General features: G+C 38.2%; 2 protein-coding genes across 7 annotated transcripts; one reads left to right on the top strand and one right to left on the bottom strand.

Moving 5' to 3' along the window:
• Nucleotides 1-248492: 248492 nt before the first annotated feature.
• IMPG1 (interphotoreceptor matrix proteoglycan 1) lies at nt 248493-376059 on the top strand. The gene is made up of 15 exons (XM_049873820.1): nt 248493-248505; nt 249137-249370; nt 256741-256907; nt 257166-257194; nt 261849-261913; nt 266348-266448; nt 270009-270161; nt 283014-283072; nt 289233-289253; nt 290612-290847; nt 291549-291625; nt 292437-292515; nt 340298-340836; nt 343334-343553; nt 375860-376059. Exons 1-15 carry the CDS (start codon nt 248493-248495, stop codon nt 376057-376059), a joined length of 2193 nt encoding a protein of 730 aa, XP_049729777.1.
• Nucleotides 376060-385497: 9438 nt separating this feature from the next.
• Nucleotides 385498-555814, bottom strand: MYO6 (myosin VI). 6 transcript variants are annotated; one of them, XM_049895893.1, is made up of 37 exons: nt 555577-555814; nt 498640-498699; nt 488267-488409; nt 479486-479555; nt 473051-473124; nt 462868-462997; nt 460422-460527; nt 459081-459136; nt 456822-456919; nt 456092-456256; nt 450282-450362; nt 447364-447544; nt 442519-442663; nt 440195-440352; nt 438679-438770; nt 438096-438168; nt 436399-436526; nt 433092-433187; nt 431440-431613; nt 427977-428015; nt 426724-426817; nt 417580-417710; nt 417416-417493; nt 415498-415627; nt 413002-413092; nt 412053-412203; nt 410055-410263; nt 409312-409390; nt 407956-408116; nt 405400-405426; nt 404984-405013; nt 402209-402247; nt 399161-399264; nt 398098-398229; nt 392971-392997; nt 390390-390608; nt 385498-389837 (listed from the first exon to the last, which is right to left on the bottom strand). In XM_049895893.1, exons 3-37 carry the CDS (start codon nt 488381-488383, stop codon nt 389638-389640), a joined length of 3885 nt encoding a protein of 1294 aa, XP_049751850.1. In that variant the 5' UTR covers nt 488384-488409; nt 498640-498699; nt 555577-555814; the 3' UTR covers nt 385498-389637. The 6 variants fall into 6 exon arrangements, with proteins under 6 accessions (XP_049751850.1, XP_049751860.1, XP_049751870.1 ...); XM_049895903.1 differs by lacking the exon at nt 555577-555814 and adding an exon at nt 548009-548444; XM_049895913.1 differs by lacking the exon at nt 392971-392997.
• Between the last annotated feature and the right edge of the window lie 20902 nt (nt 555815-576716).

Raw genomic sequence — 576716 nt, 5'->3', positions numbered from 1 at the left:
ATCAAGCAAACAATAAGCAAAAAAGAAGAGGAGTAGCAATATTAATCTCTGACAAAATAGATTTTAGACTTAAATCCACCACAACGGATAAAGAAGGACACTATATAATGATAAAAGGGACAATTGATCAGGAAGACATAACCATATAAAATATTTATGCACACAATGACAGGGCTGCAAGACACATAAATCAAATTTTAACAGAATTGAAAAGTGAGATAGACACCTCCACAATTATAGTAGGAGACTTCAACACACCACTTTCGGAGAAGGACAGGACATCCAGTAAGAAGCTCAATAGAGACACGGAAGATCTAATTACAACAATCAACCAACTTGACCTCATTGACTTATACAGAACTCTCCACCCAACTGCTGCAAAATATACTTTTTTTTCTAGTGCACAAGGAACATTCTCTAGAATAGACCACATATTAGGTCATAAAACAAACCTTTGCAGAGTCCAAAACATCGAAATATTACAAAGCATCTTCTCAGACCACAAGGCAATAAAACTAGAGATCAATAACAGAAAAACTAGGGAAAAGAAATCAAATACTTGGAAAATGAACAATACCCTCCTGAAAAAAGACTGGGTTATAGAAGACATCAAGGAGGGAATAAGGAAATTCATAGAAAGCAACGAGAATGAAAATACTTCCTATCAAAACCTATGGGACACAGCAAAAGCAGTGCTCAGAGGCCAATTTCTATCGATAAATGCACACATACAAAAAGAAGAAAGAGCCAAAAGCAGAGAACTGTCCTTACAACTTGAACAAATAGAAACTGAGCAACAAAAGAATCCATCAGGCACCAGAAGAAAACAAATAATAAAAATTAGAGCTGAACTAAATGAATTAGAGAACAGAAAAACAATTGAAAGAATTAACAAAGCCAAAAGCTGGTTCTTTGAAAAAATTAACAAAATTGATAAACCATTGGCTAGACTGACTAAAGAAATACAGGAAAAGAAACAAATAACCCGAATAAGAAACGAGAAGGACCACATCACAACAGAACCAAATGAAATTAAAAGAATCATTTCAGATTATTATGAAAAATTGTACTCCAACAGATTTGAAAACCTAGAAGAAATGGATGAATTCCTGGAAAAACACTACCTACCTAAACTAACACATTCAGAAGTAGAACAACTAAATAGACCCATAACAAAAAAAGAGATTGAAACGGTAATCAAAAAACTCCCAACAAAAAAAAGCCCTGGCCCGGACGGCTTCACTGCAGAGTTCTACCAAACTTTCAGAGAAGAGTTAACACCACTACTACTGAAGGTATTCCAAAGCATAGAAAATGACGGAATACTACCCAACTCATTCTATGAAGCCACCATCTCCCTGATACCAAAACCAGGTAAAGACATTACAAAAAAAGAAAATTATAGACCTATATCCCTCATGAACATAGATGTAAAAATCCTCAACAAAATTCCAGCCAATAGAATCCAACAACACATCAAAAAAAAATAATTCACCATGATCAAGTGGGATTTATACCAGGTATGCAAGGCTAGTTTAATATCAGAAAAACCATTAATGTAATCCATCACATAAATAAAACAAAAGACAAAAACCACATGATCTTATCAATTGATGCAGAAAAGGCATTTGACAAAGTCCAACACCCATTTATGATAAAAATTCTCACCAAAATAGGAATTGAAGGAAAATTCCTCAACATAATAAAGGGCATCTATGCAAAGCCAACAGCCAATATCACCCTAAATGGAGAGAACCTGAAAGCATTTCCCTTGAGAACGGGAACCAGACAAGGATGCCCTTTATCACCACTCTTATTCAACATCGTGCTGGAAGTCCTAGCCAGGGCAATTAGGCTACACAAAGAAATAAAAGGTATCCGGATTGGCAAGGAGGAAGTAAAGTTATCACTATTTGCAGATGACATGATTATATACACAGAAAACCCTAAGGAATCCTCCAGAAAACTACTGAAACTAATAGAAGAGTTTGGCAGAGTCTCAGGTTATAAAATAAACATACAAAAATCACTTGGATTCCTCTACATCAACAAAAAGAACACCGAAGAGGAAATCACCAAATCAATACCATTCACAGTAGCCCCCAAGAAGAAAGATACTTAGGAATAAATCTTACCAAGGATGTAAAAGACCTATACAAAGAAAACTACAAAGCTCTACTACAAGAAATTCAAAAGGACATACTTAAGTGGAAAAACATACCTTGCTCATGGATAGGAAGACTTAACATAGTAAAAATGTCTATTCTACCAAAAGCCATCTATACATTTAATGCACTTCCGATCCAAATACCAACGTCATATTTTAAGGGGATAGAGAAACAAATCACCAATTTCATATGGAACGGAAAGAAGCCCCGGATAAGCAAAGCACTACTGAAAAAGAAGAAGAAAGTGGGAGGCCTCACTTTACCTGACTTCAGAACCTATTATACAGCCACAGTAGTCAAAACAGCCTGGTACTGGTACAACAACAGGCACATAGACCAATGGAACAGAATTGAGAACCCAGACATAGATCCATCAACGTATGAGCAGCTGATATTTGACAAAGGACCAGTGTCAATTAACTGGGGAAAAGATAGCCTTTTTAACAAATGGTGCTGGCATAATTGGATATCCATTTGCAAAAAAATGAAACAGGACCCATACCTTACACCATGCACAAAAACTAACTCCAAGTGGATCAAAGACCTAAACATAAAGACTAAAAACGATAAAGATCATGGAAGAAAAAATTGGGACAACCCTAGGAGCCCTAATACAAGGCATAAACAGAATACAAAACATTACCAAAAATGATGAAGAGAAACCCGATAACTGGGAGCTCCTAAAAATCAAACACCTATGCTCATCTAAAGACTTCACCAAAAGAGTAAAAAGACCACCTACAGACTGGCAAAGAATTTTCAGCTATGACATCTCTAACCAGCGCCTGATCTCTAAAATCTACATGATTCTGTCAAAACTCAACCACAAAAAGACAAACAACCCAATCAAAAGGTGGGCAAAGGATTTGAACACACATTTCACTAAAGAAGATATTCAGGCAGCCAACAGATACATGAGAAAATGCTCTCGATCATTAGCCATTAGAGAAATGCAAATTAAAACTACGATGAGATTCCATCTCACACCAGCAAAAAAAAAAAAAAGCAAGGCTGGCATTAATCCAAAAAACACAAAATAATAAATGTTGGAGAGGCTGTGGAGAGATTGGAACTCTTATACACTGCTGGTGGGAATGTCAAATGGTACAACCACTTTGGAAATCTATCTGGCGTTTTCTTAAACAGTTAGAAATAGAACTACCATACAACCCAGAAATCCCACTCCTCGGAATATACCCTAGAGAAATAAGAGCCTTCACGCAAACAGGTATATGCACAGCCAAGTTTATTGCAGCTCTGTTTACAATAGCAAAAAGCTGGAAGCAACCAAGATGTCCATCAACGGATGAATGGTTAAATCAATTGTGCTATATTCACACAATGGAATACTACGCATCGATAAAGAACAGTGACGAATCTGTGAAACATTTCATAACATGGAGGAACCTGGAAGGCATTATGCTGAGTGAAATTAGCCAGAGGCAAAAGGACAAATATTGTATAAGACCACTATTATAAGATCTTGAGAAATAGTATAAACTGAGAAGAACACATACTTTTGTGGGAGAGGGTTATTTACTGATTAGTTAGTAGATAAGAACTACTGTAGGTGAAGGGAAGGACAATACTCAATACACGGAAGGTCAGCTCAACTGGACTGGACCAAAAGCAAAGAAGTTTCCGGGATAAACTGAATGCTTCAAAGGTCAGCGGAGCAAGGGCAGGGGTTTCGGGACTATGGCTTAAGGGGACTTCTAAGTCAATTGGCAAAATAATTCTATTATGAAAACATTCTGCATCCCACTTTGAAATGTGGCGTCTGGTGTCTTAAATGCTAACAAGCGGCCATCTAAGATGCATCAGTTGGTCTCAACCCACCTGGATCAAAGGAGAATGAAGAACACCAAGGTCACACGATAACTATGAGCCCAAGAGACAGAAAGGGCCACATGAACCAGAGACTTACATCATCCTGAGACCAGAAGAACTAGATGGTGCCTGGCCACAACCGATGACTGCCCTGACAGGGAGCACAACAGAGAAACCCTGAGCCAGCAGGAGATCAGTGGGATGCAGACCCCAAATTCTCATAAAAAGACCAGACTTAATGGTCTGACTGAGACTAGAGGAATCCCGGTGGTCATGGTCCCCAGACCTTCTGTTGGCCCAGGACAGGAACCATTCCCGAAGACAACTCATCAGACATGGAAGGGACTGGACAATGGGTAGGAGAGAGATGCTGATGAAGAGTGAGCTACTTGTATCAGGCGGACACTTGAGACTGTGTTGGCATCTCCTGTCTGGAGGGGAGATAGGAGGGTACAGACGGTTAGAAACTGGCAAAATTGTCACGAAAGGAGAGAGCAGGCTGACTCATTAGGGGGAGAGTAAGTGGGAGTAAGGAGTAAGGTGTATATAAGCTTATATGTGACAGACTGACTGATTTGTAAACATTCACTTAAAGCTCAAAAAAATTTATTAAACAAAAAACAACCAGATTTATTGGTCCAACAGACTGGAGAAACCCTGAGAGTATGGCCCCTGGACACCCTTTTAACGCAGTACTGAAGTCCCCCCCTTAAGCCAAAGATTAGAAAGGCCCATAAAACAAGGTTAAATGGGCACACCACCCCAGGGGCAAGGACAAGAAAGCAGGAGGGTACAGGAAAGCTGGGAATAGGGAACCCAAGGTTGAGAAGGGGAGAATGTTGACATGTCGTGGTGTTGGCAACGAATGTCACAGAATGATATGCATATTAATTGTTTAATTAGAAGCTAATTCTCGCTGTAAACCTTTGTCTAACCAAAAAAAATTGTCTAAACCACTATAAAAAAAAAGGAAAAAAAATAAGGACTGAATGATAAGATGAGTAACCCAATTAAAAACGGGCAAAATACTTGAACTACAATTTCTCCATAAAAAAGATACAAATGGCGAAAAGCACAGAAAAAGTTGTTCAACATCATTAGCCATCATTGTAGTGTGCCCAGTCAATTCTGACTCATGGCAACCGTACAGGACAGAGTAGAAATGCCCCATAGGATTTCCTAGGCTGTAATATTTACAGGAGCAGATCGTCAGGTCTTTTCTCCTGCGGAGCAGCTGGTGGATTCAAACACCCACCTTTCATTTAGCTCTTAATCACTGCGTCACCAGGGTTCCTTTTATTAACCATTAAAACCCAAACCCGTGCCATCGAGTTGATTTGGACTCATAGCGACCATATAACCATTAGACATTAAAAAACCCTGGGGCATTAAAAACCTGGCTCGATAGGGTTTCTAAGCCTGTCAATCTTTACTGCCTCTTCGTTCTCCAGTCTTGTTCAGCATGTGGAGAAATTGAAACCCTCATGCATTGCTGATGGGAATATAAATAATTCATTTGTTGTAAAAAATAATTTGGCATTTCCTCAAAAAGTTAAATGGAGAGTTACCAGATGATCCAGCATGCCACTCCTAGTTCTACACCCAAGAGAACTGAAAACATCTTCATATAAAAACCATTACACAAATGTTCACAGCAGTGTTATTTATTATCATCAAAAAGTAGAAACCACCCCAACGTCCATAAGCTGATAAATGGATAAACAAAATGTGGTACATCCATACAATGGAATATTATTCAGCCACAAACAGGAATGAAGCACTGACACATGATACAACTTCGATGAACCTTGAAAGCATTCTGCTAAGTGAAAGAAGCCAGACATAAAGGGGCAAATACTGAAGGATTCCTTTTATATAAAATGTCCAGAACAGGCAAATCCATACGCAGAAAGCAGATTAGTGGTACCAGGGCCTAGGGAAAAAGGGAATGGGGAGTGACTACTAATAGGTACCTGCTATCTTTTCGGGAAAATGTTCTGGAATTGGATAGTGGTGACAGTTGCACAGCTCTGTGAGTCCCAGAAACCACTGAATTGTACAGTGAAACCTATGAAAGCTGGAACTCCACAGGATTGCCTCTTTTTCTGGGTTTTGCAAGCTTTCCACCTTTGACAGGGTACATTCACCACTTTTCTATTGCTTCTATTTAGCAGAAAATACTTGTTTTCCTTCTCTGACAAGTTTCCACCTTACACGGGTTTTGGCTTTTGCAGATTTTACTGTATATTGTAAAAGCGATGAGTTTTATGGTCTGTGAATTATATCTCAGTTTAAAAAAATAAGGAAAAGCCATCAACTGAGGAGTCAGTACTGGAGGCTTCCTCTTTCTAACTTCCTATTTCTAATCTCCCGCTTGTATTAAAATGAGAATCTATTATTAGTCACTTCAGCTTCAACAGAATACAGCATTTTTGAATTTCTTAAACTTTCTGAATATTAATTAAGCCTTTTACTTCTAACTTGGGAATGAACATAAGAGATGTGGTTGAGATATTCTGAGACAAGCTGCCTTCTAGTTTTTTAAATCGTATTCACCTGGACCTGGGCCTGAAGCTTTTCCTTTGCCATTTTTCAGATGATAGGAGTTCAGAAGTGACAACTGTCATTCTGGCCCATAGCACATCACCCCGGCACCTGCATGCACCCTGGAGAAGATGAGCCCTGGTTATAGCTGCAGGGTTATTGGTCCCCCATCTGCAGCTGTTGGGTTAGAAGCACGTCCTGGCATGGTTAGCTTCTTTCAGACTCAGCCCTGAAAGCCTTCGGAGTTGAGGCAGCTGACAGCGAGTCCCTCACCATTTCTCTTTCCAGATTTGAGTTGCCAGAATTTTAAAACCCATTTTCTTCTCCTTACAGATGCCCTACTCCCGACACTACCAGGGAGGGTGATCTGGTGGTTTTCCCTGTTCAGGTAATCTACAGCTATAGGGCCCAGAGTTTTGCAGGCCTAATCTTCCCACATTCAGGCCCCCAGGAGCAGGGAGAAATGTGTCCTGGTAGAGTTGGGTTTTTTTTGTTTTGTTTTTAATGAGGTAGAGATCATAATGTATCTTGATTTTTTCCCCACTGAACATTTTATTATGAGAATTTTCCCATGTCACTATTTTTCAAAAATAAAGCACAATAAAAAAAAGATATTAAAATCAAGCAAAAAAAAATTGCTGCAAAGTTGAACTAAACACTCACGTTGAGCAAGGGACCATAACTTTTACACCATTCTCAAAGGAGTATGAACTATTCAAAGCTGGTGCAGTTAGTTATATTGCAAGTCCCTATAGCCAAGGTCCAAGGTTCACATGTTTGCTTCTCCCTCACTATCTGCCAGAGTAGACTAAAAATAGTTCCTGGGAAATTAAACCCCAGCTTCTTCAGTTTGATGTAGCTTCCTTTTCTCACAGATGTCAAAAGGTAAGCCAAGGAACTCTGTAGCCTAGGAGTTCGTTGGCATATTCCATGGGAATAATGTTTGATGTTCGATAACGTTCCTAAAAAATTAGGAAAGGTTTCATATTTGCAACTGATAACAACAAAAAAAAAATCTAGGAATATGAAAGTAAGAAGGAATGTTTGACCTTACATAGGTTGCTAACTTCTGCCCTATTGTACGTTAGCACTTAATTGTAAAAGCATGAATAATTGTGGGACTGGCAGCAGTAATTGCCCCCCTAAAAATGGTGCTACAGTCCCAGAAAACCTCTTAGAGCTTAGCAATTCCATTTTAAATGAACAGCTATCTTCTATGGAGTGATGAAATGTGTTCTGTATGCTAGTGCAATGTCTTGCATTCCCCCTTCCTTGAGTTCTGTGTTTATGACCTCAAAAGTAAGAAAGAATGAAATACCAGGGTCATGCTGAGAAGTTCAACTGCGAAAGGGGGCTTTTCTCATGCTAGCATTCACAGCATTGTTTCATCCTATTGTCACAGGGTAGTTCTGGCGTTCATTGGTCTAGGAGGCTTTGAAAAGTGGCTTTACAAAAATCTGCCACTTCTTTTTAAAAAAATAAGTGAGCTTTTGTAATCTTCAGAAAGAGGAACTATCCCCTGTGATGTGTCATTCCGACAGACTGAGGCATCTAGAGTTTCTAACAGCTGGAACCCAAAGACCCCTTTAAGCGAAAGCCCCAGTACTGCCACTGACATGTCATACTTCAAGCCAGAAGTTCCCTATGGTTGACAGAAAAGTAACTCAGCTGAAACCAACTATCATTGGAAACGATGTCCCACAAGTCAGTTATTGTCACAAACCAGCTACAGCTCTGTTGCCACTTTTTTCTGCATCCTCCTGGTATTTTCTATCCTGTTTTTAGCCTTTCCTATCTAAACACAATTTTTTTATAAACACTTAGATTTTGTAGAATAAATCTGTACTTTTTAACTCTGGGGCAATTATAATTGCTGCTTTAAAGACGCAGTGTTAGACTTTTTAAGAAAGACTGATGTAATGGTTTAATAAAATTTTTTCTGTATTTCAGTGTGCTTTCCCATAAATATTAATCATCAAAATTTGAAAATAGAAGAAAAAAATCTCTAGACCATTCTGTATCATTACTTCTTAAGTCTGACTTTGACTATTTTAAACTTTCAATAATGAGTGTTTGCAGAGGAAATTACATGTAATACGTTTATGAAGTGATGACAATGCATATGCACTTGGCACTCTGCTGCTTCACATGCTTTCTTGAATTTATCATTCACAACAATTTTATGAGTCAAGCACTATTATTATTTCAATTTTAAAGGATAAGAGTACTGAAGCTTGGAGAGATTAATTACCGTGGCCAACGTTACACTGCTAAAACAATGAAATGGAAATTTGAGCCCAGCTAGTTGAAGCCCTGATGGCCAAGTGGTTAAGAGCTATGGCTGCTAACCAAAAGGTCAGCAGTTTGAATCCACCAGCAACTCCTTGGAAACCCTATGGGGCAGTTCTATTTTGTCCTATAGGGTTGCTATGAGTCGGAATCGACTGGACAGCAATGGGTATGGTTTTTTGTTTTGTTTTGTTTTGTTTTCTACTGGTGCTCCTAGGAACCCTGGTGGCACAGTGGCTAAGCACTGAACTGCTAATGCAGTTCAAACCCACCAGCTGCTCCACTGTAGAAAAATGTGGCAGAAAGATTACAGCCTTGGAAACCCTATGGGGCAGTTCTACTCTGTCCTATAGGATTGCTATGAGTCAGAACCAACTTGGTGGCAAAGATTTTTTTTTTGTTTTAGTGGTACTCCGGAGTCCCTAACTACACCACTGCAATGAGTCACCACACAATATGCCTACACCAAACAAGGACACTGGTCCTCCTGTGCAATGATTAAAACAGTAAGCCTTGGTTCTGGACTCAGAAGCCCAAAACTGCTAATTAGGTAAGGGAATTTGTCTCTCTGATTAAGTTACATTATCGGAATTGAGGTCCCACTCCCATGAGTGTTCATTCCAAAGTTTCTAAATTCAAAAAAGAGATGGAACTGTGTGTAAGCCACTGTCCCTCTCAGTTACTTCCAAACATCTCGTTTACTCTTCAAAATGACATTACTGGTGAATTTTATCTACATTTTTATAAAAGATAAAAATGAGAAGTTAATGTAAGGTGATATATAACTCAAGAGAAATTGGCATAATTTACTCTAGGAAACAAAGATAATAGAGAATAAAGGTGAAATTTGAATCCCGATATCTCAAGCTTCTAGGACCATTATACTGGATGGATCCAGGTGGGGCTTGGGCCAACTATAGGCAGCAGAAGCCATGCTAACTAGACCAGTTCCTGTTCTAGGATTCACTACCAGCTCCCAGCTACAACAACCCAAAAGGCATAGAATGTGATGGATTTCAAGTTCTGATGATCAGCCAAGAACAGGTCATATTTAGTTATGGCTACTGAAAACAATTTGAGCCCAGCAACTGGAATAAGGCAAAAAACACCGATCACTTTTTGTATTCCTGCAAGAAACTGCACGTTTTAAGTAGATCTTGTCTGACTTTGACAAATGGACAGTAGCAGTGTCAATCTGAGACTATGACTATTATTGACTGAGATTTTTAAGCAAATGATGTGAAAGTTCTTTAACATTCCAAGTGTTAATGAAAAGCTTCAATAACCATCTTTGCCAATTTGCATGTTTCACCATTTTGCACTAGTAAAAAATCTAGTAGATATTCTTGGTATTTCCTTACCCTTTGTCCCCTATTTAAGTCCTAGCGCACATGAAACCCTGCATTCAGAAACTTCACACTGAAACTAGAGAAAAGTACTGCTTAAAAGGGATTATATAATAGTTCCAAAGACTGATTATATATCGGCACAAAAATCCCTCAGAAAACTCCAAAAATTATAACCAATAAAACCTCTATTCTTTGATCACAATGCAACTACTCCAGAAATTTAAAACAATAACAGGAAAAAAGAACTATCAGGAAAGGCTAAACATCTACCTTCATTACTCTTCAGTTTAAGAAAAAAAAATTACAACAAGAACTAGAAAATAGCAACGAAAATACTACATATTTGAGCCTATAAAGCTGATTTGCAATGGTCAGCATCAAATAAGAGTGAAAATAAATGAGTTAAGCATTTCCTCTCAAAAAGGTAGAAAAGAATAAGAAAATACCTTAAGGAAAGCAGAAGAAAGGTATTGATGAAGAAAGGCAGAAATGTATAAATTATAAATCAGAAAAAAAGTAGAACTAATAAATAAATCCAATAGTTGTTTCCTCAAAAATTAAAAAATAAACTAAATAAATTACTATCATAATTAAAGAGATAGAGGACACAGAAATCACAAACGAAAATAGAAAAGATACTGGAAAAGCATAGAGACAGAGGAAATGAAATATAAAAAAAAAAACTATAGCATAACATACACTGTTCTAGAACTTAGTAAAAAAAAAATAATACACTAATGTGTTCGCTATGAGTTGGAATCAACTCAACGGCACTGGGTTTGGTTTTTGGTTTAATGTGTTCTATTCATTCATGGATATATAATTATTACCATTAACAAACTCATTTTTCTTAGGTGCAATTCCTAATGAATCTAATAATTGAAATCATGAGAGATCGGCAGCTACTTATGAATAATTTCACATTTCAGAAAGACTAAACAGATTCTCTCAAAAATCTGTATCTGAGAAAAATTCAGAAGCTTGTACAATCATCATAAAGTATCTTACACACTGTATTAAGTTCAAAATAGATGACAAATATTGTAAAGGATCTCATATTTTCCCCATTTGTAAGCTAACAAGTTAGCCTGCCACAATTTTATGGATGGCGGCAGAAGACACGAGATACCTGGATCAAAGACAAAAGACCTTATTACTTCATAGCACATCATGTAGCATGAGCTTCATGTTTACAGTGCTTTCCTCAGCCTCCAAGCCCCAAGAGATTGATGTGGAGGGATCCAATTGTAAGCTCCTCACATAGTGGGTTTATGTCACAATTGAGGAACTCTGAGCTTAAAACCAATTGCTGTCTAGTCTGCTCTGATTCATGGCAACCCCATGCATGTCAGAGTAGAACTGTGCTCCACCGGGTTTTCAATGGCTGTTTTTTCAAGAGAAGATTATCAGGCATTTCTTGAAGGCACTTCTGGAAAACATTGTCTTTATTGTCACGGAAAACAAACCTTCCTTCTCCTTCACAGGGAAACCCTATCTGTATCTTCCAAGGCTATTCACGATACATTTTCAAAAAGAGAGTCCAAAACAAAAGCTGTTTCCGCTCACAAGTCATGTAGAAATTCAAGATACCCATGAGAACTGTCTCCCAACAGGCAGCACATAGAATATATATTAATTTCAACAAGGTTAATACCGATAACTGCATATAACCAGACACTATTCAACACCTAGAAATGTCAACATTCATAAATAATTAGGCATGGTCTTCATGTGTGTTTCAGTTAACTTTTTCTGAGTAATAAACAACCTCAAAACTTAATGGAGAAAAACAGTGGTTTATCATTTCTCATAAATCTATGGGCCAGCTGAGTAGTGCTTCTGCAGGTTTCACATGGGTTCTCTCACACAGCTGCATTCAGCTATAGGCCTGACTCTGCTGGAAGGTCCAAGATGGCCTCACACATATGTCTAGCGTTGGTGCTGGCTGTCTAGTAGGGCACCTCAGTTCTGCTCCCCATGATCACTCATCCTCCAAGAGGCAAGGTGAGCTTTCTTCCTCAACGGACTCACGGAAGTGTTTGCAGAGGGAGTAGGGCCTCTTGAGGCCTAAGCTCCAGAACTTGCCCAATGTTACTTTCACCGCATTTCATTAGTGAAAACAAGTCACAAAGTCAGCCCAGATCCAAATGATGGGAAAATAGATTTGACCTCCTGATGGAGGAACTGCAAGGGATTTGTGGTCCTATTTAATCTACCACAAAATGATTTCTAGATGCTTGGGGTTCACTGACTGAAGGAATCATGTGAAAACAATGTCCAGCTGAACACTGAGGGAATGCAATTAAAACCAGGCTCTGATAAATTAGGGGAGTTCAAAGAAAAACCGTAGCAAAAACAAAACATAAAAAAATTAAAAAGTGCTACAGAATATTAATCATGAAGAAATGTTTCCATAGTAATAAGTTTGGGTCATTCTGGTTAAACAAAATTAAACCATTTCCTCTACTATAGGAGTTCTAGACCTTAATTGAATGGAGAGCCCTTATTTTTGGTGAAATGCCTCACAGCCTAGTGTTACATATAACATATCTTGGAAAAAAAATGGGTATAATAAAAATGTAGGCTGTAGAGACCAACAGACCTGGTTCTGAGTCCAAGAATCTCCACCTACAAGCTTTTGACTTGGAACAAGTTGCTTAACATCTCTGAACTTTAGGTTTCTGATCCAAAATTTCAAAGTTGTTCAGAGGACTGAACATGACAATGTATGTAAAATAATTTGTACAACCTTCAACAGATAGTCAATAATCAAAAAATACTATTTCCTTGGGAAGAACTTGGTGCTAGATGACCCTGTCATTCCAATTAATCAAGCATGTCTGGATTTTAGATTTTACCTTGAGATTTCTTGTCATGTAAGAAAATAAATCCCCTATTGTTTAATCCCCTTTAAAAAAAGAGAAAAAAATACTACATCTTTTTTTTAACTTAAAATTGGCTTGTTTATTCATTTGTGTCCCTGTCTCTATCAACTCTAGAGACAGAGAAATTTACCACTTAGTGGTCAAAACCAAACTTGTTGCGGTCGGGTGGATTCTGACTTATAGCAACCCTACAGGACAGGGCAGAACTGCCCCATAGGGTTTCTAAGGAGCAGCTGGTGGATTCGAACTGCTGAGCTTTTGGTTAGCAGCTGGGCTCTTAACCACTGTGCCTCCAGGGCTCCACTACTTAGTGGTAAGAGATATATATTTGGTTACCCAATCTAAGGTCAGTAATTTATTATTTGCTTCTGTGTATTTCATAGATAGATGAGAAATTGATAGGTGATAGATGATAGAGACAGATGATAGGTAGACAGATGATTGATAGAGAGATGATAGAGAGATAGATAAATTCCAATCTCTTCTAAACAACGGGTCTGTCATTCTCCTTCAGTCATGTATGGAATATATGATAGAGAAAAAGATAAAACTATTTTTAAAAGGAGAGTCAGAGCTCATGATGCAAGCTATAATCTTTTTTTAACTTATTATTATTTAATGGAGTCCAGTATTTGGGTTCAAAGAATTTGGAGAGCTTTGGGGAAGAGAAAGACTTCAGGAGACTGAGGGTAACTTTCTGAGGATAAAAGAAAGGTGGAGATACCTGGGAAGGAACAGAAAATAAGAAAAATAGAGTAATTATAGAGAAAGCAATTCTTTTACCCAGCATTGGGGTTCTTGACAGGTAGTCCTGAGTTGAGAAAGCCAGGAAGCAGCCAGGAAGGACCCTTGAGGAGCCCTGTAAGTGGTGATTACAGTGGATCACAGTGAAAGCTCACAAAAGGCTGGTGAAAAGAGCGGCAAGAAATGGTAGCTCCCTCTGGACAGGTGAAAGGGGTTTTCTGTCAGGCATCAGGACTGAAGGACTGCTGTTGAAAAGACTAGCCCCCCCTGCATGATAAAGCTGTCTCCAGCATGCCCCCTGGAGAAACCTGAAGTCAGCACATTGGTGAATTTCACACAGCTGGAAAACACCAAAGCTTGAAACCAAGGTAGCATACCAAAATCCCCTGTGGGTGAGAAGAACGGGCTTTCAAAAGTCAAAGTTACCCAAGCATTCTCAATGCCTATTTCTTTTTATTGGAAGTTTGATACGTAGATTATGTAATATTTTTAATTAAATCTCTCAAAATATGCCCATGGTAAGAATTCCTATCTATTCCATGTTTTAAATATTCCCATGTGTTCTAGAAAATGCTGTATTTGAAATAACACACACACACACAAAAAAAATTACCTGAGAAAATTCACTTTTTAAAATGCACTGATTTAGGAGGTAAGTGAAATATTTAGATATAAAATAAGAACAGCTCAGAGAATGTTACAGTTGAACTTAGGTGAATTTTTACTCTTTGAATCTTTTCTTCAATTCCTTTATATCCACTGAATAAATAGTTATATCACTCTTGCTCAGACATATTCTGGAAATAAGCATAAGTGTTTCTCCATTCTTCATGGTCTTCACTTCAGGAATCTTTCCAGTAATTCATTAGAGAGCAAATAAAATGAGAAAGTTAATTGAGCAGCAGGTTGTGTATTTGTAAGAACACAGCACATAATTTTCACTAAGTACCTAAAATGGTGAGTGTTCACTTTTGTTAGCACAACAATATGAGAATGTAATTTGAGAGTGGAATGGAGGTATTTTTGTTATAATTTGTAGTTTAAATGTATATCTGTGATTATCCTCAAGTAGTGATCAGATAATTCAAAATAACTAATGCAGAAATGAAAAAATCTCAGGAAGAATGATTGAAAGGTTGATCAAGTCAGTATTTTAAAGATTAAACCAATTGAAGGGACAATTCATCATGAAAGAGGATGTTTTTGAGACATAACCACCAGTAGAATCTGAACATTGGACTTGCTTATAGCCAAAGAGAGGTAAGAAGGTGCTAAGTGTACGGATGCAGCCTATGGAAACATTCACCACCCCACATGATGACGAAATCTCAGACTTCATTAGCACAGGAGTGTAACCACCTGATGTACCAGGAAGAGCTCAGAGCTAAGATTCAAGCTACTTATTATTTGAGATAATTATATAATGTTATGTTGGAACTAAACAAGATGATGACATAGCCTATGGTTTTGATTACCAGCATTAGGAATACAGAAAATAAAGCAATTATTGACACAATAAGCCAAGTAGTATGAAATAAATATGTTAAAATTTATACCATATATTTATGGCTCATCCAGAGAGGGAGAAAATAGAAATATTCTAAATATTTGTTAACTGATCAACCTGAGGAGAAATAGATTCTTCATCCTGAAGAGAAATGTTTAGTACCATTTTGAGGTGGTCATGAAGCTTTGCCCTGAAACTATCAAGAGTTAACACTACTAGAGATTTTCAAGGTCCGTTTAGTTGTTTGTTACTCAATACCACATAATTGGCATTTAGGAAAAGCCCCCTCTCATTCTTAGTTTGGAGCCCTAGTGGCACAGCGGTTAAGAGCTATGGCTGCTAACCAAAAGGTCAGCAGTTCGAATCCACCAACGGCTCCTTGGAAGCCCTATGGAGCAGTTCTACTCTGTCCTATAGGGCCGCTGGAAGTCAGAATTGACTCAATAGCAACAAGTTTGGTTTTTTTTTTATTCTTAGTTTGGAAGTTATCTCTAGTTATACCATCCCTTCTCCTATCTTTACATTTCCAGACAATGTAACTTTAGAACTTTTTCTAACCATTTCTACCCTCATTTCTGTCTGGCAGGCTTTTTATCTATTAAAATAAAATAAAAATTAGTCTGTAAAAAATAAATCAAAGAATGTGGATAAAAAAGAACACTATATATCATAAATGGAAAAAAAAGAAAGGAGTCCTTAAATATCACATGAAACTGTGTGACAGATTTCAAAGTGTTAAAAAAAAAAAAAGTTTTCAGACCCCCAAACACTTGCAACAATGCTTTCTCTAATTTTGTTCTATCATGTTTACTGTATACTGGCCAGGTGCAAGCCTGAGAGGTGCAAGGTGTGGCAGATATAAAGATGAAGTCCCTATGAAACTTATTGTGTAGTTGATAGGACACATACATTATTAACTATAATTCAAAAAAGGAAGTAAGTGCCAAAATCCTTTACATACACAGGACACTTTGCTAAGCACTTGGGAGAGGGATGTGCAGGGGTGCAAAAGAAGCACTGATACAGTCCCAAGCCCTCCAAAACCTAATAAATTAAAAAATGTGAAATGTTTTAAATAATTAAAAATGGTGAAATAACAAAAGCTATACAGTTCTGCAATTCCCTCTCCCCAATACATCTTGAGCCACTCCTCAGCCTCCAAATCCCTTCTGAACCTCCTTTTCATGGTTTAACAACCTTACCTTTCTCCTTACATTCAGCATTCTCTGCTTCAGACTTTCCCTAAACCTGAGAAGGCTTATTATTTTCCGAGGCCTTTCAAGGTCCAGAGTGAGGTAGGCATTGTCCTTGATTTGAATGCCATTTACAAACTATACAACACAGAGTTCTTTGTCTTCCCCACTCAACATTCATTTGAACTAAAACATACAAAGACTCTCCAGAATTAGGAAAGTAACTTGAGCTTAGAAGTTCTAACTCAAACATAGGCGTGGCACTGGAGCCTCTATGCAGGCCAATGATGAGATGAGAAAAACTGGAGAGAAAGGAGAGACAGAACAAAGAAGAAATAATAGGGATCTTCAATGTGATCTTTGAGAAAGAGACACAAAGAAGCTCAACTATTGAGAACCCTTTTATATCCCCAAATGATTCTACTTTGTTTCTAGTATCTTGATATTAAATATTCTTATATTAAGCTGGGGGGTCCCTGGGTGGTGCAAATGGTTAAGTACTTGACTACTAGCTGAAAATTTGGCAGTTCAAACCCAACAGGAGGCGCCTCAAAAGACAGCCTTGACGATCTGCTTCCAGAAGGTCACAGCCTGGAAAACCCTATGGACCTGTTCTACTCTGCACAGGTGGAGTCCCCATGAGTCAGAATCGACTCCATGGCAACTAACAACAGCTACATATAAAGTTAATTGACACTGTTGTTTTATTTATTTGTTTTGGTTTTTGAGAAGAAATATATATAGAACGTTATGTCATTACTCAGCCACATTCCTAAAATTCCTGGCTACTTTGAATTTAACTAATCCTATACAACCAGTCGGAACCCTGGTGGCATAGTGGTTAAGCGCTATGGCTGCTAACCAAAGGGTCGGCAGTTTGAATCCACCAGGTGCTCCTTGGAAACTCTATGGGGCAGTTCTACTCTGTCCTATAGGGCGCTATGAGTTGGAATCGACTCGATGGCACTGGGTTTGGTTTTTTTGGTTTGGTATACAATAGTCAGAAACTCTGGTGGCACTGTGGTTAAGAGCTTGGCTGCTAACCAAAAGGTTGGCTGTTTGAATCCACCAACCACTCCTTGAAAACCCTATGGGGTAGTTCTACTCTGTCCTGTAGGGTCACTATGAGTCAGAATCCACTTGAGGACAACCAGTTTTTTGTTTTTTTTTTTGGTTTATACAACAATATAATTGCTTAATTATTTGCTGTCTTCATCTACATGACCATCCTCATACCTCAGCCACACACCTCATGGCCACACCCTATGCTTGTCACCACTGGAAATTCATTCAATTCCATGCTCACACCTCTGAGCTGTCTTTACCAGTTACTTAATGATAAATTCAGTAGGTACCATGAACTTGTAGCAAGTACTTGAACTTGCTACATCATTGGCCACCTCTGCTTCCTTCAAACGTTCTTGTCCCCAGACTTTTCTGACACTGTGACCTCTTGGACTTCCTCCTCCTTTTCTAGCTTTTTTTCTCAATCACCTTTACGATTTCCTCTTCTTGTTCACCCTATATTTTCATGTTTCTCAGGATTCTGTAGAGAAAAGAGGAAGCAGGCTATCTCATCTAACTCAATTATTATTTTTATAAGTCCCAAATGTGTAGCCCAAAGCCATATGTTTACTAGATATTTCTGCTCTATGTCCTCAGATAGCTCAAAACTGAACTTATCTTACCCTGAAATCTACATTTTCTCCTTGTCCCCCCAGAGATACCTCAGAAAAAAGGCCTGGCAATCTACTTCCAAAAAGTCAGCTATTGAAAACTACAGAGCACAGTTCTACTTTGACATACATGGGGCTGTCATGAGTCAAAATCAACTCAACAGCTACTGCTTTGGGTTTTTTTCAGTTTTTTCAATCATTCAAGTAAAAAAAAACATAGTATCCTTCTTAAACCTATTCTCTTACTTCCAATCCATCACTAACTCCTAGTCTTTCTATCTCCTAAAGATCTCCAAACTTAAACTATTCATGCTTCCTATTCTCTCTACCAACACCACAGTTCAGATGAAGCCAAACATTATACTGAGTAAAAGGAAGTAAACAACAAGGAAGTAAACAAACCCTTGAAGCCAATCTAATGTTCTTTATTTTTCTTTAACCTAATATATACAGTGATATAAAAAATAGTAAAATTATACATTTATATTTGAAACATTTGCTTCCAAGGATCTTTAAAACACAACTCATAATCTGGATTTAAAGTTAATTGCATTCTCTGAAGAAACACCAAGAGTGTGGCCATAGACACCCTTTTAGCTCAGTAACGAAGTCACTCCTAAGGTTTACCTTTCAGCCAAAGATTAGGCAGGCCCATAAAACAAAAAGAAACTAAAGGGACACACCAGCCCAGGGGCAAAGACTAGAGGGCAGGAGGGAACAGGAAAGGTGGTAATAGAGAACCCAAGGTGGAGAAGGGAGAGTGTTGACATGTCATAAGGTTGTTAACCAATGCCATAAAGCAACATGTGTACTGTTTAACGAGAACCCAGTTTGCTCTGTAAACCTTCATCTAAAGATCAATAATTTAAAAACAATCAAAAACAAATAAATAAATAAAGTTAATTGCATTCTATTTGTGTAAACCCCCTTCTGATACAAGATAGTCAAGGTCATTCTTAAATAGAGGCATAAGCTGTACTTCACCATCACACATGTGCTGTAGAATGCAAAACTTATATATCTCTCTCAGATGACAGGCTGTTCCTGAAAAAAGGTATATTAAAAAAAAAAACAAAAACCTAAGTTTTCTAGGACAACGCACTGTCACTATTCTTAAAGTAATAATGCCAGAGGGACAGGAGCCCCGAGCCCCTCAGACTGCACAGCCCCGAAATGAAGAGTTTACCGTGAAAATATATGAATACAAAAAAGCTCACATGGTCAGGATCAGCAGGAAATTACTTCTGTAGTTACTATTTTAATTTCTAGGCATGCTATAAAGGGTTCTAAGTAATTCTAAAATATCAGTCACATTAAAAACCTGAAAGAATGGGGACAGGAAAGAATACATGATTTTTTTAAAAAAACCTTTCAATGTCGGAATTATTTTTTAGAACAATTGGGATAACAAGATTTTTTCTTCATGGACTAGCCATGTCACTGAAGATTCAGTGTTGAATGTACAACACCACTATTACATTTGATTCTTATCACTCTAAGAAGGAAGCTGGTTTGCTGTAACTATTCCTCCGCTATGAGTCGGAATCGACTCACAGCACTCAGTTACTGGGTATTCCTCCGCTAAATGCAAAAGCTGAGTCCCATCGAGCATTCTGCCTTTAGGATTACTGGGTAGGTTGATATGCCTGTGTCCCCATAGCTGCATAACTACTGAGCATATCCTCCAACATCAATTTTGTCCAATGTGCTCTGCACTGGGTCACCTGCTGTGGTTTTATGCATTATAACTAATTATACCTGTATACAACCCCAAACTTTCACTTGTTCTGTAAAGCCCTGTTTTCTCCTGGAAAGCTTTGGAGAAGTACATATACCACAGCTACAAAGCATTTCTGCAAACTGCTTAACTATTGATCAGTCGCTGCAAAGCGCACAGTTGCAGAGAACATATTGGTTTTACACGAAGGCACCTGGGATTTAACAATAACTGCCAGGTATAATTTGGTACTAGAAAAGATGAATTGTGTGGCTGCCCCACGATAGGATCTGACACCTTAGCTCTGTCTGTCAACGTGTAGGATGCCTCCTAATGACCCCCAAGTGCGAGCTTACATTACCTGGCAGAAAGCCAAGTAATAAACCTTTGAAAAACTTCCTAAATGAAAAGCAATAGCTTTAGCAATAAATTCAAGGCATTGCTTCTTTTCTTATACATAGTGCTTTTCCCCTGTGTATGACTAAATAGTTGCCTTGCCTAGACTTCCAGCATCTTAACATGATTAACACATATATAAACACACTGAGTCTGGCTCAGTCAAATTAATCACTAGTACTATAAGGACACTCACTGCAAAGTCTGGTATTTGTGTCTAGATGCCTGAAACTCTCACTTTTCCTCTGAAATAGATATTTTTGGATACGAATATTGATCCAAACCAATATCGAGTTGATTGCAGCATGCCCGTGGCTTACCTGCCATCATGTTGCTTTATGTTCTGTGCCTTCCTTGAGGTACCATTTTGTCAAATGTAATTCACAAATGCCTGACATATGACACTACCAAATTCTAGGTGTTATGTGACATTCTATGTCTGAGCAATACAGCATAATTCACAATATGTTTCTTGCTCATTTTTCAGTCATGTTCTGTTGAATGAAGAGGCAAGGGGTGTTATATGTTTAAGATAATTTTTTTCCTTTAAAACTATCATGGAAGCTTCTTTCAAAGCAAACAAGGGCAAGTGTTACTGGGCACCAGTGTCTAGCACATATGCACATAAGAGCTGATAGGCCTCGATGGTCTGGTCAGTAATAGGTAACCAGTCACAAAAATGTTCATTTCACATATGTCCACTTCCAAAGCCACTGAGTTTGCTTTAAACGTCTTGCTTCTCCCCTTTATTTCATTTGGCTCAAAAACACAATTGGCACAGTCACATTCACCACTGGAGATTAACATCTAATAGACTCTGCAGAGTTCATATACGCATATGAATCATTTGCCATTGTTTTTAAAAACAGAGAAGTGAAGATTAAAACAGAAATTGGTACACATCTTCCAAATACTTAGAAGGAGCCTGAAAATTATATTCTTGAAAGCCTTTTTCAATTTAAGTAAAAATAATGAAACAAGCATTTACAAAGAAAATAGAGAGCACAAAGAACCATTACCAAAAGCAGCAAGAGCTTTGAGGGAATAAAGTAGACCAAGCTGATAGCTTTTCCGTGATGTCATAACACTGATGAATAAAGAGACAAAGAATGTATCTTATATGTTGTGGATATCTGCAAGAAAATGATGATTCTCTATTATTGAGTGTCCTAACCACATAAACAGGGCCCTGGTGGTGCAGTGGTTAAGAGCTCAGGCTGTTAATCAAAAGATCAGCAGTTGGAATCCATCAGCTGCTCCTTGGAAGCCATAAAGGGCAGTTCTAGTTTGTCCTATAGGGTTGCTAGGAATCGACTGAAAGGCAACATTTTTTTTTTTTTTTAACCACACAAAGAATGGTAAAATAATAAGCAATTCAGTCTTTTGGTTGAGAAGGTTGCTACAGGGGTCAGTATGACCCTCCTGAGAGTTTAACAAGAAAGCAGTGGTGAGAGAAAGATCCTAATTTGGTTAAACATTTTTGTCTCTAGTCTAGAAATGACATAATGCCACATACTGAGATTTTCCTCAGTCCCTAATTTAGAAAACCTATGAGCTGAAATCTTCTCAACGGCAACGAGATTTACCTAATAGTCAGAGCCCTGGTGGCCCAGTGTCTAACTGCTTGGCTGCTAACCAAGAGGTCGGTGGTTCAAACCCACCAGTTGCTCTGTGTGAAAAAGATGTGACAGTCTGCTTCCATAAAGATTACAGCCTTGGAAACCCTATGGGGCAGCTCTACTCTGCCCTATAGGGTCATTATACGGTCACTATGAGTTGGGATCAACTCCATGGCAACAGGTTTGGTTTTTGGTTGCCTGATAGTCTTAACCCCCACGAGTGTGTCAGTTTGGTGTTCTGTGGGGGCTCGTGTGTTGCTGTGATGCTAAAAGCTATGCCACCACTATTCAGATACCAACAGGGTCAGCCATGGCAGACAGGTTTCAGCTGAGCTTCCAGACTAAGACAGACTAGGAAGAAGGACCCCGCAGTCTGCTTCTGAAAAGAATTAGCCAGTGAAAACCTTATGAGTAGCAGCAGAACGCTGTCTGCTATAGTGCTGGAAGATGAGCCCCCCCAGGTTGGAAGGCACTCAAAAGACGACTGGAGAAGAGCTGCCTTCTCAAAGGAGAGTTGACCTAATGATGTGGATGGAGTCAAGCTTTTAGGACCTTGATTTGCTGATGTGGCATGACTCAAAATGAGAAGAAATAGCTGCAAACATCCATTAATAATTGGATCACAGAATGTATGAAGTATGAATCTAGGAAAATTGGAAATTGTGAAAAATGAAATGGAGTGCATAAATATCGATATCGTAGGCATTAGTGAGTTGAAATGGACTGGTAGTGGCCATTTTGAATCAGACAATCATATGGTCTACTATTCTGGGAATGACAGCTTGAAGAGGGGTGGTATTGCACCCATCCTCAAAAAGAACATTTCAAGATCTATCCTGGGACTTCCGGCCAACATGGCGCATAGACAGAAGCACCACCCATCCCTCCACAGCAAAGACCCAAAAAACTCAGTAAAACAGAGTCAAATGTCATTCCTGGAAACTGAAGTATCAAATGAAGAGATACAGAACTCAGCCAAGCACCAAATGGAATAAGAAACTGACAGAGAATGGAGAGCGAGGAAAGATATGTGCAGAGGACCCCACTGTTAACGCAGCACAGATCTTCCATCTTGGACTCCTGTCAGGGATCTGCGCACAGGGAGCACGGGAAAGCAGCTTCATGGAACTCCCAGCAGGAGACAGAGCACCCGGTAACCAGCGATACATGCTTTCCTAGCCCCCATTCTCTTCCCGTTGCTCTACATCCAAGCTTCCTGATTGGCTGTGGTGGCTCAGCCAGCCAGAAAGAGCAGCATCCATGCCACTTGGGTTCACCCCACCCATGTCGGAAATCGGCGGACAGGGGGTACGGGAAAGCAGCTTCACGAAGTTTCCAGCAGGAGACAGAGCACCCAGTGATAAGCAATATACACTTTCCTAACCCCCCTCCTTCTTCCCACCCCTTTGGCCTCCTCTGCTTCTCACCAGCCACAGTCCCTTGGCCAGGAGGCAACTGCTTTGGCCTTAGGCTGCTTGGATTCATCCTTCCAACACTGGCCAGGCCCCTGAGCTGGTGTTGGTTCTTTGTGTCTCCTTTGGTTCCTTCTGTGCCTCCTACCACCACCCCCTCCTTTCTCTGGAATACCTGGCTCCATGTGCCATCTTTGCTGCTTCTTGAAAGGCTGCGAAGCCATGCTTAACTGGGGAACCACTAGCCCGGCCTGCAACACCATGCTGGTGGGATCCCTGGGGCTTTTTTTCCCCTTGTTTTCCATTGCTCCCTTTTGGTTTTGTTTGTTTGTTTGTTTCCTTTTTCTTTTTGCAGCTTGGGAATCCCTTCCAGCCAGGCTGCACTGCACAGTTTAGGAGCCACTCCCCCAAACTCCACAGCCACATAGGTGGGATTCCTGGGGGCATTTTTTTTTCTTTTCTTCTGTCTTCCTTTTTTTCTCTCTCTCTCTTTTCTCTCCCTTTTTCCCTTTCTGTCTTTCTTCATTTCTCAGTTCTCATCTCTCTACATTTATTTTCCTTTCCTGTTTCCTGAATACCTGGTACTATGTGACATCTATACCCCCTGTAGCTAGGCTATACAGCACAGCCTGGGAGTCACTTCCCCAGTCTCAGCAGCCCCACCAGCAGGATTCTGGGACTCCTGGAAGCTTTTTTTTTTTTTTTCTTTTCTTCTCCAAATTTTTATCTAGTTATTTTTTTCTTTCTTTTTCTCTTTTTTGTTTTTCTCTATTTCTCGGTTTCTACTCTCTCCATTCCAGTGGAAAGCTCCCTTAGCACTCTTTTTTTTTTTTCTTTCTTTCTTTCTTTCATTGGTTGTTTATTTTTGGCTCCTGTTTCTCTCTCCTCTCTCTCCTCTTTCCTATAACCCTATTAACTCCACACATCAAAACCTCCCCCCTCTTTCCTGCCTATCTGCACCATGCACTGAACATCACGCCCCAGAGCAACACAGCCACAGCCTACTGGAACCTGCAGAGCACTGATTCCTGGTCTGCCCTGTAGGCCTTAGTACATTCCTCAAACAACCCATCCCAGCCCCTGCCCTTCAGCTGGACCTGCCCTGCTACACCATAGCTGAATGACTGGCCCTGCCATTGGACAAGGAGATGAAAAGTATCGTGACTATAGACAAGCAAACAACAAATAATGCACAGCCTGCCTGCTCAGACATAACCAAATAAACAAAAAATCAGGATAAAACAAATAAATCTACAATCAAGGAATGAAGAAAATAACTACTGAATGTCCGAAGACAGCAGACAATATCAAAATATATTTAAAAAAAAAAGGACAGGATGGTTCCAATAGGCATCAAAAATAAAACAACAGATGACTTTCCAGTAGAAGAAAAAGCACTAGAACTATGTTACAGAGAATTCAAATCTCTAATATTCAGAGCTACACAAGAGTTGAAGCAAAAAGCAGACAAAAATGAGGAAAAAATAGACAAATTTATGGAAAAGGCAGACAACTTCAAGGAAAAAAAATGGAGGAATTCAGGAAAGTAATACAGGAACCAAATGCCAAAATAAATTCACAACTAGAAACCATACAAAAACTACAGTTAGAAATCCAAAAGATAGACAACAAGATTTCAGAAGTGGACAGTGTCATAGAAGGGCTGAGGAGCAGGTTTGAAATGATGGAAGACAGAATCAGTGAAATTGAAGACAAACACTTTGCTACAACTCTGTTTGAGGGAAAATCAGAAAAAAGAACATAGCAAAATGAAGAAACCCTAAGAATTACGTGGGATACAGTCAAAAGCAAAAATTTGTGAGCCATCGGAGTTCCAGAACAGGGAAAGAAAACAGAAAACACAGAGAGGATCATTGAAGAATTGCTGAGAAAACTTCCCTAATATCATGAATGATGAAGAGCTGACCATCCAAGTAGCTCAATGAACCACATATAGGATAGACCCAAAAAAGAAAAACACCAAGGCATATCATAATATGATGGTGAAATTAGGACATTTCCAGATAAACAGAAATTAAGGGAATATGTAAAATTCAAACAAAACTTACACAAATTATTAAAGGGAGTTCCTCGGTCTAAGAACAAACAACATCAGACCACAGCCTGAATCTAGGAGGCAAGATTGTATCAGCCAGATACTAACCTAGGAAATGAACTCTCAAGGACTATCCAAAACCAAAAGAACTGCAACAGGGAACCAGGGAGGTTAATCTGTAAATGACAACAACGTCAGAACAATACAAGAGGGAATAAACAGTATAGGTATACAACTTTCTAATGGAGTGGAAGGCAAGGAGGTACCAAGAAATAAAAGACTGGTTCAAACCTAGGAAGATAAGGGTAAATTTCAAGGTAACCACAAAGAAAGTTAACAAACCTACTCATCAAAATAAAGAAGAAAAACATAAAGTCTCAATTAAAAACAAAATCTACAAAAACGAAAGGAATGAAAAATCCACAAAAAAAAGGAATTCAGCACAGGAGAGTAAGACAAACAAAGAAAAGGTTAGCACCACAAAAAAAAAGCACTACAAAATGACAGCAATAAACTCACACCTATCAATAATTACACTGAATATAAATGGCCTAAAAACACTCATAAAGAGACACAGAGTGACAGGATAGATTAAAAAACAGGATCCACGAATATGCTGTCTACAAGAGACACACCTTAGAAACAAAGATATAAATTTCTTAAAAATCAAAGGATGGAAAAAATACATCAAGCAAATAACCACCAAAAAAGAACAGGAGTGGCAATACTAATCTCAGATAAGATAGACTTTAAAACAAAATCCACCGTAAAAGATAAAGAAGGGCACTATATAATGATTAAAGGGACAGTCCATCATGAAGACTTAACCATAATAAACACCTATGCACCCAATGACAGGGCTACAAAATACATAAAACAAATGCTAACAGCACTGAGAACAGAAATTGACAGTTCCACAATAATAGTAGGAGGCTTCAACACACCACTCTCAGTAAAGGACAGAACATCTAGAAAGAAACTCAACAAAGATACAGAAGAGCTAAAGAGTGCAATCAGACAAATTGATCTCATAGACATATACACAACACTACCCAACAGCTTCAAAGTACACATTCTTTTCTAAAGTACATGGAATGCTCTCTAGAACAGACCACATCTTAGGCCACAAAGCAACCCTCAACAAATCCAAAACATTGAGATAATACAAAGTATCTTCTCTGCCCACAATGCCATCAAAGTAGAAATTAACAACAGGAAGAGCAAGGAAAAAAAAAATCAATTACATGGAAACTGAATAACACCCTCCTTAAAAACCACTTGGGTAATAGAAGAAACCAAAGATGGAATCAAAAAGTTCCTAGAATCAAACAAGAATGAAAACACATCATACCAAAACCTCTGGGACACAGCAAAGGCAGTCCTCAGAGGTCAATTATAGCACAAGATAGACACATCAAAAAAAGAAGAAAGGGACAAAAAAATCAAAAGATTAGTTACACAAATAGAAAGAGAACAGCACAAGAAGCCCAGAGCCACCAGAAGAAAGGAAATAATAAAGATCAGAGCAGAAATAAGTGAAACAGAGATTAGAAAAACAGAAAGAATCAACAAAACCAAAAGTTGGTTCTTTGAAAGGATCAACAAAATAGACAAACCATTGACCAAATTGGCAAAAGAAAAACAAGAGACAACACAAATAACCCAAATAAGAAATGAAATGGGGTACAACAGACCCAACTGAAATAAAAAGGATCATAACAGAGTATTATTAAAACTAAAAACTATACCCCAACAAATTTAAAAACCTAGAGGCAATGGACAATTTTCTAGAGACACACTACCTACCCAAACTAACACAAAATGATGTTGAAAATCTGAACAGACCCATAACAAGAGAAGAGATTGAAAAGATAATTAAAAAAAAAAAAAAAAACTCCCAACCAACAAAAGCCCTGGCCCAGATTGCTTCACTGGAGAATTCTACCAAACATTCAAAGAGCTTACACCAGTACTATTCAAAATATTTCAGAACATAGAAAAGGAAGCAATACTTCCAAATTCATTCTGTGAAGCCAGCATAGCCCTGATACCAAAACCAGGCAAAGACACCACAAAAAAGAAAATTACAGACCAATACCTCTTATGAATAAACAAATAAATAAAAAAATTTTTTAAGAAGATCTATCCTGAAGTACAACACTGTCAGTGATAGGATAATACTCATACTCTTACAAGAAAGACCAGTTAATACAACTATTATTCAAATTTGCACACCAACCACTAAGTCCACAAAGGAAGAAATTGAAGATTTTTACTAGCTTCTGCTGTCTGAACTTGATCGAATATCCAATCAGTATGCATTGATAATTACTGGTGATTGGACTGCAATATTTGGAAACAAAGAAGAAGGATCAATAGGTAAAATATGGCCTTGGTGATAGAAATGATGCTGGAGGTCGCATGGTAGAATTTTGCAGAACCAATGACCTCTTCATCGAAAATACCTTTTGTCACCAACATGAACGGCGACTACACACATGAACGTTACTAGATAGAATACACAGGAATCAAATCCACTACACTTGTGGAAAGAGACAATGGAAAAACTCAATGTCATCAGTCAGAACAAGGCAAGGGGCCAACTGCAGAACAGGCCATCAATTGCTCATATGTAAGTTCAAGTTGAAACTGAAGAAAATTAGAACAAGTTGACAAGAGCCAAAGTACAACCTTGAGTATATCCCACCTGAATTTAGAAACCATCTCAAGAATAGATTTGACATGTTGAACACTAATGACCGAAGACCAGACAAGTTGTGGAATGACATCAAAGACACCATATGTGAAGAAAGCAACAGGTCATTAAAAAGATAAGAAAGAAAGACCAAAACGGATGTCAGAAGAGACTCTGAAACTTGCTCTTGAATGTCAAGTAGCTAAAGCAAAAGGAAGAAATGATGAAGTAAGAGAACTGAACAGAAGATTTCAAAGGGCGGCTCGAGAAGATAAAGTATAATGACATGTGCAAAGAGCTGGGGATAGGAAACCAAAAGGGAAGGACATGCTCAGCATTTCTCAAGGTGAAAGAACTGAAGAAAAAATTTAACTGTAGAGTTGCCATAGTGAATGATTCCACGCGGAAAACATTAAACAATGCAGAAGCATCAAAAGAAGGTAGGAGGAATACACAGAGTTATTATATCAAAAAGGATTAGCCGATGTTACAACCATTTCAAGAGATAGCATATGATCAGGAACTGATGGTACTGAAGGAAAAAATCCAAGCTGCGCTGAAGGCATTGGCAAAAAACAAGGCACCAGGAATTGACAGAATAGCAATTAAGATGTTTCAACAAATGGATGCAGCACTGGAAGCACTTGCTAGTCTAGGCCAAGAAATTTGGAAGACAGCTACCTAACCTACTCACTAGAAAAAGATCCATATTTATGTATATTCCTAAGAAAGGTGATACAACTAAATAAGGAAATTATTGAATATCAGTAATATCACAAGCAAGTCAAATTTTGCTGAAGATCATTCAAAAGTGGCTGCAGCAGTATATCGACAGGGAACTCCCAGAAATTCAGGCTGATTTCAGAAGAGGACATGGAATCAGGGATATCACTGCTGATGTCAGATGGATCCTGGCTGAACGCAGAGAATACCAGAAAGATGTTTACCTGTGTTTTATTGATGATGCTAAGGCATTTGATTGTGTGGATCATAACAAATTATAGATAAATTGCACAGAATGGGAATTCCAGAACACTTAATTGTGCTCATGAGGAACCTGTACATAGATAAAGAGGCAGTAGTTTGAACAGAACAAGGGGATATTGCATGGTTTAAAGTCAGGAATGCTGTGCATAGGGGTTGTATCCTTTCACCATTGCTTTTCAATCTGTATGCTGAGCAAATAATCCAAGAAGCAGGACTATATGAAAAAGAACAGGGCATCAGGATTGGAGGAAGACTCATCACATGACACAACCTTGCTTGCTGAAAGTGAAGAGGACTTGAAGCACTTACTAATGAAGATCAAAGGCCACAGCCTTCAGTATGGATTACACCTCAACATAAAGGAACAAAAGTCCTCACAACTGGATGAATAAGCTACATCATGATAAACATTTAAGTTGTCAAGAAATTCATTTTACGTGGATCCACAGTCAGCACCAATGGAAGCAGCAATCAAGAAATCAAATGACACATTGCATTGGGGAAATCTGCTGCGAAAGACCTCTTTAAAGTGTTGAAAAGCAAAGGTGTCACCTTGAAGACTAAGGTGTGCCTGGCCCAAGCCATGGTATTTTCAGTAGCATAATATACATGGGAAAGCTAGACAACAAACAAGGAAGATTGAAGAAGAAGTGATGCCTTTGAACTGTAGTGCTGGCAAAGAATATTGAATATATCATGGACTGCCAAAAGAAGGAACAGATCTGTCTTGGAAAAAGTACAACCAGAATGCTCCTTAGAAGCAAACACGGCGAGACTATGTATTACATACTGTGGACATGTTATCAGGAGGGATCAGTCCTTGGAGAAGGATATAATGCGTAGTAAACTACAGGGTCAGCAAAGAAGAGGGAGACCTCAATGAGATGGACTGACACAGTGGCTGCAACAATGGACTCAAGCATAACGACAATTGCGAGCATGGCGCAGGACCAGGCAGTATTTTGTTCTGTAGTACATAGAGTCACTATGAGTCAGAACCGACTGGATGGCACCTGACAATTACAACAACAATCATCTTAAAGGCAGAATGTAACAGTATATCCACTTAGTTTTAAGGTACTTATCACAATTTAACAACAACAACAAAATTAACCTAAAGAAATATAAATTACCATTGGAGAGAAGTTTGGAGTATAAAAAAAACTATGTCCTACATTAATGAGAATGAGAAAATACTAGAAAGTATTAGCACTAAAGTCCTGGGGAATAGGAATCAACAATTTATTTACAGCAAATAAAATAGCTAAAAATAAGTCACATCTAAAAATTTACTAGTGACGTATTTTTACCTTGATATAAGTTCTTTCCTACAGTAATTGAATAGGTGGCAGCTGTTGTATTCCAACTTATAATTACTTCTTGAGGTACACTAGCATGGGCATTCAATTCTGTTCAGTGTGCCTTTTCTCTTTCTTCTTAGCCCTTGTCTTCATACATGCTTCTTCTCCAAACACACATGCATATTCCTGGCCTCCTTACCTACACTGCCAAGTACTTAGGAGCTCTCAGGAGAGTCACCAGGTTGATGTTCCAGGGGTCACCTCCCCTCTGGTCCCCAGCTCACACTGAATTCATAGCAGAGATGACTCTCCCAGTCAGCACAATCCCAAGTTCAGAGTACAGCTCAACTCTGCATTATCTGAACTAAAAAGTTACCCTAGCATTTTGTCTCTGGCTTTGGATATCAGAAGTTCAGATTACAAAAAAAAAAAAATCTTTTTTTAAAAAATGGCAAAAAAAAAAAAAAAATGTGGGCAAACTGCAATGCCTTCCTAAATGTCTTATAATAAATCAATAAAAATGTTTGTTTGCATGTGTATCATGTTTTACAACATACAAAGTCCACATTCATTGTCTCTTTTGGTCTTCACAGTAATTCTGTATGCAACGAAAGTTACTGGTATCCCCATTTATTGTTGTTGTTAGGTGCCGCCGAGTCAGTTCCCACTCATAGTGACCCTATGTACAACAGAACGAAACACTTCCTGGTCCTAAGCCATCCTTACAATCGTTGTTATGCTTAAGCCCATCATTGTGGCCACTGTGTCAATCCACCTCATTGAGGGTCTTCCTCTTTTCCGCTGACCCTACACTTTGCCAAGCATGATGTCCTTCTCCAGGACTGATCCCTCCTGACAACATGTCCAAGTACGTAAAACGCAGTCTCGTCATCCTTGATTCTAAGGAGCATTCTGGTTGTACTTCTTCCAAGACAGATTTGTTCATTCTTTTGGCAGTCCCTGGTATATTCAATATTCAATATTCTTCACCAACACCACAATTCAAAGGCGTCAATTCTTCAGTCTTCCTTATTCGTTGTCCAGCTTTCACAAGCACGTGATGCTATTGAAAATACCACAGCTTGGGTCGGGCGCACCTTAGCCTTCAAGGTGACATCTTTGCTTTTCAACACTTTAAACAGGTCCTTTGCAGCAGATTTTCCCAGTGCAATGTGTCTTTTGATTTCTTGGCTGCTGCTTCCATGGCTGTTGATTGTGGATCCAAGTAAAATGAAATCCTTGACAACTTCAAACTTTTCTCCATTTATCATGATGTTGCTTATTGGTCCAGTTGTGAGGACTTTTGTTTTCTTTATGTTGAGGCGCAATCCACACTGAAGGCTGTGGTCTTTGATCTTCATTAGTAAATGCTTCAGGTCCTCTTCACTTTCAGTAAGCAAGTTTGTTATCATCTGCGTAACACAGATTGTTAATGAGTCTTCCTCCAATCCCGATGCCCCATTCTTCTTCATATAGTCCAGCTTCTCAGATTATTTGCTCAGCGTACAGAACAAGGGGATACTGAGTGGTTTAAAGTCAGGAAAGTTGTGCATCAGGGTTGTATCCTTTCACCATACCTATCTCTGCATGCTAAGCAAAATCCCCATTTATAGGCAAAGAATTTGAGGCTCAGTGAAGTTATGTCCTGGCAAAGATCACAGAGTTAATTGTGACAGAACCATCATTATTGTTTAGATTCTTTCCAAATCAAGCTCATGTGCCTAGACAGGACATGGTTATGTCATCACCACACTAGCAGCTGTTTCACCAACAAAACTAAATTTTCAACTTACAACTTAGTCATAAAGTCAAGGAGATAAGAAGTGTAAGACAGGGGAGATGAGAAGAGTGCAATGGGACAGATGAGGAGTACAGTTAGTCATCTTTGTGGAAAGTCATGCATGAAGAAGTCTACAGGGAGATAGTAAAATCTTTACATAAAACAAGGCAAGGGCAATTTTTTTTAAAAAAAGGAAAAATAAAACCTACATTGACTATTACCAAGGAATAAAGATGCAAAAACAGTCCAAAATAAAACATAGGAAATCAAATTTATAGCAAATTTTAAATGATGTAATCATGAGCAACCAGTATTTACCCTCAAAACATGGATTTTATCAACCGCATTCACAGATTAAAGGAGCAAAACCATATGATGGTATCAACAGATTTAGAGGGAAACGGTTCATTACTTAATTTCATTTAAAAAAAGACAAAAACTCAGGAAACTAGGAATGAAAGGGAACATACTTGACTTTTACGTACAATAATTCCCAGGTTACAAACATCTTACAACTTCACTTTGCCCTTTAACATTATGTAAATTTTCCCTCACTTGGAAAACATTGAACCAACTCCTCCAAAACCAAACCCACTGTCATCAAGTTGGTTCCAACTCATAGCAACACTATAGTAGAGTAGAACTGCAACCACAGGGTTTACCAAGGAGTGGCTGGTGGATTCAAACTCCTGACTTTTGATTAGTAGCCATAGCTCTGTAACCACTACGCCACCAAGGCTCCGAACCAACTCCTACTTGCAACAAATTCTTCATCACAATCACCTTCACTCGCTACATTTACAGCTTTTAAATCATTGAAATGGCTTCGAGCTTTTCCTCACACTAAAGTAAGGTTAAATAAGAACCATAAGCACCTGTTCTAATTTACCTATAAATTTGACTTAAAAGCAAACTCAGGAAAGGATCTCATTCGTAACCCAGAGGCTGAGTGTATTTAACCCATTTTATTAGTTATCCGTTATTGAATAATAAACCTCAAAACTCTGTGGCTTGAAAAAATAAACATTTACTATGTCACAGGTCCTGTGGATTAAGAATCTAGGAATGGCTTAGCTAGGTAATTCTGTTTTAGAGTCTCTCATGAGATTGTATCAAGATGTCAGTCAGGACTATAGTCATCTGAAGACTTGACTGGGACTGGAGGCTCTGCTTCCAAGAGGCTCACTCACATTCTTGTCAGGGGGAGGCCTCAATTTTAGGCCTCACCTCACAGGTGCCTCCATAGGGACCCTTACAATACAGCAGCTAATATCCCCCAGAGCAAGTAATGCAAGTGAGTGCAGCAGAAACCACAATTCCTTTTATGGACTACCCTTGGAAATGACATAAAAAAAAACTTCTACTATATACCACTGGTCACACAGACAAACTCTGATACAATGTGACAGGGAAATTCACAAGGATAAGAAAACAAGGGGAGAAAGGGATTATTGGGGGTCATGTTGGAGACTGAATTGTCACACCTATCTACCCAAAACTTACAGTGAAAATGAGCCCCCTTTAGTCAGTATTGCACTGAAAGGCCTACCCAGCACAAGACAAGAAAACATGAATAAATATAAGGATTGAAAAAGATATTATAAAAATGGCATTTTATGCAAATAGATCAATTATATAATATAGAATGTTGCATAATCTTTATGAGAGTAGACTATGAAACAAGTGCAAATGAGTTCAAAGTCTGACTGTTACTTACTGTGATCTTGGGCAAGTTACTTTATCTTCCTCTGCCTGATTCTTCTTCTGCAAAATCAGATGATAATAGTATCTATTCATGGTGTTATTGTGAGAATTTAAGCAGTTAATGCAAAGGATGAGCCTAGTACCTTGTACAGAGTGGCCAAGACTGTTAGTTGCTCTTATTTTCAGTTACAAATAAATCCAAGAAAGTTGCTAAAACAAGACCATAAACAGAATTAATAGTATTCCTATAAAGAAGCAAAGAACAATTCAAAATATAATTTTAAATAAAGATCCCATTTACAATATCAATAAAATAGCTATCAATAAAGATAGCTCAGGGTAAATTTGACAAAATACATTAATACTTTTATAAGTAAAACTTTTAAAAAATGAGTGGATAACTATAAATTAGGAGTACAGAACACAGTTGCTCAGGAGTTCTGTGAACATTAAAGGAGTTTAGCTGAGCTGGAAAGATAATTGCAACTAAGATAAACGGGGAGAAGGCTACTACAGTGTGGAAGGCCTGAAGCTGGGGCTGGGAAGAGCGGGGGCATTAGCCTGGCTGTGGAAAGATGGGAACAGAGGGACATGGGGGTTGGAAAATCAGATTTGTGGCCTGATTATGGAAGACCTCAGAAAAGCCAACCAGTCCTACCTTACCCTTCAGGAAGTGGAGAATCATTGACAATGTTCAGCTAATCACTGACACACAATATGAGCGGCTGTTGTGGTCAGGTGTCATCAAGTTGGTTCCGACTCATAGCGACCCTATGCACAACAGAACGAAACACTGCCTGGTCCTGCGCCATCCTTATAATCGTTGTTATGCTTGAGCTTATTATTGCAACCACTGTGTCAATCCACCTGGTTGAGGGTCTTCCTCTTTTCCACTGACTGTCTACTTTACCAAGCATCATGTCCTTCTCCACAGACTGGTACCTCCTGACAACACATCCAAAGTATGTAAGATGCAGTCTCACCATCCTTGCTTCTAGGGAACATTCTAGTTGTACTTCTTCCAAGACAGATTTGTTCGTTCTTTTGGCAGTCCATGGTATATTCAATATTCTTCACCAACACCACAATTCAAAGGCATCAATTCTTCTTCAGTCTTCCTTATTCATTGTCCAGCTTTCACGTGCACATGATGCTTTTGAAAATACCATGGCTTTGGTCAGGCACACCTTAGTCTTCAAGGTGACATCTTTTCTTTTCAAACTTTAAAAAGGTCCGTTGCAGCAGATTTACCCAATGCAATGCGTCATTTCATTTCTTGATTGCTGCTTCCATGGGTGTCGATTGTGGATCCAAGTAAAATGAAACCCTTGACAACTTCAATCTTTTCTTTATTTATTATGAGGCTGCTCATTGGTCCAGTTGTGAGGATTTTTGTTTTCTTTATGTTGAGGTGTAATCCATACTCAAGGCTGTGGTCTTTGATCTTCATTAGTAAGTGCTTCAAGTCCTCCTCACTTTCAGCAAGCAAGGTTGTATCATCTGCATAACGCAGGTTGTTAATGAGTCTTCCTCCAATCCTGATGCCACATTCTTCTTCATATAGGCCAGCTTCTCAGATTATTTGCTCAGCATACAGATTGAATAGGTATGGTGAAAGGATACAACCATGATGTACACTATATGATTGTACAATTCAAAACGGCCAATACCAATCCATTTCAGCTCACTAATGCCTAGGATATCAATATCTATGCATTCTTTTTCATTTTTGATGATTTCCAGTTTTCCTAGATTCATACTTTGTACATTCCAAGTTCCAATTATTAATGGATGTTTGCAGCTGTTTCTTCTCATATTGCGTCATGCCACATCAGCAAATGACGGTCCTGAAAGCTTGACTCCATCCACATCATTAGATCAACTCTACTTTGAGGAGGCAGCTCTTCCCCAGTCATATTTTGAGTGCCTTCCAACCTGGGAGGTTCATCTTCCAGCACTGTATCAGACAATGTTCTGCTGCTATTCATAAGGTTTTTACTGGCTAATCCTTTTCAGTTATAGACTGCTGGGTCCTTCTTCCTAGTCTTTCTTAGTCTGGAAGCTCAGCTGAAACCTCTCCTCCATGGGTGACCCTGCTGGTATCTGAATGCCAGTGGCATAGCTTCCAGCATCACAACAACACACAAGCCCCCACATTACGACAAATTGACCAAACCGAAATGTGGACCAATATGAGATATTTCAGGAAAATTGATCTGGCAACTATGAGCAGAATGGATTAAAGATAAAACATTTTAGAGCCAAGTGCCATTAGGAAGATACTGAGGCAGCCCAAGCATGAAGTTATAAGGATGCAAATATTCATAATCAGAGTGAAAAGGAAGAGATAGTCACTTATAATGAAGAATGGCGAGGTAAAACTTGGTGACAATGGAAGATGCTAGGAGAAGAGGGTAGGGTCAAAGATAAAACTCATATTTTTCATTCTGGATTCATAATAATGAAAATAATAATGACTGATGAACAGAAAACAAAGAAGGGATCTAGTTTGAGGAGAAACCAATCTAAATCCACACAATTTATGTCAATTTTAGCTGTCCCTGTAATATGCATATCCAGTGGAGCTACAGGTCTAGTGTATAATAAAAGCAAACACAACCGAGTGCACAATGAGAAATGCATGAGTATGTTTCTGCAGAATGATCATACAGTGATTTTACATTTGACACAGTAGGATTAGCAAAGCTGTAGGAATGTAAGAAATCATTTCGCACTCTCTGCTAGTGGTTTATGTTTGAGTATGTGTTTCTATTTATTTTTCTCAAACAATGTTGATAATGAGCTTGTCAAACAATTTTACCACCAGGGTTTGAAGTATTATGTTCAAATTGCTTAGAATTCTATTAATTTTTTATTATATTGTGCCAGTGGCATATAATAAGGAGAAAATCACTTAATGCTCATTCAAACCCAGAATTTTCCATTGCCAAACTTAAAAGGCTTAGAAAACAACAACCATAGGAGGTTTTAGGTGAGCAAATAATATGCCAAAATAATTCACTGCCAAAAAAAAAATCTAAATAATCAACAGGTGTTCTGATATCACACCAAATCTTCAAAATTATTTTATTTTCCCACTGGGTTTGTGATGTTTAGCATAATTGTCAAATAATTGGTGGGAGGTTACCAAACAATGGTCCTTGAAAAAGTTAGCTGGATAGCATCAACATGACCACATCTGTGGATGAGATTTAGTAATTCAGAATTAAGTGTTTGATATAAATAATTTAACTTGCTGGCTTTTGTTGGTGTCTCATCAAAACCAACACTGTTTTCTTCATTCAATCTGATGAGGATATTTGTAGGAATAAATTGAAACAGATTTTGGTAGAATTTTTGTTCCTCCAAAAGAGGTTAAAAACAAAAAAAAAGGAAACAAACTAATGTCATCGAAATCAACAATAGGCTGACTGTCTCTTTAAAAAGTTAAAAGAAAAAGTTTAGAAACAAACAACAACAACAACAAAAAAGCCAAACTCTTGCCATTTCCCTGCCCAGATAATATAGCATGATTCAGTAGAAATCCTGGGTTGCCATCATCCAAAGCAGCGCTAGGTAATTGAAACTTCTAGTCATTCAAAAGCTCTGTTTTTATTTGGGTACCTCCATAAGCTGGCTTGGAGGCAAGCGTATTTTTTTTTTTTTTTTTTTTTTTTAGAAGGGGATCCCAGGAGCCACTGGTGAAGTGAGTTAGGGGAGGGAAGGAAGCCACTAATGGATGTGTTATCAAGTGAATTACACGTGGGCAGCTGGAGCTTAATCCCATTTAAGAACTCTGGGAACCCGGGAAGAGCACACGTCTCAGACTTACCCCACATCAAGAGCTGGGGTTCAGACACATCAATTCCTGTCAGTCATGTATTGAGGGCTACATACAGAGGTGGTAACTCCCTGCATTCTTGCCTGTACTGAACTTGGACAGAGTTGGCTTAGGTGGCCAGAGGGAGCCATCCTGCCAATTGGAACTCAGTCCAGCATGGCTATGTTACATGCTAGAGGTATGTGGGTATTAACAGCATCTCCTACAACACACTGGACATGCCTATGGTCTTTACAATGTGCATTTACACTCATAACAAAATGCTACACTCAAAATAAGCATTTTGTCCAAATAGAGAAAGCTTTATTATTTATGACATATTCATCAGGAATGGGCATACATTCTCACCAGTTCAGCATTTTCTCCTTGGTATGACTGGAACAGACATGTCCTTAGAGAAGTCTACTCAAATAAAAAAACTGAAGAGATAATAGAACAGAAAATAGGAAACAATTTCTTGTGCCTTGAAACATGACCATCCACAGGGAAACCACAATAAACGGTAAATGCTTAGCTGTTCAAAGGCAATGGTCAAAGAGGTATCTCCTCAGAAATATCTCAAAAGTTCCAACTTAAGTTAATACAGTAGGAGTTTTAAGTTCTAGGATCTGGGAAACAGCACAAGATAACCTAAGACCCATAAACTTGTAATATCTTTTTTTGAAAATATTTTTAATTAAGCAAACATGGTAGGACAAGACACATATCAAACTAGCATCTAGAATGCTTTTTACACCCTATGTGAAGCAAAACCTCCTCTGCTTAAATCTAAATGCAGAGTCTAATAAATGGCAAAATAAATTTGCCCAGCCAGATTTTTTCAGGTGTTTGTTTATAATCTCTTCCATTTTATTTGCAAAAATACTACAGAAATACATGTGGCAGTATGCGAACTGTTTGATATTTAAAAGACTTTGTTCAAAAAGAAAAATATTGCAATGCCTGCAGTATTTCCCACCCCTACAGGTATTGTCACATTTCAAATCTATTTCAAACCCAGGCCAAATACAGCTCACTACATATTTTAAAATAAAATGTTATTGGGACATAGCCATGTCCATTAGTTTAGGTATGTCTATGACTACTTTCACACTGTGACAGCAGAGTTGAGTCATTGTGGCAGAGACCGTATGGCTTGCAAAGCCTAAAATACTTAATATTTGGAGCTTTACAGAAAAAGATTGCCAAACCTACATCTAAATAAATCTATGGGGCCAAGATGGGAGTGGGACACCAGTTTGGAAACTATTTAAAAAAACACAGGAAAGCCAATGAGGCTTTAAATTAAACTTGAAGCTATGAAGGGCAAGGCAATGCAGATTTAAGAGATATTCAGAAGTGAAATCACCAGTTTGGAAGTGATTAGCTATAGGACGTGAAGGAAAGAGTCTATACTACATCCAGTCTTCTAACTAGAGCCACTAGATGAATGCTGGTATCCTTCACAAAAAAAAAACGAGAGGCAGTCTGGGTGAAAGAATGACATTGGCGTCAGTTTTAGACCTACTAAGTTTGAGGTACATGTGGGGTATCCAAGCAGGCTATCCAGATAAGAGTTAGAAATCCATGTCTGAATTTCATGAGAGCACATATGGGAGTCATCAAGATATATTTAGTAAAGACATCAATGAAATTACCTAAGAACAGCAATGATCATAAAAGAGAAGGTTGAAAAAACTTAGGTAACACCAAATTCTAAGGAGAAGCTGGAGGCAGGGCCAAGATGGTGGAGTAGTCAGATGCTTCTGGTGGTCCCTCTTACAACAAATCCCCCAAAAAACAAGTGATTCAATTATATACATGATAAGCTAGGAACCCTGAACATCAAGGGCAAAGTTGAGAAATCGGACTGAGTGACAAGGGGAGGAAGAGACGATGCAGAAGCAGTGAAGAGTTGTCAGACCTGACTCCGTGGTAGCACCCATGGCAGAGCTGGCAGCAGGGTCTGGGACATGGCTGCTTCAGCAAAAGAAGACAAGCATAGCTGTGCACCCCTAATCCCCGGCGCAACCACAACGGGCCTAGTGGTGGCATTCAAGACACGGCTGCTTCAGCAAAAAAGGCAAGTGAGATAGCGAGCCCCGATCCCCTGGCGCGACCATGGCAGGGCCAAGCCAGCACACAGAATCTGAGCACACCTCTAGAATCTGAGATAAGACAGCACTTCGGCACAAGAGAAGTGATTTTGTCTAATTTACAGTGCAGATCTAATAGCTCCTTCTTTTGAAAGAACTCTCTCCCATCTGATCTGTCTTCTCTCTGCCCCAGCTGGCTTCAATGACAGTTATATCCCTGGGCCTGAGATAGGTCCTGCTGCACTCCCCCTGAGCCATCCTCCCGGCCTTGGAGAAGGTACAAATTAACAAATGGGGGAAAAATAATCTGCTGGCTCCCTTAATGTTGAAACTTAGAGCAGAAGAACCCCCTGTCCAGGTACAAGTGGTCCACAGACTTTGAATGTCTTTCACCCCAGGACGGATCCAGGTGGCCCCAGTACAGCAGATAGGCTCTGGCTGTTATATTGCAAGGGTAAATGTCCTTGAGGCCTGACTGTTATTGTTTCAGCTGTGTGGTGGACAGGCAGGTTTTTGTTGTTTGATACTGCTCTGCCTATTAAACAGGGTCCTCACCTACCCACAGCAGGGGCCTGAGATCTGGTGGCTCCACCCACACCACCTAGACACCCACAACACGGGTCCAAAGATAAGTGGTGCCTATCAGTTCTTACACTTAAAAGCATTAGTTGTCTATGATATGGCTGCAGAGCTCACCTACCAGTGTGCTGTAGAGAACAGGGATGTGCCTTCCTCACAGACACTCAGGGGAAGGTTGTCAGCCCCCTGCCTTCCTCAGAATGTGACCCTCTGCTGCAACCAGAAACCTGTGCATACACCAATCACCACATTCCTGTAAGATCATAGGTGAGAGCCTGTACCACACACTAGGTGACCAACTACCTAGACACCTGAACTGAATCTATACAAGAATAGTGAATGGACTCCTAGGCTCATATGCCTGGCAACAGCTCTAGCCATCTGGTGACAGGACATTAGTGCTTCAAAGGCTCCAGTTATCAAGTTAGCTCCCTCTAGTAACCTATTCGGGTATATCAAAAAAAAAAAAAAAAAAAAAAAAACCTAGGACACAGTGAACAGACATAAATTAATACAATAACTTACACATGGCTTGGAGACAACAGTCGATAACAAATCACATAAAGAAGCAGACCATGATCACTTCAACAAACTCCCAAAACAAAGAATCTTCCCAATAAAGATATCTTCCTGAAATTACCAGATGTAGAATACAAAAAATTAATGTACAGAACTCTTCAAGACATCAGGAAGGAGATCAGACAAAACATAGAACAAGCCAAGGAGCACAGATAAAGCACCGAAAGAAATTAAGAAGGTTATTCAAGAACATAATAAAAAATTTAATAGGCTGCAAGTATCCATAGAGAGACAGCAATCAGAAATTCAGAAGATTAACAATAAAATTTCAGAATTAGTCAACTCAGTAGAAAGTCAGCAGAGCAGAATGAAAGTCAGAATTACTGAGATTGAAGATAAAACACTTGGCAACAATATATTCAAAGAAAAATCAGATAAAAGAATTCTAAAAAATGAAGAAACGCTAAGAATCATGTGGGACCCTATCAAGAGAAATAACCTATGAGTGATTTGAGTACCAGAACAGGGAAGGAAAACAGAAAATACGGAGAGAATTGTTGAAGATTTGTTGGCAGAAAACTTCCCTGATATCATGAAAGATGAGATATCTATCCAAGATGCTCATCAAACCCCATACAAGTTAGATCCCAAAAGAATGTCACCAAGACATATTATAATCAAACTTGCCAAAACCAAAGAAAAAGATAAAACTTTAAGAGCAGCCAGGGATAAATGAAAAGTCACTTCCAAAGAAAGTCAACAAGAATAAGCTCAGACTACTCAGCAGAAACCATACCAGCAAGAAGACAATGGGATGACTTATATAAAGCACTGAAGGACAAAAATTGCCAACCAAGGATCATATAGCCACGAAAACTGTCTCTCAAATATGAAGGCAAAATTAGGGTATTTCCAGATAAACGGAAGGTTAGGGAATTTGCAAAAACCAAACCAAAACTATAAAAAATACTAAAGGGAATTCTATGGTTAGAAAATCAGTAATATCAGATATCAACCCAACACTAGAACACAGGACAGAGAAAAGGGATATCAACACAGATAGGGAAATCACAAAAATAAATCAAGATACAAACAAACAAACAAAAAATGCTCAATACAGGGAAACAGTGATGCTATTCTGTAAAAGATAGCAACATTAAATCAATAAAGCGGGACTAATGTAGTCACAGATCTTTCATATGGAGAGGAAATCAAGGCAATATAGGGAGATAAAAGCTATGTTCAAACTTAGAAAAAATAGGGTTAAATAATAAGATCACCACAAAGGAGACTAACAAGCCTACATATCAAAATAAAATACAAGAAAAACATAAAAACTCAGCAAAACCAAAATTAACAACAGCGAAAAAGAGGAACATACAATTTACAAAGAAACACTACTCGACCCAAAAAAATTAAAGGGAAAAAGAAACTGTCAACAACACACACAAAAAGTTCAAAATCACAGCACTAAACTCAACTATCCATAAGCACGTTGAATGTAAATGGACAAAATGTACCAATAAAGAGACAGAGTGGCAGAATGGATAAAACAATACAATCCATCTATCTGCTCCCTACAAGAGACATACCTTAGATTTAAAGACACAAACAAACTAAAACTCAAAGGATAGAAAAAAATATATCAAGCAAACAACCAAAAAAGAGCAGGAATGGCAATGTTAATTTTTGACAAAATACACTTTAAAGTAAAATCCACCACAAAGGATAAGGAAGGACACTATATAATGATTAAAGGGCCAATAAACTAGGAGGACATAACCATAAAAAACATTTATGCACCCAGTGACAGGGCTCCAAAATACATAAAACAAACTCTAACAGCACTGCAAAGAGAGATAGACAGCTCCACAATAATAGTAGGAGACTTCAACACACCACTTTCTGTGAAGGACAGAACATCAAGAAAGCTCAGTAAAGACACGGAAGATCTAAATGCCAAAATCAAGCAACTTGACCTCATAGACATATACAGAATGCTCTACCCAACAGCAGCCAAGTATACTTTCTTTTCCAACACACATGGAACAGTCTCCAGAATAAACCAAACATTAGGCCATAAAGCAAGCCTTAACAGAATCCAAAACACCGAAATATTACAAAGCATTTTTCCTGACAATAAAGCAGTAAAAGTAGAAATCAATAACAGAAAAAGCAAGGAATAAATAAATAAAACACATGCAAACTGAACAATACCCTGCTCAAAAAACAACTGGGGTATAGAAGAAATTAAGGGTGGAATAAAGAAATTCATAGAATCAAATGAGAATGAAAATACATCCTACCAGAACCTTTGGGACACAGCGAAAGAAGTTCTCACAGATCAATTTATAGCAATAAATCCACATATCCAAAAAGAAGAAAGGGTCAAAATCAAAGACTTAACCTTACAACTCGAATAAATAGAAAGAGCAACAAAAGAAGCCGTCAGGCACCAGAAGAAAGCAAATAATAAAAATTAGAGCAAAATTAAATGAAATAGAGAATAGAAAAACAAATGAAAGAGTGAACAAGACCAAAAGCTGGTTCTGTGAAAAGATCAACAAAATTAATAAACCATTCGCCAAACTGACAAAAGAAAAACAAGGAAGGAAGCAAAAAACCAAAAGAAGAAATGAGGTGGATCATATCACCATTACTCCTAACAGTATTTCAGAACATAGAAAAGGATAGAATACTCCCAAACTCATTCCATGAAGCCAGCATATCCCTGATATTAAAACTGGGTAAAAAGACACCATAAAAAAAGAAAATTACAGACCTATATGCCTCATGAACTTAAATGCAAAAATCCTGAAGAAAATTCTAGTCCATAGAATTCAACAACATACCAAAAAATAATTCACTGTGACCAAGTGGGGTTCATACCAGGTATGCAGAGATGGTTCAACATTAGAAAAACAATGTAATCCACCACATAAATAAATCAAAAGAGCCACATGACCTTATCAATTGATGCAGAAAGGCATTTGACAAAGTCCAAAACCCATTCATTATAAAAACTCTCAGCAAAATAGGATAGAAGGGAAATTTCTCAACACAATAAAGGGCATTTATACAAAGCCAACAACCAACATCATCCTAAATGGAAAGAGTGTGAAAGCATGCCCCTTGAGAAAAGGAATCAGACAAAGATGCTGTTTATCACCACTCTTATTCGATATTGTGCTGGAGGTCCTAGCCAGAGCTATTCAGCTAGATAAAGAAATAAAGGGCATCCAGACTGGTAAGGAAGAAGTAAAAGTGTCTCTATTGCAGATGATACAATTTTATACACAGAAAACCCTAAAGAATCCACAAGAAAACTACTGGAACTAATAGAAGAGTTCAACAAAGTATCAGGATACAAGATAAACAAAAATCAGTTTGATTTCTCTACACCAACAAAGAGAACGTTGAAGAGGAAATCACCAAATCAATACCATTTATAATAGCCCCCAAGAAGATAAAATACTTAGGAATAAATCTAATCAGAGATGTAAAAGATCTATACAAAGAAAACTACAAAACACGACTGCAAGAAACCAAAAGACCTACATAAGTGGAAAAACATACCTTGCTCATGGATAGGAAGACTCAACATTGTGAAAATGTCTATTCTACCCAAAGTGATCTACAGATACAATGGAATCCCAATCCAAATTTCAATGGAATTTTTTAACGATATGGAGAAACAAATCGCCAACTTCATATGGAAAGGGAAGAGGCCCAGGGGTAAGTAAACCATTACTGAAAAAGAACAAAGCGGGAGGCCTCAGACTACCTGATTTTAGAACCTATTATACTGCCACAGTAGTCAAAACATCCTGGTACTTGTACAACAACAGATACATAGACCAATGGAACAAAATTGAGAATCCACACATAAATTCATCCATCTATGAGCAGCTGATATTTGACAAAGGCCCAATGTCCATTAAATGGGGAAAAGACAGTCTGTTCAACAAATGGTGCTGGAATAATGGATATCCACCCGCAAAAAATGAAACAAGACCCGTATCTCACACCATGCACAAAAACTACCTCAAAATGGATCAAAGACATAAATGTAAAATCTAAAATGATAAAGATCATAGAAGAAAAAATAGGGACAATGCTGGGAGTCCTAATACATGGCATAAACAGTATATAGAACACTACTAACAATGCACAAACACCACAAGAGAAACTAGGTAACTAGGAGCTCCTAAAAATCACTTATGCTCATCCAAAGACTTCACCAAAAGAATAAAAAGACAACCCATAGACTGGCAAAAAATTTTTGGCTCTGACAAACCCTATCAGCATCTAATCTCTAAAATCTACAAGATACGGCAAAACCTCAACAACAAAGGCAAATAACCCAATTAAAAAGTGGGCAAAGGATATGAACAGGCATTTCACCAAAGAAGACATTCGAGCAGCTAACAGATACATAAGGAAATGCTCACGATCATTAGCCATTAGAGAAATGCAAATCAAAACTACAATGAGATACCATCTCATACCAACAAGGCTAGCATTAATCCAAAAAACACAAAATAATAAATGTTGGAGAGGCTGTAGAGAGACTAGAAAAGTTATACAGTGCTGGTGGGAACATAAAACGGTGCAACCACTTTGGAAATTCATCTGGTGCTTCCTTAAAAAGCTAGAAATAGAACTATCATACAATCCAGCAATCCCACTCCTCAGAATATATCCTAGAGAAATAAAGCCCTCACACAAATAGATATACGCACACCCATGTTCACTGCAACACTGTTTACAATGGCAAAAAGATGGAAACAACCCAGATGCCCATCAATGGATGAAAGGATAAACAAATTATGGTATATTCACACAATGGAATACTTCACAATGATAAAGAACAACAATGAATCTGTGAAACATCTCATAACATGGATGGATCTGGAAGACATTATGTTGAGTGAAATTAGTCAGTTGCAAAAAGACAAATTTTATATGAGACCACTATTATAAAAACTCAAGAAAATGTTTCAACACAGAAGAAAACATTCTTTGATGGTTACGAGGGTGAGGAGGGAGAGAAAGGGGTATTCACTAACCAGATAGTAAACAAGAATTATTTTAGATGAGGGGAAGGACAGCACACAATACAGGGGGAGTCAGCACAACTGGAAGAAACCAAAAGCTAAGATGTTTCCTGAATACATCCAAAAACTTTGAGGAACAGAGTAGCAGGAGACCACGGTTTCAGGGGGTATCTAGGTCAATCGGCGTAGCAAAGTGTATTAAGAAAACATTCTGCATCCCACTTTGGTGAGTGATGTCTGGGGTCTTAAAAACTACCAAGTGGCCATCTAAGATGCATCAGTTGGACCCAACCCACCTGGTGCAAAGGAGAGTAAGAACACCAAAGACACAAGGAAAATATGAGCCCAAGAGACAGAAGGGGCCACATAAACCAGGCTCCATCAGCCTGAGACCAGAAGAACTAGATGGTGCCCAGCTACCATCAAAGTCTGCCCCAACAGGGAACACAACAGAGAGTCCCTGATGGAGCAGGAGAAAATTGAGGTGCAGAACTCAAATGCTAGTAAAAAGACCAGAATTAATGGTTTGACTGAGACTGGAGGGACCCCAGAGGACATGGCCCCTGGACTCTGTTAGCCTAAAACTAAAACCATTCCCGAAGCCAATTCTTCAGACAACGATTAGAATGGACTATAAGACATAAAATGTTACTGGTGAGGTGTTTGCTTCTTAGTTCAAGTAGACACACACAACTAAGTTGGCAGCTCCTGTCAGGAGGTGAGATGAGAGGGCAGAGGGGAACAGGAACTGGTTGAATGGACACAGGAAATACAGGGTGGAGAGGAGGAATGCACTGTCACATTATAGGGAGAGCAACTAGGATCACATAACAATGTGTGTGAAATTTTTGTATGACGGAAACGGACGTTAATTGTAAACTTTCACTTAAAGCACAATAAAAAAAAGAGAAAAGATACCTTATTAATACTTTTTTAATATTGATAGCATGTTGAAATGATAACATTTTAATATATTAGGTTAAAAAGATATTTCTTCCTTCTTTTTTTAACTACAAAATTTAGAATTACATATGTGGTTTGCATTACAGTCTGTTGGACAATGCTGTTCTAGAACTACTGCTAAAAAGTTCGTACTTAGCTCTGTAAGCAGCTGGGAGCTTTAGGACAAAGGGTGAATTACTGGGTGACATAATTAGAAATTTACTTGAAGGTAATTCATCTTGACTGGAAATGGAGGGACTAGAAGCAGAAAGAGAAAGAAAAGCATGGAAGATATAATGAAGCAAGTGGCAGTAGAAATGCAGAGAAGACAGATGTAAGTGATATTGGAAAAATAGAATTGGCAGTACTTGACAGTGGATCAGAAGTTATGTTCATCAGATGCAGGAAAGGGAGAAGTCAAGTGCGATGCCAAGAATACTGGAAGAAGTAATTGGAATAAGTGTGATGGCATTAACAGAAATCACAAATGGAACAGATTTAAAGAAGAAAGAACGGGTTCAGCTTAGTACATATTGAGTTTTATGTATCCGTGGAACATATAGCTAAAGTGGCTGAGCAGACAGAAATGTGTGAGAAAAGATGTCCTACAACTTTGGAGGTTTTCAAAGACTATACAGAGGCCACAACCCATTCACAAATTTAAAAAATAATATTAATAATAACAGTTTTTCCTCATGGGGTGGAGCCCTCTTATCCCTCCTAGACTGGGTATGCAGGCCAGAGCTCCATTTGCTATCAAAAGCACTGCAACAAATCATCAGATGTCATTAGACAATCATGTTTATAAAAGCAAGAGCAAACTGTGGAAAAGCCCAAAATAAGAAAAAACTCCTTCATTCAGCAATTATTTATTGAGCTCCACTAAGGGTCAGGCCCTGCATAGTATGCTAGAGAGAAATGAATAAGGCATGGACCTGTCCGAGGACCACTGACAATCACATAGCTTTTTCTCTGGTAAAGTGAAAATGTTAAGGGGTGATGCAGGTGGTAAGAAATTTTGTCAAACTTTTAAGCTGTAAAGATTAAAGCTTCTTGGTTCGATTAGAACCAAAATCTGAGGGACAGATTCTGCTTGAGCTTCAAGGGCAGAGCTGTTTTCTTTTCGTTTGGTGATTGGTTTTAGTATGATACAATACTAGCCTTAATGATTTTTAATATTCTGTATCTTTAAACTTTTATTGTTTTAATGCTGATTGTACTTACATTGTTCAGTGAGGTAGTTGATGATATCCTGGAATCATTTCTTTCCATTAGAGATAAAATGTGGTCTGGGTCCCATGTAGAATTCATGTCTCCTTTTTAAAATATCATTCCTGAGACTATGCTTTGCAGATTAGAAAAGATCATATCCATTTGTTAGTGAAGCAAATGAAACAAAGTATTAACTGGGATTGTATCATGGTTCAGATGCAATTGCCTGGGGGTCCTGGGGGTTGACTGATGTTCTGGAAACAGAACATTTTTTATAGGTTTTTTATAGGTTTGGAGGAAAAATAACAAGGACAGTGTCTTGAAGAATCATTGACTTCTTGTGAAAGTCTAACCTCTGCGTTAAAGGACTTGGGGATACAAAAGTATTTCAAACAGAGGTGTCTTAGTCATCTACTGCTGCTATAACAGAAATACCACAAGTGGATGGCTTTAACAAACAGAAATTTATACTCTCACGGTCTAATAGGTTACAAGTCCTAATTCAGGGTGTCAGCTCCAGGGTAAGATTTTCTCTCTTTGTCGGCTCTGGAGGAAGGTCCTTGTCCTCAATCTTCCCCTGGCCAAAGGGCTTCTCAGGCACAGGGACCCCGGGTCCAAAGGACACGCTTTGCTCCTGGTGCTGCTTTCTTGGTGGTATGAGGTCCCCAACTCTCTGCTTGCTTCCCTTTTCTTTTGTCTCTTGGGAGATAAAAGGTAGTGCAGGACACACCCCAAGGAAAATCCCTTTACCTTGGATCAGAGATGTAGTCTGAGCAAGGGTGGTACATCCCACCCTAATCCTCTTTAACCACAGTCAGAGATTATGATTTATAACACACAGGAAAATCACAAAATGGAGGACAACCACACATGGCCTAACCAAGCTGACACATACTTTGGGAGGACACAATTCAATCCATTACAGAGGATAGCAGAGAATAGCCACAGTTTAAGAATTCAAATGGCCATAAACAGAAACTGTAATCATGTCTGACATAGCATGTAAATACTGCACAATGTTAAGGTTGAGCTCCGTCATTTCCATTAACTATGGGTAGAATCCAGTCTTTTGAGATCTGTACTGGTGGTTCCTACCTCGTCTGTCATACCGTGGTGGTTCGCATGTTGCTGTGATGCTGGAAGTTATGCTATTGGTGTTTCAAATACCATCACAGTCACCCATGATGGACAGATTTCAGTGAAGATTCCAAACTACCATGGACTAGGAAGAAAGGTCTAGCAATCTATTTCTGAAAATCAGCTAAGAAAAACCATAGGGATCACAACAGAATATTGTCCGACGTAGTTCTGAAAGATGAGCCCCCTAGGTTGGAAGGCACTACACAACACCGGCAAAATGAACCCAAACATACCAATGATCAGGAAAATGACACAGGACTAAGTAACATTTTTTTCTGTTATACATGGGGTCACCATGAGTAGCAACCAGCTTGATGGCAACTAATAACGATTGGTTCAAAAAAAACATGGCATAAACTTCCTCACAGAAAGAAGACACATGTCTAAAGAAGTCTAAGTATGGCAATTTTTTATACTGACAAATTAGGCAGTCATTTTAACTTCCTTTCCAAAAGGAAGAAAGAAAAGATAGATGTGGGTTCAAAATCCTGCTTTGTCAGAATTGTGATGTTGTGTTCTAAGACATAACCATGGCATGCAGAGTTGACTGCAAGTCTTTAAGCTTGTAATTAACCCTAAAAGATGAAAACATGATTTCATGATCATTCTAATAACAGAAGACTAAATGATGACATGGAGACAGATCAGACAAAGGAGTTGTTTCTCAGAGAAAAAAATATTACTGCAATTACCATTTGAATTTGAATTGAACTATTATTTTGTAAAACTCTGTAGATTCTTTAAGAATATTAATTCAAATCTTCTAAGCTGTCAGTGAAATACACTATAATTTTTTCTTTTTTTTTTTTTTCCTCTCCTCTTCATTGCTTCAGTAGTCCTGTGGATAGAATGAAGATACAGCCTCCATTATAGAAAAACGGCATTTTATGTGACCCTTATAATGACTATAGAAAATCAAGGCATTGACCTTACTTTCATTCCACATTTTAATGACGGTCTGGTCAGCACCATTTTCCCATTGTGGCATTTGTTAAGTTTAATTACTGTACAATCAGAAAGCCAAATCATGTTTCATCAAATGCAAGACATTAATTTAAAAAGAAATAAAATGTCGATACTCCGTGCTCCCTAAATACCAGCTTGGGGTAAGCTGCCCTAGAAATAAGGAAAATTTTATAAGTTTGAAATTAAAAATATCCCTTTTTTGGAGGGAGATAGGTGCCCTTTATTGAACTCTTACTAAGTGCCAAGCACTGTGTGAAGTGCTTTACATAGATGATGCTGAGATCTGAAAACAAGAATACCAGCAACCGGTATTACTATAAACGTGGAGACTCAAGCAAAAGTAATAGAAACTCGGCCCCTCACTACTCATCACCTACCTTCTCACCCAACTTCACCCCACCATTCTCCAGGTTGCTATTCTTCACCCTTACAAGGTTTGTTTGACTAGCTGCTAGATCATAGACTACTAATGCCCTGACACCCAGACAAACTAAAAAGGAGCACCTTGAGGATTTTTCTCTGCCTGGTAAAGAGAGTTTTCCTTATTCATAAATAAGCATAGAAGGGTAAGAACGTATCAGAAACTATTTATAAAGGAGCAGGGTGATTTACGTGCTGCAATTAGTTGCAAAGTTAGCAGAAACATGAAGGAATATAGAGTTCCCTATTGGAAGCTGAAGTAGTAGTAATGGTTACGGGTTACAGAATCCAGGCTGAGTTGCTTAAGCAGAAATGGGAGTGGGAAGATGATTGCGATTCTTAGGAAATACATAAGCATATTGAATAGGCTGAACTTGAAAAGGTCAGAATAAGAAAAACTCAGATTCCAGGGCCTGCCTTAAAAAGATCTGCCGGTAACTTAACCCAGCTCTCGGCTGAGGACTTGTTCTAGCTGTTGCTGTCAAGTTCATTCCAACGCATGGCAAGGAATTGTGTTTCAAAGTAGAACTGTTTTCAATGGCTGGTTTTTTGGAAGTAGGTATCACCAAGCCTTTCTTCCAAGGCGCTTCTCCATGAACTCAAACAACCAAACTTTCGCTTAGCAGTTGAGTTTGCACTACCCAAGGACTCCTATGAATCTTAATAGTGGGGAGCCAATTTTTGACCCAGCTGGAACCAGGTTTCCACCTCCTCCCTACATTTACCCTATTATCCACATGGGAGCTAGCTAGGAGATAGTGCAGGGGAAGGACAGTTCTCAAAGAAGAGGTGGCTCCTCTGGAGTGTCCGCTACAAAAGACAACTTTTGGCAGAAAGGCAGACAACTGGCATTTTTCACATTTCTGCATCGTTTTGTTTAAATCTGACTAGATTGACTGAACATATGTACATCAATTCACATTTCAGTGGCACTGAATTGCTAAAATTATTTGAACTATCCTCATAAATCTCTCATGTCCCTGGATATTTGGGGTGAAACCCTGAAAAGAGTATTGAGTCACATTCATAAATATGCACATTTAACTTAAAGGAAGGATATTGATGTCACAAATGCTAGTATATATCTTCTTAACCTATTCATTTTTACATATCCAAGACATTAAGCTTAAGGAATATATCACCTTAGTGCTTTAAGGTAATTAGCAAAACAAAATATTTTCGCAAGAATGGAAATGTGTTTGTTCTATTCCCTTCCCTCAGCCACAGATGGTGGTTAGCTGTGTAAACGGCCATCAGAATGGTAATGGTAACCAGATGAGAGAATAAACCTGTATATTAAAGAACAGAAACGAGTGAATGAAAGGTGAAACATCTGCTTTTGGAATAACAAATTGAGGTCTAACAATTGACATTTTGCGTTGACAAATAGTAAGTAAATAAGTATACACACATTGTGTTCCAGAGTATGCCATCCTGACCTTCTAATTGTCTCAAAGGGAAAACATTTTATTGGATGAGGCAAGTCAATTAGGGGCCATTCAGCCATATCTTTAATGTGGTTTCCATTGTTGAGTTCCTTGGAGATAATTGTCAGTTTGGCTAGAGCAAGTGAAACTACAAGGTGAAAAATACATGTAAAACATTATTCTCTAAAATTGAAAAGTAAAAACACAAAATGAGACAAAGTAGAGGGGAAAAAAAAGAAATGAACATTCATGTATTTACATTTTGGCAATCTCTATACAAATAATTGCCAATAGATAATACTTAGTTGTTCTGGATTTAATAATTTCTTCTTGAAACTCATTGTGCCTTTACTGCACTTACATCTTTCTGGGAAAGTAAAATCAAGAGAAATAATGCATGTTCCTTTAAAGAAAATTTCTGCAAAATAACATGCCTTTAAAAAAGAAGTAAAACATTTAGCTGTACTAAAACTGAAGATGTATCTCTGCTAAAAACAGGAGTATATTAAATTAAATTTTAAAAATGAATAAAATTAAATATACAAACAGATTAAATTCCAACAAAAAAAATAGGAAAACATATAAGTTTACCATGCTTGATATTAAGAGCCCAATAGGTAGTTACGAACAAAATGAATGCCATATTCCTTAACTCTCAACCTGTTGGCCCTGCCAAAAGTGACACAGCACAGGAGTTAAGCACTCAAATCTTGGAGGCACACTGAGTTTGAAGCCCATTTTCAACACTTAGCTATCACTTAATCTCCCAGTGCCTCAAAAGCATCATCAGAAAAATAAACAATAATAGTAATAATATGTTGTTGTTGTTACATGCCATTGAATCAGTTCTGACTCACAGAGACCCTAGGTACAACAGAAGGCAACACTGCCTAGTCCTGTGCCATCCTCACAGATCATTGCTGTGCTTGAGCCCATTGTTGCAGCCACTGTGTCAATCCATCTTATCCAGGGTCTTCCTCTTTTTCACTGACCCTCTACTTTGCCAAGCATGATGTCCTTCTCCAGGGACTGGTCCCTGATGATAACATGTCCAATGTATTTGAGACAAAGTCTTGCCATCCTCACTTCCAAGGGGCAATCTGACTTTACTTCTTCCAACACAGACTTGTTCATTCTTCTGGCAGTCCATGGTATATTCAATATTTTTTGCTAACACCATAATTCAAAGGCAACAATTCTTCTTTGGTCTTTGTTATTCCTTGTCCAGTTTTTGTATGCATATGAGGTGATTGAAAATACCATGGCTTAGATCAGGTGCACCTTAGTCCTCAAAGTGACATCTTTGCTTTTCAACATTTTAAAGAAGTCTTTTGCAGATTTACTCAATGCAATACGTCCTTTGATTTCTTGATTGCTGCTTCCATGAACGTTGATTGTAGATCCAAGTAAAATGAAATCCTTGACAACTTTAGTCTTTTCTCCATTTATCATGATGTTGCTTATTTGTCCAGTTGTGAGGATTTTTGTTTTCTTTATGTTGAGGTGTAATCCGTACTGAAGGCTGTGGTCTTTGATCCTCATTAGTGAGTGCTTCAAGTCCTCTTCACTTTCAGCAAGCAAGGTTGTGTCACCTGCATAACACAGGTTGTTAATGAGTCTTCCTCCAATCCTGATGCCCAGTTCTTCTTCATGCAGTCCAGCTTCTTGGATTCTTTGCTCAGCAGACAGATTGAATAAGTATAGTGAAAGGATACAACACTGACACATACCTTTCCTGATTTTAAACAACACAGCATCCCCTTGTTCTGTTCGATTGATTGTCACCTCTTGGTCTATATACAGGTTTCTCATGAGCACAATTAAGTATTCAATAATAATACACCTGTCTCAAATGTTTGTTGTGAAGATTAAATATGGTGATTATGTAAAGTGCCTATATCAATGCCAGGCACATGTTGTTGTTGTTGGGTGCTGTCAAGTCAATTCTAACTCATGGTGACTCCACATGACAGAGTAGAACTGCCCCACAGGGTTTTCTTTGCTGTAACCTTTGCAGAAGCAGATCATCAGGTCTTTTTCTAAAGAACTGCCAGGGGGGTTCGAACTGCCAAACTTTCAGTTAATAGCCGAGCACTTAATTATTGGGCCACCAGGGCTCTTACCTGACACATAGGAAGTGATAGAAAATTGTTACCTTTGTATCTTCTAGCCACTACCAGGTTCTAATATCTGCAAATAATGTTAACAGGTAGAACAAATGGTACCCACTTTTTTCATGTGTCATGATGCTTTATTTGGAAACATATATGCCATTTTTTCTCCAACAGAGTAAGTAGTATCACAGCTACCCAACATCCTCTCTCTCTCCCTATCCCGCCAGGATGCTTCACTTCTTATGTATGGGCTCTCTCTGTTTCTTCTGACAGCATTCAGCAGCTTCTTTAAATATTGTACAGCTACACATGAATGAATATATAAATACGTTAAAGTGATATGATAACACAAATAAGCCCAGTGAAATTAAATAATTGCATATAGCAAATAAAGTCACTGCTGCCAAAATGAACTACTTATGCCAAAAACAGAGAAAAATTATAGTAGGAAATCATATAGAAATTACATTATTCAGCATTAAAACTCCTTTTAGAATGTATGCTATATTTAAAATATTATATTCTGCTAAGGCTTTACCTATTAGGCACTGACCACTTTAGATTTGGGTTTTTTATTATTTCAGTTAATGTTTTCATCTGTCCTCAGTAAATGTCAATGTCCTTATAATTTTTGAACATGAAATCATCACAACATAAAATGCAAGTAATTGAATGATACATTGGAGGAGAATAATCTCATTCTTTTCAGAAACAAGCATAAAAAGTAAGGAAGTCACGAGAAGGCAGGAAGGGACAGGGAAGCTGTACAAATGGAAACAGGGGACCAAAGGTGGAGAAGGGGTGAGTGTTGACACAACGCAGGGTTGGCAACCAATGTCACAAAACAATCTGTGGAGTAATCGTTGAATGAGAAACTAATTTGCTCTGTAAACTTTCATCTAAATACGCCACCAATCTGAGACCAGAAGAACTGGATGACTACCCTGACAGGGAACACAATAGAGAGTCCCAGACAGAGCAGGAGAAAAATGTAGAACACAACTCAAATCACATAAAAAGACCAGACTTAATGGTCTGACAGAGACTGGAGGAACCCATGAAACCATGGCCCCCAGATGTACTGTTAACCCAGAACTGAAACCATTCCCAAAGCCCATTCTTCTGACAAAGATTAGATAAGACTATAAAACAACAACAAAAAAAATACATATGAGGAATGTGCTTCTTAGTTCAATCAGATATACTAGACCAAATGAGCAGCTCCTGTCCAAAAGCAAGAGGAGGAGGCAGGAATGGACAGGAACTGGTTGAATAGACACAGAGAATCTGGGGTGGAAAGGGGGTGTTTGCTGTGACATTGTGGGGATTGCAAATAATGTCACAAAACAGTATGTGTATAAATTTTTGAATGAGAAATTAACTTGAGCTGTAAACTTTCACCTAAAGTACAATAAAGAGAAAAAAAGTAAGGAAGTCAGTGGATAGAAAGAACCACACAATGAACCTCCAATTTAAGATGAGAGACTCAAAGAAATTCCATATTTGGGGCAAGCATCTGGAACATGTTCCCAAAGCCCCATATGCTCCCTCCCACATATCTGTCACCTCCCACCCCACGCCATTAATGGCACTTTGGTGGGAACACTACCCCAAGCCTTAAGAAGTAAACAATTCATCAGGGAAGAATATTAGAGTAATAGGGAACACTGTCGAGGTAGTACCAGGATAGGAGAGAAGGGAAACTAGACATCTAGAGGAAACTGAAGACATCCAGTAGAGTCCACCAAAGACAAGCTAAGTACAAAGTACACAAATGACAACATAAAAGCCCTATTTATTTTACTCACTAAGTATTTATCAAACACTTCTATGCATCAGGCATTTGGTAGGCATTAGGGATAAAGATGAACAAAGGAAACTCAGCCTGGCCTTCATGAAGCTCATAGTCCAGCAGGAGAGGTAGACTACTAAACAAATAAACATAGTAATTGAAACTCACAGAGTGCTTAGAGAGAGTTGAGCAAAGGAATCTATTTTAGATTGAAATGTGAAGGAGGGCTTCTATAAGGAAGTGATATTTCCCAGAGTTTTGAAAGATGAATAAAAATTAGGTGGTCTTTGCAAAAATGCTTTCAAGGAGAGAACTCAGCCTCTACCTAAGCCCAAAGCAGGAAAGAGTCTCACACATTCCTGGAGCTGTGACAAGGGCTGTGTGGCTCCTATCTTGGTGAGCTGGGGGATGGAAGATAAGGTTGGAGGGACAGGTTGGAGATAAACCCCTCTAGCCTCCTGAAGATTTTGTTCCATTCTTACTGAAACTGGAAGACATTGAAGGGCTTTAATCAGGCATGAGCAGATTTTTGTCTTAATAAGAACATCCAGCTATAATGAGGAGAAGAATTGGAAAGAGCAGGGGCAAAAAAAGGAGGGAATATCAGAGAAGCCAGGTAACAAATGATAGTGGCTTGTTCAGGACTGGCAGCAATAGAAATAGGAAATATGAATGGATATGAACAGGGGTGGATTATCCAATAGGCAGGGTAAGCACCGTGTTTACCTTCCTTACCAGATCATCTGCAGTGAACAATTTCACATTTTTTTCACCACATCAAAGATTCTGCTTCTAAGTATGGCTGGCATCTCTCTCTCTCCCAACCCCACAACAGCCTCCTACAGGATGAAAGCCTCTTTTCAAATTTATAATCCCTGACAGTGTGTATGACCCAGCAAGCAAGGTAAGCATGGGCTTATTGTGCTTACTTGCTAATCTGTAGTGAACATGTAGTGAAAAACATGTAAAATTTTTCACTACAGATTAGTAAGTAAGTACAAGTAAGCCCATGTTTACCTTGCTTGCTGAGTCACCTACCTTTGGATATGAAATATAGAATCAAAAGAACCAGTGATAGACTGAACATAGAGTGACAGTCAAGGATGACTCATTGGCATGAGCAACTGCTGTATTCTAGAGTAGGAAGACTTGAGAAAGAAGAGCTCAGGAGACGATGACCAAAGACTCAGCTTGGACTTGTTCACCATATGGTGTCTGAGAGCCATCCTAATGGAGATGTTTGATATTCAAATCTCAAATTCAGAAGTCAGCTCTGAATCAGGGTGTGAATTTGGGAGCAACAGATTGAGAGTATATAAGCCATTGTCATGGATTGAATTGTGTCCTCCAAAAATGTGTGTCAACTTGGTTAGGCCATGATTCCCAGTATTAAGTAGTTGTCCTCCGTTTTGTGATTGCAATTTTATGTTGAAGAGGATTAGGGTGGGATTGTAACACCCTTACTAAGGTCGCATCCCTGATCCAATGTAAAGGAAGCTTCCCTGGAGTATGGCCTGCACCACTTTTAATCTTACAGGAGATGAAAAGGAAGGAAGCTGAGAGTAGGGGACCTCACACCACCCAGAAAGCGGTGCCAGGAGAAGTGTGTGTCCTTTGGGCCCATGGTCCCTGCATGGAGAAGCTCCTAGTCCAGGGGAACACTGATGAGAAGGCCAACAGAGAAAGAAAGCCTTCCCCTGGAGCTGACATCCTGAATTTGGACTTTTAGGCTACTTTACTGTGAGGAAATAAATTTCTCTTTGTTAAAGCCATCCACTTGTGGTATTTCCATTACAGCCGCACTAGATGACTAAGACAGCCATGGAACTGAACGAGATCACCTAGGAAGAACGTGTTTTTCTCAGTCTGTGGAGAAGGATGGCTAAATTCTCTGAAGTCAAGTAAATATGATCTCATAAGAGAATAATTTCATTTCTAAGATTTTTTCCATAACAGTTCAACTTTCCTGGTCTTTATTCTAATAGACTTAAGTGCAAAATAAATAAATAACCCTAATGTTGTGGCCTTTTGCACCCGCCATTTGGATGAAAGTTTCCATCTAATGATGTAGCAATAATTGTTCATATGTTTTCCATATTATTCATGAATTCAGTAAAATGGTCCTTAACAAACATTTATCAGAAGTTTGGTGTGCGTTCATAAGACAATGATGGTATGTTAATGCTTGATGCTTTAACCTGAAATTATTGGTATAGCACAGAATGGCAAGGCTCCCTCAGAATTAAAAAGTGTTCATTGCAAAATCATTCTAACATGCTCACTTAAAGAGCACCAACAACAAAAATAAATAATTAATTGAAAAGCAGTCCTAATATAAAAAGTATAATTCCCCAAAGCAAAAGATACTTTCTCACGGTATCTATCTTAACTTGTTCTGATAATCTCGTATAACCAAATTCAGAGTTATAGAGTTTTCTGAGACAAATAAGAAATCAACAGGAAAAGAACTCTTCCTTGGGTTCAGCACTGAACTGGGTGGGCTAGCCCTCCATGAGTCCCTCAACTTGCTAGCTCCTCAGTTTCCTTATCTGTTTAATGGCACTAATAATAATTTTTGCTGTAAAGTATCATTGTGTGATTCAGTGAGAAAACATGCAGTTGACATTTAGTAGATACTTGTAGAATGTGACCTATCATTCTTGATCACCTCTGTAATGTAGGGTTAAGGACATGGATTCTGGAGTCAGATCACTTGCTATGTGAGCTTGAGAAAGTTACTTACCTTCCCAGTGCTTACCTTTGTTACATTTGTGGGGCCAAGTGCAAAATAAAGATGCAAAGCTTTGTGTTCAAAAATGATTAAGAATTTCAAGATGATGACCACAGAGTATTAAACCAAGTATGGGGCCCTTCTGAGCATGGGGCTTTTCTGAGCTTGGGGCCCTATTCAGCTGCACAGGTCATAAGCCCATGAAGCCAGTCCTGACCTCAATTTCCTGACCTGGAGATAACAACAGTACCTACCTCATACTGGTATGGGTTGGTATGGAGATGAAATGAGGTAAAACAACTAAAATAGTGCCTGGCACATAGTAAGCATTATGTTAGTGGGAACTGTATAGGTATATCTAGCACATGACTTCCAAATATTGATATTATAACATAAGTATAATATAAAAGAATGTAAGTATGGCAACTCTTGGCACAATTTTTCTGTAAACCTAAAACTGCTCTGAAAAATACAGTCTATTTAAATGAAATTCAAGGAAAGTACTCTTCTTTTGCATCCTTTATTCTTGACCACTCTTTCACTGAACTCTCTCAGTGCCAATCAACACCCTTCCCCCTCCACATCTTTCCCTTTTGGGGTAACTCAAGGGGAAGCAAAGGTGTAAAGGGGGGATCTATATTTCAGCTGCCTTAGAAACTTGTGAAGAAGTTTAAGTGTCTAAAATCCACTGGTCAAACCTCATTCTTGGAAAGAGTTAATTACTGAAATCCAGCAAGAAAAGCTCTTGGAGCAAAGTATAATGGAAATCAACCCTGGTCTGATAAAAGAAATCTTTTTATCTCTGTCAAACTTGAAGGAGGAGAATCAAAGGATGAAAAATCTGGAACTTGGAAGCATAGTTGGTAAGGCTACTTTGGGCCTAGACTGCTCTCTTTTACTTATGGAGGAACAAGTACTCGAACCCAGGAAGAGAATATTAGAATTCATCAAGCCTAATTTGATTTTAGGAGCCCTTGTGGTGCAGTGGTTAAGCATTTGGCTACTAACCAAAAGATCCACCGTTCTAACCCACCAGCCCACTCAGCAGGAGAAAGATGGGCAATCTGCTTCCTTAAAGATTTATAGCCTTGGAAACCCTATGGGCCAGTCCTACTCTGTCCTATAGGGTCAATGAGTCGGAATCGACTCAATGGCATGGGTTTGGGTTTTTTTTTTTTTTTTTAAGTTGATTTTAAACATATGTATTCTGTCTGGATTTTCACTTAACTACACCAGAAAATATAGGACTGAAACGGAAACACTAGTTTGCTAAAGACAGGTGTCTGAATTCTTATCACTAAAGTCCCCTAATTTCTTGAGAGGCAAAAATGAATTCAAATATTCTACCAATGGATCTTTAAAAAGTAATAGCATCTCTTGCTGATTTTATGTGAGAAATAGCATAGACATTTCCACTTTTCCAGACATTTTCTTTATATCCAAAGGAGGAAAAATGACGAAAAAATAGTAGCAATCACCCTCATCATAGTAATAGTGATTTTCTTCCAAGGAGCTTACAGTACTTGTTAAACATCATCTTACAATGAAAAGAAGGCAAATGGCCTGTTGGATAACTGGCATTATTATCATTATTTGGATAATGTAATAGCATCTGTAGTGAATTTTAGAATAGTTGGGGAAATTAAACATCTAAGAAATATAAAAAGGCACAGGCATTTCTCTTATTTTGACCTCTGAAATTCAGTTTTTCTGTAAAATACCTAGTGATTAAGTTTTGTTAGCTCATAACATAAATGATACCAGCGTGACTTCAAGACAATATAACAATTTAGAAAATGAGTGGCCAAACAATAAATGTCATCTTATCACTCCAGTTACTCAATGTTTGTAACTCATAAAAGGAGCAGCTATTTCAATATTGGTTTAAGTGATTAGTCCCATACCGGTTCTCCATACAAATTAGATTCTTTGGGAATAAACACTAAGATAGCAGAGCAATTTTTGCTAGGTAGGTATTATTAGTTATTAGCCCTTCACTATGAATGATGGGGCCATTTAGTGTACGTGTAGCAATGATGTCGTCTGAGGCTCTATTAGTACATTATCATGAATCTTTGTCAACTGATAATTGTTTGACTTCTCAAATGTACAACTTTAGTAAAATCATTTGAAAATGAGACAGATATCATTTTGCTATCAGTATAGATGAGAATGTTAAAGACATGTCTCACTTTATAGAGGCAAAATAGTGAATATGAATGTAGTTCTACCAGACGGGTTTTAGAATCTTAGAATGTTGGAACTATATACAATTTCTGTCTTCACCATTTATTAGCTGTGTGAACTTGTGCAAGCTACTTTAATTTTTCAAGCCCTCAGTTTTCTTGACTATAAAATTGTCATAATAATAGTACTTACTTCATAGGATTGCTGTAAGGAGTCAAGGCAAAATCTGTGTAAAGCACATAGCGAGTGCTCAATAAATAATGAGCTGCCTTCACTCTTATTATTTATACATTAAAATGCTTTTAGCAGTATATTAGAAAGAATATAGTGCTAATGTAACATGACATAGGAGTAGGTCTAACATAGCTTCAAAAATCAACATTTTAGAGTTTTCAGCCACTATTACCAGAGCACCGGTTTTTGAACTGGGCTCTGAAGTAAGGCTCTGGAGAGTTACCTGGGTGATGGAGGGAGCCAGATGGTGAGTTGTGGGAGGTGATAGACTGAGGACATAAGAACTGGGAGGACCAAAGTAGACTGAGACTATCCTTCCCTCAGGTTTACCTGAACATCTCAACTTTATCTGAAGATGTCTTTGATTCCCAGCTTTCTCTTACACGCACATCTAATCCATCAGCTAATTTTCAGTGCTACCTTCAAAATATACCAAAAAGGCACAAGATATACAAGTCATCTCTAATGCTACCACTCTAGTCTACATTGCTGTCATTTTTCCTATTCTCCTTTTCACTCTGACCCTCCCTCAAAACTACTCTCAACACTGCACCATAGTGATCCTATTGGAACTTAAATCTGATCTTGTCACCCCTATACTCAAATCACTCCAATTGCTTCCCAACTAATGCATAGTAAAATCCAAAATATTGTCTAAGGTCCTTGTCTTAGTCGTTTAGTGCTGCCATTACAGAAATACCACAAGTGGATGGCTTTAACAAAGAGAAATTATTCCCTCACGGTCTAGTAGGTTACAAGACCAAATTCATGGCATCAGCTCCAGGGGAAGGCTTTCTCTCTCTGTCAGCTCTGGAGGAAGGTCCTTGTCCTCGATCTTCCCCTGGTTGAGGAGCTTCTCAGGCACAGGAACCTCATGTCCAATGGTTGCGCTCTACTCCTGATGCTGCTTTCTTGGTGGTATGAGGTCCCCAACTTTCTGCTTGCTTCTCTTTCATCTTTTCAGAGATAAAAGTTGATGCAGGCCACAACCCAGGGAAACTCCCTTTACCTTGGATCAGGGAGGTGACCTGAGTGAGGGTCCTGTTACAGTCCCACCCTAATCCTCTCAACATAAAATTACAATCACAAAATGGAGGACAACCATACAATACTGGGAATTATGGCCTAACCAAGTTGATACACACATTTTTGGGGGGATATAATTCAATCCATGACAGTTCTCCACTCTCTCTCAAGTCTCATTCCCTACCACTCTTCTCCTCACCCTCTGTGCTCCAGCCACAATGACCTCCTTGCTGCTCCTCAAACACATCAAGCAGACTTCTGTCTTAGGGTCTTTGCACATGTGATGCCCCACTATTTGGACCACTCTTCTCTGTTACATCTGCGTAGACACTCCCTTCAAATTTCTCTTCCATGACAATTTACCAGAGTTGCCTTTCCTTCTACTAAAAATAACCTCCCTGACCCTCACTTCCTATCCCTTCATTCTGCTTTATTTTTCTTCATGGTATCCATCACCATCACCAGGTAAATCTATTTAATTATTCACTTGTTATTGTCTGATTCCCCCCCAAAACATAAATTTCACAAGAGGAGAATCTTTTTTTTTTAATTTTGTTCAGTGTCATATCTCAGTACCTAAATTAGTCCCCAGTACTTTTTTTTTTTTTTACACATAGGTTCTCAATAGTACTATACAATTGTTTGGTAGAGTGAAAGAAAAAGAAGTATTCTAGACAACTCTTCAGTTCTTGGCTTGTGGAAGTAGATGATGGTACAATTCATTTAGATAGAATATCCTAGAAGAGGACTAGGTTAGGAGGGTATTAGTTCTCTATTGCTGCATAACAAATCACCCCAAGAGTTATCAGGTTAAAACAAGCATTTGTTATCTCACAGAGTTCTAGGAATCATAAATATGAGAGGAGCTTAGCAGGGTGGTTCTGTCTCTGGCTACTACATCTCCTGGCAACAACCTAATTATAGATATTTCCCAAAGATTAGTCCACTGATTTCTTCTCTTCTTCAATGTATTCTTCTTTATCAATTTCATTAAGGCTCATGACTTCAACATAACCTGGATGTTGACAATTTATATATATATATATATATGTTGTAGTTGTTGTTAGGTGCCATTGAGTCAGTTTTGACTCATAGTGACACTATGCACAGCAGAAGGAAACACTGTTCGGTCCTGCACCATCCTTACAAATCATTGTTACACTTGAGCTCATTGTTGCAGCTACTGTGTCAATCTACCTCATCAAGGGTCTTCCTCTTTTCTCCTGACCTTGAACTTCGCCAAGCATGATGTCCTTCTCCAGGGACTGGTCCCTCCTGACATGTCCAAAGTATATAAGATTCAGTCTCACAATCCTTGCTTCTAAGGAGCATTCTGGTTGTACTTCTAAGACAGATTTGTTCATTCTTTTGGCAGTCCACGGCATATTCAATATTCTTCGCCAATACCAGGATTCAAAGGCGTCAATTCTTTTTCAGTCTTCCTTAATCGTTGTCCACCTTTCACATGCATATGATGCGATAGAAAATACCATGGCTTGGGTCAGGTGCGCCTTAGTCTTCAAGGTGACATCTTTGCTCTTCAACACGTTAAAGAGGTCCTTTGAAGCAGATTTACCCAATGCAATGCGTCATTTGTTTTCCTGACTGCTGCTTCCACGGGCATTGATTATGGATCCAAGTAAAATGAAATCCTTGACAACTTCAATCTTTTCTCCATTTATCATGATGCTGCTCATTAGTCCAGTCGTGAGGATTTTTGTTTTCTTTATGGTGAGGTGCAATCCATACTGAATGCCATGGTCTTTGATCTTCATTAGTAAGTGCCTCAAGTCCTTTTCACTTTCAGCAAGCAAGATTGTGTCATCTGCATAACGCAGGTTCTTAATGAGTCTTGCTCCAATCCTGACGCCCTGTTCTTCTTCATATAGTCTAGTTTCTCAGATTATTTGCTCAGCATAAAGATTGAATAGGTAAGGTGAAAGAATACAACCCTGACGCGCACCTTTCCTGACTTTAAACCAATCAGTATCTCCTTGTTCTGTTGGAACAACTGCCTCTTGATCTATGTAAACGTTCCTCATGAGCACAATTAAGTGCTTTGAAATTCCCATTCTTCGCAACATTACCCATAGTTTGTTATTATCCACAGAGTCAAATGCCTTTTCATAGTCAATAAAACACAGGTAAACATCCCTCTAGTATTCTCTGCTTTCAGCCAGGATCCATCTGACACCAGCAATGATATCTCTGGTTACACGTCCTCTTCTGAAACCAGCCTGAAATTGTGGCAGTTCCCTGTCGATATACTGCTACAGCCACTTTTGAATGATCTTCAGCAAAATTTTGCTTGCATGTGATATTCATGATATTGTTCCATAACTTCTGCATTTGGTTGGATCACCTTTCTTGGGAATAGGCATGAATATGGATCTCTTCTAGTCAGTTGGCCAGGAAGCTGTCTTCCATATTTCTTGGCATAGATGAGCGAGTACTTCCAGTGCTTCATCTGTTTGTTGAAACATCTCAATAGTCCATCAATTCCTGGAGACTTATTTTTCACTAAGGCATTCAGAGCAGCTTGGACTTTTTCCTTCTGTACCATTGGTTCCTGATCATATGCTACCTCTTGAAATGGTTGAACGTCAACTAATTCTTTTTGGTGTAATGACTCTGTGTATTCCTTCCATCTTCTTTTGATGCTTCCTTCATCATTTAATATTTTCCCCTAGAGTCCTTCACTATTGCAACTCAAAGCTTGAATTTTTTCTTTAGTTCTTTCAGCTTGGGAAATGCCGAGCATATTCTTTCTTTTTGGTTTTCTATCTCCAGCTCTCTGCACATGTCATTATAGTACTTTACTTTGTCTTCTCAAGCCACCCTTTGAAATCTTCTGTTCAGTTCTTTTACTTCATTATTTCTTCCTTTTACTTTGAGTGCTCGACGTTCATAAGCAAGTTTCAGAGTCTCCTCTGACATCCATCTTGGTCTTTTCTTTCTTTCCTGTCTTTTCAATGACCTCCTGCTTTCTTCACGTGTGATGTCCTTGATGTCATTCCACAACTCGTCTGGTCTTCAGTCACCAATGTTCAATGCGTCAAATCTATTCTTCAGACGGTTTCTAAATTCAGGTGGGATATACTCAAGGTCATATTTTGGCTCTCGTGGACTTGCTCTGATTTTCTTCAGTTTCAGCTTGAACTTGCATAGGAGCAATTGATGGTCTGTTCCACAGTCGGCCCCTGGCCTTGTTCTGACTGATGATATTGGGCTTTTCCATCGTCTCCTTCCACAGATGTAGTCAATTTGATTTCTGTGTGTTCCATCTGGCAAGGTCCACGTGTATAGTCGCCGTTTATGTTGGTGAAAGAAAGTATTTGCAATGAAGAAGTCATTAGTCTTGCAAAATTCTATCATTCGTTCTCTGGCATTGTTTCTATCACCAAGGCCATACTTTCCAATTACCGATCCTTCTTCTTTGTTTCCAACTTTTGCCTTCCAATCACCAGTAATTATCAATGCATCTTGACTGCATGTTGGACCAATTTCAGTTTGCAGCAGCTGATAAAAATCTTCTATTTCTTCATCTTTGGCCTTAGTGGTTGGTGTGTAAATTTGAATAATAGTCACATTAACTGGTCTTCCCTGTAGGCGTAGGGATATTATCCTATTACAGTGTTGTATTTCAGGATGGATCTTGAAATGTTCTTTTTGATGATGAATGCAACACCATTCCTCTTCAAGTTTTCAATCCCAGCATAGTAGACTATACGATTGTCCAATTCAAAATGGCCAATACCAGTCCATTTCAGCTCATTAATGCCTAGGATATTGATGTTTATGCTTTTCATTTCATTCTTGACAATTTCCAATTTTCCTAGATTCATACATTCCAGATTCTGATTATTAATGGATGTTTACAGCTGTTTCTCCTCATTTTGATCCGTGCCACATCAGCAAATGAAGGTCCCAGAAGCTCTACTCCAACCACATCATTAAGGTTGACTCTACTTTGAGGAGGCAGCTCTTCCCCAGTCATGTTTTGAGTGCCTTCCAACCTGGGGGGCTCATCTTCCAGCACTATATCAGACAGTGTTCCGCTGCTATTTATAAGGTTTTCACTGGCTAAAATGCTTTTCAGAAGTAGACTGCTGGGTCCTTCCTCCTAGTCTGTCTTACTCTGGAAGCTCAGCTGAAACCTGTGCTCCATGGGTGACCCTGCTGGTATCTGAATACTGGTGGCATAGCTTCCAGCATCACAGCAACACACAAGCCTCCACAGTATGACAAACTGACATGGGGGACATATATATATATATAATATGTGCATATATATGATCTGTGTATATATTTCATGTGTATGTATACAAACATGTATACACACAGACACATATATGTATATTTGTTGTTGTTAGGTGCCATTGAGTCAGTTTCAACTCATAGCAACCATATAGGACAGATTAGAACTACCTCATAGGGTTTCCAAGGAGCAGCTGCATTTGAACCACCTAGTTTTTGGCTAGCAGCTGAACTCTTAACCACTATGCCACCAGGGAGATATATATATTTAAAACTCCAAAACCAAACCTACTGCCATCGAGTTGATTCTGACTCAAGTGACTCCATATACATATTGTATGGTTAAATGCTCAAACTAGTGGAAAGATTGATGGCTTTAATCCACCCAGAGGAGCCTTAGAAGACAGTCCTGGTGATCTGCTTCTGAAAGGTCACAGCCTTGAAAACTCTATGGAGCAATTTTTCTCTCCCCACATGGAGTCACCATGAGTCAAATTAACTTGACAGCGGCTAGTGACATGTCTTATTTATCTCTCAAGGTCAGCCCTACATTTTTAACTACCATAGAATATTTTTACTGAATTCAGTATATTTCCACCATCATGGGAATGCCATCTTTCTGAGTTCCTAGCCTGGAAACATTTTTACATCTTAACACTTCACTTTCCCTTAATTAGCAACATGTAGTCAATACCCATTTGGCCTTTATAAAAACTATCACAACCATTTTCTCCTCTACTCCTGCCACCATTATCTTACTTCAGCCCTCAGATTTCTCATCTGGAACATTGCTATGGCCTTCAAATTGTCTCCCTTTGTTTTCCTCCCTCCACATTCTGTCTTATACATTGGTACCAGAATCTTCTAAAGCATTCCTTAAAAGCCTTCAAAGACATCTATTACAAGATGAAGTCCAAACTCCTTATCCCAACATTTTCTGTCCTTCATTAATCAATCAGTACTTAGGTACCACATTGTTTACCAACCTCACAAAAAAGCTCCAGCATTCTTGATTCGGTTTCTACTTTTGAGTGAACTCAGTGAACTTAAGGTTTATTACAAATGTAGTAGCTGTTTGGCCTCTGATTAATGATGAAATATTTCATTTATTTAAGCTGAGTTCAAATACAAGCAACCCAAAAAGTGGTCCCCAATTCTCATTTTTTGAAGAAAAGGGATGGCTTTCAATGAAAGATCTTCCATCGTCATATTTGATATTATTCTTTATCTGTGAGAGGACTGGTTTCTCATCATTTGGTCAAATACAAAGCCTTATTCTCTGGCTCCGTCTAGTTGGAAGGGTAATAATTCAACCACCTAGTCAATTTGAAGTGCTTTCTTAGTTTTCTAATGAAAACAAAATCTATAGGAGTATGTTGGGATATTCCATGAGATATACTTTTGTGCTCACAAAAGACAATGCCCATTTATTAATAAAATATTGTTTATCAATAATATTATTTTATGAGTGAATCTATGAATTTAGACAAAAGACCATTAATCAATAATTAAAAGTCTCCCAAAATTTTCATGAACTAGAAACCCACCAAAGATATATAAAATAATTCTACATGTTGTTTTCTGATTCCATCAATGTCAGTATCAGATGCCATACCAAAATGTAAACATATTTTAAACAGTGTGAGACTAAACAAAAAATTGACAAGAAAAAAAAAAAATCACTCAAACCAAAATGTTGTCCTTTACTGCATGATGTTAGACTAAAACAGATAACAGTGAGTGAACTGATAGATGATCCTCACAGACTATTTTCTCATACTCCACATGCTAATCTTTCCAGATTCTCCCATGTACTTTCAGCTCCACCAGCCAAGTCTTAATCCTCACATTCTTGGCCCCAAGCTGTGGTAGGTTCAGGGCTCCTTACTTAGAAGAGACAGCTAATTACTAATATGATCCAGCTGGGCCTGAAAAATACTTTACCAACATGGTTAAAAAAAAAATGTCTTTTTTTTACCTCAATTCTTAATCAGCACAGCAAATTTTTGCCGACTTCTCATATGTGTAAAGGTTCCATATTGCATGTAGCATGTTGGCCTGAAAAGAATCATTTTATCATCAGTCTCTTTGACAAGCATTGGTGGGTCAGCCAGAAAAGGTTTGCAGGGAAAAACCTGGACATGGACTCAGAAGATCCAATGTGAACCCCAGATTCTCAGCATGCCACGTATTCTCTTTGACCTTTAGCTTATTCAGCTGTAAACAATTCTCTCAGGTGATGAAAACTGTAAAACAAGATAAATATAAGACATCTTTTTTATACGGCCATAGAAAATCTCTACTTACCAAAACCAGATTTCTCAGGTTATATTTCTGTCCCTGCTTCCCATTTGGTGTAAAGTTCACACCACAGGAAAACTCATATTTCTCAAGTTGAATGAAATCTACCTTCATGTGTCTCTGTATGAAACTGAAAAGCAAGTGTACTTTGACTGATTGACTAATGGCTATATAACTTTGAAGAAAACTGAGCCAAAATGGGAATTAGGTAATATGAAGGTAAAACTAAGCAATGTTAGCGGCAATAAGTATTGCTAGATTTTAGCTAAAGGAGCCAAAAATATTAAATAAAAGAATACATATCTTAAAAAATCTGTACAGGAGTTGCATTTATTGGGGTCATCAGACATACTCTAAAACCAATGCATCATTTGAGAACCAACTGTAATCCTCACGGAGAAGAAGGAGAAAACTTCTTTGTTTCCCAATTATCTCTTCTCTGGTATGGTAACATCTTTCCTCCATCACTATGGCCTTCTAGGAATAGAAAGCCAATGATCCATTCTCTGTTCTCCAATAATCAACATATCTCTCTCTACATTCTTCTTATATCAAACCACATCCACTTACAGTGTCGACTAAGTTCTTAAAAAAAAAGTTCTTAGGCTAGATAAATCTGGTTTACATTTACTTACCCATCACAAATACAAAAGATGATGATGTTGTTGTTGTTGTTGGTTAGATCCCATTGAGTCAATTCCTACTCATAGCAACCCTATGAACAACAAAAAGAAACACCGCCCGGTACTGTGCCATCCTCACAATTGTTGCTATGTTTGAGCTCATTGTTGCAGCCACTGTGTCAATTCATCTCCTGGAGGGTCTTCTTTTTTGCTGACCCTCTACCTTACCAAGCATGATGTACTTCTCCAGGGACTGGTCCCTCCTGATATGTCCAAAGTACATGAGATAAAGTCTTGCCATCCTCACTTCCAAGGAATACTCTGGCTGTACTTCTTCCAAGACAGACTTGTTCTTTCTTCTGGCAGTCACTGGTATATTCAATATTCTTCGCCAACACCATAATTCAAAAGCATCAATTCTTCTTTGGTCTTCCTTAATTATTGTCCAGCTTTCACATGTATATAAGGCGGTTGAAAATAGCATGGCTTGGGTCAGCCCCACCTTAGTCCTCAAAGTGACATCTTAGCTTTTAAACACTAAAGAGGTCTTTTGTAGCACCGATGCAATACATCGTTTAATCTCTTGACTGCTGCTTCCATGGGCGTTGATTGTGGGTCCAAGTAAAATCAAATCCTTGACAACTTCAATATTTTCTCCATTTATCATCATGTTGCTTATTGGTTGAGTTATGAGAATTTTTATTATCTTTATGTTAAGGTGTAACCTGTACTGAAGGCTGTGGTCTTTGACCTGAAGATCAGTAAGCGTTTTCAACAAGCAAGGCTGTATCATCTGCATATCACAGGTTGTTAATGAGTCTTCCATATACCCTGATGCCAGGTTCTTCTTCAAATAGCTCAGCTTCTCAGAGTCTTTGCTCAGCACACAGATTGAATAGGCATGGTGAAAGGATACAATCCTGACACACACCTTTCCTGATTTTAAACCATGCAATATTCACTTGTTCTGTCCGCATAACTGCCTCTTGGCCTGTGTACAGCCTCCTCATGTGCACAATTAAGTGTTATGGTACTGCCATTCTTTGCAATGTTATCCACAATTTGTTATGATCCACACAGTCAAATGCCTTTGGATAGTCAATAAAACACAGGTAAACATCTTTCTGGTATTCTCTGCTTTCAGCCAAGATCCATCTGACATCAGCAATGATATCCCTCATTCCATGTCCTCTTCTGAATCTGACTTGAATTTCTGGCAGCTCCCTATCAATGTACTACTGCAACCATTTTTGAATTATCTTCAGCCAAATTTTACTTGAGTTTGATAGTAAAGATATTGTTTGATAATTTCTGCATTCTGTTGGATCACCTTTCTTTGGAATGGGTACAAATATGGATCTCTTCCAGTCAGTTGGCCAGGTAACTGTCTCCCAAATTTCTCAGCATAGATGAGTGAGCACCTCCAGCACTGCATCCTGTTGTTGAAACATCTCAATTGATATTTTATCAGCTCCTGGAGCCTTGTTTTTTTGCCAATGCTTTCAGTGCAGCTTGGACTTCTTCCTTCGATACTGTCATAGATTGAATTTTGTGCCCTAAAAATGTGTCAACTTGGCTAGGCCATGATTCCCAGTATTGTGTGATTGTCCACCATTTTGTTATCTTATATGATTTTCCTACATGTTGTAAATCCTACCTCTATGATGTTAATGAGGTGGGACTGGTGGCAATTATATTAATGAAGCTGGACTCAATCTACAAGATTAGGTTGTGTCTCAATCAATGTCTTTTGAGATATTAAAACGGAAAGTGAGCAGAGAGACTTGGGGACCTCATACCACCAAGAAACAAGAGTCAGGAGAACAGTGAGTCTTTTGGACCCCGGGTCTGTGCATTGAGAAACTCCTCGACTGGGAAAAATTCATGGCAAGGACCTTTCCCCAGAGCCAACAGAGAAGGAAAGCCTTCCCTTGGAGCTGGCACCCTGAATTCAGACTTCTCGCCTCCTAGGTTGTGAGAGGATAAATTTCTCTTTGTTAAAACCATCCACTTGGGTATTTCTATTACAGCAGCACTAGATAACTAAGAAGAATACCATTGGCTCTTGATCATATGCTACCTGCTTAAACACTTGAACATTGACCAATTCTTTTTGGTACAGTGACTCTGTATTTATTCCGTCTTCTTTTGATGCTTCCTGCATCATTCAATATTTTCCCCAGAGAATCCTTCAATATTGCAACTTAAGGCTTGAATTTTTATTTCAGTTCTTTCAGCTTGAGAAATGCTGAGAGGTTTGGTTTTCTAACTCCAGGTCTTTGCACATTCACTATAATACTTTGTCTTCTTGAGCTGCCCTTCGAAATATTCTGCTCAGTTTTTTACTTCATCATTCTTCCATTTGCTTTAGCTACTCTACGTTCAAGAGCAAGTTTCAGTCTCTTGTGACATCCATTTTGTCTTCCTTTCTTGTCTTTTTAATGATCTTTTGTTTTCTTCATATATGATGCCCTTGATGTCATCCCACAACTGGTCTGGTCTTTGGTCTTTACTGTGCAATGCATCAAATCTGTTTTTGAGATGGTCTCCATACTGAGGTGGGATAAACTCAAGGCTGCATTTTGGTTCTCACGGACTTGTTTTAATTTTATTCAGCTTCAACTTGAACTTGCATATGAACAATTAATGCTCTGTTCTGCAGTCATCTCCTGGCCTTGTTCAGACTGAAGATACTGACAATCTCCATTGTCTCCAAAGATATAGTTGATGTAATTCCTGTGTTTTCCATCTGATGGGGTCCATGTGTATAGTTGCCGTTTATGTTATTGAAAAAAGGTGTTTGCAACGAATAAGTTGATGGTCTTGCAAAATTCTATCACGTGATCTCCAATGTCATTTCTATCACCAAGGCCATGTTTTCCAAATACTGATCCTTCTTTGTTTCCAACTTTCACATTCTAACCACCAGTAATTATCAATGTATCTCAATTGTATGTTTGATCAATTTCAGACTGCAGAAGTTGGTAAAAATCTTCAATTTCCTCAACTTTGGCATTAGTGGTTGGTGTGTAAATTTGAATAATATTTGTATTAACTGGTCTTATTTGTAGGCATATGGATATTATTCTATCACTGACATTATTTTGTTCCAGGGTAGATCTTGATTTCATTTTTGACAACTTCCAATTTTTCTAGATTCCTACTTCATACACTCCACATTCTGATTATTAACCAAGGTTTATGGTTGTTTCTTCTCACTTTGAGTCGTGCCACATCAACAAATGAACGTGCCAAAAGCTTTACTCCATCCACATCATTAAGGTCAACTCTACTTTGAGGAGGCAGCTCTTCCCCAGTCATCTTTTGAGTGCCTTCCAACCTGAGGGAGACAATGTTCTGCTGCTACTCGTAGGGTTTTCACTAGCTAATTCTTCTCGGGAGACTGCCAGGTCTTTCTCCTTAGTCTACCTTAATCTGGAAACTTCACTGAAACCTGTCCACTATGGGTAACCTTGCTGGTATTTGAAATATTGAAATTTGACATAGCTTCCTGCATCACACCAATATGCCAGCCACTACAGTACGACAAACTTACAGATGCGTGGTGAACAAAGGATGATACATACATATGCTTGATGAATTGAAGCTAATCAAATATCTGGTCATGGAATAGAGACTGTCTAGAAAGCACCAGTTATCAAGAATGGCCAAAATTTTGACATTATAAAGAAAGTGCTCATTGTTAGACTATAATTACAGAAGACATTAGAAGGAAGTCTAGCTTCAAGGAAAAGATGAAGTTAAACTTTCTGTTTGTCCTTCCAATTCTTGAATGTTTCCCTGTTTTTCTTCCCCTGCAATGCTTTCATACTCTTCTCTAATTGCAGATAGTTTCTATCTCTGTCTCTCTTTCACACATACAGACACACATCTACCATGACCCTCCCTATAATGCCATAAAAATCTCTGCCCACACCTTTTAAACACACCTCTTTCAGCACCACTGAACTGCCATCTGATTACATCGATTCACACAAATATAAAAGAACAATAACTCCATTAATATTTTGAATATTTACATTCATATATAAATAATTAAATAACTTTTAAACCTAGAATGATAACTCTCTAGTAGTGTCTTTTACAGATTGTGATTTTCTAAGTGGAACAGATGGATATAGATGGATGATTTATAGATAAACAAATGATTAAAAAATATATATATATTGTGGTTGAGTCAATTCTGACCCATAGCAACCCTACAGGACAGATCAGAACTGCCCCATAGGGTTTCCAAGGCTGTAAATCTTTACAGGAGCAGACTGCCACATCTTTCTCCTTCAGAGTGGCTGGTGAGTTCAAACTGTCAACCTTTCCGGTTAGCAGCTGAGCACTTAACCACCACACCACCAGAACTCCTTTTAGATGGATGATAGATACATAGGTAGGTAAGTAGATAGACTGATTGTTTTATAGATAGATGATAGAGAGATAAATAGATAGAGAGAGAGAGAGAGATGATAGATAGATGATAGATTAGATAGATAGATAGATAGACAGACAGACAGACAGATAGATAGATGATAGGCAAGCATACAGAAGGTAAGTGAATTTATGTATGTGTATGCTTACATGTATATATTTTCCTATTTTTTTGGGAGGGGGAGACAGAGGTAGCCTTTAAATCCCTCTATTTTAGACAATCTCCTAGGCTGTTATATGTGAGGTCAGCTGTAAGATGAAACAATCATTTTCTCTCTAAACCAGGTAGAATATCAAACAATAAACAAGACCTCTGTAAATTGCTTTTTGCCCTACAAACTTATGTCTTTTTTTTAATATGAAGCAAAAATGATCTCCAAAATTGGTTTTGGAACCTCAAATTTTTCATGATCATAGCACTCCTGATTCTGAAGCCCCTTTGTCTCTGTGACAGGCTCCTAGGAAAATCTGTTCTTTGCTACTTTCTGAAAAAATCTACTTGCTTCAAGAAACTCTCCTTTCAGAGAATTTACCTTTTTTGCCAACCACGCAACCCCCTCCTGTGTACTTTTCCTAAGTACACTATGCATGTTATATGTGTGTGGGAGTTATTTACGTAGGCACATTATTTGCAAAAAAATACGGTATTTATGTTTTATGCAACCCTTGAAATCAAGAAAATAAATGTGATCTGTTTTATGACAAAGAAAGGAAGTCATATGTACAACTTAAACTGACAGAGCTAAATATAACATATAACTAATAGACCACTTTTAGAAGAGGCTGGCACACACAAAACTAGTTATCACAAGTCTTTGTTCCACTCCTTTCTACAGTTACTTAACAAAACAATAACTCTTCTATAGTTACTTAACAAAGCAATAACTCTGGATTCAATTTCCTCCCAAACCAGAAAACAAAACCATTGCTGTTGAGTCAATTCCAGCTCTTGACAACTCCATGTGTACAGAGTAGAACTGCTCCAGAGGGTGTTCTTGGCTGTAATCTTTATGGAAGCAGATCACTAGGCCTTTCTTCCATGGTGGCACTGGGTAAATCTGAATGCCAACATTTAGGTTCATAGTCAAGTACAAACCATTTGCAACACCCAGGGCCCTGCCTACCTCAGAGGGCCATGCTGAATATCAAATTTGATAATATATTTTAAAACACTATATAGATTTGATGCATTGAAGACCAGACGAGTTGTAGAATGACATCAAGGACATCACCCATGAAGAAAGCAAGAGGTCACTGAAAAGACAGGGAAGAAAGAAAAGACCAAGATGGATGTCAGAGGAGACTCTGAAACTTGCTCTTGAGCGTAGAGCAGCTAATGCAAAAGAAAGAATTCATGAAGTAAAAGAACTGAACAGAAGATTTCAAAGGGCCTCTCAAGAAGACAAAGTAAAGTATTATAATGACATGTGCAAACAGCTGGAGATGGAAAACCAAAAGGGAAGAACACACTCGGCATTTCTCAAGCTGAAAGAACTGAAGACAAAATTCGAGCTTCGAGTTGCAATAGTGAAGGACTCCATGGGGAAAATATTAAATGACGCAGGAAGCATCAAAAGAAGATGGAAGGAATACACAGAGTCATTATACCAAAAAGAACAGTCGATGTTCAACCATTTAAAGAGGTGGCATATGATCAGGAACCGATGGCACTGAAGGAAGAAGTCCAAGCTGCTCTGAAGGCATTGGCGAAAAACAAGGCTCCAGGAATTGACAGAATATCAATTGAGATGTTTCAACAAACAGACGCAGCGCTGGAAGTGCTCACTCATCTATGCCAAGAAATATGGAAGACAGCTTCCTGGCCAACTGTCTGGAAGAGATCCATATTTATGCCTATTCCCAAGAAAGGTGATCCAACCGAATGTGGAAATTATAGAGCAATATCATTAATATCACACACAAGCAAAATTCTGCTGAAGATCATTCAAAAACAGCTGCCAGAAATTCAGGCTGGTTTCAGAAGAGAACGTGGAACCAGAGATATCATTGCTGATGTCAGATGGATCCTGGCTGAAAGCAGAGAATACCAGAAGGATGTTTACCTGTGTTTTATTGATTACGCAAAGGCATTCGACTGTGTGGATCATAACAAACTATGGATAACACTGCAAAGAATGGGAATTCCAGAACACTTAATTGTGCTCATGAGGAACCTTTACATAGATCAAGAGGCAGTTGTTCCAACAGAACAAGGGGATACTGATTTGTTTAAAGTCAGGAAAGGTATGCATCAGGGTTGTATTCTTTCAACATACCTATTTAATCTGTATGCTGAACAAATAATACGAGAAGCTGGATTATATGAAGAAGAACAGGGCATCAGGATTGGAGGAAGACTCATTAACAACCTGCGTTATGTAGATGACACAACCTTCCTTGCTGAAAGTGAAGAGGGCTTGAAACACTTACTAATGAAGATCAAAGGCCACAGCCTTCAGTATGGATTACACCTCAACATAAAACAAAAACCCTCACAACTGGACCAATGAGCAACATCATGATAAACGGGGAAAAGCTTGAAGTTGTCAAGGATTTCATTTTACTTGGATCCACAATCAACACCCATGGAAGCAGCAGTCAAGAAATCAAATGATGCATTGCATTGGGCAAATCTGCTGCAAAGGACCTCTTCAAAGTGTTGAAGAGCAAAGATGTCACCCTGAAGACTAAGGTATGCCTGACCCAAGCCATGGTATTTTCAATCACATCATATGCATGTGAAAGCTGGACAATGAATAAGGAAGACCGAAGAAGAGTTGACGCCTTTGAATTGTGGTGTTGGCGAAGAATATTGAATATACCATGGACTGCCAAAAGAACGAACAAATCTGTCTGAGCAGAAGTACAACCAGAATGCTCCTTAGAAGCAAGGATGCTGAGACTGCATCTTACATACTTTGGACATGTTGTCAGGAGGGATCAGTCCCTGGAGAAGGACATCAAGCTTGGCAGAGTACAGGGTCTGTGGAAAAGAGGGAGACCCTCAACAAGGTGGACTGACACAGTGGCTGCAACAATGAGATCAAGCATAACAATGATTGCAAGGATGGCACAAGACCGGGCAGTGTTTCATTCTGTTGTGCTTGGGGTCGCTATGAGTCGGAACCGACTTGACGGCACCTAACAACAACATATAGCTTTTTAAGAAAACAGACACTTCCAGACTTTATTGTTAACTTCCAGAACAAAATATTTTTGGAACTTAATTTTTTTTTTTTTTTTTTTTGGTAGAAATGCCAAACTACACATATGGGGCATAAAGGCCTTCAGAACTGTAGGGTTTGTTAAGTAATGGCACAAGAATGCACAATCTTATGAGACTTATGACACTGCTGAGGACAGCTGGAGGACTGTGGCAAGTTGAGGACACAACTGAGCCAAGCCTAGTAGAGTAGAAGGAATATTAAGCTAGAATGAATACACCTGACTTACAGCCCTAGCACAGCCAACTTACTCTCTCTGTGACTTTAAACTATAGTCACAACTCTCTGACCTTGAATTCCCTAAACAATTGACCTCAAATTCGCCTTTCTGGTCTTGAAAGAAAATCTGTCTGAATAAAGATTAATTCTCCTTGCAGTCTATTCCCCATTCCTCAGCATTATGTTTTGTAAGCAACCAGAATAGAAAAGTTAATTATTATAAGCTCAGAATTTATCTTCCTAAAACATTGCTTTTGCCAGGTTATTCTGCTGTTCAAAACTGCCAGTGTTTTCTCATTCACTGACTGTAAAATGAAGTCCAAGTGGCTTAGGCAGGCTTATAAGGGTCATCATAATATGGCCTAGGTTTTCCACTTTCATATCATCTCCTAATGCCCCTAAAAGCGTTCATGATGGTAAATATTCATGTCCATTCCCTGCTTAGCCCCACGTGTAATTCCTTATCCCTACCTTTTCAAATGCTTCCTTAAAGGCTACTATAAAGATCTCTACCTTCCTTGAAGGCTTCTCTAGCTATTCCAAACCAATGTCATTTGCCAGCACTTAAAGTACTTGTGTGCATTCCTGAATTTTGCATTTTCTACTAATTAATTTATGAGTATGTGTCTAGACATGCAAATGTGTCTAGTTTCTACATCTAAATTATGAGCTCCTTGTAAAGAGTAAACTTGAAAACAGGCACAAGCTTCAGAATCATTGTAGGAAACTGCAATTAATAACATAATCAACAAAAAACCCAAAACTCACTGCCATTGAGTCGATTCTGACTCATAGCGGCCCCATTGGACAGAGTAGAACTGCCCCATAGAGTTTCTAAGGAACACCTGGTAGATTCGAACTGCTGACCTCTTGGTTAGCAGCTGTAGCATTTAACTACTACTCTACCAGGGTTTCCTAATCAACAAAAGATGGAGGTAAACAAAAGAATTAATTTGTCATCTTCACAGACTCTCAAAATGTTCATATACTGGTTTATTAGGGTGGATGACAGTTTAGTTCCATTTGCAAAGGGACACATCTTAAAGTGACATCTTTCAATGTTGTTTATATAATTTGGTCTATGCTTTTTTGAAACTTCAGGATCAGAACAGAAAGCCCAGTTGTTCCCATTAAGACTGTCACCAAGGTATAGATATACATATACCTCATTAAAGAAAAAAAAACAGGTTTAAGATTACTCTAGTTTGATTTATACCAAGTATAGGCATTTTTTTTTTTTATAGGCATTAATGAAAACCCCGGTGGTGTAGTGGTTAACAGCTACAGCTGCTAACCAAAAGGTCAGCAGTTCATATTCACCAGCTGTTCCTTGGAAACTCCATGAGGCAGTTCTACTCTGACCTGTAGGGCCTCTATGAGTAGGAATTGACGCAATGGCAACAAGTTTGGGTTTTTTTTAGTACAGGCACTAATAATATTTCTAAACATCTTTAGCTATTTTTCATTCATTTCTTCTACTTGAACAATCTTCATCTATTGAAAGGCAAGGAGGAGCAAGGCAAAGTATTAGAAAGTTTCACCAAAACTTAACCCTCCCAACCACTTCACCATCCTAGTGCTGGTCAGATTTTAAATGGTTGTGACTATACCACTACCAAATTCAGACTGTTCAGCAATGAGAAAAATCAGTATTTGCAGAGCTCAATCATGTTTCTTAACTATGTTTCTGAAATCTTTTTGAATAAAAATATAACTAAATGCAATGAAACAGAATTGACAAAATTAAAACTCAAGATACACTTTGCTTCTATGTTGATGACTTACTTAAAACATTTTATATCATGTAGATTTTACTTTTTTTATAATTTAGTATATTTTCATTCCTATTTGTTGGAGAAGCTTAGGGGTTAACTAAATGAGCTCTGGTGACAAGAGAAAGTATCAAGGAGGCTAAATTTTAGAGTATTCAGAAGTAATGATAGGAATTTACAGTAAAAGAGCTGGGGTACAACCCATGTTGCAGCCAGCTGACACATTAGAAAAGAATACTGAGATAATACAAGAAATCCCAAGTACAAATTCATAAATTAGAGAATTGAACTAAAATACACAGAACCCAAAAAACCAAACCCACTGCTGTTGAGTTGATTCCAACTCATAGCAACCTAAACACACAGATACAGCACCAAATAAATATCTGCAGAAACTACCCGGGTAGAAGATGTCTATGCAAAAGTTGTGTATTTGGTCATAAGTTGAGTATTTTAGAAATTGTGAAATTAGGAATGACTTTATTTTATTTGAATTGATTATTACCACCCCTCTAAGAAGGCCCTCTGAGCACCATAAACTGAGATTGTACCACCCACAATGCTCCAACTTCATCTGAAACTAATGTGTATGCATACAAGTTTTCTTCATCTGCCTCCCTTTCTACCTAAGCCTAGATTGCCTCTTGGTTTAGGTTCTTATGCTCACACTCAGATTTGGAGATTCAGAAAATGGCTTATCTTTCTGCTTGTTATTATTGTTGGGTGCCATCAAGTCAATCCTGACTCATAGTGACCACTTGTGACAGTTTAGAACTGCCCCACAGGGTTTTCTTGGCAGTGATCTTTACAGAAACAAGTTTCTAGGTCTTTCTACTACAGAGCAGCTAGGCGAGTTTGAACTGCTAACCTTTTAGTTAACAGCTGAGCACTTAACAGTTGCACCACTAGGGCCTCTTGGACTTCGCCAAGTTTGCTTTGATGACCTACCTACACTCTGGATCTGACCTATGTTTACCCATGCTCATTTTGGCATGAATATCTCAAAGAAGACACACTCTACTACCCATCTCACATTGTGGCAACTGCCTAACTTCACTCCCATGAAAATCATTATTGTAAAAAAATGATGCAACTAGTGTACCTTGTAAAATAAGGGAATTCTTGCATTGTATAACATCAGACCACAAGTTTTTAGGGGTTTTGAATTCTTACCAATGACAAAATGTCCACAGTTTTTAAAAAAGCAAGATAGTTCCACTAAGAGCAAACATTTCTGATTCAATCCAGCCTAAGACCCCTCTCCTACCCATGTTTCCCTCCAAGAATTGCCCTTGTTTGACTTGGTCTTATGAGTGAGACCCATATAGCTTCCTTTAGCAATTCAGCCTTATCTTGTAATGCATTTTAAAAATGGCCATTTCCCTTCTGTTTCTGTTTTCATAGTTATTTTGGTATTGCATGGAATCAACTGAGTTGAGCCTACCTTTACCTTTTCTATACCTCTATTTTTTTATCACCCAGCTATTTGCAACACAGTCCCATAATCAAGTTTTGAGAAATAACGATCTATATTACCATCTACTATAAAATATAATCTGAATACATTTTACCCGTGAGCCTTCAAATTGTGAAAATTAAATTGGTCTCCACTATATCAAATCAACACTTTAGATAATATATCAAATCAACACTTTAGATAATTTACTCATAAGCAGATTCACAGCTCCTTATTTTTCCTCATCTTCCCTTAACCAGGACATTCCTCCACTTTATGTTCATATTAAGTCGTTTTTATTCTTCAAACTTCAGGAAAAGCATTACCTCTCAAAAGAAGCCTTCCTGTCTTGGTCATCTAGTGCCGTCACTACAGAAACACCACGAGTGGATGGCTTTAACAAAGAGAAATTTATTTCCTCACAGTCTAGTATGTTACAAGTCCAAATTCAGGGCGTCGACTCCAGGGGAAGGCTTTCTCTCTCTGTCAGTTCTGGAGGAAGGCTTCCCCTGGTCAAGGAGCTTCTCAGGCGCAGGGAGCCCATGTTCAAAGGATGCACTCTGCTCCTGGTGCTTCTTTCTTTGTGGTATGAGGTCCCCAACTCTCTGCTTGCTTCCCTTTCCTTTTATCTCTGGAAAGATAAAAGGTGGTGCAGACCACACCCCAGGGAAACTCCCTTTACCTTGGATCAGGGAGGTAACCTGAGTAAGGGTGGTATTACAATCCCGCCCTAATCCTCTCAACATGAAATTACAATCACAAAATGGAGGATGACCACACAATACTGGGAATCATGGCCTAACCAAGTTGACACACGCATTTTTGGGGGGACATAATTCAATCCATGACACTAACCACCAAACATTTCTAGCTTCCCATCATCTCTGAGGGTCTTCATTCCTTCATGTTGTTTCCTGTGTATCATAATGAAGAACACCCTTACTATCTAAACTCTCACCCCCATAAAAATATGCTCTACCACACATTCCCTCAGAACTCTGCCAGATAGCTGAAGGCCATACAATGCAATCAAATATCTTATGTAGAACAGAGCCAATTCAATCACTAATAGGTACTACCTATGTGATGTTAGACTGAATTAGCTCAACAGCAGCCTTTATCGCTTTAATGATGGAAGTTTTAGGCACAAAGACACAAAGAGAGGTATTTCAGCACAGAAGGAAACTTTATAACTCCTTAAATGGGCCTCCCATGGATGGTATCTAATGCCAACATTATCCTTCCTGCATATTGTAGCCAACAAAAGCCAAATTCTAACATCCAAATTCAAACAGGAATTAATATGAACATGGGGTTTAGGAAGAGAATATTGGCCATATTATACCTCACCTTCTTAAGTGTACCTGAGGCTTAATCTTCTAAGATATTTAAAATTTTTATATAAGCTCCATCAGTATTAAGATAGCTTTCTTCATTTCCGTCATATTGTTATTATGTGCCATCAAGTCGCTATCAACTCAAAGTGACCCTATATGACAGATTAGAACTGCCCCTTAGAGTTTCATAGGCTGTAATCTTTATGGGAGCAGATGGCCAGGTCTTTTCTCGATTAGTAGAAAAAGTTAATAACTGAGTGCTTTAACCACTACACCACCAAAAAAAAAAAAAAAAAACACCAGGGTTCCTTAATTCCTTTGTACCTATACATAACATGGACCCATATCCTTGCACACAGTGCCTGAAATATGCTTGATCCCTGTCCATTTCAGTTAGCTTCCCACAGCAAAAAAGTGTGTGAGTGTTATGTATATGTGTGTGTGTGAATCCTCCAGTCATAGGCATTCCTCTTGCAAAGACAGAAGAGAACCAGGTGACAGTATAGATAAAATAAAACTCCTCCACAAAACTAGAAAATGGTCAGCCCAGCTATCTTTGTACACATATGACAGAATAAAGGATAATATTTAGCAGTATAGTTCTTCTTGCAAGCTGTCCAAATCCTTCCTAAAGGATAAATCCTAAATAACAGTGTAATGTGATTTTCTCTCCTTAAATAAAAGATAATATTTGGCTTTTTTGTAATGATGCCATTGTCAAGGTCTCCTGAATAAAAATTAGATATGCATAAATAATGAATACTAGGAAAGCATAAATAAATTGACATGGTCTAAAGTTAAATGTGAAAGAGTATGTTTAAACCTTTCTAAAACTATTCCTAACTAGCAACAAAGTTTTGCATGAGTGACATCTAGGGGCTTACAAGGATTAGCACTAAAGCAGAATCATTACCTAAACTCCTTGAATTTTCCCTTCACCTGCATCTGAGTAACTGGTATATTAAAAAATAAAAATAAAAAGTTGCTGTCAAGCCAATTCCAACTCATAGCGACCCTACAAGGCAGGGTTGAACTTACCCACAGGGTTTCCAAGGCTGTAATCATTACAGAAGCAGACTGCCACATCTCTCTCTCACAGAGCAACTGATGGGTTCCAACTGCTGACCTTTTGTTTAGCAGCTAACTACTTTGACCACTGCACGACCAGAGCTCCTTCATTGATATAGACATAGTTCAATACCTATACCGTCTGAAAATTAATCTCAGTAATCTAAGATGCCATTACCTAAGACCACCTTTAAAATCTATTGTAATACTGAGTGGGTTCCACAGATTGAAGACTCAAGAGCCAAGAAGAGGACATTGGAGACGAAGTTTCTCCTTTCTTGAAATTAGCAAATTAAAAAGAAAAAAAGGATACAAGCCTCTTCTGTTCTTTAGATTTTGTCTCCTCTCCTTGTCCTGAATAGATTTCATTCTATTATCCCTTGATAACAATGACAGAATCCTCTCTTTACCTACCTTATTTCTCCAGTAAAGCTTTCATAGTGACTCTGTTATCTAAGCACAGTGCTTGAGACACCAGAGGAAAGGAAGTTTCCACCTGAGGAGTGGGAAGGAAAAAGAAGCTCAAAAATAAATTACTTCCCTATACCTACACTGCATTCATATGAGTTATTTATTATAAACATAAGTAATTTTATGCTTATCAGTAGCTTAAAGTAGTTTTAGATTTTAAAAATCCATGAGCATATTAAATATGTGTAATTCAAGCATGTTTACATAATTTTCTATACTCAAATGTTAAAATCTACTTTTAGTGTCTTTGCAGATTTTGATGACTTAAATAAAGCAATTACTTTAGACTTCCTGTTGCTCATATTTTTCATTTTTGGTTACTAACTAAATGGTGAATAAAGTCACTTTAGAATGTTATAATACCACTAGTATAATGTAAAATAAGACTTTCATATTTTCCTTGCCCTTCCTTGCTATGATTTAAGTAAAATTTTCAAGGTATCTCAAAAATAACCCTAGCTTCAGAAAGTTCAGAAGAAAAATTTTTTTAATTAAATGCCAGTCATTATTTTACATCACAATATGAAAACTCTTTTAATTTATTTAATTAATGGTGTTCGCCTGCCCTCAGCTGTCAGTACCATATTCACCATGCCGTAAGTTTAGATGCACGTTCATCTAGTTCTCTCAAAGTTGTGAAGAGGCACTTCCCCAATGAGAGAGTCTATCTGTCTGAAAGGGAAATTTCTAGATCAAGAAGTAATGTTGATATTAGCAAACTTTAACCACTTATTCTTACATGATTGCTAGCAATTAGCCCCATCAGTATTAAGCTAGCTCTTTCTTCGTTTCCTTTATTCCTGGACATAATTTGGACCCATCTCCTTCCACACAGTTTACAACTGCATTCCAGTTTTATTTCAGTTAAGCTGGCAGTTAACTGAGCATTGGGGGATGGATGAGAAAAAAAAAGACCAATTCTTGTGAGCAGATTGAAGTTCAAACCAACACATACATAAGCAAAAAAGCCATTTGCTATAGGATAAAGTGTACATCATTTTAAAAGTTCAGGTTAAAACAAGTTACATATGAAAAAAAGGTAAAAATATGGGAAATTCAGGCCTGGCATAGAGTAGAGTTTTAACTAAAACTTACTGAATGAACAAATATTACTAAAATAAAATAGTTATGGAAGAGGGTTCATAGATAACACAAAACAAGAAAGAAAGAAGGGGAGATTTCAGAGAGAGCATGTTCTCACTCTCTTAACCAAATCTCCCTCCACTCGTGTCTTTTTTCTCAACGCTCCCTTACAGCCAAATTTATCCAGTCGTGTATACGCACTATCATTGCTTCACCATACCCTATTCGTTTTATAAATTATTTTTTATTGTGAAGCAGTCTCCCCCTGAGCCCCATTTATATGAGGAGACCCCATTAGAGTAGAAATGGTGGTAGGGAATGGGTAGGCAGGGAGAGGACCTGGGATACTACAAACATACCTGGAGTGTCTCTTGACTTCCATGCAATAGTTCAAAGGATAACCTAGGATAGTCACTACGGGGAGAATGGCCGGCAGCAGAGGATGAAAGCTTCCCCAGTTGGGGATGAAACAGAATTCACGAGCAGATCTGCAGGAAAAGCCAGTGGGAAGGATCACACTGTGCTGACTGTGCTGCAAGAACAAACCCCAGGTGGCATCAGCCACCAAAACAGAAAACCAAATCCGATGCCATGGAGCTGATTCTGACTCGTGGCGACCCATTTGTACAGAGTAGAACTGCACTCTGTTGGGTTTTCAAGGCTGTGACCTTTTGGAAGAAGATCACTGGAGGGTAGGTTCCGACCACCAAACTTTCAGCTAGTAGTTGAAGTAGTTGAGCACTTAACTATTTGGGCCACCCAGGGATTCCTATACCAGCCACAGACACTGTGAAAGCAGATACAGCAAGGGCAGAGATGGACATGCACATAGCAAACAAAGATGAGACCCCTTAGCAGAGGCCAGCAAGGGTCAAAGAACAGCAAATAGACCAGAACGCCATGAAGTTAAATAAAAATGTGATGTTATTGAATAAGGGCATCTCCTGCACCCAGATTGAGGAGGAAGGCGAGAAGGAAAAGGAGAGGGAAAGAAACCCTGAAAGCTGGAGTGTTTACTCAAAAGATTTGGACTATAATCTGGACAGAACTGAGAAAACCAGAAGTACCGTTACCTTTAAGAGCAAGATTAAGTTGCCTTCATTCATCTACACTACACAGAACAGGGCTCAGGTACAAGTGTCAGTTCACTAGCAGAGAAAAAAGTTGTATGTCTGCGTATCTAACTGTTGCTATGAGTTTTAAACCCACTGCACTTAACACCACCACCACCAACAACACTTGAAAATGGAGAGACTAGAACCTAGAGGAATTCTATCTTTAGCACCACTTCCAGATGGAGCCCACAGAGGCTGAGCAGTCAAAGCTCACTTGCCAAAAACAATTTTCTTTCTACAAATTACAAACAGATGCCACACAATTCCCTAATTTTAAAGAAGGGAAATTGAGACACAGAAAAATTTAACAATTATCTTAATTAAAATTCTATGATTCTTAATATCCAACCCATCAGCCAAAGAAATAAAAATCTAGATATCTTTTCTAACTAGCACCAGCCTATAGGGGGACAGAAAGCAGAATATGAGAGCCTGAAAATTTGCCCCACGAAAGGTTAAAGAAAAAACACAGCTAAACTTTCATTTGGAGCATAACAAAAATTGCTGTTTTGAATCTGAGCTTTACATTTCTTTTACTAAATAATGAGCTCTTTCCCAGATAATTGAATTTTAATCATTCAAGAGGCATTTATTGAGAAGTTAATGCTGATCAGTTCAGTTTATCCCAATTAAACGTGTGCAGGGGATTAGCCGTGTGGCAGCCATTGTGCTAAATGCTGGGAATACAGGAAAGAACTAGACCAACACGGTCACTGCCCCCACGGAGCCGAAAAAAGTTACGACAGTAGTGATAATCGTCAGAAAACATAAAGTATAAGATGCTATAATGGGGGGCACAAAATAAGAAGATCTAATGGGGACTAATGAGGCATTGGTGGTTCAGTGGTAGAATTCTCCCCTTCCATGCCAGAGGCTCAGGTTTGATTCCCCCCACCAATGCACTTCACGAGCAGCCACCACTTGTGCTGGCTAAACTTGCTATGATACTTAGCAGGTTTCAGTAGAAAACACTAAGACAGACTAGGAAAAAGGGCCTGGTGATCTACTTCTGGAAATCAGCTAAAAAAAACCCTACTGGTTACAACAGTTTGATCTGCAACCTATCATGGGGATAGCACCTGACCGGGCATCATTTGGTTCAGTTGTGCACAGGGTTGCCATGAGTTGTGCTGATTCAACAATAATCTGGACTAGTCCTACCTAAATCAGGGTACTTTATAGATTTTCTATTTAAAAAAGTAGATACAAGTTCATTTTCATTTTTTTAACCCTGCAGAACAGCCATAGAGAATTCAATTCAATTTAAATTGGTTAGATTTCACTCAGCTGTTGCTAGAAGCTGTGGAACTAAATATTTATTTCTGTATAGCTCTAGAATGAACATGTTTACAATTACTAATGTTTTTAATTACTAAGAGTTTGGCTGCTAACCAAAAGGTCTGCAGTTCGAATCTACCAGCTGCTCCTTGGAAACACTATGGGGCAGTTCTACTCTGTCCTATAGGGTTGTTATGAGTCAGAATCAACTCAATGGCAGTGTATTTGGTTATGGGTGGATAAATGAATAACATTTTAAAACATGAAAATATAATATAGTCAAGCCTATTAATTGGAATCTTTAATATAACTGTAAATGATATGTTGAAATCTTATTTTTTGTTTTGGATTTGCATTTGTTGAGCTGAAGGCTAAGCTTCTGTAACAAACAGAGACAAAAATGCAACGGCTCAACCAAGATGGAAGTTTATTTCTCCTCATGTAATAGCTGAGCACAGATAGATGAAGAGTGCTATACTACTAGTTATTCCAGGACTCAGGCTAGTGGAGTGGCCCTTACAGCCTTATGGACGCTAATAGCACTTTACCTCACATTTCACTGGCAATAACTTAGTCCCATAATCATGCACAGCTGCAAAGGAGTCTGAGAAATGTAATCTCTGGCCAGGCAGCCATGTACCCAGAGCAATTAGCAGCCTCTACTACAATATTGTTTTGGGCCAATTTGCTTATTATTTTGGAACTGTAAGACCTTCCTCTACAGGATGTAACCTTAGTGATACCAGCATCACTATTTACGCCATGCAAAAGCTTAGGGACACTGCACCTGGTCTGCAATGGAGCTTATAAAGAAAGAATAAAGGATTGCTATTCTAAATTTACCATGTGTGTCTTTCTATATTATTATTGTTGTTGGAAAAATATTCCGGAATTTTTTCAGAAATTACTTTTAAAAATATTGGTTAATAACTGGAAAAGCAGCTAGATACACATTATTCAGCAAGAGAGGATAAATATCAGGTAAATGAAAGCTATGACCATGTAATAGATTTTAGATTTGACTTTAAGTGACATTACGAAGGTTACGTGGACTTAAATTGTCCAATTAAACAAAACGAAGGTCTGGCGTATTTTTCCTAACTACTTTTAATGGCATATTTGATATGATTAGATTAATTGGGGAAATTAGAGGTTTCTGATATTCTTGACTGGCTATTTTTATCATTTGAGGATTTGGAGGACTAATAAAGAGGTAAAAATTAGACCGCATGGGTCATTGATGAAAATGAAATTGAGTTTTAAATTATTTATGGGCCTCCAAAATGCAGTAGTTGTATCAGGGCCTGTTTTATCTCATCAGCTATGGCCTGACCTATTCCTAAATCAGTCTAAATAAACAGTCTACATCAGAGGTTTTTAAATATTTTATCTTAAGATCCTTTCAAACTCTTAAAAATTATTGATGACCCCAAAGAGCTTTTGCTTATGTGGGTTATATCTTCTTATATTTACTGTATTGTATTAGAAAGTAAAATTAAGAAAAATTTCAAATATGTGTTTAGCTCAACCATAACTAGCCTTTTGGTTTTTAAGATATCTTAAACCTTATGCTTTCTTCAGTGTTTTTTAAGTTAACCATTATTCATTTTCTGCTTTAGGGTACTAATAATGAAAATGCTATAAAGATAATGGATGTTTGAGTGCTAATTTTGAAGGCAAGGGAAAAGCTGGAGAACTGGGGTTTAGCTCCACAGTGGGTCTTGAGACAGAGAACCCAGGCGGATCATAGTGATGACTTACAAAGAGAGATGAATCAGTCAAATCCCTGGAGATTTATGAAAAGGAGAGAGACAGAAGTGATGAAAGGTGAATTTAAGCCATCATTTGACCTTAAGATTTTAATGGGCAAATAACCTTATAGTCTTAAGTTGGATGACCTCAGCTGTCAAGAAGCACCTGTAGATAATTATGGCAGTGGACAAACAGAGGATATGAATTCAAACACTTAGCTCTGCCCCTTGGAGCTTACAATGAGTTACATAATCACATCGAGCTTTAGTTCCCTCATTCAAAAAATAAGAAAAGCAGTATCTACCTCCCAGAAACATCATGAGATGCTAATGAAATAATGTGTGTAAAGAGCCTTGTCAACCCTGTTAACTTACACCTGTATCGTGCTTCCCTCCCAGAGAGACAACATGCTCCAGTGGGCAGCACTGGCATCTGAAGAAAGACCTATATGAATCTGCCATTATTAGCTGTGCAATCTGTCATATACTGCTTCACTTCTCCAAACATTTCATCTCTCCTGTTTGTAGCTGGAATTTTGCAACCTTCTTCACAGAGTTGCTATACGGAAATATTAGCGCTCAATACCACAATATCTAATGCCTAGTAAGTTTTTTTTTTTTTTTTTTTTTGTAGTAAGTACTCAGTAAGTATTAATTCCCTTTGCTAGAATGACTCAGTAACCTTGAAAACAACTCAAAGATCTGAACAAATCTGCATCGGGCCCCCTCTGCCTTGCACAGAGGCCTGGACATATTGTGAATTTTTTTGGTTTGTTTGTTTTGTGAATTACCACATCTGAGTTTAAATCTGTGACATATTACACCAATTCATATCATTGTAAAATTCATCTACAGTTTGAAGTTCAGAGCCCCAGATATTGCATTATCATCCACGCATAGCTATGCTCCTGAATTTAATGGCAAAAGAGATGGAAATCCATATACCAAAGAATGAAGTTGTAGGAAAAAATAATGTTTGAAAAAGGTTTAATAATAGGCTTTCAGTTTCTCTCTGTTTTTCTTTCCAGTCTCTTAACTAGAGTAATATCTGCAAGAGTTACAGATATCCAGACTCCCAAAAATCAAATTAAAAATATCCTGGAACCTTTGCTTTCTTCTTCTTATTCCTGAATTTTCAGAGATGCTGCCTTTCTTTCCTGTGGCAGAGCTTCTTGCTTCAAAGGAAATTCATTTGCCCTAGCTATTAACAGCCCCTCAAAATCAATGATTCTCTCTTTGCTGCTTTTGCAATGTTTAATTTTCTCAACTCACACTAAGACCTACACCATGCTATGGAAACTGCTCTTTCCCAGGGAGGTTTAACTTGAATTCATCTTGAAGTCCTAGCTGTGTTCTGGCTGTTCGATGCTGTGTATTTCTAACCCTCAGTTTTCCTTTTTTAAAGCTGCAGGTCCTTTGCATTATTACAGATAGGAAACCTAGGACAGGAAGCATACAACACGTTACTTTCTGAGCTCTCTCACCATATGGGCTCAGTTCTATTTCCTCTATCTTTCATAAGTGCACCTGGGACAAATGCCTGGACACAGAGCTTTTTCTTCCAAAAATTTCCTCAAAGAATTCTGTTATTAATCACCAATCAGTTCCTTAAAATAACTTGGCATAGCTAAAACTAGCAGAGTAAGGAAATTCTGACAGTTGGTGAATTGTGGGATTACAATAAAAAACCCACAAATCTGTGTGCATTTCTCTCATATGCAGTTCAATACTCCTCGGGGGAAGGTAAAGTCCTGAACACGGCTGATGATGCCCACTCCCAAATTCCCAGTCCGGTGCTTTGCGTAATATAGGTGTTTAATACAAGATGTGGCAGTTGGCTTCCGTAAAGATTCGCAGCGTTGGAAGCTATATGGGGCAGTTCTGTGCAATAGGGTCATTATGAGTTGGAATTGACTCAATGACAGTGGGTTTGGTTTGGAGAGGAATCAAACCACAAAATGTACAGTCTGTGGATGAGGTTTAAAGTAACTCCTGATTCTGTGCCTGCATGAACAGTACAGACTAAGCTTTTTTCTCTAACAGCAACTCAAATCCGTACCCCAGTCTTTCCCACTGAACTGAACTAAGAAGAACACGTTGTCAGGAGTCAATTCTAGGATTTTAAAAAAAAACTTTTTTTTTTTCCTTCTCTCTCTAGCATAACAGAATTTGGTCAAACCACAAGGAGCCCTGGTGGAACAGTGGTTAAAGTGCTCAACTGCTAACTGAAAGGTCAGCGATTCAAAATCACCACCTGCTCTGGGAGGGGAAAGATGTGGCAGTCAGCTTCTGTAAAGATTTGCAGCCTTGGAAACCCTATGGGGCTCTTCTATTCTGTCCAACAGGGTCGCTATGAGTTGAAATCAAACCACAAAATGTAAAAGAAATTAATTCTATAGTCTATCATTACTGCTAAGAAGAGTCAACAGGAAAATTCAACTACAATAAAAGGTCCAATTATTTCAATTATACTTTTCAAAATGAACATTCTTTCATATGACTGCTATAATTTAGTACTAATTTGCTCACCAAAAATAGTACCAATTATAATACTTTAAACAAAAAATGAAAAAATACATTCACGAATCATTTAATAGCATTTATAGATGTAAAAAAAAAATTTTTTTATAGATGTAGGAATTATAAACATATGTAATTTATAAACATATGTAATTAGTAAAGTTCTGTCTTTATAGTTAACACAACTATTATAAATACCAAATGATGATCATGGATTTTATATCTAGATATAGTACAGTATAGTATAATACAGTACAGTATAGTCTAGTATAAAAAACAAACCCAGTGCCAACAGTTCCGATTCATAGCAACCCTGTAGCACAGGGTAGAACTGCCCCATAAGGTTTCCAAGGAGCACTTGGTAGATTCGAACTGCCGTCCTTTTGGTTAGCAGCCAAACTCTTAACCATATAATATAGTATAGTATAAAAAAAAGTATAATATAATAAAAGTAAAAGAGCTGAACAGAAGATTTCAAAGGGCAGCTCAAGAAGATAAAGTAAAATATTATGACACATGCAAAGATCTGGAGTTAGAAAACCAAAAGGAAAGAACATGCTTGGCATTTCTCAAGCTGAAAGAACTAAAGAAAAAATTCAAGCCTTGAGTTGCAATATTGAAGGATTCTACAGAAATATACTAAATGATCCAAGAAGCATCAAAAGAAGATGGAGGGGAGGGGCGGAGCCAAGATGGCGGACTAGGCAGACGCTACCTCGGATCCCTCTTACAACAAAGACACAGAAAAACAAGTGAATCGATCACATACATAACAATCTACGAACCCTGAACAACAAACACAGATTTAGAGATGGAAAATGAACTAATACGGGGAAGCAGCGATTGCTTTCAGAGCCTGAAGCCAGCGTACCAGTCAGGTACGGCACAAGCACAGAGAGCTGCTCCACCCCCCTGAACTAACCCCAGGAGGGGGACCAGCCGGTTCCGCGGGCGGCGTGGGACGCAGCCGGTAGAAGAAGTCCCCGGGAGGCAGTGACTGGTCTTGGAATGGGGAGAGCAGTGTTCCAGCCAGGGAACCGTCCTGCTGGGATTTGGACTGGACGCAGGCGGCTTCATTAACATCCGAATAGCCTGAGCCAGAGGGAGAACTCTGATAGGGATCTGACTGCATTTTTTTTTTTAGCGGATTTTCTGGAAAAACTAGTTTCCCAGTGATGGCTCAGAGACAACAATCCATATCAAACCACTTAAAGAAGCAGACCATGACAGCTTCTCCAACCCCCAAACAAAAGAATCAAAATCTTTCCCAAATGAAGATACAATCCTGGAATTATCAGATACAGAATATAAAAAACTAATTTACAGAATGCTTCAAGACATCACAAATGAAATAAGGCAAACTGCAGAAAAAGCCAAGGAACACACTGATAAAACTGTTGAAGAACTCAAAAAGATTATTCAAGAACATACTGGAAAAATTAATAAGTTGCAAGAATCCATAGAGAGACAGCATGTAGAAATCCAAAAGATTAACAATAAAATTACAGAATTAGACAACGCAATAGGAAGTCAGAGGAGCAGACTCGAGCAATTAGAATGCAGACTGGGACATCTGGAGGACCAGGGAATCAACACCAACATAGCTGAAAAAAAATCAGATAAAAGAATTTAAAAAAATGAAGAAACCCTAAGAATCATGTGGGACTCTATCAAGAAGGATAACCTGCGGGTGACTGGAGTCCCAGAACAGGGAGGGGGGACAGAAAACACAGAGAAAATAGTTGAAGAACTCCTGACACAAAACTTCCCTGAGATCATGAAAGACGAAAGGATATCTATCCAAGATGCTCATCGAACCCCATTTAAGATTGATCTAAAAAGAAAAACACCAAGACATATTATCATCAAACTCGCCAAAACCAAAGATAAACAGAAAATTTTAAAAGCAGCCAGGGAGGAAAGAAAGGTTTCCTTCAAGGGAGAATCAATAAGAATAAGTTCAGACTACTCAGCAGAAACCATGCAGGCAAGAAGGGAATGGGACAACATATACAGAACACTGAAGGAGAAAAACTGCCAGCCAAGGATCATATATCCAGCAAAACTCTCTCTGAAATATGAAGGCGAAATTAAGATATTTACAGATAAACACAAGTTTAGAGAATTTGCAAAAACCAAACCAAAGCTACAAGAAATACTAAAGGATATTGTTTGGTCAGAGAACCAATAATATCAGATACCAGCACAACACAAGGTCACAAAACACAACGTCCTGATATCAACTCAAATAGGGAAATCACAAAAACAAATTAAGATTAAATAAAAAAAAAAATACACATAACAGGGAATCATGGAAGTCAATAGGTAAAAGATTACAATAATCAAAAAGAGGGACTAAATACAGGAGGCATTGAACTGCCATATGGAGAGTGATACAAGGCGATATAGAACAATACAAGTTAGGTTTTTACTTAGAAAAATAGGGGTAAATAATAAGGTAACCACAAAAAGGTATAACAACTCTATAACTCAAGATAAAAGCCAAGAAAAACGTAACGACTCAACTAACATAAAGTCAAACACTATGAAAATGAGGATCTCACAATTTACTAAGAAAAACACCTCAGCACAAAAAAGTATGCGGAAAAATGAAATTGTCAACAACACACATAAAAAGGCATCAAAATGACAGCACTAAAAACTTATTTATCTATAATTACGCTGAATGTAAACTGACTAAATGCACCAATAAAGAGACAGAGAGTCACAGACTGGATAAAGAAACACGATCCATCTACATGCTGCCTACAAGAGACACACCTTAGACTTAGAGACACAAACTAAAACTCAAAGGATGGAAAAAAGTATATCAAGCAAACAATAAGCAAAAAAGAAGAGGAGTAGCGATATTAATTTCTGACAAAATAGACTTTAGACTTAAATCCACCACAAAGGATAAAGAAGGACACTATATAATGATAAAAAGGACAATTCATCAGGAAGACATAACCATATTAAATATTTATGCACCCAATGACAGGGCTGCAAGATACATAAATCAAATTTTAACAGAATTGAAAAGTGAGATAGATACCTCCACAATTATAGTAGGAGACTTCAACACACCACTTTCGGAGAAGGACAGGACATCCAGCAAGAAGCTCAATAGAGACACGGAAGACCTAATTACAACAATCAACCAACTTGACCTTATTGACTTATACAGAACTCTCCACCCAACTGCTGCAAAATATACTATTTTTTCTAGCGCACATGGAACATTCTCTAGAATAGACCACATATTAGGTCATAAAACAAACCTTTGCAGAGTCCAAAACATCGAAATATTACAAAGCATCTTCTCAGACCACAAGGCAATAAAACTAGAGATCAATAACAGAAAAACTAGGGAAAAGAAATCAAATACTTGGAAAATGAACAAGACCCTCCTGAAAAAAGACTGGGTTATAGAAGACATCAAGGAGGGAATAAGGAAATTCATAGAAAGCAACGAGAATGAAAATACTTCCTATCAAAACCTCTGGGACACAGCAAAAGCAGTGCTCAGAGGCCAATTTCTATCGATAAATGCACACATACAAAAAGAAGAAAGAGCCAAAATCAGAGAACTGTCCCGACAACTTGAACAAATAGAAACTGAGCAACAAAAGAATCTATCAGGCACCAGAAGAAAACAAATAATAAAAATTAGAGCTGAACTAAATGAATTAGAAAACAGAAAAACAACTGAAAGAATTAACAAAGACAAAAGCTGGTTCTTTGAAAAAATTAACAAAATTGATAAACCATTGGCTAGACTGACTAAAGAAATACAGGAAAGGAAACAAATAACCCGATTAAGAAACGAGAAGGACCACATCACAACAGAACCAAATGAAATTAAAAGAATCATTTCAGATTATTATGAAAAATTGTACTCTAACAAATTTGAAAACCTAGAAGAAATGGATGAATTCCTGGAAAAACACTACCTACCTAAACTAACACATTCAGAAGTAGAACAACTAAATAGACCCATAACAAAAAAAAAGATTGAAATGGTAATCAAAAAACTCCCAACAAAAAAAAGCCCTGGCCCGGACGGCTTCACTGCAGAGTTCTACCAAACTTTCAGAGAAGAGTTAACACCACTACTACTGAAGGTATTCCAAAGCATAGAAAATGACGGAATACTACCCAACTCATTCTATGAAGCCACCATCTCCCTGATACCAAAACCAGGTAAAGACATTACAAAAAAAGAAAATTATAGACCTATATCCCTCATGAACATAGATGCAAAAATCCTCAACAAAATTCTAGCCAATAGAATCCAACAACACATCAAAAAAATAATTCACCGTGATCAAGTGGGATTTATACCAGGTATGTAGAAAAAAATGCAAGGCTGGTTTAATATTAGAAAAACCATTAATGTAATCCATCACATAAATAAAACAAAAGACAAAAACCACATGATCTTATCAATTGATGCAGAAAAGGCATTTGACAAAGTCCAACACCCATTTATGATAAAAACTCTTACCAAAATAGGAATTGAAGGAAAATTCCTCAACATAATAAAGGGCATCTATGCAAAGCCAACAGCCAATACCACTCTAAATGGAGAGAATCTGAAAGCATTTCCCTTGAGAACGGGAACCAGACAAGGATGCCCTTTATCACCACTCTTATTCAACATCGTGCTGGAAGTCCTAGCCAGGGCAATTAGGCTAGACAAAGAAATAAAGGGCATCCGGATTGGCAAGGAGGAAGTAAAGTTATCACTATTTGCAGATGACATGATCATATACACAGAAAACCCTAAGGAATCCTCCAGAAAACTACTGAAACTAATAGAAGAGTTTGGCAGAGTCTCAGGTTATAAAATAAACATACAAAAATCACTTGGATTCCTCTACATCAACAAAAAGAACATTGAAGAGGAAATAACCAAATCAATACCATTCACAGTAGCCCCCAAGAAGATAAGATACTTAGGAATAAATCTTACCAAGGATGTAAAAGACCTATACAAAGAAAACTACAAAGCACTACTACAAGAAATTCAAAAGGACATACTTAAGTGGAAAAACATACCTTGCTCATGGATAGGAAGACTTAACATAGTAAAAATGTCTATTCTACCAAAAGCCATCTATACATTTAACGCACTTCCGATCCAAATTCCAATGTCATATTTTAAGGGGATAGAGAAACAAATCACCAATTTCATATGGAAGGGAAAGAAGCCCCGGATAAGCAAAGCACTACTGAAAAAGAAGAAGAAAGTGGGAGGCCTCACTTTACCTGATTTCAGAACCTATTATACAGCCACAGTAGTCAAAACAGCCTGGTACTGGTACAACAACAGGCACATAGACCAATGGAACAGAATTGAGAACCCAGACATAGATCCATCCACGTATGAGCAGCTGATATTTGACAAAGGACCAGTGTCAATTAATTGGGGAAAAGAAAGCCTTTTTAACAAATGGTGCTGGCATAACTGGATATTCATTTGCAAAAAAATGAAACAGGACCCATACCTTACACCATGCACAAAAACTAACTCCAAGTGGATCAAAGACCTAAACATAAAGACTAAAAACGATAAAAATCATGGAAGAAAAAATTGGGACAACCCTAGAAGCCCTAATACAAGGCATAAACAGAATACAAAACATTACCAAAAATGATGAAGAGAAACCCGATAACTGGGAGCTCCTAAAAATCAAACACCTATGCTCATCTAAAGACTTCTCCAAAAGAGTAAAAAGACCACCTACAGACTGGGAAAGAATTTTCAGCTATGACATCTCTGACCAGCACCTGATCTCTAAAATCTACATGATTCTGTCAAAACTCAACCACAAAAAGACAAACAACCCAATCAAAAAGTGGGCAAAGGATATGAACACACATTTCACTAAAGAAGATATTCAGGCAGCCAACAGATACATGAGAAAATGCTCTCGATCATTAGCCATTAGAGAAATGCAAATTAAAACTACGATGAGATTCCATCTCACACCAGCAAGGCTGGCATTAATCCAAAAAACACAAAATAATAAATGTTGGAGAGGCTGCGGAGAGATTGGAACTCTTATACACTGGTGGTGGGAATGTAAAATGGTACAACCACTTTGGAAATCTATCTGGCGTTATCTTAAACAGTTAGAAATAGAACTACCATACAACCCAGAAATCCCACTCCTGGGAATATACCCTAGAGAAACAAGAGCCTTCATACAAACAGATATATGTACACCCATGTTTATTGCAGCTCTGTTTACAATAGCAAAAAGTTGGAAGCAACCAAGGTGTCCATCAACGGATGAATGGCTAAATAAATTGTGGCATATTCACACAATGGAATACTACGCATCGATAAAGAACAGTGACGAATCTGTGAAACATTTCATAACGTGGAGGAACCTGGAAGGCATTATGCTGAGCGAAATGAGTCAGAGGCAAAAGGACAAATATTGTATAAGACCAGTATTATAAGATCTTGAGAAATAGTAAACCTGAGAAGAACACATACTTTTGTGGTTACGAGGGGTGGGGGAGGGAGGGTGGGAGAGGGTTTTTTATTGATTAATCAGTAGATAAGAAAGGCTTTAGGTGAAGGGAAAGACAACACTCAATACATGGAAGGTCAGCTCAACTGGACTGGACCAAAAGCAAAGAAGTTTCCGGGATAAACTGAATGCTTCAAAGGTCAGCGGAGCAAGTGCGGGGGTCTGGGGAACATGGTTTGCGGGGACTTCTAAGTCAATTGGCAAAATAATTCTATTATGAAAACATTCTGCATCCCACTTTGAAATGTGGCGTCTGGGGTCTTAAATGCTAACAAGCGGCCATCTAAGATGCATCAATTGGTCTCAACCCACCTGGAGCAAAGGAAAATGAAGAACACCAAGGCCACAAGACAACTAAGAGCCCAAGAGACAGAAAGGGCCACATGAACCAGAGACCTACATCATCCTGAGACCAGAAGAACTAGTTGGTGCCCGGCCACAATCGATGACTGCCCTGACAGGGAGCACAGCAGAGGACCCATGAGGGAGCAGGAGATCAGTGGGATACAGACCCCAAATTCTCATAAAAAGACCAAACTTAATGGTCTGACTGAGACTAGAGGAATCCCGGTGGCCAAGGTCCCCAGACCTTCTGTTGGCACAGGACAGGAACCATCCCCGAAGACAACTCATCAGACATGAAAGGGACTGGTCAGTGGGTGGGAGAGAGACGCTGATGAAGAGTGAGCTAATTATATCAGGTGGACACTTGAGATTGTGTTGGCAACTCTTGTCTGGAGGGGGGATGGGAGGATAGAGAGAGACAGAAGCCGGCAAAATTGTCACGAAAGGAGAGACTGAAAGGGCTGACTCAAGAAGGGGAGAGCAAGTGGGAGTAGGGAGTGAGATGTATGTAAACTTATATGTGACAGACTGATTGGATTTGTAAACGTTCACTTGAAGCTTAATAAAAGTTAATAAAAAAAAAAAAAAGAAGATGGAGGGGATACACAAAGTCACTATACCAAAAAGAATTGGTAGACGTTCAGACATTTCAGGAGGTAACATATGATCAGGAACCAATGGTGCTTAAGGAAGAAGTCAAAGCAGCACTGAAGGCACTGGTGAAAAATAAGCCTCCAGGAATTGATGGAATATCAGTTGAGGTGGTTCAACAAACAGATGCTGTGCTAGAAGTGCTCACTCATCTATGCCAAGAAATTTGGAAGACAGCTACCTCACCAACCACCTAGAAGAGATCCATATTTATGCTTATTCCCAAGAAAGGTGATCCAACCAAATTTGGAAATTATTGAACAATATCATTAATATCACAGGCAAGTAAAATTTTGCTGAAGATCATTCAAAAGTGACAGCAGCAGTATATTGACAGGGAACTGCCAGAAGTTCAAGCCAGATTCAGAAGAGGACGTGGAACCAGGGATATCATCGTTTTTTTATTGTTTTATTGATTATGCAAAGCCATACAACTGTGTGGATCATAAGAAATTATGGATAACATCCCAAAGAATGGGAATTCCAGAACACTTAATTGTGCTCATGAGAAACTTGTACATAGATCAAGAGGCAGTTGTTAGAACAGAACAAGAGGATACTGCGTGGTTTAAAGTCAGGAAAGGTGTGCGTCAGGGTTGTATCCTTTCACCATACCTATTCCATCTGTATGCTGAGCAAATAATCTGAGAAGGTGAACTACATGAAGAACGGCGCATCAAGATTGGAGGAACATTCATTAACAACCTGCATTATGCACATGATACAACCTTGCTTGCTGAAAAGGAAGAGGACTTGAAGCACTTGCTGATGAAGATCAAAGACCACAGCCTTCAGTATGGAATACACCTCAACATAAAGAAAACAAAAATCCTCACAACTAGACCAGTAAGCAACATCATGATAAATGGAGAAGAGATTGAAGTTGTCAAGGATTTCATTTCACTTGGATCCACAATCAACACCCATGGAAACAGCAGTCAAGAAATCAAAAGATGCATTGCATTGGGCAAATCTGTTACAAAAGACTTCTTTAAAGTGTTGAAAAGCAAAGATGTCACCTGGAAGACTAAGGTGCTCCTGACCCAAGCCATGGTGTTTTCAAACGTCTCATATGCATGGGAAAGCTGGATGATGAATAAGGAAGACCGAAGAATTAGCGTCTTTGAATGGTGGTGTTGGCAAAGAATATTGAATATGCCATGGACTGCCAAAAGAATGAACAAATCTGTCTTGCAAGAAGTGCAACAAAAATGCTCCTTACAAGCAAAGATGGCAAGACTACATATCACATACTTTGGACATGTTATCAGGAAGGATCAGTCCCTGGAGAAGGGCATCATGCTCGGTAAAGTAGATATTCATCTAAAAAGAGGAAGACCCTCAACGAGATGGATTGACCCAGTGGCTGCAACAATGGGCTCAAGTGTAACAACGATTGTGAGGATGGTGCAGCACTGGGCAGTGTTTCGTTCTGTTGTACATAGAGTCACTATGAGTTGAAACCGACTCAATGGCACCTAACAACAATATAATATAATACAACATAATATGAGATGTACATCTTGAAATAATCCAATATATGTGTACACATATTAAAGAATACAATATATATGTAATGTGTATATATATATGTATTGTTGTTGCTGTTGTTTGATGCCATCAAGTCGATTCTGACTCAAAACGACTCCATGAGACAGAGTAGAGCTGCCCCATAGGGTTTTCTTTGCTGTAATCTTTAAAGAAGCACATCACTAGGTCTTTCTCCTGTGGAGCCGCTGAATGGGTTGAAACTGACAGCCTTTGGTTAGCAGCTGAGTGCTTAACTGCTGTGCCACCAGGGCTGTATATACATACATGTTTATGTATGTATATATGTGTATGTATGTATACATATATGAAAACCCTGGTGGAGTAGTGGTTAGGAGCTATGGCTGCTAACCAAAAGGTCGGTAGTTTGAATCTAGCAGGTACTCCTTGAAAACTCTATGGTGCAGCTCTACTCTGTCCTACAGGGTCATTATGAGTTGGAATTGACTCAACAGCAACGGGTTTGGTTTGGTTTGTCCATATATATAATATATGTATGCAAAGAAATTGCTCCCTCCTTGGAATCATGAATACCTAAGGGAAAAACTTTTATATATCATCATGTCTTTCCCTTTTGATATACCATGAGTGTCCATGAGTATAAAAGGTCCAAAAAAGTAATTAGCTGCCCTTTTCTCTTATGGGGTTCCATCTTATTTGTGTACAAGCATTTGTACTCATTTTAACATTCCAGGAAGAAAAATGTTATTAATTACTTCCATGAAGTTTGTTTGCAGATGAAGATCAAATTTGCTTCTCAACTTGAGACACAATGAGCCTGTCTCACACTATCTTCACAGGCAGGGTGAGGGCAATGGGTTTTCAGCCACTAGGGTGGTTGTCAAAAAAATTTGTAACTGGGATGGGAAGAATAGAACTTGCACAGAGGTGTTTATGATCTGGTTCCTACAGGAGAGTTGATTATTCATGAATTACAGTCGAAATCAGCTATGGTGGGACTATTTATACCCAGAAAATTAGTAAATGCTACAAGTCTAGGATGCTGTTGTTGTTGTCATTGTGTTGTTGAGAGAGCCAATTTACCACCGCATGTGATGCACCACTGTATGAAGGGCAGCATGTAGTCAGCAATTCATACCTGTGGATTCTCGTCTAGGAGCCAGGACAACAATTGCTTCAAAGAAGTGGTGCCACACTGTAGCTGGAGCTTTTTATTCTGAACTGCCCTGGACAACTCAGTTGACCTCACCCATAGATGGAACCCTGTATATTCACTTAGCTTCCCTGAAAGGAAAGAGTCCTCTTGATCCTAAAAAAAAAAAAAAAATTTTTTTTTTTCTTTGATCCAATCAGTGCTTTCAAATTAGTGTTGAGGGACAATCTAGTCCTGCAATTAGACAGATGCCTTGGCTGGGTTGCTCACTTTCAGTGGAGGTATGAATGAATTTGTGTTGCACACAGAAAATCCTCAATCTTGGTAACACAAGTTTTCATGCAGGAGATAGAGGACCTGAAAGAATCCAACATACACTCATCCTGTCCTTCTTTGAATGTTTCACTCATGACAACAATAATTACATATAATGTTCACAAATTTACTAGCCCCTTGAAACTCAAAATATTTATTAGCCATTTTTCTAGAAAAGTTTACAACTGACAAATTAAGTTTTGTTACACAGTAGGAAATATGATACATACATTTTATAAGGATTATAAATATGTCTCTGCATAGTAATCCAAAAGTCTATTTTTAAAACTTCAACATCTGAAATATATTTCTTCTGTGTTTAGTTCCTAGAAAAAATACCTATTTATTAAAATAAAAACTAGTAATGATATTTTGCCTCCTCCATACAAAGATTCACCAACTTTATTTTTAAAAAATAGTAATCATCATTACTACTATTGAGTATCTATTACGTGCAAGGTACTTTTTTTATCACATTGATACTCTCAACCACCCTAAGGGGTAGGAATTATTATTCCCATCTTACAGCTGCACAAACTGAGGCTTCGAGGGTTTAAGTTAACTTATGTAAAGTTTCAGAGCAGGTCCAAGTCCCAGGTGGAATCAGATCCTTCTCTGTCTGACCCCAAAGCTCATCTTTTTAGCCATTATATTTTGTTGCCTTTTGCAAACCCATGGTTATCAGGCACATGAAGCTATTTCTTTTCACCAATTTAAGATCTTTAGAATTGTGTGCTAAACTAACCATAATAACTGTTGGTGTGCCCATGTCTGATGTAGCATGACAGGTCATTTAAATTGGTGGTCATTTGAGAGTTCATACTAAGTTGAGTTATTGGCTTTAATTCACCTATCAACTAAATATTTGGTGTCAAATTGCCACAATATTAAATATATGAAAGTTATTTCATTTTATAATTGTACCAGGGTCCAAAATCCCTGCGTTTCCTATCTCCTATACTCTGAAATGAAATATCAGTTAGTGTCAATGACTCCAGACACTAAATAAACCCCATTTAAATTTTTTCCTTTGATCCAAAAGAATATGGCAAGGTCCAAGCCCACATTTCTCTTTTGGTTTCTATATCCCAAAATTGGATCATATCATTAATGTGGAATAATGAATCTGATCCTATAATCCATATATCAATTTTGTCCCCACCTACATCACTAAGAGGAAAATCTACATATGTAATGTGAACGAATGTTCTTGGAAATAATGTCAAGACATAGCTGATAGAATTCCACAACAGCAATTGACAGGAAAATACCATTTACTTTCTGAAACTGACAAGTCTAATAGTGCCTGGTATGCTGGAAAATGTCTTATAAATGTTAGAGAAGGAAAGGCTAAACCTTGGGCAAGTTGCTGGAAGTACAATCTCATAATAATCATACTGTGAGAAGAGAGAGCATTATTAAATCTGTGGCCAGACTTACTATTGGTTCACAAACTATTCATTAGCATTTCACCTATATCCTGAGGATTTTTTTTGAAATTAGAAGACTCTTACCCTCCCCATTTATTTTCAATTAATTCATAAAGGAGAGTTTTATTAGATGATTTATAGGGTCAGATAGGAGGAGTCCCGGTGGCGCAGTGGTTAAAGTGTTTGGCTGCTAACCAAAAGGTTAACAGTTCTACTCTGTCCTGGAGGATCACTATGAGCTGGAATCAATTTGACAGCAATGGGTTTTGTTTAAGGTCAGCTAAGGGAGTTTCAAGGGTTAGCAGCAGCTGCTCTGTAGTTTAAAGTTATTCTTTACACCTTCAAGAATAACATGATTTGACTCAATTTCACCTTCACTTTCAATAAGAAATAATTAGCTATCTCACATATGCCAAAAAAAAAAATTTTTGTATTAAAAACTCAATTACTCTGCTCAATTGAGATCACCTTCCTAAGATGTAATGGCATATCACCCTAAAAACATGCACTTTAATCAGAAGCTTCTCAGATATTATGAGAAAATATATTTATTTCATTAATTAAGAAGTGAATCTGAAACCTTGTGACGTCCACTTAGATCAGTTCTGCATTTCTCCTGATACCAACATCAATTTCTAATGTTCATTGATTTCCCACAAGAAATTTCACAAGCACCTTGCTGAGAAATAATCCTATTTCTTGTATTAGAACAATTTAAGAGGTTATGCGAAATTACTCCTAAAGTCCCTTCCAGGGCTAAATTTCAACAGCACTATGTTTGTATTCAAGCATTTCCATAGATGTGCTGATTTAGCTCTGGAAACTCAAGGGTCTTACCTACTCATGCTATGTTCCTTCTAAAATTTTGCTGATCTTATGTGATCGCAACATTTCCTTTTATCCTTTTTCTAGTGAGTTTGACAATAAGTCTTATGTTAACAACACCTGTGCTTAAATAATTATTCTAACAAACAATAGCCTTACCTTCCTGCTCAGCAAATACACCGCTGCATCTGTGAAACTACAGTGGTTGCCATGACAACAGAGGTGGCCAACAAGGAGAAGGGGCAAAGCTTTTGTATGATATCAAGTAGGAACAGCATGTAACTCCTTAAAGTTGTTCAAATTAGATTTCATGATCCATTTCAAGAAAAGAGGAAAAAGTATGTAACTTCCCCAATTCTTTTTCTCTCTTGTACACGTTAATTGCTCTAGGAAAACATCTCTGTAAAAGATAAACTAATTCAAGTCAAATCCAATTTTCGTTAAGCTTAATTGGCATAAGTAGCATGGCCTGGCAGCAAGTGTGAAAGAGAATTGATGTAATACCTGATGAGAGAGTTTAGTGAAAGCAGACCAACTCAAATTGCCATCTGGTAACCAAGGCCTGGTTTCACTCAGTTTCCTAAAATTTGTGTGGAGGTAGGAAGAAAGAATTTGATGTAGCTGTGTATTTCTATCAGCACATATTGTCTTAAAAATCAGAGCACAGGTTGGCAGCCAGCATGTGCAGGTAGAATGAAAAAGACTGCTGTGGAGACCTGGCTAGGCCCACATTAGGTGGCCTGCAGAAGAATATAGCTCTAGCCTCTAGGCATTCCTCTCACTCACTCCCCAAAACAACTTCACTGTCAAGAAGGATGCATATAGTAAAATGAAACGCTTTTCTTCTGTACGAAAAACCAAGAGGTTTATTAGGTTTGGAAACAAACAAACAAAAAAATCAATAAGCCTTTCCATCATCAAATATTCAGTGATCAAAAAAAGTATGCTAACAATTTAATTTAACACATATTTACTGAAAACAAATTATTTATTTATTCGCCAAACATATGTTGAACACCTAGATTGTGCTAGGCACTGTGCCAGAGACTGGAGATTAAAATAGGAATAAATCAAAGATCTCTCTTTTCACAGACACTAATGCAGGAGAGATGGGGGAGGAGGGGAGGGAAGCAGGGAGAAGAGAGAGAGACAGACATGTAAACAAATAATTATAATACCATGAATGTGCTTTAATAAAGTTGGGTGCAAAGTATATTGAGAGTTCAAAGGAGGATGTAGTTTGCTCTATCGTGGGGGATAAAGAAAAACCACATAATGCTAAGCATCCTGAATGATTCCAAAGAAGTATAATGCATAAGCTCTTACACTCTCATTGCAGAGATAAGTCCCATCCATATGAAATAACTACGTATCAATTCAAAGAAACCAGCCAGTGATTAGCAATTTAGAGTTTTCTGAAAGCAGTGATTTCTACTTCTTGACCTTGTATATTCCATGTATTCGTTGAATTCAGTCAACTAAAATTAGCAGAGCATGCTATGTGTCAATCACTGTTGTAAGCACTGAGGACCCAGCAATAACCAAGATAGACATAGTAGCTAGAGTTACACTCTACAAGTGGGGAACATTCACAAACCATTAGAAAAATTAATGAACAGAATTGCTTCTAAGGAAATAAAAGCTATGAAAGAAATAAACAGGGTGATATGATGGTGGTGGGAGCGTGATCCTTTACATAACATCATCAGGAAGGATTCATTTTTGAGAAGATAGTATTTGAACTCAGGCCAAATTACTTTAAAAAGAGAGTTTGAGAGACAGCCATGTGTTGTTCTGGAGGAAATATTTTCAAATGCAAATGCACTGAGGAACAGAAAGAAGCCTGTGTGTCTAGAGAGCTATGAGCAAGTGGGAAAGTGGTACAAGATGAGCTGGAGAGACAGTCAGGGTGAAGAGTAGACAGCACCTTGAAGGTCATAGTAAGGAGCTCGAATTTCAGGTTGTTTCTAGTGAGGCTATAGGTCCCTGGGTGGCACAAGTGGTTTGTGCTCGACTACTAACCTAAAAGTTGGCATTTTGAACTCACCCAGTAGCACTGAGAAAGAAAAGAAAGACCTGGCAATCTGCTTCCATATAGATTACAGCCAAGAAAACCCTATAGAGCAATTCTACTCTGCACCACATGGGGTCACTATAAGTCAGAATCGACTTGATGGCAACAGGTTTGGTTTCGGTTTTCTAATGAAGATCATTGATAACTATGGACAAAGTAAGTCATTCTACAGACAAAGAAAATGTTTGTGTTATTTTAAGAAGCAAAGTAGCCTTAGTAGAGATCGGTGTATCTATGCTAATTTAAAAAAAAAAAAAAAGGTACCCTAAATATTTCCCCTGATTAAAATTATTTTCCTCAGCTCCTCTGAAATAAACAACAGGAGCTTTGCCTCTACAATCACTCTTGATACTTACCAAGTACTTATCAACACCTACATAATACTTACATTACTCAGAATTAAGACCTGAGGAGAGGATTTTTGAGGAAGTCTGTGAAATGCAGATGACATAACCTTGCTTGCTGAAAGTGAAGAGTACTTGAACCACTTAGTGGACCAATAAGCAACCTCATGATAAAGGAAGAAAATATTGAAGTTGTCAAGAATTTCATTTTACTCAATGCCCATGGAAGCAGCAGTCAAGAAATCAAAAGACGCATTGCATTGGGCAAATCTGCTTCAAAAGACCTCTTTCAAGTGTTAAAAAGCAAAGATGTCACTTTGAGGACTAAGGTGCACCTGATCCAAGCCATAGTGTTTCCAATCACCTCATATGCATGTAAAAGCTGGACAACAAATGAGGAAGACTGAAGAAGAATTGATCCATTTCAATTACTGTGTCAGAGAAGAATATTGAATATACCAGGGGCTGCCAGAAGAAGGAACAAATCTGTCTTGGCAGAAGTACACCCAGAGTGCTCCTTAGAAGCAAGGATGGTGAAACATCATCTCATATACTTTTGACATGTTATCAGGAGGGACCAGTCCCTGGAGAAGGACATCATACTTATCAAGCTTGGTAAAGTAGAACATTAGCGAAACAAGATGGATTGACACGGTAGCTACAACTATAGACTCAAATATAGCACAATTGTGAGGATGGCACAGAACCAGGCAATATTTCATTCTGTTCAACACGGGCTCCCCATGAGTCAGAATCGAATCAACAGCACCTAACAACAACAACAACAAGACGTGGGGAAATGAAGAGATGATTTATCGAACACATGTGTTGGAGATATCAAAGGAATTTTATTTTGACTTATCAAAATAAACTAAAATGTATCTATTTTACATTTTTATCTAGAGATGACTATGCTGAGACTCCTAAATTGAAATAAGAACAAGCCCTGGGGTGTGCGGGGGAAGAATATATGTATATAATTGTTTTACTACATAAAATAACACTCCATCTCCAAAAGTGGTAGTTACTTTAATTTGGAAGCGAGACTATATTTTTATTTTGGGCTACCACACAGTCATTAAAGCACCATAATGCAATAAATCCATTAAGAGAGTGAAAAGGCAGGCTGCAGACTGGGAAAAGACATTCATAATACATATATATGATGAAGTAATTGTATCCAAAATATAGAAGGAACTCCTGCACAATAACAAGAAAAAAAATTAAAAATGGGCAAAAGGCTTAATAGGCACTTCAAAAAAGGATATCCAAATGGCCAGCAAAATGACAAAGAGATGCTCAACATCGTTATTCAGGAAAAAGAAATTTGAAACCACATCCCTCCATCACATTAACTGAAATTAAAGAGACTAGAAATTCCAAGATTTGATGAAGATAAAGAGCAACTAGAACTCTTACGCAGTACAGGTGGGAGTGTAAATGTGGGCAACCACTTTGGAAACCTGTTTGCCAGTTTTTACTAAAGCTAAATATACTCCTACCCTATAACCCAGAAATTCTACTTATAGGTACATATTCTAGGGTAATGAGTACATAAATCCAACAAAAGGCATATACAAAAATGTTTATACCAGTTATATTCATAATAAACATGAATTGAAAACAATCCAAATGTTCAATGATAGAATGTATAAAACAGTGTAGTATATTCATACAACAGTGTATTACACAGCAGTGATGAAGAACTACTGACACACTCAATAACATGGATGATTCTCAAAAATATAATGCTGAGCAAAAGAATCCAGACAGAAAGAGCATAATGTTTTGTTCTATTTAGACTAAGTTTTTTGTTTGTTTCTCTTTAAGAAGAAAGAAAAATTAATCTATGGTAATGGAAATCTGATGGTGACCTCTAGAATCCGGAGTGGGAGGAACTGATTCAAAGAAACAGGAGTGAGTCTTCTGAGATGTTGGAAATTTTCTCTATCTTGATCTGGGTAATGGTTTGTAGGTGTCTTCATATATAAAATATCATCAAGATTTGTGTACTTTATTTATATTAATTTCATTGAGTTAAAAAAATAAGTGGTATTGATGAACAGATATACGCACAACCAAGTTCATTGCAGCACTGTTTACAATAGCAAAAAGATGGAAGCAACCAAGGTGCCCATCGATGGATGAATAGATAAATAAATTATGGTATATTCACACAATGTAATACTAAGCATCGATAAAGAACAGTGATGAATCTGTGAAACATTTCATAACATGGAGGAACCTGGAAGGCATTATGCTGAGTGAAATTAGTCAGTTGCAAAAGGACAAATGTTGTATAAGACCACTATAATAAAAACTCAAGAAATAGTTTACACAGAGAAGAAAATATTCTTTGATGGTTACGAGAGGGGGGAGGGAGGGAAGGTTGGAGAGCGGTATTCACTAATTAGATAATAGATAAGAACTACTTTAGATGAAGGTAAAGACAGCACACAATACAGGGGAGGTCAGCACAACTGGACTAAACCAAAAGCAAAGAAGCTTCCTATAAACTGAATGCTTCGAAGGCCAGCGTAGCAGGGGCAGGGGTCTGGGGACCATGGTTTCAGGGGACCTCTAAGTCAATTGGCATAATAAAATCTATTAAGAAAACATTCTACATCCCACTTTGGAGAGTGGCGTCTGGGGTCTTAAACATTATCAAAAGGCCATCTAAGATGCATTGATTGGTCTCAACCCACCTGGATCAAAGGAGAATGAAGAACACCAAGAATACAAGGTAATTACGAGCCCAAGAGACAAAAGGGCCACATAAACCAGAGACTACATCATCCTGAGACCAGAAGAACTAGGTGGTGCTACAACCGATGACTGCCCTGACCGAGAACACAACAGAGAACCCCTGAGGGAGCAAGAAAGCAGTGGGATGCAGACCCCAAATTCTTGTAGAAAGACCAGACTTAATGGTCTGACTGAGACTAGAAGGACCCTGGTGGTCATGGTCACCAGACCTATTCCTGAAGCCAACTCTTCAGACAGGGATTGCACTGGACAATGGGTTGGAGAGGGATGCTGGTGAGCAGTGAGCTTCTTGGATCAGGTGGACACTTGAGACTATGTTGGCATTTCCTCCCTGGAGGGGAGATGAGAGGGTAGAGGGGGTTAGAAGCCAGCAGAATGGACACAAAAAGAGAGAGTGGAGGGAGACAGCAGGCTGTCTCATCAGGGGGAGAGCAATTGGAAGTATGTAGCAAGGTGTATATAAGTTTTGGTGTGAGAGACTGACTTGATTTGTAAACTTTCACTCAAAGCACAATAAAAATTTTAAAAAAAATAAGCAGTATTGAGTTAAAAACTAGAAAATTTATTTGTGGTTTAAAACAACACAAATTTATTATCTTACAATTCTGGAAGTCAGAAGTTCAAAAACTTTAAAGAGTTTTAAAAGTTCAAATAGATAAAACAAAAATAAACAACAATTAAAAATATGCTGTAGATAAATATTTTATGGTATAGAAAATATTCTTGGTAAATTTTAAGTGGTTAAAAAAGGTCACAAAATAGTATGCATAGCAGTGAGGTGCAAATTTTGTTCCTCATTAAAAAAAAAAGAAAGAAAGAAATACAACTATGAGCTGGACTAGAAGATTATATGAAAAGGACTAGAAGATTATATAAAAAGATCATTAAGGCGGTGCAGCCAAGATGGCGGAATAGACACGCTTCCGGCGAGCCCTCTTTACAACAAAGACACAAAAGAACAAGTGAAATGAGTATATTTGTGATCAGCTGGGAGCCCTGAGCATCAAAGGCAAGCTTAGACAACGAACTGAGGGGCAGGGGGAGGAAGAGACCATTCAGAAGTGGAGAGGAGTTACCGGACCTGAATCGCGGGAGCCCTCAGGCACAATTCCCGGAGTGGCGGCGGCGGGCTAGTTCTAGCGTTGGTCCGCAGTTTCCTCAGGGAGAAGCAGCCAGCCACACAGCCCACTCACACCTCCGGAACCTGAGAAGAACGGCACTCTTGGCAAAAGCTAAGTGCTTGCGTATATTTTACAGTGCCCACCCACCCCCAAGCCAGCTTCAGCGGCCAAATCCCTAGGCATGGGATAGGCCCTGTTGAGCACCTAGAGCCATCCTCCCTGCCTTGGGGAAGGAAAAAAATTGCAATCTGGGGGAAAAGATAATTTGCTAGCTCCATTAACCATAGGAGCTCAGGACAGAAGTGGCTCCTGTACAGGCATAAACCGTCCGTGGACTTTGAGCACATTTCCGTTCTGTAGGGACCTGTGTGGGCCTATTTTGGGAGAAAAGGCCCTTGTTGGCAAACTCCAACCATTTCAGCTGTGCAGTGCAGAGGTGGGTGTTTGACGTTTGACATTGTTTTCCCTATTAAACAAGGTCCTCACCTACCCACATCAGGGACCTAAGGACTAGTAGCTCCACTCAGGTCACCCAGGTGCGCATGATGGTGTCCAAAGATAACTGGTACCCCCCAGTCCTTACAACCAAAAACTTTGGGTGCCCATGGTCCCTCTGTAGAACCCACCCACCAGCACACTCTAGGGAACAGGGACATGTTTTCCTCAGAGACACTCGGGGGTCCGTTCTCAGCCCCCTGCCTTGTTCAGAGCGTGACCCCCTGCTGCAATCAGATACCGTTTTATACGCCAATCACCCCTGACCCTCTAAGACTCTAGGACACAGCCTGTACCACACACTTGATGATCAGCTACCTGGAAACCTGAGCTGAATTCATACAAGAAAACTGAATGGACTCCTAGACTGATATACCTGATAACAGCTCTAGCCAGCTGGGGACAGGACACCAGAGCTCCAAAGGTGAAAATAATCAAGCTAGCTCACTCAAGCAACCCATAGGGGTATACCAAAACAAAACAAAGCAAGCAGCTACGACACAGTAAGCAAATATAAACTAATACAATCACTTATAGATGGCTTGGAGACAACAGTCAATATCAAGTCACATAAAGAAACAGACCATGATCACCTCGACAGCTCTCAAAACAAAGAACCCAGGGATCTTCTAGATGAAAGTGCATTCCTGGAATTACCAGATGCAGAATACAAAAGTTTAATATACAGAACCCTTCAAGACATCAGGAAGGAAATGAGGCAATACGCAGAACAAGCCAAGGAACACACAGATAAAGCAACTAAAGAAATTAGAAAGATTATTCAGGAACACAATGAAAAGTTTAATAAGCTAGAAAAATCCATAGACAGGCAGCAATCAGAAATTCAGAAGATTAACAATAAAATTACAGAATAAGACAACTCGATAGAAAGTCAGAGGAGCAGATTTGAGCAAGTAGAAGCTAGAATTTCTGAACTTGAAGATAAATCACTTGGCACTAATTTATTTGAAGAAAAATCAGATAAAAGAATTTAAAAAATGAAGAAAACTTAAGAATCATGTGGGACTCTATCAAGAGAAATAACCTATGAGTGACTGGAGTACCAGAACAGGGAGGGATAACAGAAAATACAGAGAAAATTGTTGAGGATTTGTTGGCAGAAAACTTCCCTGATATTGTGAAAGATGAGAAGATATCTATCCAAGATGTTCATCGAACTCCACATAAGGTAAATCTTAAAAGAAAGTCACAAAGACATATTATAATCAAACTTGCCAAAACCAAAGATAAAGAGAGAATTATAAGAGCAGCGAAGAATAAACAAAAAGTCACCTACAAAGGAGAGCCAATAAGAATAAGCTTGGACTACTCGGCAGAAACCATGCAGGCAAGAAGGCAATGAGATGACATATTTAAAAAATTGAAGGAAAAAAACTGCCTGCCAAGAATCATATATCCATCAAAACTGTCTCTTAAATATGAAGGTTAAATTAAGGCATTCCCAGATAAAAACGAGTTTAGGGAATTTGTAAAAACCAAACCAAAACTACAAGAAATACTAAAGGGAGTTCTTTGGTTAGAAAATCAATAATATCAGGTATGAGCCCAAGACTAGAACACTGGACAGAGCAACCAGAAGTCAACCCAGACAAGGAAATTCAAAAAAAGGAAAGCAAAATTATGAAAAAAAAAAAAAAGTTCAAAACAGGATAACAGTGATGTTATTATACAAAAGAAGACAACATTAAAATAATAAAGAGGGACTAAGAAATATAATCATATACCTTCTATATGGAGAGGAAGATACGGCGATACAAAAAATAAAAGTTAGTTTTAAATTTAGAAAAATAGGGGTAAATAATAAGGTAACCAAAAAGGAGACAAACTATACTACTCATCAAAATAAAATACAAGGGAAAAGTATAGGCTCAGCAGAAACAAAATCAACAATAAATATGACGAAGGACAATATATAAAGAAAATCTACTCAGCACATAAAATTAAGTGGGAAAAAAACTGTCAACAACACACAAAAAAGACATCAAAATGACAGCACTAAATTCATACCTATCCATAATTACTCTGAATGTAAATGGACTAAATGCACCAATAAAGAGACAGAGGGTGGCAGAATGGATTAAAAAACAAGATCCATCTATATGCTGCCTACAAGAGACACACCTCAGACTTAGAGACACAAACAAAAACTCAAAGGATGGAAAAGAATATAACAAGCAAACAAAAATCAAAAAAGAGCAAGAGTGGCAATATTAATTTCTGACAAAATAGACTTTAGAGTTAAATCCATCAGAAAGGATAAGAAAGGACACTATATAATGATTCAAGGGACAATACACCAAGAAGATATAACCATATTAAATATTTATGCACCCAGTGACAGGGCTGCAAGATACATGAAACAAACTCTATCAGCATTGAAAAGTGAGATAGACAGCTCCGCAATAATAGTAGGAGACTTCAACACACCACTTTCGGTGAAGGACAGGAAAATCAGAAAGAAGTCCAATAAAGACAAAAAAAAAAGACAAGGAAGAGCTAAATGCCACAATCAACCAACTTGGCCTCGTAGACATACACAGAACACTCCACCCAACAGTAACCAACTATACTTTCTTTTCTAGTGCACATGGAACATTCTCTAGAAAGACCACATATTAGGTCATAAAGCAAGCCTTAACAGAATCCAAAACATTGAACTATTACAAAGCATTTTCTCTGACCATAAGGCCATAAAAGCTGAAATCAAAAACAGGAAAAGCAGGGAAAAGAAATCACACTTCGAAATTGAACAATATCCTGCTCAAAAAAAAAAAAAAAAACTGGATTATAGAAGACATTAAGGATGGAATAAAGAAATTCAGACAATCCAATGAGAATGAAAATACTTCCTATCAGAACCTTTGGAACACAGCAAAAGTGGTGCTCAGAGGCCAATTTATATCAATACATGCACACATCCAAAAAGAAGAAAGGGCTAAAATCAAAGAATTATCCCTAAAACTTGAACAAATAGAAAGAGAGCAACAAAAGAAACCCACAGGCACCAAAAGAAAACAAATAATAAAAATTAGAGCTGAACTAAATGAAATATAAAACAGAAAAACCATTGAAAGAGTTAACAAGACCAAAAGCTGGTTTTTTGAAAAAATCAACAAAATTGATAAACCACTGGCCAAACTGACAAAAGAAAAACAGGAGAGGAAGCAAATAACCCAAATAAGAAATGAGATGGGCGATATTACAACAGACCCAACTGAAATTAAAAGAATCATATCGGATTACTATGAAAAAAATAGTACTCAAATTTGAAAACCTAGAAGAAATGGATGAATTCCTAGAAACACACTACCTACCTAAACTAACACAAACAGAGGTAGAACAACTAAATAGACCCATAGCAAAAGAAGAGATTGAAACGGTAATCAAAAAACTCCCAACAAAAAAAGCCCTGGTCCGGACGGCTTCACTGCAGAGTTCTACCAAACTTTCAGAGAAGAGTTAACACCACTAATACTAAAGGTATTTCAGAGCATAGAAAAGGACGGAATACTATCAAACTCATTCTATGAAACCACTATATCCCTGATACCAAAACCAGGTAAAGACACCACAAGAAAAGAAAATTATAGACCTATATCCCTCATGAACATAGATGCAAAAATCCTCAACAAAATTCTAGCCGATAGAATTCAACAACATATCAAAAAAATAATTCACCATGACCAAGTGGGATTCATACCAGGTATGCAGGGATGGTTCAACAGTAGAAAAACAATTAATGTAATCCACCACATAAATAAAACAAAAGACAAGAATCGCATGATTTTATCAATTGATGCAGAAAAGGCATTTGACAAAGTTCAACACCCATGCATGATAAAAAAAACTCTCAGCAAAATAGGAATAGAAGAAAAATTCCTCAACATAATAAAGGGCACTTATAAAAAAAAAAAATTTTTTTTTTTTTAATACAAAGCCAACAGCCAACATCATACTAAATGGAGAGAGCCTGAAAGCATTCCCACTGAGATCGGGAACGAGACAAGAATGCCCTTTATCACCACTCTTATTCAACATTGTGTTGGAGGTCCTAGCCAGAGCAATTAGACTAGATAAAGAAATAAAGGGCATCCAGATTGGCCTTTATTTGACTGAAGAAGTAAAAGTATCTCTATTTGCAGATGACATGATCTTATACACAGAAAACCCTAAGGAATCCTCCAGAAAACTACTGAAACTAATAGAGTATCAGGATACAAGATTAACATACAAAAATCAGTTGGATTCCTCTACACCAACAAAAAGATCATCAAAGAGGAAATCACCAAATCAATGCCATTTACAGTAGCCCCCAAGAAGATAAAATACTTAGGAATAAATCTTACCAGAGATGTAAAAGACTTATACAAAGAAAACTACAGTACACTTCTGCAAGAAACCAAAAGAGACTTACATAAGTGGAAAAGCATACTTTGCTCCTGATAGGAAGACATAACATTATAAAAATGTTTATTCTACCAAAAGTGATCTATACATTTAATGCAATTTCGATCCAAATCCCAACAACATTCTTTAATGAGATGGAGAAACAAATCACCAACTTCATATGGAAGGGAAAGGGGCCCCAGATAAATAAGGCATTACTGAAAAAGAAGAACAAAGTGGGAGGCCTTACTTTACCTGATTTTAGAACCTATTATACTGCCACAGTAGTCAAAACAGCCTGGTACTGGTACAATGGAAGAGAATTGAGAATCCAGACATAAATCCATCCACATATGACCAGTTGATATTTCACAAAGGCCCCAAAACAGTTAAATGGGGAAAAGACAGTCTTTTTAACAAATGGTGCTGGCATAACTGGATATCCATCTGGAAAAAAATGAAACAAGACCCATACCTCACTCCATGCACAAAAACTAACTCAAAACGGATCAAAGACCTAAATATAAAATCTAAAATGATAAAGATCATGGAAGAAAAAATAGGGACAATGTTAGGAGCCCTAACACATGGCATAAGCAGTATACAAAACATTACTAACAATGCAGAGGAGAAACTAGACAACTGGGAGCTCCTAAAAATTAAACACCTATGCTCATCCAAAGACTTCACCAACAGAGTAAAAAGACTACCGACAGACTGGGAAAAAGCTTTTAGCTATGACATTTCCGATCAGCGCCTGATCTCTAAAATCTACATGATACTGCAAAAACTCAACTACAAAAAGACAAATAACCCTATTAAAAAATGGGCAAAGATAGGAATAGACACTTCACTAAAGAAGACATTCAGGTAGCTAACAGATATATGAGGAAATGTTCACTATCAATAGCCATTAGAGAAATGCAGATCAAAACTACAATGAGATTTCATCTCACTCCAACAAGGCTGGCCTTAATCCAAAAAACACAAAATAATAAAAGTTGGAGAGGCTGTGGAGAGACTGGAACACTTATACACTGATGGTGGGAATCTAAAATGGTATAACCACTTTGGAAATCAATTTGGCGCTTTCTTTAAAAAGCTAGAAATAGAACTACCATACGATCCAGCAATCCCACTCCTCGGAATATATCCTAGAGAAATAAGAGCCTTTACACGAACAGATACACACACACCCATGTTTATTGCAGCACTGTTTACAATAGCAAAAAGATGGAAGCAACCAAGGTGCCCATCAATGGATGAATGGATAAATTATGGTATATTCACACAATGGAATACTATGCATCAATAAAGAACAGTGAAGAATCTGTGAAACATTTCATAACATGGAGGAACCTGGAAGGCATTATGCTGAGTGAAATTAGTCAGTTGCAAAAGGACAAATATTGTATAAGACCACTATTATAAGAACATGAGAAGTAGTTTAAACTGAGAAGAGAACATTCTTTTGCGGTTACAAGAGGGGGAAGGGGGGGTGGGAGAGGGGTATTCGCTAATTAGATACTAGATAAGAACTGCTTTAGGTGAAAGGAAAGACAACTCACAATACAAGGGAGGTCAGCACAACTGGACTAAACCAAAAGCAAAGAAGTTTCCTGAATAAACTGAATGCTTCGAAGGCCAGTGTAGCAGGGGCAGGGGTCTGGGGACCATGGTTTCAGGGGACCTCTAAGTCAATTGGCATAATAAAATCTATTAAGAAAACATTCTGCATCCCACTTTGAAGAGTGGTGTCTGGGGTCTTAAACGCTAGCAAGCAGCCATCTAAGATGCATCAATTGGTCTCAACCTACATGGATCAAAGGAGAATGAAGAACACCAAGGACACAAGGTAATTATGAGCCCAAGAGATAGAAAGGGGCACATGAACCAGAGACTACATCATCCTGAGACCAGAAGAACTAGATGGTGCCCAGCTACAACTGATGACTGCCCTGACAGGGAACACAACAGAGAACCCCTGAGGGAGCAGGAGAGCAGTGGGATGCAGACCCCAAATTCTCTTAAGACCAGACTTAATGGTCTGACTGAGACTGGAAGGACCCCAGTGGTCATGGCCCCCAGACCTTCTGTTGGCCCAGGACAGGAACCATTCCTGAAGCCAACTCTTCAGACATGGATTGGACTAGACAATGAGTTGGAGAGGGATGCTAGTGAGGAACGAGCTTCTTGGATGAGGTGGACACTTGAGGCTATGTTGGCATCTCCTGCCTGGAGGGGAGATGAGAGGGTGGAGGGGGTTAGAAGCTGGCAAAATGGACTCGAAAAGAGAGAGTGGAGGGAGAGAGCAGGCTGTCTCATTAGGGGGAGAGTAATTGGCAGTGTGTAGCAAGGTGTATATAAGTTTTTATGTGAGAGACTGACTTGATTTGTAAACTTTCACTTAAACCACAATAAAAATTATGAAAAAAAAAAGATCTTTAAAAAAATAACAAGGGTTATTTCTGTGATGGGATTATGGGTGATTTTTATTTTCTTTAGATTTTCAGCATTTTATCAAAATTTGATGAAAATGCATCAGTGTTATAAAACACTTTTTAGATCAGTGCGTGCTATTAAAATGCATACTATGTGCATGCTATTTCTATTCTTTGTACTCTGAGTATATAAAATCTATGAATAAAATCTATGTGCTCTTTGTAAGAATTACATATGAGGCCCTTTCATCAGATATAGATAATTTCTCAGGGACATCATTGCTTTTTCCTCAAAATCTTACCCTAGCATATAATGAGCATCTCACCTGAGAAAAGTACATAAACACCTCTTCACAGCTTTAGTTGTTACCTTAATTAATTATCAGTGACACTAGGTTGTAAGACATACTTTTTTAAAGTGATGCAGCAACAAGAAGAAAACATTACTACTTTCATTATTACATGGTCATTAATATATCCACTTCTTTATAAAAATATTAAGGTGCTACAAATTAATTACTCCATTTTGGTGGGACACTATCAATTATCCCAGATTTCCAGTGACCAATAAAAGTAGTATGTCGCTTTTGTCAAATATACTACCAGTTGCTATGGAGTCTTCCAACTCGGCAGTCCCACGTGTGTCAGAGTAGAACTGTGCTCCATAAAGTTTTCAATGCCTGATTTTCCAAAAGTAGGTCACCAGGCCTTTCCTCCAAAGTGCCTCTGGGTGGAGTTGAAACTGCAACCACTCAGTTAGCAGCTGAATGAGTTAACTGTTTACACCACCCAGGCACTTCTGTCAAATAGTCCCCTGAAAATTACTGTAGGCATATCTTCCTATTGAGAAGACCAATGCAGAAAAGCATTACAAGAGGTAGTAAGTCAAAAGTTAAACAACAATATTTCAAGTCAAAAGAGTTAGTTAAGTCATATTGTTGTTAACTGCCCTGTAGTCAGCCCCTGATTCATGGCTACCCCATGCACAATAGAAGGAAACTCTACCTGGTCCTGCCCCGTCTCTATGATCAGTTGTGCATCTGACCATTGTGATTCATAGGGTTTTCATGCACTGATTTTCAGAAGTACAGCACCAGGCCTGTCTTCCTAGTCCTTCTTAGTCTGGAAGCTCCACTGAAACGTGTTCAGCATCATAGCAACACACAGTCCTCCACTGATGACAGGTGATGGTTGCCCATGGGGCACATAGGCCAGAAATCTGCACGGAAGCCACGAATTCTACCACTGAACCACCACGATCTCTTAGTTAAGTCATAGCAGTAATATTTAATCTTTATGTATTTATTCATACAAGTAGATTAGAATGTAACCTTTATGCACAGGTTTTCTCCAATATAGTGTTGAAAAGAGACACTTTTCAACACTACATATTGCTTGCTTATCTTCAGTTTTGTTTTGTCTGGCTTTGTTGGCTTTTGCCTTACATTACATGGAATGAGATTAAAACCAGTCTGTAGTCCCACTGCCTTCACCTGAAAACAGGTGCACTGATTAAGAAGTAAAATTGGTTCAAGGTAAATGTTTGCCTTTCCTGTAACTATTGCTTTGTAAACTCTGATTACAGTTGATGTCAGATACCATATTCTGTTCTCTCACAGACTGTTACGACCCTAAGGGGCTGTTTTCCAAGGCATCCTAATGACAGGCTATGTATGAGCAACTTGGTTGACTCTGCACAATACTGACTCAAATGCTCAACATGCCGCCTGCGACCCAGCAGGACAGGAAGGGAAAGCAAGGAAATTAAAACACAATTGTTAAAAAAAAAAAAAAAAAGTTTTAAAAAAATTACAGAATATTAAGCCATAAATAGAAAAGCTGTGGGAATCATGCACAAAAATGTGGGACAACTGTCATCGGTAAATGTCTTGTGCTGTCTTCCATCTGAACTACAGTAGACAAAAGGACATAGCAGCTGGGTTATAACTAAACCAACCAGTTGCTGTCAAGTCAGCTCTGACTCACGGCAACCCCACAGTGTTTCACAGTTGAACTGTGCTCCACAGGATTTTCAGTGACTCTGATCTTTTGGAAGCAGATTACCAGGCCTTTCTTCTGAGACACCTCTGAGTAGATTCTAACCACTAACCTTTTCATTAGTAGCTGAGAGTATAACCGTATGTACCACCCAGGGACTCCAGATAGGTTATAGATGACAAAAATCCCAAAAGGTCACTCAATACCTTGTGGTGAAAGAATTATACCATCTCTATTGGATTAAAGACTTTGCCCAAAACCCAGAAATGGTCAGATACTGACCTTTAGTCAATCCTAACAGTCTCGCAAACCTTGTCTTCTCTCCATGCCCCCTCCTCTCCGGCTGTGTCACTGGGTGTGAGTCCCACCTACAACACTGGGTGTGGGTCCCACCTATAGTCTCAGCTCCAACATTTACTCACCATGTGGCCTCCAGTAAATCACTTCATGTCTTTGAGCCCTGGTTTCCTCATCTGCAAAATGGAAATAATAATTGTACCTCCCTCATAGGGTTCTTATGAGGTTTAAATGTACACACAGGAGGTACCTAAACCAAAAAACCAAACCTGTTGCCATCAAGTTGATTCGGACTCATAGCGACCCTACAGAACAGAGTAGAACTGCCTCCATAGGGTTTCCAAGCAGCAGCTGGTGGATTCAAACAGCCAACCTTTTGGTTAGCAGCTGACCACTTAATCACTTCGCCACCAGGGCTCCACCTAGTACATAAAAAAACCCACCCAGTGCTGTCGAGTCGATTCTGACTCATAGCGACCCTACACATAGCAACCCTACAGGACAAAGTAGAACTGCCCCCATGGAGTTTCCAAGGAGCACCTGGTGGATTCAAACTGCTGACCCTTTGGTTAGCAGCCGTAGCACTTAACCACTATGCCACCAGGGTTAGTAAACAATAAATACATCATAGGTGATAGTACTCACTCCATCCCTGCCTCCACATGAATTTAACTTAACTCCTGAGAATAGAACTAGAGATATTTCCATGAACTTTTTGCCCTTGTTGGGTTCGGACTGACACAGGGTTGAAAAGTAATAGAAACAAGTGAATGTGTGCAGAAATATAACTTTATTTTATATTTTAGTGGGAATTCATTTGAATCCATCTTTTTCAGGTAAATATTCATCAGAAAAAATTCAAATACTCTTTCAGGTCTGTTTCTCCCCAACGAACCCATTCATTATTTGGTGACTGCCTACGCATGTCAGAGACAGAGTGGTCCCCTTCCTCTTCAGAGGTTCTTCTGATATAAATCTTCAAATCCTGCCCATTTTTTACAGCCCAGCCTAAGTGGAACTTTGAATGCATTCTATGTGCCATACTATACACTAAGCACTTTTCATACCTCTTTTCATTTACATTTCATGGCATTGGTACCAATACCAGTTGCCATGAAGTCGATTCTAACTCATGGAGACCCCATGTGTTGCAGAGTAGAACCATAGGATTTTTATGGCTGTGACCTTTCAGAAGCAGATTGGCAGGCCTTTCTTCCAAGACACCTCTGGGTGGGTTTGAACCACCAACCTCATGGTTAGTAGTTGAGCACTTAACCATTTTCTCCACTCAGGAACTCCTCCCATGATTTTAGTTGTGTGGCGGAAGATGAAAAGGGAAAGGAAAGGAGATTGTCATTTGTACAACCAGAAATTGTGGATTTTATGTATGTTATTTATTAAATTATCTTAAGAATCTTTGAAAAAGATACCAGATTCTTCAATACATAGATGAGAAAACTGACGTTAAGTGAGTTTGGGTTTAAGTAAACGATTCAAGGTTATGTAACTTGTAAATGTCAAGACCCCCATGTGTCTGTCAGCTTGTCATACTGTGGGGGCTTGCGGATTGCTGTGATGCTGGAAGCTATGCCATCGGTATTCAGATACCAACAGGGTCACCCATGGCAGACAGGTTTCAGCTGAGCTTCCAGACTAAGACACACTTGGAAGAAGGACCCAGCAGTCTACTTCTGAAAAGAATTAGCCAGTAAAAACTGTATGAATAGCAGGAAAACTTTGTCTGATATAGTGCCAGAAGATGAGCCCCCCAGGTTAGAGGGCACTCAAAAGGTGACTGGGGAAGAGCTGCCTCCTCAAAGTAGTGTCAACCTTCAGCTTAGATGGAGTCAGCTTTCAGGACCTTCGTTTGCTGATGTGGCATGACTCAAAATAAGAAGAAACAGCTGCAAACATCCATTAATAATTGGAACGTGGAATGTAGGATGTATAAATCAAGGAGAATTGGAAATAGTCAAAAATGAAATGGAACACATAAACATCAATATCCTAGGTATTAGTGAGCTGAAATGGACTGGTATTGGCCATTTTGAATTAGACAATCACATGGTCTACTATTCCAGGAATGACATCTTAAAGAGGAATGGCATGGCATTTATCATCAAAAAGAACATTTCAAGATCTATCCTGAAGTATAACCCTGTCAGTGATACGATAATATCCATATTCCTACAAGGAAAACCAGTTAGTATGATGATTATTCAAATTTACATACAAGCTACTAAGTCCACAAATGAAGAAACTAAAGATTTTTACCAGCTTCTGCAGTCTGAAACTGATCGAACATACAATCAGGATGCACTGATAATTACTGGCAATTGAAACGCAAAAGCTGGAAACAAAGAAGAAGGATCGGTAGCGGAAAAATATGGCCTTCGTGATAGAAATAATGCTGGAGATCACATGATAGAATTTTGCGGAACCAACAATTTCTTCATCGCAAATACCTTTTTTCAAAAACAAAGTTGGTGACCATTCACGTGGACCTCACCAGATGGAATACACGGGAATCAAATTGACAATATCTGTGGAAAGAGATGATGGAAAAACTCAATACCATCAGTCAGAACAAGGCCAGGGGCCAACTATGGAACAGACAATCAATTGCTCAAATGCAAGTTCAAGTTGAAACTGAAGAAAATTTGAACAAGTCAACAAGAGCCAAAGTACAACCTTGAGTATATCCCACCTAAATTTAGAGACCATCTCAAGAATAGATTTGACGTGTTGAACACCGATGACCAAAGACCAGATGAATTGTGGAATGACATGAAAGACATCATAAATGAAGAAAGCAAGGGGTCATTAAAAAGACAGGAAAGAAAGAAAAGATCAAAATGGATGCCAGAAGAGACTCTGAAACTTGCTCTTGAACATCAAGTAGCCAAAGCAAAACGAAAAAATGATGAAGTAAAAGAAATGAACAGAAGATTTCAAAGGGTGGCTTGAGAAGACAAAGTAAAGTATTATAATGACATGTTCGAAGAGCTAGAGATAGAAAACCAAAAGGGAAGGACATGCTTGGCATTTCTCGAGCTGAAAGAACTGAAGAAAAAATTTAAGCTTCGAGTTGCAATAGTGAAGGATTCCATGAGGAAAATATTAAACAATGCAGGAAGCATCAAAAGAAGACAAAAGGAATATACAGAGTCATTAGAATTGGTCAATGTTCAACCACGTCAAGAGGTCACATATGATCAGGAACCAATGGTACTGAAGGAAAAAGTACAAGCTGCACTGAAGGCATTGTGGAAAAATAAGGCTCCAGGAATTGACAGAATATCAGTTGAGATGTTTCAACAAATGGATGCAGTACTAGAAGTGCTCACTCATCTACGCCAAGAAATTTAGAGGACAGCTACCTGACCAACCGCCTAGAAGAGATCCATATTTGTGCCTATTCCCAAGAAGGGTGATTCAACTGAATATAGAAATTATCTAACAATATCACACGCAAGTAAAATTTTGCTGAAGATCATTCAAAAGCAGCTGTAGCAGATATCAACAGGGAATGGCCAGAAATTCAGGCCAAATTCAGAAGAGGATGTAGAAACAGGAATATCATCACTTGTGTCAGATGGGTCCTGGCTGAGAGCATGGAATACCAGAAAGATGTTTACCTGTGTTTTATTGACTATGCAAAGGCATTCGACTGTGTGGATCATAACAAATTATGGATAACATTGCAAAGAATGGGAATTCCAGAACGCTTAATAGTGCTCAAGATGAACCTGTACATAGATCAAGAGGCAGTTGTTCAGACAGAGCAAGGGGATACAGATTGGTTTAAAGGCAGGAAAGGTGTGTGTCATTGTTGTATTCTTTTACCACACCTATTCAATCTGTATGCTGAGCAAATAATCCAAGAAGCTGGACTATATGAAGAAAAATGAGGCATCAGGATTGGAGAAAGACTCATTAACAACTCATGATATGCAGATGACACAACGCTTGCTTGCTGAAAGCAAAGAGGACTTGAAGCACTTACTGATAAAGATCATGGCATTCTGTAAGGATTACACCGCAACATAAAGAAAACAAAAATGCTCACAACTGGACCAATGAGTAACATCATGAAAAACAGAGAAAAGATTGAAGTTGTCAAGGATTTCATTTTACTTGGATCCACAATCAACACCCATGGAAGCAGCAGTCAAGGAATCAAACATCATATTGCATTGGCAAATCGGCTGCAAAAGACCTCTTTAAAGTGTTGAAAAGCAAAGATATCACCTTGAAGACTAAGGTGATCCTGACCCAAGCCATGGTATTTTCAATCACCTCATATGCATTGGAAAGCTGGACGATGAATAAGGAAGGTGGAAGAAGAATTGATGCCTTTGAATTGTGGTGTTGGTGAAGAATATTGAATATACCACGGACTGCCAAAAGAACGAACAAAACTGACTTGGGAGAAGTACAACCAGAATGCTTCTTAGAAGCGAGTACGGCAAGATTACATCTTTCATACTTCGGACATATTGTCAAGAGGGATAAGTCCCTGGAGAAGGACATCACGCTTGGTAAAGCACAGGGTCAGTGAAGAAGAGAATGACTCTCAGTGAGATGGATTGACACAGTGGCTGCAACAATGGGCTCAAGCATAACAATTTTGAGCATGTCACAGGACAGGCAGTGTTTTGTTCTGTAGTGCATAGGGTTGCTTTGAGTCAGAATCGACTAGACAGCACCTAACAACAACAACAAATGTCAAGAGCAAAGTTCAAATCCAGTGATTTCTGACTCTAGGGCCCGTGGACTAAATTTCATGATGGCAGACACCAAGACTCAAATTCTGATTCATTCTCTAACTGCCTGTGACCTCAGGATAGTGATTTAAACCTACCCGATCCCAGTTCCTTTGGAAAAGAATTACTAAAATCAAAAGCTAACACTTATTAAAGTTGATTTGTAAGGGCTATTCCACAAATTCCCCAGAACAAATCTACAAGACATTTATTATTATTCCTGTTTTCCAGATAAGAAAAAGAGGCAAAGAAAGTGATAGAACTTGCCAAGACCACACAGCTAGACTGGTTGAACTAAAACTCATATCCCACTTTCCTCTCCATTATATGCTACACTGTCTCCAGGGTTTGGAAAAACCTGTCATAAACAGTGCACCTGGTATTGTGAGCTGTAAGTGAAAGAACATATATGAAGTGCCTTGAACACAAATGTCAGCTTTGTGTTCAAGGCACTTCATACATACCAACTAACATACAAGAGAACAAAACTGAAATCTAAAAAAAAATTCTGACAAGCTGAAAGGATTGGCTAAATTAAAAAGATGAAATGTTACAGGATAACAGCAAGGACCCATAATTCAGTTTAAAAAATCAAGTGTACCAGCTCTGAAGGGAACAGGCATAGTTAGCAGCTGGTACATAAAAGGATTTTAATACATTTCAAACTCCGGTGTGAGATAATGTTGTAATGCAAGTGCTCTGAAAAAAACCCCAAGTAATCTAGGGCTACATTAATAGAAATTCAGTGTTCAAAACAAGATAAAAAATAGTGGGGCTGAATGTGCCCTAGTCAGATCACATGCAGAGCACTGGGGTTCACTCAAGAAGTCACATTTCAGAGAAATGATGACAGAAGGGAGCAGAGTACTGGACAGGACTAAGAAACCTGTCACATTGGGTGCTGAAGATTCGACAATATATCAGAAAACTGATACTCATGGTCATTAAATATTTGAAAGATTCCTATTCTGGATGGTCCTTTAAAGTGAAAGAAGATCCAGAACTAGGAGACACAGGGGAGAATATTTCAGTTCAGTACAATGAAAACTTTCAAACAAAGGTATATAAATTATACGAACTTTCATATGAATTAGAGTGTTCCCTGTCACCATGGGTGTTCAAGCAAAAGGTCAACCACCACTTGTCAGAAATATTACACAGGGGATCTAAGCAAGAGCCAAGGGCTCAGATTATATCAACTTGAGGCCCCTTCTGCCTTTGCAATTCCATGTGTGAAGAGGAAAGGGGAGAATATTTTAAATCTGACAGAAGGTAGGGACCGTGCCTGTTTAAATTAATTTATACAGCACATCAATACCATAGTACCACAGTCATAACTGGCTTGATAAATACTCTCTAAATGAGTAAAAAATGTTCCCTAAGCATCAAAAAAAAAAATCTATTATCTAATAAACTAAAATAATTTGAAAATGCAGTTTAAATCCATCCTATAATACTTACCACTTTCATGGGTTGTACAGCCTACTAATTAATTTACTGTAAGGTGTGACAAACCATATATAGGCCTCCTTCTCTACTTATCTCTTTTTCTAATTGAGCCCACAAACGTCTCTCCTCATAAATTTTTAAATATCATCTTTTGCCAACCCAGACCATTTTTCCGAGTTCCATGTCTGTGTCATAATAATTAGTATCTCCATTTAAAATGCCCTACGAGTATCTCATAAGTTTATTTCTACAGTTGAGCTCTTACTGGCCAGCTCTACCCACAGCAAATCTAGTCTTTTCTCAAATGCTGCCAGTCCAGTCTTGATAAACTGCGCTGACAGCTTCAAATTTGCTCATGCCAGAAACCTGGGAGTCATTCACAAAAGTTCCCTTCCCCTTGTGTCCCAAGCCCAGCCTGTAACAGAGGATTCACTGTTCTCCTCAGAAACACTCCTCCATCTCCTTCTCTCTTCTGTGCCCCTGCTGCAGTCCATATTACCCTCACCTTCAACCTCAACCACTAAAAACCCTCATAACTAGTCTCTTACGTTTTGTACCCTAATTGTGTTCTCTCTTTTACAATAGCTTTTCTGTTCATATCTTATATTTTCTATGTAGGCAATCACTTTTTTCTCAAATAATATGATTTATTTCCTACTTTCTAATATTTACATTTCTTTTTTCTATCTCTTGATTATTGCTGTACAATATTGAATACTATCTGTGATAGCAGTTATTTCTTTTGTTGTGGTCTTTTGACATCTGGAGGTGAAAGGAGCAAGATTTTATGCATGGAAATAAATTCTCCCTGTTATTTTCTGTATTTGACTAGTATTTAATGTGATAAATTTATACATTTTAAAATATAGTTTTACTTAACACCATAACATCAATTGAAAGATATTATTTTAGTTCTGAACTTTTGGCTAAAAATAGAAGCTGCACTTTCACTTTTTCTTTGAATAATGTACAATAACTCACAAGTTTAACAGATTAAATCCTTCTAAAACATTTAATACTGCTTACATACATAATTAATCAAATTTCCTTAGACAATTCAAATCACAATTATACATTCAATATACCTGATTCTCTCAAATACGTTAAACATAAAAAGGCAGACTTACAAGTTGAACAAATAAATTTTTCTTAGAACTTCACTCATAAATCTAAGTCAGGCAGCATTTTAAATAAATTTCATTAAGCATTTCAAAAATCTTAGAAAACATTTCAATTTCCTCCCTCCTGAAACACCATTAAAACCACAGTAAAGGGATTTTTCTTTTTTTTTTTTTTAACAAAGAAGTACAGCAAATACTGCAGACACAGTAACAGAATTTTGGAAGCTAAAAGCCTTAAAAAGTCAATAAGGGTGAATCCCAAGCCAATAACAAGGAAAGCTAAGAATCAATCCAATTTACAGCATTGATTCTCCAAAAGGCTCAGGAACAGGCTGGCAGCATCGGACACTTCTAGTAGAAGGGCTTAGTGATGGGGTATGAGGATGGTTAAAATAAGGAAGATTCAGGAAAAAAAAAAAAATCCTGATAGCAGAAATTAAAAAATACCAATGAAAGACTGAAAGATAAAGTAACAGAAACATCCCAGAAAGTCAGGCAACAAGACAAAGCATTGGAAACAGAAAAGAAAAAAAAAGGGGAGGGGCGGGGGAGGATTAGTCTACGAAGTACGAATAATGTATGTTCTAAAGAAAGACAGAGAAGAAAATGGAAGGAAGGAAATCATCTAAGAAATATTACCAGAATATTTATCAGAGTCAAAGAATATGAGTTTCCAGGTTAAAAGGATACGTTAAATGCCCCAGTTACGGTTAAAGAGCAACACTGGAAGCTAGAAGTTAGTGAAATAATGTCTTCGAATTATGAAGGAAAACAACTTCTATATCAAGCCAAAGTATTAGTCAATTTTGCTAGCATTAAGAAAAAGATATCCATAGAAACAGGCACTTCACCGAAGAAGACATTCAGGCGACTAACAGATACATGCTCAAGATTATTAGCCATCAGAGAAATGCAAATCAAAACTACAGTGAGATACCATCTCACACCAACAAGCTAGTATTAATCCAAAAAACACAAACTAATAAATGTTGGAGAGGTTGTGGGGAGACTGGAACACTTATACACTGCTGGTGGGAATGTAAAATGGCACAACCACTTTGGAAATTGATTTGGTGCGCCCTTAAAAAGCTAGAAATAGAGGTACCGTAGGATCCAGCAATCTCACTCCTTGAAATATACCCTAGAGAAATAAGAGCCTTCACGTGAACAGATATATACACACCCATGTTCGCTGCAGCACTGTTCGCAATAGCAAAATGATGGAAACAACCCAGGTGCCCATCAACAGATGAATGGATAAACAAATTATGGCACATATACACAATGGAACACTACACAATGGTAAAGAACAATGATGAATTAGCAAAACATCTCACAACATGGATAAATCTGGAAGGCATTATGGTGAATGAAATTAGTCAGTCGCTACACCCATGTTCATAGCAGCACTGTTCACAATAGCAAAAAGATGGGAACAACCTAGATGCCCATCAACAGATGAATGGATAAACAAACTGTGGTACATACACACAATGGAGTGTTATGCATAAAGAACAATGATGAATCTGTGAAGCATCTCATAACATGGATGAATCTGGAGGGCATTATGCTGAGTGAAATAAGTCAATCACAAAAGGACAAATACTGTATGAGACCACTACTGTAAAAACTAATGAAAAGGTTTACACACAAAAAGAAACAATCTTTGATGGTTATGAGGGAGGGGAGGGGTGGGGTGGAAAAATACTAAAAAAAAATTAGTCACAAAAGGATAAATGTTGTATGAAACCAGTATTATAAGAACTCAAGGAAAGGTTTAAACACAGAAGAAAATATTATTTGATGGTTATGAAGGTGCGGAGGGAATGACAGGGGTATTCAATAGTAGACAAAAATTATCGTAGGTGAAAGGAAGGACAACACACAATACAGAGGAAGTCAGCACAACTGGACTAAACCAAAAGCTAAGAAGTTTCCTGAACACAACCAAACACTTCAAGGGACAGAGTAGCAGGGATGGGGGTCTGGGAACTATGGTTTTGGGGGACATCTGGATTGGCATAACAAAGTTTATTAAGAAAATTTTCTGCATCCCACTTTGGCAAGTGGCATCTGGGGTCTTAAAAGCTTGCGAGTGGCCCTCTGAGATGCATCAATTGATCCCAACCACTTGGAGCAAAGGAAAATGAAGAACACCGAAGACACAAGGAAAATATCAGCCAAGAGACAAAAGGGCCCATAAACCAGAGACTCCAACAGTCTGAGACCAGACGACAGGAAACACAACAGAGAGTCCCTAACAGAGCAGGAGAAAAGGGGGGTGTAGAACTCAAATTCACATAAAAAGACCAGAATTAATGGTCTGACTGAGGCAAGAGGAACCCCAGAAGACATGGCCCCTGGACTTTCTGTTAACCCAGAACTAAAACCATTCCCGAAGTCAACTCTTCAGACAAAGATTAGACTGAACTACAAAACATAAAATAATACTCATGAAGAATGTGCTTCTTAGTTCAAGTAGATACATGAGACTAAATTGGCAGCTCCTGTCTGAAGGCGAGATGAGAAGGCAGAAAAGGATAGGAGCAGGCTGAATGGACACAGGAAGCCCAGGGTAGAAAGGAGGAGTGTTCTGTCCAATTATAGGGATTGCAACTAGGGTCACAAATGTGTATAATTTTTTATGGGAAACTAACTTGAGCTGTAAACTTTCACCTAAAGCACAATAAAAAACAAAGAAAAGAAAAAAAAATATCCATACATAAGGGATATATAAAAATGTACCTCCCATGCAGTATTTCTTAAAAAGCTATTGAATGGTTCTTCCTATTCCCTTCCATTGGGAATCAGTCAAGGGAAAAGAAGGAGGAAGGGATGAGGAGGTATTGGGGCACAAATTTAAATACTGGACTGGAAAGGAAATAGAGATGTTGTTGGAACAGCAGCCTGATTTTGAATGGGATCTGCGGATGGAGTGCTACTCCTGTGTCAATGTTGGTTTTCTGATTTGAATGATCGTATCAAAGCAATATGGAAGAATATCCTTTTTTAAGAAAACTCTACCAAAAGATTTGGGGATGAGAGGGCATCATATATGCAACTTGCCCTAAAATGGTCCAGAAAAAAATAATAATAACTATATTGGTCATGTTTGTCTTCTTTGGTGAAGCATCTTTTCAAATATTTTGCCCATTTTTCATTGGGCTATTTGTTTCCTTATTATGGAGTTTGGGGAGTTATGATATATTCAGGGTGCAAGTCTTTATCAGAATGGTGCTTTGCAAATATTTTCCCTCAGTCTGTGACATGTATTATCATCTTCTTAACACTGTCTTTTGAGGAGCAAAAGTTCTTAATTTTGATAACTTCAACTTTTTTTTCTTTTATATGTTGTGCTTGTGGTGCTATATGCAAAAAACAAATCCTCGCCTAATCCAAGGTCATGGACATTGTATGTTTTCTTCTAGAAGCTGTATAGCCCTAAATTTTAAATTTAGGTTTATTATCCATTTTGAGTTAATTTTTATAGGACAATATTGGATTAAAGTTATTTTTGCAAATAAATATAAATTAATTCCAGAAACATTTGTTTAAAAAGACTGTCCTTTCTTCAAGAATCAGCTTTGTAACTATGACAAAAATCAGTTGAGTATATATATTCGGGTCTATTTCTAGGCTCAGTAGTCAATTCCATTGACCTATTTGCTTATTTATATGACAATACCACAGTGTATTGATTTTATAGCTTTATGATAAGTCTAGAAATCAGTTCTCCAACTCAGTGGTATCAATAGGGTTGGTGTCACTCAGTGTGGTAACTCATGATGTCACCCTCACCCATGTACCTACTCCCATACCAGACCATACAGAATCCTCAGTAATGTTCATTATCAATTTTAATCATAGAATAATGTGATAAATATAATTGCAAGTTCCATAAATGTAATATTTCTTAGATTATATGAATGCTAACAAAATTGTTTTGTAAAATCTTTCTACATTGAATTACAATGTTTGTATTTACACTATTATTAGTAACTCAGTAGAAGCTTTTTTTATTTTTCTCTTTCTTTTCCTTTAATTGCTACTGCGTTCTCAAAAAAGTTACTGATATAGGTTCAAAAATACTAATTACCACAATATTGTAGCTAAAACACCAAAAAATTTGACAAAATCAGTAACTGTAAAAACACCAGCAACAACAAAAACAACAGTGTGTGCTGTAGCACACACAGAAAAAACCAAGTGATTCGAAGTGTCATTGTAATTGGATAATAATAACAGATCTGACCAGGGTGCACTAGAAGGTTCAAAAACTAAATCAGTATAAATTTAGCCTTGTAGATATGTTGATGCATATAAGCTGGACTTATGAAAAATGTTTTTGTTGTTATAACTATCTACAGGGATATTTTTATAAAAGATGAATCTCTGCCGAAACACTGCACAAAAATTTTATAGATCATTTTGGTGTCACCCCCTCTGACATTGTCACTTGATGTGGTCCACACCCCCCATATTCCCCTAGTGATGCCACTGCTCCAACTTTGCTCTTTTTGAAAGTCAATTTGGCTATTCTACATCCCCTTCATTTCCATGTGAATTTTAGAATCAGGTGGTCAGTTTCCACAGAAAAAAATTCTGTTGGGGTTTTGAAAAGAATTGCATGGAATCTAGAGATCAGTTTAGGCAGATTTGATATCTTTATAATGTTGAAAATAACAAAATGAAATGACTAGAAACAAACAGGAAAAGATACCCTGAAGCATGCAATGTAGATAATGAAACGACTGTTCACACTAAAATTGGCCAGTGGACTTTAATAGCTACAAATATGAATATAGAACTGCCCCATAGAGTTTCCAAGGAGCGCCTGGTGGATTTGAACTGCTGACCCTTTGGTTAGGAGCCGTAGCACTTAACTACTACACCACCAGGGTTTCCATAAAAATCCTTTTCCCTTACCTACTTTTACACCAAAACCAAAACCGTGAGTTGATTTCTACTCACAGCAAACCTACAGGATAGAGTAGAACTACCCCATAGGGTTTCCAAAGAGCAGCTGATGGATTCAGACTGCCTGCCTTTTGATTAGCAGCCAAGCTCTTAACTATTGCAACACCAGGGCCCCTTTCCCTTACCTAAGATAGTATCAAATACCTCTCTCCTATATTTTAAAGCCCTCCATAGAAAGTCTCAGTGCTTTCCTTAGTCAGTCATTACCATTTTTAAATTCCTTCACTGTTTGCCCCAAAATTCTTCTTTACAACCTAATTATATTTCTTATACTACAATTTCAGCTCATCTTCCCTTTGGTTTTCCTTAGTGAAGATATGTATGTAGAACACCATACTTTGGGTAAATGCTATGCAAATGCTTGAAAACAATTATGAAAATGACCTTTAGTCTTCAGGCTAAATAACGTCTGTTCTTTTACCTTTTTCTTCTAAGTCTTTAACCATCTTTATGACTTTTCTTTGAACGTCTTATATTCTTCTAAGTCTTTAACCATCTTTATGACTTTTCTTTGAACGTCTTTTGCGGCAGATTTGCCCAGTGCAATACATCCACTGATTTCTTCACTGCTGCTTCCATGGCCGTTGATTGTGGATTCAAGTAAAATAAAATCTTGACAACTTCAATCTTTTCTCCTATCATGCATGATGTTGCTTATTGATCCAGTTATGAGGATTTTTGTTTTCTTTATATTGAGCTGTAATCCATACTGAAGGCTGTAGTCTTTGATCTTCATCATTAAGTACTTCAAGTCCTCCTCCCTTTCAGCCAGCAAGGCTGTATCATCTGCATGTCACAAGTTGTTAATGAGTCTTCCTCCAATCCTGATGCCCTGTTCTTCATACAGTCCAGCTTCTTGGATTGTTTGCTCAGCATACAGATTGAATAGGTGTGGTGAAAGTCTATAACCCTGATACACACCTTTCCTGGTTTTCAACTATGTATCCCCTTGTTCTGTTGTATTCTGTTCACAGTATCCCCTTGTTCTCTTGGTCCATGTATACGTTCCACATGAGCACAATTAAGTGTTAAGAAATTCCCATTCCTCAACCCCCTCCCCTCCACCGCCAAGGATTTATTCTGGCCCTCAGATTTCTCACAGTCTGAAGCAGAGCATGCAAATAGATCACTGAAATACAGTATGATACTAACAATAATTTAAATAAATATATATAAACAAATAACAGAAGTTATTTAGAAATGATTAGACAATGATCTAGAAAAAAATGTATGTGTATATATATATACAAATAACAGAAGTAGAGAGACAAAGGAGTAATTCAAGAAGGCTCCTGAAAAAACCTAATACTTGAGCAGTGTTTTTATTTAAGTAAAAAATTTATTGACAGTAAATTTATCTATATAAGCAGTGTTTTGAAATTAACCCAATAGGAAAAAAAAAAGGGGGTGGGGGAGAAATGGCATAGCACAGAGACTAGAGTATTAAAAGACATTGTGACCTATAACAGGTTTCTGAATTTAGGCATGTGAATAGGATTTAGGATTGCTGGAGCATAAAGTGAGAGAGGCTAGCAAAAGATGTGCCCAGGGACATAGCCAAAGTTTCAGATGTTATGCTGAGGTGCTGCTATCTCTATGTTGTAAGCAAAAAGTATTTATCCCCTTAGAAAGAATACTCTAGATGACTTCTGGAGAATGGATTTGAATGTGGTGACAATAGAGGCAGGTGGATCAAATAGGAGGCTGTTACAAAAGACCAAGCAGTACCGATGGGCCAAGATCATACTTTTATCACATGTCTTATTGCTCTTCTCTAATCAGTAAGAATAATTAGAAGGTACTGATATTCCACGCTGCTCTAGGCCAAACTACAGCTGCTAATCATAGAAAAATGAAGAAATGGACTCCTGCCCCATAGGGGAGCAAAAAAAAAAAACTTTTTTTCTCTTAGAACACATTTTTCCCTCCTAGAAATGGCATTTAACATTACCTTTAAGATGTCACTTGATAGGGCTGAGTTTCTGTTGTTCAAGGTAAGCTTATGGTACTACCTGTATCTATAACACCTTTTTCCTCACAGCACCACTTAGTATATGTAACCTAACGAGATGCTGTTTTAGCTAAATTCTTTCCATTGAAAAGATCAGAAACTTGCTAAAGTCATTGGTGAAAAGTCCACAAGGACTGATTGAAAAAGAAAAGCCCAGTTAGGATTTTGCATAATCTGTCTTGCACTACAGGACAGCCGGGACCATGTTTTGGAACAATTTGAAGTACCATCACAGTGCCTTGCACGTAACTTGTCGCTAAGGTGATGATACGTTAATACACATTGTAACATATAGGTCAGAATTTTCATATCTCTTTAAAAAACTTCAGCTGAGAATCTACATGTGTGATTATACCATGTTTTTAATAGAATTTGACTTGTTTGAAAGTTTTGCTTATATGTATTTAAGACTCAACTTTCAGGACACACGCCCATTGCCATCGACTTGATTCCAACTCATAGTAACCATATAAGACACAGTAGAATTGTCCCCATAGGGTTTCAAAGGCTGTAATCCTTATGGAAGGAGACCGCCACATCTTTCTTCTGGGTTTGAACCACCGACCTTTCAGTTAACAGCTGAGCACTTAACCACTGTGCCACCAGGAGTTCAAGCTTTAACGACAATCACCCTAATTTTCTATTCATCAACAACTATTAAGCATTGTACAGTACAAGGAAACCCTGGTGGCAGAGTGCTGAAAGAGCTACGGCTGTTAACCGGAAAGTTGGCAGTTAGAATCCATCAGGCACTCCTCGGAAACCCCGTGGGGCAGGTTTACTGTCTTTTTTATGAGTCAGAGTTGACTCAGCAGCAACAGGTTTTGGGTTTTTGTACAGCACAAGAAGCACTGGAGTCTGAAAGAGCAATAAGACCAACTTCTTGCTCCAGAAAGCTTATGATCTCTTTGGGAAAACAAAGAAAGCAAACATGGCAGCCAATCAAGGTTTTTTGAATATGAATCTAAACTAAAACATAGTTAAGTAACACACAATGGGCTACGATGCAGTAAATGATTAATTTCCACATGGTTGAATAGACAGCATTTGTGTTTCGAGGAAATTGAGAGCAATAAGGGACGGAGTGATTCATCCATATGGGTTGGCATATAATGAAAAATTCTGATTTGCCATTTTGATATCCAAAAATCATATCCAATGCTTTTTAAAACTTACAAATAAAATCCAGTTCCTGCCAGTGGCAAGGACCAGTGGCTGCTTGCAGTTTAATATTCATGCCTCACAGGTAATGAGTGTCGTTCCCCAGACTGCATGATCTCCCTCCTCCCCTCCCAACAGAGGCAGGCTGGGTTGTAAGCCTTCAACTGGAGCCTATTCTCTTTGTGGCAGAGGGCCTTGGGCCATGCTCACAGTCTGGCCATGTGGCGCTTCATCTGCCCACTTCCTCTTTCCATCTGGCTTCCTTTGGTTCCCCATAAAGCAATTACAGCAACGTGTTGAGGAAAAAGCATTGATTGATCTAAATATACCAATTCTAATCCCCAGAGCTACAAATAATTTCAGTTAAAGCAATACAACCAAATGTCCTTGAAAGGAATACCAACCCAAAGAAACTGTATGTCCAGCAAAACCCTTTTCCAGCCTTGCTTGATGGATCGCATCAATTAGGCAATATCACTTACAATAAAATTACTGTACAAATATATAAACTGCACATTAACTGCCATAGAATATTATAGCCATGTTCTTGAGTTCTTTTCCACAGTTACTAGCACATTGTTAATCCATGTTTCAGTTCTCATAACTCCACAGCTTGCTGTCCTCTCCACCTTGGTTTTACCAGCTTTAAAGTTGTCATCACTTTATATGATCTCTTTACTACTTTATTGTATCTTTTCATTCATCAGTAGATAACTTCTTTCATGGGATTTTTTTTCTATGCTTCAAAGCAATAAATAAGCATCTAAATGCTCATGGACATACCACAATTAAAAAAAATCACTCAGCTCTCTATGATCTATGTATCACTGGGTAATAAAATGTTGCACATGTATTATCATTCCTTCTGAACCTATTCACCACAATTACCAATGTTCTTAAATACAACCAAATATATTACAGCACCTACAGATTTGCCAAATACATCGAGGCACTTTTCCCAACGTGTCTCAGATTTCCAAATCAATATCCACTGATCAAAGGTAATAATAGTCTATTGCAAGCACTAATTGAGGGGTTTATATACATTTTTTAATCTATGTAACAACCCTACGTGGTAGGTATTATTATATTATTGGTAATAATAACAATTACTATTATTACCAATGATAAAACGGAGGCATGAGCTATTGTTTCCATTGCTGCCAGTGTTTTCAGAGCCACCGATTTTGTCAAATTCTCTGGTGTTTTAGCTACAATATTGTGGTAATTACTATTTGTGAACCTATATCAATAACTTTTTTGAGAATAAAGCCATAATTAAAGGAAAAGCAGAAAAATTAAAAAAGGCTTCTTCCACTCAGTTACTAATAACATGTTAACTAATAATGGTGTAATTCAATGTAGAAAGATTTTACAAAATAATTTTGTTGTTAGTAGCCGTATAATCTAAGAAACATTACATTTCAGCAATTTATAACTTTACCATGTATTATTCTATGATTAAAATTGATAATAAACATTACTAAGAGTTCTGTGCAGTCTGGTAAGAGAGCAGGTACATGGTGGGGTGACACTATGAGTTACCACACTGAGCGACACCAATCCTAGTGATGTCACTGCCTCTGGGTGGATTTGAACCATCAACCTTTTGTTGGTAGCCAAGTGCTTAACTGCAAGTACCTCCCAGGGGCTGTGGGATATAGTAAGCACTCAGTGAAAGAATCACTATTTTGGGGATAATCATCATCATTGCTGAAGTATGGAAATGCACCTTTCTAGAGCATAAATGTAGTCATTTCACTCATCTACCTGAATCTTTCAAAGTAAAGTTTGAATTTCTTAGTGTTATATAAGACCTGTCATGATCTAATCACTGCCTTCCTCTTAGATGCCACCTTTCAGCATTCGGCATACCGTGCTGTTTTTGTCAGTCTTGGGGTACTGCCACAAGCTCCCTCTTACCTCCTGTGCATTCTGCCTGAAACACACATACTCTTCAAACATTGAGTCAAGTATAACTCCTCCAACAAGCTCTATTGAATTCCACACTCCACCCACACAATGTTTAGTCCAGATTCACTATCCCACTCACTGCCCCCAGAAGGCCCTGGGGAGGCCTCTAGCTTAGCAATGGTCCTGGAGTTACAGTACTGTTTACTTGATTATCTTCCCCAATATTGAATGATTGAAAAGTGTACTCTTCATAATATAGGCAATTTCTCCCTGAAATTTAAACTGATACAATTTTTTGTTGTACTTCAGCTATTAAATAAACATTAGACCATTAATGCATTTAAAGTGTATTTATTCTTTTAAACCCAAGTTTGAACATTAGACAAAAATGAATCAGAAAATTTTGATTTTAGTAAGAAGGTTATCAGAAATTTTCACAAATTTGTTTCCAAAGTTCAGTGTGAAAAATTCCACAATTTCTTCATTATTAGAAAAATTTTCCTGCCTTAAACATTAAAGACTTTCCAGAAAAATGCCAATAGCTCAATCAACTCAGGGAAATTTATGGTAATGATGTTGATTTTTTAAAAAAGCCTGTAGCTACATGCATTTCTCTTCATCTCCACCACCACCTCCCTAATCCAAATTGTCATCACAGCTGGACTGGACTACTGAAATCACTTTCTGCATGATCCACCACCACACACTCAGACCTCCTACATCCTCCTCATTCAAACCCCACCCCCTTAAAACTGACAATGTCTTCTCCTCACTCCCTGGATAATGACCAACATATTTTTTTTAATATTTTGTTTTTGGTGAAGGTTTACACAACAGTTTAAGTTCTCATTTAACAATTTCTATACAAATTGTTCAGTGACACTAGTTACATTGTACACAATGCATGAACATTCTCATTATTTCCATTATGGTTGCTTCATTTAAATTAATCCATTTAATGTAGCTTATCCTTGCATGACTCTCTCTTCAGCTTCATCTAACACTTTGTCCCCTCATTTTCCATGCTTCAGCCACACTAGCCTTCTTGCAGTCTTTCCAACCTCTCTCTGCTCTTTCCAGGGTGACCCTGCTGGTATCTGAATACCAGTGGGATGGCTTCCAGCATCACAGCAACACACAAATCCCCACAGTATGACAAACTGACAGACGTGGGGGATTACACAAGTACATGTACACATATATTGAGAGGAATGGCATTGCATTAATTGTCAAAAAGAACATTTTGAGATCTATCATGAAGTACAATGCTGTCAGTGATAGGATAGTATCCACATGCCTATAAGTAAGACCATTTAATACGGCTATTATTCAAATTTATGTACCAACAACTAAGGCCAAAGATGAAGAAACTGAAGACTTTTATCAACTTATGCAGTCTGAAATTGATCAAACATGCATTCAGGATGCATTGATAATTGCTGGTGATTAGAATGTGAAAGTTGGAAATAAAGAAGGATCGGTGGTTGGACAATATGGACTTGGTGAATGAAACGATGCTGGAGACTGAATGATAGAATTTTGCAAGACTGACTTCTTCATTGCAAATACCTTTTTTTAACAACATAAATACTAACAATGCACGTGGACTTCACCAGACGGAATACACAGGAATCAAATCCACTGTACCTGTGGAAATAGACGATGGAAAAGCTCAATGTCATCAGTCAGAACGAGGCTGGGGCTGACTATGGAACAGACCATTAATTGCTCATATGCAAGTTCAAGTTGAAACTGAAGAAAATTAGAACAAGTCCATGAGAGCTGAAGTACAACCTTTAGAATATCCCACCTGAATTTAGAGACAATCTCAAGAAAAGATTGAGCACTAATGACCGAAAATCATAGGAATTGTGTAATGAGGCCATTAAAAAGACAGGAAAGAAAGAAAAAACCAAAATAGACATCAGAAGAGGCTCTGAAACATGCTCTTGATCCTCGAGTTGTTGTTAGGTGCATTTGAATAGGTTCCAACCCACAGCAACCCTGTGTACAACAGAAGGAAACACTGCCTGGTCCTGCGTCATCCTCACAATCCTTGTTATGCTTGAGCCCATTGATGCAGTCACTGTGTCAATCCAACTTGTTGAGGGTCCTTCCCCTTTTTTGCTTGCCCTCTACCAAGAATGATGTCCTCTTCCAGGAACTGATCTCTCCACAACATGTCCAAAGTATGTGAGACATAGTCTCACCATTCTTGCTCCTAAGGAGCATTCTGATTGTATTTCTTCCAAGACGGATTTCTTTGTTCCTTTGGCAGTCCATAGTATATTCAATACACTTCACCAACACCACAATTCAAAGGTGACAATTCTTCAGTCATCCTTATTCATCATCCAGTTTTTGCATGCATATGAAGAGATTGAAAATGCCATGGCTTGTGTCAGGTGCACCTTAGTCTTCAAAGTGACATCTTTACTTCTCAACACTTTAAAGAAATCTTTTGGAGCAGATTTGCCCAGTGCAATGCGTAGTTTAATTTCTTGACTGCTTCTTCCATGGCTGTTGATTGTGGATCCAAGTAAAATGAAATCCTTGACAACTTCAATCTTTTTTCCGTTTATCATGATGTTGCTTACTAGTCCAGTTGTAAGGATTTTTGTTTTATGTTGAGGTGTAATCCATACCAAAGCCTGTGGTCTTTGATCTTCATCAGTAAGTGCTTCAAGTCCTCTTCACTTTCAGCAAGCAAGGTTGTGTCATCTGCATATCTTAGGTTGTTAATGAGTCTTCTTCCAATTCTGATGTCCATTGTTCATATAGTCTAGCTTCTCAGGCTAGTTGCTCAGCATACAGATTGAATAAGTATGGTGAAAGGATACAACCCTGAAACACACCTTTCCTGACTTTAAACCATGTAGTATCCCGTTGTTCTGTTCGAACGCCTGCCTATTGATCTATATACAGGTTCGTCATGAGCACAATTAAGTGTTCTGGATTTCCCATTCTTTGCAATGTTATCCATAATTTGTTATGATTCACATAGTTGAATGCTTTGTGTAGTCAATAAAACACAGGGAAACATCTTTCTGGTATTCTCTGCTTTCAGCCAGGATCCACCTGACATCAGCAAAAATATCCCTCAATGTTCTTTTCTGAATCCAGCTTGAATTTCTGGCAGTTTCCTGTCGATGTACTGCTGCAGCTGCTTCTGAGTGATCTTCAGCAAAATTTTACTTGCATGTGATATAACTGATATTGTTCAATAATTTTTGCATTCAGTTGAAACACCTTTCTTGGGAACAGGCATAAATACGGATTTTTTCCAGTTGGTTGGCCAGGTAGCTGTCTTCCAAATTTCTTGGCATAGATGAGTGAGTGCTTCCAGAGTTGCATTCATATGTTGAAACATCTCAACTTATATTCCATCAGTTCCTGCAGCCTTGTTCTTGCCAGTGCCTTCAGTGCAGCTTGAACCTCTTCCTTCAGTACCATTGGTTCCTGACCATATGCTACCTCCTGAAGTGATTGACATTGAGCAATTCTTTTTGATACAATGACTCTGTGTATTCGTTTCATCTTCTTTTAGTGCTTCCTGTGTTTAATATTTTCTTTGTAGAATTCTTCAATATTGCCACTTTGAATTGGACAATCATATACTCTACTATGCTGGGAATGACAACTCGAAGAGGAATGGCATTGCATTCATCATCAAAAAGAACATTTCAAGATCTATCCTGAAGTACAATGCTGTCAGTGATAGGATAATATCCATACGCCTACAAGGAAGGCCGGTTAACACGACTATTATTCAAACATATGCACCAACCACTAGGGCCAAAGATGAAGAAATAGATTTTTATCAGCTTCTGCAGTCTGAAATTGATCAAACATGTAATCAAGATGCATTGATAATTACCAGTGATTGGAAGGTGGAAGTTGGAAACAGAGAAAAAGGATCAGTAGTTGGAAAATATGGCCTTGGTGATAGAAACAATGCCAGAGATGGAATGATAGAATTTTGCAAGACCAATGACTTCTTCATTGCAAATACTTTCTTTCACCAACACAAACGTCGACTATACACATGGAACTCACCAGATGGAGCACACAGAAATCAAATTGACTACATCTGTGGAAAGAGATGATGGAAAAAGCTCAATATCATCAGTCAGAGCAAGGCCAGCAGCTGACTGCGGAACAGACCATCAATTGCTCCTATGCAAGTTCAAGCTGAAACTGAAGAAAATCAGAGCAAGTCCACGAGAGCCAAAATGTGACCTTGAGTATAGCCCACCTGAATTTGGAAACCATCTGAAGAATAGATTTGATGCATTGAACACTAGTGACCAAAGAGCAGACAAGTTGTCAAATAACATCAAGGACATCATACACGAAGAAACCAAGAGGTCATTGAAAAGACAGGAAAGAAAGAAAAGACCAAGATGGATGTCAGAGGAGACTCTGAAACTTGTTCTCCAACATCGAGCCGCTAAAGCAAAAGTAAGAATTGAGGAAGTAAAAGAACTGAACAGAAGACTTCAAAGGGCCTCTCGAGAAGACAAAGTAAAGTATTATAATGACATGTGCAAAGAGCTGGGGATGGAAAACCAAAAGGGAAGAACACACTCGGCATTCCTCAAGCTGAACTGAAGGAAATATTCAAGCCTCGAGTTGCAATAGTGAAGGATTCCATGGGGAAAATATTAAACGATGCAGGAAGCATCAAAAGAAGATGGAAGGAACACACAGAGTCATTATACCAAAAAGAATTAGTCAATGTTCAACCATTTCACGAGGCGGCATATGAACAGGAACTGATGGTACTGAAGGAAGAAGTCCAAGCTGCTCTGAAGGCATTGGTGAAAAACAAGGCTCCAGATATTGATGGAATATCAATTAAGATGTTTCAACAAATAGTTGCAGCGCTGGAGGTGCTCACACATCTATGCCAAGAAATATGGAAGACAGCTTCCTGGCCAACTCACTGGAAGAGATCCATATTTATGCCTATTCCCAAGAAAGGTGATCCAACCGAATGTGGAAATTATAGAACAATATCATTAATATCACACACAAGCAAAATTTTGCTGAAGATCATTCAAAAAAGGCTGCAGCAATGTATCAACAGGGAACTGCCACAACTTCAGGCTGGTTTCAGAAGAGGATGTGGAACCAGGGATATCATTACTTATGTCAGATGGATCCTGGCTGAAAGCAGAGAATCCCAGAAGGATGTTTACCTGTGTTTTATTGACTGTGCAAAGGCATTCGACTGTGTGGATCATAACAAACTATGGATAGCATTGTGAAGAATGGGAATTCCAGAACACTTAATCGTGCTCATGAGGAACCTTTACATAGATCAAGAGGCGGTTGTTCAGACAGAGCAAGGGATACCTATTGGTTTAAAGTCAGGAAAGGTGTGTGTCGTTGTATTCTTTCACCACAGCTATTCAATCTGTATGCTGAGCAAATAATACGAGAAGCTGGACTATATGAAGAAGAATGGGGCACCAGGATTGGAGAAAGATTCATTAACAACCTACGTTATGCAGATGACACAACCTGGCTTGCTGAAAGTGAAGAGGACTTGAAGCACTTGCTGATGAAGATCAAAGACCACAGCCTTCAGTATGGATTGCACCTCAACATAAAGAAAACAAAAATCCTCACAACTGGACCAATGAGCAACATCATGATAAACGGGGAAAAGATTGAAGTTGTCAAGGATTTCATTTTACTTGGATCCACAACCAACAGCCATGGAAGCAGCAGTCAACAAATCAAAAGATGCATTGCATTGGGTAAGTCTGCTGCAAAGGACCTCTTTAGAGTGTTGAAGAGCAAAGATGTCACCTTGAAGCCTAAGGTGCGCCTGACCCAAGCTATGGTATTTTCAATCGCATCATATGCATGTGAAAGCTGGACAATGAATAAAGAAGACCGAAGAATTGATGCCTTTGATTTGTGGGGCTGGCAAAGAATATTGAATATACCGTGGACTGCCAAAAGAACGAACAAATCTGTCTTAGAAGTACAACCAGAATGCTCCTTAGAGGCAAGGATGGCGAGACTGTGTCTTACATACTTCGGACATGTTGTCAGGAGGGATCAGTCCCTGGAGGACATCATGCTTGGCAGAGTACAGGGTCAGGGGAAAAGAGGAAGACCCTCGACGAGGTGGATTGACACAATGGCTGCAACAACGAGCTCAAGCATAACAACGATTGTAAGGATGGCTCAGGACTGGGCAGTGTTTCGTTCTGTCGTGCATAGGGTTGCTATGAGTCAGAGCCAACTTGATGGCACCGAACAACAACAACATTTATGTAATCGTTCACAATGTAGAATATGTCATTTCTTAAGGTTGCTATGAGTCAGAATCGACTGTACGGCCATGGGTTTGTCTGGATTTTCTTTAGTGTGAGTCACAATAAAAAATATTTGAAAAATACTGTTCTAGCAAATAGAGAAAGAGCAAAGGCAATCAGTAATTAACAGCAAACATTTTACAAATTCTTCCTTACAAACATCCCGAACAAGGTATTTAAAGTAAACTGTGAGCAATTATGTAAGACATACTCATCAGTTTACACAGCTTCCACAGTAGGTTTCTTCCTCTTTTTTTTTTTTTAATAATATTTTATTGAGTTTTTGGTGACAGTTTACACGGCAAGTTAGGTTCCCATTTGACAATTTCTGCACAAATTTTTCAGTAACATTAGTTATGTTTGTCACAATGTGTCAACATTCTCTGTGTGTTCTGTTTGTTCCATTTCCAGTACTTTAGTTTCCCTGCCCCCTCATCTTCTCATGTTTGCTTTTGAATAATTGTTGACATGTTTCTCATACTGATGGTTTTTCAGTAGAGCACCAATCTTATGGGTAATTTTGTTTTGTGTGCTACTCTGCTATTTCCCAGAAAGTGATCTCAGGGGATAAGCTCAGTTCTAGGTTTAAAGAGTGTCTCAAAGCGATAGTCTCAGGGGGTCCTCTGTTTGTTACTGTTCCAGTTTCTCCGGATTTTTTTTTTTTTTTTTAAGTAAGAATTTGAATTCTGCTCTGCATTTTTGCCCATTCTTTCTGGGACCATCTATTGTGACCCCAGCCAGACGGTCAGTGGTGGTAACCATACACCATCTAGTTCTTCTGGCTTCAAGGTAAATGAAGTTGTGGCTCATGTAGAATTGTTTCCTCTCTGAGCTTTTGGTTACTTTCTTACTGTTTTGCTCTTGGTGAGTAGAGACCCTGTCTTAGATGGCCACTCGCAAGCTTTTAAGATCCCAGACACTACTCACTTCACTAAGATGCAGATAATAATTGTTGTGAACTATGTTATGCCAATTGACTGTATTGTCCCATGAGACTATGGTCCTAAGCTTTCAAACTCAGAAAATCAATTTTGGAAGGTGTTTGGTTATGTCTGTGGAATATCCATATTTGTGTCTTCAATGAGTATATGTGCCTACACCCACATGTTTGTATTTACACGTCCTAAAGATAGTTCAAGGAGTCCTGGTGGCACAGTGATTAAGGACTCAACTGTTACCCAAAAGTTCAGTGGTTCAAACCCACTAGCCACTCCATGGTAGAAAGATGTGGCAGTCTGCTTCTATAAAGATTTACAGCCTTGGAAACGCTATGGGGCAGTTCTACTTTGTCCTATAGGGTCATCATGAGTTGGAATCAACTCAACAGCAATGGGTTTGGCTTGATAGATAACTTTTTCTCTCCTTACATATGCACACACCTGTACCTATCCATATACCAATACAGCTATAACCATCCATATGTGCTCACTCATTTTTATTTTGGTTGTGCTGTACTGAATACATCCACATTCGGTGCCACTTTTCCCACCATCAAAAATAACAAGACTCTACAGGCTAAAAGGAAACCCTGGTGGCGCAGTGGGTTAAGTGCTATGGCTGCTAACCAAAAGGTTGGCAGTTGGAATCCACCAGGTGCTCCTTGGAAACTCTATAGGGCAATTCTACTCCGTCCTATAGGGTCGCTGAGTCAGAATCGACTTGACTGATGGCAACAGGTTTGGTTTTTGTGTTTTACAGTCTAAAGCCTAATCTCTCCCTCACCTCCTCTCCCTGGTAATCATCAATGAACACTGGTCTCTCTATATATACATCAATTCTTCTCTTCTTATAAAAGAGGGATCACATAATATTTGTCCTTATGTACTTGACTTGTTTCACTTAGCATTATGCCCTCCAGGTTCATCAACGTTATAATGTGTTTTGTGGACTCATCATTGTTCTTTATGGTTGCATAATACTCCATTGTATATATGTACCACATTTTGTTTATCCATTCATCCACTGATAGGCAGTTGGTTATTTCCATTTATTTGCTATTGTGAAAACAGCAGCAATGAATATAGATGAGCATATGTTTTTTCCCATCATTATTTTTAGTTTTTTAATGTATATACCTAGAAGTGGGATTCCTGGATCATAGGATTCTTCTATTTCTAGGTTTTAAAGAAAGCGTCGTGCCATTTTCCATTGTGGTTGTACCATTTTACAGTCCCACCAGCAATGGACAAGGGTTCCAATCTGCTCACATCCATGCCAACATTTGCTGTCATCTGTTTTTTTCTGTTGTTGTTGTATTTTTTTTTTAACAGTGTCATTTTAGTCAGGGTAAGATGGTATCTCGTTGTAGTTTTGATTGACATCTCTCTAATAGCTAATGATCGTGAACATCTTTACATATGTTTGTTAGCTGCTTGGATGTCCTATTTGGTGAAGATTCATTTATGTCATTTGCTCATTTCGTGGTTGGGTTGTTTGTCTTTTTGTTGTTATCACAGTTTTCCATAGATTTTAGAGATTAGACCATTATTGGATAAGTCGTTTCTAAAGATTTTTTTCCCAGTCTGTAGGTTGTCTATTCTTTTTTTTTTTTTCCTTTTTTATCGTACTTTTGTTGAAGGTTTACAGAATAAAATAGCTTCTCATTAAACAGTTAATACACATATTTTTTATGACACTGGTTAACAACTTCATGACATGTCAACAGTCTCCGTTCTCGATTTTGGTTCCCTATTACCAGCTTTCCTGTCCCCTCCTGCCTCCTAGCCCTTGCTCCTGGGCTGTTGTGCCACTTTAGCCTTGTTTCATTTTATGGGCCTGTCTAATTTTGACTGAAAGGTGAACCTTGGAAGTGACTTCATTAGTGAGCTAAAATGGTGTCCAGGGACCATACTCTTGGGATTTCTCCAGTCTCTGTCAGGTCAGTAAGTCTGGCCTTTCTTTGTGAGTTAGAGTTTTGTTCTACATTTTTCTCCAGCTCTATCCAGGACCCTCTATTGTGATCCCTGTCAGAACAGTCAATGGTAGTAGCCAGGCATCATCTCATTGTACTGGACTCAGTCTGGTGGATGCTGTGGTAGTTGTGGTCCATTAGTCCTTTGGACTAATCTTTGCCTTGTGTCTTCAGTTTTCTTCATTCTCCCTTGCTCCCAAAGGGGTGAGACCAGTGGAGTATCCTAGATGGCCACTCACACATTTTTAAGTCCCCAGACACTACTCACCAAAGTAGAATGTAGAACATTTCTTTATAAACTATGTTATGCCAATTGAGCTAGATGTTCCCCAAGACCATGGTCCCCGCAGCCCTCAGCCCAGCAATTCATTCCCTCAAGGAGTCTGCATATGTCTGTGAAGCTTCCATGAGCTTGCCTTGTACAAGTTGTGTTGGCTTCCCCAGTATTGTGTACTGTCTTACCCTTCACCAAAGTTACTACTTATCTATCGTCTTATTTAGTGTTCTCCCATCCCCACCTCTCCCCTCCCTTGTAACCATCAAAGATTGTTTCTTTTTGTGTGTAAACCTTTTCAGGAGTTTTTACAGTAATGGTCTCATACAATATTTGTCCTTTTGTGATTGACTTATTTCACTCAGCATAATGCCCTCCAGATTCAGCCATGTTGAGATGCTTCGCAGATTCATCATTGTTCTTTATCACGTAATATTCCACTGTGTGTATGTACCATAGTTTATTCATTCTTTCCTCTGTTGATGGGCATCTAGGCTGTTTCCATCTTTTTGCTATTGTGAACAATGCTGCAACCAACATGGATGTGCATATGTCTAATCATGTGACAACTCTTATTTCTCTAGAATATATTCCTAGGAATGGGATTGCTGGATCATATGATATTTCTATTTCAAGCTTTCTAAGGAAGCGCCATATCATTTCCCAAAATGGTTATGTCATTTTGCATTCCCACCAGCAGTACATAAGGGTTCCAATCTCCCCGCAGCCTTTCCAACATTTGTTATTTCCTGTTTTTTTGATTGGTGCCAGAAATGCTGGAGTGAGATGGTATCTCATTGTGTTTTTTATCTGCATTTCTCCAATGGCTATTGATCACCAGCATTACCTTATGTGTCTGTTAGCCACTTTAATGTCTTCTTTGGTATAACGTATGTTCATTTCCTTTGCCCATTTTTTAATTGGATTATTTGTCTTTTTTGTTGTAGAGGTGCTGGATTTTCCTGTAGATTTTAGAGATTACACCTTTGTTTGATTTATAGTAGCTAAAAATGTTTTCTCAGTCTGTAGGCTCTCATTTTACTCTTTTGGTGAATTCTTTTGATAAGCATAAGTTTTTAATTTTTAAAAGATCCCACTTATCTCATTTATCTTCTGGAGTTTGTGTGTGGCTGGTTACGGTTTGTATCCTGTTAATGCCATGTCTAGTCTCTAGTGTTGATCCTATATTTTCTTCAATGAACTTTATAGTTTTTAACTTTATGTTTAGGTCTTTGATCCATTTTGAATTAGTATTTGTGTATGGTCTGAGGTATGGGTCCTGTTTCTTTTTTTTTTTGCAGAAGTACATCCAGTTTTGCCAGCACCATTTATTAAAAAGACTGTCTTTTCCCCATTTGATGAACTTTGGGCCCTTGTCGAAGATCAGGTGACCATAGGTGGATGGGCTGACATCTGGGTTTTCAATTCTGTTCCATTGGTCAAAGTCTCTGTCCTTGTACAGTACCAGGCTGTTTCAACTACCATAGCTGTATAGTAGGTTCTGAGGTCAGGTAGTGCGAGTCCTCCTACTTTATTTTTCTTCAGTGTTCTTATCCAGGGCCTCTTCCCTTTCCATATAAAGTTAATGATTAGTTTTTCCACCTCTTTAAAGAATGTTGTTGGTATTTGGATTGGGGTTGTATTGTATTTGTAAATTGCTTTCGGTAGAATTGTCATTTTCACAATGTCGAGTCTACCTATCCATGAGCGTGGTGTGTTTTTCCATTTATGCAGCCCTCTTTGGGTTTCTTGCAGTAGTGTTTGTAGTATTCTTTGTATAGGTCTTTTACTTCCCCACTGAGATTCATTCCTAAGTATTTTATTTTTTTAGCAGCTATTATAAATGGTATTTTCCTGATTTCCTTTTCATCGTCCTCTTTATTGGTGTATAGGAATCCAACTGATTCATGTGTATTTATCTTGTATCCTGCTCCTCTGCTGAATCTTTCTATTAGTTCCAGTAGTTTTCTTGTGGAGTCTTTGGGGTTTTCTACATATAGTATCATATTACCCACAAATAGGGACAGTTTTACTTCTTCATTAACAATGTAGATGCCCTTTATTTCTTTTTCCTGCCTTATTGCTCTAGCTAGGACTTCCAACACACTGTTAAATAGGAGTGGCAATTGGGCATCCTTGTCTTGTTCCTGTCTCCAAGGGGAATGTTTTCAGCCTCTCTCCTTTAAAAATGATGTTGTCTGTTGGTTTTGCATAGATGCCCTTTATTATGTGGAGAAATTGCCCTTCTATACCTATTTTATTGAGAGTTTTTATCAGGAATGGGTGTTGGACTTTGTCAAATGCCTTTTCTGCATCAATTGAAATGATCATTTGATTCTTTTTTTCCTTTTATTTATGTGGCTTATTACATTGATTTTCTGATGTTGAACCATCCTTGCATACGTAGTATGAATCCTACTTGGTCATGGTGTGTTATTTTTTTGATATGACGCTGAATTCTACTGGCTAGAATTTTAAGAATTTTTGCATCATATTCATAAGAGATATTGGTCTGTAATTTTCTTTTTTTTTTTTTTTGTGGCATCTTTGCCTGGTTTTGGTATCAGAGTTATGCTGGCTTCATAGAATGAATTCGGAAGTATCCCTTCCTTTTCTATGTTCTGAAATATTTTGAGTAGTACTGGTGTAAGCTCTTCTCTGAATGTTTGGTAGAATTCGCCAGTGAAGTCACCTGGCCCAAGGCTTTTTTTTATTGGGAGTTTTTTAAATTACCTTTTCAATCTCTTCTCGTTATGAGTCTGTTCAGATTTTCAACTTCAGTTTGTGTTAGTTTGGGTAGGTTGTGTCTTTCTAGAAATTTTTCCATTTCCTCTAGGTTTTCAAATTCATGGGAGTATAGTTTTTCATAATACTGTGTCATGATCCTTTTTATTTCAGTTGGGTCTGTTGTAATGTCACCCATTTCATTTCTTATTTGGGTTATTTGCCTCCTGCTCTGTTTTTCTTTTGTCACTTTAGCCCGTGGTTTGTTGATTTTGTTGATCTTTCAAAGAACCAACTTTTGGGTTTTTTTATTCTTTCTATTATTTTTCTATTCTCTCTTTCACTTATTTCTGCTCTGATTCTTATTATTTTCTTTCTTCTGGTGGTTGTGGGCTCCTTTTGCTGTTCTCTATTTGTTCGAGTTGTGTAGCTAACGTTTTGATTTTGTCCCTTTCTTCTTTTTTGATGTATCTATTGCTATAAATTGACCTCTGAGCACTGCCTTTGCTATGTCCCAAAGGTTTTAGTATGATGTGTTTTCATTCCTATTTGATTCTAGGAATTTTTTTTATTCCATCTCTGATTTCTTCTGTTACCCAGTGGTTTTTAAGGAGGGTGTTATTCAGTTTCCACGTAATTGATTTTTTTTCCTTGCTCTTCGTATTGTTAACTTTTACTTTGATAGCATTGTGGTCAGAGAAGATACTTTGTATTATTTCAGTGTTTCGGATTTTGTTGAGGGTTGCTCTACGGCCTAAAATATGGTCTATTCTGGAGAACGTTCCATGTGCATTGGAAAAGACTATGTAATTTGCAGTTGTTGGATGGACTATTCTATATGTATGTCTATGAGGTCAACTCGGCCGATTGTGCCCTTTAGCTCTTCTGTATCTTTGCTGAGTTTCCATCTAGATGATCAGTCCTTTAACAAGAGTCGTGGTTGAAGTCTCCTATTATTATTGTGGAACTGTCAATTTCTCTTTTCAGTGCTGTTAGAGTTTGTTTTACGTATTTTCGAGCCTTGTCATTGGGTACGTAGATGTTTATTATGGTTTTGTCTTCATGATGGATTGTCCCTTTGATCATTATATAGTGCCTTTCTTTGTCTTTTATGGTGGATTTTGTTTTAAAGTCTATTTTATGTGGGATTAATATTGCCATTTTCGCTCTTTTTTGGTAGCTGTTTGCTTGATATATTTTCTTCCATCCTTTGTTTTTTAATAAATTTACATCTTTGTTTCTAAGGTCTCTTGTAGACAACATATTGATAGATCCCATTTTTTAATCCATTTTGTCACTCTGTCTCTTTATGGTTGCATTTAGGCCATTTATGTTAAGTGTAATTATTGATAGGTGTGAGTTTATTGCTGTCGTTTTGGGGTGCTTTTTTTGTGGTGCTGATGCTTTCTTTGTTCCTCTTACTCTCCTGTGCTGAATTCCTTTTTGTGTGTGTGTGTGTGGATTTTTTTTTCATTTACTTTGTTGTTGTAGATTTTGTTTTTACTGAGACTTTATGTTTTTCCTCTTTACTTTGATAAGTAGGTTTGTTAACTTTATTTGTGGTTACCTTGAAATTTATCCTTATCTTCCTAGGTTTGAACCAGTCTCTTATTACTTGGTATCACCTTGCTTTCTTCTCCATTAGAAAGTTCTATACTTATACCGTTCACTGTTCACTCCCTCTTTTATTGTTCTGATTCATTTTCATTTACAGATTAATCCCTCTGGTTCCCCGTTGTAATTCTTTTGGTTTTGGATAGTCCTTGAGAGTTCATTTCCTAGACTGGTATCTGACTGGTATGATCTTGCATCCTAGATTCAGGCTGTGGTCTGATGTTACTTGTTCTCAAGCCAAAGGACTCCCTTTAATAATTCTTGTAAGCTTGGTTTAGTTTTTACATATTCCCTTAATTTCTGTTTAATATGGAAATGTCCTAATTTCACCACCATATTTCAACGAGTTTTGCAGGATATATTATTCTTGGTTGGCAATTTTTTTCTTTTAAAGTTTTATATATGTCGTTCCATTGCCTTCTTACCTGCATGGTTTCTGCTGAATAATCAGAGCTTAGTCTTATTGTTTCCCCTCTGTATGTGACTTTTCATTTTTCTTGAACTGCTCTCAAGATTCTTTCTTTGTTTTTGGTTTCAGTGAATGTGATTATGATATGCCTTGGTGTTTTTCTTTTGGGATCTATCCTATATGGGGTTGGTTGAGCTTCCTGGATGGTCAGCTTTTCATCTTTCATGATATTAGGGAAGTTTTCTGTAAGTAATTCTTCAATGATCATCTCCATGTTTTTCATTTTCTCCCCCTGTTCAGGAACTCCAATCACTTGCAAATTTTTGCTTTTGATCATAGCCCACATAATTCTCAGGGTTCCTTTGTTCTTTTTTCTGATTTTTCCTCAAACAAAATGGTATCCAAATGTTTGTCTTCAGTTTCACTAATCCTGTCTTCCATTGTTTCAAACCTGCTCTCCGCCCTCCTATGGCACTGTCCATTTCTGAAATCTTGTTGTTTATCTTTTGGGTTTCTAATTGTTGTTTTTGTATAATTTCTAGTCGTGAATTTATTTTCACATTTTGTTCCTGTATTACTTTCCTGAATTTTTCCTTTTTTTTATTTTGTCTGTATTTTCCATGAATTTCTCTGCCTTTTCCATGAATTTGTCTATTTTTTCCTCATTTTTGTCTGCTTTTTTCTTCAACTTTTGGATAGCTCTGAATGTTAGAGATTTGAATTCCCTATCAGGTAGTTCTAGTGGCTTTTCTTGTGCTGGAAAGTCTTTTGGCGTTTTATTTTGGATGCCTACTGGAACATCTTGTCCTGTTTTTTAATATGTTTTCATATTATCTCTTGTCTTTGGGACATTAGGAGTTATTTTCTTCATTTATTGGTTGTAGATTTGTTTGTTTCATCCTGCTTTTTTGTTTTATTTGGTTATGACCAAGCAGGAGGCTGTGCGTTCTTTGTTATTTGCTCATCTGTGGGCACGATATTTTCACCTCTTTTTCCAATGGGCAGGACCAGTCACTTAGCTATAGTGTAGCAGGGTAGGTCCAGCTGAAGGGAAGGGGCTGGGATAGATTATTTGTGGCTGGTGCTAGGGCCTACAGTGCATACCAGGAGTCAGTGCAGTGCAGGTTCCAGTAGGCCATGCCTGTGCTGCATGGTTCAGGTAGGTAGGAAGGCAGGGGGAGGTTGTGAAGTGTGGACCTAAGATGGGTATGGGAAAGAAGATAGAGAGGAGAGAGAAATGGGAGCCAAAAAACAAACGAAAAAGAGTGCTAAGGGAGCTTGCTGTTGGAGTTGCGAGACCAGAAACCAAGAAATGGAGTAAAACAAAAAGGAAAAAAGAAAAAGAAAAAAACAAAAACAAAATAAAGATTAAAAGAAAAGCCCTCAGGGATCTCAGCGGTACAGCTGTGCAGACTGAGGCAGTGGCTCCCAAGCCATGCAGTACAGCCTGGCTAGAGGGGGCTCCCAAGCTGCAGTAAGAAAATGAAAACAAACAAAACAAAATAGAGTAGAACAAAACAAATCAAACACAAACAAAACAAAAAATGTTCCAGGGATCCCACCAGTGTGGTGGCTCAGAACAGGGGAGCAGTTCCCCAGCCAAGTGGTGCTTCACAGCCTTTCAAGAAGAACCAAAGCTGTCATATGGAGCTAGGTGTTTGAGTGAAAGGAGGAGGAAGAGGAGGTGAGAAGCAGGGAAGAAACCAAAAGAAATGGAGAAAACCAACACCACCAGCAAAGAAATGGCACTGAAAGAGTCGGCCAGTGTGAGCGGGGTGAATCCAAGTGGCACAGAGCTGAAGCCAGTACCTCCCAGCCAAGAGACTGTGTCTGGTGGGAAGCAGGGTGGGCTGAGTGTGGGGGAAGAGGGGGGGGAAGCATATATCACTGCTTACCAGCTGCTCTTTCTCCTGTTGGGAGATCCACGGAGCCACTTTCCCATATTCCCTGACCACAACTCTTTGATGGGAGTGGGGTGAATCCAAGTGGTGGCACGGAGTCCTCAGCTTTTGGCCAGCTGAGCAACCACCTCCAGCTAGGAAGCAGTGGGAACTGATTGGGGGAAGAAAGGGTGGGGGTGGGAAAACGTATATCACCGGTTACTGGGTGTTCTGTCTCCTGCTGGGAGCTTTGTGAAGCTGCTTTCCTGTGCTCCCTGTCTGCCAATCTCCGACAGAAGTTCAAGATGCTGAATCCATGCTGCATTAGCTGATAGGGGACCTCTGCTTGTATCTCTTCTCACTCTCTGTTCTCTGTCAGTTCCTCATTCCATTCCGTGCCTGGCCGAAATTCTTTATCTCTTCATTTGATGTTTAGGGTTCCAGAATTGACATTTGTCTCTGTTTTCCTTAGTTTTTCCGGTCTTTGCTGTGGAGGGATGGTGTGGTGCTTCTGCCTATAGTGCCATGTTTGCTCCTCCCCCTTGTCTATTCTTTTAATAAAGTCTTTTGATGAGCATAAGTTTTTAATTTTTATGAGGTCCCATTTATCTATTTTGTCTTCTATTTGTTCATTTGTTGTTATGTTTGTTATCCTATTTTTACAAAAGATTAGGTCCCATAGCTTTCTCCTTATGTTTTCTTGTAGGAACTTTATGATTTTAGTTTCAACATATAGGTCTTCCAATTCATGAGCACGGGATGTCTTTCCATTTTTGTAGGTCTCTTTTCAACTCTTGTAATAGTGTTTCATAATTTTCATTACATAAGTCTTTTATATAAAGACTGGTTAGGGTAATTCCTAGGTTTTTTATTGATTTGGGGGCTATTGTAAATGGTATTGTTTTCTTGATTTCTTTTTCGGGGTAGTCTTTGTTAGTGTAAAACTCAACTGATTCTGGGGTGTTGATCTTGTAGCCTGTGACATTACTAAATTCTTCTATTAGTTCCAGCAGTTTTCTTGTGGAATTTTTACAGTTTTCTATGTATAGGATCATGTCATCTGCAAATACGGATAATTTCTCCTTTTTTCCAATTTGGATACCTTTTATTTCTCTTCCTTTGTCTTATAAATCTGGCTAAGACATCCAGTATAGTGTTGAATAAAAGTAATGATAATGAGTATCCTGAACTCATTTCATTCTCAAAGGGAAGGCTTTCAGCCATTCTGTGTTGAGTATAACGTTGCCTGTTTGTTTTGCACGTAAGCCCTTAATTATGCTGAGAAATTTCCCTTCCATTCCTGTTTTACTGAGTGGTTTTTATCAGGAAAAGTTGTTGAATTTTACCAAATGCATGTTCTGCATCAATTAATATGATCATATGGTCTTTTCCTTTATTTATGTTCATAAGGGATATTAGACTGTAATTTTCTTTTTTGTGATGTCTTTGCCTGGTTTAGGTATCAAGGTTGTACAGGCTTCAGAGAAAGAGTTCAGTAGTGCTCCTTCCTCTTCTGTTTTTGAAGAGACTGAGTAGTTTTCCCTGAATGCTTAGTAGAATTCTTCAGTGTAGCCATGTGGTCCTGGTTTTTGTGGGTTTTCTTTTTTTTTTGCAATTTTTTTATGATGTTTTCAATCTTTTCTTTTGTAATGGGTTTGTTTAAATTTTCTACCTCTGTTTGTGTTAGTTTAGGTAGGTGATGTGTTTCTAAGAATTTGTCGATTTCATCTAGGTTTTCAAATTTGTTGGAGTACAATTTTTCATAGTAATCAGTTAAGATCCTATTTATCTCTGTTGGATCAGTTGTAATGTAACAAATTTTATTTTTTAATTTGGTTATTTGTCTCTTCAATTTTTTTTCTTTTGTCATTCAAAACAGTGGTTTGTCTATTTCATTGATCCTTTCGAAGAACCAACTTTAGTTTTTTTCATTCTTTCTATTGTTTTTCTGTTTCATTTATTTCTGCCCTGGTCTTTATTATTTCCTATTTTAGGAGCTTTTGGCTTCTTTTGCTCTTTTCTCTTTGTTCAAGTTGTAGGTTTAAGTTAATGATTTTGGATCTTTCTTCTTTGAATTTCCTGGTGAGTACTACTTTTGCTGTGTCCCAGAGGTTTTGATATGTTGTGTTTTCATTTTCATTTGATTCTAGGATTTTTTTTTAATTTCACTTTTTATTTCTTCTATCACCCAATAGTTTTTATAATAGTGTATTATTTAGTTTCTTTTTTTTTTCCTTATTTTTCCTGTTGTTGATTTCTAGCTTCATACCATTATGATCATAGAAGATGCTTTGTATGATTTCAATCTTTTTAAATTTGTTGAGACTTGCTTTGTGTCCCAGCATGTGGTCTATTCTGGCGAATGAGCCATGTGCTCTGGAGAAGAATGTGTTTTGTTCTGATGCTGGATGGAGTGTTCTATACATGTCTATTAGGTCCAACAGGCTAATAGTTTTAATTAAGTTCTCAATGTCCTCTATGATCTTGTTTTTAGATGTTATGTCTATAATTGAAAGTGGTATGTTGAATCTCCTACTATTATTGTGGAGTTGTCCATTTCTCCTTTCATATTAGTCACTATTTGTTTCATTTATTTTGGTGCATTGCTGTTAGGTGCATATATGTTTATATTTGTTATATCTTTGAGCTGGATTGACCATTTATTATTATGCAAAGTCCTTCTTTATCTCTTGTAATAGATTTTGATTTAAAGTCTATTTTTTAAAGTAGATTTTTAAATATTTATTTAAAGTACAGCCACCCCTGCTTTTTTTCATTTGTTTGTTTTGTTTTTGTTTTTTGTTTGTTTATTGGTTACATGGAATATTTTTCTTCATCCTTTTATTTTCAGTCTGTTTGTGTCCTTATGTCTAAGGTGTGTTTCTTATAGACAGGAAAACGATGGATTGTGTGCATGTTTTGTTTTGTTTTTTTTAATCAACTCTGCTACTTTTTGCCTTTTTCAAGGGCATTTAGGCCATTTATATTTAAGGTTATTCCTGAAAACTAAGTGATTACCTCATTCATTTTACTATTTGTTTTTTGAGAGTTTTGTATCTTCTTTTTTTTTTTTTTATTCTGATTTTTCTGTTTTTGTTTGTATTTGGCTGCTTTCTTGTGATTAAACTTTTTGCTATCTTCTTTCCTTTCTTCTGAATGTTTTTTCTTGGTGATTTCTTAGTGGTTATCACATATATTACATTGCACAACTTACAACTGCAACAACATATAAAAAACAGTTAACATACAACTTTAACATAGTAAATCTATTCCTGATATGCTCCTCCCTCTCCCATTTCTGTTGGCTTGGCTCCATTAACGTCAATATAAAATCTATATTTGATAAGCTTGCTTTGTGCTTCTTTCTTACAAACTTGATGTATTGTTTGCAGGACTTAATTATTGAGTTTATTCCCTGAAAACATCACATACATGGTCCTTATGATTGCCCATGTTGTTGTGTATTTTGGAGATCTCTCTCTCTCTTTTTTTATTTATTTTTTCCCCAGGTACAGATATAAGTATTTATTTAATCCTCTTTCTTTTCATTTGGAGTGCTCCCTTGAGTAATACTTGCAAAATTGGTCCAGTCATAGCAAATTCTCAGAGCTTCTATTTGTTTGACAAGGTCTTAATTTCCTCCTCATTTTTTTTGAACGAAAACTGCTGAGTAAAGAATTCTTAGTTGGCAATTGTTTTAGTTATGTTTTGTATATATGTGGCTCCATTGTTTTCTGGCTTCTAGAATTTCTGTGTAGAAATTCACACTGATTCTTACGAAAAAACCTTTGTGTTTTTCTCTTTGTTTTTGGTTTTCAAGAATTTTAAGGATATGGCATGGAGTTGATCTTTCTGTGTCTCACTGATTGGGCTTCATATGGCTTCCTTTGCTTTCAGGCTTGATTTTCTGTTCAGGTTTGGGAAATTCTGATAATCCCTTAAGAAATTGTTTCTATACCTTTATTGTTGTCATGGTGCTCTGGGATTCCAATAATTCTAATGTTAGATTTCTTAATTGAATCCCATATTTCCTTTTGGGTTTGTTCATTTTTCTCTGTTTTTTTTTTTTTCTCTTTTTTCTCTTGAGACTTCATAAATTCAGTTATTTTGCCTTCTAGTTCATTTATTCTATCTTTTGTCTGCTCAACTCTATTGCTGAGTGTTTCTCTTGCTTTTTCTAATTCAATTGCTTTATTCTTCAGTTCCTGTAGTTCTCTTGGGTTTTTTATAATGTATTCAATTTCCTTATTGAGTCTCACATTTTGTTCCTCCATTTGTTTCCTGGCCTCTGCTAGTTTGTTTTCTGTCTGCTTTTTGCTTTCCTTAAACATATGTAGCACCATAGTCTCAAAATAATCAATTCTTTGCATTAATTTGATATCCATAGGAGAAATTTCCTCTTCTTCATGTTTTGCTTTTGACTGGTCCTTCTTTCTTGTGATTTTGTGTGTTTTATTATTTTTTGTTGAACTTAGGCCACTTTATTTATTTATTTTTTTCCTACTTTAAATTTTGTATTCTGGTTTTTATGGGACTTATTTCTGTTTGGGCACCTTAGTGGCACAGTGGCCAAGCACCCTGCTGCCAACTGAAAGGCTGGTGCTGGCACCCACCAGTCACTCCACAAGAAAAAAATGTGGCAGCCCTCCTCTGCAAAGACTTACAGCCCTGGGAAACCCAGGGGGCAGCTCTACTCTCCTCCACAGGGTCTGTATGAGTCACAATTGACCCAGTGGCAGTGGGTGTAGTATCTTCTCCTGAGAACCACTAAAGGACACTCTTATCCTTAGGATTTTTTTTTCAGTGTTAATTCAGAATTTCTGGATTATTGGTTTCTAGATTTCACTACACGTGTACAGAAATGGGGGTCAGTTGGTTGCAAATGCTGACTTAAGTGTAGGGCTCCACTTCCCTGTGGCAAAGCTGGGGGGCTCTCTATTCTTTCCTTCATGGACACCCCTGTACAGGCTCTCCCACAGTGTACCACTGTGGGCAAGAAGCCAGCCATTTCCCATCATATCATCCATCAGTCTGAAGTATTCCCCTCACCCTACTGCCCTTGCAGTTCCTCCTGGTCCTAATGCCCATCTGTCTTGGGCCTCAGAGAGATTCAACAGCACTCTCTTACAGTTCCACAGTCTTCCTTCACCCCCTCCCAATTGTGTGACCCACAATCTATGTGGTTAATTTTATACCACCTTAAAAATTTGAGCTACACCTGTCTAGAGGGGAGATGAGAGGGCAGAGGGTGTCAGAAGCTGGCCAAATGGACATGAAAATAGAGTGGAGAGAAGAAGTGTGCTTTCTCATTAGGGGGAGAGCAATTAAGAGTATATAGCAAGGTGTATATAAATTTTTGTATGAAAGACTGACTTAATTTGTAAACTTTCACTTAAAACACAATAAAAATTCTTTTTTAAAAATTTGAGCCACAGAGTCCTCAGATTAGTTCATTTTCTGTGTTCCCTGTTTAGGGTGTTCCCCAATCCAATCCCAAAATGATGACGATGAGCAAGTCCTCTCGATGTTAGCTGGTATGTTCTCCCAGGTTCTACGCCATCCCCACTTCTCCTCTCCCCCACTTCTGGGCTCACCCGACTCTCCAACAGCACAGCTGCCATCCAGAGTTCTGAGATCTCAGTCTGCACTTGATAGAGATATAAAATGAAGAAATCCTTCCTGACGATTGCAGTCAAAACTCGGGTAAGCCATTAGAGTAGACAAACAAGGTACTGAACCCCAGTTATAGAATGCTGCCAAGCCAGGCCTATTTCTGCCTAGATAAGCTACAGAAGTTATACATGCACTGAAACACAAGCAAATTTGCTTATCCACCCATCACAGCTCAGAAAATTCAAACCACCAACTACAGAAAGTCAGGGAAATAAGTAACACATCTATCCGTTCTATTGCCATCATTTCATCTGTCACATCCACAAGTCCAAATGCTAAATTTTGAAGTTTTTATAGAACTCGGTGCAGTTCGCAAAACATTTCTCATTTTCAGTCTGCTTTTATGTTCCTCTGACCCAAATTTAAATGAATGGGTTACTGCTTTGCAGAAATAATTTGAATTCTAACTGATAAGGCCAATAGGACACCTTAGATTTTCATACAAATTACAGAAACCATTCAGCTGTCCTCTCTCTAGGCAAGATTTTTTTAAGCTGCATTCTATATTTTCAACCTGTTTTAAAATCAAACTATTTTTCTTCCTATTTTGCAACCATTTTTTTGTGTCTACATGAAACAAAGGCAACCATTAACAAAACTTTAGAAAACTTTTCCTCGTAGCCCTTGACCTGTAAAAACACACTTTCTATACATTATGAGGAGAATACACATTTCCTGTCCATCTGCATTGTCATGAGATGGTCAGATTCCTACACAATCGGAAAATTCATCAAGAATAATCAGGATAATTGATGACACCTTCACATAAACAAATTAAGCTACCTTTTTCAATAGTATTTTTGTGGTGTGCAAACCAAAAGGTCAGCAATTTGAATCCACCAGACGCTCCAGGGAAACCCTATGGGGAAGTTCTACCCTGTCCTATAGGGTCGCTATGAGTCAGAGTCTACTCCATGGCAACGGGTTTGGTTTAGTTTGGTTTATAGGCCATTATAAGTCAGAATCAACTTGACAGCAACAGGTTTATAGATGGAAGTTTTGTGTGATATTGATCATTCTTTTTGCAACTCACTAATAAACTGTTTATTTCTATTTGATTTTCTGTCACTCCATCCTCAATAAGATTTACATTTCCAGAACTGCCTAATTGGAAAATAATTTTTATGTCCCCTTATTCCAAAAATTCTTTAACAGAATCTATATTGTACTACCTAAACATATGAAAGTAATAATGAACCAGGAGTTTCTGAATAAAAATTCATTTTTATATACCCTAAATAGCACCAAACCCTGTATAGTAGATATTCAGAAAATAGTAGATGCATGAATAAATTAATGAATTAATTCAAATTAGTACTTGGGACTTGATAAAATGTGACTTTTTTTTCCTATAAACTTGTAAACTGTCAGGACATTGTAAGCCTCCCCCTCCTCCCCGCCCCCCCCCCCCCCCACCACCCCCAAGCTCCATTAAGGCATCTTATATTGATTTAGGCCCACTCAGCTACATACAGGTCTGTTTTCCTTGTTTAGGAATGATGCTCGTGATTATACTAAATTTTTGATTATTTGTTCCAATGATGCAACTCAAAGATGTATATAACCTGAACATAAGTTCTGATTTTTAATAGATTCACATTTTTTAATTGTCTCACTTCAGCTAATACCAGAATGTTCTTGCATTAACTTGAAAAATGGTACTAAGGCAAGCTTCAGAGAGATGTACTTGATTTTAGAAAAAAATAGTCCAGAATGAAACTTTGCTGCTTATGATACTCAAAGTGGGAGGAAAAAAACCCCATATAACTGAATATTAAAAGTAAAAATACCAAGCATCACTTTGCTTATTCACCTTCAAAACTTCACCTATTAAAGTAGTCAGCAAGTTTGTATTTTCACTGCAAATTATCTGTCGGCTAAGTGTTGAAACATTGTTGGACAGGGCTTTGCACTGAGGGTATGTGTCATAAAAGGATTAGTGGTTCCTATCAGATGGTCCAGACTTCAAAAGCTTTGTTGCTTTACTTTTTCTTTCCCTGTGGCATTGCTGAGATAAATGGTATACATGATTATGCATGGCTTGGAGAACACACTTCATCAATGCAGCTTGTAGATGAAATGATGAGACCAGTCTTTTGCCAGGCTTTTATGTGCGGTCCATTTCTCTTCATCAAAAGTTTATTTTATACTGTTGTGTGCAAATTTTTAACCTCCATTAAACAGCTTCTTTTTCAAAACCTTGGGTGAGAAATTTCAAAGTGTACATAACCATATCTGCTTTAGACAACAGAAAAGTAGCAAAGAAAGTAATTATTAATTCTGTCTATTGCCTTGAAATCTCTCTGTAAAAATTTCAATGTACATTGAAAGAGAAAGACAATCAAACTTCATTATACTGCTGTAGCATGGAAAGCAAGAATTGGAAAAGCATGATAGATGACAAGGATTATTTTCCACATCTCTATTTTACAATTGAGCCATAAAGTCCACAAAATTTTAAGTGACCACGAGTAGTTTAGTAGCTACCTTGAAAATTAGTAGCAAATGCAGAGTAGGCACCCTAGTTCTTAATTCCCTTACATAGAAAACCACAACTAATAAGTTATTAAAAAATAATTCTATTATTAACATTTTTTTAATTGAAGACTCAATATGCAGGAACATTTAGCGTCATGACCTATTTATACCAAATGCAACTGAAAACTGTCCATTAAACTATGGATGTTGTTGACAAATAATCATCATTATTCAGAATGAAATTCGAGTTAATTGACCACAAATGTTTTTAAGGATTAAAACAGGTAGCATACTCCTTATAACTTAAAGACCCTGACCTCTGGGTGGGTTTTCCATGATAAGAAAAAGATTTGTCTTGAATAATTTCTTTCTTTCTTTTTTTAATTAATCCAAGTTTTGAAAGTCCTTCCTATTACTGTTTCTAGTTTATGCTATTAGAGCCAAGATTATAAGTTCGATTCCCGTAAGTATTGATAAGAATCACCCAGGGTAAAGGTTTGTCTCTGATACACAGATAGTGCCTAATGAAAGGTGGTTACTTAGAAAACGCTCTTGCTCTTTGTGGAATTTCCTAAGGAATATTGTGATAATTATCTCCGTATGGGAAAAAAGAAACTGAGATTCTTACTGATTGTTCTGGCTTAGAATAGTTTGCTTTGGAATTCCAGTTATCACTAAACTTTGTCTTCTTTTGTGCAATAAAATTATCGGCCAATAATTATTAGGCTCCATTTCCATGAACAAGTGCAAAAAATAAATAAGCTGGTGATAAATAATGGACTGCTTCTAATAGGTCAGCTTTAAGGAAGATAGAATAATGACTGAGAAGGGGACCTTGCTTCCAACTGATAGAAGGGAAATACCACCAAAGGACAGAGCCCAAAAGCGAACTTGGTCTTACTTGATTGGCATATCCTTCCTGTTTAGATGATGGTCTGAGACCTGACCCAACCCTCTCAACCATCTGTGAACAGGAGCCTGGGTAGGAGCCTCACAGCCCATTCGTGATTCAAGATGAGCCACTATTACCTCATCTGCTGACAGCTGCATCCATCCCAAAGCAGCAGGAATAAACTGTGAGAGTGATCTATCCTGAGACAGGAGAGGAAGAAGATATTGGTTGATATCTCTTATTTATTTCTCTTTTTCACTCAACAAATGCTTATTTCTTTTTATAAACCCTGTATTTTTTTTTTTTAATACATGAAATTCAGAGAGCTCATTTTGACAGCTACCTGAAGGTGGTTTTAGGAGAAATGAAATAAACACCTTTCCCATTTTTAGTTTCTCTGGTTCCCTTAGAGGTCTTCTAGAGCAATCTTCAAGAGAAAATGAATTTTAAAAATGAAAATAGATCCGGTCTAATCCAGCACTGCTACTAGAAAAATAACTCAAAGTAAGTGTCCCACTTACGGGAATGATGGTTAATTGGACTGTTGTAAGAATTAAATGACTTAATCCTTGTAGAGTACTTAGTGAGCCCTGGTGGCACAGCAGTTAAGAGCTCGGCTGCTAACCAAAAGGGCAGCAGTTCGTATCCACCAGCCGCTCCTTGGAAACCTTTTGAGGCATTTCTACTCTGTCCAATAGGTTCGCTGTGAGTTGGGTTTGATTCTATGGCAACGGGATTTACAGGTTTAGAGTACTTAGAGAAATAAGTGAACAATAAATTCAAGCCATTAGCCTTAATCGTACTGGTTAATGCTGCTAGCACATTTTATACAGTACTCTCACATTGATCATCGAATCCTCACAGTAACCTTAAGCAGTAACTCATACTTTCTAAATGGATTTTTTAAAATAGTCTTACCTGGTTAAGTAACTTACAAATTCTACCACTGCATCACATACACACACTTTAAGTTGTTTCATGGTCTAAAACAAAACTGAACCCATTGTTGTCAAGTAATTGTGACTCAGAGATCCTACAGACAGAGTAGAACTGCCTCATAGGGTTTCCAAAACTGTGAATCTTTACGGAAGCAGACTGTCACATCTTTTTCCTGTCGAGTGGCTGGTGGGTTCCAACCACCAACCTTTAAGTTAGCAGAGAGCACTTTAACCCCTGTATGACCAAGACTCCTTGGACTCCAGCAATGTTCCCAGGTTAACCGCTGCCCTAACTCCACACTTACCCCTCCTCATGTCATATTCCAATATCCCATTCCTCCAATACACCATGCCCCATTCCTTTACATAGATGATTTCTTCTTCATGAAACACTGTCTCTCTAGTCTAACCCCTGTTTACACAGCAGACTTCATCTCATTTTTCAAGATTTAGTACAAGCATCACATCTTCAGAAGAAACCAAATTTGATATTTCCTTCCCCATCTTCTCCTGTCAGACGCCAATTGCCTGTTCTGTGCTCACTCTTAACAGGTTCTAACACATGGATCAAATTTGATCTACCCCCTCCCTCCATTTAGATGCTGAGAGGGCACCTATAACTATTTCTCATTCATCTCTATAGTACCAGTAATTTGCACAATGTCCAGCACAGGGTAGGTGCTCCAAATATGTTAGCAGAATGAAAGATAAAAACAGAATGGATAGATGAATGAATGCTGACTGATGATAAGCAGAAAACCAGAATGTAAACCTAAGATTACTGAATCCAAGCCTTTTACTTAAAAGACATTTGTGGACTGCCTACTATTTTCTAAGCTTACACTGGGGATAGAGATTTGAAGAAGGCATAATGCCCTGCAAGACAAATACACATGTGCTATCATCCCTCAAGAATGCCGATTATTATAAAGCTATTAGACACCTTATTTGAAATACTGTCTCCCTGGCTCAGAGGAAGAGTTCCCTGGAAAAAAGAAACCAGTCTGTGTCTTCATGACTTAGGCATTTAGTGGTACACCTGGTAGTGATATCCTGAACTTATCTTCACCCTACAGAATGATGTGGCAGTCTGCTTCTGTAAAGATTTACAGCCTTGGAAACACTATGGGGCAGTTCTACTCTGTCTTACAGGGTCACTACGAATCGGAATCAACTTGACATCACCAGGCAGCAAAACCATTAAGCAGGAAAAGATACACAAAGGAAAACTACAGTTTTTATAAAATGCATAATTAGCAATATTATTTGCAAACTCTTGATTCTGTAGAACTTGATTGAGCAGGCAGAGGTTCTGAGATGTTCCTGGATCTAAATATTAAAAAGGGCCATTTAATATCATATAGTAAAACACGGTATGAAGTCACTAGAAATTGGTTGTGTTTTCTAACAATGCTCTGTATATCATCAATCCAATTATTTTTTGCATAGGAAAATAAACATATTTTATTTGTAGTCATCACTAAATTAAATAGGAAATATAAGAACTAAAATTCTCTGTTGAATATTTTTTAAGGAAAGCAAAACAGAACACACAATTTCTCCTCTTGATGAGGGTCACTTTCAAAATTAGGATTAATTCTGACAGAAGCTCCACTCTGACGTTTGAAGTCTGATTGGGTTAGATGGGATCTTTTCTGGCTGGGAGTGCAATCTTTGCATATTCATAGGGAAGATGTTCCCTTGGAGTGAAATAAGAGATGCCAGCAGGCCCGTCAGTTGTAAAACACCTCCCCATAGGCCAGGCAGAACACTGCCTTCCCCCAGCTCTGAAATATTCACCTCTATAAAAAAAAAAAAATTTTTTTTTTTTTTTTATAGTTTACCTCAGACACAGCAACAACCCCTGAGGAAGATGGCTGCCATATGCATTTGGGTTAATTGAAGAGAGCTTTCTAGTGTTCTACTATTTAAAAGGGCGTAAGAAGTTTGGAGAAATGCAAGAAAAAAGGGGTCAGGAGAAAAGGTAATGAAAGAGAAGAGAAGGCAATCTCAATTTTAATATGTGCCCTGCCACACACTCACAAAAAGCCATCTTTCTCAATCTTCTATTTTAAGTGCCTCTGGAAACAGAGGATAAATCCTCCATTTTAGCTTATTTTTATATGAATCTTTTTCTAGTTATAATAAAACGGTTCTTATTTCTACTCGGTCTATACTATATCATAAAAATACTGCTTTTGTTTTATATGCAGCCTTGAAACTGTTTTCTGGCTCATTTTAAAGATTTATATTATGTTTCAAGGCCAGGAGACATGTCTTATTTTGATCAACATTAATTAAGTACCTGTGATACACAAGGTGGAGTCCCTGGGTGGTACAAACGCTCCTCATCAAAAGGTTAAAGATTCAAGACCATCCAGAGGCACCTTGGAAGAAAGGCCATAGAAAACCTCCAAAAAATCAGCCATTGAAAACCCTATAGAGCACAGCTCTACTCAGACACATAGGGGGTCACCATGAGTCAGAATCAACTCGAGGACAACTAACTTGTTTTTTATGTACAAGCCAAAGGCTTGGAAAATATAAAGATCAACTAATATAAAGGAGAATGGGGAGAAGGAGGAGGATAAAGAAAGAGCATTCAAAGTGGACTTGGAATGTGTATTAGGGTAATGCTAATTTCAGTGGCTTAACCCAATAGAAATTTATTTCTCACTAATATAAGCCTAATGCTTTATCAATCTGCCAAAACTTTCTCCTGTGTGATGATTCAAGGACCCAGGCATCTTCTATTTTATGGTTCTATGACTCCCAGTGTCCAGCGTCCAGCTGGCAGACAAGAAAGAGAAGGTTGAGAAACAAACTCACTGATCAGTCATCTTGGATCAAAAGTAATACATCACTTCCACTTATTTTCCATTGCTAAGAACTAATTACATAATTGGTTCTACCGTAGGTTGAAGAGGGACTGAGAAATATAATCACAGCCTGGACAGCTGCTTCCTAGAGACACCTAGAACAAGAATCTTTGGTGGACACCTACCCATCTCTGCCTCAGAAAGGATGTTCAGATTTCAACAGTGATGTTGAAGTTTTAAATTCCATTTGAATAAAATGGTTGAAAATATGGATCCTGATCTGAAGGCAAGATAGTAGGTTAGACACAGAGCTCTGTCCTCAGTGGGGGCTTAAACAATGTTTATTGAGTTATTTGTTAATTATATTCTTGAGTTAATTGTATTCTACAGTAAGTAATATTTTAAAATAATTATTTTAGAAGAAATATTTCATACAGTACCCAAAACAAGAGTTGCTGGAAAATATTCATCTCTCTTGTATGTGAGTGGCTATCACTTAACAGCATCTAAAAAAAAGAGTATAATGACCTATAAAAAGACATTAACATAGTCATATCCAAGTGCTAGAGTTAGGATATTCTTTTATCTTTTTATACTTGTGTATTTTTTAATGTATCTATGATTTTATGAACACCTATTCCATTCTTAATGCTGAATAAATTGCAATTATTTTTAAAAAAATATTCCAGTACTTGAAGAATTTTCATTTTTTTCTTTTATCGAAATCACACAAGTTTATTCACTTCTGTTTTCTCTATGAAATTACAGAAGTAAATTACTTTTTATGTTACTTTATTTTTTAACCATTTGTTCAGATTGGCTGCTGATTCTCTCTTGGATCCATCATACAGCTCTCCCCCATAGCACATTACCCACTACCCCCTCCAACTGCAAGTTGATGTTGTTGTTAGGTGCCATGGAGTGAGTTCTGATTCATAGAGACCCTACATACAACAGAACAAAATACTGCCTAGTCTTGAAATATCCTTATGATCCTTGTTATGCTTGAGCCCATTGTTGCAGCCACTGTGTCAATTAACCTTTTTAAGGGTCTTCCTTCTTTTTGACGACCCTCCACTTTACTAAGCATGATGTCCTTCTCCAGGGACTAGTCCCTCCTGATAACATGTCCAAAGCATGTGAGATGAAGTCTAATCATCCTTGCTTCTAAGGAGCATTCGGGCTGTACTTCTTCCAAGACAGATTTGTTCATTCTGGCAGTCCAGGGTATAGTCAATATTCTTTGCCAACACCACATTTCACATGTGTGGGGGTCCAGTTGCATAGAACAACAATACTGACAATATTGGGCATTTACCACATGCCAGGCAGTTTACATGCAACACCTCATTTAACACTTATCTCATAAAAATAGGTACTATTATTATACCATTTACACATAAAGAAACTTAGGCTGGGAAAAATATGGTAGTCATCCAACCTCTCACAGCCAGTCAGTAGCTGGAGTGAATATGAACCTAGGGAGAACCCATGCATTCAAACAGTACACTACTGTCCCTCCAGGAAAATGTTATTGTTACCTAACAATAACTTATACAAGCAAAGTACTTTAAAGCATTCAGGGCATCTTTACAAACATTATTGCACTGAATCTTTGCAATGGCATGAGAATATTACCACCATTTTCCAGTTGATATAACTCAGGCTCAAATGTTCCAGGTTCTAAAGCTAATAGGAAGTGGCATCCATAAATATCCAGCTAGAAAAAGAGCAACCACACTTATTATTTCAACTGAAGGTGGTTTAATAACACAAGGAAATGATTCCAAAAATGTTGGAGAGGCTACAGGATTAAAAAGAGGAAGGTAATCAGAAATGGCAGGTTACCACTACCCAGCCTCTCTAAACCTGGAGGATTAGAAGAGAGAGTATGGTTATCTGGAGCCACTGAGCACTCCACCACTGAAGCCCATGCTTCTCTTGACAGGCACTGTAGGAGACTAGGAGACAGTAGTTCTTTTGAAGCTTCTGAGCTGGTTGCTTTCAATGCTAGATCCCACAATAACTTGCCACTGCTCCTGCAGTTGCTGGATCCAGAAGCAGAAAAATATATGGTTTCTCTTTTGCTCCTGCCTCTAATGATAGGCAAGTTCTTCCATGGCTGAGTGAAGGGAATTCAGGAAATAAGTTTTTTCTGACTTCTAGCCATCTGCAATTCAGAGGGAAAGATAGAAAGGCGCATATGAAGCTGAGAGCCCAGAGACAGTAACTGGCACAATGACAGAAACAGAACTGATCTCCAGACTTACGTCTTAGAGTCAATAAATTCATTTAACATGTACCAACTCATGGAGACCCTGTGTGTAACAAAGTAGAACTGCTCCATAGGGTTTTCTGGGCTGTAATCTTTATGGCACCACTGGGTGGGTTTGAATCACCAGCCCTTAGTTTAGTAGTCAAGAGCAAATTATTTGCACCACCCAGGGACCTCGAGGGCTCCATTATGAACTAGGTACACTTAGTCACAGCCTTGTGGGACTTACAGTATTGTGGAAATAAAGACTAGAGCTCTTTCCATTGCATTCCATCCTCTGGCCAGGACTGAGGCATCTATAATAGGCGAAAGAGTTTACTGGATTTTGCTGTGACAACTTGGCAAAGCTGAGAACTACATTTCCCAGAGTTCTTTTCTCTATATGTTTGCATGTTAGAGTTGACCAAAAGAGGAACTTGCATACAATTTGGAAAGCGGAAGTGAAGCAGAGCTGTTACTCTCAGAAGTCTTTGGGGTATTACACAGTGATGGACAAACATAGAAGTACCTGCTGGGTATCAGCTCTCCTCCAGTCCACATCCAGCTGGTCTTCCCAATTGCTGGCTCTGCTGACCACCTAAGACTTCGCTGCACAGAGGCAGTAATTACATAAAGGCAGCTCTTTCCCCTAGACCACTACCTTAGTTGCCCCTTCACAGTCCCACTGCAGCACCTGGAAGTGCTTGGCTTTACAGAATTCTCTGCAAGCTCAAGTTTATCCATTCATGCTGGTATATCAGGCAGACTGGTTAGTGACTCCTCCTTTTATCCTCCAACTCCCCATTACAGACTTTTACTTCCCAGGTCTCCCGCAAATATGTACAGTCTACTGCCTACTCAAAAATCCCTCATGTCATAAACTCAAATTGGCTCTACTATCCTGACTGATAAAGACACCATAGAGTCCTTTTAGACTTTCCAAAAATAAGCTGTCTTTCAAAATTCTAGAAATAACAGCCACAACTTATACTAAATTATGTCTTAGGCACCTTTCATTGTGATTTCTTACATTTCTAAGACATCACCCTTCAACCTATTCGTCTCCTGACAATCAGCATAGAACTCTCATCTGGATGTTGTTGTTGTTAGGTGCTGTCGAGTCGGTTCCAACTTACAGCGACCCTATGCACAACAGAACGAAACACTGCCTGGTCCTGCATCATCCTTACAATCACTGTTATGCTTGAGCTCACTGTTGCATCCACTGTGTCAAACCATCTCGTTGAGGGTCTTCCTCTTTTCTGCTGACCCTGTACTCTGCCAAGCATGATGTCCTTCTCCAGGGACTGATCCCTCCTGACAACATGTCCAAAGTATGTAAGACACAGTCTCGCCATCCTTGCTTCTAAGGAGCATGCTGGTTGTGCTTCTTCTAAGACAGATTCGTTCATTCTTTTGGCAGTCCATGGTATATTCAGTACTCTTCGCCAACACCACAATTTAAAGGCGTCAACTCTTCTTTGGTCTTCCTTATTCATTGTCCAGCTTTCACATGCATATGATTCGATAGAAAAAAGCATAGCTTGGGTCAGGCATACCTTAGTCTTCAGGGTGACATCTTTGCTCTTCAACATTTTGAAGAGGTCCTTTGCAGCAGATTTACCCAATGCAATGCGTCTTTTGATTTCTTGACTGCTGCTTCCGTGGCTGTTGATTGTGGATCCAAGTAAAATGAAATCCTTGACAACTTCAATCTTTTCTCCATTTATCATGATGTTGCTCATTGGTCCAGTTGTGAGGATTTTTGTTTTCTTTATGTTGAGGTGCAATCCATACTGAAGGCTGTGGTCTTTGATCTTCATTAGTAAGTGCTTCAAGTCCTCTTCACTTTCAGCAAGCCAGGATGTGTCATCTGCATAACGCAGGTTGTTATCTGGATACAAAATTCAAAATCTAATTGCATCTCTGACATCACACTAATGAATAATTTAAGTAAAATGCTCTGGCAAGTACTCTAGTGGGATCAAGTAGATGAACAACAACAAAAAAAAAAACCAATAACCAAAAGATGTTTTGAGATTCCTCTACCTCTTTCTGTAAAGTAAGTTTCTTTCCCTTATTGCTTATGTTAGTTGAATTTTTCTCCCATCCCTGATGCAATGCATAATTCCCTGTACTAAAATGCTAACATTACAAGTTCTCTCAACTTGCTTGCAGGTAATTAATTGCCCTGTTGACCGTGTATTGGAAACAGAGGGTATTAACCACCTTTTCTTGTGCTGTCATGATAATTACCTGAGAGGATAACATAGATTCAGATAACATAGATTTTGTGGATATAATCATGTGTTCCTTTCTGTGAGTCACTAAACCATTAAGTATAATTTTTTTTCCCCTATGGCTTCAGCAACTGTGCTAGAAAATGCCATCACCCAAACTAACTGAAGTGCTGACCACTGAGGATGAGGCTAATGGAAAGACTTTTGACAGCAGCAGAGGGAAAAGTTCTGAAATTTCACGTTGGCTCATACTCATTCGATACATTTAGTTAATGGTATATACTGAATACATCAACATAAAATACAAGCCTAGGACTTACTAGGGGATCTAGAGGAATTTGGATGGCCAGAAGCATGGACTTAAGTCAGAGTCCTGGAGAGTGAGCTGCAAAGAAAAACTAAAGAGGTGATTCTTTCATAGCAATTTCTATAAAACATCAGGCAGTGTTTTTGGGATTATCAAGACAGAATGGGGATGGGAAGAAGGAAGGAGATTCCTCCCATATTGGCAGGGCAGTTTTGTTCAGAGTGGCTGGGAGCAGGAAAGTCTGGAGAGGAGGCAGCTGTCAACAAGAAGCAACAGCAGCACAGCAGGGAACAATGGTAGCAGGGAGATGTCTTTAAGAGGCTCTGAGGACCAATCAGCAAAGGAAGCCAGAGGAGGGAAAATGACAGAAGATATGAGTGCCTGAGAGCACATGTCCAGAAGCAGTCGTCAGCCATGCTCTGCAGATTTAAAGAGCAAACTGGTGAGATTTTCACAGAAGTGAGAGCTGGAGGTGCCACAATAGCAGGTAGACAAGGGGTATGAATTTAAAATTAAATTCTTCTGAAATATTTTGAGGCAGTTGTCAGTAAAAATGGAAACTGTAAACCCTTTAAGCACAAGAAGTGCCTTCTTGTTTAATTCTCTAACCCCCAAGCCTAGCACTGTGCCTGGAAAATAGTAATCCTTCAAAAACTATTTGTTGAGTTAATGAATAATAAATGGCATAAAAACAAAAAAAAAAAAATTACCAAATTCAACCTTTGAATTAATTGACAGATAAAACAAAAACAAAAAAGTCAAATAGAAAAAAAAGGAAATACAAAAAGAAAATAGCATAATGAAGAGCTTGACTAGAGAAAGCTGCAAGAATTGACTAAAAGCTGAAATTCCTAGAAGCTAAGGTAAAAGTTTTATTAAAATTAATTACAGCATAGCCTCATAGAATGATGAATAGCTATTCATCAGTTCCTGAGAATGTTTTGTCCCAGGATATTTATATCAGACAATATGAGCAGTGTAACAGACACGTTCTCAAAAGCCATTTAACAAAAACTACTGCAAAGAGCTTCTACATACGATTTTTTGGCATCAGACTTCTGAGAAAGCTGAGACTGAAGGGTAATTTTCTGTTTCTTAAAAGAAATTCAAATGAAGGATAGGGCATGGTGCTAGGACTCATTTATGTAGGATTATGATTTAGCTTAATACATTCATAAATTCCCAAGAAGGTTATAGGGTGACTTCTTAACCTATCTACTACTATTCCCTCTTAAAGATCAGTCATCTCAGCCAGGCTTTTGAAAGGAGTTGATATTAGATGGCTATAACTGTAGAAACTAATAATTCCCAAAGAGCAGGTATTTATGATGTTGAGTCAAAGAACATCACTTGGCTTTAGACAGCTGGTGAGCAGATGACAAAGATGCTGCTTTCCTAGCATCATTGCTGGGTCTGACTTAGAGTCTTGACTAGCTGTGGATCTAAATGGCCATGGGGGAACCCACAAGTAAGGTTCAGGACTTTTCTCAGAGATGAGCCCCAATCTTGGCCAAATGTTTCTTGTGCACTTGATTGAAGATTGGTCCATAAAATACAGATGAAATGACAGTAGCCTAGATGATTTTGAAAACTGAGTTTCCACTTCTACAGTTATAGAATTTCCCCCTACCCAGACAAAACAATTTAGAGTTCACCAAGATATCAATCACAAATGGACCCCCAATTAGCCAATTAAATTTTCCTGCTTCATAATACTGGAAAACATAACGTAAAATATAATTCACCTCTATGTCAAAGCATCTGCCCAAAATGTTGATTTTGGTTCTGACATAATACCAAATTATGTCATAATTTGACACAATACCAAAATATTTAGATGTTCTCCCTGATAAGGCTCAGCTACTTCACGAGACTGCTACTGCAGTGTGAAAGGTAGCCCATGCCACTAGTACAGGAGAAACCTGGAGTCCTATTTAATTAAAGGAAGTCACAAGTACATTTCATGTAAATTATTCTGCAACAAATTTAAAAAGATGTGGCAGGATACGGTCCTATAAAGTAGGAATTTTCCTCAGCAGAAGGTAACACCTGCATGATTTGACTCATAAACTATTTTTGCAACCAAGAGTCTCTGAAAGAATTTTTAAATCTTTCATATGTATAGAGATCATATATCTACCCATAAACAATTTTTGTCTGCGGTATCTGTGGTCAATAAAAGTCGTTAAAAGCTATGAAAAGTCTGCTTTTTTTTTTTCCAGATGAATCAGAACATTAAAACTGTGATCAATTAGGGGCTGTTTTTGTTCTTAGGTGCCATCCCGTAGCTTTCTACTCAGAGCAAGCCTATGGACAACAGAACAAAACACTGCCTGGTCCTGTGCCATGCTCACAGTCATTGTTATACTTGAGCCCATTGTTGCAGTCACTGTGTCAATCCACCTCATCAAGGGTCTTCCTCTTTTTTGCTGACCCTCTGCTTTGCCAAGCATGATGTCCTTCTCCAGGAACTGACCCCTCTTGATAACATGTGCAAAGCATTTGAGACGAAGCCTTGCCATCTCGCTTCTAAGGAGCATCTGGCTGTACCTCTTCCAAGACAGATTTGCTCCTTCTTTTGGCAGTCCACGATATATTCAATATTCTTCACCAATACCATAATTCAAAGGCATTAATTCTTCTGTCTTCCTTATTCATTGCCCAGCCTTTGCACGCACATGAGGCAATTGAAAGCACCACGGCTTGGGTAAAGCACATCTTAGTCCTCAAGGTGACGTGTTTGCTTTCTAACACTTTAAAGAGATCTTTTGCAGCAGATTTACCCAATGCAATGTTCCATCTGATTTTCTGACTGTTGCTTCCATGGGCGTTGATTGTGGACCCAAGTAAAATGAAATCCTTGATAACTTTAATCTTTTCTCTATTTATCATGATGTTGCTTATTGGTCCTGTTTCTTTGTTTTTTTTATGTTTCCTTTATGAGGTGTAACCCCTACTGAAGGCCTTTGATCTTCATCAGTAAGCGCTTCAAGTCCTCTTCCCTTTCAGCAATCAAGGTTGTGTCATCTGCATAACAGGTTAATGAGTCTTCTTCCAATCCTGATGCCCCCTTCTTCTTCATATAGTCTAGTTCAGGGACTAGGTAAACCTAAACCCTGACTGTTCCTCTGGCAAGAAGATAAATTATGACACCAATGTAACCCTCAGAAAAAGTTGCTGTGAAGATCTGAGGAGCTGTTCAGAACCCTGATATACATGGGATGGTAGAGATTGGTGACCACCGTTTTTGAAGACAGGAAAGACCACACTTTGTATTCCCCCTTTGGAGACTATACCATAGTAGTAAATGAGAATAACTTCTATTGTAAGAACTGGAATTCATAGTAAGAAAATAATCTCAAGAGCTCTTACATAAAATTCTCTTCCCTGGAAATGTTGTTAGCCTTTTGGTTATAGCTGGGTTGAACTTCAGAATCATCTATGGAGCTTTTCAAAGTACATTTGCCTGGGCTTCATCTCTGGAAGGTGCCTGGGTCCCTGGATCACTGCTTGGGGGAGCACAATCCACCAATAAGGATCAGCTACTTTAGACTAAGAAATAAACTTCTTGCATATTTGAGCTTAAACATTTTGGAAGTTTTTTTGTTAAGGCTCTAGCATTACAGAATTCTTACATGTGGCTAGAGAAATAAATGGTTAGAAAGAAAATCAGAGTTCAATTTTTAGGAACAACCTGACCCACAGGTTTCCCATCCCTGTTCAATGATCCAACACCTCAGCCACTTATCCATATCCCAGCCATGACCCCTAGGATGTATAAGTTCTTGAGGAGGGCTACTGTATGTTTTCCCCAAGATATCAGGGCCATAGAGGCATCAGCTGATAAAGACAACCTTCTACCACACTATATTGATCTCATTTTATATGTTTTACATGGGTTTATCCATACAGTCTAGTTAGAATGACAAAGCCACTCTAACATTTTGACTTATCCTAACCTCAGCACACATATGATTCAGCTCTAACAACATGAAACAACTTTTCTAGGGAGTTAGCATACAATATTCTCTACCAGCCATTTTATTAGAAATCCCTATAATTTCTACTAAAGATCACATTATAAAATCCCAAGAACCAGGCTTGATAATTCCCCCTCACACACACACACAGACAAACACACACACACACCCCTTTCTGATGTCAGTCTATGCTTGAATGTTAGCAGGAGGAAAATAAAGGAGCCTTTCACAAAAGAAAAAGAGCCATAGCAAATATTATCTATTCCTTGATCTGTAAGAGGATAGCTGACAGAATAAAAGGCCTTCACTCTCTCTGAGCTTCCTAAACCTTCCCATCATACCATTCTAATTCTGCATGCTGTCAGACTCAAAGGGGGTTAACACTGAAGGATATACCGAAATTAAAGAAGCCATTACTTTCGACCAGTGATCTAGCGTGTCAATATAACAAATAATAATACTGATCCCCTTTAGTCATTGGCTTCATTTTCTGATGGAAAAATTGAGGAGAAACCTAAGAACTTAATCAGAAGGTAATTTATTCTTTAAAATTTAGGTCACTTGTAGGCAGAGCATGTTAAATCCTCTGGGAGAGGGAGGGGGGAGATTTCAGGTGAGAGCCAGCATGTTTACTTCCTTACCCTGCCAAATTTCAAAATAAAATAATTCTTTTTTTGCTTCTGGAAACATTCAGAGCTGACAGGATCAGGGAATATGCAGCTGTTTGCCTTTTGTAACTTAAAGTTGAATGTGTCTAAAGTTTCTGATTTGCTAACTCTGACAGGGTTTGACAAGCCTGGTGAACACAGCACACCTGACCAATTTCTTGGGGTGGGAGAATTTATGGGCTTTCTCAGCTAACATGCCCAAGGAAAGGGGCTTCTGGGAGAAGTGAGCCAGCTCTGCAGGTTGACAGTACACAAGGGTTGATGAGAATGAAATTGGATGCACAACAGGCTAAACATTAGGCTCTGGGAATATAAAATGAAAACTTGTAAAGGGATCACACTGAGGTAAAAAATGAGTTGTATGGCAGATGTGAGGGAAGTTAACTGAATGAGAATCTCAATTGTAGGGGGAGTGGGGTCTCTACATAGTAGAACTTAAATGAGTGGTACAAATGAATTCAAGCAGGAAAGAAGTTGGGAAATTAAGACTGTAGAAAGGATTTTCTGCCAGAATGTAGAGTCCCAATATTGCACACTTTGCTCTTTAGTATCTCAAGTTTAACCAAAAAAGCTCTTCAATTTCTCTGCAGGTAAAAAAGGGAAGCTTTCAGGAGGACTTTTTTTTATTAGTCCTAATAAATAGAGGATTTTTTTCTCAATACATGGCCATGTCTGGCTGGGGTGAGGAAGTAAATTGGGTTCCCTTGTCTCGGGGGCTGTGGATCCCAGAACTGGGATGCAAAGTGCTGAAACTCCAGTTGGGATAACTCCAGCCCTAGCTAGTTTCTCTTTATTAATTTATGTTTTCCAACCTGTACCTTACAGGAGGAATGGAAGTCAGAGGGTGCAATTAATTGGAAGGGAGGAGGTTTTGTGATCATCCAAAATCACAATTTCCCTCCTTCCCTCCAGAGATGACGCGCAAGCACTCAGTCCCCCTCAAATTCTCCACAAAATTTTATGAGCATCCCCAGGGATGTCCAATGAGTATTTCATGGAAGGGGGTGGGGCATCTTCTCAGCTATGCCATAGTATCTTCCATTTCCTGTTCTCCTACTCCATGTTGCCCACCCCAGAGTCATGCTATTAGAGACACCTCTACTGCTCTACTCATCAAAGGAATCTGCTCGCTACTGTTGGTGCCTCCATGCCCATGCAGTTGCTGCCCATATCAGATACTGACACTGTGAACCCAGCTCACCATGCTGTATGTATCATAAAGGTGCTACCTGCCATCTCTGCAGAAGCACCAATGCTATCTGTTGTCACTGCAAGAGCTGCTTACAATATTTGGTTGGTTGTTGCTTTTAGTTCTAACTCAAGTTTAATTGGAATTCCCTTACTCCAGAGCTCAGTCCAAGGAGGCTGCATCAGAGCACAAGCTGAATGGTGGTGACATTTTTGTCATACTCAAAATCCTTCCTCCTAAGGCACGGGTCCACGGTCCTTTGAGCAAATTTTATGTCTTCATTTTCTCTTTCCTTGGATTGAGTTCCTTCCAAAGAAGTTTCTCTGTCCCTATGGTGAATAAAGAAGACCTGTCCCTCCAGTCTTCTAAACATGCCTGTCATGTCTGAGTCCAAGGCACCACTGGGCTACCATATTTCATTCATTTACTTGTTCAACAAATATTTACTGAGGTAGATGCTAGGGATGCAATGGTGAAAAAAGATAAATACAATCAATGTCTTCGTGAAGCTTTCACAGTAATGAGAAGATAAACCAATATTAAAATAGGGTGAGTGTTATGTAATTGGAAAAGAGCTGAAGAAAATGTTGAATCTATGCTTTGAAGAGAAAATCAATTTACTCAAGTTTATTCTAGAAGTAGGTCAGTATAACAAAAGTTGCAATGATTATGACTTTCTCAAAAAAGTTTTGGAGGAACATTCAAAGCTACCTGGATGTTCTCTAGCATCAGTCCTAGGAAACTGAATTATAGATCCCTCCCTAGGTAAAGTTCCACAATTATTTCCTTCTCTGCCTGTGATATGAGGCACTCAGTATAATTGGCCACAGTCAGCAACCAAAGATTTCAGAGCACAAATCACCCACAGAGGCTCTGAATTGTCCTGGAAATAAGATAACAGCATTATTCCAACACCATTTGGAAGCGTCTTTGAGGTTAGTCTTACAGCTCACCTGCAGAGTTAATTTGGTCAGTGGCTCTTCTGAATTTCCTGTGCAAAAAATGTCCAAAGACAAGGGTGGTTACATCTGCCCATGAAACCACTATAATTTATTTCTACTTTTACTGCTACCACCATGGCCGTCTATATGGTCAGCACTAACTTTGCGCCAGGGCTCTGGGCAGATGGCCTCTGGGAGATGATGAGCAGATAGTATATGCTCAAAAGAGGACTTCCTGCTTCAAGTCAGGAGAAAGGGAGATGGAAGGAGACCCTCCTTGCTCCCTGGCCAATGAGATGCCAGGAATCTAAAAATAATAATAAATATTTAAATTAAAAAAAAAAAGATCTAGTGCTTCTCAGAAATGCTGGTCCCAACAAATTCCAGCTGCCTGAGAGGGTGAAACAGAGCAAGCAACAGTCCCAGGCCTTGTAAGGAGAGAGCAGATCATCATCCCAACCTCTCAGGTCCAGGCAGGCACAAAACCTTTTACAGTATCTCAAGAATAGCTGCCACAGCACAGGACCCAGGCTGATGAAAGAAGCCGCTTGCTCTGGAACTCCAGGCATGAAAGTAGAAGTGATGACCACACTGATGGCAATGGTGGTGGCTGTAAAAGTGGAAATTGAAGTGGAAACAGCATTCGCTGTATTAATGACCATGAAGGAAATACCAGTAGGGAGAGCAGAAGTAAGACAGTAGGGGAAATGCATCACCTCTAAGAAACTGTGGACTGTATATTTTCACAGCCTTCTTGGCAGTAGAAAGCACTGGTGGGGAGCTGGATTTCCAGTAATCTGGTGAGGATGAACTGGTTCTGTGACTCTATTGTACCTTGACACTGGAGAAACACTGGTTATATGTGTATAGATTAAAATGAAAACATCAGGCTCTAGTAATAACAAAGACTTCTGGAATAGGTTAATAGGACTCAAAAAGTCTCCTACCTATATTTCCTTTGAGGCAAGTGAGTGTGTCATATCTCATTTCCTCATTCATAAATAAACCCAAGGGCAGCTCAATCTTGTTGTCACAGAACATCCCACCTTGTCCTTGCAAGATCGCTCAACTCTATGGGCTGGCCTCTCCTCCTAGTCCCTGGTTTCCAATCCTGAATCCCACCTATCTTCTCATCAGTCACCCTGGATACCCACCTGGCTTGTACCTTGGATGTCCCCAACCCTTGCTTCTTCCCTGCCCATGACCACAATGTCCAAACATTCCCACAGCTCTGGCCACTAGACTGCATCTGGATTATGTATCTGGGTGTCCTCCTCTTCTCCCCAGACCTTATCCCTCAATTGTGACAGATTTCTTCAAAAGGCTTTAATCAGTCACTTAATATCTCCTGCTGATTTCTTCTAGAAGCCCCCTAGCATGCCAATGTCCAGCACAGAAAAAAAATCAAGATTATTGCCCCCTCATAAATATTTACTTTGTCTTATCATGTGAAAGGTTGGGCCTGCTGTTAGGATTTCAGAGATGTCATCAACTTGATCTCTACCTTCAAAGACTTTATGATCTCTCACAATCACCTATAGAGTTTGAAATATTTGCATCATGAAGTATTTCAATAGCTCAGAATTCTGGGTTTAGAAACTTAATTAAATAAATATATTCAATATATGCAGTGATTTGGGACTCTTTAACCATAAGAAAGATAAATTCTACTAACAGGAAATGAACTAGGAAAATATACTCAGACCTGAGGGTAGGGTTAGCATCATGGGCATGAGACCTATAAAGTCACACAGGGCCTTGTGCTTAGAAGCACCTCATGCTTGGTTTAATTTGCTGCCTTGAAATTCTTAACAACTTTTGAATAAGTTGCCCTGCACTTTCACCTTGCACTAGGCCCTGCAAATTAAGTAGCTAATCCTGCCTAAATGCGTCAAGATCACAGAGTCCACAAATTAAATGGACACCGAATTCAGCAGAATCACTGGGAAGCTTCCAGCTAGAACTCAAATAAAATCACAGAGAAGATACATATCAACTAACAACGACTACTGAATTATCATAAGATATTCAAAATAAGGAGAATATTCAGCCATCCAACCTATCTCATTACCAGGGCAAAATTTGTCTCTGCTATAAATCCTTTAATCTTTTATTGATTTATGTTTTTTAATCTCTCAGATAATGAAACACTCAGAATTTCCACAAGTAAATAGCTAGAGTAATCTGGGAGAATGTTATAGAATCCTTAGGACTTGATGTCTTCTTTATTTATATGGGTGAATAGGAATGTGGAGAATAAAGACATTTTTACAAGGCAAGAGAGCCAGAGTCTGCATGGTATGTGTTAATGTCAAGTGTATGGCACAGCAGTGAGAATGCAGTTGGATGAAAGTAAAGATGCAGATTCAGGGAGGACTCTAAAGCAGGACTTCAGACAGATTCTTGAACAAGAGAATAAAGTAACAAGAATGATGGTCTCTGAAGCCTAAATATTTGACAAAGGTTTTCCTTTTGCCGTGGGGTGGGAAAATATGAAGTTAAAGGCAAACAACTGTTATGATGATGCAAATCATCTACAACAATGAAAGTAGGTGCTGAAATTAAAGGGAAAAGTGTTTAAAACCAAAAACAAAACAAAATAAATCCAGAATTTTGGTGATTAACAGGCAATCTAGATTAAAGTAGAAACAGAAAAATTAAGGAGCTAGGATAAAGCCATGGGCATGGTTTATTTTCAGGACCCGGGAGAATGACTAAAGCCAGAAAATGAATATAGGAAGAAGGAAGAGAAAGACAGAAGAATCATGGAGAAAACTCTTTGGCAGATGTTTCTAAGATATTCAGTGAGGAGAATATAACTAAAGAAATACCACTGAATTTGGTTATAGTGTTCAAGAGGTTATATTTCCCTAATTTATTTCTTTGCAAAGTTACAACAGGGATCTAGTTTCATTTTATAATATTATATTTTATTCCGTGGTGTGAAACTCATAAGGACAGGACTATGCATTCTGTTCACCATCATACCTACCCCTGGCATGTAGTACAATGTAATAAGAAATCAACCCCACTCAGCAAAATATGAACAGAAGGGAAATTTCTCAACATAGTAAAGGGCATTTATAAAAAGCCAACAGCAAACACCATACTAAATGGAGAGAGTCTGAAAGCCTTCCCCTTGAGAACGGTAACCAAACAAGGATGCCCTTTAACACCACCCTTATTCAACATTGTGTTAGAGGTCCAGCCAGAGCAATTAGGCTGGAAAAAGAAATAAAGGGCATCCAAATTGGTAAGGAAGAAGTAAAAGTAACCCTATTTGCAGATGATATGATCTTATACACAGAAAACCCTAAAGAATCCACAAGAAAATAACTGGAACTAATAGAAGAGTACAGTGAAGTGTCAGGATAAAAGATAAGCATAAAAAAATCAGTTGGATTCCTCTACACCAACAAAGACAACATCGAAGAAGAAATCACCAAATCAATACCATTTACAATAACACCCAAGAAGACGAAATACTTAGGAATAAATCTAACCAGAGATGTAAAAGACCTATGCAAAGAAAACTAAAGACACTACTGCAAGAAACCAAAAGAGACCTACATAAGTAGAAAAACATACCTTGCTTATGGATAAGAAGACTCAACATTGTGAAAATGTCTATTCTACCAAAAGCCATCTACAGATACAATGCAATCCAGATTCAAATTCCAATGGCATTTTTTAGTGAGATGGAGAAACAAATCACCAACTTCATATGGAAAAGGGAGAGGCCCCAGATAAGTAAAGAGAAAAAGTAAAGCATTACTGAAAAAGAAGAACAAAGTGGGAGGCCTCACACTAGCTGATTCTGGAATATATTATACTGCTATAGTAGTCAAAACAGCCTGGTACTGGTACAACAACAGATACATAGACCAATGGAACAGAATTGAGAATCCAGACATAAATCCACCCACATATGAGCAGCTGATATTTGATAAAGACCCAAAGCCCATTAAATAGGGAAAAGACAGTCTCTTTAACAAATGGTGCTGGAATAACTGGACATCCTTCTGCAAAAAATGAAACAAGAACCATACCTCACACCATGCACAAAAACTAACGCAAAATGGATCAAAGACTTAAATATAAAATCTAAAATGGTAAAGATCATAGAAGAAAAAATAGGGACAACACTAGGAGTCCTAATACATGGCATAAACAGTATACAAAACATTACTAACAATGCACAAATACCAGAAGAGAAGCTAGACAACTGGGAGCTCCTAAAAATCAAACACCTACGCTCATCCAAAAACTTCACCAAAAGAATAAAAAGACAACCTACAAACTGGCAAAAAAATTTTGGCTATGACAAATCTGATCAGAGTCTAATCTCTGAAATCTATAAGATACTGCAAAACCTCAACAACAAAAAGACAATCCAATTAAAAAATGGACAAAGGATATGAACAGGCAATTTACCAAAGAAGACATTCATGTGGCTAACAGATACATGAGGAAATGCTCAAGATCATTAGCCATTAGAAAAATGCAAATCAAAACTACAATGAGATACCATCTCACCCCAACGACACTGGTATTAATCCAAAAAACACAAAATGATAAATGTTGGAGAGGTTGTGGAGAGACTAGAACACTTATACACTGCTGCTAGGAATGTAAAATGGTACAGCCACTTTGGAAATCGATTTGGCACTTCCTTAGAAAGCTAGAAATAGAAGTACCATATGATCCAGCAATCCCACTTCTTGGAATATATCCTAGAGAAATAAGAGCCTTCACAAGAATAGATAATGCACATCTATGTTCTTTGCAGCACTGTTTACAATAGGAAAAAGATAGAAACAACCAAGGTGCCCATCAACAGAAGAATGGATAAACAAATTATGGTCTATTCACACAATGGAATACTACGCAACGAAAAAGAACAATGATGAATCCATGAAGCATCTTTTAACATGGAGGAATCTGGAAGGCATTACGCTGAATGAAATTAGTCAGTTGCAAAAGGATAAATATTGTATGAGACCACTGTTTTAAGAACTCAAGAAAAGGTTTAAACGCAGAAGAAAACATTCTTTGATGGTTACAAGTGTGGGGAGGGAGGGAGGGAGGAAGAGGGGTATTCACTAATTAGATAGTGGACAAGGATTATTTTAGGTGAAGGGAAGGACAACACACAATACAGGGGCGGTCAGGACAAGTGGACTAATCCAAAAGCTAAGAAGTTTCCTGAATACAACCAAACACTTCAAGGGACAGAGTAGCAGGGGCAGGGGTCTGGGGACCATGGTTTTAGGGGACATCTAGGTCAACTGGCATAACAAAGTGTACTAAGAAAACGTTCCGCATACTTTGGTGAGTGGCATCTGGGGTCTTAAGAGCTCGCAAGCAGCCATCTAAGATGCATCGATTGGTCTCAACCAACTTGCAAAGGAGAATGAAGAACACCAAAGACACAAGGAAAATATGAGCCCAAGAGACAGAAAGGACCACATAAACTAGAGACTCCACCAGCCTGAGACCAAACCCAACTGGAGCAAAAGAAAATGAAGAATACTAAAGATACAAGAAAAATATGAGCCCAAGAGATAGAAAAGGCCAGGATAAGCCAGACACTCCATCAGCCTGAGACCAGAACAACTAGATGGTGTCCAAATGCCACCAGTGAGTGCCATGACAGGAAACACAACAGAGAATCCCTGATGGAGCAGGAGAAAAGTGGGATGCAGACCTCAAATTCTAGCAAAAAGACCATACTTAATGGTCTGACTGAGACTGGAGGGACCCCAGAGTTCATGGCCCCCAGACTCTCTGCTAGCCCAAAACTAAAACCATTCTTGAAACCAACTCTTCATACAAAGATTAGACTGGATTATGAGACACAAAATGATACTGGTGAGGACTGTCCTTCTTAGCTCAAGTAGACACATGAGTCTATGTGGGCAGCTTCTGTCTGGAGGCAAGATGAGAAGGCAGAGGGGAACAGGAGCTGGCTGAATGGACTTGGGAAATACAGGGTGGAAAGGAGGAGTGTGCTGTCACATTGTAGGGAGAGCAACTAGGGTCACATAACAACATGTGTTTAAGTTTTTATATGAGAAACTGACTTGAATTGTAAACTTTCACTTGAAGTACAATAAAAGGAAAGAAATCAATTCCTCCATAATCAACAAAACCTCATGGCATGTCTTCTAAAAAAAAAAAAAAGTAAAATCTCAGCTAACAATGAGACCCTTCATGTCTACTCCCCTTGACAAATTGTATAACACCTTTGCAGATCCAAAATATCTTACCAAATATTGTGAACTTTTTCCAATGTTGCCATCAAACGCTTTCAAAGAGTTTTTTTGAAGACTGGTAACTTATGACTACAAAATCTACCTTGTTTTCCCCTGCTGAGCATCTTCCCTACCTGAATGTCAAGAAGACTCTTTGTCGTCTGTTGACCATGAGGCAAATCTTGGACACGGTCTTGGCTATTCTCAGGGACAAAAGAAAGCCTGTCATTTGTTTGTGTTAAGGAACTGGTTGTGATGGTCCCCAGTTCCTGGCTGGTGAGCTCTCTCTTGCTTCCTGCCATTATCAGTGAAGCCTTGTTTATGAATCTGTGGTTTTGTTTTTTTCCTACAAATGTTAGAGACATAAGAGGAACTCCAAAAAAATTGATCAGTGAATGAACGTTGATGCACCCTGTACATTTTATTAGCTCTGGCTAGTCATCCATCCACTAATGTTAGTTTCACTGACTTTCTTTGTTTAAAGCATGGAAAGAAATGCTTCTACCTATAATTCATTGTACTATAAATATTATGACTCTGAAATAAGAATAATGGAAGGGCAGAGCAAGAAGACAAAAAACTAATGTATGTGGTCTTAAAAAATTTTTTAAATCCAATAGAAGCACACTTTATATTACTGAACAAAACTCTGAGTTGGAAATTATGTGAAAGGTGAGAAGAATCAAGGATGAGGGGATGGTTGAAATTACTAGAAGGAAGCAGAGTATACTAAAAAGCCTTTGGAGGTAAGGGGACATCATCTGAGGAAATAACCAAAGAAAACCAAAATAAAATAAGTGTTTTCCCAGAAAACTGCCATGTATTTCTTGTGTTTCATTTCTAATGCATCACTTTAGAAAATGTTAATAGCTGAAAAGGCAACTAAACAATATACCTGGAACCATTGTGAAGGTTGGCTTGAGCCAACAAAATAGTACATAGGTCACTGGAGTACATGTAGCACATGAGTAAAGAAGAATATTACAGGCAGAAAAACACACAGGTGCAAAACACAAAGAACACAAGGACATCTCTTTAAAGCACTAGCAGGGGAATAAAAAAAACCACAAACTGCAGGATAAAAAAACTGTGCAGGATATAGGGGTGAAAACAATGAACTTTACATAGACTGGAATGTAATTTAAATTATTCTGGTGCCGGGCTGGATAAACCAATGAAGGAGCTTAATCACTGCAGCAAAAGCCTAAGGTTAATAGTGACAAACTCCAACAGTTGCCCAGCAATAATGTAAAAAAAGATGACTTTGGACAGAAGCTGTACCGTGGCTACTCTCTGTACCTGAAAAAGTTCAACAGAACCACTTAAAAAGAAATCAGATGCAATCTGTCCAAAAGAAAGACGAAAAACTCTTAGACAGACGGATGGTATTTTTAAAATTTTAATAAAACCACCCTCAGGGAAAACCTTTGACAGGAAAGTAAGGCAAGAAAATAAGGAAGATTAGCATAATGGGTCCCAGAGTCCAGGTACAATGAAATGAGTGCAGAACGTACAGCAGACTTTAAAGAAACCACTAATACAGCCCCAGTGCACTAAGAAGTCTGGTGCCTCAGAGTTGCCAAGAAAAATAGTAGAGGTTGTCATCAATTTCATGCTTCCAAATAACCTCTTCTCATGCAGGTGTTTCCCTGGAAAACTCACAGTTTCAAGAGACAGAGGGAACCAGCCCTCTGCCCAGTCCTCATCTTCAAGGGAGGATAGGGGACAGGGAGGATATCCTCAAAACTGGACCAATAAGCAACATTATGATAAATGGAGAAAAGATTGAAGTTAAGAATTTCATTTTACTTGAATCCACAATCAATGCCCATGGAAGAAGTAGTCAAGAAAACAAACAACGCATTGCATTGGGCAAATCTGCTGTAAAAGACCTCTTTAAAGTGTTAAAAAGTGAAGATGTCACTTTGAGGACTAAGGTGCGCCTGACCCAAGCCATGGTGTTTTCAGTCGTTTCATATGCATATGAAAGCTGGACAGTGAATAAGGACGGTCGAAGAATTGACATGTTTGGAGTGTGGGTTTCTAATTAAGTTCTTTCAGATACTAACTAATCACCTCCCACCTCCACCTGCCAGTGGAGTGAATGTGGAGTTGATTCCAACTCATGGCAACCCCACATGTTTCAGAATAGAACTGGGCTCCATAGGGTTTTCATGGCTGTGACTTTTTGGAAGCAGATTGCTAGGCCTTTCTTTTGAGGTGCCTCTGGTTGGGTTTGAACCATCAACCTTTTGGTTAGTAGTCCAGTACTTGACCATTTTTGTCACACAGGGAGTGTATATTACTAATTACCACCTCCTCAGAGAGAATACCTGATTGGGTCAAGCAAGCTTAACTAATGACTTCTCAGCTACAAATCTACTATATATTTAATATTTGCACTGAAACATTGTAAAATAAAGTACAGACATTAAAACAGCTATGTGCTAATAGAGCCCAAGTAACTAGTCCGCAGAGAGGAGAATAAAATTTATGCAGACTGAGAAGCAGAGATGGTACACCTAAGGTCCTTCTTAAGATAATTGCCTTGTTTTTGAAAATTTCTCGTTCTCTGGTCTCAATCTTTTATGAGAACCAGTTGTACTTTATATATTTGACTTATGCAAGATACCCCAAATCTTTATATTAAATTTTCCATAACCTAATTTGAATATATTTCTGTTACTTGCTACCAAACAATCTCAGACTAAGAGATTAATGCTGTTTTTACAGAATTAATATAATTACAACCAAAAATAAAGAAATTCGACATTTTAGTTAGTCTCCCAGCCTCATAACAAGTAAAAATATACTTTCATTAAGTGTACTGAAATGCTGAAAATAGCTCAAGGACATACTTATCATCTTCACAGACTCACAGGAGCCCCCAGTTGAGAACTAGTAAACAGAAGCATGCACGCTTAAGTGCTTTTTTCTACACCTTTCTGAGCATATGTTCACTTTAAAAGAGGATGATTTTTAAACTCAACCAATTTGGTTCTGTACCTGACACATTCAAAGGAGTATTTTAGGTGCTACAGTATGTTTAAAAGCATAAGATCACTCTTAACCTTGAGGTGTTGTATTCTAAAGAAGGGATAGGACAAGCAAACAAATGAAAGAAAGAATACAGTAAATATCATCAAAAGTACAAACACTAATGACATGTAGATTTCTCAGCTCTGTCTGAGTCCACAAAGTTCCTCAAAGTACCCAATGTACTGATGTTACCATTTGAGTAGATATTGAGGAATTGGTGGGACCTGTATAGGCAGAGAGGGTAAGAAAGAGGAGGGAAGGCAAGGCCTACCAGGCAAGAGAAACTGCAGAAAAGTACAAAGGCTGGAAATCACAGGACTTGTTCTAAAAACAGTAGATAGCGTGGCTCAGCTCCAGTGTAAGATACCTGGAGACATAATGTGAGAAAAAGATTAGAAAGATGGGTTCAGACCTGATTTGTGAAGGCCCTGAATCACATTTTAAGGTTTCTGAAACTTTTTTCTGTAGCCAATGCGGGGAGAATAAGGTAAACCCACCACCCCGGTAAAATGGCATGATGAATTTTGTATTTAAGAAAAACAACTCTGGCCACAGGGTGTAGAACAAATGAACAGAGAGACTAGAGCTGTGAAACTTGTTAAGAAGCTGCTAAAATTCTCCAGCTGAGACTTAGTGAGGTGCTATTCCAGGGCAGTTACAGTGAGAATAGAAATGAAGGGATAAAACTGAGAATCACTATAAAGGTAGAGTTGACAGGATTTGGTGATGAATTAAATAAGAAAGCTGGGGGTGTGCAAAAATGACTTAAAGTTTCTTAACTAGAGACTGGGTTTCCTTCTCGTTGGAAAGGAGTTGATGTTCTCTCCCTCTCAATATTATTGTGAGGATGAAGGGGGACAATGTATATGAAAATGTATACCTAACAATAGGGAATTTATAAAGACCGAAAAAAAAGGAAAATTGTCTTCTAAAGCCAGCTAGTAAGTCATCATATGTAGGAAGGAACTTTTAGCCATAGCCTTTGACTGTATCCTGAAGACTTTTCTAGGCAGGACCAGCCTAGGTCAAAGGCACACCTAACATGAGTTCCCACCAGTTTTGGTACATACTTATGGAAGTATTCAGAGTCATGTCAGAAACAAAGATCACTACTTATTATCAACCTCAAATTGCAAAAAGGCTTACTGGTGCAAAGAAACAAAGCCAACAGTCAGAAGCAGGAAGTTAACTAAAAATGATATCAAGCAGGTGACTCAGCAGATCAGGTGCAGAGGAACAAGTCTAGGTGAGTCATAAGAAGGCTGAGAGATAAAGTGATACTCAAATATGCCCAGTGGTGCAGTTCTAAAGATAATTCCATAATAGTCATGGAACATCATCCAAGATGTCAGTTTAATGATCAGCTCCATGAAAATGGCTGGGCCAGGGTGGGCTTTGAGAAAAAAAAAAAAAAAAAAATTTTTTTTTTTTTTTCTCAGAGCAGCCCTCAATATGTTCCATGACAGAATTAAGCCCTAATGCCCTCCTAAGTCATTTACTATATGTAATAAATTAACATCTCTACTTTGTACCTAGAACAATATTTATTAGTGTATCATCCTTAGAAGAATTGAGAAATATTCAAATGATTTTCTTTATTCCATGGCTCAGTAGAGGAATCCCAATGACAAGGCCAAATGTCAAACTCTGCTATTTGCCCCATATCACATCACAACCAAAGTCAACCAAGGTATAAAGCAGGTTTGCTGACCTAGGAACATACTGCATAGAAAACACAAGGAAATTAGAATATGTAAATCTCTTGAAATTCCTTCTTTATCCCAATCCACACAATAGCTAAAGCTACAGAAACACAGTTGATAAAAATCTGTAATTAAAGTCTGAACTCTGAAACTTTGGTCAGTTATAGACAGAGGCTGACAAAAAGAAATGGTCATTGAGACAAGGCTGGTATGAGACCCAGACTTGTGAAGGACGGTGCAGAGGATCAAAGGAGAAAGCAAAAAGGACTCCAGATAAGACTAAAACAAAAAAGGATTTCTCAAGCTGTTCCTAAATAACCAAAACCAAACCAAACCCACTGCCGTTGAGTGAATTCCAACTCACAGCGACCCTATATAACAGAATAGAACTGCCCCGTAAGGTTTCCTAAGCTGTAAATCTTTACAGAAGCAGACTGCCACATCTTTCTCCCACAGAGTGGCTGGTGGGTTCAAACGGCCAGCCTTTCAGTTAACAGCTGAGCACTTTAACCACTGCACCACAAGGGGCTCCTCTCCTAAATAACAGTTCAGCCAAATTCTTGTCAGGAGGAATTAGAGTAAATCTGCTTATAAATTACAGCTTGGTATAAGTATACAAATGTATATCTCTTTACATATTTAAGTTCAAATATCCATCTTGACACTATCTGGCCAGGGCTGGAGTAGAGGGTTTTTTGTTTTCTAAGTAAGATACATATTATTCATTACATATGGGTTCTGTCAATTTATATAAAACACTTCTGTCAAAACACCCCCTCCACCCTAGCTCGGGTCAGATAATGTCAAGATGGATATTTGAACCAGGAATAACATAATTAGCAATTGTAGTTACAATTCTGAGGTCCTTGATGAGCAAATTAAGCACCTCTTATTATGGAATTCTTCTTGTTAAGGCCTACTCTTGTCTAGGTGTACTACACTTCACAAAACCACCTGGCATGTTTCCTCATATAATATAGATGCCTAAATTTTTGTTTTGTTCCCCTTTGTTAACTTTGAGACTCTTCCATATTATTCTCTATTCAACAAAGGTTCCCTGCTCACGTGGGAACTCATTAGCCCAGACTCCCTCTTGCTTTTCAGTGGGACCTCCTGGAGGTACATAGTATCCTATCCTGTCACCAGTCAAGGCTACCCGGCCCACCACACTAGTGTTGTCTAGAATACTATCTTGGAGGTTAAGGGCTGCAGTTCTCCTTTCTCCTCCCTGAAGACTTTGGCCTTCTAATATACAGCGATCCACTTTTAACCATTACCAAGATCTGCTTAGAAGTCTTGGCAGAATTCCACACACCTTTTCCCAGGACAATAGATCTACTTGTTACTTACGTGCATAACTAAAAACCATTCAAATAACCCTACCACACAAAATGTCTGCTCTGAAGTGACTGCAGCCCACAATCCTAGAAAGTCCTTCACCTACTCACTCAACAAATACTTATTAAGCCCCTGCAAAGGACACCAATTCCAGGTGCTATGAGTATATTATTGTTAGTTGCCATGTAGGCTCCAACTCCTGGCGATCTTATGTGTAACAGAACAAAACATTGCCCAGTCCTGTGTCATCTCTATGATCTTTTATATGCATGAATCCATTGTTGTAGTTGTTGTATCAACCCATCTCATTGAGGGTTTTCCTCAGTTTTGCTGACCCTCTACTCACCAAACATGATGTCTTTTCTAGTGATTGGTCTTTCCTGATGGTGTGTCCAAAGTAAGCCAAGAAGTCTCACCATCCTCCCTTCAAAGGAGCACTCTTGTTGTATTTCTTCTATGACTGGTTTGTTTGTTCTTCTGGCAGTTCATGGTATAATCAATATTCTTTGCCAGTACCACAATTCAAATCTATCAATTCTTCTGACTCCTTTTTTCACTGAATACGAGACAATTGAAAAGACCATGGTTTGGGTCAGGCACACCATAGTCATCAAAGTGACATCTTTGCTTTTTAGAACTCTTAATTAATGAGGTCTTTTGCAGCCAATTTGCCCAATGCATTATGTCATTTGATTTCTTGACTGCTGCTTCATTGGAAATTGACTGTTGATCCAAATAGAATGAAATCCTTGACAACTTCAATGTTTTCTCCATTTATCATGATGTTGTTTATTGGTCTAGTTGTAAAGATTTTCATTATGTTCAGATGCAATCCATACTGAAGGCTGTGATCTTTTGCCTTCATCATTAAGTGCAAGGTATATCATCTGCGTATCACAGGTTGTTAATGAGTCGTTTTCCAATCCTGATATCATGTTCTTCGTATAGTCTGGCTTCTTAGATTATTTGTTTAGCATACAGATTGAATAAGTAAGGTGAAAGGATACAAACCTGCTGTACATCTTTTCCAATTTTAAGCCTACACCTATAGGAGAACACAAAAGACAAGGTCCTGGCTTTCACACCGTGCACATTTTAGGAAAGGCTGGCATGCATTTTAAATATTCACTTCCTACTCCCACAACTCACTCCCATCCCTACTCAGCTCACTAGTCTTTAACAGGCTCAATTTGTATGTTCATTTTCACTTGGAATTTGACATTGCCATGTATGTTTTCTGCTAACATGTTTGATTTTCCTTAATACCCAATGAATTACGCTCCAAAAGAAAAATAATTAAATGCAGTAGTTAAGAGAATAGACTTTTTAGCCCCACTGCCCAAGTTTGAATCCCAGCCCTCGTACTCGTTAGCCATGTGACCTTGTGTGAATTACTTCACCTCTAGGCTCTTCAGTGTCCTTCTTTATGAAAACAAGAGAGTAATAGCTCCTACTAATCTCCTGAGACTGTTGTGAGGATTAAAGAAGTTAATTTAGGTAAAGCACTAGGAACAAAGGGTGCCTGACATATTAAGTAAGCACCACATAAGTGCCAACTGTTATGCAAACTTCACTGCTAAACGTTTCACTTATTCAGTGATCCCTGATGCATCAGTTGTCTTGACTTTCCCCACAGGCCTAAGTCTGTGGGCTCAATCTCCTCAGGCCCAAATCTATCCCCTCCAACCCACCCCTACCTTCTTTAATAAGAAATATCTTCTTGTTCAGTGCCGTCGAGTTGGTTCCAACTCACAGCAACCCTATGTACAACAGAAAGAAACACTGCCTGGTCCTGCACCATCCTTACAATCATTGCCATGTTTGAATCTATTGTTGTAGCCACTATGTCAGTCCAGCTCCTTGAGGGCCTTCCCTTTTTTGTTGACCCTTTACTTTACCAAGCATGTTGTCCTTCTCCAGGGAGTGATCCCTCCTGAAAACATGTCCAAAGTACCTGAGGCCAAATCTTGCCATCCTCGCTTCCAAGGAGCACTCTAGCTATACTTCTTCCATGACAGACTTATTTGTTCTTCTAGCAGTCTGGGGTATATTCAATATTCTTTACCAACACCATAATTCAAAGGCAACAAATATCTTATAGTCCCACATTACTATCCTGAAATAAAATCCACAGGTAATATAGCCTACCTACATACACAATTTCAAAATGATTAATATAATCACCCAAATATAATTCATAGGAAAAACTTAAAACTTATTAATAAAATAATATATATCTTATAGCATAAATGCTTGGGCAGACAACAATAGCACCCTCACGTTAAAGTTTGACCTACATGAGAAGACACCATAAAGTAATCAGGTACCGACAGGTATCTCTATGAAGGCAACGGCCAAAAGTGCGCTAATACAAGTGTGTTGTATTAATGCAAATACTGTGAATGACAATGCTGCTAGTGATGTGACTATCTGAGGTGAAAAGTTTCAAGCAAAATAGAGTTTCATCTTCCCTCAATTTACCTAGTTGTTGTAAGTTGTTGTATTCATAGAAAATTCAGTGTATAGTAAAAAATAATGTAAAAATTACTTTGTGAATATGTATAAAACAGAACTGAGTTATAGTCTCAGATAATTATAAACAATTTTTCACCTAAATGAATTTGAGGGTGACATAAGAAAGCAGTGCAATATTCAGGACAAGTCTTCCCTGTGAAGTACCGTCCCGCACATTGCAGGACATCTAGCCTCCCCAGTCCCTGCCTGCCAAATGTAATTAACTCTCCCCACCCCCTCAGGCATTTGACAAATGAAACAACCCATTTCCAAAACAGTCTTTGGGGACAGTGCTAACCTACTAAGAACTACTGGTTTAACGAATGGCAGAACAGGGGAAAGGAGGAAGATATCTTTTGAAACACAGAAGGGAGACAGCTTCATTCCTAAGAGGAGGTCCCAAGAAAGAGGTCTACGGCAGGACTATGGCAACAGTGGAGAAGAAACTAGAAGTCTTCTTCCTTCTTCTCTATACTTCAAAATATTTTTCAACAGTATGTAGTACATTTATAATGAAAATATTAAGAAAAAAATAATAAAGGGGAATTCTCAAAAATATATATAAATCACAAAAACCCAAATTATGGGAAATCTCCAGGAAATAAAAAAGCATCTTCACCTAATAAATTGCAAGGAAGAGAGAATTGAGGAGAGGAGAGAAATTATGGATTAAAAGACGCTTAAAAAGAAATTGTTTAGTTTCCTAATGTTGCCATAACAAAATACCATAAAGTGGATGACTTTAAAAAATAAAAATTTATTAACTTACAGTTCTGGTGGTTAGAAATCCAAATCAATATATTGGCCAGGCCATGTTCTCTCTGAAGTTTCTAGAAGATTCTTTCTTGTCTCTCCCAGCTTCTGGTAGACCAGGATGTTCCTTGGCTTGCAGCAAGTTTCTTTTAATCTGTAATTTCTTTCCTCTCCTTAATTCTCTCTTCCTTGCAGCTACCTGGTTATTTTCTCTCTGCTCTTCTGTGTGTCTTCTCTTTTATAAGGACATCACTCAGATTGGATTAGTGTTCACCCTACTCTTATGTGACCTCATGTTAAGAACTGATAACATCTTCAAAGACCCTATTTCCAAGCAAAATTATGTTCAGAGGTACCAGAAGTTAGGGCTTCAACTTGTCTTTTGGGGAGACATGATTCAATCTATAGCAGACATACCAACTAGTTGTAATTTGTAGGCCTTATGAGACAACTAGAAATATGAGCTCTGATTAGCTGGGTATTTGATATTAAGGAATTACAGTTAATTTTTGTTGTGATACTGGGATTATAGTTATTTCTTAAATAAGTCCCTATCTTCTACAGTATATATGAAAAAAACATAAGAGATTTGCTTCAAAATAAAAAAGAGTAGGGATATGGGTGGGGGAATATCTGCAACTAGATTGACCATAAGCTCCATTCTATTTTTGGGTATGTTTTACATTTTCCATAATTAAAAAAAATTAAATAATGGCAAAGATATGGCTGTAGAGAAAAGAGAAACTAAGAAGGATTGCATTCTGATAACATTCTAATGAATGCCACACTACAGAAAAAAAATTAATATAGAAAGAGAAAAATAATCACCCACGATACATCACAGGGTCAATTTTATTGTGATTTGGGGAATTTAGCAATAATCCTTTTGTTTGTTATCTTCACCCACAGTCTCTTTTCCGCTTTATAAAGCTTTAAACGTTTTTCACAAACCTCAGTAGGGCTTCAGGGTCAGGAAAGGAGAGAGAAGGATGTAAAACTGTGCTCTATTCCTCAGAGAGACAGATATGAAGCAAAGCCTTGGATAGAGGCACTAATCTGTGGCGATAGCACAGGCAGTGAGCAGTTAGAGTTCTAAGGAGGAAGAGGGCAGGGAACTGACCTGGGGCCAACATGTGTCCGCACAGGTTTTTACTTCGAGAAGTCCCTATCCTCAAAGATTTCATAGCCCCAATTCTCTAAAATTGCTGTCCTCATTCCTACCCTGTCCTTTCCTTGCCTCTTCAGTGGGCAGCCCAACCAACAATGAGCAACAATGAGTACAAACAGTCCCTGTTCTCAGTTCTTAGACGATAGAACAGGATGGGGAAAAGAAATTCCTGCTCTTGCTATTGTAGTTGTCCCGTAGAATAGTATTATGTTGCCCACAATTTTATTTTTAAACACTTGAACATAGGAACTGTAATATTACATATGTTAGTTCTAATTTATACCTAAATATTAACTTATATTTGATGATCCTTAATCAGGCTCACTCCGTGGGTAGTTGGTTAGCATCTGAATGACCTAATCAGAAGCCCGTATTCCAGATGCAGCTACCACAGCATTTTCAACTATTTTAGTCTCCTGTCAGCACTAGAGAATTTGTTCATTAACATAAGGAATGTTAGAAATGACTTGCTATTGGTGAAATGAGAGGTATTGGCTAGAAAAAAACATATATGCAACCCAGCACTTACTTGTGTACAAATCTAGTTAACCAAAAATCAGTTCCTGTTGAGTCAAGTCCAACTCATGAAGGCCCTGTATGTGTCAGAGTAGAACTGTGTTCCACAGGATTTTCAATCGTTGATTTTTCAAAAGTAGATTGCCAGGCCTTTCTTCTGAAGTACCTCTGGGTAGACTCAAACACCCAATCTTAGCAGTCAAGCACATTGACTATTTCTCCACCCAGAGACACCACACATCTCGGTTATCCAGCAGCTTATTTCCTTGGAGTGGATTCTTGGCTTACAGTTCTCTTATGTCCTGAGTTTTATCATTAACAAAGATTTCTGTCGCCTGATTCCTAGGTTATCTGAATCCTTCCTGTAGAATACTGTACATTCCATTCCATGCAAGGTATTAAGAGTGCCTAAGAGTGTGTGACTGCTCTGAGCTCACAAAAACAAGTTGCAAAACCATGGTAGTTCCACTTGCTAATCAATGTTTATATAAACATATATTTACATATATATGGAGCAGAATCTGGTGTGAGACTTGCCTTCTCTGTAACCTGCCTACTGGTTATGGAGGTGGAGTTTGGGGAGACCCATAGCTCTCGTTTCTATCAAAATAACGATGCTCTCACACCTACCAATAAAAACCTATTCGTTGTACACAAACAACTTGACTTAGATCATTTTGCAACAGATATATTCCTGACATTTCCAATTGGATATAAAAATTCTTTTCCCACAGAAATTTCAAGTTTTGAAGTATGTTAACATTAACATACTTATAGTTACATTCTTTAGATTTGTAAATACAGCACACATTGGGATATATCAGAGGTCTGCAAAATATTGCTCTGGGACCAAATCTGTTTGACGCTTGATTTTGTGAGGCCAGTGAGCTAAAGTATTTTTTATCGTTTTAAAAATATTAAAAGAAGAATGATATTTTGTGACATCTGAAAATTATCTAAAATTCAAATTGCAATGTCCACAAATAATGTCTCTTTGGAACACAGCCACGCCCATTTATTTACTTATGGTCTATGACTGCTCTTCCACTATAATGGCAGAGTTGGGTAATTCAGATAGAGACAATCTGTTACACAAGACCTGAAATATTTACTGTTTGGCTCTTTACAGAAAAATTTTACTGACCCCTGGTGTATATTATAGGTGATTGTAGACTACTATAAGAAATAAAATATTATGAAGAAGCTGAGTTCCAAGTTCCAAATAGCTACCTTACAAATTATCAGAGGAACTACAAATGATTGGTAAATTAGGAATAGGATTTAGTGAGTTTTATTACTCCCATTTTTAAGGTATGAATAAATGTTTGGTTATCGCTTATACATAAAGTTAATAACATTCACCAGCCCTTGGACTGGTGCCAGGGCACAGCACCTGAACAAATACATCACGAACAAGCAATAGAAATGCCTTCTTTATATAGGCAAAGGCAAAAATGTTTCAAACAAAGTTATCACTACCACACTGCCTCAGTTATAATCTGCTCCTATCTACTTCTCCCTCCTTTGTAATTCTACAGATACATTAAAAAAAAATTACAGTTAGCATATGTATATATTCCATGGGTTTTAACATATTTATAAAGTTAAATTCATTGAGAGGAGAATTATAGCAATGTTGGGCTCACAGTAACAAGCCAATAAGAAGTTCTTTGGTAAAGTTTTTGGGATAAGAGCAGCCCATTATATTGAGCATGCCATTGCCTCCTGTCTAAGCCATCCTGGAACAATTTGTCAACAAATAAGCCAAGAACTGCCATAAACAGTTATTTTAAAACAGAAAAAGCAGACATATTTTAATATGCAAATCTACAGATTTCTCTTGATGCTGCTTCAAGAATTTAACCTCAGTAAGAATCTCTCCAAGCTAGGCACTGCCAACCTGTCAAAACAGTGGCTGAGGAAGAAGGTTCCAGCTCATTAGGATTGTGCTTATCACCATCTTAAAAAGCGCCTTGAAAAATGGAAAGGGCAGCTGAGGCCCATCCAGACAGGCAGATTTTCTGGTCTCTCTCTTCTAATCTGCACTGGCAAAGGCCCATGCAGAGCATTTTTAACCCACTGTGAAAAAAACATTATTAAAGTGCATGTATTCATACCTGAAAACATCTCTTGATTTTCAAGGACTCAGTAATCTATGTTTAAGAGAAATTCCCAACCAACCAAGAAGGATTATTAGTATCAAACATATGGAAAGATCTGTCGATAGACTGAGAAAAAAAATCACGGCTGTTTGCTGGTCAAAATGCATGCTTAAGACAGTGTGAAGGAACATGGTCAAAGTTCTTTTACCTTTCCAGAGTCTAGTACAGGAAGAACAGACGTTCTTAACAAAAGTTGAACGTTGAATGTGCCACTGTATAATATCATAGCTTCCAAAAACGGCAGAGCAGGGACACTGCTGAGAGCAGGAAGGCTCTCAGTGGGCAAGCCACACCTCTACTTCCTAGCGGGATGGGAAGACCACAGAGCCCTCGGAGAGTTATGCACAGCAGTCTGCCCCAGTTCTATTCCCGTTGCTCAGAATGAGCTTCAGGAAGCCATCTTGCCTTTCTCCTAGAACCAATGAGGGTAGCCAAATGGTCTCAGTTACCCTTTCCAGTCCTGGTATAAGCCAACTGCATGCATAATGCACTTCCATAACCATACTCTCTCTGGTTCTCGAGGCCTGTTAAGAATTCTGTCCTTGTTTTGCCTCCTACTTCTATTGGCCTCCTGTGGTGGGAAGCAGAACAACAGTGGTTAAGGATCTCTAGGATCCAGAACTTTGAGTCCAAATTCTGGCTCCCTGGCTTCTATGATCTGTGCTAGCTACTTTGTCATTCTGTGCCTGTTTCTTGATCTGAAAGTTGTTAAAATGATAGTTACCTGCATCATGTGGTTGTTATAAGAATAGATCAATAATTCTCAGAATAAAACCCTCTCCCTACTACAAATATTTAGTAACATACTCTTGAGCATCCTGGAAATGAAATTCATAGATAATACTACCTACCAGAATAAATTTTTTAAAATTTATGTAATGCCTTAATTGTAAGATAAAGAAAAAATACAAGGTAATTTATAATAAAATAATGTTTCTATAAGTAAATGCTCAGACATGATTATTCTACAACAAATAATAAATTGACTCTCTCCTTGCACATTTACATGGAATCACCATTAACACAGCAGCTGCAAACTACCTCAAGCCATGTTGTCACATACAGGGACACAATCTCTGAAACAGTAAAAAAAAAAAAAAACTCTTGATATGGTTCCAAACAAAGTACAATCTTCCCTCAGTTTAATGATAAATGCATTCTTGGAAATGTCAGTATTTTAGAACCATACAAAAATTACCTTCTGTTTACCTGAAAAACAAAATTAGCTTTTGGCACAAAAATTTAAACCAAATGTCACTCATGTGAATAACCGCAGAACATTAGAGACACAAATGTGAGATGATCCTTTACTATGTGGGATTGTTCCATACCCCACATGAAGTCTGGCATCCCTGGACCCCACCCACTATATGGCATTGTTGTTATTAGATGCCATCAAACTTGTTCTAATTCACAGCAACCTTATGTGCAACAGAATAAAACACTGCCTGGTCCTGCACCATCTTTGCAGTCGTTGTCATGCTTGAGCCCATCATTGCAGCCACTGTGTCAATCCATTTCATCGAGGGTCTTCCTCTTTTTCGCTAACCCTCCACTTTACCAAATATGATGTCCTTCTCCAGGGACTGATCCCTCCTGATAATATACCCAAAGAATGTGAGACAAAGTCTCTCCATCTTTGCTTCTATGGAGCATTCTGGCTGTACTTCTTCCAAGACAGATTTGTTCATTCTTTTGGCAGTCCACGATATATTCAATATTCTTCGCCAACATCATAATTCAAAGGCATAATTCTTCTTCAGTTTTCCTTAATCATTATTCAGGTTTCACATCCATATGAGGCTACTGAAAGCACCATAGTTTGGGTTAGGTGCACCTTAGTCCTTAAAGAGACATCTTTGCTTTTTAACACTTTAAAGAGGTCTTTTGCAGCAGATTTGCCCAATGCAATATGTGATTTAATTTCTTGGCCTCTGCTTCCACGGGCATTGATTGTAGATCCAAGAAAAATGAAATCCTTGACAACTTCAATCTTTTCTCTTTTTATCATGATGTTGGTTACTTGTCCAGTTGTGAGAATTTTTGTTTTCTTTATGTTGAGGTGTAATCCATACTGAATGCTGTGGTCTTTGTCATTCATCAGTAAGTGCTTCAAGTCCTCTTCACTTGTAGCAAGCAAGGTTGTGTCATCTCCATAATGCACGTTGTTAATGAGTCTTCCTCCAATCCTGATGCCCCATTCTTCTTCATAGAGTCCAGTTTCTTGGATTATTTACTCAGCATACAGATTGAATAAGTACGGTGAAAGGATGAAAACCTGACACAAGACTTACCTGACTTTAAACCACGCAGTAATCCCTTGTTCTGTTCCAACAACTGCCTCTTGATCTACATACAGGTTCCTCAGGAGCACAATTAAGTGTTCCAGAATACCCACTCTTCACAATGTTATCCATGATTTGTTATGGTCCACACAATCAAATGTCTTTGCATAATCAATAAAACACAGGTAAACATTTTTCTGGTATTCTTGGCTTTCAGTCAAGATCCATCTGACATCAGCAGTGATATCCCTTGTTGCACATCCTCTCTTGAATCCGGCTTGAATTTCTGGCAGTTCCCTGTCTTTTTACTGCTGCAGCTGCGTTTGAGTGATCTTCAGAAAAACTTTACTTGTTTGTGATATTAATGATATTGTTTGATAATTTCCACATTCTGTTGGATCACCTTTCTTTGGAATAGGCATACATATGGATCTCTTCCAATAAATTGGCCAGGTAGCTATCTTCCCAATTTCGTGGCATATATTGGTGAGCACTTCCCGCACTGCATCCGTTTGTTGAAACATCTCAATTTGTATTCTATCAATTCCTGGAGCTTTGTTTTTTGCCAATGCCTTCAGTGCAGCTTGGACCTCTTCCTTCAGTACCATCAGTTCTTGATCAAATGCTACCTCCTGAAATGGTTGAACATCAATCAATTCTTTTTGGTATAGTGATTCTATGTATTCCTTCCACCTTCTTCTGATGCTTCCTGCGTCGTTTAATATTTTCCCCCTAGAATCCTTCAATATTGCAACTCAAGACTTGAATTTTTTTTCAGGTCTTTCAGCTTGAGAAATGTCAAGTGTGTTCTTTCCTTTTGGTTGTCTAACTCCAGGTTTTTGCAAGCTGTTATAATACTTCACTTTGTCTTCTCAAGCTGCCCTTTGAAATCTTCTGTTCAACTCTTTTACTTCATCATTTCTTCCATTTGCTTTAGCTACTCGATGTTCAAGAGCAATGCTAAGAGTCTCTTCTGACATCCATTTTGATCTTTCCTGTCTTTTTAATGACCTCTTGCTTCCTTCAGGTATGATGTCCTTGATGTCATTCCACAGCTCTTCTGGTCTTTGGTCATTAGTGTTCAACTGGTCATCTATTCTTGAGATGGTGTTTAAATTCAGGTGGGATATACTCAAGGTCGTGCTTTGGCTCTTGTGTACTTGTTTTAATTTTCTTCAGCTTCACTTTGAACTTGCATTTGAGCAATTGATGGTCTGTTCCCCAGTTGGCCCCTGGCCTTGTTCTAACTGATGGTATTGAACTTTTCCATCTTATCTTTCCACAGATATAGTCGATTTGATTCCTGTATATTCCATCTGGTGAGGTCTGTGTGTATAGTTGCCATTTACGTTGTTGAAAAAAGGTATTTGCAATGAAGAAGTCATTGGTCTTGCAAAATTGCATCATGCGATCTCTGGCACCACTTCTATCACCAAGGCCATATTTTCCAACTACTGATCCTTCTTTGTTTCCAACTTTAACATTCCAATCACCAGTAATTACCATTGTATCCTGATTGTATGTTCGATCAATTCCAGACTGCAGAAGTTGGTTAAAATCTTCAGTTTCTTCATCTTTGGCCTCAGTCGTTGGTACATGAATTTGAATAGTAGTAGTATTAACTGGTCTTCCTTGTAGGTGTCAGGATATTATCCTATCACTGACAGAGTTGTACTTTAGGAGAGATCTTGAAATGTTCTTTTTGACAATGAATGCAATGCCATTCCTTTCCAAGTTGTCATTTCTGGCATAGTAGATCCTATGATTGCCTGATTCAAAATGGCCAATATCAATCCATTTCAGCTCACTAATACCTAGGATATCGACGTTTATGAATTCCATTTCATCATTGACAATTTCCAATTTTCCTAGACCCATACTTCGTACATTCTGCATTCCAATTATTAATGGATGTTTGCAGCTGTTTCTTCTCATTTTGAGTCATGCCACATCAGCAAATTGCCCTGAAAACTTGACTCCACCCATGTCATTAAGGTTGACACTACTTTTAGAAGGCAGCTCTTCCCCAGTTGTCTTTTGAGTGCCTTCCAACCTGAGGGGCTCATATTCTGGCAGTATATCAGACAATGTTCCACTGCTATTCATAAGGTTTTCACTGACTAATTCTTTTCAGAAGTAGACTGTCAGGTCCTTCTTCCTAGTCTGTCTTAGTCTGGAAGCTCAGCTGAAACTTGTGCACCATGGGTGACCCTACTGGAATTTGAATACCGGTGGCATAGCTTTTAGCATCACAGCAACACCCAAGCACCCACAGTATGACAAATTGACAGACACCCAGGAGGATATGGCATTGGCACTCCCAAATCCCTGTGACAACAAAAACACCCCCGTTGAAGATTGCTGAATTAAATGACACAGGAAACACACAAAAGAGTATCTACCACGTGGTTAATGCTAAGAAACATTAACTATTTATGCTAACTCTTTCTGTTTTCATGTAGTGTCTCCTAACTCACTCAACAACTTGCCTCTACAGTATATTCTCACACATTATTGGGTGCCAGCAAAATAGAAACTGCACTATGGGAAGCTGTTCCATGGGTTAGACAGAGTGTAACGAGAAAGCCAGTGTACACTTTGCTTGGGCTACATGCCTTAAAAAGCCCATATGTCTCCCATTAATAAATAAGGAAACTACCTGGAAGAGTCCTTCCACCATTCACCAAAGGGTAGAAAGAGAGATTAAAAGGGTATAAAAACCAGGATAAGCACAGTCCAGAGAGACACCCTGATAAGTTTGTTTCCTGATCATGGAGAATCATACTAGAAGGAACTCAAGGAGTGCTTACAACATGATAGATTTGAATTGGGATTTTAAGAGCTTTGAAGTCCTGATTTTGTCCTCTGTCTTCTCATGTATTAACTTCAGCCAGTATTAAATAAAGTGAAAAAATGAGTTAACACAAGATAGAAGGCTAATGTCTGATTTCTAGGGACTTCAGAGACCCGTTTTAGGCAGAAAATGGCTGGTGGAGCAGAGAAGTGCTTGACAGTCTGAAGGGCTAGCCAGGGCCCTACAGCTGATCCCAATTACCCAATGTTGCATAAAGAAAAATAGGACTTTGGTTGCATCACCCTACTCATCTATCTATTCTGACTTCCTAAGTAACCTCATCCGATCCCAGGGTTTTAGAAAAATATACCTAAATCTCTGTCCCAGACCTCAGAACTTGTCTATCCAACTGTCTATACAATATATCTTGGTTGCCTAATGAGAATCTCAAATGAACATGTCCATCTTGTGCCTCCAGATATGATATCCTGAGAAGCATAATAAATATTTTTTGGGTGAATGAACAAATATTAGACAGTAATACTAAAAAAAAAAAAAAGCCCATTGCTGTCAGGTCGATTCTGGCTCATAGCAAACCTATAGGACAGGGTAGAACTGCCCCAAAGGGTTTCCAAGGAGTGGTTGGTGGATTTGAACTGTCAACCTTTTGGTTAGCAGCTTGAACTCTTAACCACTACACCACCAGGGTTCCTAGACAGTAATAGAAAAAAAAAAAAAATTAGCCAGAGAAAATTATGTGCAGCCCAGATAGTTTTAAAGGAGTCTTTGAAGAAAAGAGGGAAAGACTTCTGAGCCTTCAGAAACCAGGAGCAGCTAGTAGGCTAAATCAGTCTGAGGAAGGCCTGACTCCACGATGGGACACCTCAGCCTGAGTCCAAGTACTTGTGAGCCTAACTAAAGTGGAGGTATCCGAAACTGCTTAATTCTGGACCTGTTATAAAGCATCTGACTCATACCATGGCCTCAAGCTCGCAATGAAGAATACACCCAGGAAATAGAATTGCACATATATAGGCACGTCCAGTGGTGCAGAATTCTGGGGCCAGGTTACCAATTTATTTCTATGCCGGAACAGAAACAGGACTGCTATGTAAGAGGACCCTGGCCTTTCCCTCTCTATTCTATTCAGGGTATCTTCACTAGGTGCTTTGACTTTCATAAAAGGATTTAACCTGGCTTGCACCTCAGCCAATAGTTATTGCACATAGGTCTGCTCTTATCCAGTAACAAAAAATACCTGCTCTCCAGGTACTAGTTGAAGAGTAACTTCAGATTTTTCTCTGTGCAATATCTATTACATAAACATTTGAGAAAATGACACTTACAGAAGCCTGAAGGATTTGCCATCCATCCTGTCTGATAGATTCTCTGCTAAGCAGCTCACAGGGTAGCCACACCATGTGGTTGTTTGATTTTATAGCAGTAGTTTACTCTGCTGTCCTTGGGCATTATGTCTTTATCATAAATTGAAGAACATTATAAGGAAGAGTTCTATGACATTCAACATCTTATTAGCTATACAAATATTACTGATGAAGACTATTTTACGATAGCCCATGGGAGCTGTCTCTTTGGCTTTGCTCCAAGAATACCCAGGCCTCTCCAGATGTGTTCAAAAGAATCTAAGAAAGTGTAACTAGCAAGAGAAAAGGTAGTATAAATCAAAGAGGTTACCAGAGGCTACATCAGATATAAGAACTATGCAGAAAAATTAAAGTGATGTGATAGAAGCGACTGTGTGATGTCTTTAAATTGGGTAATGAGAAAAGAACTTTCTGAGGAGGTGGCACCTAAACTGAGAGTAAAGAAACAAGCAAAAGTCAGTTACATGACTACAGGGAGGTTGAGTTGGTGCAAAGACCTTAAGAAAAGACAAGTAAGTAAAGGGCAAAGAAGTAGCCATTGGATTTGGTGAGTTGGAGATTGTTCACAACCTTAGTAACTGGAGCCCAGTCAATGGAATGTTTGGGAAATAAGTCTGATTAGACAGTGTTGAGGAATGAGAAATGAGATTCATGCCATGGTTAGGGATGGGTAGACCCAAGTCCATATATGTTTCAGTTCCACTCAATTTTGTTCATAAATTTGAACACATTCCCATGAAAATCTGCCCAGAGTTTTTCATGAGTTTAATAAAATATTCATAAAACTCATATGGAAATAAAAACCAAAACCCATTGCCGCCGAGTCTATTCTGACTTACAGCGATCCTATAGAGTTCATAGTTCTACGGAATAGAATTGCCCCACAGGGTTTCCAGGAGCATCTGGTAGATTCCAACTGCCAACCTTTTGGTTAGCAGCTGAGCTCTTAACCACTGCACCACCAGGGCTTCTCATATGGAAATACTAAGAGTTAAAAATTGATATGAATACTTTGAAAAGCATAATGGGGAGATTTGCTCTACCAGGTGTCAAGATTTGTTATAAGGCTATATCAGTAAGATTGTGCACTACTGATGCATTTATAAAAATAAACCACTGGACCAATGAAACAGCACAGAGATCCAGGAAATAGTACAAATCAAAGATGGCATTACAATGGCTAGAGAAAAGAAGAGCTAGTCATTAAGAATGCTGGGGCAATTGGTTATCCACAATTGAAAAAGATTAGCTACTTACCTTCCATTTACTCAAAATAAATTTCTCTCTCCTGGCTTCTCTTTTTTATATCTCAAAGGAGATTGCCTCAAGACACAATCCAATCTTGTAGATTGAGTCCTGCCTCATTAACATAACTACCCCTAATCTATCTCATCAACATCAAAGAAGTAGGATTTATAACACACAAGTAAATCACATCAGATGACAAAATGGTAGACAATCACACAATACTGGAAATCATGACCTAGCCAAATTGATACACATATTTTGGGGGGACACAATTCAATCCATGACAGATACCTTTTAAACTCATCGGTTTGGCAAAAATTAAAAAGTCCGATAAACCAAGAACTGGCATGAATATGCAGAAATAGGAATTTCTCATTTATTACTTACTGGTGGGACTGGAGCTTGCTACACCTATCAAAAAAGAATAAGGTGTACAATAGCTTTTAAATGAAATACTATATGGAATTGAAATGAATTAATTGATATATTAATATAGATAAATGTCAAGAACATAATACTGAACAAAAATGTAAGTTGCAAAATGACATGCACAGTACAGTATTTATGTAACATTTTAAAACTTGTAAAAACAATGCTATATTTTGGTTGTGGATATGTATTTGTGTACTAATATATAAAATATGCACGGTTAGGATAAACATCAAATTCAGGATAATGGTTGTCTTTGGAGATGGAAAGGAATGCAGTGGAGAAGGGCTTCAATTGTATCTGTAATATTTCCATTAAAAAGGTAAAGCTAATATAAGAAAACATTAAGATTTTATACAGCTGGACAGTGGCTATGTATGTACAGCAAATCCATTGCCATCGAGTCAAATCCAACTCATAGCCACCGTATAGGACAGAGCAGAACTGCCCTATAGGGCTTCCAAGGAGCAGCTGGTGGATTCGAACTGGTTAGCAGCCGTACTTTTAACCACTGCACCACCAGGGCTCTGCATATGTATGTACATAGGTGAATATTACATTATTCCCTAATTTTTCTACGTTTGAAATATTTTATAATTTAACAAGAGAGAAAATGAAATATGAAGAGTGAAAACAATGAATATAGATGATCTTTCAGGGACTTTTACTGTGAATGGGACAGAGAAATGGGGTGGTTGCCTAAAAGGATCAATATTAAGTTTGTTTTTCTAAGACAGAAGACATTAGAGCATTTTATATGTGATGTGAATGACCTAGCCAAAAAAAAAAGACTACAGTGGGTGAACCAAGAAATAAAGTCCATAAGTAGCCAAGCAGGGTGGGATTCTGGGCTCAAGTGGCAAGGTTCACCTTTCACATACAAAGCTGCACTCTTTCCCTGGCAATAGGAAGAGAAGCTGAGGGCAAGTGCAGGCAGATTGGGGGATTTCATGAAGGACATGAGGGCCTTTAAAGGACTGCCATCTGACTACATCCATTTTGTCAGTAAAACTGGAACACATACAGGTACAGTCCTCAGGGAGGAGGTCCTCAGGTAGAAATATTAAGGAAAAGATGAGGAGTAGGTGTTTCTAAGAGTGGGAAAGTGAATTTACAGAGAAAATTGACAGAATTATGTGTTGAACTGACCTGAGCCAATTTGATTAAGCACAAAAATGTTGATTCTAGTAGATAATAGTGGGCTCCAGTAGTTGAAAGTGGGTGAGAGATAGCTACTCCCCTATTGCCTTAATACTTACTACATTTCAGTAAAATAAAGAGTAAGACAAAAATCTTCCACATATACAGACCATTATTAAATTAACATTTATTAGTAAGCAGACCCCAAAAAGGTCATAAAGCCTATTCTAAAAGCCCAATAAAATACCTTTTTGGTGTTTCGACCACCCTTGCATGAAGTCCTTTGGGACAGATGTGACAACATACTTAGAGACTGGATTCAGTTGACCATATGATCACCATCATTTAACTAGAATCCTCCAAGAGGTGCCTGGGCACAAAGACTGTAGATGAAGCTGAAAAGCTGAGGGTGAAGGGAGACCTACTAGGCTCATGCCAGGGCAACATGAGGCACATAAAGTGTTTTAGGCAATTCACAAATCTTGACTATCAGTAATCTCACTGACGAGTGTCCATTTCCAACATCCATTATCCTAATTAACAAGTCACTAATATCACGAATGAATACAAATCTCTATCCTTCATTATGCTAATATTAAAAAATCTGGCGTTAAATCTGGCGGTGCAATGGTTAAGCACTGGACTGCTAACCAAAAGGTTGACTGTTCAAATCTACCCAGCAGCTCCATGGAAAAAAGTCCTGGCAATTTGCTCTTGTAAAGATTATAGCCTAGAAAACTCTATGGGGAAGTTCTGCTCTGTTACATAGGGCTATAATGAGTAGAAAATTGGCTCAACATGACTTATCAACAACAAAGATTGTAGTAGCCATATCTGGAGAGTGGTCTTTTTAATTAAATGCTGGCCACCCCTGGAGTACATATTGCTACATCTTACAAGAAATTCAATCAGAATGTTCCTTAGAAGTGAGGATAGTGAGACTTCAGCTGACTTAATTTGGACGCATCATCAGGAAAGACCAATCAGGTTTGGTAAAATGGAGGGTCAGCGAAAACGAAGGAAACCCTTAATGAGACGGATTGACACAATAGCTACAACAATGGACTAAGCATACCAACAATCATGAAGGTGGCACAGGACCAGGCAACATTTCACTCTGTTATGCATGAGACTGCCATGAGTCAGAGCTGACTCGATGGCTACTAACAACAAGAGTATAGCTCACACACAGACATACACACAGAGACTGGATTTAAGTCAGTTATCAGCTGTGAGACATTAAGAATTCCTTTAGCCTTCCCAAGCTTCAGTTTCCTCATCTGAAAAATGTGCTATGGCCTTGCTAGCCAGTCCAGCTAATTCTCATCTTTCACTGCTAGACTATATAAAGAAAAGTTTCACTCAGTGTCTCTTTTTCATCACCCAAATATTCTGTAATGCAGAGCAACCTGACTTCCTTCCATGCTACTGAAATGCTCTCCTAAAGGTCTCAAGAGTCCTTTCTAAAGGTCTCACAGATCCAAGAATGTTTCCTCCACGCATATCCTCCTAATTGTCTCGGCAGCCCTTGACACAGCTGACCATTCACTCTTACTTGCTGGGTGTGTAAGTGCTCCAGCAATGAGCCCTAAAGGAATTCAAACCTCAAAGATCTTTTAACACCATTTAAATTAGATTTGTTGTTGTTGTTAGGTGCCGTCTGCCATCGAGTTGCTTCTGACTCATAGCAACCCTATGAACAACAGAACAAAATGCTGCCTGGTCCTGTACTGTCCTAACAATTGTTGTTATGGTTGAGCCAATTGTTGCAGTCATTGTATCAGTCCATCTCATTGAGGGTCTTCCTCCTTCTCATTGACCATCTACCAAGTATGATGTCTTTGTCCAGGGACTGGTCCCTCCTGATAACATGTACAAAGGACAAGATGAAGTCTCACCATCCTTGCTTCTAAAAAGCATTCTGGCTATACTTCTTCCAAGACAGATTTGTTCATTCTTTTGTCAGTCCATGGTATCTTCAATATTCTTCCCCAACACCATAATTAAAAGGCATCTATTCTTTTTTGGTCTTATTCGTCATTCAGCTTTTGCATGCTTATGAAGTGACTGAAAATACCATGGTTTGGGTCAGGTGCACCTTAAAAGTGATGTGTTTGCTTTTTAACACTTTAATGTCTTTTGCAGCAGATTTGCCCAGCGCAATGAGTCTTTTAAATTCTTGACTGCTGCTTCCACAGGTATTGATTGTGGATCCAAGTAAAATGAAATCCTTGACAACTTCAATCTTTTCTCCATTTGTCATGATGTTGCTTATTGGTCCAGTTGTGAGGACTTTTGTGTTCTTTATGTTGAGGTGTAATCTACACTGAAGGCTTTGGTCTTTGATTTTTATCAGTAAGTGTTTCAAAGTCCTCTTTACTTTCAGCAAGCAAGGTTGTACCATCTGCATATCACAGGCTGTTGTGTCTTCCTCCAATCCTGATGCTGCATTCTTCTTCATACACCCAACTTCTCCAATTATTTGCTCAACACACAGATTGAATAAGTGTGGTGAAAGGATACAACCCTGACGAACACCCTTCCTGATTTTAAACCATGCAGTATCTCCTGTTCTGTTTGAAGGATAGCCTCTTAGTCTATGCACAGGTTCTTCTTGAGCACAATTAAATGTTCTAGAATTCCCATTCTTTGCAATATTATCCATAATTTGTTATGATCCACACAGTCAAATGCCTTTACGAAATCAGCAAAACACAGGTAAACATCTTTCTGGTATTCTCTGCTTTCAGCCAAAGTCCATTTGACATAAAAAATGATAACCTTTGTTCTATCCCCTCGTTTGAATCCAGCTTGAATTTCTGGAAGTTCTCTGTCAATGTACTTCTGCAATCACTTTTGAATGATCTTCAGCAAAATTTTACTCATGTGTGATATTAATGGTATTGTCTGATAATTTCTGTGTTCTATTGGATCACCTTTCTTTGGAATGGGCACAAATATGTATCTCTTCCAGTCGGTTGCCCAGGCAGCTGTCCTCCAAATTTCTTGGCATAGTTAAGTGACCACCTGTACCCTTTTCTTGAAATATCTCAGTTGCTATTCTTTCAATTCCTGGAATTCGTAGTTATCTTATGCTGCTATCACAAAAATACTACAAGTGGATGGCTTCAAAAAACAGAAATTTATTCTCTCACACCCTAATCCTCTCTGACATAACCTAATCTTGCCTCATTAATCATAACTTTTTTCAACAACATAAATGGCAATTACACACGTGGACCACACCGGATGGAATAGATAGGAATCAAATCTACTACATGTGTGGAAAGAGATGATGGAAAAGCTCAATATCATCAGCAGCCAGAACAAGGCCAGCGGCCAGCTGTGGAACAGGTCATCAATTGCTCATATGTGAATTCAAGTTAAAGCTGAAGAAAATTAGAGCAAATCCACAAGAGCCAACATACAACCTTGAGTATATCCCACCTAAATTTAAAGACTGTCTAAAGAATAGATTTGACATGTTGAACACTAATGACCAAAGACCAGATGAGTTGTGGAATGACATCAAGGACATCATACATGAAGAAAGCAAGAGGCCATTAAAAAGACAGGAAAGAAAGAAAAGGCCAAAATGGTATTTGCAATGAAGAAGTCATTGGTCTTGCAAAATTCTATCATGTGATCTCCAGCATCATTTCTATCACCAAGGCCATATTTTCCAACTACTGATCCTTCTTCTTTGTTTCTAACTTTTGCATTCCAATCACCAGTAATTATCAATATATCTTGATTACATGTTTGATTTCACACTGCAGAAAAAGCAAAAATCAATCCCATTGCCGTCAAGTCAATTCAGACTCATAGTGATCCTATGGGACACCGGGGAACTGCCCCATAGAGTTTTCAAGCAGCAGCTGTTCAATTCAAACCACTGCCCTTTTGGCTTAGCAGCTAAGCTCTTAACCACTACACCACCAGGGCTCCAGCTTACACTGCAGAAGTTGATAAAAATATTTAATTTCTTCATCTTTGGCCTTAGTGGTTGGTGGGTAAATTTGAATAATAGTCATATTAACTGGTCTTCCTTGTAGGTGCATGGATACTATCCTATCACTGACAGCATTGTACTTCAGGATGATGAGTGTAATGCCATTCCTCTTCAATTCGTCATTTCTGGCATGGTAGGCCTTATGATTGTCTGATTCAAAATGGCCAGTATCAGTCCATTTCAGCTCACTAATGCCTAGGATATTGATATTTATGCACTCCATTTCATTTTTAATGACTTCCAATTTTCCTATGAAGTATATGCATACTTCTTATATTCCATGTTCCAATTATCAATGGATGTCTACAGCTGTTTCTTCTCATTTTGAGTTGTGCCACATCAGCAAATGAAGGTCCTGAAAGCTTTACTCCATCCATGTCATTAACGCCAACTCTACTTTGAAGACGTAGCTCTTCCCCAGCTGTATTTTGAGTATACCTTCCATCCAAGGGGCTCATCTTCCAGCACTATATCAAACAATGTTCCACTGCTATTCATAAGATTTTCGATGGCCAACTGTTTCAGAAGTAGATCTCCAGGTTCTTCTTCCTAGTCTGTCTTAGTCTGGAAGCTCTGCTGAAGCCTGTCCACCATGGGTGACCTTACTGGTATTTGAAATATTGGTGGCATAGCTTCCTTTATCACAGTAACATGCAAGCCACCACAGTACAACTAAATGACAGACAAGTGGTGGAAACTGGATTTAGTATTCATAAAATTCAGGTCCCTGATGAAGGTACCTGTACTCTTAGAATGCACAACATTTATCATGAACTTTTAGACCATATATAGAAAGGACTAAATGTATCTGACTGATTCCAAACATATGATATGGATTCTCTTAGCAGATGCTGTTCATAATCATTTTTAAAAATCTGCATTTCAAAATACATGCAGATTGATATCTTTAAGATTAAAAAAAAAAGTTACCTGCTTTTCTAGTGTTCAGCTTATAATTATTTTTACCCCAGGAGGGGATATTTAGTTTATTCTGTATTTACTGTACTTTTTACCAAATACTTGGAGAGGGGCAAGGAGCAAGACAGGGAAGACATTTGTGCTAAGAGCCCTGAGAGGAAGGCTGGCTTGCTTGGTCTCCAGAAGATGATGGGGTCATTCAAGTCTTCCAAAACCAGGACATATTGAAAAAGTCTCTGAGAAAATGAGGGTGGGTGAAGATGCAGGATTGCTTCCCTGGGTTGCTGTCATTCACATCCTCATTAAACTGTCACCTCAGGACCTGAAATTGCCAAAGCCCTCCCTCCATTCCTGCCGTTTGTGGAGTCTGCTTTTATCAGATTCCATCTGCTGCCCTTCCCCTCATTATGCCTGAAGCAGCCCTTTTTGTTTCACCCTGTGGTCTTTAGCTGACTGACAAGATGAAATGGAGCTGGAGGGTAAACTCAGAAGAGCAGAGCCTACCTTAAGTGACATTACAATTGGTGTTATCATTGTTTCCTTCTGTGTATTATTTCCTTCCTTACTTAGAGATGAGCAATAATGCAGGGAAGCACTCTGAGCAATATGGGGTGAATCTTTATTCAAGACACCAGAAGTATAGACAGGGATATCAGGTTTTTCTCAAAGATGACATAACCTATTCTCCCCAGATCAGGGATTTAATACTCATAGCAATACCTACCTGCCCTCCTAGGAGTGGTTCCTTCCAGGAGTGGTTCGGCATTTGAATGGTGATGGAAATATCTCAAGAATACCCTTTGCCTGCCTGGATTGCAGAGACAAACCAACAACTACAAAGTGAGCAAGAAGAAACCTAGAACACTAAGAGGATAAGTAGTCCTTCTACCAAAGAAAAAACTAAGTGACTCCAGGGATGAAGACTTTCCAGATTCCTACGTAGCCACCTCACACAGGACGACCAAATTGTTGTTATTGTTGTGTGCCATAGAGTTGATTCCGACTCCCAATAACCCTATAGGACGGAGTAGAACTGCCCCCGTAGGGTTGCCTAAGCTGCCATCTTTATGGGAGCAGATTGTCAGGTCTTTTCTCCCTTAGAGTCACTGGTGGGTTCAAACCACGAAACTTACCGTTAGCAGCTGAGCACTTAACCATTGCACCACTAGGGCTCCTCTGATGTCCAAATTAGTAAGTGCAATGTGAAGGAAAGGACCAAAACAGAGAGTTAATTTTGGATGTGACCCTACACTTTCAGTGGCTTCTCTTTCTTTCAGTATTGTTAACTTGTCTGATGAGTATCAGTTACTTTCTTAGCATCTTTTTTTTTTTTTTTCATACAAGGAGCAATAGAGAGAACATGGGCTTTGAAATTAGAAAGATCTATGATGGAGCTCCTGCTTCACCTTTATTAGTTATATAATTGGGTAGTCTATTTACCTTTCTCTATTCTACCCCTTTCTTACCTGTAAAGTAGAAATAAAAATAATACTTACCTCTTAGGAGTGCTGGAAAGATATGCTATGCATATAAAGCACCTAACTGAGAGCTTTTCATTTAGTAGGAACTCAAAACATTTTTACTGGTTTTAATTAGCAAATAGAACTGTTTATTTTATTAACTGGTTCATTTTGGTAGCCATTTCTCAATTTTCAATCTACTGGTTTTAGGTGAAGGAATACACCTGCAAAGACACACTGCCCTTTCCACTCTACTTTGTACATTTTAAATGCACTACTGAGATTCTGCCAGAAAATAGAGGGGAAAGCTTACCTCTTTAAGAATATATAATTATTGTTGACAGTCAACGAGCTTAAAGAAGTGCTTCTGGATTAATTAACAATGACCCATAATTAAACACGACAGTACTTAGAGAAAGACCTGATGGCCCCAGAAAACATCATTTCAGGGATAATGAATGTTTATCACTCCTGTTTGCTTCCTAAATGGCAGTTATCAAAATCAGCTACCTAGATTTTAATGAAAAATGGAAGAAAATGCATAAGGTACTGCCATCAAGAGAAACTTTTAAATATTTGTCATTTTAAAATAAATTCAGTAGCTTTACATACCTACTTATGATATAAAACAAAAAAAGCCCAGTGCCGTCGAGTCGATTCCGACTCATAGCGACCCTATAGGGTATCCTTTATAAAACAAATTAGTCTGCACCACATTTTCCTTTGAACAACATATTTCATTAAGAAGGCCATTAAGTGGAAACTTCTTTCATAACTTGAAATTGTTGTTTCTCTCCTAGAGAAAAAGCATAATATAACATGGGGCCATATAACAAACTAAGAAAGTATTTCATTCTAATTTATATACAAGAACTAATCTATTCTATTGAGTCCTTATATCATTTTTCCTACATGTAGTTATCTGAAAATAGATTCATCTTCTATCTAGTTCATTTCTCATTTTCAAACACACTGTTATAAGTAGAATTCTACAATTTGCCACCACCTGTCTGTCAGTTTGTCGTACCGTAGTGGCCTTTAGGTTGCTATGATGCTGGAAGCTATACCACCAGTGTTTCAAATACCAATAGAGTCACCCATGGGGGGCAGGTTTCAGCAGATCTTCTAGACTAAAACAGATCAGAAAGAAAGGCCTGGCAATCTACTTCCAAAAATTAGCTTATGAATACTTTATAGATCACAACAATTGCCCAACTCACTTGTTTTGGACATATCATCGGGGGGATCCATTGCTGGAGAAGAATATCATGTTTGGTGAAGTAGAGAGATAATGAGGACAAGCAAGACCCTTGGTGAGATGGTTTGGCACAATAGCCACAGCAGATGGCCTGGAACATGCTGGCAATCATGAAGATGATGCAGGACCAGGTAATGTTTCCTTCCATTGTACTTAAAGTTGCCGTGAGTCGGAGTCAATGCAATGGCAGCTATCTACCCCTACCTATCTATGCCAAGTTGATGCTAATTTTCTTTAGATATTGCTAAAATAATCTGACTTTAAAGTAAAGGCTAAACACTCATTACCCTCTGCTACCTCCAGATACTCCTAGAAAACAGTACATTTTTTTTTAATGTAAAAAGCATGAAGTCACTACAATAAAAAGCAAGAAAAGAGACAACAGTAATAAAGTTTTAGAATTTCTACAGCAGATGAAGAGATTAGGTAATTTGGATCACTCTATCTCTTGAGAAAATCTAGAAAAGCTGGATAAAATCTAAAGCCACCTGATTGAAGGGAATGGAGACCTAACAAATAAAAAAAAGAATTTGATAACAGAGCCTAATTTGGTGAGCCACTTTTACCCCGGAGCACTTGCTAATCTATCAGAAAAGCAATTGAGATGTTGAACAGTGCTTTTGAAAATCTCTTAGTAGGAAGGGGACAAAAGTTGGAGTTCAGGCTTTGGTAAATCCCTAGTAAATTACAAAGGAATAAAGGTGAACATAAAGTGAACCAACCCTCCCCCAAGACTTAGAGCCCAGCTTCGAATCACCTGGGTAGTCTAGAAAGTCTTCAAACTCAGAAATTATATTCAGCTGATCTTGCAAAACTAGTAAGCCCCAGAGGTTGGCAGAAGCAGGAAAATCTTTTCTGGAAGGAGATATACTAAGCTTCAGGTTATTTCTATAAGCTTTTTTTTTTTTAAAATAGACTTTTTATTTTATAACATATTTAGACCTACAGAAAAATTGTAAAGATAGCACAGAAAGCTCCCATATATCCCGTACTCAGTTTTCCCTAGTATTAATATCTTGCATTGTTGTTGTTGTCAGGTACTGTTCAGTCAGTTCCAACTCATAGCGACCTCATGAGCAACAGAACAAAACACTCCACGGCCCTACGTCATTCCCACAATTGTTGCTATGCTTGAGTCCATCATTGCAGCCACTGTGTTAATCTACCTCAAGTAGGGTCTTCTTTATTCCTGACCCTCTACCAAGCATGATGTCATTCTCCAGGGACTGATACCTCCAGATAACATGTCCAAGTATGTAAGACATAGTCTCGCCATCCTTGCTTCTAAGGAGCTTTCTGGTTGTACTTCTTCTAAGACAGATTTCTTTGTTCTTTTGGCAGTCCATGGTATATTCAATATTCTTCGCCAACACCATAATTAAAAGGCATCAATTCTTCTTTGGTATTCCTTAATCATTGTCCAGCTTTCACATGCATGTGACGTGACTGAAAACACCATGGCTTAGGTCAGGAGCACCAGAGGCCTCAAGATGACATCTTTGCTTTTTAACACTTTTGTAGCCTATTTGCCCAATGCAATGCATCCTTTGATTTCTTGACTGCTGCTTCCATGGTTGTTGATTGGGGATCCAAGTAAAATGAAGTCCTTCACAACATCAGTCTTTTCTCCATTTATCATGATGTTGCTTATTGGTCCAGTTGTGAGGATTTTTGTTTTCCTTATGTTGAGGTGTAATCCATACTGAAGGCTGTGGTCTTTGATCTTCATTAGTAAGTGCTTCAAGTCCTCTTTACTTTCAGCAAGAAAGGCGGTGTCATCTGCATAACACAGGTTGTTAATAAGTCTTGCTCCAATCCTGAGGAATTAGTAAGGTCCATTTGTTAAAATTAATGAAACAATATGATGCATTATTTTTAACTAAAGTCTATACTTTTTTCAGTTTCCTTAGTATTTTTGTTTACCTAATGCCATTTTTCTCTTCCAGGATCCCAGTCAAGCTACCACTTTACATTTAGTCATGTCTTCTTAGACCTCTCTTGGCTTTGACAGTGTCCCAGATTTTACTTGTTTTAGATGACCTGGGCAGGTTTGAGGAGTACTGGTCAGGTATTTTGTAGAATGTGTCTCAATTGGGATTTATATGATGTTTTTCTCATGATTAGACTGTGGTTATGAATTTTGAGGGGTAGACCACAGAGGTAAAGTGCTAATCCATTACATCATATCAAGGGTACTTACAATCAGCATGTCATGAGTTATCACTAATGATGTTGACCTTGATCATCTGACTGACATAGTGTTTGTCAGTTTTCTCTACTGTAAAGTTACTCTTTCCCCCTTTTCCATACTGTGTTCTTTGGAAGGAAGTAGCTATGCACATGCAGGCCACACTTAATGAGCGGAGAGTTACACTCCACCTCAATGAGGGTAGGACGTCTACATAAATTATTTGGAATTCTTCTGCATGAAAAATTTGTCTTTTCTCTCTTGTTTATTTATTCATTTATTTGTATTAGTATGGGCTCATGGATATTTATTTTATACTTTGAGTTATAAGTAAATACTACATTTTTTATTTTGTTGCTGAAATTATTCTAATTTTAGCTATTGAGAGCTCTTCCAATTGGCTCCTGTGTCCCTTTGACATATCTTAGCCATGGTGAAGTGGTTTGGTTTGGTTTGGTCTGGTCTGGTCTGGTCTGGTCTGGTTTTAGCACTTCCTTACTTTCAGTAACAAGATAACAATACTGGACTTACCTTGTCAATCCTTCTCCAGTTTTAGAATCAGTCATTTTTCTGAGGAGCCCTAATTCCTTTTATTGGAGAGTGTCATTAGAAACCAAGATCTGGGCACTATATGTGCTCATTGCTACTGGGGTGTTGTTGCTTCTAAGCTCTCTCAGTTGACAGAACAAGAAAATACAAGTGCGTAAAATAGCCTGTGTGTATACATGTATCTGTAAATACAGTTGATCCTCATTATTCACAGTTCTTATGTTATACAAAGTTGCCACAAAAACTGAATTAGCAAATACTGATCCATCGCTCCTAGAGGAAATACAGGGTTAAGTTTCTGCAAGCCTCTCATCATATTTTCATTAACACTTTGTTTTATATACTTCTGTTTAAAGACATCTTGTTGTTGTTAGTTGCAGCTGAAGCAATTCCAATTCATGATTCACAGCAACCCTTTGTGTACAGAGTAGAACTGCTCCATAGATTTCTCAAGACTGTGACTTTTCAGAAACAGATTGCTAGGCCTGTCTTCCAAGGTGCTCTGGGTAAGTTCAAATTACCAAGCTTTTGACTAGTAGTTGAGTGCTTAACCATTTATTCCACCTAGGGACTAAAGACATCTTATTTGATATATACTGTTGATTTATTAACATCGAACTCACAGCCAGTAGTACTATAACTCAATGTCTGAACAAAGCTTATCAAACACACATATTTTCTCCATAAGACACATTATAGCTTTCTTGCAAGTGGAACACTAGATAGCACTTACAGCACTATTCTTCGGGGGGTCATTTTAAGCAGAGAAGTCACCAACAAAAAGCAAAAAATGTGAAAAACGTGGAACTAAATAAACCGCAAAAAGGACACTTGTACACAGTATGAGAGCTGAAACTGGAAGTCAGAGAGCTACTTGTTCAACCTTAGCTGCAAACGTGCACATCAGGTCACTCAAATTTTTGTCTATTCTGTGCATTGTTGGGGAAGCATAATTAAGAACAAAATATCCTGCCAACCGGGACAAACTCTCCACAAAAATAGAAGAGGAAAAAAGAGTTGTATTATTGAACAAGCATTAAAGCAGAAGGTGATGCACATCACAGGCCATCCGCTAAAGAGAATGCAAAGACAGAAAGAAATTTTATCCTGTTATATAGCCAAGAGCAGATGGAACTCACCTCATACAGGTTTTCAAGATAAATGATAACTAGTCCTCAAGTAAAAGGACTTGACAGCACCATTTGTTATACAGAGTTCATCCTAAATTTTTCCGGTAATTGCAGTAGCCACCTGCACTTGCTAATCGCCTTTAACCAAAGAAAAAAATAAATTTCTCATGCCTTCATGACCGGAGGGAGGTTTGTAACTTGGAATCAGCCACCAACTGATGTTAGGCTTCTATCCTTCCAGGAAACTGGGAGATAGCAAAGCTATCTTCTTTGATTGATTATGTTTCAAAGAGATGGCTTCCGGGTCCTTGAGGAAACATTCCTGGGTTGTAAAATTGGCAAGAGGCTTATTTAGCCTTTAAAAAGATTACATACATTACAAGGAGACAGAGGAAGAACTTGCAATTATAAGTTTTCCAAAGTAAATGCTCTAAGCAAAGGGAAGAGGGTATTGTTTCTCTTTTCTTCCAACAGGGAAAATTAAGCCCCTCTTGTTTTAACTTTCTTTCATACATCTAAGTTTATTTGCACTTACAGCATGTCTGCAAATGACTGCAAAATCGTTGCAAGTATTGATTTTAGGATTGCAGATAAATTTTAGTGAGCAAAAGAATTCACAAATACAGAGTTCGTGAATAATGAGGATCAACTGAATATATATATTCAGTTGCCCTTGTGGTACAGTGGTTAAGAGCTCAGCTGCCGGACAGAGACTGGAGAAACCCAAGAGTATGGCCCCCGGGCCCTCTTTTAACCCAGTACTGAAATCACTCCTGAAGTTCACCCCTCAGCCAAAGATTAGGCAGGCCCATAAAAAAAGATTAGACTAAATGGACACACCAGCCCAGGGGACAAGGATGAGAAGGCAGGAGGAGACAGGAAAGTTGGTAATAGGGAGCCCAAGGTGGAGAAGGGGAGAGTGTGAATATGTCATGGGGTTAGCAACCAATGTCACAAAGTAATATGTATATTAATTGTTAAATGAGAAACTAATTTTCTCTGTGAAAAAAAAAAACAAAAACAAAAAAAGGAGCTCAGCTGCTAACCAAAGAGGTCAGTAGTTCTAATCCACTAGCTGCTCCTTGGAAACCCTATGGGCAGTTCTACTATGAGTCAGAATATACATATGCCCATTGTCATCAAGGCAATTCTGACCCATGGCAACCCCATGTGTTGCTGAGTAGAACTGCCCATAGCGTTTTTCTTGGCTGTAATCTTTGCAGATGTACATCACTAGGCCTTTCTTCCACAGAGCCACTGGGTAGGTTCAAACCAACAACCTTGAGGTTAGCATACAGGCACACATATAAACTAAACTCGAGTTCATACTGACATTTATAACCCCCTAACCCATCACCATATGGATAATTCTAGGCTTTTCCCCCTGCTTGTCTGTAACCTCCAATAGTGAGAAGCTTGGCTCCTATCATCCACCATTCATTTACTTGTTTAATTCTGGAATACATGTACAGTGTTTTCAGAACTGTTAGCCCACACCATTTTGGGAAACAACTATTTTGAGAAGAGTGTAGTGTTTCTGTGTCATTCCTTTCGCCTTTAGTCTTACAGACACCACTCATTTCCAAAGTTGCTTAGGTCAGCATCTTTTTTTCCCACCACGTCCACTGAGGTTGTTTCATCCATTGGTAGTGTTAGCTTCCTTTTCACAGCCTGCACTGTCATAGTCAACAGTTAGGAGCTAACTAAATGACTTTTTTTTTTTTTTTAATTTACATGCCTTAAGTGTCACTGTTTTGCTGTGAAGTTCTAGGTACTTAGGAAAAATGCACAGTGTCATATGTCCACCCTTACAATATCATAGAAAATAATTTCACTGCTCTAATCTCCTGTGTTTCACCTATTCAAAGCACACTCCCCTACACTTATGGCATCCACTAATTTGTTTTACTTGTTTGCCTTTTCCAGAATGTCAAATAATGGGATAAGATAGTACACAACCTTTCAGGCTGGCTTCTTTCACTTAGCAATACGCACTGAAGATTCATCCCTTTTATCTTTTAGCTCATTTCTTTTTATCACTGGATAGTAGTCCAGTGTCACAGTTTAATTCACCTACTGAAGAACATCTTGGTTGCTTCTGTTTTTTGGGAATTGTGAATTAAACTGTTACAAACAGTCATGTGCAGGCTTTTGTAAGGACATATGTACTCAAATCATTTGGGTAAATACCTAGTTGTGTGTACAGCAAGACCACATCAAGCTTTGTAAAAAACTGCCAAACTCTTTCAAAGTAACTGTACCAATTTTTATTCCCACCAATAAAGAATGAAAGTTTCTGTCACTCTGCATCCTTGCCAGCAACTGGTATGTCAGATTTCCTTTTTAATTGTAATCACCTAATAGACGCATTAAAAAAAAAAAAAAAATTTTTTTTTTTGAGCCAGTTACAACTGAGTCGATTCCAACTCTTGGTGATCCCATGTGGGTCAGAGTAGAACTGCACTCTACAGCCTTTTAAATAACTGTGATCTTTTGGAAATAGATCACCAGGCCTTTCTTCCAAGACACCTCTGGTTGGACCCAAACCACCAATCTTTCAGTTAGTAGTTGAGCACTTAACCATTAGCGCAATCCAGAGTCTCCTAACAACCAAAACCAAAGCCACTACCATCAAGTCAATTCCTACTTATAGCAACCCTATGGGACAGAGTAGAACTGCCCCATAGGGTTTTCAAGGCTGTAATCTTTACAGAAGCATACAGCCACATCTTTCCCTCATGGAGCAACTGGGGGATTTGAAGTACCTACATTTGGGCTAGCAGCAGAGAGCTTAACCACTGCACCACCAGGGCTACTTAATATCATTAATATCACAAGCAAGTAAAATTTTTTTGAAGTTAATTCAAAAATGTTTGCACCAGTACATCAACAGGGAACTACCAGAAATTCAAGCCAGATTCAAAAGAGGACACGGAACAAGGGATATCATTACTGATATCAGATGGGTCTTGGCTGAAAGCAGAGAATACCAGAAAGATGTTTATCTGTGTTTTATGCAAAGGTAATTGACTGTGTGGATCATAACAAATTACGGATAACATTACAAAGAATGGGAATTCCAGGACACTTAATTGTGCTCGTGAAGAACCTGTACATAGACCAACAGGCAGTTCGTTGAAAAGAACAAGGGGATAGATACTATGTGGTTTAAAGTCAGGAAAGGCATGCATCAGGGTTGTACCCTTTCACCATACTTATTCCATCTGTATGCTGAGTAAATAATGAGAGAAGCTGGACTATACGAAGAACGATGCATCAGGACTGAAGGAAGACTCATTAACAACCTGCAATATGCAGATGACACAATCTTGCTTGCTGAAAGTGAAGAGGACTTGAAGCACTTGCTGATAAAGATCAAAGACTACAGCCTTCGGTATAGATTACACCCTAACATAAAGAAAACAAAAATCCTTACAATTGGGCCAATAAGCAACATCATGATAAATGGAGAAAAGATTGAAGTTGTCAAGGATTTCACTTTACTTGGATTCACAATCAATGCCCATGGAAGCAGCAATGAGGAAATCAAATGATGTATTGCATTGGGTGAATCTGCTGCAAAACATGCAAAACACCACTTTAAGGTGTTGGGAAGCAAAGATGTCACCTTGAAGATTAAGGTGCACCTGACCAAACCCATAGTATTTTCAATTGCCTCATATGCATACGAAAGCTGGAAGACCAAAGAAAAATTGATTCATTTGAATAATGGTGCCGGCAAAGAATATTAAATATACCGTGGACTACCAGAAGAATGAACAAATCTTTCTCAGAAGCAGTACAGCTGGAATGCTACTTAGAAGCAAGGGTGGGGAGACTTCATCTCACTTACTTTGGCCATGTTATCAGAAGAAGGTCCCTGGAGAAGGACATTATTCTTGGTAAAGCAAAAAAGAGGAAGACCCACAATGATATGGATTAACACAATGACTGCAACAATGGGCTCAAACATAGCAATGATTGTGAGAATGGAGCAAGGTTAGGCAATGTTTCGTTCTCTTCTACATAGGGTTGCCATGAGTCAGAACCAACTCAACGGCACCTAACAACAACAATGAAAAATTATGCTTAGCATCTTTTCATATGCTTATTTTTCACCTGCAGATCTTCTTTGGGGATGTTTTTGTTCAAATTTTTGTTCATTTTTAGTCAGGTTTTTTGTTTTCTTATTTTTGAATTTTAAGAATTTTTGTACATTTTGGATACAGGTCCTTTATCAGATATGTGTCTTGTAAATATTTTTTTTTTAGTCTGTGCTTTTCTTTTTATTCTGTTAACAGTGTTCTTAACAGAGCAGATTTTAATTTTAATAAAATCCAACTTAACTTTTCTTCCATGAATCATGCTTTTTTGTTATATCTAAAACACCAAACCTAAGGTCATGTAGACTTGTTGCTAAGTTTTCTTCAGAATTTTAGAACTTGGCATTTTTGTGTGTGTGTATGATTCATTTTGAGCTAATTTCTTTGGAATGTGTAGGGTCTGTGTATAAGTTCATTTTTGTTTGTTTGTTATGGTTTATTTTCTCGTTTGTTTGTTTTATTTTGTTTTGCAAACAATGTCCAAGTCTTCCAGCATCTTTTTTTTTTTGACAAAACGATTCTTGTTGAATTCCTTTTGCACTTTTGCCAAATATCAATTGACTATATTTATGTGAGTCTATTTCTGAGCTTTCTATACTATTCCGTTGATTTTAGCATCAATTCATTTGCCAACACCACACTGCCTTGCTTAATGAAACACAATTTTCAAAATATAATGTCTAGCACGAAATTTAGAAAAAGTAAAAATCAGAAAAAGCAGCAAACAACAAAAACATTCCTCAGAGTCTCAGAATTTGTAAATACTAGGCTATCCTCACTATATTCAAGGAGATAAAAAACAACAGAGGGGTATAAAGTATAAAAAATGATGAAACAGGCTTGAAAAGAAACTGAACAGAAATTCCAGAACTGAAAAATACAATAGCTGAAATTAAGAACAGCAGATTAGAGAGAAGAGTGAAATAAAAGTTAGATTAATGTAATGAAGCAGGAGGGGTGGATGGGAAAACATAAGAGGATATGAGATACACAAAATACAGTGAGACAGTCAAAAGTTAAATTGGAACTACAAATTGAGGGGAAAAGGTAGTAACCAGAAGCACTATTTGAAGAAATAATGAATGAGAACTTTCTAAAACAGAGCCATAGATTCAATCTACAGATTCAAGAAGCTGAACAAACCCAAACCAAAAAAAACCAAACCCGTTACCATTGAGTCGATTTCAACTCACACTCAGAGAGATATAAACATAGAAATATTTACAATTTGACACACCATCATAAACTATAGAAAATTAAAGACAAAAATGCTTTAAAGCAGTCAGATAAAATGAAAGATTATATTCAAAGGATCAAAAATTCAATTGATACCTAATTGAAACAGAAATAATGGGAACCAGAATACAGTGGAATGTTATACTCAAAGTGCTGAAAGAAGATAAGCAAATAACTTAGAAGTCTATACCTAGCAAAAATATCCTTCAGTAACGAAAATGAAAGAAAGACATTCTTAGCAAACAAGAACTGAGATAGGAAAGACCAGAACCAAGATCACAGAATAAGAAGTTCTGTGCTACTGTCCTCTCACAGAACATTTTTTTAAAACAAGCAGAAAAAAGATAGCACTAGCCTTGTCAAGCAGGAGAGAGACCTGACAACCTGCTCCATAAAGATCCAGACAAGAAAACCCTATCAGACAGTTCAACTCTGTCACATGAGGTCACTATGAGTCAGAATCTACTAGACAACACCCACCAACGGCCTTGTCAAAACTAGGTTTGTCAGAAGAGTAGGAAGACTCTGAGGCTTTTTTTGATACTGGCTTGAGCACCATTCCCCGACCCTGCTTGGCAGCTGGCTTGAAATGGCAGTTGTGTTTTCAGCATGAGATCTTGTTCCCTGGCTCTAGAGTGAGCAAATCAAAGAAGTATGTGTCAGTCGAGTGACACCTAAGGACTAAAGCACAGCTTTTGTCTCTGTTTCATCCATGTTGGAGGTTGCTCAGAGTGGCGGAGCAGCAGGCATAGTCTGAGGCACTGTAAGGTAAGCTGAGGAGCCTGTGGTCACTTCAGGCAAAAGCAGGTAATTGAGATGCCAGGATCAAAACGCCAGGGAGAGAATTTCACTAAGAAATTAAGGCATTTAAAGGTACCCAAATGTGTATAACGAGGAGAAATATAAGCATGCCCAGGGCAAAAACGCATGCTGAGAGATACATGAGGTTCTTCTTGGGTGGATACATTGCCTCGGTGTAAACCTCAAAAAAGATTGCCCCAGCCGTTCTGCAAAGACTTAAGAGGTCCCACCCCCAGTGGTTTTTATTCCATTTGTTTCTGCAAAAATAGTTTGGAAAAGTAATTAAGCTACAGAACTACCACAGCCTTCAATAATACGAAAAGATAAGAAAAAAAAGAAGAAACCTAGCAAATGGTGAAGAAAGGGGAGAACCTGAGTTCTACAATTATAGTATCAAAGGTCTCATTTTCAACAACAAATCACAAGACATACAGAGAAACAGGAAAGGATGACCTATTCAAAGGAACCAACAGAAACCATCTTTGAGGAAGATGTGACATTGGAACTACTAGATACAGATTTTAAAACAACTGTTTTAAATATGTTAAAAGAACTAACAGAAAACACAAAGAACTAAAGGAAATCAAGAAAATGATGCATGAACAAAATAAGAATATTAACAAAGAGAAATTCTGATAAGAAACATCAGAAATTCTGGAGCTGAAAAGTACAATAACAAATTAAAAATTCATTAGAAGGGCTCAACAGAAGATTTCAGCTGACAAAAGAAAGAATCAGTGAACTTGAAGACAGGACAATTGAAATGATACACTCGGAGGAACAGAAAGAAAAAAGAATAATGAAAATGGGATCCAATACAAGACAGAGTTGAAAGGAATCCCCAGGATGACCATGAAGGAAGATCTCCAGAAAGCTGTTGTGAACCATGATAGGAAATCAACCAATACAGACTAAAGGGGGTTAGAAACCCCCATAAGAGACAGCATACCTGAAGTCTTTAATCATATGAAGGGTAAATTTACACAACAGGGATAAAATTTTGAGGATAATTTATTGTACATAGGAAACTAATATAAATAAATAAGACAATTATGAGAAACAACATGGGAGGGTGGGAGAGTAGTAGTTAAGAGTATGGGTTCTTGAACCAGACTTCTTGGGTTCAAATCCTGATTCTGCCACATATACCTTAAACAGTGGCATCACTAGGGGGATGGGGGAGTGGGGGGGTGCATACCACACCAGGTGACACCATCAGAGGCAGTGGCACCAGTGCTTCCCAATGCATAGCTTTGCCTGGCCCAAACCACTTCCGCCGGTCCTCACAGTCTGTCAGGCCTCAGGGGGCTGCTTAGTTTCCAGAGGGTGGCCTATCACCCAGTTCTATGGCATTGCCCCTACCCCATCCTGAAACAGGCCCAGCGAGGCTGCAGCATGAGTTTGCAGAACCCCGGAGCTTAGACGGACCACATAGTCTTTCCTTGAGCAGGGGGTGTTGCCAGGGCAGCCTGGTCACTGGCCTGGGTCCCCAGGGCAGCAGGCAGTGCAGCTCCTCTACCAGCCCCTGCAGCGGGATGTGACCATCCTGGCAAGCCAGCTGCCACCTTCTGCAGAGCTGGCCCCCGAGCATTCCACCACTTTAACCACATGAAACTACATTATATAAATACATTTAGGCTGTGCATATGATATTGCAATTTAAAGGTGTAATTTTAATTTTGCTAGTTTTAGCTTGCAACAATTGCCATTACTTTCATTGATACATGAGAATTACAATGTATGAGTAATATTAGTACAAAAAACATTACTAAGGATTCTGTATAGTATGGTATGGGAGGAGGTTCATGGGGCAGGAGGAGGTAGGGACACTATGAGCTAGCACACTGAGTAACACCAACCCTAGTGACATCACTGACCTTGAAACCAAAAAAAAAAACCAATTCATCACCATCAAGTTGATACCAATTCATAGCAACTCTATAGAACAAAATCAAATTGCCCCATAGGCCTTCCAAGGCTGTAAATCTTTATGAAGTAGGCTGCCACATCTTTCTTGCATGAAGCAGCTGGTAGGTTTGAACCACCGACTTTCCCGACTTTCCGGTTAGCAGCCAAGTAGTTACCCACTACACCACCGGGCTTCTCCGTATATATTTTAGTTTCCTCAAACATAAACCAGAGAAACCATAATCATAACATTGTATTGAGGAATAAATGAAAAATCTATGGGAATTTCTAAGAACAGTGCCTATCACAACATAAAAGCTCAATATATCTTAGTAATTATAGTATACTCCATAGCTCAGCTATAAATAGCATGTATATAGACACAATAATATAAAATTGAATTGAGTATCCCACAAATGAAAAATACAATAACAGTGAGGTGGGCAAATGGGAGGATAGAAAGATTAGACATATAAGCACTTACAGAGAGTGGAGAGGGTGTGTGAGGAAGCAAAGATATCTCAGTATCCATTATTTGATAATGATGTCTAAAAGTGAAAAACAAAAAAAACTGTAATATAAGCATGCTCTTTAGGAATATGAATGAGAGTACCAGAAGAACTGAAATGGTTGCCCTTTGAATGGAGGTGTTGGAGAGCAGTAGGAGGCAGGCACTGCTATTTTTTATAAATCTTGTAGAACAATTTGACTTCTTAAACTCTATGCATGAATCACAAGTTTAAAAATTAAAACAAAGAAACAGTCATCTGTATATAATGTCAGATAGAAAACAATTTATAAAGCAGTACATTTTCACCAGAATGGAGACAGCATTTTAGTCTCTAGAGACTAACAGGAGAACCTGGTGGCATAATGGTTAAGTGGTATGATTGCTAACCAAAGGTTGGCAGTTCAGATCCACCAGGCGCTCCTTGGAAACTCCACCGGGCAGTTCTATTCTGTCCTATATAGTTGCCATGAGTCGGAATCGAATCGACAGCAATGTTTTGGTTTTTTTTAGAGGCTACCGCGTATTGCCATGCTTCCAAGGATGGCAATTAAGCTGTTTCAGTCAGGGCTTCAGGACTTAGAACAGGTTCATTCTGATTTGAACTCCTGCTGAGAATTTGCATTTCTAACAAGTACCCAGGTGAAGCTAATGTTGCTGGTTAGAGACCAATTCTGAGAACCACTAGTAGAGCAGCAGTTCTCAAATTTTGTTATACATAAGAATCACATAGGGATCTTGTTAAAATGTAGATTCTGATTCAGTATATCTGGAGTGGAAATAAAAATTTCTCAGCAGGGGTTCAAACTAGAACAAACCAGGTTAAAGCCCTACTTTCAATGGACTTTACCTGTGCATGGCATTTTAGAAAACATCTGATCCTGTCAGCCTTCTTTTGCATTTGGCAGTACTTTCCCTGGCTCTCTGTGTCACTGTAACGGTGAATAATCAAGAAAAAAGCATTCCTTCTGTCTGTGGACACTTGTTTATAATGGCATTCAGGCTGACAGATGCTCCTCCAGAAGGTTAATAAGATAAAGTTTCTTCCAGCTGGCCCTTAAGCAGAGATTACACCTCAGTGGAAGATAAACAGATTATTCCAGAAACAGACACTGCTGTATCTTCTTCGTAAATTAGCACCTTCATAAAGGCAAACAAGAAGGTTATCCACTCAGCTGACACCAACGTTTCAATATTTTCATATTTCTGTCATTTTATTTATTTGAAACTGAGATTTGGGGTTATTCCATGATTGTTACCAGAATTACCAGTGCTGAAAAGCCAGAATGTATTTGGAAACTAGAAGGGCTTTTTTTGTTTTCTGGATTTTTCTCCAAGTTCAAGGAATCAAAGGTAAGTTATTCACATATTTGTTTCTTTTTTAAAATGCTTATCTATAAAATCTATGGAAATGTACATTCAAAAGCAGCAAAGACATCATTTTATCTTAGGAGCTTACGACATAGTCCCAAAACCCAAACCCATTGTTGTGAACTCTATTTCAACTCATAGCAACACTATTGGACAGAGTAGAACTGCCCCATAGGGCTTCCAAGGCTGTAAATCTTTATGGGAGCAGACTGCCACATTTTTCTCCCATGGAGAACCACCCATCTTTCAGTTAGCAGCTGAGTGCTTAAACACTGCACCAACAGGGCTCCTTCTAATACATAGTGGGCCCTGAATAAATATTGACTGACTGATTGATTGATTGAATATCAAAAGTGGTTTTCACTTGATTGAAGATTGAGTACATAATCTTAAGTGCAATTTATGCTAACAAAATAGTAGAGATAAATTGCATCCTATTTATTGTTATAAAACATTGGATGGAAATTATTATTGTTAATATCAATAACAGCACGTCTATGAAACCAGTTCCATTCATCCAGCTAAACTCAACAAATAAAATCTAAAACATGAAATCAGTATTGTCACTCATGATCAGACAAAAAAAAATGATTTCTTACCTTCTAGAATTAAATCATTAGTAGCTTTAGCTTAAAAAAAACACCAGGATGCTTCATCTTCAGGGTTCGTGCTGATGACCAGCTCAGAAACTTGGTTGTTTTTGAAACAGCATGCATAAAAGAACATGGCAGTGCACTGATCTTGTGGCAGTCTTTCAAGTGAACCTGAAAGTACAGCAAGCCACAAAACAGGTATATTTAAGAAAAGTAGGGTTTTTTTATATTTAAAAACTTATTTGAAGCTGAATCTGCTAAAAACTGGTTTGTCTATTTCATAGACTTGATTGTGCAAATCAGTTTTGTTTTAATTATATTAACCAATTTAATTATTTTTCTGCTTTCAGATATTACATATCAGCCATTATACACAATTACAAATGGCATGATTATATATAGTAAGTTAAATGAAATCAGCTCACTAATGACAGTTTTTAATACGAGCACTCCTACAGAATAACGTGCTATAACTGCATAATAAGAAATCCTAATATTTTACTTTTTAAATCTTTTTATTCCATAAGAATTTTGGGCCTATGAATTTCTGTTAATCTTCAGTTAGTGGAAAGAAAAAAAAAACTCAGTGCCCTCAGTTAGTGAGGTCTCCATTAATTAGAATTCATGTATCTTAGTCAGACTGACTTTGAATTTGTGACTAATTAACCATCATGAGTCTATTAGAAAATGGCTCAGAGAAAAAAAGGGTTCATTTCAATACAGCTAGCTGTTAACCATAACAATGAGGTGTTTAGGTCAATTCAACAGTTTCTTTTTTAAAAAGTTATAGATTATTTGGAAAATTGAAAAGATATGAAAAAAATTACCATCATCCTTCTACCGAAAAAACCTATACAAATATCTTCATCTGTTTCTTCAGTTTTTTGTTATGCCAATTTAATTTTCACCTGATTGCAATTCTACCATACACACAATTTTATATCAGGCTTCTTGCACTTCTGTTACATCATATGAATGTTCACCATATGAAGTTTTGACAAGCATCATTTTATTACCTATATAGTGATTTGCTTTACCTAGGTACCAAACCAGAGAGGAATAATTGTAATTATTTTGTTGCTATGAATTCCACTGCAATGAAAATTTCATGCATAAGTTTCTCTAGGTATTTAAGAATCTTAGCATAAATTCACACGTAAAAGTATTGGGTCAAAGCAATATAAAGTTCTATGGTATTTGATTCATATTGCCAAATTGCTTCTCAAAAGGTTTCCTATGTCCTTAGGTGATTTTTCCCAACTTAATTCCACAAGGTGTTTACCATGCAGGAAGTACTGTGCTAGGCACAGAATAGAGAGAGATTCAAAGACATGCCAATATTTCCAAAGGTTTCCTATAAGCTTTGCAGACTCTGAATGTAGTTTTTCCAGAGCTGCATAATGTGAAATGGCTTTGATTTCAGAACATTCATTAAATAAAATTGTTTTAGTGCAACAAAAGAAAGAATTCAAGAGTTTCAGAGAACAATTACTTCATCAAGATACCAAGCTCCTTTGTTCAGGACTTTGTTCAGCTGCCTATAATGTGCACAGCACTGCTTTCTGCTCTTACCTTTCCGTTTCACATAAATAATTTCATCTAATGGCTGTGACATTCTGATGTGTGGGAGACACTGAGAAAGGAAGTCTACCCTTGCCAAACCCTATAATGGAAATGGTGTTTATCACAGTATGTGCCTTTTGCTTTACATTTGGTTATAATAAATGAAACCTTTAACTAAGTTATTATTAGTTCACCAAGGTACGGTAATTATTTTAGTAGCTCTAAAATGTCAGGAAATTTGCATTTGAAGACACTCTACTTTTCGCTAATCCTTTACTACTGAGATATGCTGTCATTTCATGAAATTATCCAGGAAGGTGTTTGCCCTAACTGTGGCTTCATTTACTAAGAAAATGGCTTCATTTGTATACTTGAGATAGCTAACAAATGGCAGTCACATTAACTTTGCAGCTCCTGTATTTTCATCTGTGCCACAATCTCAGAGCAGTGTCATTTAAAAGATTCAAGGCAGGTTTTTTTTTTTTTCAATTATATCTGAGAAGATGTCCTTAAAAGCAAAGCTGTGTAAATTGAAGACACTTTGTGTCCAAATGAACAATCTGCAGCAGCACACCTGAAACCATTTATTAGATTATATTCCTGCTTTTAAAACATAAGAAGAAATTGCTGCCTCATGGCCCCTTTTGTAATTATATCACTGACCACACTAAAAGACTATTACATGTGGGAGCTAATTAGGCAGGGTTGACGAGACCTACTGCTTTATTGGCCATTTCTGTCAATCCTAAGAGTACAGCAACCTTAAACATCAACTGTACTTGCTCCCTAATCATCTCTGGAAATTCAGATCCTATGTACACTTGGTGTCATAATCATTTTCACAGGTTTTATGCTATTTTAAAATAATTCCTCCAAAGGCAACCACATCTGCTTCTTACAATAGTCACTAGGTTTACATTCTAATTTAGTATATAGGTTGTAATGGCCATATAGATTCTGAACTCATTCCATATTGTGAAGGGGCAAACTCCAGGGTGACTGGGGTTTCATCCACACCACCTCGTCTTGCTTAAGTGCAGTTGTGGGGCGGGAACCACTTATACAACCCTTAGAATACCACCAAACAGTTAAAGGAAGGCAAAACTTCTGACCACAATGAGTTTTAACCTTTCGAAGTGGACAGTTTAGCAATCACTGGGTCTGAGCTCACCTTGTGAGATCTTTTCATTCAAGGCTGGGATTTCAGTCTCACAAAAGCATCAAGTCAGATGGAACCATTTTAATAATGGAGGGGTGGCCTGCACTTTCTGTTTTGGGTCCAAGGCAACCTGCATGCCAATACTTCTACAATGAGGTTGTTGTGGTTGAATGACACAGCCCTGGTAATGAGAATTCGTATATGGAAATGCTGCTGTCAAGCTCTGAACTACAGTATGCACTGCTGTAATTATTTATTGAGAATGTATTCCTGCTGCTGCACCTCTATCCTGGCCACCGTGAATGTAGGAAGAATTTGAAAGAGCTACAGAGCAGTGATAAACGGTTCTAGGCATATGGTTGTATTCGTTAGATTAATATTCTCCCACTTACATTCAGTCATTCTGGAGGAAACAATGCCTTTCTGTGTGCCTGTGTAAAGTCATCTTAATTCTTTCCGACTTGGTTCTTTTCATTCAGCCATCTTAAGTCCCCTAGCCACAGCCGGCATCTATTTTCATAATTGCCCTCAAGAGAAGGGTTAAAGGAAACTAAACCAAAGGCAATTTTGTGGAGAAAAGTCAGGACCTTGAAATTAATGAAAAGTTTCCACTTCAGAAATACTTTAACTTCATACAGAAAATAACATGTGTAAGGCTAATTTGTCTGTCTTACCCTGCTGTGTTTATGAACAAAGTTACATTTAATTAAGCGTGGCAATGAAACCCAATGGCACTATTGCTGACTCATTGTACTCAGATCAGTTCAGACCTGATCAAAGCCCTTTGCATACAGTAATCATGTTAATAATCCTTTAGATTAGTACCATATATTTTCTGATAAAAGCTTAAAGTTTGACTAGTCATACTTCTTAAGATTTCACCGGGTGGTAGATGATGTATTCATTTCTGGTAGGGAACCTAAGGCAGAGAGTGCTAAGTAATGTTCCTAAAGTCATTTGAGGTTGGTGAGTTAGAACTAAAACTGAAAATGAAGCTGTATTCAATCCTTTCCCAATCTACTTAGTCTATTAAACAGTCCAATAGATGAGTGGAATTAATATGATGTTTACTATTAATTCAAAAGCCAACTTTCCACTGCTAACACCACCATATTATTGCTGATTCTGGTTGAGTCTAACATCTGTTTGCATGACTGATCTCCAGAAAGTTGGCCATATCCTTAAGCTCTATCCTGACAATGGAAACACTGATCTTCAGAGTTTTATTACTTGTTAAGAAAGAAGTGTGAAGTTTTAAACAGCCCAAAGAAATGAAGTCATTTATTTATGGTGTCATTTTAAAAGCATACTATTAAAGCCTACACTTAGTAGTAAGTAGCTTATTTAAGATTGTGTTATATCTGATGAATCAATGATTTGTCATGGTGGACCAAAAATACCTTACCTATCACAACACTGAAATTTCACCTCCAGGTTTATGATATTTTTGTCCTATCCAACTAAAAGCTATTGCTGTTGAGTCAATTGCAACTCATAGCAACTCTATGGGACAGAGAAGAACTTCCCCCATAGGGTTTCCAACACTGTAAATCTTTACAGGAGCAGATTGCTATGTCTTTCTCCTGTGGAGCAGCTGGTAGGTTCAAACTACTGACCTTTCTGTGAGCAACAAACCACTTAACCACTGAACTGCCAAGCCTCAATATGTCAAATTCTGAAACACCCTTTTTCTAATAGTGTCTCTTCCATTCTTCTACTAAATCTGATACTCACCCTCATCAAACCACCTCAGCCCCTCAGCCTCTTCCAGTTTCTCCAGGTCGTCAGCCTTGTTCAGGCCTCACTGTCCTACATATTAATCCTAGGCTCTGTGGTCAGTTCTTGAACCTTTATCAATAGTCTTCTTACTAGTACAACAGAAACTTTGCTCTTTGACCTTCTGCACCACCCACCCACTTTGTTAATCCACCTCTGGGTAAATTTAGCTTTCAGTTTTTCTACTATCATTTCTGAGCTACCAACTGTTATTTAAAAAACTGAAATAAACAGAGTACTTCCATGAAACAAATTCATGCGCTTTTAACATTAACTGGGCTCTCCAAGCCACGGCTTCCAACTAGTTTGTTCCAGTTCAAACCCTTACTGAGAATTTGCATTCTTACCCCAGATATACTGAATCAGAATCTACAGTTTAACAAGATCCCTAGGTGATTCTTATGTATAATAAATTTGGAGAACCACTTCTCTACTAGTGGTTCTCAGAATTGGCCACCAACCAGCAGCTTTAGCTTCGCCTGGGAGCTTGTTAAAAATGCAAATTTTCATCAGGGGCTCAAATTAGAAAGGCTTGAAGACCTGCTGCAAGCTATTCACAGTCTTACTCATCTCTGATTCCCTGACTTAGTCCCTGAACCAAATTTCCAAACCTCCCTTCTCCCCTCAAATCTACAACTTGATTCTCCATCATCCACAGAAACAATAATAGTAACATAGTTAAGAACAAAGACTTAAAGGTTTGCACAGAACTGGATTTAAGTCTCAGCTCTGTCCCTTAACTGGCTATGTGACCTCGGCAAATTGCTCATCCTCATACATTATCCCCATTTTATGGTTTCCTCATCTATAAAATGGGAATAATAATAACAATGTCTGCCTCATAGGGCTGTAATGAGAATCAACGAAATAATGTTTATAAAGCCCTCGGTGCAGTATCTACTCGGAAAAATATTCAATAAATGTTAGCTCCTAACATGGCTAGGACTACTAGCACCATTACTATCCCCACCTCCTCCTACTTACTGAGAAGACTGAAGTCATTTGACCCCATTTTTTACTTTTCTTCTTTCTATCTCAAAGTTTCTCTGAAGCTTTATATAGACTCTCCTCATTCTTTCTTGTTTAAGAGAAAATAAAAAGGTTTCATGTCTTTCTAACATTAACTCTATGATTTTAACTTCATTTACAACCAATTCCCCTAAGACCTTCCTCTGCCAGGCTCCTTTTCCATTGACTTCATCTTCCCAGCCTCAAGACTTCAATGCAATGATTCCCAGCATTGGTAAAAACACCATTGCTAGGGTTCCAGCTCTGGAGATTCTGATTTAATTGGGCTGAAGTGGGCCCAAGCTGGAATAATTTTTAAAGCTATCCAGGTGATTCTACTATGCAGCCAGGTTTGAGAAGAATAATTTATGACCCTTCTGGAAAGGTATGTCATGTGGGTCATCACATTCTGAATCACCAGGAGGGTTGTTTTAATCTACGCTTTTGGTAACTATTATGTCATAAATATATTTCCAGTTTGGGGGAGTAGTCTCATTATTTAATAGCGTTAATAGAATGATTTGTATAATTATTTCCTTCATTAGGTTGTTTCCTTTTTTTAAACCCATTCTTTGCATTAAATATATAAATATATTTTGTTGCTTTCAAAATAGGTATTTTGAAAAAGCTGTGCAGATTGTTTTGATGCACACTCTGTTAATAACCAATTAAATGTTTCATGAAGGCAGTGACCATATCCATCTTGCTTGCATTATAGTCGGCACTCCTTTTCTGGTGTAAACCACTCTGCTGCCCACATCTTCCATCCATGCCTCTAGAGCCAGGAATTCTGGTATCATCTAAGACGTAGTCCTCTTCTTCCTATCTAATTTGTCACCAAATCCTATCAGGTACGCTAATAAATATTTAGTAACCAGCTCCTCAAGGGGAAAAATTCCTCACATGTAGTGTTTGCCAATGTCCGTGGTATAAATAATCCTACCATGGCCAATTTCAAGCTAACAACATGACATCATTTAACATGGATATTCACAATCGGTTCTCAACAACAAGGAGCCAGAATAAGCCTGCTTCAGCATACCACTGCATTATGAATTTTAGTACACAACTGCTTCTTTAATCCAGCTTCATCTTTTCATCTCCACTGCCACTGCCATACTCTCAGTTCCCTAAATTCACTGCTTGGGACCACATACAACAACCTCCTCTCAGGTCCTGATCTTTGACTTCTCCATTTCCTAAACCTCTGAGAATTGGGCCAAAAACAAACAAACAAAAAAAGAAACCAAACTAGCTGCCGTTAAATCAATTGCAACTCATTTCGACCCTATAGGAAGAGTAGAACTGTCCTATAGAGTTTCCAAGGAGCGCCTAGTGGATTAGAACTGCCAACCTTTTGGTTAGCAGCCATAGCACTTAACCACTACACCACCAGGGTTTCAGTGCCAAACCCTGTCAATACTATCTCAGAGATATCTCTAGTTTTAACTGGCTTTGTTATCTATTGTACCCCACTTTTCCCTGCTTGAAAAAACAGAAAAAGAAAAGGAAAGAACCTGGAAAGTCTTCCCAGTGCCTTCAGAACCAAGTCCAATCATTTCATATTAAGTCATTTATGATCTGGTCTCCACCTTCCTTTCCAGCCTTTCTTGCAGAGACTGCTAGAGTCCCTACTATTGGCTATACTCAGTATTTTATATACATTGCCTTAATCATCCTCAGTTGGTAGCAGTGTTGCTGAACAAATGCCAGTTTTCAAGGTAAAAAATAAGGAGGGCTGCAATATCTAATTTTCAAAAACTTCAAGAGAGGAAAATGGTGTGGCATCCGCCACATACATCACTGGTAATCAGCCTACATGCTAACAATTCTGAGAACATATTTACTTCATATTTCATTAAAGGAAATCCTGGAAGCTCCCTTAATTCCTATTATCCTCTTTTGTATCATTTATCCCAATACACTTTGACTCTCAGGACTGGTATTGCTTCAGTTTATTGGCAACTACATGTAGGAGGAGAAATGGGAGGGCAAGTTGCAGAAATTTCTGAGTACTTCACTTGACCATGCAGAAAACAGTGTGCTTAAAATCCATGCACTTTTCTGGAATAGCACTGAACAAAGTATTCAGTAAATTGTCAGAGTTTATTGATACATATTCAGGTATGTTAACCACAAAATACATTCAGTTGCCTTTGGTCTTTGGAGAAAAATTTTCAGGTGTGTAATTGAGAATGCCTGCTGATGTAGGGGGAAGACAGGAACGGACTGGACACAAACAAGCAGAACATTTGCATAAAGGCCACAACCCCTCCCTCTTTTTTGGTGAGGTCAGGAAAGTTTATACAAGATTAATTTATTATTTTTTAAAACTCCCAGTCATTGATCATTGGTCCTAAAACATTTTACATTTTCTCTCTATGGAGTTCTGTTCTTCAAAAGGAAATTTTTATTCTGTAGAAATTCCCGTAACTTTTATCTCTGTTTCTGTTAATTCATTCATTAAGGCTTTTTCCCCTAGGAAAACATAATGGGTTTGCTAAGTAGATGTTGCTTTCCTAGCAATGCTGCCTTGAATGCCCCATTCTCTCTTCACTGTTGCCTGTTATTGTCACTATATGCACATAGTAAACCTATATTGTAAGGCTATAGGGTTAGTTGAGGAGTGGTCCAAATAAGTTGATAAGGAGATACTTGAATATATAATCAAGCAAGTGTCTGGTAAATGGGCAAATGGAAACTTCGTAAGCAGTCAATGACTGGAAGGCAACTTTGGTACAGGAAGGAAAAAAAACTCTTCAGTGACGTGGCAGGGAGATGATGTGGCTTCCAGGATGCCATTCAGCATGGAGGCCATGTAGCCACCTGCCTTGAACGTAGGGTGGAAAAGATACTCTTGACTGAAGGGCTAGTCTTTGCGTAAGCTAGCAGACAAGCTGCAGGCAACCCAGAACTAATTTAAAAACTGAAAAATGAAGGGTCAAAAGCCCAGTATTTCAGAGCTGCTAAGTTGGAGTCAACTCAATGGCAATGGCTTTTACTTCTATTCTTGGCCAGATTTGACATTTTTTTAGGATAAAATAATCGTGCTTTATGTCTTCAGCGATTGTTCTTTTAATTTTTCTTTCTAAATATTCGGAAATTTTCAAGCTTTCAGCACTACATTAGATTGGGGGATTTTGGTCAGCTCCAAGACAGAGTGGCTGAAGAAAACAATAGAACCTTCCAAACTTAAACCTTCAGTGTTGACGACTTGCCTTACCCCACTGGAACTTGCCCTACCCATTGTCCCCTTTCCTGCCCATCTAAATATCTACTCCCTTCTAGGCTTCTTACGAAAACCACCCAGCCCAAAGGGAACCCATCCTACCATGCTAAACCTCAGGCCTCCCTCAGGTGGTCTGTTCTGCTGCCAAATCACCACTCTCACCACCACTCCCATTGACAAATATCAACATTCAACATGTACAATTCCAAACTCACAGAAGTGATCATTGTTGTTGTTGTTAGGTGGTGTCAAGTTGGCTCCGACTCATAGCAACCCTATGTACCACAGAACGAAACAGGGCCCGGTCCTGCGCCATGCTTGCAATCATTATGCTTGAGCCCGTTGTTGGAGCCACTATGTAAATCCATCTCATTGAGAGGGTCTTCCACTTTTCTGCTGACCCTGTATTTTTTCAAGCATGATGTCCTTCTCCAAGGACTGATTCCTCCTGACTACATGTCCAAAGTGTATAAGATGCAGTCTCACCATCCTTGCTTCTAAGGGGCATTCTAGTTGTACTTCTTCCAAGATGGATTTGTTCGTTCTTTTGGCAGTCCATGGTATATTCAATATTCTTCTCCAACACCACAGTTCAAAGGTGGACTTCCTTATTCACATTGTCCAGCTTTCATGTGCATATGATGCAATTGAAAATACCATGGCTTTGGTCAGGTGCACCTTAGTCTTCAAGGTGACATCTTTGCTTTTCAACTCTTTAAAGAGGTCCTTTGCAGCAGATTTGCCCAATGCAATGCATCTGTTGATTTCTTGACTGCTGCTTCCATGGGTATTGATTATGGCTTCAAGTAAAATGAAATCCTTGACAACCTCAATCTTTTTCTGTTTATCATGATGTTTCTTTTTGGTCCAGTTGTGAGAATCTTTGTTTTCTTTGGAAGTTACTGTGATCATTGGAATGATCATTGGAGTTACTTTATTTTTGTATGATTAGTTTTCAGTTTCATATATTATGTGTTAGACAGCAACACCTTCTGGTGAAATATCACATTAGCACATGGAATACGCCAGGCTCTATGAGAAAATTGCAAATATCAAAATAAAGAGAACGAAGGAGGCTACATGTCAATAGCTTGGCATGTGGTATCAGGAGAATCCTCACTCATATAAGATCTTTCTTTGTTCTTGCAAAGGAGGTAAAAAGCAAATTTTTTATTCATACAGCAAAATTCTTCAAAAGATTTCAAAGAGTTTTACTGTAAGTATGAGTATAAAAATGGGGCAGTCAGTGGATGATAAGTGGTTTTTTATAAAAAAAAAAAAAAATATCATGTTTGTATGTTGACAGGAATAATCCAGTGGGAAGAAAAAAACCAAAGATGTAGGAGAGTAAGAGGACAATTTTTGGGGGAAACATCTTTGAGAGGAGAAAAAGGATGGAATCCATTGCATAAGTGAAGGGATTGACTTTAGATGTATGCATCAAAAACCAAACCCACTGCCGTCGAGTCGATTTCGACTCATAGCGACCCTATAGGACAGAGTAGAACTGTCCCATAGAGTTTCCAAGGAGCACATGGGGTATTTGAACTGCCAACCTCTTGGTTAGCAGCCGTAGCACTTAACCACTATGCCACCAGGGTTTCCAGATGTAAGCACAGGCCATCAGGTAATCACAGGAATGAAAACAGAGTCTGAGCACAGATGCAGCCAACGATGAGCAGATGTGGTGCTGGGAGTTCGTGGATTTTTCTTCTGGCTTCTCTGGCACTCAATAAAATACAAAGCAAGGTCATCATCTGAGAGTGAAAATGGGCAAGAAGGTACAGGAGATCTGGAAAAAGAGAAGTGTATAGTTCTTCAGGGGAGTGGGAAGTTGAATGGACAAAGGAAATGTGGTATGATTTTATCTAAGGACTATTTGAAATTCATGGAGCCCTGGTGGAGCAGTGTTTAAAAGTTTGGCTGCTAACCAAAATGTCAGCAGTTTGAATCCACCAGCCACTCCTTTGAAACCCTATGGGGCAGTTCTACTCTGTCCTATAGGGTTGCCATGAGTTGGAATCAACTCGACAGCAATGAGTTTGGTTTGGTTTTGTTTTGATTTTTTGAAGTTCATGGTCATAAATTTAAAGTAAGTCCTAATGATGGTTTTCCCCCACCATGTGCAGCTGTAAGAATGAAGATAAGAATTGGGCAGAGGAGACCCTGGTGGTATAGTGGTTAAGAGCTATGGCTGCTAACCAAATGGTCAGCAGTTCAAATCCACCAGGCCCTCCTTGGCAATGGGTTTGGTTTTTAACCATGGTCTCGGGGAACATCTACTTCAATTGACATAACATAGTTTATAAAGAAAATGTTCTACATTCTACTTTGGAGAGTAGTGTCTGGGGTCTTCACGGCCTATAAGTGGCCATCTAAGATACTCCACTGGTCTCACCACTTTGGGAGCAAGGGAGACTGAAGACGACTAAAGACACAAGGGAAAGACTAGTCCAAAGGGCTAATGGACCACAACTACCATGGCCTCCAACAGTCTGAGTCCAGTATAACTAGATGGTACCCGGTTACCACCACTGACTGCTCTGACAGGGATCACAATAGAGGGTCCCAGACACAGCTGGAGAAAAATGTAGAACAAAATTCTAACACAAAAAAAGACCAGACTTACTGGCCTGACAGAGATTGAAAAGCCTTGAGAGTATGGCCCCCGATACTCTTTTAGCTCAGTAATGAAGTCACTCCTGTGGTTCACTATTCAGCCAAAGATTAGATAGGCCCATAAAACAAAATGAGACTGAAGGGGCACCCCAGCCCAAGGGCAGGGACAAGAAGGCAAGAGGGCACAGGAAAGTTAGTAATAGGGAACCCAAGGTGGAGAAGGGAGAGTGTTGATATGTTCTGGGATTGTTAACCAATGTCATAAAACAGTATGTGTACTAACCCTTTAATAAGAAGCTAATTTGTTCTGTAAATGTTTATCTAAAGTACAATTAAAAAAAAAGAATAGGGCAGAGGATTGGATTTAACTGAGTTTGTGGCTTTGCATATCAAGTACAACAACTAAGGAGCAAAAGAATTGTAGATGTATCACCCTAAAGGGCCAGACAATATTGAAATTCTTTCTCAAAGATACCTACATTTTCCATTGATTGATTATTTATTTATATTTATGAATATAAAAATTCATGTTGATGCTAAAATTATCTGAGAATACAAACATTGCTAAAACATACTTCATACATAAAACATCACCTTCATGTTGGAATTGACTCGACTGCACTGGGTTTGGTTTTTGTTTTTGTTTTGTTTTTTTTCATAAAGGAATTTTCTGTTTATCTTTTCACTCAGGATATTTTCTTTAATAAGATGACCGTGTGCCAAGCCTCTGATGTCAGGCACTGTGGAAGAGGGCAGACATTTAAAAGGGTAGTTACAATAATGTAGGTAGGTAAGACATATGAAGCCATTTTTTGTAGTCTAATGATTTTAAAACAAATCTAACACATACACATATTGTAACAGATGCATTAATATTTCCACAGGCATTTCTATTAATTCACTTAATGAATATGTATTGCATATCTGTCATGTAAAAACACTGTATTAGGTACACACCAAGGTGAGTTGGGGGCAGCATTACAATAGAGATCTTCAATGTATTTTCAGTGTAAAGGAGGAAACTCATATATTTACAATAAATTATTATGCAAGACACGTCAAAGAAAGTACTAGGACATGAGTTCCATTACCTTTGTTTATCTCATTTACTGCTATATATCATAGTGAGACCAAAGCACAGTAGGCACTTTATTGGTGAGTCAGTGAATGAAATAGAGATATGAACCACACTGGAGGAACACAGGGAACGAGGAATGAATTCTAAATCTGGGATCTGAGAAAGCTTAGGAGAGAAGGTAATAACTGAGCTGGTCCTCAAAGGAAAAGTTGTTGTCGTTAGCTGCTATCAAGTCAGCCCCCAACTCATGATGACCCCATGCACAACAGAACAAATGCTGCCCAGTCCTGCACCATCCCCATGATCGGTTGCCAATATAACCATTGTGATCCATAGGGCTTTCGTTGGCTGATTTTCAGAAGTAGACTGAAACCTGTTCAACATCATAGCAACCTGCAAGCCTCCACTGATGGAGGGGTGCTGGCTGCACATTAGATGCATTGGCTGGAATCAAACATGGATCTCCTGCCTAGAAAGCAAAAATTCTACCATTGAGCCACCACTGCCCAATAAACAGAGAAGCATGAGATGAGCACTGCAGCATGGAAACACAGGAAGCCTTCAGAATACACTTATAGCCTAGTGAGAGCACGGAGGAGTAGTATAGTGAACGATCACATTAGAAAGCAAGGGTGAGACGAGGAAGTGGGGTGTGTATATTATCAGATAAAGGGGCTCTTATTGAGTACTAACAATGGGCCAGACACTGTTTTGAGTGCTTCCCATGCTGTCACTCATTTAATCTCACAGAAACGTTATAAGGGAGGTGTTATTATTACGCATTCCCCATTTTATACATGAGGCAACTCAGATTCAGAGAGGTCATGTACATCCAAGTTACAAAGTTAGTAGGTAAATAGAGCTTGCACCCATACTCTTATAACTCTTGTGAACCAATGATACTGTTAAACATTTTGAATAGTTGAATGATATTTTATGATTTGTTTTGCTACTTCTTTTTTCTTTCACAAATATGAATATATTTAGTTACATTTAGAAAGTAAGCACCTTGTATATTATGTTCCTGGTCTGCATTTAAAGTTCTAAATATTCAAATGTGTATTAATTTCCATTTTGTCCTTTTCTTATCCAATAATATGACTGATTGCCACAACTATTGGCTTAAGTGTTGTTTTTGTGGTGTTTAACCTAAAACTTAAAATAGCACAATTGCATTTATTTTTTCCCAAATTCATAAGATATTTAACTAAATTTTCTAATATTCATATACTCTGGAAAATTTTTTTTTCTGAAGTCACTTTGTCCTCCTCGTCTCTTAGCAACTTTTAACTGCTCCCAAAGGCAGTTGATGCTAGCAACCAATTCATCATCATACAGGCTATACTCACGCTTTACCATCATCTTAGAGAAATATTTTCTGTTTCTAAAAATTTCCCAATCTTCTATTACATATGGAGACCCTGGTGGCATAGTGGGTAAGAGCTATGGGTGCTAACCAAAATGTTAGCAGTTCGAATCCACCAGGTGCTCCTTGGAAACTCTATGGAGCAGTTCTGCTCTTACAGGGTCGCTATGAGTTGGAATCACCTTGACGGCAATGGCTTTGGTTTGGTTTTGGTTTTTTATAGTAACTATTTCCATACTCAGTTTATTCTCATTAAACTTTGGTCTGACATGAGACTATATTGGCATCTCCTTTCTGGAGGGGGGATGAGAGGGCAGAGGGGGCCAGAAGTTGGCCGAATGAACACAAGGAGAGAGAGTGGAGGGAAGAACTATGCTGTCTTATTGGAGGGAGAACAATTAGGAGTGTATGTCAAGGTGTATGTAAATTTTTTTATGAGAGGCTAACCTGATTTGGAAACTTTCACTTAAAGCACAATAAAAAAATAAAATTAAATAAAAATTAATTAAAACAAACAAAAAAAACTTTGGTCTGCACTTTCCAAATACTTATTATTGTTGTTGTCGTTGTTAGGTGGAGCTGAGTCAGTTCCGACTCATAATGACATTATTTACAGCAGAACAAAACACTGCCCAATCCTGCACCATCCTCATAATTTTTGTTATGCTTAAGCACATTTTGCAGCCACTGTGTCAATCCATCTGGTTGAGGGTCTTCCTCTTTTTCGCTGACCCTCTCCTTTACCAAGCATGATGTCCTTCTCCAGGGATCGATCTCTCCTGATAACACGTCCAAAGTATGTGAGGCTAAGTCTCACCATCCTCCCTTCTAAGGAGCATTCTGGCTGTACTTCTTCCGAGACCAATTTGTTCGTTCTTTTGGCATTCCGTGGTATATTCAACGTTCTTCACCAACACCATAATTCAAAAGCATCAACTCCTCTTGGGTCGTCCTTATTCACTGTCCAGCTTTTGCATGCATATGAGATGAATGAAAACACCATGGCTGGGGTCAGGCACATTTTAGTCCTTTAAGTGACCTCTTTGTCTTTTAACACTTTAAAGAGGTCTTTTGCAGCAGATTTGCCCAATGCAATGCGTCTTTTGATTTCTTGACTGCTGCTTCCATGGGCACTGATTGTGAATCCAAGTAAAATGAAATCCTTAACAACTTCAATCATTTCTCCATTTATCATGATGTGGCTTATTGGGCTAGTTAATGAGGATTTTTGTTTTCTTTATGTTGATGTGTAATCCATATTGAAGGCTGTAGTCTTTGATCTTCATCAGTAAGTGCTTCAAGTCCTCTTCACTTTCAGCAAGCAAGGTTGTATCACCTGCATAACTGTCCAAATACTTACATAAAATAAAAACATCAAACTCATGAAAATGCATCCAAAGAATCCTTAAAAGTCAAGTTCGATATCAATATTACAATTTATGCAGCACTCTGAAGATCAGCATCTAATACATTCTAGTTGCTTTACTCAAGAATGCTTTCGTTAGCTCCAACAAATCTAATTTCTTTTTACCTCATTGAAATCTATAATACTGTATGTTTCAAGTCTTTAATTTTTTATTTATTTTATTTGAAATCATTGAGATAGACAAGTGTGGTGGGTCTCATAAATATCCTTGGACCCAGGTAACCCTACATCCCTGTTCTTAGACACCTTTCCCACCTCTTTCATAGAGATGACTTAGGACAGAAGTGCAGGTAGAAGATTCTGATCCTAGCCCAAGCTATAGTATCATCACAGGAGGTCCCTGTGGTTGGCTTTATACAACTTAGGATAGAGCAAGATGAGGTATTCAATTCTCATGTGGTACAAAAAACCACAAAAAGGTGGAAAATGTTTAACTTAAAGTAGGGAAAATATGAGGACCTTTCATGGAAGTGTCAGTAGCTTGCTCTTTACTATACCAGAGGACAGAAATAGAACTAATGGGTAGAAGTTACTGGTACATAATTCCAGCTCAAATGAAATAAATATCTAAGTGGAGCAATTCAAAACTGGAAAAGAGTAGTTACTTCGTAGAGGAGGGAGATAACCATATGTAGAGTATTTTTCTCAGGTCTCGTCTAGCAATGAAATTTTGAAAATAAGGTGAACATATAATTTATTTTCCAAACAGAGACACTGCGTTGGGAGTCCTCAAGACCGTTCTCAGGCTCGATGATTCACTAGAAGGACTCACAGACTCAGAAAGCTGTTGTACTCAAGGTTACAGTTTATTACAGCAATGGATACATACCAAAATCAGCAAAGGGAAAGGTGCATGGGAAAAGTCCAGGAGAAACCAAGTGCAAGTTTCCAGGTGTTCCCTCCCAGTGCAGTCACACGAGAATAAGCTTAATTCCCCTCTGAAATAATGTAAGACAACTGCAAAGTATTGTTAGCCAGGGAAGCTCACCCAAGCTCTGATATCCAAGGATTTTACCTGGGGTCAGTTACATAAGCATGCAGCACTCATGTGACTGACCTTAGCTACTCAGACTCCAGCCCCTCCCATCCTGAGCAAAAATAGGCATTCACCATAAAGCACATTTTTAGAATAAACTATCCAGTAAAGCACTCAGCTGCTAACTGAAAGGCCAGCAGTTCGAAACCCACCAGCTTCTCTGTGAGAGAAAGATGTGGCAGTCTGTGTCCATAAAGATTTCAACCTTGGATACCCTGTGTGGCAGTTCTACTCTGTCTTATGGGGTCTCTAGGAGTTGGAATCAAGTTGAAGGCAATGGGTTTGGGTTTTTTTTTTTTTTATAAATCTGGTCAAACTGATACCAAGTAGCCTAAGGCCTCAGGCATTCACCATAAATACAGCTTGGCCCAAGGCCTCAGACCAACAACAACAATCTAATGAGACAGAATGTTTCCAGGGCTCAGAGATCGTCTCCCAGAAGCTGGCCAAGGGTCATCCCTGAAGACAGGTCTGTCCTTGGAATGTGCAGGGTTTGAGCAACCCAGACCTGCGGAGTTACCCCTGTCCTGCACTGACACATCTGAGAATTTGAGAAGGAAAGAATAACAGCCATAAACCAGGATATTCCAGGCAAACCAGGAGACATGTCCCCTGATTTACCCTAATTATAAACTACCAGTTCTATGGACTTCATAAGGTGGAGAATAGAGAAAAACAAACCTCAGTAGGGGAAAGAGGACAAGTGGGAGCTCATGGGAGTGCTCTGAAGCAGGGCAAATCTGTGGTCTTCTTGCCCCCTTTCTACTACTACCCTAATTGGATGAAGTATAAGACCCTGATCGAACAGGACCTATTTGAGTGAATCTGGATATAAGCAAAGTGTTAAGTACCAGGGGATCTGACTGGGGAAAATTCCAGGACAGGGACATTGTTCCCAGAGCCAGAGTGGGATAAACACTGTTCCCAATCCAAGTTTTTCAGAGAAATCTACCAGAGTATGACAGAAAAGCAAGAAAAGGATCACCCCCAAAGGACTGAACATTGCGTGCGAAGTGGAGAGCAGGTGCAGCATAATGGCAGGACTCCCCATAAAGCTAGCAGGCACCACAAGAGGAGTGGAGAAGTGCAGTGTATGAGGAGTAGGATTTCCTGAAGTATGGTCTGCTTCTACGCTGGATAGGCCTAGAATTATCCAATGGTGTACAGGTTTTCTCTCATTCTTATTGGTAATTGAAATATAATTACAAAAACTTACTTTAGCACTACTGTAGTCTATGAAGTATTTGAAAGGACTACTAAAATTAACATTCCTAAGCTAAAATTTGCATTTTAGTAGCTGTAGCGAGCACCAGTGGTTGCCTACTCAGTACTCTCCCCCTCTTCCACTTTGCCCCAGTGTGATATGGGCACCTTCCATTTTGCCACACAGCCAACCTGCTGCAGGGAGGAAAACGTACTCTGAGATGGAGCTGTTCCTGGTAATCTCATCCCCTGCCCTGTGATGACTCAACTCAACAGCACTGGCATATCCTTTGGCAACCAGCTACAATACCTAAGTCAGCGTGACTTCAGGGAAAGGCTATTTTTTGACATGAACAAGGAAAAGTTTGCTGTTCCAGTAGCTGCTGGCAGCCATCAGGGGAATTTGGTGAAAGCCTGCCTGCAAACAAAGTTACCATGTAAGGGACAGAGCCAAGAGAAAAGCAGAAAGGCAGAACCAGAGCTCCATTTTCACCAGGTCTGGGACATTCCCTACCTCTGGCTTTTCTTTGTATGCGATAATAACTTTCTTATTGTTTTAGCCAGTTTGAGATGGGTTATTTGGACTCTAGCTAAAAATATCTTTAACCCATTGCCGTCGAGTCTATTCCAATGCACAGCAACCCTATAGGACAGAGTAGAACTGCCCTATAGGGTTTCCAAGGAGCACCTGGTGGATCTGAACTGCTGACCTGTTGGTTAGCAGCCAAGCTCTTAACCACTACACCATCTTTAGGGATCCATAAAACTATATAATTCCTAATCTTTTCTGCATATGGGAATCACCCAGGGATGTTCAAAAATTATTGATGCCTGTGTTCCAATCAGAGACTATGATTTAATTGGTCTGGAATTTGGCTGGGTGAGTAAATTATTCTCTAAACTCCCTCCCTTCCTGGAGATTCTTTCCTAAGAATTCACCCCATTGCCCAAACCAGTGGAGCATTCTGAGACTCCTCAAAAGGCACAGAGAATATGTGCTCCCAGCAGGACTCTCTCCATCATCCCATAATAAAGGAGGGACTTCTCTGCTTTACAGCAAGATTTGAGTTGCTCTCCAGCTAACCCGCTTGGATTTATACTTGTTCAGCTTGATTTCCTTGTCTGTACCACAGTTCGGAAGATACGGGTTCAACACTAAGTAGATAAGCGGCAAGTTCAGTGAAGGGTAAGACAATACACAATACTGGTGAAGCCAGCACAACTTGTACAAGGCAAGGTCATGGAAACTCCATAGACACATCCGAACTCCCTGAGGGACCAAATTACTGGGATGGGGGTTGTGGGAACCGTGGTCTCAGGGAACATCGAGTTCAATTGGCATAACATAGTTTATAAAGAAAATGTTCTACTTTCTACTTTGGAGAGTAGCGTCTGGGGTCTTAAAAGCCTGTGAGCGGCCATCTAAGATACTCCACTGGTCTCACCCCTTTGGGAGCAAGGAAGAAAGAAGAAAACTAAAGACACAAGGGAAAATTTAGTCTAAAGGACCACAACTACCACAGCCTCCACCAGTCTGAGTCTAGTACAATTAGATGGTGCCTGGCTACCATCACTGACTGCTCTGACAGGGATCACAATAGAGGGTCCCAGACAGAGCTGGAGAGAAACGGAGAACAAAATTCTAACTCACAAAAAAAGACCAAACTTACTGGCCTGACAGAGACTAGAGAAGCCCCGAGAGTATGGCCTCCAGACACCCTTTTAGCTCAGTAATGAAGTCACTCCTGATGTTCATCCTTCAGCCAAAGATTAGACAGACCCATAAAACAATGAGACTAAAGGAACATACCAGCCCCGGGACAAGGACTAGAAGGCAGAAGGGAACAGGAAAGCTGGTAATAGGGAACCCAATGCCAAGAAGCAAGAGTGTCGGCATGTCGTGGGGTTATTAATCAATGTCATAAAACAATATATGTACAAACTGTTTAATGAGAAGCTAGTTCTGTAAACCTCCAACTAAAGTACAATAAAAAAAAAAAAAAGAAGATATGGGTTCAAGAGTCTTCCCTAAAAAAATAGGAATACTAATCCCTGTAAACCACATGCTTAGGGTCTCAACTGTCATAGTTAGTGGTCCCAACTGTTCATCAATAGATATTTTTTTAAAGGATAGAAGGTCAAAGAAAAGAGAGATGAAATAGGAGAGAAGGACTTGAGTTCTGGCTACACCATTAACACACATTCTGACACTGCTAAGCCTCAGTACCCTGTTGTTTGTTGTTGTTGTGTGCCATGGAGTCAGTTCTGACTCATAGGACAGAGCAGAACTGCCCCCATAGGGTTTCCTAGGCTGTAACCTTTACAGGAGCAGATCTCCTGCTCTTTTCTCCCATAGTACCACTGGTGGGCTCCAACCGCCAACCTTTCAGTTAGCAGCCAAGTATATTAAACTGAGAAAAACAGTATCTGTTCTACCTATATAACAGAGTTTTTGTGAGCATGACATGAGATAATACACCAAAAAAATTAGAAACAGAAAAGTGCTTTAGGAATCTAAGACATTATTATGAGGGGTCCAGAAAATTAAAAATGAAGTCTAGACCTAACCCTAAAACAGTAGTGCCAGCAGGATGAGATGGCCTGGGGAGGTATGTCTCTGCCCACCTTCTCTCTTTGCCTTCCCTTCATCCTTCCTCCCATCACCCCCATACAACAGCAAGCTTGCTCTGCAAATGTAACTCTCAGGCATTTCTTTGCCCCCACTCACTTTCAACCAGATTGCCACCATTTGAGCCCTCCTTTTTTTTTTTTTTTTTTTTTACAGATGTCCTAGGGCTGCCACTAATAGGCAGGGAAGTTATTGCATTGCATTTTTTCCTGTAGGTTTTTATAAGCACTCCACTTCCTCATCAAGAGTATACCTCTGGGTACCACAATGCTTCATCATTCCCCACTTGAATTATAATTTCTATCAAAAGACGTATCTCTCAGAAGGCTTGAGTGCTAAGCAGAAAGTGATTTTTAAAGAGATGTGTGGGAAATGGCTTCAATATTTGGCAGTTCCTAAAGGCAAGATGATTTGGGATGTTGTTTTTAAAAAAATGTGTATTTGATCAGTTCATTGTGCTATTTTCTAATTCCTGAAAATGCCTCATGATTAGAAAACTGTATTTGGCAATTGCACCAAGGTAGTTATTTTGTCTCATTCACTTATCCATATATGTCACATGTAACACATAAGTGTATATATTCACTAGGAAATCAATCTTTCTTTTGCAGATATCTCCATTAAAATATATCCTTCTGAAGCCAAAGATATAGACAATGCCCCAAGAATTGAGACAAGTGAAAGTCCTGCAAAAATGTACAAAGTGTCAACTATGAGACAAATATTTGATTTGGCAAAGCATCGAACAAAAAGATCAGCATTTTTCCCAACTGGGGTTAAAGTCTGCCCACAGGAATCCATGAAACAAATTTTAGCCAGTCTTCAAGCTTATTATAGATTGAGAGGTAAGGAAAGAGATGAAACCTCTTTAGTCTTTTTGTTCTTTTTACCCCCTCCCTTTCATTCCTCTATAGGTTGTCTTCAGCAAAAAACTTCCAAATGCTCTCATTTAGCCACAAGAGTTGTAAAAATTGATTAACTAATCTGATAAAAATGAGTAATAACCACTCAAAACCATGGTAGAAATTTGCTCTCAGAGTTTAAAATGTCTTGTGCAACACAGAAACCTGGAGGCATTTAACAAGTCACCAGAAAGTCTTGGTATCTGGGTTTTACCTCTTTGTTTTATTTACGCTAATACCCAATATTGAATTTTGATGTTGTTTCTTATGAAGAGAGAAGCACAGAATGATTGCTGTGTCAGGAACCAGAGCCCGTTGATTTATGACTTAAGATTTCATTTTTTCAAAGAAAACATTACATCCAGATTCTCTCTCGCTCCTTGATATGTTTAAATTGTTTATTATAGGTCCAGAGAAAACCTCTGAAGTTGGGAAACCTGGAGGCACATCCAAATGCAAAGGAGTCACAAATTAACCACAGTTACTAAGACATAGTTCAAGGGCATTAACCGAATTTACAACACAATTACTGTGATTTCCAGCAGAGTTACAGTGCAGTTTTTACCACAAGACAACATAGCAGGATGTTCGTAGTGTTCCCAGAAATCATTATGGAGTTAAATCATACCACAGCCATCAGTGACTGTCTTTTTCATTCACTAAGCACCGATGAAAAAATAGCTTCCTCTAAAAAACAAAAACAAAAAAAACTTTGGTAACTGCTATTAAATACCCCAGGTAGCTCCAAATAATGCAAAGTATCTTGTCTACCTGAAGCCTAAACTCATCCTTACGGGTGAGAGTTGAGGTTTGCACCCTAGATGTTTGCATCCATTCCATAAAGCACAGTCACCCTTGTCTATTTAAAGCCCACTGAGTAGAGAGTTTGGTTCAATTCTAGCCTGTGGCATGTGGCACACAATGGCCACTGAGAACTCATTTCATGATCTTAACCTCCTGGAAATTTACAGGCTGTGACTATAAGATGTTCAAGGGTTGAATTAATTTGGGGAATTCTTACTGCGTTTTGGAGTCATAATTAACAGTCTCAAAAACATCAAGGAACACACTGAGGATGACAAGAAATGGCCATGATACGTGTGAATTATTTAGATGAGCATGCTCCACACTGATCAGATAAATGACACTGGTAAATTCCATATTGTTTTTTATACAGAATTATAAATATATAGTATTTGCATATCAATGAATAGGAACACAACTGTTGCTAACTATTTTCATGTAACTTTTTTTTTCTAATTCTTTAGGACATTCACAAATAGAATTCACTGCAGGTATTTGTAGACTAGACTATTGCTGAAGCTGAATTTTTAGTTCTGAATTTTTATTCTTATTCCTTTATTTTTGATTAGGTTTGCCTCTTTCATTCTTATTTCTCTGGGTGAAACAAACCACACTTTTTCTCCCCACAGCAATGACAGTCCATTATCTTTATGGCAGCACCTGGGTGACAAGAAATTTTACTTTTCATCAACCTGGGTTTCTTAATTCTAACACATTGGTTCACAAAGAAACAAAAAATAAGATCCAGCTACAAAGCAGTGTTTCTTTGACAGAGTAACACACTTACGGCTCTTGTTGCTGCTTTTACAAAATTAACTGTTGGCATCCTTCAAACTTAGCAGGGAAAAACATCACGTTCTGCAAATCAAATGGAATATCAAGCTATTCCTTTTACCAGTGCTTAAACCAAAGCAAGTAAAAATATTCTAAGCTTTGCTGTAGAACTGTAAACATACACATGCCCAGGCACAACTGCAAAAGATGCAAGTTTCTTACTAGTAGTCCCTCATGCTCAACTCTGTGCTCCCCCTAACCCAAATCAAATTCCTTTCTTTATGGCCTCTCTTCTCTCTCTCTCCCTTCCTCCCTCCCTCCCTCCTTCGCTTGCTTTCTCTCTCTCTCTGTCTTCTCCCCCGTATCAAAAGCTAGATCCTCCTTTCACAGTACTCTGTGACTTAGAGAAGTTTAATGATGGAGAGGGTCTAGTTTCTATTCCAAGTGTTATCCACAAACCAGCAGTGTTGCCAACTGAGGGCTTGTTAGAAATGTAGAATCTCAAATCCTACTCCCAGGCCTACTGTCAGGAGCTAGATTTTAACAAGATACCCGGCTAATTTGTTTGCACCTAAAATCTGAAAAGCACTTGTCTAGAGAACATCTAGCCAACACCCTCACAGTACAGACAAGAAAACTGAGGTCTAAGAAGGGGAGGTGATGCATCCACAGCCACAGAACAGAATTAGAACCCAGTGTCTTGCCTCCCATTCCAGTGTCTTATCTATCCATCTAATGTGTGCCCAACACTGTGGTGAGTATTTTCACAAAACCATGGTCTAATTTAATCCTTCCAAATGCAAATGACTTACCTGCCAACCTGGACTTCCAATTACAGAAAACCATGCCTGGTCTCCAGGACACATGATCTCTAGGGTTCTTCCTACCTTATCAAATAGCCTAGCATCTGACATTCAGCAGAAAAGCTGAGACTCTGAGACGGGACTTCATATGTCAACCAGCAAGCATGGGAAGATAGAGGAACTAAGGCTCTGAATTGTTCTAGAATCCCTATGATAATCCCTCTCAGTAGTTTTAGAGAAGGATGACACAGAATAGGTAAATCAAGGGCTAGAAAAATCTATCTTTGAGCCATTTTCAGACCCCTCCCAGCTCTGAGATCCTTCGATGCTTCAACTTTCAAGCATTCTTCTGGTGCTCCCTTAGTAAGGAGGGGGACTCTCCCAGTGGGCCCTGTGCGGGTGCTCCTGTTCTCACAATCCCAGAAGATTCTGTGCCTCCTGGTTTGTGGTAAGTTTCAAAGAGGGCAGAAAAATGACTCCAGAGAGGCCACAGAAAAACCTGCCCCTCAAAAAGAGTCTGAGAAAAATCTACTGTCCCTGTTTCATCCTTAACATTTTGATCCCAATACTCCAGGGAGATCATTCTTAAAGTAGTGTCAGACACTTGAGCTTCAGGGAGAAACTTCTCTAGGTGCCTTTGTGAAAAGCAGATTCCACGGAAGTGGGGAGTTCTGTGTCCTTCAGATGATGGAAAAGGAGAGGGAAAGGAGGAGGACTGGGAATCTGCAAGCACCAGAAACAAGCACCTCCTACTGGGTGGTTCAGCCTCAGTTTCTCCAATCACATGACAGGGTGCTGCCTGCAGAAATCTCTGCATGGTTGTTGATGTATCCTGAGCTACAAAATATTCAGGAAAATGAACTTCTGTATACGTCTATATTGGACTCAAACAGTGGCATCACAAGGGTTTACTTACACCCCCTCCCCCGCCCTCTCAGACCACACAGAATTCTTAGTAATGTTCTTGGTACAATGTTACTTGTAAATCTTAATTCCCACATTTCACTGAACGTAATGGCAATAGCAGTGACATAAAAAAACAGCAAAATTAAAATTACACCTTTAAATTACAATATCATACCCACAGCCTAACTGTATTTACATTACATAGTTTGATGTGATTAAAGTGAAAATTCTGTAAGAAAACAATAGAATTCTGCGAGATGTTCTTCTGAACCCTCTTGCTTAAGGAGGCTTTGCTCCCAGGCATTGCTCCCCCTCCATTATGCCTTCATGACGCAGCAGCTCAAGTCACAGCCAGGACCCGTTCCAGTCATAGCCAGAAGGACCGCAGGAGATGGGGTGGAAGGCGAACTGCTGTGGTGTGGGGCACTGGACCAGAGGCAGCCAGGCGGCCCAGGGGCTGCCAACGGGACTTCAGGCACAGCAGAGCAGCTGCCCAGGTGCTGTAGTTCGAGACCTGCCCATTCGCTGTGCAACCCCAGGATTGCTGCCCAGAAGCGAGTTTGCCCTGCAGTGGCGGATGCCCTGGAAACCCCCTGGCAACTGGGGCTCGGAGTCTCGGGGAAGCGTTGCTACCTGGGGAGTTCTCTTGGACAGCCCTGTTGGAGGATAATGGTTCTGGTGTCACCCCTTCTGACAGTGTCGCCCAATGCGGTACGCAGCCCCCACCCCCCTCCCCCCCGTGGTGCCACTAGACTCAAACACAACAATGATATGAAGATGGCCCAGGACCAGGCAATGGTTCTATTACACATAGCATAGCTACAGTTGGGGCCAACTAGACAGCAACTAACAACAAAAATATACATCCATCTATCTATCTACCTAGAAGTTTGAGTTTGGGCTGTTGGGAACAAAATAGGTTCAAGCTTTAAACTGTACTGAAATAAAAGGAAGACTAAATCTGATACCAAAAACCAACACACCTAAAGGTGTGCCTAACTGGTAAATAGAAGGGATTATCAGATTACATTTTCGAAGATGTTTCACAAGTGGATATCGTCAGTGAGAGTTACAAACACCAAATCCTCAGAGGCAGTGCTAGTTTATGCTAAGTATTGTATCTCCAGTGCTTACATGTTTTGTTTTAACTAAACTAGCAGGTACCTTGAGGAAAGACAGAAGTACAAAATAACAATCCCAAAGGACATGTGACATCTGTAGGTGAGAAAGAGAGCAGGGAAGCTGGTCTGCTCAAACTGGACACACAATTCTTGGGGTTTGGGCAAATCTGCAAACACCCAAGGTTGTTTCCCGCCTACTGATGTGTAGACTCTAGACTGGAGATGGAGGTCCAGAGGAGCTCTGGTGGCGCAGTGATTAAGAGCTGGCTGCTAACCAAAAGGTTAGCAGTTTGAATCCACTAGCCGCTCTTTGGAAACCCTATGGTGCAGTTCTATTCTGGCCTATAGGGTCTCTACGAGTCAGAATTAACTGGACGGCAATGGGTTTGGTTTTTTTGGTTTTGAAGATCCACAGGCTACATGTTCATTGCTGTCAGGAAAGGCATTAAAACTCCCTAATCTTTGCCTGACAGGGGAGAGATCACATTCATAAAAGTGAGTCCTCCAAGGCATGGCTCTCCAGGAGTGCTTACCCTTACCATTGCCCCAAATATGTGAAACTAGAGGGCACAATTTGAGGTGGTGGGGACTGCATGCTCTCCTGGTTTTGGAGATTACAAATTAAAAGATCAATTAGCTTGAAGTTTCCGGTCAAGTTGTTGCTGGTAGGTGAGGTGAGCTTCTATCAGTCTAGAATTCTCTTTGCCTCTGAAAACTAGGAAAAATCCAGAGATAAGAATAAGCGGAGAGGAGGAAAAGCATAGGAGTAAGAATCTCCAAACAGGTCTTCTCACCTTGTTCCTCCCCACATGCCCCTTTTCTCAGCACAGTGCCAAAGTATGTCTTTAGAAAGTCAGATGCCATCAGTCTCTGCCCCAAAGCCCCTAATTGCTTCCCATCCTTCTAGAAGTACACGTCAGCATATTACAGTAGCTTATAAGAGAAGTCATCTAACGTTTTTTGCTCACTTAAGTAATTTTTAAACCATGCACCCCCTTGCACACTTTTCTGTTGAAATTAATATTTTTTCATCATACATTTAAATAACTAGACAGGATGTAACTTTCTATGAGTTGTAAACATTGATATTTAAAAATAAAGCAAGGATTAAAGCATTCTTACGTATCCAGTGGAATCTACCATTGTGACTCTATAAAACCAAACCCAGTGCCGTCGAGTCGATTCTGACTCACAGTGGCCCTATAGGACAGAGTAGAGCTGTCCCATAGAGTTTCCAAAGAGCGCCTGGAGGATTTGAACTGCCGACCCTTTGGTTAGCAACTGTAGCACTTAACAACTACGCCACCAGGGTGACTCTATACTTACTATCAAATATTCTGAACAAGTAGGTGAGCAAACTTTTTTTAACAGTCAGAAATGTCAACTGTTTCCTTTTTCTCCATAAACTCACGATTCCGTTCCACTTCGCCCTCAGATTTTTATCTTAGTGTAATTTATGTTTATGCTTGGAAAGTCTGTTACTGATTGCTCTAAAAAAAAATTCTCAGTAACCAAAATGTGTAGATAAATTGAAATTGTATGTTTTAAATTTATTTCTTGTGACTACGGGTCTTATGTGTAATTTCTCCTGGGTTTAGTTCCATTTATAATATTTTTAAATATATTTGATTAAAACAAATGGCTATATTATCAATTTGATAAATATTGTTAAGTAAATTTTTATTAACAGATGGATGTAGGGTTAGGTACAGTACCACACTGCAAACACAAAATTAAGAGCAGGGCTTTAAAAGGGCCCATGTTAATGAAAGGCTCTGTAGCTTGGGCTTTATTAGCTTCTGCCTCTGTATAGAGGACGCCTGCTTTAGTTTTGATCTTCTATTGGTTCCTGTATCATTCTTATGTTACCTATTGCTAAAAGAGATAGGATTACACATCAATTTTATTCTTATTCTTTTACTTAGTTTTGTTTAAATGCTAAGAAAACTTGCTTACATAATTAAGTAGATGGGAACAAGAACAGAGTTTTGTTATAATAATATCCTTAATTCTTTACATTCCTTTTGCATTACATGTCGACAACCATATCATGATCTATCATCATTTTTAATGATATTTCAACTGTCAACTTCATTAGATCTCCCAGTTTGTTAAAAGCAAAAAATCAGGAACCACCTGAGTTGCAAGTGTCTGTGTTACTCCTCAAATAAGTTCACTCCCTTTTTCAACCTCAACATTATTATTTCGAATTGTCCTTTTGTTTTGCAACCTGAGGGCAATGTGATTAGGGATGGATGAAGCGGGGAAAGGATTATGACCAAAGGGGAAGTGAAAAAGGAGACGTATGTCCTTAGGCAGGCCAATTATAGGGAAGCATGTGTAAAGTTGAGACTTAGAAATTGATTCCCTTTAAACTGAGTGCATGCTTATCCCCTTGAAAGTCTTCAAGTACGGCTGGGCTACCTGTACCCCAGTTTGAAAGCTACTTGTCTACAAGCCCCTGTACAACCTGTTCCCCTCCCTATCTCTTCCTGTCTTCATCTTCTATTACTCTCAATCTTGCTCTAGCCAACACTGACCTCATTACTGTTTCTTTGATGCTCCTATCGCTCTCCAGCCTTGGGGCCTTTGCTTTTCCCAAGCTGCTCAAGCATCAACTTTAGAGTCAGGCCTTCCTAGAACCCTGTTTAAAATTGCAGTCACATACACACACACAATTTCCTATCTTCCTTCTTTTTTTTAAAGTTTTTCTCCATAGCACATAGTAGGTGCTCAATAAAAGTTTGTTAAATGAATTAATTTCTTTGTGCTGTAAATCGGTGTGTCAACATAAAGCCATGAAAGAACTTTCCTTGTTATGAAATTGTGCTTGAGTTGGGGGAGGGAGCTCTTCTTAGGATGTGGCCATGTGGCCATTTTCCAGCCCAATGCCTTTGTATTGCAGTATGTCAGGAAGCAGTATGGGAGGCATATCGGATCTTTCTGGATCGCATCCCTGACACAGGAGAGTACCAGGACTGGGTCAGCATCTGCCAGCAGGAGACCTTCTGCCTCTTTGATATTGGGAAAAACTTCAGCAGCTCCCAGGAGCACCTGGAACTTCTTCAGCAGGTGAGCGTTAAGTTTGGAACACTGAGCGAACAGCTCTCCAGACCTCCTGCCCCTGCCCCTTTTGAACTTGCTTCCACAGTATAAGGAAGCAAGAAGTGCTTGAAGATGTCTGATAAGGCCAACAGGAATTTTATTCTTGCAAAATAATATTGTACAGGCAGGTTGAAATTAAATTGAAGGGAAAACAGAATGAAAATAGATTTCAGCTCTTCAGGTGGCATTATCTCCTGGTAAAATTACTTTTTATCTTTTTTGCAGAGAATAAAACAGAGAAACTTGCCTGAGATGTAAGTACCCAAAATAGAATGCTGCATGCTCTTGACTTTTGATAGATCATATGATGGAGTAAGACTGAGCTATTTTACCTTTGTGATATTATGTCAGCCACCAAAATCTGTGTAGGTTATTTTGACAATTTATGCAGATATTATGTTGAAGATAAATGAGTACATAAAAAAGAAAAGTTGGTAGATATTATAGGCTGAGATAGATCTTTGCATTATATTTGTAGATAAAATGAATTCCTTACTGTGTGAAAAGTACCTAGTGTGTATGTTCACTTGTAAGATATAACCCAGTGCGGAGCAATTAAAATATTTAGAACTTACGGTAAACTATTGGAAAACCTGGTAGCATAGTGGTTAAGTGCTATGGCTGCTAACCAAAAAGTCAGCAGTTCAAATCCACCAGATGCTCCTTGGAAACCGTATGGGGAAGTTCTACTCTGTCCTATAGGGTTGCTATGAGTCAGAATCAACTAGACAGGAACGGGTTTTTATGGTAAACTATTAGTTACATCAGGAAAATATTTAATATAACTAGAGAGCAACTGAATTTCGCACTTTCATTTGGTATTCTGTAAAGTGTTAGTATTTCTCAAACTAGATTACTGAAGCACTGAGCTATATCCTCAACAAGAACTGAATATCAAGGGAGAAAATCAAGATGAAAAACAGGAAAAGGAAAAATGCATTAGATAAAATGATTAAAGAAGAGAGATTATGTTACCAAACTCCAAATTTATAAATTACATACATTTTATAACATCTAAAAATCTAACTCTAAAGATGATAATGCTATGAATAGACAAATTTGGCTGCATGAATTACCAGCAATTCTTTATCTAGCCTTCCACATGTGCTCCTTTGTTTCTGTTCCTTATTAATTTCCACTGCAAAAAAATGTCAAATCTGATCTCCCTAACAGATTTCACTGCCTCTAATCTCTTCCTCTCCGTAACTTGCAAAATTGCTGCTAGATTAGTAAATCTGAAATATTCCTTTTCTTATACTGAGCCCTGTTCAGTGGCTTTCAAAAGATTCTCACATCTTCCCATTGTCCTTCTGCACATCCACTCCCCACTCTTCACTTACCCTGTGCCACAGGAGGCTGACTGGAATGACAGACTGCAATTCTTGTATCCCTTGCCCTCTGGCTTCTGGTTAGGTTCAGCCAATGGGCAGCTGGAAAAGGATGAAGTCAGGGAATTTATTATTCCTTTCTCCCCAAAAGGTGTCCTGGGGTGGTATAAACAATTAACACGCTGGGCTGCTAACCAAAAGGTTGAAGATTTGAGCCCACGCAGAGGCCCCTCGGAAGAAAGTCCTAGCAATCTACTTCCAAAAAATCAGCCACTGAAAACCCTACGGAGCACAGTTCTATTCTCAAACACATGGACTCGCTATGAGTCAGAATTGACTCAACGGCAATTGGTTTGTTTTTGGTTTTCTCCCCAAGAAATTTTCCAGGGCTGATGACCTCCTTCAGCTTCGGCTCAGCTCTTCTCGGGCAGCCCTTTCCATAGAGCCTTCTCTGTCTCTGGTTCAAGATAATTACTCCATCCTCTGATATCTTCTGCCTTAGGAGAGGTTTTAACACCCTACTGTTACTAGCCCTGGGGTACTACAGTATCCCTTGTGGTTGCTGTTATAGTCTTTCCACAATTTAGTAAATAGTCCCTTTATTAAACTTTGTTCAAATCAGTATGAATGACTGTCATGGATTAAATTGTGTCCCCCAACAATATGTGTGAACTTGGTTAGGCCATAATTCCCAGTATTGTGTGACTGTCCACCATTTTGTCATATGATGTGATTTTCCTACGATGTTAATGAGGTGGGATTAGCAGCAGTTATGTTAATGAGGCAGGACTCAATCTACAAGATTAGGTTGTGTCTTAAATCAGTCTCTTGAGGTATAAAAGAGAGAAGCAAGAGAGAGACATACGGACCTCATACCACCAATAAAGAAAAGCCTGGAGAAGAGTGTGTCCTTTGGATCCAGGGTTCCTGTGCTGAGAAGTTCCTCGACTGGTGACAAGGACCTTCCCCCAGAGCTAACAGAGAGAGAAAGCCTTCCCCTGGAGCTGACGCGCTGAATTTGGACTTCTAGCCTATTAGACTGTGAGAGAATAAACTTTTGTTTACTCAAGCCACCCACCTGTGGTATCTCTATTATAGCAGCACTAGATACCTAAGACAGTGAGCCATCTGTTTTCCTGCCAAGACCAAACTATTTAATGAAGGCCCTTCACCTCCTGACCATTCCAACTTTGCCTCCCATTCATCCATGATCCCACAACTACTATAATACAACTTCCTCACTGCACTGCAGCCCTACACTTCCCTGCCTCTGAACCACAAGCCTTTCCCTCTTACCCTGAAGAGCCTGCTTTCTCCAGTCGACCTACACAAATCCTACTCTCCAGTCAAGCTCCAGGTCTAGCCCCACCTCCCCATGATGTCTTACCAGCCTACTTGAGCCTGCGGCAATCTTTCCCTGATTTGAATGTTATATTTGACACATATTTTTGTTTAACATTTCCTTGCTTTACTGTTTGCCTGTGAGGGTATAAACTTCTCAAGGGCAGGAACTGTTTTATACTTTCCCACTGGCTCCACAGCAAAGTCTTCATATATTTTATTTATTGATTATGTCTTTATAGCACTTTCATACAAATTTTTAAAAAGTTATGGCCAGGAGAAATTATGTGACATAGGAAAACCTTAGTACTAGAGTATTATCCTTTTTCACAATATATAAAGGTATTGATTCCTCTGATTTAAATGTAGGATAATGTTTATTATAAAACACTGTCCATGACTCTTCTATTTTCCAAAAAAGAAAGTGAAGCAGAGGCCATCCATAAAGAAAAAACTTAGCAGAATATATCAACACTTGATAGAACATTATTAAAAGTTACAAGAAACAATTACCCTGGCTAGAAAGAGAAAGAAATGGAAGCATTCCATGCACTCCTGTGCCTGCCAGCATTACAGGAAGAAAGGAAGGAGCAAGGGACATTTGACATTAGCTGTCAGTTCATTAAAAAAAAAAAAAAAAACTCTTTTACTTGGAAACTTGGAACCTTTCCAAGAAGCCAAAACAGAAATGTTTATCACCTGACTAGTCCAGGAATCTGCCAATTTCAAATGACTTTAACATAAAAGCCAAGGGAAGAACCAAGTGGCCCAGCCTCCCAAATTGTAGCTCCTCAGTGATGGTATAGATTGCCTGTTCAATGATAGGATCACACCTAATAGCAAAGGATATGGAAACAGTCTCCAGCATGAATCCTGCACAAAGTAGGCAGGAGCTAATGCAACAGCCAATGTTTTAATAACTGCTCTTCTTGGTCATTTTCTTTTCCACAGCAAGGTAAAGCAAGGAGGCTAAAGTAATGATGGGAGAAAGAGATCTTACTAGAAACAAAGATTCACTGAGTAAAAAAGAAAATTGTTGAAGTTATAAATGATATAATGTTTAATATAATTACGGTTTACCAAATATAATTCCCAGTAAAACTATTTAGTAACTGCATATTATAATGTCAGGAAATGGACTCAAACATACCAACGATCATGAAGATAGCACAGGATCAGACAGCGTTTTGTTATGTTTTAACATAACAAAATATGCATAGACTCACCAAGCATCGGAGTGGACTTGACAGCAGCTAACAACAGAAAATAATGCCACCAAGAAAATGAGAATAGATGACTCCAAATTTCACTACTGAGTCTGAGTTTATATTTGGCCTCTTTACCTACAAATATTGTTGTCCATACTTACAGCTGACATCCTTTCAGATTGGTGGAAGCCCAGGCCAGTTTATGGCTAATCTAGGTGATTCTACAACAGGAAACTTAGCTATTCCCAAGACCATCACCATGAGCCAATATGATCAAATATCTTGGTCAGCTGCTACTATATTGGAATTTCAAAAGACATCACTACCACTATTTATTTCCAAGTGAAACATTCTAGAATGGACCAACATATGCAGACAGCTCTATAACCATGGCCTTGGATCTACCCCAGAAAGATCTTTCACACTGCCCCTTCATGGAACTGCAAAACTTCCCCCAACTTTCTGGCTAGTTACCAATGCAGGCAAACAGAATAAGCAATATTGAGTTCAGAATATGGATTTACTATGCCTACATTACTAGAAATCTACCTCTCTCCCATTACTGTAACCACAAGAGTTAGTTAATATTACTTAAAGTTACTAAATGACTCTCTGGATTTACAGGATCAAGGGTCTGAGGTTTTAATGAGAATATTTCCGTCACAGATCATGGCATTAATTCATCTTTGGTGGCGAGGACACAGTGTAAGTGCACTGGAACTACAAAACATCAGGTCCCAAAGACCAGCTTTGCCTTCTGCAATATACAACCCAAGACTAAAAAAAATGCCAAATTGCTTGTCGAAAGCCATGAACCCAAATGTAACCTTTTTCTGGGTTGTTTGAATTTTTCTTCAAAAAGGATATATTTGAATATTACTGCTATAATGAAAAAATAGATAAACTGAGTTTTTAAATATTCTTTTTCCTCTAATTTGTCATTCTACTCAGTACAGGCTAATTTAAATGCATTTCTCCTATTGTCATCAAATGCCTTCTCAACACCTCTTGCTTTTTTATTTTGTTGATAGAAAAGGTGAAATAACTACAGAGGAGGCATTGGAAGATCCTGGTGGAACCCCTGTGTTTTCCGCAGGTAAGCTTATATCTCACTTAGTCTGCTTCTGAACCTTAATCTAAATCATCAAGAAAGCCTGTTATTTACAAAGCAATCTTTTACTGAAGTTGACAAGGTTTAAAATGTACTTTCTCAAAACTAAATTGTTTTCTAACCTCAGAAAATAATTTGTGCTCTTTGTAAAAACTTGAAAACTATAGAAAAGAATACTAAAGGTAAAACTAAATCGTCCATTACCCTACAACCGGAGGCAATCATTATCAACATTTCTGCCTATTTCCTTCCAGTCTTTCTTCTGTTGTGATATGTATTATTGAGACTATACTTGCTTATAGTTTATATCCTTTTTTCCCACTTAACACAAAGAACATTTTGTAATTCTACTAAAATTTCTTCAAAACAATCAATAGCTTCCAACATTCTATTGCATCTATATAAATGTTATCAATTTAACCATCCCATGGTTGTTAAGCATTTTATGCCATCACAAATAAAGCTTTAGTTAACAGATTGAAACATAAAATTTTATCAAATCACTGTTAGAGATATTTTTCAAAGTAGACTACTAAATCAGAGTATAATTTTTAAGGCTCTTAATATGTGTTTACAAATTTACTTTCCAAAAATTTTGTTGCAATTTAACTAAGCTACTGGTCAAAAAGACAAGAGCCTGTCTCATCGTACATTTGCCAATATTGAGTGTTATTTGTTTTAATGTTTGCCAAAAGGAAAGGGAAAACAAATTTTTTTTTAATTTTGCTAAATGTTTGGAATTTCTCTTTTATGTCTTTTCTATTGTGATCTTGCTTTTTTCCCATAAAATTACAAGAATATTTTAAAATATATGAAATAAAACTATTAATCCTTTTGGGCAGTGTTTTCCCCAGTTTGTTATTTGATTTTAATTGTGTTAATGTTTTAAGAAATCAAATTTTGATGACTTAAAATCTAGAAATTGAGAAAGTGGAGGTTTTTTAAACAAATGATAATGTTATTTTCCCATTTCTTTACTTACCAATAACCTTCAGACCCAGCAGATGTGACTATATTTTAATATCTCCCCTAAGTGCAGCTAATTTATCTTTTCTAGACTGACTTTTAGCTGATAATGCAACAGGCCTAGTTCAATTTCAATTATTAAAACTTTAGTGGCAAAACACATTCTTGAACAATTAATATGACAGCTGTAGAGTTGTTAGTTCCCACTTATAGATAGTTAAAACTTGACCTTTGACACATAATATTAAATCTTATTCAGAAAAATATCTACAGGAGAAAATTATATAAAAAGATATTTTACTCTAAGTTCATTTAAATATTAGAAAACAATCAATATTAATGAGAGAATTGAAATTTATATGTCTATTTTAAAAAATGAAAGCTAATGTATTTTAGCTGATGGGAGCTTCTGTAATAACAAAATTAAATCTAGTAAGATAATTTGGTAAAAGTGAAAGCTAACTCTCATAAACCATTTTCTATTCTTCACAAAAACTGTGAAGATAGAAATCTAGTCTCTATTCAAGTAAAGAAAACATCATTGTAACAAAACTGCCTATAGGGTCACTATGAGTCGGAATCGACTCGATGGCATTGGGTTTGTTGGGTTCATATTTTATAATAAATTGTTATTTAATAAAACACTCAAGGAAAAGTTGTTTTATACCTAATTGGTATACATTTAGCCAGAAATTTTTTCCACTTTCATATTAATTAGGCAAAAACATAGAATGTATTGGTTTATTTTCCTGCTTTATAAGACAGACTATACCAAAATAATATACTAAATATAGTATAACATACCACCATTCAACCTTTTCATTCCTGCAATGAATGTTTTAGGATTTCTCCAATGTTCTAATGACACCTGAGGTTGACTTCCATGCACGGCTATTTTTTCAGTTGAGATATTCCCAAAATGCAGCCACAAAAAGAATTGCATGATCCTAACTGTAATGAAAGCAATTCACATCATACTTACTAGAGACTTAGCATCAAAGAGTAGAAAATATCCTTAACAGTGTGAATTCAGGGGCACCATGAAGACTTCGCTCAAAAGAAAGCTCTTCTCCCAATCCTTGCTCACCACCTCACCTCTACAATCCCCTACAAATCATTATTGATAATTTCTGTATGTGTAATGGAATTTGGAAATAGAAGTTTGTGATTTTGAAATTAACACTCTCATATCTTCAACCTAAGCCTTGAACCTTTAAGATGCAAATGCATACATACACTCCCTGGGAGAGGAGCTCATGAAATGGAGTCAGGCATTTATTGTATTTGAATTTGTCAGATCTTTTCCTGATATGAGGTTTGGATAGAGGAATGTTACTAGGTGCCTCAGGTGTTCAGGATGAGTGAGAAATTTCCAAAAAAGCCTAACTGCCCTAGAAGACAAACCTAACCTCTCCAACAATTGTTCTCACAGCCAGGTTTTTATATAGTTTTAAATGGAGGTAATTTCTCTTTTCAAGGCAATGCAACGGAAGAATAAATAAATAACCAACAAACCTTTGTTCTTTGAGTGTACTAGCTAGTCACATTTTTTTTTTTTTTTAACAAAAAAGTGTAACATTAACTGATTATTCACAGAACTATAGAGGTTGAAGACACTTTAAATTCGTGGTCTATAAAAAATATATATATATTAGTCCGGTCAAATTCAAGGTGCAGGACACATCCACCCAATTGCCTTGTACTTGTTTTTGTTAGGTGCCATCGAGTTGGTTCCAACTTACAGCAACCCTATGCACAACAGAATGAAATTCTGCCCGGTCCTGCACCATCCTCACAATTGTTGCTATGCTTAACCCCATTGGTGCAGCCACTGTGTCAATCCATCTTGAGGGTCTTCTTCTTTTCTGGTGACCCTCTACTTTACCAAGCATGATGTCCTTGTCCAGGACTGATCCCTTCTGATAACATGTCCAAAGTATGTGAGATGCAGTTTCACCAGCCTTGCTTCTAAGGAGCATTCTGGTTGTACTTCTTCCAAGACAGATTTGTTCGTTCTTTTGGCAGTCTATGGTATATTCAGTATTCTTCTCCAACACCACAATTCAGAAGCATCAATTCTTCCGTCTTCCTTATTCACTGTCCAACTTTCACATGCTCATGAGGCAATTGAAAATACCATGGCTTGGGTCAGGCGCACCTTAGTCTTCAAGGTCACACTTCACTTTTTGACACTTTAAAGCGATTTCTTGCAGCAGATTTACCCAATGCTACGTGTCTTTTGATTTCTTGACTGCTGTTTCCATGGGTGTTGATGGTGGATCCAAGAAAAATGAAATCCTTGACAACCTCAATCTTTTCTCCATTTATCATGATGTTGCTTATTGGTTCAGTTGTGAGGATTTTTTTTTATGTTGAGATGTAATCCCTACTGAAGCCGCGGTCTTTGCAACAGGGTTTTACAACTAAGGATCTGGGAGGAGGTGCCAGGGAACATATCCTTTGAGATTCTAATATGCCACAGGGTATGCGTTTTATTTACAGAAAAAAATCACCCTTCCCAGATAATTCTGATACCAGTTTCCACAGACCCCCACTGAGAACCACAGTTCCCCACCCAGTACAATTACTGCGCAAAACCTCACAATTGCAAGTGACTGCTTGTGACTGTTGATTTCCAGGCACCACACAGTCCTCAGGAAGTAAGGAAAGATCAAATTATTTTCTTGGTATATTCTGCCTTCTAAAGCAGGAAAATAAATTAATACAGTCTATGTTTCTGCCTTTTTTTTTATGTTTCTGCCTAACTAATATGGAAGTGGAAAAAATTCTGCCTAAATGTATACCAATTTAGGTATAAAACAACTTTTCCCTGAGCATTTTATTAAATAACAACTTATTTTAAAATATAAATGCAGTTTTATTACAATGATTTTTTTTCTTTACTTGAATAGAGCCTAAATTTCCATTCTATGGAGATCTTTCAATATCAAAACAGTTGTCATATCTGGAATGTTCTAAAAGGGGTAGAACTGACAGCCTCTCAGTGTTCTTTCAGCTCCTGAATTTTATGACTAAAATCTTGATACCTCAATGATTGCTAAAGCAATCTAAATTGCAAAGATTCAGGTAACATTTGAAGAAAGCTTTCAGAAGAACAAATTCAAGGTAAATATCTGTTTATGCACCCTTATTATAATCACAAAAAGGAAAATTAATCAAATCTCATTAGGCAAAACCATTTATCTGTAGACATCTTGGAGAGCATCAAACTTGGGTCCTGGAGAGGAAGAATAAAGAATTTAACTGGGATCAAGAGTATGAGTAATATTTTTCTCAAGAATATATTTATGGGATCTTAAATAAATGAGTTCAGAATGAACCTAACATCTAAAATTCCAGAGTGACAGGAAAAGCCTATGGAATTTTGACCATGTTCTAATTTAAGCTCCTCCAGTCTCATTTTTGTGCCTGTGATTTTTTAAATTTCTGCAGACGTTGCCAGTGTCTCACTTGGGCCCTTCCCTCTTACTCCTGATGGCACACTCAACGAGATTTTCAAAATTACTCTCAACGACACCAAAATACCTACAAAGGTAGGACGTTCTCAGAGTCCATATAGCTCTTCACATTTTTGTTTTGTTAGCAAAACAGGAAAAAGTAGTGGATGGACTGGCCATTCAGAACTCTTAGCGCTGCATTCTTAGCACTCAGATTACGAGTCAGTGATTTTGTTCTATTCACTGTTCTCGATTCTTCCGAGGGGCTGAAGGAAAAAAAGTAGATTGTGAACTAGCAAAAGGTAGAGGAATTAAAAGGAGCAACTTCATTATAAACTCCAGGAGGGCAGGGGTCCTTTTTATCCCAGTACCTAACAGAAACTTATATACAGCAAGTACTCACTGAGCATTCGAATAAATGAATGAATGAGTAAATCGGTCAATAAACCAATCAATCCATCAAGTTCTTTCTCCACTGAATTGTAATTCCATGTTGACAGCAAGGATAGAGGTTTTATTCTTTGCCGGGTCCAGCATAAATAGGTTATGTTGTTCCTGTGTGCCATCGAGTCAATTACGACAGCAATATCAAAATGATTACAATCCTGTGTGTCAAACTGGGAAAAAAATAAAAGTAATGTTCTAAGGCAAAGGGGAGCACTGGTCACCTCGTTTGAGTGAAAAGAGAATGCAGAATAAGAGAATAAATACAGAATTGAATGAAAAAATTTTGAGCCCAGACACTCTGTGCAAAAGCAGGGAAATGCCCTTATCTTTACTCCTGAGGTGGTTTATTCCTGAGTGGCATAGTTATGGCAGCATGAGGAGGGGCAGCAGCCTCCAGTGGGGGGAGGAGGCATGGTATAAGGGGGTTGGAAATCAGAACCTGGATCTTCACATCCTTACACCCCATTGCAACAAGATCTACTCTCTCCTGGGGTCTATGAACCTACTTCTCTTGCCCTTTCCCTTTCTGTGGGGCCTCCCTCCAAGGCACAGGTCAAAGCTACTGGCAATGGTAGAAGTTCAGTCTTACCAGCTCTGTGTGAAAATTCACAGATCAGAGATATGGCCCTGTTGCCTGGACTTAGGCCAGATGGTTGCAGGTTTTATTAAACTATTACCAGGAACAAAAAATCATTCTGCAGTCAATGGCAACCTGCATCTCATGGCCCCCTATGCACAATGGAAGGAAATGCTGCCTGGTCCTGCACCATCCTCACGATTAGTTGCAGATTTTTCATCGGCTGATTTTCAGAAGTAGATCTCCAGGCCTTTCTGCCTAGCCCACCTTAGTTTGGAGGCTCTACTGAAACCTGTTCAGCACCATTGTTGTCGTTGGGTGCTGTGGAGTCGATTCCAACTCATAACAATGTCATGTGACAGAGTAGAACCATCCCATAGGGTTTTCTTGGCTGTAATCTTTATGAAGCAGATCTCCAGGTCTTTATCCTATGGAACCTCTCGGTGGATTCGAACCACCAACCTTTCAGTTAGCAGTTGAGTGCTTAACCATTGCACTACCAGGGTTCCTTTTGTTCAGCATCATAGCAACATACAAACCTGCACTGACAGACAGGCGGTGGCTCCACAGGAGGTGTGCTGGCTCCACAAGAGGTGTGCTGGCTGGGAATTGAATCTAGGTCTCCCACATGGAAAGCGAGCATTCTATCACTGAACCACCAATGTCCACGAACAAAGAATAAAGGTGTGAACAAGACACAGTCCCTGCCTTCAAGGAATTCATAATGCAAATAAGCACAACAAAATATTCTAAGTGCTATGATTAAAGATGACAGGTGTATAGACTGGGGCAAAATGATAGGCCAGGACAGACTGTGAAGGAGTGACCCTCAGTGATATATATTTACTGAGAGCTTTGTGCATAAATAGCCTTACGGTTTCTGCTTTGGGACATTCAATGAAGAGCGAGAGCCATGCAGGATTCAAGGTGATTATATGGGGGCTGACGAGATTTGCACATAAAAAGAAGCCTCCAGGTGAATATATGATAGGAGTCAAGCGAGCAGTTCAGAAGTTAATCAATGCTATTGGTGTTCTGAGGAAGGAAATACACCTTCTACCGTAGATAGTCAAAGGAGATATTATTTTAAGTGAGTCATGAGCTAGTGGTAAGAATTTTAAAAAGCATGTGTGGATGTGTGTGTGGGTGTGTTATTGCTGGTGTGGAAGGTAGGGAGTGAAGAAGTGGGTCTCCGGTCAGGAGACAAGCACAAGTGATGTGGTGTCTGAGCAACGTTGAGTACAGCAGTCTGGTGGTCGCTTTATACATAGCAAGGCCTGGGGCAGAGAAGTGAGTAAAGTTGTTCAGACAGGTTGGAATCATACTGTGGAGGGCCTTGAATGTCAGGAAAAAGAGTTTGGGTATTATCCTATGGGAATAGAAAGTTACTAGGGGTGCTAAGTGAAAGGCATGGAAAATTGATCCAGGGACTGAGGGTAAGTTAGTTTAAAGAATTTATTTCAATGTGTCTTGTGAACATCAAATCTGCCTAATGAAATGGTAAACTTCCAGAGGATAATATCATACACTATACTTTTAATTTTCCATAATTCCTACCACTGTGCTACCCCCAGACAGATGCTCATTGTATAGTTTTTGAATGAATGCATGCAAATCCTATAGTTAAACAAGCATCAGCAGTCTGTTAAATGTGAACCCATCTCCTCTAAATGCCCAGGTAAAGTTAAGGGCTGCACTGCTGTCCACCACCTGTGGAGGAAGAGGAAATACATCAGCTTGAGTACCCAGTTGAGTTCTTCCTCTTACGGTATTTTCCGTTAGTTGTTCTCATCTTTCAGCTTCCTCAATGCTAATTTCACTATAAGAGACCATGTACCTTACCAGAGACATACAATTTTGTATGGATATATTTGTTTGTTTATGTTTTTTGAGAAAGCTGTGCAAATCGCAGAATTATCTGGGTACCCATATCTGTCAAACCCCAACTTTCAGGCTTGCTCTGTGCCTGTGGAGCCCATGTGAACTCAGAGCAATGAGACAGCCCTGCTTGCTCCCAGATCAGAAAGCAGGAAGAAGGGCAACCCAGGGCCCTTTGTCATCAGAGGCCAAATCCAGATCCTCAGAACAGTGGTTTTATTCTTAGCCACTCCAGCACATGCTTCTAAAGGTGGCCCAAATATGCCACTCCTTCTGAGAGAAACTCTAAACCCTCTCTCAACAGTGCTTTCTAACTAATTTCAATGTGAAGTTCAAGCACAAGTGATCTCATTAAACCATTTTAGGCTCTTCTCTTAAAAGGATTAGATTAAATAATATCTCAGCATTCATAGGTTATTTTGTGTAATACAACCCTTATTAAAGAGTGTTTGTAAAGTCAAGGATGTGGTACAATCATAGCGATACAGCAACAATGTACATGTGTGTGCTTTCACAAAGCTCATGGTCATAACATGACATTGTTCTCAAGGACTCTAGATAGTTAACTTAATGGGGCTTTGGTACTTTGCCTCTCAATGAAATTCGAAGGCCACTTCTAAGTTAATAGGATTTTTATTCTAAAGGCACTTGAGCATTCATAATCCGCTTATTGTAGCAATACCAATAAATATTACATACTTTAACCATTTGCTTGTGGTTTATATTAATAGAAGTGCTTTTGTTTTCAACTCAGGAAAGAGAAACTGAATTCACTAACAAGTTTGAGGATCCACTGGAGCAGAAGGTGGAGCTCAGCGTCACTCTGGCAAACCAGAGATTCAAGGTGGATCTCACTGACTCCCAGTCCCCATATTACCAGGAGCTAGCAGCCAAGTCTCAACTCCAGGTGAGTGAACACACCCCAAACCACCACATACCAACTTATAACCCAGAACCTGGAGCCAAAAGTACATAAGCCTTTTAGGCTAATAGTTTCAGATTCTTGTAACTTGGCAATCATTTATAACCATTAAGAAAAAAAGCAAAAACTATAATGGGTTCCAAAATATTAAGAAAAAAGATCTCCAAGAAGTTTCTCACGGGTTTTCCATTTTCAAAAGTTATTTATATTTCTATTTTCTTTAAATATTAGTAGGTTTTGAGATCTCATTTACTACAGGCCACTGAGCAGATATTCTGTCTACAATGGCCATGTAGGCACCAAACAGGGATCATGCTGAGTTGAAATATAATTTTTTTTAATCTATAATACTTTGTATTTGCATAATATTTCCATCTTTGTGGTTTGATGCAATTTAAATACATTACATTTTTCATGGGTAAGTGGAAGGCAGGTATATTGTCCATGTCATCAGTTGCTAAACTGAAGAGCTTTCTCAAGATGCCTCTTCCATTTCTGACCATCATCATGTCCACCAGTTCCTGATTAAATTAAAATGTTCTTCATTCCCTGCAGTATAAACTCCATACTGCTATACTAAGCATAACATCTAAGATGTGCTGTGATAAGACCTCAGGCTTCCTTTCCAGCCTCATTTTGCACCACTTCCTTCCCATCCCCCTCCTTTGCACTCTTCTTTCCGGAACTACAAGCCACTTGCAAATCTCTCCTCGCCTTCAGCCTGTACACGTGCCGCCTCCTCTATCTGGAATGCCCTTCCCCAATCTAATTTTAGGGCTTAGTCATGGAAAGTTCCCCCAGCCCATTCTGAGATGGGCCCCTCTCCCCTTGGGCTCTGCTAACACCTGGTGTCCACTGCTGCGACAAGACTTATCACACTGTCTTGACATTGCTTGTTTGCTTGCCTAAGACCTTTTCTGTCTCCATTCCTCCCTCCTCAGCCACCACCAGATTATGAATTTCTCCTTGAGGGCAGAACAGTTTCTTTGGTTTCTGTAGTCCTACCTCCTAGCACAGAACTCAGGATGCAGTTAACTTACTCTGTAACTGAGTGTGGAAATGAATCTGCCAGAGGCAGGAGTGAAGGCAGAGGGGAAGTCATTGTTTAGGAAGCATTGTGTTTCTGTTCTTGGTAATGGAAACTGGCAAGGGATATTGGTGGCGGTTATACAACTTGATTAATGTAATCCCCACCACCCCAGTGATTAATGTAACTGGTGCCACTAAACTGTGTATGTGAACAATGTTGAATGGGCAAATGTTGTGTTATATATTTTTTTACAATAATAAAAAAATTAAAAAATGAATCTGACAATAGAAGCATCTGTGAGATTACATAACCATGAACTAGATTTATGGACAGCCTGGGTGCACATGCCTCTTACTCAACACAACCAAGAAACAAACCATTTCCTAATTCTCCTATTTGGAGAAGTCAATGTTTCTTCCTCTCAGCTGGAGGAGAGATGAATGAGTCAAACATTCTTAACCTCTGGCCTCTCCGTGTAGCATCATTCAGTCAATAAAATATAAAGAATCATCTCTACCTCCTACAACCTTCAAAAAGAAAGCATCAGCATGGGGTGTTCATGAAGCAGAGAAGTACTTAGACATGGATTATTAGATAGAATGAATTAATGAATCGTTTATTAACTTTTCCAATTGTTCTTTGAAACATTCTCTTCAGCAAAACCTTAGTGAATGTAGTACTTCAGAGAATTTGCAAAATTGAATAACTGGTCACACACTGTCTTCCCTGACCCAAAACCATCTGATGTAGAATAATGCAAATAAATTAGGGTTTTTTTTTTTTTTTTTTTTTGAAAATCAGAGTTCTAGTCTTGTTTCTGGAATTCCCTGGGTGGCTCAAACAATAATTTGCTCAGCTATTAAATAAAAAGTTGGCTGTTCAAGTCCAACCCAGAGGTGCCTCAGAAGAAAGACCTGGTGATGTACTTCCAAAAACTCAGATACTGAGAAGCCCACAGAGCACAGTTCTACTGTGACACATAGGGGGTCGCCATGACTACAAATCAACACAGTTGGCAACTGGTCTTTTGGTTTAGTCCTATTTCTGCTAAGAATTAGCCATGAGAATTTGCGAATCACTTGCCTTCCCTGGCCTTAGTTTCCCCACTTACAAATCAAAGGTGACCTTAAGGTTCCTGTCTAAGTCGAAAATGCTGTTTATAGTACTAATAGCTAGCACTGTTATAAATGCTTTATGTGTAGTAATTCATTCAATTTTCACACAATTCTGTAAGTTAAGTAATATCATTTCTCCTTTATCCCAAGTGAGGAAACTGAGGCACAAAGAGATGAATTAGCAGCCCAAGAATGACACACTTATTAACAGGCAAAGCTAAAATTCAAACCCAGGCAGCCTGGCCTCAGAACCCATGCTCTTAACCACAATTCTGTGCTTCCTATTTTTCTCAAATATAAGCAGTTCTCAGGTTACGAACAAGACCTAGTCCTTAAGTGTATCTTTAAGTCAAATTTGTAGGTAAATCGGAACAGATGCACACAGTTCTTATTTCGCCTGACTTTAGTGCAAGAAAAGCCTTTTCAATGAATTAAAAGTTGCACATGCAGCAAGTGAGGATGATTGGGATGAAGAATTTGTTGTGAGTAGGGATTGGTTCACTTATTTCAAAGTAAGGGCAAATTTGTCGCTAGGAATCGGAATCGACTCCAGGGCACTGGGTTTGGTTTTTGGTTTTAAAGGGTAAGGTGAATTTGTCCATAATTCAGAGGTTCATAGAACAGAAAACAGAGACAATTATAAAAAAATAAATAAAATAAAAAGTGAATCTGACAATAGAAGCATCTGTGAGATTATCTAACCATGAACATTTATGAGGACAGTATTTTGTTTTTTAATCATCAAATGAGTATGCCCCTTCTAGCATCTGAAAAATATGTTAGCCAAAGAAGAGTACATCTTGCCCAGTCTTATTCCAGAGACTTATTGCATCAGTCCTGCTGGTTCCATCTGCACAGTTACTGGCATCTCGAAGAAGGAGCCCTTCTGTTTCTAGCATCTTGTTCCCCTTCCAGACTCCTGAGCTGCCAGAGACCATCTCAACAGCCTCCTACAAACCTCACAGCCTACCATCAGATAATCAGTCAGCCCCACCACAGCCCAAGGCCTGCATTAGCAAAGTCATTCAGGCCTAATCAGGAATTAATGGACAGTGCTTTGCAGTAATTTAATTTCCACAATAAACCTAATGAGCAATTTAATACAAATGTCAAAAGGAATCCCTTAGTTGTTGTCTGAATGCTTTCTCCTGTTCAAACATCCATGAGAACTCAGCTAGGCTGCCTTTTTATAGCCCCGTTAATATACATTCCAACAGAATCAGGGAGGCTTTTGCGCATTTAGTATTATTAATAAGGTTAGCTGGGCACTTAATTAGCAATTTAGTGGTTAGTGCTCCATGATTGGAAGGTCCCGGAAGATTATTTAACAGAATTAACTGAAGACCTTTGTCACCTCCTCCCTGGGTGCCTTCTGCAGCCTCCTAAGCAAAGCTGATTCTTAATCATAAAAGTGTTCACAAAGAGGGCATGGACACAAGCAATAAATCCCCTCGCCCTAGCCAGGGCCAAGGACCACTCCTGGAAAGGAAGAAGTAAGAGGGCGCCCCCCAGCGGTGCTCCCTGCTGTCGCTGCTGCCACTGCGGGCCTCCACACAGGCAGTTCTGCGCCTGACTGTTGGCGAATATACAACGTTTCTGTTTGAGGGACGATTTAGGGTCTGAATCTTCCTGCTTCAGAAGCTGCAGCTCATCCTTACACTTGCAGTCCCTCTGGTTCCAAAGCTGTTTGTCACCAAAGACCAGAACAGACCTGAAGCATGCACCCAACCCTTCCCTGCCTGCTGCCATAATAACCACCGGCTCTAGGGCAGAATATAACCTCCTAATTCTCCATTAAGCCCATTTGGGGATTGGGAACACAGTGTAAATTTATACACATAACCCCTAACCCCTACACAGATCCTTATCCTGTCTTTCCCCATAGAGTCTTTCAAAAAAGCTTAGCCAAAGGCTTGTTCTACCCTTGCTAGGCTCCATCTTGTTGTTGTTAGTCGTCAGGGGCAGATTACCCAGTAAGCAAGGTAGGCATGAAAGCCATGTGAAATTGGTCACTACAGATTAGTAAATAACCACAACAAGTAAACCCATGCATACCTTGCTTACTAGGAAATCCATCCCTGTCAGGGACTGTAAATTTGAAAAGAGGCATTGATTCTATAGGAAGATGCTTTGGGGTTGGGAGAGAGACAGATACCAGCCATACCTAGAAGCAGAATCTTTGATGTGGTGAAAAAATGTGAAATTGTTCACTACAGATGACCTGATAAGGTAAGCACGGTGCTTACCTTGCTTATTGGATAACCCACCCCCATTAGTTGCCATGGAGGAGATTCCCACACAGGTGACCTCATGTGTGCAAAGTAGAACTGCTCCATAAGGTTTTCAAGGCTGTGACCTTTTGGAAGCAAATCTCCAGGCCTGTCTTCCTCAGCACCTTTGGGTGGGTTGAACAGCCAACCTTTTGTCTGGTAATTCAGCCACCCAGGGACCCCTTACTATGTGGTGACTGCATGGTTGTTGGTAAAGTAAAAGACAGGCTCTCAGGGACCTGGTAATCTGGTAGGAGAGCTACAGCATAACCAAATAAGTAATAACACAACGTCATCAACTCTCTGCCCTGCACTAAGTAAAAAAAAAAAAAGGTTGCTTTCCTGTTGACTCTGACTCACAGCCACGCAATGTGTGCCATAGCAGAACTGTGCTCCACAGTTATCGATGGCTGATTTATCAGAGGTAGGTCGCCAGCTCTTTCTTTCTAGGCACCTCAGAGTGGATTCTAATCATCAGCCTTTTGGTTAGCATCTGAGACAGATTAACAGCTTGTACCACCCAAAGACTCCTCTCCCTGTGCTAAGCACTTTTTATTTTTATAATTTATTTTTTATTGCTGTTGTTAAGAATATACACAGCAAAACATACACAAATTCAACAGTTTCTACATGTACAATTCAGTGGCATTTATTATATTCTTTGAGTTGTGCAATTATACTCACCCTCCTTTTCTGAGTTGTTCTTCCCCCATTAGCATAAACTCACTGCCTCCTGAAGTTCGTATCGAATCTTCCAAGTTGCTTTTGTCAATTTGATCCCACATAGATAGATCTGTTGTTACGTGCCCTCATGTCAGTTCCAACTCACAACGACCCTATATACAACAGAATGAAATACTGTCCAGGCCTGCACCATCCTCATAATCATTGCTATGTTTGAGCTCAGTGCTGCATCCACTGTTTCAGTCCATCTTACTGAGGGTCTTACTCCTTTTGCTGACCCTCTACTTTACTAAGCTTGATGTCCTTCTCCAGGGACCTGTGCCTCCTGACAACATGTTCAAAGTAAGTGAGACAAAGTCTCGCCATCCTAGCTTCTAAGAAGCATTCTGGCTGTACTTCTTCCAAGACACTTTTGTTTGCTCTTCTGGCCATCCGTGGTACAGTCAATATTCTTTTCCTACACCATAATTTAAATGCATCAATTCTTTTTCTGACTTATTCATCGTCCAGCTTTTGCATGTACACGAGGCAATTGAAAATACCATGTCTTGGATCAGGCACACCTTTTCCTCAGTGTCATCTTTGCTTTTTAACACTTTAAAAAGGGTCTTTTGCAGCAGATTTGCCCAGTGCAATATTTTGTTTGATTTCTTGACTGCTGCTTCCAAGGCCATTCATTGTGGATCCAAGTAAAATGAAATCCTTGACAACTTCAGTATGTCCTACGTTTATCATGATGTTGCTTTTCGGTCCAGTTGTGAAGATCTTTGTTTTATGTTGAGGTATAATCCACACTGAAGGCTGTAATCTTTGATCTTCATCAGTAATAGATAGATCTAGGCATTTTTTAATTGTGAGTTATTCTTTACACCACCTGCATGATGTAAGAACTGTTATCCCATCTTGGCTAAGGAGACTGAGATTCAGAGAGGCTAAGCAATGAACTAAAGGTCTTGAAACTAGAAAATAACAAAACCAATATTTTAAGCCCATGTCAACTCAGGTGTCTCATTATCACCCAAAATCTGAGCTACTCTCTTCACTGCAGTTAGCATATGTTCAAAAACCAAACCAAACCAAACTGCCGTCAAGTTGATTCTGATTCATAGCAACACATAGGACAGAGTAGAACTGCCCCATAGGGTTTTCCAGGAGCAGCTGGTGGATTCAAACTGTCGACCTTTTGCTTAGCAGCCAAGCTCTTAACCACTGCACCAGCAGAGCTCTGGAGTATATGTCCAAACCAAAAACCAAACCCAGTGCCGTCGAGTCGATTCCAACTCATAGCGGGAGTATGTGTCCAGGGAATAAAAATTGTTTTAAATCTTAGCACAAGAAAATATAATTTAAAGGTAAATCAGCCTCCTGGAAAAAAAATCCATGATGTACCCCAAAACCCAGTATGTGATTTGGGGATTATCTGTGGATCAATGCTGTACTCCTTGCCTTGGAAAATGTGGAGTGGGCAGTAATTACAGATACAGTAACAACACAGTGGAATGTTAATGAGTTTAGAGAATGAAGAGATGCACTGAACTTGATTAAATAAAATTTGCTGAGTCCTATTGGTGAGTGTACTCCTTCCCAATACTAGATGGCTAGGATAAGAAATAATTGAGCCTGACTTTGAGGCTGTACAAATGCTTTCATTAGAGAAGATGTTGGAGTAGGCTTTGAAAGATGGGTGGAAGTCAATGAGCTGAAGGTGGGGGGTGGGATTGCTTCTTGGACTAAAGGAAAAGGATGCACAAAGACCTGGAGGAATAGAAGTGCAGGTTGTATTTGGAAAAGAGCAGGGGATTGTTTAGTGTGACTTAAAAAAAAAAAAAAATTGCTGTCGAGTCGATTCCGACTCACCAAGAGGGAAATAATAGCAGGAAGTGAAAATGACAAAATACTGGGGGTGGGGTCAGACTGTGAAGAATTTCAAATGCCATTCTAAAAAAATTTACCTTATTCAATAGATAGTGCATCCCATCAAGGGATTTTTAGTGAAGAGCAACAGATATGGGATGATTAACTTGGAAAAAAGATTGTATTCAAGGAAACAATACCTCCTTGCTTTCCCCTACACATACCAGAAACCATTTTCAGCAATGCAGAAGGGGAAGTAGGAAATAAGAACATGGTGGAAACAAAAAACACTGTGGGGTTTAAACCAACAGGAGTTGGAGTTGGTGACTGGATGTGCAGGGCATATGGAAGGAAGGTGTCTGGGGGATACCGGCGTTTCTGGCATGGAAAAAAATGGGTGCTTATTACCCTGACTAAAATAGTCCAGGAAGAAAGGCACATTTGGGTGGAAGAGAATAACTTTTTTTTTCTTTTTCTCTTTTTTTTATGGAAGAGAATAATTTGATTTGGGCATATTCAGTTAGTGGCAAATATCAGGATATTCATGTCGCAAACTCAGGACCATGTCTTAGGTGATCATTGGAGCCATGGGAAAAAACAAGATTCCCCAACAAGTGACAGAAGGGTAATGAGGACAAGGAAGAGAGGACAGGGTTGTGTCCCTGTTCACCCTTCAGCTTTGTCTTTCACCTGTTCTTCCTCCCAATATTCTCCACTTAACTACTATCCTTTTCTCTTGGTCTCTTTTGCCTCCCAGCCTTTGTCCAGGGAAGCTGGATGGGGCAATGCTGGTCAATGAGACATTGTTTACCAGGGCCTACCACATTGCCTACAATAGAGCTTATTGATTAAATGGAAGAATGAGCAAGACAAGGAGGCTAAGGATGGAAGGTGCAGACTACTTATATTTAAATAGAAAGTAAAGATAGGAAAAGGAGGGAGAGCGTAGTAAGACAGGTGGAAGAAGGACGAGGAAAGATCAGGGATACCATAGAAGAGGAATGGAAAATGCCACTGGCTTTGGAGAAAGCCAAGCCTAAAGACAATGTTCTGGAGAGAACCCTCCTGTGGGAATCCAGAAACAGACGCCAAACTGTGGTGGTCTGGGAAGTAACTGGGAGTAGTAAATGTAAACTATTTTGTTAAGATACCTGTTAAAGATTGAATTGTGTCCTCCAAAGTATGTGTTGGAACCCTAACCCCTATCTATACCTGTGGATGTAATCCCATTTAGAATAGGGTTTTCTTTGTTATGTGAGTGAGGTCTTATCAGTGTAGGGTGTGTCTTAAACCTAATGACTTTGGGGATGTAAAAAGAGCAGGTTAGACACACAGAGGAACAAGCAAGCACAAATAGAGGAAAGATAGATACCACGTGGAGATTACCAAGGAACCAAGGAATGCTAGGGCTAAAGAAGCTGAGACAGGGATTTTCCCCCAGAATGGGCAGAGAGAGAGCCTTCCCCTAAAGCTGGTGCCTGAATTCAGACTTCTAGCCTCCTAAACTGTGCTGTTACAGCAGCACTAGGAAACTAAGACAATACGTCATTAAAACCTGGTGCCCTCAAGTTGACTCCAACTCATAGTGACCCTATAGGGCAGTGGATAACTGCCCTATAGGGTTTCCGGGGAACAGCTGGTGGATTCAAATTGCTGACATTTGGTTAGCAGCTGAGCTCTTAACCACTGCACCAACAGGGCTCCAATACCTCATTAAAATTGGCAAGGCAAAATTAAGAAAGTTGTAGTGTAATTCACATAAATCTAATAACAAATCTAATCTATGAAGTTAGAATCTGCCCTTATCATCTTATGTAGGTATACCTTCCATTTTCACTTTAATAATCTCTTTAACATTATATATATTTTCTAAATCCTATAATTCTATTCAGAATATATTATAGTCATTCTGTGTATATAAATGAAAAACCCGTAGCCATAAAAGTTTCCTCCAAGTAACACTTAATACTTATTTCATATTTCATGTAAAGTAACCACTAAAGCAGGTCAGAACTACCCAACTACAGCTTTTTTTAAAATATCAAAACACTTTCCTCTGGCTTTCACAAAGAACTGAGAACAAAGTGTTTTACCTCAATGGTTGCTTCAATTTTCCATTTTCTTTTTTTTTTTCCCTAACTCATCAAAAGTGTTTAGGCTTTTCAAATAACCCAAATAAGAAATGAGATGGGCAATATTACAACAGACGCAATTGAAATTAAAAGAATCATATCCGATTACTATGAAAAACTGTACTCCAACAAATTTGAAAACCTAGAAGAAATGGATGAATTCTTAGAAACACACTACCTACCTAAACTAACACAGAGGTAGAACAACTAAATACCCATTACAAAAGAAGAGACTGAAAAGGTAATCAAAAAGCTCCCAACAAAAAAAAGCCCTGGTCCAGACAGCTTCACTTCTACCAAACTTTCAGAGAAGAGTTAACACAACTAATACTAAAGGTATTTCAGAGCATAGAAAAGGACGGAATACTATCAAACTCATTCTATAAAGCCACCATATCCCTGATACCAAAATCAGCTAAAGACACCACAAGAAAAGAAAATTATAGACCTATATCCCTTATGAACGTAGATGCAAAAATCCTCAACAAAATTCTAGCCAATAGAATTCAACAACATATCAAAAAAATAATTCACCATGACCAAGTGGGATTCATACCAGGTATGCAGGGATGGTTCAACAGGAGAAAAACAATTAATGTTTCCACCACATAAACAAAACAAAAGACAAGAATCACATGATTTTATCAACCGATGCAGAAAAGGCATTTGACAAAGTTCAACACCCATTCATGATAAAAACTCTCAACAAAACAGGGATAGAAGGAAAATTCCTCAACATAATAAAGGGCATTTATACAAAGCCAACAGGCAACATCACCCTAAATAGAGAGAGCCTGAAAGCATTCCCACTGAGATCGGGAACCAGACAAGGATGCCCTTTATCACCGCTCTTATTCAACATTGTGTTGGAGGTCATAGCCAGAGCAATTAGGCTAGATAAAGAAATAAAGGCCATCCAAATTGGCAAGGAAGAAGTAAAAGTATCTCTATTTGCAGATGACATGATCTTATACACAGAAGACTCTGAGGAATCCTCAAGAAAACTACTGAAACTAATAGAAGAGTTCAGCAGAGTATTGGGATACAAGATAAACATACAAAAATCAGTTGGATTCCTCTACATGAACAAAAAGAACACTGAAGAGGAAATCACCAAATCAGTGCCATATACAGTAGCCCCCAAGAAGATAAAATACTTAGGAATAAATCTACCAGAGATATAAAAGACTTACACAAAGAAAACTGTGGTATACTTCTGCAAGAAACCAAAAGAGACTTACATAAGTGGAAAAACATACCTTACTCATGGAAAGGAAGACTTAACATTATAAAAATGTTTATTCTATCAAAAGCAATCTATTCATTTAATGCAATTCCAATCCAAATCCCAACAACATTCTTTAATGAGATGGAAAAACAAATTAGCAACTTCATATGGAAGGGAAATGGGCCCCAGATAAATAAGGCATTACTGAAAAAGAAGAACAAAGTGGGAGGCCTTACTTTACCTGATTTTAGAACCTATTATACCACCACAGTAGTCAAAACAGCCTGGTACTGGTACAACAACAGACACCTAGACCAATGGAACAGAATTGAGAATCCAGACATAAATCCATCCACATATGAGCAGCTGATATTTGACAAAGGCCCCAAAACAGTTAAATGGGGAAAGACAGTCTTTTTAACAAACGGAGCTGGCATAACTGGATATCCATCTGCAAAAAAAATGAAACAAGACCCATACCTCATTCCATGCACAAAAACAAGCTCAAAATGGATCAAAGACCTAAATATAAAATCTAAAATGATAAAGATCGTGGAAGAAAAAATAGAGACAATGTTAGGAGCCCTAATACATGGCATAAACAGTATAAAAAAATTATTAAGAATGCAGAAGAAAAACTAGATAACTGGGAGCTCCTAAAAATCAAACACCTATGCTCATCCAAAGACTTGACCAAAAAAGTAAAAAAGACTACCTACAGACTGGGAAAAAGTTTTTAGCTATGACATTTCCGATCAGTGTCTGATCTCTAAAATATACATGATACTGCAAAAACTCAACTACAAAAAGACAAATAACCCTATTAAAAAATGTGCAAAAGATATGAAGAGACACTTCACTAAAGAAGACATTCAGGTAGCTAACAGATACGTGAGGAAATGTTCATGATCGTTAGCCATTAGAGAAATGCAGATCAAAACTACAATGAGATTTCATCTCACTCCAACAAGGCTGGCATTAATCCGCAAAACACAAAATAATAAATGTTGGAGAGGCTGTGGAGAGATTGGAACACTGCTACACTGCTCGTAGGAACGTCAAATGGTACAACCTCTTTGGAAATCGATTTGGCGCTTCCCTAAAAAGCTAGAAATAGAATTACCATACGATCCAGAAATCCCACTCCTCGGAATATATCCTAGAGAAATAAGAGCCTTTACACGAACAGATATATGCACACCCATGTTTATTGCAGCACTGTTTACAATAGCAAAAACATGGAAGCAACCAAGGTGCCCATCAACAGATGAATGGATAAATAAATTATGGTATATTCACGCAACGAAATACTATGCATCGATAAAGATCAGTGAGGAATCTGTGAAACATTTCATAACATGGATGAATCTGGAAGGCATTATACTGAGTGAAATTAGTCAGTTTTGCAAAAGGACAAATAAGACCACTATTGTAAGAACTTGAGAAATAGTTTAAACTGAGAAGAAAACATTCTTTTGTGGTTACGAGAGGAGGGAGGGAGGGAGGGTGAGAAAGGGGTATTCACTAATTAGATGGTAGATGAGAACTACTTTAGGTGAAGGGAAAGACAATACACAATACAGGGGAGGTCAGCACAACTGGACTAAAGCAAAAGCAAAGATGTTTCCTGAATAAACCAAATGCTTCAAAGGCCAGTGTAGCAGGGGCAGGGGTTTGGGGACCATGATTTCAGGGGACATCTAAGTCAATTGACATAATAAAATCTATTAAGAAAACATTCTGCATCCCACTTTGAAGAGTGGTGTCTGGGGTCTTAAACGCTAGCAAGCAGCCATCTAAGATGCATCAATTGGTCTCAACCCACCTGGAGCAAAGGAGAATGAAGGACAAGGACACAAGGCAATTATGAGTCTAAGAGACAGAAAGGGCCACCTGAACCAGAGACTACATCATCCTGAGACCAGAAGAACTAGATGGTGCCTGGCTACAACCGATGACTGCCCTGACAGGGAACACAACAGAGAACCCCTGAGGGAGCAGGAGAGCAGTGGGATGCAGACCCCAAATTCTCACAAAAAGACCAGACTTAATGGCCTGAGACTGGGAGGAACCCGGTGGTCATGGCCGCCAGACCTTCTGCTGGCCCAGGACAGGAACCATTCCCGAAGCCAACTCTTCAGACGTGGATTGGACCGGACAATGGGTTGGAGAGGGATGCTGGTGAGGAGTGAGCTTCTTGGATCAGGTGGACGCTTGAGACTATGTTGGCATCTCCTGCCTGGAGGGGGGATGAGAGGGTAGAGGGAGTTAGAAGCTGGCAAAATGGATACGAAAAGAGAGAGTAAAGGGAGAGAGCAGGCTGTCTCATTAGAGGGAGAGTAATTGGCAGTGTGTAGCAAGGTGTATATAAGTTTTTATGTGAGAGACTGGTTTGATTTGTAAACTTTCACTTAGAGCACAATAAAAATCATAAAAAAAAAAAAAAGTGTTTAGGCTTTTCCTGTTAGGTAAGATCTGACCCACCAAAACCAAAGAAATTTCATAAATTTCTTTCTCTCTACAGATACAAAAGGTATTTAAGAAAGTTCCAGGATTCAAAGAAATCCATGTGATAGGATTTAGGTAAGTAAGAGAATGGGCCTCTTCTCAATTTTTAAATAAATTTCTCCCTATCCTCTTTTAAAAGCAGTATCATGAGGATTATAAGGTCCCTTTTCCCACAACTGTTTAGCGCTGCCAAATCCTGAAAACTGAATACATCTCAGATAAAGGAATTGCCTAATTAGAATACAACTCTAGGTGATTTTTTATGGGACTACACAGAAGCTCTATTTCTTCCCTCCTCAGGGAGTCAAGAACACAGTTCTCTGCAGAGAGCCCGTCTGCTGTCCTTTGGTAATCTTGTTATTAATGTACCTCTTATGAAAATGCCTCGGTAGAGACAGATTCAAAAAAGTAGCAACTAGTTACCTCAGTGTCTGATTACCTGGCTTCCTAATGACTGCAAAATAGCATCATCATTTAAACAAATCACGCTACCAGAAGGAGACAGGTGAAACTAATACAAAGTAGTACCAACGGGAAGAGGAGGAGTCTGTGAGTGGTACAAACAGTTAACTGCTTGGCTGCTAACCAAAAGGTTGGTGGATCAAGTCCACCCAGAGGTAACTGGGAAGAAAGGCCTGGTGATCTAAAAATCAGCCATTAAAAACCCTATGGAACACAGTTCTACTCTGACGCACATGGGTAAACATGAGTAGAAAACTATTTGAAGGCAGCTGGATGGGGAAAAAGGCAGTAGAGGAATGGGGCAGACAGGGATGGGGTGGAAGCAAGGCTTCCCAAAATAGACCTTTTAAATCATTTTGATGTCTGAACTATAGTAATATATTCCTGCTCAAAAATCATTAAATTAAAATTGTAAATAAAAAGTGAAAATGATAAAATAGTGCCAAGCTAAGGCAGGCCTCAGTTACGTTCCTGCTGGCTTTCCCACAAGCAGGTCTGTATCCATTAGCATCCCAGCATTCTACTGTGGGTTCATGTTTTAGGGCTCAAATTTTTTTTTAAGTTCTCTTTATTCAAACATCTACACGTAAGAAAAAGATCATGACTTTTTTTGTTTGTTTGTTTTTGTTTTTTTAAAACATGCTGCAGGGTAAATATCAACCCTGTGTGAGCAGAATGAAATTCCGTGCCTCCAAGGGGATTTGTAAAGCTAGGAGAGAGGGCTGCACTGAAGTTCTTTTCTGGCTCCTTCACCATGTTTTGCCTTAAAGCAACAAGGTGCACAGGGCAAGGCCTCAACATCCTATAAAGAGTAGCTTCTGGGGGAGCTTTGCCAGTTTCTTTCTTTTCGAGTTATCAGGCCCCACCGATTGGTATTACTCCAGAAGAAAGAAGTATTAAAAAGTGAAGTTTATAGAAGATGAAATCCTTAATATTTACCAAAGTAGGCTTGTTTTACTTTATTTCAAGATGCTACTGTGCAGTATTCCATGTGAAATCAGATGCGTTAGAGAGGAATAAAAGCAGATAGGAGAACATTCCACATAGATGGCAAGGTCTGGATAACCCACTGCAGTTAAAGAGGAAATTTTTTATTTGAAGCTGAAGAAATGATGGGAAGAGTCCTCCTGGTGAATGTTCAAATGCTCATTATCCCCTCCCTTCAATAAATGAAAATCCCATCTTTTTTTAAGTGTCTGTATCAGAAGAAAACCAAAATGTTAGGTAATGAAACTTTGCTAAGTAAAAAATGTAAACATATATCCCTTCAAGCTGTACTTTCCCCATGTATTTATAAGAATTTATTATTTGCTCCAAAACTGTTTACAAAATAAACTTGATCAAATCTTGTCAATGATTTTTATTATGTAATAAAGATTCCGTTTCCGGAAAAATATTTTGGCCCCTGAATATAATAAAATACATTCTTATGAATGTGACAAACTTTTAATCATTGATAAAGTACTCAGAATACTGTAAACTTATCATGAAGGAAATAGTATTCTCGAGGGGCCCATGAGTCTCTTGGAACTATCTGGCCCTCGACTCATTGTATAAAGCCTGATTTACAGTTGAACAACTACTTTTATATCAATGACCTCATTCAATTCTCTAAACACAATTGGGAAGTAGTTAGGACATCTATTATTAATGTAATTATAAGGATGAACAGTAAAAGGTCCACTTTAAAGATTGCTTCATCTTTTACAGCAAATGTGGGAAACTATTAACAATCATTAAATCCACTTTGAGGGTATACTCTTCAAAGACTTGTACACAAACATTTGTAGTGATTTTATGTGTAACAGCCAAGAACTGGAAACAACAGAGTAATAAACAATTGTGGTATATTCTTATAACAGAATACCACTCGGCAAAAAAATGAACTATTAGAATACACAACAACATTGATACATCTCAAAATAATTATGTTGAGTGAAAGAAGCCAGACCAAAAAAGGAGTACATTGTGATTCCATTTATATAAAACTCTAGAAAATGCAAACTAATCTACAGGGGCAGAAAGCAGATCAATAGTTGGGGAAGGTGAGGTGAAGGGGGCAGGAGGCAGGGATTAAAAAAAGGTATGAGTAAAATCTTGGGTATGAAGGGTATGTTCACTGTCTTGATTTTGATGGTTTCACAAGTGTAATATATATATACACATATTTGTGTGTGTATGATGTACAGCTACCATCAAACTTGACAAATTGTGCATCGTAAATATGTGCAGTTGTTATATGTCAATTATACCTCAGTAAAGCAATGCAAGGAAGAATAAAAACTTAGCGCCATCATACAAACTTAGGGTGTTGGGCCAGAAAGGCTGGCCTCTCCAGGGAGTGTCATGGATCACAAACTACCTGCTGGAAACAAGCAAGAAGTAGACCCTGAATGAATGCTTGGTTGCCCCAGAAGGAAGTCCCTCCCCAAGAACAGCCCTAGTTAAATAATCATTGATTCTCCCTGAGTTCCACAGAAGTTGCAGCAGGGTCCATTTCAGGCATATTACACCTGGAAGTGAAAGCTGGGCGGAGTCATAATCCAGAAAGAGCAGCAATGCTAATCCCTGCATATGTGTAGAATGTCTGTTGGCAACTACCACTGGAAATGTAAAGTGAGAAAACTGAATTCTAAACTAAATTCATCTAGATGTAAATATAGGTATACATATATATGCCCAGAGAAGTCTAAAATGTATTCGTCAGCTTGGTGACCACTTGGCCGAGAAGAGCGTGGCATGGCAAAACCAGCCCAGACCTTGAAGTCAGGCAGCCCAGGGTCTGAATCCCAGCTCTGCCACTTCCTCCCGACACCTTCCCTCCCTGTGCCTGTTCCCTTATCTGGAAAGTGGAGATTGTGTTGTAGGAAAGATGAAATGGGAAGAAATGTAAACTGCCTAGAGCAGACCACCCATTCAATAAGTGATAACTGTTTGTTCTTGCAACACATTTTTGTTGAGTTGGACATTCCGTCAAGTTTTACTGACTGAAGCAATTTGAGAATTAGTCAACCAAACACCAGTGACAGGGTTTGGTCCCAGATGGACAAATTAGTTTCAGGAATAAACTACTCATTTATTGCCATTCAGAAGGTAAGAGATCCATTTATAAAATGCTTTTGAAAAACTTCCTGGCACCAGCACCACCCAAAATGTAAGCTACATAGAACATATCTGCAGCCTCTTTAGGAGGAATATGAAGAAATCAGGACTTTAACAGAAAGGTCAAAAGTACATATGATCCCCCCAGATAAGCAAAACATTACTGAAAAAGAAGAAGAAAGTGGGAGGCCTCACCCTACCTGATTTCAGAACCTATTATATAGCTACAGTAGTCAAAACAGCCTGGTTCTGGTACAACAACAGGCACATAGACCAATGGAACAGAATTGAGAATCCAGATATAAATCCATCCACGTATGAGCAGCTGATATTTGACAAAGGACCAGTGTCACTCAATTGGGGAAATGATAGTCTTTTTAACAAATGCTGCTGGCATACCTGGATATCCATTTGCAAAAGAATGAAACAGGACCCATACCTCACACCATGCACAAAAACTAACTCCAAGTGGATCAAAGACCTAAACATAAAGACTAAAACGATAAAAATCATGGAAGAAAAAATAGGATCTACCCTAGGAGCCCTAATACAGGGCATAAACAGAATACAAAACATTACCAAAAATGAAGAAGAGAAACCAGATAACTGGGAGCTCCTAAAAATCAAACACCTATGCTCATCTAAAGACTTCACCAAAAGAGTAAAAAGACCACCTACAGACTGGGAAAGAATATTCAGCTATGACATCTCAGACCAGCGCCTGATCTCTAAAATCTACATGATTCTGTCAAAACTCAACCACAAAAAGACAAACAACCCAATCAAAAAGTGGGCAAAGGATATGAACACACATTTCACTAACGAAGATATTCAGGCAGCCAACAGATACATGAGAAAATGCTCTCGATCATTAGCCATTAGAGAAATGCAAATTAAAACTACGATGAGATTCCATCTCACACCAACTAGACTGGCATTAATTCAAAAAACACGAAATAATAAATGTTGGAGAGGCTGCGGAGAGATTGGAACTCTCATACACTGCTGGTGGGATTGTAAAATGGTACACCACTTTGGAAATCCATCTGGCGTTATCTTAAACAGTTAGAAATAGAACTACCATACAACCCAGAAATCCCACTCCTCGGAATATACCCTAAAGATACAAGAGCCTTCACACAAACAGATATATGCACACCCATGTTTATTGCAGCTCTGTTTACAATAGCAAAAAGCTGGAAGCAACCAAGATGTCCATCAACGGACGAATGGGTAAATAAATTGTGGTATATTCACACAATGGAATACTACACATCGATAAAGAACAGTGACGCGTCTCTGAAACATTTCATAACATGGAGGAATCTGGAAGGCATTATGCTGAGCGAAATGAGTCAGTTGCAAAAGGACAAATATTGTATAAGACCACTATTATAAGATCTTGAGAAATAGAAAAAACGGAGAAGAACACATACTTCTGTGGTTACAAAGGGGGGAGGGAGGGAGGGAGAGGGCTTTTTATTGATCAATCTGTAGATAAGAACCGCTTTGGGTGAAGGGAAAGACAACACTCAAAACAAGGAAGGTCAGCCTAACTGGACTGGATTAAAAGTAAAGAGGTTTCCGGGATAGGATGAAAGCTTCAAAGGTCAGCGAAGCAGGGGCTGGGGACTGGGGAACTTGGTTTGAGGGGACTTCTAAGTCAATGGGCAAAACAATTCTATTATGAAAACACTCTGCATCCCACTTTGAATTGTGGCGCCTGGGGTCCTAAATGCCAACAAGCAGCCATCTAAAGTACATTAATTGGTCTCAACCCACCTGGAGCAAAGGCAAAGGAAGAACACCAAGGTCACACGACAACTAAGAACCCAAGAGACAGAAAGGGCCATATGAGCCAGAGACCTACATTATCCTGAGACCAGAAGAACTAGTTGGTGCCCGGCCACAATCGATGTCTTTCCTGTCAGGGAGCACAACAGACAACTCCTGAGGGAGCAGGAGACCAATGGGATACAGACCCCAAATTCTCACTAAAAGACCACACCTAATGGTATGATTGCGACTAGAGGAATCCCAGAGACAATGCTCCCCAGAACTTCTGATGGCACAGGACAGGAACCATCCCCGAAGACAAATCATCAGGCATGAAAAGGACTGGTCGGTGCGGGGGAGAGAGATGCTGATGAAGAGTGAGCTAATTAAATCAGGTGGGCACGGGAGAGTGTGTAGGCAACTCTTGACTGGAGGGGGGATGGGAAGATAGAGAGAGAGGGAAGATGGCAAAATTGGCTCGAAACGAGAGACTGTAAGGGCTGACTCAATAGGGGGAGAGCAAGTGGGAGAAGGGAGTAAGATGTATGTAAACCTACATGTGACAGACTGATTGGAATGGTAAATGTTCACTTGAAGCTTAATAAAAATTTAAAAAAAAAAACATAAAAAAAAAAAGTACATATGATCTTTGAACTAAGGCTCAGATCCTAATCAGAAACATAATATGTTTATTTACCAAGATTTCTACGGTTCTCAGAATTTTCAGCCAGATTCTGGTGGTAATTTATGTGTTTCCTTCAAAGCTTTGGGAAAAAATAGAAGACTATGAAATAGAAGAATGTGCCATTTTTTTAATATGCAATGACAAGTTGAATATCTCAATTTCATAACTTTTTCTCTTCTGCATGTTTCCATTCTGAATGATGAAATGAAGACCAAAGAAAGAAAGAGATGGGTAATTTGGACTTGTTTTATTTTATGTTTAGAAATACAGTATATTTCCCCCCACAAATCTATATATGCTGACCTAGTACAAATAATTTTTATATGTGATGTCTAGGATAAGCCAATGACCTTTTAGTAGTTTCTTATTTAAATGGGAGTGATTAACCAATTATTCAGTAGTGGAGGGAGACAAGCTCTAGTTTAAATTGCTACGTGTGTTAAGCAGGTAAACATTGATTAGTCAGCTAAAAAGTATTCTATAAAGCTCAAGGTTTAATTAGAAAAGCACATATCTGTGATGCAGGCATGCTTTAACTATTTCTGAAATGCCATTTGTGATGGGAAGTTGTCTGCCTGAAGGCACATACATATATGTAACCTAAGTCTGCAATAAAGCAGAGGAACTAATTTGCTCCTTGGTCTCAAGGTCAGTTTGAATTGTGAAAAGACCCATCATGCCTTAGAGAGATCAGTAATAAGAACCTAGCTTCGACTCCCATAATTGACGAGTAAGATAATGAACTGTAGACTCAGACTGATTGTGTTGCCTGAAGAACTGCCAAAAAAACACATTATCAGTTCCTATGGCCTCTATAACACTTCTACACCCTTCTGTGTGGATTTATGGTATGAACTAAAAGGTAAAACCCGATCCTAGAGGACAGAGCTGTAGAAAATTGTTTCATTTTTACATGCAAAAAGGCATTGAATGAATAAATGCAATAATATAGTTAACCATGTACTACTTTTCTTTCTCTTTCTTCTGATATGTTATTTCAAAAGCAGTTTAAGAGGAAAAATTATGTTTTGAGTTTTATTTTTTAATTAAAAAATACTTCTTAGAAAAAGGTAGAATGGAAATTGCCCTAAGGACTAAAGTTTTTGACTTGGTTACAACACATAAATAGTATTGAGCCACTGCTATATCATACATTGCTATGTCATAGACCTTCCTAAAGATGTCTGTTTTTAGGAGGAGCAATTCATCCTTCACACTGATTAACTTTACCTATGATACCACCAAAAACACTGGTCACTACCTGCAACGCTTGACAATTAATACATTTTTATAAAAACCTAAATGGAAAATCTATGACCACTTGATTCAGTTAGTAATTCTTCTTCAAGTTGGACTTAACCTCCATGCTGGCATTCTATTTTGGCCATTAAAAATATATGTTAATTATTTTCCTATATTTTAAATTTCTGATAAACATCAAAATTGGTTCTGAGGTGGAATATTCTTTCAGAACACATAAGGAAAGAGGATGAAGATGACCTGAATGAAGCCTTGTAGCAACATAGTGAGTCTCTTTACAAGATATGTAACAATGGCTTTGGGTGGGATGTGTCCTCTGCTGTTTACAGTTTAAGTTTCGTAGAGGTACGACTTGTGGCCATCTTCAAGAGAGACAACGCAGAAGCAAAGAGCCCTGCGGGTGACCTCCTGTCTTTTGATTCCAACAAAATTGAAAGTCATGGAATCATGGAGGAGAGCAGGCAACCAGAAGTCTATCTCACAGCTATAGACCTCAAAAAGCTGGTCAGCAGAGCGCTCGAGGAAGACCAATCCTTGGACGTGGGGACAATTCAGTTCATTGATGGTCAGTTGGTGATTTCATGTTTCTGGGTTTATCCTCATTCTGATAGAGCGACTAGGAAATGTGAATGCCTCGTTGTCACTGTCATTTTCACTTGGACCTTGTAGAGTCAGTCATTACTGTGAGATATATCATGTACAGTACCATTTCTGTCTTTCCTCATTCCCTCTTGTGTCTCATTTGATGAGCCTTTGGTGACCACTTCACACCAAGAGTAGCTCTAGGAGAATACCAAGGGCTTCAGTTCAGTCTGCGTCAACTATGGTCATCCATTGAAACCCAAGAGGAGAGGAGAACCCTTGGAGAATTCAGCTCCCCTGACACAACCCAAACAGAATCCCTCATCTATAGCAGTCAGATCCCAGCAGGAAACAGATTACACACTTAAATTAGGATGATTTTCAATTATAATAACACTGTACTATTCTTTAAGAAAGGAGCCCTGGTGGCGCAGTGGTAAAAGCACTCAGCTGCTAAATGAAAAGTTGGCAGTTGGGGAGAAAAATGCAGCAGTCTGCTTCCATAAAGATTACAGCCTTGGAAACCCTATGGGGCAGTTTTGTTCTGTCCTATAAAGTCACTATGAGTCAGAATCAACTAGACAGCACACAATAACAACATTCTTTAAGAACTGGTTATTACCACATTTTTCAACCCTGACTGTTTTACTGCCCCCACAAAATCTTATGATTTTTCACCCACAGAAATTGTTGAGTCGTTGCCAGACTCTGATCAGGACACTCAACCAGTGCTGCCTACACCCCTTGCTGATACCACAAAAGTGAGTTTGGTGTCTTTTTTGTTCTTCAAAAATCAGCTTAAGGACTGAATGGGGCAAAATTCTATTTGCAATGCTAATTATGATTATTTTCTGATTTTTATAAGCAGTACTTCAGAATCTGGATTAATAAAATATGATACAACCTCTGATTCAAATATCCTAAAATTCACAGCTTCCTTCAATTTAGTTAGATTCTTGTTTCAATTAGAGTTGAAATTTTCTGTTTTTGATAAAACACATTTTCAAGAACTGAAAAGAATGACAGCAGAGTATATTATTTATCTTTGACCTTCAAAAATAATTGTAAACATAAGCATATTATAAATTTGTTTTCATGTCTTAGATTTATCTGAATATTTATTTGTGGGGCTTGTAAGTATAAATTAATGTCCTGGAAAATAAAAATAATAAATTCAGTAATTTTTATATTTCATTTAAAATTATGTTCATTTAATTTATGCCAGAAGCTGCCATTGAGGTGTTTATAAATAAAAGTGCTGACCAAGCTCGTGTCCCCCCCATAATGAAGGGATTCAGAAATTCAGACATAATTGACACAATTTAAAGCATTTTAGTTGTGTTGATCCTACTCAGGCAGATTCAGTTAGCCAAGAAGCCAATAGACTACTTTGAGCCACTGTCTCATTGCAAGTTATTTTTCCAGAACATGTTTCTACATCAGAATCTTCTTCCATAGTAGACTCAAATAAACTTATTAAGTGATTTGGTTGAATTTAAATAATAAAAACATACAGAATATAGCCATGAAATATTCCTTCTCAACATTTGTCTTCCTAAATTCATTCTTCAGGGTACTACTTTGAGTCCAGACCTTCCTCTTGATCAATCCAGGCTTGAGACAATTCACAGAGCAGAGCACGGTTTACCTGGTGAGTGTCTTCCCACAAAGACTATGTTAGATGTCAACCTCCTCCTTTAGGAATCCATCTATGACACTGCCTCAAAAACCAGTGACAAAGTCATCCCTGATGCAGTAGGTTTTCCTACACCAGCACCTCCAATGAACGAGCAGTCGGTAGAGCCACCCTCCTCTGAAGAGGAGCACACCCTCAAATCCTTCCCTCAGCTCCAGTTCCTAGTCCCACGAAGCGCATTGATAGCCCTTTCTTTATGGATCTGGTGAAGAAACCTGAAACCAAAGTAGCATCAACTGCTGCCCACACAGAACAGCAATTTCTTGGCTTAGAAACTGAGAGTCCGAGTTAGGAAAGGTAGGTCCTAAGACCCAAGTCCATGACATGAGGCTATTGCAACAGACAGACTGGGCCCTTGCAGTCAATATATGTATTCCTTTAGGGCACAAATAAAGAGAAAGGTGTTGTGTACAGGCTGACCATTGATACTGTTCTCCTACATTTTCATTAATGAAAATTAGCTCATGCATAATTGATAAATAAGGAAGGACGTCAGTTAATGCTGAAATCCTTTTGGTTCATTTTTTTTCTCCAGGAACTTTAGTTTTTGAGGCAATAGGGTCAAACTTTCTCATAGTCTAAGAGAAAAATTTGGCAATATATGAAGACCTTAAGAAGAAAAAAAAGAACTAAAATTCCTACAGAAGAGCCTTCCTTTAGTGCCAGAAGTAGCTGATTTAGTGACTCTAAGAACCCCTATGGTTTCTATTTTATAGAACTTTGTGGTAATGCTACAAGTGTAAATGTCTTTAGGGACACACAAGCTCCATAATGTAAGTTTGATAAAGATGTCCTGTGATTCTAAGTGCAAATGTCAGTGGAGATTTGTTGTGACTGATATTTTAATAAGATTGTTATTGTTTTAGTCAGGGCTCTTACTACAAAATCCTACAGGTTTTAAGTGGTCAACCTCAGCCTTATTATAAACTCTGTACAATTTGTATGCAATTTTGTGGGATGCAAGATTTTTCAGGAATGCATAGCATACATGGCATGATAGCAGAACTATGTTAATTGGATTTGGCTTACGTGATTACCAGTGAATAAATGTTAACTGCATGATGCAGTTATCTATTGCTACATTACAAACCACCCCTAAATTTAGTGGCTTAAAACAACAATCTTTTACTTTTCCTATACATTCAAAATTTGGGCACAGATTAGTGAGCATGATTCTTCTCTGCTCCATGTTGTGTCAACTGGGATATCTCAACTGGTGTTGAAAACCATTTCCAAAATGGTTCACTTATGTGGATGACAAATAACTGCTCACCCACAGCTGTTGGCTGGCAATCTCATTCCTCCTCTATATAGGCCTCTCAACAGGGCTGCTTGGGCTTCCACACAACATGGCAGCTGGGTTCAAAGAGCCAGGATTCCCAGAGACAGAAAGTGAAACTGCCAGTCTCTTAAGGGCCCAGAAACACCATCACTTTCTTATATTCTAATAGCTAGGTAGCCATAGAGCCTGTTTTGATTCACAGAGAGGGAACATAAACCCTATCTCTCAGTGGGAGTAGAATAAAAGAATTTCTGGCCATTTATAATCTACCATAATCCACATCAACCATTATTTTGACTTCCAAATCATTTAAGAGTTGGTTGCATAAAACAAACCCAACCCTTTGGTGAAGTGATTGGTATTAAATGCTCACTGGATTCTTTCTTTTCATTAAGCATTAAGATAACATAAAGCATTTCAAGTAGATTAATAAAAATAATAGTATATATATGATGAAAGCATTATTGTATTTTTAATTGCTTTACTGTTCTTATTTTATTTATACATTCCTTCCATTCATAAGTATACAACAGAACACTAAGCCTGAAAGGATCTTAGAGAACTCACTGTGTTTCACAGATGAGAAAGCCAAGGCCAGAGATGTGAAGAGCCTTGCTCAAGGTCCCAGGGGCAGGACCATCATTAAGTTTCCTCCACCTATTATACTAAGTTTGGCTTAAGTATACCCCATCATTTAAAACAATTCCCTTATATTTCCTTTGCCTTCAAACCTCAGCCTCCTCTCTCTTTAATTCACTACTCTATCAACATGTTTTAAATAGTCTATGCTTCTGGGTCTCTACTATCTCGCCTCTTAATCACCACAAAGTTTCACTTCTAACCACACATTACAAAGACACAACTTTCACCAGTGTCGCAGATGGACTCCTAATTGATCAATTTAATGATCAATTAGGATCATTAATTTGATATTTCTGATGATTGATTCTTGTTGACCACTCCCTTCTTGAAATTCCTTCCTTTGGCTTCCACAAAACGACTCCTTCTTGTTTCTTCTAATATTTCCCTCACTATTCTTCAATCTTCTGTACTGTGGCTTATTATTAGATTCTCACAGGGGTTTTAAATTTTACTAAAATTCTACCTCATTCATAAAAAACGAGGTTCATAGATTTGTCTCTAAGCAGGCTTGGCAATAAGAAAAACACCTTATGCAATTCTGGGTCTGCATGCTTACAGTCTGGCAATTGCTTAGAGAAAAAAAAATTTTTCCCCCCTGTGGGTCCTCATAGAGAGAACACTGAGTTGTGGGAACAATGGCTTGTCCACATCAACCTCCCTACTGTGTACTCACAGTGTCAAGGCATTTCCTTTAAGGCCCTCACACGAGACACACAGCGGCATGCCAGGGCCCACTTCATTGCCAGCAGCTCTTTGAGGGGCTAGGTTCTGACAATCTACCTTAATTTAAGGATTGATTTTTGAGTATCTAGAGGAATGAATGTGCTCCATAAAAGAAAATCATATCTCTTAACTGAGCTTTTGATTAGTATTGAGCAAGAAAAGTTACATTTGCTGACATGGGCCTAGAGTGCAAATATGCTATGTTGCCAATTAAGGGCAGATCCATATGCTTTCATGGTCAGCCCAGCCAGAGATAGGAATAACATGTCCTAAGGAAAAATGAAGACCCTAGCCAGAAAACATTCCTGATTAAAAAGGCACCCCACTTCTACATGGAAATGAGCAAAAAGAAATGTGCTCTGTACAAGACCGATGCTTCTCTCCCCTATAAAACAATTCTGGGCTTCTCCCATGCACAGGTGAAATGACAAGTAGTGCTCCAAAGTTCTGAACCATGGCATTACTGAAATAATTTTAGCCTGGAAAATTTTTAAGGTTAGTGTCACTAAATGCCACTAAGCCATTAAAATCTCAGTAAAATACACTCACAGAAATCTTTCAGATTAAGCAGTTTAATTTAGTTATTAATCCCCTGAGATAAAGTACTTGCAAAATACGCCTCTAGAAAACTAAATGAATTGGTATGGTGTATAGAATTTTGAAGTCTTCTATGATAAACATTTTAAGGAGAGGTGATCTCAAGCCATTCTTTCTTACAAAGCCAGCTATCTGTTAACATCACTTCTATTTCATAACAAATGGGTCATAACCATAGAAAACTCAACATTCTATCCTTCACATACATGTATTCAACTCCTTCAAAAATAGCATCAAATCTTTAGAATATAAGTTTTTGTGTTGTGCTGTGTTGTGTTTTGTTTTAAATGGGAAGGGGTATTACGTTTCTATTTTAGCTCATTAGCGTGATTATCTGACCTATCAAGAGAAAAGCTGTTTAGTGCCTTCTCTCCCAAATTATGGACTTTTTCACTTGATAGACATTCCATTTAAAATATAAGCTTGGTCTCTTAACAAATTACAATGTTTTAAGGGGTGATTTAGCAAACTTTAGGCAGAGCTATTCTGCTATTGGACATTGTTTTGTCTTGTATTCTCCTATATGGGAAATATGTTGAAATCAACATTTGTTTCCAATTTTTCTTCATCTGACAGCAGCCTTTGACTCCATGGAAATGAATCAGTGGAGTGTGCTAAATTGAATGAACTCAGTATAGAACCCATCTTCTAATGCTCCATGAGGTCAGGGACTGTGGTCCCAACCAGTGCCCAACCATATGTTTAGCACATAGTGGACAGGCAACAAATATATGTTGAATAAATTAAAGGAAGGAAGAAAGGAATAAATTTGTATCATAATACCTCTATGAAACTCAAATTTAGTGGGAATAATCTGGTATTTTCCTTTTTGCTCTGGCTACAGAAAAGCTCAGAGCCAAATCTATGGCCCAGGAATAGTTTTCTGCTATCAATTCTGGTCATACCACTGAACACCAACTTTCATGCACTTATGCTTTTGCATAAATTATTTTTTCTCATGCCTGGGATATTCCTCCATTATGCCAGCCTGATGGCTTCCTATTGTTTTTATTAGTTGCCAAGTGGTGTCAATTCGGACTCAGCAACACCATGTGTGCAGAGTGGAACTGCTCCATAGGGTTTTCAAGGCTGTGACCTTTCAGAAGCAGATTGCTAGGCCTATCTTCCTAAGTGCCTCTAGGTGGGTTCAAGCCACCAACCTTCAGCTAGTCATCAAGTGCTTGACCATTTGTGCCACCTAGGGACTCGTTAGTATAGCTAGAACATGAGTTAAATAGAGAGCAGAAAATGGTGAAGCTCTAGAAAGGTAGAACTTTATAAGTCCTTTTAAGAACCACTGAAGGGTTTAAAGCAAAGGAATGACATATCAAATTTGAGTTTAAACAGATCCTTCTGACTCTATTGTGAAGAACTGGCCAGAGGCGGGCAAATGTAAGTAATTAGAAGAGTCTTAACAGTAATCCAGGCTTGACCTTGGGTGATAGAAAGTGAAGATGGACAGAAGTGAATTTATTTTAATGAATTTTAAGAGGTAAAACCTTTTGAAGAATTCTGAAGCCATGAATGAGTTTAGTAAGAAAGTGTGGCCTGATTAAGGAGCAATGTCTATTACAGGCTCATTAGTGGGAAGTGGTAATATATGTGTCTGCAGTTTCTCTAGTAGGCCTGTGATCTAGTTTGGCCATGTCTCTCAGATATCCAAATATTGCCCTTCTATTATCCCTGGTGAAGCAGTGGTTAAGCACTTGGCTGCTAACAAAAAGGTCAACGATTTGAACTCATCAGCTGCTCCACAGCAGAAAGATTTAACAGTCTGCTTCCATAAAGATTTCAGGCTTAGAAGCCCTATGGGGCAGTTCTACTCTGCCCTATACTGTCGCTATGAGTCAGAATCAACATCATGGCAAAGGGCTATTATCTCTTTATAATCATGCACTGGTATTTTGCTTACCTCCTCTTCACTCCATTACACACACACACACACACACATTGCCGTCAAATCAGTTCCAACTCACGGGAGAATTCCGACCCTATGTTTATGAGGAGGGCCAAACATATAACATCCAACACTGGATAAATGAGAGCAACAGCAGTATAAACATACTCACAGCCAGGAGACAAGGGTTCTACCCCTAGAAAGGGCCACATGGGAGTGAACAAGGAACAGAGTGAACAATCAGGGGGAGGCAGGCTTTGTAGAAACAACAGAATGGGGTGACACCTGATTCCAGCAAGAGGATGTAATTGACTTGTTTGAATAATTCCTAGGCTGGCAGGGAACTGCGACTACAATCTGTCCCTTCTCATTTCTTAGGGTAGCCACTAACAGACCACAGGAGTTGTATTTGTATCTTACTAACTGTAACCGAAATGCCCATGCCTCACCAGTGGCAGAAAACCAGCACGTGGCAGCTCTCAGCTCAGCAGAAGACATGCCACACACCACGAGGCATAGCAGCTGAGTCACAGATTATCTGGAAACTGCCTCAGTTCTGTTTTCTTTCATACTTGGTGGCACTGAAGCAATTAGAATAAGCCTGTTGAGCTTTACTCCTTGAAACAACCCTCAGTAGTAAAAATCTCTGATGATAAGGAGAATTTCTTACACGAATAAAACTTTAAGTAATTTCAAAATTAAGCAATATGACCATTTTAACAGACCTTCTAATGTAAAAGCATATTATTCCACTATTACATTTGGAGGATTGAGGAATTTGTCAGGAAAAAAAAAGGTTAATGTAAGACACAAGGAGGAAAGAGCTTAAGACAACACTGATTGGACAAACTATTGGAAAAGTGTAGCTGTCAGAGATGAAATCCCATTTTAGCATAAGAATACAATGTCGAGGGCGGGACCAAGATGGCAGACTAGCCAGATGCTTCCTGCGATCCCTCTTACAACAAAGACCTGAAAAACAAGTAAAACAATTATATTTATCACAAACTAAGAGCCCTAAACATCAAAGGCAAAGATAGAAAAAGGACTGAGTGCCAGGGGGAGGATGAGATGGTTCAGAAGCAGAGAAGAGTTACAGGACCTGAATCGCCATGATCCCTCAGTCACCATTTCCTGGAGTGGCTGCAGCGGGCTGGCGATAGTGTTCGGCCACAGTTTTTACAGGGAGAAACATCCAGCCGCACAGCCTACTCACACCTCCGGACCCAGAGAAGAATGGCGCTCTCAGCAAAAGCTAAGTACTTGCGTATATTTTACCACAACTCCAGCCCCAAAGCTGGCTTCAGTGGATCTTGATTTCCCTGAGCCTGAGATGGGCTGTGTTGAGCGCCTGGAGCCATCTTCCCAGCCTTGGAGTAGGAATAAATTCACAACTGGAGGAAAAGATGAAGGTGCCTTCCTGAAATTACCAGATGCAGAATACAAAAGATTAAAATACAGAACCCTTCAAGACATCAGGAAGGAGATCAGGCAATACAAAGAATAAGCCAAGGAACACACAGATAAAACAGCTGAAGAAATTAAAAAGGCTATTCAAGAACATAATGAAAAATTTAACAAGCTACAAGAATCAATAGAGAGACACCAATCAGAAATTCAGAAGATTAACAATAAAATTACAGAACTAGACAACTCAATAAAAAGTCAGAGGAGCAGAATTGATCAACTGGAATGCAGAATTGGTGAGAATGAAGATAAAGCAATTGGCACCAATATATTTGAAGAAAAATCAGATAAAAGAATTTTAAAAGATGAAGAAACCTTAAGAATCGTGTGGGATTCTTTCAAGAGAAATAACCTATGAGTGATTGGAGTAACTAGAACAGGGAGGAAAAACTAAAAATACAGAAAAAATTGTTGAAGATTTGTTGGCAGAAAACTTCCCTGATATCGTGAATGAGAAGATACCAATCCAAGATGCTCATCGAACTCCATATAAGGAAGATTTTAAAAGAAAGTCACCAAGACATATTATAATCAAACTTGACAAGACCAAAGATAAAGAGACTTTTAAGAGCAGCTGGGGATAAATGAAAAGTCAGCTACAAAGGAAAGTCAATAAGAAAAAGCTCGGACTACTCGGCAGAAACCATGCAGGCAAGAAGTCAATGGGATGACTTATATAAAGCATTGAAGGAAAAAAATTGCCAACCAAGAATCATATATCCAGCAAAACTGTCTCTCAAATAGGAAGGTGAAATGAGGACATTTCTAGTTACACAGAAGTTTAGAGAATTCATAAAAACCAAACCAAAACTACAAGAAATTCTTAAAGGGAGTTCTTTGGTTAGAAGACCAATAACATCAAGCATCAGCCCAAGACTAGAACATTGGACACAGCAATCAGAGATCGACCCAGACAGGGAAATCACAAAAATAAATTAAGATAAAATAACGCTCAAAACACGGAAAGAGTGATGTTACTATGTAAGAGAAGACAACATTACAACAATAAAGAGGAACTAAGAAATGTAGTCATAGATCTTCCAAATGGAGAGGAAGACAAGGTGATATAAAGAAATATAACTTAGGTTTAAATTTAGAAAAATAGGGGTAAATATTAACATAACCACAAAGGTGACTAACTGTCCTACTCATCAAAATAAAATACAAGAAAAACATACAGACTCAGCAGAAACAAAATCAACAACAACGAATAAGAGGAAAAGACAATATATAAACTACTCAGCACAAAAAATTAAGTGGAAAAAGAAACTGTCAACAACACACAAAAAAAGACATCAAAATGAAGCACTAAATTCAAACCTATTTATAATTATGCTGAATGTAGATGGACTAAATGCACCAAAAAAGAAACAGAGAGTGGCAGAATGGATTAAAAAAAAAAAAAACACGATCCGTCTATATGCTGCCTACAAGAGACACACCTTAGACTTAAGAGACACAAACAAACTAAAACTCAAAGGATGGAAAAAAAATATATCAACCAAACAACAATCAAAAAAGAGCAGGAGTGGCAGTATTAATTTCTGACAAAACAGACTTTAAAGTTAAATCCACCACAAAGGACAAGGAATGATAAAAGGGACAATATGCCAGAAGGATATAACCATATTAAATATTTATGCACCCAATGACAGGGCTGCAAGATATATAAAACAAATTCTAACAGCATTGAAAAGTGAGATAGACAGCTCTACAATTACAGTAGGAGACTTCAACACACCACTTTCAGTGAAGGACAGGACATCTAGAAAGAAGCTCAATACAGACACAGAAGATCTAAATGCCACAATCAACCAACTTGACCTCATATACAGAACACTCCACCCAACAGCAACCATGGATATTTTCTTTTCTAGTGCACATAGAACATTCTCTATAATAGACCACATATTAGGTCATAAAGCAAGCCTTAACAGAATCCAACATATTGCAAAGCATGTTCTCTAACCATAAGGCCATAAATGTAAAAATCAATAACAGAAAAAGCAGGGAAAAGAAATCCAACACTTGGAAACTGAACAATACCCTGCTCAAAAACGACTGAGTCATAGAAGATATTAAGGATGGAATAAAGAAATTCATAGAATCCAATGAGAATGAAAACACTTCCTATCAGAACCTTTGGGACACAGCAAAAGCCGTGCTCAGAGGTCAATTTATAACAATAAACTCAGACATCCAAAAAGAAGAAAGGGCCAAAATCAAAGAATTATCCCTATGACTTGAACAAATAGACAGAGAGCAACAAAAGAAGCCCACAGGCACCAGAAGAAAGCAAATAATAAAAATTAGAGCATAATTAAATGAAATAAAAAAAAGAAAAACAATTGAAAGAGTTAAAAATATCAAAAGCTGGTTCATTGAAAAACTTAACAAAACTGATAAGCCATTGGCCAAACTGACAAAAGCAAAACAGGTCAGGAAGCAAATAACCTGAATAAGAAATGAGATAGGCGATATCACAGCAGACACAATTGAAATTAAAAAATCATATCAGATTACTATGAAAAACTGTACTCTAACAAATTTGAAAACCTAGAAGAAATGGATGAATTCCTATAAACACACTACCTACCTAAACTAACACAAACAGAGACAGAACAACTAAATAGACCCATAACAAATAAGAGACTGAAAAGGTAATCAAAATACTCCCAACAACAAAAAAAAGCCGTGGCCTAGGCAGCTTCACTGCAGAGTTCTACCAAACATTCAGAGAAGAGTTAACACCACCACTACTAAAGGTATTTCAGAGCATAGAAAAGGATGGAACACTCCCAAATCATTCTATGAAGCCAGCATATGCCTGATACCAAAACCAGCTAAAGACACCACAAAAAAAAAGGAAATTACAGACCTATATCCTTCATGAATACAGATGAAAAAATCCTCAACGAAATTCTAGCCAATAGAATTCAACAACATACCAAAAAAATAATTGACCATGACCAAGGACTCATGCCAGGTATGCAGAGATGGTTCAACATTAGAATGTAATCCATCACATAAATCAAACAAAAGACAAGAACCACATGATTTTATCAATTGATGTAGAAAAGGCATTTGACAAAGTTCAACACCCATTCGTGATAAAAACTCTCAGCAAAATAGGAGTAGAAGGAAAATTCCTCAACGTAATAAAGGGCATTTATACAAAGCCAACAGCCAACAGCCAACATCATACTAAATGGAGGGAGTCTGAAAGCATTCCCCTTGAGATCGGGACCCAGACAAGGATGCCCTTTATACCATTCTTATTCGATATTGTGCTGGAGGTCCTAGCCAGAGCGATTAGGCTACATAAAGAAATAAAGGGCATCCAGATTGGTAAGGAAGAAGTAAAAGTATCTCTATTTGCAGATGACATGATTTTATACACAGAAAGCCCTAAAGAATCCTCAAGAAAACTACTGAAAGTAATAGAAGAGTTCAGCAGGTATCAGGATACAAGATAAACATACAAAAATCCTTTGAATTCCTCTACATCAACAAAAAGAGCATCGAGGAGGAAATCACCAAATCAATACCATTTACAGTAGCCCCCAAGAAGATAAAACACTTAGGAATAAATCTTACCAGAGATGTAAAAGACCTATACAAAGAAAACAACAAGACACTACTGCAAGAGGCCTATATAAGCGGAAAAACATACCTTGCTCATGGATAGGAAGACTCAACATTGTAAAAATGTCTATTCTACTGAAAGCAATCTATAGATACAAAGCAATACCAATCCAAATTCCAATGACATTTTTTAATGAGATGGAGAAACAAATCACCAACTTCATATGGAAGGGAAAGAGGCCTCGCATAAGTAAAGCATTACTGAAAAAGAAGAACGATGTGAGAGGCCTCACTCCTCACTCCACCTGATTTTAGATCCTATTATACCACCACAGTAGTCAAAACAGCCTGGTACTGCTAGAACAACAGATTCACAGACCAACAGAACAGAATTGAGAATCCAGACATAAATCCATCCACATATGAGCAGCTGATATTTGACAAAGGCCCAAAGTCAGTTAAGCGGGGAAAAAATAGTCTGTTTAACAAATTGTGCTGGCATAACTGGATATCCATATGCAAAAAATGAAACAAGACACATACCTTGCATCATGCACAAAAACTAACTCAAAATGGATCAAAGACCTAGATATAAAATCTAAAGGGATAAAGATCATGGAAGAAAAAACAGGGACACTGCTAAGAGCCCTAATTAGTGGCATAAACAGTATACAAAACATTACTAACAGTGCAGAAGAGAAACTAGGTAACTGGGAGCTCCTAAAAATCAAACACCTATGCTCATCCAAAGACTTCACCAAAAGACTAGAAAGATTAACTACAGACTGAGGAAAAGTTTTTAAGCTATGACATTTCCGATCAGCGTCTGATCTCTAAAATCTATATGATACTGCAAAAACTCAATTACAAAAAGACAAATAACCCAATTAAAGAACTGGCAAAGGATATGAACAGACACTTCACTAAAGAAGACATTCAGGTAGCTAACAGATACATGAGGAAATGTTCACGATCATTAGCCATTAGAGAAATGCAAATCGAAACTACAGTGAGATCTCATCTTGCTCCAACAAGGCTGGCATTAATCCAAAAAACACAAAGTAATAAATGTCGGAGAGGCTGTGGAGAGACTGGAACACTTATACACTGCTGGCTGGAATTTCAAATGGTACAACCACTTTGGAAATCGATTTGGCACTTCCTTAAAAAACTAGAAATAGAATTACCATACGATTCAGCAATCCCACTGCTTAGAATATATCCTAGAGAATTAAGAGCCTTTACATGAACAGATATATGCACACCCATGTTCATTGCAGCACTGTTTACAACAGCAAAAAGATGGAATAAACCAAGGTGACCATCAATGGATGAATGGATAAATAAATTATGGTATATTCACACAATGGAATACTACGCATCGATAAAGAACAATGATGAATCCGTGAAACATTTCATACACGGAGGAATCTGGAAGGCATTATGCTGAGTGAAATTAGTTGCAAAAGGACAAATATTGTATAAGACCACTATTATAAGAACTTGAGAAATAGTTTAAACTGAGAAGAAAACATTCTTTTGTGGTTACGAGAGGAGGGAGGGAGGGATGGTGGGAGACGGGTATTCACTAATTAGATGGTAGATAAGAACTACTTTAGGTGAAGGGAAAGACAGCACACAATACAGGAGAGGTCAGCACAATTGGACTAAACCAAAAGCAAAGAAGTTTCCTGAATAAACTGAATGTTTTGAAGGCCAGCGTAGCAGGGGCAGAGGTCTGGGGACCATGGTTTCAGGGGACATCTAAGTCAAGTGGCATAATAAAATCTATTAAGAAAACATTCTGCATCCTACTTTGAACAGTGGTGTCTGGGATCTTAAACGCTAGCAAGCAGCCATCTAAGATGCATCAATTGGTCTCAACCTACCTGGATCAAAGGAGAATGAAGAACACCAAGGACACAAGGCTATTTTGAGCCCAAGGGACAGAAAGGGCCACATGAACCAGAGACTACATCATCCTGAGACCAGAAGAACTAGACGGTGCCCGGCTATAACCGATGACTGCCCTGACAGGGAACACAACAGAGAACCCCTGAGGGAACAGGAGAGCAGTGGGATAAAAAAAAAAAAAAATTTTTTTTTTTTGGATGCAGACCCCAAATTCTTGTAAAAAGACCAGACTTAATGATCTGACTGAGACCAGAATGACCCCAGAAGTCTTGGTCCCCAGACCTTCTGTTAGCCCAAGCAGGAACCATTCCCAAAGCCAACTCTTCAGACAGGGATTGGACTGGACTATGGAATAGAAAATGATACCGGTGAAGAGTGAGCTTCTTGGATCAAGTAGACACATGAGACTATGTTGGCATCTCCTGTCTGAAGGGGAGATGAGAGGGCAGATGGGGTCAGAAGTTGACCGAATGGACACGAAAATGGAGAGTGGAGGGAAAGAGTGTGCTGTCTCATTGGAGGAGAGCAACTAGGAGTATATAGCAAAGTGTATATAAATTTTTTCATAAGGTTTTTCACTGGCTAGTGCTTTTCAGAAGTAGACTGCCAGGTCCTTCTTCCTAGTCTGTCTTAGTCTGGAAGCTCAGCTGAAACCTGTCCTCTATAGGTGACCCTGCTGGTATCTGAATACTAGTGGCATAGCTTCCAGCATCACAGCAACACGTAAGCCCCCACAGTATGACCAACTGATAGACACGTGGGGGACCGAGGAAGAATTGATGCCTTTGAGTTGTGGTGTTGTGAAGAATATTGAATATACCATGGACTGCCAAAAGAACAAACAAATCTGTCTTAGAAAAAGTACAACCAGAATGTTCCTTAGAAGCAAGGATGGCAAGACTGCGTCTTACATACTTTGGACATGTTGTTGGGAGGGATCAGTCTCTGGAGAAGGACATCATGCTTGGCAAAGTACATGGTCAGCGGAAAAGAGGAAGACCCTCAATGAGGTGGATGGACACAGTGGCTGCAACAATGAACTCAAGCATAACAATGATTGTAAGGATGGCGCAGGACCGGGCAGTGTTTCATTCTGTTGTGCATAGGATCGCTATGCGTCGGAACCAAGTTGACAACACCTAACAACAACAACAATAAATTTTGTATGAGAGACTGACTCGATTTGTAAACTTTCACTTAAATCACAATAAAAATTTTAAAAAAAAAGAATACACTGTCACATATGCCTGTGATGTTTCCAAGGCCTAGACTTTGGAATTAATTAAAATTTTATGTTGGAGAACTCTTAGTTACAACAACATCAAAAATTCAACATGGTTGTGAGCACAGAGAAGGTTTCTGAAAAGAAAGATTAAGTTCATACTACGCAATGATAAAGAACAATGGTAAGTCCACAAAACATCTCACGACATGGATGAATCTGGAGGGCATTAGGCTGAGCAAAATAACTCAATCACAAAAGGACAAATATTGCATGAGACCATTGTTATTAAAAAAAATTCTCTGATAGTTACTAGGGAAGAGAGGGGCGGGAAGGGGAAATTATTAACTAGATAGTAGACAATTGTTAAATTTGGTGAAAGGAAATATAACGCACAATATAGGGAAAGTCAGCACAACTTGACCAAGGCAAAGTCACAGACGCTTGCTAGACACATCCAAACACCTTGAGGGACTGGGTTACTGGGGCTGAGGGCTGGGCACCATGGTCTCAGAGGACATCTAGGTCAATTGTCATTATATAGTTCATAAAGAAAATGTTCCACATTCTATTTTGGTGAGTAGCATCTGGGGTCTTAAAAGCTTTCAAGCAGCCATCTAAAATACATCTATTGATCCCATCACATCCGGAGCAAAGGAGAATGAAGGAAACCAAAGACACGAGGAAAATATCAGTCCAAAGGACTAATGGATCACATGAACTACAGCCTCCACCAACCTGAGCTTGGAAGAACTAGATGGTACCTGACTACCACTGCTGACCACTCTGACAAGGATCACATAGAGGGTTCCAGACAGAGTGGGAGAAAGATGTAGAACAAAATTCAAATTCATAAAAAAAGATCAGTCTTACTGCTCTGAAAGAGACTGGAGGGACCCCCAAAACTGCAGCTCCCAGACACCCTGCTAACTCAGAACTGATGCCACTCCTGAAGTCCACCTTTCTGCCAAAGATTAGACAGGCCTATAAAACAAACTATAACACACATGAGGAACATGCTTCTTAGTTTAATCAAGTATAGCTCTAATGGGCAACATCTGCCCAAAAACAAAGATAAGAAGGCAGGAATGGACAGGAAACCTGGACGAATGAACACAGGGAACCCAGAGTGTAAAGAGAAAGGTGGAGAGTGTTGACACATTGTGGGGATTGCAATTGATGTCACAAAACAATTTGTGTATAAATTTTTGAATGAGACACTAATTTGCACTGTAAACTTTCACCTAAGACACAATTTACAAAAATATATCTGAGTAAGACACTGCAATAGTAAATAAAAATCTAAATTTCAAGAAAAAAATTACAGCCTTGAAAACCCTATGAGGCAGTTCTACCCTGTCGTACAGGGTTGCTATGAGTTGGAATTGACCCAATGGCAACGAGAACATGAGCCTGGGGAGGATGCATAGGTCTCTCTCTCTCTCTCTCCCTTCCTCCATCATCCCTCCCTTCTTCCCTCTATGAAAACTCAGTATATACATTAGGAAGATTGACCTAAGTGGTCAGAATTTTGGTAGAGATGAGTTAAATGAGGCCAGAGGAGCTGCTTGGCATAGCAAGTAAAAACAGAAGGTGATTTATACATTATGTCAGCAGAGAAGATTCAAGTCCAGAACTAGAACAGGCAAAATCAGGTAATAATTCAACCAACTCACCTGGTGGAAAGAGAAGCAACATTGTCTGGTGGAATGCCCTAATCATAATGTAAAATGCACACTTATCAGTATTTACCGGAGTGGAATGAACTCATGGGAGAAGAAAAGAGATGGCAAGAAATCCAGACTCTATAATGGAATGAGAATAGAAAGAAAGTTTTCTCAGAGGAAAGCCATGAAGAGAGAGTCACGGGGATGGAATAAATAAGGTTGTCAAAGTCATGTCTAACCCCTTTCCACAACCATCACTTTTCAAGTAATCAGGACATGGTATGCTCATACCTACAAGGATTTCTGCCTCATGTTCCCATATCTTGACCCACACGAGTTAACATCAGAATTAGGGTGGGAAGACAAATGTTTCTGCTCCTCTTCTGCCAATTTTTAGAGGGTCAGGCACCAGTCATATAAATAGTTTGAACCCAGAAAGGCATCAGAGGCAAACAAGGCCACGTATGAGACTGTGAGGAAAAAATAACACCTTGGGCCTTGTTGGAAAGAATTGCATTAGTACGGATGTATATGATCAACACTTTAATTGAAGAAGCAGCTCTTTAATTGAGGGAAAGCGACATTTTATTTAAGGTGACCAACGCTTGTCAGTCAGCTTGTCAGTTTTACTGTGGTGGCTTCCGTGTTGCTATGGTGTTTACAAGCTATGCCACCAGTATTTCAAATACCGGCAGAGTCACCCATGGTGGACAAGTTTCAGTGGAGCTTCCAGACTAAGACAGACTGGGAAGAAGGACCTGAGGATATACTTCTGAAAAATTGGCCAGTGAAAACTTTATGGATAGCAGCAGAACATTGTCTGATATACAACTCAAAATACAACTGGGGAAGAGCTGCCTCTTCAAAGTAAAGTCAACTTTAATGACCATAGATAAAGCTTTCAGGACCTTCATTTGCTGATGTGGCATGACTCAAAATAAGAAGAAACCTTGCATTAGAAACGGGAACATAAAATGTATGAAGGATGAATCTAGGAAAATTAGAATGTCAAAAATGAAATGGACTACTTCAGGATTGATATCCTAGGCATTAGTGAGCTGAAATGGGCTGGTATTGGCCATTTTGAATCAGACAATTATATGGTCTACTGTGCTGGGAAGAGGAATGGTGTTGCATTCATCGTCCAAAAGAATATTTCTAGAACTATCCTGAAATATAACACTGCCAGTGATAGGATAATATCCATACACCCACAACGAAGACCAATTACTACAACTATTACAATATTTCTATGCAAATAATACGTCTTCTATGTTTGCCAGTTGCGCCCTCCTCCCATGAGATATTTCGTAAGCACACAATATTAATCGTTTTTTACAGCAACATGCAAAAAAAAATTGACTTAACAGCACTTACGAAAAATACCTCGTGGGGGTGGGCATGTTTGGCAAACAAACATAGAAGGCAAACATATCTGTGTAAAAATATGGCATTCAAATTTACACACCAATCACTAACGCCAAAAATGAACAAATTGAAGATTTTTGCCAACTTCTGCAGTATGAAATTGATCAAACATGCCATCAAGATATATTGACAATTACTGGCGATTAAAATGTGAAAGTTGGAAAACAAAGAAAAAGGATTAGAAGTTGGAAAATATGGCCTTGGTGATAGAAATGATGGGGGAGATCACATGATAGAATTTTGCAAAAACAATGACATATTCATTGGAAATACCCTTTTTCAACAATATAAACAGTGACTATACACGCGGACCTGGCCGGATGGAATAAACAGGAATCAAATCAGCTACATCTGTGGAAAGAGACAATGGAGAAGCTCAGTACCACTGGTCAGAAAAATGCCATGGGCCAACTGCAGAATCAATTGCTGCTCCACAAATTCAAGTTGAAGCTGAAGAAAACTAAAACGAGGCCGCAAGAGCCACAGTACATCCTTGAGTATATCCCACCTGAATTTAGAAACCATATCAGGAATAGATTTGACTCATTGAACACTGATGACCAAAGACCAGACGAGTTGTGGGAAGACATCAAGGATATCATACATGAAGAAAGCAAAAAGTCATTAAAAAGACAGGAAAGAAAGAAAACACCAAAATGGATGTTAGAAGAGACTCTGAAACTTGCTCTTGAATGTCGAGTAGCTAAAGAAAACTGAAGAAATGATGAAGTAAAAAAGCTGAACAGATATCAAAGGGCAGCTAGAGAAGTAAAGTACTATAACGAAATGTTCACAGACCTGGAGATAGAAAACCAAAAGGGAAAAACGCGCTTGGCATTTCTCAAGCTGAAAGAACTGAAAATTCAAGCCTCGAGTTGCAATAGCGACACATTCTATGGGCAAATATTGAATAACGCAGGAAGCATCAAAAGAAGATGGAAGGAATACACTGAGTCTCTGTATCAAAAAGAATTGGCCGACCTTTAACCATTTCAAGAGGTGGCATATAATCAAGAACCAATGGTACTGAAGGAAGAAGTCCAAGCTGCAAGGTATTGGCAAAAAAAAAAAACAAGGCTTCAGGAATTGACAGAATACCAATTGAGATATTTCAACAAATGGATGCAATGCTGGAAGTGCTCACTTGTCTATGCCAAGAAATTTAGAAGACAGCTGCCTGGCCAACCAACTGGAAGAGATCCATATATGTGCCCATTCCAAAGAAAGGTGATCCAACAGAATGCAAAAATTATCAAACAGTATCATTAATACCACATGCAAGTAAAATCATGGTGAAGATGATTCAAAAACAGTTGCAGCAGTACTTCAATAGGGAACTGCCAGAAATTCAAGCCGGACTCAGAAGAGGACATGGAACAAGGGATACCATTGCTGATGTCAGATGGATCTTGGCTGAAAGCAGAGAATGCCAGAAAGATGTTTACCTGTGTTTTATTGACTATGCAAAGGCATTCAACTATGTAGATCATAACAAATTATGAATAACATTGCAATGAATGGGAATTCCAGAACACTTTAATTGTGCTCATGAAGAACCTGTACATAGACCAAGAGGAAGTCATTTGAAAAGAACAAGGGGATACTGCACGGTTTAAAATCAGGAAAGTTGTGCATCAAGTTGTATTCTTTCACCATACCTATTCAGTCTGTATGCTAAGCAAATGATACAAGAAACTGGACTATATGAGGAAGAATGTGGCATCAGGATTGGAGCAAGGCTCATTAACAAACTGAGATATGCAGATAACACAGCCTTGCCTGCTGAAATCGAGGACTTGAAGCACTTACTGATGATCAAAGACTACAGCCTTCAGTGTGGATTACACCTTAACATAAAGAAAAAAATCCTCACAACTGAACCAATAAGCGTCGTCATGATAAACGGAGAAAATATTGAATTTGTCAAGGATTTCATTTACTTGCATCCCATAATTAGCACCCATGGAAGCAGCAGTCAAGAAACCAAATGACATATTGCATGGGGCAAATCTGCTGCAAAAGGCTTCTTTAAAGTGTTAAAAAGCAAAAATATCTCCTTGAAGACTAAGGTGCTCCTGACCCAAGCCATGGTATTTTCAATCTCCTCAAATGCATGTGAAAGCTGGACAATGAATAAGGAAGACTGAAGAAGAATTGGTGCCTTTGAATTATGGTGTTGGCAGAGAATATCGAATATACTATGGACTGCCAGAAGAAGGAACAAATCTGTCCTGGAAGAAGTATATCCAGAATGTTCCTTAGAAGCAAGGATGCATCTCATCTCACGTACTCTGGACATGTTATCAGGAGGGACTACTCCCTAGAGAAGGACATCATGCTTGTAAAGTAGAGGATCAGTGGAAGAGTGGAAGACCCTCAAGGAGCTGAACTGACACAGTGGCTACAACAATGGGCTCAAACACAGCAAAGATTGTGAGGATGGCGCAGGATCGGGCAATGTTTCGTTCTGTTGTACATGGGGTCACTATGAGTCGGAACCAACTTGACGTCCCCAAACAACAAGGTAAATATAAAAAATTAATCAAAATTAAAGACTTCTAGCCATTTAAAAGGAACCCTTCTGGCATAGTGGTTAAGCACTTGGCTACTAACCAAAATTTCGGCAGTTGGAACCCATCAGCCGCTCCGTGGGAGAAAGATGTGGCAGTCTGCTACTGTAAAGATCACAGTCTTATAAACCCTGTGGGGCAGTTCTACTCTGTCCTATAGGGTCACTCTGACTCAGAATCAACTCGATGGCAACGGATTTGGTTTTTGGTTAAGGTAGGAGCATTTAAACGGAATGGGAGACATAGAAACTCCCTTCCTTTAGTTTTTACATTTTTAGAACATGTAACTGCATGTCTAAATTTGTCAGTAGATAACAAGTTGCATGCAGTGTTTAGTTTACAGCACAGGACTCTACCATAGGTAATGATGCAACCTTCTACAATTGTCATGAGCTTCTGCTCAGTGACAGGTGACATCACTCTTCTGATCTTAAAAATGTAAATATCCGGAGGCGGGGCCAAGATGGCGGACTAGGTGGACGCTACCGCGGATCCCTCTTGCAACAAAGACTCGGAAAAACAAGGGAATCGATCACATACATAACAATCTACGAACTCTGAACAACACGCACAGACTTAGAGACGGAAAACGAACAAATACGGGCAGACAGCGACCGTTTTCAGAACCAGGAGCCAGCGTACCAGCCAACTACCTGGAAAATCTAGTTTCCCAGTGATGGCTCGGAGACAGCAGTCCATATCAAACCACATAAAGAAACAGACCATGACAGCTTCTCCAACCCCCCAAACAAAAGAATCAAAATCTTTCCCAAGTGAAGATACAATCCTGGAATTATCAGATACAGAATATAAAAAACTAATTTACAGAATGCTTCAAGATATCACAAATGAAATTAGGATAAATGCAGAAAAAGCCAAGGAACACACTGATAAAACTGTTGAAGAACTCAAAAAGATTATTCAAGAACATAGTGGAAAAATTAAGAAGTTGCAAGAATCCACAGAGAGACAGCATGTAGAAATCCAAAAGATTAACAATAAAATTACAGAATTTGACAACGCAATAGAAGTCAGACGAGCAGACTCGAGCAATTAGAATGTAGACTGGGACTTCTGGAGGACCAGGGAAACAACACCAACATAGCTGAAAAAAAATCAGATAAAAGAATTTAAAAAAATGAAGAAACCCTAAGAATCATGTGGGACTCTATCAAGAAGGATAACTTGAGAGTGATTGGAGTCCCAGAACAGGGAGGGGGGACAGAAAACATAGAGAAAATAGTTGAAGAACTCCTGGCACAAAACTTCCCTGACATCATGAAAGACGAAAGGATATCTATCCAAGATGCTTATCGAACCCCATTTAAGATTGATCCAAAAAGAAAAACACCAAGACATATTATCATCAAACTTGCCAAAACCAAAGACAAACAGAAAATTTTAAAAGCAGCCAGGGAGAAAAGAAAGGTTTCCTTCAAGGGAGAATCAATAAGAATAAGTTCAGACTACTCAACAGAAACCATGCAGGCAAGAAGGGAATGGGACGACGTATACAGAGCACTGAACGAGAAAAACTGCCAACCAAGGATCATATATCCAGCAAAACTCTCTCTGAAATATGAAGGCGAAATTAAGGTATTTACAGATAAACACAAGTTTAGAGAATTTGCAAAAACTAAACCAAGACTGCAAGAAATGCTAAAGGAGATTGTTTGGCCGGATGACCAATAATATCAGGTACCAGCACAATACAAGGTCACAAAACAGAACGTCCTGATATCAACGCAACTCAAATAGGGAAAGCACAAAAACAAACAAATTAAGACTAATTCTAAAAAATAAATAAATAAACAAAATAATACACACAACAGGAAATCATGGAAATCAATAGATAAACTATCACAATAACCAAAAAGAGGGACTAAATATAGGAGGCATTGAACTGCCAGATGGAGAGTGATACAAGGCGATATAGAAGGATACAAGTTAGGTTTTTACTTAGAAAAATAGGGGTAAATAAAAAGGTAACCACAAAAAGGAATATCAATTCCATAACTCAAGAAAAAAGCCAAGAAAAACATAACGACTCAACAAACATAAAGTCAAATGCTATGAAAATGAGGATCTCACAAGCTACTAAGAAAAACGTCTCAGCACAAAAAAGCATGTGGAAAAATGAAATGGCCAACAACACACATGAAAAGGCATCAAAATGACAGCACTAAAAACTTACTTATCTATAACTACGCTGAATGTAAATGGACTAAATGCACCAATAAAGAGACAGAGAGTCACGGACTGGATAAAAAAACACGATCCATCTATATGCTGCCTACAAGAGACACACCTTAGACTTAGAGACACAAACAAACTAAAACTCAAAGGATGGAAAAAAATATATCAAGCAAACAATAAGCAAAAAAGAAGAGGAGTAGCAATATTAATTTCAGACAAAATAGACTTTAGACTTAAATCCGCCACAAAGGATAAAGAAGGACACTATATAATGATAAAAGGGACAATTGATCAGGAAGACATAACCATATTAAATATTTACGCACCTAATGACAGGGCTGCAAGATACATAAATCAAATTTTAACAGAATTGAAAAGTGAGATAGATACCTCCACATATATAGTAGGAGACTTCAACACACCACTTTCGGAGAAGGACAGGACATCCAGTAAGAAGCTCAATAGAGACACGGAAGACCTACTTACAACAATCAACCAACTTGACTTCATTGACTTATACAGAACTCTCCACCCAACTGCTGCAAAATATACTTTTTTTTCTAGTGCACATGGAACATTCTCTAGAATAGACCACATATTAGGTCATAAAACAAATCTTTCCAGAATCCAAAACATTGAAATATTACAAAGCATCTTCTCAGACCACAAGTCAATGAAGCTAGAAATCAATAACAGAAAAACTAGGGAAAAGAAATCAAATACTTGGAAAATGAACAATACCCTCCTGAAAAAAGACTGGGTTATAGAAGACATCAAGGAGGGAATAAGGAAATTCTTAGAAAGCAACGAGAATGAAAATACTTCCTATCAAAACCTCTGGGACACAGCAAAAGCAGTGCTCAGAGGCCAATTTATATCGATAAATGCACACATACAAAAAGAAGAAAGAGCCAAAATCAGAGAACTGTCCCGACAACTTGAACAAATAGAAAGTGAGCAACAAAAGAACCCATCAGCCACCAGAAGAAAACAAATAATAAAAATTAGAGCTGAACTAAATGAATTAGAGAACAGAAAAACAATTGAAAAAATTAACAAAGCCAAAAGCTGGTTCTTTGAAAAAATTAACAAAATTGATAAACCATTGGCTAGACTGACTAAAGAAAAACAGGAAAGGAAACAAATAACCCGAATAAGAAACGAGAAGGACCGCATCACAACAGAACCAAATGAAATCAAAAGAATCATATCAGATTACTACATAAAATTGTACTCTAACAAATTTGAAAACCTAGAAGAAATGGATAAATTCTTGGAACAATACTACCTACCTAAACTAACACATTCAGACGTAGAACAACTAAATAGACCCATAACAAAAAAAGAAATTGAAACGGTAATCAAAAAACTTCCAACAAAAAAAAGTCCTGGCCCAGATGGCTTCTCTGCAGAGTTCTACCAAACCTTCAGAGAAGACTTAACACCATTACTGTTGAAGGTATTTCAAAGTATAGAAAAAGACGGAATACTACCCAACTCATTCTATGAAGCTACCATCTCCCTGATACCAAAACGAGGCAAAGACATTACAAAAAAAGAAAATTTTAGACCTATATCCCTCATGAACATAGATGCAAAAATCCTCAACAAAATTCTAGCCAATAGACTCCAACAACACATCAAAAAAATAATACACCCTGATCAAGTGGGATTTATACCAGCTATGCAAGGCTGGTTTAATATCAGAAAAACCATTAATGTAATCCATCACATAAATAAAACAAAAGATAAAAACCACATGATCTTATCAATAGATGCAGAAAAGGCATTTGACAAAGTTCAACACCCATTTATGATAAAAACTCTAACCAAAATAGGAATTGAAGGAAAATTCCTCAACATAATAAAGGGCATATATGCAAAGCCAACGGCCAATATCACTCTAAATGGAGAGAACCTGAAAGCATTTCCCTTGAGAATGGGAACCAAACAAGGATGCCCTTTATCACTGCTCTTATTCAACATGGTACTTGAAGTCCTAGCCAGGGCAATTAGGCTAGACAAAGAAATAAAGGGTATCCAGATTGGTAAGGAGGAAGTAAAGCTATCACTATTTGCAGATGACATGATCGTACACATGGAAAACCCTAAAGAATCCTCCAGAAAACTACCGAAACTAATAGAAGAGTTTGGAAGAGTCTCAGGATATAAAATAAACATACAAAAATCACTTGGATTCCTCTACATCAACAAAAAGAACACCGAAGAGGAAATAACCAAATCAATACCATTCACAGTAGCCCCCAAGAAGATAAGATACTTAGGAATAAATCTTACCAAGGATGTAAAAGACCTATACAAAGAAAACTATAAAACTCTGCTACAAGAAATTCAAAAGGACATACTTAAGTGGAAAAACATACCCTGCTCATGGATAGGAAGACTTAACATAGTAAAAATGTCTATTCTACCAAAAGCCATTTATACATATAACGCACTTCCAATCCAAATACCAATGTCATACTTTAAGGGGATAGAGAAACAAATCACTAATTTCATATGGAAAGGAAAGAACCCCCGGATAAGCAAAACAATACTGAAAAAGAAGAAGAAAGTGGGAGGCCTCACCCTACCTGATTTCAGAACCTATTATACAGCTACAGTAGTCAAAACAGCCTGGTACTGGTACAACAGGCACATAGACCAATGGAACAGAATTGAGAATCCAGATATAAATCCATCCACGTATGAGCAGCTGATATTTGACAAAGGACCAGTGTCACTCAATTGGGGAAATGATAGTCTTTTTAACAAATGGTGCTGGCATACCTGGATATCCATTTGCAAAAGAATGAAACAGGACCCATACCTCACACCATGCACAAAAACTAACTCCAAGTGGATCAAAGACCTAAACGTAAAGACTAAAACGATAAAAATCATGGAAGAAAAAATAGGATTTACCCTAGGAGCCCTAATACAGGGCATAAACAGAATACAAAACATTACCAAAAATGAAGAAGAGAAACCAGATAACTGGGAGCTCCTAAAAATCAAACACCTATGCTCATCTAAAGACTTCACCAAAAGAGTAAAAAGACCACCTACAGACTGGGAAAGAATATTCAGCTATGACATCTCTGACCAGCGCCTGATCTCTAAAATCTACATGATTCTGTCAAAACTCAACCACAAAAAGACAAACAACCCAATCAAGAAGTGGGCAAAGGATATGAACACACATTTCACTAACGAAGATATTCAGGCAGCCAACAGATACATGAGAAAATGCTCTCGATCATTAGCCATTAGAGAAATGCAAATTAAAACTACGATGAGATTCCATCTCACACCAACTAGACTGGCATTAATTCAAAAAACACAAAATAATAAATGTTGGAGAGGCTGCGGAGAGATTGGAACTCTCATATACTGCTGGTGGGATTGTAAAATGGTACAACCACTTTGGAAATCCATCTGGCATTATCTTAAACAGTTAGAAATAGAACTACCATACAACCCAGAAATCCCACTCCTGGGAATATACCCTAAAGATACAAGAGCCTTCACACAAACAGATATATGCACACCCATGTTTATTGCAGCTCTGTTTACAATAGCAAAAAGCTGGAAGCAACCAAGATGTCCATCAACGGACGAATGGGTAAATAAATTGTGGTATATTCACACAATGGAATACTACGCATCGATAAAGAACAGTGACGAATCTCTGAAACATTTCATAACATGGAGGAATCTGGAAGGCATTATGCTGAGCGAAATGAGTCAGTTGCAAAAGGACAAATATTGTATAAGACCACTATTATAAGATCTTGAGAAATAGAAAAAACGGAGAAGAACACAGACTTATGTGGTTACAAAGGGGGGAGGGAGGGAGGGAGGGAGAGGGCTTTTTATTGATCAATCTGTAGATAAGAACCGCTTTGGGTGAAGGGAAAGACAACACTCAATACAAGGAAGGTCAGCCTAATTGGACTGGATTAAAAGTAAAGAGGTTTCCGGGATAGGATGAAAGCCTCAAAGGTCAGCGAAGCAGGGGCTGGGGTCTGGGGAACTTGGTTTGAGGGGACTTCTAAGTCAATGGGCAAAACAATTCTATTATGAAAACACTCTGCATCCCACTTTGAATTGTGGCGCCTGGGGTCCTAAATGCCAACAAGCGGCCATCTAAAATGCATTAATTGGTCTCAACCCACCTGGAGCAAAGGCAAAGGAAGAACACCAAGGTCACACGACAACTAAGAACCCAAGAGACAGAAAGGGCCACATGAACCAGAGACCTACATTATCCTGAGACCAGAAGAACTAGTTGGTGCCCGGCCACAATCGATGTCTGCCCTGCTAGGGAGCACAACAGACAACTCCTGAGGGAGCAGGAGGCCAATGGGATACAGACCCCAAGTTCTCATTAAAAGACCACACCTAATGGTATGATTGCGACTAGAGGAATCCCAGAGACAATGCTCCCCGGAACTTCTGATGGCACAGGACAGGAACCATCCCCGAAGACAAATCATCAGGCATGAAAAGGACTGGTCAGTGGGGGGGAGAGAGAGATGCTGATGAAGAGTGAGCTAATTAAATCAGGTGGACACGGGAGAATGTGTTGGCAACTCTTGACTGGAGGGGGGATGGGAAAATAGAGAGAGAGGGAAGATGGCAAAATTGGCACGAAATGAGAGACTGCAAAGGCTGACTCAATAGGGGGAGAGCAAGTGGGAGAAGGGAGTAAGATGTATGTAAACCTACATGTGACAGACTGATTGGAATGGTAAATGTTCACTTGAAGCTTAATAAAAATTAAAAAAAAAAAAAAAATCACAGAACCTAGATATTGTAGAAAATTCAACTAGAATGCCCTTTCTGGTTACCAAATAGAGGTTTTCTGATTTTTTTCCTTAAATATTTAAACTTAAATGAAAATGATGCTCTACGAGAAGGGCATTTTAGGAAAGGTCTCAGGTTAAACAACCCACTCTTCGTAGCAAAGAATGACTCTGTTTACAATTGTGCACTAACAAAAGCCACACTTTTATCAATTTGCTCATAAAAGACTCAGGGGAATTAACTGAAATAAAGGGAAGACAGAAAAAGAAATCTCCTGTGGAAACTGGTGTTCAGGACCTACCACTTACATCAAGAAAAAAAAAGCCACAAAGCTGTATATTGATTTAAATACAAAGCTGAGGGAACACTCTCCCAAAACATAACTAGAAACGATTGAAACTCTATATGGGATGCCAACAAGATTTCGATATTCCACTCCCCCAGAGCTATATGGGAGCCCTGGTAGCACAGTGGTTAAGAGCTTGGCTGCTAGCCAAAAGGTCGGTGGTTCATATCCACCAGCCGCTCCTTGGAAACACTACGGGGCAGTTGTACTCTGCCCTATAGGGTCACTGTGAGTCGGAATCTACTCAACAGCAACCAGTTTCGTTTTTTGGGTTTTGGGGCTATATGAGTCGTTCTACTGGTCAGAGACCTTATCTCAAACAGGAGATTTCTCTTGCCTTCATTAGGCAATATATTAAGATTCCACTAACTTGATTGTGGCCCACCCTAAGGCTTGAGAAGGAGGATTTAAATGGCTCCTATTAATTCTTACTTCTATTCTGAAACCATCTTAAACTGAAAATTTACAAATACAGAGCAAGAAATTTTTTGTTTTTTTCCTGAATCATTTGATGCCCTATCTCCTGCTCAACACTGCAGTGTGCATTCCTTACAAAAAGAAAATATCTACTATATAATAACATGAATCCGTTTTTAATAAATATTAGAACAGTAGCACACTAACATTGATATATTAATAACATCCAATATTCCAATCCTGTTCAATTTTTACAAGTTTATAGAGGTATAAATAGCTCAGAGTTATGTTTTCATTTGATTAGCATGACTTTAATTTCATTTAATACAGAATGGCTTTTCAGTCTTTCCTTAACTTCCTTGCATGTTGGAGATTACTTTTTGATAAGCCTATATAATGTCCCTTGATTTGTGTTTTTCTGAGGTTTTACCTCATTAAAAAAAAAAAATTCCATTAATTTACTTTTTGGCACCAGAATCACGGAAGTGATTCTATTTTTTCATTGAGTCCTATCTCTTGCATAACGTGGTGATTGACAGACTTCTCCACCATAAAAGTAATATTTTATATTTGTAATTAATAAGCATTTTGTGGGAAGGTACTTTGAATACTCTGGATAAAGCAATCTTCATAACACTTTCAACTTACTCATTAATTACTTAATATCATTATGTACTCATGGTTTCCAATTTTATTTATTAACAAATATGTCAATCATCTATGTAGCTTATATATTTAATTTTTTACCTCAATTTTTACTTTAATTTCAATTGGTACCATTTTTTAAAAAATTCCTGCTGTTCAATAGTCTTATATATGTACTTAAATATCCTGGGAAAAGTTTATTTCATCAAACTATTAAACATTCTTCAGTATAGTTTGTGTGAATTCTTTCAAATTCTTTAGTTTTTATGAGTCTATTCAGCAGTTATTGTTTCTGCTTGCTATTACTTGGTGACCTCTAAAACATAATATAAGGTATTTTATTGTGAAGTCACATTATTTAGAATTTATCTGTGTCTATATTTCAGTAGGATTGTCATTAGAAGTTTGTGAGGCAGTGGTATTAAGTTAATGAGAATGGAAATAATGACAATGTTGACAAAATGTGAAGAATGTAACAATGTCGCTGAATATTATCTATAGAAATTTTTTAAATGGAAGTGTGTTTTGCTATGTATATTTTTACCAAAAATGTGATAAAATATTTTTAAAAGCTGAAAAAAAAAATGTAAATATCAGGAAAATGGAGCATTTACATGGATCCTATTAATCTCAGAGAGCAATAATGTGCTTTGGCCACTAAGTAAACCAAAAGAGAAGTGGATTTTCAGTTCCTTTTGCCTCTATTTTTCTTCCTTGGAAATGAGTAAGATAGAAAAATAACAGCTCTCCTTGGCCAGTTGGCAGGTTCTCTGTATTGTCATGTTAAATAAAATCCTTGTCAGAGCATGGTATTAACCTTATGCTACTTGAAATGTTGAAACAAGTGCTAAAGCAATAACTTTTGATGAAATGCTTACTAAATATCACCCAAAGTCAGCATTTCCAAAACCTGTCAAATTTCTTTTCTAGAGATGGAGCGAATGAAAGCATTTGCAGAGAGGCAAATGAATATGACTATTTGTATTTATCAGTTTCTGTTTTGTTTTGTTTTAAATGAATGTATGTTTAGGGTTTGAGAAAATTTCTTTCTTCAGATTTTCAGACCAGACCTACATTCTGTAGAATGGCAAACTTCCCATTGATCTGGAGGATATACAATAAGAACATGCAATAATTTGAGTCAAGTTTTTCACTTGCTTATTTGTGACATTCTTGAATGATCTTTCAGTAAATTTCTTATACTTTGATAGCCAGAGTGTCCCCAAAGTATTAAGCAAATTATGTGCTTCTGTTTTTGTTTTAAGCATCTTGGGTGTGTTAAATTTAGGTAGAGATAGTTAAAACCCTATGGGGCAGTTCTACTCTGTCCTGTAGGGTTGCCATGAGCCAGAATTGACTCAACGGCAACAAGCTTGGTTTTGGGGGTTATACAAGCTGCTTTATAATATTCAAGAAACAGAGCAAGAAGTGCTACAGCTCAGAGAATTGGGCAGTGGAGAGGAGGAAGAAGGCCAGGGGACAGAGAGTGACGAGGAAAAAATAAATCCGAAATGGCTAAAAGAGCCTTTTAATTTTGAGAGCTATTTAATTTAATCATGAGCTCTACAGGACAGCAGACAAGAAGTCAAACAAGTCTAGAGACCCTGGAAATAGACAACAGTGGGCAAGGCATCCAAGATGGGTGAAACATTAACCCTGGGAACACAAGAACTTCCCAGAAGTGAAGCTGGGGCTACAACTTGAGGATCTCCCCGGGAGAACTCATTTAAGAGAATCATGTTCCATCAAGGACCTGGGATGGGAAACAGCACCTGACTAGCTCAGGGATAGGGAGAAAAGCAGAACTAATTAAAGGAGCCAGGTTTATCTTTTAGTTGGAAGAAGTCAGACTGCCACTGTGTATCTGGAATTTGTTAGCCTTTTTATAAGTTTTACCTCCACATTATTCTCCGGGGCTGGTTTTTTTTTTTTTTTTTAATGGCTTCCATGGAAATGAGAGTGAGAATCCTTAAGCAACCAGACTTGGTGTCAGACTGAAGTCCTGAGAGGTGACCTTCTCCATTTTCCTGGGGGATGACACAGGGAGCAAGACATATGGAAAGCTGTTGTGAATGCTCAGCTATATTTCATGCCAGGTGAAGCTTTTTACCTTACATCCCTCTCAGTGAGATTTTTTTCTTCTAAGACAAAGAGGAATTTAGCATAACCAACAGGAAAATGTTAATGCAAAACTTAGGGTCTACCTGCCTTAAAAGGGGCCATGGTGACACAATAGTTAAGTACGCTACTGCTAAACCAAAGGTAGGTGGTTTGAACCCACCAGCAGCTCTGCAGGAGAAAAGACCTGGTGATATGCTCCCGTAAAGAAGTTTACGGCCTATGAAATCCAGAGGGACATTTCTTCTCTGTTCTGTAGGGTCACTTTGAGTTGGAATCGACTGGATGGTACACAACAACCTGCTTAAATATGGAAAATGGAACCTGATGGTTGGCATGACTCCTCTGTGAATACCCTTAATTCCTGACTAAGAAAAAAAAAAGTGATATTCAGAAAAGTTTCTTGAGATTTAAGTCTACGTTAAAAGACTCATCTCTGGAGCAAGTTGCTCCCTTATTTTATCATATACAAAATGTATGAAACTCTCCTGTTTTCATTAGAATTATTTGAGGTTTTGTTGGTTTGTTTGCTTGGATTTTTGTTTTTGTTTTGTTTTTGTGTTTAAGTTTGGAGCCTTCACATGCAGATTAGTGAATTTCTCAGTTTGTTTCTCCCTGGGGAAGTCTCATTTTCTCTCCCCATGACTAACATGAAGCACATGAAACTATGAAGCACAGGCTGGGAAAGAGTTCCAATTTTATATTTTATGCCTTTCATAATGATATCACTGTAACGGTATCTTTCAGCCTTCATTATTGATATCTACTTTGCTTGATAAGGACAAGTTATATTAAACTGTCATTCTTCATTAGAAGCCATTTTCTCAATTTCAAATTTTCTTTAAAAGCCCGTGATCTGCACTAAGCTATTTTTATGCAGATTCCCATCTGTATCTGTTTCTCCAGTGACCTCACCACCAATTCCAGGCCCATTTGCCCAAGATTTGATGGACATGGTCTTTTTCCTCAATTTTTTTGAATTCTCCTTTCACGAATTCCCATTGACCTACCTGGCCCTTTCTTCCTCTTCTTCCTCTTCAGCTAATCTCAGCAGAGTCTCTGTGCCTGTGTAACGCGTAGCACTTAGCAGGGTCAGAATTAGGGTGTGGCGACAGAGGCACCAGGTGCCAAAGTTAAGGGGGGAGCCAAAATACTCAATAATCAAGGTAATATTTAAATGCAATATTTTTAAAAATCAAAATTAATGTCAAACATTCAAGAGAAACAAAATATCAAAATTTTAAGATAGCGCATTTTTGCTTGCTTACTTGTTTTACAACCCTGTATTGATGCACAATGAGAACAGTCATTTCCAGTCAGGCCACTGATTTCTAGTCAGCTCCTCATAGCCCTCACCGCCCACTCTGGGCGGCTTTATGAGGGTTGACAAAGGCACGCAAACATATTGGACAACATGAGGTTGCATATATAGTCATGGTTTTCAACTGTAAAGCATTATGTTTTTCCAGTTGGTTCGAGATATGGGAAGACATTTTGATAAGTATATACAGGGTGGCACATTTTTCTTTTTGCCTCAGAATCATGTATGTTTCAGCACAAACAGAACTATATCTTCCTAAAACAGTGTCTATACTCAAGATTGCTCTCCACACTTCATCCAGCCTGCCACTGGGTAATCGAGTGGGAGAGTTGAAATAGTACAGATAGCAGATAAACAATAGAGAGAGGGGTATTTATGAGGGTGACAAAAGGATTTGTTGTGAATGACTAAAGCAGTATTTTGGATGAGAAATGTATTTTTCCATGCATTCTCTTAAATACAAATACTTTTCGGTGGGATTCCGGCATCAGCTTTCCATCTTCTCTTCACTAAATGACTCTGTCAGTATTTAAGATTGTAGTCTCTGATCTGGTTCCTCCTGCACCCGTTTTCCCTATTTCTGCTCCTCATCGTTGCATCTCACACTGCTGCAAAGGGATGTCAGTCTCTCATTTCAGGAACTCTATTATTATTAGCTACTTAGACTGTGCCTCTGAAAATGCTCAGGGCAAAATGATGAACAGGTTCTTTGGAAGCTCTGCTTTCTCCTCCACTGTGCTCTAGAAATTGCTGGCTGCCTGTGTGCCTCTGCTGGACTGGCCAGGCTATCCCGTAGCTCTCCACCTCCTTGCCCATCCAACCGCTGTGCCACAGTCACTGTGTCCTGGGCCCCTGGGCCCTGTCCCTACTGCATCCCTTCTGCCAGCGTCAGCATTTTGAAGTACCTGTTTGAGGTGACAGAGTCCCATTCTAACCCATTGCTGTCTAGTTAATTCCAACTTGTAATGACCCAATAGGGCCGAGTAGAACTGCCTCACAGAGTTTCCCAGCCTATAAATCTTTATGTAAGCAGACTGCCACATCTTTCTCTCACGGAGTGACTTTTGGGTTCAAACCACCAACCTTTTGATTAGCAGCCGAGCTGCTTAACCATTGTGCCACCAGGATTCCTGTCCCTCCCTTAGTGGATCTGTATCAGTCAAAAGTTAACCAGAAAAACAGAAACCACTTCAGGCATTATGTTGCCATTTTTATAGGTCGAAACCAGTCAAGTATCAGCCATTTCTAATGATTCAAACTGTTATTTACAAGGAAGGGAATTTAATGAAGGGAATGTGTTACTCAGGTGGTGGAGGAACAAAGAAGCCAAACCGAAGAGAGCGGTTGCCCGGAGATTAGGAAGAGCAGGATGCTTCTACCACCCCTACACTTAAGAGACAAAGGGAGGAGGCATTATTACCAGAGTTCAGCAGTCAGGGTCACCAAAAGGTTGCTGGAAGGCTGGAACACCTATCTATTGGAAGCTGGAGCCACAGAGAAGAGAGAGCTGTTGCCGGAGCAGCCACTTAAGGCACAGAAGGAGGTGAAGAAATAGCCCTAGCTTTTTCCTACCCCTGCCCACCAGTGCTTCCATGTCAGCCAAACCCAGCCAGAAACCATATGGTGCAGAAGCCTTGGAAATACAACCAGGGCTCAGCATCCCACACCACCTCCATGAAACAGAGCAAAGTGGAGAAAGGACAAGGAATGATCTGAGGGCAATCTGAGGGCCAGGATCAGCTCAGGGCCCAAATCATAAGGGTCCCATCACTGGGCAGCACTATGGCACTAGTGTAACACCATTAAACATTGTTCAGCCAGCATCAGCCCAGAGCTCTTGCTATCCAATCACTTCATTTCTAATGTTATGGAGACCACAAATACACAGGTCCTTCACTGTGCTTCAAAACTGCCTTTTTATTTGTACTTAACTTAAAGCAGATGGCTCTCTCCTTATGTATTTTAAGCAATTTTAGAGTTACTACCAGATTGCTTATTTTCTGAGGGAAATATCTTCATGTGCACTCATATCCATCAGTTTCAGTAAAGTAATAAACAGCATAATCACTGGGGAATGTTCCATTTAATGCTGACATCTTCTTGATGATGTGGTTATCCATTTAAGCTGCCCTCAAATTGAAGCAATCTCACTCATCTTTTTACACTGACTCTTATCCATTATCTTTCTTTCCTCTGCCCCAGGGACACTGGGTGGAGGGAGGGAGGGAGGGAGGGAGGGAGGGAGGGAGGGAGGGAGGGAGGGATGGAGGGATGGAGGGATGGAGGGATGGAGGGATGGAGGGATGGAGGGATGGAGGGATGGAGGGATGGAGGGATGGAGGGATGGAGGGATGGATGGATGGATGGATGGATGGATGGATGGATGGATGGATGGATGGATGGATGGATGGATGGATGGATGGATGGATGGATGGATGGATGGATGGATGGGTAGATGGATGGGTGGAGGGATGGGTGGAGGGATGGGTGGAAGGATGGAGGGATGGGTGGGTGGAGGGATGGAGGGATGGAGAGATGGAGGGATGGAGGGATAAGTGGATGGAGGGATGGATGACAAAAGATGGATGGATGTTAATGGTAATGTTGATGTCCCTGGATTTTAATATGGCCCTTCTTTTGGTGCTAAGGTTGATGCAGAGTTATAGGTGCAAAATGAGAACCTCTTCAATGTAATGCTTTGTCTTCAAACATAGCTAGATATTAAATTAAAAATAGTAAGAGATGATTTGCTAAGAAAGAGAGTTATCACTTGGGCATTCTTACCTGCAGGTGAGAAGAGTTGTTTGAATATGTTTTCTTTATTACATAATAAATAATATTCTTTTGCCTGAATTATTCAGGCTTTCTTCTTAATATTCACATTCCCTGTGCATTGAGCCTTTGCAAGATGCCATCAGTTCTCCCCATTCCCCGTTGCCCTACAGTGTCCTAAGGAGTTGGATTTTTGTTATGACTTAACATTTTTATTATCGTAATATATGATTAGGCTATGGTTTCATCAAACACAGTACATTACCCTTACTAAATATTATAAATTGTTCAAAACCTGCTGTAAAATAAAAGCAGATGAAATACCTTATTTTAGGTACAACTGTCAATATCAAGGGCATGAAATTAACCAGGCATCTAACGCACTGAAGGCAGTCCAAGTGCCTTTTGTAGATTACTTGGGGATGTGTAATGCTTAGAAATTTGAGTTTGAAATAGCTCCAACTGGAACTATTAAAATATCAAAAAAATAGTTCATGCTTCAAAACTATCTTTTAAAAACAGAGATTTAGAGCCAGCTCTCTTGCGTTCTTCCCTTCTTCGCACATAGTGATACCTTCTAGCTGATGGACTGTGAAGTACTATAGTGATAGCTTCAAAATATGTATTTACAGAACCAGCTTACAAAATGCTTTGAAGCAGGAAGCGATTATTTTAAGTGGCTGAAAGACAAATATCTTATGCAACTGTAACTTAACAAAAGCCATTAAACACTATGATAGCAGTACTCCTCCTATGAAGGATTTATAGTCCATTAAGAAGTAAGCAAAGAAAGATGTTAACCAGCTTGGATTAACAACGTCCTGGAAATTCAAATATGCTTTTTGGCATGTTTTTGCTTTTGAACAAATTATCTATGTGGCATAAAATGTCATCTTTTCCAAAATGACATTTATTGATATAAAAAAAGGATTTTAAATGTCAAATGGAAGACATCCCTAAAGGATCTTCGGTGTGATCACAGTATGGATTTCTTAGGCTTCACAGTAAAAAGCTGCTGCCTACAGCTGAATTTCCTTACCTTCTAATTAAATTAACTCTAAAGCTTACCCCTTTCGTGGATTTCACCAGATTTTGAGTTTAAACACAAATGTTTGTTAGCTCTTCTTGACCTAAGTCTTTACCAACAAAATATAATAAAGATGCAACTGTGGATGAAGTAGAAACTAAGAGGCTCCAGGGCAAAAAAAAAAAAATGTTCATATAACATTTTAAATTTGCTTGTCCCTCAGGATGAAGGCTGGGGCTACATCACAATGCTTCAGTCACTGTAAATTTTCCCATAACAAATTGTAGAGCCTTTCCTCTACCCATGTTCTTGAACTTTCCCATGGAAGGCTTGTTAAAAACATAGGTTGTTGGGCCCCATCCCCAGTTTCTGATTCAGTCAGTCTGGGGTGGATCTCAGAATTTGCATCTCTGACAAGCATTGGTGGCACAGCAGTTCAAATCCACCTGTCGATCCTTGGAAACCCTATGGGGTAGTTCTACTCTGTCTTACAGGGTTGCTATGAGTTGGAATCAACTAGATGGCAATGGGTTTGGAACAAGTTCCTGGGGAACACTGCTGCTGATGCCAGGGTGTGTTCTTCCCTTTTGGTTTTCTATTTCCAGCTCTTTGCACATGTTATTATAATACTTTACTTGGTCTTCTCAAGCCATCCTTTGAAATCTCCTGTTCAGTTATTTTACTTCATCATTCTTTCCTTTTACTTTAGCTGCTCGATGTTCAACAGCAAGTTTCAGAGACTCTTCTGATATCCATTTTGGTCTTTTCTTTCTTTCCCGTCTTTTTAATAACCTCTTGCTTTCTTCATGTATGATATCCTTGATGTCATTCCACAACTTGTCTGGTCTTTGGTCATTAGTGTTCAACTGGTCATCTATTCTTGAGATGGTCTCTAAATTCCGGTGAGATATATTCAAAGTCATACTTTGGCTCTCATGGACTTGTTCTAATTTTCTTCAGTTTCAGCTTGAACTTGCATATGAGCAATTAGTGGTCTGTTCCACAGTCGGCCCCTGGCCTTGTTCTGACTCATGACATTGAGCTTTTCCATCATCTCTTTTCACAGGTGTAGTCTGTTTGATTCCTGTGTATTCCATCTGGCAAGGTTGATGTGTATAGTCGCCATTTATGTTGGTGAAAAAGGGTATTTGCAATGAAGAAGTCGTTGGTCTTGCAAAATTCTATCATGAGATCTCTGGTATCATTTCTATCACCTAGGCTATGTTTTCCAACTACTGATCCTTCTTCTTTGTTTCCAACTTTCACATTCCAATTATCAGTAACTATCAATGCATCCTGATTGCATGTTCAATCAATTTTAGACTGCAGAAGTTGGTAAAAATCTTCAGTTTCTTCATCTTTGGCCTTAGTGGTTGGTGCATAAATTTGAATAATAGTCATATTAACTGATCTTCTTTGTAAAAAAAAAAAAAAAAATTTTTTTTTTTTTTGTAGGCGTATGAATATTATCCTATCACTGACAGCATTGTACTTCAGGATAGATCTTGAAACGTTCTTTCGAGGATGAATGCAATGCCGTTCCTCTTCAAGTTGTCATTCCCAGCATAGTAGATCATATGATTGTTGGATTCAAAATGGCCAATACCAGTCCATTTCAGCTCACTAATGCCTAGGATATTGATGTTTATGTGTTCCATTTCACCAATTAAAACAACCCGTTGCCGTCGAGTCAATTCCAACTCATAGCGATCCTATAGAACAGAGTAGAACTGCCCCATAGAGTTTCCAAGGAGCGCCTGGTGGATTTGAACTGCTGACCTTTTGGTTAGCAGCCGTAGCTCTTGAACCACTACGCCACCAGGGTTTCCATTTCACCAATATTGATATATTAACTAAAGACTATAGCTTACATCAGGGTTCTCTTTTTGTGTTGTACAGTTCTATGGGTTTTGACAAAGGTATACGATGGCACTGGGTTATAATGTCATGTGTCCACCATTACAGTATCATATAGAATAGCTTCACTGCCCTAAAAATGCCCTGTACTTCACTTACTCATCCCTCCCTCCCCCTGAATCCCTGGCAACCACTGATCTTTTCACTGTCTCTATAGTTTTACTTTTTCCAAACTATATATAGTTGGAATCATTCTGATTGGCTTCTTTCACTTAGCAATATGCATTTAAGGTTCCACTATGCTTTTTTGTAGCATGATAGCTCACTTCTTTTTACTGCTGAGTAATACTCTGTTGTATGAATGTACCATAGTTTGTTCAACCATTCACCTATTAAAGGACACCTTGGTGTCTTCCAACTTCGACAATTATGAACAAAGCTGCTTACAAACATTCATGTGCAAGTTTTTTTTGTTGGACTTGTTTTCGACTCATTTGGGTCAATACATAGGAGCACGACTGCTAGATCGACTGGTAAATCTATAGTTAGCTTTGTAAGCAACTGCCAGACTGTCTTCCAAAGTGACTGTACCATTTTGCATCCCTACCAGCAATGAATGAGAGTTCCTGTTGCTCCATATCCTCATCAGAATTTGGTGTTGTCAGTGTCTTAGATTTTAGCCATTTTAATAGGTGTGTTGTGGTATCTCATTGTTGTTTTAACTTGAAATTCCCTAATGACAAAATCATGGTTGTCATGGGTCAGAAAGGACTCCATGGCAGCAGGTTTGGTTTCTTGGTTTAAGTACAAAATATGTTAAGCATCTTTTCATATGTTTATTTGCCATCTGTTTATCTTCTTTGGCGAGGTGCCTGTTCAGATCTTTTACCCATTTTGTAATTGAGTTGTTGGTTTTCTTATTGTTGAGTTTTGTGTTCTTTGTATATTTTGGATGTGTTTTGCAAATATTTCTCCCCAGTCTGTGTCTTTTCATTCTCTTAACATTGTATTTAACAGAGGAGAAAATTTTAATTTTAACGGAGTTCAACTTTTTTTTTAATGGATTGTGCTTGTAGTATTGTATCTAAAAAGTCATTGGCAAATCCAAGTGAGTTAACTTTTATACATGTCTGTCTTAGTCATCTACTGCTCCTATAACAGAAATACCATAAATAGATGGCTTTAACAAAGAAGAATTTATTCTCTCATAGTCTAGTAGGCTACAAGTCCAAATTCAGGGCATCAGCTCCAGGAGTCTTTCTCTCTCTGTTGGCTCTGAAGGAAGGTCCTTGTTATCAATCTTCCCTTGGTCTGACAGCATCTAAGCATAGGAACCACAGTTCCAAAGGACATACTCTCCTCCCAGTGCTGCTTTCTTGGTGGTATGAGGTACCCTGTCTCTCTGCTCACTTCTCTCTTTTATATCTCAAAAGAGGTTGGTTTACGTGCTATCTAATCTTGTAGATCTCATCAATATAACTGCTGCCAATCCATCTCATTAACATCATAGTGATAGGATTTACAACACATAGGGAAATAACATGAGATGACAAAATGGTAGACAATAATACAATACTGGAAATCATGACCTAGCCAAGTTATTTAGGTATTCACAAATTGGATGTATTCTTCAAACTTGCATGTTTGCGGTATATCTTTTTAAATATTCTTCTTAAATATCCCATAATTGTATGATTACGTCTGAAACTATCTTGCCTGAAACACATTAGACATGGCTGGCAACACCGACTCTTCAGCTCAAGTTGCTAATCTCCCAATACTGTGTGGAATCAGATTCTGATTTCTCAGGCTTAATTCAATCTGCTTTTCCTTATCACATGTACTTTGACTCTTCAGCCTTTCCATTTTTCCATTTGGCTCATTAATTTCAGCACTAGCCTCATCAAGACCTGGGGTTTAACAGGGTGAACTACTCTTCTGAGAAAAATTTTATTGCTAATAAATACAATTACTCTTTTATTGTGGAATTTTATGAGGAATTTAAACAAGGCTTTTGCTAAAATGTCAGTCTCACATTTGTTAAAATGTATCTGAGGTAATTTTCCTCTACTTGAAATTGCTGCAGTCTATGTTTTCACTGTAAAAAGATCTCTCTGGACTCCTTACTTGGCAATTACTCAAATCTCAGCTGCCAAACTCTCCCTAAGCAGAGTTGGGAAGACAATGTCAGCAGACCTGCCTTTCTCAGCACTTGGAAACACTATTATACCACCTGGTAAATAGGATTTAGGTTTAGAGATTTCATCATTGAAAACTGAAAGGCTGACCTTCTGTCTTCTATGATGTGTTAGTAAACCCGTGTGCCTCTGCTTGGCAGGGTCATTGCTCTGTACTATAAGTAACATATCATTTGTAAGGGTTTAGTAATGCCACTTCATTGGACCACCTCCCTTTTCTATCAAACTTTTTACAACATATGATGGATCTAGCACCTTGTTAAGCTACCAGTGGTTCTTTGAGACCATGGGTATATTGCCCCAATGGTAGCCTTATTAAGGACTTCATCCCTGATACCATATGAAGAGTTTATTAATCTCTTTCTCTGCCTTAGTTTCTTTATCTGCAAAGTGTAGGTGAAAATGCCTCATAAATTCCTTGTGACCTTTAGGTAAGAGAACATACATAAAAGGTGCTCAATGAATTGGGCTTATTGTAGTCTTTTCAGCTACTGTAAGCACCTGAGGTAGGAAATATATTTATCTTACTCATTTCTATACCCCCAGTTAGTGCCTTGCAAGTACATGGCAGATGGTAGGTACTCACTAATTATTTGTTGAGTGAATGTAAGCATGCATCCATGAATGAATGAAATTCTGGCATAGAGGAAAACATCAACAGCTTTTGCTTTTTTCATTTGTGGAAATAAAATGGATATGTTAAGAAAATTGAGATTTGGTGTTAAGCCTATCACAAATTAATTTTGGGTAAGACTTTTAATTATTCCTGAGCCTCAGATTCTTCACCTATTAGTGAGGTAACAAAGCCTCCTTGCCTTTCTGAGAAGGATATTAATAGACATAAATGAAATAAAGAATAAGCATATCGAAAAGAAAACAATCGCAAAATATGCCAGCAAAGAAAGAGCATATTGGGACTCATTAAAGGAAAGATGGAGAAAGAACAAATATACGTGATCTTGGATGCAAAGGTTCCCCAGGGCAGCAAGACCTTGTGCAGTGCATGTAAATGTAACTGTCAGGAGAGAGGGGCCAGACATATACAACACACGAAACAGAAGGAGAACTAAGACCAAAGCAAAAGAAAAGTTTGCGTTTATTAAGTAACTGAGGTTGAATCAAAAAATGGGACAAGTTTTGGTTTGGCATGGGAAATAAATTATAAATATGTATGTAATGTAATTATCTCTTGTACCATTTTTTTAAAACCTTTGAAGATCAGAAAGGATAAAATATTTGGAAGTGCTTTACAATGTGTAAAATGCCAAATAGAAATAAAACTACTTGGTATTTTGTGGCTAAGCCATCACATTTAGTGCACCATGAAGTCACCAAAAACTTTGAGATTTGGAATATTTAGAGCCCCTCCTTAAGACTTTCTCATTCCTCTCATCTAAAAAACTAAGAACACTCTAAGACATGAGAATCATAACACTTCACAGTTCATTAATAGCACTACCGGGTCTTTGGTTCACTCAAACTCTTTATGGAATTAAAAACAAACAAAAAAAACAAACCCACTGCCATCAAGTCGATTCCAATTTACAGAGAACCTATAGGACGGAGTAGAACTTCCCCCATAGGGTTTCCAAGGAGCGGCTAGTGGATTCGAACTGCCAACCTCTTGGTTAGCAGCTGAGCTCTTAACCACTGCACTACCAGGGCTCCTTATGGAATGAAGTGAGGTTTAAATAAATAAAATTTGTGTTTAAGTCTTTGACAATCATCTTAATTTGCCAAGTCCCAAACTATTTAAAAAAGTCTAAGAAGAGATTAATTAAATCAGTTTATAATCTTCTCTTTCATATAATGAGATCTTTCTATTAAGCTTTAATCTAAAGAATATTATACAACATCAATAACATCACAGGAGTTCTATCCATTATTTATTGTGTGTTGTACATCTTATAGTAACAACTTACTTTTCACTTAACCAATGATTTTTTTAAAAATACTAGTTATCTGGAAACCAAAGACTTAAAGAAGGTACTTATCTACAGGGCTAATAGTCTATTCAAACCATGACTTCATCTACTTTGGGAAACCCTGGTGGCATAGTGGTTAACACCTATGGCTGCTAACCAAAAGGTCGGCAGTTCTAATCCACCAGGCACTCCTTGGAAACTCTATGGGGCAGTTTTACTCTGTCCTACTCTGAGACCAGAAGAACTAGATTGTGCCCAGCTACTACTACCAACAATTCTGATCAGGGCCACAATAGATGGACCCTGATAGAATGGGAGAAAAATGTGGAACAGAACCTCAAATTCCTATTAAAACACACATGCACACACTTACTGGACCATTTGAGACTGGAGGACTCTACAAGACTATTGCCCTAAAATACCCTTTAAAACTTGGATGGAAACTAGCCCCTGAAGCCACCTTTTAGCTAAATAACAAACTGGCTTATAAAATAAAGATTATCGCCTGTGAGTACTGTGCTTCTTTAAAAAAAATCATCTATATGAGACCAAATGGTCAGCAATTACTATACCTTAAAACAAAGATGAGAATGTAAGGGGACAGGGAAACTAGATTAATAGAAACAGAACAACCAAGCCAAACCAAAAAACCAAACCCACCGCCATAGAGTCGATTCCAACTCATAACGACCCTAGAGGGTCACTATGAGTCACTATGAGTCGGAATTGACTGGACGGCAATGGGAACAGAACAACCAGGATGGAAATATTGAGAATGTTCATACATTGTGAAGAATGTAATCACTATCACTGAACAATCTGTGTAGAAATTGCTGAATAGGAACCTAAACTGCTGCGTAAACCTTCACTGAAAACACAATAAAACATTATTTAAAAAAAAAAAAACAGTTCTCTGAATTTTCTCGTTCTCAAACCTGGCTACACATTAGAATCGCCTGGAAAGCTTTATAAACATACCCATGCAGGAGGCCCTCCCTGAGGTCCTAGTTCAATTCCTTTGCAGTAGTTGCCTGGTATTGATGCAGTTCTTAAAGATCCCCAGGATTCTAATATGCAGCCAGGACAAAGAACCTCTCAGCCTTTTGATTAATGGTCTTCAAATACCTCAACTGAATTCTATTAACTGCCTTTGGAAAATGTAAAGAATAATTTTTAAGGGTGAAATCATAACTCTCATTCAAATATAAAATAAACACATGTCAAAGAGTTTATTTAATTCATTAATTAATGAGGGAAGATGTTACAGTTGGTTCAAAGGAGAATCCAAAGAATAGACAAAATATAAGCCAAGGATCAACAAACTATGGGCCAAATCTAGCCTACCACCTCTTTTTGTACAACCCACAAGCTAAGAATATTTTTAACATTTTTAAAAGGTCGGGGAAAAAAGATTATAATATTTTGTGACATGTAAAAATTATGTGAAATTGAAGTTCGGTGCCCATAAATAAAGTTTTATTGGAACACATCCATGACCATTCATTGACATACAGTCCATGACTACAGCAGTATAGCTGAGTAGTAGCGATAGAGAGTATATGGCCTATAAAACCTAAATTATTACTATCTAGCCCTTTTTCAGAAAATTTTGACAACCTCTGATATAGTTACTGTATTTTTAAGCAAATAATTGCATACCTTCTACATTTGTTTGCTAACCGTTCCCTCCTCCTCCTTCGTTGGGGAAGGGGCCTATAAAGGGGCATCAGTAACAAAAAGTGAGGATCATCAAGGGCCTTATTGGAGGCTGGCTACCATACCATGTAATGTTTTGTGTGCCTTCTACAGTCCCAAATTCACATTTTATTTAATCTTGTTCTTTACTATTTTCATGGATACATTTTCATGGATACATATGAAGTCATAAACAGAAAAAAAAAGTACTGATTATTTGAGTTTTCAACTCAGAAGTGACAAAATACACACATATCTTATCAATAATCTCAGAATAAATAATTCAGAAGCTATCTGAAATTGAACTATGACCGCATTATTAAAAGCTACAATGTGACTGCATGTTAGATCTACATAACAATGACTTCATTTGTCCCAAAATGTCCATTTCATCAGAGAAGATAAACTTGGATTTTGTTAAGGCTGCCAACAAACCTGACCAAGACATAGATGGGCTCTTTTTCCAAAAGCATACTCACGATTTCCTTACCTAGTACTGATTTGAAATTGAAAGCAATTAAAGATCATGTTACACAAAATGAAGAGAGAAAGAAAGAGAGGTGTGATATGGCTCTCAGCTCTGTAGTTTCTACATTATATGAGGAAGTGTTTAAGTCCAATAAGATTTCACAGATTCAGCATTTTTGTTTAGTGAGGGAAGACTGGAAAAAATATGCCTTTTATTGATGGTTTGAGAAAAGAGGAATGCAGCATGTTAAAGTACATAGACATACATATTTCATTCTAATGATAATTACTGGTCAAGCAGACACCCACACTTGCAGCCTTGGGCTGCCTCTCTTAATTACCTATTTCAGTCACCTAAGAAAGACAGAAATAACAGATACATAAAGAACTCCAATAGTTCACATGAAGTAGCAAATGCGGAGTGTATAATTAACTGGGAGCTTAAAAAATGGCTTAAAGTAGGAGGAGAATTTTTTCAGACATCCGAAGCACCTTGTACAGTGCCTAGAACATAAAAGCAAAAAAACCACTTGCTGTTGAGTCAGTTCCAGCACATGGTGACCCCATGCGTGTCAGAGTAGAACTGTACTCCGTAAGATTTTTTGATGGCTGTGATCTTCAGGAAGTAAATCGCCAGGACTTTCTTCCAAGGTGCCTCTGGGTGGATTCAAACTGCAAACCTTTCAGTTAGTAGCTGAGAGCTTAACCATTTGCACCACCAAGGGACTCCTTGCCTAGAACATAACAGGTGCCAAATAAATACTAATTTCCTCCCATCCCATCCTCAATCCTGCCTTCCAAGATTTTAAAAGTAGGATTTTGAAGACATAACCCCATAGAAACCTTTAAGTAAAATAGTAAAAGTGAACAATAAGGTTCTCCAGGGTTTAGAAATTAAATTTCTTACCAATTTCAGTTTAAATCCAGATGTTATCTTACTGTTGTTAATAATAAAGAGCTGGTAGTAAAATATTTTGCTTCTGTGGTGGTTCTGCTCAAGACCTTTATTTAATATGTAAACACATTTGAAATTTCACATTTATTCCAGATAACAAAGGAGCTATCTTTTATCTGAAGAAGTTTACAAAAATCTAAAAATAATATATCAGTCACTTTCTTCCTTGAGGAATATGCTGCGCCCTGGCTAGTTTATCATTTTCTGATATACTTTGAATCTCTAAGTTCAAATTTGTTTGTTTTTAATGTATCAGAAAATTTTTCTTCTGTCATAGCTTTGAGTACTTCCTGTTCATTTGTTCTGTTCTCTTATTTGAGAATATGAATTAAAAAATGTTGGATGTCCTTTGTCTTTCTTCCACATTTATCATCTTTTCTATAATCAGTTTCTTATCTTTATTACATATATATAAAGATATATATAATTTTTTAATAATTTCTTAAAGCCTGTCATGACTGACCTTGACTCCCTTCAATCATGTTTATTCCATCTTTTTATTTTTTTAATAAAATAACACATAATTTAAAGAGTCAAATAGGTTTTTCCCTACTCCTCCTGCTTAGTGCAGCTAAAAATCCTGGACCTCATATATAAAATAAACTGTTTTATATGTAATTCCTATCCTTGGGGACAGGGAATTTTATCTGTTTTGTTCACTGAAGTATCCCAGCACCTGGAACAATGATTTATATATTGTAAGCTCTCAATATCTATTTAATAAATGAATGACTAATAAACACTTATTTTCTATCTCCATAATATTCCAAAATGGAAGGACTAACTTTCTTGTTACTGTAAATAAGGATGGAGCCCTAGTGGCGCAGTGATTAAGAGCTCAGGCTGCATAACGAAAAGCAGCTGTTCGAATTACTAGGTGCTCCTTGGAAACTGTATGGGGCAGTTCTACCCTGTCCTATAGGGTTGCTAGGAGTCAGAATCAACTTAACAGCAATGAATTTTTGTTTTTAATACATATAAATATGGATGGATTTGTATGATATGGAATTAAAAACTAGCTGGTTATGCACTTGAAGATCAAGGTGGACCGTGGAATTTCTTCTTTTTTAGATCTCTTAACATGAAAAAGCCAGCCACTTGATTTAGTGTTTATGTGTAACCTTTCCTAGTAGCATTTAAGGAGCCTTGATCTGTGCTGACTCTCACGCCCTGCTTTGTCCTTCTCTGGCTATCCTTATGGATGGCTTCTGGCTCGCCTCATTTTCACCTTTGAAGCTTGTCTCATCTGGGCTTCAGTGCATCTTAAGCTTGGACCTGAGTTCACCTAGTTTAGGTCAGACCATTGTATCTGTGGCTCTTGCCTTTGGACAGGTACCCTACCCAGGAAGTATCCAAAATAATCATTTACACTTAGCAGCCCAGGCTCTAACCAGCACCGTCACGACTCACGCATACATATAAACATACCCCCACAACATCATGGCAACTGCTACACATCCTCTAGAATAACAGCTAAGAAACCAATTTATTTAGAGTCTATTTATTTTGCGTATTTCATGATGAAATAAATGGCTTTAGCTTTTAGTGCTTGAGTTTCTGATTATAGTATAAAAAACCATTGTTGTTGGAATGGCATATGTTGCTGCCATGTGTAATTCTTATGTAAGAATCGTATGAAAACATAATTATTTGAAGCACAGTTATAAGTGGTGATAAGGTTTGGATGACATTTCTATTTCAAAAGTCTTGACCATAGCCAAGTTGCTTCAATCTTAAGCCAAAAGAGAGTGGGGAAAAAAAAAAAAAAAAAAACCCATTGCCATCGAGTCAATTCTGACTTAGAACGACCCTCCAGGACAGAGTAGAATTGCCCCATATGGTTTCCAAGGAGTACCTGGTGGATTCAAACTGCCAACCTTTTGGTTAGCAGCTGTAGCTCTTAACCACTAAGCCACCAGGGTTTCCCAAAAGAGAGTGGAATGAGCCTTTAAAGTTACATTAAGTAGATCTGTTAGATTCAGCAAATGAAAACACAGGATGCCCAGCTAAATTTGAATTTCAGATAAATAACAAATTTTTTTTAGTATAAATACATCCCAATGGGCATCCTGTATTTCACCTGGCAACCTAACATTTAAATAGTTAACTGTTCTATCAGTGAAATAAGTTGGTTAGGTTTATTGTGAATGTGAACAATTAACGTTAACAGGCCACAAAGCGAAGGGGTTAGAAATTCATTTTTGCCGGTTGATGACATAATGCAGCAGCCTATGTTTAGTTGATAAAAGTCTATACAGTGCTACAGGTTTGAGTAATGAGATTCTGGCCCAGGAGCTGAATGAAGACATCTGTTACTGTGCTTCTTGTCTCAGATTTCCCTGACCCTCAATTATTTGTAGAAGCCAGAGATCACGCCATAGGAACAGAAATCCAAACACATTTTCACGTGGCACAAAGAAGTCAAATCAAATCACTGATAACACTTGAAGCCTTTCAGTTTACTCATCCCACTTCCTTCCATGGAGATGTGAATGAAACTACAAGTGTACATCCAGAAAGCGCTTAGGTGTTAGGAGATATCGGTTCTGGCAGTTGAGTGAATTATGGGTAGACACACCTAGACAACCCTCCTTAAGTGAGAGAAAAGAGGGCGCTTCTCTGAAATCTGGGCATAACGCACCAACGGGCAGGCTTTATTTTAGGAAAGTAATAAAACTAATATAATTTCACCTTTCAGAGCAGTTTATTACTTGGTGTTTCAGTATTGGTGATTGCACTGTAGTAAATAGCTGACAGAGAGTCCAAAGATTGTATCTGCCTCCAGACAGTCCCTTCATCATGCTTAGCATTTGGATTTCAACAGCACTTTCCCTCATATTTGCCAAAATGCCACCGAAACATTCACAGAAAACTCCCTGTTTTGATCTACCTAGTGCCTTAAATATAGTCAGTGGCCTGGATCTAAGTTTATTGAAATAATAATCATCCAATCTCTTTCATCTGAAAGCTTCATATAACCTCTTTCTTAGTTCATAAATCTTTACAGGATTTTAATTTTTTGCACAAAAAAGGAAGTGGACTTCAGTAGAAAGCAATGCAGAAATTATCAGAAAATAATGTAAAAGTGACAAAGCCCTTAAATATTATCAAATACTTAGGAAGTTGTTTGGTCAATATAGAGGTCCCTAGGTGGCACAAACGGTTACGTGCTTGACTACTAGCCAAAAGTTTGGCTGTTCAAGCCCACACAGAGGCATCACAGGAAACAGCCTGGTGATCTGCTTCAGAAAGGTCCCAGCCTTGAAAGCCCTGTGGGGCAGTTCTGTTCTGAAGACATGGATTTGTCATGAGTCGGAATTAATTCAACAGCAACTAATAACAACAACACGGCCAATATAAAGTTCAGTATGTGTGTCACCCACACCTTTACATTCACAAATATCATCTGCAAATTGGCAGATTATTCAGTGAGATTATCCAATTTTGGAAAACTACCAAAATGGGATAACTGGGGTCCAAAAAAATTCAATTGCATAAAATGCAAGATTGCATTACTGGAAGGTGAATAAAATGAGTGGACAAAACTGTGTACAGCTAGCTGTCTTGGACATCTGGTGGGCCAGGGGTATGATTCAAATCTATTCCAATGCCAGCTAGAGTATGGCACCACCTGGTGACCTGGTCAGTTCGCATGACCTGTCCCCAGGTATGTTCTGTCTGGCTTGGCAGTAATTCCACCCATTCTAGGTAGTTGGTGCTCTTTTCTTTAGTCTCCTCTATCCAGAGAGATTGGACCTAAATAAAGCTGGGGCACAGGGACCCATCCTCTATTTGCCTAGGATTGGACATAGGACTGCCTGCCATTTCTATATCAATCTGTCATTTTTTAAAATATGACCTTTAAAATGGCCAGGGCAAACTCTATATATTTTTAAAGCCAAATCTAACTTTGGATTTTCTTTTTCTCTTCTCTTTCTGCTCTTTGGGGAATGCCTGGTCATAATGAAATTGGTCTCAGGACCTTCCCCCACAGACAGTTCTTGGTCTCCACCTGCTACGGTGGAGGCCTCTGACTCACAACCAGAGACTCTACCTTTCTTTACGGGATCAAGGGTCTTCTCCCTGACTGATCAAAGTGCCACAGACATAATGGCCACTGACCCAACAGCATTTGTGCCAGGGATAACCATCCCCACTGACGATTACGCTGCCATCAGCCAATCTGCTATAGAAATTTCACATTCTCCTGCATTTTCAAAAGACAGCAGATTGAGTACAGACAACCAGTATACAGTCAGAGATCTAGATGAAATGGGCCTGTCCAACACTGCTGCCTTGTCTGAGGTACCAAGACACAGTGGATATGTTTCTACCCCAGGTCATTTCTTGGAGAATACCACTCCCGTCCCAGCTTTACAGTATATCACCACTAGATCTATGACCATCGCTCCCAAGGGCCAAGAGCTGGTAGTGTTCTTCAGTCTGCGTGTTGCTAACATGCCCTTCTCCAACGACCTGTTCAACAAGAGCTCTCTGGAATACCAAGCTCTGGAGCAACGATTCACTCAGCTGGTGAGTCAGCACCACTTACTCTCCTATTGGAGACTTGTTTCTTTTTTGTTGTTGTCCTTACATCATAATGTAATGACTGGCTGTATTAAGCAATGCAGGTTAGAAGAGACAAACCTGTGGGACCACTGTTGCTGAAGGCATTCAGCTAGAGTGTTGAGATGGATTCTGATCCACTCAGACAAGTGAGCTCTGTGGTGGAAGTACAGCCTAATGCGAACAAATATACCTAAAATCTTTTCAATATGGTCTTCCCTAACTTAGTTTACCCAGGAATAACACATAGCCACTCAAGTACTGAACTTGGAATTTAAAAAGAGTGCGAGTGGGCTTTTCCTAAGTTGTAATGCCACAAGCTTCTTTCCAGCCATTTGACCAAAGAAAACAAATCTAGTGTGGCCTTGCAAAAATAAGGCAGAGAGTTCAGGTACAAAGGGCTTCTTTTTTATTTCCCTTTAAGTTCTCATAAACCTAAAAAATGGCTAATGTGCTTATCATCCCTGATCGCTAACAAAGAAAATGAAAAGATGATCATGATGACATGTATCTTAGATATAAAACACCCAAAAGCGCACGTTTATTCTGTTTCTGTATGTACAATAAGAAATACATATAAAATAAGGAATGCTGGACTATTTGACACCTTACACACAATAATGGGCAATTAATGTAAATTACATAGTGCATATCTTACAGAGTACTGAATTTCTGAGAATAACAGGAAAAAATATTTGTATGATTCATGTAATTTAATTATACAAATTAAAATTTACATAAAAGCTAATTTATTCAAATGAACCTTTACTGTAAAGTACTTTCTCTAATTTTCCCACCCCCACAATGGGGTGAGTACACATTAGAAGAGTCCCAGTGAATAGTCCCAGTGAACGAGGCCCAGGTGTATTAATTAGGGTATATGCTAACCTGCCATAGTACAGATACCAAGAATATAGAAGCTTAAATAAGATACAATTTAATTTCTCTTTCATTTGATGGCCTGATGGGACACTTCTGCTCTATAATGTCATCCAAGAATCCACACTCTTTCCTTCCTATAACTCTGCCAACCCTAAGGGTGTTGTCCACATCCACATGGTCAAAGCTGGTTCAGCAGCACATGCCTGTTTCCCCTCATGAGAGGGAGTAAAGAGAGGAAACCCAAGGCAAGCCATTTCCTTATAAGCAAGTGATACCAAAGTGGCTCACATCACTTCCGCTCCTGTCCCATTGGTGGGACCTAGTAACATGGCCACATCTTGATGCAAGGAGGCTGGGAAATGTGGTCTCTAGATAGGCAGCCCATTTCCCAGGAAGAACAGGAGAATGGATTTGGGGGAAGGGGAAAGCTAGTAGTCTGCACATTAGGTGAAGACTTGGAGTTCCTACCAGAGGCCAAAGCATTGCTAAGGGACAAAGAACGAGACAAGTCAAAGTAAGTAAGAGAAAATCAAGGAAGAGTTGATTTAGGAACGGGGGAAAAAAAAAAAAAGTCTTACATTTTGTATACGATTTCATTTTATTTTCATAATAACTTTGTAACAGGGATATTAGACTATGGGTCAGAATCAGACAGCCAAAATTTGGGTGGGGTGGGGACAGCAACAAAGATAAAGCAGGTCTGGGCCAAACCTGGGAGGATACAGCTTGCATCTTTGTGCTCTTTGGGTGCTCAGGTGTGTGGTTCTTGACTGAGAGGGCTAACTTGCAGAGCCAGGGACAAGTAAATGTTTAGAATATTTCTGAAAAATGGTCTCAAAGATGGCTGTACCTTACAAGAGGTAGGTATGGTAAACTGAAACAAAATCCCCTGGAGCACATTTTTGAGATTACTAAATTGTAGCTTGGAAGGGGTTTCTAAGGAACCACATTTTCCTCCCCCTTCCAGTTCAGATCGGTGGTTATGGGGCTTAGTAAAAGTCACACAGCTGGTTAAGGACAGTTCCAGGACCGGTACCCAAGGTTCTTAACTGCCAGTTCCCTGTTATTTCCACTGTCCTGCATTTGCATTGACCATGAAACATATCCTGCATAGACAGACAGGCTGATGCTTAACTGTTGTTTATTTCAATAGGTCATTTCAAATTGGTTGCTTCCAAACGGATGTCCCATTTGCGCAGGCATAGGTCAGTCTACTCCTGGGCTCGGCTTGGAACATGTGTTTATTTACTGGACTCTTTTAAATAACTGAACCTGACGTTCTAGCTTGGATGACAGCATTGACCTGGGTTTTTGTTTTTTAATCCTCTGTTCTCACAATTCATCATGAAGAAAATCACTGCCCATCTATCTCAATATACGAATAGGAAGGTAGAAACATGGAACATAATCACTGCAAACAGATCATTAAATAGTGATGTTCTGGTCTCACATTAAATCCAAATACAAAAAATAAAGAGGAAGTGAGATTTATGCCTCAGATAATAAAAAGTGAGCAAGATGAAATCAGCAGCAGCTGAGCACTTACAGCGTCGTTAAGAATAAACCATCTTTTATTTTGCAGCTGGTTCCGTATCTACGATCCAATCTTACGGGATTTAAGCAACTCGAAATACTTAACTTCAGAAATGGGAGTGTGATTGTGAATAGTAAAATGAGGTTTGCTAAGTCGGTGCCATATAACCTGACCAAGGCCGTGCACAGGGTCTTGGAGGATTTTCGTTCTGCTGCAGCCCAACAACTTGATCTGGAAATAGACAACTACTCTCTCGACATTGAACCAGGTAAAAGTGTCCAACTCAGAAAGTTGTTTTTGGTTGTTTTATTGTTGTTGTTTTTCAAGCCTGCAGTTCAACTATCAGGCCAGAAAAACACCAATAAAATCATACTTGACAGAATAACATTCCAGAAGCTATAACTAACTAACCAACCAGCTGCCATCGAGTAGAGCCTGACTCATGGAGACAGTATGTGTATCAGAGTAGAACTGTGTTCCACCGGGTTTCCAAGAACTGATTTCTGAAGCAGATTGCCAGACCTTTCTTTCAAGGCACCTTCAGATTGACTCAAACCTTCAACCTTTTTGTTAGCAGCCAAGAACCTTAACCATTTGCTTTACCCAAGGATTCCTCAGAAGTTATTAAAAAGTAGGGTTCTAAAACAGGTGTGTTAAAGTTTTTCTACATCAAAAACAAAGAACAAGCACACCTCTCACTTCACAATCTCAGAGCTTTAATTACCCCTCAGAACTAAACTTCTGCTATGTTTGGGAAATATATGTATATAAAAAATGTAGCCCACAGGCAAACTAATTTACATTCTGCTAGAAGTCAAGAGCATCTTCTCAGTGAACTGCAACAACTGGGGTCTCCTACCTAAGAAAACTTCCAATCACATGTCAGAATGGCTTCTTCACCGCATAATTCAAGATGAAACGGGCAGCTTCAGAATTTAAGCCTGGAAAAAAGTCACTTCACCATCACCAAAGAAAGAAAATAATTTCCCCTCCCAATCATATACCCTAGATCAGTTTCCATGTGCAGATTAAAACAAAGAAAAATTAGATGTGCAGAAAACCCTTAAAGATAATGAGGTTTTAGACTGAACTTACATAATTGAAAGTAAACATTTGTTCCAATAATAAAACTTAGTGTATGTACCACTGTAACCAGCTGCGCCCAAATTGGGAACTGTTTCTACCATTAGATTCAAAATTCCGTTTTGTAACTAACTGAAGGAAGTTTTTTTTTAATCCCAGGAGAGCAAGGGGAAAGGCTCCAGACCGACTGCCAAGGAGACCTTCCAGTCGGGGTCAAAATAAAGCTTCCTAATTGGCTATGAATTAGTGAAGTGAATCTTTAACACCCTCTGGCTCTCCTTGGATTAACAATGAAGGCAGAAGGAAATGGCCTTGGGCAAAATGCAAACCAAAAGGCTCAGCTGGGACACACTTATCTTTCACAGAGCTGGGCTTTCAGCAACTTGAAAAAAAAATGTTCTTGCTTTAGTAAACAGGATCATTAAAAAGACAGAGAGGCCTTAGGCACTGAGCCTGGGAGTCCTAACCTCCACACAGGGGCCGCTAAGAAAGCTAAGAAAATTAAAGACTACCAAAACGCAAGGGTCCCTGTGAGGCAGAATGTACTCGCCAGCAGTGGCTTTAAATGCTAGTAAGTTACTGCCTCTCTCCTGAAAACTGCCTTGGAACTGAGAAAGAACTGGGGAGTCCCTGCCAGTTAGGAAGAGGAGACCAGTTCCTTCAATCAACTGATAAAAAAATAACAGGAAGTAGAGTCCCTGGGTGGTGTAAAGAGTTAAGAATTTGACTACTAACCAAAAGGTTGGTGGTTCAAACCCACCCAGAGCTGCCTTGGAAGAAAGGCCTGGTGATCTGCATCCGAAAGCTCACAGCCTTGAAAACCCTATGAAGCACAGTTCTACTCTGCAACGCATGGGGTTGCTATGAATTGGAATTGACTCTGCAGCAAGTAAACCAAAAAAAAACCAAACCCACTGCTATCGAGTCGATTCCGACTCATAGCGACTCTACAGGACAGAGTAGAACTACCCCATAGAGTTTCCAAGGAGGGCCTGGCGGATTTGAACTACTGACTTCTTGGTTAGCAGCCGCAGCACTTAACCACTACACCACCAGGGTTTACAGCAAGTAGGGTCTGCAGCAAGTAGTTATGGTTAAATGGGAAGAACCTGGAAAGCGTAAGAGAGGCAAAGTAAAGAAACGCAGTAAGGTGTAAAGCCCATTCACCTTCCTTCCTCCCTCAGAGAGCTGACAGTCTACTTAGGGACCCATGCAGCAATATAAGGACCTAAGGTGAGGCAGGGGAGGTACAGACAGGCTTCTCAATGTAGGTGCCTCTTGAGCTGTTGTTGTTAGCTGCTGTCGAATCAGCTCTGACTCATGAAATGCTGCCCAGTCCTGTGCCATCCCCCATGATCTGTTGCAGATCCAGCTGCTGTAATCCATAGAATTTTCATTGGATGCCTTTTGGAAGCAGATGGCCAAATCTTTCTTCCTAGTCCATTTTAGTCTGGAAGCTCCACTGAAACGTGTTCAGCATGACAGCAACACACAGATCTCAACGGACAGATGGGTGGTGGCTGCACATGAGGTACACGGACAGGGGAACTGAACCCTGGTCTCCCACAAAAAAGGCGAGAGTTCTACCATTGAACCACCAACTCCCCTACCTCTTGAGTACTGCCTTGGAAATCTGTGGGAAGCTGGTAGTGCATTGCGAGGGTTAAGTTCAGAGCGCGGATGATGCAGGCAGGAAGCGCAGCAGAGCAATGGCCTTGGCGGTCTGTAGTCCTGACTGTGAACCCTGTTTGCTGACAGTGGAGTGTTAACTATCTAAAAGAAATTTCTACAACTGGAAAATGCAGATAGTAACTGAGAGAATGTTTACAACACTTAGCATGGTGCTTGAGGCATTTTAGGTGCCTAATGTTACCTAGTGGAGCCCTGGTGGCACAGTGGTTAAGCGCTTGGCTGCCAACTAAAAGGTCGGTGGTTTGAATTCACCAGCCGTTCTGCAGAGAAAGATGTGGCAGTTGGCTTCCATAAAGATTTATAGCCTTGGAAACCCTATGCAGCAGTTATACTCTGTTCTATGGAGTCACTCTGAGTTGGAATCAGCTGGACGGCAACTAGTTTTTTTGTTCATGGGTTTGTTATTTTGTTTGTTGAATGTTGCTGAGTTATAATTATAATATCATTATTAACTTCACTAAGTAATAATTTCTGAAGCTTTATCTGTGTAAGGCACCAGTGAGAACAATGAAAAGTAGCATGACAAGGTGTTTATGTGGGGGCTGAAGCCGAAATTATTATTATGGTGGTGTAGTGGTTAAGAGTTTGGCTGCTAACCAACAAGTCACCAATTCAAATCCACCATCCACTCCTTGGAAACCCTATGGGGCAGTTCTACTCTGTCCTATAGGGTCACTATGAGTCAAAATTGACTCAACAGCCTCGAGTTTGGTTTGTTTTTAATTTCCTGTGAATGGACGTCATTGTAGCTTTTTCTCTAAGAAGCCAACAGCAAGCCATAGAAATGATTTGTGCTACATCAGTTTCAGTCCATGATGGAGACAAACTTAAGCTAAGCTAAACTACCAAAGGATGCCTCCAGGCTGCCCTGTGGATTGTGGAGTAGCATGCCATATTTGTACTTGGAATGGTGGAACAATAGGGGAAAGTCAAGGAGCACTGGAAATAATAGATACAATCAACTCTTCCTGGCAACATGGGAAATTACCTGCCTGCTTCATAGAGGTAGCCTGAGCCTGAGGCAGCTCAAAAAATTTTCAGAGTAGACATGGCTAAAACCAGTAGCAGCAGTGAAGCTAAAGAAATACCTATTAAATGAATGAATGGTAATTCATGGTATCTACAGGGGTGATGGCGCCTTGGGGGCACAGTGGTTAAAAGCTCAGCAGCTAACCAAAAGGTCGGCAGTTCAAACTACCAGCCACTCCTTGGAAACCCTATGGGGCAGTTCTACTCTGTCCTATAATTCATAGGGTCACTATCAATCAGAATCAACTCAAAGGCAACAACGGGTTTGGCTTTTTTGGTTTGAATACAGGGTTGATACTTCCACTCAACTTTTATGGGAACTGATGGTCCATACTCTATTCCTCTGGATACCTGAAGAATGAGAAAACTTGAGTTTTTAATACATTAAAAACTCACAGAATAATGAATGGAAGAGTCCTGCCAGGAAATGGCTGGGGAAAGCCAGCTGAGTAGTGCATGAACCAAAGGGTTTTAGAATAGCAGGATTAGAAAGCCAAATATGAATTTCACAAAAGTTAAAAATCAACAATGAGCTTTATTTATTCCCCTATATAAATGACAATGGATAAATCCAATAGCTAAAATGGATCGATCCAATCTCCTGTTTACAGTGAGAAGCTATGGTGCCAATCTGCCCTCAATTTCCAGTCAAGAGGGAGCACGGAAGGAAGAAGGCTGGACCAGGCAGGAAGGGACAGGCAAGAAGTGAGGGTGGACACAGTGGATAGACACAGACTAAGTGGGCTTCCTCACTCACAGCCTGGGATCCTAGCTTAGTCATTTCACCCAAGGCAAAGAGCAGATTCACTCATATAACCAGCAAGTGGACCTTGGCCATCTTCTACATGCTTAATCGAATAATAAGCATTTATCAACTGCAGTATAACATGTCTGTATATGAAAATTGGTCTCTGCCCAAAGGAACTTGTAGTGTATGGCTGAAAACAGACCTTAGAATTATGCTGGGATCAAGCCTATTTCTTTTTCACTCTAAAGATTTTTAATGTGCACCTTCTGTCATGCCCTAGAGGTTTGGGAGTCACTAAGAAATGGTCAGGCACCAGGCTGGCAGTTCTGGTAGCACCACGGAGGAAAGACCTGGCGATCTGCTTCCATAGATTTGTTGTTGTTGCTAGTTGCCCTCGACTGCGACTCATGGGAACCTCATGCCAAGAAAACCCTAAGGAACAGTTCTACTCTGTAATGCATGAGGTCCCATGAGTCAAAATCAACTGATGGCAATGGGTTTTTTTTAAGGGGTGGTTCCATAGTGAAAAGAGCACTGAATGTTCTTTTAAATTACATTTTCTTGGGGCCAGATAGCCTGAACAGAAGAGAAAAGCTAGAAGTACAGATAAATGTAAAGAATCCTAGTCATTCCAGGCTGTTCTCAGGGCAGTAAGGCCTGCGGTGGTGGGTGGTGGTGAGGGCTGAGCAGCCTGCAGCAGCCACAAAGACAACTAGCAGCAGGGCTGAGAAGGCAGGACGGGTGGGACACACGGCCACTTAGGTGCTGATGGCAGCTATATGAGCTACCACTGGAGGGTGGTGTCTGCTGAAGAGAAGGAGGTAGGTCCCAAGAGCATGTGGTGGGGGCTGCCACGGCAGTTACTCAAGAGGCCAGTTGACAAGGGCTCTTGGAAGGTTAGCATCTGACCCTTCACTGATGGCAATGGAGCTGAGGAAGTGGTAGACTCTGGTGGGGGGAGATGACAGGTCTCAGGTGGGTCTGGGCCTGGGGCTGTACCTCTGAGTCTTGTGTATAGTTTTTTCTTTCAGAATTGAAATTTATCAACAATAACATGTGTTAGCACTTCATTTAAATGTTTGGACCTTACCTTTGGTTTCCAAAGCTTTTTCATATACAGTAAAACCTGTGAAAGCCAGAACCTGTGTAAGGGAAAACCTGTTGGAGAAGGGAAACTCAAATATTTTCCACTAAAAGGAGCAAAAACTTTCCCATCAAAGGTGAAAACTTTTGAGAAGCAGAAGAACAAGGCAGTCCCATCGAATGCCAGCTCTCACAGGTTTCATTGTATGTTTGCACTGAAGATATGATTTTTATCATCATCCTGGGAAGTAACAGCTATTTTGATCTCTGCTTTACAGATGAGAATATGGAAGCTCGTGAACTTTCATATTTTTTTCTTAATTTTATTGTGTTTTAGGTGAAAGTTTACAGTGCAAATGAGTTTTTCATTCAAAAATGTATACACAAATTGTTTTGTGACATTGGTTTTAATTCCTACAATGTGCCAACACTCTCCCCCTTTCCACCCCAGGGGCTCCCCGTGTCCATTCACCCAATTTTCCTGTCCTTTCCCACCTTCTTGTCTTTGCTTTTGGGCAGGTACTGCTCATTTGGTCTCCTATACTCCTATACTGAACTAAGAAGCACGTTCCTCATGTGTGTTATTGTTTGTTTTATAGGCCTGTCTAATCTTTGGCTGAAAAGGTGGACTTCGGGAGTGGCTTCAGCTCTAAGTTAGCAAGGTGTCCCGGGGCCATAGTCTTGGGGGTCCCTCCAGTCTCTGTCAGACCAGTAAATCTGGTCTTTTTCATTAATTTGAATTTTGTTCTACATTTTTCTCCCACTCTGTCCAGTACCCTCCATTGTGATCCCTGTCAGAGCAGTCAATTGTGGTAGCCAGGCACCATCTATTTCTTCTGGGCCCAAGCTGGTAGAGGTCGTGGTTCATGTGGTCTATTAGTCCTTTGGGCTAATCTTCTCCTTGTGTCTTTGGTTTTCTTCATTCTCCTTTGCTCCGGACATGATGGGACCGATAGACGTATTTTAGATGGCTACTCACAAGCCTTTAAGACCCCAGATACTACTCACTAAAAGTAGGATGTAGAACATTTTCTTTATGAACTATATTTTGCCAATTGATCTAAATATCCCCCAAGACCATGGTCCCCAGACCTCAGCCCCAGTAACTCTGTCCCTCAAGCTGTTTGGATGTGTCTAGGAAGCTTCTTTATATTGTGCGTTGTCTTTCCTTTTGCCAAATTTAACAATTGTCTACTATCTAGTTAGTAATTTTCCCTCCCCACCCACCCCTCCCTCATAACCATCAAAGACCGTTTTTTTCTGTGTGTAAACCTTTTCTTAGGTTTTTATAATAGTGGTCTCATGCGATATTTGTCCTTTTATGATTGACTTATTTCACTCAGCATAATGCCCTCCAGATTCATACAAGTTGTGAGATGTTTCACAGATTCATTATTCTTTATTTTTGCAGAGTATTCCATTGTGTGTATGTACCATAATTTGTTTATCCATTCATCTGTTGACAGACACTTAGGTTGTTTCCGTCTTTTTGCTGTTATGAATAATGCTGCAATGAACATGGGTGTGCTTAAGACTACTGTGTGATGGCTCTCATTTCTCTAGGATACATTCCTAGGAGTGGGATTGCTAGATCATATGGTATTTCTATTTCTAGCTCTTTGAGTAGGCACCGCATCATTTTCCATAGTGGTTGTACCATTTTACATTCCCACCAGCAGTGCATAAGAGTTACAATCTCTCCACAACCTCTCCAATAATTGTTATTTTCTGTCATTTTTTATTAGTGCTAGTAATGTCACGGTGAGATGATATCTCATTGTAGTTTTGATTAGCATTTCTCTAATGGCTAATGATTGTAAGCGTTTCCTCACATGTCTGTTAGTCTCCTGAATGTCTTCTTTGGTGAAGCGTCTGTTCATATCCTTTGCTCATTTTTTAATTGGATTTGTCTTTCTGTTGTTGAGATAGTGAAGTCTTCTACAGATTTTAGAGATTAGACCCTTGTTGGATATGTCATAGCCAAATTTTTTTCCTAGTCTGTAGGTTCTCTTTTTACTCTTTTGGTGAAGTCTTTTGATGAGTATAAGTGTTTGATTTTCAGGGGCTCCCAGTTACCTAGTTTATCTTCTGGTGTTTGTGCATTGTTAGTTATGTCTTATATTCCCTTTATTCCATGTATTAGAGGTCCTAGTGTTGTCCCTATTTTTTCTTCCATGATCTTTATCGTTTCAGGTTTTATATGTAGGTCTTTGACCCATTTTGAGTCAGTTTTTGTGTATGGTATGATATACAGATCCTATTTCATTTTTTTACAGATGGATACCCTGTTTTGCCAGAACCATTTGTTAAAGAGACCATCTTTTCCCCATTTAAAGGACTTTGGTTCTTTGTCAAAGATCACCTAACCATAGGTGGATGGATTTACCTCTGGGTTCTCGATTCTGTTCCATTGGCCTATATGCCTGTCACTGTACCAGTACTGGGTTGTTTTGACTGTATAGTAGGTTCTGAGATCAAGTAGTGTGAGGCCTCCTACTTTGTTCTGTTTCTTCAGTAATGCTTTGCTTATCCAGGGCCTTTTTCATTTCCATATAAAGTTGATGAGTTTTTCCATCTCATTAAAGTATGTTATTGGTATTCGGATCAGGATTATATTATATCTTATAGATGACTTTGGGTAGAACTGACATTTTCACAATGTCTCAGTTCTTAACCAATGCGCTACCAGGGCTCTTTTTATTTGTACCCATACAAAAAACCTGAGTCATTGCTATACTCCTCAACAATTTCTCCTATACTCATAAACACTTTCTCTACCCAGTCAGAAATCATCCCTGGTTGATTATATATCCTAACCCTCCACTGTCTGCCCCTCTTCTCCATCCCCACTGCTGCCCCCAAAGGTAGCACAGACCCCTGTCCTCTCTACCTGAATCAGGATAACACCCTCTTTTTTCCTCTGACCTCCTGAGATCCGTTCTCCTCATGCGATCAGAGCAATCTATGAAACTAACAAATCTGACTCTTCATTATTATTTATTCAACAAATATGTATTGAGTACAAGTTACGAGTCAGGTCCTTGCTAGGCTCTGGCAAAAACAAAGGTAACTCAGCTCAGTCCCTGGCCTCAAGAAGCTGTCTGTACAGAGCAGTGGTCCTCAACAGGACCTCCTGCATCATCTGCTCCCCTGGGCACACTGGCCTACCTGAGGCTGAGAAGGAGTACAGCTCTAATTTTATTGCTCACATATTTGTCTCTTTTCTAGATCATCATCTTTCAACCAAGAACGCTTATGGAAAGTACAGAGTAGAACTGCACCATAGGGTTTTCTTGGCTATGATCTTTACGGAAGCACCTCTCCAGGGCAATCTTTAGGTTAGCAGTCAATTTAGCAAACTGTTTGCACCACCCAGAGTCCTTAATAAATCATTGTTGTCGAGTCAATTCTGACTCATAGTGACCCTGTAGGACAGAGTAGAACTGACCCAAGACTGTAACCTTTACGGAAGCAGATTGTCACATCTTTCTCCCGCTAAACAGCTGGTGGGTTCAGACCCCAACCTTTCAGTTATGAGCTGAGTGTTTAACTACTGCTTTACCAGAACTCCTGTTCATGCATAATATCTCCTAGTAACTATGTGGTAGGGCTGTCAGTCCTCTGTGATGGGGCATGAATGCAACCAAGAGCTAACTATGTTACACGGACTAAAAGAACTCCAAGTAAAATGCCAGATTCAATGAGGGCGGGTCATAGGAGCTCAAAATAATATCTAGAAATTTTGATATATCATCTTCCCACCTAGAGATGCTGGATCCATCACTTCCCTATGGCAGTCCCTATTTCAATGTTTGGAACTCAGTAGGAATTTAATATGGATGATATTAAGTAGAATTGATAAAAAGCTGGGACTTTCTCCATATTTAGCAAGCACATCCTACCCCCAAGTCTTGAACCATTTCCAAAATGTTAAACATTGTTCAGCACTTTAAGGATGGTACCTGGGAATTTGTACCCTTGTCCCAATTGATACAGAATTCAATTCTGGCACATTCAGAAATCCCAAAAAGACAGGGAATCTTCAGAGCTTGAATTTCCCTGGCATTTATAAAAACTCTCCATTTGGTCCCATAGAGAAGTAGAAACCAGAGATATAAGCAGAGGTCAAAGAGCAAACTGTCGTCAGTTCCAAATCTAGCCATCCTCCAGACCAGGTGATGAGGTTTTTAATAGGCAGCTGATCAAATTTTGCCCTGTGATCATTTCGTTACACTTTGTCCACATGAGAGATTGGCTAAATCTATTTTGTTTTCCTTTTTTTTTTCCCCCTTTGGTAAAGAAAAAATGACAGCATGAGAGCATGTGCAAGCTCCAGTATATAAAGTAGGAGTTACTTCAATCCCAATAACAAAGGTGGACAGGAGACCAACATACAGTCAGGTTCACACACTCTTATAGACTCACAAACACCTGCCGCCTTCACACAGCTCCTCTTCCCTGTTCACAGCCTTGTTCTGATCCAGGGAGAAGGAGGTCAGCACTAAATCCGACAAAACTCACAATCATTGCTTCGAACCCAGTTCATTAATTTCTTAACTCTGTGAATCTGCATGCCTTATAAAACTTCTTGAAGACAAAATTAAAAATGCTGTTCTATAACAGTGTCTGTACAGTTAAAATGTTTCTAGCATCAGCAAGTCTATATAATTTTCTTTAGAGGAAATATGTACACAATTAGTATTTTAATTATAAAATAAACAGGTGTCTAGGATTTAAAATAAATGAAGGGAAATACACAGATGACTTTCAATAGTTTTCTTTCCATCTTTTAATCAAGGCAATATGACAGCTAGTTTTTCAATATGACTGGCTGTTCCAGATTTTCTCCTTTTTGGTGGTATACTTGAGTGTTAGCTGTCATGGTGATTGACAGGTAAGCTGATTAAAATGTCCTCCTAGTACAACCAACCAGTGCAACCAGCTGATCATGCTGCCTTTTAGGTCTCTAGACCCCAAGTGAAGATAATTATTTCAGGTTCCTGGAGAACAGGGAGTCAAATTCCAATTTACACTGTTTCTGGCGGTATTGCTGGTGTGGTCTTTTCTAGTGTTGAAGATTCAGCCGACGTAAAGCACTGCCCATCCCTCACATGTAGTAAGAGAGAGCTGAGGGCATCAATAATCAAAATCTCAGGTAATACTGGAAGGCCATTTTAGCAAATACAGGAAACCTCCTTGATTCCATTTTTGATCTTTCAAGTATTTCCTTGAATTCACTGATGCTGGTCCAATTTGCTGAGGAAATTCTCCTCAGAAGAGAATTAAAAGGGGAAATCTTTAGAGAGAAAGAGGAAAGCTGCTAGAGATACTTTATGTCAGTAATAAATACTTAGCTTTGTCTATAGGAGAGGAGCTCAAGAATCTAACCTTGGAAAATAGGGATGACATCCTATACTTTTAACCTTTCCCCACCCAGGATTAGAGCTATACATCAAAATTGAGCTCCTGGTTTCTCAATGCTTGCCCTTCCTTTACCACCTTCTTAGTAGAGACAGGGAGATTACAGCTAGTACTGTGCAACACTATGAGGGTCAGCATGGTCCTCCCACCTCACAGCCAGTGTTCCCTCTGCTCTAGAATCACCCTACCCTTCTCTACCTCCCCCAACCCTTGTCGAAGAGTAACCCCCAAATGTGAAAACCCTAATTCTCATACAAACAGAGAGTGAGAATATGTCAAAGTTGTGTTGAACTCATTAAGAGAACTCTTATGATGACAAAGCCAGTTTAAAAGAAGACATGGGAACAGGGATTTTATACAGCCAAAGAACAAAAAAAGAATGATGAAATGAAACATAAAACAGAAAATAAAATCATCTGATCAATTTTCTATACATTAACTTTCAACTTCATAGAGTTATAAAACGTCTCAGACCTAGTAAATAGTCAAACAAAGTTCCTGCCCTCTAGTGCAGGGATCAGCAAACGTTTTCTTCAAAGGCCAGACAGTAAATATTTCAGGTTTTGTGGCCAAAATCAAGGATGTTATGTAGGTATTTACGTAACTATTTTAAATTTAACCATTTCAAAATGTAAAAACCATTCTTAGCTATAAAAAAGCCTGTGGCTGGTCCAATTTGGCCCACAGACTATAGTCTGCCAAGTCCTGTTTTAGAGAGAAGGCACCGTTATTAAAGGGGATTGTTAGTGCTCTAGCAGAATACTGAAGGCCATGCAGTCAGCCTTATGCATTGTTTCCAAGTGTTGCATAATTTTTCTTAAACCTTCAAAAATGACCCCATCTCCCATTCCCTCTGGCCCTGATCTTTGCTGATACAGAGAAGTTAGACAAGTAACAGTAATACATCCCGTAAACATTTATTGATGATCTACCATGGGTCAGACACTATTATAAGGCACCAGGACCCAAAGATAAATCAGCCCCATCTCTGCCTTCAAGGGGCTAAATGCCCAGCAAGATAAACAGACCAAAACCAAACCAAACCCATTGCCGTTGAGTCAATTCCAACCCATAGCAACCCTATAGAACAGCAGAACTGCCCACAGGGTTTCCAAGGAGCAGCTGGTGGATTCGAACTGCCAACCTTTCAGTTAGCAGCCAAGTTCTTAACCACCATGCCACCAGGGCTCCAGATGAGGAGATGTATATACAAAAAGCCATAAAGAATCTGTTAAATACTATAATCAGGATATGACACACAGGAGTGAGAGCAATTAGCTCCACAAAGAAGAGAGGATGTCAGAGCGGGTTTCACAGAGAAGATGACATTAAGCTCAGCCTTGGTGTATGATGTCAGAGGACCCAGGGAGAGAAGGGTGAAGAGGAGCCATTGTAGGCAGAAGGGCAGAAGAAAGCTGCAGACATTTCTGGGGGTGTCAGGGTCTTTCAGGTACCCCACTGTGACAGCAGCTTCAGATAGGAAGTAAGGATGGAAAGTTGCTCAGACTGGAGGGAAAGGAAAGCCGGGCTGAACCAATCCACTTAAAGCAGGCTGTTCAAAAGCCCTTGTTAAATCTATTCCCATCCACTTTGATGTCTTTTTCTCCAGGTTTGTTTTTTTTTTTTTCATTTTGTTTTGTTTTGTGATATTATGGCCCTCAAAGCTAATTTTTTTTAATGTTTAAAAATAGCAAAAAGTCTTCAAACTGCATACTAAACACTTTTTAAAGTGTTCTTAAATTTATAAAAGAAAAATACACAGTTCATTCATAAACTACTGCAAATTTGGAAAATCCATAGTAAAAACATAAAAATAGGTACCAAGTATGCATAGATTAACTCCTTTTTTAAAAGAAAAAAAATTTTAATGCAAAAATTAATAAAATATCTTAAGGATGTAAAAATATTCCAAAAAATGTTTGGGGAAAATTGGTTTTTAAAGAAATGGACTTTAGGCGAAATGTGGAGTAGGCCTGAGGGAGAGGCCAGTGCTCCAAGTAGAAATTTGAGAAACCTCAGCTGAAGTCACAGAACGGGTAAAAACTGCCTAGGAGAATGTGGGGATGAGATGAAAGTAGGGCTGGGACAGAACTCTGAGAAACCCCAACACTTCATAGAGAATAAAGAAGACTGTCAGTGAAGAAGGCCAAGAAGGAGCAGTCAGTGAGGCGGGAGAGTAACTAGAAAGGATGATGTTGCAGAAGCCTGCGAAGAAGAGAAGGGCAGGAGAGAGGGGTCAGCAATTTCAGAAGCAGTGAGTGAACAATGGGTGGAAGTTACTTAAATTGACACTTCAGAGGTCATTAGAACCCTCTACAAATGCAGTCTTGGTGGGGCAGCAAGGCCAGATTTCAATGAGGCTGGAATGAAACGGAAAATGAGAAAGTCAGCTAGCCCTGTTCACCTCCTCTCCAAAGGTCAGCTGAGAAAAATATTGTGGAGAAAATGCCTGAAGAATATATGGTCCACTTTTTTCTGGGTTTTTTAGTGCCTAAAAGTGTGAATTTTCTTTCTGGATTCATAAAAACTATCCAAGACTTGGCTGTTTGGACCGCATTGTTTCAGAGCCTTGTTGATCTTCTTTGACTGAGTTAGGTGGTGGTGCCTGCCTTTAGCTGACATTAAGGGGCACAATCCTTCCTACTATTGCATTACTGTAGCTGACACAGCTAACACCCTGTGGTGATTAGTCTGGGACCCCGGGGATCATAGCAAATAGAACAAATCAAGCCAGGAGAAAAGGTTTGTTTGCAAACCCTACACAGCCAACATTAGCACCCAGCATTCTGTTTCCCACACAGAAACCAGAGTCGCTTCCTGTGAATCAAGAGATACCTCATTGCCAATGCTGATTTTTTTTTAATTAAATAGCTCCTTTCTTCCTCTTTCCATTCTCCCTGTGACCTACATAGATGTCACTTTCTTAAGTCTCTTGCTATACAGTTTTACTCAACTTTTCCATAAAGCCCAGTACATCACAACACAGAGAAGACCTCTTCAGGACAGCACATAGGCACACACAGACATGCACACACACATACAAGTTCCCAGTATACCCAGGTTCATTGCTTAACATCACTCCCTCTTCTCTCAAGTAATTGCCTTACTTTCCAAATGACACACTCATGATTTTTCTCTTCATCCCTGACTGCTATGGTCCCATAACCCCCCATAGTCAAGAAAATACTGAGCATATTTCCTAACACATCACTCATTACCCCCTTTATGATGATCCATCCAGGAATTATTTCTTCCTCAGGCCTCCAAGCAGGAAAATCTTTGCTCATTTATAGGCCAGGGAATTTTTTTTTTTAATCTTATAGACTACAAAAATCTTGAAATTGTCATATTTGCAGTTTTTCTTGGCTATTAAGAAACTCAAAGCCAAATCAGCAAATCACGACTTCCAGCCAACATGGTGCCATAGACGGAAGCACCATGCCATCCCTCTACAGCAAAGACCTGAAAAACTAAGTAAAACAGACAAACCTCATTCCTGGAACCTGAAGTGTCAAATGAAGAGATAATGAACTCAGTAAAGCACGGAATGGAATAAGAAACTGACACAAGACAGAAAGCGAGGAGATATAGCTACGGAGGTCCCCACTGCTAACGCAGCACTGACCCGCCATCTTGGACTCCTGTCAGGGATTGGCAGACAGGGAGCCCTGGAAGGCAGTTTCGCGGAACTCCCAGCAGGAGACAGAGCACCCAGTAACCAGCGATATACGCTTTCCCAGCCCCCGTTCTCTCCCCGCCGCTGTACCTCCGAGCTTGCTGGCTGGCTGGCTGCGGTGGCTCGGCAGGCCGGGAAGTGCAGAGTTGGTGCCACTTGGATTCGCCCCACCTACACTGGAGATCAGTGGACAAGGAGTAGGGGAAAGCAGCTTCCCGAAATGCCCAGCAGGAGACAGAGCAGCCGGTATGAGCAATATACGCTTTCCTCCCTCCTTCCCGCCCCGCCCCCCCTTCCAGTGAGCAGCAGTGTCCTGGCTGAGAAGCAACTGCTTTGGCCTCAGGCTGCTTGGATTCGCCCTGCCCACACTGGCTGGGATCCTCAGCTGTTGTTGGTTCTTTCTGTCTGTTTTGGTTTCTTCTGTGCCTCGTACCACCCCCCGCCCCCCTTTCTCTGGAATACCTGGCTCTGTGTGCCATCTTTGATTCTTCTTGAAAGGCTGTGAAGCCATGCTTGACTAGGGGTCCTCTCCCCCGGCCCGCGACAACACGCTGGTGGGATCTCTGGGTCTTTTTTTTGCCTTGTTTTGCTTTGTTTATTTTCTTTTTCTTTTCTCAGCTTGGGTGCCCCTTATAGCCGGGCTGCACTGCACGGCTTAGGAGCCACTCCCCCAATCTGTGCAGCCACATAGGTGGGATCCCTGTGGCCATTTCTTTTTTCTCTCTTTTTGCCTTTCTATTTTTCCTCATTTCTCAGTTCTTGTCTCCCTACACTTATCTTCTTTTCCTGTCTTCTGAATACCTGGTGCTGTGTAACATCTATACCCTCTCTAGCCAGGCTATACGTGCAGCCTAGAGCCGCTTCCCTGGTCTTAGAAGCCCCACTGGTGGGACTCTGGGACTCCTGGGGGCTTTTCTTTTATTTCCCAAATTTTTATCTAGTTATTTTTTTCTTTATTATTTATTTCCCTTTTTCTTTTCTCCATTTCTCGATTTCTTTTCTCTCCACTCCAATGGCAAGCTCCCTTAGCACTCTTTTTTTTTGTTTGTTTGTTTTTGGCTCCTGTTCCTCTCTCCTCTTTCATATACTCCTATTAGCTCCACATATCACAACCTCCCCACTTTTTCCTGCCTACTTGCACTGTGCACTGAACATCACACCCCCAAGCAGCATAGGCACAGCCTACTGGAACCTGCCCAGCACTGATTCCTGGCCTGCCCTGTCGGCCCTAGTACATGCCACAAACAACCCATCCCAGCCCCTTCCCTTCAGCTGGACCTGCCCTGCTACACCACAGCTGATTGGCTGGCCCTGCCCGTTGGACAAGGAGGTGAAAATTATTGTGACTACAGACGAGCCCTGGTGGCATAGTGGGTAAGTGCTACAGCCACTAACCAAAGGGTCGGCAGTTTGAATCCACCAGGCGCTCCTTGGAAACTCTGTGGGGCAGTTCTACCCTGTCCTATAGGGTCGCCATGAGTCGGAATCGACTCGATGGCACTGGGTTTGGTTTGGTTTGGGACATACAAGCAAACAACAAAGAACACACAGCCTGCCTACTCAGACATAACCAAGTAAAACAAAAAAGCAGTACGAAACAAACAAATCTACAATCAAGAAATGAAGAAAATAACTACTGAATGGCCCAAAGACAACAGACAATATCAAAACATTAAAAAAAAAAACAGGACAGGATGGTTCCAGTAGGCATCCAAAATAAAACACCAGATGACTCTTCAGGAGAAAAAAAGGCACTAGAACTACCTGACAGGGAATTCAAATCTCTAATATTCAGAGCATCCAAAAGTTGAAGCAAAAAAGCAGACAAAAATGAGGGAAAAAAAGACAAATTTATGGAAAAGGCAGACAAATTCATGGAAAATACAGACCAAAAAAAGGGAACAATTCAGGAAAGTAATATATGAATAAAATGCCAAAATAAACTCACAACTAGCAATCATACAAAAACAACAATTAGAAATCCAAAAGGTAAACAACAAGATTCAGAAATGGACAGTGTCATAGAAGGGCTAAGGAGCAGATTCAAAACAATGGAAGAATCAGAGAAACTGAAGACAAACACCTGGATACAACTCTGAGGAAAAATCAGAAAAAAAGAACAAAGAAAGATGAAGAAACCCTAAGAATTATATGGTATACAATCAAAAGCAAAAATTTGCAAGTGATTGGAGTTCCAGAACAGGGGGAGAAAACAAAACACAGAGAAGATCATTGAAAAACTGCTGACAGAAAACTGCCCTAATATCATGAGTGATGAAAAGCTGACCATCCAAGAAGCTCAACAAACCCCATAGAGGAGAGACCCCCAAAAGAAAAACACCAAGGCACATCATAATCACACTCACTAAAACCAAAGACAAAAAATTCTGTGAGCAGCTCAAGAAAAACAAAAAGTCACATACAGAGAAGAAACAATAAGACCAAACTCTGATTATTCAGCAGAAGCCATGTAGGCAAGAAGACAATGGGATGACATATAAAACCTTGAAAGGAAAAAATTGCCAACCAAGAATAATATATCCTGCAAAACTTTCATTCAGATATGATGGTGACATTAGAACATTTCCAGATAAACAGAAATTAGGGTAATATGTAAAAACCAAACTTACAAAAATTATTAAAGGGAGTCCTTTGGTCTGAGAACAAACATCAGACCACAGCCTGAATCTAGGAGGCAAGATTGTACCAGCCAGATACCAACCTAGGAAATGAACTCTCAAGGACTACCCAAAACCAAAACAATTGCAACAGGGAACCAGAGGTTAATCTGTAAATGACAACAATGTCAGAACAATAAAAGAAGGAATAAATGGTAAAGAAATAGAACTTTGTAATGGAGAGGAAGGCAAGGCGATACCAAGTAATAATCAAACCTAGGAAGATAAGGGTAAATTTCAAGGTAACCACAAAGAAAGTTAACAAACCTACTCATCAAAATAAAGAAGAAAAACATAAAGTCTCAATAAAAACAAAATCTACAAAAACAAAAGAAATGAAAAGGAAATCCACAAACAAGAGGAACTCAGCACAGGAGAGTAAGAGGAACAAAGAAAATGTTAGCACCACAAATCAGCAAATCACCTTTGGTAACTGCCCAAAATTTTAAGGCTTGCCTTTCTGTGTTCTTACTCTCCATTTCTCCATCCCAATTCATCCTCCTCTCTACTCTCTTGTCACTGATTGCCTTATCTATTTTAAAATTGTGTTTTATTTATACATAATGTCTTAGTTATCTAGTGCTGCTGTAACAGAAATACCACAAGTGGATGGCTTTAACAGAGAGAAATTTATTTCTTCAAAGTGAAGTCCAAATTCAGAGTGTCAGCTCCAGGGGAAGACTTTCTCTCTCTGTTGGCCTTCTCATCTATATTTCCTCAGACTAGGAGCTTCCTTGTACAGGGACCCAGTGTCCAAACAATGTACTCTGCTCCCAGCGCTGGTTTCTTGGTGGTATGAGGTCCCCCTGTCTGTCTCCTCACTTATTTTATATCTCAAGAGATTGCCTCAAGACACAATCCAGTCTTGTAGATTGAGTCCTGCCTCACCAACACAACTGCGGCCCATCCTCCCTCATTAACATCATAGAGGCAGGATTTACAACATACAGGAAAATCACGCAAAACCAGGAATCATGGCCCAGCCAAACTGATACACACGGTGTCTGGGGGGACGTAATTCAGTCCATGACACATACATATGTGTATTTTGTAGACCTTCTCATATCCTTTTTGAAACAAAGGAAGACATTAATATTTTTTTAATTTCAAGAGAAGGCATTTGTGTAAATTACTCATTTGAGGAATTTTGTGGTGAAAGAAAGAAGAGGTAAGTGCTATTTTAGGGGGAAGCATAGAAAAGGGGATTTGATTTGATTTGACTTTAGAATGAGAGGTTCGTGAGTATCTTTGTAGTCTGTGGGGACTATAGGCCCACAATGTCAACAACAGGATTTAGTAAGCTCAAGATGTTTGCTATAATTTTAGAAACCAAAATGACTTATTTCAGTTAAAACACATATAAATTGAGAAGATCCCAAAGAGTAACAGTGGAATGGACTGTCTGTGGAGGATATGTTGGCTAACTGACCCTTCTGCAAGCCCTAAATAAAGGGTTAGACCTGAAAAGTAAGGGCTAAAATTACCAAAAGGGAAGAAACTGGGAGAACAGAAGAGGGAGAGAACATCCCAGGGGTCCTTGGAACATCAGCTCTGAATAAGCAGTTTAACTCTCACATGATACAATCTAATACTAAATAATTATTCTCAATTATAATTATTCTAATTATTCTCAAAATAAAGAGAGACAAGCTTGTTCAAGTTCACAAGGTATTTACAATGCCATGTAAAAAGCAAATTCTTCTCTAACAGTTGTCAATTCCAATTCATAGTGACCCTATAGGACAGGGTAGAGCTGTCCTATAAGGTTTCCAAGGCTGTGATCTTTATGGAAGCAAATTGCCACATCTGTCTCCCATAGAGCAGCTGGTAGGCTTGAACCACCAACCCTTTGATTATCAGCCGAGCATTTTAACCATTATACCACCAGGGCTTCTTGGTAGATATTCATTAATATTTCACAACCAATAAATCGTAAGCTCTGCGTCATAAAAATGGTGAAGATGAGTTTATTAGTTAGGGTTCTGGCGGAAAAAGAATTTAACTGAAAATAACTGAAAGGAGATGTAATGAAGGAATATTGAGAGAGAGGACAGCTGCGTTAAGAAAACTAACTAGATGGTGTTATTTCACGGATTAAGGGCCTAAGTTAAGGGCTCCTGAGAAGCAAGGATGGTGAGACTTTGTCTCACTTACTTTGGATACATCATCAGGAGAGATCAGTCTCTGAAGAAAAACATGCTTGGTAAAATAGAGGGTCAGTGAAAACGAAGTACCTCAGGGAGATAGACTGACACAGTGGTTGCAACAATGGACTCATATAGCAACAGTTGTGAGGATGGCACAGGACCAAGCAACGTTTCATTCTATTATACATAAGGTCGCTGTGAGTCAGACCCAACTCTGCAGCACCTAAAGAATGAGAGATCAGGGATTAGTGCCTGAAGGAATGAGGGGAGGGAAAAGAGGCTCCACATCACTTTGAAAGGGTAGCTGTGAAAGAGGAATGATCCCACAACATCCTGGGATGTAGGGCAACAAGTAGCCCCCAAAACCATGGCCAGAGGAAGGGAGCGAGGGTAAGAGGAATAAGTATCCCAGTCTCACCCTCACCCCATCCGCCTATCACCTACCAGTCTCACACTGGCCAAACCTAACCTGAACCCAGAGGGTGAGGGAGCCAGGCTGATGCAGGTCACTGAAGTCAGCTCCCAAGACTCAAAGAGGGCAGAGAATGGTTTGGGGTAGAGGGAGAGCACCACAGTATGACATTGTACAATGGGATTGTAAAAAGTTCAGACTTTTGGCTTCTCTGATAAAGGGGATCAAGAGAACTGTATCTCTGGCCATATGCCCTCAATACTCTTTTATATAATAGAAGCACTTCTATTATGTATGTAGACCAAATGAGTGTGTGGAAAGGATGTAGCATTTCTTTTCTATGTCTCAATTTTTATTATATTTCCAGACAATGGCCAGCCAGACCAATTACACACATTCTTCAGTTATCAACCTGATTAGATTCCAAAGACCAGGTCATTATGTGAAAACAGTGGATGACCACATCAGATCACAAAATATTATGCGGGACATATATGTCCCTCTGGACTCTGGGGGTAGGAAGGTGGTATGTCAGGTACTCTGCAACTCGTGCTGGCACCTGAAAATGAGGTATTCCTGTGAACATGGATTCATCATGAGAAACACAACTTCCAAATAACACACCAAAAAACCCCAAACCAAACCCACAGCCGTCGAGTCGATTCTGACTCATAGTGACCCTACAGGGCAGAGTAGAACTGCCCCATAGAGTTTCCAAGGAGCACCTGACAGATTCGAACTGCCGACCTTTTGGTTAGCAGCCGTAGCACTTAACCACTACGCCACCAGGGTTTCCAAATAACACACACGAACCTGGAAATGTACTTACAAGGTTTATCTTCCTGTGCAAAAGTCAAAAGAGACAAAAGTTTTGCACAGTCACACCTCCAGGATATACCACCTCATACAATACCTTGTAAAAACCGTAATTTGCAACACACGTCTGTTTCTTCTGTTGTTGTCAGCGCATACTGTTAGTGGGCCTGTAGCTTCCCTATCAACCTGAAAGGCAGAAAATGTAGGTAGGAGCTATATGTCTCACTGGTTATGAAAGGATTATTGCCAGACATAGGTCATTAATGCACAAAATAGTTGGATAGTACATTATTTACTATTGTCGTAAATGTGAAATATCAGATAATGAGAGAGTTGATAAGTGAGGAGTAGGTGTATTTAGCTCTATCTGCAAAATTTGAAACAAATTCCAGTCAGGTCTTTTTCTTTTTGCCTGGATTCAACTCTCTAAGCTACCTAATGTCAAGGTGGAAAAATAGTTTGTGACAGTAATACTAAGGGGGGAAATATTACTCCACAACTATTTTTGAACTAAAGAGAAGAAGAGAGAACTTGAAAATTCTCGTGAGATTTCTAGCTGAGAGTCATCCTACATTCAGATCAGCACCTGAATTCATGGGCAAGTCCTTTAAATGAGGGTCAGCAATCCATTAGGCCAAGTAACATCTGCAGAGTTGTAGACATGTAGAACCTATAGGTTGTTGTTACTGCGTTTGGTTTCCAATTCACGTTTTGAAAACTCCATGAATAAATGAATCTGTGATATAAAAATTATAAACCAATGTTAGAACTTTCTGTGATTTATCAACTGAAAAACCAAATAAATCACGGCTTGCTCAGTATTCTGCCGGCATCCCCAGCAACTAAAGTCATCTTTCGTTTAGACTGCTATGAAAATTCCTCAGAAGCATACAGGGTTTTTATGCCAGTTAGCTGTGCGGGTTGAAGGACTCAAAAATGCAAAACCACATAGAACTTATTCTAACTTATTCTCTTTTTGAATTCCTAAGAATCCTCCTCCAAAATGGGCAGACCTCAAAGCTGGAAAATGGTAAACACTGAAATTAATTACAGTCTGGCACCCAGGATGTGTCCAGCCAAAATGTGGATCAACAAACTCATCTTCTCTGGAAAATGCATAATTTGCAAGACTCCTTTTATGGATTGAATTCTTCTTCCCAAAAATACGTGTTGATATCCTAACCGCTGTACCTATGAATATTATCCTTTTTGGGAATAGGAGTTTTCTTTGTTATTTAATTAGGTTATACCTGAGCAGAGCGGGTCCTAAACCTAATCACTCCTGAGTTATAAAAAGAGCAAAATAGACACAAAGGCACACACGGGGGAGGATGACACCAAGGAAGGCCAAGGACCCCAGGGGCTACCAACAAGGAAGGACCTGTCACTAGGGCCATGCCCTGAATTCAGACTTCTAGCTTCCTGAACTGTGAGAAAATAAATTCCTATTCTTCGAAGCCACCCACTTGTGGTATTTGTGTTAGGGCAGCACTAGGTAATTGAGACAACTCCCATTTAATCCCCACCTCTGAAAAGGCCGTAGATGTTACTCATCACAGTAACACCAACAAAATCAATAATAGCTGCTATCAAATGGCACTTTTTTAATCTTAATAACTATGAAAAGTAGGTAGCATTTCCCCCTATTTTATAGTTGGAGAAACTGTATTTCAGAAAGGTATAGGTCATTTGCCTTTTATTGGTCACACAATTGCTAAGTGCTGTGGCTGGAATTCTAACCTGGGCCTGTGGGCCTCCTTCTACTCTAACCTGCTTCCTCTTTACCAAAAGAAATCTTATAAGCCCTCCTACTGGGGATGCGTAGACTGTTTAATCTGCTTAGAAAAAGTGACAACACACTTCATTTAATTAATCCTAAAAAAAATAATAATAATTTTTTTTTTTTAAATCCTACATGGGTTAAATTAGGCTTTACACTTCACCAAATGAAATTTCTTTTAATATTCTGCTTTATTCTTAGAATGCAAAACAAACAAACAAAAAAAAAGTGTTCACTCTCAGAAACAAGCCCCAAACTTCTAAATGCCCCATTTATATACACTGTTGACTCTGCTAGAAATGTCCCTTCCCAGCTGGGGGAGTCACAGAAATTCTTCTCCCAGGAGCCTCTCACCAGCCTCTCCCCTGTCCTTTCACCCCTTGCCTCTTCTGTGTTCCTGGCCCTGTCTCCTAGGCTTACATGGCTGCTGTCCTTTGCCTCCTGGGATGCTGTTTAATGCCTGCTTTCACTTAGGAACCCCAACCCTGACTGGACTGCCAGCTACCTTTCACCTTTCCCCAGAGTTCTAACCTGTGCCTTCATCCCAGACCCCAGCTACCCCATGGAGCTTTCTTGAGATGCTGGGGTATGGGATCCTGGGGCATCCAACCCTTTAATGTAAATTCCTCCACATAAGCCTGGGCTTCAACTGGCTACAGAGCCATATCCCCCAGTTCCTACTGTCAAAGTTCTCCTTCCACCTGCTGACCCTGGACACCTAGGTCCCCACCCTAACATCCCTGCACTACCCTGTCCTCAGTTTGGCAGAGACAGATAATGGCTGGGAGCTGAGATCATTCTTCAGCCTCACATCCTGAGCAAGATGTGTATGGGCATTCACACATCTACTCATTCAAAAAAAAAATTACCGAGAGCCTACTATAAACAGTGTGTGGTGGTGGTTCTCGAGGACGATGCAAAATTGAAATGAAACCCAAAGTTTCTCACATCGTTTGCCCTTTCAAACCAGAGAGAATTCCCATTTATAACTTAATCAAGTCCAAGAATGTATATTAATCGCCAGCCATGTATGCGGTGCTGTGTTGTCATTGATTAGTTGTTGTTGTTAGGTGTCATGAGTCCATTCCGACTCATAGCGACTCTATGTACAACAGAGTGAAACGTTGTCTGGTCCTGCACCATCCTCACAATCATCGCAGCCACTATGTCAACCCATCTCTTTTTCACTGACCCTCTACCTTTCCAAGCATAATGTCCTTCTCCAGGGACTCCAACCCAACAGGAATAAGTATTAAGTAAATTATTTTTGGCTAATAACAAAAACAGTAATTAAACATAGTTTTTTTTAAAAAAAAAACTTTCTTTTAATCACTGACTTGTATAATTCTAGAGGCATCACATGTCAGCATGTCCAGCCGCTGCTCTGTCTGTATTCACGTAGAACAACCAGAAAAGGAAATTTAGATACGAGCTGGAGGGACATTAGTGATCATCTGGTTTAAATATCCCATTTTATAGAAGGCAAAGCTGAAACCCAAAGAAGCTAACCTAGCTCCCAAGGTCACAATTTCCAGTGAAACCAGGTCTTCCTGCCCAGGGTGCTTTCCATGAAGCTTGAGCAATGACAAAGGGGACAAGCAGGTTCACTCCCTCCAAAACTACAGTCAATCTGCTGTTCTCAGGATTATGAGAGACAAACTTGATGGGCCTGCTGTGGAAGGTGTGGTTCCTGTGTTATATCCCAGATGAACCCTCAGTCAATGGACATATTTATTCAAATTACTGAACGCTAGGTATCAAGCAGAAACCCTGGTGGCCTGGTGGTTAAGTGCTACAGCTGCTAACCCAAGGGTCGGCAGTTCAAATCCGCCAGACGCTCCTTGGAAACTCTACGGGGCAGTTCTACTACGTCCTATAGGGTCGCTATGAGTCGGAATCGACTCGACGGCACTGGGGTTCTGGGTAGGTATCAAGCAGTGCATAAAAGTGATATTCACACATTGAGAAAGGAACTCAGACTATCAGGGCCGCATTATGATTATGTGGACCTGTTTCCTTTATAAAAGGATATTTAAAAATTATATCTTACAACTCGTTGGTGAAAAGGTGAATATAATCCATATTGGAATATATTAATTTTGCCTTCCGATTTTAAAAGAAATTAAAACATTTTCATGGGTCACTAAAAGTACCATAGGCGCTAACAGTGTGCTTCCCGTGCCCTGAAGATTACTGTTGGGCTGTGTGTCTGACATTCTCTGATGCCCCAGGCAAAGTAATGACCTCCCCAAAACCAGACGCCATCAAGTTGGATTAGATCGCCAGGCCTTTCTTCCAAGGTGCCTCTGGGTGGACTCAAATCTCCAACCTTTCGTGGTTAACTCTTTGTGCCACCCAGGGCTCTTAAAGACTCCTCTATTTCCAATAAAGCCATGGCCACAAAGCCTTGGTTACAAAATGATGGGTGGTGGGACAAGGCAGCCCTAACAGCTGCCCCCTGTTGCCGGTAGGAGCGCCCTTGTGGCCTGATTTACCCCGGCTCTGACTCATTTAAAATCTGGTCACTTGTGGTGTGAGGTTTCGTCACGCCTCTGGACTCCAGAGCCATATAACTCTGCCTTTTTGAAGTCCGAAAAGATGATCTAGGAGTTTCCACCACATTCCGCCAGCCAGGCAGGCCGGATCTGCCGCTGTAATCACTAAGTAATAATGGCTCCATCAGCGGTCCCCTGCAGCTGCCTCTGCCACCGCACAAATACCTTCCGGACCTCGCTTCCCTCCACCATGGCGCAGGGCACAGTGGTTTTTAAGGAGACAGAAATCTGTTCGAGCGCTTAAAACTTCATCCCCTAAATGTATTCCTACTTCTTTTGCTGTGGAGCGCCATCTAGCGAAAGTAGGTTTCCTAACATCGAAAAAAGCCGTCCACAAACAAGACTTCAACAGCCGGTCAGCCCCTGCCAGCCCACTGTTAAAACTCTGGTACTGCCGAAACGAGCTGAAATCCAGCCCAGGAGAGGACGAAACACCGAAACGCTTCGCTTTATAACACTTGAGTGGGGTGGCGATCTAGCAAGAGAAGAGAATGATGAAGTCATAAAGACTAAGGCAGAAAGATAATCAATACACAGCCCCCAGGATATAGGACAAGTGGCAGGAAAATCAGGGAGGCGACATAAACTGAAGTTGGTGCAATGTAGGACCGAGAGGGGCTAGAAACCGGAAGCTCTCACCCTCGGAGGCCTGGCAGACAGGGAGGGCCTGTTTTCAAGGGCTGACAAGCATGGGTGCAGCTCTGGGGACCAGAAAAACCAGGTTTAAAATAGAGACAGCTTTGGACCATCGAGGACCTACAGTCTCCATGGATTTATAAACTCCTTGATGGCAAGGACCATGATCTTTTTAACTTTAACTGTAAAATGCCTCAAAATGTTCCCTGTAGGCAGGCAACATTCATGTAAATGCTTGTTTGATCACATGATGGGAGCTGAGAGACATCCTTCCTTAGCCAATTGGGAATGCTTTTCTGGAGTTTTGAAACGCATGCAGAAGATATTACATAAGCAAATCCAGAGGAGAAGCTGGTACATAAAATATGCTTGCCCTGAAAATCTCAGACTGATACAATACTTCAAGCCCTCCATAGCAGCTTACTTATTTCAACCCACGTTCATTGCTGTCACATGTGAACAAGAGGAAAAAAAAAAATTTTGGAGCCACTGTAGTGTCAGACTGCACTTCTACAACTAAACATTCTGCCTCATGAAGGAGTGGTGGAAGACCACATCGCTGAGCTTTTGTGTAGTTGGAAAAGCCTTCATTCAAAGGAGAGCATTCTTGGAAGTCTGATAAGTAAAACCAATGAAAGTGGAGATGCTGGCCTCCAGGGGGCCTCCTGCTCAGTCTACTTCAACCCCTGTTAGCCCCCTTGGAGCCCTGAGGTGTCTCCTTTAAACCCCATATTTGAAAATCCTTAGAATGATGTCAAAAGCCAAGCTCTGTAAGCAGATGGATGCAGTGTTAATCTTGGTTCATAGTTTCTAGCCAAAATGGGCTTCAGCTTTCCCACCTATGAAAATGAGGTCAGAAATATCTACTCTGGAAGACTGTTGTGTAATTAATGAAGACACATGCCAAGTGTGATAAAAAAAAAAATAGGCCCTCAATAAATGGGAGCATTTTTTCTGTATAGTTACCTTGGCCACTCCTGGTGAAGCCAGGGACACTTCAGGGACAAGGTCTGAATGAAATGACATCAATGCCCTGGTTACAGCCAGACTCCACATAGTAAGGACTAAACTAGGGCCTCTGGGTGCCAGGAAGGACTTGGGCCTTCCCTACCAGCTGCTAACCAGCAGTTCCTGACACTGCTTGACTCACTAAGGTCGAGTGCCCTGGGCTGCCTCTTCAGAGAGATTGTCAGATTTGCTCTGCAGAAATGTTACCCACATGGGCCCAGGATAGAAAATTAAGACATTTTGCCAGCAAGCAATTACAGTAAGCCCAGAGGATCCCCTAAACCATGCTAGGTGTTTATTTAGTGTGGTACAGGCTCATGAAACATCTCTAGTGCCAACCTTAAAACTGATATGTTTAAAAGGGATTTAAGCAGATCCAGGAAGCCAAAGCAATTACACACAAATTAGTGTTTATATCAGCCATAAGGACTTCACTTCTTCAGATCCACACAGAGTTTGATTATGACTTGAAAATATTCTTCTAGGAAATGGCAGCTAACTGTTCCCTTCCTAATATACTATTGATCTCAAGTCTCTTTCTTATGCCTCTTTCCAAGCTGGATACCATGTCCAGGATAGAGCATTTTAGGTGGTTGCAGCATAATGTTTAGATTATTAATATTGACCAAATCAAGAGCAAAGGGTGGGAAGTTCAGACTAATTTGTTTTGTGAAAATGCCTAGGGATGGGTTATGGTAAAGGCAAATATTTGTTTGGCCTGCAAATGAATTGAGTCCATTGTGCTAAGGAGAAATGTCTTTGGGATGTGACAAAGAAATGAAATAACTACACAGAGAAAGCTTTGCTAAAGCAAGTTCTGCTCACTATGATTGCATTCATCTAGAGCCAATCTCTCCTCTTCCATCTATTCCATCTCTCCCATGGCACTTTCTCCCTAGAATCAGCCCACATCCAGTTCTCAGGTGTTGCCCAAAGTTGTAGGTGCCCCTTGAAGGATGACATGTAAGCAAAGAGGGTCATCAACACATCTAGGAAAAATATTTTTAAAATAGTAAGAGTGGAAGCAGCATGTGTTGTTTCACAAATCAATGGTGTAAATATGGTCTCTTTCTATTATGATTCAAATTAATTGCTATTGCCTTCATGTGCCCTGGTGGCACAGTGGTTAAGAACTCAGCTGCTAACTAAATGTCAGCAGTTGGAATCCACCAGCCACTCCTTGGAAACCCTATGGGGCAGTTCTACTCTGTTCTATGTGGTTGCTGAGTTGTAATCAACTCTACGGCAATGGGTTTAGGTTAGTTTTGGTCATGTGCCATATTAGGAGGTGATCAACAGCTCTCCATTGAGGCCCTTCCCTTACCAGGAACTTCCCCTCACACAGTCCGCAAAGGGATCTGAATGGAAGTCAGAAGGCTTGAGCACAAACAAGCATGACCTTGGCAACACCCAACTTCACTGAGTCACAGCTTCCTCATCTGCAAAGTGAGCAATTAATCTAGATGATCTCTAAAAATACCTTCTAGCTCTAAAATTCCATCTATCTAAAATCCAGAATTTTATATATGGATAAAATTAAAATCTAAAGCAATAAGCTGGTCTGAAATTATTAATGCTGAAGGTATTGAAGGGCCAAGTTGATATTTGTTGAATGAATGAATGTTGTCTTAGTATCCAAGAAGGTATACCTAGCAAACAAGACCTGAGCTGGGTATTTGAAGGTTTCTACATCTTCTCTGCAGACTGGTCATGAATAAATAACAGGAGAAAAACTGAGTGAACTTGTTCTTCAAATATACCTGATTCAAGGACCCCAAATTTGGATAAAACTAATTTCTCTAATGGTGTCTTTCTCTTCTCTTAGAGGAGAGGTATACTATGCAGTTTTATTGACACACAGACTATGCCTGGCCAGGCCAAAAGGAAATTACAGTAAAACAGAAACATTTATTTTCACAGGGAAACTCTTTTGGTTATAAACTTCCTCTTACTCTTCAGAGGGGCAGACTCCATGCATTTGGTCAACTTCCTCAGTTAAATATGTTTTTCCACACGGAGAGGGGGAAACGGAGCCTCTAACTATTCCCTTCTGGCTTCTGGTTTCAGGATTACAGCCCTGCGTGTAAAGTTGCTGACAGCTGTTATTTACTAAACCAATCACCTGGGCTGTCAGGATGGATTTGAGCTATTTTCTAAACAGTGACAAGGATCCCTTAACATGGCCAGCTTTAGGAACTGAGAGGGAAGGGAAACCCGTTCACATTAATGAGGCCTGGAGGTCCTAAGGGACCCTCAAGCTGCAGAGTAAGATAAACTTCACACAAAGGCCGTTAGCAGGTTTGCCTTGCTGGGAGACCAAAAATATGTTTTCAAGGACCCACTCTTGCCCAAACCCCTGGCGTGGTTTAACTGATGTCCCTCATTGTAGCTTCCTCCACCACAAGGAGGCGCTGAATCAGACCAGTGATTCCATAGTTGTTCATTGGAATACTCATCCCACAAGACAGAATACCCCTGCACACACACTGTTTCCATAGTCAGTGAGTATAACAAAGCAGCAGACTATGTTTTCCACCTCAAGATTCACCATACACAGTAGCTTAGTAATGACCCTAAGAGATTTTAAAGTAAAAAGAAGGGGAGTAGGTTGAGGGAGAAACAGAAGAAAGGGAGCAGGGAGAAAGAAACCTGTTATGTTTATTTCATCCATCATTTTTTTTAACCTTATTTAGCCACTGAACCTTTTTAGTATAAAACTTATTAAATCCTGCTGAATTAGAATTCTGCAAATGTTGCCACTTGGGAAATGGAGGACCAGATAATCACTGAAGTCATCCTAATTCGTAAAAGTCTAAGTTCTATTTCCATATCTTCTAAAGCACAATTCTGATCATTCCCCTCTCCTGCGCAAAACCTCTCCATTGCTCCCACCTGCCTGTAATGTTCAAATTCTTCACCATGGTATTCCAGGCTCTCCAGAATCAGACCTCAACTTAGTTCTCTTAGTTAGTTCCCTTTCTTCCCACCCATGATTCTCTGCTCCCTCCAGACTGGGTTTCCCCTGCTCTTCCCTGCCAACCATAAAAATGATCTATTTAAAGGGTGTGACTTTCATGAATAGACATATGCGCACCCATGTTCACTGTAGCATTGTTCACTATAGCAAAAAGATGGAAACAACCTAGATGCCCATCAACATATGAATGGATAAACAAACTATGGTACATACACACAATGGAGTACTACACAATGATAAGGAACAATGACGAATCTGCGAAGCATCTCACAATATGGATGAATCTGGAGGGCATTATGCTCAGTGAAGTCAATCACAAACGGACAAATATTGTATGAGACCACTACTGTAAATCTCATGAAATGGTTTACACGCAAACAGAAACAATCTTTGATGGTTACAAGGGAGAGAAGAGGTGGGGATGGAAAAACACCAAATACAATAGATAAGTGGTACCTTTGGTGAAGGGTAAGATAGTAGGCAGTACTGGGGAAGCTAGCACAGCTTGTCCAAGGCAAGGTCATGGAAGCTCCGTAGACACATCCAAACTCCCTGAGGGACCGCATTACTGGGCTGAGGGCTGTGGGGACCATGGTCTCAGGGAACATCTAGCATAACATAATCAATTGGCATAACATAATTTACAAAGAAAATGTTCTACATTCTACTTTGATGAATAGTGTCTGGGGTCTTAAAAGCCTGTGAGTGGCCATCTAAGATACTCCACTGGTCTCAGCCCTTTGGGAGCAAGGGAGAATGAAAAAAAACTTAAGACACAAGGGAAAGGTTAGTCCAAAGGACTAATGGACCACACCACAGCCTCCACCAGACTGAGTCCAGCACAACTAGATGGTGCCCACCTACCACCACTGACTACTCTGACATAGATCACAAAAGAGGGTCCTGGACAGATCTGGAGAAAAATGTAGAAGAAAATTCCAACTCATAAAAAAAGACCAGACTTACTGGCCTGACAGAGACTGGTGAAACCCTGAGAGCATGGCCCACAGACACCCTTTTAGCTCAGTAACAAAATCACTCCTGACATTCACCCTTCATCCAAAGATTAGACAGGCCCTTAAAACAAAACGAGACTAAAGGGCACACCAGCCCAGGGGCAAGGACTAGAAGGCAGGAGGGGACAGGAAAGCTGGTTATAGGAAACCCAAAGTTGAGAAGGGAGAGTGTTAACATGCCATGGGGTTGTTAACCAATGTCAAAAACAATATGTGTACTGTTTAATAAGAAACTAGTTTGTTCTGTAAACCTTCATCTAAAGTACAATTTAAAAAAAAGTCAATAAAAAAAAGGATGTGACTTTCCCACCTCTCTGCCTCTGCTCATGCTGTTGTCTCCATTTGGAATGCCTTTGCTAGTCTTTGCATGTACAAATGCATCAAACCAAACCAAACCCATTGCCTGTGAGTCTAATTCCAACTCATAGCAACCCTATAGGACAGAGTAGAACTGCCCCATAGGGTTTCCCAGGCCATAATCTTTATGGAAGCAGGCTGTCACATCTTTCTCCCACTGAGTGGCTGGTGGGTTCAAACCACCAATCTTTCGGTTAGTAGCCAAGAGCTTTAACCATTGTGCCACCAGGGCTCCTTGTACAAATGCAACCCACTTTTAATACTGAATTCAAAGCATTCCCCTCCATGGTGATCTCTCCTCTCACCTTATCCTCATATACTAGACAGGCTACTGGGCTTCTTGTATAGAATTATCTGTATTCACTCCTTACCTTCTTCTAGGCTTCTTGGAAGAATTAAGTGTCTTCTACACAGTTCCCTGTCCCTCAGTTTCTTGAACATAATAGGTGCAAGTACATGCTTATTGAAAGAATAATCCAAAGAATAAATGGCTGATGGGATTCAACAGGAAGCCCTGCCAGGGCAGAAAGAACAGTGGTCTGAGGACCAAGAGGCCTGTTCTGTTCTGCCATCAGCATGTGGTGACTTAGGCCATTCCCTTCTCTGCCCCGGAGTTCAATATGCTCAGTTCTAGAACGACAGGGAAGGGCTGGTGGGGCTAAGTCCTTCCAGAGCTAAATCTTTCTGAGATTCACTCGATTTATTATAGTCTGCTTCCAAAAGAATTTAAGGCAACTCTATGAAATTAAGAATAAAGTGAAACAGAACAATTAATGATAAAAGCAGAATAGAAACAAGAGGTCTATTTTAATTTTAATAGGGGAATAATTAAGCCAAAGGATAGAGTCTCAGGGATCAGCAAAAGGCTATGAGAAATTTTTTTTTTTAAGTGGGGAATTGATTCTGGGCTCTCAAAATTGTCCACAAAAATGACTGACTACTATGTATTAGGTTTCTCTGATATTAGATACATATAGATACTAAAATAAGTTTACAACACATGCTTACCTGAAAATAAACAAAAACAAACAAACAAAACTCCACTGTCTAATGCAGTGATTCTCAAACTGTGCTGTCCAGGTCAGAAGCATTAGCTTCAGCAGGCAGTTTCTTGGGATACGAATTCTCAGTCCCCCTCCCAAACTGCCTCAGTCAGAAACTCTGATGGTGGGCCTCAGCATCTGTGTTCTAACAAGGCCTCCAAGTGATTCGGATGCACACCAAAGTTTGTGTGTAATATTTGGAACTAAATATGTGTGTTATCATCTGTGTCTATAATCTCATTTTTCAAAGATACAGAAATCTGTGGTTCTGTTTTTACTCCAGCCTGCTTTCACTCCTGTGCAACCCACAACAAAATGGGGTGATGGCTAATACATTTGATCTCTTGCCTTCAACTTCTGCCAGCTTCACTGCTTACACATCCATGCGTTCACTAAAATCTGCCCTGTCTCTTACAGCTGATAAAGCAGATCCCTGCAAATTCCTGGCCTGCGGGAAATTTGCCCAGTGTGTAATGAATGAGTGGACCAAGGAAGCGGAATGTCGCTGTAGACCCAGATATGAGAGGCAGGGGGGCCTGGACCATCTGGACCCACGTCTCTGTGGCCCCGAAGAGAAATGCGAGGTCACTCAGGGAAAGGGAGCCACGTGCAGGTAGGTCAAGCACACTAACTTTACAGACCCAAGAATTCATTGCTCCAAGAAACTCATTATTAATCTTTTAAACCCATGGCTCTCTAACTTCAGTGAGCATTAGAATAACCCAGAGCACAGCTTGTTAGAAAACACATTACTGAGCCCAGCTGTGCTGTTTCTGATTCAGTAGGTCTGTGGTAGGGCCCAGATACAGCCACATTTTAAGAACTACTGCTCTAAGCCCTGTGCAGTATTAAGACCAGTAGGGAGGAAAAGAAGGTGTGTCAGTTTTAAGACAGTATGTTACATGGTCTACCTTAATTGGGACTTTTTAAAATATATAAAAATATATACATGGGGTCATCGTGAGTCAAAATCGACTCAGTGGCAGTGTGTGTGTGTGTGTGTACATATGTGTATATATACAGCTAGTCCCCAATTTACAACATATTCGAGTTACAATGAACCACACTTACGACTATCCAGTTTTTTTGGTTTTTTGTTTGCTTGTTTTTGTACATCTTATGGTTAGTAATACGTACTACATACAATACATACAACATTGCAGTACATAATTTGCTGATGTCATCATATTTTTAATTTATATGTAATGCTTCCATCCCCCAAAGACAAGTAAAGATCGGATTTATAAAGTTACTGATAATATATAGCAATAATAATGAAAACTAAAAAAAAAATGAGGTATTTGACTTACATCAGATCCAACTTACAACAAAGCTGTCAGAACAGAACCCTGTTGTAAGTTGGGGAGTTGTCTGCAAACATAGTAGCATTCATCAGTTTATCATAAGAACTCTGGAAAAATATAGCAAAGTATCATGTGTAATTCATTGCATTAATCACTATTATCTTTTGGTTTACATGTTTATGTAGAATTTATTTTCTAAAGCAAAATAGAACCAAATTAGCTTATTGCTTTTTTTACTTAGAACATTTCCTTAAATATATTCTATAATTCCATTTTTAATGATTGCACAGTAGTTCATTCTGTAGATGTTTTATCATATATAATCAATCCTCTATTTCTAGACAGTGAAGATTTAAGATGCTCTTTAGAAGGAAGAAGTCAAGATATAATGGGCCTTCTAATCATGAGCCAGACTTTAGGTGTGTGTGAGGCTCAGGGAATGATGCCAGCTTTTTCCAGTCATGACCTTCTAATCACACAACTGAAATTGTCCTCAGTGTTGATCCTCTCAGACTCATGTCATTATCAGTTCTGTTGGTTTTGTTTGTTTGCTTTTACTGTCCTCTTGCTCATTCTAGTGACCACAGCTCCTAATTTCCTTTCGGGGGACTTGTGGCCATCTGCTTGTACTCATGAGAGATTTAGCCTCTTCCTTGATGAGCCATACCCTGTTCCTTTAAAGTATTAACACTTCAAAGATAATTACTCCAATGTACTGGAGTCCAGACAAATTGTGATTAAATTTTTGGCTCAGCAATTTACTAATCAAGTGGCCTTGGACAAATTACTTAACTTCTCTAAACCTCAATTTCCTTGTTGGATAATAAGACTAATACAGCCCAACTCATTGGATTACTGGAAGGGGTATAGAAATAATGTTTATAAAGGATCTTTACAAAGAATATAAAGGACGGAGTATCTACTCAGGGAAGTGAAGATGATAATGATGTCAATTTCACCCAAATTAATCCCAATGAAAATCCCACAGGATCCTTTATGGAATTTGACATTCTGGTTCTAAAATCAAACAAAAAACGTTGCTGTCAAGTCAATTCTGACTCACAGAGACCCTGTAGGACAGAGTAGAACTGCCCCATATGGTTTCCAAGGAGTGGCTGGTGGATTCAACTGCCAACCTTTTGGTTAGCAGCCAAGCGCTTAACACTGCGCCACCAGGACTCCTTGGTTCTAAAGTTTCTATGGAAATGAAAAAGTACGAGAGAAAATCTTAAAAGTACACTCATGGAGGGCTGCTCAGTAAGACAGTAAACCATATGTAAAGGAATAATATTTAGGACACAGAGATAGACAATAGCTCAATAGAGCAAAATATAACCCCCAGACAGGGCCTTATATTTTAGCGAATTTGTATGTAACAAGCATTTCAAACCAGTAGGAAACATGGACCAGTCAGTAATGGTTGGAGTACAATTAGAGTTACATTTAGAAAAAAAGGAAAATTAGTTCCTTATAACGCACTAGTGAATTCTACATCAAGGATCCAAGCCTGAAATCAAAACTATGTAAGCATGAGAAAAAATATTTTTTAAATATTTGTATAATCTTGGGCTAAAAAAAAGAACTCCTTAATTAAGACACCACCCCAGAAACCATTAAAAAGATGACATCTGTAGAAAAAAATACACCATAAATAAAATCAACAGGGATGCAATAAGGTGGGAGAAAAATGTTTACAAAATACATTACAAAGGATGAACATCAATAAGAAGAGCTCTTTCACATCAATAAAAAGACAAATATTAAAACGAGCAAAGAGGTGTAATTCATAGTCATATAGAAGTGCAATTCACAGACGAAATACAAGTGGCCAATAAAACCTAGAAGATGCTCGATCTCACTGTAGTCAGGGAAATCTAAAAACAATGAGATATTGTTTGTTGCTCATGAATTTGCAAAAAAAAAAAAAGGTGGATAATATCCAGTGTGAGTAACACTGGGGGACACTAGGTCTATCAAGCATTGTTGGTGGATTGTAAATCGGAAAATCCTTTTTTCAAGAGAAATTTGTGTCTATCAAAATTTTAAATTTGACTCAGCTACTCACTTTCACCCTATTTTTAGACATTTATACTCGTAAAAACAGCTGTACCTGTGCACTATGATATGCGTACCAAAAGTTCACTGCATCACTGATGCGAATCTTAAAACAGTTGTATAGCCCATCCGCAGGGGGATAGTTAAACAATCTGCCGTGAATTTTTCACTATGGAACCAGCAGTTAAAACTACTAATATAGCTCCATGTCTGGAATAGAAAAAAACCAAGACGTATCATTAAATGAAAAAAGAGAGTAGCTCCTGTTATATAATAAATGAATAATAAAACTATATGCTTTATAAGTATATTAGGTTCAACCATATGGCATTGCCATATTGTCATCACAATTTGTCAAACATCAGCAATTTTGTTTGGTTCAATCTAGTAAGTAAATGCATACCCAGAATTTGAAAGGACAGATGCACTTCACTATCTTTCCAGTTAAGAGGAATGTAATTGGGGGCCAGGTTTTTTATCATGAGAGTATGTTCATGTATCACTTGTGCAACTTGGAAGGAAGAGAAAGAGGGCCAGTGAGCTCAACCCTAAAAAAAAAGGGGGGGGAGAATAAGAGGGTTACACGTGGCAGCTGTGAGCAGGATGCAGTCAGCCCTATCAGCTCTTTCAGATGGCTGTACATTTATAATTTTAAACATTCCTCTTTCTTGAATAAGAAAGATCGATTTAATTCTAGGTTGTCATAAGTGAAATCAATAAAGCGAGGTACCAGGTGATCTGGAACGGAACAGCTCTCACGAAGGTTTGTCGTGCTCCACTTCCCCCACCTGGCCTGCTTCTGGGGGATAATACTGACTTGAGGTGTCCTGAGCAGTAATATCTGATGCTCCTCAGACCAATTCAGTTCAACAAACATTTTTGAGCACCACGTGCCAGTCACCATGTTAGATGCTGGGCCATAATAGGAAGGAGGGAAGAGAGGGAGAGAGATACTCAATTTCTTTTCAGGAAGGTAAGAGAAATCCCATTCCTGCCCTTTCCAACTCCCTGATTTAAGATTCTTTTAAAAATGTTAAGTACTGAGCCCTAGTATCCTTAGCACTGGGACAAACCCCAGCTGCCCCCACGAGCTCCATCAGACGCTTAGGGGAGAAGACACCAGAGCCCAGCAGTGGTCTGAGAGTCCCTCCTGGATCTCCATCGTCCTGGATCTCCATCGTCCTGGATCCCCATGACCTGCTCCCCCTCCCATCAGTTATCTCAGTTCCTCAAGAAATGTCATCATTTAGGCAACTGACGTTTACTTTCTTGGGGATCAGCTGACAATTTAAAGCCTAATCAACCATATGTTAAGACAATGGCAAGGTCAAATTCCAGCTCTGGCCCTAACTAAGCCTAATCTTGAGCAACCTGTTTCCCCCTTTTAAGTCTCAACTTTCTCGGCTGTATAATGGAGATAATAATGGGAATAAATTCATAGATTTAGGTAAGGAATAAATTAGATGCCCCTCAGTGTAAACTGCTTGGTAAGGACGGCTATTAGTGTTACCGGTTCGGTGTGGTAATTATTACTGAAAGGCAGCCTTGTAAAGAAAAACAGATTCCTACCTGGCACTTCAGCCTAAACTCACAAGCAAACAGTTGAAGCACTAAGTGTTAGAAAACTTTCAAAGCAGCATGATCTAAAGAATTATAAATGCAACTGTTGTTATGCTACCTGAAAGTGAAGAAAGGGATAAAAAAAAGGATGTTGAAGGCAAATATTTTACTGGGAAGATGGCTCCATTGACACACAACAAGCAATTCAATTGATTTGGTTGCCAGTCTACTGCAAAGTCATTGTCATTCACTGTATTTTCACCTTTATTTTTCCTTCTATTTTTTCCCACATTCAGTATCTATGAATACACTCCCTCAGTTTTAGATGTCCTATACATAGATTCAATTGTGCTAAAAACTTACTTCATGAAATTCTCCCAAGAATAAACAAAATTTTCATTTTCAAAGGTCCTTTTTGTGGCTTAATGAGGTTGACTTTTATTAATCACAATTATCATTATACATACACAGAAAATGCAAATCCAAAGAGAACTTCAAGTAAATTATTTATGACTCTTCCACTTCAAATAAAAAATTTCACCTTTGTCCTTTAATAGGCCTAATGTGTTCTCTGTGTCATTATTTGTAATTAAGTAAATGATGGTACACAGTGATATTTTGGGGAGGTTTTAAGCATATGAAAGTATTTGTTATAACTATAGCCACATCACACTTTTACTCATGCTATATCTCAGATATGAAAAAGGGAAGGCTCCATTTTTTTTCTGTAAATAACTGTCCTAAACTCTCTTATGAGCCCTTTCCCCACTGAATAGCGGTGGAGATACTGGGCGGAGCGGGGGGGGGACATGTGTGGCAGGGTTGGAGAGTTAGTTCAATAGTTTTTAAAATTTCATCTGATCATTAATTTAAGCAATCACTTTAAAGTAACTCAGTTTCCTTGGAAAAGGGAGGCTCAGAGATTCTGTCCCCTTCCCTTCTCCACGATGGTACCTGGATATAGAGGTCGGGGTTGGGGTGGGGATCAGTGATGGCTCTCCTGGTCTTACCAGGTCCTTTGGCAAGTTCCTAGTTCCATATTTCCCTCACATTGTGATCTCTTGGTTCTGACCCCAGGCCTCTGCCCATCCACTGGTATTCTCAGAGCTTCTATCCTCCAAACCTCTCAACGAGAACATGTAGCAACCAAAAATGCTGCCTTACCAGGGGGAACAAGGAACTTGTTGCTCAGCCTCCTCAAACCATCTCTCTCTCCCTCTCCTCTGCTTTCTTCCCATCAAGTACTGGGATTGGTATAGGATTTTCCTCCTTCCTGTAATGAAACCCTCCTTCCCTCTTTCTGTGAAATTATAATGGACAGAATGTTGCAAGAAAGAAAACAGTTTACTGATAAGGGAACACATCAGAAGGTATCCCCCAAGTATTACACCCATTGTATAGTGTAAAGAGGAAAAAAGCAAGGTGCAAACTGTATATACACTATCATCAGAAAGTATATAGAGAGAAGAGCCTAGAATTATATACATTCAAATTTTAAATAAGTTTTGTTTTTAAATTATATGAACAAGATGCTATTATGGAGTTGCTTTTCAGCAACCACAACTCAGAACTTGAAAAATAATTCCACTTTTTTCTTATATATGTGATTTGTCAACTATTTTCTAATATTCCCAAACTCTTCTTATATATGTGATTTGTCAAATGCATTTCAACAGGTTGAAATCTTCACACTAATAATTTATATTCCTGTGACTGGGTATTTTAGTTTTATATAGATTCTTATAAAATACCTTATTTTGATTTCTAATAATAATCAGTAAAAGCATTTAGAAAAATATGTAGAAGATGATTCGTGAATACTGAGTAAATTCAGAAACCCCTAAACCTTCCTTCTCAGAGAAATGTTCCTTCCCATCCTAGATGTCTCTTTTAAAATACTCATCCATTCAAACGCCATTCAGTTTGTTTGAGTTTTATTTTGCATTGTTGAAAATAACTTATCTGTAACCAATATAGAGCCTATATAGAGTGTTTAAGAATAATTTTGGTGGGGGGGACCTTATCTTTAATGGTAAACATAGGCAATCATCAGCCAATGTCCATTCTGTCTGAGATCTATAGTGCTAGAAGTAAACAAGCACGTCAAAGCTTGCATTTGAAACCAGACTCAATATACAAATCAAGAAGGATAGTGAGACAATCCCACGAGATGCTACTCATAATCTCGTATAACCACATGCACATTAGAACGTGTGCCATTTTGATTTTCTGAAGCCAAGAAAATTGCAGAGCCAAAAACTGTTCACGCTAGCGTCATAAAATAACAACAGGACACAAGACCTGATATTGACCAAATGTCTGGGACAAAGCAAACATCAGCTACGTCCTGAAATACCAGATAGTATTAGGGACCATACTTCAAATGAAATTTTGTAGTGAATGAAAGAAAGTGACACTTTTCACAGCAGGAAGTAAACTTGAAGAACTTCATCTTCAAGACAGGAATGGTAAATAAATTTTAGTGTTGATTATTAGTGGCTACATGGATTATGTTGAAAGAGATTGGGAGGACACATTTCAATTCCATGAGGAAGAGCTCTGTAAGAGATTGTCTGCTTTGGTTGTTAGAAGGGAGCATAGTTATGTTCATTCACAGACTATTTGCCATCCCTGCCCCAAGAGATGGGGATCTAAATAACCTTAAACGTAAATAGGTTTAAGAAGAGAATATATTCCAAGTAAGTTACAAAGTTAAAAATATTTGAGGTGCATCTCCAACCCTTCAAAGATATCCTGAAGGGCAAGCATGTCCTCTTACCCCTGGAGGCACCAGCAGCGGTAATATTGGAATGAAACATTGGTTTGACATCATGTGGCATTTCTTAAGTTTTTTACAATTATTTACCTTCCAGATAATCAGGAAAAACATTCTGAATCACTGACTGCAGGACATGAAGAATTTAACCATCAAGATGGGGAAAGAAATTAAAATGTACAAAGTATCACTTAATCTATCTCAAGAGAGACTATCTGCTTTAAAAATTGTATCCACTTTCTCAACATCCAGAAAATATAAGCAGGAATATTCACTGGTCATCAGACTCTAGGTATATAGTTAACATTGACAACCAGCATCCACCATGTTTCACATATAAAAGACATTCAATATGGACCTGAGGACTGATAAATTCTGAAGATGCTTTTTAATCAAAACTCAAAATGCAATCAGTGAAAACATGTTTTGATAATTCTTGGGTATTTACTTTTTAAGTATGCTTAACAAATAGTCAAGGTGATAGTAAACCAGGTTTGCTTCTGGCTGCCCTTAAAATATTATTCACAGATTTATAACAAGTGCAATTTACTAATTGCTTTTGAGGACTGAGCAATATTTGGAAGGAAAGCTCTTCATTAGAATGTACATAAAAAATGATTATTTATGTAAGAAGATGTAGGTCTTTCTGAATGCATGAAATGTATCAATATGTAAACACTGTGGTGAGAGTATATATGCTCTACATTTCAACTTCTGTAGTATGAATTACCTTCAATTCTTTGACAGATTAGTTTTATGTAAGCAATTACTGCCTACATAGTAGATCATTTTGTTGACAATTTCTGAATTGTTCCTTGAAAAGAAAACGGAGATAATCAGATATACATACCAAAGAAAATCTAACTTTTCTTGTTAATGCCCAGGCAAAGCTACTTTAAAGGAAGACACTATATTGGGCGAAAAAGTGAGATTGTACTATAAGACATGATTGATTCGTTTTCTACCACAAGTGAATTGTCTTCATAATAACTTCATTAAAAACTTCCTCAGACTAACATTTGTGTATGTATACCTAGATTGGCATCAATGTAACTGATTGTTCAGTAAATGTTTAATGTTTTTAGGGAAAAATGAATCCCTCAGTATGCTTCGAATGTCATCGATTATCAAGTATATTTGCTGCAAAATTTAATTTCAATAAAAATGATAAATACCATATTCATAGATTTACAATAAAACGGGTCTGTTTTACTGCACAGTCTCTCGTTTTGTTTTACGGATTAAGATAAATGATTTCAAGAATGAAGACTTTAATGCTGCCAATAGATTGCAAAATTATTAAACATTGACAGTAACATTTAAGCTTTTCAACATCAAAAAAAAAAAATTCTTAACAATAGATACAAACTTTCGGGAAGCAGTATTCCCCTCTGGTTACAAACCCTTAAAAATTCAATCATGTTGGTCTCACAAATACATTGCTTTCACCCCTATTCCCACCTCAATCCTTAAGAGTGAAGAAATAAGATGTGGGACAAGGACTCCAAGTTAGGATATGATGACAAGTTGCCACAGACCTGAAAACGGTGGCACCCTCATATCCTTGAACTTTTCAGAGGAAAAACTGCTTGTTAGAAGCATGATGGGCCCACCTAAAGCACATGAAAAATTGAAAATCTACCACTACTACAGCCACATAATGTGCCCCATCCCCACCCCTTACACTTCAGTTGTGCTTCAACTACTGTAGGGAATGTTGTTTTTGGTGGAGAAAGAGTAGTTTAATACTCTATCTTCTCTGGGGAACAAGTGCCTCTCACTCTTTGGCTCACCCATCTTTGCACTGCTCCTTTCTAACAAGCAAGAAAAAAACTGGTGAGGTAAGACTGCCCAAGTCTCTGTCCACTCTCAGAAGACCCACCAGGATCATCTAGGTTCCAGGCAAGCAGCATGGAGTAGGCTGTGTAGACTAGCTTTATTGACAGCCTTTGGAAGGCCTCTCCATTGGGTCCCCTGTCTTTACATCCTATGTCTTCCCACAAACAGGGTTAGTAAGTGCTTGGAAAAAGGAAGCCAAGATTTGGCTTGCCTCTAATCTAGGCAATGAGTAGTTGTAGCTCATGCACAGTCCTTTCAGTTCCCTAGATGGAGATCATGTAAGAGTATGGGGCCAAAGCTCAAGGATGGTTCAATCACCTTGAGTGCCTCACCTCTTCCTATAGCTACCTAGCATCAGGCTTCCAGTTCTGGTGACTAGATGAAGTTTCAGGATCCCAGACCTCTGCACCTTACTCCATTTGAGACATGGCCAACAAGAGCAACATTTACAACTTTTTTGTTTACAACACCCTTTAACTATTAAAAGCACAAGATACAGGAAGAAGTTCAACATAGAAAGTATTTATTATTTGTATTTCCAGTACATCAGTAATTTAGGAAAGAATCAGATACACATTTTTAATGAGGAAAAATTAAGCAACAGTTGTAACGAGATGAATTTTTCAAAGTGAAAGGAAAACAACCAAGTAATATGCCTTATCTGGATTCTGAAGGTGAACTGAGATTCTGCATGTGTACACATCAGTATCGTGAGATTCTCCTTTTAAATGTGCACTGAGTTTTCTTGATTATCAACAGAAAAACTTCTGAAGCATCCAAACTTACTTCATACATTAAGTTAGCAAATGAAGAAAGAAGAATACATGAATTTGAACTTGATTTTATTCAAAGACCCAGTCCTGGCATGGTCAGGCTCTAACTCTGAAAGTGTTTCCACTTTACCCTTAATGAGGCTATGCACAGAAGGTCTACCTAGTGCTGGCCTTCTCCAGTTCTATATGCTGAGAACCAATACACCAGCTCTATCTTGACCCAAATTTTAATAACTACAGATTCTGCTCTTCTATTACATGTAATTCTTTAAAAATTAGCAAAGATCTAAGAGAGCTTTGGTGCCTAAAATCTTCAGTGTTTTCTAACCTGAGGGATGTAGTCTTCAAGGGCACATCACCTTTCTCTTCCACCTTAGCTATTAACAACTGCTCTCCCTGACTTGTCCTTATTCTCATTTTTGGATATCCCCTCCCCAGGGATGGAGTACCCAATAAGTAAGGTACACTGGGGCCTCATTGTGTTTACTTACAAATCCATAGTACGCAATGTCACATGATGTGGTGAAAAACAGGTACAGTGCAGTGCAGATAAGTAAACACAAGGAAGCCTGTGCGTACCTTGTTTACTGATTAATCCGCCCCTGCCCCTGCCCTTCTCTCCTTTGTTAGTTTATCTTCTGGGAGAAATTAAGACTCTCCATAATTGTTATTACTGATAAATAATATAAAAAACCTGTCACACCTTCTGAAGGCATAGAATGACAAAAGCAAAACCCTTTGCAAATTCTGAGGGCTGTTAAAATGTTTGCTTGTTTTATTTCTCAACATAGTTGGAACAAAGGCATTTGTATCTTCTTCATGATTCAGAACCAAATTAGTTGACCTTTGTGGATCTCTGTTCCCTCATCCATAAAAGGAGGTAGGTCTACCACTAACACTGTATTAATTGACTAACTGACTGATTCAGTAGTTATTCTGCTGATCCAAAGAACTCCTAACAAACTGTAGGTAAAGAAACCAAAGATCTACATATTTGGATCCCCTGAGAACCACAGTAATAACCTATGAATGAAAATATCTTTAAAGAAATCTCCAATTAATGAAACTCTACAGACAATAAATCCTCATTATTATTCTTGCCTATGCTTTTCTATTCCCTAGTTAAACTTCCACCGACACCACCTCTCTTCCACTTAAGATGATCTTTTCTTGGTTGCTTGCAAAACAAAAGGGTTTTGCTATGTTACTAGAAAGAATGAACTCTAAAAAGTCGTCATAGGAAGCTGAATGTGAGCAATAATAAAGTGCTCTTTGTGTCGGCTCATGCTTCTAGCATATCATTTTATCACTCCAACTTTACAACTAAGAAAAGTCAGTGTTCTCTGGCCGTATGTGCATTAGGGAAACTTCCTTCTCTCAGTGCATACCCATGGCTCACGATAACCCACTGCCGTTGACCCTATACAGATCTAAAATGTGTTAAAGGAATTAGAAATTACATCAATAATCGAATTAAATGTAAAAATATTTTGTCCTATTTTTAATATTTTATATATACCTACCTTTGCCAAAGAGTATAGTAAGGAAGGAACTGGTATTGCGGAAGACAAGCATTAAGAATTAAGGGCAGATTTCGCTGGTTAAAACTTGCAATTTTTATTCTTAATTAAAATGATTAATGAAAACATGAATTAATTTACTTATGATTCCTACAGTTTTCTCCTCGATCTTATAGGTGTCACTGTGACATAGTAATGCAGCATCTTGACAGCACTATATGTCCCTTAAAAGGTCGATGAGGTCCTCAGTTTCTCCAGCAATCAGACCTCTGAGTGTATGTATGTACATCTATTGTATGTAGGTTACTGAAAGTCTATTCGAATTAGGGCAATTCTCCTGGTAGCCAAAATTAACTCAGGTGACTATTTTAAATAGATCAAGTTCTAGGACAGCTGTGTAACATAATTAGAAACAAAATGGCTTGTGATTAACTATGATTTTATTAACTATTAGAGTCAAAAACTAAAAAAGATTTTTAACAATGCTTTGCTGTGGTATATTTCTTATGTCTTTTAAAATATTAAGTTTTCTGATTACAGTAGTTTTAATTTTTCCATCTAGTGGCTATTATTGTATCTAAGAGGTATATAAACAGTTTCTGAGAACAGTTAAAAAGGGACAAGTCATTAAAAATCAATTTGAATAATTTCTTCAAGGACAGTACTTGCAACTAGTTAGGAAACAAAACTAATTATTCCCTATCCTATACAATTAAAACACCGATTAAAGGCAAGAGATCAGAAGAGAGAGAACAGGTCATTTATTTCAATAACCAGACCTTGTGTCACCAACCACAGGGACCAAATGACCCCAGGGTGGGTCAATCCGGGCAGTAATACAGCCTTCAAAACATAATCACATTCACATACTCAATTGACAGCACAGACAGGACAGTGTGCTTTCCTAACAGAAGACAATCGTTTGCACAGTAGCATAATAAATAAACGCCTCTGCACTAAGACAGACACTATGAGGGAAACAGTTCTGAAAACAGTGTCTGTGGCTCACAACCACAAATCAGTTTGGAAATATCTTCCTAACTGAGGTATCCTTTCTAAGAAAAAAAAAATTACTGGGAATTCATTTCAAAGGTTAGGGTCTTTAAAAATCAGAAAAGCAAGGTGCAGAGAATAGTTTTATTTTCTAATTTTATTCTAAAATACAAACAAGACTTCTTAGGATTATGTCAACATAATTCCTTGATGCATTTTTGTCTCTCAATTCCTAATATGAAAGTCATAAATATTAGGCTTGAAACAGCTGACCTTTGATCAAAATTAACAGCACACAAAGAAAACGTGTTTTTGTTTTTTCTTTTTAGATTATCAGTTACACGAAACAAGCAATTATTAAGTACCTGGGCTTTTGAATTACGAAGCTTATAAAACAGCTCTACAATTACCAAAATCTCAAAGGCCAAAAAAGACAGTGGGAATTAAAAAATAATAATAAAAGATGTCTGAAGCACAACACTAAATCACATGAAACAACTTGGACAAGATTCTGACACAAAAATCGTAACTGAGATGAAGTTGAAAGAATATTTGAATTCGGCCCAGTTAAACCATGGTGCCACCAAAAATCTATTTCCTTTCCTAAATAAAACAAGTCATTTCAAAACTTTTAGGCCTTTAAAGTGTCTGAATTTCCTTTATTTGCCCATTATAAAAAGAACATTCTTATAGCAACAATGTGCTAGAAAAGAAAAACAAATCCGTGCAGGATACTGTAAGTACTCTTTATTACAGAGTACATCAAATACAGGAAGGCCCTTTCTAGAATTCTAGAACTTTTAGAATCACTTCACTCAAACTAAGACACAGTGAAGGAGGGAGAAAAAAAAAAAATCATAGTTTCCACCTTCAGGGGAAACGTCCATGAGTTTCTGAAAATGTGAGTAGAATGTGAGCAGCTTTTCAGACTAAAACATCAGTGCCTTGATCATTTCAAGTGCCTTAATTCTTGTAAAAAATTTAAGTCAATATTCCAGTTCCATGGTACTGTGCCATCCTTAAAAAGTGTAAGTAGTATGATTGTTTTAAAAAAATTCTCTTTTCCTAGAGAACAATTATGATGGCTGCACTTAAGGTAGTCTGTTGGAAAAGGATGAGAAATGTCAGAGTCTGTCCAAGTGTAACAAGTATTAGAATAATGAGAGATTTAAGAGTTAGAGCAGAAAATAATTTTTAGGTCCCAAACTCATTACCATAATTAACCTTAAGCAAATTAACAAAAACCCATCATTACTAAAATCTGTTCACTTTGTCTAAGTAATGCTAACATGATCATGGAGTGGTGAAATCTCTGGGGCACACACCCCTCAGAACCACCGTAAGGGCTCCCAGCTACAAGGTTAGTGTGCAACGTTTACTTTAACAGATTCTGCAGCATGGCCGTCGCGTACGTGGGCCTAGCCTGTCTGCTCTCAATCGCGTTCTGAAGATACTGGATGCCTCCGCAGCGTTCCCAAATTTCTTCAAACTGTCTTGGCAAAATCTCAGCACCACGCTTTCGAGTGAGGCCTGTCTCTTCAAGATTCAGCTCACACATCTCCATGTCATCCTTACCTGCGTATACGAGACGTCGGAAAATTACCATATCTCTTTTCAGTACCATTTCTTGTAACTTTATTCCTGAAATACTATCAATTTTCATAGATTTAGAGAAGCTCTTAGTTTGTAACTTTTAAGATTTTATTTTCTCCCTCTAAGATATATATCTGCTTAATAAATTCACTAGAGATAATCTGAATCTGCCTCCTACCCAGAAGGACCCTTTCAAAATTTACTAACACTGCAGTTAATCAAATTATTGGGGTTAATAAAAAAATTCCACATTCCCTCAAGCCATTAAAAATCAACTGATATAATTAATATGATGAAAAGTTTCTTAGGACGTAAACAAGTTTCTGTGTTCTTTACAAGGACACAATAAAATCCAAGCGATTTCACATTATAAATCAGTTAATCCTCAATTAACTGAAAATGTGATTTAACTGCAAAACTCCACCGCATCAATCCTGAAATTTAATGAACTATTACACATACACTAGAATGTTTCATTTGGAGGGTTTATAATCCATTTTTGTTTTATAATTTTTTCATGTGAATCATACACACCAGCCACAAGAAGGATGGGTGGCTTGTCAGGGTGGAGTTCCATCTGCCGGGCAATCCATGGTCCATCAAAATGAGCGTACCACCAGCCTTTTTTCTTACTCTGTGGGTCTTTGTACTGGTCTGCAGGGCGGATGAATGGGATGCGAAAGAAGCGCTGCTGTCGGTTCATTTCAATCTCCTGCTGCCTGGCAGGAAGCTGAGCCACTGGGTTCTGTTGAGCTATTATACAGAACAAGGGAAGTTACACTAGCAGCCCAAGGGAGGTAGCAAACAGCCTTTAATCCTAAAATGAACCAAGAAAATATTTCGAAAAAGGAAGAAGAGAGGTTCCTAACAGTAAATTTAAAACAAAATGTAAATGTTAACTGACTATAAATGAATACAATTTAGAGTGTGATTCTTTCCCTGGCATTGAAAACACACACACTCACTCACACACACACTCACTCACACACACACACACCAACCACCACCAACAACCCCTTAGCGGATTCCCATAAGTGCACAGTAGTAACCTAAAATAAACTCACGTGGTCGGAAGGAAAACTGGTATTATTTACTAGATTTATATGTTTCCTCCAAAGAGTTTATTCGAAGGTTGCAGCATAACATTTATTGGACTAATTACAGTAAAACAAAAAGAACAATAATTTCCAAAATACAAAGGATATAAATATTTATCAGTGTAACCACAGTTTCCACAAAAAGAAAACATATAAAATCTTTCATTTACCAAGTAATTTTGTTTTTTAAAATGGTCAACCTAATGTAAATGTCTTAATGCTATTTAGACAACTTAATGACCCCCAAAAAAAGATTGTAACAATAAGTGTGGCCTTCCCCTCAAAGATACTTACTTACTCTGAAATTAACTTTTTCTTGGAATAAAATCCACTGAAGTAAGTGGAAAGTGTATATTTGGTTCTCTTCACCAATAGAAAAGTCCTTGCTTTTCTGCTGGTACTGGGAAGTGCACTCATATCAAACTTTCTTCCATTGTTCAATTTTCATTACTGAATAGTTGGGTTTTTATTTTATCTGCAAATGTAAATATTTCCCTGGGGCAATGACTTTACATCTTTAGCAGCATATTTTTGTAAGCCTGTTAATACGATTTATACTCACAACTTTAAAAGTAGACCAACCATTTATTGGAGCTCAATTAAGAATCTCATTGTGAAAAGCTAAGTATGTCAATGAAAAATTATATAATATATCCAATATATGTCAATAATATTCACATGGCTTTTGTGACAATTTCCAAATACTGAAAGGATGAAAATACTCTTATTCTACTTTTTACATCAAGAAATAGCAAAAGCTTTATAGCAGCTGAATTTTTTTGCAAACCAGAGAAAGCAAAAAGCAGGTAGCAAAGCTACGCCCCTGAGAGAAAGACGCCCAGTTTTGTTAGTGACTTTAAAAAGCCCCATCACCTTTAGCATATTAACAGAGATGTGTCTAATTCTTTTGTTTCTGGCCCCTCACAGTGACTTAAAGTCTTTCCATTTCAAGTTTTAAAAAATTACCTACTTTGCAGACAAATACACTAACTCAAAAACGAAGATAATTCCAAAGGGTAAAAAAATAACCTTTCCCTCCCTCTTCAGTAGTGAATCCAAATTCAATGTCCACATGAGAGATAACTTACTATGATACTGATGGTCACCCATGATTTAATACTACTTTTTTTCTTTTATAATTTAAAGGTATATAGAAAATGACAGCCTCCTGTAACTAAATACATTGGGTAAGACTAAAAAACTAAAAGGAAAGTCTCTGACAGCTTTTTCTCCTGATGTGAGAACTGAAATTTTGTTGGGGAAGCTTGGAAACTAATATCCAACTGGGAAAGTACAAAAATAAAGACATTAAAAGCCTGACGCTAAACTTCTAAACTGTTTCACATCCAACTGAGCTGTCTTCAAAAGTGTGAAATAAGTTTCAAATGTAGCACTGTAAATTATAAGAAACAAAAAAGGCCCAACTAGTTGGTAATTAAATACACTATTATATCCAAATCATTACTGCTCAACTGATTGTAGAAGCAATTTACTATACATTAAAAATTAAGGTGGCTCAAACCTTTTCAATGATCAAAGAATGTGCACCATAGGAAGCTAGTAAAATTAACAGAATAATCTCCTCTCCCTATTATCATACAAAACTGAAATCTCTTTGAACAGAAATATGCTATCACGGTGTTTGAAAATAGTGTTTGCAACGAGTACCTAAAGTTAGTCTTTATTCTAAAAGATCAGCTGCTTTACTAAGAGGGTTTTGCTACAATAAGAATGATATGTAATCACAGTTTAAAATGCTAGTTATTTTTTAAAAGGAAGTAATTGATAAGACAATAGATTAGATTTTGTTTTGCATATATAAAAATATTTTGGAGAGTTTTAATGTGATCTAATAAAAGCAACGTCTCAAATTAAAATATATTTGAGTATAGATAAACCAACATTAATGCTCTACTCTTAAAATTGTAGCAAAACAGAATTTAATAGGCATTAGTACTTTATAAAGTATTTTTAACCCATCTTCCAGTTAGCTCATAAATTACCACCCTTTGACTTACGTGAACTGTTCAAAAATGGCGCAAAATCTGTGAACAAATATTTTATGTTGAAGAAAAGATAAAAATGCCAAAACTATTAAATGAGCATTGTTCTAATTTATAAAGCTTTCTCATCAACAGAGGTGATGCTGTAGGCTATCCAATCAATAAGCCAAAAACTCTCAAAATTAACTACAAGTAGGTGCTGCTTTCTGACTTTTTTAAAGCTATTTGATTATGTTTTTGATAATTCTGCATCATGCACACATGAATGGGATCAAAATTCTAAAGTTAAATTTCATTTCAAATTTTGTGACACAGTACCACCCAAAACAAAAACCCAACACAATGAGTTAATAATAGACATTATAACCAAACAAAAAAACTCATTTCGTCAATTCCGACCCACAGCAGCCCTAGAGGACAGAGTAAAATTGCCCCGTAGGGTTTCCAAGGAGCGCCTGGTGGATTCAAACTGGTTAGAAGCCATAGCTCTTAACCACTACGCCACCAGAGCTTATTAAAAAAAAAAAAAAATTTTTTTTTTTTTTTAGAGCTTATAAAAAAATATTACTAGAATTTTCATAGGAAAAAAAGGAAATAACTTCTAAATTCATCAGAAAACTATATTCTTTAGTCAAGAAAAAGCATTTGCTACTCTCATCATTCACACACACAGTATGTTTTAATCTCTTCAAATAGCTAAATCTTAAACTCAGAACGTTTTTATTTCAGAAACTATAAAAGTACTTTTCAACATCCTTGTGTTAAGCAACTAAATATTACATTTACTGGGTAATTGGTCACCTCCCAAAAAATTATTTCTGAAAATCTCTTTCTACAGTCAATGAAATGAGAACATGCTCAACCAGTAAAGCCAACAGGAAGAGGGTAGGAGGCTCCTTACTCATTATTACAAGAATTTACCGTGATTTGTCAATATAACAGTCAAAGTCGATAATACCAATTTATATTTTTGTTAATCTAAAGTTGTCATTATTTTATTTTCTCAAACATAATGAATTCTAGTCCTTCTAATTAACAGACTACACAGAAGTTCGTTTTAAAGGGTGATTAGCTGTCCCATTAGGAAGCAACCCAAGTATAGTTTTTTTTTTCTACTGAGCTATTCAGTTACCTTGATGCTTTTCACCTTTCTTTTTAGCTATACTCCTGTGTCAAAAAGAATTTTCTATGAAATAAATAAATAAATATAGAGAAAAACATGATAAGTACTTTCCAGAGTAGAGGTTACCTTTATCCTGAAAATGGTCCATAATCAAATTCTCTCAAGGCTCAATATATGTGTATTGTATGCAAAAACATGTGGATTGTGTTCACATATAAATCCTGAATTCCTTCATATACCTGGACGGAACTCTCAGGGAATTTTCTTTACCAACTCTTTTGTTCTTCCAAATAGTACATCAGGGTTGGAAACAATATACCAATCAGCAAGTTGAGCCAGGCAGTATTGCTCCTTTTTGGGGGAAGCTGGACGAGTAAGGTATCAAACTCTGATTTAAAAATACAACTAAATCCTTTGTATATGCATTAAACACTTGTGTGCCAAATATAACAGCATAATCTTTTTTTTAAAGAAATGCCATAATTCAGATAAATTTGAAATATTAGGTTGCACCATATGAAATGTCGGATTTTTTTTTTGAAGGCAATGTAAAAACATCAGAAATTGAGACAAAACAAATTTATTTAATCAAAATATGCTCCATTATGTTCAATTATCTTGTGCCAACATGATATTAAATTATATATCCCTCTTTTAAAAAACTTTTCATCTTTTCTGACTATAAACTGCTCAAATGCTTCAACTACAGCTTCTTGATTTGGGAATCTTTTATTAGGTATGAAGAGTTCCAAGTGTTTGAAAAGGTGGTAATCCATTGGGGAGATGTCAGGTGAGTACGGTGGGTACAGGAGAATCCCATGACCTAGCTCCGTTAATTTTCGAGGCATGGTTTGAGAAGTGTGTGGTTGTGCATCGTCATGCAACAGACCTGATCCATCTCTGGTGGACCAGTCTTGTCTGTTATGATCTCAATTTTCCAAGTATACAATCAATTTCCTAACAGTATGAGCTTGCACTGACTGCCCTTGTTGCAAAAAAGAATAATGGATTATGCCTTTTGCGAAGCACCATACAGTCACCGTAACCTTTTTTGCGTGCAGTGGTTGTTTTGGGTAATGTCTTGGAGACTGCTCTGCATCTAACCGTTGCCCAGATCATGTATTATCATCAAACAGTGTCCATTTCTCATCACAAGTACTGATACATTGCAAAAAAAAAAAAAAGGCTCATTTTTGTTGTTGATGAGTAGCACGGAGCACACCTCTAAACATCGCAGTTACTGATTTACCGTCAATTCACGTGAAACCCATTTGTCCAACTTTTTCACTTTTTTGAAAACACTCAAACAGTGGCAAACGGTCATAGGAGATATACTCCCAAGTCTGCTGCAAGACTTCTGTTGGTCGAGAGTTGCTTTCCACCAATTCTGTCAATCCATCTTCATTTATGACAGATTTTGGTTTTCCTCAAGGCTCATTTTGAAGGCTGTCTCCAGAGAGAAATTTGTGAAACCACGACTTATCATTCACTGGTTAGCAACACCCTCTCCAAATGACAAACTGATGTTATCCTCAGCCTCAGTTGCATTATTCCCTAATTTGAATGCATACCAAAAAAAGCAGTCATGATTGTTCAACAGCCACCCTATTATTGAAGGGTAAAAAAAATCAATGCTTACACAAGAATCACCTAGAAAATAAAGTCAATGACTACGAAAGCTAGCCTAGTAACACGAAATGATGTAACCTAACACCCACTTACTCTAACACGTCTAATCGGGATTCAAAAACAATTCCCCTCGAATCCAACATTTCATGTGGTACATCCTAATAGGACATATCACAAGTGGGTGAGCTAAAGGCTCCAATTAGCATATTACAGGTAAAAAATAATGATAGCTCATTGCCATTTTTACCAAACAAATGTAACTGTATTCTGAAACTCAGCACACAGATAGTGAACAGGTATTACAGAGGCAAATTTTTCAACTTGAGAAGAAAGCGGTGGTCACAAGATCAATATTTACAGGGTCCTCCACCCGCCAATTTTGAGACTGTCAAAACAGTCATGTGCTACATGATGTCCATTCAGGCAACAACCATACCTCCATGGTTCCAAAAGGTTTTTTTGTTTTGTTTTAAGGGAAAGCAGCTCTCCTTTTGTTTATTATTTCCCCCTAGTGGTTTTAAACACCCTAAACCCCCAGAGTGAAGGAGCAGCGGGGCTCCAGGGCACATCTCTATTCCTCAGCACCTCCTCCTTCTCCACCTCCTTCCCCTCCTCCTTGCTTCATTCACTAGTCCTGCAGTGGTTCACTCCCAGTGTAGGACAGGCACTGCCTGGGCTTCTCCCCTCCTGCCAGAGCAGTGGCAGGGTCGCCTGCAGTCCTGGGCACTCGTGGGGACACATGATCAGGAAGTGGCTGCACCAACAGGGCTGCACAGCCAGGGCTACCACCGCCAGCCACACTCCCAGAACCTGCACACCCCTTCTCCGTGGCCACCTCTCCATACCCCCCTCTCCGTGACCCACCGCCTGGTGCCTCAGTCTGTGCAAAGTCCCAATCCGGGTGCCAGCACAGGCCCCACTCAGCTGGTGGCTGCATGCCAGGCAAGGCTGGCCTCCTGTATCCAGTGGAGACAGCCCCTGGGCTTTGTCTAGCTGGCTCCCATAAGGTTTAATATAATAGGCTTTAAGGAGATTTAACTATGGATTTTACCAGGACTGCCTGTATATAAAACAGTGTTCGCACAACGCCCAAATCACATAACATCCTGTTTCACAAAATGTATCATGGAGGTTAAGTGACCTATGACTATGTGTCAATATGCCCCTCCACACTGTTATAGTCTGACTAATCGCTGGCATTAAATCTCCCTTATTAATAATAATATTTTCCTTACTCAATCTACTCTTTTCAACAACTTAAAAACACTTTTGTTCAAACATTATCTACCTGAGAAGTAGTAAAAGAAACAAAAATTAACTAAGAGTTATTTTCTAACAACTCGGATCATGCATTGCTAAACTGTACTGTCGAGTGTTGAGACTATATCCCTTAAACAACAAAGACATTAAATCTACTGTCACCTTGATGTCAACCAGAATTAATATGCTTAAAAGTAGCAGGTTGAACAAATCAAATTCTAATTCTTGCTTTTAAGATTGAAAATTACTACTCATACGTCACAGGTTATTTTCAACCGATGTTGAAGCTAGTGCATGCTTCTCCTAGGTTGTGGCTATCCTGCTCCATATTCCAATTTCAAGTATACCACTTTGCTTTTTTCATCACTAAGTAACAAAATCCATTTTAGGGTCCCAGTCAGAAATTCAGGTCTTGGCCTAGACAAACCTCTAGTCTGAACCAAAGAGATATTTTTTACTCTTTCATTGTCACAATATTGTAAAATAACGTTTGCAGTAAACATTCTTCTTTGTTTAAACAAAGGAATTAGAATTTTAATGGCAAACACATAAACCAATTCTTTTCTTCTTCTGGGAGGGAGAGGAAGGTACTTATGTCTACATATAAAAGAGATAATAACACTTGGGTATTTCAGGGAAACAACTCTAAAAACTGAGCCACATTTTTTAAAAAATTAAGAAAAAATTTTAAAAAGATCTTTTTTGGCAAGTGTAAAAATAATTCATTTTCATATATAAAATTCATTTCACCTGTAAAGTAGAAGATTCATAGTAATCTTTACATTTTCACATGTCATCTTTATGTATGGGTGTATACATGATAAAAGTATGTGTTCACAGCCATACTGCATAACCTCTTCAGTAGATAAGAAAATTCTTACCTCTAGAATTTATTTTAACAAATAAATTCAGCATTTCTAAGCTGATACAGCATATTCTATTGAATATTTAAATACATATTCAATAGAAATAATATTTATAAAAGACTGGTCATTATACTCGTGTTAGGTTCAGTGAGTCACAGTTCTACAGTAAGAGAAAATTTATGTGGGTGTTTTACCCAAATGTCTTATTATATGCATTTATGTACATACACTTTGGAACATTTAAAAATACAGATTTGTTTTTACCATAGTCAGTAACAGACTTTGGGGCACGTTGCTCTGTTTCAGTATTTCTCTTCTTGTTCTTGGATTTCCAAGCATGATACACTTTTAGTCTCCTGTGAAATTCCTCTCGGCAAGCTGCCAGGAGCTCAATATCTATCAAGTAAATAGAAAGAGCCAAAAAAAAAAAAAAAAAAATCACCATTTTAACTAAATCATCTTACCTTAATTATCCTGTGGCATAAATGTTTTTATTTTTAAATAGTATAAAGTCAAAGGTACATTAATTGTTGATAGAGACGAACTTTGTGTGGTAGCATTATCTTTATATTTATAGGGCACTTTCTTATACTTTATTACTATCTTACATAATTTGCTCCACACAAAAACCTTGGACCAAATAGTTTTTTTTATAGATAAGGAAAGTGAAAGAGGGGTTAAGTGACTTGTCCAAGGCCACAAGGCCTTCACAATAGAATAAAAAGTCACTGTGCTCAATTACAAGTTATAGCTACATGCAACACATCTTTTTTATTGTTGCTGTTGTCTGTAATTATGTTGATACATTCAGTGAGGGAGGAAAAAACAGTGAGGAATTCGGTACAACTATGACACCTAAGTTCCTGGTCGTAGCATGCTGAATTCAAACAAGAAAACAATTACATGGGATCCTCTGGATATGATATTTTACTCTAATTGTTCTCTTAGAAGAAAAATAGCTTTACAAAGAAAGGACTCCCACAGTCTGTTGTTCCTTTGCATTCATGGATCAAAATATTCAGATATTAAATATTTAACTATTATGAATAACACTAGAAGAGCCAGTCATTAATATAACCCAAACCATAATTTGTCTTCGCTCTTCCCCTCCAACCTATGCAAGAAATAGGCAAAATACATTTAACAAGCGTATCTCTCTTTTAACTTTGTGAATAAGCTAGGTCTTCATTTAAAGGGGAGAGTAACAAAGAGACTAGCTTAAGCTAATTTATACAACAACAACTAAAACAAAATAGCACTCCAATCCAGGTATCTGCTTCATCCGCTATGGAGCCCTCCCCCGCTGTAATCCTCTCCATACACTTACCACAAGACGTATTAATGGTATCACGTAGCTCTGCATATTTCCATTTACTAAGGTCATGTTTCTTGGTACCAGCAGCTGCCTTGGTGGCTTGTACAGCAGGACCTCTGTAATTATTATATATTTTTTACTATTTAAACTAGAAAAATGAATGTAATGTTGACTACAGAGGCAGAAAAGTGAGCATAAATTTGAGAAATGAAAATAACTACTAGAAAAACACTTAATCATTTCTGTACCCTCAACAGATGAGATTAAAGAACGGTATACTAAAAGATGGCCAGGTGTAAATTAAAATTTTCCAGCACTCCTTTTAACAGCCATGTTAGGTTTTAAATGAGAACTTTTGATTCCAATATTCTATACCATGGACTTCCCCCAGACTCCAATTTAAATGTTATTTACTGATGCTGATGGATATATGAACATCCGAAGTTAAAAAATACATTTAGATATATTTCTCAAAATCAAAAAAGAAATGCTCAACATACTTGGAAGATCACTAGAAGCACATTAATGGTTTACGAGCCACCAGGCCACACAGCACAACCATCTGGAGAGCCCAGTGAAAGCTACAGATGGCCAACCTCCACCCATGTCTACTGGCTCAGAGTCTTCTGGGCACCCAGATGTTTGCAGGGTCCACAGATGAGTCATTAAAGGTAGGCTAAAAGAGCTACTGGAAACCTAAAACTCCTGACTTTTTAACCTCACTGTGAAAGAACACTTAGAAAAGTTATATAAGCAGATAATAACCACACGCTCACAGCTAGTGAGTAACGATATGACCACAGGGAGCAGTTTTAGGTCAGGAGGCAGAAACAGAAATTTCAAAGAGCGTAAGTGGTGTATCTTGTCCCATTTAAGTAGGAACAGTTGTGTGGGTGAAAAGGAAAGAAAATCTAAAGCACACACTGAAGTGGAATGAACTCAACTGTTTTACAACAGTGCTACTCAGGGCTTAAGGCTTGTTTTTATATATATAAGCTGAGATCCTTATTTGGCGAATATGGTAACAACTTCTTTTCTGTAACACTGAACATTATTTTCCAACAAAAGATTATGCTCTCACATATAAGACACTCAATGAATAAGCTGCAAACAGATTTTTAAACTCAACACCAACAAAGGAAGAATCGAAACACCACATTTCAAGATATGAAAAGAAGATGATACAAATATTTAAAGAATTAAATAACTAAAATATTGCTTCTCAGTTATCACACAAGGAATTTCTCCTTTATCATCTGCTTACTACTTGGAAAACTTTCTCTCATAGAGGGAGAAGGTAAAATATCTGAAAATGAGCTCATTTATACACAGACTTTCTCATCATTTTACGTTTTGAAAGAAATAAGTAATCCTGGCAAACTATCAAAACACAGACATTTAATGAGACACACGTTACCGAAAAACTTTGTTCCTAAAGTGAAACCATTCCTTCAATATTAAGCCTAACAATGAAACAAATAAGGTGTCTTCGAATCTTTGAAAGGCCTATTTATGCCTTCATTTTAGAGAATTAAAAAAATAGCATACTTCACCTTCCACCCACTGCCGTTGAGTCGATTCCAACTCATAGCGACCCTATAAGACACAGTAGAGCTGCCCCATAGAGTTTCCAAGGAGCACCTGGCAGATTCGAACTGCCGACCTTTTGGTTAGCAGCCGTAGCACTTAACCACTATGCCACCAGGGTTTCCTACTTCACCTTATGAACTTAAAAAGTGTCAGACATGGTTGTTGTTAGTCACATATAAGACTGGCTAAAGAATGATGTGTGGCCATTAGTCCTTCCTGCATTTTTACGGTTAAAATCTGTTTTAGGTTTATTGCATAACCTACACTTTTCATAAGCTTGAGGCTAGCCATTTTCCATGTAGCTTTTTGTTCTTGTTTTGCTCAAAAAGTGCCAGCTGTGTGTCAGCAAGGTCTCTCTGTTACCCTTAACAATAAATTATGCTTTAACATTTATTCAATACTCTCTTTTTTTCTCTCCTGCATCCCTAAACCACTATTCAATAAACAAAAAATTTTTTCTAGCACTTCCAGGAGTCTTTTCTAAGAGAGTAGCTGAAAATTATTATAGCTTTTCTCTTCTTTTGAAAAAGAAAAGTTAATTTACATTATATGCAGTTTTATAGATTGGCAGAATATACATGTGTTCTGATACTTTTAAAAAATAGCAATGAATTCAAATTATTATTTCTTAAAATACAGTCTTGATATTAACTTTTCATTCATATCACTTCAAACAAAAATACATTTGCTAAAAAACATATGCAGCATCCTAGGAAGTACATGAATGCAATGCACTTAAACGCATTTTTCCCCCACGTCTAAGTTATTAAAATAGTAAAATAAAGATGCAATTTACTGATTACTTAGATTGGTTATAAAGGCAATCATGTAAATGACAGGATAAGGTAGTAGCAAAATTAACTTCTGATTTTTAAAAACATATTAATTTAATATTTTAATTAATTTTGCAACTTTAAAATCAGCAGTTAAAATTGTTATTGATTCATATCCATTTATAGAGGTAATGGACCAGATCCTGCTGGGGTTGTATTATTCCTTGGAGGCTCATTTTACACCAGTGGTTTTTAAACTGTGTGCTTTGATGCAGAGCCCCTCAGGATCTACACTCTTCCTCTTCATCCCCTTCAACTAGGCACAGAGGTTCCCAAACCAGGGTCAATACCAACCCTAGGGGGGGAGTTTCAAAATACTCATTTTGTCACAATTCAAGAGAAGGTCCCTTGACATGAGATTGAGTTGGTGGGGCCAGTGATAATCAGGATAGTACCACGAACAAGGAATTTCCCATCCAAAAGGTTAACGGTATTCCCATTGAGAAACACTGATTCAGAGGACAATGTTTATCTTTTTCTGTTTGGGGAGGGATGAAAGGGGAATATTTTTCATACAGAACATTTACACGAAAGGAGTAGACTATTCATATATCAGGTTCTGGTCCAAGTAATCAAAAGTGATTTAAAAATATGATTTTGAGGTGTTCATTTATCTCCCAAATTACACTTAACTAACCTACTCAAAATTTCTGACATTTCTTTGGCCATTTGTTCCCTATTAAAAAAATAACAACATATCATGGTTACATAGATTACTTAAAAGAGCATCTTCAGTAGGATTATTGACTTATTAACCATTTACAATTATTTTACTCTGTAAAATCAATAATATAAAATACAGCAAAATTTTTGTTTAAATCCAGTTGAAGTTATTTGAACATGTCCCCATTTTAGCAGCAAGGAGCTTTTAGATAAAATCTCATGAGCGCCATGCTTATGTAGTATTTTTATGTATAGAATATAAATAGCATTTTCTAATTGCATACGGGAAAGTAGGCAGTGTACACATTCTATACAAGGATTTTTGAACTGGAGTTGCTTAATAAATATTAATTAGACAAGGCATAAAGGTGATAAACCAAGCTGATGTATTTTACAGTGTCAAGAGTTTAAATAAGACTGATAAATTCAAAGCTGTAACATTCTAAATCAAAGCATGCTTTAAAAAAAAAAAAGTACACGATGTTCTTGTTAAATTAAATATCTGAAGCATTCTGACCTTGCAAGCCACATTTCCCAAAGGCAAAAACTTATTTTTCTTTTATTGCCCAAGAGAGTATAACTTTTCTCAATATTTGTTTAATTCTCTGGAATATACTCGAAGTTTCATTATTCATCAACACTTCATTAACTTCATTATTTTATTTTCCTGCCCTTTGCTCTCTTCCTTCCGTAATTAATTATTTTCTTACTTATTCTATTCCTCTGAGTCTGGTAACCTCAATACCTTACAAATCAGTAAAAATCCTAAGAAAAGAAAGATGGGTATGTTTGCTTTTTTTTTTTTATATCATAGTTTCCTGGATGCCTGCCACCAGCTGGGACCCTGACTATCAAGGAGGGGAGGGCTCCTGTATGCCAATGTCCTTGTAACCAACATTGGCTACAATCGGGTACTGATGTAGGTCTATCCAAGCAAACACACAGAGGAAAAGTAATATTTCAAAACTATTGATTGTGGACAACACACACAAAATAAAATATAATTGAATAAAAACTATCTTTTGATAACAAGTCCATCAATCTCTCTTTAAACTTGCAGTTTCTCAGAATTTTGTAATTTCCAAACTCAGGGTAATTGTGATCAATATTTTTAATTCTAGCATCACCTCTCCTCACAATTTCTGTCCCAGTATCCGAGAGAATCTCTGTTTTTACCATCTCTTTCTCCCGGAGGCTCCTCTATTTCTTTTCCCACAGCAGGTTTCAAGGAATCCCTAGCCTTTCAGAGCATTTTCCACTTGGTCTGCTGACCTCACACAGAATTCTCCTTCTGCCCAGACACTACACTGGATGACAATCGCTACGGATTCAACACTCCACCTGATCCTATGTTACTGCACTAGGCACTACACCAAACACATTGGATAGAAATGGTTCATGCCTCCAGATGCTATTTTCTTTTTCTGATTTTACCAAACTATATTCAAATGCTCACAATTTTACCTTAAATATGAGTTGCAAGGTTTATTTTAATTAATTTCTATTTAGTTCAAGCTTAAATGGTAACTACATAGCAGGTGTTCTTATGGAGGGCAATGGTGCCCCCGGGAAACATGATGGTGGCATGACGGTCACAACAATGCTGTAAAAGTGCACTTCTGGCATTTGCTGAGGTTGAGCAGAGATGCCAGGTGTTCTGTACAAGAAAGAACTGTCCCATGTCCCACATGACTTCACCATGTCCACCAGATATACAGGTGAAATATGTATATACATAATGTTTACATGTAAACAAAGCCTTACAAGTACTTTTTTTTTTTTGCATGGTTTTAATATTCACAGAATTTTTCTAGGAATGTAACTACTGTTTAATTGAGAAGAGGCCGTATGTTGCTTCATTCAAAACTTTACAAAGGATTGTTCATAATTTCATGACATTTGAGTAAATAATACAACAGGAGCGTATCAATCTGCATTTGTAGTTGTCAAATTCATGGTGAGTCTATGTATAAATAAAAGCATCTGATTAATTATGTCTTCTTCTGTGGTTGTGCATAAGCACTTTCATATTAAAATAGATATTATTATAAATTTATATACTTTCAGTTCTCCTCTACATGTATTATTTGGAGGGGAGATTATTTATGTAGGTCCTATCATTTTTAAAACATTTGTTATTGATATTGGGAACTATGGAGTCTAGAACCATTGCTAAAAAGTAGCAGTTGAGGCCCTTAAAGCTGTTAAAAATCAGGTTTTATATGTACTACAAATATTACTTGGATTCCCTTTCTACGGGGAGATTTTTATAATAAAAAGATACTTTAGTGTCAAATTTAGTATTACATTTATAACTTACGATTATGACATAGTTTGGATATTAGTAGAATGAAATATCATATATTAAGAACTAAGCTTCTATTACTCAAACATTTTAAGTACTTTATTTATTCTTATTCATATCCTCATACCTGCTTCAATAAAGGTGTGTAAGGTAAGGAATAACTAAAAACACATAGAAGATAATGAGTGTTGAAGTTTAAACAAAGTTAGAAAACACAAAGAAGGAAACCAAATCATGAATGATTGTGACTGAATGCTATACAGGAGCATTAAACATTTGCCTTGGCCAAGAAAATAATGAGTTATATCCTTCTCTTTATCAAATAAAGGAAATAATTTAAATTTTACTTCAATGAGGAAACTAATTCTCCTACAAAAGCATCCCCATCCTATTTTAAAAAGTTCAAAAGACGAAATGAAGTTTTAAAAGAGGGAAATGACATACGGTGTCATTTTGGGTCTTGCTCCATCATTTCTGTGAAAAGAATATATTGTAATTAAAACCATAAACTCTGAATTGTGAAAATTTTTATTGTAAAAATTTGTGTTTCAATTTCGTAACTTACTGATTTTAAAACTCCACTAATCAAGTATAAGGTAAGAATTTTATATATTTTTAAATCTTTATTAAAAATGATTAGGAAAGAATGAATTAAAGGGGTTCAATTCAATGAAAATTAAAGGAAAATATTATATCTAGGTTAGTAAATTCGTATGTAGTGAGATTTTGAACAACAGAATCTGGAAATTACTTTATAATTTTAAGTAATTTGAAATCCTTACTTTGCATAAAGGATCATATGTATAATTGATTGAGATTACATTTTAAAACAGACTATATATGTGGAAAACAATTCTTACTTAGAAATTACTGGATGGGAATCCAAGCTGAAAAAGTAACTTAAAATTGTTTACTGCAGCAGAATCCATATAAATATTTACTTTTTAATCCATCAAAGAACCCAAGAACAACATTTTAATGCTACATGTTAAGAACAGGTTTACTTAGAGAGTTCTAACTAATAAACAGTTATAGAAAAAATTTAGTGCTAACAAAGGTAAAATAAGCATTTTGAAATGTTTAGTTACAGCCCACTAAAGTAAGACAAAATTATCAAGCACGGAAAATCTGTATAGAACATTACCCATAACGAAGTGCTAAAGCTTGTAGTGCTGTTCCTGTCAGCTGCTGTTGGGTTGATTCTGACTCATGACAACCCCATATGTACAGAGTATAAAATAACCACTAGGTTCAAAAGGGAAGGAACTCACGAGGACATGAAGGGCCAGGGAAAGCTTTGTGAAGATTTAAACAGGCATTCCAGAGGAGGGGAACACATCCCTAGACTGTACCACAGGAGAGCAAAAACTCTTCTGCCTCTCAAGGTCTTAACGGCGAGAATGGTTCCTAATTACTTAGCAGTGGGCCGTTAGGTAGTTAATTCTGCTTAGCTTAAATCACAGATACTTATCATTTATATTAAAGGTCCTAAATGGTCCACGCTTTCTCAGAGACCACCTACCCCAGGAGAAGTGCACCTTTCTGAAGATGGAAGGAGTCTACATATGAGCCAGTATCTTGTACATACCATATGGAATGACACTGGGTACAGCTTAATATTTCAGATTTTTAAACATAAAATTTGGTCATACGAGTACTAAGAATGACTCCATCGATGAGCCCCTTAGAAATGAACTTCAGTCATAATAAAGCCAGCTCTGTCGACTGCAGTACTTCCTCACAGACACTAAGAATAGCAGCTATAAAAGCTTGGTTTGTTTAACAACCTGGAATAGTCACCCTTGTCAGAAGATACACAAAGGCTCCCAGCCATTCTGACATAACACAGGAGGGAGGAATGGAACAGCAGTGAGCTGAGTCTACAGTTACGAAGCCCATAGCCAGGTGAAAATATTTTAATTATAGTGAAATGCTAATAAAAGGCCAAATATTGGACTCCAGTCCAAAAATTTGAGAATTATTATAATGTCTTATATTTGTATAGGCCTACTCAGTTTATTTGGGGTTGCCATGAGTCGGAATCAGCTTGAAGGCAACTAACAACAATTCTGCTGATTTTCCATATATTTTCATATACAAGTCAGACTCCAGAGTTCCCCTATACAATACTTATCACAAAAAAAAAATTTGAGGGCAACCTACGATACCCTTTTTTCTTTCCGATCTTTATTTTCATGAAAATCAAATCTAACCACTGTTCTGCAATTAGAACCCGTTTTTCCTTTCACAAGGAAATAGCTCCATCTAGTGGCTGTGCGTCAATTATATTTTGTCATAAACTAAAAACCAAAAAAAAAAAAAACCCAAACTTGTTGCCCTCAAGTTGAATCCAACTCATAGGGACCCTATCCAAAAAAAAAAAAAAGAAACCCACTGCCATCGAGTCAATTCTGACTCATAGCAACCCTACAGAACAGAGTACAACTGCCCCATAGGGTTTCCAAGGAAAGGCTAGTGGATTCGAAACGCCGACTTTTGGTTAGCAGCTGAGATCTTAACCACTGCACCACCAAGGCTCCTTAATAATTGGGCAATAAGTAAAAAAGAAACTTCTAGAATAAAAATTTGCTTTGTGCTCTTAAAATCTGAAAAGCATAGTTACAGGTATTTATGAGTCTCTCAGTATACACAGACAATATATATACATATCCACATACAAAGGGATCCTACAGACTAGTTTTCCTTTGTTTTTGCAGTGTGTACGTAAGTAAATAATTAACTAATACATCTACATTCTAAATTTTTTTAATGAACCAGATATATCAAAACCTTCTTGTAACTTTTAATATGAACTCCAGAGTCATCCACACGCCACTAAAATGCAGTATTTAGAGACAAGTGAGAAACTAGAGGAGACAAAATACTTCAGTGTGACTAATCGTTCTTCTTGGGAAGGGAAACTCAATTTATTCTAAGACATTGTGAGACACGGGATGATAAACTTCTCCTCATTCCAAGTGTTAGGCTGTATAATAAAGATATTTTAAAAAACCTTTGCATTAGGAAAATAATAAAGTCTAACCTCAAATATATTAAACTGAATTATAATATATTCATTAATTCCTATGCTATTGTATAAAGCTAATTTAGAAATTAGCCTTCAACCCAATATAATACTCTGACAATTTCAGGGCAAAATTTGAGATGTTTTCCAAACAAAGTGCTCACGAACTGAAATATCACAGCTTCATTTTTCAACAGTTTAACAATTCAATGGAAAATCAATTGTTTCGGATACACAAGTGGGTAAAAATAATTTTAAATATCTTTACTTAAAATGTATGAGGACCTGAGGAGTATGATTTTCTATCTTCCTTTTACATGGAAATGAGCAGCAGAGAGGTGAGGAAACGCCAAAGCAGAGGTCGCGGCACCCCACCCAAGGACCCCAGTACCTCCGGAGCGCGGGGTCGGCCTGAGCCTCGTCAGTGATAAGCTCCGCTTCGCTCTGGGCGATCCTCAGCGCCAGCTCCCGGTCCCGGCGCTCCTGCTCCAGAACCGCCTGCTGCTGAGACTCCTCCTCCCGCTGTCTGGCCAGCTGCGCCTCCACTTCAGCCTGCCAAGGACAGCCAGTTTTACCATGAGGTCTCCACTTGCTTACATGATCATCCCAGTTATTGTTAAAATAAAGGGCAACTGTTCCATGCAAGTTCTTTACTGAGGAATATATACTGTTCAGCCACAAGTATCTTCAGTTTCTATTCTCTTCTGTATTTTTAAGATTCATGCTGCAAACACATCTCCATCTTTCCTCTCTTTGCCAACACCAAGAGAAGGTAGAGGGACCACCATTCTAAAGAGTATCCCAAGTATCACAAGCATTCTAGGTACAACTAAAACAGACTAGAAAGAAAGGCCTGCCAATCTACTTCAAAAAACTAACCCATGGGAATTTTATGAATCACAGAATATTGTCTGATATAGTGCTGGAAGGTAAGCCCCCTAGGCTGTAAGGCACTCAAAATACACCATGGTTGCAACAATGTACTCAAACACACCTATAAACATGAAGATGGCACAGGACCAGGCAACATCTTATTATACTGTTTAGAGGGTCGTTATGAGTCTGAGCGACCTTGGTGGCAACTAACAACAACAACTAGATATCATATTACTAACAACACCTAGACAGCAAATGACAGAAATTTTAAGTGATGGGTTGTACTTAGGATATATTATGAAAGCCAAGACAAACAGATACTCAAATACATGATCAATTATTCTCAGACACAGACACAGGGACTTTTTTTAAAAATGGGGGCAGGGAAAATATCGTAACTCTAACCTATTAATACCAATATGTATAAAGTTTTAAAATAGTTTTTGTAAACACAGTAATTATATTTTGAGTGAATGTTCTACTCAATTTCCCTTAAGTATTATAATAGGAAAAACAACGAAACTGATATTTACTGAGCTAGGCACTATTCTAAACACTTTAACATGTGTTAACTAGTTTAATGTTCACGACTATTATTTATTCCCATTCTACAGAGAAAATCATAGCCCAAAGAGTTACTTATTATAACTTGTGGAATGTCACTATTTCTACCAGTGACAGAGGAGGATTTGGGCCCACTTACTTAGCTCCAAAGTCCCTTCCTATAACCACTAAAGAAACTGCCTTTGGTCTCAGGGATAAACTAGTGATAGCTTAATTAGCACATCAAGATCTTGTTTTCACTTCTTTTGCTTTACAATGTTGTAGATTCTGAAAGGAATTTAATCCAAATTACCTAGTAAGTACATACCTGAATACGTTTTTCATCATCTTCCCTTTTCTTTCTCTCTTCTTCTTCTTGCTTTCTCTTTGCCTCCATTTCAAGTTTCCTAACAACAATAGAAAACTCTTTAAGAACGTCATAGAAAATCATGAATCCTTCACAAAGCAATTTAACTATTAATAAACAAAGGTTACAGAATGGAACTCAAATTAACCTCCTGGTCATATACATTATCAGCTTAATCTGAATAACATAAAATCTAATTCTACTGACAGTAATTCTTCTGAAATAGAACAAATATATTTCATAACCTTTAAAAACTACAGATTAGCTTGGTTACAAACTCTAGCTGTAAGGTCCTCATTATATGTGCTTCTCTGTATCCCTTCGCCAACTAAATAACTCTTGTATTTCTTCTGTTTACACTATCGCAGAAATCTTCCAAGAAGTTGTCAGTTTTTAAACTGCAGAAAATAGTAGTGCCCTTTTTTTCTAGCTTATAAAATAATATACAAGTCATAACTTTGAGAAAGAAATTAAGAAATCCTCAGGTGTAACGTTCTAACCAAAACTCAGATTACCACTGAAATCATTTGTCATCCTTATTATACAATAATCTATGTTCTCAACTTTCAAACTTATTCAGAAATTGATTTTTCAAATAAGAATATTAATTTTAAAAATAAGAGTACTCATTAACCACTGTCAATACCAAGAATTCACTATTCTGGTAATTTCTAATTCAAATAACCACAATATAAAGAGTTTACATCCGCCTTTCCTCCTCTTCCTTTCTTCGACGTTGTTCGTCTTCTTCACGTCTTTTTCTTTCTTTTTCCATTTCTTCTTGAATACGTCTCAACCTTTCTGCTTCCTCTTCCTGCTGTTTTTTCTTCTGTAATGCACTGAGAAGTTCCTCTGAGCTTTTAACTAGTGCATCATATTCCTTCTGTATTTGTTCCCTTGTCATCAGAGTGGACTTAATAAACAAAATAATAAAATTTTATGTAAAAAGCTATCTCTGCACACAAATGCTTGACCCTATTTTCTATCAATCAAATACCTAAGGATGCGTATTGTGGAAGGTAACATATTAGAGTTAAAAAAATATTTTTTTTTTTAGGAATAATTAGCTAACTCAGCTAGTGTTCACGACTCTTCAATGAAATGTTCAAATAGTACCAAAGGGATATTTAAGAAATACAACCAAAACTGCCGGTTGGTTTTCCTAAGTTAGTCTTTAAAAAATATGACTGGTTGATCTTAACCGATAATGATGTCACATAAATAGAGATGGCCTTTGACGTATTTGTAAAATCAGCTAAGTTTATCTATAGCATTGTCATTCTTCTCCTGGTCTTCTCTATCCCTTCTACTGCCAAGATACTTACCATTGTCTACATAAAATACCTGCAAAAATGACAAGGGGCTCACTTTATTCTATCTCATATAATTTGAAGGATATAGGACCATGAACCAAGGATTAGGAGCCTTGGTGGCACAATAGTTAAGCGCTCAGCTGCTAACGGAAAGGTTGGCGTTCAAACCCACCCAGCAGTTCTGCAAGGAAAGACCTGGCAATCTGCTTCCATAAAGATTCAAAACAAAAAACAAACTCACTGCCATCAAGGCAATTCCAACTCATAGTCACCCTGTAGGACAGAGCAGAACTGCCCCCATAGGGTTTCAAAGGCTATAAATCTTTACAGAAGCAGACTGCCACACCTTTCTCCCACTGAGTGGCTGGTGGCTTCGAGCTGCCAACCTTTTGGTTAGCACCCAAGCACTTAACCACCGAGCCACCAGGGTTCCTTCCATAAAGATTACAGCCTAGAAAACACTGAGGAAGTTCTACTTTGTCACGTGGGGTCACTATGAGTCTAAATCAATTCAATGGCACCCTAACAACACAACAACAACCAAGGATTAATGTCTTTATTATACAAAAACATTATGAAACAAGATGGAAAAAAAAAATTAAGACCCTAAAATGTAACTTAGGAAAAGATGTGGACAGATGAAATATAACTAATAAGCATATAGAAAAATTTTTCAATCTCACTAGTGATCAAATAAGTGAAAAACATTTTTTAAAAAGGCCCCATTTTTTCCTAAAAAGGAAAAATTAATTACTGCTTTCAAAGCAGTTAAATTATGTTATAGCCTACATGAAGATAATGCAATAACAAAGACAAGGCATATAACATGATGTTAGAGACACAAAATTAATAAATGTTCATTATGCTAAGGACTATAATAAAATATATGCATATAAAATAAGACTAGAAGAGGAATATACAATAGTATAATAGTTGAACGTGTTAGTGTGGGGAGATTTTTTCTGGTTGGTTTTCTCCAAAGTTTCAATAATATCACATTACTTTATAATTTAAAAATTAGTTTCTGAAAGCAAAAAGCGTCAAATTAAAATAATTTACAGTAATTCTTTCTCAATTGTGATTATGCAAAAGCTTATCAATGGGGTATAATATTTAGTTACTATTTTGGGAATAAGATCTCTTGTAGAAACAGATGAAATCTCATAACAAATTATCTTCCTTTTTTTCTTTTTGCTATGAAAATTTTCAAACATAGAGAAGAGCAGAGAGAATATTCCAGTGAGCATCCACCTGCCAGCATACAGACTCAATCTTTAACATTTTTTATCTTTAAAAAAACAGACTTTTTTCCTGTATAATCTCAATGCAAATAACAAGAGATGTTAAATTATACAAAAAGTCAAAGTCATTTGGAGTAAAAGTGCATACCTTAATTTTGGCCATCAAAGCATCAATAGAAATTTCAAGATTCTTGACCTTTTTAGTCATTTCTGGTTTTCCGTCTTTCAGTGCATTGACAACTTCGTTAAATTTACCAAGTCGTTTCTTCAGTGTGCCCACCTTAACCAGGCCATCAATGCTGTGAAGATGATACGTCATCAGAGTTTAATTTCACCATTTAATGATAGAGGAAAACTTTTTTATAAATAAAGTGCTAAACAGATAGTGCTAAAATTTCACTTCTGTTTTCAATATTATTCAGTATTTCCTTTTTCAGATCTCTTGTTGAGGGTAAAAAGGAAATAATCAAATATGGTTGTGAATGACATCAATACTTGTCAGTGTGCTTTTAATCTATATTTAGGATGACAAAATTAAAAATTCAAATTATAGACTAACAAAAGAGTTACCTAATCTCTTGGAAAGATTCGAACAATCAATAGTTATTCAGACCTTGATGTTTAAAAAGTGCAAATTAATACTGAAACACTCAAATAAGAAAAAAGCACAAAATTTACAGTGAAACCATATAATTCCTACAATTTCGAAAAATATGGTCAAAATATTAGTAAGACGAGTATAAGTTTCAATATTTCAGTAGTCAAATTTCAGTTTCTAGGAAATGTCAATTTGACAGTTTATCAAGAAACTCATGTCACTAAAATAATCAGAATAAGCATTTTCTAACCATTTACTTCAATTTTTTATGTTTACATTTCTGTAATCCACTTCAAGTCCTTTTGTAGAATAAGGCAAGAATTAACTAATTTCAAATAAATACTACAGATAAAAAACTAATATTATCTTTTTACAAATGACATGAGAAAAGAGAAAACTCCTTGAGTATCCAAGCTGCTCTTCACTATGACGTTACTGCCTTGTTACATTAGGGTAACTAAGTTCTGTAGGGTTCTTTAGGCACTATTCATCATCTTACCGAGGTTTGTGTCTTCTTTTGCAAAGCCACATTCGAATAGTTTTTTGCATTTTAACACAGGCTTCAGCTCGATATTTTATTTTGTTTTTCACTATATATAAATAAAATAAAATGATTTAAAAATATAGTTTAAAACAGACATAAAATATTAAAAATACATTCATTTCCACAAAGCAATATTCAAAAAACATGAAATTTTAATGAACATATTATCCTAGACACTAAAATCAAGACTTCACATTTCTTTAATTCCTTATATTTATTAAAAATAAAAAGCATATCATGTATATGGCTTATTGTTGTTTTTAGTTGCCACTGAGTTGATTCTGACTATATGGGTAGATTTATATTTTAACTGCATCCTGATAATGCTACACACTGCTGTTTCCCAAACTCTCCTAGGCAACGTCATTTCATGAAATGTTAACAGGTATGCTTTGAAAAATAGATTTTTTTGTCAGTTAAGTTCAGGAAAAGCTATACACTATTCTTCATCTTGGAGATTCATTATGAACATACGAGCGAGGTATTTGAGAATCCTGTAGTAAATGGTTCTATTTAATATTCAGTTACCTAGAATTTCATAATCTGACCATGAAGCTTTTTTTTTTTTTTTTCCAGAACAATCTGCAAATATACCTGCTTCTCTACTGACTTCGATATCACTGCACAACACAGGTCCCAAAAGGATAGTACAACACGGAAAATTTTAATGTCACGTGTTGATCCACTTCCTATCACAATACAATGTACAAAACTGAATGCACTGAACTACAATGACGTATGTTTATATTTTACTTGGAAAATGATGAAAAAAAAGAGCTTCCTTTATCTTTTATGATTTTCATCTAAATTCCCCATTATCTCACAAAGGCCCCAATAATAATCCCTGCTGGAATGCTTCCTTTTCACCATTGCTGTCAGGTGCTGTCCAATTCATTTTGACTCATAGCTACCCCATGTAATGGTGTAGAACTGCCCCACAGTGGGTTCTAGGCTGTAATCTTTAGGGGAACAGATTAACAGGTCTTTCTCCCATAGAGTAGCTGGGTGGATTTGAACTGCCAACCTTTCGGTTAACAATCGAGCACTTAACCACTGCACCACGAGGGTAGGTCCAAGGAATTTTAGTTCTCTATGACCAGGACGCTATTTGTTGAATCCTTTTCATATGCTCAGCACTGTACCAAGTGCTGTGATAAGTACGGGGAGGGCAATTATAAATTTTAATGAAGTCACGGACTACCACAGAGCTCCAACAATTAAAAGTTGCCAAAGGCCCTCAAAAAACAAAAAAAACCACATTGCCTTTGAGTCAATTCCGACTCATAGAGGACAGAGTAGAACCGCCCCATATGATTTCCAAGGAGCAACTGGTGGATTCAAACTGTCGACCTTTTGGTTAGCAACTATAACTCTTAACCACTATGCCACCAGTGTTTCCAGACCCTCATGTTCTCTAAAAATACTCTGTCCCTCACCCTTGTTTTCAGTCAGAGATGACTAGCTGCCATGACCTGGCAGAAACACACACAAAAGCAGTTCTGGTCAGTGTATCAAGAGAATAAGGTCTGAAAGGGGGTGGGGCAGGAGGTGGGGTTTAAAAGGTAAGCTGAAACCTCATTTTACAAGGTCTTGAAACATATTCTAAGAATTCAGAATGTCTGCTCAAGAAGAGCCATAAAGGGTTTTTAGTTAACACAGAAGCACTCTGAGAAGACAAACTGCAATCAGGGAAATCAGTTTGGGAGCCACTGAAATTACTGTGCACATAAGCTTGAGGGGCTCTACCCAGGTGCTGGCAACAAAGAGGAAGAATGTACAGGACTCAGAGGCAGAATCCACAAGAGATGGTGACTGACAAGATTTCAGGGATAAGAAAAAAGAGACACTTACAACCTTGAGATTTTGGCTCTGAATTATTGTGTACTGATGGTGGCATTATACGGGTGGAAAAAGAAAAGTTCTGGTGTAAATCTGAGAGATTGGTGGATGGTGTGGGATAGAGGAAGAGAGAGAAGAATCAAGATAGTGAGTTGTTTTGTTTGATATGTGATGAAATTAATGTTCCCATAACACATTCAGTTCCAGGGCAATGCAAACAGTTAATGTGCTCAGCTGCTAACTGAAAGGTTGGTGGTTCAAGCCCACCCAGAGGCATCTCTGAACAAAGTCCTGATGACCTACTTCTGAAAACTCAGCCACTGAAAACCCTATAGAGCACAGTTCTACTCTGACACATATGGGGTCGCCACCAGTAGGAATAACTCGATGACAACTGGTTGGTTATAACACATTCAGATAAAGAAAATGGGTATTAAACACTAAAAAACACACACACAAAAATAAGGTCTACAAATACTAATTGACCACATACTACATGTGAGGTGTTGCTTGAGGATCCAGGGACACAGCATGAACAAGAGACACAGCCCCTGTCATCCAGCATTCACCACTGAAGTAATGACAGACCTCAGTGTGGAAGAAAACACCTACATTTGATGACCGAGAGTGAACACCACTGAACCTTCTTCCAGCGACTGCAGACAAGCCAGTGATTGACTCTTTTCACCAACTCTGCTAAGTGGTCAGGGTCAGACTTCATAATCTGATCAAATTCTGCAAACTAGGAAGTAAAACAATTTCATATCAATATCAAAATATAAATGTGTTTAAACACACAGATAGATGCTGAATAAAAGTAACATGAATCAAAAAAACTAACTTTCTGGAAATGACCACACATCAATTTTTTTATCTCAATGGGGTATAAAGCAAATCCAAACACACTTGGCTGCATTTTCCTGCCTTTTTTTCCTTTGTTCCTTCAGGATCTCTTTTGTGTGTGTGTGAAAGAAGGGAGATTATTTATTGTTAACTAGAAGATTCAATAATAAAGTTTGACAACAGAAAAAAATATTAAATGACAATTACAGAGAGTTGGCAAAAGGCTTTACTGAGGAAAAAAAAAATGAAGAAAAGGGCTAACACATCTTGATTCTGATTCACACACATTCTCAGATGTCCCTTTATAGCTCCTGGTAAGTGAAGGAAGCTATACATCATCATTATTCTGTCTCCCAACCCCACCCCTATTTTGATCAGGGATAAGAAATTACTACTAAAAGAAAACACAAATAAAGCAGCTATCAGGTTTTTAACGAATAAAATGCATTATGTCCACTGTTTAACACCAAATTCCATAATCCTTTCTATCCTTCTCCATATGTCCCACTAAAATATTAAGGATGCCACATGCCCAGCTAACAATGTATTGGCTTTTGTATGGTTCAAAATTAAATTAAAGGAAACATAATGAGATTGAAGATCTTGGGCTTTGTGCCTTAGGCTGTCAACATATCCTTCTGATTGATGCATTTTTCTGGAGGCAAACAAAACCAACTGTTTCCTCTTATCAGACTGTTAATTCTTACATAATTACTGTAGCTCTGAAATAAGAGAAATGCTGACTTTATGGTAAATACATATGATTACAGCTAAACCAACAATGGACATTCATATACTCTTTTTTTCTGAATCATTCACAGGGATGTACATACATTGGTAATGCACACATACACTTCTCTCAGGCCCAAAAATGTGAGATCAGATTTATTTATCATGATTAAGTTAGTCTTCAATGCACTGAAGCTATTTATTAATGATTTTGCCAAACAAGAACCACTGGCTATTTAAATACGGTAACAATAATATTTAAAATTATGAGGATGCAATTATTCAATCCACATTAAAGAAATCAGTAATGGTGAAAAATATTATCACTAACTGATCTATGAATGGCATTTAGATATTTGTGTTGTATGTATTTAGTTATGAGTATTCTACAACTGTCTTGCAAATTACTATGAGAACCTGTGTATGTTAAAGCTATAATATGTGTGTGTTAATCTAAAAAAATACACCACATACAAAAGCATTTATACATTTATCATTCTAGGGTCTGAAAGAGGTCAGTACAAAATTCAGTCTAATATATACTTTACACATCTACCATACTCTAGCAGGTGTTCTCACAATGAAGACTCAAAAGTACTGTAAAATCTTAAATCATTACAGACTGAATTAATATGTTTTAGAAAACCTTTGAACATGTTTAGAACTAAAGTATTTCACGTTAACTTTTATTCAAGTTTTTAAAAAAAAAAATCCAACTAAACAATGCCCAGATTCCAACACTCGCAAAGCTGAATAAAATTATAAAAATTGTATAGAGAGTACTACACATTATAAACTTCTCACAAGGAGGGAAATTGTGTATGTGTTTGTTTTTGTATGAATGCTGTTAGTCACCCTATGATTCAAGACTAAAACAAATCACTAAATACTTAAAAATATTCACTAACTTCACCTATCCATATTTATGATGTTAAAGTTAAAATAAGAATATACTTACCTTGCCAGGTCTAAAAAATACTTTCGTTAACCCAAACTTATAGTCAACGTCATTTAAGCCCAAAGCTTTAAAGAGAGCCTGCAAAATAAAAATAAAAAGGTTAGACACTAATTAATAATAAGATAGTTTATACATAAGGAATTTCAATATGGATGGCATTTTACCTTACAAAATAGTCTTGGATCCAACCTTGCAAGTTTATCTGGCATGTATTTTTTATACATGTTATAGAGTTCATGAAATGAAGCTCGTGATGGAAAACCACCCTGCATCAAGTCCAAAACAGACACCATACCTAGGTTCATAAACAAATACAAATCATTGCCAGTAACTGTACAGAAGTCCAAAAATAACTTGTGAATGATTAAACAATTTTACAAATTAATATTTAAAAAGGGAAAATTTAATGGAATTATCAGCAGTTAAATAATACATGGGAAATAATGTTTTTATACTCAATATGTCCCATCTTATCCACTGTCTAAAACTATTTTAAGAGGGCAATGGTGGTTCAGGGGTAGAATTCTTGCCTTCCATGCCAGAGACCTGGATTCAAATCCTGGCCAATGTATTTCACGCTCGGCCACCACTCATCTGTTAGTGGAGGCTTGTGTGTCGCTCTGATGCTAAACAGGTTTCAGCAGAGCTTCCAGACTAAGACAGACTAGAAAGTAAAGCCTCAAGATTTGTGAAAATCAGTCAGCGAAAACCCCATGGATATAAACAGTCCAATCCTATTAATGCATGGGATCACCATGAGGTAGGGGTTTCCTTGACAGCAGCTAAGAATAACAACTACAAAACTATTACAGCTGAATTTCATCAAGAATCAACTTGACCATTTTCTAGTGGGCAAACTATTGATCTCCAAAAAACTTAAGTATATTTTGTATCTCTCTTCTACCAGAAACGTCTGTGTCACAACCACAGCATACAAGGCAAAGGCCCACATTACGCCACTTTTGAAGTCCTGGGGTTAATTTTAGAACAAAATGCCTGACACATGGAATCTCCATGTAGTCAGACACATTCCCAAGTTCTCACCAATGCTTAAAGGAAGTAAACAGAAAAGAAAGAAGAGCTAATAATTTCACCATAAAAACCCTTGTCATTCACCTGTCAAACTACAGTCTGTCAGAAGGAAGAGACTTTAGGTTGAATATCTACTTTCAAAATAACTCTAGCAAGTGGTTAATTTTAGCCTGAGTCAATGTGACCTTTTGATGTCAGAAAAGTGTAAAATAGACAGGGAAAGGCTCAACAGCTATAGGCAATGACAATGACATCAATGCCAGGGCTTTGTTTATAAAAAGATCTGGCTTTCAGTCTTTGGGACAATTCAAATCAATAGGGAAAATAAGATGATTTAACAGAAAGGGTTATGACAAATGGCTAGCTGTTTGGAAAACAAAAATAGCAACGGATCCTTACTTCTATCCCAAATTAAATTTAAATATTTTTAAATTTTAAAAATCTGAAATTATAAAATATTTAAAAATAAGTAAAATTTCATTTTAAAAATAAAGGGGGCAGTATTGTTTTAAGGTGAACTTCAGCCTATCAGACTGCCAAAGGCGTAAACTACCAATAGTACCTAGAGTTGTTGATGATGTAGGAAAACACACTCATGCCCTCTTGGTGAGAAAGTAAACCTGTGCAATCTTTTGGATGCCAATTTGAAAATATTTATCCTTTTGACTCAGTACTGTCTACTTCTATAAATCTATCCTATAATTTGTCACACACATGGGCAAAGATATGTGTACAGAGATATCCACTGGACGATTGTAATACAAAAAATAGATGGCAATTAATACAAGATTGGTTAAATTATATTACAGCCATATGATAGAATATGATGCATTAATTAGATAGCAATTAACTTAGACAGCAATTAATAACTTAGATACCAATTAATACAAGATTGATTAAATTATATTACAACCATGATAGAATAAAGGCCATAAGAGCCATTGCCATCAATAACAATTAACTTAGATAGCAATTAATAACTTAGATAGCAATTAATACAAGATTGATTAAATTATATTACAACCATGATAGACTACGATGCATTAATTAAAAAGAATGGGGCAGAGCTCTACACACTATAAAAAAATATACCTAAGACATAGAGTTAAATGGTCACCCCTGAGAAGTGAGGCGTTTTATTTAATTATTCTGTACCACTTAATTTTTGTTACTGTGAGCATATATGACCACTATAACTTAAAAAAAAAAAAAATTTTTTTTTTTTTTTTAAATGAAACACATAAAGGCAATAGTTCTTACTGGGGAAAAAAAAAGGCTCTGCTTAAAGAAATAAAAAGTTGGTTGAGACTACCACAATTTTTTCCCGTTATATCAAAAAAAAAAAAAAAAACAAGCACCCTTAGAAATGTATGCCTTTGCCCTCTCCAAGTTCTTTGGCTTGCCCTGTAGCTATACACAAACTATAAATTACTTCATATAAGTTCATTAAGAATTTCAAGGAGCTTATTAACAAATTACCAAGCCTAAGACTGCTTTCTCAGCACTTGAAGCTAATTTACATTAAAGATTTTTTGAAGCTTAAAAAAAGTAAAATTCACCATACCAAGTAACCTTCCTTCTAGAAATCCCCATGGCCTGCGTCTTACTCTGGAAGTTTGGTGGGGAGCTTCTTGGTACAGTCTTGGCTGGTTATGCCCTGGGTCCCCTCTCTGCTACCACAAACAGGCAACACAGCACTGAGGTCACGGAGGAAGAAGACGATCTGCCTTATCTCACCTTCCCTTACTTTGCCCTGGTGTTGGTTCATCAGAAGACAGAAATTTTTGTAAAAGGTGTCCTAAACTAATTAATTCTCCTTAAAATAGTAAATAAATATATAAATGAATGAAATGGAAGGGCAAGGCAGAATTCAAATCTTAAATGTCTTTATTTTAGAAAGCTTCACAAACACTTTTATTTCTACCAGTCATTCATAATATTTTTGTTTTTTCATTACTTATCCACATAACTGGAAACAATTCTGAATCATTACACTAATATTAGTGCCACAAAAAAAAAAAAAAAAAACAAAGTATCATGAAACGGTATCATCTATTAAACCGCCAAAAACTGTTGAAATACACTGCTTACTGAAAGTGGAATCTTAGCTAAAGTATCAGTAAACCCATGCCCCATTAATCTAATGGTGTATATGTAGCTAAATATAAACACGCTTGACTTAGGACACCGGATGCTCACTTAAAAAGTGAATTATTATATTATGCTGAACAAAGTCTAAAGAGAAAGTCAAACAAAAAAGAAGTCAAACTCAAAGTAAAGTAAGAATGACCTGAAGAAAGTATTACAAAAATAATTCTGTACCACGTGTAGGAATACAACAGAAATGAATTATTTACTTTTCCAATATTTGTTAGAATTAGTCACAAATACATCTTCATATTTGCTAGACTGTGTGGTTCATTCAACAAATATTTACTAGGCCTAGTATGTGACAGATACTACTAAGAACTAGGGATATATATGTAAGCCAAGACACAGTTTGTACCCTTGCAGTGGAAGGAAAAATTAAGTAACTGTGCAAATATACACAAAAGTTATAACTGTGACTGTGAAATAAAGGTAGCCAGGGCCCTGAGCTCAGGTTCCATACTAGTTAGGAATAACAAGAAAAGCTTTCATAGGGAAATGATAATCAAGCCGAGATGTAAGTGATAAAAGAAAAGATGGAAAGTAGTTAGAACAGCCTGGTACTGGTACAACAACAGATACATAGACCAATGGAACAGAATTGAGAATCCAGACATAAATCCATCCACATATGGGCAGCTGATATTTGACAAAGGCCCAAAGTCACTTAAATGGGGAAAAGAGAGTCTTTTTTAACAAATGGTGCTGGCATGACTCAATATCCACCTGTGCAAAATGAAACAAGGCCTATACCTCACACACCATGCACAAAAACTAACTCAAAATGGACCAAAGACCTAAATATAAAATCTAAAACAATAAAGATCATGGAAGGAAAAAAAGGGACAATGCTAGGAGCCCTAATACATGGCATAAACAGTATACAAAACATTACTAACAATGCAGAAGAGAAACTAGATAACTGGGGGCTACTAAAAATCAAACACCTATGCTCATCCAAAGACTTCACCAAAAGAGTAAAAAGATTACCTACAGATGGAAAGAGTTTTTAGCTATGACATTTCCGATCAGCGTCTGATCTCTCAAATCTACACGATACTGCAAAAACTCAGCTACAAAAAGACAAAGAACCCAATTAAAAAATTCGCAAAGGATATGAACAGGCACTTCACTAAAGAAGGCATTCAGGCGGCTGACAGATACATGAGGAAATGCTCACAATCATTAGTCATTAGAGAAATGCAAATCAAAACTACAATGAGATTCCACCTCACTCCAATAAGGCTGGCATTAATCCAAAAAACACAAAATAATAAATGTTGGAGAGGCTGTGGAGAGACTGGAACACGTATACACTGTTGGTGGGAATGTAAAATGGTACAACCACTTTGGAAATCGATTTGGCGCTTCCTTAAAAAGCTAGAAATAGAACTACCATATGATCCTGCAATCCCACTCCTTGGAATATATCCTAGAGAAATAAGAGCCTTTACACAAACAGATATATGCACACCCATGTTCACTGCAGCACTGTTTACTGCAGCAAAAAGATGGAAGCAACCAAGGTGCCTATCAATGGATGAATGGATAAATAAATTATGGTATATTCACACAATGGAATACTATGCATTGATAAAGGATAATGATGAATCCGTGAAACATTTCATACACGGAGGATTCTGGAAGGCATGATGCTGAACGAAATCAGTCAGCTTCAAAAGGACAAATATTGTATAAGACCACTATTATAAGAACTCGAGAAAAAGTTTAAAAAGAGAAGAGAATATTCTACGATAGTTACAAGAGAGGGGAAGGAGGGAGGGTGGGTGGGAAAGGGGTATTCACTAATTAGACAGTACATAAGAATTATTTTATGTGAAGCGAAAGAAAACACACAATACAGGGGAGGTCAGCACAACTGGACTGAACCAAAAGCAAAGAAGTTTCCTGAATAAAGTGAACGCCTCAAAGGCCAGTATAGCAGGCGCGGGGAGTTGGGAACCATAGTTTCAGGGGACATCTAAATCAAGTGGCGTGACAAAATCTATTAAGAAAACATTCTGCATCCCACTTTGGAGAGTAGTATCTGGGGTCTTAAACGCTAGCAAGCAGCCATTTAAGATGCATCAATTGGCCTCAATCCACCTGGAGCAAAGGAGAAAGAAGAACACCAAAGACACAAGGTAATTATGAGCCCAAGAGGCAGAAAGGGCCACATAAACCAAAGACTACATCAGCCTGAGACCAGAAGAACTAGATGGTGCCTGGCTACAACCGGTGACTGTCCTGACAGGGAACACAACGAAGAACCCCTGAGGGAGCAGGAGATCAGTGGGATGAAGACCTCAAATTCTCATAAAAAGACCAGACTTAATGGTCTGGCTGAGACTGGAATGACCCCAGAGGTCATGGTCCCCAGACCTTCTGTTAGCCCAAGACAGGAACCATTCCCAAAGCCAACTCTTCAGACAGGGATTGGACTGGACTATGGGATAGACAATGATACTGGTGAAGAATGAGCTTTTTGGATCAAGTAGACACATGAGACTATGTTGGCATCTCCTGTCTGAAGGGGAGATGAGAGGGTAGAGGGTGTCGGAAGCTGTCCAAATGGACACAAAAAGAGAGAGTGGAGGGAAGGAGTGTGCTGTTTCATTAGGGGAAGAGCAATTAGGAGTATATAAAAAATAGCAAGGTGTTTATATATTTTTATATGAGTCCGACTTGATTTGTGAACTTTCACTTAAAGCACAATAAAAGTTAAAAAAAAAAAAAAAGGCAGGGCAAGAGCATCCCAAACAGAGGAAGCAGCATGGGAGGGAATGAGGAGCACTCAAGGAGCTAGAAAGAAGGTCAGCTTGGTTGCTTGGCTGGAGCACAGAGAAGAGAGAGTGTGGAAAGAGATGGGGCTGAGAACACATGAGCCAGACTATGTGGGACCTCACAAGTAATTACGATTTTGCTGTTTACCCCAGTAATCATCAGGAGCCAGTAGAAGGTTTTAAGCAGTCAAACCTTCTTTTATGGGTTTGTGAAATGATAATTCTAAATGCATGTGAAGAATAAACTGAGTAGATGCAAAGAGAACACTTAGGAAGCTACAGCACAAAAGTTAGATGACAGATGGTGACAGCTTGGATTAGGGAGGCAGCTATGGAAATGAGGAAAAATGGGCTCACTGTTTAAGAGGTCACATCAAGGGGATCTGGGGGACTCAGAGAATGGAGAGCTGTACTGTTCAATACTGCAGCCACTAGCCACATGCTCTGTAGTTGCACTAGCCACAAGTGGCTATTTAAATTTCACTTAAAAAAATTAAATCAAATAAAATTTAAAATTCAGGACCTAAGACATACAAGCCACATTTTAAATGTTTGATAGCCATAAAATCTCTAGTGACTACTATACTGGAAACACACATACAGACTATAGCCACCATCATGGCAAGTTCTGTTGGACAGTGCTGATGTAGAACAAGAAGAAAAATAGGCCTAATCCAAAGTCTGAAAAACCTCAAATGATATCCAGGTGAAAAGAAGATGAGCCTGCAAAAAAGTCAGGTATGGCCAGAGAATTCAAAAGAAAAGCTGTTTCAGAAGACAAGGAAAGAGTATGCCGAAGGGATTGTTCAGAATCAAATGTCACTGTAAAGTCCACGAAGAGAAGGGACTGTAAAACAAACACCTGATTTTGGGTCAAGGAAATTATGGGTAGCCTTGTCAAGAACTACTTTGGTGGACTGACTGTAGTGGAAATTGAATTCTCTTGAGTTAAGGAGTGAGTGGAAGGCAGGAAAGTGAGAAAGTAAGAACAGACTATTCTTTCTTCTCTTCAAAGGGGAGGAGAGAGATAGGAAGGCAGCTGGAAGGGCATGCGGGTCACAGGGAATTAGACTGAGGCATGCTTAAATGCAAAGGGGGAGAGCCATTTCCGAGAGGAAGGTTGAACATACATAATCGAGATCCATGAGAAAGTAGGAAGGAATGGATTCCAAGGAACTACAAGCCTCAATTAGGAAGAGAAGGAATTCTTTCTTCCTTAAAAAGAGAAAGACGGCTCATGCAGGTTGGTAGATGTAATTAGGAGAGGCAAGTGAAGTTTTTAGTTTTTTAGCAAAAAGGTGAGGCCACCTGCTGAATGGGGCTCAAAGATTTAAGTACCCATGAGGAACCCATACACAAATCAAGAGTCAGTCGTTTGAACAGAACGAGGGGATACTGTGTGGTTTAAAGTCAGAAAAGGTGTGAGTCAGGGTTGCATCCTTTCACCATACTTATTCAATGTGTGTGCTGAGCAAATAATCCAAGAAGCTGGACTATATGAAGAAGAATAAGGCATCAGGACTGGAGGAAGACTCATTAACAACCTGCATTATGCAGATGACACAATCTTGCTTGCTGAAAGTGAAGAGGACTTGAAGCACTTACTGATGAAGATCAAAGACCACAGCCTTCAGTATGGATTACACCTCAACATAAAGACAACAAAAATCCTCACAACTAGACGAAAAAGCAACATCATAAAATACGGAGAAAAGACTGAAGTTGTCAAGGATTTCCTTTTACTTGGATCCACAACCAACACCCAGGGAAGCAGCAGTCAAGGAATCAAACAATGCACTGCACTGGGAAAATCTACTCCAAAATACCTCTTTAAAGTGTTAAAAAGCGGAGATGTCATCCTGAAGACTAAGGTGCACCTGACCCAAGTCATGGTGTATTCAATCGCCTACTGTGCATGGGAAAGCTGGACAACGAACAAGGAAGACCAAAGAAGAACTGATGCCTTTGAATTGTTGTGTTGGAGAATACTGAATATACCATGGACTGCCAGAAGAACAAACAAATCTGTTTTGGAAGAAGCACAACCAGAATGCTCCTCAGAAGCAAGAATGGTGAGACTAGGAGGGACCAGACCCTAGAGAAGGACATCATGCTTGGTAAAGTAGAGGGTCAGTGAAAAAGAGGAAGACTCTCAAGGAGATGGATTGACACAGTGGTTTCAACAATGGGCTCAAGCATAACAATGATTGTGAGGATGGTGCAGGACCAGGCAGTGTTTTGTTCTGTTGTACACAGGGTTGCTATGAGTCGTTAACTGACTCGATGGCACCTAACAACAACAACAGGGTGGGTCTGATAGGTGCAGAAAGGGGAAAACATGTTCAACAGGGAATCTTGGCAGGACAGGTTTGAGAACTCTTTAAAGGTCAATGGTCATGATCATGGTACCAACCCGTCTTGCCTACCAATGCTGTGGAGATATAGGGAGAGGACAGAATTAGATTAATCAGTACCTAAGATTTTGTGAGAGGCATCAGGGCTCGACGCAGGTTTTAGGGGCCTGAAGCAAATACAATTGAGAAAGCTCTTTAAGAAAGTAATATAAAAATACAAAGATAAAACTAGGTGCAGGGCTTTGGAAGAGGCCCATTTAAATGAGGGACACTGAAGCTTAAACATCTCCAGCTTTATGATAAATCTGACCAAGAGGAGCACAAAAAGGAGTCAGAGAGGCAAGATAGTTTAAGGAAGCATTAGGAACCTAAGATAGAGCAAAAGGTAATAAGTAAAGAAAGGAGGGGGCTGATGCCTTAAGAAAAAGTAGGGGTGATATGGGTGGGGGTAGGGGATGGGCATGGAGTTAAGGAAAAACAGTGAGCCTGGTACCTAAGATTTCTGTGACTGAGGAAGGTCAGACAATGGCAAGGCAAGGGGTAGGAAGTGATAGTTTAGACAAATGCATATTAACTCTACAGAAGCTGAGGGCACTGTATTGTTTTCATCTTTTTAAAACAGGTTAAATGGGAAGCAAGGTCTCCCAACCTACCTTCTGACCTGAGTTATGAGAGAACTGAGTAAAAGGACTGCTGCTGACTTGAGAGAGCCATAGGAAGGCAGCCCATTTAGGGGATATCCAAGTTTGCAGTTAGAGAGCTTTTACAAACTTTACTTCAATGATGTAAAATAGTTTTGTTTCATAATATACCCAACACTGCTCAAATAATTTGTGAGCCATGGTTTTCTATAAATAAAGGAAATGTAAGATAAAAATCTTATTGTACTTAAAAATAACCAAAATAATTGTGAATTACTTGAAAACACTGGACCTAATAAGATGTATCTGAGCTAAGATTACTGACGTGTATTATAAAAATATGGAAATACCTGAACATTGAAGTTGAGACAAAATCTGAACACCTTCAAAGTGGTGGCTTGTCATTTTTAAATTAGGTTTGATGCAACGAATAAAGCTTGCTCCCTAGGGGGATAAAGATACTTTTAAGACAACACATACAGCACTCTTATTTTTCTATTTCTAGGTATACCAGAGACTTGCAGAGCATACCGTCATTAATATATGAAACCTTAAAATAATCATTAAGGAGCTTAAAATTTTATTAGTGTGCTTTTATAATTTAAAGCTTGGAATAAATTTCTGCATTATATATTAATATTAAAAAAATTACATTTAAGATTTGAATGTCAAAAACTGCTATTGTTAGAAGACATCTCTCACCACAAATTATTTCAACCTATTTTAACAACACACCTCACAGGCTGACATACATGTGACTTTATTCTATATTTCAACATATTTATATGCTATATTTCCTTTAGAAGAAAACATCCCACAACAGGAGCACATAAAACTTAAAATCACGACCCTTAAAATTTAGACCAAAGAGTTTAAAAAAAAATGATCCTTTTTAATCATTCTATCACAAAAATACGCAAGAGGTCCCTAAGCTGAATCATCACACATTTTGAAGTTTTGTTTATTAAAGAATACTTTAAAAAGCTTAAAGGCATTCATTTGGAATCAGTTATCAGATCATGCTGAATGATGTAGAGAGAATACTGATTATGTACAAAATGATGCTGCTGAGTGCTAAGGCTAATATGCTAGACATCTAAATAACTGTTTCTCTTCAAAGCAGTCACCTTGCAAAACTGTACTTATTGCAAATATTTTTAGAACACATTTTAGAAATGCCTACTGTTATAAATCACAAAAGTAATCTCATCACTTTAGAGTAGCCAAGGAAGATACTTAAAAGAATTGAATGGTTCCAAAAGCAAGTCTAATAATAAGTTAAGCAAAACAAAATATCTAGCTTTTCAAAATAACTATCTGAAAAGGAACTCAGTTAAGTTCGGTGGATTTCTGTAAAAAATGAATTTTAACTTGGAACCATGCCTCGTTTATATAACCCACATACGGGATAATACTAATTTAATAACAGTCAATGAATTTTATATATTTATAAAATAATTTGACTTCACATATATATTTGATCTTTCTTCAGAACCTAACGAAAATGACAACCTTTTTAAAACTGAAAATTTTTTTTTAATGATAGATTAAGAATACCATAAAGGAAACAAACAACAAAACTCATTTTTAAGTATATACTCACAGTACTTCGAAGTTTATCCAGAAGCAAATTTAACTGTGTCTGTAGAAGAAACCAGTTCATTATTTCAAAATGCACACGTGCACAGGACACCAGTTAACGTGAGCTTACCAAACTGAGAATAAAATAACGTGGTAACATCCGCATGTAGCACATTACAATCTGTCAGCCTCCTGTACAAAGTCTTTAACAGACAGCAACATGCAAAATGACTAACGTAATGCCAAGGACAATTACTGTACTTACAGGCAGCTTGTATAAATTTTACTCTTTCAGACTGAAACTAGCAATTCTAAAAAACACACACACACTTCCAGGTGAGGTGAATGCGGAAAAATGTGCATAGGCAATGAAGAACTAATGAAATACTCGGGGTACATTCAATAAGAATCAACAGAACATATCTGACTATGTGGCAAACTAGGTGTAGTTATGAGTCACGTGCCATTAAGACCAAAGACATGCTTAAAACATACACTAATGGTATACATTAGGATTGGTTCTTATGACACTTAGTATAAATAATACTGTCCTGCCTAGCTATAGAAATCCTTTTTACTATTTTAAAACAATAGAAAAATATTTCACAGCTCAATTTTTTTTAAACTTAGACAATTTTTTCATATAAAAATTTGACAATGAATATTACAAATTAACTAAGTTGTCCTGTTTTTAATAATATTAATTATCTGATTATAATTTATCCTGATTCAATACATTAAAGTTATTTATTTACTACTCTGCAAAGTAAATTAATAATGTAAAATTCTTATATCTGGGTTTTATAGTGACATGCTCATTGTGCTACTTACAAAAGACAAATGAACGTGTTATTTCTTAAATTAACATACTGGATCTATCATACATTATAATCAATAACAGATGTACCTTATTGAACGCATTCTATGAACTGGGCACTGCTTAAAGCTTTTCATGGCATCATCATACTTTAATTAAGGATATATTATTAGTCTCCTTTTACAGGTGAAAAACCTGAGGTCCAGAAAGTAACATTCCAAGATGATGGCGCTAGGAATGGCAGAGCTAGGTATTCCAACACAGGCCTAACACCAAAGCTCATGCCTTCATCCTTGATACTACAGTATACTTCACACATCAGAGGGCAGGATTAAGCTACAAAAATGGAGTGAATTTGTCACTGGATTAAAAAAATACAGTCATACTTATCTGGTTAACTGACACACAACTGGAAAGAAAAAAAGAGCTGCTAATTTGGAAAAACAACTGTCACAAAGTCTGTGCTCCTAAATACATAGACTAAATACCGTATCCTCCCCAAAAATGGAGATAAAATAAGCCAGAAGAGTAGAAGCAGCAAAAAATAAACTAATAGCAGCTAATAGAAGAGGAAAGACAATTATCAAAGAACAGCAGTCAAGGACCACAGGCACAAGGATAAACAGCCTTATGCAATTCATGCTTCATTTGTACTTTATTTCTATTATTAAAGCATATAAATATTCATACTTATGACTGAATAATAAATATTTCCATCAAAAGGATTACCTTTTCTAAAACACTGACAGTAAAGGGGATATATTTCAATAGCCTGAAAAAAAATCACTTCTCAGGAAAACTTTTAGTCCCCAGTGATGTTGCGTAACTGAGCTATTACTGTACAAGGCACCCTGTTTTTATTACTTTACATATCTCAATTAACTATTTTACATTTTTAATTAATTCTTTAAAATTAAGAATCATCATTAATACTTCATTTCAAAGTATCTCAGAGAAAAACACTTTATTATTAATAATTTCGTTCAGTTATAGCTTTCAGCAGTATAACGTGCAAAATATATTTGTTATATATAAGGAATTATAAGGTATTTCAACATAAAAGAGAAATTTAATCCATAAGATAATCTGAAGAATGCTTTTGTTTTTATTTATATTGCCCAAAATTTCAAGTATATTCTTACCGGTAATACTACTGTAATATTACAGTAACCAAAAAAAAAAAAAACCAAACCTATTGCCATCAAGCCAATTCCGACTCATAGCAACCCTACAGGATGGAGCAGAACTGCCCCATAGAGTTTCCAAGGAGTGCGTGGTAGATTCGAACCACCAACCTTTTGGTTAGCAGCCATACCACTTAACCACTATGCCACCAGGTTTTCCATATTACAGGAAGAAAATATTTAATGAATTACATTTCATATAGACTAAAATTCTGTTTTTAAACCAATCTTTTATCAAACATTTATTCAGGAATTTAAGACTATGCAAATAAGAAAAAAAATATTGCTCATCAAGAAAAATTAGGGACTCATAATTAATACATTATAAAAAGTTAAAAGTTTTTTATTCAGTTACTTCAAAATGTATTATAAGCTTTCTCCTATATTTATGTTTAAGGTTAAAATAACCAGTTTTTATAAAATGATTTTATCAAGTTATTCAGAACCTACTTCAATCTAAAAGGGGTTTGAGGAAGCTTATACTGTCAGTTACTATCATAATATTCTAATACTTAAATATTATCCTTAATTACATAATTTTTAAAAATATTTAAAGTACATATAATGAAAGGCATATTCAGAGCTTTTTTATAAATACAATAATACTTTGTAGAAATGTATAAGACAGAAATTAATTCTATTTCTTTTCCTATTAATTATAGTTCTTCGCTCTTTAAGCATGTGACCTAAAGGTTTTTAAATTAATTTTTTCTATGCTGAAGACTCAACATTTGGAAACAGTAGTGCTCGATTTCTAAAACACATCTTGTGACAATTTCTCTATAGAATGCAAAGAAAAATTCCTGATCCAAAATTAATATAACAAATGTTCTTCAATGTTAAATAAGCAATTTGAAGGGTTTGTCACACCCAAGCACTTATCTTTTATGTAAGTTATTAAAAGCTTTAATCAAATTTTAGCGTAATATGCAGATCCATAATGCCACTGTAAGAGAACACACACTCAAAAGGAATTACAAACTGAATCATTAATTTGAGACGAGCCCTTTTTAACATTGCAGCCACTCTATAAATAGGAGTGCATGAAGGTGATCATTTACCTGAAGCCCCTGGCTGTGCCTGCTTTTCCTCTCTCAACTCAACTAGTCCTCTCTAGCCATCTCGAGCTGGACTACTCCAGCTAAAACAAAACTGCTGAATAAGGAAGGAAACAGAAAACAAGTGGGAAAGAGAAGGTTGGAAGGTCAATCAGACAGTAAGCAGAAGCAAGAACATTAGGAGAGGCAATCAGATATGCTTAGCACCAAGAAAGAACATATTCAGAAAATTACCAGCATTTCTGTATGTTCAGTTATTAGACCTACCTTATGACATTTTACGTACCTTGCAGGGACTGCTACTGAACTTCACTCATGACATTTGTAACAATTGGTCTACATTATTCACTTTAGAGTATAAAACAACATAATTTGTCTTAAATGCACTCAAAAAAAAAAAAAATCAAATTATTTAACACAAGTTACCTTAAACTTGTTTCCCACACTGATGAAGCTGAGTTTGCCTGCTTTTTGTTTAGTATCTTTGTTGTTATTTGTGGATGACTCAAATAATTCCCGAATAAACTTATCTCTGGATTCACATATTAAGGATTCAAGAGACATATGTAGAGCATCATTATTTTTCTCCACAAACTGGGTCTGAAAAATACATCAACAGGAATGCTTGAGTCCATCTTGTTATAATATCCCTTAACACAGTAGTCTCCAAATGAACTTTCTATTTTGACGAAAAAGGATTCCAGGATTCCAACACAGGCCTGACACTTATGTGGCACAATGTTTAAGCACTTGGCTGTGAACCAAAAGGTTGGCAGTTCAAACCCACCAGCTAATTAGCAGGAGAAAGACTTGGCAGTTGGCTCCCCTAAAGAGTTCAACCTAGTGAGGGGTATTCACTAACTGGATAGTAGATAAGAGTTATCTTAGGTGAAGTGAAGGACAACACACAACACAGAGGAAGTCAGCACAACTGGACTACATCAAAAGCTAAGAAGTTTCCTGAATATAACCAAACACTTTGAGGGACAGAGTAGCAGGGGCAGCGGTCTGGGGACCATGGTTTCAGGGGACATCGAGGTCAACTGGTATAATAAAATTCATTAAGAGAATGTTCTGCATGCCATTTCAGTGAGTGGCACCTAGGGTCTTAAAGGCTGGTAAGGAGCCATGTAAGATACATCAATTGGTCCCAACCCACCTCAAGCAAAGGAGAATGAAGAACACCAAAGACACAAGGAAAATTAGAGCCCAAGAGACAGAACCGGCCACATAAACCAGAGACTCCATCAGCCTGAGATCAGAAGAACTAGATGGTGCCCGGCTATCACCAATGACTGTCCTGACAGGGAACACAACAGAGAGTCCCTGACGGAAAAGGAGAGAAGTGGGATGCAGAACTCAAATTCTAGTAAAGAGACCAGACTTAATGGTCTGACTGAGACTGGAGGGACCCTGGAAGAGATGGCCCCTGGACTCTCCGTTAGCCCGTTACTGAAACCAATCCTGAAGCCAACTCTTCAGACAAAGATTAAACTGAACTATAAGATATAAAATAATACTTGTGAGGAGAGTGCTCCTTAGCTCAGATACGTAAGACTAAATGGGTAGCTCCTGTCCAGGGACAAGATGAGAAGGCAAAAAGGGACAGAAGCTGGATGAGTGGACACGGGAAATACAAGGTGGAAAGGAACAGTGTGTTGTCACATTATAGGGAGAGCAACTAAGGTCACATAACAATATGTGTATAAACTTTTGCACGAGAAACTAACTTGAACTGTAAACTTTCACTTAAAGCACAATTGAAAAAAAAAAGGATTTCAACCTAGGAGACCCAACTGGGCAATTCCACTCTGTCCTGTAGGGTTGTTATGAGTCAGAACCAACTCAATAGCACACAGTAACAACAATGACGATGAAAATGTTCTTTATCTGAGCTGTCCAATAGTGGCCACCAGCCAATATGGCTACTGAGCACTTGAAGTGGGTGTAGCATGACTCAGGAATTGAATTTTAAATTTTATTTACATTTTAAAAGCTACATGTGGCTAGTGGCTATCATATCAGACAGCACAGCTTCAACATCAATTTTCCTCTCCCCCGGTAAAAGATATACTCACTGTTTCATAGCACACTGCCCCTGCAAAATGCCTAATAATGAAGCCTTCATCATCTCTGATATTCCTATGAACTGCCAGTTTAGATTTTCTGGGGATCTGAAAAACAATATATACCTCAGTTATAGATTTATCAAAAAAGATTACATGATGTTCATTTACAAAACATTTATGATGTAAAATATCTGCAAAATTACAAAAGAAGTTTTCAGAGTATTCATAATTACATTGCTTTTAAACATCTAATACATTTTAAAGTACCAATGCAATCTAGCAAATATTTGGTTATAGTATCTTAGGAGAGAAAAAGGGAGTAAGACAATTTTAAAAAAATGACAAGCACATGTAAAACATAGTAGGCATTTTATAACGTTAACTGCCTACTGCTAAACCAGTGGTTCTCAACCCTGGCTGCTTAATTATATTCACCTGGAGAATGTTCACAGCTCCCACTGCCCATACCACCTACCCATCAGGTAGTCACTATATGCAGCGAAGGTTGAGAACCATTTTTCTAGAGAAAAACCTGAAATCCACCACAGGGAGTCTCTGACTGTTTTAAACCATACATCCTAACGTGTTTATACAATAAGCCCTAATTTATGTGAAGGAAACACTATGGAACAGTTGTACTCTGCACACATGGGGTCATCATGAGTCAGAATCACCTTGACAGCAACCAAGAGCAACAAATCATTTTAGGGGTATACTATCTAAGTGTAACATTTCTTTATGTCTGTATCATGTTTAAAAGTTTCAGGAACACTTTCATATTCAAGATCACATCTGACCCTCAAAATAACTGAAGGTTAAGAAAGATAATCTCATTTAAAAGTGAGAAAACTAAGATTTGGGAAACTTATGTGGCTTGCTTGAATTAGAGAGCTGGTAGACCACAAGGCCTCTTTTCTCTATGTGACGGTCCTAAGCCAAACTGCCTGGGCCTGACTCCCAAATCCACCACTTCCTCACTGTGGGATACACAGCAGCAGGTCACCTAACCTCTCCTTGCATGTTCCTCACTGAAGCATGGGGATCCTAATAGGATCTACCTCAGAGGACTGCTGTGAGGATGAAATTAAATAATTCAGGTAAAACCCTCAGAACAGTGCCTGGCACAGAGCGTTCAATCATTTTGTTTTTGTTTTTTCAAATTAATACAACAAAAGTAACAGCCTATACAAATTGGGATTTACTGCCTTGCTCATAGTTCTCTTTTTGAGCAAAGTGGCCAAAGCCCATTCCTGACATTTTGAGTTATATGACTGTGCGACCCTAGTTACAATTTTGCAAGCGTTTTGTGAGCAGCTCCTAACTAAAAAGGTTCGGGTTCATACCCACCCAGCAGCTCCACAGAAAAAAAGGCCTGGCAATCTGGTTCTGTAAAGATTACAGCTAAGAAAACCGTATGGAGCAGTTCTACTCTGTAACACATGGGGTCGCCTGAGTCGGGGACTGACTCAACAGGCAGCTAACAACAGTGATCAGGACCACTGGTGTAGGTAAGCATGCATCCACAGGCTAGGCGAAACAAGGAACTGGGGGTGGGGGAGGGGGGGTGGATACAGAGAGGGAGAGATAATACTGAATCTTAGAAAAAGTTTTGTTGAGGATACATATTGTCCTATTTCTGTCTCCACTGAAGTAAGAGGAAAAAAGTCTCCACATTACAGGAACTATTAAGGGATACAGAGCTCTCTGCTAATGGGGCAGGTGGTTGTGGGATCCAGTCTCTAGAGGTTAGCAGAATCACATCTGCTTTTCAAGTAAAACCCTTTAACCTATTACCCAACACAGTCTGGATTCTGTTAATGATGCATGGTAACAAGAATACCCATTACCATTCACTTAATCCCCTGGATCCACCAAAGCAATGACTGTTATACTATGGTACAATCGCAAAATGATATATAGTGTGGGAGGCATTTGCCTATTAGTTCCTTAATTCCACGACGCAGTGTTTCTTTCCCTTTTTTTTTTTAATTGTTGTTGTTATCTATACCATGAGGCAGCACATATCTTTGTGGCTGAAACTGGCGTATTTCTTCTGCACTAATCTGGCTCTTTCTCACCCTACTATGGAGTTATTGTATTATCCCAGGTGATGATCCCTGAGTTTAAAGGTACAGACAGAATTAGGGGAGCACAGAAAACAGCTCAATAGCCACACAGTGCAGCCTCATGGACACCTGTTCTATTGTCCACTGCTGCACGGGTTCAAGCACAGCTCTATGATCCAGAGCAGCTGCGGGAACCTGGCCTTCTGGCCCTTTTAGAAATGCACCTCTCATGTATTTCTACTGCTCTATGTCTGGTTTTCCCTTTATTTCAGCTAATTCTTCTATCGCTTCAGCTTCTATTCCCTCTCTGATTGTATTTTCCATTCAAAAGTCCCTAGAGGAAAGAAGATCAAAATGAATCAGCTGTCTAATATGGACTGCTTCCACCAGTCAGCATTCTCATTCATAAGCCACAACCTTTACTGCTGGTCTTACAAATGTGTAGACAGATGGCTGCTTATGACCTCTAGGATCTCTTGTGACTCCTGGATTGTGATCAAAGTTACATGACATAAAACAAAGCAATTCAGGGTCACTTCACTCAGAAGGGAGACCATGAAGACAGCAGGTAAAGCTTTTCAAACACTGTTCTTCCTCTTAAACCCAGTGGATTCATCTACTTTCATTCCCACCAGGTCCTGCAGACTCTGGGTTGTTTCTTGGGCAATTAGATGGAGGCATCTCACAACAATTACTCCAGCTACTCCTCCTGCCTGGGATCTCTTTCCACCCAGAGGAAGGGCCTTGATTAAACAGATCATCGGCATCAAAAACACAGGCAGTCCCCAGGTTAAGAATGAGATCCCCTCCTAATTGTATCTTCAAGAATTTGTAGGTAAGTCTAAACAGGTGCATATGGTTTGTATTTAGCCTTACTTCAGTGCAAGACAAGGCCGGAAGCCTTTTCAATGATTTAAAAGCTGCACGTGCAGCAAGTGAAGGTGACTGAGATGAAGAATTTGTTGTGAGTAGGGGTTAGTTCAATCGTTTCAAAGCGAGAGAAAATTTACATACCATTAAAGGGCAAGTAGGAGTTGTCTTTAAGTTGAATGTTCATAACCTGGGGACTGCCGGTATATATAAATTAAATGTTCATCTATACAAGATGCTGTACTGAATGTATTATAGTCACTCTAAGCCTACATAACTCATGATTCTAATTATCTACTGAAGGTTAAAATGATTAATGCATCTTCTTAAGAGGTTTCTCTTCCTATCACCAAGTCTCAATTTTGGAACGGTAAACTCACAGTGAGTCGGAAATGGTCCTTATGCTTCTGGTGAACTGCAGATGTAAAGTGTTGGTCGCTGGGCTGGGGAAGGCGATTTTCTTCATCCAAAATATCCAGTATGCCCACTAATTTTGCTTCAATTAAATCTATTTCAATGGGGAAAAAAATCAAAATATTCACAATACGATAGCAACATAACATTTTAAAGATATGTGAGCAAAAACTGATCATCGATTTCAAGGACTGGTCAGAAACAATGTAACAGATGATTCTATAGGTATTCTCTGAAAGTCCATAAAGGGCTGGTGGGCTATATTCCAAACCTGGCAGTTTATTAGAAAGTAAAATCTTACATTTATCATAGGTTTCCAAAAAAAAAAAAAAAAAGATTGTATAAAGAAAGCAATTGATATAATAAACACTTCATTTGTAAGTCAGGATAAGTGGCTAAGAAATCAGAAATTTCTCCTCTTCCAAATGACATCTATATTCAAAATGAAGCAAAAGCACGGAAGGGAAGCTTCTGCATGCATAGCTTTCTTATACTGCTTTTAAAAGTTTATCTAAATTATGCTTCCAAAGTAAAACTATTCAGTAACAGCACATTTTTATGCTCCTTCCGTCATGCTGTTTGAATTTCCTCCCCCTTCCCAAATAGCTGTAAGATGTGGACTGCTTAAACTATGGTATATAAGAATTGTTGAGTGTGACAGACTCTAAGCTACAAGACATACAAAATCAAGATTCTAATGACGTTGGTCAGAGCATGGTGTTTCTTGGGCACTTAGCAGTGGTAAAGGTGGGGTGTAGTGAACTGAGCCATAAATGGGGCTACTGATTGGCAGAGGAGAAAGTAGAGGTAGACTAAAGGATAACTGGAAGGAAAGGAGTTCTACCCAAGGATATCAAGCCGCACAGTCAAAGGCAGAGAGGTGGGAAAGGATCTAGGGTGCTAAAGGAATGCTGAGTGGGCAGGTAGGACATGAAAGTGCTTTGATTAAAGTTACACAAATATGAAGTGATAGCACTGTTATACTATTACCTTGTCCAAATCTAGCACGAGTTATTGATCAGATTGTCGAATTGCGATTTCAAAATTAGGCTTGCTTAATGGTTTTAGAGATAGGATAGGAAAAGAAAAGGAAGCCTGAGTGCTAACTGCAGGGCTTCAGGGAAATGCTTCTTTACAGTTAGAAAACCGAGGAGAAAGCACAGACCCTGTTCTCCTGCTGCACACTATTATCTGGATGTGACATGCAGAACTTTTGAAGTCAACATGCAACAGGAGGGTGCTGCCAAGGCACGGAGGAGGAGGGAGCCCAGAGACTCGCAGGAGAGCCAAACCCTGACAAACGTCACCCAGAGCCTGGGCTACCTGTGAACTTCTCATCATGCGAGATAATAAATCCCTTTACTGCTTAAGCCTTTCGGTTTCTCTGTGAACTGATTCACATGTTAGCTGTTTAAGTAGGAAAATGCCCATCCATAATGAATAGAGCAGATTTTAGACAAACTGTCCAGATAGCTGAATTTGAGGCCTTAGTAGGAAAAACAACTTCCAAGCAGTATTATTGGAGAAGTAGAACCTCTCTCAAATATCATAGTTTCAAGTCCTATAGCCAGAAATAATAATTACAGAGCACAGAAAAATTACTACTAAATGCATTCATTATATCTCTCCTGTTTCCCCAAAAGTGGAGTTAAATGGTACATACCTATACAGTCCTGATTATCCACATAATGTACTTCATTAACACCTAAACCTTCTTTTTGGTAGAGTTCTTGTTCCTAAAAATAAAATAATCATAATCACAGAGATGGAAATACTGCACAATATGAAATGGACTCAGTGTTCTGTGGCGAAATGTCCACCAAAACTCCTGACTTGGGGCTTTGCTGCCACACAGAGAGAGCAAGTAGATGGCAGAGGCAGCAGAAGCAGAGAGACTTGCAGGAAGGGTGGGAGATGCTAGGCAACAATGAGAGGAGAAAGCTGGTTGGCAATGACAGAATTAAAACAGCAGCATAAAGCCTAGTAAAGTCACTGGTAAATAGATGTTCCTTACTTCTGAGGAAGTACCTATCAATGTTCTGACTGAGTCCCCAGGGCGGCAGCTATGCCGTTCACACATCTGATGTGCCTGAGTAACAGCTGAAATGCTGCGGTCTGTGCTGGGCTTTCTTAATTCCCTGGGCCACCTTACATTATGCCCCCTTGATCACAGTAACTGTGGCACATCTCTGTTCCTTGAATTTTAAAATCACTTACTGCAGTTCCTAAAGTAAAATGGCAAGTACCTCTTTCAGAATCCTTTCATTAAAAAATTGTTGAAGTTTTTCATTGCAGTAGTTGATGCAAAATTGCTCATAACTGTTATGTTCAAAGTACTCTGAAAACATAAAACCAGAAGCAAGAGTCATCAGCAGGCCAAATTTATATTATAAATTTACCTCTGGATAAAATTTTAATGTACTTTAATGGCTTAAGTGAAGATTAGGTGAAAATAAATAAATGCAATTGTTCCGTGCTCCCCAAATGCTCTTATTTCAAGTCTTAAATTTTGTTAAGAATTAAAAATATGAAAAATACCTTGCTTCATTTGACAAAAAAGGTTTTTGTCCTATGAAATAAATCTCATATGGTAAAACATACAAAACGTAAGCCATTTCCTAATTTTTAAAGCAGAAGTATTAATCTGAGTTAATTAAAACAAAACAAAAGGCTCAAAATTCAAGAGCTCTAAAAGATCTTTTGCTATGCAAGCTGTAACATTTTAGTTATCAAAAATGCTATGGATACTGATTTCTAAAATTAATGGATTGTATTAAACGATCACTAAGATCCCTAAAACTCTAAAATTTTATGATTCTCTGTGTGTGTTAAGTTAAACTGGCATACACCAGGAAACAAGCATCTGAAGATCGTGAAATCATAATTCAGTTACAGGTGTTTCTCTACCTTTGAGTAAAACGTAATGATTTACTATAAATTTTAAAATATACATCACATCACTTAGCCTGGCAAAACGAAAACAAAACCCTGCTCCTTCCAAGATGCAAACACACACACCTTCCCTTGGCAAAGGCAATAAACCACAGAGGAGAAACGCCGCTCCTACACGGCCAGTGGAACCCCCACATCAATAAAACCCAACACAAAACCTGATACCAACAGTCAGATTTACTTTGAGAATTTTACTACACAGTCATTCAGAATAAAGCAGCAACACTCAGATGTAGGTGGATTCATTTCATTTCTGGTTGTACAGCTTCAAAGTTATTTTATATTTGCTCACAATTAATGCTACAAATTTTTACACACAGTAAGCAGGATGGTCTATCAACTAGGTCAACCTGTACACCAGCTTACATGTTAGTCAAAAGTTTGACTGTCAATGGGAACTGTCTCTACTTTCTGCACAACTGCTCAAAGTCCATTAAAAAATACATTAAAAATCTTGATCCCTTAATTAGTATTAGCATTAGTAGCACTCAAGAGTTTACTTTATTCGCTTGTGTTTATTTAAGAGTACAGAGACATCCCTTAACTATAGCGGTTTTAATCAATACGTTTTAACTTTAACATTAGTGTGATCAAAACTGCCCATTCGAGTCTTTTTTTTAAAGCATCAGTTTCCTATTTAAATCATTCTATAAAATGTAAGTATGTATGTATAGCTTAAAATACATCAGATAAAGGGTATTACAAGAAGAGAAAAGGTTACTTTTTAAAATCTTTTCTTTTTAAATATTGTGGAAAACCAAATGAAAAAATATTGAACACACACAAACTCACAAAAGAAACTACACTTACCAAAACCTGCAATATCTAGGACCCCAATAAAATAGGATGAGGTTTCAAAAGGAAAACACTGATTTATTCTGTTAACCACATGATCAAAGAGATGGCTATAGACAGTCTTCGCCAAGGCATCGCGGGCATTGTTTGCTTGCTCCACCTTCAGGGGTACCCTATAAAAGAACATGATACCGATGAGAATTCCTTATGGTGACGTTTTGTGAAAAGGGTGCCAGACACCCCAGGTCAAAGTACACACACCTAACATAGTCACTATGAAGAACAAAATAGTTACCAAGGGTCATGGGTGAAAAGGCACAGATAAATGAGGCTGGCTGAAAAATTATAAGAGAAAAACTAAGGGAATTCTTTGCAATTAGATAAAAAAGAAAAAAATCACCTATACTTAGATTAAAAAAAAAAAAAATCTATTACTGGATAAAAGAACTTTAGGTCTGAAAAAATCTTTTTAACCTTAATTTACACTTCTCTATATTATACATGCAGAATATATAAAAATTATTCATAAGAATAATCTTCCTTTTGATTTTCCATAAATACAAAAGAAATTGCACTTAATTCAAGATAATTTCAAAGCTTGGTAACTTCTTTACTTTGTTTATGAAAAAAATGTTTACACCTTAAAATGTGAATTGTCCAACTTTACTGCTCTCCAGTCCCTGGAGAAGGTCATCATGCTTGGTAAAGTGGAGGGTCAGTGAAACAGAGGAAGACCCTCAACGAGACGGACTGACACAGTGGCTACAACAATGGGCTCAAGCACAGCAAAGATTCTGAGGATGGCAGAGGATCAGGCAGTGTTTTGTTCTGTTCTACAAGGGTCTCCATGAGTCAGAACTGACTAGGCTGCACCTAACAACAACTGTTTAAGTAACTACACGGTGTAACGGTATTTGATGCTGCAAATTCAGACACACAGCCTCGGTTCTCAAGAAAATTACAGTCTTATGAAGGAAGACTGGCATAAAAGAAAACTTCCAAATACTGCTAAATGCTATCATAAAGGTATCCATGAGGTACCAGAGGAGCATCAAAAAAAAAAAAATGTCAAATTTGAAAGGAACCCTTAAAAGTCATCTAGGTCAGCCTGATATTTTAATCCCCTCTAAACAGTGGTTTTCTAACTGAAATTTCCCACAAGAGAACCATTTCTTAAAGTGAATCTTATGTGGACACCCAATAAATAAAGTACCTAAAAGAACTGCTTTGGATCAAAGCAGAAATGGAGAAAGTGATACCTGGGGACCACCCATAAGGCCTTTATGGGCCACCTCCTGGCCTCTGAACTATCCCTAAGAAACCACGTACCTGTAGGGCACTGCTCTACATCCTCCTTGCTGGATTTTTCTTTATAATAAAAATAATTTGGAATTAGCAAAGAATCAGGCTATGCACACCTTATTAAGATTTTTAAAAGTGTTGGTACTACTGTATTTTCTGAGTGGCTAAACATTTTTTCAATCTACTTCCGAAAAATCAGCCATTGAAAACCCTATGGAGCACGGTTCTACTCTGGCACACGTGGAGTCGCCATGAGTTGGAGTTAACTTGATGGCAATTGGTTTAAACATTTTTTAAGAATGCGTTTTAATTTGTTGAAAATTTGTCAGAAATACGTCACTAGAGCCCACTGCCTGCCTTATTTAGCAGCGCACAGAGGATACGACATTTTCTCCTCACAGGTGAAAATCTAACAGTGTCTCAGGATGATAACCCTAATCATTATTTAATTTCCAATATCAAAAGTGAAAATGTATAAAATATACAATACTGAACCAAGAGTACACATACCAGACACAATCTACAAATTGTTGGTTACTGACTTTAAAAATCTTAGCTGTGCCTTTATTTTCTTATCAGTTGCAATTTCCTCTAAACAAAGAATCCTAAAAGCCAGGGGAAATTCCATTGCTGAGTATTTTGTTAAAGACAGTTCTATGTATAAGTTGTACTGTGTGCACCATTCCATTTGCATGGAAACATACTTCTGAAGTAAAATAAACCTAAAACAGTCAAATACTGAGCGACATAATTAACTTATTTTCATTGCTGTATAAAAGTAAATCCCTTTCTTATTTCATAAATTCCAAATTTGTGACATGCAGTACATCTGCAAGGAACAACTGAAGAGCTATCAAAGTCCCCATTTATTTATATGGTTGGTGGTTTACTGCAGTGAGATGCACAGAATTTTGATCTATCAACACAGGTTTTAGAACATATTATAATGAAAAGAAGGAATGATGCATAAAGATCAACTTTAAAACTCAGCTCCTTGACAAACTGCAAGGCAGGATTTTCATAGTTAAGAAACTTACTTTATAACTGTTCCCTTAGTGCCCCCTGCTGTTGTAAGCATGACTCTTGTGGTTAAACTCACACGAAGATCATCTTGATCCAAACCCAGTAACTCAGCACAGTATTCCAATGACTGAGTAGATTTATTCTTCAGATTACAACCACCTAATGAAAATATACTTTAATTCAAAATTAATAAACATTTTTTACACCAAATTTTTAAGACTCATTTCTTTGAATTACACTTTGCTTTTTTTTTTTATGTAAAACTATTTTTATAGGGGCATGGTAGAGCAATGGTTAAGCATTTGGCTGCTAACCAAAAGGTCAGCAGTTCGAATCCACCAGTTGCTCCTTGGAAACTCTATGGGGCAGTTCCACTCTGTCCTGTAGGGTCACTATGAGTCACAATCAACTCAGTGACAACAGGTTTGGTTTGGGTTTTACGTGTTTTATTTGTAACTCTTAATTTCACCTCACTTTACTGCCATTGCCAGACACCCCTGCTGCCAAGGGCACCTGAAGACCCTCGTGTGGGACAAATCTATGGTTTAATTCTTTCATCCCATCAATACTAACTTGCTACTATTTCATTTTTTATGACCCTGTAAGCAAAATATATAACGATGAATCATAATTCCCTATTAAAATTCGTTAAGTCTCCAAAAAGCTTCGGGGAGTAATTTTTGTGGCAAAAGTTATAATATGCTTTAGTATGTTAATTTTGATAAGGATATATCTATGCATGTGTGTGTATAGGCATGTGCTTGTGTTGCTTGGAATGGAGGGAGAGGGTGAGCAGACAACTGCTACTACCTACATATCATATCTATAAATTTCTGTTTATAGAGGCTGTTATAAAAAATATTTTTTCATGCCAACATGAAGTATACCAGCATGCTTGAGACTCTGGGTTGACCTGGCTCTACCACTTACTACGTGTGTAACCATCAGCAAGTTACTCTCTCTGTGCCTCAGTTTCCTCATCTATAAAATAAGGTTAATAATAGTACCTACCTCATAAGGTTGTTATGAATATTAATAAGTTAATATACGTGAAGTGTTTGGAATAGTGCCCGGTATACAGTAAGCACTGCATAAAGGCTAATTACTATTACTGTAATTATTACTGCTAATAATATTAGAAATACTAAACATTTTACAAATTTTTAAAAAGTTAGTATTTATGTAAAGGCTTCATTTCAATACTACCTAACTCCAAAACTACACAGCATATGTGAAAATCATGAGAATTTGATTATGACAAGTTAGTGAAATGCTTAACAGACCACTTCTCAGAAGAAATAATCACAAGATCTTATAAGAATAGGGGTTGTCAAGACCAATCAATAGGAAAATACAGGCAGTCCCCAGTTTACAAATGTCCAACCTGTAGTTATGAACCAACCCCCTGTAAAGCCTAACCTAACCCGTTGCCTTAGAGTCGATTCCGACTCACAGCGACCCTATAGGACAGAGTAGAACTGCCCCATAGCGTTTCCAAGGAGTGGCTAGTGGATTCAAACTGCGGACCTTTTAGTTAGCAGCCAAGCTCTTAACTGCTATGCCACCAGGGCTCCCCTATAAAGCCTAGTATAGTAAAAATTCGAGGTACATACAATGGTCCATAGTAACAAATAGGCACTACTTTGTGACACTCAACAAAACATTATTATTATTACTGTATTATTATGTTAAAGATGTTTTAGCATATCTGCAAGTGTTTAACGTTTTTTATGCATAGGAAGGTATACCGTATACTAAGACAAACATTTGACTAACTGACGTTAGATGTTAACTGTTCTGATTTATGTATAAATTCAACTTAAAGAGACTTAGGAACAGAAGTCGCTCGTAATCCAGGGACTGCCTGTAGTCTTTTCAACAAATAGTGATGGGACAACTAACTATCCACGTGCCAAAGAATGAATCTGGATCACCACCCCATACCTCTTAAAAAAATTAACTCGCAATGGATCAAAAACCTAAATGTAAGAACTAAAACAATTAAAAAAACTCAGATGAAAACAGAGGCATCAATCTTCATGACCTTGGAGTAGGCAATGGTCTCCTAAATAGGAAACTAAAAGCACAAGCAACACAGGAAAAGACAGATAAACTGGATTTCACCAAAATTAAAAACTTTCATGCTTCAAAGAACACAATCCAGAAAAATGTAAAGGAAAGCAACAGAATGGACAAAATATCTGCAAATTATACATATGAAAAGTGAATAGGGACTTGCATTTAGAATATATAAAGTGTATATATATGTATACGTAATAAAATCATAATGATTAAAACAAAAATAATCTGGTTTATTAATTCTCTTGATTCAATATTTCATTCCAAACTTCTCTACTTTCTGCTCATTGTCCCTTCAACAAAAAGACAGGATGGAAGAGAAAAAGCAAATATGTACTACGTACCTTGTGGCCACTTAAATGCTTTTCTGCTAACTGCACCATGCAACATTTATAATACATTTGCATGTTTTACCACAAGGTAGTAACGTAAGACGTAAAATGCCACACCACTTCTGAGATTTCTAAAGTGTGTGCATTCACTCTAAACACAGGATCTTTTTTTTGTGACTTTAGTATAACAATGTTCCAGCACAAACGAAATGTATTCTAACATTCATTACACTTTCAAAATATATTTTCAAATCCCTTCAAAAAACTAATTAAAAATGTTAACGCACACTAATAATAAATCAACTTTAATGTTTTTCCATTTTAAACTGGGAATGCTCTATGTTTTTATTTTAATTATTATTTAAAATTCTTACAGTGCTTACTATGTGCCAGACAGTAACATTCAAAGCTTTTTACAAATATTTCTCTCCATTTATTCCTCTTCACAACAAGGAGGAACTATCATCATCCCCAGTTACAGGTGAGGAAACTGAGACATAGTAAGCTTAAGTTACTTGCCCAAGGTGACACAGGTAGTGCATGGTGAAGCAGTCTGCCGCAAGAGCACTCGCTTTTACCCACTACACTGTGTTGTATCTCATATTATCAATTTTGCAGCATCACAGGAAATTAAATCTGAAAGTCATTAAGTCTATCTATTTCAATCTACTCATTCACAGATCAGGACTGTCAGGGAGCTTCAGTGACCTGGGGAAAATGAGGGACAATTAGCATAAGCTCCTGAGTTACTAGGATGTGGGTAAATTCTGGTTTTCACATTTACATCTTCATTTAATAACCATATTACTTAATTTTTCCACAGGTTCCACCTGTGTAAAATGGCGATACTATCTCCTGCCTCATAGGTCTACTATGATATTTAGGTGAAAAACAGTATATAAAGGCTCTTGCACATAGTAGATGTATTTTTAAAATCTTTTTCCTTTCTCTTGTGCCCCTTAAAAAAAAAAAAAAAAAATTTTTTTACCTACATGCATATTAGCACCAGGTACTATAAAAGCACTTCTCATGTATTATTTCATTTTACCAATGAAGAAACCAAGGCTCAGAGAGCCTATGAGATCTGACACTAAAGCCCATGGTATCGACTACTATACATATAAATGGTGCATTAGATGTTTTTAACTCATCCTTGATACGAGATTTTAAAACAATATATTAATGCAGGAGTCAGCAAACTTTTTTTATAAAGGTTTAAATAGTGAATATTTTAGGCTTTGCAGGCCATGCAGTCTTTGCTGCCACTACTAAACTTTGTTATTGTAGCCTGAAAGCCACAACAGACAATACATACGTGCATGGATGTGGCTGTGTCCCAATAAAACTTTATTTATACAAAAACAGGCGATGGGCCAGATTTACCCCAAAGGCCATAGTCTGCCAGTTGTTGTATTCATGGGTCAAATTTAGGATTATACAAAAAGTCTTACTGTTTATGTAGAGACTAAAACACTAAAGCTGAAAAATTGCCAGCATTCAGGCATTTACATATCCTTTTACATTACCATAAATTTCAATGTATTTACATTTCTCATTAATAAAGTATATAAGCTTTTATTTAAAATAAACCAAACCTGTTGCCATGAAGTCAATTCCGACTCATAGCGACCCTACAGGACAGAGCAGAACTGCCCCCATAGGATTTCCAAGGAGTGGCTGGTGGATTCAAACTACTGACCTTTTAGTTAGCAACCAAGTTCTTAAACACTACGCCAACATGGCTTACACATACGTATATTTACATACATATATATACACCCATCCACTGCCGTCGAGTCGATTCCGACTCATAGCAACCCTATAGGACAGAGCAGAACTGCCCCACAGAGTTTCCAAAGAGCACCTGGTGGATTCGAACTGCCGACTTTTTGGTTACCAGCCATATAGCACTTAACAACTATGCCACCAGGGTTTCCCAACAAACCAGAAAAATATCAAATATACCTTAGTAAATGACAGAGAATTAAAGTATAATGTCAGTTCAAAATTTTGGTTAAGGGCTCAGCTGCTAACCATAAGGTTAGAGGTTCAAACCCATCCAGCGGCTCTGCAGGACAAAGACCTGCTTCCGTGAAGATTACAGCCAAGAAAACCCTATGGGGCAGTTCTACTCTGTAACATGAGGTCACTATGAGTTAGAACTGACTCAACAGCACCCAACAACAACAGTCAAAGTTACTTATCCTTCATTAAAAAAAAAAGGTTTAGTCCTAATCAGTATCACTAATTTGCTCAGAACGGGCCTCATAATGAAGGATAATAAAGCTTCCCTCATTTGGAAGATTCATCATATGGTCTACAAAGCTCAGAGAAAGTGTTAATAAACCTGTACGTAAACAGATTCAATTACATACGACAAAGAAATGACAGAATTTCCCTCTAATTTCACATCTCATTAAAAAACAAACAAAAACACAAACAAAAAACCTGAAGTGCTGCCGGCTTCCTCAAAATCAATATTTCCAAGGTGCAAGACACCAGCCACTACCCGAAACAGATCAAGTTTTTCTTCATCATCCAGACCAATCTTTTTCATGGCGGTGCACATTCTAATAAAATCTCCATGGTCATCTAACAGAGGATCTTTCAAGCAACCTGCCTTAAGACACTATAAAACAAGAAGTCATCAATTAACTGAACTTTATATTATTTAAATAGAATAAAATTACTACACCAGGTCTAGTAATGCACTATATAACATGCAAAAATAAAAATTTTCAGTGGAAAATTGCAGTATTCTAACACATTCAAAAATTGAACGACTAAGTATATATGAGCGCTCTCTATATTACTTCTTATAACTGTGAATCTACAATTACCTCAATAAAGATTTCAGTTAAAAAAATGACTGAGATGTTTTCCAATTAAATTACAATTTTAGCCCTAAAGCATTATAATAATAGGATATTAGATAAAGACATAAAATGAGTGGAAAGGAAGAGAACACCTGTAGTTAAATCAACATGAACCCAAAGAACAAACAAAACTGAGATAAAAAACGGTAATAAAAATTTAAATCTGACACCTAGCATTACACTTCTTTAGGTTAACTGCCATCAACTGCACCAATATTAAACACTAGAAAATAGTGGATGGCTGACAGAATTCTCGTGACCTGAAAATATTTTTTTCTAATCTTTCTGTATGAAGTAAAGTGTATCAGTAATCATTATGCTTATTCTAAGAATTTACACATCTTCTTCTGTTATACATAAGGTCGCCATGAGTCACCATGAGTCGGAGCTGACTCAATAGCAACTAACAACAAGAATTGATGCAATGACTTAAAACACTTTAGAAAATGAAGAGAAAGTTTATTTTTGTGTTACCTCCTAAAAGAATTTGCATTTAAAGTATTCATTTGTTAGAACCTGTAGCAAATTCAGAAAAAGGGAGGAGGGAAGTCAGGTCTGCAAGAACTAGAAAGATGAACATAGAAGTTGCTGGACACAAGAAGACAGAGCTAGGAATTTTCCAGAACTTCAGAATGAGGAAGTATAGTCAAATATTAGGTAACACAGGATCAGAATCAATTTGACATTAAGACTCCCCTGGGAGATTTTTTTTTTCCCTCATAGAACGATGGCTTCCCAGATAAAGCTGTAATTGTCTATAATTTTTTTTTTTTAATGTTCAATTATGCTTGTACAAAATTTCTGGAAAATGTCTAGATAATGAAATTCAATTTCATTCATAAGAGAAGCAAACAACCACATGCAGCCAACATTAAAAGAAAACACATACCATGCAGAATTTTTAGTCTTACAATTGAATGCTTACTTCACTTAAAAATTGTTTTAATGAAATGTGAAAGAACATACTGCTATTATGACAGACTAAAAATACTGCATTCTCTCGAAAATTACACAGTTTTAAAACACTCTAATGAAATAAGGCAAAGGATTCTAATTAGTCAAAATGATCACCTCATCCTCCTGACAAAGAAGACATAAAAAGTAATTCAGACAAATTAATCCAATGTTCATTTACATACATAAATATTCAATAAAGTGAATAAGATTACTGACACAGTATGCTGACTCTAGAATCAGAAAGTATACATTTTTTTCTTTTGAGAGTAAAATCCGGTTTTCCTTCCCTTGTAATCAGTTTTTTACATGCCAAAGATCAAATTTATATTCTTTATTTCTTTCCTTTTGGAAAGCTGCCGTGCCCCACTAAGGAAGGTTTCCATTATCTTAGTGGAGAGAACACAACTTCTATATTATCTTGATGACTAATAAAACAGTCTTATCAAGACAAAGGAAGATACCATAATAAATATTAATGCTGCTTCTTAAAGTTTCAACCATGTCTATAACAGAAAGTTTATGATTTACAGTTCAGATACCTGTGTCTAAGACGATATATAAAATGTCGACTTAAAAATTAACTGAAGACTCATGTGCTTAGAATCCAAAACAATGGAAATTTTTATTTTCTGTTCTTTTCTATGAGTATATGAAGACACAATTCATCTCACTCATTTGAGGAATCAAAACTATTTGACTCACAATCCAATAGCATTATAAACTGACTACAGTAGAACTTGCTCAATTAAATACTCAATATAAATCTTTAAATAGAATTAATAAAAACAAGCTGAAGTAGGACCTATTATTAATCCCTGTTTAGCATTTTGTAATTTAAACTCCTTGAATAGACAAAACTTAATGCCATTTATTACTTAAATACATTGCATACTAAACTTTATAAGTGTTACAGTAGATTTTAAATTAAGGTTTTAATGCTTTTAAAATAATACTTAATGGTATGATCATATCTAATTATTCTCAGAAATAGTATAATAATTTAGTGAGCCCAGTACAAAAAACTTTTCATGTTACAGAAATGAGATGCTCTGAAGAGACATGAAATAATTTATAAGCATTCTTTTGTTTACTCAGCTTATTTACTGTCTACACTTCAAGTCTTCAGCCTTGAAGTAGACAGTAAATTATAAAAGATGTATTTTATACTTCTACTGATATATAGTTACACATATCCCAATTGGGTAATATGACAGTAAGTTTCAAAAATGCTAGAAGAGAGTGATTCTTACGCAATTTAATACTCTCATACTTGAAAAAGAATACGCAGAGCAGTGCACCGTGGCCTAACGAAGCAAAACCTGAACCTGTTGGTTCTACACACACCAACAGTGGTTTCAAGTGCTGCACTATGAGAGAAACTTAGATGAGTATTTAGCTTTTTGTTTTTTTTGTTTTTTTTTAAGTATAAGTCGAAACATAAGAAATTTTATTTGGGCTCCAAAATATCTGACGTATCTTCCACTAGATTACTTTTGCATTAAATACTTTAATAAAAAAATAAGTCTACTATACCTCAGGGCTTTTACGGTTCTGTAAAATCTGTTTGTCGGTTTCTTTGTTGGCAAAGTATCTAGTGCAGCCTCGGTTTAAATACTATGAAAAAGAAAGTAAAAAATCATTAAAAAATATGATCCACAGGAAAACAATACCGGAGAAATTTATTAAATAGTGCTAGCCATTAAAAATTTCTAAACATAGCCTGAGTATCATTTACTCTCTCAAATAAAATCAATACTTTTACATGTTGTCACATTTTAGTCCTACTAATCAAACCAGGGATACTGAAAATCCTATCTCCCTGAAAATAGATTAAATGATTAAATTTAAAATCAATACCACAAAGGTTTCCCATTTTTAAGGAACAGTAATTTTAAACCTCAACACCAAATATCCTTTTAAAAATACAGTGCATAAGTACTATGGATAATAATGAAAATCACCTTCCTACTACACGCTTACAGACTCACAATAAGAACCCATACTATGGTTTAATATTTCAAATAATATTTTAAATTCTGAAAAAAGGAGAAATATTCACCTTCAATTTCTTAAATTTGATTTTTCTCTTTTTTGAGAGTCAATTCTTCAAAGCATACCTTTTGTATTTACTGATAGTTAACAATGAATACACAAAAATTACAGTACTTCCTTTATGGACCTTTTTAGGAATTCGAATAATACTTTCAGTTTTTCTTATTTCAGTGAGAAGCGTTTTAAAGGCTAAGTATTTTCAAAACACAGAACAAGGGAAGCAGCTGAGAAGAAAATCATATATTGGTCTCAAAGAGAATCAACTACCCACATTTACTCGGGGAAGTGGCTGGTCAGGAAGGAAGTACACAGAGAACAGGATGGGAAAATTTTAAAAGCATCTCAGCTTCTCTTACGTCAGGTCACTATGATCCCATTGTATCATGGCATGCATTCCAACGTTAAATACACCAAATCAAATAAATACCAAGAAAAATTTTATAGTAAGTTTTGAATAATTTGAGTATAAGTTAGTAATTTAGATATGCCACACAATTATCTTCCCCCCATTATAATGAAATACTAAAATACAATTGAAATCAGACAATGATACACAACAAGTTTTTCCTTCTAGCTTAGAATCTTTGGAGGAAAAAAAGCAAGGGAGGGGGACAATAACAGTAAAGCATTTTCAAGTGATTGTTTCAAAAACAGTTCTCTTATTTAGTAGGATAACAGTAGCCCAAACATGTAAAGCCAACGCAAATATTTCCTTTGCTAGCAAGAGTTTTAACCCCCCGCCTCCAACTATTTTGTTAAACACTTGGCTTTTGGACAGTTTGGCCTGATATTAAAACCTAGGAAAAATACTTGTTTCTTCTGACTTTTATAGAACTAGAAAAGCTATAACTATCCCTACCATCCATTTTCATTCTACCCAAGCTTTCTTTGGATTCAAGGATCTTTGCATGACTATGGCGAATGCTTCTGTAAAATATGTGCAAAAATATATTTAAAATTTGGATAATGCAAGCATGTTAAACTTTTTGTTTTCTAAAACACATATGTAGTTAATGCAAACGTTTTCCAGCAGATGTATCTCTGCAATTCCTCGTTTACTAATTTGGGAAAAGCAGTGACCAAAAAAACAAAATCAACCCTACTGAAGGATTCTTCTTATCTTTACAACCTGATCTATGAGTTATAACTGGAGGGCTAAACTAAACTACAGAAAAATCTGATGAAATTACCAAGATACTTTCAAATGACTGTAACGCAGAATCATTTGGGGAGGGAGGAGTAGGATGGGGTGTGTATAGGTGTGCGTATGAGAGGAATGTCCAAGACAGAAGATGCATTTGGGTGAAAGTTAACACCGTTCTTCTACTCCCCTCTTACCACCAAAAGGACTCTCCTGTAAGAAAGGAAATTATGCCTTCTGGTTCACACTACGGGAGCAGGAAATCCCTGGCCTGATGAAGAACTGCAGAAGCCGCCCTCTCAGGATGCCTGCAGCTGGGCCACAAAAGGCTGTACAATTTCAGACACAGTAGAGCCACGCTGCCACAGACTCCAAGCAGAAGGAGATGTCAGTTTATTCACATCACTTTATCTTCAGCTAGGTGTTGACAAAGCCACATCACCATTATTAAATTTCATATGATTCACAGCAATTTATATTCCTTTTCTAAAGTTCATAGTGCAGTATCTGTGATATACTATAAATCATTGAATCGAGCACATTACCCGGGTAAATTGTATGGTACCTAAACTACATCTCAATAAAGCTGTTAAAAAACACAAACGGCAGAGCAAAAACACACAAAGAGCCTGGGTCCTTGCCAGTACCACTGTACCACTGAGCAACTGAACCATGTCACGTGAGGAAAAATAAACCTCTACTTGGTGACGGCACTGGGTCTGGGTACTTGTTAAAAAACTTTTTAACTTATAGCACGGAAATTCATCTTCTACTTCATGAAGATAATGTGGGCAACTCAATTCAAACACCAATTAATTCAGTGAGTTCTAAAAGAAGGCTGGAAGTTAAGAAGTATATTACAAGACACACTTTAAGACCATAAAGTTTTTAAAAGTTCCAAATACACATTGAAAGAAACTGCCTGAAACAACGAGAAAGGGGGCTGCAAAAACAAACAAAATACACACACATATACACACACACAGAGCAAAAATTAAATACAATCATGCGTGTCATAATTATCAAATGGGGGATTCCTGCCCAAACAGGAATATCAGAATCCTGGTGTTATGGGTTAAATGGTTTCCAAAAAACAGGTATGTTGAAGTCCTAAGCTCCCCTGTCCCCACCTGTGAATGTGACCTTATTTGGAAATACAGTCCTTACAGATGTAATTAGTTAAGATAAGGTCATTAGGTTCACCCCAAACTCTTTATGACTGGTACCCTTATAAGAAGAGGAGACACAGAAGGAGGAAGGCCATATGAAGATGAAGACAGATTTTGGAGTTATGCTTCCACAAGTCAAGAATATATTGGACTATCAGAAACTGGGAGAGATAAGAATCTTTCCCTAGAGCCTTTGGAGGAAACATAGCCCTGCTGTCACTCTGAATTCAAACTGCTAGCCTCCGGAACTATGAGGCAACAGATTTCCGTTGTTCTTAAGCCATATAGTTTGTGGTAATTTATTCCAGAGGCCCTAAGAAACTAATGCACCTCAGCATCTTTACACAAACTACATTCCTTACCCCAACCCATGATTCCCAAGTTACCAGTTGCCAAGTTTATCCTAACTCACTGGAACCCCATTTGTGTCAGAGCAGAACTGTGTTCTATAGGATTATCAATGGCTGATGTTTTGGAAGTAGACTTTTCAGTTAGCAGCCAAGCACATCTGCACCACCCAAGGACTCCATTTACTCCCTTATTAAAAAAAAGAAAACCAAACCAAACCAAACCCGTTGCCGTCCAGTCAATTCCAACTCACTGTGACCGTATAGGACAGAGGAGAACTGCTCCATAGAGTTTCCAAGGAGCGCCTGGTGGAATTCAAACTGCCAACCCTTTGGTTAGCAGCTGTTGCACTTAACCACTATGGCACCAGGGTTTCCACTATTTTTCTTTTTTTTTAATTTTTTTTATTGTACTCCAGATGAAGGTTTATAGAGCAAACTAGTTTCTCATTAAATATACATATTGTTTTGTGACATTGGTTGCCAACCCCACGACATGTCAACACTCTCTCCTCCTTGACCTTGAGTTCCCCGTTACCAGCTTTCCTGTCCTCTCCTGCGTTCTCTTGCTTGCCCCTGGGTAGGTGTGCCCATTTAGTCTCATTTTGTTTTATGGACCTGTCTAATCTTTGGCTGAAGGTTGTGAACCACAGGAGTGATTGCATTACTGAGCTATAAGGGTATGTGGGGGCCATAGTCTCAGGGTTTCTCCAGTCTGTCAGGCCAGTAAGTCTGGTTTTGTTTATTTATTTATTTTTTTTTTTTTGTGAGTTAGAATTTTGTTCTATATTTTTCTCCAGCTCTGTCTGGGACCCTCTATTGTGATCCCTGTCAGAGCAGGTAGTGGTGGTAGGCGGGTACCATCTAGTTGTGCTGGACTCAAGTCTGGTGGAGGCTGTGATAGTTGTAGTTCATTAGTTCTTTGCACTAATCTTTTAGGGACACTATTTTCTGGCTGAGAATCTGTAAATTATGCTAACCATCCCCAGTCAGCATTCTTGAAATTGTACTCCTTTGGCTCATGTGATACTCAGCACTCCTGATTTTCTTTGTTGTTCTTTCACTACTCCACATGTGCTTTTTTCTCAGGCAACTCTCCCTCTGCTCGTGCCTTTCAACTTCAGAATCTGGATCCCAACACATGCTTCTTTATATTATGCAACTCCCTGGACAATCTCCTCTACAAACTGTCATAGTTTTAACTATCACAGAGAGTGCTGACACCTCCCAAGCCTGTTATCTCTAGCACTGATACAGATGCCCAGGATAGCTATCTTCCAGACATCTCTACTTAGCTGATCCATAGATTCCAAAACTGAACTCAACCTATATGCCACAAACCTTCCATATGGCCCCAATGATGGTATTTACATCTACCCAGGAACCTCAGACAAAAATTAAAAAATTATTGCAGGCTTGTGCTTCTCATATCATATTTAGTGCCTAAGACCTATGAATTTTACCTCCTAATATTTTGCACATTCCCTCCTCTGTAATCTTGCCATTGCTGACCTAATTCAGCCATTTGAAAACTACCAAAACCAGTTGCTGTTGAGTAGAATTCAACTCATGGCAACCCTACGGGTTACACAGTAGAACTGTGCTCCACAGGGTTTTCAAGGCTGTGACCATTCAGAAGCAGATGGCTAGGACTTTCTTCTGAGGTGCCTCCAGATGGGTTAGAACCACCAGCCTTCTGGGTAGTCAAACCCTTAACCATTGGTACCACCCAAGGATCCTATTTAGACACTTAGTACCTCTTATTATTGCTGTAGGTCCCTAATCAGTCTACCTCTGGTTTTAACTTCTACCCACCTCTTCCCCATCCCCTTAAAGTTGTCGTCCATATTAATCCAAGAGTGAAGTACAGATCTTCTACGTAAAGTCCTTCAACAGCTTATTAACTACAGAAGTAAGACCATGCTCTCTAGTCTCACCTCCCACCACTTTCTGCCTTACTCTTTAGATGCTTCCTGCTCTTCTTTGTTCATGCTTTTCCATCTACCAGAAATACCCTTTCCAACTTTCTTCATCTAGTTTACATTCCTCCAATAAGCCTTCCTAAAATTCCTAGGCTGCCCCAGAAATCAATACATATCTCTTATCATTCAACATATTATATATCAGTCAGTGTGTGTATGTATGTTTCCTAGCAGATTCTAAGTTGCTCAAGAGCAGAAATTGTGTCTTATTTTTCTTTGTACCCCTGGTACAATGCAGTAAATACCCCTGTGCAGGCAATAAATAATTATCGTTGAATTGAATTAAAAAAGACAATCATATGCCCTTTATTAACATTAATTCACTGGTCAAACTGTTTTTACAGATAAATCAAAGGTAACATTAAAGCTAGCATTACAGAACTATTATAAATTTCTAATTAAGTTTAAATTAATAAGAAGTTTAACAACTATCCTTTTACCTATCTCATTACATACCTCCTCATATAGTGTTATAAACTTGGCAATAAATTTCAATAGAGATCTACTCAGTATAGCTGTCATTCTGTCACAGTATACTTTATTTAAAGAAAGTTACAGACAACTAGATATCAAAATCCCACTGACATAATTTTAGGACTGAAGGCAATTCAATTTACACAAATTGTTTGAAATTTCTTTTCATCCAACCTACCCGAAAATTATCTGGAGAACTCAAATGAAGTTTTTCCCTAATATCTTCAGAAGCACCAGCACATAACCTATAAAAGATATGATAATTCCTTTCCTCTTTGCCTTGAACACAGATCCTAGATTTCTCTAGGAGATAATGTGAAACAAATCCTCCAACAACCGAACTCTAAAAAACAAAATAGAAAATACATTTTTGCATTTAAAGTCTTAAAGTATAACTTATCAATGCTAAATTATTCATATTTTCTAATAAACAACTATCTATTAAAGAAGTTACAATATTTATCAAATACAGAGGAAAAATTATAACTAAATATATTCTTAAAAAGTATCTACAGAGGTCATCCCTCATTTGAAACATCTTCATTATAAGCTTTGAGCCCCAGGTGAATCAGAATTGGCTTTGCACTGCATCTCAGCTTGAGGCAGGTTCAGCTAGAATGTCTTACAAGAAAAACAGCTCTAAGGTAATACTCAATGCTAAAGTCAAATCCATATCTGGGTTGTGATTGCAAAAGGAGCTTTTGGATAGTCCCTGCATATAAAGTGGATATATATGTACATATTCTCCAAATTATTTAAAGTAACAAACTTCACAAATTTACTGAGATGAAAGTACAGTTGTAACTCAAATTTACCAAGAAACGATGGACACCACCAATTATATCAAGATCTTCCTATTTCTCACAAACACTCTTCAAACATACCCCCCAAAACTCACTCTCACTTACTTTTTCATTGAAATGTATTTCTACAAATTTTCCAAATCGACTGCTATTATTGTTGCGAACAGTCTTTGCATTTCCAAAGGCTTCTAAGAGTGGGTTGGCTATTGAGAAAATGAAATATTCCATCAAAAATTAACATAAGGGAAAATTATGAAACAGTATAATTAGTATGATTTTGTTAGACAGAAAGATAGATAGAGACAGAAAGACACACAGAAGTCCTAAAAAAAATATTAACAAGGAAGAATCCACATGTAATGTCAAGTCTCACAAATGTTTATTGACTATCTACTATGTTGTTGTTGTTCGGTGCCATCAAGTTGATTCCGACACATAGCGAGTGACCCCAAGTAACACAGCAGAACATTCCCATAGACTTTCTGGGCTATAACCTTTACTGAAGCAGATCAACTATGTTCAGCCATTATTCAAAGTGACGGAGATGGAAAAATTAGTAAGGTATAGTTCATGGTCCCTGCTCATAAGGAGTTTAGTCTTATAGAAAAGTGAAATCAGTGCAATAGACACTAGCATAAGAGAAAGTGATTAAACCAAGCAAGGGAATCTTTCACTAAAATTAGGTAACAAATTTTAAGCCTATCAGTCTGAGTTGAGGTTTATAGGATGAGCGGGAGTTTACAAAGTAGACAGAGAGATAGGGAAAGGGTCAGAAGAAAAGAAATAGCATATAACATTTCAGCAACCATAAAAAGGAAACCAATACTAAATCTCATTCTCAAATGAGCTTGCACCTCAAGTAAATAAATCAAAACATTAATTCATCTTTTATTGAGTTAACATAATTTGTTTTTTCTTATTTATTTATTCAATTTTAAAGGGTGATTCCCTCACAAGGTCAGGTACTTTACTATGCGCAATCCATTACTTGTGAGACCCTCACAACTGCTGTCATACCACCACAGTTGAAAACTGTAAGTAAAACTGGGAAATTATATTAAGATGATTTCATCAAAATGAGTAAATTTATTAACACACACTTTAAAAATATTTATTAGAGTGGTATTAAGCTGTATCTACAAACATATTTTACCTAATTGTGAAAAAAAACTGCACACCCTTTTGCTATTTTTATAACCTAGCAAAACACATAAACACAGAATACCCCTTATAAATTTCTGTTCAACTGAAATTTTTCTAATGTCAGAAGAGTGCTACAATAGGTATTTAGTATAACATGGTGGTTAAGATGACTAGGTTTATGTCAGTTCCACAACTTAGTGCTATGTTCTCGGACAAGTTACCTAAACTCTCATTACCTCAGTTTCTCATTTATAACATAAGGATAATAATAGTATCTACCTCATTCTGTGAAGATTTAAATTAGGTAACAGATTTTAAGCATATCGCACACTGCCCAATACCTCACATATATGTTAATATCACCATCATTATAAAAGCACTTACTGAGTGCTCACTGGGGGAAAGTAAAACTACAAGGAGGCCAGAGTGACTAAAGAAGCATAAGGAGTCAGAAGGAACACAACTCATGATCAGACCACACAGGGCACTATAGGTGATATTACGGATTTGGGGCTTTATCTTGATAGCAATATAAAGCCATTAAAGGATTTAAAGCAAAAGAGATTATTCCAGCTTCAATACAGAGAACAGATTAAGGGGAAGCAAGAACATAAATGAATAGTCCAGACAGGAGTCTATAATACGGGGATGGAGGCCTCCAGACTCAGTACAGTGATAGCCTAGTTCAGTGGTTTCCAAACAGGCTACAAGAAGAATTTCTAAGTGGCATAGATAGCTTGAGGAAACCACCTTCCACATTTAAAAATGATTTGCCTGAAACAGCACCTCAATTTCCAATAACCCTCTCCCTCTTTCCTTCCTTCTTAAAAAAAAAAAAAAAGCACACTCCCCTGGTCCACCTCAAATTTTACCATAGTATAACTGGGGAGGGAGAAGTTGAAAATAAGGAAACCAAGTCCGCAAAACAAAGAAGCCAGAGAGCTTTCTGTATTCTTTCATTCAACAGATATTTACGGAGCTCATACTATTTGTAAGGTATTATTCTAAGGACTTGGAATATAAAATAAAAATCTCTGTTTACATGAAGTAGGGGAAGGGCAGAAGACATGAATTAACGCCAAAGATGATATCTGAGCAAAGATTTGGAGAAGAGAGTGTCTTCTAGATCTCTGGGGAAAGAACATTCTAGATCACTGAGAGGATTCCCTTAATTTCATTACATTCCTAACAATAGGAAATAGTTTTAAAAATTAACAATACCTTCAACAATTCTATCATCAATATCTTGACCTGTTCCATAGGATTCAGTCAGATATCTGTAACATACAGGATAAAGAAATATTTAGATGACAATATTATTGCATATATTTATGGTTTTAGTATCACTTAGTACATTTAAAACACAAACGTAGTTGTTGCATCTGTATGTTTAAAAATCACAAATCCATGTTTAAATGCAACTATTCTGTTATAGGTTTTTTAATTTATTTAAAATTCTATTTAGATTGCCTGTAACATGCAAATCAGCATTATTTTCTTAAACTGTTTTAGGGAACATTCTGACTTTAACCAATGATTTAATTTTAAATATGACACACATTTCATCAGGAATAATCTACCACTGTATGAGATCTCAAAATAATTTGTGACAGGCTATTAATTCAATCAAGAAAATAAGGCAACCTGTCACTGAACCACTGGGAAGTTAGCATGATCCCGTTGCACTGTACTGAAAGATACAACGTGACAGAACAGCTATTTGCCTAGCATGTTTCAAAACAAAGGGTAATCTTTGATTTACAATATAAATTTACATTATAAGTTTACAATTTCTTAACTTTTTGGTCATTATCACAGGTGTTTATCAGCCACAGACTCACTGTATATGACTATCACGTACATTAGAGAAAGAATAAGAAACTGAATTCCAGGAGTACTGAGAAACATTCACTTAAGCAGAATTGCACATACATAACTCTTAAATCAGTTTTATATAAATAACAGAATAGCATATACGTTGGCATAATAAATAGCAAAATTTCAAAAGATGTGCTGCCAGGCAACCATCAACTAAGAGCCGTAATAAAGTGGGAACACCACTGAAGGGGATTCAGAATGCACTGGTCCTAGCAGTAGCTTCACCACTGGATTTAACCTCCCTGAGTCCGTAAATTGAAAGAACTATAATGAGTGCTGTGGTTCAATCTATTTTTAAAACACTATGATTCAAAACAAACTATAGAGAGTTTAATTTGATGGCAGCAAATGGGAGGAGGGAGTTGAGGAAGGGGGCCAAATTGTCACAGGCATGAGGTAAAAAATGGTTCCACCTACACTAATAACGGATACAGAATGTAAGGAAGAATTCTGAAGGGATGATCCTAGATTTTCCCCTGCCTAACCAGCATTGGTCTCCTCTAGGATCCCCACAGGCAAATACCTTGTCAGAGCCTGCTTTCAACAATAGACCCATTAGCTTCCACATGAAGTATTTGTTTCTTAAAGGGAATAGAGCCCACCATTTCAAAGTTATGCCACAAAGCACACAAAGGTATTAAAAGTCAACCTGTTCGAAATATTCCCGATTATCTCAACACTGACCTTAGAACAAATTTTGTATTTTCTGTTTTGCCAGCTCCTGATTCTCCAGATACAATGATAGACTGACTCATCTTGAGCACCTTCATGTCTCGAAAAGCCTTATCAGCTAGAGTTAAAATAACACATAAATGGTGAACAATATATTTAATACAAATTTACAAAATTATAGAAATTTCACTTAAAATCAAAGGGCACTTGCTCCTAAAGAAATGATAAATGTGTTTTACAGTTAATCAAATTTTAAAATGAAAAATCATTCAAAAGTGTTAGAAAACATTTCTGAAAGTGTTTACTTAAAATGTTATTATCCTGACAGCTGAGTAATAGGAAATCCAAATAAACAATCCTTAGGTCTGTGCTAGAATATCTCCATATTATGAGCTGTGGCCTGGCACTCCCTAATACAAGAGCAGATCTGCAGAGGGATAAAAAATGCTCACTGTGCATAACTAATGAAGTCCCTGAAGAAAAGCAAGAAATAACAAGCTTCCAATTAAGAAATCTGGCAACCCAAAATTTTGCTGGAGAAAAAAATTTTAATTGTAAAATAAATCTATAAGGTTTTTTTTTTTTTCTGTGAAACTACTATCAAATTTAAACATTTCATAGAATTTATCAGCATTTCCTAGATTTGCAGTTTCATATACATATACAGGCTAACTAACCCATTGCCGTCAAGTCAATTCTGACTCATAGTGACCATACAGGACAGAGTAGAACTGCTCTATAGAGTTTCCAAGGAGCAGCTAATGGATTCGAACTACTGACCTTTTGGTCAGCACACATACATACACATATATATAATGAACCCATAAAAAACCTACTGCCATTGAGTCAATTCTGACTCATAGCAACCGTATAGAACAGAGTAGAACTGCCCCCTATGGTTTCCAAGGCTGTAATCTTTACAGGAGGGACTGCCACATCTTTCTCTTGCAGAGTGGCTGGTGGGTTCGAACCACCAACCTTCCAGTTAGCAGCCAATCACTTAACCACTGTGCCACCAGAGCTCCTTATACATATAACTGTCTTCATTAAATACCAACAATAGACTACAAAATGTCTTAATTAAACTTTAAGATTAGAAGAACAAATTGAGCACAATTTAATTCAATATTTGGTTAAAGAAGTACCCAATTAAAACAATTTTAATTCAAAACTAGTTCCTGACCAATTTGGCCCTATAATTGTTTCTAACTTCAGAGATGTGTTACCCATAACAGAAAAGAAAGCTTTACAAATGGCTTTTATTCTAAGGACCAAGTGTAAACCACATACTAGAATATGCCCATCCCCTTGACCAATTTGTCAGCAACCTGTCTATATACTTCTGTGAAGTCATTCTAAACATCTTTTATTAGCAGTAAAAGGCTAAAAATAAAAGCTGGCTTAATTACATTTTAAACACGTAGCTTCTCTCCAGTGATGAGCTTGCTCACATTCAGGTTATAAGTTTTTCCTATTTTTGCCAGACAATAGAGAACATACCAATGCTCCTCAGAGCTTCTTAGTAAAAGAAGTCAAAACTGCTACTGCACTGGACTTGGGCTGAACTCTTTACCCTGCCTAACAGGTTCATAGTCAAGTAGAAGAAGTCTAAACTGCTACTGCACTGGACTTGGGCTGAACTCTTTACCCTGCCTAACAAGTTCACAGTCAACCAAATCAGGAAGTGAAGGCCAAACAGAGTTGAAGAGTAAGCCGAAAAAGAGATAAGCTACACTAAGAACCAGCACTAAGACTGTCATTTAACTGCTGATTAAGTCTGGCTCCAAAGGGTTAGCTAACACCTTATATTTACAGTCACCAGCTACCAGGGAAGGCAATTTCTAATTCTGATCAAATAACATCATCTCTCTGTGCCTCAGAGCTACAGTGCTTCAAGGTGAAAGAGGGGCTAAGCAAGGCAAAGACAGATATTACTGTCTTCCCACGCCAATTCTCCAGGGACACGAAGCTATAACACATTCAATCCTTTAATTTTATGAAGCCCTAACACAGATAATGCATGAAAAGAAGACTGGTCTCAAAGCTCAAAACTAGTCTAGTAACACAATCACAAGTGATGCCCAGAGTAACACTGGAAGGCATGGGCCTCAAAGCTGTGAGGCGGGGCACATTTCAAATGGAGCTGGCCATGCTGAGGAGTCAAAAGAACCATTAGGTCAGTTTTTATCATGTTCTGCTTTCAACTGGGTAAACACACCTACAAGGACATAGATGTTTAACAAAGGTAATATATGACTAACCCATGAGTTGGCTGCAAAGGTATTCTTCCCCACCCTACGTAAAATACACGCTCCTAACAATGTTAATACACCCAAAATGCAAGCAGGTCCTCCAAAATATATGTTTAATTTATGGCATTTTTTTTAATCCAAAAAAACTGAGCCAATTTCTACCATATAAGAAAAGAAGAGACTCAAGATACAATTAAATTACATACCAATTGCAAAGACATGAGGTGGCATTGTCCCAAGAGATTTTCCTTGATATGACTTTATTGTTTCTGAAGAATATATTTTAGGTATGTCAAAGTATGGGTTCACTGCAATCAGAATGTTGGCGACATACGTCTAAATAGGAAAAGCATAAACATAAAATTTTCAAATTACTATTTTCATTTAAAACTAAACAAAGTTTACAGGAGAGAGAAATAAAGCAAGAAAACAGAGCAAAAGAAACAGTCCCGTACCTTCAACCCTCTATGTAACCAGGACTCCTAATCTACATTTTTCAGCCGCAAACATTCCCTCATCTCTACAGGACCATACTTCTCCAACTCTTAATAAAGTTACATCTTCTTGTTCCATACGCATCTCAAACTTAGCAAGTCGAAAGTTATTATCTCTCCAACCGCCCTCTGCCTCAAAGAAAACATTCTCCTCCCGTATAGTCTCCCAGGTTCATGGCAAATCTACTCCTCTAATTCTATTCCTACAGTCCACGTTCTGGTCATTTATATCCCTCAACTAGGCTATTTTATTCACCTGCTCATAAGTCTTGGGCTGCTATTGAAGAGTTTAATATAGCTTGTAGGACCGTCTGGGTCTAACCCTATCACTGAATGCCAAGGACTGATTTAGCTCTCTGGTGACCACTTGATCTCAGATTTCTGCAAAACCACACACGCTAACCACTGCTTAGAATATTGACTGGTTAAATATTTAGTGAGCAATTTAAGCTTGCTTTTAATTTTGGAATTTAACTGTGGCTTTAGAAGATCTGAAAAATACACTTGTAGAATTCATAAAATTCCTTTTTGAGCAGGAAAAAAGTTGTGGTTTAGTTATACTGGCAGAATCAGGATATGCAGGACCGTATTTTTCTCTTTCCTGCTTCTAGTTGTGGAAGGGAAATGATTAGAAACCCTGAACTCCCAAACTACTAATCTAGAGTTCAAGGAATGTTCCCAAGATATTTCCTAACTGGATTAAAAAAAAAAAGAAGAAATTCCAGATAATTAATCTTCCTATGAGAGACAAAAGGAAAGTCACGGAGATTTTAATAACCAATGGGAACATTAAATGTGGGTTAACTATTGTTCTACTCAAATCTAAGGAAGAATAATTCTGGTTAGTGAAAAACATAAAAACATCAAACTTAAACTCTTAAATTGCTTCCTTCCTTTACATGTAATAAAATACTAATGGCTATAGTTATATATTACTGCTTTTTAGCGGTTTTTAGAAACAAAAGGCATAACTGGCTGGAAAACAAGCATGACAACAACAACCATGGCTTCAGTTAACTATAAAAATACTGTGTCCCCAAACAGGAGTTCACGAGCCCAGATAGCCACCATCTAACAGAGGTCATGCGCCCAACTGCAGAAACATCCTAGAAGAGGAAGGAGAAAAAGCTAGAAGCAACCCTAAAAACTCAATTCTTCAACATGATGCAGACATCATACACAAACAACAAAAACTTAAAATTTCCTAGAGAACCAGATAAATTTTTCTGTCAATCACGCGATTTATCCAAGCTTGTAGGTCAACTGTGCCCAATGTGAAAAAAGGGGAAATGAATTTTTTTTAAGTACAATTAATCGTTGTTGTTCTTATTAGGTTCCATCAAGTCGGTTCCAAGTCATAGCAACTCCATGTACAACAGAAAGAAACAGTGCCCGATCCTGCACCATCCTCGTGATTGCTGTTATGCTTTAGCCCACTGTTGTAGCCACTGTGTCAGTCCCTCTTGTTGAGGATCTTCCTCGCTTTCACTGACCCTCTACTTTACCAAGCATAATGTCCTTCTCCAGGAACGGGTCCCTCCTGATAACATGTCCAAAGTAGATGAGATGGAGTCTCACCATCCTCGCTTCTAAGGCTGTAATTCTTTCCAGATAGATTTGTTTGTTCTTCTGGCAGTCCATGGTATATCCAATATTCCTTGTCTATACCATAATTCAAAGGTATCAATTCTTCTTCCATATTCCTTATTCACTGTCCAGCTTTAGCATTCATATGACATTGAAAATGCCATGGCTGGGGTCAAGCACATCTCAGTCCTGAAACTGACATCTGTGCTTTTTAACACTTTAAAGAGGTCTTTTGCAGGAGATATGCCCAATGTAATATGTCGTTTGATTTCTTGACTACTGCTTCCATGGGCGTTGACTGTGGATCTAAGAAAAATTAATTCCTTGACAACTTCAATCTTTTTCTCATTTATCATGATGCTGCTTATTGTTCCAGGTGTGAGGATTTTTGTTTTCTTTATGTTGACGTGCAATCCAGGCTGAAGGCTATAGTCTTTAATCTTCATCAGTAAGTGCTTCAAGTCCTCTTCACTTTCAGCAAGCAAGGCTGTGTCATCTGCATATCACAGGGTGTTAATGAGTCTTCCTCCTATCCTTATGCTATATTCTTCTTCATATAGTCCAGTTTCACAGATTATCTGCTTAGTATATACAGACTGAATAAATACGGCAAAAGGATGCAACCCTGATACATATCTTTTCTGATTTTAAACTATTCAGTATCCCTTTGTTCTGTTTGAATGACTGCCTCTTGGTCTACATACAGCTTCTGCATGATCACAATTAAGTGTTCCAGAATTCCCATTCTTTGCAATTTTATCCATAATTTGTTATAATCCACACAGCCGAATACCTTTGCATAGTCAATAAAACACAGGTAAACATCTTTCTGGTATTCGCTGCTTTCAGCCAAGATCCATCTGACATCAGGAATGATATTCCTGGTTCCACGTCCTCTTCTAAATCTGGCTTGACTTTCTGGCAGTTCTCTGTCAATGTACTGCCACAACTATTTTTGAATTATCTTCAGTAAAATTTTATGTTAATGATAATGTTCAATAATTTCCCCACTCTGTTGGATCACCTTTCTTTGGAATGGGCACATATCTGGATCTTTTCTAGTCAGTTGGCTAGGTAGCTGTCTTCCAAAATCTTGGCATAGGAAGTGTGGCCATGATGGCAGAACAGCCAGACGCTTCCTAGGAATCCTCTTACAACAAAGACCAAAAAAAAAAAAAAAACAGGTGAAACAGTTATGACAAGCTACGAGCCCTGAACATCAAAGGCAAAGTCAGAAAATGGACTAAACAGCAGGGGGAGGGACAGACAGTTCTAAAGCGGAGGGGAGTTGCTCAACCTCAATAGCTGGGATCCCTCAGGCACCATTCCCAGGAGCAGCAGCGGTGGGCTGGTAGCAGTGTTCAGCCGTAGTTTCCTCAGGGAGAAGCAGCCAGCCACACAGCCTACTCACTCTTCCGGAACCAGAGAAGAATGGTGCTCCCGGCAAAAATTAAGTACTTGCGTATATTTTAATGTACCCCAGCCCCCAAGCCAGCTTCAGTGGTTGTTGATTTCCCTGGGCCTAAGATAGGCCCTATTAAGTGCCCTGAGCCATCCTCCCGGCCTTGGAGTAGGAATAAATTCACACTTGGGGGAAAAGATAATTTTCCAACTCCACTAACTAGGGGAGCTCAGAACAGAAGCAGCTTCAGTCCAGGCATAAATGGTCCATGGACTCTGAATACCTTTCCCCCCTGCATGGTCCTGTGTGGGCCTACCTCAGGAGAACAGGCCCTCGCTGGTAGACTGCAACTGTTTCAGCTGTGCAGTGAAGAGGTGGGTGTTTGATATTTGACACCACCTTGCCTATTAAACAGGGTCCCCACCTACCTACATCAGGGGCATATGGACCGGTGGATCCACTCCAGTCACCCATGACAGGGGCCCAAGGATAACTGGTACCTCCCAGACCTCACAACCAAAAGCTTTCGGTGCCAAAGGTCAATCTGCAGAACCCACCCACCTGTACGCTCTAGGAAACAGGGACATCCTTTCCTCACAGACACTCGGGGGAAGGTTCTCCGCTCCCTGCCTTGTTCAGAGTGTGACCCCTGCTGCAACCAGATACCAGTGCCTACACCAATCACCTCTGCCCCTCTACAATTGTAGGACAGAGCCTGTACCACACACTTGATGATCAGCTACCTGCACACCTGAGCTGAATTCATATAAGGAAAGGGAATGGACTCCTAGACTTATATACCTAACAGCTCTAGCCATCTGGTGACAGGACATCAGAGTTTCAAAGGTGAAAATAATCAGGCTAGCTCACTCAAGCAACCTATCTGGGCATATCAAAACAAAACAAAGCAATAAGCCATGATACAGTAAACATAAAAAAAAACTAATACAATAACTTAAAGATGGCTTCGCAGACAACAGTCAATTTCAAGTCACACAAAGAAACAGACTGTGATTGTCTCAATAGGCTCTTAAAACAAAGAATCAACGGATCTTTTGGATGAAAGTGTCTTCCTGGAAATACCAGATGCAGAATACAAAAGATTAATATACAGAACTCTTGAAGACATCAGGAACGAGATTAGGAAGGAGAAGGGGCAAAACACAGAACAAGCTAAGGAACATACAGATAAAACAGATGAAGCAATTAAAAAGGTTATTCAAGAACATAATGAAAAACTTAATAAGCTGCAAGAATCCATAGAGAGACAGCAATCAGAAATTCAGAAGATTAACTATAAAATTACAGATTTAGACAACTCAACAGAAAGTCAGAGGAGCAGGACTGAGCAAGTGGAAGGCAGAATTGGTGAGCTTGAAGATAAAGCACTTGGCACTAACATATTTGAAGAAAAGTCAGATAAAAGAATTACAAAAAGTGAAGAAACCTTAAGAATCATGTGGTACTCTATCAAGAGAAATAACCTTCAAGTAACTGGAACATTAGAACAGGGAGGGACAAGAGAAAATACAGAGAGAATTGTTGAAGCTTTGTTGGCAGAAAACTTCCCTGATATCGTGAAAAATGAGGAGATATCTATCCAAGATGCTCATCAAACTCCATACAAGGTAGATTTTAAAAGAAAGTCACCAAGACATATTACAATCAAACTTGACAAAACCAAAGATAAAGAGAGAATTTTAAGAGCAACTAGGGATAAATGAAGTCGCCTACAAAGCAGAGTCAGTAAGAATAAGCTCGGACTACTTGGCAAAACTATGCAGGGAAGAAGGCAAAGGGATGACTTATATAAAGCACTGCAAGGAGAAAAATTGCCAACCAAGAATCATATATCCAGCAAAACTGTCTCTCAAATATGAAGGTGAAATTAGGACAGTTCTGGATAAACAGAAGTTTAGGGAATTCATAAAAACTGAACCAAAACTACAAGAAATACTAAAGGAAGTTCTTTGGTTAGAAGATCAATAATATAAGGTATCAACCCAAGACTAGAACACTGGGCAGAGCAATTAGAAGTCAACCCAGGCAGGGAAATCAAAATAATAAATCAAGATAAAAAAAAAAAAAAAACGATCAAAACAGGGAAACAGCAATGTTATTATGTAAAAGAAGACAACATTAAAACAATAAAGAGGAACTAAGAAATGTAGTCATTGATCTTTCATATGGAGAGGGAGACAAGGCAATATAAAGAAATAAAATTTGGGTTAAACTTAGAAAAACAGGGGTAAATATTAAAGTAACCACAAAGGAGACTATCCTACTCACCAAAATAAAATACAAGAAAAAAAGAGAGACTCAGCAGAAACAAAATCAACAACAACAAATAAGAGGAAAAGACAATATATAAAGATAAACTACTCAGCACAAAAAATTAAGTAGGAAAAAGAAACTGTCAACAATATACAAAAAAAGATATCAAAATCACAGCATTAAACTCATAAAAAAAAAAAAACCTATCGATAATTCTGCTGAATGTAAATGGACTAAATGCACCAATAAAGAGACAGAGAGTGGCAGAATGGATAAAAAAAAACACAATCCGTCCAAAATCTTGGCACAGACAAGGGAGCACCTCTAGCACTGCATCCATTTGTTGAAACATCTCAACTGGTATTCCATCAAGTCCTAGAACCTTGATTTTCACCAATGCCTTCAGTGCAGCTTAGATTTCTTCCTTCAGTGCTCAGTTCTTAATCATATGCTACCCCTATAACGGCTGAACGTCAACCATCTCTTTTTGGTACAGTGGCTCTATATATTACCTCCAACTTCTTTTTTTTTTTTTTTTTATCATTTTTATTGTGCTTTAAGTGAAAGTTTACAAATCAAGTCAGTCTCTCACACAAAAACCCATATACACCTTGCTACACACTCCCAGTTACTCTCCCCCTAATGAGACAGCCTGCTGTCTCCCTCTACTCTCTCTTTTCATGTCCTTTTTGCCAGCTTCTAACCCCCTCCACCCTCTCATCTCCCCTCCAGGCAGGAGATGCCAACACAGTCTCAAGTGTCCACCTGATCCAAGAAACTCACTCCTCACCAGCATCACTCTCCAACCCATTGTCCAGTCTGATCCATGTCTGAAGAGTTGGCTTCAGGAATGGTTCCTGTCCTGGGCCAGCAGAAGGTCTGGGGGCCATGACCACCGGGGTCCTTCTAGTCTCAGTCAGACCATTAAGTCAAGTCTTTTTATGAGAATTTGGGGTCTGCATTCCACTGCTCTCCTGCTCCCTCAGGGGTTCTCTGTTGTGTTCCCTGTCAGGGCAGTCATTGGTTGTAGCAGGGCACCATCTAGTTCTTCTGCTCTCAGGATGATGTAGTCTCTGGTTCATGTGGCCCTTTCTGTCTCTTGGGCTCGTAATCGCCTTGTGTCCTTGGTGTTCTTCATTCTCCTTTGATCCAGGTAGGTTGAGACTCATTGATGCATCTTAGATGGCTGCTCGCTAGCGTTTAGGGCCCCAGATGCCACTCTTCAAAGTGGGATGCAGAATGTTTTCTTAATAGATTTTAGTACACCAATTGACTTAGATGTCCCCTGAAACCATGGTCCCCAGACCCCTGCCCCTGCTACACTGGCCTTCGAAGCATTCGGTTTATTCAGGAAACTTCTATGCTTTTGGTTTAGTCCAATCATGCTGACCTCCCCTGTATCATGTGCTGTCTTTCCCCTCCCCTAAAGTAGTTCTTATCTACTATCTAATTAGTGAATGCCCCTTTCCCACCCTCCTTCCCTCCCCCCTCTCGTAACCACAAAAGAATGCTTTCTTCTCAGTTTAAACTATTTCTCAAGTTCTTATAATAGTGGTCCTATAAAAAAAAAAATTTTTTTTTATACAATATTTGTCTTTTTGCAACTGACTAATTTCACTCAGTGTAATACCTTCTAAGGTTCTTCCATGTTACAAAATGTTTCACAGATTCCTCACTGTTCTTTATCAATGCGTAGTATTCGATTGTGTGAATATACCATTATTTATTTATCCATTCATCCGTTGATGGGCACCTTGGTTGCTTCCATCTTTTTGCTATTGTAAGCAGTGCTGCAATAAACATGGGTGTGCACATATCTGTTCGTGTAAAGGCTCTTATTTCTCTAGGATATATTCCAAGGAGTGGGATTGCTGGATCATATGGTAGTTCTATTTCTAGCTTTTTAAGGAAGTGCCAAATCGATTTCCAAAGTGGTTGTACCATTTTACACTCCCACCAGCAGCATATAGGTGTTCCAATCTCTCCACAGCCTCTCCAACATTTATTATTTTGTGTTTTTTGGATTAATGCCAGTTTTTTTTTGTTGTTGGAGTGAGATGAAATCTCACTGTAGTTTGATCTGCATTTCTCTCTTCCATCTTCTTTTGATGCTTCCTATGTCATTCAATTTTTTGTCCATAGAATCCTTCAATATTTTTTCTTTAGTTCTTTCAGTTTGAAAAACACCAAGTGTGTTCTTCCCTTTGGTTTTCCAACTCCAGGTCTTTGCATATTTCATTACAAGACTTCGTCTTCTCAAGCCGCTTTTAAAATCTGTTCAGCTCTTTTATGTGATCATTTCTTCCTTTCACTTTACCTAATGTCCATTCAAGAGCAAGTTTCAGTGTCTCTTCTGACCATCCAGTTTAGTCTTTTCTTTCTTTCCTGTCTGTTGACCTTCTGCTTTCTTCACATATGATGTCCTTGATGACATCTGACAACTGTTCCCTGTCAATGTACTGCTGTAACTTCTTTTTTTTCTTTTAATTATCTGCAGCAAAATTTTACTTGCATGTGATATTAGTGATATTGTTCAGTAATTTCCTCATTCTGGTAGATCACCTCTCTTTGGAATGGCCACATATCTGCATCTCTTCCAATCAGTCATTGATGTTCGATACGTCATCTGTTCTTGAGATGGTCCCTAAATTCAGGTGGGACATACTCAAGGCCGTACTTTGGCTCTCATGGACTTATTTTAATTTTTTTCAGCTTCAACTTGAACTTGCATATGAGCAACTGATGGTATGTTCTGCAATCAGCCCATGGCCTTGTTCTAGTACAATTAATGCTGTATGTAAATTTTTAGTTATCGATGGTCACAATCAGCAAGCCTTTTACTACTGTAGCACAGGAAGCATTAAAAGACCAATGAAAAACCCATGGGTATTAATTCTTTATATAAACACCCCAAATAAAAACAAATTATCTCAAATACAAAGATATTATAATCATTCCATAAAATAAAAAGGTTTCCAAACCAGAAGAACATATTAAAACAATTAAAATTTGCTCAAATAAAAAGATTCCTCTACCACCACCAAATGATATAAGAAATGTTTAAAAAAATAAGTGACCTCTCGAAAGATGAAGTTTCCCATTTATATCCAAATTAACTCTCACTCTATTTATTCATTACAATTTAAACTGTTTTAACATAACATTAAAAATTTATAGTACCTCAGTACCTAGAGCAGCATTTCGCAATACATCAGGTACTCAGTATGAATCTGTCAATTGAGTAAATTTTGCTTCTAGATATTTTTCTAATCAAGAATAGCCATATTTTAACCTAAATATATTATTTAACTGATTCTGTAAAATTCAAGAAAGTAAAGCCTTAAAATAATAAATATGTTATTAGGTGCCCTCGAGTTGTTTCTTACTCATAGCAACCTTATGCAAAACAGAACAAAATGCTGCCCGGTCATGTACCATCCTCACAATATACATATATTGAAATAATATATATATATAACCAAAAGATGTCAAGTGAACTCTTTTGGAAAAGACTAGGTTGGTTCTATTTCCCAGCTGTCACTACTTGGACAGATGGCAAAGACTAAAGGTAATTTAGTCAGAATTAAGTAAGTACAATTAGGCAAACTGATACTGATATAAAAGATTAAGATACTGTCATTTGATCTAGAAGGTCAAAGAAGCCATGTGTTTTCTTCATTCAAAAATAATGAAGAGTCCCATCTTTATAACAGGAGAACTACAGTGGGTAATTTATCTCTACCCAACAAAGAAATCTACCACTAGGTCATATTAGAATAAAATCTTGTATACTGCCCAATGAACAATTATAATTAAAGCATACTTGTCAATTATCCATCTGAATGATCTGGTGTAAACCCTGACATTAAAAGCATTCTTTTTCATTTTTTAATATCCTGGATTTTTAAAGCACAATGTACAGAGTTTACCAAAATATCGCAACTATTTAGGTTTTAAAGTCAGCACTTGCATTACTGTCATTTCCTCAGATACTGCCTTCTATTCTAATCTGTATTTTATCCTTATTCAAATTTTTTATTTCAATATATATCCTTTATAGGCTGCCTTAAATTCTCTGTAGAACAATGTAAAAAGTGAATGTACTGAATAGACCTATAGAGAGTTATCAGAAAAACAAAATTCAAACCCAAAACAGTGTTTTTAAAATAATCAAATGATATTTTTTCAGTTTGAAACATATCAGATGATGTTCTGAATTCATCTTCATTCCACAAATATTTACTGAGTGCCTAAGAGGTGCCAGGCATGTTCTGAGATCCGGAGTTAGGGCAGTAAATGAGGATAAAAATCCTTGTCCTTGTTGGAGCGCACATTCTATTCGTCAGGCTCAGATCATGCATGGTTTCCTGTCAGAAAATCTAAAGCCCCCAAAAATCAAGCAGTAGCACGTAAAATTTTAAAAAAAAACCCACTGCCGTCAAGTCGATTCTGACTCGTGGTGACCCTATAGGACAGAGTAGAACTGCCCCACAGAGTTTCCAAGGAGCGCCTGGTGGATTTGAACTGCCGACCTCTTGGTTAAGAGCCATAGCACTTAACCACTATGCCACCAGGGTTTCCGTGTAAAATAAATATCCCCACAAAAACTTAAACTGTAGGTAAAATACTTACATAAATTCTGTCTTTACTATACCGAACTTTGATATTATGGAGAAGTGTGGCTTCATTTAAATACATTAACGAACCTAAGAAATAAAAATTTGTAAATCATTAGATATTTAGAAAAACAAGTAAAAATAATACCATCTTTACCAAAAATCACTTTGACCCATGCTAACATTCTGTTGTCAGGTTAGATTTAATTCTATCTTTTTAAAGCCCTGCTACGTGTAAAACCCAGAGACTGATTTAAAATACATCCAATTAACAAACTTGTTACTGTAATATTTTTAAACGATTAATGTCCAACCAGGTGAATATATTCTTCTACTGATGAAGGTTCAACAGTCCTGAATCCAGTCTACACTCACAATTTTACAGATACAACACAAGAGATAAAATTTTAAGAATGGCAAGTGTCTGTCAGATCATTTCATCAGACTCCCTCACAACTGATATGATGAAATTAAGAGTCCTGGAGAAATCACATGTCTTAAGCCAGGATATGCAGCTAATTAACTGCAGGAATCAGGATGTTGTTGTTGTTCTTGTCAGGTGCCAGGGCGCCAATTTCTACTCATAGCAACCTCAAGTGACAGAGTAGAACTGCCCATTGGGTTTTCTAGGCTATAACCTTTATGGAAGCAGATCACCAGGGCTTTCTCCCATGAATTGCTGGGTTAGTTCGAACCACCAACCTTTCAGTTAGCAGCCGAGCTCTTAACTGTTGTGCCACCAGGACTCTTTAGAATCAGGATAGAAACCTTGTTTTCCTGACATCTGTTCTACTAATATGCCAGAATTGACTTCGAATCTATTCTTCTGGCCCTCTAATCTTATGAGTGCCATTTCTACACTTCTACATGCTAATAAAATAAAACCACTGCTCTTTCCAGTGACCTTTATTCTGTTTTTAGCACTACCATTTTTTTCAGTTATCCAGACTGTAAACCTTAGTCAACTCTCAGATCATCTTTCTCTATCCTTGTTCTGACCAGTTTTCAAGTCTTTATACCATGTAACAAAGAAAAGCACAGTGCCAGGCTCATCACTGGCATTAATAATCTGAACCTCTGAAATGTCTCTCCTTTCTTTTCATTTCTTCTGCCACAATTCTAATTTAGGTCTCATTACCTCTTTCGTGATCACAGTAGCTTCTTAGTTATGTAGTGCCTTACTCTCTCTCCTCCCTACTCCATCCTGCCCAGCACATTAATCTAACTAAACTACACTGTTGTTGGACGCTGTCAAGTTGGCCCCCTACTCATGGCAACCCCGTGAAATGGAACAGCCTGAGTAGCATGGCTTAAGGGGAAGACCCACTTATCTAAACTGCTCCATAGAGTTTTCTTGGCTATAATCTTTATGCAAGCAGTTGAGCAGGACTTTCTTCTGTGGGTCCTCTAGGTGGGTTTCAACAGCCAACCTTTAGGTTAGCAGTCAATGGCAAAGTGCTTGTGCCACCCAAGCTCATAATCCAGATTAAATCTCTCTCCTGTTCAAAAAACATTAGTGGGTCTCCATCAACGACCAAAGTCCATATTCAAGTCTGACATTCAAGGTCCTTAATAAACCTGCATTCAATTGACCTTTCTATATGATTTTCCAAAACTCTCTTTAATATATGCTCAATAAAGTTGCAAACAGACTAAACTATTTATCAAACCCAAATATCATTCACACATCGCCTCCTGCCTAAAAATGTCCTCTACATCTCTGTTGTTGTTGTTGTTAGGTGGCGCAGAGTATGTTCCAACTCATAGCAACCCCAACGTACAACAGAACAAAACACTGACCAGTCTTGCACCATCCTCACAATCATTGCTATGCTTGAGCTCGCTGTTGCAGCCACACTGTCAATCTATATTGTACTTATCCTTTAAGGTCAGTTGAAATATTATCTCACAAATGATCATTCCTCAGTTTCTGCCCTCCCTCACCAGAACTACTCTCTTCTTTGTGTTTTCTTTAGAGCACTTTACACATACTGCCAGGATTACAATTATATTTTTACATATCTGATTTTAGTTATTAAGTAAAATTCCTGAGGACACCGCCTGACTCATGTTTTGTTTGTTTGATCCCTCACTGCAACTGCACAGTGTCCAACATCCAATTCAACACCTAATCAACACTGTTAAACAAGAGCATCTTGCTGTACTTATCTCAAAGGCTATTTATGTGTCTACATTCATATAACGCAGCTCGTTACTTTCCAAGGGAACATGCCTCATTGCTTTCTTATGCCACTTAAGGCAGAATAAAACAGGGTAAGAAGAGGGCAGAAACTCCGAACAGCTGAATGGCAGCTCTCTTTTGTAATGAGGAAAGAGGAGGGGGGTAGGCAGCAGAGGTATATCTGGTTTGGGTTTTAGTTCACCTCCCTTTCTATATCCCTGCTCCTCCTTTCAACTTCATCCCCTAGGAGCCTGTATCTACATGTTACTTTTCCTTACACAAAGCACTCTTCTGTACCACTCCCCCATCTCTCACCTTCCTGTGAAGTACCTGGTTGTATGAAATTCCCTCCGCTTTGTCTAAGGTAAGAAGCCCCAATATCACATGACACTTTCCCTGGAAAGCTAACCATATAAACCTATATACCTCCTTCCACATTCACCACCTGCCTTCTCAAGGATGTCTGTTAATTAAGCCAAATAAATGTCTAACTGGTGATATATCTGCTAATGACAAAAACAATTTGGATATGTGGGTCTTCCCCTTAAATCATGCTACTCAGGCTATTCCATTTTCACAAAGACATGAAAAAGGAAAGAAAGAGAGGAAAATATCTGCAATCCTTGCCTTGCCAGGATGATTAATGGTAGGTAGCTCCTGGCTGCCTACGCCTCTCTGAATTATGAGCCTAAGGATGTTCGTAAGTGTCTCAGAAATAGCTTCCTGCTCCACCTAGTTCCCTCCTACTCTCCTAGTAACCAACTTCAGGACTAGTTCATAAGGCTATTTACATTCAATCTTTTATGTAAACTTTTTTCATTTTATGCCTAATTAATCATAGATTTCATTATACTCAAAAGAATCTATAATTTTAAAAACTATTTTTAAAATAAGACATATAAATAACAGAATAAACAGATTGTTTTTTATAAACTCAGTACCACTTTGCAATAATAAATATAGTTCTGACATTCCAAAAGTTTCTAATGAAGACTGGGTATGACTTCGCTGTTAAATCTGAGGATCTGATTAGAGAGATATTTGATCATTTAAGACCATACCATGAGTCGGAATCAACTTAATGGCAATGGATTTGGTTTTGGTTTGGTATCCATTACGGTTCCAATTCACTAAACCAACAAAGAGGAACCCACAAAAAACTTCAACACCAAAAACCAAACCCACTGCTGTCAAGCCGATTCTGACTCACAGTGACTCTACAGGCCAGAGTCGAACTGCCCCACAGGTTTTCCAAAGAGTGTCTGGTGGATTCTAACTGCTGACCTTTTGATTAGCAGCTGAACACTTAACCTCTGCGCCACCAAAGCTCCAAACTTCAACACAGTAGACATAATTCTACATTTTTATATTGTGTTTGAAGTCATTCTATTACTGAGAAGGAGACTGGATCAGGCAACTTTTAGGATTCTTTCCAATTTTGTAGTTTATACTGTATTATTCTCAACTGCCAACAGATGATAATTCATGACGAATATTACATATCATATAAGTAATAGTAGCTTAAAATCAGCATAAAAATGTTTTTTTTTTTTTCCTTTTAACTACTGACTTTGCATTCCTGAATTATTTTCCCTCTTCTGGTATTAATTAATGCCCAACAGTCAAGTAAAAAGACAAAATTCCCCTGAGGGAGCAGGAGATCAGTGGGATACAGACCCCAAATTCTCATAAAAAGACCAAACTTAATGGTCTGACTGAGACTGGAGGAATCCCGGCGGCCATGCTCCCCAGACCTTCAGTTGACACAGGACAGGAACCATCCCCGAAGACAACTCATCAGAAATGAAAGGGACTGGTCAGCGGGTGGGAGAGAGATGCTGATGAAGAGTGAGCTAATTATATCAGGTGGACACTTGAGATTGTGTTGGCAACTCTTGTCTGGAGGGGGGGATGGGAGGATAGAGAGAGAGGGAAGCCGGCAAAATTGTCAAGAAAGGAGAGACTGAAAGGGCTGACTCAAGAGGGGGAGAGCAAGTGGGAGTAGGGAGTGAGATGTATGTAAACTTATATGTGACAGACTGATTGGATTTGTAAACGTTCACTTGAAGCTTAATAAAAGTTATTAAAAAAAAAAATAGATTTTAGATTCCAAGCCATTAAATATTCCAATCATTTTTAAAGTCAGAAATTATAAGCAACAAAATAAAAAACAGTATTGGATCATAAAAAAAAAAAAAAGACAAAATTAACGTGCTAATCTCTACATATAAAACCCTTCATATAGAAAACATAGAGCTAAAAGCAGGCAATGAACTGTGCTACATTGTTACAATACTACCAAAAGAGAGCACACGTCTCTATTTCAACAGAACCTTTACTACATCGTTCAGAACACTCTATAGACATCAACCATCTAACCTTCACATTATTACCATGATACAGAGAGAGGAAAGGGTTTTGGAATTTGCATTTTAAGACCAGAAGAAACAATGCCAATGTGTCATTTGGCAAAGGGCAGCCAGTATGGTGGCAAGTCTCGGACAAAGGAAACTCCTAAGTGAAGGAACCACTTCAGCCGGAAAACCTACATTCTAAACTCAACAACCGAAGCTGCATTAATGATAGGGTTTCCGAAAAGGCAATTCAGGTAGGGCTGGACTACTGGATGATGAGGACAGTTAACAGTCACATATTATCATTGCTCCTTTCCAGCATCATCGAAAAATTGCAACAGCCAGCAAATCCCTACCAAGCCAGGGAAATAAAAAAGTTACACAAGTATATCAAGATGAAGCAACCAGAGGGAGGATGCTTTAAAATATTATTTTTTTAATGGATTAAAAATAATTCAAAATTATGTATTATGTTTACCTACATATGGACATATAAACAAATTTTAATATATGAAAAAGATTAACTCCCAGGTCTATATACTGTAAAAAATTTTAACAGAATAAGAAGTTTCTCTCTTTGGGTATAGCATAATCTTATGGCTCTTTTTATTTTGTTCTGATTGCTGTTCAGAAAAATATTATCCTATCAAACCACTTCTCCAACCATTTTGAAAGGAATCTTATTCTCAATCTCTTGCATCTAATACTGTTGTTGCTGGGTGCCGTCGAGCTGATTCTGACTCATAGTGACCGCATGTGACAGAGAGGAATTGCCCCACAGGGCTTTCTAGGTTGTCATCTTTGGAGAAACAGATCACCAGGTCTTTCTCCCATAGAGCCACTGGGTAGATTCAAACCACCAATGTTTCGGTTCGCAAACAGGCACTTAATCCTTGTGCCACTCGGGCTCCTTACACCTAACAGCTAACACTTATTGAGAGGCTATTACAAATCAGAAACTGTGTCAAGCATTTTAAATATGTCATCTCTAAGCATGGAACATATATATTATTACTCACATTTTACCAATGAGAGGATCAAAAAGGAGAGATAAATTGCCCATGGACACACAGCTTCCCAACAGCACAGTCAGAATTGAAACTCAGGTTTGCCTGACTCCACAGTCCCCAGCTCTCCCCACTGCTACACACTGCCTCCATTCACATATGGGGCGTGACAGACTTACTCAAATGTAAACTCCAGAGAAAATCAACACGGACAAACCTATCCCTTTCTCTTTTTTCCTTAAATGGAGTGTTTCTGATATCAGATACCTTTAAAAAAAATGCATGAAAATTGGACATGATTCTTGAGTATTGCTCCCACACACAAAAAACTGAACTATGATTACTGCTTAATCTTGAAAACAGTTTTTTTTTCCCCCACCACAGAGGCTAAGATATTTATAAGTCAAGTTAATGCTGCATTTTAACATGTTCTAAAATCCATTTTCAATTAGTAATTACTATACAGTATTTTTTTTTTTTTTTTTACATTTGGTTACTTCAAATAGTGACATTCATTGACTCCTACTGACTTAACTTCCAAATTACTGAACCACAGGTACAACTACTAAAATCTCCTGATTCCAGATGAGATTCAAAATAATTCTTTCAAACTTGTTAACAAGAGACCTTTAGTTCAAGTATCCAAGTAAATTATTACCAGTCCCCACATTTACCCAACTGAAATAACACTAAAAGGAAATTCAAGGGAGCCTTTCACCAAAATGCAAATGTGAGACAATAAGGAATTTAGGACTTCTGAGCTCCTCGGTTCACATGAACCTCACGTCAAAAGTCTACATTTGTTCCGAACTAGTATAGCGTATCTAGTGATATAACGACTAGATTTACTTTTCAGGAGAACTGTTTCCTTCATCTACACTGAGAATTATTTTTAACTTAATACTTACAGTTATCTTCCACATCCTTTTTACTGTCTTCTTCTGCAGGGAACACTTGGTTCATGACAGCCAAAAACATCTAACCAAAAAAAAAGTTCATTAAACTAGAGACTTACAAATAGTAAGAAAAATAAAGGAGCTTACTTGATTGTATACACTGGAATAATGGCAACAACACGCTCTTCACAACAACGTAATAAAAGATGCTACTATTTAACAAGTCACTAACTCAAAAAACAGGGTAACTTTTACTCAAATGCATTACCCACTATTACTCTGAATAGGAAATCAATAACGTAAATCAGTAAATAAGCATCCTGGGCTCTAACACTTAGAGTGCAGTAAAACAACAAGTATCTTAATATTCAACTTACATGTGTAAGCTATTTAAAAACTGATAATTTTTTCAAAAATAAAAATTCTAATGTTTATATACACAGCAATTGTATTGCTGTAATGAAAGGGAAAAGTAACATTCAGTCATTCAGCTATAACAAGAGAACAGACTATTATTTGATTAATGACAATTTTTGAATAAAACATACACAGAAATGTGTCAGAAATAAATATCAAAAAATATTTGGTCCAAACAACTACAGATACCCAGGAGTAAACACAAATGGTACATTTACTGTATTAATTAAAAATTATGCTAGACACCCTAGAATTAAGATGTCATCTTGTAAGAGAGAACAAATGATCTCAAATGACACCTAAAGAGAATTCAATTTTATCTGTCGTTCTAACAGTTACCTATAAATTTCTAATTCACAATAACAATTTATCTTGTGCCTGAAGTTTTCATCCACATCAAATAAAACTCTAAAGAAAAATGGTTCAATTATTTTAAAATATTATTTGTAGGTCTTCAAGTGTGCAATAGTATAAGACAAGACTATTACTGTTGTTGACAGAGTGAAATCCAGGCCACTAAGACTACCTCAGTTCAAGTCATACCCAACTTAGAAAATTATTATGCTCTAAAAACTCTGGAAGTTTATTATTTGAAACCCAATACATATTTTCTTGAATGTTATAAATGTGGAAAGGGTTGCATGACAGAACACGAAATCAGAATTAATCTACAATGTACATTTAGTATATTAATGGTGTTACAAGAGTAATTCCCACCACTCGTCTGTTTGTCATACTGTGGTGGCTTGTGTATCGCTGTGATACTGGAACCTATGCCATCGCTAGTTCAAATATCAGCAGGGTCACCCATGTGGACAGGTTTCAGTGGAGTTACCAGACTAAAACACACTAGGATCTACATCTGAAAAAGCTGGCCAGTGAAAACCTTATAAACAGCAGCAGAACACTGTCTGATGTAGTGCCAGAAGATGAACCCCTCAGGGCAGAAGACACTCGAAATACTACTGGGAAAGAGCTGCCTCCTCAAAGAGTCCATGTTAATGACAAGAAGTAAAGCTTTCAGGACCTTCATTTGCTGATATAACATGACTCAAAATGAGAAGAAACAGCTCCAAACATCCGTTAATAATCAGAACACGGAATGTACGAAGAATTGAAGTTGTCAAAAACAAAATGGAACACTTGAAGACAAAATATCCCAAGCATTACTGAGCTGAAATGAACTGGTATTGGCCATTTTGAATCAGACAATCATATGGTCTACTACGCCAGGAATTACAAGTTAAAGACAAAAAGTGTCACATTCATGGTCAAAAAGAACATTTAAGGATGTATCCTGCAGCACAATGCTGTCAATGACAGGATAATATCCATACACCTAGAAGGAAGCCCTGACAGTGCAATGGTTTAAGCATTTGGCTGCTAACCAAAAGGTTGGCAGTTTGAATCCACCAGCTGCTCTTTGGGAATCCTATAAGACAGTTCTACTCTGTCTTACAGGGTCGCTATGAGGAGGAATCGACTTGACAGCAATGAGTTTTATTTTTAGAAGGGAGGCTAATTAATACCACTATCATTCAAATTTACACACCAACCACTAATACCAAAAAGAAATTGAAGATTTTTACCAACTTCTGCAGTCTGAAACTCAACAAATATGCAACCAAGATGCATTGATAATTACTTTGGTATTTGGAATGCAAAAGCTGGAAACAAAGAAAGATCAGTAGTTGGAAAACATGGCCTTGGTGCAAGACCAACAACTTATTCATTGGAAATAGCTTTTCAACAAAATAAACAGAAACTATGCACATAACTCAAAAGCCAGCAATCTGAATCCACCAGATGCTCCCTGGAAACCCTATGGAGCAATTCCACTCTGTCCTATAGGGTCACTATGAGTCAGAATCGACTCTGCAGCAATGGGTTTTTGTTTATACACATGGACTTCATAAAATGGAAAACAAATCAGCTACATCTGTGGAAAGAGATGATGGAAAAGCTCAATATCATCAGTAAGGATAAAGACAGGGGCCGACTATGGACCACACCACTAACTGTTCACAAGCAAGTCCAAGCTGAAGAAAATTAAAACCAGTCCATGACAGCCAAAGTGCCATTTTGAGTATACTCCACCTGAATTTGGAAACCATCTCAAGAATACATTTGACATATTACACACTAATGTCCAAAGACCAGATGAGTTGTGGGATGACATCATACATGAAGACAGAAAAAGGTCATTAAAAAGACATGAAAGAAAGAAAAGGCCAAAATGGATGTCAAAATAGACTCTAAAGCTTGCTCTTGAATGTAGAGTAGCTAAAACTAATGGAAAAAAATGAAGTAAAGGAGCTGAACTGAAAATTTCAAAGGGCACCTTGAGAAGACAAAGTATTATAATGAAATGTGCAAAGACCTGGAGTTAGAAAACCAAAAGGGAAGAAATACTCAGCATTTCTCAAGTGAAAGAACTGAAGAAGAAAAAATCATGTCTTCATATTGAAGGATTCTATGCACGAAAAAGAAATTGAATGACACAGAAAGCATCAAAAGAAGATGGGAAGAGTACACCAGGTCTGTACCAAAAAGAACTGATCGACATTCAAACATTTCAGGGGGTAGCATATGATCAAGTACCAATGGCATCAAAGGAAGAAGTCCAAGCTGCACTGGAGGCACTGACAAAAACAAGGCTCCAGGAATTGACAGAATACCAATTAACATCTTTCAACAAACTGATGCAGTGCTGAAGTGTTTACTCATCTATGCCAAGAAACATGGAGGATAGCTACCTGGCCATCCAACTTGAAGATATCCGTATTTATCCCTATTCCTAAGAAAGGTGATCCAACTGAATGCAGAAATTATAGAACAATATCATTAGTATCACACATAATTAAAATTTTGCTAAAGATAATTCAAAAACGGTTGCAGCAGCACATCAACAGAACTGTCAGAAATTCAGGCTGGATTCCCAAGAGGATGTGGAAGATATTGGAGGGATCTTGGCAGAAAGCAGAGAATACCAGAAAGATGTTTACCTGTGTTTTATTGACTATGCAAAAGCATTCAACTATGTAGATCATAACAAATTACGGATAACATTGGCAAGAATGGAATTCCAGAACACTTAACTGTGCTCATGCAGAACCTGTAGGTAGATCAAGAGGCAGTCATTCAAACAGTATCTCCATACTGCATGGTTTAAAATCAGAAAAGGTTGTGTGTCAGGGTCATAACCTTTCCCCTTACTTAGTCAAACCCTGGTGCCACAGTGGTTAAGTGCTACAGCTGCTAACCAAAAGATCAGGAGTTCGAATCTACCAGGCACTCATTGGAAACTCTATGAGGCAGTTCTACTCTATCCTGTAGGGTTGCTATAAATCGGAATCAAGTCGACGGCAATGGGTTTTGTTTTGCTTTGTTTTGTTTTTTATTAAATCTGTATGCTGAGCAAATAATCCAAGAAACTGGACTGTGTGAAGAAGAACACTATATCAGGATTGGAGGAAGATTCGTTAACAACCTGCAATATGCAGATGACACAACCTTGCTTGCTGAAAGTGAAAAAGATTTGAAGCACTTACTGAGGGAGCTCAAGGACTACAGCCTTCAGTATGGATTACACCTCAACATAAAGAAAACAAAAATCCTGACAACTGGACCAATAAGCAACATCACGATAAATAGAGAAAGGACTGAAGCTGTCAAGGATTTCATTTTACTTGGATTCACAATCAATGCCCATGGAAGCAGAAGTCAAGAAATCAAATGACGTATTGCAGTGGGCAAATCTGCTGGAAAAAACCTCTTCAAAGTGTTAAAAAGCAAAGTTGTCACTCTGAGGATTAAGGAGCACCTGACCCAAGCCATGGTATTTTCGATCTCCTCATATGCTGGACAATGAATAAGGAACACCAAAGAAGAAAACTGAATACACCATGGACTGCCAGAAGAAGGAACAAACCTGTCTTGGAAGAAGTACAGCCAGAATGCTCCTTAGAAAGAAAGATGGTGAGAGTTCATCTTACATACTTTTAGCATGCTATCAGGGAGGACCAGTTCCTGGAGAAAGGTATCACACTTGGTACAGCATCACCGAAAAAGAGGGAGACTCTCAACAAAATGGATTCGAGTAACACAGTGGCTGCAACGATAGGCTCAAACATAGCAAGGATTGAGAGGATGGCATGGAGCCAGTTTCTTCTGTTGTATATAGGGTCCCTATGAGTCAGAACCAACTGGACAGCACCTAACAACAAGGGTAATTCACAATTTATAATAATGATTCTATAGGAAAATGCTCTCTGAAATAACTGCTAATAAGGTGTATATAAATTTTTGTATGAGAGACTGACTTGATTTGTAAACTTTGACTTAAAGCACAATAAAAATTACTTAAAAAAAAATAAATAACTGCTAATGCCAGAGGCCTACGTGCCTACTTTTCCCAGCTGGGGCAATAGGGGTAAGGAATCCCCAGACTTCAGGTGTCAGCACTAGGAGTTCAGAAGATGGGGGAGAAGAAGGAGCTTCTAGAATAAGAAGGTTACGAGCAAGGCTAAAAGGACAGAATGAATCCTGAAAGATGGTTTCTCTCCCAATTCCCCAAATTACAACCAGTCCCCATCTTTCCCTCCCCTCACTTCCTAGGCAAGGAGAAAGAAAAAATTTATTTCATTATGGTAACTGTTTTCTCTCGAGGACAGAAGGTTTTTTTCTCCCATCAAAAGATCATGTAACATGCAGAAGGAATGTGGTTCACATTAAAACAAAAGCACATCCAGCATTGAACACCTACCACATGTCAAACACAGTGCATTAAGTACCAATGACAGAACAGACAGAGAATATAGCACCTGTACTTGAGAAGGTTACAGTCTGGTAGAAAAGGGAAGACAAATGTAAACAAATAACTCCAGTAATGTATTATAAAAGAGCTAAGGATTTATCTCATTCTTTGAAGGAGTAATCAACCGTCATTTCTAATGTGTAGGGGTGAGGAACTGGGTATCCGTACAAGAATTTCATAAAGAAGGTGATTGTCCATTGAGGTCAGATTACCCCCGAAAACTTTCACTCTGAGGAAATCGTTACACCTTGAGCTGAAACTGTCGTCTGAAGTCATCCCTGAACCAAATAAACCAAGTTTGGCCTAACTGCTTAGGGGGGCAGTGAGTTTGTATTAATGATGTTGAAATAGTTTAGAAAAAGCTGTCAGGAAAGATGGTACGATTTAAGAATGTAACCATTTTCAATAAATTGAACATGTAGAAAATATTGAAGTGGTGTATGTCTGTTGTACATATTTTCACCAAAAAAAAAGAATTAATAAATTTAAGAAAAGAAGAAAAAGGTGACCCTCAAACCAAAGATGAATAAGTATTTGCTAAGCAAGGCTCTACGGAAAGTGGCATTCCAGACAAAAGGAATACTGTGAGAAACAACACAGAGCCCAGGCACCACCTGATTTCTGGTTACAACTTGATAAACACTGCGGAAGGGAAGATGAAAGAGAAGGAGAAACAGACTGACAAAAACAAACATTTGGCAAGAGGATGGGGAAGAGCACGGGTTGACAAAAGTAGACAGGGAACAGAAACGTGGATGCTTATACGTCATATGCTCAGGGCTTTAGCCTGAAGGCCAGTCTGCTTCAAATACGGAATGTGAAATCAATTTAGAGGGCCACAAACAGCATTTTTAATGGAATAAAAGAGATTAGGAAATATCAGAATGCACAGCATGTGGTAAGGATGTCTCATTTGATCAATTCTGTTTCCTATACTTGTTGTGATGTAAAATCTATTCTTTACTGTGTTATAACCAAAAACCTTTAGAAGCCACTGCTGCCACCAATGATGTGCTCCCCACTAGAGATGACCACTTCCTCCTCTATGCTTCTACTGTGCCACCTAACGGGTGCACCTGACTCCTCCATAACTTCATGCATTTAATTATTTATTACTATTCACAGGTCGGTGATTTCTATACCATGAAATAGCTAGTCACAAGACTGCTTCTATTATGATCTTTTTAACCATCTGCTTATGACACTTTACAACTTATCAAGACTCCAACCAGAATCTAGGGGAAAAAATTATGATTAAAAGCAATCTCTGAGAGTATCTGCTAACCTTCAATCAAAAAAAAAATTTTTTTAACTTAAAACTTGAGTTCACAATTTAAATTTTAAGTGTTACATTGACTCTATATGTATACTGAATAAGTATAATAAGGTACAACTGAAAACACATCAAAATATTTAAAGTACATGAGATTAATGTTGGTAGAATAATCTGGAAAAGGGTAGCGAGAACAGTTACACACCTTGAAGAATGTACCTGAATTGTACAGGTAGAATTTGTTAAATGATAAAAAACAAATTTAATTTAAAAAAATATTTAAAGTATGAAAAAAACATATGCCCATAAATCACGCTTCTCCTTATGCTTGAACTGAATTACTCTGTTACCTGGAGATTTATCAGTACATAATAAACTCAAAACCAAACCCATTACTGTCATGTCAATTCCAACTCATATCGACCCTATACTGCAGAGTAGAACTGCCCCGTAGGGTTTCCAAGTATTCAAACTGCTGACCTTTTGGTTACCAGTTACCCAAAACTCATTGCTGTCGAGTCGATTCCGACTCACAACAATCCTATAGGACGGAACAGAACTGCTCCATAGGTTTTCCATGGCTGTGACCTTAATAGAAGCAGACTGCCACATCTTTCTCCTGAGGAGCAGCTGGTGGGTCCGAAGCACCAGCTTTTCAGTAAGCAGCCAAGCACTTAACCACTGCACCACCAGGGCTCCTTCCTAATAGCATAAACCTAGGAAATAGAATTTCCATTTCAATTTTGGCCTTGTGATCTACTTTGCTTATAAAATATATTTTTTAAAAATTTAAAAAGACTTCAAATATATAAAAATACTTGAACTTATTTTTTAGTTCTTTTATTTTTTAACATGTACTGCATTGTAAGAACAAATAAGTACTTGTTAATGAGAGGAAAACTAGAAACACTTTGTCCTTTCTTTCCTGAGGGTATCTTTAACTGGCCATCTCTAACATGGCACATCATATATTATGCATTTAGGTTCCTGGGTTATTTACAGTAACAGAATAGTTTTCTCTGTGAAAAGACCTCATGAGAAATCACCTTGTTTTTCTAAAGTTCCCAGAAGGATGGCAGTCACATGGCATTACTTAAACATGTATCACTAAAATTACAAATTATTCATGTACCTTTTCAGAGTCTAAACAGAAATGACATTCACGAATTAAATTGAATCAGAACTGTTTAACAGGAATATTAATTAAACTGAAAATTGTAAGACTCTCCACAAAAAAACAGACCCTACGTCCCCATGAAGACTGAAAGAGAAGGCATCCATTTTGTAATACCGTCTAGTCTACACCTCAGCATAAAAGGAAACAGATACCATATGTAAAGAATTAAAGTATACTTTATGTTCTAAGAAAACCCTGGTGGCATAGTGGTTAAGTGCTACGGCTGCTAACCAAAAGGTCAGCAGTTTGAATCTGCCAGGCGCTCCTTGGAAACTCTATGGGCCAGTTCTACTCTGTCCTATAGTGTCGCTATGAGTCCGTTCGACTCAACAGCACTGGGTTTGGTTTGGCTGGTTTATGTTCTAAAAAAGATCATTAAAAATAATAACAGATTGCTATGTCTAAAACTTAAGTATCTTCACTTAATAGAAATATATGTACTCAAATCCCATGCCAATAATTTGAAGTAATTAAGCAGCCTTTTCTTTTTTTTTTTTTAAGGAAAGGGATTATCTAAAAGGCAAAAAACAAAATTTGGTAACATGAACCCATTTACTTTAAAGATTCTTACTTCATAATATATGGAGTACCCTACAGATTTACTAATAACTTCAGTGATATGGTATAAGAAATTAAAAGGAGCCCTGGTAGCGTGATGGTTAAGTGCTCGGCTGCTAACTGAAAGGTCGGTGATTTGGGCCCACCAGTGGTTCCTCAGGAAAAAAGACCTGGCAATCTGCTCCTGTAACAATTACAGCCTAGGAAACCCTATGGGGCAGTTCTGCTCTGTCCTATAGGGTTGTTATGAGTCAGAATCCACTCAACGGCACATAACAACAACGTAACTCTTCTCTCGTATTTCATCATGCAGGTTTTTTTTTTTTTAAGAATGTGATTATGAAAAGCTGGCTGAATTTCTGTCAAATTTCATCAGGACACCATTCTTTCCCTAAGGTACGTACCTCTGCTTTCACCAAAGAAGTCAGTAAAAAACTAAGATTCACTTACCAGAAATTTGCTTCCCCCTATACTGTATTAGCTATATCTACTGCATTAAGGGAGACACCTGTAAAAGGAAATCAAATTTTGAAATCTTTCTGGGAAACTCACCTTGCCTTTTTGGTTCAAGGGTTCAATTGTCAAGCTGTCGGTGCCAATATCCACAATATTGCCCATCTGGAACCCATCGGTTGGGTGTGGCGCCCAAACGGGCTTTCCATCCTCCATTTTTGAAGAGGGCTATCCACTATCACCTGTATCAAAAGGAACAAAGTAGCATGCATAACTTTGGAAATATAAATTAACACCTTTTTTTAAAAGAGCCAAATGCAAATTGCCACATGATCACTGCAACTCATTTCTAGAAATACGCATCTACCCTGCCACAGATAGTACCCTCCACTCCCCTCTTCCTGGCCTTGCCCACTTTATCTACATTCTCAGCCCTCAGGTAACACAAGCTCTACTACTGCCTCACTTCAGTTGTGACTGAAGCAGAGTACTATACCATGACAGATGATAACATTGAAAAAAAAAGTTCTGTTTATTCCCTATTGTCCTGACGTAATTTATAATACCACCACCCTTTTACTATCTAAAATAGTTCACTCTATAAACAGTAATCCCAGAAACAGATGGTAATGTGTGGCATTCCTGAAAAGCTGAAAAATAAGTCATTGTAGCCTTGAAGAGTTAAAGAGATAGAGTTGGCACATTACTTCCTCTGAGAAACCTTCCCTACCCATCTAAGGCTGTAGGGGTTAGCCTCACTCATCTGTTCCCTATACTCATCTTCACAGAACCTCTCGGCCCATTGTTTTTGTTGTTATTCTTTTACTTTTTATTGAGGTACAATTTATACACAGTGAAATGTACAAATCCTAAGGATAGAAGCTGATGAGCTTTGAGAAAAGCATACACCCATTCTGAACAAATGCTCTAAGTCAACATATTAACATTTCTTTTTTTTTTTTTTATCACCCCAGAAAGTTTCCTCATGCCTCCTTCTGGTCAATCTCCACCCCTCACAGGCATTCGCTATTCTGGTTTCTATTGACTACAGACAGTTTTCACCTGTCCTTAAACTTCATAAAAATGAGACCATACAATACGTATTCGTTTGTGTCTGGCTTCCTAGATTCAAAAAAATGTTTCTGAGATTCAATCATGTTGTTGTGTGGTATTCTACTGAACGACCATACCACAATAACTCATCTTTTGTCTTACTGATGGACACTTGGATTATGTCCAGCTTTTGCCTATTATGAATTCCAATCTGATTTTTCCATTGTTCCTATAAAGCTTTGTTCATGCTTGGCATTCTCAGATTTAACATTTACAATACTGGCTACTGAAAGTAGACTAAAGGGTCCATGACATGCAGAACATTTTATTTTCATGAACTTAGATGCTATGAGACAAATATGCAATAGTGAATCAACTAGTGAGTGATCCCAGATGGTCTAGTTTTACATCTCAACAGAAACTTATTTTTCACTACTTAACTAGACCTAAGAAAGTATTGATACATGGGCCATAATTCTTCTCATGTGTGGATTTTTCATCAAATCTGAGATTCCCATGCAGATGCTATTAGGTCTAATCTCTCATGAAAGTCAAACATGTTTGACACATAGTTCAGTCAAAAAGCAGTTAGTTAACTGCCTGCATGTTTGCAATGTGCTTGTTGTTTGTCTTCCACTCAATGGCTACAGGGAGGAATATGCTTGCCCTATCCAGTAAATTCTATTAGGTTTACAAGTAATTTCTGAGTTAACAACTCAGATTATGATTCTCCACAGGAGTTAGTCAACAACACTGCTTCACACTTACATTAGCACACACAAATATATGTCTTTTCCCCAGTCATATCCAGTCCCATGGCTTTAAATGCCACCTGTATATGAAGGATGCCCAAATTTATTTCTCCAGCCCAGATCCCCTCTGAGACCCAGACATTTACTTCTAATTGCCTACTGGACACCTCCTTGTGGATATATCTCATAGATTAAAAATATTATTATTCTGTCCAAGACAGTGTCATCCCTCCCTCCCTCAGTCAGTCCTTCCCCGTATCAGTAAAGGCACCAACATCATACAGTTGAAATCAAATCTGGAGTCATCTTCAATTCCTCCAGCTCCTTCCAAATCCTGTCAGTTTTACCTTCAATAGGCATTTCAAATCCACAGAGTTCTCTGCATCTCCTCTGCCACCCTAGTCCAAGCCATCATTACCTTTTACCAGAACTTCTGCAAATAAGTTGTCTGTTTGCTTCTACTCTTAACACTCACCACAGATGGCCAGTAATTCTATTGAAAAGTAAATCTGATCATGTCAGTGCTGTTACATCAGGGCATGAACAAGTCCCCTCTGTGTCTGTAAGGTCTAAACACAGCAGGCACTCCAATATTCACTAGGTAAATGAATGAACTGTTCACACAGTTTAGGAAGAGTAAAATAAAATGAAACACTGGGAAGAGTCTAAAAGTCTTAAAACTTAGGTCTGAAACTGGACTCCATCACTTTCTTACTAGTTCTTTGAGCTTATGCAAGTTACTTAGCCTCTCTGATCTTTATCTGTATCCTTACCCATACTGCAGGATAATATCACTTACCTTACAGAATTGCTGCAAGGATTAAGTGACATAAAATTGAGATCACCAGTCTATTGGCACCCAATGAATGCTAGTCACACCTCTCCTCTTTCCTCCCCCGCCCCCCCCCCCATATGCCTTGCAGAAGCCTCCAATAAATTTCTTGACAATGGTCTTGTGGTAGTTCTAAATACAAAGGGAAATGACATAGTAACTATCAGGAGTCATTTGGGAATAATTAAGTACCTAAATGTGAGAAATTACAGCAAAACAAACCCTCAAAACTCAAAAAAGAATGACAAATTCTCTTAACTATTCAAATTGCTTTCCCATTTGGAAAAGTTTGCTGCAGTCTCTCAGTTAAGATATAGGGGCTTTTTTTAGAGATGAATCCCAAGTCAGGAATTGGGAAACATGAGAAGAAATCCAAATTACAGCACAGAATCCTCAAAATTCAGAAGAACTGCAGTACTAGGAACTTCTAGAACCAGAGTGAAAAGAAAGGGTCTAAAATAAAGAGGACTGAGTCAAAGTTATTTGAGAAAGATTTCCTTACACCACCCCACACACACTCCATGTTGCTAGGCGAATGTCTTACCCCTACCCCAAGAGAAAGCTAGATGTTTATTCTCTGCAGAAGGCAGAGGTACTCTAAAATGAGACACATCTGGCACAATAACCCTTTGGCGATTTGTTGTAAATCTGGTGTCCCAATCACTTTTTATTCCTCTGGAGTTCTTTCGCAAGAGGGTAGCACAATTTTAAAGCAGTTAGCCTCAAGGTGGGACCCTTTGAAATGCGTGAAACTCAGGAACTCTGAATTGGACCCTCATTTTTGTATAGATTGAGCATTGTCTTAAGGGATGCCTCCTGGATGTGGGAATTTTCTAAACTTTTAATAGGTTTGCCTTTATTTCTGTGAGGTAAGCCTCCTCACTATGTTTCCCACTTACTGTGTTCTCTTGAGAATGTAGCTATTTCCAGCCTTTATTCAGTCAATAGTGGCTATTTTCTCCTTAATATCATCCTTTATATTCAGGTATGACTGACTGTCTGCTTTTCTAGCTTCTAAACAGTAAATATTGCCTTTGCAATAAGAAATAATGCATTATAGTGGTACTTTTCAAGACACCTGAATTCCTGTAAGTTATTCTTACATTCAATCTTAGGCCCCAACTGCTGTTCCCACATGTAGCAGGTGGAATGCACCACTGTGAGCAGTTTGACAGTATTCCAGGGCAGCTGTTTCTGCTTCTTAGCTGTTAGTACTATTTCTATTATAATGAAGACTACACGCCAAACCAAAAAACCAAACCCAATGCCGTCGAGTTGATTCCGACTCATAGCAACCCTATAGTTATAATTTTCCTGAGATTCAAATTACTGTACTTTTATTTATTTAGCCTGTCAGTACTGCTTCTGCAGTAATGAAAAATGTATTGTAGTGGTAATTTTCCTGAGATAAAAAATTCCTTGACTTTATTTGGGCTGTAATACTGCTTTCGCAGTTATGAAAAATGCATTGTAGTGGTAATTTTCATGAGACACAAAATCCCTTGGCTTTATGCGTTATACCACATTTTGAAAAGTTTCATGAAAAATACTAAAAAGGCTAAGAAGGAGACTAGAATAAAATGTATGTACAATCATTGCCGGGGGCTTCATGTTTTACCTCATATTTTGCATATTTTCAAGAAAAAAAATTATAAAAACGATTTTTCACTGACTCATATCAGTAGGATTTACTACATCCAGGGTCCACTGGGACATATGTGATCTCAGACAATGAGTATCACAATCTCTAACTCATAACAAAAATTCTGAATTGGTCCTTTAATCAGCATGCTTCCTGTCCTGGATAAAACTATGTCCCCCCAAAATATGTGTCAACTTGGTTAGGCCATGATTTCCAGTATTGTGTGGCTGTCCTTCATTTTGTGATTTTCCTATGTGTTATGAATCATAATCTCTGCCTGTGGTTAAAGAGGATTAGGGTGGAATATAACACCATTGCTCAGGTCACAGTCCTGATCAATGTAAAGGGAGTTTCCCTGGGGTGTGGCCTACACCACCTTTTATCTTACAAGAAATAAAAGGAAAGGGAAGCAAGCAGAGAGTTGGGGATCTCATACCACCAAGAAAGCAGTGCCAAGAGCAGAGCAAGTACTCTGAACTCGGGGGTTCCTGCATGGAGAAGTTTCTATTCCAGGGGAAGACTGATCACAAGGACCTTCCTCCAGAGCCAACAGAGAGAGAGAAAGCCTTCCCCTGGAGCTGATGCCCTGGATTTAGACTTCTAGCCTACTAGACTGTGACAAAATAAATTTCTTTGTTAAAGCCATCCACTTGTGGTATTACTGTTATAGCAGCACTAGGTAACTACGACATCTTCCATTAGTGAAAACACATGGTATCAACAAAACATTCAAAAGAGAAAATAACTGGATCACCAAAAGGTTAAAGGTATGCATAGAAAAACTGCTGCATGCAAACAATACCACTACCCTCCCCCCCACCCCCCGCCCCGGGCTTCCACATTACTAGCAACCAGACCTTTAGCTTCCAGGAAGGAGACTAGAAGTCTTCTCTCAAGGGAATATGATCAGCCCAATAAGGAAGATCTAAGATACTAACAAGGGCTTATCCCCACAAACTGAATACCCAGATCACCTTACAGTAAAGCACAAAGTCAACAACTTCTACCCACATGCTCTGAGCAGCGCTCAGGCTTATAGTTCCCCATTCTAAATCATGAGCACGATTACCATATGCCCTAAGAAAGTCTCTAACATGCAGGACAGAGAAGAAAAATAAAAAGTAGAAAACAAGAACTTGGAGAAAGCAGAGACCATGGAGCAGATAGAATATTCAAAAATCTATCCTTACACCATCAGAGAAATAACAAATTCTCTCTCTGAGAAAAGTACAATATGCTACAAAAAGAGCATTGGAAATTAAAACATAAAACCAAAAAATGAAAGATTCACTAGAAGGTTTAGAAGATAAAGCTGAGGCAATCTTTCAGAAAGCAAAGAAAAAAAGCTAGAAAGGTGTAAAATGTTTTTTAAAATGAGAAAATGGGAGAAAAAATTGGAAAATGAGACTAGTAAAGAGGTTCAACATCAAAATACTATGAGAAACTCCCTCAACTCACGCACCCACCCCCAAAAAAGGCAGAATAAAACTTAAAGTAGCTAAAGAAAATTCACCAGAACTGAAAGGCATGATTTTCTAGACTGCAGCCAAAAGGTCCATTAAGTCCTCAACAGTGTAGTTTAAAAAAAAGACCAACACACCAAGAAACCATTGTGAAATTTCAGAACACCAGAAATAAAGATGCTATATATTTCCAGAGAAATGAGTGAAAAAAATAATGGAAAAAAAGAAAAGGTAATATCCAAAGGATTATCTATCACAATGGCTTCAGCAACACTGAAAGCAACAAGTCAATAAAGTAATGCCTCTAACATTCTGATGGAAAATGATTTTTAACCTCAAACTCCACACCTAAGCAATCTCCAGTCAAGACTCAAACAGTATGACTCAAGAGAAAACAGCCATGTTGAGCACTATCATCAAAGACAGTCACTGCCCTTGGACCAAGAGAATCTGGCTCAGATTCTTTTTTTTTTTTTTTTCCTATTTTATTATTTATTGTACTTTAGATGAAGGTTTACAGAACAAACTAGCTTCTCATTAAACAATTAGTACACATATTGTTATGTGACACTGGTTACCAACCACACAATATGTCAACTCTCTCCCCTTCTCGACCTTGGGTTCCCTATTACCAGCTTTCCTGTCCCCTCCTGCCTTCTAGTCCTTGCCCCTGGGCTGGCGTGCCCCTTTAGCCTCGTTTCGTTTTATGGGACTGTCTAATCTTTGGCTGGCTCAGATTCTTATGTGAACTTGTCTTGTTCCGACCACGTGCTGATGTCATACCTATGCCTGGAGAGGTGGTTAACATTCACATCCTCTACTTAATTAATATTATTTTACATAGTGCAAGGTTTTCAGTAGAATATACTTCCTTTTAATTATTTTTGTAATACTAAGTATTTATCATGTAAATTAAGTTTCATAAGTGATGTCTGATTTATACATTCCACCAGAGAAAAATGAACTTCTTGCAGACAGGTTAGAATGTCCCCAGAAAATCACTGAGAAATGCAAGCAATCAACATTCATTCTTACTGAACATGTTTGCATGAGAAGTGTCCTTGAAAAGGTACCATAAAGGGAATTAAAAAAAAAAAAAAAAAGGTGGTGGGGTAGTCTCAATTCCCAGAACTATTGTCCCAGAAGTTTTAAACACATTAAAGATTGCCTATACATACACGGGAGCCCTGGTGTAGTGGTTAAGAACTCAGCTGCGAACTGAAAACTCAGCAGTTCGAATCCACCAGCTGCTCCTTGGTAACTCTACTGGGGAAGTTCTGCTCTGTCTTACAGGGTCACTATGAGTCAGAATCGACTCAATGGTAATGGATTTTTTTTTTTTTAATTTATATACGCAATGCAGGAATACAAAGAAAACAGTAATAATTGGAATTATTTAAGAAAATTAAAAATTCTTGAAATTTTTAATGTAAAGCAGCACTGAAATTATTCTAGGAAGAGAGGGACTGCTCTAGAAAAGCTCATCATCAATTGAAAATTATCTCATTTTTAGTACTTACTTGACAATTGATACTTTTAAGTAAGCACTATCTATAGAAGGCAATCGGTAGCCTCTCAGAGGTACTATCTTTTCACTTATTCTTTGAAAGGTGAGAAGCTTATCAACCAGAGGCTCCCTGGAGAGTAAACATAATGGGGGTGAGAATGAGAAATGTACACACATCCGATTTCTTTCTCTGCAACACCAGTGAGGATACAATAACAACCATGTACACGGGCAGAACTCGTACCACAAAATCAGCTGTCACCTGCCATGTCACCATTATCTTCAAAGACTACCCTGTAAAAATTATAGTTGTAAGATATAACAACACCTTATATTTTATTAGCTATATAGCAACACCTCATATTTTATTAGCTAGGGTATTAGAAATTGAGTATCAGTTAAACATAATTTGGGGTTGGGTTGCCAGAGGTAGAAAAAACATCAAAAAGGTAGAAACATTAAACACTGCAAGCAAAATTCTTCCAAGACTTCCTTCCACATTCGTTCATTGTTACCTACAACATGTCATATGTGGATACAGGGTGAGAAAAAAGACATAGTATCTGGCTTCATGGACCTTTCTAACTAATAGGAAAACAATCACTTGGATTTTTTAAGTAAACAAAATTGGCAAAATCTCTGCCCTCAGAGATCTTAAATTCTAGTGGAGGGAATCAGAGGGAGGAGAGTAGATGTATCAAATGTACCCTTTAAAAAGACTACTCTTTCATCTGGCCAGGTCCTGGCCTTACTGATCCAAACAGTATTATACGTACCTTTGGCTAACAAGGTTTAAATGGGCAACTCCTGTCATCTTTATCAGTGTATCCTGAGGGCTATTAGCTTCCCTGGTGTCCAGATAACATGAGAAAACCAGGCACCAAGTAACAGCTGGCTGTGGGTGGTGCACTTGTGTGTGCACTCAGCCTTTATTGAGTCTTATATTTTCCTAAGAACTTATTTGTACACTAAAACGTCAAAAACATTTCAGCAGGGTTCCCTTCAGTCATAAATCACCTTTGAAACAGCACTCCTAGAAAACATTTCCAAATTATCTTCCTCAATTTAGATATAGATACCATTTTATTGAAGTAACATTGAATTGTGTATCAATTAAACATTAGTATTAAAATTTACTGTGAGTATCTTGGTTTTAACAGCAATAAACATTCTTTTAAAAAGAGACGAAAATGCCCACCAAGTCTAAAACAAAGACAAATAAGAAAACAACTCAAGATTAACAACACAAAAAAAACCTCAACTTTTTAAGAAAATTCTTATATGCATTCATTTGTTTTTTTCAATAAATATTTACTGAATACCTACAAAGTGCCAGACCCCGTTTTAAGCTTAGATATTGATGAGAAAATAGAGCTCTCAGGTTTTCCAGGCTAAGACGTGAAAAAAAGAGAAATATCTAGGTTAGCTATCATGCCCCTTCCAACTGTAAAAGTTCTAGCTGGCCACAGTCAAGGCCCTAACAGTTGACCATCTTCACAAAGTAACTTCTAAAAATATAACTCAGAAAATCCAATATATCAATTGACATTTAAAGCTAAGACCATTATCACTTGATGCTTAGAAACAGCCTCAGGACCAACACCAAGGTTAACTTCAACTTAACTGGTATAAAAAAAAAAAAATTTTTTTTTTTAACTGGTATAGCTAAGATTAACAAAAAGAGAGGGTAAAAAATAAAAACAAATATTTCAATATTAAGTTTACTATATGGTTATTAAATATTAATATATCTTTTTAAATTATTTAAAAACTGGTAACTATCATGTGAATTACTACCAGCACTATATAATCTTGACTATGAGGATTGGTTATACAATTTTCTTACATGTTTTCAGGGTAGAAATCACAAACTCTTTTAGATCCAAACTCCTGCATAAAGTACTATCAGAAAACAGATTTAAATTTAGACGTAATTCAAATAATTTATTCATAAATATACACTAAGATAATCTGGCCAAAATGTAGGACATTCTAGAGAAAGCCTTGTATTCTTCAGAAACTACCAACCAAAACCAAACCCACTGCCATCGCGTCGATTCCAACTCATAGCAACCCTATAAGACAGAGTAGAACTGCCCCATAGAGTTTCCAAGGAGCGCTTGGCGGATTCGAACTGCCGCCCCTTGGTTAGCAGCCATAGCACTTAACCACTATGCCACCGGGGTTTCCTCAGAAACTACAGAAGCTCAAAATTTCTTATGTGTTAAGATACACTAAAGCCAGAATATAATTAACGAGATCTTAATTTATCCCAAGTGATTTAAATTTCTCATACCCTTTGACTAACCTTATTTATTGTACAATGAGCATATCTGGAATTTACCCAGTTTTATAATTTGTGCTAGGTTTAAGTTACTTCTTAAAAGTTTGTTGGTTTTTCAAAAAAGAAAGTTAGTAAAAGACTTTTCATTGAAGACTTTCATTGATTTTCTTCATCAAGGGACACTGTTGATCTCCCAATAAAATAGTAAAAACAACAATCAATCAAATTTCCAGAAACCAAGTTGGTCTTCAGACCAAAGAAAGGCCACTGCTCCAGGAGGATTCTGCCTGTATACAATGGTCCTACTCTGCTTATACTGAAATACTTAAGTGACCATCCTTGGGTCAATGTTATTCAGATTTTTCAGGGACTAAAGCAAAAAACCCACCTGCCATTAATTCCAACTCATAGCAACCCTATAGGACAGAAGAGAGCCCCACAAAGTTTCCAAAGCTGTAAATCATTAAAGAAGAAGACACTTTTATTCAGCCAATTCCTTTACCTGAGCCATCAGTAAGTAATAAAACTGGGTAATTTGAACTGGCCATCTCTACTTCCACTTTCTGAGAGAAACAATAACAAATGTTAAAACAGTCCATAGAGAAGCACAGAAGAAAAGACAACTTCAAGTTGGCCATGCCCATTATAAACAGCTCTGAAACCTGCTCTCGAATGGTGAAAGACCAAAGCATGTCAGAATTCAAGCATGGAAATTATCCCATTAAATCCAACACTATTTATGAAACTTCACAGGGTCCTTTACTATCTTCATGTATGCACATCCAAGTGGTGTGTCCAGCCTAAAAAAACCCTACTGTTGACCATGCACAGTCCACAAGTTTGAAACACTGCACCTCATTCAATAAGCAAGTGGCTACTCACCTGGAGAGTGTTGGAAAGAATCACCAACAATAAAGGCATCTGATTTCATTTACTTACCTATTTATATTCCACAGGAATGCTGTTAAGTCTCAATGAACACCTTCAGAAAAATGCCACCTGGAGAAACAAAGTAAACAGAGCATATGATTTTTTTTCCTAACACAAAGAAGACTTACCACGTAATTTTATGTCTCATTAAAATATGCAATGTTTCAAATCTTTGTTCCCAGGAGCACACGGTTCAACGTGCATTAGGACGAATGCCACATTTCCCCTGAGTAGCAGCTGCCCAACCAGTGGGTTCACCCTCTAGCTCAGCATAACCAGGGCTCTCTTTTCAGGGACTAAAAGGTCTAAGTGTAAGCAAAACCACAACCTAGATGGTATGCTAGGTTTAAGAGCTAGCTTATCAAGATGACAAACAGTCTGAGGAATCCATAACCTTTCAACGCATCTGTGACATCTGTAGCACTTTAACTCTCTCAAAAAATGTCCCAAATACAGCAGTTAAAGATTTTCACTGACAAATTCTGGAAGTCACTCTGAGGCCAATCTAATTCAGGACACACAGTTTACCTGAGATAATAACTAGTTAAACCAGGAAAAAAAAAAACCAAAAACTAATGATCAGGAAGAATATACTCTAGGACACATTTATATTAAAAAGGGCAGAGGGTAGTGTTCCACAATTTGTCATTCTTTCAAAAATGAACTAATGAAATACATGGTTAGTTGTCAGTTGCCTTCGAGTCGATTCAGACTCACGATGGCTTCATATGTACAGAGTAGAACTGCTCCATAGGATTTTCAAGGCTGTGACCTTTTGGAAACTGATTGCCAGGCCTGTCTTCTGAAGCACCTCTGAGTGGGCTCAAATTGCCAACCTTTCGGATAGTAGTTGTAAAAATGGCATGGGGGCAGTGTCTGATCTCCTCCAGCTTCACGAGGGGGAAGAAGAATCAATATCAACAGCCTAAAGATGATTCCTATGAGGTGGGGGTAGGCATGCCTCCCCTCTCTGCCATCTTTACCAATTCTGTCACCAACCGTCCCACCCACAGCACTCTCTACTGGGTTTGATAATTCACTGTAATGGCCACACAGAACTCACAGACCATACTCAAAATTACGGGGTTTATTAGGGAAGTAACAGTTACAATTCAGGCTCAAAACACTCAAGATACAGTTCTTCCATCAGGATAGCCTCCTCCCAGCTGTGCCCGCAGGCACCCCTCTCCCTGGCCCTCAGTCTCTGCCCAAAGGCACTCAGCTTTCTCTCTCCGTGGGGTGGGAAGCCCACCACACCATCTCCTGCTGCCAGGTCTCTCTTGCTAGTCTCTTCTTCCTTGGTGGTGCACTCCTCCTCTCCACTCTGGAACTGGCTCTCTTTTAAGGTAAAACTGACCAATTCCCTCAGTAGGCCACAATCACCCGGGTGGGAGTTACAAGACCATGGCTAGAAAGGCTACACGCAAAAGTAATTAATCACACTGCTGTAGTCGAGCACTTAACCATTTGCGCCGCTCAGGGACTCATTAATAAAATACATAGGATACTAAATAAATCTCTCACGTAATTGATAAGGCTAATCTTGGGCTATGCGCACATACCCAGCTCACGCAAAAGCAGGAATTGAAGACAAACTGAACTGTCTTCTTATAACTGATATGTAAGCAGCCCTAGCAGCGTACTGGTTAAGCGCTCAGCTGCTAAATGAAAGGTCGGCAGATCAAGCCCAGGAGCTTTGCAGAAGACCTGGTGATCTGCTCCTGTAAAAATTACAGCCTAGAAAATCCTATGGGGCAGTTCTACTCTGTCCTATAGGGACACTATGAGTCGGAACTGACTTGACACAACAATAACAGCTGATATGGAGTTTAATTCAGTTAGTCAAAGGAAAAAAACAAAATCACATTTTATAAACCATTTACTATGCATTAAGCATTGCACTAAGTCCTTAATGTTATCTCATTTAATGTTTACAACTCTGGGAGGTAGATCTGTACCTCTCAGTGGGAGGCTTCTTTGACCACACTACTTAAAGAGCAAACCCACTCACCCAAATCCCACATACCCTATTACCCTTCCCTGTTTTGTTTTTCTTATAATTTTTAACATCTGTCATACTGATATACTTGTTTAGAATATAAACTTCTTCAAACCAGAGACTTTGTTTTGTTCACTGTTATGAATCTGGAGCCCTAGAATAGTAGCTGGCATACAATAAGTACTCGTTAAGTTAATGAATTAACTTTATAGTCTTGATGACTATAAAATAACTAGTGTTACTGCAATGAAATAAGAAACCAAAAGCAAAGAAACGTGACACTTTGATTTGCCTATTCCAGTTCTATAGAGGCAAATATTAACTATTGGGCTTTCTGAAATACTGAAAATAAATGAAGGAGACCCACTTGAACCTGATGGCCCCTGGAATGGGAACCTCAGGACTTTTCAGCAGCTCCCAGGTCTTGGTTCCTCTTTATTTTGTTAAGGCCCATTACTCACCGTTTGTGTTTCTGAGCAGTAGTGTTAACCCATTCACATTGGTTCAGCTTTATACCAATTCAGCTCAGCAGAGTGTTAACTCAAAAAACTTCACAATGCCTAATGCATTCTTAACAACTAGAAAGGCATTCAGGAAGCAGTCTTACAAAAGGACATAGATTTTGTCTGTTTTCAACTTTTAATTAAAATCACACAGTAAATATTATACTTGACTCTTCCAGACATTAGAGTTTCAAAAACAAAAAGCATACAAGTAAATGAATGCTTCAAAGGTCAGTGGAGCAAGGGCGGGGGTTTGGGGACCATGGTTTAAGGGGACTTCTAAGTCATTTGGCAAAATAATTCTATTATGAAAACATTCTGCATCCCACTTTGATATGTGGCGTCTGGGGTCTTAAATGCTAACAAGCGGCCATCTAAGATGCATCAATTGGTCTCAACCCACCTGGAGCAAAGGAGAATGAAGAACACCAAGGTCACACAACAACTAAGAGCCCAAGAGACAGAAAGGGCCACGTGAACCAGACACCTACATCATCCTGAGACCAAAAGAACTAGTTGGTGCCCGGTCACAATCGATGACTGCCCTGACAGGGAGCACAATAGAGAACCCCTGAGGGAGCAGGAGATCAGTGGGATGCAGACCCCAAATTCTCATAAAAAGGCCAGACTTAATGGTCTGACTGAGACTAGAGGAATCCCGGTGGTCATGGTCCCCAAACCTTCTGTTGGCACAGGACAGGAACCATCCCTGAAGACAACTCATCAGACATGAAAGGGACTGGACAGTGGGTAGGAGAGAGATGCTGATGAAGAGTGAGCTAATTATATCAGGTGGACACTTGAGACGGTGTTGGCATCTCCTGTCTGGAGGGGGGATGGGAGGATAGAGTTGGAAGCTGCCAAAGTTTTCACGAAAGGAGAGACTGGAAGGGCTGACTCATTAGGGGGAGGGCAAGTGGGAGTACGGTGTAAGATGTATATAAACTTATATGTGACAAACTGACTTGATTTGTAAACGTTCACTTGAAGCTCAATAAAAGTTAATAAAAAAAAAAAAGCATACAAGTGTAATGGAATCAACAAATCTTTTTCACAAGATTAGTCCTCATCTGTGTGTCCAACAATTAATTGGAGGAAGCCTCAGAGTCAACTACACATTGTTTAATGATATTTTTCAACTCTTGTGGACAACAGTAATTTTACTAGTTTTTGGAAGAAAAAACTGAAAAACATAATAGGGACTCAGCAACAATTTCTATTTCCCAAGTGCCAACCACTGGCAGGACAGACAACCATCAGAACACCAAGACGTTAAGTCTCTGGCAAATATATTCATTCATGTTGTTACCAGCGTCTAGTTGGCCCCCAACTTATGGCAACCCCATGCAGGAAACATTGCCCAGTCCTGTGCCACCCCACGATCAGTTGCAGATTATACCATTGTGATTCACAGAGTTTTCATTGGTTGGTTTTCAGAAGTAGATCACAAGGCCTTTTTTCCTAGTCCTTAGTCTGGAAACTCCTCTGAAACCTACCTGTTCAGCATCATAAGAACATAAGGTTCATACCTCCTATAAAAATACTGGGTGAAAGGTTAGTCCAAAGCACTAACGGACCACAACTACCACAACCTCCACCAAACTGAGTCCAGCACAACTAGATGGTGCCCAGTTACCACCACCGACTGCTCTGACAGGGATCACAATACAGTGTCCTGGACAGAGCTGGAGAAAAATATAGAACAAAACCGTAACTCACAAAAAAAAGGCCAGACTTACTGGTCTGACAGAGAATGGAGAAATCCCAAGAGTAGAGCCCCCAGACACCCTTATAGCGCAGTAATGAAGCCATTCCTAAGGTTCACCCTTCAGCCAGAGACTGTACAGGCCCACAAAACAAAATGAGACTAAATGGGCACACCAGCCCAGGGGCAAGGATGAGAAGGCAAGAGGGGACAGGAAAGCTGGTAATGGGGAACCCAAGGTCAAGACGGGAAGAGTGTTGACACGTTGTGGGGTTGGTAACCAATGTCACAAAACAGTATGTGTATTAATTGTTTAATGAGAAACTAGTTTACTCTGTAAACCTTCAACTAAATTTAAAAAAATGAAAAATATTGGGTGGTACCCTTAATTTCAGTTTTCACTTTTATAAATGAAAGAACTAATCTTATGACTATAAATAGAAAGAAACTATTTGAAGTGGACAAGACTATATAAGCACTTCAAAATTATGTTTTCCTCTTCTGTTAGCCCAGGACAGGAACCATTCCCAAAGCCAACTCTTCATACAGGGGCTGGACTGGACAATAGGATAGAAAAAGATGCTGGTGAAGAATGAGCTTCTTGGATCAAGTAGACACTTGAGACTATGGTGGCATCTCCTATCTAGAGGGGAGATGAGAGGGAAGGGGGGTTAGCAGCTGGCAGAATGGACACGAAAAGAGAGTGGAGGGAAGGAGCGGGCTGTCTCATTAGGGAGAGAACAATTAGGAGTATATAGCAAGGTGTATATAAATTTTTGTATGAGAGACTGACTTGATCTGTAAACTTTCACTTAAAGCACAATAAAAAATAAAAAATAACAAGTCTTCCTACAAAATTTAATCATTGCAGCATCATCCCTTCCATGCACAATATTACACATTTATGAGGTAACTGCTTGAGGGAAGTCTGGAGCGCACTCTGGATCATGAATGGGCATTATTAAAAATGCATTCTACAAACATTTGATCAAGTCCCATTATGTGACAGGATACTACCAAAAACAAATATTTCTCATCCAGTTTTTCTAAACAACAAAAAGTGTATATAGAAAAAAGATCCCCCAGATCTCTAAAATTACAAGGTTATCTCATACTGGACTAAAAAATTCTAGTTATTTCTAAGGGGAAAATGGAAAGGAATAAAATGATAATATCCTAGGTGTCCACATGCCTGGCGGGGGGCAGAGGGGGCTCTAGTCACAGAACAGAAGCTGTTGCTAACCACTGTAAAGTAGGTAAAGTTAGTCTTCATACACCTTCTTCATCTATTCCCCATCTCAGAACACTAATTCATGCCTTCAAAACAGGCAAAATTCAAGAAACAAGGACTATCTCAATGTCTTGAGATGAAGATTGAAATCGCAGGCTATACAAATACCACCTTTCAGTAAGTAAACCAGGGGAAGAACCAAAGCAAACATTTCTTTACTTTATTAATGTCCTAGGGATAATGCTTTTTTTAATATTTAAAAATTTCCAACACTGATAATAAATTAGAGAAGGAAGATGGCTCTGACTCCACTATGTGTACATTGCTTTTTCCCAATCTATGTTCCTGTCCCTCTCTTTACTACAAACATCTTTGTTCTCTCATGACCAAGGTGTGACACATAAATAAGGGCCCAAAGTAGAATATTCTCACATGGAAGCACCTAGACAGGATAACTTTGACTGACTAAATTCCTCTCAGGATGACTAAGGGTTCAGAGAGAGAGAGAGCAATATAAAATGGATCTAGAAGTCCAACAAGGATTTCAAGAAATAGAGAAGGGTATAACAGACAAATGAAATAGCAAAGGCAGAAATTCAAGGATGTGAAACTGAAAGCCACAATCTTTACTAGAAATGTAATTTAGTATGGCTGGAGGGTGTACACGGGTCCCTGGGTAGCACAACTACTTATGCCAACCAAAAGATTGGTGGTTCAAACCCACCCAGAGGCACCTCAGAAGAAAGACCTGATAATCTGTTTCCAAAAGATCACAGCCTTGCAAACCCTATGGAGCACAGTTCTACTCTGCAACACATGGGGTGGGAGTTGACTTGACTGCAGCTGGGTTTCTGTTTCATTTTTGTAGGGTATACGGAGGAGGGGGAAAAATAAGCTTGGTCAGGATGAAACTGGAAAGGTAGATCCATGCCAAAGTGGTGGTGGTGGTAGTGTCACCATCGAGTGGATGCCAACTCATAGCAACCCCGTAGGACAGAGGAAAACTACCCCATAGGATTTCCTGGGTTGTACTCTTCACCAGAAGCAGATCATCAGGTCTCTTCTCCCACAGAGTTGCTGGTAGATTCGAACTACCAACATTTTGGTTAGCAGCCAAGCACTTAACCAGTGTGCCACCAGGGCTTCCTTTGCCAAAGTGTAAAGGGCCTTTGCAGTGTATGCTTTTCTAGCCATGGTCTCATAACTCCCATGCAAGTGACTGGACAGGACTGTGTGATAGGGTAATTGTGACCTATCAAGGGGATTGGTCAGTTTTGCCTTAAAAGAGAGCCAATACCAGAGTGGAGAGGAGGATCCTACCACCAAGGAAGAACAACCAGGAATAGACCTTGTCCTTTGGACCCGAGATCCCTGTGCTAAGAAGATCTGGAAGCAAGAAACAGAGAGAAAGTTGTAAGCCTGAAGCTGGTGAGAAGCGGTGGCAGCAGAGACCCGGCAGCATAGGCCCTGAAGCAGGAGATGGTAGAGTGGGCTTCCTGGGCCCAGACAGAGAGAAAGCTGAGTGCCTTTAGGGAGAGGCCCAGGGCCAGGGAGAGGTGTGACTGCAAGGATGGCTGGGAAGAGGCTATCCTGATGGAAGAACTGTATCGTGAGTGTTCCTGAGCCAGAATTGTCTAACTGTTACTTCCCTAATACACCCCATAATTTTGAATATGGTCTGTGAGTTCTATGTGGCCACTGCAATGAATTATCGAACCCAGCAGAGGAGTAGAGAAGGCTGTGGGATGGACAGTTGGTGTCAGAGCTGGTAAAGATGGTGGAAAGAGGAGGCATGTCTGACCTCTGCCTGAGGGGAATCAGTTTGGGGCTGTTAATCTTGGTTCTCCTTCCTCCTTGTGGGGTTAGAGGAGGTCTGACTCTGCCCCCACACCATTTTTTACAGCCTTAAATTTTCATGTTAGGAAAGATCACTGTGTCCTGGTAGAAGAGACTGTATGCAAGAATCCAATATGATAAGGAAAAAAACAGGGCAGTAGCAGAAAGAATGACAGAACAGAATGATACCAGATAGTAGCAAAAAATTAGCAAATGCATGAAGAAACAAATATATTGCCATGGTTTAGTAGTTTACTGGGTATTTCAAACAAAATTTTAAAAAAATTAATACATATATGATAAATTAAATCTTGTATATATTAAAGACTTAAATTGCCATAAATTTTATGGGATATTATCTCATATATCCACTGATAGTAAACTCAGTATGGCAACTACCTTTCAATGCTACTGTTCAGCAACTAGAGTTTTCTGACTGTTACAATCTGTTGGATTATAAATATACCTGAAATCAGACATATTCACTGCTTTTAACCCAATTTAGCATTTCACACAAATGTGTTGGATAAATAAAATGAACAAAATACAGTAATATAATAAAATTCTCAAAACATGGATAAAAATACAAACTTTCACCAAACAGCTGGCAAAGTATGGGTGGGAGTTGGGTTTTTTTTTTTTTTTGCTTGTTTTTTTGTTTGTTTTGTTTTGTTTTTAAAGTAGGTTTTGACAGACTTCTGCTGAGTGTCCCAAATAAATCAAACGCTCTAGTGGGAATTTTTCTGAGAAGAAGACTCTGTCTGGACTTCTGATCTTCCACAGCAAGACTTGAGACAAACAAAACTTATGGATAACTATGGTCTTTCACAAATACTGTTTTATGGAAATAACAGTTCTGTCAAAGCACTTTAACAAGTCATTCAAATAGCTAACTTTCCACAAACAAAAATAACCAATCACTCTAAAATGTAAAACCTGATTATATGATCCAAAGCTCTATACATCTTCGCAGCTCATAAAGCATGACAACACCTCAAAGGAATGCTATTTATAGGGTTACAGGGCTTACATTTCCCATAACAAAGTTAAAAGTAAGCAAACTGTTTTGTTTCGTTTTTTTCAGTAGATCTCACAAAGAAAATCCTCTCCTCTATTACACTCTGGGCATTCTGCCTTTACTCTTAACCACCAATATGGCTGTGAGTGACTTCCTTTAAAGCTGCTGCCTTCTACCTACACCACAACACAGTATCGAGTTCTTATAGTACTAACTTTATTTATAAAGGCCCTAGTTATTGAGGTCAATTTAGTCCAAAAACTTTAATTCAGAGTAGTTCAAGTACTTACAGTTTTTATGATCTCATTCATTCTCTGGACTTAATTACACAGTGATTATTCAAGAATTAAGATTCAACTCAGCTACAATTTAGTCTCAATTCACAAGAATTACCATACTAGAATAGAATCTGTTAGAACTGACAAGTATTCTTCACAGAGGGAGAATTGCTTTCTGCTCATGGTTTGAGCCTGCTTTTTTTCTTCCATTTATTTGTTCATATTAAGAAGTATTAATTACAATCTTCTCACAAATCTCATTCAATACTGATAGTGCTTCATGAAGACGTACTTTTTATATTACATTTTTCAGTAAAGTGATAAAGAACAATTTTTTCAAAAGCCGAATATACTATTTTAAAAAGGCTTATAGCACAACATGATGAATGTAACTGAACTGCACACCTAAAAAATGGTTTAAATGGCAATCTGTTGTATACATTTTCCCAGTAAAAAATATTTTACAAGGCTTACATAAGCAACAACAGTGCCTTTCCTCCCCCTCTCAGCTCCCCCTCTCAGCTCCCCCTCTCAGCTCCCCCTCTCAGCTCCCCCTCTCAGCTCCCCCTCTCAGCTCCCCCTCTCAGCTCAGGATGAAGCGTGGTTGCTTCATCCTGAGACTTCCCAGTTGGTTGCTCTCTCCTGGATACATATTTTAGTGCTTTCATGTCCAATAAAGGTCTTTATTCTACCTTCACACTTAAATGATAGATTGAAGAAATATATACAAGTACTCAAGTCTAAATTGAAAGTCAATTTTTCCTCAGGATTTTTAAGACATAACCCAAGTACTTTCAGCATCCAGAACCACTATGGCTTTCAAATTCCTCACCCTTTGTACTTCTGTTTCTCCCCTCTGACCTACAAACTTCAAAGATCTAGTCTTAATATTGGATGTTCTACGCTTCCGTGATGACATGGCCGAGTATGTGCTGTGGTGCAAACTTTGGGAACACGTTCAGTCTAGAGGAACAAGTTATACAATTCTGAGAAATGTTCTGATACTATACATTTCTTTTAAAACATCTTCACTTATTTCTGCACCCTCTTTCTGAAATTTGATACTGTATCTAAATCTTTATTCCTTTATTCCACCTTCTTGGAAATGTCCTCCATTTTACTTTCCAGCCCTTCTATTGAAAACTTTATTTCTATAATCACTTTTTTAATTTTTTTAACTTCCCTCCATTGTCTCTGTTTCTTTCTTGTTGCTTCTTTTTTTCGGTTGTTTTTGTTCTTTTCTTTCATGGAATGGCTTTCCTCAACATATTTGGTTTTCTACCGGGGACAGTTCTGATCTGCTTACATATAATCCTTGATCAGCTTTTAAACAACTCTTAAATATGAACAGAAAACCAAATGTGTGGAGGAGTAACTGGGCAGCATCCAACATTTCTGTGGAGAACTATTAGTATCTGTTGGTCTTCCTCTGATAAAGTTGTTTTCCAGAAACAAGGCCTCTCTGGTCGCTGGTAAGACAGTTGAAAGCCACTGTTTTCCACCCTGCATCATCACTCTCACCTCCTGTAATAACTGGAAACTCTAAGACCTAAGCCTTTCAGGGGTTTTTCAGTTTTATCTGATCACTTCGTACTGGCTTTTCCCCCTGCAAGAACTCAGAACATAGATTCTTCTGGTTAACTAAGTCAGATAATATCCACATAGTGTCTTCTAAAAATCTGCTGAAATCCCTTATTTGCTGTTGCTTCCTCTTCTAATTTCTTTGCCCTTAGGGATTTATGCCTTTTTAAAAAAAGTCCTATACTGTCATTTTAATAAAGTTTCAGGAGACAGATACAAGTTAAATACATGCAGACAATTTTCGATGTTTAATAAGAAATCAGGAAAAAACTTTTTTACAGAATAATTTCCTGTTAATTATTTTCAATATTGCCTTGGGAATGTTCAAGAAAGCTTATTAATCTGACAACACTGTCTCAGCATTCAAAATTTTAATTGTCTTTTAAAAGTCCTAATATTTTATCAATATAATTATTCCTTACTTAAGAATACTGACTTAATCTTAAAAAGGCTGCTATAAAATATTTCAAGTAAGTGAATTACATTCTTATGGATTTGTATTCTAGATAACTTTCATTATAAAATTGGAAATGTGCTCTCTAAGGAGAAAAAGATTTAATCCTAGAGTATAGTAAAACCATGTAAGATCTTTTCAATTTTAAAATCATTATGAAAAGAAAACAAATTTTATAGAAATGTTACCAAATATCATTAAATATACCCGATAAATAAAAAAGCTTGAGAAAGGAAAAATGTAAGTACCCAAAACTAGCAAAATCATTACCAGTGTTCATTATTCTTCACATATTATACCCGTCACATGGTAGCAATCCCACAAAAAGCCTATAACTTCAGTGTCTTGCTTTCTCAAATCATCTCAAGCAAAAAATAGTTGCTGGATTATATAACAACTTGGTGCCAATTAGAGAGTGTTAGCATCAAGACGGCTTTACTGAACCTGGTAATCATCTTTGAGCATTAACTAGGTACCAAGGTTTAACCATAATAACTACAGAAAGCCAAGTTTTTCAGTTGATAATTTGTGCCTGTATAAGGTAAACACAAACTGATGAATGAGCATTCAAACTTCTAACTTTTTGGAGAAAGCAAAGAATTGAGGAAAATGCATAATAATCTAATATTCAAGATTCAAGTGAATTTCTTTAATTGAGAAATGTTAGTAGTATAAATTGAAATTGCCTATGAGAATTAGTTTACTCCCCAAAATCTTCATATAATTGTTCTCTTAAAACTTCACAATATCTCCTTTGAATTTCATTAGGTGGGAAACACAAGGTATGTTAGAAAACAAGATCAATAATAAACATTAATTGAGCATATACGTGACAGGAATGACAACTCTATATGGTAAGTTCTATTACCATGCCTATTTTATAAAAAAGGAAAATGAGAATTAGATAAATTAAGTAACATGTCCAAGATCACAGATAGTGATGAACTCAACAATAGAATATTCTCAGCTTGAATTTAAAAACCCAACCACACAAGTACCTGATAGGGATAACATGCTGGACAGCATTTCTTTGGACAAGACTTACAGACTCTAGTCAACTATAGCTCAATACATTTTCTGCAACTATAAATTAAAGGAAGAATCATTCTTTTTTTTTATAATTTATTTTATTTTTTGGTTGTTAATAGACACAGAACTTATACCAATTCAACAATTTCTACAGGTACAATCCAGTGACACTGACTACATTCTTTGAGTTGTGCAACCATTCTCATCCTCCTCTTCTTTGTTACTAGCCCCGTTTTATTTTAATTAGGTCAAAGTTTACAGAGCAATTAAGTTTCCCATTCGATAGTCTGTACATGAAGTGTTCCATGGTTACGTTCCCCACAATGTGCCAGGGCACTCTCTCCATTTCCAGTCTAGGTTCCGTTTCCTTTCGTCCTGATTTTCTACTCCTTCCTGCCCTCGCATCTTTGCTTTTGGGCAGATGTTGCCCATTAGATATTGTACGACTGATTGTTCTAAGTAGCATGTTCCTCTCGAGCATTATTGCTTATTTTATGGGCCTGTCTATGGTTTGGCTGAAAGGTAGTCTCCAGGAATGGCTTCAGTTCCAGTTCAGAAGTGAGTTTCAGAGCCATAGTCTCACGGTTCCTCCAGTCTTTGTCTGACCAGTAAGTCTGGTCCTTTTTGTGAATTTAATTTTTTCATTTTATGATTTTTCTCCCATTCTGTCTGGAACCCTCTGTTGTGATCCCACTCAGAGTGTTCAGTACTGGTAGCCAGGCACTGTCTAGTTCTTCTGGTCTCATGGTCTTGTAGGCTGTGTTCATGTGGTCCATTAGTCCACTAATGGTCTAATTGCTCTCTCGTACCTTTGGTTTTCTTCTCTCTTCTTTACTCCAGGATGGGAAGAAGAATCATTCTTAAAACTGGGAATATGCTCATTGTCAATACTTTACTTTTGTAAAATTATACCAAGAGTACGTCTTTCAATAACTGGAATGTACTTGGAGAAAAGTGATCCGTATGGGGAAAAGTCCAGAAACCATATCATATGAAAATTCAATCATGAATATTTGGCAGTCATAACCTTCCCCTCATTCCTATTACCGATTTCCAAATATCTTTACATACTTACCTTTTTGTATTATTTTATAATTATAGAATATTTTTAATGTTGTATTAGAAATATCCTAACAATGGTATAATGATTGTTTGACATATGAAATTGAGCTAATTCTGTACTAAACCAAATGCATGTTTTTTTTTTTTAACTAAACCACTGGTTTACTTATCTCACTATTATCTTTTTCAGTTCAGAAATAAATTTGAATATAACAATTTAAAGTTAGATTCTACAGGAGAATCTAGTAAAAGTACTATTTTCAAGAAAAATATGAAAATAAAAAGTAGTTATCAGTGTGTTTAAAAGTCAGACCTTATTTGTTCTAAGTGGTGCAATGGAAAAACTACAAAAGACATTTGTTTTCTACAGCAAAGCACAAGGTCCCCCACTACACACATAGCTTTGTGGTATGGAGAATGAAAGCAGACACTTCCACTCGTACAGTAATTAAAATTTGGATTTCACTCATTTCAGCAATGCCATTTATTTGTCCACAGTTGAATTTTAATCAGATAAGTATAGTAAAGCCCATTACAACTGCACAAAAAAGTACAAAATACAAATCTAAATTCTAAATGGCCAAATATCTCTATAAAAGATACAACTATGTTACTGAACACTATATTCTAAAGAAGAGTCTAAAGCTAGATTAAAATAGATGTAGAAATATTCGCAAAACTTCAAAGAGGCTCAACCACTCTGAATAAGCCACAGAGAAAAACGCTATTGTTATTTTTTGGCATAATGAAAAAAATATATCTTTGAGATCTTAACTTCTGTGGCACAATTTCCCCCTTTATTTTCCTTTGTAGAAAATAATTATACAGTACAATCTATCTTTCAGAGAATAATTTAGTAGCTTAGTTTTGTTAAACTGATAACCTTGTATCTTCATTCAGGATAACTCACTAATATAAATAAAAGCCAAATAATTTAAAACAGGCTGGGTTGGATCAAGGCATGAAATAAATTCTCTAAATCCAACACTTAAACACTTGGAATCAAATAACACAGTAACTAAAACTGATGTACCAACTCTTCATCAGAGTATCAGAATTCGACTAGTTTTACAATACGAACGATCGACGACCAATGCTACTGTGTTCTTTTCCAAACACAAAAAAAGGCATGGAAAAGTTAAGTGAGTCATCCACAGCCACATAACACAGACAGAGGCGCCAGGACAAGGCTCCCTTTTGTCTATCCACTTTCTTTCAAAAAAAAAACTGTGCCAACCCCTCTACTTCCTTTTAAAAATCTGTTTCTAGCAGAACCCACTGGTAGAAATACTTTACCACAGAAAAGTCCACATCATACTTATTACTTAACATCCAATTTTTCCCAGAAAAGAACTCAAGTAAACACTGTGATACATTTTGCTAAAAGCCATCTTAGAAAATAGCAAATAGTGTGGCTGAAAAAAATAACCTTTTAGAATATTCAACCCAAATGCTTCTGTTTCACAAATATTAAAACAGATCCTGGTGAAAGGTCACAGTGGAAATAATTTTTTTTTCATTCTTAAATCAGCTGAAAAATCAGTCTTCTTGTATATGTACTTCTTACTAATGGTATATGCTCAAGAGGAAAGGATTTAGCAGTGTCTGTTTTATCATTTAAAGGAGCCCTAATGGCACAACTAGTTAAATACTCACGTGCTATTACATTCTAAGCATATATACTATTATAATTTTATAGTTTCAGCTACTTGATCAGGTTCTAAAACATGCATTACACTAAGGTTTCAAAATCATTATATTTAATGATTTATAATTTAAATCATTAAAATTTATGTCAGCATTAACAGGGCCACAAAGATTTTACATGCTAAGCTCATTATGCTTGAAAACATGAAACTCCTCTAGAAAAACCCACAGCTTTTTTTAAGCAGCAGATCAAAATAAGAAATTCAGTAAGACTTTAAAATGTTCTGGTTGCTAGTTGGTGCCCGGCCACAATCGATGACTGCCCTGACAGGGAGCACAACAGAGAACTCCTGAGGGAACAGGAGATCAGTGGGATGCAGACCCCAAATTCTCATAAAAAGACCATACTTAATGCTCTGACTGAGACTAGAGGAATCCCGGCGGCCATGCTCCCCAGACCTTCTGTCGGCACAGGACAGGAACCATCCCCAAAGACAACTCATCAGATGTGAAAGGGACTGGTCAGCGGGTGGGAGAGAGATGCTGATGAAGAGTGAGCTAATTATATCAGGTAGACACTTGAGAGTGTGTTGGCAACTCTTGTCTGGGGGGGGGGGGAGGGGGGGATGGGAGGATAGAGAGAGAGGGAAGCTGGCAAAATTGTCATGAAAGGAGAGGCTGAAAGGGCTGACTCAATAGGGGAAGAGCAAGTGGGAGTACGGAGTAAGATGTATGTAAACTTATATGTGACAGAATGATTGGATTTGTAAATGTTCACTTGAAGCTTAATAAAAGTTAATAAAAAAAATACAAAAAAAAATGTTCTGGTTGCATCAATCATTCTTTATAGCTAAAAATCTAGTCATTACCATACAGTATGAAAAACATAAATCTAGTAATTAAAAATGTTATGACAGCTGCATAATTATACCTGTACTTAGTTTACTTATAACCACAAAAAAATGCCAGCCATGTACACCAGTGATAAGCTCCTATAAAAATTAATGTCACAAAGTCTTCAATCCAAAAAAATTCCAATTAAAACTGCGTACCACTTTTGCTTACAGAATTAGAAATTTTTTCATTTTAATATTCAATGCTAATGAAGGTAGAGTAGAAATTACACTTTAAGCACTGTGTGAAAAAGGTAAACTAGTACAACGGTTTTGAAAAGCAACATGGAGATATACAGATATATACAGTGTGTGTGTCTTAAGAATGTTTAGACTTTTTGACCTAGTATTCTCACTCCTAGATATCAGTCTTTAAGAAAATAGTCAGAAATTTATCTGTAAAGATATTCTCTGAAGTAGTAGTTACCAATAATAATGAAGAAAAAAAAATTTAGAAATAAGCTAAATATTAAACAAGAAAAAATAGATAACTAAATAACAGTACAGAATTTGAGGAGTAAATAACCACAGATTTGATTATTCAATAAGAGCTACCCTGAAAATCCATGAAACACAGTAACTTATAAGGAGCTAATACCTACTTAAAATGTTGTTGTAATGATCAAATGAAATATCATATTTCGGTATTTCTAATATGTACTTTTTCACATGCCAACATGTTAACTGAGATGCATCCGACAATAGTGTGTCATTATATAATCTGTGGTAATTTTTTTTCTTTCTTAGCATTATATAAAATAATTGTGCATATTAGAACTGATGGTGTTTTAGATTCAATGAAAACTGAAGAGCCTAGCACAAGTTTGAGAAGCAGAACGTACTTTTTGAGGTTGGTGACCTGGAACTAATCATCTAGATAGCAAGTGAGTCTAAAGACCTCTCAGAATTTTCTCATCTCATCAGTTGTTCCCACTTGTAACATACGAGAAGTAACTCTTTTTTTTTATGTTATACATTGCAATATAAAGGAACATCAGATCATCTGAAATTTTTTCTTAATTTGTTTAATAACATAGCAAACACTTATTTCTCTAGATGTTGCATTCTCTCATCTCCTTTCTAAGGTCTGCACTGTCCAGCCATTCTCTACTACTCCAAGCTCCCCAGTACTCCAGGTTGATCCCACCTCCACACTCCTGCTCAGCTTCTTCTGGCAAAATCATTCCAGAGCCAAATTCTGGCGTCACCTCCTCTCTGAGGTTCCTCCTTCAGTCAAATTTCCTCTTCAACGACCATTGTTTCCCATCTTTGTTCCCACGTATCCCACACATACTCTTCCAAAAGAGCCAGGAAAACTGTATTGCCAGCATTTACCTATTTACGTTTTCCCGTTAAGCTGAAGTACCCTGATGATGGGGACCATATTTGATTCATATATGTATCCTCAAACCAAGGACACAGAAAACCCCTCTATAAAGACTGCTTGCACTGAGGGTTGAGTGCACCATACATAATTTGCAGAGCTAAATGTATCCTATACTCCAGAAATATTAGAATGGGCATCAAAACAAACTTTTAGTCCTACATGTTTATGCCACAAAATAAGAACATAATTAAATTTTTCTTATTTTTTTATCTAATATTTTTCCAAAAGAAAATAGTTGAGGAGTTAACTACTCTTTGTATAATCTGAATAATCTGAAAATAAATAAAATAGTTTCCTCATGTCTAGGTTATAAGATGGCCTTTTATTTCCAATAAAATATTCTTTGCCATTATGAAGTATGACCAAAGAAGAACTGAGGGCTTTGAATTGTGGTGCTGGCAAAGACTACTGAATATACCGTGGACTGCCAAAAGAATGAACAAATCTGTCTTGGAAGAAGTACAACCAGAATGCTCCTTAGAAGCAAGGATAGCAAGACTGCACCTTACATACTCTGGACGTGGTGCCAGGAGGGATTAGTCCCTGGGGAAGAACATCATGCTTGGTAAAGTACAGGGTCAGCAGAAAAGAGGAAGACCCTCAACGAGATGGATTGACACGGTGGCTGCAACAATGTGCTCAAGCATAACAACGATTTTAAGGATGGCGCAGGACCAGGCAGTATCTCATTCTGCGGTACATAGGGTTGCTATGAGTCAAAACCAACTTGACAGCACCTAACAACAACATTATGAAGTACTGTCTTGATTATCTAATGCTGTTATAACAGAAATACCACAAGTGGATGGCTTTAACAAAAAGAAATTTATTCTCTCACAGTCTAGTAGGTTACAAGTCCAAATTCTGGGTGTCAGCTCCAGGGTGTCAGCTCTGCGGCTCTAAAGGAACATTCCTTGTCATCAATTTTCCCCTGGTCAAGGAGTTTCTCAGGCACAGGGACCCCAGGTCCAAAGCAACGTGCTCCGCTCCCAGTGCTGCTTTCTTGGTGGTATGAGGTCCCCACTCTCTGCTTGCTTCTCTTTCTTTTTCTCTCTTAAGAGATAAAAGGTGATGCAGGCCACACTCCAGGGAAAATCCCTTTACATTGGATCAGGGACATGGCCTGGGCAAGGAGGCTGCCTGTCTCCTCAAAGTAGAGTCGACCTTAATCCCACCCTAATCCTCTTTAACCACAGGCAGAAATTATGATTCATAGCACATAGGAAAATCACAAAATGGAGGGCAACCACACATGGCCTAACCAATAATTATTTAAGAAGTATCATACAATTACATACATTATTTTCTGAGAAATACCCAAGTAACTTTAAGGCAATGCAGCAAAGTGAGAGAAATAAGCTCATTTTGTTTTCTTCATAAAGATACTATGTTTTAAAAGTGAGCACGTGAACAAGCAGCTGGACACAGGGCACTGGCACGTCCGTCTCGGCATGGCACCAGGGCCGGGGCCTGGGCTTCGGGTGCTCCAGCTTCAGTGCACTCACGCTGCTGCAGCTGCTTTTACTGACCCTGCCAGGGACCAGGTCCTGTGCTGGGTGTCAGAACTCAGTTATGGGTGAGACAGCCACAATCCCACCCTCGGAGAGATCATGGTCTGGGGGAGGAAACAGAAAACTCCACTGCCTGTTGGGCCATGCAAGCATGGAACAGGGCTCTGGAACCCCAACTGGAGGAGCCGGGAAGGTGTCCTGGAGCATGTAACTTCCCAACTGAGACCTGAAAGAGGTTCAAGAGTTGCCAGGCAGGGACTCGCCCCGCTTTCAGTGCCTGGCATACAGTAGGTGCCATTTGTTGACTGACTGAATGAGAAGTATTTTCTGCAACCCCCAAGTGTCTGTCAGTTTATCATACTGTGGGGGCTTGTGTGATGCTGTGATGCTGGAAGCTATTCCACCGGTGTTCAAATACGAGCAGGGTCACCCATGGAGGACAGGTTTCAGCTAAGCTTCCAGACTAAGACAAACTAGGAAGAAAGACTTGGCAGTTTACTTCTGAAAAGAATTAGCCAGTGAAAATCCTATGAATAGCAGTGGAACACTATCTGATACAGTGCCAAAAGACTAGTCCCTCAGATTGGCAAGTACAAAAAAAATGACTTGGGAAAAGCCGCCTGCCTCCTCAAAGTAGAGTCGACCTTAATGACATGGATGGAGTCAAGCTTTCAGGATCTTCATTTGCTGCTATGGCACAACTCAAAATGAGTAGAAACTGTTGCAAACATCCATTAATAATCAGTACCTGGAATGTACGAAGTATGAATCTAGGAAAACTGGAAATCGTCAACAATGAAATGGAACACATAAAGATGGATATCCTAGGCAGTGAGCTAAAATGGACTGCTATTGGTCATTTTGAATCTGACAATCATATATGGTCTACTACACCAGGAATAGCAACTTGAAGAGGAACGGCCTTGCATTCATCATCAAAAAGAACATTTTAAGATCTCTTCTGAAGTACAGTGCTGTCAGTGATAGGATAACATCCATACACCTACAAGAAAGACCAGTTAATACGACTATTATTCAAATTTAGGCACCAACCACTAAGGCCAGAGATGAAGAAATTGAAGATTTTTACCAACTTCTGCAATCTGAAACTCATCAAACATGCAATCAGGATGCACTGATAATTACTGGTGATTGGAATGCAAAAGTTAGAAACAAAGAAGGATCGGATCGGTAGTTGGAAAATATGGCCTTGGTGATAGAAACAATGCCGGAGATCACATGATGGAATTTTGCAAGACCAATGACTTCTTCACTGCAAATACCTTTATTCACTAACATAAACAGCAACTGTACACATAGACCTCACCAGATGGAATACAATGGAATCAAATCGACTACATCTGTGGAAAGAGATGATTGAAAAACTCAATATCATCAGTCAGAACAAGGCCAGGGGGCGACTATAGATCAGACCATCAATTACTCATATGCAAGTTCAAGCTGATACTGAAGAAAATTAGAACAAGTCCATGAGAGGCCAAGTATAACCTTGAGTTTATTCCACCTGAATTTAGAGGCCATCTCAAGAACAGATTTGAAGCGTTGAATACTAATGACTGAAGACCAGAGAAGTTGTGGAATGACATCAAGGACATCATACATAAAGAAAGAAAGAGGTCATTAAAAAGACAGGAGAGGAAAAAAAGACCTAAACGGATGTCAGAAGAGACTCTGAAACTGGCTCCTGAACGTCAACTAGCTAAAAGCAAAAGGAAAAAAATGATGAAGTAAAAGGGCTAAACAGAAGATTCTAAACGGCAGCCAGAGAAAACAAAGTATTATGATGGCATGTGCAAAGACAGGAGACAGAAAACCAAAAGGGAAGAACACGGTCAGCGTTTCTCAAACTGAAAGAACTGAAGAAAAACTTCAAGACTCGAGTTGCAACACTGAAGGATTCTATGTGGAAAATATTAAATGATGCAGGATGCATAAAAAGAAGATGGAAGGAATACACAGAGTCATTATACCAAAAAGAATTGGTCAATGTTCAACCGTTTCAGGAGGTAGCATGTTCAGGAACCAATGGTACTGAAAGAAATCCAAGCTGCACTGAAGGCACTGGCAACAAACAAGGCTCTAGGAAATGATGGAATACCAATTGTGACATTTCAACAAATGGATGCAGCGCTGGAAGTGCTCACTCGTCTATGCCAAAAAATTTGGAAGACAGCTACCTGGCCAACCAACTGGAAGAGATCCATATTTATTCCTATCCCCAAGAAAGGTGATCCAACCGAATGTGAAAATTATAGAACGGTATCATTAATATCTCATGTAAGACAATTTTACTGAAGATCATTTGAAAGCGGCTGCAGCAGTATATTGACAGAGAACCGCCAGAAATTCAAGCCAGATTTAGAAGAGGACATGGAACCAGGGATATCACTGCTGATGTCAGATGGATCCTGGCTGAAACCAGAGAATATCAGAAAAATGTTTACCTGTGTTTTACTGACTATGCTAAGACATTCAACTGTTTACCTGTGTTTTATTGACTATGCTAAGACATTCGACTGTGTGGATCCCAACAAATTATGGATGACATTGAGGAGAATGGGAATTCTGGATCACTTAATTGTGCTCATGAGAAATCTGTACATGGATGAAGAGGCAGTCGTTCGAACAGAACAAGGGGATACTGCGTGGTCTTAAGTCGGAAAAGGTATGCATCACGGTTCTGCCCTTTCACCATACCTATTCAATCTGTATGCTGAGCTAATCATCAGAGAAGCTGGACTATACAAACAAGAGGCCATCAGGATTGGAGGAAGACTCATTGACAACCTGTGATATGCAGATGACACAACCTTGCTTACTGAAAGTGAAGAGGACTTGAAGCACTTACTAATGAAAATCGAAAACTACAGCTTTCAGTATGGATTACACTTAAACATAAAGAAACCAAAAATCCTCACAACTGGGCCAATAAGCAACATCCTGATAAACAGAGAAAAGACTGAGGTTGTCAAGAATTTCATTTTACTTGGATCCACAATCAACAGCCATAGAGGCAGCAGTCAAGAAATCAAAAGACACATTGCATTGGGCAAATCTGCTGCAAAAGATCCCTTTAAAGTATTGAAAAAACAAAGATGTCACCCTGAGGACTAAGGTGTGCCTGACCCAAGCCATAGTGTTTTCAATGGCCTCATATGCATGTGAAAGCTGGACAATGAATAAGGAAGACCAAAGAAGAATTGACGCCTTTGAATTGTGGCAAAGAATACTAAATATACCATGGACTGCCAAAAGAACAAACAAATCTGTTTTGGAAGAAGTACAACCAGAATGCTCCTCAGAAGCAAGGATGGTGAGACTACGTCTCACATACTTTGGACATGTTATCAGGAGGGATCAGTCCTTGGAGAAGGACATCATGCTTGGTAAAGTAGAGGGTCAGGGAAAAAGAGAAAGACCCTCAATAAGATGGATTGACACAATGGCTGCAACAATGGGCTCAAGCATAGCAACAATTGTGAGGATGGCACAGGACCAGACAGTGTTGCATTCTGTTGTAAACAGATAGGGTCACTATGAGTTGGAACCGATTCAACAGCACCTAACAACAACATTTTCTGCAAGGAGTACTATGTACAGCAGAAGCATAAGACATCTGGTCTGTGGGGGGGCTCTGGGAGCCGCTGGCTCTCTCTTGCCCCTCCAGGTGCTGAGGCTACTGGTGTGGGCCCTGATTGACGACACCCATACAACCCGTACCCAGCCTATGGCTGGGTAATGTTCATCACTGTCTTCCTCTGACTGGTGACAATCATCATCTTTATCCTGTACCTGTTCCAGCCGCACATGAAATTTTACATGGTGTTAATGATCATTAATGTTGGTGCCACTGTTCTCTACATCATGGCCTTCATCACCTGCCCCACCACGGCTGAGTTGCCAGCCCTGAAGGGCACCCAGATGTATAACCAGCATGCAGCTGCCTCCTCCTTTGCGTGTTTAGTGATGATTGCCTATGAAGTGAGAACCTTCTTCAGCTTTCAGGCCTGGCGAGGAGTAGGCAACAATGCAGCCACCAGTCAGATGGCTGGCAGCTACACCTTATCTACCTGTGCCCATGGCCCACCATGAAGCTGAAGGCTGCAGCTAGCTCGGTCACTTTGCAAGCACAAGGCCCCAGCCCTGCAGGGAGCCAGCCGGGCAGGGACTATATTTGCTCACCAGACAAACTCTCACAACACTCCTAAGAAACAGGATTCTTCCTCTGGCCTGGCCCAAGTCAGCACATACGAGGGCTGGAAACAGGCCAACTGTGGAGACCTCCTCCTCAGCCCCCTTATTCAGTGAAAGATGACAGGGGACATAGGATTCTATCTTTGCTTTGTCTTTAGAGGACATCAGTGTCCAAGGCTAGAGTCCACCTTTTTCACCAGCACTAAATGCGCTAACAAAGGCTCCTCAGATCTGCAGCCCCTGACCCGCCACAGTATAAGGCTAACAGGCAGTACGTATTTATCTTAGTCTTTGTTCCAGGGGAGCTAAGAAAATTCATGAAACTTTCTCTTATTTCTTAAAACACAATTTGTCTCCCTTTGTCCCTAAACCAACATGGCACTTGTATAAAGAGGATTATGAATTCTGACAGCATGGGCTTTTCCTAGGCTCCTCTCTATGATCTCCCTCCCACACTCTCTCAGTTCTCTGTTCATCCCCCATCCTTTCAAACTTTGCTGACCTCCAAACCTTCTAGGAAAATGGGCATTTATTCCTGCCTCTGTGTCTCACTGCATACATTCTTCTAACACAATACCATTTTACAGTATTTTGTTGTAAAGACTTTTGTACTCTGCAGAACTGCCCACAAGGTTTATGGAAAATACTGGGTTACTGGTAGACTACCAGAAACCAATGCAACTTTGTGCCAGAGCACAAACAAAGCAATAATGAGACCTTCATCAAGATAAAAAATCTAACACAGACTTGTTCCATCAAATGTTGTAACACATACAGAAATATCTTTACAGCAACTTCATCTGTACTTGCAGCTTCATTAGAGAGTTTAACTTTAATATGAGAAAGCATAGTAGTTCTAGATTCACTTGAGAAGACTAATAAAAAGAATTCCTGGTGAGACTGATCAAAAAAAAAAAAAGAAGAAGGCAAGAATAACCGATGTTAGGAATGAAAATGGGGATGTCTAACTGATGTCAGAAATGAAAACGGGGCATCACTACAGATTCTTCAGATACCAAAAAGATAAGAGGATATTTTTAACAATTTTACACTAATAAGTTAGAACTTTTAAATTTTAAGTAAAACGGACAAATTTCTAGTAAGTGGACAATTTGCCAAAACTGGCAAAAGAGGAAACAGAAAAGATGAACAGTTTATAAATATTAAAGAAATAGAATCCGTATTTAAAAATCTCCCCACAAAGAAAACACTAGGCCTACGTGGCTTTTACCAGCAACTTCTACCAAAGGATACATATCTTACACAGCCCTCGGGCAGAGAATTCAACAACTAATTCTAAGGTCAGGGTACACGTGACACAAAAACTCACTAATATCAAAACAAATATCCTAAAGAAATACCAGCAAAACAAACCCAGAAAAAAAAAGTATCATACATCACAACCAAATCCGGTATTCCAAGAAAACAAGGCTGTTTTAACATTCCCAAAAAAACCAATCAATGACAAGATGAATCAATGAAAATTATTATGGATGACAAATAAGTGCAGGAGAAGATGCTCAACATTAGAGTTATTGGAGAAATGCAAATTAAAATCGCAATGAGATCCCGCTACACATCCACAAGGAAAGGTAAAATTTTAAAAACTGGCCATGCCAAGTGCTGTCAAGGACGCAGAGCAACTGGAACTCCACATACTACTTACCACACTACCTGAAACCTCCTAGGTATTTACCCTAGAGAAATCTCCACATAAAGACCTATATGCAAATACTTACAGCAACTTTATTCATAACTGCCCAAAACTAGAAATAATTCCAATATCCATCAAGAGATGAACAGATAAACAAATTTTGATATATTCATAATGGAAAACCTGTCGCTTATTAATAATAAGTGAGCTTAGTAAGTCTGTGGGGTATTTGATCAATGTATAGAAACCAAGTACACTATGTACTAACAAAACATAGTTAGAAAATAAAAAATTTTAAGACACCATTTTACAATAACATCAAACAACATCAAATGCCTAGGAATAAATCTAATTTTAAAATATGTACATCTCCCAAAGATATTTATCGACTACAAAGCAGAAAATAATAACTTTACACACAGGTGGCAGATACCACCTTAACCAAATGATCAAAAGTTCTGCTCACCGCAATACACCACTTCTGTGCAGGGCTTCAACAGGTTCATTCCAGTTTGAACCCCTGCTGGTACACTGAATCAGATCTATTGATATACTGAATCAGAATATATACTGAATCCGATATACTGAATCAGAATCTACATTTAACAAGATCCCCAGGTGATTCTTATGTATAATAAATTTTGAGAAGCACTGGTCTACTAGTTGTTCTCAGGACTGGTTCCTAACCAGCAGCATTAGCACCACCTGGGAACTTGTTAGAAATGCAAATTATCAGCAGGTGTTCAAACCAGAATGAACCCGTTCAAAGCCCTGCTTCTGTGGTACTCACGCCAAAAATGTAAACTGAATCTTATCATGAGGAAATATCAGACAAGTCCAAAATGAGAGGCTTTCTACAAAATAACTGGGTTTTGTTCCTCAAAAAGGAAACACAAGGGAAGATGAGGAACTGGTCCAGATGACAGGAGATTAAAGCAACATGACAACTGGATGCAATACATGAGCTGGGATTTACTTTCACTATGAAGGTCATATTTAGAAAAACTGGTGAATTCTGAATAAGATCTGTAGATTGTAAATAATAGTACTGGTTACTGTACTGTGGTCAGTTAAGAGATTAATTTTGTTATCAGGAAATACTGAAACATTTGAGGGAAGAGGGGCAGCATGTCTGCAACTTACATTCACAAGGTTCAGAAAAAAATTATGAGTGGGGTGTGTGTGTGTAAGGTGTTCATTTGAGAAATCTGTGTAAAACGTATATAAGAATCCTTTGTATAGTACTGTTCTTGCAACTCTCTCAAAAGTCTGAAATTAGAAAAGTAAAACGTTAAAAAGAAAAAATATGTAAGACCACCACAGAAAAAACTATAAAGCATTATTAAGAGAAAAGAACAAAGACCTAAATACATTAAGGAATATACCCTGATCCTAGATGAGTAGACTCAATACTGTAGATGTGATCTCAAGATGCATATTAAAATTAAAATCCCATTAAAATTTCCACAGCTTTTTTTTTTTTTAAGAACCTGACGAACTGATGCTAAAATTTATATGAAATACAAGGGCCAAAAGTAGCTAAAACATCCTTGAAGAACTATTGCAGTTATGAAACTACAACAATATCACAATGTGGTGATAGTGCATAAATAGACAAATAGGCCAACGGAACAGAACAAAGACTTATACAAATACTTGACTTAAAACAAAAGTAGCAATGCAGAATAATGGGGAAAGATAGATTTTTCAATAAATGCTAAAGGGACAACTGGATATCCTTGGATTTGGAAAATAAAATAAAACTTGAGCTCTACCCTACCTCACATCATACATGAAAATCATACATAGGTGGAATATAGATCTACATGTGAAAAGCAAACAATAATGCTTCTAAAAGTTTATATAAAATCCACTGCTGTGAAGTCGATCCTGACTCATAGAGACTCTAAAGGATAGAACAGAACTGCCCCACAGGATTTCCAAGGAGTACCTGGTGGATCTGAACTGCTGGCTCCTTGGTTAGCAGCCAAACTCTTAACTGCTATGCCACCAGGGTTAGAACAAGGCACAAAAAGTCATTAAATACAAAGGAAAAGATGCATAAACCTGACAAATTAAGACCCTGTGTTCTTAATTACTATCCTACACCACTTTTCCCAAAAGAGGCACTTTAACAGAATTTTCAGCTTTTCTTATGGCATATGTTGCCATGACTCTCCAACAAGAGAAAGTCTCTGTGTTTTAAAAGATTAACTTGTTGGGAGAATCACAGATGAACCAATACAACTTCCACATTAAACTTAACTTATTCTTCTTTTTATCCAGCATTAGGAAAAAAAAAATTTTGAAGAGACTACTTATTTACATTTCTCTCTCCCTTTTCCAGAGCTATAAGAGCCTGGCATGGAGTTGGCACTCAAAAAAAGTCATTGAATAAATGATAAGAAAAAATGAAAATTTACATTTATTCACATTACCCATACAGCAAATCCATATTTGAGGAACAGAGAAAATTATGCATGGAACACTAAACATAATGATCTATGAAGTGGCTCCTTAAATCTCTACCCTTGTCCTCAGTTCTAAGGATCAACAAATTAAACAACAAATGGCTCTCAGGTGTCCTTAACAGAGTTTCAAACTCCAGCAGCAACCCTCAAACCCCAACACGCTGGTACTCTAGTCCTCTGTTCCAGTACTCTTTGTTCTTCAATCCACCCTCTTCTTTTTCTCCACTTACTTAAAAGTACTCACTCCTGCGGCCATCTAAGATACTTCACTGGTCTTGCCCCTTCGGGAGCAAAGAAGAATGAAGAAAACCAAAGACACGAGGGAAAGATTAGTCCAAAGGACTAATGGACCACAGCTACCACAGCCTCCACCAGACTGAGTATAGCACAACTAGATAGTGCCTGGCTACCACTACTGACTGCTCTGACAGGGATCACAATAGAAAGTCCAGGACAGAACTGGAGAAAAATGGAGAACAAAATTCTAAATAGCAAAAAAAAAACCAGACTTACTGGCCTGACAGAGACCAGAGAAATCCGGAGAGTATGGCCCCCGGACACCCTTTTAGCTCACTACTGAAGCTGCTCCTGAGGTTCACCCTCCAGCCAAATAGTAGACAGGCCCATAAAACAAAATGAGACTAAAGGGGCACATCAGCCCAGGGGCAAGACCTAGAAGGCAGGAGGGAACAGGAAAGCTAGTAATATGGAACTCAAAGGTCAAGAAGGGAAAATGATGACATATTGTGGGGCTGGTAACCATGTTACAAAACAATATGTGTACTAATTGTTTAATGAGAAGCTAGTTAGCTCTGTAAACCTTCATCTGAAGTACAATAACGTATTTTTAAAAAAAAAAGTACTTACTTCCCTTTCACTCTGCTCCTTACTGCCACATCCTATGGTCTGTTGGTTTTCCCCAGGCTGACTATTGTATTCCTAATTCTGACTTTCAACCATACCTCCATTCTCTGTGCCCAACCCTGGTTATTTCAAATTTCCCTCCCAACTCCCAGACCCTTGCGTAAAGTCTTCCCTCATTTAAGATCTCTCACACCAGTCATACAAAAGGTCCTTCCGCTGTGGCTCCTTCTCATGGTCCCACAGAAGGCAAGCACTGATGAACAAGGTCTATATTCAAACTTCTTCCTTCCATCACTTTAAAACCAGCTGTCCCCAAGTCAATTCCAGCTCATGGTAATCCCATGCTTCTCCCTAAAATACAGTGTGCCCTTTTGCTTTTCCCACTTAGAAGATTCAGGAATATAAATAAAATTCATGTAGTTGTGTTTCAAAATAGATGATAAATTTCCAAGTATTTCAATAATCCTGGCAAACACTAAATGACAACCAAAATGACCACAGATATGTGGGTCCTAGATTTTGATGGAAGCCCTGGTGGTATAACGGTTAGGCTCTCGGCTAACCAAAAGGTTGGTTTTTGAAAACTACCCAGCAGCTCCACAGGAGAAAGACTGGCAATGTGCCCCCATAAAACCCTATGGAGCAGCTCTACTCTGTCACACGAGGTCACTATCAGTTGAAATCGACTCGACGGCACCTAACAAGAAGACTTTAGTAGAGAAGCCTTGCTTTCATTGCCAAAATAATCCATTTTATTGACCTCTTAGACAGAGCCCAAGGCCTTGTCTAATTACAGTATTCATCAGTATTTCTCAGCTAAGGTGGGATGTTTAAAATGATAATAACATATGAGATATCAAATGCCATATCAGAGGTGGAAACTATCCCTTCTGCAAAGTATCTCATTATTAAAATAAAGATCTCCACCTTGTGGGTTGGTCACCAGAATACAGGAGAGATGGGGTGCTGAAGCCCCGTTTAACTAGTCTATTTGCATGTTCTAATTTCACAAGTGGGGTTACCAGTTAAGTAAACCATATGATCTATATATGAAGTCACATACGATCTACACGTGAAGTCAAAACAAGGCCTTATCCCTGTAGGCTATTTCCCAGAGGATAAAGAACACTAAAATACTGGTAGAAAATCAGAGGCACCTTGAGAAAATAGAGACTAAAAAGCTATCTCAGGCTATCAAAGACTATCACTTGTTCTTCTGTGAAAAGCTAAATTTGAAACAAGTAGATTTCAGAGAGGTGCATGAAGACAGCCAGAATCCTTGGTTAGACAAACAGAGATAATCTGTTTTCAGCTTAAGAGATAGTAAGTACAAAAATAATAGATACGGGGCAAGAAAACAAGGACAGATGGAGAATAGGTTTCAAAGGAAAAGGAAAAGAAGAGAAAGGAAACATGAATCTAGGGATGGGATATCAGAGCAAGGATGAAAAGGGTAACAGTCAAAGCAACAAAGTGGTTAAGAAAATGATAATGCACTTAGTACATTAAGCTAAATGAACAGCATGCAAAAGCGTAATTAGAAGAGATTTGTAGTAATCAACATGTGAAATGACTAAATCCTAAAAGCCCTTTTTCTACTTCCCTTTTTAACCAGCTATTGAGAAAGGATAAAAAATAAGATTCTGTGGAAGCAGCAGCAATAAGGTGCCATCATCTTGAACATAAGGATAAAAGAAAGAGGACAGAAACAAGGTAAATCTAATACAACATAAAGCTATTTTAAACAGATACAAATAAAGGTAATTAATATTAACCGCATTTTAACTTATCAACTTCCAACAAAATGTCCAGCAGAAAATCAGACTCAAAATACAAAGGAAGATGTGCTTATTTATGAAAATTCTATTAAGCCAAAGAACTTGTGAAGACCATTCGAAAGTTATTTCCATTATCCTGCCTGTACTTTATAAGACTCACCTCACTTTAATATTTGGAGTAAGGTTACTCAGAATAATTAGTCTCACCCTGAACTCCAACACAGCTCCTCATCTGTCCATGTAAGGTTTAGGTAACACCCCAGTCCCCCATCCCTTTCCCTTGTCTTATCTTGAATAGAAAAAGTTTTTCCAAGAGACATTAGAGGAAACACATGTAATCTTCAAAACCTGGAAAGCTGAGTTATCGCCCAGCAGATATCAACTTGAAAACTCCATTTTGGAGATGGAAGTGCTCAGACAGTATCCCTCTCACTCTACTGAATGGATCAAATTCTCCAAGGGTATCTTTCTACACTTAACAAGTATTCTGTGCCCCCAACCATTCCACTTGCACTCCTCCTCCCAGAAAGGCTTCACCCCTGTTCTCCATCTACTGCAATTCTATTCACTGCTTCAAAAATTAACCACATCTCTCCTCCTTCCTGATGCTTTCCACCAAAAGCCCTCTCAGGATTAGGTGCTCCTTCCTCCACAGGGCCACCACACATGCTGCTTTTCACTTAATATAGAATTAGTATCTGCTTAGTTCGTTTTGTACTTTGCTGTTAAATTTCAATCTCTTCTTAAAGCTTGAGGAGAAGAATCATGCCCTGCCTATCCACATATTGCCAGCACCTAATACAGTACATCATATATACAACCTGCTTCTGTGGAGTCGAATTCAACTCACAGCGACCCTAGAGGACAGAGTAGAACTGCCCCATAGGGTTTTCGGGGAACAGCTGGTAGATTCAAACTGCTGACCTTCTGATTAGCAGCCAAGTTCTTAACCAGAGCACCACCAGGGCCCCACATCATATATAGGGAATTATTAAATATCTGTTGATTGAACAGATAAGTAGTGAATACCCTCTTCAACCCAATGGTTAAACACCTATATTTTAAGTTAGACCCTGTATAAACAATACAATCTAAGATGCAAAGATTAAAGTTTCTAAGGAAGCAGATATATGCCATGATAAATTCATCTCTACAGAACCTCTAATGGGTTTATGATTAGAGATCTTAGATCCCCCAAAACAACCACACATGGTAGTAGAAATCCCATATACCTTGTCTTTTATAGAAAAAAAAAAAAAATGTAATATACTAAAGACCATTTTAGCATCACGTTTAAGTGTTCTTTCACAATGACTTTTTGCTGATATCCATAAATGTTAATGAACATAACATACAGTTCCTGAAGTAAAACTGACATACTACATAAAGTATCACAGGAATGAAAGGCAACTATGCCAATTAAAGCACGTAAATATACTGCCTTAAAAACACTTTAAAAAAGAAAACAATTTTTAATAAGAACTTAATTAGCAAAGTCAAAAGGAAGTAGGAATAATTAGGAAAATAATTAGCTTACATTCTGGTTCACTTTGAAAGCATTTTTTTCCCCTCCGTAAAATGAGAAAAAGTGACTGCAGGAATTTAATTTTTAAAACCATTCCTTTTACTTATTCTTACTTAACCAGTACAAAACATACAAAACCAAATACCATTAAAATAATTCAACAAAACCATTCACTTACTGCACAATTCTCAAGAAACCATAAGATATAGATGGAAACATACAATACTGTGCAATATTTGTAAGATGTTTTAGACATTGGCCATTATAAGTAACTTGTTATCAAAATGGAGAAGGACAGCACTAGCAAAAATGGCATTTATGTTAGAGGGAACTATTTACAAACTTAGCTGGGTGTTTTATAATCCTTTTGACACCATATTATTTGTTTCAGTTTGTTTATCATATAGATCAGTTGCTACTAACCAAAAGCCAGTGATGAATGTACAAAATACTTAAATAAATTTAACAATGCAAAAGATATTCTCGAGTATAATATTTGAATTTTAATTAATTCATTACTTCGCTATTTTTCAAAACACTGTAAAGTCTATTCCTATTTCTACACTCTTCTAAATCATAATATAGTACCGGTGCCTTGGTTCCATATTTTTGTTAAACAAACTGTTTTGTTACATTTAGGAATGCTTCCCAAGGTCTTAGCCATCAAAATATCTGATTCCGGAAACTAAGAGCAAAGAATACTTTTTTTGTTGCATCAGCTCGACTCAAATGAAAACTAAACTAAAATGACTTTGGGGGGAGGGGGAAGTTAAGTGTTTCTTCATATAAAAATCACAAATTCAACTTATTTTTTAATCTTGCTTAACATAAAGTCTATGTTTCACACAACCAGCCACGTCTCTATAAAGAATGATACCAGAAAAATGTATGTTATCCATCTTTATCATAAAATTCTGAAATTTCCAGGTAAGAAAGATATTATTATGTACAATTAAAACAACGAGATACTTTTGTCACTATCATGGGGATAAAATGTAAAACTTGATAGCACTGAGCTGTTGAGTTGTTCTCACTGTTAGCCAAGGCTAAAGAAAAAAAAGTCGCCATCTAGTCGATTCCAACTCATGACGATCCCATGTGTGTCAAACTAGATATGTGCTCCACAGGGCTTTCAATAGCTTGTTTTTCTGACACAGATTGCCAGGCCTTTCTTCCAAAACGCCTCTGGGTGGATTCAAACTTCCAACTTCCAAAAAGTTAACTGCAGAGTGCGTTAACTTTTTGCACCACCCAGGGACTCTTAACTGATAAATTCTCTGACCCAGCAATTCCAAGAATAAGCCTTTAAGTAAGGAGGTACATCCAAGGATATGTGTTGTAGCACTGTAATAAAGAAAAACTGCAAACAATCTAAATGTCTATCAATAAAGTAAGTAGTCTAATAAACTGTACTACAGCTGGACTACAGAAAGTCATGCAGCAATTAAAGACAGTAAGTTCCAACATGCACATCCAAGACCTGCTGTCATATGAAAAAGTCAAGTTGGAAAACATTTTCTACAGCACAGATCTTTTACGTTAAAACACATACAAAACTACATATCCATATAAGCCGAAAAACTCTACAGTAACATATAGAGAACTATACCAATCGAAATAGTAACAATGTTTTCTTCTGGAGAGAGAAGAGTAACCAGGAGGTGGCCTAAGGAAATGTCACCTATATCTGTATTGTTTTGATTGGTTGTTGGCAAAAGAATGCATTCACTTATTAGCTGTGTAATTTAAAATGAGTACAATTTTAAAAATATTCAAAAAAGGGGAAGCTTTAGTGATGAATATGAAATAAAATTAAAAAAACAGGAAAAAAAACTTCCCTAATAACAAACCAAAAGGTTAGATTTTTCTTTCTCAGTGGTAAATGAAAAGAAGAAAAGTGATTAAATATTACAATTTTTAAAATAACATTTCAACCATGCTCCAAGATAAATTAGTGATTACAAAAGAATAAAATCTTGAAGAAAACAGACACTAATATTTGATTTGTAAATGAGGGAGAATTAATAAATTTTTAAAAACAAAGAATACATAAAAACAGTAACACTATCTACATAGTGATGTTATGATATTTATTTCCTCCTTTACACAGTTCATATTTTCTAAACTTTCCACAAGGATAGCTATTGCCTTTATAATCAGAAAAAAGTATTATCTTTCAAGTAATTTTCATCCAGAAATATAATAAATTCTGTGGAAACTCAAATTGATGCTACAAGTATATATATGTTTACAGGTGAACAATCTTTCTTCCACAATGAGGCTTCTAACTCTGAGCCCTGAAAAAACAGTACACAAAACTGCAGGATAGAGGTTAAAAAAAAAAAAAAAAAAAAGGAACATGCACAAACTCATTAAATTTAGGTTTGTAATTTCTCAAAAGGATTTATTTAACCCTAGTAGTTGTACGAGTCCCTGGGTGGTGAAAACAGTTCATGCGCTCAGCAATTAAACGAAGGGTTGAAGGTTGGAGTTCGCCCAGAGGTACCTCAGAAGAAAGGCCTGACAACCTACTTCTGAAAAATCAGCCACTGAAAACCCTGCGGAGCATAGTTCTCCTATGACATACATGGAATTGCCCTGAGTCAGAATCAGCTCAACGGCAACTGGTTTGAGTAGTTACACAAAGAAGCATAGCTTAAAAATGATTTTCGCGTGTAGAAATGATCTCTGCCATGTGTCTTGTATTGCATCATTTCAAATTAGTAAGGAAAGGGTTCCTAGATAGTTTCAGCTGTTTCACCTTCCATTAAAAAAAAAAAAACTCTTTCATACCATTGCTGATACTACTTTTTCCTCCAGTATTCCAGCTGCCCTGGCTTATTAAGCCCTCAAGTGTCCCAATCTCACGACTCCTAAGAGATTTTATGTTAATGGAATGACTTAGAATTCTTATTTGGAGAAAAAAAACAATTTTTAATATAGACAATATAGTCACAGTTCAAACTTGTTATGCAATTATTCACTCAGTAAATAGACATTTACTGAGCATCTATTATAACAGGGGAAACCCTGGTGGTGTAGGGGGGTTCAGTGCTACAGCTGCTAACCAAAAGGTCGGCAGTTTGAATCCACCAGGCGCTCCTTGAAAACTCTATGGGGCAGCTCTATTCTGTCCTACAGGTCACGATGAGTCGGAATCAAAAGCAACAGGTTTCATTTTCTGGTTTTATTATAACAGGGCAAAGAATGAGGCCTTGAAAACACAAGAACAAAACCACTAGCCACACAGAGTTTAATCTACTGAAGGAGAAAGACAAGTAAGTTACCTCATACAACAATATTTAAAGTGATAACATAAAGTATTCACGGACGCATGGGGCATGGCGGTGGGGAAAGAGTGAAGGACGAGGACCACGACAAACTGAACTGAGTATTAAAAAATGAGTAGGTTGAAATCTTAAAGCAGTGATATGCTACACATTCTAGAACAGCAAAACAAAGCACCAGTCTACATATTAGAATTCAACCTACCCTGCAAATGTTACTAATTACTGTTATTAGGAGCATATTAGTCAACTCCATTAAAAAGCTATTTACCACTCTATGGGGCAGTTCTACTCTGCCCTATAGAGTCGCTATGAGTCGGAATTGACTCGACAGCAGTGGGACATCTTCATCCTCACCCAGTTTGAAGTATTTTCTAACTTCTTTGTAAATTTTTCTTTGATCCATAGGTATCTGGAAGAGTGTTTTTTAATTTTCAAATATTTAGGGATTTGGATGTGTGTTTATTTTTAAAAATTTAAATTCTTTGTGGTCAAAGAAAATACTCTGAATGATTCTATCCTTTTAAATGTATTTAGACCTATTTTGTGGCCCAATATATTATCTACCTTGGTGAGTGTTCTACTGTATTTGAAAAGAATATGTATTCTGGTATTGGTTGATGTTAATGTTCTATAAATATCAGATCTAGGTGGCTGACAGTGTTAAAATCGTCTCTATTCTTACTGAGTTTTCTGTCTAGTTGTTCTCTCAATAACTAAAGAAAGACAATAAAATACTCAACTGAGGAAGGAAAAAAAAAAGCTATTTACCATTCCTTATAAGAGTACCAAACCAAACCGGTTGCCGTCAAGTCTATTTCGTCTCATAGTGACCCCATAGAACACGGGAGAACCATCCCATAAGGTTTCCAAGATGCTGCTGCTGCATTCAAACTGCCGACGTTTGGGTTTGCAGCCAAGCTCTCAACCTCTACCTCTGCCCCATCAGGGCTCCCTTTACAAGAGTAGCACTACTGAATTTCTGATAAGAGGCCATATGCCCTCAAACAAATGAATTACTAAACTTTGACTGACTTCAACATTGTTAATAACAAAATTAACATTAAACAAATAACAACTGAATATAGCACAAGCCTTGAATAGCCTAATTGGAAAAGGAGGATTCTTTTACAGGTCATATACGCCTCCTGACCTGTATTTGGCAATGTGCTCCCAGACTGTCAACAGATAAAGAGCACCGCTCTCAAGGTAGCAGACTGATCTTTGGCAAAGCAGGCACCCACCCAGGGTACTGCTATCCCCATACGCTGCTCTCAGATAAGCCAAGGTAGGCTTGCAACCTGAGAAGGTATATTTCCAGTCTGGACAGTTGCCAAGACATCTCATTCAAAGCATCCAAGGACTAATCTAGTGCAGACCCCCATGCTGAGAGCCAAGGCAGCTAGCTGTACCTTTTGTATGTGTTCCCAACCCAGGGGAGACCCACATGCTCTCCTCGGCACCTGCTAATGGCAACAGAAGAATTTTCTTAACCCAGTTACCATGCAGACTCTACCCTTACCAGTGGCAACACAGCAACTACAAATTCCAAGTCCTAGGTGGGAACAAGATCATATTTATTTGAAGAGTCGCCAATATAATACACACATATGTTACTCTAATTTGCAGCTGCTGCATTCATGATTATTCTACATATGGAATGTTAGCATCTGATTACTAACATTCTTAGTCTCCACATACTGAAATACATAATTAAACATAAATTTCTTCATCTTATGTTATACTTACACCATTATATTAATATATATACTATGTTGTTAGGTGCCATCTACTTCAACTCACAGTGACCCCATGTCACAGAGTAGAACTGCCCTATAGGGTTTTCTAGGCTGTAATCTTTATGGGAGCAGATGGCCAGCTCCTTCTCCCATAGAGCCACTGGGTGGGTTCGAACCACCAACCTTTTGGTTAGCAAGCAAACACTTAACCATTGGGCCACCAGGACTGCTATATATACAGGTAGTTCCTGATTTAGATGACAAGGCTCCGTTCTGCCAACCACTCCGTCGTAGGTCAGTCGTGAGGTAAGTGGAATTTTTTTTTTTTTTTTTTAGTTTTCATTATTATTGCCTTTTATTATCAGTATCTTTATAAATCCCATCTTTATTTGTCTTTGAGAATTGGAAACATTACATCTGAGAATAATAACGTCAGCAAATTTCACGCTGCAACACTATATGCAGTACATATTAATAACGATAAGATGTATCAAAAAAAAAGATGGTCTTAAGTACAGTTCGTCGTAACTCAAACACATCGTTAGTTGGGGATTACCTGTATATAGTTGTTAGCTGTGGTCAAGTTGGCCCAGGACTCATGGGGACCCCATGAAGAACAGAACCAAATGCTGCCTGGTCCTGTGCCATCCCCACGATGTGTTGCTAATTGGATCATTGTGATCCACAGGGTTTTTATTGGCTGGTTTTTGGAAGAAGATCACCAAGCCATTCCTAGTCTTAGTCTGCAGAAACCTGTTTAGTACCATAGCAACGTGCAAGCTTCCACCGACAGACAGGTGGTTGCGCATGTAGTACGCAGGCTGGAATCAAACCCCAGTCTCCCACACAGAAGGCAAGAAGTCCACCACTGTACTTGCGCTGCCCCCACATATAGGTTATATTGTCTACTAATTTCATTTTGATATAATAAAGGATGTATTGCAAAATAATTGTTATAAAAAGGTTCACCAGGTATGACAAAGTAGAGAATTACTAGTACAGCAGTAAAAGAGAAACCTGACATTTTAAAGAAAGAATGAGAACAACAAAGATAAAGGAGAGAGAAAGGCAGAAAGTACATTGACAGAGACTTCTGCAATGGAAGCCAAGAGAAAAAAGTCTCAACAAGACGGGGATGCCAGCATCATCAAATAATTCAGAAGAGGCTGATGACAAGTGAAAATAAGCCAATGCATTTGGAAATAGAATCACTTTCAGCACGGGAGTTGAGGCAGAAATTATACCGCAAGGAACAAAAGAGTGAGCAGAGAAAAAAATAAAAACAGCTAATACAGTCTTCTCTTTCAAGAGTAGAGGAAGAGAAATTAGGAAAAGGAACAAGTGGGACGGCAGGACCAAAAGGATGTTTTTTTTGTTTCTTTGTTTCTGTTTTGTATTGTTTGGGCTAGAAGGCTTCTGAGAGATTAATTCAAACTTATTTTAGATAACAAATCTTGATTTCATTATATACGCCTATTTATAAGTTTTAAGAAATACTCTCTCTTACCAACTGAAATATTTATGGATGATGAAATGATAACGACATCTGAGATGTGATTCAAAATAATCCACGGCAAGGAAGAATAATTATAAAGAAAAAGGTAAAACAAAACAGCTATGAGTTGGTAACTGTTGAATATGGGTGATGGGTAAACAGGGGTTTATATGTTTTTGTCTCCTTTCCTGAATATGTTTAAAATTTTCTACAAGAAAACATTTTTAAAAAGAAATGTTCTCTAAAACATGCTCAATTTTTCACTTCTTTATAGAATCATATGCTCTCTTAAATATCAAATTTGATGATACTGATTTTTACCAGGGTCTTTTTTTTTTTAACCACGGTATTTTTTGAGTTTTTATAGCACTGATCATGCATTAGATGTTGAACTATCTCAATTTCTCATCTTATCTTCCATGCGATTCAGCAAGTAATTTCATGTGAGCTCAGTGGAAAAAAAAAGAGACAAAAAAAAAAAAAAGATCCTAGAGTTCTAGGTCACAAAGTTCAAAAACCACTCTCCCAAGACATTTTATTTGACAGTACCCACATTTATAGCACAAAAAGAAATACTTATTTTCTAGTCATAGCTTTATATAAATTGTGTCTAAAATTATCTCTAAATTTTTTAAGTGCACAATATGGACAGGAAAAAAATGAACTCTGAACTAAGAGTCATGAATTATCTTTCAGTTCTGCCATGTAATTTCACTGTGTGGCTTTCATCAAGTTTTTTAAACCTCTTCAAGCCTAAATTTTTTCAACTATCTTACAAGGAAGCGGAATCAAATTAACTCCAGGAAAACGAACGTTTCTAACATTCCAGGTTTCTCTGCATGTCCTATTACAAAGAATGGTAATTCCAGAACACTTGATTGTGCTCAGGAGGAACCTGTACATAAACTAGGAGGAAGTCATTCGAACAGAACAAAGGAATACTGTGTTTTAAAGTCAAGAAAGGTGTGTCAGAGTTGTATCCTTTTATCATACTTATTCAATCTACATGGTGAGCAAATAATCAGAAAACCTGGACTAAATGAAGAAGAACGCGGCATCAGAATTGGAGGAAGGCTCATTAACAACCTGTGACATGGAGATAACACAACCTTACTTGCTCAAAGTGAAGAGGACTTGAAGCACTTATTGATGAAGATCAAAGACCACAGCCTTTAGTATGAATTACACCTCAACATAAAGAAACCAAAAATCCTCACAACTGGACCAATAAACAACATCATGATAAACGGAGAAAAGATTGGATCCACAATCAACGTCCATAAAAGCAGCAGTAAAGAAATCAAATGACACATTGCATTGGGGAAATCTGCTGCAAAACATCTCTCTCAAGTGTTCAAAAACAAAGCCACAGTATTTTCAATCGCATCAAATGCATGTGAAAGCTGTACAATGAATAAGGAAGACCAAAGAAGAACTGATGCATTTGAATTATGGTGTTGGTGAAGAATACTGAATATTCCATGGACTGCCAAAAGAATGAACAAATCTGTCTTAGAAGAAGTACAGCCAGAAATGCTCATGAAAAGCAAGGATCCCAAGACTTTGTCTCACACACGTTGGACGTGATATCCGGAGGGACCAGTCCCTGCAGAAGGACATCATGTTTGGTAAGGTAGAGGGTCAGCAAAAAAGAAGACCCTCAACAAAATGGACTGACATGGTAGCCTCAACAATGGGCTCAAGCATAACAAACGATTTTGAGGATGGTGTAGGACCAGACGGTGTTTCATTCTGTTGTACATGCGGTCACTGAGTCAGAACCAACTTGATGACACCTAACAACAACATCATGTCTGGTCTACATGAAACCTGAAGATGTTCACAAGTCAAGTGCACAATTACTTAGACAAGCAGTTCTCCACGTGTGGCTCACGGACCCTCTAGAGCTCCCTAAGACTCTTTAAGACAATCAACAAGGCCAAAATTATTTTCATAATAACACTAAAACATACGTCTTTTCCACCGTGTTTATGCTTCCACTGATGGTACAAAAGAAACGATGAATAAAACGTCTATTACTACTTTAGCTAGAATCAAGGCAGTGGAACCAAACTATACCATTAATCACTGTATTCTTCACCCTCATGCACCCATAGTAAAAAAAATGCTAATTTCACTTACGAGTCCCTGTGTTGTGCAAATGATTAACACACTTGACTGCTAACTGAAAGGCTGGTGGTTCGAGTCCACCCAGAGGAGCCTTGGAAGCCATGAAATACCAACAGAATTTCTGAAAATCACACTTGGACCACACTTCTACTCTGACTCACACGAGGTTGTCGTACGAAACGACTACACATCAACTGATTAGTTTAACTTAAGAATGGCCTTGATGAAGCAGTAAAAATTATTCATTTTAATACAGCTCAACCCCCAAGTATACATCTTTTTAATATTCTGTATGAAGAAATGGGAAGTAAGCATAAAGTGATTCTGTGTCATAACAAAATATGATTTCTCAAGGGAAAGGCTATGTGAATGCTCAAATAGTGAACTTTATGAACTGCAGTTTTTTCCATGGAATGCTGTTTTTACTTTAAAGAACGACTGACAAGCCACGGCTATTCAAACTTTGATTTGGAAGACTTTTTTTTTTTTGTATGAAGTCTGTCATTACAAGAAAACAAAACTGATAGTATGTGAAAAACTTTGAGTTTTCAAGTGAAGAGCAGAATTTGGGAAAACTTGTATCTGCGTCATGAGCATAAAAAAGTTTCCTGATCCTTAAAGATATTTCTAATGAGATCAGAATACGCTTTTTAATATTACTAAATTTGCAAAATCTGTATAGCTCAATAAATCAATATTTCCAAATGCCCAATAAATACATCATATTATAAAATCTTGCATGGGTAAAAAGATCCACTCAAAGTATAAAACAGACTAAATAAATACTTCTCCCTTTCCCAACTACATATCTGCATGAGGCCAGATTTTCTTCATAGACTGTACTTCACCCAAAACAACATATTGCAACAAATTGTATGCATAAGCAGAAGAGAATCCAGGGGTCTTCTATTAAGCCAGACATTAAAGAGATTTACAAAATGTAAAATAGTGTCACTCTTCTCACTAATTTTTGTTTGTTTTGGAAAAGTTTTTTTTTTTTTTGGAAAATATTTTATTTCTGTTAACATGTATTTATTATTTTTATTTTTAAATGGATTAAATAGTGTTTAAATTTCTAATACAGTAAACATCAATAGATATACCCCATATAAACAAAATCTTTACAAAATCTTCACCATTTTAAGAAAGTAAAGGATTTCTGAGACTCCTATACAAAATCTTACAAAGCTTTTGCTAGGCAGTTCACACCCTCTAGTCATTCACTATCAAGTGACGGTAGGGGCAAATAAAGGAAGACACATACAGACACATCACATATTTGTGATGCACATTATAATACAAGTATAAATCCAAATAGTAAATTTGGGAAAGCTACTTTGAAAGATTTAATTCAAGCAGGTCCTAAAGAATGGTTAAGACTAGCTACAGGAAAGGGCACACCAGATAACTGGTCTGTTTAAGCAAGAGTAGGGAAATGGGAGAATGGGCGTGTGAGAGTGTTTAAGAACATGTTCGGGGCCCTGTTTGGGGAATTTATGAATGGGGCAAGAGCACAGCGTAATTGCAGAGGTATGATGGGTGCGCAGGTGGTAAAGTACACCAAGCAATCAGGTCACAGAGGGTCCCAAATTCCACAATAAAAGTTTGGACTCTAAAATCATTACTGAAGGGCTACCGGGATGTCTTATTGAGCAAGAAGAGACTATTACAATCAGATATCCACTTTGAAATATAACCCAAATGATAGTGTACAGAGCAGAATGTACACTGGAAGAAAAGGACCAAATATAAGGAGCTACGTCTGGTGGGAAAAGTAATGAAGCCTGCACTCAGTCAAAGGCAGTAGAATGTGAAGGACAACCTTTCACAGGCAGGACAGGATCTGGCAACTGACAGAATCGGCCATGTGAAGAGCAAAGAGGGGCATGAGGAGTCTGAGAATAAACAAGGATGGTGCCATTTTCTGAAATAAGGGAAAGAGAAGATGCAAGTTTCTAGAGGAAGACAGATCTGATGGGAACATGTCAAACTGTAAGACGTCAGTAAAAAATTGGTTTGGAAATGCTGGTCAAGAAGACTTTGGAAGATATTTCGGGAAAATCTGCCTAAAGATGAGAACTGGAACTGTGGGACTGATATAATTATCAAAAGAAAGAATGGAGTGAGTAGAGCAAAGTGCCAAGAACAGGATTTTATGAGAACATGAACAGTAAAGGCAGAGGCAGAGGAAAATAAACAGCAAAAAGAGAAGAAAAAAAGTCAGAGACCCAAAGCAGTGCCTGACCACAGAAGGCCAGGAATAGGAAGAAAGGAGTTTAAAGGAGGATCAGTTGGTCAGTAGCTGAAGCAGCTGGAAAGAATAGTGATCTAAACGAGGCCAGCAGATCTATTAATTGGAAGGTTACAGAGCAGTCTCTGTTAAGTGTTCAGTGGCAGAACAGGGATTACAATCAATCTGGGTTCATGGCCGCATTAGCATGGTATTAGGTACCCAAAATAATTTACCACAGGCTACGTGAAGTTATGTTTTCCAAACTTTTTTTTTTTTTTTTGCTTTTCAACTTTAGCAATTTTTTAATAAAAATTTCTCTCTAAAATTTACCTGTTTTCAGAAAAATTATTTCAGAATCATGTAAAACACTGATTTTCAGCATTTAAACATTAGAACGGTAGAACTTCCTTACCTAATTTTATAGCAAAAAAAAAAAATTCTACTGTGATATACATCTCAAATCTATTAAAAGGATATTATTCTTACCACAGGAGCCCTGGTGGGACAGTGTTTAACTGCTCAGCTGCTAACCAAAGGTGAATGGTTCGAATCCACCAGCCGCTCCATGAGAGAAAGATGCGGCAGTCTGCTTCAGAATGATTACAGCCCTGGAAACCCTATAGGGCAGTTCTACTCTGTCCTATAGGGTTGCTATGAGTCGGAATCAACATTAACGGGTTTGGTTTATTACCATAGATAAACCTACTACGGTACATTTTAGTGCAAATCCAACAAATGGCATTTATTTTTAAAAAGACAAACAAAACTGTTACCCAATCCTTTTTTTGGCAATACGGAGCACAACATGAGACCAAATTTTATTCTGGCGTATTTATATCAAATGTGTACTGAACCTGACCTAAGTTTATGCAAACCTAACGTGCGAAAAAATCTCTATTTTATTAGTATAATCTAGAAAATAGTCATTTGTTTAAAAAAAAAAAAGACTTGCCCTATAATCCTTTAAATGGAAAGTTCTCCTAGGATAGTAAAAAGTTATAATTTTTTATTTATTTGATTTACACAAAATTTTACAGGAATATGTATTTTTAAAGCAAACATATCACATATGTAATTAAAACAGGTAGTTGTTAAGGAGTTCAGAAGGCAAGAACCATTTGGATGGGTGTGTCCCAGAGATGTTAGTGGCAGGAGAGGCCAAGCCCTGGGTAGAGCAGGAATGTGGGGGAGTGTCCGGCCTCAGCAGGAAAGAGGATATGACACAGGAGCTGTCTGCCTTGGACTTAAAAGTGGGCAACAGCTGCATGAGTGTCATGACATACTGTCATGGACTGAATTATGTCCCCCAAAAATGTATGTATTAACTTGGTTAGGCCATGATTCTCAGTATTCTGTGGTTGTTCTCCATTTTGTGATTGTAATTTTATGCTAAAGACGATTAGGGTGGGATTGTAACACCCTTACCAAGTCACATTCCTGAGTCAATGTAAAGGGAGTTTCCCTGGGATGTGGCCTGCACCACCTTTTCTCTCCCAAGAGATAAAAGGAAAGGGAAGCCAGCAGAGAATGGGGATCTCATACCACTAAGAAAGAAGCCCTGGTGCAGAGCAGTGTCCTTTGGACCTGAGGTTCCTGTGCTGAGATGCTCCCAGACCAAGGGAAGCTGATGAGAAGGACCTTCCTCCAGAGCCTACAGAGAGAAAGCCTTCCCCTGGAGCCGGAGCCCTGAATTCAGACTTCTAGCCTACTGGACTATGAGAGAATGAAATTGTCTTCGTTAAAACCATCCATGTGTAGTATTTCTATTACAGCAGCACCAGATGACCAAGACACTTACCATCCCTTGTTTATATATAAAAAGACATAAAATATGAATCCTGGAGGAATTTTCAAAGATTTAAGTTTTTAAAAGAGAAAAAAGGTTAAGTTAGAATTCTAAATCAGGCAAAGGCTCTGGAGCCGGACTACCTGGAGGCATCTCTCAGCTCTATTCCTCACTGACTGAATCACCTTAGCTAGTTCCTTGGACCTCCACGCTGTCAGCTGTAAAATGGGATAATAAGAATAGCTACCTCTTGAGTCATTGCAAGGATTAAAATTAAAGAATGCCTTGTAAAACACTCAGTGTGGCCCTCAAAGTTTAGTTAGAGTTCTTCACCAGTGAAGACATTCAGGCAGCTAACAGACACATAAGGAAATGCTCACGATCATTAGCCATTCCAAAAAAAAATAAACCCAGTGCCGTCAAGTGGATTCCAACTCATAGCAACCCTAAAGGACAGAGTAGAACTGCCCCACAGAGTTTCCAAGGAGCACCGGGCGGATTCAAACTGTCAACCCTTTGGTTCGCAGCCATAGCACTTAACCACTACGCCACCAGGGTTTTCCATTAGCCATTAGAGAAGCGCAAATCAAAGCTACAATGAGATACTATCTCACCCCAATACTGGCACTAATCAAAAAAACTGAAAATAACAAATGTTGGAAAGGCTGTAAGGAGACTGGAATTCTGATGCACTGCTGGTGGGAGTGTAAAATGGTACAACCGCTTTGGAAAATGACTTGGCTTCCTTAAAAAGCTAGAAATAGAAATATCATGCAATCTAGCAACCCCACTCCTGGGAATATACCCTAGAGAAATAAGAGCCATTGCAGGAATAGACATATGAACGCCCAAGTTCACTGCAGCACTGTTCCCAAAAGCAAAAAGATAGAAACAACCTAGGTGCCCATCAACATTGAATGGATAAACAAACTATGGTACATACACACAGTGGAATACTACACAACGAAAAAGAGCAATGATGAATCCGCAACACATCTCATAACACGGATGAATCTGGAGGGTACTATGCTGAGTGAAATAAGTTAGTCACAAGAGGACAAACATTGTATGAGACCGCTATTGTAAGAATGTAAGAAAAGGTTTACAAACAGAAAAAAACATTCTTTGATGGTTATGAGAGTAGGGAGGAAGGAGGAAGGAAAATCACTAAGTAGACAAGTGTCAACTTTGGTGAAGTGAAAACCAACACACAACACAGGGGAAGGCAACACAATGTGACCAAAGCAAAGATACAGAAGTTTCCTAGACATATCCAAACACCCTGAGGGACTGAGTTCCTGAGGCAGGGGGCTGGGGATCACAGTCTTGGGGAATATCTAGGTCAACCGGCATATTCACAAAGAAAATGTTCTACATCCCACCTTGGTGAGAAGCTTCTGGGGTCTTAAAAGCTTGCAAGCAGCCATCTAAGATTCATCTATTGGTCCCATCGTGCCCAGAGCAAAGGACAATGAAGAAAACCAAAGACACAAGGAAAATATTAGCCCAAAGACTAAAGGACCACATGAACCAGAGCCTCCATCAGCCTGAGTCCAGAAGAACTAGATGGTGCTGGGCAACCACCACCAACCACTCTGACAGGGATCACAACAGAGAATCCCAGACAGAATTGGAGAAAAATGTAGAACAAAATTCAAATTAACGAAAAAAGACCAGATTTACTGGTCTGACAGAGACTGGAAGAACCCCTTTAAGACTATGGCCCCTGGACACCCTGCTTACTCTGAACTGAAACCACTCCCGAAGCCCACTTTTCAGACAAAGATTAGATGGGCCTATAAAACAAACAATAACACATGTGAGGAATGTGCTTCTTAGTTCAATCAAATATATGAGACCAAATGGGCAATTCCTACCCAAAAGCAAGAGGAGAAGGCAGGAAGGGAGAGGAACTGGATGAATGGACACAGGGAACCTGGAGTTGAAAGGGGGAGCGTGCTGACACATTCTGGGGCTTGCAACAAATGTCACAAAACAATATATGTATAAATTTTTGAAGGAGACATTAACCTGCACTGCAAGCTGTCACCTAAAGCACAATAAAGTTAAAAAAAATAAGCATCCAGAGAGTACACATAGACAACGAGGGTTCACTCCTTAAAGTGTATACATGAATGAGAAGGTAAGGAGGGGCAGGAAAGCTAGATTAATGGAAACAGAACAAACAAAATGGAAATAATAAGAATGCTGACACATTATAAAGAATGTAACCAATTTATGGAACAATTTGTTTAAAAATTGTTAAATGGAAACCTAATTTGCTGTGTAAACTTTCACCTAAAATATAGTATTTTTTTCTTTAATTGTTAAAAAAAAAAAAAAAAGAATTGTTAGAGTTGACAGAGCCGCAGTAATCTCGGGCCATTTTACATCACTCGGTCAATTCATCATTACTATATACTGCCACTCCCCAGCCCATCTGGAATAAACCCCCAACTGTCCAATCGTGCTGACCTATTCACCTGTCTGCGTGTTCTGAAAATTCTAATCTATGTCAACGTTGTCTGTCCAAGAGCAAGATCCTAGAAAATAGGACCAAAGTTCATGGGATTCTGGGCCAGTTCCAGAGCCCAGGAGCACACCTTTAATAAACAAAGTCCATCTTCTGACACACTAACAGCCCCATTAGCGGACGTCAGGCTATCTCCATTTTCGCTAATCACTCATTAAAATGACCAAATTTAACAGCTGGTTTATAAATTTTTAACTTATGCTGCTGCCCCTCCAAAACAAACTTATCAGTAGAATTTATCTCTATAAAATATACATTTCTGATTAAAATAAATATGTTTTTCTGAATTCTAAAACATCTATAGTGATATCTGGTCATATAGTCAAGCTCATTCAATTTCCACACACCACTACCCCCAATATCTGGTAGAAAATCTTTCTCAAACTAATACATACCTTCCCAAATGATGATCTGATTACATGACAAGTTTTAAACTTTATACTCATCTGTTCTCTCCATCATCTCAGTGACCAACACAAGGAATGATTTCATTTAAAACCTCAAGAACAATAGATAAATAAATCATCTTGCTTTCCTAATCTGCAAGAGCAACAACGATGAACAGGAAAAGCAGAGAAGCCAATACATTCTTCTGCAGACACATATGCATGCATACACTTTGTTCTTTCCCAAATACTAAGACCAAAAGAATAACAGGAGCAAATCATGCCCACAAACCACAACACAGCTGGTTCATCTAATTTTAGAAAAAAAATAACAAGGAACAGGGGAAAAGTTCTCTCTGGAATAACTCAATCCTCAAATCAGGGAAATCTGAAAAGCATTACATGGAAAAACCAACAGTCTCAATTCTCTCCTGTGGGATACGTACCCTATCAGTGTCGAATAAAAATAAAAAAGATGTTTTTAGAAGATTCCCTAAAAGTCTGAAATCTCCCCTTAAAAAAAAAATGTTCACTTACAGAGAAAATATCTAAATGTATGATTCCAAGAACAGGTGCTACAGAAAGAGCGTACTTGTCTCCCCTACACACCCCCCTTCAAAAAAAGGACTTAATTATAATATTGTACACATCCAGAGGTATCCTTTACATGTTAAAGTCTCAGAGCCCGATGTTTGTTGTTTGATTAACATGTTCCATCCTAGGCAATACAGCTCTTTCTTTTCTGAAAATTGGGAACAAGACCCAGCATAGCTGCTATTTAATATGAATAATATTTTGTATTTCTCTTTCCCTGGGGCCCTCAAGAGATGAAACAGAAATGATAAAATGTAGTTGAATTGTCTTTGGGGGAGTACTGCTCTTATGTTAGGGTCCTTCAGACCATCTCTTTAAGGAGAGGAACTATTTTCTTTAATAACCTTTAGGAATCAATTCAAAATAAAGACCATGGATTGATAGCTTTAGCTAGAATTAAGATTAACTTGGTAAAATTGCCATTAGCAAAAGACAGTTGGTGATAACTATGAATTGCAACAGATTTTCACAGAAATTTAATGGGAAGCCAAATTTTTGGGCTTAGGGCCGTGGGGACCATGGTCTCGGAGAACATCTAGCTCAATTGGCATAACACAGTTTATAAAGAAAATGTTCTACATTCTATTTTGGTGAGTAGCACCTGGGGTCTTAAAAGCTTCTGAGCAGCCATCTAAGATACTCCACCGGTCTCACCCCATCTGGAACAAGGGAGAACAAAGAAAACCAAAGACACAAGGGAAAGATTAGTCCAAACAACTGATGGACCACAAATACCACAGCCTCCACCAGACTGAGCCCAGCACAACTAGATGGTTTCCAGCTACCACCACCGACTGCTCTGACAGGGATCACAATAAAAAATAGAGGGTCTCAAACAGAGATGGAGAAAAATGTAGAACAAAATTCTAACTCACCAAAGGAAAAAAAAAAAAAAAAAACAGACTTACTGGTCTGTTAGAGATTGGGAAAACCCTGAGAATATGGCCCCAGGATAGGCTTATAGCTCAGCACTAAAGTCATTCCTGAGGTTCACCCTTCAGCCAAAGATTAGACAGGCCCATAAACTAAAGGGCACACCAGCCCAGGGGCAAGGACAAGAAGCCAGGAGGGGACAGGAAAGCTGGTATTGGGGAATTCAAGGTCCAAAAGGCAAGAGTGTGGACCTGTCGTGGGGTTGGCAACCAATGTCACGAAACAATATGTGTATTAATTGTTTAATGAGAAACTAATTTGCTCTGTGTCTTAGTCATCTAGTGCTTTTGTAAAAGAAATATCACAAATGGATGGCTTTAACAAAGAGAAATTTATTCTCTCACAGTCTGGTAGGCTAGAAGTCCGAATTCAGGGCATCAGCTCCAGGGGAAAGCTTTCTCTCTCTGTCGGCTCTGGAGAAAGGTCCTTCTCAGCAATTTTCCCTCTAGTGGAGGAGCTTCTCAGATGCAGGGACCCCGGGTCCAAAGGACAAGCTCTCCTACCGGTGGTATCCGGCTCTGCTCTTTGTGGTATGAGGTCTCCCTGTCTCTCTGCTTGCTTCTCTCTTTTATATCTCAAAAGAGATTGGCTTAAAGCACAATCTAATCTTGTAGATCTCGTTAACATAACTGCTGCTAATCCATCTTATTATTAACATCATAGTGATAGGATTTACAACACACAGGAAAATCACGTCAGATGACAAAATGATAGAAATCACACAGTACTGGGAATCATGGCCTAGCCAAGCTGATACACATACTTTGGGGGAACACACTTCAATACATGACACTCCGTAAGTGTTCATCTATAATAATTTAAAATAAAAAAAAAATTTTTTTAATAAATAAACAGGTTTGGGGAGGAAGAACAATTATAGTAAAATCTGTGAAAGCCGAACCTGTGTGAGGTGAAAATCTTTGTGGAGAAAAACATTTCTCACTAAAACGAGCAACTGAGAAGTGGTAAGGCTGCACCTTGTCAAAGGAAGAAAACTTCCGAGATCCAGAAAAACAAGGCAAGTTCCGGCTCTCACAGTTTTCAGTGTATTTCCTGATACGGTAGTCCTTCTTCTATTAACTGTTACCGCATAAGGCTGTGTGTTCTGTTCTTTTTGCTATCCAGAAAGTCCAGATGAATAGAAAGTATACATTCCAGAGGGTAAAGAACTGGTTAACTTGGCAAATTTTTTTAATTTAGTCGTTAAAAGATTTTTCTTTTCAGGTGAAAAGACATTTACTCCATTAGACCAAAACTACTTAAGGAAGAAAATTCCAGAAAATCTCATCAAGGTATAACAATACACTGATATAAGTGTTTTGTTTTGTTTTGTTTAACAGTCCTGGATTACGTTTCTTATTGGATTATAAAGAACATTAAAAGTCCCTAAAATAATTTTTCAGTTAAATAAGAAAATGGATAACTAAGTCCTAAAAGCATATATAAGACAAGTAGTCCCAGGTATTCTGTGTATCACAATGCTAAAATGCACCAAGGCAACGCCGCAAATTCCCAACTGTTCTAATTAATGTCCTAGTTATTCTCCATTTGCTCCACTCCACCCCCAGCCCTTCTCTGCACAGCTCCTGCCCTGGGAGGACGAGCCTGCAGAGATCATTACCTGGGCTCCCCATCCAGCCGTTTTCAGTTAGGTTCTAGCAATGAAGTCACTGACCAGAGACCCGAAGGCAAGGGGAGGGGAGGCCAGGGAACTTCCCCCTCTCTCCTGGCATGCCTCAAGGCCACAGCTCCCACGGGCCCTCCTCCACAACGTCAGCTCTCTGGGCTTTGGTAATCACTAGAAAATTAACGGCTTCTCACTGTTGCTAGTCCCTGGGTGCTTTGCTACCCCTTGTTTGTTCCCTAACCTCTGCAAATAGTCCCTTCTTTTGAGCCATCAAGGATTAAATCTCTTTCCTACCAGGACCCTGCCTGATACCACTAACAGTACCAACCCTGGTTATTCAAAAACAAAACACCACCTAAAGATATCCAATTAAGAAGCTTAAAAAGGTCTTAAAATCTGTGTAAGCGTGCATTTGTATATATTATTGTTATGACCATAATTGTTAAAAATTAAATATAGCTAGCTCACTTCCAAATGAAGCGGTTAACAAGCTGAAACAGTCATTACGATTTATGTTAGGTCTGAAATATAACACTGCATTGTCCTTTAAATACAAATGCTACAAATTCCAAAGAGGCTTTAAAAGAAAAATCGGTGAAGAGATTTTGATAACTGATATTTTACTCCCTTTTTACCATATAGTGCCTAGTCAAGCCAAATAATTTTTGTTGTTATTGTTGAAGCCCTCCCTAAGCACAAGAGGAAGAAAAGGTTTGAACTAGTGGTTCTCAAATTTTGTTGTGCATGTAAAACAAGAAAGAAGCTTGTTAAAATGTTAATACCCTGGTCTTACCCACTCCACCCTGACATGTGCGTTTTTACTGGTTTTCCAGGTGATTCTGATGCACCTGTAAGTTTAAGAACTACTTAAAACTGGCCAACCTCAAGATTCTACCCAAATCTCTAACATGGCCAAAAAAATCCAACACAATAATAATGTACACTATGTGCAGGCAGTGTGTTATATGCTCTACATGTAAAAAAAAAAAAAAATTTCTACATGTACTACCATTTAATTCAGTCCTCACAAGAACCACAACAGGTAGGTAATACTATTGCCTCCATCCTATAGATGAGAAAACTGAAGCCCAGAGAGACTAATTCAACCCAAATAATAAGTGATAAAGCCAGGATCACAAGTCTGACTATCCTCTTACTCATGAGCAGGATGGCAAGCACTTGTGCATAAATGCAACTCAGAAGCCTCAGGATTATCACAGCAAGGACCAAGCCTATGGGTCAAGCAGTCAGGAAGCAAGATCCTCTCCCCTCAGTAAACTCCCATCACTCACCCAACATGCTTTCTTTATCCACCACTCCCTCACCAAGGTCCTCCACCTACATGGTCTGTCATCACATATTGGCAGAATATCACAAGTTTGTATGTAGGTATTCACTCTTTCCATGCGAGTGCCTACTATGTGGCTACAAGGACTGTAGAGTAGGCACTACAAAGGCTTTGCCATCAGACAGAACTGGATCCAAATTCCAGGGTCACCAAGTTAGCTCTGATCTTAGGCAAATCTGACATCTCTGTGCCTCAGTTTCCTAATCCGTAAAATCAGGGCCATAATACCAACCTCACTGAGGATGAACTAAAGTACTTACTTGTCATAGTACCTGACACATAGTGAGAGCTCAAACTACCATACCTGCTATTAAAATTATACCCTTTTGTAACACCAGCATGTTGGTCTTAGGTTCCATTACTTTCTCTTCCCCCTCCCCACCCCGAGACTACGGTAAGATAGAACATACTTTCATTTATGAGAAGGAGACTAGTAATAGTGCTGTAACCCAACAGCCTAAGAGCCTCCAGCAGACTGACCACCGGGAATAGCACATTTTAGAGCAAATGAGTCTTTCAACAATAACAACCCACTGTCCTCGAGCTGATTCAGACTCACAGTGACCCTATAAACTAGAGCAGAAATGCCCCATAGGGTTTCCAAGGCTATAAATCTTTACAGGAACAGACTGCCACATCTTTCTCCCATTGGGCAGCTGGTGGGTTCGAAATTGTCACTCTTCGGTAGCCCAGGGTTCTAACCACTGTCCCACCAGGTAGCCCTCAAATCGCACCACTTTGACAACTGTCTATTTCCCAACTTCAGGGTCAGCCCTGTTGATTACACACTAGTATGAAGAGTCTATAATTAACTTACATAATTCAAAACAACAAAATGTCACACTCAGCGCAGGGACTTGGTCTGTCTTATTCATGACTGCCCTTGGTGCTTAGAAAAGTACCTGACCCATGGTAGACACTCAAGTATTTGTTAAATGAATGAAGGCATAAAGGAGCCAACGCTGACACACCTTAGGTTTTTAGGAACTCTTTATAAAGATAGGCATAACATCAAGATCAATGCCAATGTGCCAAGTAATAAAAGGTATTTTAAAATTCTTCCCAAGCATTATTCTCCTCTCATTTAACTGATTGTGGACTTTTCTTTAAGAACTATCCAACTAGGAAGGTTAATTACCAACTTCATCTCCACTAATCTAAAGAAAACATTGCATAATGATGTATCATGCTCATCTTCTAGCTTCCATTTTAAAAAAACTTTACTTAACAATCATAACATTAGTGACGCTGATTTTTTGGAATTTCTGTAACCATCTGAATTAAAAATCATCAGATGAAACAAGTCACTGCTAGGGGTCAATGATGGTTCAGTGGCAGAATTCTAGCCTTTTAAAAAGGAGACCCAGGTTTGATTACCAACCAATGCACCTCACACGCAGCTACCACCCCTCTGTCAGTAGGGGCTTGTGTGTTCCCATGATGTTGTTTCAGCAGAGCGTCCAACCTAATACGGAGCAGGAAGAAAGGCCTGGTGATCTACTTCCAAAAAACCAGCTAATAAAAACCCTATGGATCAAGTCAGTCTGATCTGCACCAATCATGGAGATGGCACAGGCCTGGGCGGCGTTTTGATCAGTTGGTGCGTGAAGCCACCATGAGCTGGAGATCACCATGCCGGCAGCTAACAACAAGAGGCTACCCGAAAATTCTAGAACACAGAAAAGTACTCAGTGAGGTGGGGAGATGGGGATCACTACTTTGGGGATATACAAATAGAGGGTCCATTCTGAGCTATGCTGACTTTCAACAAGTTACTTAATTTTTCTGAGTATTTATTCATCTACAGAATAGTAATAAAGTTACCCCACCCACCTCATCAAGTTGTTTTAAGGACCAAAAGTGTGTAAAATGATTTCCAAAACAATTAAGTCCCATACAAACAGGATATTAACTTCTGACATAAACATATTCAGATTTTAAATGGATGGTTTGTATTTATGTATTTAATGTCTCTGCCACTCCTCCTATTTCCTAGATCTAAAGATCAGCCAGAACAGGGAGGAACCAGTGCACACCTACAGTTACATCTCTAACACAGAAGGCCCTCAGTAAATATTTGTTGAAAAAGAGGCTCATCTACATATAATACCAAAAACCAGTTGCCACCGAGTCGATTCCAACTCATAGTGACAGAGTAGAGCTGCCCCATAGGGCTTCCAAGGGGGGCCTGGTGGATTTGAACTGCCGACCTGCTGGTTTGCAGCTGTAGCTCTTAACCACTACGCCACCAGGGCTTCCCTACATATAATAGAAACCAAATAATTCTACCACACACAATTCCCTGCCTTATAAAAGCTGGTCAGGAGGTTACTTTCAAATAAAATAACAAGGGACGTAACACAGACAAAAGATGCCCGTGCTTCTACCACGAGCCACCACCTTCCTTTGTGCGCGTTACTCAGCACGGATGCTATACCTCTTGAATATACACCGGAGGAATGTGTTTCAGTGTTTTGGTTTCACTTGAGACAAGCTTTCTGCAGAGAAAATTATTTCCTCTCTTTTTAATACTAGCAAGATTTCTAAAGATTACAGGTTTGTTCTTCTGGTTTTACGTCCTACACTTCAGTATGCATGGGGGACTTTTGGTTGACTTATGGTCATTTCTCAAACCACTCTGTCATTCCTTTACTCCCCAATACGAAAAAAAAAGATTTTTTGAAAACCCATAAACAGAAAGATACATTCTAATACTTGTATCTTAAGACGGTTAACAGTTCACTAAAATTTGTCAGAAGCATAACTGTTTTAAATGCACGAGGTCCTGGTTCCTCTGAACATTATACAAAAATAAAAAAACAAGTTGTCATCGAGTCATTTCCAACTCAGGGTGACCCCGCACGTGTCAGAGTAGAACTGTGCTCAATGGTGTTTTCAATGGATGATTTTTTAGAAGTAGACTGTCAGGCCTTTCTTCTGAGGCACCTCCGAGTAGACAAGACTCAAACTACCAACCTTTCAGTTAGCAGCCAAGCGCACTAACCACTGGCACCACCCAGGGTCGCCAGACATTATCTAATGCCTCAAAAATAGAATTCAGAAAATTACTTCACCCTAATTAGGTCTTGATTACCTATACCAAAAAAACAAAAGCAGATATGTCACGGATCATCTATTAATAATTTATGTTAAGCCTCTGGATGATGGTTTTATATTTACAATTGAATACAGGTGCTCTGAGGTACAAAATTCCTAAAGCTTCAAACCAAATAATGAAACTACCCTGTAAAAATCTAGCCACCCAACTTACCCTTTCTACCCTTTTCTGTTCATTTTCCCAATCCATTCTATTATTAAAATATGATTTCTAGTTTGTTACGAGAGATCAAATTTATGTGTTCATTTTTGTCATTTATGTTTATTACAGTTCAAGGGCCATTCCTAAAATAAAAAGAGCCATAAAAGAGGATCTGTCCTAAAAGCACAGGTGACACTTTAATCATAATCTAAAAACAAGCTTTTTCCCTGGGATTACCTAATTAATTATATAATATTTAAAAGACAGCTACTGCATTTAGGGACAAAAATCTATCTCATTTGAGGAAAATTTTTTAAAAGTTTTATCCTAACCATGAACATCATACTACTCATTTTAGCTAAGATGAAAACCAGTATTAGGTTACAGTCTAATTCTAGTTCCCATAAAGACCATTAAAATAAAAGCGCCACAATATGTATCACATTCTGGGACTATATCAAAAATAAGGCAACATGATATCACTGTTCAAGGATGTCAATTTGAGAATGAAAAAACAGACCTGGAATTCTATATTAGTTCCAGAACTACACTCATGACCTATCACATCTGCTCTGGGTGCCTTCTTCAAACCTCTAGTTACATTCTTCAATACAATACCAGTTGTGCAGGTGTATCTAACCATCTACCAAGTGAGCTGAAATCAGGGCAAACTGGCCTGGTAGAGGGAACAAAAGTTTCCGGGTCAGAAGACTCAGGTAGGAATCCAGACTTTGCCCCTCAAGGTATATACAACCTTGAGCAAGTATTTAACTCTCTGGCCCCAAGTTTCCTACTACCTGAAAGAAGCGCAAGACCACTAACCTTGAAAATTATTTTGAAGGTCAAGTGCTCCTGTTAGTGTTTTAATTGCAGCAGATGCCTAATAGGGTAACATTCTTACAATACTAATGGACTGGTTCACAAATTATTATGAAGTGTCTCATGATGGGCATCCGAATTAGACTGAGATTTATCAAAGTCGTAATTCTTTTTGCAATCTTTTAAAATAAGGTTTTTTTAATATATAGAAATTAAAATTTTACAGAGTTTAGAAATACCTTTTTAAAACTGACATTTTACACAACAAAGATGGAGCCTCAATTATCAACAGTCACTTAAACTTTTTTTTTTTTAATGTTTGGGGTACTAATATTTATTCAAATATCCCATGGCCAAAACCTTTAAAACTTTCTAAAGAAAGCTGTATTTTAGAGCCCAGATACAGCCCAGTTGTCTAAACAATGGGCTACATGATACACCACAGACTCCAGACAAAGTCACAACAGGATGAGAAAAGAGCCTCCAGCCTCTCTCAGATTTCCTGCCCACTGTTATTTTAAAACTTGATCACACAAACATAAACAGGGAAAAAATCCATTTCAGATAAGCCTCTTGGGTTATGATGTAACTACTGTGGAAAGATCGTATATGAACTCTTTTTAATACCTTGCATTAATTTACTTTAAATATTGCCAATAGCTCAGTACATTTTTCTTACTCATGTTTCCAGGACTAACGAAGAATATACAGTACATGTACATTCTACACACTTTTACATTACATATCATGTTCATAGTTTTTAATCATGACCTATTTTTTTAAGTCTTTTGTCACTTCTGCCACTGCCTTTTAAAATCAGTGTTTGAAAATAAAAATATAACTAAAAAAGTGGGGAAAACAAATAGCATGTCAAACAGATCATACAAATGTAACAACGAATTTGCATAATACTAAAATGACTTCTGTTTACCACTCTGCATGTGATTCCTGTGCAACCGAACATACTCAAAATAAGCTGGATATTTAAAAGTCAATGAGCTACTTTGAAGGGCTGTATTGTTTCAAGCTCTGATTACAGCTCACTTCGTATCATTTGTGGTACTTTTAAAACTAATGATTAAAAAACAACAAGGTAATTCCACTAAACAATTTCCGGTTGGAAAATCATAACCCCAGACGTCTATTAGTTCAGTTAATTTGTACAGAAATGCTATTTTGCTGCCAACCTTTGTACCCTGACAACTACCAACCCAAGTTCAAGATCCACATTTTATGGTGTAAGGATGGTTTCTGCTAAACCTTAAGAATGTTAATTTTTAAAACTCTCAAGCACTGACTATATTTAGCGATACTGCAGCTACACCACCAGAGCACAACAGAGACCAAACTTGTACTCAGAATGTGTAATAATCTATTAAGTTCGTGCTGTGGTCCTAGCTCCCAACTAAGATCTGCAGATTCGATTTTAAGCATTCCTCCACCACATATTTTATGCCAGATAAAACGTAGGGTGTTTCCCGAAACTGTATAAACGTATTTCTGACACGGATGTTCTAGTAATAACACTAACAAGTTATTCTCTACTTAAAATTAAAATTCCAGACTTAGAACATTTTAATCATTTTAAGGAGTTTTGGAAATTAATAAATACACACATGAATTAACATACTTAAGGTACTGGACAATGTGCGATTGAAAATACTGCTTTCGAGAGTCCCAAACGATTCTCCAAATGATTAAACTAGTAATGATAACAGTTGATCCTCGCATCCCAGAACAAAATGCACGCTTCTGCAGTGAATTTTAAGCTTGTTTACAAAAGAGAAAATAAAACTATTATGGAGCGTCCAAGTCAGAACCGGACACCTGAGTGTTCTATCTCTACCTGGGAACAGGGAAGAAACACAAAAGTACCTCGGTGATGATAAACCTATAAAAGGAGAGTCTCATTGTCTATCTGTGGAAAAGAGAACCACCTACGACACTAACGCGAGCCGTCGCCGCTTGGGCACGCTCGCCGCCGGGTCCCACCATCACCTGTGTCGCCCACCCGCGCGTCCTTGGGAAACAAGCCGTCCGCCCCGGGACGGCTGGAGAAGGCCCCGAAGCAGGGCCAGAACAGGAAAAACGAGGCCCAAGCGGTGCAGCCCGCAGCGGGGACTCGGGGACACTCACCTGTGCGGGCGCAGAGGCAAGCGCGCGGCGACGGGGTTACCTGTCGCCGGTGAGGCTAGAGGACGCGGGTGCGAGTGATGAGGACGAGGGAGGAGGACGAAGACGCGTACTAGCACAGGGACCAGGTGGCGGCGGCCAGGGCCGGGATCCTGCTCGCTTCCTGCTCGGACAGGTCCCGGGTCCGTCTCCGCCCGCCGGCCGGCGCCCCGCGGAGTTCCCGGCCCCGCCGCCGCGCACGTCACGGCTACGGAGCGCCCGAGGGGGCGGGGGCGCGGCGGGCCGGGGCGGGCAAACGGGGCCGCGCTCCGGGAGGGGCGCTCGGCGCTGGGGGTCGCCCCGCCCCTCGGTCCGCCTCTCCTGGCGGCGACGCGGAGCTTCGAGGGTCACGGTGGGGGCGCCGCGGGGTCGGACTGCCCCTGGCCGAGCTGAAAGTCCCTGTTCCTCCCCTGGGAAACGGCTTCCTTCGCAATGGTTCTAGTTTCCAGCCCCAGGAAAGCAAGTTCTTTCCAGGCTCGATGGCGTGACTATATAGTCTGGCAACAGCAAGAATTAGCGCAAAGCGGGAAAAAGTTGTGCGGAAAAGAAGGGAGGACCCCAGGGCTGTGGATGCGTGCGGCTTCGCTGAGCTGGGTTGCCCTACGAAGGCAGTAGCCTTCAGTAGCAACAAACTTGCTATTCTGCTTTGGGGGAAGGGAGCCTGAGATGGAAATTTTTGACTTCCCCTAACATTCCCCTCCTGCTGTTATTTATTAGAGCCCCTATCATCTTTTACTGTTTTTATAAGGGACATATCTGTGGATTATATTTTAAAATTAAATATGAAGTAGCTATGCAAATTTGAATTCTGTAATGAAAACGTAAACCGTCTGTACGACGAGTGGAAGCTGCTTTTACGAGAATAAAATGGTAATTGACTATAATGCTGAATGTCTCAAATGAAAAAAAAAAGTACAGATTTTCCCCCCATCATTTCCAATTAGCAACTTTGAAATTGAAGAAAATCTAGAAGATTCAGAAGAGGAGAGAAGTTTCAGATATTCGGATGTTCTACAGTTTTCTCAATGGAGAAACTACAATTAAAACAATAAAATTTTAAGAATTAAATAGGGAAGTAGGAAAGAGGAAGTGAAACCAAGAAAGGAAATAATTTGCAGCAATCTTAGAAATTTAATTCCAGATTGCCAGAAAGTAAATCTTGATATAAAAACTCAAGACTTATAAATGAATTGAAAAAATAATGAGGAGTAGGTGAGGAGGAAGAAGGTAGCATGCTGTGCTTCTTTCACTTCTTTGACCTCATTTTGGACTTAAGATTAAAAAACCTTGGGAAACCAATAGAAGCAGACACATTACAGTTTTTCATGAGTAACAACTTCTGTGACTTGCTCTCTCTTGTCCTCCACTTCTAAACCATTATGGAGTCCCTTTGCTTCTAGCTCTACCTATATCTCAAAAAAAAAAAAAAACTGCTGTGGTCAGCCAATTCTGACTCATAACTGCCCCACAGGGTTTCCAAGGAGTGGCTAAGTGGATTTGAACTGTCGACCTTTTGGTTAAGAGTTAAGAGCACCCGAGCTGTTAACCACTTCACCATCAGGGCTCCTCTATATCTTCAACACAACATCCAATTCCTCTTTATAGCCACCATCATTATCTTGTTTCAGGCCAGGATCGTCTCAGGTCTTGTGTACTGCCTTAGCCACCTAACCAGCTTCCCAGACTATAGCCTCATTCCCTTCTAATTCAGTCTCCACAATGCCACCAGATTTATCTTTTATAAAATACAAATCTTATTATGTGCTTCTCTATTTAAGCTCCTATGATGGTGCTTTGGAGACCTGGTGGCACAATGGTTAAGAGCTCAGCTGCTGACCAAAAAGCAAGCAGTTCAAATTTACCAGCTGCTCCTTGGAATTTCTATGGGGTAGTCCTACTTTGTCCTACAATGGTGCTTCACAACCCATAGTATAAAGTCCATACCCCTTAAAGTTACATAAGATCCTTCTTGATTTAGTTCACCAGTCACAAACTATTTTATTTGGCCAACACAGTAGGGATTTCTTTCTTTCTTTTTATTTTAATTGAATTTGAATGCCTTTTCGTTGGTCATGCAGCCCCCTGGTTCATCGCACGCCTGGTGAAGCTGTTCTACAGCAGCCTTCATACAATGTTTCCTGCCTGTCTTTGGAATCGTTTGCATTTTGCGCCACTGTCATATCTTTACTTAACTGTGTAATCTCATTTCTGCCCACACTGCCTTCCTCCATTTCTTGTACTTTACACTCCAGCCATTGTAAAGTGCTTGTCTGTCCAAAAACAGACAGCAATGCTATTTATCACATTGTAGCAGTGCTAGGCTAAATGGAATTAATCCTTCAGAGCAGAATTTATTTGTCCCCTCTAAAAAGCTTTCCCTAAATCCCTTTATACCAAAACCTAGGTACAAGTCTCTGTTCCTTCCTATTGCTCTTTTAACACCCATTGCACATGTCTCTCTCAACATTTATTTCAGTATTGCAGCTTCAGTTGGCATATAAGTCACCCCCACCTGGACTGAAAGCTACTTGAAGGCAGGATAGTGAACTTCACAAACACACTGACTTTGACATGGTCAACCAAAAAAAAAAAAAAAACCCTGTTGCTGTGGAGTCAATTTTAACTTATGGGGACCCCATGTGTTACAGAGTAGAACTGCTCCATTGGGTTTTCTTGGCTGTAATCTTTACAGAAGCAGCTAGCCAGGCTTCCACGGTCCCACTGGGTGGGTTCAACCTACCAACCTTTAGGTTAATTATAGAAAGCAAACCATTTGCACCATCCGGGGACCTTTTCACATGATAGGCAATCATTAAACAGTGTCTACCATTATTATTATTACTATTGAGTGAATGAGACTGATGGATGAACAAATGGCAAGAGAGTTGACAATTCTAGGAAATTCCATATATACCTGTATTTATGCATATGCTTTTTGCACTGTGTCTTATTTGTTGCCAAAATTCATATCATAATTTATTTTCTATTTATATTTGTAATTGTCTCATCTTTGCTCTTGCCCATTAAATATTTGTAGGGCTCTTCCCCAGATTCTGCCCCAGAGATTTCTAAGCTGAGACTCATCAATCCAGTATCATAAACTTTGAAGGGCTCCATGAACCCCTGACACTATATGTGAAATTTTGTGGTTTTGTTCCTTCATTTTTATAGGAAACCGTGACATGGGTGTTTAAATTGTCTTTACTCTTTGCTTAACTGATAATCATCCACTTTAACAGGTCCAACTGCATCTGTGTCACCAACTCCTAAAATAAAGCAGACTAAATAACCCACAGGTACATGACAGAAAATCATTATCTTTCCCTTGCCAACTCCTTCAAGCAATTCCCTTGCAGACAGAGCCTATTATGATTATGGCATTACCAGTCACCAGTGTCCAGAAGTTGTGGTTTTTAAGTTACCCAACACTCCTTCCTCTTCTTTACTTCTAATTTCGTAGTCATGAATTCTAGTTCATTCTACTACATCATAAATTATTTCCAAGTTGAGGCCTTATTCTCCATCTTCCCTTAGTACGGGCCTTCACCAGTTTTTTGCCTTTGTCTCTGCTCACTCAAATTCATTCTCTGTACCGCCCTCCCCAAATCCAGTTATGTCACTCCTTTACCAAATCATGGTACCTTTCAGATAAATTTAAACTCATTCATATGGAATGATAGAACCCTTCACAGTACTGAACCTAAAGCCATAAAAAAAAAAAAAAAAAAGCCATAGGAATTCAAATATCCCATGCCCTTTCCTGACTATTCCTCCTACATAGACTTTTTTCCCCCTCCCGCCTAATCTAAGGAATTCATTCCCCTCAGTCTTAAAAACTCCATTCAACTATTATTTTCTCTGTTCTGACTCTTTCACAGAATTCTTTTTTCTTTACCTTATTTTCCAGTGCACCACTTCATTTCTATATTGTACCACTTATTAAGGAGTTTTATAATTGTGAGTGTTGCTGTTAGGTGCCGTTGAGTTGGTTCCAACTCATAGCAATCCTATATACAACAGAAGGAAATATGGCCCAGTCCTGCTCCACCTCACACTCACCGTTACGCTTGAGCCCATTGTTGCAGCCACTGTGACAATCTATCTCGTTGAGGGTCTTCCTCTTTTTCACTGACCTTCTACTTTATGAAGCATGATATCCTTCTCCAGGGACTGATCCCTCCTGATAACATGTCCAAAGTATGTGAGACGTCGTCTTATCATCCTTGCTTCTAAGGTGCATTCTGGTTGTACTTCTTCCAAGACAGATTTGTTCATTCTTTTGGCAGTCCATGGTATATTCAATATTCTTCACCAATACCACAATTCAAAGGTGTCAACTCATCCTTGGTCTTCCTTATTCGCTGTCCAGCTTTCACATGCATATGAGGCGATTGAAAATACCATGGCTTGAGTTAGGCACACCTTAGTCTTCAAGGTGATATCTTTGCTTGTCAACACGTTAAAGAGGTCCTTTGTAGCAGATTTACCCAATACAGTGAGTCTTTTGGTTTGACTGCAGCTTGCATGGGTGTTGATTGTGAATCCAAGTAAAATGAAATCCTTGACAGCTTCAGTATTTTCTCTGTTAATCATGATATTGCTTATTGGTCCACTTGTGAGGATTTTTGTTTTATGTTGAAGTGTAATTCATACTGAAGGCTGTAGTCTGTGATTTTCTTCAGTAAGTGCTTCAAGTTCTCTTCACCTTCAGCAAGCAAGGTTGTGTTATCTGCATATTAAAAAAAGTTGTTAATTAGTTTTCCTCCAATCCTGATGCTGGGTTCTTCTTCATATATTCCAGCTTCTCAGACTATTTGCTCGGCATACAGATAGAATAAGTATGGTGAAGGGATACAACCCTGACACACACCTTTACTGACTTTAAACCAGACGTTATTCCCTTGCTCTGTTTGAATGACTGCCTCTTGATATATGTATAGGTTTCCCATAAGCACAATTAAGTGTTCAGGAATCCCCACTCTTTGCAATGTTATCCATAATTTGTTATGATCCACACAGTTAAATGCCTTTTCATTGTCGATAAAACACAGGTAAACATCGTTCTGGTATTCTCTACTTTGAGGAGGCAGGTCTTCCCCAGTCGTATTTTGAGTGCCTTCTAACCTGAGTGGCTCATCTTCTGGCACTATATCAGATAATATTCTGCTGCTATTCATAAGGTTTTCACTGGCTAATTCTTTTTAGAAGTAGACTACCAGGTCCTTCTTCCTAGTCTGTCTTAGTTTGGAAGTTCAGCTGAAACCTGTCCGCCTTGGGTGACCCTGCTGATATTTGAATACCAATGGCATAGCTTCCAGCATCACAGCAACACACAAGCCTCCACAGTACAACAAACTGACAGACATGTGGAGGGCTTTGTAATTAAGAAGATATAATGATTTTATATCTGTTTCCTCCTGTAACAACTCCCCAAAAGATTGAGCTCCTTTCAATGAAAAATTCTGCAGTATTATTTTTTCATCTCCAGAGATTAGCATGTTGTCTGACTCGTTGAATTAATAGTAATAGCAGTGCTAAAATTTATTGGATGCTTACTATGTGTCAGCACTGTGCTAAGTACTTTACGTGTTGTTAGATACCCTGGAGTAGGTTCCAACTCTTAACAACCCTACATATGACAGAATGGAACACTGCCCAGTCCCGTGCCATCCTCACAACTGTTGCTATGTTTGAGCCCATTGTTGCACCACTGTGTCAATCTATCTCCTTCGGGGTCTATCTCTTTTTCCTGCTCCTCTACTTTACCAAGCATGATGTCCTTCTCCATGGACTGGTCCCTCCTGATAATATGTCCAAACTATGTGAGAGGAGGTCTTGCCATCCTCGCTTCTGAGGAGTATTTGGGCTGGTCTCCCAAGACAGATCTGTTCATTCTTCTGGTAGGCCATGGTATATTCAGTATTTTTTGCCAGCACTGTTATTCAAAGGCATCAATTCTTCCATCTTTCTTATTCACTGTCCAGCTTTCACATGCATATGAGGCAATTGAAAAGACCATAGCTTGGGTCAGGCGCACCTTAGTCCTCAAGGTGACATCTTTGCTTTTTAACACTTTAAAGAGGTCTCTTGCAGCAGATTTGCCCAATGCAACAAGTGATTTGCTTTCTTGACTACGGCTTCCGTGGCACTGATTGTCGATCCAAGTAAAATGAAATCCTTTACAGCTCCAATCTTTTCTCCATTATCATGATGTTGCTTATTGGTACAATTGTGAGGATTTTTGTTTTCTTTATGTTCAGGTGTAATCCATACTGAAGGCTGTAGTTTTTGATTTTCTTCAGTAAGTGCTTCAAGTCCTCTTCACTTTCAGCAAGGAAGGTTGTGTCTTCTGCATATTGCAGGCCGTTAATTAGTCTTCCTCCAATCCTGATGCCACGTTCTTCTTCATATAGACCATTGCATTAAATCTTCACAGCCCTATGATGTAGTATGGTAAATATTTGCTTTTTTCCTGTGGGACTTCTGTACCCCTATGCTATTTGTGGAGAAGCCTTAATTTTGCATGTTGGTGCAGGCCAGGCCCACCTGTCATTATGGAAACTGATTTGAGCCAAAGTTCCTTTCCTCACTAGCTGGCAGCTAGGACACAGACATGGCATAACACCTACAGTAAGACAATTGGATCTCTCACCTTAAACTTGGTAGCTGTACAAAGTGATGCAAAGATGCAGGGGTGGGTAGAGATGATTTATAGTGGCATGGATGATTGTGGCAGGTAGGGTCTGGTCATGACAATGCAACAATGGTATACTAAACGGATTGCCCTGAGCATTTTATACACTTGGATCTCCACCATTCCCAGTGGCTTTGTGAGCTACATAATATCCTTCCAGTACTTTTTCTGGATAAGCTAGGCAGACTATGTCTCCATTACCTTCAATTAAGAACCCCAATTGATGTATAGAAGTTCTATTGTTATCTCCATTTTACAAAAGAGGAATGAGGTTAAAGAAATGTTTATTGAATTAATAAGTGAGATATTTATAACACTGTTACTTCTAAAAGAAGTATTGGTCATTTCTTCCAGTTATTAACCAGTCTGCACTGATGGTGTAATCAGCTGGAATTTTTAGGGAAACAAATTACAGGAAATAAGCAGGTCTTTAAGAAATAGTCTTATGAAGTTTTTCCCTAGTGTATACCTTAGCCCAAATTCATATGCCATCAACATCTGCATGTATCATACCTTATCATGAAAAACTAATGTTTAATGTAATCACTGTAAAATTGTAAATTATTTCTTAATAAGATTAAATTATTCTAACCCTTCTGAACTTACTCTTGAAAGAAAGTAGACTAATATACTTTGGAAATGTTTTCAATATAAAGGACTAAAAGCAGAAATGTTTATCAACAGATACCTTTACATTTTTTTTTTTTTTCCTTAACCAGATTACCACACATCTAACATCTGGCTTCTGGAGATTTCATTGTAGTTTCTCTTATTTAAACTCCCAGCTAGTTTGTCTGAACTGTTCTAGCAGTGTTATAATTTAAACTGAAAAACAGTAGCACAAATGTAACCAAAGATCATCACTTCAAACACTTTAATTGAACTGTCAAATGCCTGAATAATAATCTTTTATCTAATTTGCCATATCTTGTCACCTTTAGCATGAGTGTGGCAATTTGAATAAGGCCAGAACAGAGTGAATCTTTTTTTTTTTTTCAGACTAATTGAGCCAAGTGTAACTTAACGAAGTTGTAGAAATGACAAGAAAGCAAATAAGTGAAGGCCATTCTAGAATAACAGATCTAAACTCAAACTCATTTTAACACCAAATGTACAGTGTAAGGAGGAAGGACAGCACTTGAAGGCCAGGCTCTCCAGGACTGAGACTCAATTTACTCATCAGTTAAATAGGAATGATAATAATACTTCTTTTAGGGGAAGGATTAAGTAAGATAACGCAAAAATGAAAGCCCTTGGCAAACTCTAAAGAGTTCTATAAACACAGCATATTATTAATTCTCATCCATAACTCATACAAATAATAAGTACATTTAAAAGACAGCATTCACATATAATCTTGAACCCACTGTCGTTGAGTCGATTCCGACTCATAGTGACCCTATAGAACAGGGTAGAACTGCCCCATAGAGTTTGCAAGGAGCGCCTGGCGGATTCAAACTACTGAGCTCTTGGTTAGCAGCTTGGTCAACCACTACGCCACCAGGGTTTCCATTTGAACAATAAAAAGTGTTAAATCTTTAAAAATAAAACAAATAGTAAATCTTACTTGAAATTAGCTGTGTTTTAATTGTAGAGATTATTACAGGAAGTCAATAATAGAATTTCTTTGTTATATGCACTTTTGATGAAATTTGAATGTTAAAAAATAGAAATTTATATAAAAAACATAACTTCTAAAATATCTTACCCTAGATAAGTATTCCTGCTATAGCTATACAAATTTCATGAATGTAGAGAAATAGTTGAATTATTTATTATTGTTGCATATTATGAATACCCATTGCCATAGAGTCAATTCTGATTCATAGCGACCCAATGGGATAGAGTAGAACCGCCCCATAGGGTTTCCGAGGGGCTACTGATGGACTCGAACTGCCGACCTTTTGGTTAGCAGCTGAGCTCTTAACCACTGCACCACCAGAGCTCCATATTACGAATAAGTGGTGACAACTGAATCTATTGACATAATATAATTTAAAAAATTAAATGTTAAGATTTTAAAAAGCTTCGAGAAGGTAGAAAAACAAGCTTGGATCAAATTTGGATAAAAGAAACCATTTGTTTATATGTATTGTTATAGATATGTAATCTGCATGAAGAATTCATTGACACAATTCTGAAAGATCAAGTCGCCACAACTTAAACAAACAGTCCAGAAAATGCAACAGAAAATTAATGATGTTTCAAATCTGTAAAATTGTGTTTTTATTAATTAATCCTTTACTAACAGTAATTGAAAGTTAATCATTTTCAGTGATTAGTTGATCCATAATAAATGTAATAAACATTACTATAATAATTCTACCCTCCGGTTGGATTTAGTGTCCATAGGAAATATCCTGTGCAGGTCTTTATCTGAGCACACTCTGTATTATACTGAATGTTTTATTTACATGCCTGTGAGTGTACTGAAGGCAGTGGACCAGGCCTTTCTCTTTGGATGTACAGAGCCAGCTTTAATGCCTGGCACATGTAACATTTGTGGAATGGAACCAAACTCTTGACAGTTGAGGACTTTCAGAAATGAACATTTTTAGAGCATTTTAGAGTTTTTGTTACAGAAGAGAAGGTTTGCCCAATTCTCCATGGGAACATGGGATTTAAATTTAAAACATTATTCCACAGGTGACTCAATATTTATAAAGTATCTATATACATATTTGTCTCATTTTTCTAAGGAATTAATTTTATTAGAAATTAATAAAAATTAATTTATAATTTTTATTTCCACCAATTACCTTCAGTTTTACATGTATAAAAAAACTATGATATTATCTTACAAAAAAAGAAAAAAATTATACCCTCTTTCAAGTTTATGAATGAAGTATTCAAAGCTGACACTATACAATTCAAATATATAAAGACGGGAAATACCGGGGATAGGAAATACTATTTAAACAAGTCAGTGATATGCAATATTCTGCTGAAAGTATTTGTTAAATAAAGACATGAAAAGATTGGTAGTGGCTAGTCTCCTTGCCTTAAAAATAGTAGTATCTTGAAATAGATCAAAGAGTGACCACTGACCAGGAAGTGTCTAATTGAATATGTGCCAAGGTTAAATTTTATCTTACAGTTAATAATAAACATAAGTTTGAAGCAAACAAAGCACTAAATGAATTCACACAGTAATAACCAGAGTTCATAAAATACCCTTAGTAGTTGAGATATTAAATTATTATTTTAGTTTCCTGAATTTTCAGTTACTTTTTCTTGAAAAACATCACACTAAAAATGAATGGCATGACTCTTGGATAAGAAAGTCTTTAAAAATCGAATTGCTATGAGAAGACTTTTGTTTTTACAAAGAAATAATATGTACTGCTGAGATGAAAAAATTCATTTTCATATATATTAATTATGGGAAGATAACCAAACTAATTACCTAGACTTAAAAATAAAAATTTCTAAAGTGATTTCTGTGTACAATCAAATTTTTTGTTTAATTTTGCTTTTGCATATTTTAAATGTTTGCAGAGAAATGTATTTAAACCAACTCAATTTGATCATGCCAATAACAATTATGAAATTAACCAGAGAACTACAAAACAATCTGCCTCAACATATACTTCCCCAACATTTCCAATGTTTTAAATTATCTTCCCATAAGTGTGCATTTTTTGAACCAAAAATTGAGAATTTTTAATAGGCTTTTGTAATTTATACAATTTGGTTATCCAAATTGGTACTAGACAAAAATTTAATCATGTGTATTCAATTTTTTGAAGCATATGCGATTAAAAACCTTAGTGTTTTTCAAATTGTGGGTGGTGATATCAGTGTAATAAATTTTAATGAATATTTTTAAAATAATAAAACAAATTATCAGAATACATGTCTTTAGAAGGTGTAAGGATTGTTTTTCGTGTGAAAGAGAGAGATAGAAACTGTATAGAGAAATGCATTTTATATAGGGGCAAAATCCAAAATATATTTCTCAGTGATGTCACTATTAAAAAAAAATCTGACACACCCACGAACCCAGTTTTGCCTGGGGCATTTTAGGTTACTTTTTTTTCACTTGGCACCTGAGAAAATCATGGCCAATGCCCGTGCCTAGAGAATAATTTCTCCCTAGGTAGTTCTGTGGTTATCCTATTTGTAACCAAGTCTCTAAAGATTTAAGAATAAAAACAACAGAAGGACTGTTATTACAATCTGCTAACTACCATTTTAAACACTGCTGTTAACCAGCAGCATGTATTTTAAAGTCCATGACCAAAATGAACAGCAGGTGGGGGCCTGCAACAATGAAAACTGATGCCTGGCTCACTTCAGCACTTGCTATATTCTCTTTTCACCCTTTGTGTTGGTGTCACTTTTGCATGCATTGTTGTTGTTAGGTGTCATTGGGTCACTTCCTAGGTAAAACAGAACAAAACACAGCCTGGTCCTTTTGTGTGTACAGTAGTTCCTTCTATCTTCCTCTCCCTCAGCACATTTCTTTAGGCTCATCTCATTGTCATTCTGTCTTCATCCCCAGATTCCATATTGATTTGTTTATATTGACCTTGTAATACATTCTAATACCTCTTTTCTTGGATCCTCTCAAATATTTTTCTTTCTGTATAAATCCCAACATGATTGGGATTATATGAAATTGCATTACAGTGATATATAAATTTAGGGAGGAATCAACATTTTAAAGTATTATGCTTTCCCACAAAGAACACGATATATGTCTTTAGTCTTATTCTATATCCATCAAGGAAATTTTACAGTTTTCTTATTCAGGTCATTTGCCTTCTTGTTAAATTTGTTCCTAAGAATTTTTATATTTCTCGGTCGTTATTGTGAATGAATTCTCCCCCACCCAATTCCTCTTCTAGATTCTCCTTGCTAGAATTACTTTTTTGTGTGTATTTATCCAGGTACTGTACCAAATTTTCTATGTTGTTGTTAGGTGCTGTTGATCAGTTCCAACTCACAGCAACCCGAAACACTGCCCAGTTCTGCGCTATTCTCACAATCGTTGCTATATTTGAGCCCATCTTTGCTGCCACTGTGTCAGTCCATCTCATTGAGTGTCTTTCTCTCTTTCGCTGCTCCTCTACCAAGCGTGATGTCCTTCTCCAGGGACTGGTCCCTCCTGATAACGTGTCCAAAGTACCTGAGATGGAGTTTCGCCATCCTCGCTTCAAAGGAGTATTCTGACTGTACTTCTTCCAAGACAGATGCTGGACAACGAATAAGGAATACTGAAGAAGAATTTGAATTATGGCATTGACAAAGATACTGGGTTACCATGGACTGCCAGAAAAACCAATAAATTTTCTATAATAGTCTATTTTTAAAAAAACAATTTTCTTAGATTTTCTAGTTGTATAACCACCTAATCAACAAGCAAAGTTCCTTTTATCTCTTACTTCCTAAAGTTTCTACAAGTGATTTTCATTTTCTTGTTTTAATGCTTTTGCTTAAAGTTCAAATACAATGTTGAAGTGTACTATTAGAAGAGAGCCAGTCCAGTTCCTGATAAATATAAATTGTTTCAGTGTTTTACCATTTAGTGTAATATTTATTACTGGGAGTTGATAGTCTATATTACATTTTAATAGATACCTTGTACTCTTATTTAAAGGTTGTGATAAAACAACAACAACAACAAACCACCAAACCACTGCCGTCGAGTCGATTGCGACTCACAGCAAAGTTATCGGACAGAGTAGAACTGCCCCACAGGGTTTCCAAGGCTGTAAATCTTTACCGAAGCAGACTGCTACATCTTTCTCCCATGGCGGTTTTAACTGCAACCTTCAGGTTAGCGGAAACCCTGGTGCCGTAGTGGTTAAGTGCCATGGCTGCTAACCAAGGGGTGGTCAGTTTGAATCCGCCAGGCGCTCCTTGGAAACTCTATGGGGCAGTTCTATTCTGTCCTATAGGGTCGCTCTGAGTCAGAATCTACTCAAGGGCACTGGGTTTGGTTTTGGTCTAGGTTTGCAGCTGAGTTCTTTAACGACCGTGCCACGGCGGCTCTTATAAAGGTAGTGTTACGAATAACCAAATTTTTTATATACTCATACAAAATTCCTTCTTCAATCTTTTGACATACGATTAGGTTATTTTCTGATATTGAACCATCTTTAACTTGGTCATAGGGCATCACTTGTTGGCTATTACTGGATTGTAATTGCTAATGTTTTATTTCAAGTTTATCAATCTTAAATTACATAATTCCTTAGTTTTCTGATACTGTTTATTAGAACTTTTTATTAAAGATATGTCGGGTTCACAAATGAATTGGAAGACTTGTACCTGTTTCTACGGGCTGGAATAGTTTTAATAACTTCAGATTTAACTGTTTATACATTCAGATATGAGAGCTTATCTGGTCTTTGTGCATTTTCAGTGGTAGCTCTTTAACATCTTGTCAATATCTTCTAAGTGTACATAGTCTAATCAAGTTTTCTACTTCTTAGTCATTTCTGATATTTTCCAACTTTCTAACTCTTAACCTATTTTATTCAAGGTTTCAAATTTGTGATCATGGAATTATATGTTAAATTGTCTTTTCTAAGCTTTCCTGAACCTTTAATGTCTCCTTTTTTCTTATATTAAATTTTCCTTTTCTTTTTTCGTTTAATCAGGCTCAAAATTTATCTAATGTGTTTATCTTTGAAAAAAAAAATTCATGATTTTTTTTTTTTTTAATCATGCTGTGTGGTAATGTTGCAGAATATTTCTAGTTAATTAACTTCAACTTTGTCTTCCTTAATTTCCCTTTCTTAGTTTTTTTTTTTTAATGTATTTTATTTTTCTGTTCTTACTTTTTAAATATGACCCTTTAGGTTTTTTATTTTTTATATTTGTGTTTAGCGATAAAGGCATTTATACCTATAAGCTACCCCTGAGTATAGCTGTTTCACTATGTCTTATGTTAATTTATCAGGTATAATGAAGGAAGGAGTAGACAAATCAAAGAAACAAAATAGAAATTTCGGAAATAAATCTTAGTAGCATGATAATTTAATATGTAACTGTCATGGATTGAATTGTGTCCCAGCAAAATGTGTGTATCAACTTGGCTAGGCCATGATTCCCAGTATTGTGTGATTGTCCACCATTTTGTCATCTGATAGGCTTTTCCTATGTGTTGTAAATCCTACCTCTATGATATTAATGAGGTGGGATAGGCGGCAGTTGTGTTAGTGAGTCAGGACTCAATCTACAAAATTGGATTGTGTCTTGAGGCAATCTCTTTTGACACATAAAAGAGAGAAGCAAGTAGAGAGACAGGGGGACCTCATACCACCAAGAAAGCAGTGCTGGGAGCAAAGCATGTCCTTTGGGCCTGGGATTCCTGCAAGGAGAAGCTCCTAGTCCAGGGGAAGGTTGAGGAGAAGGACCTTCCTCCAGAGCCCACAGAGAGAGAAAGCCTTCCCCTGGAGCTGATGCCCTAAATTTGGACTTCTAGCCTACTTTACTATGAGGAAGTATATTTCTCTTTGTTGAAGCTGTCCACTTGTGGTATTTCTGTTATAGCAGCACTAGATCACTAAGACAATAACAAAACTGGGAATTTAATTCAATGCAAAAAAGTACTTTTAATAAAATGGTACTGACGCAAATGATTGTCTTGAAGACTATAAAATTCTTAAGAATATAACACCTGCATCTTTTCTCTACACAAAAATAAATTCAGTTTTATTAAATTTTAAAAATATCTTGCAAGAAACGTGCAACTATAGTACTATTAAGAGTCAAGAAAGAGCCTTTTAACAAGATAGAAACCCCAGAAGATACATAAAAAATAAAAATTTGGAATGGAAAAAAAAAGTACTATTAAGAGTCAAGAAAGAGCTTTTAACTAAGATAGAAACCCCAGAAAATACATAAAAAATAAAAATTTGGAATGGAAAATAGATCATTAAAAAGTCTGCAGATAAATGATAGATTATGAAAAAATAAAAACACATTTGTAATACATATTTGTAATATGAAGAAAGTTAAAAAAAAAAAAAAAAGACAACTAATCCAACAGAAAATGGACAAATGATAGGCAAGCCAAATCACTGAAGCCACGATGGAAAAAAAAAAAAAAAAAAAGGGTCAAATTTAAACCCGTATCAAAGAAATGCAAACCAAACTGATCATGAAAAACAGCTTTATATGCTATAAGACTTGCAAAATTTAAAAGAGCTGTAATATCTATTGCTAGTGGAGATGCAGGAAAAATGGTATATTAATAAGTTGCAGGAGGAAATGTAAATTCTTATACTTTTTCAGAAAACTGGCTGTAATATATATAAATATTAAGAGAACGTATAATCTTTGACCTAGAAAATTCCTGGAAATCTATCCCAAAGAAATAAAATGACCAGCATATTACCAAAAACCCAATGCCGTCGAGTCAATTCCAACTCATAGCGACCCTATATTAGCACATAAAAATAGGGATATATATTACATGCTCATGGTTTCAAAAAATCAGAAAAAAGTGGATGCTCATTAGTATTGTGGTAGTCATTAAACAGCTCTAAAATAATCCTCTCCTTCTGGAAATATGGTAAGTGTGCACTTTCTTCTTGTTTCTTTGAAGTTAGGAGTGTAGACTAACTTGCTTAGGCCAATGTAGTGTGAGTGGAAGTGACATGCCACTACTGGGTGAATGCCTCAAGGTAAAAGGGTTCCCCTTCCACTCTGATCTCCACGATATGTTGCTGAGAAACAAAAATGCTGAAAAGTGTTTCTATTATTATCCCAGATTTTATATTAAAAACAGCTAACAAATACACATGCAATTACATATATTACTATATATAGATATACAGATTATATAAATATGGATAAAAATATGAAATACACATGAAGTTGCTAAAGTAATAAGAAAAATCCAAACTATAAAAATAAAAAATAAGCAAAACTGCATGGTATGATCACATACCTCAGTTATTCAAATGCTTAACTATGTAACTAAAATATTGTTGAGTAAGTATAATCAAATAATTTCATACAGCATCTCACTGAACCTAAGATGCTTTGATTCTTGGTGCTTTTTGGTCTTACCTGTATCAAGGGTTTTTACACACCTGGCTGAAAATGCTAAGATGCAATACATCCAAACCCATTGCCATCAAGTCGATTTCGACTCATATAGCGACCTTATAGGACAAGGTAGAACTGCCTCATAGGGTTTCCAAAGAGTGCCTTGGATTTGAATTGCCAACCTTTTAGATTAGCAGCTGTAGCTCTTAAACCACTACACCAACCAGGATTTCCTACCATACATCCCCCTGTTGCTGTCCATACATCAGTCGTTGTCAAATTGCAGTCTCACCTGAGAGCTTGTTAGAAATGCAAATTTGCAGGCCCCACTGCAAGACTCCAGAATCAGAAACTCTGGGGATGGGGCCCAACATCCTGTTTATCAAGCCCTCCAGGTGGCTTTGATGCAAACTCAAGTTTACTTACTTGATAAGATGTATCCTTATTTCAGAGGTTAAAATGTGAAAAAAAAAGTGCATCTTTTTTTCACATTTTAACCTCTGAAATAAGGATACATCTTATCATTTAATTAATGACCATTGGACTTCAATTCATCCTAATATACTATCCTCTCTTCTACTTCCAATTTGCAAACTCTTTCCTTTCAATCTAAATTGCCAATGATTGGATCTAACAGCCTGTTTTTGTTTATCTGCCAGGCCATATCACCATAAACTAAAACTAACTTCCCTTGAAATCAAGTGCTTACCCTAAATCCAATTAGATTCCACAAGAGAATGGGATCTGAGAGGGTCAACAATAGCTTTGGACAGTTTCTGTAAGAAGTATGTTTGGAAATGGCATGGAACAATTGACCTATTATGACTGGTTTAATTTTACACTAATTTTACTTTTTATGTGAAGAGAGTAGAATGTTGATATTACATGCTAATTATATTGTTTTAATGTTTATATTTTAAAAATATAACACTGGTGCTTTAAGAAAATTTTAATGTTTTTTCTTTGGTAGTTTTACAAGCTTCAATTTTGCTTTTAGATCCAATTTTCTGTCAATAATATCTTCACTTAGTGATTTTATATTTATTTTTCAGAGGCATATTTCACATACATGTAAGTGCCTTTGATAATGCTTTGTTCCTAAGAAAAAACAAAAAATTCTAGGAGAAAGGAACACCCTTTGCTGTTCTTGTTGCATGTTTCTGTAACGAACATTTCAAATGAAATATCCAAGTATGTCTTCTTATTGGATCATTCTTAGGATCACAGCCATAATTGTACCCTTAAACCTAAATATAGTAATTCACAATACAGCAATTCTCTAATTACTATAGTAGAGGCTTGCACTCATTCTTGCCCCTTCTAATCCCTTCATTACCACCATCATAATCTTTTTTTTTTTTAGACGGTAACAAAAAAGAACTGTTTTCTGCTTTTATTGGAAGAATTTACCCACCTATAAGAGTGGAGGACACAATTTCAGATAGCTGTCATGGTACAAGCTACTAACACCATTCCCAACCCTCTACCAACACTTCACATAACTTTACAATCCAGACACCCAGGGATGCGCTGGCCAAGAGAAAAAGGAATTTTGAAAATACTTTCTTCAGGAATTTACACACAAGATATATTGCAGGAGCATATTTGAACAAGAAAACAAAGTCTTAAAAAGGAAGTCAAGTTACATGAAACTATGTTGTCGTTAGGTGCCATCAAGTCTGTTCCTACTTATAGCAACTTATATACAACAAAACGAAATGTTGCCTGGTTCTGTGCTGTTCTCACATTTTTTGCTATGTTTGAGCCTATTGTTGCTGCCACTCTGTCAGTCCATCTCATTGAGGGTCTTCCCCTTTTTTGCTGACCCTCTACTTTATCAAGCATCATGTCCTTCTCCAGGGATTAGCCCAAAGTAAGTGAGGTGAAGTCTCACCATCTTGGCTTTTAAATAGCATTCTGGCTGTACTTCTAAGACAGATTTGTTCATTCTTCTGGCAGTCCACGGTATATTCAATATTCTGTGCCAACACCATGATTCAAAGGCATCAATTATTTGTTCTCCTTACTCATTGTCCAGCTTTCACATGGATATGAGGTGACTGAAAATACCACGGCTTGGGTCAGGCACACCTTGGTCCTCAAAGTGACATCTTTGGTTTTTAATACTTTAAAGAGGCCTTTTGTAGCATATTTGCCCAATGTGCTTTTTTTTAAATTGTATTTTAGATGGTTTACAAATTAGTTTCTCATTAAATAATTAATACATACATAGTTTTGTGACATTCTTTGCCAATCCCATGACATGTCAACATTCTCCCCCTCTCGACCTCTGGTTTCTCATTACAAGCTTTCCTGTCCCCTCCTGCCTTCTCATCCGTGCGCCTGAGCTGGTGTGCCCATTTAGCCTCATTGTATTTTATGGCACTGTCTAATCGTTGGCTGAAGGGTGAACCTCAGGAGTAACTTCAGTACTGAGTTAAAAAGGTGTCCAGGGACCCTACTTTTGGGGTTTCTCCAATCTGTCAGATCAGTAAATTTGGTCTTCATCATGATCTTTTCAACAGTAAGATTTGGTCATGTTATTCCTCTGCTTAAAATGCTTCAATGGCTTTTTAAGATAATGACCAAAATCTTGAACACGACTTCAAGACCCTGAGTGATACGGTCCCAGCCTACCTTTCTACTTCACTCTAGTTACACAGGCCTTCTTTTAAAATTATGAAAATGCTTAAACATACTGAAAAACAACATAGTTCAATGAGCCCCTACATACTACTCCAATAATAATCAAGATTTTGCCACATTGAAGCTTAGAAAATATGTACCCCTTAATTTGCATATTCTTTTATCTAGAAAAAGGTTAATCTAGACTGTAGGGTAAGATTGTGAGTTCAAAGTGCAGCCTACCTGGGGAAACTATTTTTAAACTTGTTTGTTCTGTAAATTGGGGATAATAACAGTATTTCGTAATCATTGTGAGAAATACACATTTTTAAAATGCTTAGAACACTGTTTGGAATATAACCCAATAGTACAAGCCTTAACAAATGAGGCCATTATCATTTAGGACAAGTTACACATCTTACCTCAAGGCCTTTCCACAGCCTGCAAAAAAATGTTTCCCTCCAGATTTTGCTCAGGTCTGTTAACTCATAGTTCCAATTTCACATCCTCAGGAAAGCCTTTCCTAACCTTCCCAGAGCAAGCTTTATTGTTTTAATACATTCTATGCCTTTCCTCTTCCTATGCATGACACTTATTTGAAATTATTGTGAGTTTAAAGGGTATCTTTCTCAATAGGCTGTAAAGAGGCTCCAGTAATGGGGGAAATGTTTATTTGTTGGCTCCGTTTTATACTCAGCACCTAGTATACTCAAAACCTTTATTCTGTGTTTAAGGCTCAATTTCTTTTAAATTAAACCCTCTGCTGTGTATATGTATAAATCTAATTATAATAATATGTTATATCACAGGCTTGAACAAAGTCCTGTTTACAGGTATTTGAGGAATTAAAAATTATAGAAAATATATTAGTAATATAACTCCTAATTTTATATAAAGAATATTTTTTGCACAGCTATTTTTAAAAGAAAAAAAAAAAAAACTCTTTTAAGTTTTGTCCATTGCATTTTAACTCTAAAGTAAAGGATGACACAGTGAAAGTCAGAAGAGGTTAAAGCTAGCAGTTAAGTGGTTCAGATACAAAGACAGAAAAAGCCTCCAAATAGTCTTTCAACTCACTTCCATATTTTTATACAATTTCTACTTTTATATGAGTTTGATGTTATTAGCTGCTGTAGAGTCGGCCCCTGACTCATGGCGACCCACGAACAATTAAAGTGCTCCCAGGTCTGCACCATCCCCATCGTGGGTTGCGTTAAGTACCCGTACTGTGGTCCACTGGGTTTTCATTAGCTAATTTTTGGAAGTAGATCCCAGGCCTTTTTTGTGCATACATTTAAGGATTTGATTACCTTGACTGGAATCATCTAACCTGCTGTTTTTCCAGAAGAATCCATTTATATAAAAGAATTTGTAATTCTTTCAGTACAATGGTTTTTATTAAAATGGTTAAAGAAAAATCCTTCTCATTAAACTTCTTTTGTCAAGACATTAGTCACCTATTATGAAGTTTCCAAATCATAACCCAACTAAGAAAGTATAAAAATAACCAACTTCAAGACAGTTTCAAAAGCATCTTCTTTTGAACTTCAGTTCACAAACACCTTTACCACTAATTTCTATGTCTTCTGATGGGCAGTACTTAAATAAGGAAACTTAGAAAGCCAGTCCAGGAGAGAAACAGGAGGGTATGGGCAAATTAAGTTACCAAATTAAATATCAAATAAGCTGTGTTCTATACCTTCCTCTGGTTTAATCATTCTGCACATTAGCAATATTAAAAGCTCTTGAGAAATCCTGTGAAGAAACTTGCTTAACTTGAACTTGTTGTTAGCTGCCACGGAGTCGGTTCCGAATCATAGCAACCCTATAGGACAGAGAAGAGCTGCCCCACAGTGTTTCCAAGGAGGGGCTGACAGATTTGAACTGCTCACCTTTTGCTTGGCAGCCAAGCCCTTAACCACACCACCATCTGGGCTCTGAGCTATTAAGTACACTTTGAAAATTGCTGGTCTGCTGCAGTCTACAGATTGACTAGCCCACAATCTCATTCAAAAGTGAAAAACCACCTTGTTTTTAGTGGTTCTATGACTCTCGGTGCTCACTGCTTTAAGAGGTCATAAATCAATTTAACAGTTCATTTTAAAATCTTATCAATGTATACTACCTTATAATTTGCAGAATGTACTTTTTTCTATATAAAATTTGCCAGTCTCCAACTTTTGAGGACCTCAGTAATTTTCTTTATAATTCCTGAAGGCTTAGTAGCAGCAATTTAATGACTTCATCTATCAAGTTCTTAATGGGAGTCTAGGGTGGCGAGGTGATAATTTAAAGCACTCAAGGGTAGAAAATGCAGGCACACCTCAAAAAGGGCTGGGGCCAGCAACTTGAAAGCCATCAGGGACATATAATGATTCTTTCAAAACAGTGGTTTGGCACGGGAGGTGCACATCAGAATTACCTGGGAAATTCTTTGAAAATACACGACACCAATATAGAGTAACTGAGTCAGAACTGACGGCAACAGATTTGGTTTTGGTTTACTGGGGTTGAGACCTTGGATATGTGTATTTTGAAAAGCTCTCCAGATGATTCAGATGTACATTTCTAGATAAAAATCCTGGCTTTGGATACCATCTTCCTCACTGTAATCATTTTCAATAAGGACCATAAAGACTTCTTAACTTTTAACTCTTTTCAATGTTTCAAGGCCATGAGTTTATGGCATCTTCCTCTGAGTACACTGCACCCTGATTTCTATTAATAGTAGTTTAGTTATTCTACCAGTATTCCTTCATCTGGCTATCGGAATTAAAAT

The sequence above is a fragment of the Elephas maximus genome, chromosome 1 (genome assembly GCF_024166365.1).
Source record: "Elephas maximus indicus isolate mEleMax1 chromosome 1, mEleMax1 primary haplotype, whole genome shotgun sequence".
NCBI lineage: Eukaryota > Metazoa > Chordata > Mammalia > Proboscidea > Elephantidae > Elephas > Elephas maximus.
The sequence above is the reverse complement of the archived record's forward strand: the minus strand, read 5'-3'. Positions and strand labels throughout refer to the sequence as shown.

Excerpts from the sequence above, each read along its gene's own strand:
- IMPG1 (XM_049873820.1), top strand. Across the intron at positions 256,908-257,165 it reads ACCTGGAACTTCTTCAGCAG|AGAATAAAACAGAGAAACTT; the intron begins GTGAGCGTTAAG and ends TCTTTTTTGCAG. Across the intron at positions 270,162-283,013 it reads CAGCCAAGTCTCAACTCCAG|ATACAAAAGGTATTTAAGAA; the intron begins GTGAGTGAACAC and ends TTCTCTCTACAG.
- MYO6 (XM_049895893.1), bottom strand. The coding sequence starts at position 488,383 with ATGGAGGATGGAAAGCCCGTTTGGGCGCCACACCCAACCGATGGGTTC. Across the intron at positions 447,545-450,281 it reads AGAACCGTAAAAGCCCTGAG|TGTCTTAAGGCAGGTTGCTT; the intron begins GTATAGTAGACT and ends CTTGTTTTATAG. Across the intron at positions 428,016-431,439 it reads GTGTGGGAAACAAGTTTAAG|ACACAGTTAAATTTGCTTCT; the intron begins GTAACTTGTGTT and ends TTTCTTCTACAG.